Source organism: Chamaea fasciata, unplaced genomic scaffold (genome assembly GCF_029207755.1).
Source record: "Chamaea fasciata isolate MVZ Bird 193981 ecotype frontalis unplaced genomic scaffold, bChaFas1.0.hap1 SCAF_7, whole genome shotgun sequence".
NCBI classification, from domain to species: domain Eukaryota; kingdom Metazoa; phylum Chordata; class Aves; order Passeriformes; family Sylviidae; genus Chamaea; species Chamaea fasciata.
Window position 1 is genome coordinate 160563 of NW_027094092.1, and position 410672 is coordinate 571234.

General features: G+C 54.6%; 37 protein-coding genes, 4 long non-coding RNA genes and 1 other non-coding gene across 77 annotated transcripts; 15 read left to right on the forward strand and 27 right to left on the reverse strand.

The window, feature by feature from the left end:
- Positions 1-25358: 25358 nt before the first annotated feature.
- LOC136291638 (uncharacterized) lies at positions 25359-28232 on the reverse strand. The gene is made up of 2 exons (XR_010721636.1): positions 28159-28232; positions 25359-26976 (listed from the first exon to the last, which is right to left on the reverse strand). It is a non-coding gene; the product is annotated as an uncharacterized lncRNA (long non-coding RNA).
- Positions 28233-40345: 12113 nt separating this feature from the next.
- On the reverse strand, positions 40346-46383 carry LOC136291915 (scavenger receptor cysteine-rich type 1 protein M130-like). The gene is made up of 13 exons (XM_066187002.1): positions 45874-46383; positions 45479-45799; positions 45070-45390; positions 44692-44994; positions 44300-44614; positions 43814-44185; positions 43430-43738; positions 42973-43344; positions 42755-42892; positions 42527-42622; positions 42230-42313; positions 41857-41997; positions 40346-41672 (listed from the first exon to the last, which is right to left on the reverse strand). The coding sequence occupies exons 1-13, from the start codon at positions 45923-45925 to the stop codon at positions 41557-41559; spliced, it is 2940 nt and encodes a 979-aa protein (XP_066043099.1). The 5' UTR covers positions 45926-46383; the 3' UTR covers positions 40346-41556.
- A 974-nt stretch (positions 46384-47357) lies between these two features.
- Positions 47358-49220, forward strand: AIP (aryl hydrocarbon receptor interacting protein). Its single transcript, XM_066187017.1, has 6 exons — positions 47358-47530; positions 47662-47841; positions 48072-48260; positions 48440-48616; positions 48703-48844; positions 48928-49220. Exons 1-6 carry the CDS (start codon positions 47432-47434, stop codon positions 49131-49133), a joined length of 993 nt encoding a protein of 330 aa, XP_066043114.1. The 5' UTR covers positions 47358-47431; the 3' UTR covers positions 49134-49220.
- A 728-nt stretch (positions 49221-49948) lies between these two features.
- PITPNM1 (phosphatidylinositol transfer protein membrane associated 1) lies at positions 49949-61126 on the reverse strand. Of its 2 annotated transcripts, XM_066187001.1 has the most exons (24): positions 61074-61126; positions 60514-60630; positions 59640-59854; positions 59445-59566; positions 56858-57082; positions 56458-56772; positions 56046-56141; positions 55831-55938; positions 55661-55722; positions 55346-55590; positions 54648-54837; positions 54437-54544; positions 54201-54343; positions 53799-53974; positions 53294-53464; positions 52966-53115; positions 52718-52866; positions 52525-52635; positions 52274-52390; positions 51916-52064; positions 51665-51814; positions 51149-51332; positions 50774-50902; positions 49949-50668 (listed from the first exon to the last, which is right to left on the reverse strand). In XM_066187001.1, the coding sequence occupies exons 2-24, from the start codon at positions 60589-60591 to the stop codon at positions 50402-50404; spliced, it is 3660 nt and encodes a 1219-aa protein (XP_066043098.1). In that variant the 5' UTR covers positions 60592-60630; positions 61074-61126; the 3' UTR covers positions 49949-50401. The 2 variants fall into 2 exon arrangements, with proteins under 2 accessions (XP_066043098.1, XP_066043097.1); XM_066187000.1 differs by lacking the exon at positions 61074-61126 and having other exon boundaries at positions 60514-61010.
- A 293-nt stretch (positions 61127-61419) lies between these two features.
- On the reverse strand, positions 61420-62573 carry CDK2AP2 (cyclin dependent kinase 2 associated protein 2). Its single transcript, XM_066187023.1, has 4 exons — positions 62224-62573; positions 61969-62069; positions 61744-61876; positions 61420-61630 (listed from the first exon to the last, which is right to left on the reverse strand). Exons 1-4 carry the CDS (start codon positions 62312-62314, stop codon positions 61563-61565), a joined length of 393 nt encoding a protein of 130 aa, XP_066043120.1. The 5' UTR covers positions 62315-62573; the 3' UTR covers positions 61420-61562.
- Positions 62574-63125: 552 nt separating this feature from the next.
- CABP2 (calcium binding protein 2) lies at positions 63126-65689 on the reverse strand. 2 transcript variants are annotated; one of them, XM_066187021.1, is made up of 7 exons: positions 65301-65689; positions 64687-64848; positions 64536-64566; positions 64323-64457; positions 64142-64251; positions 63916-64063; positions 63126-63842 (listed from the first exon to the last, which is right to left on the reverse strand). In XM_066187021.1, exons 1-7 carry the CDS (start codon positions 65556-65558, stop codon positions 63817-63819), a joined length of 870 nt encoding a protein of 289 aa, XP_066043118.1. In that variant the 5' UTR covers positions 65559-65689; the 3' UTR covers positions 63126-63816. The 2 variants fall into 2 exon arrangements, with proteins under 2 accessions (XP_066043118.1, XP_066043119.1); XM_066187022.1 differs by lacking the exon at positions 65301-65689 and adding an exon at positions 64957-65077.
- Positions 65690-65985: 296 nt separating this feature from the next.
- NDUFV1 (NADH:ubiquinone oxidoreductase core subunit V1) lies at positions 65986-68490 on the forward strand. 2 transcript variants are annotated; one of them, XM_066187016.1, is made up of 10 exons: positions 65986-66109; positions 66203-66285; positions 66357-66527; positions 66606-66789; positions 66881-67070; positions 67398-67610; positions 67679-67845; positions 67921-68002; positions 68078-68223; positions 68299-68490. In XM_066187016.1, exons 1-10 carry the CDS (start codon positions 66056-66058, stop codon positions 68380-68382), a joined length of 1374 nt encoding a protein of 457 aa, XP_066043113.1. In that variant the 5' UTR covers positions 65986-66055; the 3' UTR covers positions 68383-68490. The 2 variants fall into 2 exon arrangements, with proteins under 2 accessions (XP_066043113.1, XP_066043111.1); XM_066187014.1 differs by having other exon boundaries at positions 67921-68223.
- A 140-nt stretch (positions 68491-68630) lies between these two features.
- On the reverse strand, positions 68631-71171 carry NUDT8 (nudix hydrolase 8). 2 transcript variants are annotated; one of them, XM_066187018.1, is made up of 4 exons: positions 70267-70661; positions 70068-70200; positions 69229-69306; positions 68631-69154 (listed from the first exon to the last, which is right to left on the reverse strand). In XM_066187018.1, exons 1-4 carry the CDS (start codon positions 70476-70478, stop codon positions 68924-68926), a joined length of 654 nt encoding a protein of 217 aa, XP_066043115.1. In that variant the 5' UTR covers positions 70479-70661; the 3' UTR covers positions 68631-68923. The 2 variants fall into 2 exon arrangements, with proteins under 2 accessions (XP_066043115.1, XP_066043116.1); XM_066187019.1 differs by lacking the exon at positions 70267-70661 and adding an exon at positions 70682-71171 and having other exon boundaries at positions 68633-69154.
- Positions 71172-71255: 84 nt separating this feature from the next.
- MTCH2 (mitochondrial carrier 2) lies at positions 71256-74426 on the reverse strand. The gene is made up of 13 exons (XM_066187020.1): positions 74289-74426; positions 74117-74201; positions 73923-74029; positions 73759-73785; positions 73171-73224; positions 73032-73089; positions 72885-72936; positions 72737-72796; positions 72382-72475; positions 72218-72265; positions 71891-71958; positions 71588-71663; positions 71256-71457 (listed from the first exon to the last, which is right to left on the reverse strand). Exons 1-13 carry the CDS (start codon positions 74373-74375, stop codon positions 71371-71373), a joined length of 903 nt encoding a protein of 300 aa, XP_066043117.1. The 5' UTR covers positions 74376-74426; the 3' UTR covers positions 71256-71370.
- A 52-nt stretch (positions 74427-74478) lies between these two features.
- On the reverse strand, positions 74479-78511 carry AGBL2 (AGBL carboxypeptidase 2). 8 transcript variants are annotated; one of them, XM_066187011.1, is made up of 13 exons: positions 78340-78511; positions 78127-78252; positions 77834-77917; positions 77649-77756; positions 77420-77570; positions 76579-77343; positions 76339-76501; positions 76096-76222; positions 75907-76004; positions 75725-75834; positions 75586-75652; positions 75392-75478; positions 74479-75273 (listed from the first exon to the last, which is right to left on the reverse strand). In XM_066187011.1, the coding sequence occupies exons 1-13, from the start codon at positions 78467-78469 to the stop codon at positions 74857-74859; spliced, it is 2433 nt and encodes an 810-aa protein (XP_066043108.1). In that variant the 5' UTR covers positions 78470-78511; the 3' UTR covers positions 74479-74856. The 8 variants fall into 8 exon arrangements, with proteins under 8 accessions (XP_066043108.1, XP_066043110.1, XP_066043107.1 ...); XM_066187013.1 differs by having other exon boundaries at positions 77834-77989; XM_066187010.1 differs by having other exon boundaries at positions 77420-77756.
- An 868-nt stretch (positions 78512-79379) lies between these two features.
- Positions 79380-89643, reverse strand: FNBP4 (formin binding protein 4). 2 transcript variants are annotated; one of them, XM_066187004.1, is made up of 16 exons: positions 89499-89643; positions 89258-89338; positions 88330-88466; positions 87994-88195; positions 87752-87902; positions 87554-87671; positions 87049-87387; positions 86753-86963; positions 84772-84890; positions 82592-82696; positions 82176-82309; positions 81037-81218; positions 80566-80879; positions 79931-80461; positions 79684-79841; positions 79380-79577 (listed from the first exon to the last, which is right to left on the reverse strand). In XM_066187004.1, exons 1-16 carry the CDS (start codon positions 89620-89622, stop codon positions 79487-79489), a joined length of 2997 nt encoding a protein of 998 aa, XP_066043101.1. In that variant the 5' UTR covers positions 89623-89643; the 3' UTR covers positions 79380-79486. The 2 variants fall into 2 exon arrangements, with proteins under 2 accessions (XP_066043101.1, XP_066043100.1); XM_066187003.1 differs by having other exon boundaries at positions 87554-87674.
- Positions 89644-90096: 453 nt separating this feature from the next.
- Positions 90097-115362, reverse strand: NUP160 (nucleoporin 160). Of its 3 annotated transcripts, none has more exons than XM_066187029.1 (36): positions 115217-115362; positions 113664-114236; positions 113329-113539; positions 112162-112384; positions 112001-112079; positions 110901-111015; positions 110076-110234; positions 109114-109191; positions 108480-108577; positions 107826-107910; positions 107525-107593; positions 106816-106899; positions 106209-106379; positions 106025-106124; positions 104733-104898; positions 104069-104184; positions 103802-103962; positions 102565-102698; positions 102223-102293; positions 100581-100740; positions 100050-100119; positions 97281-97379; positions 96915-97034; positions 96085-96180; positions 95896-95990; positions 95162-95258; positions 94964-95069; positions 94686-94846; positions 94095-94155; positions 92845-92955; positions 91723-91846; positions 91415-91516; positions 91046-91187; positions 90742-90867; positions 90563-90667; positions 90097-90468 (listed from the first exon to the last, which is right to left on the reverse strand). In XM_066187029.1, the coding sequence occupies exons 2-36, from the start codon at positions 113864-113866 to the stop codon at positions 90382-90384; spliced, it is 4185 nt and encodes a 1394-aa protein (XP_066043126.1). In that variant the 5' UTR covers positions 113867-114236; positions 115217-115362; the 3' UTR covers positions 90097-90381. The 3 variants fall into 3 exon arrangements, with proteins under 3 accessions (XP_066043126.1, XP_066043124.1, XP_066043125.1); XM_066187027.1 differs by having other exon boundaries at positions 113664-114514; XM_066187028.1 differs by lacking the exon at positions 115217-115362 and having other exon boundaries at positions 113664-115196.
- Positions 115363-115421: 59 nt separating this feature from the next.
- On the forward strand, positions 115422-123460 carry PLEKHG3 (pleckstrin homology and RhoGEF domain containing G3). Of its 4 annotated transcripts, none has more exons than XM_066187033.1 (16): positions 115422-115480; positions 117980-118293; positions 118382-118482; positions 118581-118650; positions 118759-118805; positions 118892-119042; positions 119253-119387; positions 119502-119684; positions 119909-120001; positions 120085-120171; positions 120285-120318; positions 120404-120511; positions 120675-120878; positions 120995-121281; positions 121527-121598; positions 121770-123460. In XM_066187033.1, exons 2-16 carry the CDS (start codon positions 118018-118020, stop codon positions 123090-123092), a joined length of 3171 nt encoding a protein of 1056 aa, XP_066043130.1. In that variant the 5' UTR covers positions 115422-115480; positions 117980-118017; the 3' UTR covers positions 123093-123460. The 4 variants fall into 4 exon arrangements, with proteins under 4 accessions (XP_066043130.1, XP_066043128.1, XP_066043129.1 ...); XM_066187031.1 differs by having other exon boundaries at positions 120675-120749; positions 120840-120878; positions 121527-123460; XM_066187032.1 differs by lacking the exon at positions 119909-120001 and having other exon boundaries at positions 121527-123460.
- A 105-nt stretch (positions 123461-123565) lies between these two features.
- SPTB (spectrin beta, erythrocytic) lies at positions 123566-142165 on the reverse strand. Of its 2 annotated transcripts, none has more exons than XM_066187025.1 (36): positions 142049-142165; positions 138508-138705; positions 138282-138433; positions 137904-138077; positions 137703-137794; positions 137540-137620; positions 137332-137447; positions 137033-137145; positions 136766-136953; positions 136567-136684; positions 136057-136215; positions 135671-135973; positions 135376-135526; positions 134417-135284; positions 134197-134334; positions 133358-134117; positions 133063-133265; positions 132885-132975; positions 132664-132810; positions 131871-132134; positions 131523-131738; positions 131348-131437; positions 130984-131250; positions 130510-130640; positions 130057-130261; positions 129601-129975; positions 129216-129460; positions 128998-129136; positions 128840-128924; positions 128548-128744; positions 128353-128462; positions 127998-128076; positions 125280-125449; positions 125028-125201; positions 124914-124956; positions 123566-124447 (listed from the first exon to the last, which is right to left on the reverse strand). In XM_066187025.1, the coding sequence occupies exons 2-36, from the start codon at positions 138653-138655 to the stop codon at positions 124277-124279; spliced, it is 6963 nt and encodes a 2320-aa protein (XP_066043122.1). In that variant the 5' UTR covers positions 138656-138705; positions 142049-142165; the 3' UTR covers positions 123566-124276. The 2 variants fall into 2 exon arrangements, with proteins under 2 accessions (XP_066043122.1, XP_066043123.1); XM_066187026.1 differs by lacking the exon at positions 142049-142165 and adding an exon at positions 139628-139707.
- A 1116-nt stretch (positions 142166-143281) lies between these two features.
- Positions 143282-145339, forward strand: CHURC1 (churchill domain containing 1). Its single transcript, XM_066187048.1, has 4 exons — positions 143282-143365; positions 143505-143640; positions 144412-144482; positions 144914-145339. Exons 1-4 carry the CDS (start codon positions 143327-143329, stop codon positions 145004-145006), a joined length of 339 nt encoding a protein of 112 aa, XP_066043145.1. The 5' UTR covers positions 143282-143326; the 3' UTR covers positions 145007-145339.
- A 568-nt stretch (positions 145340-145907) lies between these two features.
- On the reverse strand, positions 145908-147947 carry GPX2 (glutathione peroxidase 2). Of its 3 annotated transcripts, none has more exons than XM_066187044.1 (4): positions 147876-147947; positions 146917-147083; positions 146516-146686; positions 145908-146437 (listed from the first exon to the last, which is right to left on the reverse strand). In XM_066187044.1, the coding sequence occupies exons 2-4, from the start codon at positions 147001-147003 to the stop codon at positions 146087-146089; spliced, it is 609 nt and encodes a 202-aa protein (XP_066043141.1). In that variant the 5' UTR covers positions 147004-147083; positions 147876-147947; the 3' UTR covers positions 145908-146086. The 3 variants fall into 3 exon arrangements, with proteins under 3 accessions (XP_066043141.1, XP_066043140.1, XP_066043142.1); XM_066187043.1 differs by lacking the exon at positions 147876-147947 and adding an exon at positions 147132-147215 and having other exon boundaries at positions 146917-146991; XM_066187045.1 differs by lacking the exons at positions 146917-147083; positions 147876-147947 and having other exon boundaries at positions 146516-146751.
- Positions 147926-151488, reverse strand: RAB15 (RAB15, member RAS oncogene family). Of its 5 annotated transcripts, none has more exons than XM_066187039.1 (7): positions 151132-151488; positions 149772-149832; positions 149569-149629; positions 149403-149480; positions 149236-149325; positions 148216-148281; positions 147926-148081 (listed from the first exon to the last, which is right to left on the reverse strand). In XM_066187039.1, exons 1-7 carry the CDS (start codon positions 151253-151255, stop codon positions 147926-147928), a joined length of 636 nt encoding a protein of 211 aa, XP_066043136.1. In that variant the 5' UTR covers positions 151256-151488. The 5 variants fall into 5 exon arrangements, with proteins under 5 accessions (XP_066043136.1, XP_066043138.1, XP_066043139.1 ...); XM_066187041.1 differs by lacking the exon at positions 151132-151488 and adding an exon at positions 150860-151105; XM_066187042.1 differs by lacking the exon at positions 151132-151488 and adding an exon at positions 150331-150407.
- Positions 151489-152126: 638 nt separating this feature from the next.
- On the forward strand, positions 152127-157486 carry FNTB (farnesyltransferase, CAAX box, subunit beta). Its single transcript, XM_066187036.1, is given in 14 exon segments — positions 152127-152667; positions 152669-152750; positions 152752-152919; positions 153807-153871; positions 154026-154098; positions 154339-154430; positions 154716-154862; positions 154936-155019; positions 155577-155663; positions 155739-155868; positions 155951-156083; positions 156176-156287; positions 156373-156487; positions 156962-157486. Coding segments are annotated over 14 exon segments (1443 nt in total). The 5' UTR covers positions 152127-152623; the 3' UTR covers positions 157073-157486.
- MAX (MYC associated factor X) lies at positions 157413-160400 on the reverse strand. Of its 2 annotated transcripts, none has more exons than XM_066187047.1 (5): positions 160218-160400; positions 160013-160039; positions 158877-158984; positions 158547-158670; positions 157413-158223 (listed from the first exon to the last, which is right to left on the reverse strand). In XM_066187047.1, exons 1-5 carry the CDS (start codon positions 160311-160313, stop codon positions 158039-158041), a joined length of 540 nt encoding a protein of 179 aa, XP_066043144.1. In that variant the 5' UTR covers positions 160314-160400; the 3' UTR covers positions 157413-158038. The 2 variants fall into 2 exon arrangements, with proteins under 2 accessions (XP_066043144.1, XP_066043143.1); XM_066187046.1 differs by having other exon boundaries at positions 158547-158676.
- An 880-nt stretch (positions 160401-161280) lies between these two features.
- UNC93B1 (unc-93 homolog B1, TLR signaling regulator) lies at positions 161281-164243 on the reverse strand. Its single transcript, XM_066187034.1, has 11 exons — positions 163898-164243; positions 163674-163815; positions 163443-163596; positions 163204-163365; positions 163011-163140; positions 162837-162930; positions 162628-162752; positions 162373-162555; positions 162027-162300; positions 161676-161794; positions 161281-161582 (listed from the first exon to the last, which is right to left on the reverse strand). Exons 1-11 carry the CDS (start codon positions 163979-163981, stop codon positions 161316-161318), a joined length of 1734 nt encoding a protein of 577 aa, XP_066043131.1. The 5' UTR covers positions 163982-164243; the 3' UTR covers positions 161281-161315.
- LOC136291930 (aldehyde dehydrogenase family 3 member B1-like) lies at positions 163538-172448 on the forward strand. Its single transcript, XM_066187035.1, has 11 exons — positions 163538-163552; positions 166116-166325; positions 166641-166803; positions 168853-168963; positions 169051-169171; positions 169301-169386; positions 169582-169663; positions 169829-170215; positions 170393-170559; positions 170720-170819; positions 171910-172448. Exons 2-11 carry the CDS (start codon positions 166132-166134, stop codon positions 172101-172103), a joined length of 1605 nt encoding a protein of 534 aa, XP_066043132.1. The 5' UTR covers positions 163538-163552; positions 166116-166131; the 3' UTR covers positions 172104-172448.
- Positions 172449-172559: 111 nt separating this feature from the next.
- LOC136291938 (aldehyde dehydrogenase family 3 member B1-like) lies at positions 172560-178257 on the forward strand. Of its 4 annotated transcripts, none has more exons than XM_066187051.1 (10): positions 172560-172824; positions 172963-173125; positions 173817-173927; positions 174017-174137; positions 174268-174353; positions 174559-174640; positions 174865-175302; positions 175442-175608; positions 175787-175886; positions 177060-178257. In XM_066187051.1, the coding sequence occupies exons 1-10, from the start codon at positions 172724-172726 to the stop codon at positions 177251-177253; spliced, it is 1563 nt and encodes a 520-aa protein (XP_066043148.1). In that variant the 5' UTR covers positions 172560-172723; the 3' UTR covers positions 177254-178257. The 4 variants fall into 4 exon arrangements, with proteins under 4 accessions (XP_066043148.1, XP_066043149.1, XP_066043150.1 ...); XM_066187052.1 differs by having other exon boundaries at positions 172966-173125; XM_066187053.1 differs by having other exon boundaries at positions 174865-175251; positions 177060-178256.
- An 8-nt stretch (positions 178258-178265) lies between these two features.
- NDUFS8 (NADH:ubiquinone oxidoreductase core subunit S8) lies at positions 178266-180177 on the forward strand. The gene is made up of 7 exons (XM_066187055.1): positions 178266-178354; positions 179056-179103; positions 179186-179248; positions 179335-179424; positions 179505-179677; positions 179752-179880; positions 179964-180177. Exons 1-7 carry the CDS (start codon positions 178297-178299, stop codon positions 180093-180095), a joined length of 693 nt encoding a protein of 230 aa, XP_066043152.1. The 5' UTR covers positions 178266-178296; the 3' UTR covers positions 180096-180177.
- A 1223-nt stretch (positions 180178-181400) lies between these two features.
- TCIRG1 (T cell immune regulator 1, ATPase H+ transporting V0 subunit a3) lies at positions 181401-186860 on the forward strand. 2 transcript variants are annotated; one of them, XM_066187049.1, is made up of 19 exons: positions 181401-181439; positions 181787-181958; positions 182201-182279; positions 182376-182787; positions 182927-183053; positions 183134-183216; positions 183341-183434; positions 183505-183717; positions 184207-184357; positions 184435-184574; positions 184782-184939; positions 185016-185106; positions 185187-185305; positions 185481-185694; positions 185816-185920; positions 185994-186104; positions 186191-186311; positions 186398-186569; positions 186664-186860. In XM_066187049.1, exons 2-19 carry the CDS (start codon positions 181842-181844, stop codon positions 186743-186745), a joined length of 2589 nt encoding a protein of 862 aa, XP_066043146.1. In that variant the 5' UTR covers positions 181401-181439; positions 181787-181841; the 3' UTR covers positions 186746-186860. The 2 variants fall into 2 exon arrangements, with proteins under 2 accessions (XP_066043146.1, XP_066043147.1); XM_066187050.1 differs by lacking the exon at positions 181401-181439 and having other exon boundaries at positions 181522-181958; positions 182376-182605; positions 182693-182787.
- A 58-nt stretch (positions 186861-186918) lies between these two features.
- Positions 186919-191722, reverse strand: TBX10 (T-box transcription factor 10). The gene is made up of 8 exons (XM_066186750.1): positions 191627-191722; positions 188555-188624; positions 188165-188348; positions 187991-188092; positions 187753-187924; positions 187506-187661; positions 187370-187437; positions 186919-187285 (listed from the first exon to the last, which is right to left on the reverse strand). The coding sequence occupies exons 1-8, from the start codon at positions 191720-191722 to the stop codon at positions 186919-186921; spliced, it is 1215 nt and encodes a 404-aa protein (XP_066042847.1).
- A 1070-nt stretch (positions 191723-192792) lies between these two features.
- LOC136291941 (uncharacterized) lies at positions 192793-197908 on the forward strand. Its single transcript, XR_010721807.1, has 3 exons — positions 192793-193940; positions 194326-194452; positions 197205-197908. It is a non-coding gene; the product is annotated as an uncharacterized lncRNA (long non-coding RNA).
- A 5609-nt stretch (positions 197909-203517) lies between these two features.
- Positions 203518-210969, reverse strand: RAD51 (RAD51 recombinase). The gene is made up of 10 exons (XM_066186797.1): positions 210916-210969; positions 209911-210021; positions 209363-209500; positions 208840-208957; positions 208195-208286; positions 207420-207514; positions 206457-206570; positions 206002-206131; positions 204697-204818; positions 203518-204449 (listed from the first exon to the last, which is right to left on the reverse strand). The coding sequence occupies exons 2-10, from the start codon at positions 209995-209997 to the stop codon at positions 204326-204328; spliced, it is 1020 nt and encodes a 339-aa protein (XP_066042894.1). The 5' UTR covers positions 209998-210021; positions 210916-210969; the 3' UTR covers positions 203518-204325.
- A 630-nt stretch (positions 210970-211599) lies between these two features.
- On the reverse strand, positions 211600-235063 carry KNL1 (kinetochore scaffold 1). Its single transcript, XM_066187056.1, is given in 27 exon segments — positions 211600-213125; positions 213232-213354; positions 214464-214582; positions 215096-215205; positions 215336-215404; positions 215675-215775; positions 216250-216351; positions 216461-216500; positions 216871-216939; positions 217328-217415; positions 218241-218357; positions 218845-218935; positions 219164-219279; positions 220297-220395; positions 220525-220592; positions 220697-220814; positions 221181-225434; positions 229899-229951; positions 230280-230317; positions 230812-230851; positions 231188-231243; positions 231692-231753; positions 231950-232009; positions 232242-232281; positions 233134-233188; positions 234842-234976; positions 234979-235063. Coding segments are annotated over 27 exon segments (6414 nt in total). The 3' UTR covers positions 211600-213019.
- A 227-nt stretch (positions 235064-235290) lies between these two features.
- TRNAS-GCU (transfer RNA serine (anticodon GCU)) lies at positions 235291-235372 on the forward strand. Its single transcript has one exon. It is a non-coding gene; the product is annotated as a tRNA-Ser (tRNA).
- Positions 235373-236244: 872 nt separating this feature from the next.
- RPUSD2 (RNA pseudouridine synthase domain containing 2) lies at positions 236245-241135 on the reverse strand. The gene is made up of 3 exons (XM_066187058.1): positions 240375-241135; positions 239901-240197; positions 236245-238956 (listed from the first exon to the last, which is right to left on the reverse strand). Exons 1-3 carry the CDS (start codon positions 240843-240845, stop codon positions 238165-238167), a joined length of 1560 nt encoding a protein of 519 aa, XP_066043155.1. The 5' UTR covers positions 240846-241135; the 3' UTR covers positions 236245-238164.
- A 90-nt stretch (positions 241136-241225) lies between these two features.
- LOC136291944 (protein-L-isoaspartate(D-aspartate) O-methyltransferase-like) lies at positions 241226-244988 on the reverse strand. The gene is made up of 9 exons (XM_066187059.1): positions 244959-244988; positions 244703-244837; positions 243844-243948; positions 243474-243505; positions 242927-243031; positions 242580-242700; positions 242360-242445; positions 242063-242232; positions 241226-241790 (listed from the first exon to the last, which is right to left on the reverse strand). Exons 2-9 carry the CDS (start codon positions 244815-244817, stop codon positions 241778-241780), a joined length of 747 nt encoding a protein of 248 aa, XP_066043156.1. The 5' UTR covers positions 244818-244837; positions 244959-244988; the 3' UTR covers positions 241226-241777.
- A 121-nt stretch (positions 244989-245109) lies between these two features.
- Positions 245110-249813, forward strand: CCDC32 (coiled-coil domain containing 32). 4 transcript variants are annotated; one of them, XM_066187062.1, is made up of 4 exons: positions 245110-245154; positions 245346-245583; positions 246303-246459; positions 248073-249813. In XM_066187062.1, the coding sequence occupies exons 2-4, from the start codon at positions 245355-245357 to the stop codon at positions 248209-248211; spliced, it is 525 nt and encodes a 174-aa protein (XP_066043159.1). In that variant the 5' UTR covers positions 245110-245154; positions 245346-245354; the 3' UTR covers positions 248212-249813. The 4 variants fall into 4 exon arrangements, with proteins under 4 accessions (XP_066043159.1, XP_066043161.1, XP_066043160.1 ...); XM_066187064.1 differs by having other exon boundaries at positions 245142-245158; XM_066187063.1 differs by lacking the exon at positions 245110-245154 and adding an exon at positions 245189-245227.
- Positions 249814-252739: 2926 nt separating this feature from the next.
- On the forward strand, positions 252740-255744 carry LOC136291945 (prolactin-releasing peptide receptor-like). Its single transcript, XM_066187060.1, has 2 exons — positions 252740-252877; positions 254023-255744. The coding sequence occupies exon 2, from the start codon at positions 254078-254080 to the stop codon at positions 255161-255163; it is 1086 nt and encodes a 361-aa protein (XP_066043157.1). The 5' UTR covers positions 252740-252877; positions 254023-254077; the 3' UTR covers positions 255164-255744.
- Positions 255745-255852: 108 nt separating this feature from the next.
- Positions 255853-260836, reverse strand: LOC136291948 (uncharacterized). 2 transcript variants are annotated; one of them, XR_010721810.1, is made up of 3 exons: positions 260171-260836; positions 257816-257899; positions 255853-256529 (listed from the first exon to the last, which is right to left on the reverse strand). It is a non-coding gene; the product is annotated as an uncharacterized lncRNA (long non-coding RNA). The 2 variants fall into 2 exon arrangements; XR_010721809.1 differs by having other exon boundaries at positions 255853-256541.
- Positions 260837-263633: 2797 nt separating this feature from the next.
- On the reverse strand, positions 263634-271303 carry LOC136291950 (uncharacterized). The gene is made up of 5 exons (XR_010721811.1): positions 270501-271303; positions 270286-270356; positions 265207-265310; positions 265055-265123; positions 263634-264171 (listed from the first exon to the last, which is right to left on the reverse strand). It is a non-coding gene; the product is annotated as an uncharacterized lncRNA (long non-coding RNA).
- CHST14 (carbohydrate sulfotransferase 14) lies at positions 265441-267588 on the reverse strand. Its single transcript, XM_066187066.1, has one exon. The coding sequence runs from the start codon at positions 267550-267552 to the stop codon at positions 266476-266478; it is 1077 nt and encodes a 358-aa protein (XP_066043163.1). The 5' UTR covers positions 267553-267588; the 3' UTR covers positions 265441-266475.
- A 10079-nt stretch (positions 271304-281382) lies between the features above and the next one.
- BAHD1 (bromo adjacent homology domain containing 1) lies at positions 281383-313999 on the reverse strand. The gene is made up of 7 exons (XM_066187067.1): positions 313686-313999; positions 292394-294037; positions 288893-289254; positions 287169-287328; positions 286142-286218; positions 284015-284106; positions 281383-281816 (listed from the first exon to the last, which is right to left on the reverse strand). The coding sequence occupies exons 2-7, from the start codon at positions 294018-294020 to the stop codon at positions 281627-281629; spliced, it is 2508 nt and encodes an 835-aa protein (XP_066043164.1). The 5' UTR covers positions 294021-294037; positions 313686-313999; the 3' UTR covers positions 281383-281626.
- On the forward strand, positions 313283-314500 carry LOC136291575 (serine/arginine repetitive matrix protein 1-like). Its single transcript, XM_066186752.1, has one exon. The coding sequence runs from the start codon at positions 313283-313285 to the stop codon at positions 314498-314500; it is 1218 nt and encodes a 405-aa protein (XP_066042849.1).
- A 14815-nt stretch (positions 314501-329315) lies between these two features.
- IVD (isovaleryl-CoA dehydrogenase) lies at positions 329316-344704 on the reverse strand. 2 transcript variants are annotated; one of them, XM_066187069.1, is made up of 12 exons: positions 344616-344704; positions 341410-341499; positions 340064-340115; positions 337307-337476; positions 335886-335979; positions 335498-335634; positions 334878-334974; positions 333739-333832; positions 332565-332646; positions 331998-332102; positions 331538-331610; positions 329316-331418 (listed from the first exon to the last, which is right to left on the reverse strand). In XM_066187069.1, the coding sequence occupies exons 2-12, from the start codon at positions 341485-341487 to the stop codon at positions 331285-331287; spliced, it is 1116 nt and encodes a 371-aa protein (XP_066043166.1). In that variant the 5' UTR covers positions 341488-341499; positions 344616-344704; the 3' UTR covers positions 329316-331284. The 2 variants fall into 2 exon arrangements, with proteins under 2 accessions (XP_066043166.1, XP_066043165.1); XM_066187068.1 differs by lacking the exon at positions 344616-344704 and adding an exon at positions 344150-344281.
- On the reverse strand, positions 344373-348705 carry KNSTRN (kinetochore localized astrin (SPAG5) binding protein). The gene is made up of 8 exons (XM_066187070.1): positions 348597-348705; positions 347544-347676; positions 347343-347399; positions 347034-347121; positions 345866-345986; positions 345506-345558; positions 345304-345378; positions 344373-344743 (listed from the first exon to the last, which is right to left on the reverse strand). The coding sequence occupies exons 1-8, from the start codon at positions 348658-348660 to the stop codon at positions 344612-344614; spliced, it is 723 nt and encodes a 240-aa protein (XP_066043167.1). The 5' UTR covers positions 348661-348705; the 3' UTR covers positions 344373-344611.
- A 900-nt stretch (positions 348706-349605) lies between these two features.
- DISP2 (dispatched RND transporter family member 2) lies at positions 349606-362375 on the reverse strand. Its single transcript, XM_066187071.1, is given in 8 exon segments — positions 349606-353961; positions 355088-355185; positions 356069-356187; positions 356455-356570; positions 357356-357479; positions 359378-359407; positions 361685-362157; positions 362160-362375. Coding segments are annotated over 8 exon segments (4590 nt in total). The 5' UTR covers positions 362370-362375; the 3' UTR covers positions 349606-350541.
- Positions 362376-380357: 17982 nt separating this feature from the next.
- Positions 380358-406926, forward strand: CCDC9B (coiled-coil domain containing 9B). 2 transcript variants are annotated; one of them, XM_066187073.1, is made up of 14 exons: positions 380358-380566; positions 382789-382902; positions 383295-383399; positions 384123-384185; positions 384576-384740; positions 387922-388071; positions 393847-393921; positions 395808-395992; positions 397320-397381; positions 397888-397941; positions 398355-398460; positions 399009-399066; positions 399394-400200; positions 404636-406926. In XM_066187073.1, the coding sequence occupies exons 1-13, from the start codon at positions 380546-380548 to the stop codon at positions 400168-400170; spliced, it is 1935 nt and encodes a 644-aa protein (XP_066043170.1). In that variant the 5' UTR covers positions 380358-380545; the 3' UTR covers positions 400171-400200; positions 404636-406926. The 2 variants fall into 2 exon arrangements, with proteins under 2 accessions (XP_066043170.1, XP_066043171.1); XM_066187074.1 differs by lacking the exon at positions 384123-384185 and having other exon boundaries at positions 380359-380566.
- Positions 406927-410672: the final 3746 nt, after the last annotated feature.

Sequence of the window (410672 nt, forward strand, 5' to 3'; positions counted from 1 at the left end):
CCTCTAAGGCGCCCGGCAGGTGTTTACACAGACGCCTGACTAAATCCGCGAATCCGAACGCAAGCGCGGCGCGGCTGAGCACACGGCCCGTGTCCCCACACCTGGAGACGCCGCGGAAAATTGCGCCCGGGCGGCGCCGTAGTCGGGGTTTCGTGCAGGCATCTGGCTAAACGCCTATAGGGTCCTTATTTTTTCGCGCCCTTTTGGCCGCCCTTTTTGGAAGGTCGGGCGCCTCGCGCCTGGGCGCCATTTTGTGAGGGGCGTCGCGTGACTTCCGCTTTTGCTCGCCGCCATCTTGGCTGCGGCTGAGGCCACTTCCGTCCCGGCCGCCATGTTCTTGGCGGCTCGGCATAGGCCCCCGGCAGGTGTTTACACAGACGCCTGAATAAATCCACGAATTTAAAAGCAAGCGCGGCGCGGCTGAGCACACGGCCCGTGTCCCCACACCTGGAGACGCCGCGGAAAATTGCGCCCCGGCGGCGCCGTTGTCGGGGTTTCGTGCAGGCATCTGGCTAAACGCCTATAGGGTCCTTAATTTTTCGCGCCCTTTTGGCCGCCCTTTTTGGAAGGTCGGGCGCCTCGCGCCTGGGCGCCATTTTGTGAGGGGCGTCGCGTGACTTCCGCTTTTGCTCGCCGCCATCTTGGCTGCGGCTGAGGCCACTTCCGTCCCGGCCGCCATGTTCTTTGCGGCTCGGCATAGGCCTCCGCCAGGTGTTTACACAGACGCCTGACTAAATCCGCGAATCCGAACGCAAGCGCGGCGCGGCTGAGCACACGACCGGTGTCCCTACACCTGGAAACGCCGCGGAAAATTGCGCCCGGGCGGCGCCGTAGTCGGGGTTTTTGTGCAGGCGTCTGGCTAAACGCCTATAGGGTCCTTATTTTTTCCCGCCCTTTTGGCCGCCCTTTTTGGAAGGTCGGGCGCCTCGCGTCTCGCCGCCATCTTGGTAGTGGAACCCACTAAAATGCCCCCTCGGCTCCTCCCACAAGCGCCTGACTGAATGGACTGCAGCCCGCGGCGCCGCTGCGCCCCCATCCCGTGTCCGCACACCCGCAAACGCCGCGGAAAATCGCGCCCGGACGGCTCCGGGGTCCGGGTGGCGCGCGCAGGCAGCCGGCTGCCACGCGCCCGGGCTCCTTGCCTTTTTCCCTCCCTTTCGGCCCCGAGCTGCGGGCGGGCGGGCGGCAGCGCCGCCCCCGAGCTCACAATGCGGGGCTTCCACGCGCGTCGGGGACGGGCGGGGGGGACAGCTGCACTACCGCTCTTTGGCCACAGGGTGGCAGCATTGTCTCACAGATCATGAGGGACGGGCACGGGGGACAGCTGCACTACCGCTCTCTGCCCACCGGGTGGCAGCATTGCCACACAGATCAGGCGGGACGGGCGGGAGGGACAGCTGCAGTACCGCTCTTTGCCCACACGGTGGCAGCATTGCCGCACAGATCAGACGGGACGCGCGGGACGGGACAGCTGCACTACCGCTCTCTGCCCACAGGGTGGCAGCACTGCCGCGCGGCGGCGCGGAGCGGAGGCATAAACGAACGTGCCCAGGAATGCCCTGGCGAACAGCCTCCGGAATAAATGGCCCAAAAGACCCCCGAGCACACCTGCGAGAACCCTGCCAGCAACCAGACCGAAACAAAAAAGCCTTTCGTTCAGGCTCTATTTCAATATTTTTTATCTTTGTGATTCTGATATTTACATTCATCATTACAATTCATCTTTTATATTATGTACATTATACATCATGTATTATGTTTATTATACTATTATATTTATTATAGATATTAAATATAGAAAGTTATATATAAAATAATTTATTTATTATGTAATGTTATAAATAATAATACATTTCATTTAAATATGATTATGTACATTATAGATGTTTATATTATGTATATTAAATATATTTATAAAACGTGTAGTAAGTAATAATATATTGTGTATTTTTTATTGATATTATTTTTCATATCCTATACTTTTTGTTATTTTTCTTTTTCATTATTTTTTTAATTCGTTTGTTTATATTTTAAACGATATTTTACACTAGATGAATTCATGAACCTAACACATCAGAAACACAATTAATTTGAATTAAATGAGCCTGGTTTTCTAAGGGGTAAAGTTTTAATCTTTATTTAGATAATATGGGCATATTTTCTCTATCTGTATGGGGTTTTTTTGGTGGGTTGCGGGGGATTTTATTTTGGGGGTTTTCTTTTTTTGTTCGCTTTGTTTTGGATTTCTTTGCTAATAAACAAGCAGGGTCGGAGAGTTACAAAATAAAACGTCTACTTTGTTTTTCTTGCTCCCTCTGAAATACGCCTCGACAGCCTGGACAGCAGGCTGCTGCTGGTAACACTGTGCACGGGTAGGAGGAGACCTGGTCGGGGCTGGGAAGGAAAAAAGGGCACCACGGTGGTCACAGCTTTCTCCCTTCAGGAGTTTTATGGAGCAGAAAATACAGAGCTTTTGCCAACTGCGCTCTCTATGACATCCCGACGTCCAGCGGGCACCGAGGTCATTTCTCATCTTTCTTGCCAACAGCCAAACCCCCAGGCGCCCGGGGGAAGAAAGAGTATGGGGAAAAAAAAAAAGGAACAAAGAAAACATGAAAAAATAAACCAAAACTATAGAAAATAATAAATAAAATTAAAATACCAAAAGAAAAAAATTTCAAAGTAACAAAAAAGTGGAAAAAAAATTTAAACAAAAAATTAAAATAAAAAACGAAAAGTAGTTTTAACAAGTAAATAAATAGCTAAAGAAAAAAAATAAAAATTAAAAAACTGAAGAAAAAGTCTTTGAAAAACCACAAAACGCAACATGAAAAACCACAACAAAAGAGCACAAAAATACAAAAATAACAAAAAATAAAAGACAAAATTAAATAAACGCAGCTCTCACCTCCTGCCACTGCCTAAAAAAGCGCCATGGCTTTCCTCAATTATGCAGCAATAAGGGAAACAAACCCAGTGCCCCCCAGAACAGAAGGTTTTCTAGACAATTCCCACTTCTGCTTGGAAACAAATTCTATTTTAGTGGGAAGCTCATTTTGGACAAACATCCAAATGTGCCAAGGTAGGAAAGAACCAGCCCCTTGTGTCCAAGGAACAGCAGCTAGGCCTGGATTCAGGTTTTAATGGCATTTATGTAATTAAAAATGCAGTAAATTGAACTTTACAAAGAGACGAATCGTGGCAAATAAATACTTCAAAGTTTTCTTGGGAAATCACAGAATTTTGTGGAGATGGTGCTGGACAATTGCTGATTTACCAACATTAATTGGGTAAATTTCCTTAGAAATGTGCTCTACAAGGTACAAAAATTCCAATTAGGATGGAAAATTGGAATAAATAAATATTCCCTTACTAAAATCAGAGAGAAAATCAGAGTTATTCCTTCAATTAAAAGGAAGGAATAACATCCAAATCCAAGCCTGCCTGGAAAACAAGCTCAGGAATTTCTAACATTGAAAACTTTTGCAAGAGTCATGAAGTTGGTGAAAGTTCATGGAATGATGATTTAAAATCTGCTTCCTCTGCTCTGATTTAAAGGGAAGTGGGAATTCAACAGGTCCAGTTACTCCCATCCAACCTTGGACTGGGATAAGGCCTTCCAGTGGCTTCACTTCCTACTGGCTCTCTCCTTTTCGCCAACTACCTGCAAGAGGAAAAGCAACAGGAATAAAGTCTCAAACAGGATGGCCTTGGTCCAGGCAGACTGAGGTGCAGCTCCCAGGGAGGGAGGCCAGGCTGTGCCTCGGGGAGCTCCGGGAATCTGGGATTGCCCGTGGGATTCAAGGGCTGGAAAAGCACACCCACCTGCCAGGTTCAGTGCTGGGACAGAGCAAGGCCGGGGCTCGGGGGCAGCAGTTAGAGCTGGGACTGCAGGAGAACACCCCAAACCCGGGTTAAACATCCGGCACGACACGCAGCACGCTCCGGGAGAAACTCGGGCGGGAGAAGCCCCGGGATGCTCCACGTTCCTTGCCCTTGGCAGCTGTGCCAGGGCCTCCCTCAGAATGCTGACCTCACCGTGCAGCTCCTACAAAACAGGAGAACTTATGGGAATCGCCCAGAATCCCTGGACTTCCAGTTATTAAGAACCACAGCTGCAGCGAAAGGTGTACAAACGCTACTGCAAACCAGCAGGGCTGAGGAGACGCAGGGATTTATTCCCGAGGGGACACAAGGATCCCTCAGCCAGCCAGGATTTCTCCCAGGCTCTTCCCACTGCTCTCTAAGGACACAAACAGCAGTTTTTCCCTCGAGTTCCCCTTTCCATCAATGCCAAGACTCGTGTTCTCCTCCAACCCCAGGTTCAGGAAGGAAAGTAGGAATATTATCACTGCACAGACTGTCCAGGAGGGTGTGACTGAGGCAGCAGCACCAGCTCCCACTCCACTGCTGCTCTGGATTCCTGAGCAGCTCCTTTCCATCCTGCCCTTCCCAGCACCATTCCCTGGGTGCCATGTCCACAGACACCTTCTCCATGCAGCTTAAAACCCACAGACACCAACAGAAAGGAGATCAAAAATCAATTCACATGTTGCTAGTCAGAGAGAATGGGAGAGGCCTAAAAATCTGCATTTATTTTAGAACACTAGAGCAATTTCTTCATGACCCTGACTATCAGTGATGGGCAGATAAACACCTTCTTTAACTTACTACCCGCAAAAACATCAAGTTTCAAGTTTAGTAAAGATAAAATTTTGCTGCAAAAATAAAAGAGGTGGGATGCTGGTGTTAGTGCTTTAACCTTCGGACATTAGCGGCTATTTGTAAAACAAATTCATTATTGAAGCAGCTAACTTGAAAATAAGGGGTTTTTACAATAAAGTTGACCAAAAAAGAGTCTCAAAATTAAGATATAGGCTGCACAAATATTTAAGAAAAAAAAAGTTGTCTTTCGTGCGTATAACCTGCCAGCCTCTCATGTTTTCAGTCCTTACCATTTATTTTTACCAAGGTGATGATTAAAACCTTGTCAAAAGCTCAAAAAAAAAAATTCCAGGACAAGGCAGGTGTTTTCCCAAGTACCCTCAGTGTGGAGCTGTGTCAGCCACAAGTGTTTGCTCCCGCAGCCCAGCCCGGAGCAGGCTCCAGCTGCTGCCCAGGGGGGTTACCAAGGGACTCACCTGTTTGAAGCTGTAAATGCAGGTGGCCTGCACTGGAGTGCCAAAAAATGTGAAATGTGTGACTCTCACCTTGAATAGCGATCGATCTTCTCAGGGGAGCCCCTCACCCAGGATGGGGGGCTCTGCCACGGATTTCATCTCTCCGCATCTGAAACAAAGTCAGGACAAAAGTCAGAGTGCTGCAGGATACCTTGACAGCTCCAGACATCTTGTGGCAATCTAGGAATACCCTCTACAGTCTAACCACACCCCACATCACAAATTTCAAGCCCCCAGGACTATTACCCTCGTACCCCTACACCCAGACTGAGCAGCAAGGCAGAGCAGCTCCCGGCCAAACACACACCAACACCCGTGACACAGCACAGGACAAACGAGGGGACGCAACAGGGACAGAAAACGCTGGGCAAGAAGAATGACCCTGAGGGTCCAGAGAACTCGGAATGAGATGACCGAGGTAAGATGGAAGGTGAGCTGGCCAGGCTCAGAGAACCCTGCAGGAACAAGATGCCATCGGGATGACTTATCCCAAGAGACGCAGAGATGGATGCCCGAGAATCCTACGGTCAGAATCCTCCACCTGTCTTTGCATTCTCACAAGACCTAACCCGCCGGAATGGATCAGGGCGGTGCACGGCTGTCAATACAGCTCAGAACAAGACCTGAAAAGGCATCGGACTGGATGCTTGCGAAGAGAGATGGATTCTGATGAGTGTCCGAGCAGCTGAGACAAAGGCACCTGGCTGAGGAGCACAGAGATCAGAAATGCTAAGACTGATGCCAGGGGTTTTGACAGGCCCCTGAAAGGACTAAAGGAAAAGACAAGACACCAAACAGACAGAGTGCACAACAGACAAGTGACACAACACACACCAGGACTGCTCTGCCCTGCACACCTCAGCACTGACATGAAAAATGAGACTTTTCCTTCACGTAGCCTAAGGGGTCACATCTGGGACATCCCCATCTCCAAACCCGACTCAAAAAAATCCCTCCCGCTGACCCCTGCCCTGGTACCCCGCTTTCATCCCCTCTGTGGCTCCAAGCCCTCCACTTATCTCTCAAATGTCTGGGGAGGTGAATCCACGCCGGGCGCCAAAGAAGGCCGCCTCTCCCTCAGAAAAATTCCTCCCGTCACTGGGCTGCTGTCTCCTAGTCAGCTACGATAAAGAAAATCAAATATCAAAGCATAATCTTAGCTGCACATCAGCCAAAACCCAGCAGCTCTGCTACTCACCGTCTCTTAAGCAGGACCGGGTCCTCGGGCCCCGTGCGTGCGTCAGCTGAGCTCGGAGGCCGACGCTCGCAGCGCCAAAGCCTTAGAGGCATTACTGGCACCGAGCCCACCCACCGTGGCCTCCATTAGGGCTGTGAGCATCCCCGGTTAGAGCAGGACAGGAACGCAGGGTGGACATCCCCGGTGAACCTCAACCCTGTGGACTCTGCCCCACCACGGTCACTTCCTGCCTGGCCCTAGCTTAGGGCTACTGCCTGCACCTCTCAGGACTTCTGGCCTTGTCTTGCGTTAGGATTGCTGCCGGCACCTGCTCTCAGGGAAACAGTGTTGGCAGCAGCGCTGTGAGGGCCGGGATGCCTGTACTCTGACTTGTATCCTAGGCTGTACCCCTGATTTTCACTGTGTGTTCTCTAGTCCTTGAGTCCTTTACCTCAGCCTCTGTGTGTATCACTGTAACCTCCCCCCTTCTGAAGCCTGCTTCTTCAGAGCCCTAGACCTTGCAGCCGGGGACGCTCTGCACCGTTAGGGTCCCAAGAGCTGTCCCGCACGCAGGACAGGTACATCCACAGTTGTTCCCTGCCTACCCTAAGAAACGTGGCCCTGAGACAGGGCAGAGGCTGACAGAGCCGAACTCTTTGCGGTGGCAAAAGGCACGAAGCCTTACCAACCGCCGCCTCGAGAGGGAATCAGGAGCACTTCCACCGGCTGCGGAGAGACAGGGAATCCCAGGGTGGGTGGGGCGGGAAACCCCCGTTATCCCCAGCCCTGTTGGATCCTGCTCCCCACTATCGCTTCCTGCCTGGCCCTAGCCTGACTGTGTCTGCACAGGTCAGAGCTTCTGGTGTGTTCCTGCACTAGGGCTGCTGCCTGCACCTGCTCTCAGGGGAAGTGTGCTGGTAGCAGTGCTGTGAGGGCCGCTACACCTGTACTCTGACTTGTATCCTAGCCTGCTCCCCTGAGTTTCACCGTGTGTCCTCTAGTCCTCGAGTCCTTTACCTCAGCCTCTGTGTGTGTGGCTACACCTCCCCCCTTCTAAACCCAACTTCTTTAGAGCCCTGCACCTCGCAGCCAGGCCTTCTGGCATTGTCCTGCATAAGGGCTCCTGCCTGTACCTGCACTCAGGGAAACGGGCATGTCTTTAGGGCTACTCCTTCGGGTCTGGGGTAGGGGTGGGGTCGGGCTGGTACACCTGTACTCTCAATTGGCACATCTTGGACATCCCTATCTCCACACCTGACTCAAAAACCCCTCCTGACAAGTCCTGACCCAGCACTCCACTTTCATCCCCTCTGTGGCTCTGAACCCTCCACTTATCTCTTGGACGTCTGGGGATGAGAATCCACGCCGGGTGCCAAAGAAGGCCGCCTCTCCCTCAGGGAAACTCCTGCTGTCGCCGGGCTGTTGTCTCTTAGTCAGCTACAACAAAGAAAACCAAACATGAATGCGTGATCTTAGCAGCCCATCACCCAAAACCCGACAATTCTGCTACTCACTGTCTCCTAAGCTTGCCTGTGTCCTCGGCCCCGCGCTTCAGCTGCGCTCAGAGGCCAACGCCGGCGTCGCAGGGTCTGCCTGGGTAAAGAGCAGACAAGGTGACGTGGCAGCGCTGGAACTTGAGGGGACCCTCCCTCCTTCTCCTCCCTGACTCACCTCAACTCCTCGGCCGTTATCCAAGCCTACCTGGATGGGGCCTTCACAAGGAGAAGATCAAGGCTCCATCACAGACTCCTGGAATGCTCCCGGAGGGCTCACGGGTGAGGTGACGCGGGTCTGTCGTCCCGTTGGTGAGAGGGGAGCTCGGCCTCCTGCGAGTGGACTCCCTAAAACGCACAAGAACGGAGGCTTAGAGTTGCACCAGCGAGTGAGGCTTGAACAATAGCAACGGCTTCTGTCCACCCGTCACTGCTCACCTCGCCCACGTCAGCTTGACTGCTGAGATCCGGCTTCACCACCTAAAAATAAAGACAAAGAACAGAGCTGTAACACAGCCATCATTGACACCTCCCCTGCAAACAGAAACAGGGACTGACCTTCTCAGGGGAGCCCCTCACCCAGGATGGGGGGCTCTGCCACAGATTTCATCTCTCTGCATCTGAAACAGAGTCAGGACAAAAGTCAGAGTGCTGCAGGATACCTTGACAGCTCCACACATCTTGTGGCAATCTAGGAATACCCTCTACAGTCTAACCACACCCCACATCACAAATTTCAAGCCCCCAGGACTATTACCCTCGTACCCCTACACCCAGACTGAGCAGCAAGGCAGAGCAGCTCCGGGCCAAACACACACCAACACCCGTGACACAGCACAGGACAAACGAGGGGACGCAACAGGGACAGAAAACTCTGGGCAAGAAGAATGACCCTGAGGGTCCAGAGAACTCGGAATGAGATGACCGAGGTAAGATGGAAGGTGAGCTGGCCAGGCTCAGAGAACCCTGCAGGAACAAGATGCCATCGGGATGACTTATCCCAAGAGACGCAGAGATGGATGCCCGAGAATCCTACGGTCAGAATCCTCCACCTGTCTTTGCATTCTCACAAGACCTAACCCGCCGGAATGGATCAGGGCAGTGCACGGCTGTCAGTACAGCTCAGAACAAGACCTGAAAAGGCATCGGACTGGATGCTTGCGAAGAGAGATGGATTCTGATGAGTGTCCGAGCAGCTGAGACAAAGGCACCTGGCTGAGGAGCACAGAGATCAGAAATGCTAAGACTGATGCCAGGGGTTTGGACAGGCCCCTGAAAGGACTAAAGGAAAAGACAAGACACCAAACAGACAGAGTGCACAAGAGACAAGTGACACAACACACACCAGGACTGCTCTGCCCTGCACACCTCAGCACTGACATGAAAAATGAGACTTTTCCTTCACGTAGCCTAAGGGGTCACATCTGGGACATCCCCAGCTCCAAACCCGACTCAAAAAAATCCCTCCCGCTGACCCCTGCCCTGGTACCCCGCTTTCATCCCCTCTGTGGCTCCAAGCCCTCCACTTATCTCTCAAATGTCTGGGGAGGTGAATCCACGCCGGGCGCCAAAGAAGGCCGCCTATGCCTCTGGGAAATTCCTCCTGTCACTGGGCTGCTGTCTCCTAGTCAGCTACAATAAAGAAAACCAAATATCAAAGCATAATCTTAGCCGCACATCAGCCAAAACCCAGCAGCTCTGCTACTCACCGTCTCTTAAGCAGGACCGGGCCCTCGGGCCCCGTGCGTGCGTCAGCTGAGCTCGGAGGCCGACGCTCGCAGCGCCAAAGCCTTAGAGGCGTTACTGGCACCGAGCCCACCCACCGTGGCCTCCATTAGGGCTGTGAGCATCCCCGGTTAGAGCAGGACAGGAACGCAGGGTGGACATCCCCGGTGAACCTCAACCCTGTGGACTCTGCCCCACCACTGTCACTTCCTGCCTGGCCCTAGCTTAGGGCTACTGCCTGCACCTCTCAGGACTTCTGGCCTTGTCTTGCGTTAGGATTGCTGCCGGCACCTGCTCTCAGGGAAACGGTGTTGGCAGCAGCGCTGTGAGGGCCGGGATGCCTGTACTCTGACTTGTATCCTAGGCTGTACCCCTGTTTTTCACTGTGTGTTCTCTAGTCCTTGAGTCCTTTACCTCAGCCTCTGTGTGTATCACTGTAACCTCCCCCCTTCTGAACCCTGCTTCTTCAGAGCCCTAGACCTTGCAGCCGGGGACGCTCTGCACCGTTAGGGTCCCAAGAGCTGTCCCGCACGCAGGACAGGTACATCCACAGTTGTTCCCTGCCTACCCTAAGAAACGTGGCCCTGAGACAGGGCAGAGGCTGACAGAGCCGAACTCTTTGCGGTGGCAAAAGGCACGAAGCCTTACCAACCGCCGCCTCGAGAGGGAATCAGGAGCACTTCCACCGGCTGCGGAGAGACAGGGAATCCCAGGGTGGGTGGGGCGGGAAACCCCCGTTATCCCCAGCCCTGTTGGATCCTGCTCCCCACTATCGCTTCCTGCCTGGCCCTAGCCTGACTGTGTCTGCACAGGTCAGAGCTTCTGGTGTGTTCCTGCACTAGGGCTGCTGCCTGCACCTGCTCTCAGGGGAAGTGTGCTGGTAGCAGTGCTGTGAGGGCCGCTACACCTGTACTCTGACTTGTATCCTAGCCTGCTCCCCTGAGTTTCACCGTGTGTCCTCTAGTCCTTGAGTCCTTTACCTCAGCCTCTGTGTGTGTGGCTACACCTCCCCCCTTCTAAACCCAACTTCTTTAGAGCCCTGCACCTCGCAGCCAGGCCTTCTGGCATTGTCCTGCATAAGGGCTCCTGCCTGTACCTGCACTCAGGGAAACGGGCATGTCTTTAGGGCTACTCCTTCGGGTCTGGGGTAGGGGTGGGGTCGGGCTGGTACACCTGTACTCTCAATTGGCACATCTTGGACATCCCTATCTCCACACCTGACTCAAAAACCCCTCCTGACAAGTCCTGACCCAGCACTCCACTTTCATCCCCTCTGTGGCTCTGAACCCTCCACTTATCTCTTGGACGTCTGGGGATGAGAATCCACGCCGGGTGCCAAAGAAGGCCGCCTCTCCCTCAGGGAAACTCCTGCTGTCGCCGGGCTGTTGTCTCTTAGTCAGCTACAACAAAGAAAACCAAACATGAATGCGTGATCTTAGCAGCCCATCACCCAAAACCCGACAATTCTGCTACTCACCGTCTCCTAAGCTTGCCTGTGTCCTCGGCCCCGCGCTTCAGCTGCGCTCAGAGGCCAACGCCGGCGTCGCAGGGTCTGCCTGGGTAAAGAGCAGACAAGGTGACGTGGCAGCGCTGGAACTTGAGGGGACCCTCCCTCCTCCTCCTTCTCCTCCCTGACTCACCTCAACTCCTCGGCCGTTATCCAAGCCTACCTGGATGGGGCCTTCACAAGGAGAAGATCAAGGCTCCATCACAGACTCCTGGAATGCTCCCGGAGGGCTCACGGGTGAGGTGACGCGGGTCTGTCGTCCCGTTGGTGAGAGGGGAGCTCGGCCTCCTGCAAGTGGACTCCCTAAAACACACAATAACGGAGGCTTAGAGTTGCACCAGCGAGTGAGGCTTGAACAATAGCAACGGCTTCTGTCCACCCGTCACTGCTCACCTCGCCCACGTCAGCTTGACTGCTGAGATCCGGCTTCACCACCTAAAAATAAAGACAAAGAACAGAGCTGTAACACAGCCATCATTTACACCTCCCCTGCAAACAGAAACAGGGACTGACCTTCTCAGGGGAGCCCCTCACCCAGGATGGGGGGCTCTGCCACAGATTTCATCTCTCTGCATCTGAAACAGAGTCAGGACAAAAGTCAGAGTGCTGCAGGATACCTTGACAGCTCCACACATCTTGTGGCAATCTAGGAATACCCTCTACAGTCTAACCACACCCCACATCACAAATTTCAAGCCCCCGGCACTATTACCCTCGTACCCCTACACCCAGACTGAGCAGCAAGGCAGAGCAGCTCCGGGCCAAACACACACCAACACCCGTGACACAGCACAGGACAAACGAGGGGACGCAACAGGGACAGAAAACGCTGGGCAAGAAGAATGACCCTGAGGGTCCAGAGAACTCGGAATGAGATGACCGAGGTAAGATGGAAGGTGAGCTGGCCAGGCTCAGAGAACCCTGCAGGAACAAGATGCCATCGGGATGACTTATCCCAAGAGACGCAGAGATGGATGCCCGAGAATCCTACGGTCAGAATCCTCCACCTGTCTTTGCATTCTCACAAGACCTAACCCGCCGGAATGGATCAGGGCGGTGCACGGCTGTCAATACAGCTCAGAACAAGACCTGAAAAGGCATCGGACTGGATGCTTGTGAAGAGAGATGGATTCTGATGAGTGTCCGAGCAGCTGAGACAAAGGCACCTGGCTGAGGAGCACAGAGATCAGAAATGCTAAGACTGACGCCAGGGGTTTTGACAGGCCCCTGAAAGGACTAAAGGAAAAGACAAGACACCAAACAGACAGAGTGCACAAGAGACAAGTGACACAACACACACCAGGACTGCTCTGCCCTGCACACCTCAGCACTGACATGAAAAATGAGACTTTTCCTTCACGTAGCCTAAGGGGTCACATCTGGGACATCCCCAGCTCCAAACCCGACTCAAAAAAATCCCTCCCGCTGACCCCTGCCCTGGTACCCCGCTTTCATCCCCTCTGTGGCTCCAAGCCCTCCACTTATCTCTCAAATGTCTGGGGAGGTGAATCCACGCCGGGCGCCAAAGAAGGCCGCCTATGCCTCTGGGAAATTCCTCCTGTCACTGGGCTGCTGTCTCCTAGTCAGCTACAATAAAGAAAACCAAATATCAAAGCATAATCTTAGCCGCACATCAGCCAAAACCCAGCAGCTCTGCTACTCACCGTCTCTTAAGCAGGACCGGGCCCTCGGGCCCCGTGCGTGCGTCAGCTGAGCTCGGAGGCCGACGCTCGCAGCGCCAAAGCCTTAGAGGCGTTACTGGCACCGAGCCCACCCACCGTGGCCTCCATTAGGGCTGTGAGCATCCCCGGTTAGAGCAGGACAGGAACGCAGGGTGGACATCCCCGGTGAACCTCAACCCTGTGGACTCTGCCCCACCACTGTCACTTCCTGCCTGGCCCTAGCTTAGGGCTACTGCCTGCACCTCTCAGGACTTCTGGCCTTGTCTTGCGTTAGGATTGCTGCCGGCACCTGCTCTCAGGGAAACGGTGTTGGCAGCAGCGCTGTGAGGGCCGGGATGCCTGTACTCTGACTTGTATCCTAGGCTGTACCCCTGATTTTCACTGTGTGTTCTCTAGTCCTTGAGTCCTTTACCTCAGCCTCTGTGTGTATCACTGTAACCTCCCCCCTTCTGAAGCCTGCTTCTTCAGAGCCCTAGACCTTGCAGCCGGGGACGCTCTGCACCGTTAGGGTCCCAAGAGCTGTCCCGCACGCAGGACAGGTACATCCACAGTTGTTCCCTGCCTACCCTAAGAAACGTGGCCCTGAGACAGGGCAGAGGCTGACAGAGCCGAACTCTTTGCGGTGGCAAAAGGCACGAAGCCTTACCAACCGCCGCCTCGAGAGGGAATCAGGAGCACTTCCACCGGCTGCGGAGAGACAGGGAATCCCAGGGTGGGTGGGGCGGGAAACCCCCGTTATCCCCAGCCCTGTTGGATCCTGCTCCCCACTATCGCTTCCTGCCTGGCCCTAGCCTGACTGTGTCTGCACAGGTCAGAGCTTCTGGTGTGTTCCTGCACTAGGGCTGCTGCCTGCACCTGCTCTCAGGGGAAGTGTGCTGGTAGCAGTGCTGTGAGGGCCGCTACACCTGTACTCTGACTTGTATCCTAGCCTGCTCCCCTGAGTTTCACCGTGTGTCCTCTAGTCCTTGAGTCCTTTACCTCAGCCTCTGTGTGTGTGGCTACACCTCCCCCCTTCTAAACCCAACTTCTTTAGAGCCCTGCACCTCGCAGCCAGGCCTTCTGGCATTGTCCTGCATAAGGGCTCCTGCCTGTACCTGCACTCAGGGAAACGGGCATGTCTTTAGGGCTACTCCTTCGGGTCTGGGGTAGGGGTGGGGTCGGGCTGGTACACCTGTACTCTCAATTGGCACATCTTGGACATCCCTATCTCCACACCTGACTCAAAAACCCCTCCTGACAAGTCCTGACCCAGCACTCCACTTTCATCCCCTCTGTGGCTCTGAACCCTCCACTTATCTCTTGGACGTCTGGGGATGAGAATCCACGCCGGGTGCCACAGAATGCCGCCTCGCTCTCTGGGAATTTCCTGCTGTTACCAGGCTGCTGTCTCTTATTCGGCTACAAGAAATAAAACAAACATCGATGTATGATCTCAGCAGATCTGTTGGCCAATCGGTCAGGGTGTAAGACAAGTGGACCACCTAAAACACACAAACAATAACATATGCTGAAGAGTTACATCAGAAACACCACCACACTTAACTGCATAAATATATAAATTTTCAAACAGACAACCCCAAAAAAATTCCAGCAAAAAAAGCCAACTCTTATCACCCCTAGCCAAACTACTGAATATAATAAAAACAACACCATGTCCAAACCCCTTAATAATACTCCAGAACATATACTCAGAGCCCCCCCAAAGTTAAAGACTTCCCCCTAGCCAAATAAAAAGGAAAAAGCCCATGTCTTGCGACCTATATTAATTCATTAACTTAAAACTTTAAAAATAAACGTTAAAGTTTAAACCTTTAGACAACACTACCACACCATAGACGCCAATCCCATCACTACATGCCAAACCAAAACTTATTTCAACCTTTTGTGCTGCTGCTGCTGCTCGGCACAAAGGTTTGTCCCTCAGCACCTCCTGAAGTAATGTTCCACGCCCAAGGCCTCCCCCAGCCCCTGTGAGATGAACTCACCATCCTTCCATGAGCCTCACCTGGGAGCCCAGCATAAACCCCTCTCCTCCCGCAGCTCCATGCCAAACTCAGCTCGGGCTCCCCTCTTAAAGCAGTGCTGGCAGGACCCGCCCCCTCGTTATCCTTTACAGCTTCCACCTGTCCCCTCATCAGTGTGACAGCTCTCACCTGGGGCTGCTCTGTCCCCTCAATCAGCCTGTGACAGCTCTCACCTGCAGCTGCTGCCAGTCCCTGCTGCTCATTTCCTGGACATTGCACTGTGTGCACTGACACGCTGGGGCACCGGGCTTTCCTTGCTGTGAATAAGGATCCCTCTGCTCCTGCACGTGCCCAAGGCTGAAACTGGGATTCCACCTCCTAAATTCCGTTTGTGTGAGGTTCACAATTCCTAAGGAAATTTCCCAGCAATCGTTACCCTTCATTTACATTTTCTCCTTTGGAATCATCACTACCTTGTCTTTCTGTGCAAGGGTTCCAAACGTTCATTGGGAGTTCAGTAGCTGGGTTGGCTTGTTTATAACTTAGCTGACAATCCCAGGCTAAATCCAAACACCCAGAATTACAGGCAAATACGGAGACAGTTTATAGATACTGCCCTCCCCTGGTAGGTAGCTCTTCCTTGCACTTCCCTGGAGCAGATTTACTCCATCCTTTCTTCCCAAAAGCACCTCTCCAGCACAAATCCCACTTCTTGGACACAAACCAAACAGAAATCTACTACAGCGCGGCCTGGGGGGGGGCCGGGGTGGAGCCCAAGGCCACTGTCCAACCAGTGCTGCCTCTGGCTCCTCGTTATTTACACTGAGAGCATATTGTAGGACGCTCTGCAGCCTTTCTTTGCCATTCTGTATTGGAAAGAGGATGGATAGTAATGACACACACGTCCACAAACAGTCTTTACGGTTCTTCAAAAAGTTAATAATGCCTGTAATAAAAATGGTAAGTAATATTGTGTCTCAGATTGTTTAAGAAAGTGGAAGTTCGAGCTTTAATGTCCTCCTGAGAGACGCTGAATAAAATCTGTCCCCTGAGTTTGCACACAGAAATAAAATACCGATTTTTTTGATCAAACAAGTTAGGTCTGTATGAAAACAGCTGAGGAGGCTTTCATGGCTCAGTGTGATAATGGCAGAGCACAGAACATTAAAGATGGAATGTTAGTTCCCTGAATTAATGCCCTGATGGAGATAAATTCTTTTGCAAAGAGACACAATAGTTTCCTCTCCTTGTTTCTGAGTTCCCGAGCGATCCTGTAATTCCTAACCTGCACGAGTGCAGACCCATCTGACACGGGTAAGTGACATATCCGGCTCCTGGGCTCCAAGCCACGTGTCCCCGATGTCAACGGAAGTCAGGAACACAAAAACAGCTGTGGAAGAAAGTTGAGAGAAAAATCAGAACATATATTCTTCCCTTTCCACACAGTAATACCAAGCCAAGCTGTTCACCTCCAGGATTATGTTTTTAAATGGCTCCCTAACTACTTTTCCTAGATGGAAAATCTGGAGGTGCTTTGCCCATGCAAAACTAATGATCCTACTCACAAGAAGGAACAAACCAGTTTCCTGTTAAACAAAACAGTTTGAAATCTGACCTGTCAGCAGCTATCATTGACCAGCAATAGCAGTCAGCATCCAGGCCTAAGTGGACATTTTTTTGCAGACTATCTCCCCTCTTGAAATCATTTTGGGGTTTTTTTTTTTTACACCTTTTGTTTCATTTTAGTCCTTGTGTCCCAACACAAAATTTTGTGTCCTAACACGATCAACAACAAATACAGAATTAGCTCAATAAAACCGCACTTTTCTGATGGAAATGTCACCCCTAGAAACTGCAAGGTTTTTATAGGAATACTGTCTCAAGAATTCAGTAACTTCAGGTATTCCATACCACATGATCCTGAGATTGCTTGGGCATCCAGAGTTTATAGTATTGGCTGAACTGGTAGAGCTGAGGATACTTAACAACTTTCAGGGACTTGAGATCTTTATCATAGGGCTGGAACATCAAGCAGAGAGCAAGTGGTTCTCTCTGAGAGGGCAGGAGGTCAGTGAAAACAGCAACAAGGTACTCCACGATGCGTGCTCCTAGAAAAGTAAAAATAAATTAAACTATTAACATGAGCACAGACACTGGGGCAACCCTCATTCCTTTGGGCCTCGGCAGCAGCCCACAAAGCATCACTCAGAAAAGTATTGAATAAGATCAAGAAGTGTTTGTAGTGACCTAGACAAATGTTCCTGACCACTGAGATACCTGAAAAATCCTCCACACATCAGTACTTGCTGAAGTAAATAATCCACCCTCACTGTGTTGTGCTAAACATGCCTGTATTTCAACAGCAAAACACCCCTGCCAAGCCCCACCTCAGCGAAGAGCTGATTTGCACCGGGGGCACGCACCCCAGTGAACGTGTGCAAGTTAAATAGAATTTTCTTTCAGAATTGGGACTTCCAGTCCACCCCCGGTGCTACTCGATCGCCAAATACACCCAGAGAACGCAGTGAGGTGCTGTGGAGTTGGCAAGTCCTGCTCCAAGCCCGCCTGATGCCCCTGGGACTCCAGCGCTTTCTTCAAGGAGGTGGCAGAACTTTGCCACCAGAGCTTCATTTCTGAAATAGTTTTCTTTGGAAAATGCATCCATTTCCTATTTAACAGCGCAGTCCTCTCTCCCTGATCTCGGAAGAGCTGCCTACAGCCATGGAAACCACTTTCCTCTCCTGGTCTCCACACTCTGTCCTTTAAAACACTGTGTTACTGAAGCCAACTACCTCCAGACCCAGACTGTCCATGCAGGGACAGTGTCTCTTCTCTTCAAGGTCAGGGAAAAGTGGCAGAGGCACCTACAGAGCTTCAATGCCTCTCTTGAGCAAGAAACACTGTGGATTTGAATCTCCTTCTGCTTGCAGGGAAGATAATGTCATGTCTTAAGCTAAAAAACGATAAATGGTAAAAAAATTATTAAAAATGGGTAAAAATGATGCCACTTCTCACTCCACTGGTAGAAATGACACATTAAACCAAAAAATCTGTACCTGTTCCAGTTTCAGACTGAAGCAACAGCATATTCCTGGCTTCTAACGCAGCAGGAACAACAGCACTGAAGGGAAATGTTTGGACATCACATCTTCATTTAAAGAGAGCCCAATTTCTTCATCTAAGCCATCACTGCCCTCGCTCAGGACATCCACCATATAATCAGGACATCTAATAAGTGAAGAAAAAAATCTAAGCAGAGGATCTAGACTAACTGGGAAAACAACAGAGGCAGAATGCAACACTCCAGGAATATAAGGCATTTTTTTTAAATTCAATCTCTCCAAAAAAAAAAAAAAAAAAAAATCAAAGAAAGGATGAAAGCCCCATTTGTCACGCAATACATTGTTAAGTGCAACACAAAAATCACAGCTGAACTTCACTCTGCCTGTCAATGCTGCTGTCCAGCACAGGCTGCCCAGAGAAGCTGTCGCTGCCCCCGGATCCCCGGCAGTGCCCAAAGCCAGGCTGGATGGGGCTTGGAGCACCCTGGGCTACTGAAAGGTCTCCCTGTCCATAGCAGGGGGTGGAACTGACAAGCTTTAAGGGGCCTCCCCATCCAAACCATTCTGGGATTCCACAATTCTATGAACAGCCCCAGGCAGAAGGACTAAATTTCCATTTGAGTTCAAAAATGCTGCTGCAAGAGCATGAATAGAGACTTCAAATACTGTTAAAGTGGCACAACCACATCAGAAATTACTTTTGGGGGTTAAAGTGGTAACTGCAACTCCAACTTCTACTTCTGATACCAAGTTCACATGGAGGGCTGAGTCCTGGAGGTCCTTACTTAACAGGATTTCTATAGTTATCCATCCCCAGTTTGCTTACTGGGGATAGAAAATGTAGCCCCAAGTCGTGAAATTGTGTTTGAGGAGTCACCACATACCAGCAATGTGAGAGACGGGGATGCTGATGTTATCAGAGTCCTGTTTAATTAAACACGGCGACCTGGAGCATGCTGGCTTCCTGAACCAGGTCTGCTGCCTTGTCTGTGCAGGGGCAGGGCTCTGGCACCAGCTTCAGCAGGATCTGTCAGCAAAGGTGGAGAGGAAGGTAAGTGCGCTGGCTGTCAAGCGCAGGGGAAGCATATGCTGCTAAGAAAGACCGTGTGCAAAAAGGTGTTGGAAGATGGGCAGGTTTTAGAAGGACAACTTCCATATCACTTCTGCAGCCTTCTGTCTACGGTTCCTTCTCTGCATGGGAGTGGAAAAAAGAAAGGTCCACTGCAATTTGGCATCCAGATTGCTACCACAGACTGAGTCCCTGGGGAGACCGCACTGGAAATGAAGCACTGGGCATTCAACATCCTGAAGAGTAACAGCAAGTGTCAGCTTTCCTTGTAAAAGACCACAATTCACTGAGGTCTGATAATTTTGGCACCTAAAGAGGAGATAAAAGGTACCACACATACGGCTCTCTACACTTATACCAACAATGCTGTAATAAGAACTGATCCTTTTGGATTGCATTTTCCTGCAAATAATTTTCCTGTCCTCCCATTTGAGACAAGAATGATGCCACCTCTGTATAAAGAACCCCAAACAATGCTTTTCTGAGAATCCATTCACTGGTCTTTGACAGGTTTCTCAACAACAGAACAAGATCTCTAGTTCCCACCAACATTATTCTTTGCATTGTTCATCCAGCTAATTTGAACACTGTTACCCTTTCCAAAAACTGAATCACTGCTTCCTTCTGGTCTTCTTTTGCATTATCCAAATGTTCCAGCCAAACTGAAAGTTCCCTTCCATGTGTACTCAAACACGCCACTGTCACGTAAAACCTGTCCAGGAAACAAAGGGGGAGGTGTGTAAATAAACCTCAAAACACCTCAAATACAAAACTCCAAGAGATGCAGATCTTTTTGTACAGTAACTTCATGATCCCTTCTTTTGGGAAAGGAAAGAGGAAGCGCAGGTCAATGAAAAGAAGTACCTGCCACTCTCCTCACCCCCTCAACTCAAGAGGCCTTTTCTTTCCACTCACTAGTGGGACTTGTCAACTGCATAGTGGACAATAAAAACCTTACCTCTATAATTTCTGGAAAGCAGGTTATACTGCTTTCAGAGGGTTGTACATCTTCATGTCATCACAGGCAGAAAAAAGTGCGCCTTACAAATAGCCTGTAGGACAGTTTAGAAAACTACTGATCTAACAAAGAAAATCATCGCTAAATTAAACCTGAATCCGGTGTCGACCACACAATCATGCAGTAAAGGTATCTGCTGCTTCAAGAACAAATTTTACCATCCTGGCATTTCAGACCTGTGGGATATAGTGAATATCCCGATATTTCAATTCAAATACGTACCCTGAAGATTAATTGTTTGCTGGAAGTTTTCAGATGAGAGTGGGTACTTGTAACAAACATTTTCATCAGTAAATAGAAGACTGATTTTTCACCAGATAGCTTCTCTGTTTCAGAGATGTCCTACAAGAAAAATGTATTAGAATTCCTCTGCTACAGCAACACTGTATAGGACTATGTTGCACTGACAATGATACGCAAGGTAAGCGTGTTACTTTATAGACCTGCCCAAAAGTCCCAAGGCCAGAAACCAGTGGGATCATTCACACTACTTTGCAGTCAATGAGCCAGCATCGTTGCATTCATTTGCAAAATGTTTGCCCGAAAAGCGGAAGAAGACCGTAGTAACAGAAACCCCCAACTATTGAAAGGGCCCGAGACAAAGCAACTTCCCTCATCAATCATATTTCATTCCCTAATCATTCCATGTCTATCCCTGCTACCTCCGCAAAGCCAGGTCCACTCTTTTCTCCTGACATGACAAGCCAAGTCTTGACAGAGTTCTTATTTGACAAGCCTGCAGTAAAATAGAGTTGGGGCCCTGATGGCTTCCACCAATTATGGAGAGCATTAAAAAATGTTGGAATCCTCCTTGGGAAGGGGTGGGACGGCTCCCATCAGTAGCTCATTTCCCTGGTCTGCAGCTCAGGCTTTCCAGACAAGTGGAATCCAGCACACTCTTTCTTGTGAGGGAACATCTCCAGAGACACAAAGAGCTACAGCAACATCCTCCTCCGTTCATCAGGGAGGCAAAAAATGTTTTCCCTGTAAAAAACCTTCCAGCTCAGAAGGGAGTTTTCACTACTGCTAAGACTGTAATTCCTGCTGCTTTACAAAAGGGTCACCCCTAAAATGTCTGGACTAATTTAAAACAAGGCGATGCCAGAGGAAAACATTTGAGGACAACAGAGCAAGCAAACATAACTTTGCACCAGCCTCTTACCTGTACTCTGAACCAGGCAAACTTGTTGGCAGGAAGTTCCAAAGCCACTTTCAGGATCTGGTGCTGCAGAAGAGGAGGGACCTCCTCCCGCAGGCCCTTTCCAGTGACGATACCTGAGGTGTGAACGCAAGAAACAAACTTCACATCGGTCCATCTGCCTGAGACTTCAGAACATTCCTGTTTTAGGGTTTAGAACACAACTGTGGGACAAGCTGGCAATTCACAGATCTTCATGTCATGGGATCCCCAGACACACTGCAGCGAAGGCTGGCCAACCCAAGGCGGGAATCCAGCCCTCAGAGGGAGATTTCATCATCTAACCCCAGCACAAAGCACTGGTCGTGCATGGAAATATAAAATCTCTTCTATCAGTCTCAGCAACCTTGAAAAGCTGTGACCTACAGGCAGGACAAAGGACAAACTGGAGAGCAAAATACAGAATTTAACTCAACAAATGCTTATACCACGACAATACTTGCTCCAGACAATGGAACTTCACACTCATGTCTCTCCCTGCATCCCTGCTATCACCAGCTCATGAATAACCTCACTTATTCTTGTGACAGGTCAGGGAGCTCTCGCAGTGCAATCAGAACCTGAGCTGCCCCCATCTGACCTGACATCAGCAGCACAAAGCACTGGTGTCTGAGCCTCTCGGAGCCTGGGTAGGATCTTTGTGGCCCTCATCAGAGAAACAACAACACATTTTAAAAAGTCACCACCCAGGCAATCCAACAGTAAGACCAAACAACAAAAACTTAATAAATAATAAAAACAGAACAGAGAAACTAAAATGGGCTACTTTTAGAAAACAGTTCCTTTATCTCCACAGAAAAGCAAACCTTCCCTTCTGCTGTGGACTTTGTAAACAGCCAGAGAAAACACTGGAGGAAATACAAACCCCCATCACATACCTTTTAGCAGCTTGCTAAAATCAAAGTTGCTTTGTGCTACCAAGTGGGGCACAACCTTCTGATAAAGACATGACCTGAAGCAGTGCAGCTTACAGAAGCAGCATCTCAGCATCATCTGAACCTAAACAAAATATTTCCATAATTGGCTTCTCCTTCCTTCACAGCAAGAGTGGAGTGTCGCACCTCCATTACCCAGCACAAGCATTACCAACTTTATTTCCAGCACGCTTGCCTAGGAAATGACCTGCCGTCTTCCCAACAGGAATGAGAAAAACACCCACGGAATCCCCAGTTTCCTTCCCCACACCTTCCTGTATGAATACTTTCAAAACTAAATCCACTTATTCGGTGCTTAGATCGAGAGCTGCCGTTTCTAATTTGACTCACAAGTGCTCACACATATAAAGCACAACCTGAGCATCTGAATACTCCCTGTAAGAACCCCACCAGTCCCACTGCTGTTCAGTGCAGGGCTGAACAACAGGAAAAAGCGAAGGAAAGGATATGGTCGTGCTGCCGATTTCTGGGCGCGCTACTTTTAGCTAATGTCAGGTAGGTTTGGCTGGGGAAGTGCACGAGACAGTACACTACAGTTTGTGAAAAATTTATTATTTCACTTAAAAATTTCTCTCTTTCCCTTTCCCCTTTCAAAATAAGACTTGTGAGCGTAAGCTTTTGGCAAGAGGCAGACAACAAATACCTGTCTGAGAGAAACAGCAGTAGCACTTAATGCAACTGTTCACTTCCTAGGAAAAGCCATCTCAGGTTTCAGTTGTAACAGGAGGAGGCATAAAAGCTACTTGTTATCCAGCCATTAATGAAAGCAAGCAAAGCACATGGACCAAAACAATCAACACCTAACTCTTCCCTGTTAACTTCATCTCCCTCAGGGAGCTAGAAAGAACTGGATGAAAGCCACAAATAAACTTTGTTTGCCTGAGTCTCAGCTCCCATTAGAAAGGAATTCTCTAGAGGCCACTATGCAAATAAAGCTGTTAAAGGTGAACTGGGAGTAAGTGACAGCATGATGACCACAGAATGCTGAGGAACTACAGCTGCAGTCCTACAGAACCTAGCTGCCCCACTGGTTTCCAAGCCTTGGACTGTCAGTGCTGACATTTTGCTGCCCCATTAGTGCTCTCTACCTGGTTTGCATTTTAATTAGGTCATGTAAATGACCGTGCCTTAGAAAACAAAAACCCAAATGCAATTATGAAGTACCTTTTAATTCCAGCACCTGTGCCAAGACTGCATTGCCACCAGCAATGAGAAAGGAGAGAGCAAACTGAATACAGGCCATGCGGGCATCTGTTCTCCCCTGGAAACATAAAAATGTAAATATAAAATTAAAAAAAAAGCTGTCAGCACCCAGGCGGTACCCAACTGCAGAATCAATACTGCAACTGCTGATTACCTGTACCAGTGCCACAAATGGGTAAATGAAACAACTTCTGTAAACATGCTGCATGCAGCCACAGACCCACATTTACATGCAATACATCCACAGTGTATTCAGCTAAAACGCTTCTGGCATGAAGCAGATCACTTTTACCTAAAAAGGAAAATGTGCTAGTTCACGTGCTCTTCAATTCCAGAGATATGAGACCAGGCCACAGATCTAAAGAAAAAGGAAACATTAACAGCAGTTTCATGCCAAACCCTGCGTCACTGAACTTCCTCCCTTGTGCCCTGCTTGGTCAGGTCACAAAAATGCCCATTAAAAGGGGCAAGTATAAAACTACCAACTCAGGCACAGTGGAAGCAGCGACACCCTGACCTGTAACAGCACCACAGGATATGAACAACGGATCACGGAATGGTTCGAGTTGGAAAGGATCCTAAGGATCACCTCATTCACCTCCTGCCATGGGCAGAGATGGCTTCCACTATCCCAGGGTGCTCCAAGCCCTGTCCAACCTGACCTTGGACACTTCCAGGGACAGGGCAGTGACAGCTTCTCTGGGCAACCTGTGCTGGACAGCGTCTCACCACCCTCATGGCCAAGAATCTCCCCCCAATATCCTATGTAAATACACCCTCTTTTAAAAAAAACCTCATCCCTCATCCTATCACTACACTCCCTGACAGAGTCCCCCCATGGTTTACAATTTTTTTTAAACCTGCTGTGCAAAATAATCTGCATGTAAAGATGATTCTGTGTATGCAAAAGATAAGGCAGCAGGGACTCATGAAAAGGCTGAAAGAAGAAATATAGAAACAAACAAAATTTTGCTGGAAGCTTTGGGCCTGGTATTTTTGTGTTAAAAACCCACCTCTGATAACCAGCTGTGACACAATTTCATGGAAAGCTGTACAAGAGTAAGACCTTTTGGATGCTTGTTTCCTTGTACCTTACTGGAGCACTTGAGCAGCTTGTGGTCAAAAGACTACACCCAAGCACTCAAAATTAAGGGTGGAGGTACTCCTGCAGACAACTCCTGCAGTGAGGTCAAAACTCGAGGAATCTGACAGTTCCAGAACTATAAAAGGTGGTTCCAGGGAAAAAGGGATGTTTGGTTTTTTGCCTTCCATTTGACTGCTTAATAAAGAAAACGTCTGAATTTTCACCTCACATGGCACAAACCTAACACAAACTTACACATTCACTCTGCAAGTAATCTTTAAAATCTAGAAACAATATGTCAACATTGCAAACAATACTGGATTAATTTTATACTTGCATTTGGAATGACACTTAGATATTCTTGTTCTGGTTTGTGTCAATCCTGACTATTTTTAGCAAACAGGGAGGAAACAAGAGATAGTTTCTTCAGGAAAAAGAGGAGTGACTTCTTCCCCTCACTCACATATTCCTCTTAAGGATTTCCAGTTAGAGATAATTTGGATTATTCTGTTTATGCTTTCAAACACAATTACCCTGTATTAGTACTGAGCAATATCCCCTCTCCAACTTCCATTTATTTCAGTGGGACCAAACCACAAAATGACTGACTAGTTTCCAGGGGTGTACTATCGCTTTCACTCTGTTTTAGACACCAGAAGGACAGTTCACAGAAACTGTACATTTATGTTTCTCCACAGCTCGTTGGCAACACGTAAGGCATTTTCATGTGTCCAGTTAGGCACAGTCAAGGACTTCAGCCTGACACAGGACAGGAAGGGAGAGTTAAGCTCTTGCAGATGAAAATACAACAAACATTGGCAACAGTTTGTTCCCAACAGTTAGCTAAAAATGCTGGTGGAGCCATGGCATAGCATTTCATTGCATGCAGGACCTTAATTTACCTTCTTGCATCTTCTTTCCAACAATCCAGGCAGGTATTTGTCATTGAAATCGAAATGACTATATAGATCCCTTGCTGAACCCGGGCCCTGAGCCACCATTGCTGACAGCAGTGTAAGGCACCCCTGGCTCATCCTAAAAAGACAAAGCAGAGGGAAAACCTGCAGGTTATTTCCAGGATCATGGTTATACTAATCACCAAACCAACAGATTAAAACTTCAAGAGAAAATAGAAGGGAAGTTAAATAATCAAAGCAATTATTTTAGGTAGTAATAACAGCAGCTGGGAAAGAGGGGTGAGGGAGGAAGGGAGAAGGAAATGCCTTTTCATATTCTTCCCCAAAATTAGGCCATAAGGTGAGGCTGGATGTTCCCTTTATCAAGTAGTTTAAAAGGGTGAAAGTGCCAAAACGAACAACTCTAAGATGACCTGTTCATGGCAGTGGGGCTGGACTACGCAAGCCTTAATTATGATTCTATGAACTCCTAAATTCATAGAGGTCTGCCATTTATTTCAACAGGAATACATAAGAGGACAGCAGACCTCCATCATCTGAACAGCCACTACCATGAACAGATTTGTAACTTGTCCATCGTGCATCTGTCATGGACAATCTGTAAAAAGCCGTGTGGTTCAAGCAGAGATCCCATCTAGACATGCAATAAAGAAAATCCCTCTGCACAGCAAAGAGGTTGCACAGAAAATGCAGAGCATCTCCCACCAGAAATCTGCAGCCCCCTCTGTGCAGGTTCTAGAAGGATTCCTCCAGAACCTGCAATCTTTAAACATTTCATCAGAAGTGCACATCTTGCACAGCCTCAAAATTTGTTTCCAGTTTACACATTTGAGATTCTTTGTCAGGTTAAAAAGCCTGCTGCAATAAGATCAACTGCACAGCTCAGGAAGCACAGCTGTGCCTATGAACTAGGCAAGCAGAGAAAAGGTTTGCCAGTTCTGCTCAAAGACTGAAAGATGAGTCATTTGCCTCGGCCAAGTCAATTTCAGTCTGATTTTTTCTCTGCTTCCCTCTTCCTCCCAGGTCTGTACTGAAATGTCTCTGGCATTTGCAACTTTTTTCCCCATCCACAGGAGCATGAGAAATTGTTTGGTCTGGACTAAATAACAACAGTTATTGAGCAACCTAAAATGACCTCAGTTTTAGGAGACTGAAAAAATTACAGAAAAAGCCAGTCTGAAAGAGAAAAATCTATTATAAACATGGCAACCTGACTCCAAAAAAAATACAGGAAAACAAAGAACTCAAGAGCAGCTCTTTTTGCTGTCACAGGAAGACTGCCCAGCCCTGTTCCACGCAGTACATTCCACCCCACAAATCAAGCAGCAATAAAGTAAGAGGACTCAAGGTACCACCAGTGTTAGCTCTCACCAGGGCAGGCCCAACCGATGAAAACTACACCTTCAGGAAATTATCCTACAGCACTGGATTGTATGATGCATCAGAGCTTTCACTTTGCAAAGACTTCCACAGGCAATTATTTTATGACAAGTGGAAAAGGATTATTAAATAAAGGTGGATTATTAGCAATAACTCAAGATGAATTTTGAAACGTCCCGTACAGTCCCTCCAGATCAACTGACAGAGATTCTCCAGCAGAGCACCAAGAAGACTTACTTGTGATTTTCAGAATACAAAGCAGCATAGACCAGTCTCATATAGGAATGAATCAACTTTCTGACGATGTTCATTCCCACAAATGTGAGCGGTCGCTGGCTGTCCTCAGTAAAATGGCTTCTAGGGCTTGAAAGACTAACAGCATCTGCAGGATAAAAAAGTATGTTAGTATCTGACAATATCAGGTAAGACTTGAAATTATTAGCTGAGCAAATAGTAATAACCACCATCGATAAAGGGTAACCCCACCCCAAGAGGAAAGCTTCCACACACGAAAGTGACATTAACTTTTAGATTCTCTCCCAAATTAATGCTTCCTCTCGGAAAAGATCACTTTGGAGAGCATGTAGTTTCAAGGAATCATTGCTTTAAGAGACGGCTGCTCCTAAGTGGACGACGAAAAACAAAATGTCCCCGAGAAAAACACTGGGGCTGTTCCGGTCTTGCAATTATTTCCCTGCAGAGGAATCCAGAAACCACACAGCACTGGGCTGCGCCCATTACAAACACCAGCCCCTGTGAGCAATGGGATATTGAGGGAAGGCTGCCACTGAACACGACACAGATAAAAATGATACTGGAAGACAAAGAATAGCAGGCGATGGTTAAAAAGCCACACAATACAGTACTATGTTGTAAGCAGTCAGCAATGCTGCACCAGCATTCAGAGTGAAAAATTATTGAACTCTTTGTTCATTCGTCATATTCTGATGAGGATAAATTGTGTCCAGCTAAAATAAGAAAAATGAGGTCAACTTTACCAGCGGCTTCCTAGAAATACTGATATATCAGGGAGATACCTAAGAACATTTACTTTCACCAGACTATTGTTTTGCTTACTTAACTGCTTTTATTGATCCCCTTATTTCCTAAAAGATCTTTTGATAACATTTAAAGAACCTTAACAGCTTGATTTGGACGGGACGATTGGCTGTGTGTGTCATTAAATCCAGGAACATCTATGAACTGAAAAGAGCATCTCCCACTCGGTAGGTGCTTCTGCCACTGCTACTTCCAGAAAAAAAGAAAAAAACCAAACCAAAGCCATAATCAATTATCAGAGTTATCTACACCACAAAGCATTTATTCACAGAACCACAGAGTATCTTGAGCTGGACCCACAAGGATCATCCAGTCCAACTCCTGGTCCTGCACAGCCACCCCAACAGTCCCACGCCTGACAGCGCTGCCCAAACCTTCCTGGAGCTCTGGTAGCCTTGGCCACTGTGACCATTTTCTGGCAACCTTTTGTCGCTTCTTCTCCAGGGTGGGATTGTTGGGACTGCAGCCGCCAGTCCCTGAATTACAAGCCCCCTGTCCAACTTACTTCACTTTCAGGCTTCCTTTCTCCATCGAGAAGCTTGAATATCTCAGCACACTCCATGGAAATTTTCACGTATCTCTCCACGACATCGTACACTTGGGCCGATGGCAGCGTCCTGGCGACGGACACGAACGTCTCCAGCCCTGCAAAGGAGCAGCGTCAACCCGGGGCACCGGCGCCCCGTGCAGGGCCCGCTCCGGCCCGGCCGCGACCCTGAGGGGCCGAGCGGTGCCATGTGCGCCAGCCCCGCCAGCAGCAGCACCGGTGCCACCCACCCCCTGCGACGTGCCCCGGGACGGCCGCCTCCGCCCGGGACGGCGCGGCCGCCTCCGCCCGGGACGGCGCGGCCGCCTCCGCCCGGGACGGCGCGGCCGCCTTTGTCCAGCGCGGCCGCCTCAGCCCCGGGACGGCGCGGCCGCCTTTGTCCAGCGCAGCCGCCTCAGCCCGGGACGGCGCGGCCGCCTCAGCCCCGGGACGGCGCGGCCGCCTTTGTCCAGCGCGGCCGCCTCAGGGCGCGCCTTTCCCGCCACGCAGAGCCCCTCACCTTTGGCGGCGGCCGCGGGGTCCCGCAGCAGCGCCGTGAGGCGGGCGCCATCGAACTCCTCGTCCCGCGGGCCGCAGGCGCCCCGCTCCGCTTCCCGGCCATGCCCGGTTCGGAGCCGGCACGGCGGCACCCCGGAATCGCCGCTGCTCCCGCAGGCAGGGGCGGGCGGAGCGGGAGCGGCAGCGGCCCGGAGATATCGCGGCCCGGGCAGGGTGGTGCTCCCGCGGTCCCGCCCCGGCCGAGTTGTCGGGCCTGCCCAGCGACCGGTGCTCAGGTGAGCAAAAAGAGTTAAAAATAGTTACCATGGAACGGCACAGAGTCCCCCTCCGGTTCACAAATTCAGAGTGTGCAGAGCCCGTTTTTATACAGTTTTTGGGCTTGGGCAACCGATTACGTCATGGGTTCTTTGTGTGTATGATTCTTGATTCATATTCATCTAGGGTCTTTTACGGTTGCAAGTCAGGTGAATAGTTTTTTCCGGGGAGACAGAAGCTTTTGTCCGGGTTTGCTGGAACCGGGTATTGAGATGTATGTCCTTGACGACAGTCGGGATGATGGCTGTGGGGCGCTGAGCACTCGGCTGACGGTGGCTGATGGCGGTGCTCAGCTCCATCAGCCAGGGGTCACACCCTCCTTTCTCTCCGCGATGGGTGATTATCTTCCCTCTCGGCAGAGGAATGTCTTCCAGGAACCCCGCATTCCTTTACGCTTAAGAAAGTGATGTTATCCAGTAAAACACAAACTAACTCTAAAATATCTACTACACAGGCTTATAAAGTATATTATTAAAAAACCCACGAATTAATCTCAAAACATTCACCTCAATCTCGTTCCACCATCCCTTCCCACCCCCTGCCGTGGGCAGGACACCCAGGCGGCTTTACCTCTAGTTCAGTCAGGCCACAGGGATCCGGGGCAGCCACAGCTTCTCTGGGCCCTGTGCCAGGGCCTCAGCACCCTCACAGACGAGAATTCCTTCCCAGTATCCCATCTGCAGCAGTCTCTCTCTTTTGTTTCAGCCTTACAGTTTTCTTGAAACTTAAATTTATGCAGGTATCCAAATACATTGGCAATTCCAGAAATCGGTAAGCACATAATATGGAAAGTAAATAACATCCTCAAGAGGGAGTTGCTCTGTTTTTGAGGGGGTGAAAAGAAAGGCTAGTGCTAGCAGAACTAGGGGAAAAAAAATTGATTTAACTCTGTTTTAAAAGGCTTAAAGTACCCATACTGAGATCTTCAAGGTAAAAGTCCTAGTTACCAGGCTTACAAGCCTGATAGTTATCATCACACCATATTTCATGGTTCTAGTATTTTAAAAGTACTGCAGAATGCTACTGAAAATTATTTTTATTTCAACTTGAAGTTAAATTATTCTCTCCCCTCACTGCCTGTGGAGCTGTTAGAGGCTTCCAGGAGGCTGGGGAAGCAGACTACGGGTTTCATTTCCAGCCAGGTCACTTCCATGTTCTGCTGGAGTGGACTTTGAAACCTGTGTCCTTTTCTTTCTCTATTATATCTGACAACTTTCCTCCCCCGAGTCTGCTTTTTGGCAAGACGCATTTACGGAGGGTCAGTCGAAGACCTCAGGCTCAGAAAAAAATCATCTGTTCTGCTGTGCTTACGTGTGCAACAGATGGGAGCAGCAATGAGTCGAGTAGTAACTTCTGAGCTGCCCGGTTTTTCAGTAAATCAAAATATTCTGTGATTCTTGCCAGATGAACTTATCATCATATCCAAGTTACACACACCCCTCTGGCATTTTCAAGGCTAAAAAGCAATTCCTGGTCCCTTGCATGAACCTCAGCTCCCCCCCTTGTTCAAGGAACAGTTCTAGATACAAGACTAACTGAGCCAAGCGACCCTTTCCTGCCTCAGTTACGTCCTCTGAGGCCTTTACTGTCCTGAACAGAAGGTAAACAGCCGAGCCCCAGCCCCGCAGTCCTGCCCAACTTGCCTTTGCTCCCAAACCTGAACCTTTTTCTTTGCTCTGGGATTCCTTACTCGTGCAATCCTGAAGACAAATATCTGATTTGGCAGATGAGACCATTTCTAACACAAAATCTTCACCGAGGTTTCTCTTCTGATTTCAGCCTTAAGCACTCCCGTCCTTCTCAGGCAGCCCCTATCTCCAGCCGTTAGCCATGGATCCTTGCTGTTCTATAGCTGACATTGCCACCCCTCAAGTCTCTTGATACGCATTTACATCACTCCGTAACGGCGTCCTCCTGACCCTTCCCAAACTCAGCCTGATCTCCAGGCCTACAGCCTCTCCCTGCAGATGAGGGACTATGAGAAGGGCTGCAGACAGACCTTTGCATGACCCCAGCTATACAGCCCATGCTAATCCCAGCCCAAACCTGTCCTGCTGTTGGGATACCCCACTTACAGTTACAGTAACCCCTGTGGTGGTTTCACTTCACTTCATCTGTGAGTTGCAATCTCCCACCCTTCACTCCTTTGGTAAGAAACGCATTAGTGTCTTAAAATAAATGTTTCTTTTTATGTATAAATTAAGTATAGAAAGCATTCAGAGGGAATACATTTAATCCAAAATCGCACCTTAAAACTGTAGCTCTCAGTGTTCGCTCTCAGTTTACACAACTATTACACAGAAAAGTTTCCTTCAGTTTTTCCCCAAATTTCAAGTGTGATATAGAGCTCTTTGTCAAATCTTCCTGCTTTCCAGCCTTTGGCACCCTGAGGCATGGGATGACAGAAGGAGAGAGGGTGACGCTGCCCAGGGATGGGCTGACAGGACCACCTCCTCGGCACAGCCTCCCAAGAAGGGAATGCTCCCAACACTATCTCTTCTTTGTCATCACATGTCCAAATGCCCTGTGCCCTGCACCTCCATGATCCTTGCTGGGATCAGCCCAGTGCTAGCTCACACACTTGGACACAGTCATTGCAGAGCTTGAATTCCAGGAGTTCGGCATCGAGGAGTCCAGGGTATGTGCAAGGTCCGTGTATGGACCCAGGAGACGAGTGGGCTGGCAAGGCTGAGGTAAAACCACAACTTTTTTTACTCTAGATGCTGTAAAACAAAATCATCTCTCCTCCTCTTCTTCCTCCTCCTTCAATCCCGTAGTTATTTCAGCTGGAGTGCAAGGAGTGCATTTTAAGCCTGACTAATGGCAATTTATCTTCCTCCCACGAGGAATATTAGAGCCTGTCGATATGGGAGGATCTGCCGACCAGGCATTATGAGCATCAGGGGTTTGAGTCAGAGCATGGTGAGACTCTGGAACTGGGCCGCATGCCCAGGTGCTGAAGATGGGTGGAAAGACCAGAAAAAAAGGGAAGAGGACAGAAAAGTGTCAATGAGCAGGCTGTGCATAGCCAGAGGAGGCATTTGCTGAGAGCACCTCTGAGTATCTACTGCGATTCTCGGGTATTTCTGTGTACTGAAATCCTTCCCACCTTATACACATGGAATAATCTTCAAGCATCATCCAGTCTGAGTTTGACAAAGTCACTGAGTCACAGAATTTACCAGGGAGCCCTTACAGTCTTGATGGGAAAAGCAGGCACTTACAAGCACTGCAATATCATTTTAAATTTTTGTTATATGCTTCTAATTTCACTGTGCTCAGGTCGAATTAGCCTGAGGTCTGGATCTCAAAACTATTAACTCTCACTGATTAGATATTGATACGGGCTATTCTTTTCTGAAACACCATCAGTTTTGCATGCCTTTGCATACCTAACTTGAGACATCTGGAAGCCCGAGTTTTTCAAGGCTCTTGGAAAAGCCACAGTTTTTTCAGTGTTTTGACATTGATTCTGTGGCTTTGAAAAGCTTCTGTCTTGAATTTCAAGTACGTAGTCATTGGTCATTTTGGAAAATCTTGTCTTAAATACTTACGGAAGGGGAACAGTGTCATGATAACGACCCATCAGAGGCAGGCTCATAAAACCGTAGTAAAGCACTTTGACAAAGAGGGTGATTTCCCTGACCGTGCTCCACCCAGTAACTGTGGCCTAATGTCCTTCCTAACTGAGGGGCAGGACACACAGTCTTTCCCACTGTGTCTTTGAAACATCATGTCGGGAAGTGACCAGGGACATTCTCTTGTTTGCAGCAGTAAGCTCTCTGAGATGGGACATGCCTCTTACTTCATGTCTATATAAGTGCCAGGTGCACTGCTAGAAAAAACAATCTGCGTACAGGAGAAGTGCCAGCAAGACTGGCAGCATTCAGGGGGGTGGGGAGCGGGGACCTTCTGCTGCCTCTCCTGAGGAAACGGAGTGAGGTTTCATTCCAAATGAAACGTGAGGAGACTGGCTTTGCAAACTTCATGGGTCACATCTTCTGTCTCGTGAAGTGGTGGGGGTCTCTATGGCGTTTTGACTAGTTTGGCCAAAGAGCAGCTCATGATCACCAAACACAGAACTTGCTTAGCTCAGCTCACTCTCTCTGAAGCAAGTCAAAAAATAGCAGAAAACAGCAAATCATTCCCCTCCTTCTAAACCTGCTGGGTGGAGTACTTCACTCAGTATTCATTCCAATTTCTATTTACACACACAAGAATGTTTCCTAACTCTGGCTCACAGAATTGGTCCTCTCCAGTTCAAATTACAGCACACTTGAAGCTCTTGTTAGATCGTATCATCCATAGAGCCTTGTGAGAACTTACAGCATCCAAAACAAATTCAGAATTGGAAAAAACTATGGAACAGGCTTCTCTACAACGATTTTCAGCTTGTATCCATAGAAATAGAGGTTGGATTGGGAAAACTGCGCTCTGTTATTTTAAATAATCAAAATGTAATGATTACTGTAAAGTATGTGCTTTGTTTTAAGTGGTCTGACACTCATTTCCATAGAAACAGAGAGAGGATAACAGCCCACTTGTTTGAACTGTCCTGTGGATTCTGTCTGTGTCAGAATGCAGGAATATAAAGCTTTTAAAAATGTGGGAAAGGCCTGGGGTTTTGTTCTTAATTTTGGGGGGTTTTTTGGTTGGTTTTTTTTTTTTTTGCTTTGTTTTAATTCTCAAAAGCCAAAAAGAACATTAGGGAACTTCTTGGAAATTTTATTCTGGGCGAATAGAATGAAAATGACAAATACCAGCTCTTAAAAAATTACAGGGGAGAAAGCAGGAAGAAAAAGCAGTAGGATGGGGAGAAGTGTACACACACACACAGAGGAATGTGTGTGTGTGTGTGTGTGAAAGTATTTCTGAGATATTTTTCTGACAACTCTTGTTATTCTACATTAGATCTAGTGATTTTTTTTCACTAATAATAGATTTTAGGCTATCTAACTGAACTATTTTATTTCAAATTACTATTTTCACATTCACTTTCTTTATTTCACATTGTTTTCTTCTTAACTGACACACTAATTTTATCGGAATTTCCATACACTAAGCAATGATATGAGTTTTGAATTGGCAGTTTGGCTGAAATTCAGGGGAAAATGAATATCAAGGAGAAAAAGAAGTGAAGTGCTCAAATTTTGTCTTTGCTTTTTTAAAGCTTCCATGTAACAACACAATTCCTGCATTTCTGGCACAGTAAAATAATTCCTCCCCAAGTTCAAAAGAGAGAAACTCACTGAAGCAGATGTGATATCTTTCTTGGATTCTAACCTCTGGACTTTCAAGTGATTTTTTTCTTTGGGGAAAAAATGAATCCAATTCCTGTTGCTCGTGAGGGAAGGACAAGGCTGAGATTCTGGAATTCTACATGCTGAACATGTCTGGATTAGTTATATTGTCTTCCAGCAACTGAATATTGCCAGCTTGTAGAAGCAGCTTTCAAGGCTGTAGCAGAGAGGTGCATTCTGCACATCGTGATAAACACTTGCTCCCTTCCTGCCTTTGTGTTTTATGCTACTGTCTCCAGGTTTTCTATTCACACACTACCCATCACAGGGGACAGCAGAGATTCGCAAAAATACTTTTTATATTTTAGGGTACTTGGTTTTTAGGTTAATGTTGAATAGCAAAGTAGCCCCCATTCAGCGGGAAAAGAAAAAGAAAGTGTATACATATATCTCAGTGCCATTCTACTGAAAGCATGTCTTCAGTTCCTGTCAGCCACAGTGTCCGTGAGTTTTCCTTCTCCACAGGAAGGCTTCCCTGGAAGATGTGTACAAGCCGGAGCACCCAGCTGCCTCTTGCGCTGTGCTGTCTTTCAGCCCTCCCCGCTTCACCTCCCTGGAGGTTACCTGCATTTCAAACCTCTCCCAGTTCAGTCATTCCACTTGGAAACTGCCTTTGCCTTCGGGTTATACTTGCACACTGCCAAAAGAATGCCAGGCTCATTCCTGCGCTTTGGGATGGTCTTTTGCTTACAGCATCACCAGGCTAGAAAAAGTTACGTTATCTCACTGGGAAGATTCACAAATACTCATCAGGCAACAGCCCTGGCAGACCTTCTGATTCAAAGCCTTTCAAGCACAAGAATGGGATACTTCCCAGTGATTTTGGATGCTGTCTATATTCTTCTGCATTGATTGCGCTTCAATGACCCCCCACAAAATTTGTTTGAATTTTAAAACCCCGCTGTGTTAAGAGAATCTTCCCCCACAAAACCGGGGGACAGACAGTAGAAAAGGTTTGACTGCAGCAATTTGCATTAAGTGTCCTTTGCAGGCTTTGACTATTTCCACCCACCCCTGAAAGAGCCTGGGAGACGGGCATTAACGGCCAATCATTAGGCAATGGCTTTTTGAGATAACAATCAGGCTTGCCTAGTATCAATGAGACCTGTTAAAATTAAGTCTTTGCCTTGCAGAGTCACTTTGTGTTGTCATGTGGGATGCTGAAATGTGATACAGCACGTCCTCTTCCCCTAGGCAGGTTTAATCCCATCTTCTCATAATCTCAAAATTCTGTTTGTCCCTGCCATGGCATCCTGGTTATCAAACCAGCTGTGCTAATTAAAGATGCCTTCCTCTCTGTCTTGCGTGTTCCCACACCCCGGCATTCATTTCTGCCTTTGGCGGGACTGACCTGAGACTACCACAAGTCTCCTTCCAGTTCCCCAGGTGGAAGGCAGAGGGTAACTGGCTGAGTTCAAAGGCAAACACTGTCCTTACCTGAGGCAAGGGTTTCACCTGCAGACCTACTGTTTTCTCTGCCCATCTGTGTTTGCAGTTGCAGATGTTTCAGAGTGATTTTATACTGTTATTTGGGAATCTTTGATCCCATTTATCTGAGTTCACTAACATTTGATGGAACGTCCCTGACCTCAGACAGGTTCATGTGAAACCTGTTTTGCTCTTCTCTGCCCAAGACTAAGGAGGCATAGTCTGATGTATGTGATACTCCGTTGTTTTCCTGGGTGTGAAGAGGGACAAGGTGAGGAATAAAAGTGGGTTCAGATTCAAACACGAAGACCAAGTTGGTCAAAGTTCAGTGTAACCTCTGAAAAGAGGGGCCAGACTTTGGAAATTCAAATCTGGATGCATTCCAACTTCAGTTGGAACAGGAGGAGAGGAATAGTTTTAACACAATTAGTTTGGTCCTGTTAGAAATCTATATTATAGGGTTGGCTTTCCGCAAAATGTATGTTATATAAGTAATAATGTTGTAGTAAAAATATAAGTTTTTCTTTTATTTCTTCTATTAGTAAAGAAAACTAAGCATATTAATATTCGCTAATATAGTATGCTTAAACTGTCTATTTAGCCAAAATAACATCCAATAAACATATAAAAAAGACTCTGCTATTTGCTTAAACTGTCTGTTTGGTCAAAACAACATCCAGTAAACATACAAAAAAACCCCTCTACTATTAATATACCAACTATCAAACATCTACCATCTAAAAAAAGCACAAACCAAAGCCCAAATTAAAAGTAATAACAAAAACACAAACAAAAAACACATACTCTAAAAAAGCAACCCCCCCAAAAAGCCATACAAAACAATTCCTAAAATATAAAAATTTATAAAAAAATGAATATTCAACAAACTAATGCAATAAAAAAGTATCTAAAGTATAACTTTAATATAGCAAAGTGTAGACTTAGCTGAGTGCCAAGTCACCCAACCAACCCTATTTTGCTTTTTTAATCTCCCTTATAACTTTATTAAATTTATTTTTAAATTTTACATTTTAAAAAAATCTCGTTTTTCACAGTCACATCATCTTTCACCTACTCACTCATGGGGTTTTGTTGTTTTTTTTTTTTTTTTTTTTTTTTTTCAGGAGAAAGATCAGTGTGAACATGCATGGCAGGATGTAAACAGTTGGATATTCATGTTTACCCACTTTACACCCCAGCACAGCCCCAGGAAGAAAAGATGCTTTCATTCCTCATTTCCAGAGTTGGTTCTAAGCTCTCTTTCCTGAGGACAGCTCTTACAGGAACTGGGAAATGAGTGTCCTGATTTATCCCCTTGAGTCCCTCATACCTTAAAAGAAGCACCAAATTACATTTGAAGGTAGTTTAGCAGGTAGTAATGACAATTTGTTGGAACTTCTCACCGGTTCACTTTTCTGTATCACAAAAGGTTACAGGGAACAACTTGAACTCTCTCAAAGTAACTTCAAGATGTTTCCCCACTTTGCAGTGAAGGTTTTAAGCCAAGCCTACACACTTCAAACTCAAGACCCGCTGGAGTCGGAACGCTGCGGGGATGAGGCAAGGAGGTGCCACCGGTGTGAGGAAAGAGAGAAGGTCCTTTTGCAGCCTGGAAGAGTCAGTGCTGTTTGCCCACTGAAATCCCCCACCCAGAGATCCTGCCAGGCGTAGGTCCCAGCTGGGTCCCCTCAGAGACCCGTGAGCCGAGGTGTAAGGGTTGCAGCGGCAGACTTGGCAGGGTCGGGCACGAGGGCCGAGGGCGCCTGGAGCAGGCAAGGCAGGGAAGTTGGGCTGCGGGGGACGGGGAGTGATGGGGAGCACCTGGCACCTGCCTCGGGAAAAACACAAGCGGGGAAACGCGGTCACGAGTCGCGGTGTGCGCAAGTCCGTGAGTCCTCCAACCATTGCCAGGCGAGAACGATGGGGGAGACGGTGAGATGGAGCCTCTAGAGCAGAGGGAGGCGCGAACTGCTCGGAGAGGGGTGGGGAGAGCCGGGGAGGGCGGGCGAGGTGCAGCCGGCTCTGAGTCAGCCCGGCCGCGCGATGTGCGCGGAGGGCAGCGCCCGGCACGGCGCCGCCGGGAGCCCGCGTCCCTTCCCGTCCCCTCCCCGCCGCCCCCGCGTCCCGAGCGCCCGCGCCCGCCGGACCCGCTCCCGCCGCGGCCGCTGGCAGGGATGCTCCGCCCTCGCCCTCCCTCTGCCCCTTCTCCTCCTCCGCCCGCGGGGCACGGGCAGCCCCGAGGGCGCCAGCCGGGACCGGCCGCACCATGTGAGGCGGCGGGGCTGCCGCCCGCCCCGAGCCGCCCTCTCCCGCACCATGAGGGACGGGGATGCGGGGCAGCGCCCACGCCGCGCACAGGCAGAGCCCGGGCCGGTGCCGATGCTGGGGAACTAGGGCAGAGCCCGGGCCAGGGGAGTGGGGCCGGGCTGAATCCTACAGTCTGTACATCAGCCCTAGAATTTCTCTGTCACGCTAAAAGTGATTTGAGCTCGAGCCCTGGAGCGTCCCCTTCCCAGGCCCAGTGATTTCAGCTCTTGACCCACAAGCTTTATTTCACGGCCAGCTCGCTTCTTCCAGCTCCACGTGCGCATTCCTCCGACTCTGGCAGCTGAAAATTCTCCACCGTCCACGGGGCAGGGTCTTCATCTTGGCCCCAGCTGAGCAGCAGTTGAGCTCTCACTCTACTGTCTATGCCCACCCCACAGTCAATATCCCAGCCCCAGAGTGATTTCAGCTCTGAGCCTACTGTGTCTATGCCCAGCCCGCAGTCAATATCACAGCCCCAGCCCTATAGTGGCAGTCCCAGACCCACGCAATATCCCAGCAGCCGCGGCGTTTCAGGAGCAATCTTACAGCAATCCCTTTTCAGCTCTCCACACCCTCTCCCATTTTCGGGCTCTAAACTTAGCCCCAGCATCAGTATCACAAACCTAAAGTCATTTCAGCACACCAATCCTACAGTCTGTACGTCAGCGCTAGAGTTGCTATGGCGCTGGCAATCTCTCTGCCACCCCTCTAGAGATGTGAGCTCACTCCACGGAGTGTCCCCTTCCCAAGCCCAGTGATTTCAGCTCTTGACCCACAAGCTTTATTTCACGGCCAGCTCGCTTCTTCCAGCTCCACGTGCGCATTCCTCCGACTCTGGCAGCTGAAAATTCTCCACCGTCCACGGGGCAGGGTCTTCATCTTGGCCCCAGCTGAGCAGCCATTGAGCTCTGACCCCACCGTGTCTATGCCCACCCCACAGTCAACATCCCAGCCCCAGCCCTACAGTGGGTATCCCTGACACGGGCAATATCCCAGCAGCACCAGCATTTCAGGAGCAATCTTACAGCAATCCCTTTTCAGCTCTCCACCCTCTCTCCCATTTCTGGGCTCAGTACCCAGCTACAACATCAGTATCACAGGCCTACAGTCATTTCAGCGCACCAATCTCACAGTCAGTTCGTCAGCCCTAAAGTTCCTATGTTACTCTAAAAGTGATTTGAGCTCGAGCCCTGGAGAGTCCCCTTCCCTGCCCCAGTGATTTCAGCTCTTGACCCACAGGCTTTATTTCACTGCCAGCTCTTGTTTCACTTTTGTCTCCATGTCTTCCCAGCACTGGCACATAATAACGTTGCTTTTGGTTCTCAGAGTATGGTTGTTGTTTTAGGTCTAACTCTGTGTTGTTTCAGCACAGCTCTTGTACCCACATTCCAGCCCCAACCTACTAATCCTTACTGCAGCAACAGCTCTACCATCCCTATCCCCCCCTTACAGTGATTTCAGCTCCAGTCACGCAGTTCCCGTCCCGGCTCCATATTCCCTAGACCAGCCCCACAGGGGTTTCACCCCAAACCCTACCATCTTTGTGTCTCCTCCAGCTCTGCTGTCTCAGCTCCAGCTCCTCAGCGTTCCGCTGCTTGCCGCTAAAAGCCGCTACTGCTTCTCCCTGCAGCTCAGGACTGTTGATAAGGCCACAAGTCAGTTATTATCATCGCTTCAATGTCCTTAGGAGCTCTACCACCCATCCTCCTGGGTTCCCAGCCCTGGGAACACTTGGCACCTGAAGCCCAACATCTGTCTTCCCGCTCTCGCTGGGTCTCAGCCCAGCTCTTGCCCCAAGGCCCCCCTCACCTCCCCCAGGCAGCACCGGGGGCTGGGAAGAGCCACTGGGCCCCTGCTCCCCCATCCCAAAAAGTGCCCTTGTGTTGGTTCTCGGGCCCTGGTGCCCTCCGAGCTCCCACACCCTCAGCCTTTGGTTGGTACCACAGGGCAAGGGCTGGCAACCCCCCAGGCATCTCCTTGCAGGCCCTGAGCTGCAGCTCCATCCCCTTCTCCCGTGGCATTTATCCACTCCAGCCCCAGCATTCCCATTGCTCCTCATTGTTTTGGGCCGGCCTCCAGTGCCAAGATCCTTATTCCACACCCTGGGGCTTTATGCCTCCACTGGCCTCGCAACCGGTGTTTCAGCCCTAGCCCTACAACCTTTACTGAAGTAACAACAACTATCTAGCAAAAGAAAACAAAAATAAACCAAAATAATGTAATAAAGCGACAAAATTAATGAAACGGAGTAATAAAGAAAAAAATCATAGTTATTTCGAATAAAACAAAATAAAACATTAAAACTGAAAAAAAATGCAGCTTTATTTTTGATATCTTAAGCGTTACTTTATATCCAGAAACCACGGAAGCACTTCTCCCCTGGTAGCCCCAGCAGGTCTCCCTGCGCCGCACCAAGCCCCGCACCAGCCTCCGGCCGTCCGAGTCACGCAGGGCGCGGCGGAAAGAACCGGGCACGGCCGGCAACGCTGCCCCAGGACACCGCCAGTCCCCACACGCTAGCACAGACAGACGCGGGAGTCGCGTGCGGGCTCACCGGCGCTCCCCTGACCGGAAGCCGCAAAGATCCCGTCCTGGCGCAGCCGCGCTCCTCCGGCGGCGCTCCTCCGACCGCCCAGCCCCACCCGCGTCTCCCCGCGCCGCCGCCGAACTAGCGCCGAGACCCCTCAGGGCACGCTATTTATCCCCCAGGGCAGGGCCACCCCAGCCAATCACAACCTGAGGCAGCGGCGGCCGGGCCAGCCCAACCTATCACAGCGCAGTGTCGGCCCGCCAATCCCGGCCCGCCCGTTCCCGCCCCCCTCGGCTCCGCGACCCCCCGCTGTCCCCTCACGCCCCGCTCCCGCCATTCCGCCCGCTCCCCGCCGTCTCCCCGTTTCCCTGGGAGAACTCCCGGCCGGGACCTCAACGGGGAGCTCCCGCCGCCCTTCCCGGGCCCCGGCAGCACCTGCCGAGGCTGCGGCAGCGGGGGCACGGCTTCGCCCGTTCCCAAAGCCGGGGCGGCGGGAGGGACGCCTCAGGCGAACGGGGGACCGGGACCGGGCTGAGGCGCCGGGCCGCGACTGAGCGGGCGGATCTGGGCGGGACCACGCCCGGATTGAAAGGGCGGCTGTGATTGGACGGGGCGGAGAAAGGCGGGCCGGGATTGGCGGGGCTTGGCAGCTGAGGCTGCAGCCAATGGGAGCGCGAGCGCTCAGGCGGGCGGAGCCAGGGGCGCTCGGGGGTCCGCGGTCGCCCGGGGTCCCGCTCCCGAGACCCCCGTCCCCTTCTCCCACCCTCCCTGTGCCCCGGTCCCGGTCGAAAGGCCGCTGCAGAGCCCCCACCGGAGCGCCCCGTCGGCACTCGGGGCAGGGAGGGGCGTAGCCGGCAGCCCGGCCGGGAGCGGTTCCGGGGCATGGAACCACTGTGGGCATGGCCACCCCTTCCTGGGGACAGGGTCCCACCACACTGCCACACGTGTCCCCAGGGCTGCAGCATGGCCAGGCCATCCTCATGGCAACGCCCCCAGGGCGCTGCTGCCGACATCATCATAGTCCGTGTGTGCCGGGGGCTGTTCCGAGGGGTCATTGGGAGCTCCTGGGGGACCTGGAGGGGAGCAGATCCCACCTTGGGGACAGCACAGAAAGGTGCCTGAGGGGGCAGGCAGCTCCGTGTCCCCCCTGACAGACCCCGCCTGGGCTCTGACCACAGCACCCACGGATCTCCTGATGGGTCCCTGCCCATCCCCACAGCCAAACCCTGCCAGGGAGTGGCTCTGCAGAGGGGACAGGGCAGCTGTGAGCCCTCTTACCTGTGGGGAGGACACAGATCCACGTGTGCTGTGACACTCCCTGGGAGATGTCCCCAGTGCTGGCAGCAGGGGCCTCCTGCGGCACATCCAGGACATCGTCGTAGCCGTCCAGGGTTCCCTGCTCGGGCTGGGCAGAGGGATCTGGGACAGACACAGGGCTCCATGGAAGTGACCAGTCGCCCTGGCAGGGCTCTGGCTGTGCCATCCCCTACGGTCTTGCCACTGGCCATGTGCTGGAGGCCCTGGGCTCCCTCAGGGAAAGGCGATGCTTCGCTGCACACTAACAAGGGGAGGACTTGTCCCCTCAGCTCCCCAGCCCAGCTGCGTCCTCTGTCCTCCTGCTCCCCGCTGGGTTCCTGCCCTGTGGCCCTACCTGGGGCTGCCTCAGTGTCACTCCCCTCCACACTGTCCCCAGTGTAATAGGGCAGCTTCTGGAGCGAACCCTCTGACAGGGAACCTGCAGGGGATAAACAGGAACTTGGGGTTGGCCTCAAGCAGCACCACAGGTGACAGAACCTCACACTGCAGACCAGGGCTGCTGTTGGACTAAGGAGCCATCCCAGAGCATGGCAACGAGCCATTGCTGGGGCACCAGGTCCTGGAGCTGCCGTGGGGCTGTCGGGCAGAGCCTTCACTCCAGACAGAGCTGGGGCACAAGGGCTGTACCCACCTGGACGACTGAGCACCTCCTGGTACTCGGGCATTGCGGTGTAGTCCAGCTCCTCGTACACAGCATTGGAGACAGCATCTGAAGCTCTGCCAGGGCCTGGGACAAGAGGCAGCACTTACCTGGGGCTCTGGGCACTGGGATCACCCCTGCCCACCTTCTGAGCTGTTCAACATGGGCCCAAGAACCATCAAAACAGGTCTATCTCGGCCCCCACCCACCAGGACCCACCTTGGCGCCGGGCACGGCACAGCAGCACAGCCAGGGCACCCAGGGACAGGCACAGCAATGTCCCCAGCACCACACACAGGACCATTGGCACAGGCACAGTCCCCACAGCCACTGCCATCGTGGTTCTGCTGGGAAGACCTTTGGGGACACAATCAGGCAGTGAGGGCAGGGGATCCCGGTCACCCTGGTGTGAGGGATGCAGGAAGAGGCAGATATACCTGTGCTGCTGGCACCCTCCGGATATGGGGTAGTGCCTGTCTCAGTGATGTCATCACTGTCGTCCCCACAAGCCACGTGGGCCTCCTCGTCAGAGTCACAGCTCTGCAGGTGCCAGGGTGCCGAGGGGCATTCCCCAAGCGAGCGGGCCCCGTCCTCGCAGCCCACCCAGGCCAGCCAGGCACGGGACGCCTGCTGGGCGGGGACGGCCGACAGCTGGCCCGGGTCCCCACAGCCCAGCTGGCGGCAGACGGCGGCGCCGGTGCCAGGGCTGGTGCCCTCGGCGCACACGCGGGCCCAGGTGCCGTTGTGGGACACCTCCAGGAACCCGCGGCAGCGCCTGCCTTCGCCTGCCAGCCGCACGGAGAGATGCTCTGCAAGGGGTGCAGGGGGGTCACGGCACGGCCACCAACCCCCCGGGGCTTCTACTGGGCTCTGCTGGGAGTGGCCGCCACTGACCTGAGCACACGGCCCCTGCCCCACCGCCGAGCCCGCACTGGCGCTTTTCCGAGCGCCCGCATTCCCAGAGAGACTCCTCGCTCCCGGAGCAGTCGGGGATGTACGGCCACAGCAGACCCCTGCCGGGACCGAAGCGCGCCGAGCTCGGGGCCTCCAGTGCCCTGCCACAGCCCAGCTCACGGCAGACAACGGCAGCGTCCTGCACGTCCCAGCCTTCCTGGCACATGCTGCTCCAGCTGCCACCGGAATAGACCTCCACGCGCCCGGCGCAGTGCCCAGAGCTCCCCACCAGCCTCACCCGCCGGCTGCCTGTGGGCATGGAAGGACCGGGCTGGGCTGGGTGCCTGGGGCACTGGCACCTCCAGCCCTTCTCGGGACACCCACCTGAGCAGACGATTTCCACCCCACGCGAGATGTCAGCTGGTGCAGTGGTCATTAACGCGTTATCAGGCCAAAAGGAATGGTTGGTTTTCATGGGCAGCTCGGTCATCATCCCCTCCATCCCCATGATGGTTTCGATCTTCCTTGCCATGATGGCCTTCTCCGTCTCATTGATCTGCCCCAGGTAGGTCTTACCAGACACAACATCACTCTGGTCCAGTCCTCCACAGTCCAGCTCCCAGCACACATTGCTGAAATTCCATTTAAGCAGAAGCTCTGCTGGCACTCGGCGCCAGGCCCCTGTGTCTGTGGCCACCTCCAGCTCCCCATCGCACCGGGTCTCACCCTCCACCAGCCGCAGGGACTCGACAATGCCTGTAAAATGGCCTGACTCAACCCTTCATCCAAAAACTTTCTGGAATCTTCTGACCCGAATTCCTAGGGGTCCCATAAAGCCCTCAAGGCTCCTCCCGCAGGTGCCCTACACACCTGAGCAGTTGACAGCTGCAGCGTTTCCAGGGGCACAGGGCGGCTTCCCCAGCACGGCCACGGGGCACTCACCCGGGTGCCGCTCGCTCCCGCTGCAGCCGAAGGCATCCGGCCGCAGCGGCCCCTCCCCGCTGCCGAAGGAGCCTCCCGAGGGCACGGCCAGGGCGTGCCCGCAGCCCAGGTGGCGGCACAGGACGTGGGCATCGGCCAGGTCCCACTCAGTGGCGCACACGGACCCCCACGTCCCCCTCACTGCAGCCTCCACTCGCCCGGTGCATCCCGAGCTGCTGTTGCCCAGCCGGAAGCCCGTGTAGGCTGTGGTAGGAAGGGCGGTGAGAAGGGTGATTGTGCAGGGACCCCACCAGCCCCTCCCTGGTGTCCCCAGCACTTACGGGAGCAGATGACGCCGGCAAGGCCGCTGCAGCCCCGGCTGTGGGGCGGACGCCGGGCACAGGCACTGAGGAGGGGTTCCGTGCCATTGCACTGGAACCCCCCGTCCCACAGTGATCCCGATCCCGCCGCAAATCGGCCATTGCCGGCGATGCCGAGCGCCGCCCCACAGCCCAGCTCCCTGCACACCACCTGCGCCACCTTCATGTCCACCTGATCCTCACACACACCGAACCAGGCCCGGCCCTGCTGCACCTCCAGCTGCCCGGCGCAGGCTCCATCGCCTCCCACCAGCCGGGAAAAGCCTGCGGGAGCAGCACATGGTGAGTGTCAAGGGATGTGTATGAACAGCCACTTCTCCCCTCGAGTCCAGCTCCTACCTTGGCAGACAACGGCAATGTCATAGTCATGGAGGCTGCTGTCATAGGGACCCCAGCCACGGATCTCGCAGTCCCAGAGCGTGGCCTCGTCCCCACCACAGTCCACCAGGGCCAGGCTGACGGGCCCATCCCCTGCACCAAAGCGTTCACGGGCAGAGTAGGCACCGGAAGCCGAGCCACAGCCCAGATGCTGGCAAACCACCTCGGCGTCCTCCATGTCCCAGCTGTCGTCTCCCACCGAGCCCCAGTGTCCCCGCAGCTTCACTTCCACCCTCCCGGCACAGGGACTGCCACCGCCTGCCAGCCTCAGCTCCACAGCATCTGCACCAGGACACCGGCACGGCTCAGCCCTGCCCGGGATGCACCAACACAAAGTGGCTGTCCCAGCACGGCCAGCTTGCCCCCTCACCTGTGCAGGTCACCCCAACATCCCGCTCATGGCTGCAGAAGTGCCGGCCCCATCCAAAATGCGGACACTCCTGCAGCCCATTCTCGCTGCCTTGGCAGAAGAAGGGCTGTAGCCAGATCTGCCCGGAGCCCTGTCCAAATGGGGCGTACGGGGAGGCCTTGGCCACCCGGCCACAGCCCAGCTGCCGGCACACCACGGTGGCCCAATGGGCTTCCCAGTCGAAGTCGAAGACGCACACGGAGCCCCACTCACCGTCGTGCTTCACCTCCACGCGCCCGGCACAGCGCCCGCCGCCGTCCACCAGACGCAGCTCCCCGGAGCCTGCAGCACGGAGCCCGCTGAGCCGGGCCCGGCCCCGCCACGGGCCGCGCTCCCGGCACTCGCCCGGCACTCACCCGCACACAGCTGCACGCACGCCAGCAGCCCCAGCGCCGCCAACGGCCCCATGCCACCGGCCCCGACCCAGCGCGGCCGGGCCGCGTCTCGCCTCCACCCGAGCCACTGCAGGCAGCAGCACCAGGGCAGCCTTTATCAGGAGCCTCATCTCCCGGCTGCGGGGCCGCCGCCTCCAATAACCTGCTCCGTGCCCAAATATGAGCCTCGGCTGCACTTCTGGCGTCACACACCTCCCCACAGTGGGCTGGCAGCCGGATGTCCCCGGGGGGAGACAGCCCCCCTCAGCACCTGGGCTGTGGGGGCCCTTCCTCTACCCCCCCGTGCCTACAGCTCTGCTGCTGGAGCCTGGCAAGAGCCACCCTGATGGGGAGAGGCTTCACCCCAAATCCTAGCCACAGCATCCGTGGGACCACACGTAGGTCGAGCACCTGCGAAGCTCAAAGGCCCATCCTTGGGGTGCTCCCCTCCCCCGCGGGGGGTGGCAGCAGCCCCCGGCTCCGCTCGGGGCTGCCAGGTGCCAGAACCTCGGGCCCTCGCGGCGGCGCTGGCACATGGCGCTGCTGCCGCAGCTGTGGCCCCGCGCTCGCCTCGCCGCCAGGGCAGGAAGGAGGCGGTTACCCCCCGGCGGCTCCCGGCATCGCCATCGACCGCACGCGGCTCCCGACACCTGCGCTGCCACCGAGAACGCCGCGGCTCCGCGCCGCCCTTGCTCCGCGGTGAAGCCACAGTGCGGGGGACACGGAGCCCACTTAATTTCTGGGGGCTCACCTGCTGAAGCTGGGACCAAGCACCATCAAAAAACAACGGGTGGAAGAGGGGGACGCAGGAGCTTCCTTGAAGTCTCGGCTTTCTGTGAGGGTGAGGACGGAGCTGAGCCACTTCGCAGCAGTGCTGAGCGGTGATAGTGGAGGCAGAACGAGCGTGCTCCCTACGGGTTCGCTCCTGCAGCAGCGCAGTCAGCTCCGCGAGCCACCAGCCTTTCTGTGGGACGGGGGACCTGACACCTGCCAGTGTCCTCGTGTCACCCCAGGATGGCTTTTGAGCTGGGCTGAACCCCGGAAAGCCCTGAGGTGTCCCCCCCAACGGTATCGCACAGCCCTGCCCTGAGTGCCTATCCTTCCGGCCCGCACGGAGACCCGGTCGGGGCTGACGGGAGGAGACGACCCGACTACACTCTCCCCGCGGCTGGCGGGGACCCTCACAGTGGGTCCCGGCGACATTATCAACCTCCGATCCTACACCGCAGCCTTTCCATGGAGGTGGCAGAGTGTCACAGGAGTTTTCCATTCCTGAACGCCTCCCGTATCTACTGAAACAGCACCCGAGAAGGGCGGGGGGAGACGGGAAACCAGGAGAACCCCGGGAGAACCGGGCGCGCGGCTGTCTCCTCCGGCCGCGCCCTCTGCCATGACCACGCCGCTTTTGCGGAGCCCCCGCCCCGCAGGGCTTCCTCCGGGCCGGCAGGGGGCGCCCCGCGCATCCACGACTATCCGGAAAGAGCCGAGCAGCGGCGGAGGCGGCCGAGCCAGGGCGGGCGGCGCGGGCGGAGCGGGCGCGATGGCGCAGCAAGTCGAGCAGCTGCGGGCGGACGGCGTGGACAAGGAGGTGCTGCGGGAGGGCACCGGGCCGTTGCCAGACTTCCGCGACGGCACCAAGGTCAGGTCTGCGGGGGGACAGGCGGGGTGGGGGGATGTGGGAAGCGGAACGCGGCGGGCGAGGCGCGCATGCGCGCCCCCCCCCCGGTTGCGTCGCCATGGTGACGCCGCGGGCTCCTCCTCCCTGTTCAGGCCACTTTCCACTACCGGACGCTGCGGTGCGGCGATGAGGAGACGCCAGTGGACGATAGCAGGGCGCGGGGGAAGCCCATGGAGCTCATCGCCGGGAAGAAGTTCAAGCTGCCGGTGTGGGAAGCGGCGCTGCGAACTATGCGGCCCGGCGAGCGAGCGCGCTTCCGCTGCGACGCCAAGGTGGGCGGGACGAGGACCTGCCGGGGCGTGGCCGGGTTGATGATGGGGTGATGAACCAATCATCGGCGTGGTGGTTGGGGCGCGGCCTGCGCTGATGGGCGGTGACTCTGTGCTGTGGGCGTGGCTTGCGGGCGCCCCCGTGCTCCCCAGCCGCGGGGTGTGAGGCTGGGGCATCCTGCTATTTTCGCCCCCGCCCTCCTCAAATTCCGGCACTCCCTTCCCTCCCGCAGCACGTAGTGCTTTACCCGCTAGTGTCCAAGAGCCTGCGGAACATCGCAGCAGGGAAGGACCCGCTGGAGGGGCAGCGGCACTGCTGCAGCATCGCCCAGATGCACGAGCACTACTCACTGGGGTACCCCGACCTCGACGAGCTCCAGAAGAACCCCCAGCCCCTCATCTTCGACATCGAGGTGCTGAAGGTGAGGTGGCAGCATGGGGAGCTCGGGCATGGAAGTGTCCAAAAAACACACAGATGTAGCACGTGGGATGTGGTTTAGTAGTGGCCTTGGCAGTGCAGGACTCGATGATCCTAGAGGTCTTCTCCAACCTAAACAATTCCATGATCCTGTTCTCTGATTCCATGATGGGGTGCTGGCAGGTGGAGCCACCCGGCTCCTACCAGCAGGACCCATGGGCCATGACAGATGAGGAGAAGCTCCAGGCTGTGCCCCAGATCCACAAGGAAGGCAATGAGCTGTACCGGCAGGGCAAGGTGCCCGAGGCAGCTGCCAAATACTACGATGCCATCGCCTGTCTCAAGAACCTGCAGATGAAGGTGGGTCTTGCCAAATGCACACGGGCATCCCCGGGACTGCGGGGCTTCAGAGCTGCCCCTCACTCTCCCTGCTCTGTATGCCACAGGAGCAGCCAGGCTCTCCGGACTGGATCGAGCTCGACCAGAAGATCACACCCCTGCTCTTAAACTACTGCCAGTGCAAGCTGCAGTGTGAGGAGTACTACGAGGTGCTGGACCACTGCTCCTCCATCCTCAACAAGTACGAGGGTAAGGCACCATGACTTAGGTGGCTAAGTGGCAGGCACCGGGAGACCCCCAACACTCTGCTGACCCTGGCTCTCTCCCCACAGACAATGTCAAGGCCTACTTCAAGCGGGGCAAGGCCCACGCGGCCGTGTGGAACGTGGCTGAGGCACAGGCTGACTTCGCCAAAGTTCTGGCACTCGACCCCTCGCTGCGCTCTGTGGTCTCCAAGGAGCTGCGGAGCCTGGAAGCACGGCTGCGGGAGAAGGACGCCGAAGACAAGATCCGCTTCAAGGGCATCTTCTCCCAGTAGAGTCCACGGCCGCAAGGGAGAGCCCAGCACTCTCAGGACAGTTTCTGTTAGATATTCCACATGTGGAATGGTCATGGATGTTTATTAATGTTTAATACAGATTTTACTTATTTGAAGTCAATGGAAATGGCCCCGGAGCTTGCCATGGGCTGGGGACACAGCCAGGCACTTAAGTGGCAGCATAAAGTATCACAGCACATGGCTGAAGCTCTTTGCTGGGCTCTAGACTCTGCTCATCGTCACACCAGGGATGCGTGGATGACGAGCCCTCTGCTCCCTGCCAACTTTTATCACTTATTTGATGTTTTTATACTTTATGGTGGCCAGGGAGGGGCAGTGCTGAGCCTCAGCCGCAGCTCCAACCCATTCCTGCCTGTTCTTCTCCGTGCCACGCCACTGTCACTTCTCCAGGCTGCTGCTATCATCCCAAACCAGTGTCTCCTCTTGTCATGTCAGTGTCGGGAATATTTTATATAGAATAACAGCTTGTTCCTGCTATCTCTATAAACCTTTGGTCATGCTCTGCCAAGATAAACTCAAGTAAAACCAGACATAGCCCCTGGTCACTACAAAAAATTGCTGCTAGAGGTAAATGAAGGGAAACCAAGTCAGAGAGGGGGAGGGTATTGGCATCAGCATAGCCCACACATCCCAGGCTCTTTTCCCTGTCCTAAATTGCTTGTGACCCAACTGCTGTGCCCCACAGTCATCTCCCTGTGGGACATGGTGTCCCTGGAGGCTCCCCAGGGCTTTCCCAGTGGGTGGGAACCACCCCACTTCCACAGGCACAGAGCAGACTTGCGGGTGCTGGCACCTTGTCATAACATCTGTTTATTCAACACCAAAACGAAAGGGGGGGGGGAAACAGAGGAACCACTCTGGAACCCCAACCCAGCCCTGCCCTGTGACACCGGACGGAAATAAATAGGTGGGGAGGTGCCACTCGCTCTGGGGCACAGCCACAGCTCCCAGTTCTGCACGGGGATAATGACCCTGGGGTGCAGACCCCACTGGGCACAGCCCAACGGCCCCAAAGGACCAGAGGGGACAGGGCTGGGGGCAGCAGGACGCAGGATGGCTCAGCCCTGAGGGGATCACTCTGGTCCTCTGGGGGGCTCTGGCCCTCTCCCAGCACACCCCCTGACTCAGGGGACCCAGCACCCTCATCTCCTTCCTATGGCCTCATGGCCCAGCACTGGCTCCGTCCCCAGGTGCTCCTTGCTGGGAAATCAGGGAACTGGCAGAGGGGGGACATGGCCATGCCACCTTCACTCCTCACCCTCCAGCTTGAGGCTGACACTGCGGGGCTTGGTCCGGGACAAGCCAGGGGGTGCTGAGGGGGGCCCCCCATCCCGCTCTGCCTGGCTGGAGCCCCGGGAGCGCAGGAGCTGACTCTGCTTCCGCAGGAAGTCGACAGGTGCCGGGCAGCCATAGGTGCCTTTGCCCAGCACAGGTCGCGGGGGGCCCTTGGGGGAGTGAGCCAGGGCTGCGGCTTCCAACTGGGCCAGGTGGGCAACATAACCCTCGGAGAGGAACTGCAGGACACACAGACAGCCTAAGCTGGTGGCCACGGCTGACTGGTGAGGTCAGCCATCGTCCCCTGCATCCCCAGTCCGTCCCCAGCCCTGCCACCACCATACCTGGCACTGGTTGTGGAACTTCTTGACAGCCCGTCCCACAATGTAGATGTGGGCTGGTGTGAGTCCCAGTGAGCTGTAGACGGAGACATCCTTGGTGGAGCCATAGCCGGCAACTATGGAGATCTCTGCCTGCCCAGGGACAAGAGCATTAGGGCAGGGAACAACCCTTCCCACAGGGACAGCCACCCCCAGGGGCTGGAACACCCGCTTGTTGAGAGGGATGGCTGGGACCTGCCCTGAGAAGCTTCCAGCTCTGCCACGGCAGTGTAGTCCAGCTGCCAGCATCTCCAGCGGGATGCAGAGGTCCACAGGACTCAGCACAGCCCACACCACCCCATCACCAGCCCTGTGTCCCAGCAGCATCCCTGCCCCCACCTCAGTGCGCAGGCTCTGCAGGAAGGCAGCTTTCTGGCGCAGCGGGTCGTGGGTGAGCCCGTCGCAGAAGGAGACGGCGCCGTGGGGGAAGTTGTGCTGGGAGAGCCAGGCCACCACACGGTGCTTCTGCATGTCAGGGCGCCCCGTCACGTAGATGATCATGTACCCCGAGTCCTGCCAGTGCCTAGGAGGGAACATGGGTGGCTGCCAGGAGCCTTGTGTGGAGACAGTCGGGCTACAGGAAGCTGCGATCTCCCAATACAGCATGTGTGGGTGCTGCCTCCAAAACCTCCCTCCTCCCAGGGATTTTATCAAGGAGAAGGTACAGCAGAGCTGTGGGGACCACATCCAAACTCAGGATTATTTTCCACAATAGGGTACCAGCACAGAGATGATGTGCTGGAGGCACGGGAGTGGTGGAATACCCTCCCCCTTGTCCCTGCTCTGACCTCCCCCAACTGAGTTGTCACACCACGAAAGATGGGGAGACTGACTCCCTGACTGAAGGGCACCCACCTTACAACATCCACAGCCCCCGCCCGCACTTTGGGGTCACTGCCCATGATGGAGACGCTTGCGGTGAAGGAGCCATCGATGCTGAACACAACGGACTCGGTGCCACGGGCCACCACGGTCAGGTACGCCTCAGCATAGCTGTGGTCCCCTCTGCAAAGGCAGAGGTCATGGTTCAGCACCAACCCTGCTGCCAGGGCAGCAGATGTAGCTCTGCCAAAAGAGCTGGAGGAGAAACTGAGGCAACACCTCACCTGACCACCATGCGCACAGGATAGATTCCAATGGCCAGAGCCTTATCTGGAGGGATGGTGAAGGTCAGGCGCCCGCTGCCACTCGTCACCTCGGTGCCATAGTACAGCCACTTCCCCGACAGCGGCTGTGTCATGATGTAGATGTCCACCTGAGAGAGGGAAACGGGCTGGGCACGGGCTGGACCCCCACATCCTGCTGTGTCCTCACCTATAAGTCATTACAACCTTCTCCCACCGCCCCACACAGGGTCCTGTAAACCACATCCCTCCCCTACTGTGGGTAACACCAGCCCCTGCCTGGTCCTGGACACCCCACCCTGTTTGAGAGGTCCTGGTGGCCCCCTGAGCGCAGCAATACCTTCTCCCCAGTCAGTGTCACCACATCCAGGGGTCCATACATGAAGCGCCCACTGAGGACCTGCGCTTTGCCCTCGCACACGATCACATCGCAGGCGCGGTGGTTGGCTGTCACGTTCTGCAGGCACACGGGGTGTTCAGCAGCTCCTGGGGGAGCTCCTGAGATACCACCAGGACACCACTGGGCTGTGGGATTGTCCCAGAACCCACACACTCCAGGATGCCCCAGGTGGCCTCCCACTGGCCACATACCCGGATCTTCACTTGGGTGCGTTTGCGCTGCCACTTCTCCCGAGGGATGGCGGGGCTGTAGATGGAGGTCTCCTCACTCTCCGCAGGCTGCGGCCCCTCTTTCTCCATCACCTGTCAACAGCACAGAGCTGGCTCAGCCTCCGCCTGCGCCGGCTCGCCGCCCACCCCACCGTGCCCACCATACCCACCATACCTGGCGCAGGATGAAGGCCACCACATCAGAGGATTCCCAGTAGCTGGCGTGGAAGAGGTGGGGCAAGGTGATGGTGGGGAAGGCAGTCAGGGCATCGGGGCAGTACAGAGAGTAGTCAATGCGCTTTGGGCCCCACCAGCGCTCCAGGACTGTAGGGAGAGCTGGGATGAAGCCTTGCCCAGACCTCGTCCCCTGTTGTACAGCCTGAGGTGCCCACACAGGATGGGGTGGGTGGGGATGATACTTACTCTTGACAACCTCGCTGGTGCTGGCGGGAGTGGGGGGCTCTGCCGGCTCATTGCCCTTCCAGAAGCCCACAAAGCTGCCAGTGGGGGTAGGAGGAGCAGCCACATCCACTTTGGGCAGGAACAGGGCAGAGTGTGTCTGCAGGGCCTCCGCTGAAGAGAGAGCTGGGTGAGCACACCCAGAGCCCCCAGGGACACCCCTCCAGTAGAGCTCAGAGCAGTGGGAAGGGCTTGCACATCCCTCTCCCCCGACCCAGCAAGGATGTGGGTGCTCTGGGTACCCTGACATGGCCCCAGGTGCCTGGCACCAGCCTGGTGGGAACCTGCTCACCCAACAGGGACGAAGTGCCATCACCCAGAGGGTACTTCTGGTATCGGGGCACGCTGAGCGGGGGCACAGCGTGGAAGGCCTTGGCCAGGAGGGGCTCCAGGCGGGAGGCGCACGGATCGGCGGCGTGGAAGAGGTTGTAGATCTGCTCACAGGCGGGACGCAACTGGGCCACTGCAGCACAGAGAGGGGTCAGGGGTGCCCAGGAGGGCCGGGGGGCACCAGGAGCAAAACACCCAAGAGGGGTAAAGCAGGACATAGAAAGAGGAAAGGGTGGAGAGGGAAATTTGGGGCACCAGGGATAGGCTGAGGCTGGCACAGAGCAGGGACTCTCAGTCACCCACCAACACCCACACAGCCAGGGCTGGGCATGCAAGGGGCTCAAACCCAAGCAGGGCTCCCTAGGGTGGTCCTGGGGAGCTCAGGCTTGTCAGGTGAGCTCAACTCAGGGACTTGAGCCCTGCAGGGAGGGTCAGAGGCTGGCACCACGGCAGGCAGGGATCCTCACCATCCAGAGCAGGCATGACGGTCTTCCGCAGCGCGAGCACCAGCCCCAGTGGGGAACCAAAGAGGAAGAAGCCGGATACCTTAAATTCGAGGCGGGTGCTGGCACCCTCGGCATCCAGCACCATGCCACTGCTCCGGGGTGCCTCTGCCTCCAGCGAGGCCTCGCTGGCCTGCAGGCTGGAACAGCAGAGACGGTGGGCATGGGGAGGGATGGCATCATCGTGCTCCCACCATCCTGAAGGCAAAGCCATGCCTGGCGTGGCCCTATTATCCCAGAGGAGCTCCAGCAAGACTCCCCTGGGGCAGGTGGCCTCCACGAAATGCTCCTTCCCAGCCTGAAGCACATGGGAATTGCACCCTTTCCATAAAGCAAAAGGTAGCCAGCCATCCCTCTTGGGCTCACCTGCACATGGAGCTGTGCTGCTGGCTGTCCCCCTGTGTCCCTGGGGCCTCAGGGCTGGCCTGGCCCAATACCGGCACTCCCTCCGTCCCATCAGCCAGCGGGTCCAGGCCGCCGCACTGCTCCGGGGAGATGGGCTCCGTGCTCTGCAGGGGGAGACAGCAAACACCCAGACCCCATGGAGCCCCCAGTGCACCCCCAAAACCTCCTCAGGGGGCGTTGGGACGCAAGGCACTCACCAGGCTGCCACGGCGGCTGCTGCTCCGGCTGCCCCCTGAGCCCGCCCGGCTCTGGCACAGGGCATCGAATCCCAGGATGCCACCCACACAGTCCCCCAGCAGCACCACCTGCGGAGAGCACCGATCCATGAGGATTGGTGACACCCCCACACCCTCCATGCAGAGTGGCAGCTGCACTCAAGAGCCAAGCTTTCCCCAAATTCCACCTCACCTGGCCGCAGAAGCCAGTGCCCTCTCCGGACTGCAGGAAGGCTGCATAGGCCTGGTTGGCGCGGGTGATGACGGTGCCCACGGCATGCTGGTAGGTGCCTGAGGAGGTGGCCAGCAGCGGGAGTGCTGCTAGTGGGATGTGGTCCTGGCTGCTGGACAGGCTGTCCCTGTCATGGCTGTAGGGGCTGAGCCTGAGGGGGACATGGTGAGGGATGAATGGGACTGTCCTGATGTCCTCATCCCACTGCATGGTATTGGTTCAGCCTGGGATGCTGCACAAGGAGTAATCCCCATCCCCTTCCCTCCCACCGCAGGACACTTGCTCACCCAGGATGTTGTATCCGGAGTTATCCCCACCCCATCCAATTCCACGCCATTCCATGCTGCCCCGATGTCCCCATCTCTCTGCACAATGCTTGCTCAACCCAGGATGCTGCACGAGGAGTTATCCCCATCCTATGCCATCCCATCCTGCCCCACTGTCCTCATCCCACAACAAAACACCTGCGTGCCCTGGGATACCGCACTACGAATTATATGTTTCCCATCTCACCACGTAACAAAGCTTGCCCCAAGACACTGCAGCAGAAGTTAACCCCCATCCCCTCCCCAGTCCTTAATGTCCCACTAGAAGTGAAGTCCCCTCTCCAAGGATACCACAGCCTCCTGGTCCCCTGCTTTCCCAGCAGGAATCCATACCTGGAGACAAGGGCATAGGCTGCAGCACAGATGGGCGGGCAGGGCACCAGGCGCAGGGCCACATGTCCCAATGCCTCGGGAAAGTGGACACGGGTGACGGCATCAAAGGTGGCTGCCAGTGTCTGCACATCTGCCTGCTTGGAGCCCGGCTCGCCCGCTCCCTGATCCAGGATGTTCCCACTGTGGAGGATGAGGAAGAGCGCGTGGATCCGGCACATCTGCTCCGTGCTCTCTGCTGTGCTGCCCTGCAGGAAGGAGAGCAGTCAAGTCGTGGGGCACAGCAAGAGGGCACAGGCCGAGGGCGGGGACACACACCTCAGAAAAGCTGGATGTTCCCAATCCTTCACCATCCCCCTTGGTGGTGCTGGCTCCTTCCCCTGTGAGCACACAGCCCTGGTGAGGCAGCTGGGGTCTCCAGGTAGGAATCAGGCCCCTCTCAGGACACCCACTCCAGGATCTGGGGACAGAGCACTCCCAGCACTCACCCAGTGTCTCGTCCAGCTCCACTGGCCGCTCAAGCGTGTCCAAGAAGTCGTTGGAGCTCCACTTGGTCATCTCCTTGGCAAAGACCTCATCGCTGTCAGACAGATCCTCTGCAGGGGCAGGAAGGGAGAGTGGGTGGGGGGACATCCCTCTGCCTGCACGCCCATCCTCAGACACCCTTGCCCCCACCCAGCCTGTTCCGAGATGGTGCCAGTACCGTGGGCATCGAAAAATTCCTCTTCGGAGCTGTTCTCCGAGTCCCGGGCAATGTTCTGCATTCGCCACTCTGACAGGCTCTGAGGAGACACGCCCCCTGCCACCCATGGGGGGTCAGCACTCACAGCCCCCTGAAGAGAGACCCTCGCTCCTGCCCCACAGCTCCCCCTTGGTCCTGGACCCAGATCCCCCCCAGGGAGATCTGGGGCCATCTCTGGGTCACCCGGAGTCCCTCCAGGAGATCCAGGACCATCCCTGGGTCACCCAGGGCCCTTCAAGAAAGCTGGGACCATACCTGGGACACCCAGGGCCCCAGCCCAGGAGACCCAAGCCAGGCAAAACAGTCCTCTGACACATCTCCTATGGAGAACAGCAGCATTCACAGTATAACCACACCAGACCTGGTCTCTCACCTCCATGCTGGGAAGAGTAAGAAGAGCGGGAAGAGGTGGACCACTGCTTGGCAAAGGTATCATCAGAGGGGGTATCAGTCCCTGCCTGCAGCTCAGCCTCCTCCTGCCTGCCAGGACCATCTGGCTCTGGCTGCCCCTCGGGGCTGATCCCGGCCGCTGGTGGCTCCTCATCCTCGCCACACTTGGCCATCTTCTGTGCCAGCATTCGCGCCGTCTCCTCCTCCAGCTGCCGGATATCCTCCATCGTCAGGTCCGTCCACTCATCCTGCCAGCACCAGGCTTGGCGGTGGGCACGCAGCATCACCTTCCTCAAACCTGCGGGGAGAAGGGGGGAAGCGAGTCCAGTGTGATCCCACAGCTGCCCAAATGACCCTCCAGCTACCCATGGGTCCCAACTCACCCACATCATGGATGAACTGCTCAATCTTAGACTGCATCCCCCAGTATCGGAACTCCACCTTGCAGAGCTTGTAGGCGCACATGAGGGGCCCGCTGGCCGCTGCTGCCTCGAGCCAGTCATCCCCCAGCGGCCCCCGGCCCGTCTTGGATGAGTGGTACAGTTTGGGATCCTCCTCGGGCTTGTATTCCCCGGGGGAGATGGGATCACGCACAATGTCAATGGTGTCTGTGGGGGGAATGGTGCTTGTTACCCCACAGGATTTGGCAAGGGGGCACAGGTAGGAAAACAAGGAAAAAGGGACAAAGATCAGGTCAAATTATTCCCACAAGCCATGCACTCAACACAGCTGGCAGCAAACACTCTCTGTCCTACAATTCTAAAATCTTGGAGTTCGGAAATCATAGAATCCTGGAATGGTTTCGGTTGGAAGGGACCTTATGGGTCATCTCATGTCATCCCCTGCCATGGGCAGGGACATCTTCCACTATCCCAGGTTGCTCCAAGCCCCATCCAACCTGGCCTTGGAAACTTCCAGAGATGGAGCATCTGTAGTTTCTCTGAGCAACCTGTGTCAGGGCCTCACTACCCTCACTGGGAAGATCTTCCTCATAGAACATATAAAATCCCATGGCTGGAACATCACAGACATGCTTGGTGCAACCAAAGACATCTCCATCCCCGTGTGGGATCCCATTCCGGCACCCCAGGGAGTGGCACAGGGAGGGAGGGGCTGGGAGTGTGCGGAGAGCGGGGCTGACACACATACGTGCATTAGCCAGCAGATCTGGCAGCTGCAGAGTGATCCCGGCTACCCTGGGGGACATGGGGGCTGAGGACGGGGACAGCACATGGGACAGCTCAGGACAGCTCCTGGCTCACCCACCCAAAAGCTCGAGGGTCCCCCAAAAAAAGGGTACAGCAAAACCAACATGTGACACAGCAGCCACCAGAGAGCCGGGGGGAGGACAAGGAATGCCATCCCCAAACAAAGGTGATCTCTCCCGAAATGAGCATGAGCTCCCCCCAAATGAGGATGACCTCCCAAGACCAGAGAGAGGCTCCTGAATGACACCCAGGAAAACACAATCCAACAGCCCTTCGGGCTCAACCCAGCATAAAATCTCCTAGAATTTGGCTCTCCCACCCCTGTCTCCAGGCCATGGTCTGGGGGATTCCAGGGCGCCCCACTGGCTCCCAGTACCATCCCACATCACTGTCCCCATTCCCAGGCTGTGCCAAGCCTTGTATTTATTTTCCCCCCTTGATGTCCCCAAGGTGCTGTCAGCCTCTCTTCCTGCAGCTTGGGCTGAAAAAAGGGGGAAAAAAGAAAACTAGAAATGCCCTGAATCCACAAAAATGATGCACAATGCACAGCATGATGCCAAGCATCTTGGATAACAGAAGCAAAGAGCTGGGACAGGACCTGCTGTCCCCAAGCAGCTCCTGGCAGTGTCATTCCCATCACACTCCAACTCCCTTTGCTTTTGCCACTGGGAGAAAGCTGCCAAGGATGCAGTTATCCCTGCGGATCACCCAGACCATGTTTTTCCATCGCCCTTTGAAACGTGAGAGGGGTTTAAATCTGTCAGTGCTACAAGACACCAGGGCAGAGAAAATCCCAGTGGGATCCACACTGGGGCTGGTCCCACTACAACCCTGCTCCCGGTGGAAGGCAGCAGCCACTGGAGATGCTGAGCGCCCTGTGGAATACCCATGGGACGGGCACAAGAATGGAAAAGCGGGCACAGGACCATGCCCTGATGCCGTCTGCTTGGCCCTGGTTGCTTCCTGGGGGCAGTAGGGGCAGAATTCCTGCCCCTAGGTCCGAGCCATCGGTATCCCGGCCGGACATCCCCAGTGCTGCAAGAGCCGGGGAGAGAAATAGGTCAGATGAATCATTTCCTCCGAGTGCCTATTTTAGGCCTCCATTTTAAGAGGCAGCACGTCACACTCCACACTCTGGCGCCTGAACTGACCACATCCACACCACCAGGAACAAGAACCTGGCGGAGAGGGAAGAATCCCACCCCGAGTTCCCAGTTCTGCCCACCAAGCTCCCCAAAAAGGACGCAGAGTGCATTCTGGAGCAAAGCCCTGGGGAGAGGGGAAGCAGGGCAGGGAGTAGGAAAATGGGGACATGCTTATCCAGCTCAGCTGATCCAGAACACTCCACAGGACCCAGGTTTTGTGTCCCATGTACACCAGGAGAGACTGAGAAGGCAAATCCATGCAAAAAAAAGGCTGGAACACAGAAGGAGAGGGGAGCGGGCTGGCACTAGGAAGGAGAAGCTGCAAACAGAAATAGAGGCAAGGGAAGAGGAAGGGGACAAAACTGTCCCTGAATATTTCTTTAATGTGGAACTTAATTCAGCAGCACTGAGAGGGAGCAGGCAGGGAGCTCGGAGCAGGGAGCTCAGCATCCAGGGAGCTCTTCTCTTCCAGTATCCCTTAAACATGAGGACCAGGAAGGAGAGTGAAGTTGAGCCCCTAAGGCCCCATCACAACCACACACCCATCCCAGAAGCACTGTGTGGGAATCCCAGCAGCCACAGTGTCCTGCCCAGCTCCCCAAGCCAGCCATACCCACCCAAAATCCTCTGCCTCTTCTCTGCTGCACTCAGGTTGAAGATGTTGGTCTGCTGCCCTGCATCTGGGCGGTAGTAAGTCTCAATCTCAATGGAAAACTTCTCCACAAAGGGACACGTGTACCTGGAGGGGCACAGGACTGAGCCTGGGGGCATGGCCAGTCCTGCAGCCCACCCTGCCACCTCCTGGCTCCCACCTTGTGCGTGTGTAGGGATAAGCATTCCAGGACTCCTCCTCCACCTGGAGCGCGGCTTTGGGGAGCAGTGCCCGGAACCAGCTGGGGATGTGGGAGCCGACATGGTAGATTTTGTGGGTGTACTGGCCACTTCCCCCAGGACCATCACTGTAGGGTCGATTGGCCAGGATCTCCACACCGCTGCCCTCACCACTCGACTCCTCCCGGCTCTTCTTCTGCACAGAGACGATGGCTCAGTGCAGCCCCTCCAAGCCCCAATACCGCCACGGGTGCCCAGAGTTCCCGTGCACTCCCATCTCCATGTGCTGGCAACCCCCAGCTCCACACCTGCTGCCAGGACCCCCTGCTTGGCTCGCTGGTCCCAACCCACCCAAAGCCTCAGTGACACCCCTGCAACCTAGCAATCCCTTGGGACCAGCCTGAGGCCCCCCTGCGCCCCTCCAGGCTCCAAGCTCAGCCCCACAGCCCTCTTACACCCTCCAGCACCCCATGCTCAGCCACTAAGTCAGTCCCCTGTGCACCCCCAGGCACAGCCCCTGCACCCTTCATACTTCCCCACAGCCGACTACACTCCTCAGGCTACAATCTCCAGCCTCTCTCAGCCCCCTGCAGCCCCTCAGTCTCAGTCCCCAGATCCCTGCACCCCTCCAGATCCCTGCACCCCTCCAGCTCCCCATGCCCAGCCCCACAGCCCTGTGCACCCCTTCAGTCTTGGCCCTCGGACCCTACACCCCTCAGGTTCAGCCCCACAAACCCCAGACCCGTGCAGCCCCCGGGCTCACCCCGCAGACCCCGGCAACCCCCAGCCCCCCCGCCCGCCTCAACTCAGCCCCGCAGCTCCCTCAAGCCCTCACGCTCAGCGCCGTATCCCCACCTGGATCATGTAGAGCTGGGCCACCTGGTACTCCTCCAGGCTCATGGGCAGCAGGATGTGGTATTCCTTGATCAGCATGGCGGCGGCGGCGGCGGCGGGGCACAGCGGGAGCAGCTCCTGAGGGGGCTTCCGTTACACCGGAGCAGGCCGGCTTCGGGACGGCTCGAGCCGGTTCGGCACCCCTTCAGAACCGCTCGGGACACACTCGGCTCAGCCCGGTACCGCTCAGTCCGGGTTCGGCCCGCCTCGGAGCCGCTCCGCCCCCGGGTTCGGCTGAGTCCGGTACCGCTCGGCTCCGGGTTCGGCTGAGTCCGGTACCGCTCGGCTGCCTTCGGCCCCAGGTTCGGCCCGGCTCGGAAAAGCTCGGCCCCGGGTTCGGCGGAGTCCGGTAGCGCTCGGCTCCGGGTTCGGTTCAGTCTGGTACCGCTCGGCCACCCTCGGCCCCGGGTTCGGCTCGGCTCGGCCCCACTCGGCTCGGCTCCGTTGCCATGGCAACGCGGCCCCCTCCACTTCCCCCCGCCCGCCCGCCCGGTCCCCGCCGCCCCCCGGCCCCACCGAACCTGCGCCGCTCCGCACCGGCCCCTCGGATCGTGACATCACAGCCCGTTCCCACGGCGACAGCCGTGACGTAGGGAGGTGGGGGGGGCGTGACGTCAGAGAGCGGAAGACAGCGAGCGCCACTCACGGGCGCTCCGCGTGTGCCGGCACCGCCGCCCCCGGAAAAACCCGGTGTTTTATTTAAAAAGCCACTTTTTCAAGCGATCAACGAGTGGTTTGATCACTCCCGCACCTCTCAGCTCCGAGACACCAGTGCGGCTCCAAACTCTCCCCCGACTCCCCCACCTCTACCCCGCGTCCCACCACCACCATCGGGACCCACCCCCGCGGGGACATACCGAGGCCAAGTCCCAACATCGTCCTTTATTTATAAAAACACGCATTTATAAAGAGCGGAGAGCGCGGGGAGGGGGGGCTCGGGCAGCACGGCGGCCCCCCGCCCCCGCCGCCACCACCGGGAGGTCCCGGGGGGTCCCGGGTGGCAGCTGCCGTTACGTGCGGGCGTTTCGCTCTGTCTCTGCCAGGCACTCCCTGACCAGCGCCCGGGCGTGGATAATCCCTGCGGGGAGAAGCACAGGGACACCTCGAATCACCCTCCAATCGCTCCCCGCGGGGCTGGGGAGCCCCGGGGGCGCAGCCTCGCGGCCGCCCGGTACCCCTCCCTGCCCCTACCCCGCTTCAGCCGCTCCATGGCGCTCTTGCTGCCGGCGTAGGTGGGCCGGATCTCCTTCCCCATCTCCTCGATGACCGAGAGCAGGTCGGTGTAGGTGCTCTGCGAGCCCTGCGCCCCGGGGGGCTTCATGGCCTGCGGGAACAGGGGGACAGGCAGGGACGGAGGGGCTGGGGGCGGCCCCCGCCTCGGCGCCCGGCCGCACCGGGCCCTGCCCCGCGCCTCACCTGCACGTAGCCCATGGACGGCGGCCCGAAGTCATTGAAGAGCGGCCGGAAAGGGGCGGCGGCGCCAGGGACGGAACCGGAGGGCGACGGGACACTCGTGGCTGCGGGAAACTGAGGGTCACGGCCACACTCCCCCTTCCCCGGTACCTCCCTTATCCGGTTCCATCCCTTCCCGGGGTACCCCCCTTCAGCCCTCCGGTCCCTCTCCGCCCCCGGCGTCCCCCGTCCCCCGCGGTAACCGCGGGGTTCTCTCACCGGCGGACGGTGCCCCGGGCCCCGGCGGGGCGGGGCTGGCGCTGGCGGCTCCGGGGGTAGCGGGGGCGGGAGCGATGGGCTTGTAGGACATCCCCGACGGCCGCCCGCCGCTCCCGGATCCCTGGAGCCCCGCGGCGGGGGTCGGCGTGCGGCCCCCGCGCTCGCCCCGCCGGTTGTATCGCCGGTGCCCGCCTCTCTTCAGCTCAGCTCGGCCCCGCTCGGCCCGGCGGGAAGCCGGGAACCGGAGCGGAGCGCGGCGGCCCCGGTTCCCGGTAGCGCTGCGCGGCCCCGGCCTGACCCGGGTCTGTCCCCCCTCCGCCGCCGCCGGCGCTCGCGATGATGACGCAGACGCGTCACGACCGTAACGTCATCACGCCGCCGCGCGCCCGCCGGCCGGTCACCGTGGAGACACGCGGCGTCGGCCCCGCCCCCTGGTGCCTCTCCGACCACGTGACTGCGGCGTTGACCGCGCCCCTCGCGGGGGGGGGTCGTCTCCGGGTCACGTGACCGATCGGCGCCACCACCTCGGGGGACGCGGGGGGGCCCCGGGAGCCGCTCCATGGGCACCGCCGCGCTCCTCCCGCCGCCAAGAGACCCCGTGTCACCCCACAGCCCCGAGCCAGCGCCGGTCAGGGCGTCCCGACTCTCTGCGGGGGTGAACCCCGGCGCGGATTTTGGGGGGCATCGCCGCCGCCCGTCCCGGAACCGGCCCCATCGACCGGCCGTGCATTCCCCGGAACCCTGTGCCCGCACAGGTGAGGGGGTGCCCGGGGTCCCGGCTCCCTGCGGGGCTCCCGTGAGACACAGTGGGAGTCCAGGGTTTTGGGGGGATACCAGTGGATGGCATGATCACGAATAAACCCTTTGAATACAACATAAAACACAAAACAAAATTCTGTAGAGAGAGTTTTATCATTTCAAAAGGGCAAAATTGGCCCCAAAACTGCAGCTAGGGTAGGGAGGATACCTACAGCAGCCCTGCCTGCAGCTGGCTGAGGCCCTTCCACCCAGTAATGCTTTATTTTTCTCCTCGAGGGTCTCCTGCACTGGGGGCTGCCAGAACATCCATGAGGGTCTGTGCCAGACCCGAAATGGGAGGGATGCCTCACCTTAGGCAGGTCTGGGGTAGGTGTGAGCTCAAACCACGGTGACAGGGTGGGTTATGCTGTGCAGTCTGCATTGAACATAGTGTGGGGGGAGCCTGAGGGGCTCAGTGTGGCACACAGAGTGGGAATGGGAGGCTGTAGGGATGAGCAGTAGGGATGGGGCACAGCTGAAGGAGAGGGGACCACGATGGTGTGACTTTTAGGGTGAGGTCCGAGTGGGAAGGGGGATGATGCAGGGAGAGAGCAGAGATGAGGGCGAGAGCGGTCCAAGTTCGGCCAAGCCTGTGCCGAAAAGGGTCCCGACTTTGACCCCGGTGCCTCCCACCACAGTCAGACATCGGAGCAGCTCCGGCACCCAGCCTCACCCCAGGCACGGGCACCGTTGTGCCAGCACTGCCCCCAGCCCCTGGAGCTGGGGGTCCCTCTGTGGCCCCCTCCTCTTCGTAAGGCACGGGGGGCTTGGGTCCCGTGTTGGCACGCACCACCCTCAGCGCGACATCATCCGCACAAACTCTGCCGGGGGAAAACACACGTGGAACATCCCAGATGTCCCTGGGGGTGCTTCTGGCCCCTTCCCTGCTCCTACCTTCGAAGTCCACCAGGCCATCTCCATTGAGATCCACGTCCTTGAGGATCTCATCCACTTCCCGATAGTTGAGCTGCTGCCCCAGGAGCTTGCGCATGGCCTCCCGCAGCTCCGCCATGCTGATCTGTCCGTCCCCATTGCTGTCAAACTACAGACAAGGTCCCGTTGCCACCAGCCACCTCTGGCACACTGGCAGCCTACCCATCTGTCCCCACCGTCCCCGTACCTCACGGAAGGCGTCACGCAGCTCCTTGATCCCAATCATATCCGCCGTCTCTGCCAGCATCTTGGGGCCCATCAGCTCCACGAAATCATCAAAATCCACTTTGCCCCCGGCTGCAGCAGGAGAGGGGTGTCAGCAGGTCATGGGGCAGGGATTGATGGGGACCTGCTGCCCCACCACATACTGATCTGCTGAGACAGCTCGATGAGCTCCATCTCCGTGGGCATGTATCCCATGGTCCGCATGCACTCGCCCAGGTCCTTGTAGCTGATGTAGCCATCATGGTCCTTGTCGAACTCCCGGAATGCCTGCTTCAGCTCTGGGGACACCACAGCATCACCACCGGCACCCCGGCACTGCCACCCACCCGAGTGGGACCTCCCCCCCAGCACCTCACCTTCAATCTCCTCGGGCCGCAGCTCCCGGTCCTGGGGAAGAGAAAACGGGAAGAGACGAAGGAGGGGTCCTACTCCCGAGGATCCCACAGGGATTCTGCCCTAAGCCCCCCGGGAGCGCAGGCAGGACACGGGGAGGGGACAGTCGCGTACCCGTTGGGTGATGGCGATGCTCTGCCGCAGGAAGATGCAGGCCGGCCCCACCAGCCCCTGCAGCACCGAGTATCCCTGCATCGGGGGGGTCTGCGCCGCGTCCAGCACGTCCTCGGGGTCCCCTGTGCCAGAGCCTGGAGCGCCCGAGCGTGGCTTCCCATCCTGCGGGTGGAGCAGGCATCAGCGGCGGGGGGGTGAGGGGGGGGAGGCAAGTAGGGACCCCCTCCTCCTCCTCCCGCTGCCCCACGGGGTATCACAGCCCTGCTGTACCTTGGCGAGCCGCCGCTCAGGGGTCTTGGTGCAGTTGCCCATGGCTGGGGGCTGCCCCCGTGCCGCAGGACATGCCTGGCCCCGGGGGGGCTGGCTGGCGCAGACCGTGGGGCTGCCACCGGGGATTTGAGGTTTTTATGGAATATCAGGGGATATGCAGGGCAGGCGCGGGGGGGTGGGTGCCGCGCCCGCGTGCATAATCCTCCGGATTATTCCCCGCTCGGCCGCCCTGCTCCAGATGTGGGCAGCCGCCCAGCTGTTCCCCAGTCCCGCAGCCTCCCTGCGAGGGCACGCAGGATCCCCGGCACCCACCGTGCCCTGGCCCTGGCCCTGCCGCCGGTTACCTGCCCAAAAGCGGGCCGCGGCCAGGGCCCCGGCTCCTCGGCAGCCCGGTGACGCTCCGTGGGGGATGCACCACTACGGCTTGATCTCCCCCTGCTTCCCGCAGTGCCGGCGGTGCCGGGACCCCTGAGGCGGGGGGCCGGGCGGGAGCCGCGGGCACCCCTCCGGCCGAGGCCATGGTGCCGGGGGGTGCCCCGGCAGGTGGGAGGCGCGGGGCTGCCGGTGCCGCGCCGCTGCGGCCCGCGGAAGAGGAAGAACATTCCGCCCGCTCCTGCTCTTGCTCCTGCTCCTGCTCCTGCTCCCCACGACTGGGGCCAAGCAGAAGGAAACCAGATCGCCCCGAACCTGGGCTCGCCCCTCGCAGGGACGAGGCCACCGCTGTGCCCGGGACCCGCCGTGTCGCCCAGGAGATCGGGTGGAGCGCAGCGACCCCCCGGGGCGCTGGGTGGGGGGGGATCGGGGCGCCCCGGGGGGCTCCGGGGGGGCGGACGGGGGCTCCGGTTTCAGCGCCGAAACCCGACCCGGGCCCGGGCGCGGAGCACGTGCCGGCGCGCCGCCAGCGAGGCCACGCCCCCTCTGGGGCCACGAGCCCGCCTTGTGAACGCGCCCCCTGCTCTGGCCCCGCCCCCAAACCGAGCCGGGTCCGGCCTGTCTCGTGACGTCACCACCGCGCCGCCGGCGCTCCCCCTGACGTCACCGCGGGGGCGGCTGAAGGTGACGGTGGTCGGTCCTGGTCCCGGTGCCGGTGGCCCCCGCCATGGCCGGCAGGCAGCTGCTGGCGCTACGGCGCCTGCCCGCCGCCTCCTTCTCGGTGAGCGGGGACGGGGCGGGCAGTGCCGGGACCATGTGGGACGGGTCCCAGTGTTCCCGGTGTTCCCGGTGCTGAATCCGTGTGTCCCCGCAGACGGCGCCCAAGAAGACGCAGTTCGGGTCGCTGCGGGATGAGGACCGGATCTTCACCAACCTCTACGGGCGGCACGACTGGCGGTGAGTAGCGGGAGCAGCGTGGGGGGTGCCGGTGCCCCGTGCCCGGTGCCACCGTGCGCGGTTGCCCGCAGGCTGCAGGGCGCGCTGCGCCGCGGCGACTGGTACAAGACGAAGGAGATCCTGCTCAAGGGCGTGGACTGGATCCTCGGCGAGATCAAGACCTCGGGGCTGCGGGGCCGCGGCGGCGCCGGCTTCCCCACCGGGCTCAAGTGGAGCTTCATGAACAAACCCCCGGATGGGAGGTGAGACCGGGACCGGCCACAGCTCCGGTAGCGCGGCCCGGCCCTGCGGGGAGCACCCCTGACGCGAGCTGCCCGCAGACCCAAGTACCTGGTGGTGAACGCGGACGAGGGCGAGCCGGGCACCTGCAAGGACCGGGAGATCATGCGGCACGACCCGCACAAGCTGCTGGAGGGCTGCCTGGTGGCGGGGCGGGCCATGGGCGCCCGCGCCGCCTACATCTACATCCGCGGGGAGTTCTACAACGAGGCCTCCAACCTGCAGGTGGGGGGAGCGCCCCACGGCCGCCCCACGGCCACCCCACGGCCGCGGCGTGGCTCGGGGCGCCCCGGGCTCACCACCTGACCCGCTGCAGGTGGCCATCCGTGAGGCGTACGAGGCCGGGCTGCTGGGCGGCGACGCCTGCGGGTCGGGATACGCCTTCGACGTGTTCGTGGTGCGCGGCGCCGGCGCCTACATCTGCGGGGAGGAGACGGCGCTCATCGAGTCCATCGAGGGCAAGCAGGGGAAGCCCCGCCTCAAGCCCCCCTTCCCCGCTGACGTGGGTACGGCCCCACAGATCTGTCCTGAGTTCCCAGCTGCCACCCCAAAACAGTTGTGTTCAGGACAGCATCCTGCTGCAAGGACACCACCACATCCCTTGACAGCTCCCACTCTTTCACAAAATGGCGTGGGTTGTAAGGGACCTGAAAATAATATCTCGTTCCACCACGCTTCCATGGGCCACATACCACAACCCCAGGTTGCTCCGAGCCCTGTTGAACCTGGCCTTGGACATTTCCAGGGATGGAGCAGCCGCAGCATCTTTAGGCCGCTTGTGCCAAGGCATCACCGCCCTCACAGGGAGGAATTTTTTCCTAATGTTTTCCCAGGTGTGTTCGGCTGCCCCACCACGGTGGCCAACGTGGAGACGGTGTCGGTGGCCCCCACGATCTGCCGGCGCGGCGGCGCCTGGTTCGCCAGCTTCGGTCGGGAGCGGAATTCCGGCACCAAGCTCTTCAACATCTCGGGGCACGTCAACACGCCCTGCACGGTGGAGGAGGAGATGTCGGTGCCGCTGAAGGAGCTCATCGAGAAACACGCCGGTGAGTGCCGCAGCCGAGCCAGGCCGGAGCGGGACTGGAGCTGCCTGTCCTGACCCTCCTCTTTGCAGGAGGTGTCCGTGGGGGCTGGGACAACCTGCTGGCCGTCATCCCAGGCGGCTCCTCCACGCCGCTGCTGCCCAAGTCCGTGTGTGAGACGGTGCTGATGGACTTCGATTCCCTGGTGCAGGCGCAGAGCGGGCTGGGCACGGCCGCCGTCATCGTCATGGATAAATCGGTAAGGGATGTGCCGCCCCCGGCTCCCCCAGCCCCGGTGGGACCCTCCCCTTCCTCACCCTCCCTCTCTTCCCAGACCGACATCATCAAAGCCATCGCGCGCCTGATCGAGTTCTACAAGCACGAGAGCTGTGGGCAGTGCACCCCGTGCCGGGAGGGTGAGCAGGGGGCCGTGGGTGCGGGGCTGCGGAGCAGGGCACTGCAGGGACCCATCCCCATCCCAATTCCCACAGGCGTGGACTGGATGAACAAGGTGATGGCGCGGTTCGTGCGGGGCGACGCGCAGGCCGCCGAGATCGACGCGCTCTGGGAGATCAGCAAGCAGATCGAGGGACACACCATCTGCGCCCTGGGCGACGGCGCGGCCTGGCCCGTGCAGGTGAGGGGTCGGGAGGGCTTGGAGGGGCCAGCAGCCTTCCCCCACCCCAGTAACCAACTCCCCTGCTCCATGCAGGGCCTCATCCGCCACTTCCGCCCCGAGCTGGAGGAGAGGATGCGGCGCTACAGCGAGGCCAAAGCCCGAGTGGCGTCGGCGTAAGGATTCACCACCACACCTCCCTTCTGCTTGGAAGGGGTTTCTGGGGTGCTGCCAGCACTCAAAGGGTTCTCCAGAGGGTCCTCAATAAATGCCGCTGTGCTCCCAGGATCTGCTGTGGACATAAAATGATAGGCAGGGACTGATGGAGCAGAGGGCCTCTGGGTCCTGCTGCCCCTGGAGCAGGAGATCCCCAGGGAGCATGGGGTGACACATGGGGTCTGGATACACCAGAGGGGAGATTCTGGATTTCCATGAGGCTGGAGTGGGGCAGAGGCAATGGTTGTAGGGTATTAACAGACAAAAAGTCTCCTCCTTGGGGACCCCACACTCCCTGTCCCCGCCACAGTGGCACGAGGACTCCTCCTCCTGTGCCCGTGCCAAGGGACAGCTGTCCTGGCCACATTCCACAACTCGGAGCCCGGGGCAGTTCCAAACATGGCTTTTACTGAATCACAGTGTGCGACATCACTGCTGGGCTCTGTCCCCCTGTACACGGGTGGAGAACCGAGGCACGGGGACCCCGCAGCCGCCCCCTCCCCGCTCAGGCCGGGGCTTTCCGGGGAGGCACGTGGGTCTTCCTGCGGTAGCGGCCGGGCACCAGCAGCTCCAGGGTCAGCTCGGTGATGATGGCCGTGAGCCCCCACACCTTGTGGGGGCCGTTGAGAAACACGGGCAAGGTGTATCCATAGCCGCTGGCCGTGCGGAAGTGGGTGTAGCCCTGGTTCTCCTGGCGGAGCAGGTGAGCCAGGGGCAGGGTGAACACCTCCTCCACCTGTCAGCACAGACCACAGTGACCGGGACCGGCTGCCACGGGAAGGGGAGCAGGCCTGGGGAGGAGTCACTCACCTCGTCAGGGTTGGGGTTCAGTGTCAAGGCCTCCAGCGGCCCCAGGTTGGCCACGACGGGCGCCACGGTCATTCCATGCTGGAAGGTGTGTCAGCGAGGAACAGGATGGCACCCCCTCCCCAAAGCGCCTGTGCCTCGACCCCCCTGCACCCAGTGCAGGCACCCACCATGTGTGCCACCCCCTCACCAATGCCTTTGCCTTGTATTCTGTCACCTTGAATCCTCAGGACTCTTGTCACCCATGTCCCTGCTGACCTGTCCCTGACACCTGTAACCCACCAGCTGTGTCCCTGTCACACCAAATCCACCGCCCTTGTCCCTGCTGCCCTGTCCCTGTCACGCAGAATCCCCATTACCTGTAACACCCATCACCCGTGTTCCTGTCCCCCTGAATCTGTCACATGACCCTGGTATGGGTCCTCGTCACCTGTCACCCTGCTGCCTTTTTCCTGCCATTCCAATCCTCCGCTGCCTGCAACCCCCCGCACCTGTGTTCCTGTCCCCCTGGACCCCTGTCACCTGCATCCTGTCACCCTGTTGCCTTGTCCCTGTCACCCAGAACCCTTACTCTGTCACCTGTGTCCCTACTGCTTTGTCTCTGTCAACTGAACCCCTTTTCCGTGCTCCTGTGGCCTTGTTCCTGTCAACCCTTGTTCCTATCACCAAAATCCCTGTCACCCGTGCCCCTGTCACCCCAAACCCGGCACACTCTTAAACCCTTGTCCCCGTCACCCATGACCCTGCCGCCTTCCCTGTCACCTTGAACCCATCCCCGCGTCCCTGCCGCCTGCCCTTTTGCTCTTGTCCCCGCGCCTCCACGCCCCGCCGATCCCCGGTACCCGGTCGGGCAGCGTCCGAAGCTGTCCCCAGACGCTGGTGGGAGCCACCGCCACCCCCAGCTCCTCCCGCGTCTCGCGCAGAGCCGTGGCCACCGCGTCCCCGTCCGCCGGGTCCCGCCGCCCACCGGGGAAGCTGCGGGAGGGATCGGTGGGGGGTCAGCGCCGGCCCGGCCGCGGTGCCCGCTCCCCCCGCCGGTACCTGACGTCGCCGCTGTGGGGGCCGGCGAGGCGGCGGGAGCGGAGCGTGAAGAGCAGCGCGGGGCGGCCGCGCACCGAGCACAGCGGCACCAGCACCGCGGCCGCCGCCGCCGCGCCCCCCGCGCCCGCCGCCGCCAGCCGCGCCCGGCACCGCCGCTCGCTGCCGCCGCTCAGCACATCCACGGCGTCCCCGGCACCGCCCGGGCCCGCCATGGCGCCGGCACGGGGCGGGCAGGAGCAGCGAGAGAGGAGGGACCGGCACCGCCCCCCGCACCGAGCCCGCCCCCGCCGCGGCCCTTCCGTCCCCGGGGTGCGGCAGCCTCCGGCCCCCGCCGGGTACGAAACCCCCCCGGCAGCTCGGCCATGCCCCGCCCGGCGTGCGACAGCCGCCGCCAGGTGTGTGACCCGCGTCCCACCTCCGCAATGTCCCTGCCAGGTGTGCAAGTCCTGCTCCAGATGGGCAACATCCCCCACCAGGTGTGCAAGTCCTGCAGGTGTGAGAACTACCTTCCGGCTTTGCAACGACCTTCCGGCTCTGTCGGCTGTGCAAGTCCTGCTCCGGCCGGGCTACGGCCCTCATCACGTGCACGGCAGCCCCTGCCAGGCGTGCAATAACCCCCGCCACCTGTTCCTCTTGCCGGTGTGTGACAGTCCCTGCCAGCTGCGTGACCCCGCTCCCACCTCTACACACCCCCCTGGGTGTGCACACCTCTGGCCAGATGTGCAATGCTCACCTCTGCCCTCTCCACAGGCCTGCAAGGACCATTCCAGGTGTCCAACTACCCCTTCCAGGCATACATTCCCCCCAGTTCTGACAGCCCCCTGTGTCACCATGTGCCTGGGGCTGTCAGGGAATTTCCCCTGTGGAAACAGCCTCAACAGTGTCTGAGGTAGGGAACAGGCTCCTGGATAAATCAGGGAATGCGAGTGACCCCGGCCAGCCCCTCTTCCCAGGAGACCCCCATGGACAGAGACTCTCACACCTGCACCTTCAGCTCTCAGCAGGAAATGATTTTTAAAAAACTGTATAGAAATCATCACTCTCCATGATTCTTTGCTTCCAGAGCCCGGCATTGGCTCCACAATCCCACTTCCGTCTCCGGAATCAGCGGAACCTCTGCTCCTCCCACACATATCGCTTCCCTGCTGGAACCTTGCGGAAGAACAGGCTGTTCCCTCGGCTCATGTTGCCCTGGAAAGGGAAAACGACCATGGAGGGGCCACACAAGGTCCAGGGTGGCCTCTCCAACCCCCATGGGGCTCCCACCCGGCTCCTCTCCATGTCCCGGGGCATGCCAGTGCATCCCAGCTTCAGCACTTACCTCCCTGTGCAGCTGGCTCCAGCAATCCAGCCAGGAGGAGTAGGTGGGTGCGTAGGGAAGGAGACCCCCGGCCAACCTAGGGAAGGGAGGAAAGACCCACCGGGAATTATTCCCACCCAGGAATGACCCATTCCCTCTGTGGTCCCACACTGGGTCCAAAACGACCCTTTCCCATTCCAAGCAAGGAGGGATAAACCTTGTGGAGCACTGGAAGCACCTTTCCATCTGGGAATTTCAGAAAAGTGGTTCCAGGAGCTGATGTGGGGCAGATGGAAGCAGGTGTCAGTGGGATTAGGGACTCACCCGCAGTTGTTCACGGCCATCAGGTTGGAGACCAGGACGAAGGGGTAGGTCAGCATGCTGGCAAAGAACTGCAGGAAAAGTGGGGATTGGTGGGATGTTCCCTCTTCCCTCCACATGGGGATAGCCCCTGGGAGCTTCACCCCAGGAGGGAGCCCACTCCTGCCACCTCCACAGGGTCACACGTATCCTCCACGGAGCATCCCCTGGCCTGTGGGCCAGCCTGGCTGATCCCAGCCTGGCTCCATCCCCACCCTGGCAGCCGCAGGATTCTGGGAACACACCACTCCCTAGGAGAAAGATCCACCTCCTGCCCGTGGCTGTACTCACCCCAGTGACTGCCTGGGAGTAGCTCTTCATCTCAGTCATGGTGGAGACCTGAGGGAGGAGCAACAGCACCTGAATTCCCCCAAAACGGGGCTGTGGCTCCCAGAATACCCCTGGAGCTGCCCCCAGCCAGCTCCGGGCACCCCGGATCCCGGAGCGGAGCCTACCCCGTTCTCCAGCGCGTACGTGTTGATGAGGTAGGCCAGCATGTTGCACAGCCACAGGGAGAGGATGTCCCCGAGGAGCCGCGGGATGAGGCCGCTGCAAGGGAACAGACACTGGGAATGTCGGCTGAGGGCTGGGATCCAGCTGTGCGGAGAGCTGGGAACAGCTGGTCTGGGACAGGGGCCGGCTGTTCTCGCAGCAGCCGGGTGATGGGGGAACAGCCATCCCTGGGAGCAGGGATGCTCAGGTGAGCGATCCGGAGCTGGTGGAGCGATTCAAGATGCTACCAAGAAGGCTTTGGGACCTTTCCACTGATGTCACCCCCGCCGTGCCCCTCCCTGCCCTCCCGGCACTCACGCGAAGAATCCCAGGATTCCTTCTTCCCGGTAGATTGTGGCGAAGGCGCTTAGTGTCCCACTGGGATAAGGGAAGAAAAGGAAAGATAACGTCAGGGGGATCCCAGGACCCCAAGCCTCCTGGAGCACCCAGAGCCCGCAGGCCATACCTGTACTTGGTCTCACGGCCGATGAACTGCACCATGCAGCGCAAGGTGATCACTGCGGGGACACGGGAATCACACGGGAGTGACATGAGAGTGAGAGGAGGCACCTGGCACTGCGCCCCCCGGTCCCCTGGGATGGGGGACACCTACCATGGAAGGGGTGGGTGATGAGGGTGGCAGCGGAGCGGGCGACCATCTCCCGGGAGGTCTGGGAACAAAGGGAGCGTCACCAGGAGGGGACAGGGATGTGACATCCCACTGCCTTCCTCCTCTTCCTCCTGCTCCTCACCTCCTTGAGCACCTGCTCCAGCGAGGACACTGGCTCCTTCTTGCTGGCTCCAGGCTGGAGGGGGAAAGAGGAGTCAGGTGGGAACAGCTGCCCGGAGTGGGGATGTTGTCCCCAGGGTGGGGACAGAAGCTCCTGGCTCACCAGAGCGCTCTGGATGCAGGGCTGGGGCTGTCCAAAGCCAGGGGTGTGGGGAGGGAGAGAGGGAAGAGAGAAAGGAGGGAAGGAAAGGACAGAGGGAAACAAATGGAAAAAGAAGGAAAGAAGAACAGAATGAATGAAAGAGGGAAGGAGAGAGAGAGAAGAGGATGAGGGAAAGAAGGAGAAAAAGGAGAAAGGAATAAGGGAAAGAAGAAGAGAAAGAAAGGAGAGAGGAGGAACAGAAGAACAGAGAAATGGAAAGAGGGAGAAAGGAGGAGACAGGGGGGAAAGGAAGGGAAGGGAAGGGAAGGGAAGGGAAGGGAAGGGAAGGGAAGGGAAGGGAAGGGAAGGGAAGGGAAGGGAAGGGAAGGGAAGGGAAGGGAAGGGAAGGGAAGGGAAGGGAAGGGAAGGGAAGGGAAGGGAAGGGAAGGGAAGGATCTCTGCACTCACCTCAGCCTGCTCGGCCTCCTGGTACCGCTGTGGAGCAAAGGGCAGGGTCAGTGCAGGGTCCGCACGTCGCGGGGAGCCAGGAGGCCCCGGTGTCCCCCTGTCCCGGCGGCAGAACCGCCGGTTCCCGCAGCGCCCCGGGCCCGGCGCCCCGCCCGTGCCGGTACCTGCAGCACTTTGCTGTGCACCACGGTGCCGATGGCGCTGGAGCAGAGGCGGGGGGCGAGGCCTTTGAAGAGTCCCGCTCTCCCGTCCACCTTTACGATGTGCTTGGCTGGGGACAGCGGGGACCGTCAGCCCCGGGGCGACCCCACGGCGGCACCGGGACGGCGCCGGGGCGGCCCCACCGGGGCGGACTCACCGTAAGAGAAGAGGCCGGGCAGCTGGTATACCTGGCGGCCGAAGATGTTCCTCCCCAGCGTGGGCGGCAGCGGCTCGTAGCCCACCTGCAGCGGAGACGGGCAGGCTGTAGCCCCCGAGCGGCCGATCCCGAGCCCCGTACCCCCTCTCAGCCCCACCATTCCCGCCCTTACCTGCACCAGCACCTTCACGTACATGAGCGGCTGCGAGAGCACGGTGAGCCCCGAGCCCAGCAGCACCTGCGAAGCGGCGTCCGCCATGGTGCCGCCCCGGCGTCACGGCACAGAAGGACACGGCCGCGGCTGCCGCCGCTTCCGCTTCCGCCTCTCCGGTAATTCCGGCGCCGCCATGACGCGGTTCCGGCCGCTGGGGGGCGCTGTGCGAGCGCCGCGGCTGCCATGGGAACGCCCGGCGGCGCCGCGGGACCGTTGCCATGGCAACGGGGCCTGCGGGACTGGGGACACCCACGGGGCCTGTGGGGACACGGTGGGCACAGCGGGGACAGCGTGATGACAGGGCTGAGGAGACACCAGGGTGGCAGAGCCACCACATGCGTGGAGCCCAAGCTGACGCCACGGTGGCAGGGCCCAAGGTAACACCACAGACACAGGCTGACACCATGGTGGCTCGGGGTTGGGCACCGGCAAGACTCTGTCCGGGCTCGGGGACAAGGGGACCCCTGAGGGGACATCACCATGAGAACAGGCAGCACCAGGCGCAGACATGGAGGTGGCAGCATCTTTACTGTCGAGCACAGGCACTGCAGCGTGAGGCCACTGCAGGGACAGTGAGGGGGCGTGTGCTGTCCCGGGCCGTGCGGCTGCCCCGCTGCCAGGATGGCCCCAAGTTCCTTCCCACGGCTGGATCCCGGGAATAGGCACTGGTGGCACCACGGTGGCAGGGGCTCAGTGGCGGTTTGCGGCGTGCCACAGCGCTTGTGCCACTGTCCGGCTGATGCCTTCCCATGGTGGCACAGCAGCCATTCCCTGCTTCAGGTGCCCTGGGAAGGGCCACTCCAGAGCCAGCTCCAGGCACCGTGCCGTTCCCTGCTCCAGCTGCCCTGGGAAAGGTGGCTCTGGAGCTGGCTCTGGGCTTCTCTGCCACGCTGCCACCTCCACTCTGGACACCAGGAAGAACTGGATGCCTGCGGGTCCCAGCCTGGGGGACACAGGAGAGGGGTCAGACCCATTTGAGAGGTGGGACAGCGCTGAGGACAAGTGTCCCTGCAGGACTGTCCCCTTGGGGCCTGGACGGACTGTAGTGGCTCCAGCCTCACCGGGATGCTGGTGTGGCTCCGGTTTGTTCGGCACAGGGCATTCCTCGCTCTCCGTCTCCGCAGCCGCTTCCTCCTGCATGGCTCCATCTGTGCCAGGTGGTAAAGTGGCACTGGGACATCTGCACCCTCTGTCACCTTGTTCCACCCTGACTGCATCCCTCCCACTTCAAAATCAGTGGCACATGGGGACTCACTGGCCAGCTGGGGCTGTGGAAGTCACCTGGGATCCCGTCGGACACAGAGCTGTCGGAGCCACTGGTACTGCAGGGGGAAAGAGCCATCTGCAGCCCCTAGTGGCACCACGGGGTGACACGGGGTGACAGGATGACATACCTGGACTCAAGCTCTGAGGGGGACACATCCCTCCAGCTGCCTCCAGAGCCTGGCTCACGACCCATCTGCTGCTGCAGCAGCGCATCCGCCTCCACCAGGCACTGCTGCAGCTGTGGGACAGTGCCGGTGTCACCGTGGTCCCACGGCACCAGGGGACCACCCAGGGGCAGGTCCAAGCCCACCTTGGCGGGCGCAGGGTCGCAGAAGTCAAGCAGGGTGTCACAGAGGAGGCGGCCCAGGGACTCCAGGTCCTCCACGCTAAAGTGGGAGCTCCTCCCACCTGGAGGGGACAGGGAAAATGTAACAAGGGCAGCTCCCCAAGCCAGGACCATCCCCCTGGCACTGTCCCCATGGCTGTGGCAGCCCCTCACCCAGCGTGGAGCCACTGAAAGCCACCTCCAGGGTGTAGCTGTGGGAGACGCCCAGACGCCACATGGAGACTCGGCCTGTCCCCTCTTTGCTCTTCTGCACCTGGAACTTGCAGCTGGAGAAAGAGAACTGGGGGCCCCAGGGTCAGAGGGGTCCCAACCGCGCAGGGACAGCTCGGGAAGCGGCACGGTGGCTGCGTTCCCGCTGCCACTGCAACACATGGCTCTGAGGCATCCCTGTCCCACCTTGTCAGGGGCGTTTTTGCTCAGCATCAGTGGGAACACGCGCTGGTGCAGCCGTGTCCCGGTGTCGTTCACGCCAGCATCGCAACCGTACATGAAGACGTTGTTCTTCCGGCTGTGCCCATGGAAGTCGCAGTACAGCACCACCTCCCGCTCCGCCAGCACCCTGCACGTATCAGGATACGGCCACCAGCACCGCCATAGGAGTGGCCCTGTCCCACTGGCTCCCCAAACCCGCCTCACCTCTGCACCATGGCCCGCAGGTGCCACACGCCGGGGAAGGAGCCGGGAAGCGCCAGCCCGTAGGCCCTGTTGGGATCCCGTCCCGCCAGGGAGCAGCGGGAGTTGCCCACCACCACCCCGTCGGGGTTGAGCATTGGCACCACCTTGAAGACAAAGAGGCGGCGCAGGAGCTGCGCATCCGCGTGGGGGCTCAGCAGGAAATTGAGGAATCCCCTCATGGCCCAGGAGCCGCCGCTCTCCCCAGGGTGCGCGCGGGCGCTCACCACCACCACCCGCTTGCCGGCCGTGCCGCCCGGGCTGGTGATGGTCAGCAGGTACACGGTGTTGCCGGCCAGGCTGCGGCACAGCGCCTGCACCGTGCAGTACCGTGAGCGCGCCGGGTCGGCTGCCAGCGCGCGCAGGTAGCGCTGCAGCTCCGAGTAGGTGTAGGGGTAGCCGGCAGCGAAGAAGCAGGTGTCGCCGTCGTGCGGGAAGCGCACTGTCCAGCTGAGCCGGAACACGGGCGGCTCCCCCATGCTGCCACGGCGGTAGCGGATGTCGGTTCCGACCCGGCGCCAGCCTATGCCATGGCTCTGGGCATCCCGCTGGGAGTAGAGCAGTGGCTGCAGGCCCTGGCCATAGAGGCTCTTGGGCTTGGCCATGTTGGCGATGGTGAAGCGATAGAGCGGCTCCTGCCGCGTGTTTTGGACACGGAAGTAGAACCATTGTGTGTGTTTGGCCGTGTAGAGGTCCGGCCGCAGCATCAGCACATACTCGTAGGGACCCCTGTGTGGAGGGAAGGGCCATGCTCTGGCTGCAGGCCTGACACGAGAGGCCCCATGCCCCCCGGTGTCTCTCTTACACCTTGATGGCCTTCTGGAGGTTCCCACTCTCAAAGCGGGACTCGAAGAGCAGCGTGGTGTCCTGGGGACCCTCCAAGGGAGCTGCTGGTGAGGAGAGTGGCCCTGGGGCTCCCCCGACCCGAGCACGGATAAAGCAGGAGCCTTGGAGCGCTGTGGGGGGAGCAGGGACAGTGGTGGGGCTCTGGGGAGAGCAGAGGCACTCAGGGGTGCTGCCCCGTGCTCTGGTACCTGGGCTGGAGTGGTAGACGACAGTGCCCTGCTCCTCTCCGAGGGTGTACAGGGGCTGCTCCGGGCCCATGGGTGGGCAAAAGGGCTCCGGTTTGGGGGGGACCCAGTCTGGGAGAGGGGGTGACACAGAGACAAATGGCATATGCACAACAGGGGTCTGGCACAGGGGTGAAGCATCCCCTCACCGATGTGCTCGATCGTCTCCTGGATGACTTCACACTCCACAGGCCAGCGGGGAGGTGAGAGGGCGAATGCAGCCTGTGGTTCTCCTGGAGACCACCAGGGCTGCGTTGAGGGAGCCGGCCGACCCTGGTGGGGTGTCTGCCCCACCACCTCGGGGACTGCAGTAGCACCGAGAAGGGCTGGGGGTCTCCCGTGTAGTTGGGGTAGGGGCATTCCCCCAAACCAAGGCAGGGAGAGGGCCTCCCACCATGTTTGCTGTGCTGGGGGCTGTCAGGGGCTGCAGGGTCTCACTCACGGTTTGGCTCGTGCCCAGGACCTCGCTGCCAGCCAGGGCTGGTGTTGCCCATGGTGGATGCCTTGGGATGCTGCCCAGAGGGTTTCCCCTGGGACATGGCAGTCTCTTCCCGGCCCGTCTTCTTGTCTTGGGGAAAACAGCACTGCAGCCAGGGGGCAGGAGGGGACATCACTCAGGGACAGGAGGGGACACCGCAGAGCGGCCAGGACTCACCTCGGAAGTAGCCATAGAAGCGCAGGTGAGTGCGGATGAAGCTGTCATAGGGCTTCAGGAACTGTCCCCCAGCAAACCCCCCCGGAGCCCCCTGCCCTCTCTGGGCAGCACAGCGCCGCACGGGCTCCATGCCTGTGAGAGCTCCGGGAGACCCGGAACAGCAGTGGCATTGCCAGGGCTGGGCTGGCGGGTGGTTGCTGAGCTACAGGGAGGAACAGGGCAGAGCTGGGAAAGGAGCCAGAGGGATTTCATAGGCATTAAGGTCGGAAAAGACCTCCAGGGTCATTGAGCCCGACCTGTGACCAATCCTAATCTTGCCACCCAGACCAGACCACTGAGCACATCCCTTAGACATCTACAGGGCTGGGCACTCCACCACCTTCCTGAGCCGCCCCTTCCAATACCTGGCACCACTTTCTATGAAGAAATTCCTCCTCATGCCCAACCTCCACTTCCCCTGGCAGAGCTTGAGGCCGTTTTCTCTTGTCCTGTCCCTTGTTCCCTGGCAGCAGAGCCTGACACACCCCCTAGCTGCACCCTCCTGTCAGGGAGTTGTGGAGAACCAGAAGGTCACCCCCTACGCAGCTCCTCCTGGTGCTCCAGACCCTTCCCCCGCTCCATTCCTTTCTTTGGACAGCCCCTCTCTTGCCATGAGGGTTCCAGATCCATCCCGAGGGCTGGAGGTGGCCCAGCAGTGCCAGAACAGGGGGACAGGCCTGTGGCCACAACACTGGGACAGCCCAGGTGCTGTTGGCCTTTTGCCCACCTGGGCTCCCGTTCAGCTGCTCTCACCAGCACCCCCAGGGCCCTTCCCAGCTTTCCAGCCTCTCTTACCGCAGCCTGGAGCACTCCACAGGGTCTGTGTGACCCAAGTGGCACTCGGCCTTTAGCCTCAGCCCTTCAATACAGCCCATCCAGTTTCCTCCGCACAGCCTCCCCGCCCTCCACAATCCACATGCCCACCCAACTTGTAATCATGGTCTGTTGTGTTCTCCATCCCCATTTAGCACCCACCCTCCGCAGAATCAATCAGATGGTACTTCCCAAACTGCTACGATTTATTGGACAATGGTCAAAGGAACTGTACATCTGTAAAAAAAACAAACAAAACAAAAAACCCCAAGAGATGGGCACGGCACTGCATGCCTCATGTGCTCGAGGCTGTTTTCCTCCGCTTCAGCCGTGAGCGCCAGTCCTCTGGCAGTGCCTCGAAGTTGGCATTCCTCTCGGCCATGCCACTGCAGGAATAAAGCGGGATGTCAGCACCCAGCCGGCCCTCTCTTGGATCCCCCACCTTTACAAAGGACAAGGAAATGTCCTGGTGCCAGCCCTCGGGGTCTGTACCTCATCAGCTGCTGCTGCTTCCACTCCTCGATGCGCCGCTGGGCTGTGGTCTCCCGGTCCTCCTCGCTGGAGCTAGAATTCTCCTCCTCATCCAGCTCCCGCTGGATACTTTGCCACTTCTTCACGAGCGATGGCATCTTTGTCTTGCCCTTCTTGCCCTGTGCCACAAAAACAGCAGTGGTGAGTGTGGCTGGAAAGGGAGGAGGGAAGGAACGGTGCCGGGTGCGGGACCACCCATCTAGCCTACCTTGTCCTTGCGCCCCTTCCTTGGCTTCTCCTTCTCTGGAGGCGGTGGCGCCTTGGGGGTGGGCGGCGGGGGCGTCTGCGGGGGCGGCGGGGGCGGCGGCTGCTCGGCTGCAGTGCCCGCGGCTGCCGGGGCTCCCCGGGCCGGCGCCGGCTGCGCGGTGGCCGTGGTGGCCAGGCTGACGGGCACGGCGCACTCCGAGTATCCCATCATGGAAGGCGCGGCAGGTCCCGTCACACCCAGGTAGCCGGACTGCAGCCCCAGCGCCGCGGGCTGAGGGCCAGCGTGGCCTGGAGCCATGCGGAGGTTGGGGCGTCCCTGGATCTCGCTCTGGAGGCGCTGGCGTGGCCTCAGGGAGGCCAAGGGCACAGCTGATGGCTGGTACTTGCCCGTGGCCATCAGGGGCTGGCTGTAGATGACGGGGCAACTGCCAATGGTGGCCGTGCGCTGCATCAGCCCTGGGCTCATCTCCACTGCTTTCCTCTTCTGCGGCTTGGCCGAGAGCAGTGGGGCTGGGCTTGGATCGACCGTGGCCTGGAAGAAAGCGCCAAGGTGAGTGTTGAGCCAGGAGCACCATTACGCATCCAATTCCCAGAGTTTCACTCTGGAATCAGCGGAGCCCTGGCTTCACTATTCACCTGGCTGCTGCTGGCGGCGGGGCGCACCAGGGACTTCAGGGGAGCATCTTCCTCTGTTCCTGGGGCAGGTGGCTCCTCGCCCCCCTCATCTTCCATCTCCACCTCTTGGATCTCCCCATCTTCTCCAGGCGGTGGGGGTGGCGGTGGAGGTGGCGGGGGCGAGTCTGGGGGGGGTGGAGGTGGCGGAGGCATTTCCAAAGGCAAGGGAGGTTGGAGGACCGGGACGGAGGACTGAAGCAGAGTCCAAAATGGAGTGAGCGGCATAAGAGACGTAGCAGGAACTTGGCCTGAGAAGGATTCTTTACAAAGGGAGCCTGAAAAATAGACATTGACCTGGGCTTGAACACTTGGCCTACACTCTGTAACCACCTGCTCCTGCCTGTGGTCCTGCTTGGAAGCAGAGCCACCGTGGACTGCCCTGCCCCCAGGCCCCACTCTGCTGCCAGGACCCCCAGTGCCAGCACGGCGTACCTGTGGGGCGCTCGGCAGGCCCCTCGGTGTGCTCTCCTTTGTCTTTGGGAGGCGGCTTTGGAGGACCGTCGGGTTTCCTGTCGCTGGCGCCTCGCTGTCCCTCCTCTTCGTCCTCCCCGTCGGGGAACTCCCATTGCGACTCTCCAGAGCGCTCGTTAACATAGAAATAGCGTCTATGCTCCCTAGATCACAAGAAAGAGAAGGAGGCTTCAGCTTCCCTTCTCCGCCCCCGACACTCCAAGGCGGGCCTGCCCACGACAGCAGTGCGCTCTCGCAGGGGAGACCCTCGGGCAGCAGGGCTGCCGCTCTCCCACACACAACAAACAACTTTGAGGACAGAGGCAGGAGAGGCCCGAGCCGACTCGCTCAAAGCTATTTGCTATCGCTGGCTGCGGGAACGTCGCCCTGAGCCCCCCGCTCCGAGGGAGGGGAGGGCCGGGAACGCTGGCGACGTCTCGCTAACACTGGGACTTTCAGCACGGCCTTGGCTGAAAGCTGCCCTCCGAGAAGAGGCACCGGGGAACAGCCCAATGGAGGGAAGCGGCTGCCCCCCTACCCCGTGGTGCGTAGAATTTTTTATGATACTCTTGGTGTCAAACACACAGTGAATGCTAGAGAGAGGGAGCGGATCTGGGAGCTGAAAAACAAAAGAGCAAAGATTTCAAACAAAGGAAAATTAATCAAGAAAGTCAAATAGACAAAGAAATGTTTGGGTCTGACCTGCTGGCAGGAGACAGAAATCTTGTTCTTCGTTCCGTCGATGAGTTGAAATTTGTCCTTTGGAAGAGCTGTTGGTCAGAAGAGTTGATCCAGAGATCCTGCAAAGTTCACAGAGCTCTCGCATGCGCGACCCCCCAGGCCCGCCCTCCACAGCGCTGGACGCTCGCGAGAGGGACAATCAGCTCTGTCCGTCAGGGAATCGGCTCCGTTGCAAAGCACTGGACACTCCGTTTGGATCCTCCAGTTTGGTGGCCGGCCCAAACTCTGTGAGTGCCGGACGTTTCTCTGCCTGCCCAGCACTAACAGAAGCCGCTCTCAGTCTGCCAGAGGGACGGCGCCAGCGTCGTCGGGTGGTTGATGGTCACAAATCATGTCTGAGATGTCAGAGATGAAAGGTGAGAAAGGAGGAGAGCGCGTACCTGTCCCAGTGGCAGGACCAGCCTTTAGGGGTGGCGTTTATTTCGTATTGTTTAAGCTGTTCGGCTGCGTCTTGGAGTTTGCGTTTGAGGTAGTTTCCATTGAGAGCACCTTCTCGCCAGTCTGCAATGCGGGTCTAGAGGGCAAGAACCGGGGGAAGCCAGTGAGGTGGGCTGCCAGCAGCCCCAGGGGGGACGGGACTCGAGGATCGGGAGGCTCCCTTCCGGCATGGGACGCGGGGGGCCAGGAGGAGGACACCCCACCTCTGTGCCAAGCCACGCTCTCCCCCCGCCGAGGAAGGGAGTGCCCTGCGTGGCGAGGTGCCACGAGGCTCAGGCAGCACCGGCGCTCGGACGGCAGAGTGCATCCGATCCGCTCCGGAACACAAGGCCGGAGCGAGGGGCGAAGGCTCGGTTACCTCTGTCTGCAACAGCAACATGTGGAAGTTGGAGATAGATTGTCTGTTGATGCCCAGGAACTCCAATTTACTAGTCAGAGTATTTGCCAGCTCTCCAATCTGAAACTGCCAGGAGAAAGGGCAGAGTCAAGAGCTGCCCTCTGGGAGCAGCATCGGGCGGCTGCGGCCCTGCGGCTCTCGGCAAACACCGCTTGGGACCACCCGCGGCCCCTCAGCCTGGAGGGACCGGGATGTGCCACCCTGTCCCTGTGGGCCTGTCACCCTCTCTGTGACAACCCCCTACAGCCTGTACCCCAGGGACAGGGCAGTGTGGGTGGCTGGGTGACAGCTCCTCCACAGACTGCGCTTGACTCTGTGCAGAAGGACAGCATGGGCTCAGGTAGCTCCAGTACTTTGGAGTTACAGCAGAACCAACGCCGCGGCAGATATCTAAGAATGTTTCCCAAATAAATGGGCCAGGATGTCATTCCAGGTTCTGTAAATAACTGCTTTCCAGAGGAACTAGCCGGAAAGCAGCAGGAAGGGATAACAGCTCTGGATTTACTCCAGAGCAGAGGCAGCAGCTATATCAAAACTCAGGTCAGCTCATGGCGACCATGGCTACTCAGGTCCAGCGTCTCATTGGAGTGAAACCTCAAATCTGGGGACATGGGGATCCCTGCATCCATCCCCCTGATTGGAGGCACTGCATGGAAGCAGTCACATGCCAGAAAGGAATCAGTAACAGGAACAGGGATGTCTGCAAGTGGCATCACCACTGCTTTAAGGAGGGCTCTAAAAACGTCTATTTTTAACTTCACTCCTCAGAAGAGGCTTTGGAATGTCCACCAAAGAAGCATCTGTCCCCAGAGAGGGGATGAGCCAGACAAGCAAGGCCTAGAGAAGACCAAGGCAGGCATATGAATTCCTGTATTAATGTGGCTCTGGAGAAGCCAGGGGACATCCTGGAGCAGAGGGTGACTTGGGAGCGGTGGTGCCGGCGCAGCTCCTGAAACCAGAGAGATCCCAACCTGATGAGTAAATGGTACTGGTTACCAGGGAGCCGGCATTCCTTCAACAGCTCTAAGGGAATCCTGCATGGAAAAGCACCACATGGTGTGTCACAGTGCTCACTGAGACCAGAAGGGGGCAGACAGCAGAGGGGACCAGCGAGTCCAGCCCTGCTACAGGCCTTTATTCTTTTTATTTAAATGAGTTAATTTAAAAATCAGGTCTCAAATGGATGCTGAGGGAGGCTCAGTTTCGGTCTGGGAATGTCACATCTCAAAATCCTTTAAGGAGATGTTTTATGGGAGAGATGTGGGATTTTTCACAAGAACAAAAGGACCTTCCCTTTCACACCAGAAAAATTATTTAAGTGGTGGGAAATGAGGACAGGGATGGGCAACTCTCACTGCAGGTTCCACCAGGGCTCCACCACAATCCGGCGATTCCCCATCTGCCACAGGGAGGTGACAACATTTCCCAACGTCACCGAATTACTCCAGAGCCAAATTTTATGCTGCAGGAGATCTAAGGGTAACAGACATGGGGACTAAAGGATAAACGGGAGATCTCCCCTACTGCGCTGTTGTACTGCCCTAGAGCCTGGAGCTCTGCTAAAGACCAGGGAATTGATCCAGTGCAGCCAAAGGAGCAAACCAAGGCTCAGAGAAGAGCTGTCAGCAGGATGCTGCAGAAATCCCCAGGGCTCCCCCAGCCTGCATCTAAAAGTAATGCCGGGCAAAGGGCAGAGTGGTACCGTCAGCCTCAAGAAACGGAGAGATTACGGACGAGGAGTCTTCAGCCTGGAAACGGGACGACTGACCGGGCCAGAGACTGGAATATTGTTATTGGTGAAAACAAAGTCAAGATCAAACTGGTTGTTCTCTGTCAAAACAACACCCAGGGCTGTCTCTGCCCCCCCACACCCTCCTTTCATCCAAGCTTTTGTTGCTGAATCCTACTGGAGACAGGATATTTTCCCACTCCTGCACAGCCCTTCCTTCACAAGCTCTTCCCACAGCCACACCGGGATCTGGGCTTTAAAAGCTTCAGGTGAGCCAAATCCAGAGCCCAAAGCTCTGGTGTTCCCAGGGAAGAGGTGGCTGGGGGAGCCAGTGTGTCCCTTGCTTCTGCTGGCTGCTGGAGCACCCATCACATCCCTCATCTCACAGACATGCACCTCTGCCTCACCATACCTTCAGATCCTGCTCCTCCTCTTCCATTTTTGGAGCCCCTTGTGATTTGGCTTTTTCCTGGGGCTCCTCACATTCTGTCTCTTTGTCTGAGCTCGGATCGGTTGCTTCCGTGCTCGGGGCTGCAGGAAAAGGAAGGACACGTCAGTCCTTGTCCCACCACCACCCTGTCAGTGCCAGCAGCTGGCTGGACACTGCCTGGAATCAAAGCCAAGGTGGGCAACAGTGGGGAAGGAGCTAGGACCCATCAGAGCCAGTGACAAGAGCCTGAAATTAAAAAGGGGAGATGGTCACTTCTCTGTGTTTTGGTGGTGGGGATCCTTCCAGAAGGATTATATGGAAAGGGGAGGGTTGGAGCTGTTACAGTACAAAGCAGCAACAAGGCAAGGCCTGGGAAACTGAGCATCAGAAAAGCAGGAAGAGACTAACCCCCAAAATTTGTCATAAAATCTGTCGATAACAGGTACTAGGTATTAAATAAGTTAATTATGAAAGACTGAAGAGGGCTCCAAAACCTGCCAATACCAGAAGATTTTACCTTCAGATGACTAACTCACTGTCAAAGCAATCAGTTCCAAGGAAGGAAGTCTGTGACAGTCCCATAGGCCTCGAGGGAAAGAAATCCCAATTCTCAGCATGTCCTGGTGCCGGAAGGCAGGATACTTCCCTAAATCACCCTCTAGTAGCAGGGTGCTCAATCTAAACTGGTTATTTTGGAGTGACAGCTGTTGTTCCCCAGGTTAAGGTGGAATCTGGTGCTGCTGGGAAGAGCTGGCTTCAGGGTTATTTGGAAAACCCTCTGGCAAAACCATTCATTTTCCTATGCAAAAATGACATCACTGATTTATTGCCAGAGTTGTCACGCAGCTCATGCCCCTGCCTGAAGCAGAGGTGCCTCAGGGCCACAAGAACTCTGGGATGGGGCAGGCACCAACTCCCACTCCAGTAGGACACAGCCTGCTGCAGGCACTTTAGTGCCAGCCTTTCCTCTGAAAAGCAGTTTCATTCAGCTTTCTGTGCTGCAGGCACACAAATCTTGTGCTGTGAAGGGACTGGCACACCCAGAGAAAAGGAGGCTCTGGGGGGACCTTCTTGTTCCCCACAATGCCCTGAGAGGAGGGTGGAGTCAGGCTCTGCTCCCAGGGAACAAGAGGTAGGACAAGAAGAAATAGCCTTAAGTTGTGCCAGGGGAAGTGGTAGAGCCTGAAGTTGTACCATTCTACATGTGGTAGTGCCCCCATCCCTGGAGGGATTTAAAAGCCATGTGGATGTGACACTTGGGGACATAGGTTAGTGGTGGCCTTGGCAGTACTGGACTCCATGACCTCAGAGGGCATTTCCCACTTGAACAACTCCATGATTCTACCATCTGGGAGTCCCAGAGCTGCTAGGCACAGTGTTCCTTAAAATGCTATAGCTGGTGCATTTTGGGAAGCACAGCTCTGGGGGATCCAACAGGAACACGAGGGGTAGTTGTGCATGACTGATACATCCTCACACACCCTGAGCTGAAGCAGCCCCACCGAAACAGGGGCTGCCTTGCCACAAGGGCTGCAGTCACATTCCCTACACACTGAGTGTGGAGCCCTGGAGTGACTCCAGGGACACTTCAGCTGTCTGGAATTTGGTACCAGGCAGCTCAAAAACTGAACTGTGGAGGGTGACAGTTCCCAGTGTGCCACAGGCTGGATTTGTGATGTTGGGAGGAATGGGAAGCAATGGGACGTGAGGCAATTGTCATATATGTCCCTTCTCCCAAGGAACCACTGAATACGGCACTCTTCTCCTTATGTAGGGCAATCAAGATAAGGAGACAGTGGCAGAAGAGCAGCTTATCCCAGTGAGGCTGGGCTGTGACACAGCCACCCCTCAGCCTGGCCCCACCTGGCACACGTACCTCACAGCCCTTCCCGGCACTGCTCTGTGGGTCTTCAGGGAAAGGAGACCCCCTGCTCCTCCCTCCAAAGGAAGATTTTCCAATTACCTGCTTCTCCTGCTTCTGGGCTCTCCCGGCCCGTTTTGCTGGAGCCTCGACTGGCAGACTCAGGGCTGGCAGCTCCCACAAACAGTTTCCATTTCCCTCGCTTGGAGGCCAGCCTGCGGGACACATCCTGCGAGGCCGACTGGCTCCCATCGGAGAGCGGGCTGGAGCCCGAAACGCTGCCATCGCCTTCCTCCAAGGCACGCAGCTCTGCCTGCCGAGACACGACATCCCAGTTTATTCCCAGCAATACCCTGGCTGCCTGTGTGGCCGTTTCCGGGACGGACGTTTCCCCTCACCTTTTTCCTCTCCAGCACCATCTCCAGCTCAAGCGTGTCCTGCTCCTCCTCCTCCTCTGCACTCTCTCCCGACTGCACCACGCTGCACAGATCCTCCTGCCCCGTGTCTTCCAGAGGGTCCCTGCTGGGCTCTGGCTCTTCAGGGGCAGCCGGCGCCTCTTCCACTTTCACCTCCTCTTCCAGAGGTGGTTCAACCTCTTCTTTGCAGATCACTTTCCTCCTCCAGCGCTCCTCTTCCTCCTTCACCACGTCGGGCAGGAGTGGGGCCAGGAGGGCCGCAGCCACTCCCTTCCTCTCTTCCTCACTGTTGGAGAGAGCCTGCACTCCTTCATTCACTTCCTGTGGGATGAGCTACATGTGAGCTTTCTGGTAGCTGCCTGGGAAAGAGCCCATCCTGCCAGGCCCCTCCCAGAGCTGTGGATGGAGCAGAGCATCCCAGCTGCTTCCAAGGAAGCCCAAGGAGGTGCCTGCAAGCCCCATGGCAGCCAGAACCCACAGGACTGACCTTCTTCACCTCCCGCTTGCTGAGGCCGGTCCCACGGCCAGTGCTGCCCGGGGTCCCTTTGTCCTGAGGGAATGGCTCCGTGGCTGCCATGAAGCTGCCATTGGTGCCTGCCATGGTGCTGCTGAGGAAGAGGAGAGGGAATGAAGGGTGGGATTGAGACAACATCCTATAGGGCAACATCCTGGAGGTCTTGCCCACCTGTGCTGGTAATGCTGCAGACCCTGGACCTGCGTCGCCAAGTACTGTGGCAGCTCCCAGGTCACCTCGTTGCTCTGGGTGTTCCAATAGTAGTAGCAGCCGGTGTTCTCATCCCACACTTCCTGCCAGTCACCCATCTCCAGCTCTCCCACTGCCGGGGGGACAAGGACAGCCTGTCACTCCCCTCTCCCCAGTGACACCCGTTTGTCAGTATCCCCTCTGGAGAGAGGGATGGCGCTCACCTCCGGCCAGCGAGCACTGGGTGTCATACTGCCACTCCGGGGCCGGCGCCGAGCCCGTGCCATTGGCTGTGCCCGACGAGGCGCCCGTGCCCGAATCCTTCGGCTCCGGGCGGGGAGGTGTGGGCGGGGGAACGGAGGAGGAGGAAGAGGAGGCAGCGGTGGGCTCAGCGGGCTGCGGAACGGCCGTGATGGCATCAATCTCCTGGTAAACAGCATCCCACCGTGAGGATCAAACACCAAACCAAATCAAAGCAGTTACTGGATGAGGACAATGTCCTGGCCCATGGAACTCCCATCCTCCCTCCCTCCCCTCGTCCTCGCCAGAGCAGCACTCACAGCCAGGAAGTTTGCCAGGGTGCTGTCGATGTCAGTGGAATTGCTGCCGTTGGCATCCATGGAACGGGCTGGCTTCTCCGGGGTCTCACCCTCCTCATCATCACTGTCAGCATAGGCACCCAGCAGGCACAAACCTCCTGGAGAGGGGAGAGCAAATCCTCAGGGAAATCCTCCTGCTGCCACAGGGCACTGGATCACACCCCCCAGTCCAGGTGTCACTGCCGTCCCAGGGGGAACAGCCTGGGGGGAGTCAGTGCAGGAGCCAGGAATAAAACGCCCCTAAGAATGAGCCATCGCCTCTTGGGAAACAACAGCACGATTAAAATAACTAAAACGGAAACAACTCCAGTCCCCAAATGAATCATTTGGGAAAGGGTTAACGCTCTTCCCTTCAAAATAATAGTTAAACGTGGATAATTATCCCGTGTTAAAAATGGGGGGTTATGGAGAGGGGAACAAACACAGTCCCACAAAACGCCCGTGTTTAACAGAAAACCCACACTCAGCACCTCCAAAAACTATTTGGAACCCCACAGCCCCGCACTTAGGACCAAAACCACCTCACATTTAGGACCAAAGCCCCATATACATGACAAAAAAAAATCACACAAAGGACCAAGCTTTTACCTTTAGGACCCCCAAGCCTCCGCATCAAGTATTACAACCAGCTAAACTTAGGATAAAATCCCACTACCAAACTCCTCCACGTTTTGAACGTAAAAAAAACCCGTTTTAGACCCAAAAAAATGACATCTGAGAATCAACCCCCCCAAACTTAAGACAAAAAGCCCCATTTACAACCACAACTCCCACATTTTTTATCACTGTCGAGCATCGGGGGCCGCAAGCACCCCTAAATCCGAAATTCTCTCCCTAGTTTTTTAGGGGGATGTAATCCCGCGTGTCTCACCCCAGCGCGCTCCCTTACCTGTGGCCTTGACCGCGGCGGGAGCGGGAGGCGGCGGATTGGGCGGGTTGCGGGGAGGCTCCGCCACCGTCTCGGGCTCATCTGCGGGGCAGAAGCGTCAATTACGGGGGATTGAGGCTGGGGGGATCGCGGGGGAGGGCGGATCGGGACCCCCCGGGTCCCGCTAGGCCGCGCTAGGCCGCACCAGGCCGCGCCCCGCCAACAAAGCGCCCCCCGCTTCCACCCGCCTTCCTCGCCATACCCGGTTCGGAGCCCGAGTCGCCCCCCTCGCCCGCGGGTCCTGCGGCCTCGTCGCGGCGCGGGGCGGGCGGGGAGAGCTGCAGGATGGGCCGGCGCCCGGGCGCGGCCCGCGCCTTCTTCCCCATGGCGGCGGCGGCGGCGGCTGCGCCTCGGGGCTGTGGCCGCGCGCACGGGGCGTGGCGCTGACGTCACCAGAAAGGGGGCGGAGCCTGCGTGAAACGCGCGCTCCCTATGGATGGGGACGAGCCAGAGGTTACGGCTCCCTCCTGCCCCTCGATCCCAAACCCCCATCCTATCCCAGAGCCCTGTGCTGCCCCACAGGCCTGTGCTGCCCTCCAGGGCTGTGGTCCCATGCTATTCCTAGGGCAACAATCCTACCGTTCTCCCCGGGGGCTATGGCTCCTTATCCTGTATGCCCCGCCCCTTCCCTTCAACAGCCCTTGAGCTCTATCCGCTGGGGATACAGCTCCATCCTCCCCCGGGGCCCTACAGCTCCATCCTGCCCCTTATCCCAGCCCTAGGGCAAGGGTGGTATGGGGGCGAACCCTGGAGAGGAGCACCCCAGACTCTGCTTTTCCCACCACATCCTTATGCACACCTCAAATACACTTCCATTTTATTAAAGCTGATCCAAAAACATACCAATAAATAAAAGAAATTCCCAACAGTTCCATGTCTGGAGGAGGCAGAGAGCAAGGGGGTGTCATGGCCACACACCCCAGCTCTGTCACTCATCCACTGCCTGCAAAACGGACAGTGAGGGGACACGCCCATCGGCACTCCACCTCCCAGAACCGGATCCTTATGGAAAAACAATGGGTAAAACCAGCACCACGAGGTGGGATGAGCTGGGATGGTGACGTTCCTGGGGATGTCCCCCTGGACTAGGACTGGCAGTACAGGTGCTCCATGGTGGCCACGCTGACCTTCTGCTGGTAGTCCTCCATCTTGTTGTTCAGCTTCTCATAGAGCTGGGAGAGGCAGGAGTCACGAGGGATCCCACCCTGTCCCACCACCCATCCCACCCTGTCCCCCCATCCCGGGGTTTGGGAGCCTGGTACCCACCACGACGCTGTTCTCGCTGGCGCTGCTCTCCCGCAGTGCCTGCAGCAGCTGGTCAATGGCAGTGTAGGGCAGCCACATCGTGGGGGACGCTGGGGACAGAGGGACCTGGAATGGACAGGAACCCTCACACCACGTCCCCAAGGAACATCCCGCCACATCCCAACAGCGGGGAAGCTCACCTCGATCCCAAAATACTGGTGCCCTTTGCCCAGCACAGCATCCACATACTCCAGGACCAAATCCACGGCCTCCTCCAGCAGATCGTAGTTCAGGTACAGGCGCAGCAGCTCAGCAGCGTCCACTTCCTGCCAGAAAGAGGGAAACAAACTCAGCCAGGGAATGTGACCAGAACTGGGACCACACTGAGAGAACCTGCTCTGAGCCTTGGTACCAGGCACGGAGCACCTGGCAGCTGTCCATGAGGGTGATCCGGCAGCTCTGGGACAGCTGGAATTTGGGGGACAGCTTTCTCTCTGTTCTCACCTTGTAGCTGTTAATGAGCCAGTTGGGCAGAGGTATCCCGTGTGCCAGGAGCTTGTTGATGACGCAGCGATGGTACAGGCTGTTCTGCGATGGGTAACGCTCCAAGTAGGATGACAGCAGCCTCCAGGCTTCATCTGTGGCACTGTGAGGAAACAATTCCCCATGGAACACATGCCAGCAGCTCCTGCCCCATCTGTGAGGCCGTGGTGTGCTCCAGGTGACATGGGGACAGGGTGGAAGCACAGCTCTCCCCACATCCCGTGCCCACAATTCTGGCCCTAGGAGTTTTAAGGACCCGTGACCCTCTGGATTCGGACAGAACTCCTGTCTCCAGATCCTCCTCCTCCCAAACTGTGGAGATAAACCTACCTGGATTCCTTGGTGGTGACCAGGGTTGAGAGTTGGTTGGCTGCCAGCCAGTCCCAGGCCTTTGCCTGTGCGGCCTCCCCTCCCAGCTGGAGCTTGATGCACCTGCACAACCAAAAGCCACGGGAAGGTGGGTCCTCCCAGAACCCAGCCCCTTCCCACCCGCATCAAAGCCACTCCTTGCAGGACTATTCCCAACGAACAACCCAGGTGGACTGGCAGGGAAAGAAGGCTCTTGGGCAAGTTCCACACCGAGCCCCTGCATCCTTCCAGCCCTGCATTCCCTGAGGTGGGAGAGCACTCGGACGTACTTGAAGGTCAGGCCCTCAAAGATGGGCGTCAAGGGCAGCTTGAAGGTTTGGCACAGGGTGATGGCCGAGTCAAAGAGCCCGGCCCGGACCAGCAGGGACACCGTTTCCTCGGGTGTGGAGTTGCCTGAAGGGGAAGAGCAGGTAAAGCCACCCTGAGTAACACCCCAGCGCTCACCAGGGCCTGGCCCTGTGTTATTTATTGAGAGAAGCAGCAGCAGCAGCAGGGCACCAACAGCCTCCAACACCCTGCAGCAGTACTCCTCCATCCATGGCTGGAGGCTTTCCTGGCCTCCAGAGCATCCCATGAGCCCAGGAGCTATCCCTGAAGGGACTGGACAGGGCAGCTGTGCCCCACAGAGCTCCCCTGATGGGGCACCAGCTGGAGAAGGACACAGGTAGCAATGCATGATAGGCAAATGCTGCTGCTGCTTAGAACCATTGAATTGTTAAGGTTGCTAAAAGATCCCCAAGATCATTGAGGTTAGGGAGGGGACAGCCTCATCACAGGTCTGTATATCCAGGCAGACAATGCATCAGCTCTGCCAGCATAGAAACTGCGGCATTTGGCTCCCTGCGTCACCACCCTGCCCTCAAAGCAGCTGTTCCATCCTTTCCCTGCAATCCTGCACTGGGAAGTCACCTCCTCCTGACATTTAGAGGGGAAAGACATGGACATGTTGTATAACTTGTACCAGAGATACTGAAAGACTCCAGGTGGGAGAGTTCTACCTTCCTGCTCCCCAGAAAGGAACAGCTTTCACAACTTTTTTGCACCATTCCATGAAGCAGGATTGTCCAGGGAAATAAATTTTTCATCAGTTAAAAAGGTTGGATTTGATGATCTTGGAAATCTTTTCCAACCTTAATAATTCTATGCTTCCATGATTTCCAAAATGCCTTTTTTTGTCCCAGCTCAGAAGCTCATCCCACCTCCACTGCAGACCACCAGAGCTTGGAAAAGCCAAAACGAGGTGGAAAACTTAAAATTGGTTCTCCTGATGTGCATCCCAGAACCTGCTGAAGTCAGTGACTGGATTTCGTGGTAGGGATGGGAATTTGATGGTCCCTGGCAGCTTCTGGATTTGCCTCTGGGACAGGACAGAGTGGCTGAACATTCCTCACCTGCCACTGCTGCTGCCGACACGTCGTGTTCCACTAGGGTCAGGCGGATCCGCGCCAGCAGACATTCCCTCTCCAAATCCTCCAGCTCCAGGATCTCGATCTGGTGACTGGCTGGAACAGATGGACACTGGGCTCTCAGTACTTCAAAAAGTACTCTTTGGGCACTGCGCAGAATGTCACGGAATCACAGAATGGTTTGCGCTGGAAGGGACCTTAACACTCCTCCACTTCCACGGGCAGGGGCATCTTCCACTATCCCAGGTTGCTCCAAGCCCTGTCTGACCTGACCCTGGACACTGCCAGGGCTGGGGCAGCCACAGCTTCTTCGCTGGGCACCCTGTGCCAGGGCCTCAGCACCCTCCCAGGGAAGAATTTCTTCCCAGCATTCCATCTAGTCCCGCCATCTGTCAGTGTGAAGCCGTTCCCCCTTGTCCTGGCCCTCCATCCCTTTTCCAAAGCCCCTCTCCAGCCCTCTTGGAGACTCTTTAGGCTCTGAGGTCTCCCTGGAGCCCTTGTAAAAGCACCTCTACACCCCTCTGTCATCCTAAGAGGATTTGTACCCCCAAAAACCACCAAAGGAAGTATCAGGATTTGCTGACTCTTCCCTGCTCCATTGACTGTGCTTATGTCCTTGATACCATCCTCCTGCTCCTCCTCCTCCTCCAGATGTTAGATAATATTTGGGAACAGCTGCTGCTTTGCCTGCCAGGCACATGCCACAAAAAAAAAAAAAAAAAAAAAAGAAAAAAGAAAAAAAAAAAACCCCACCTCTTCAGAAAAAGCAGGTTTAAAAATACCTGACCTTAAATTTTCCTACGGGAACAGTGAGGATAACCTCATCCCACATCCTGGGCTGTGGCAGACACAGGCAGAGCTTATTCCTGGCAGGATTTCCAAGGGCACAAAAAGCCTTGAAGAACTAGAAATCGCCTCAAAAAGCTGCTTTTGTTTTAAATTACAAGTTACTTCCACTGAAAAACATACTATCAACTAACCAAGCTGATAGGAGCAGGCACAGGAGCTCCTTGGGGAACAGCTGTTCCCTTGGGGAAATTGCTGTATTCCTTAGGGAATAGTGGCAGCGTGCTGCAATTGGGAGTCACTGGGAGAGTTAATGACCTTAAAATCCCACAAATTATTGATCTGGTGGAGGCAGGAGCCGCCCTGAGCCACCTTCCAGCTCGCATGGGAGCTGCAGAGAGGCTGTGGAAACTCCAGAGGCATGGGAAGGACCAGGACAGGGCACTTACTGGGAACAGCCATGCACTCCCCATCGTGGCTCCTCTTCGGGGATGCTCCCGGGCGCTCGTACTTGCAGGAAAAAGCAGAAAGAGGATTTATGCCCACCTGGTTTCTGAAGGATGAATCACTGATAGGATAAATCCCAACAAGAGCTCTCCATTTCAAGCCTTGATTTGGACCAGGGAAGCTTTGCAGTCCCTTGGGAACTCAGGTTACTTTATCCGCAGCTATTAGGAACATCAAGATCAGGTGACCAGGCTGCAGCCACCAGCTCCCTGAGCCCCGACTGGGATTTGAAACACAACCCCCTGTTACACTAACTCTCCTCTGGACTGGTATTCCAGCTGTTCACACTCCCCAGAACATTCGCTGTCTTCGACACAAGGTGATACACTCCCCTATCTATCCACCAGCCCATTCACAGAAGTTATCCTGCTTCCCCCTGCCCTAAAAAGAGGGGAATGGCACAAGGGTGACAGGTAGGGTCGATGAGCAGGGCAAGACACTTGGCCACGAGCAGCAGATTAAGAAGTCCAATGTCTCTGTTCCCATCGGAAAGGATTTTGGAAGCTCCTTTTTAGGAAGCTCAGCATTCTTACCACAGCTCCAGAGGCTGGCTGCACTATCCAGGCGTATTCCGGGCGGATCAAGCGCAGGCAGTTAATGGCAGCCAGGAAACAATTTCCCTGTTTCTGGAGCCCTCGGAGCGTCCGCACCTCCCTGCCCAGCCGCATGCCGTACTCGAACATCACTGTTCCAGCTAAAAACAGGGAAAAGTGCATCAGCCTACAGCCTGGAGAGGCCACACACCTGGCAGGGGCAGAGAAAGGGTGTCCCAGGCTAGCAGGCAGGTACAAGGTGCCATCCCAAGCTTTACCCTTCCGGTAGTTGTGCCGGTACACGTGGAAGGCGTAGAGCAGCTCATAGTAGTTGTGAGTCATCAGATCCACAGCCCGAGCGTGGGACTCAATGATCCCAACGACCTGCATGTAGCACATGGAGGCTCCAGTGGGTCCATAATCCCTTGAAAGGGAGGGTTGTCCCCCCCCAGGCCGTGATCCCAGCTCAGGATTACCTCATTGTGCAGGTTCACGTAAGGGAATTCCACCAAGTCCTGGAGCTGGGAGCGCTCGCAGAGAACCACCACTAGCTGGCGCAGGCAGTCCAGCTGCCTGCAGAGGGAAGCACAACCCTTTGGAGGAGCAGGAATAAGCCCAGGAGCAGAAATATGGGATTTAAGCCACAAACAACCACTTTCTGACACACTCCTGCTTCTGGATGAGCTCTGCAGGTTTTTTTTTTTTTCCTGGCTTAGAACCAACTTAAACCTTCAAGTTTCTCCTGTGCTGGAAACAGAGATCCTCTGGAAAGGCCTCTCAGGAGGGCAGTCTCCCTCCCTGAATCAGTTAAAAAGCATTCCTATTTCTCCTTTGTTGTTCCAACATTTTCCTCTGCTAGGATAAAGTTTTCTCTACCCAGTTCACTTTCCAAACTGAAAACTCAACACTAATTTTTTTTTTTTTTAATATCAACTTGGCTCCTACAGCTTTTGAACATATATAGAATGCTACACATGATCCTTCAGTCTCTTCACTGTTTTTTCCCCTTCCACTTTCCTCCTTTGAGAGGGTGCCAATCGCAGGTGTCCTTCAGACAAACATCCGAAAACAAACTCTACATTTTTAAACTCACCTCTACACATCAACTTAACACAGCAGTCGTGCCCTCCACTAAAGTGTAATTTTTCTTTCAGTTTCATGGAAAAACGGGACCATGGACCTCCAACAAGGGCATAAGCCTGCCACCTACCTGCCTGGATCCGGGTTTTGTGTTAAGGCTACATAGGCTTCGTTATTGTGCCCCAAATCCAAGTGATGTTTGAATATGCAGGTCCTCAAAGTAGCCTGAAAACAGCACAAATCAGCTATAAGACCAGCAAGAAATTCCTGTGGAAGAGGTTCCTGAGGAAACAGCTTGCTGGGAAAGAAGTGGCTGTACCTGGCTCCTCCAGTCATCTGCTGATTCCATGATGGCCAGGGTGGCCAGCTCGATGACCAGCTCTGGCAAACCCAGCATCTCCAACAAGCGAAGGACCTGGGGGAGGAGAATACTCCACTAAAGAGTTGGCAGGAAGGGTTTTTTTTTTTTTTTTTTTTTTTTTTTTTTTTTTTTTTTTGTTTTTTTTTTGTTTTTTTTTTTTTTTTAGGAGCTGTTCTTGTCCCTGATGATTTTTAAGGGATTAGACCTTAAAAGGGAGTATTTGGGTAAATCGCAGGGATCTGGAGGAAATCCCTGCACAACAGGACCCAGTTATAGCATCTCCGGAGGATGCACCTCTGTATGGGGGATTTTTGAAGCTTTTCAGCATTAATGATTAGTTTTCTGGATCCTAAATCCAGGGAATCCCTTTACCAAGGGCCCAGCTCCAGGCTTGCAGCCTGCCTGAACCACGGCATTATGCACAACAAAGATCCTATCTCAATTTAAGCATACTGATTTTAATTTGCCTCTGAGCTCAGTAACCGTCGCCTTAGGCAGCATCTTACATCGAGCCTGGACGTGTCTGGCTTCTGCTTCCAGCAGCTGGATCTCATCCTGCCTTTTTCTGCTGGATAACAAAGTCCTTGGCTATTAGGAAACCGACAGGTGGAAAGTCCCCAAGTTTCACACACTCAGCTTGTCATTCCCCCAGATAAGGTAAAGAAAGTACAGATGTTTCACATTCTGAAAGCCAAGTTTTCTGAGGCTCAAGTCACTTCCCGCAAAGCCGGGAATTCCCTCTCCAGTGTGGAAGGACTTGATGCCAGTCTACCCGTTCAGGACCGTACCTTGTTGTAGTACTGCAGGCGTGGTGTGGAGACCACCTCACCCTCCTCGGGCTGGATTAGCCTGTCCAGGAACTCCTCTCTTCCCACCTCAGACGCAGCTTGGCAGAAGCAATCCAAAGCCTGGAAGCAGACCCGGAATCAGCTCATTGTCCCCTCAGGTGACCGATCCACCTGCTGTATACGTGAGGGGACAATACTGCCTGTCCCAATCTCGTGAGATCTTCTCTAGAGCAGACGGCACCTTGCCACTCCAATCCCATCCTTTCCCAAAGGAGGCAGAGCTCGGGAAGGATGTTTCCTGTGCACCTCCTCCCTCCCAAAGGAAAAGGTCCCAGACCCCAGAAAGGAGATGAGGGAAGGCCTCACCTTGTGCCCTTCACCCATGACAAGGTAGCACCTGCCCATCATGAAGCAGCAGGAGCCCATGTTCACGTGGCACCATGGCTGCAGCAGTCGGATGTATTCCTACGGGAGAGAAGGAATGGGAGTTTGGATTCAGGTCAGTGCTCCCAGCACCAGCAAGGTTTGGGTGGCCCCTTTAGCTACTGTGCTCAGACAAATCCTGCTTCTCCAGCTCGAGGGCTGGTCTTTCCAGCCCCAAAGTCCTTTGGATGCACTGATCACAAAATCCTGGAACGGTTTGGGTTGGAAAGGAGCCCTTAAGCTCATCCACACTCATGCCACTGTGAAAGGCAGGGACACCTTCCACTAGACCAGGTTGCTCCAAGCCCTGTCCAGCCTGGCCTTGAACCCTTCCAGGGATGAGGCAGCCACAGCTTCTTGGGAAATCTGTGCCAGGGCCTCAGCATCCCTACAAGGAGGAATTTTTTTCCAATATTCCATCTAGCTCTGCTCTCTCTCAGTATGAAGCCATTCCCCCCTGTCCTGTCAATCAAGGTCCTTGTCCAAAGCCCCTCTCCAGCTCTCTTGGAGCTCCTTCAAGTACTGGAAGAGACTCCCAGGAGACCATGGAGCCTTTTCCCAGCTCTCTTAGCTCTCCAGAGCAGAGCTGCTCCAGCCCTGTAAGGGGGAGATATCCCCCACATGCTCCTGGGAGAAAACTGCCCTAAACAGCTCCAGTGTCTGTATGAAGCTCCTTAGAAACAGCTCCCAGCATGCCCAAAAATCAGACAGGATTCTTCCTACATTGTGTAGCAGGGAACTGCGGGGGAAATGTGGACACAATGTGCAGGGCAGAGAGAAGGCTGCAGTACAACGGGCAAGGCAGGTGCTAGAAGGGGAATACCTGTGCAGGAGAGGGCCAGCAGCCAAGGAAGCACATGGATTACAATTACAGCATGTGGGAGGGAGTGCCGACGGCACCGAGGGCACAGATAAAGCGAGATGACGAGCCTGGGCCTGTGCCAGCAGAGCATCCTCGTCATCCTTGGAAAAGCAGCCATGTCCTGCTAGCAGGGCCATGGGACTCAGCAGGAACTGGGAGGAGAAAACAGGACTTGGAAGTCAAGTCACCTCTACAGGTGCACAAACCACCAGCACCTCTCGTCTCACCTCTCCTGGCCACGAGTCCTCTCAAAACCACGTGGCGACGCATCCGGAGCCCGGATTCACTGCCTGGATTAGCAGCTACAAGGGATAAATCCTGCTCCAGCTTGTCACACACAATGAACAACACAGAGAGGTTTGGCCCGTGTCCCAGACCTCTGCTTTGTCACCAGACCGTCCCCATGCCCGCGTGCTCCTTGCAAGGAGCTTCCTGTACCCCCACAGTTCGGGTCACCATGCTCACAGCAAAGCTGCTGTTATCTCCCCGGGGTCAAGGCACTTAATCCAAGTTTCCGTGACCGACTGGGATCGGGGAGAGGAACAGAAGGCAGTGGGGAGGAGGAGGAGCTGCGCTCTGCCGAGATAAAAGCCTGCAGGAGACACCAGCGAGGCGAAAGAAACGCGAGGAGATTCAAAGCCTGCACATATGCCAGGAGGGAGAAGATGCTGCTCCAATCTTGGCAATTCCTGGCTCAAAAGCTCTGACGAATTGAAATTCTTCTCTCAGTTCTTCTCAGCAGCGACACAAAAGGAAGCAGTTCAGCCCCCAGGTATGAGGGGCTGGGAGGATAAAAGGTTCCGCTGAAAAACAGGTCATCACGAACAGCCTGCCTGGCCCTGGTGCCTCCAGGAATGCCCAGACAGGGATAAAGCCTGTCACGTGGAGCTGCAGACAAGGAACTGCACGGGTCAGAACTCCAGCACAAGCAACTCAAGCTGCCAAGAGCACAGAGAGGTGAAGGAACAGCGATCTGAAATACAGCAGTCTAAAACCCCTGGAAATCAGGAGTTCACCGTCCCTGCTACTGGGATGCCAGGGATGGAATGATGACAGGTGTTTCTCACCCTGTTTTTTACTAACAAGGAGGTTTAAGAAACAGATGAGCCCTTTCTGGGCTGAAGAAGTCCTTCAGAGCCCAGGTCCAACGGGCAATCATGAGCAAAGGTGGTACGGGAAAGGCTGTGGGCACACCAGCAGCCAACAAACCCTTAAGATTGCTGGGATATTTAAACAGGCTCTGCAAAGATGTTTCAGGAGCATGGCATCATGTGGTCTGACAGGCCCTGGAAGAATTAACTCCTCCATGGAAAGGGAATAGCACAAACCTGAGTATCTGGATGCTCTTGAAAACAGATGAAAGAGAAAACGCAGAAGATGATTCCCCCATGGCAGGGGAGTAGAAAGGTCCTTTCCAACCCAAACTGTCCTGGGATTCCACAATCCCAAATCACTCCCCACCAAACACTCTGTGGCTTGTCTCAGCTCAGAGAGCAGTGATTAGGGGTGGTGGTTTTTAACTAAAACAGGGAAGATTTACACTGGACATTGGGAAGAAACTTTTCCCTGAGAGGGTGGCGACACCCTGCCAAGGGCTGCCCAGAGCAGCTGTGGCTGCCCCATCCCTGGCAGTGTCCAAGGCCAGGCTGGACAGGGCTTGGAGCAACTGGGATAGAGGAAGGTGTCCCTGCCCATGGCAGGGGATGGAACTGAATAAGCTCTGAAGTCTCTTGCAACCCCAACCATTCCAGGATTTCATGACTAGGGGAAAGCAGAACTCCAGCACTTTGAAACATTATGTTTTGGGGAGTTTTCCAGCACCTGTGAAAGGGCTGGCATGATGCACTCACCTGGAGCTGGGTGTACTGACAGCTTCCCATCAGGCACTCTGGGAAGAGGAAGCTGGGATTGCTGGGCCATCTGAGCAGAGGTTAAGGAACACAGGAGAATTAAGTTTGGAGAGCCTGGAGAACCAGTCTGGAAGCCAACATGCCTCCAATGCTCCATTTATGGGTGGAAAGAAGAGAAGATTAAGCTGCTCTTTATACAAATCATTATTCTGTAATAAGATTTATCCACATTAGAACAAAATCACCAGTATATCTAATCCCCAACTCCTGTTACCCTCCCAAATCCCCCCAGCATCCTGCCCCACCAAGTCAAGTAGTGAAAGCCCAGGGGCTTAAAGTCAAAAACTCAAATCCTTTATCGTGCACACAAACGGGATGAAATCTGTGAAATCTTAAAATACCCACAAATCCCATTAATGCCAACAACCTCACTGCTTCAGGAGGCTTGTCTTGGAAATTCGGGGGTGGAAAACTGATTTTCCACCTGAAACTGAGGCGGCTCAGTGGCAATGGATTCACAGCCAAGGATACAGGAGAGGCAGAAAATCGGCCACTATTGAGGTGATAAGGTGGGGCCAGTTCAAACTCGTCTCAGCCAAAGCGGTGTTTGGTTGCAGGAAGAGTCGGGATATGATGTGTTTTCTGGCCACTTCCTGAAAGAAGAGCTCCACGATTGTTTGAGGGCCGGACACTAAAAGTACAAGTTAAAGGAACAGTGAGCAGAGAGCCTGCAGCAGAGATCCCAGGTTTTCCACCCTGTCCTGTGCTCATCAGCCCAAACAGCACAGATTAAGTCAGGGCAAACCAAAAGCACGTCCCACACTCCAACTTGTTGGTTTTGGATTTCTCCTGCCGTCTGGTTAAGTCAGAGGGAGCAGCAGGAGATCAAAGTGCCCCATCCTCAGTGTTTATTAACCACAGCTCAATTAAAACACACAAAAAAGGGCTCTGCTCCCTCTCCACTTGTTATTCCCAACCCAGCTGCAGCTTTCCATCATGACAGGGCTGAAGGAGTGCTGAGCTGGCTGTTCCATTCCCTCCCTCCTCATTCCAGCACCCCAAAAATCCCCCCTTACTGTTCCCAACGCCTCTCCCTGAGCTGCCACCTCCTTCCCTATGTTTCACATATTTTTCCCCAAAGAACAGTGGCCAAACAGGACTTTCCTCACGAGCCAGCCAAGAAATAACCCACGACACCGGCACACACAAAGGAGGTTTTCAACTTCCCTGACATTTCCAGCTGCCTCCTGCACCCAGGCTCTCCATCAGGGAGAGATTGGGCTCTGAGGATCACCCGTGTCAGAAAGTGGAGGAAGCTCTTTCCCAGCTCACACGTGGCATTGCTGCCTGTTTGTCCCAGATTTCCCCAGCTCCCTCTGAAGTATCTCAGCCTCCAAGTGCTGACTAGTCACAGCAGGCTCTTACCTGCACATTTCCTTCCCATCCCTGTTCACCTCCTCCCTCTGGAACCACTTCAAGGCCCACATTTCCCTAATTAAGCTGCCTTATATTCTCCCAATAAAAAATTAACTCAAAAGTTACATCTTCACAGCAAAACTCTAAAAAAATGAACCAAATATCAGCTGCAATGTTTTGGGGGAGGTACCTCCACATTTTCGAGCATGCTTTGAGCAAGTACTTCTACATTTTCATGTTTCCCTGAGCTGCTGCACCTGGTTGCTGTAGGGTAAAGGCTGGAGAACAGGACAGGTTGGATGGAGCAGGTTGCTCTGAGACACTCCAGCCAGTGGGAGGTGCCCCTGCCATGGCAGGGGGTGGAACTGGATGAGCTTTAAGGTCCTTCCAACCCAAGCCATTCCAGGATTCTGTGACAGACCTGGTCTGAGCTACTACAGCTGCTGTAAAGTACATGAGGGGTAAGTCTGGCTGATGCTGCCAGGGTCAGAATAAAAAATTTTTGGCTGAGTGAGGCATTCCCATCCCTCTCAGGCTGAGAGCAAAATCCGAGCTCAATGCTCCAAGATCCTTTGTTGGGTTTTTTTGGGTTGTTTTTTTTTTTTTTTTTTGTGGACAGCCTGACAAACATCCCCACTTAAATCAGGGTCATTCAACCACACAGTCCATTAGCTCCCTACATAAAGCACTTCCCTCAGGTGGCAGAGACAGGCTTACATCGCAGAAAGGGAGAATTGATGGTCCATGAACACCTTACCCAGTTTGTGTGGTGTCAGAGCCGTGGTGTCTGCTAACTCCAACACGGAGAGATGCTGCAGATTAGATTCCCTAAGGAAGAAAGGAGCCATCAGTGAAGAGACAACAAATCGCCTCCTGCTTTAATTGTGCTCATTGTTCAACTCCCACGGAGCACAGAACAGCGAGGCCTCGCAGGGCAGATTTAGCACAAGGCAGAGTCAGCTCAGAACATGGAAGGCAAAAAAACCCTCCCCAGCGCTCTTGGAGTGATACTCCCACAGCAACCGCCTGCTTTCCACACCAGGAAGGGCATTTCAGGTGGATTAAGGAGGAATCAAAGCCAGGCCAGGTGGAGACTTACAGCGTGTCCACAGGGACGTCGGAGGCCAGGCGCTGGCTCGCCCACCGGATCAGGAAGTAGGACAGGAGCAGGGGAGAGGTGCGGTGCAGCAAGTCCTGCTGGGACTGGAAGAGCTGTCCCCCTCCCAAGACCATCTGCAAGGAAAGCACAGAGCTTGGCACACTTGGAGCAACAGCAGGATGGGGGCAACCAGAGAGGCTTGTGTCGGGCCCGGCTTGTCCCTTCTGCAAACACCAAGGTGCTCAACAGCCCGGCAGGAACTCAGCCCCCCGAGGGAACCAGCAGGGCCCTTGTCCCACCGTTGGAATTGTTCAAGAACAGACTGGAAAGTGATCGGAGAAACCTGGCTTAGTGGAAAATGCCCCTGCCCATGTCAGGGGCTTGGAATTGAACAGTCTTTAAGGCCCCTTCCAACCCAAAGCATTCCAGGACTGCTGTTCCTGAGACTGCAATCATGGCTTTGCTGCAGAGATCACCTCAGGATGTCCATAAGCTCCAGCAAAGAGCACGAGTCACAGGAGATGAAACAATCTGAGCTTTTGAAGGACACAGGTACGTCGGGGTGGGAAAGCAGCAGGTCACATGCCTCACGGTCTGGAAGAGTCCAGCTCCAGAGGGCACCTTGCAATGCACCTTAAATGCTACCAGGACAACCTCATGCAGGAAAAAGGGATTTACTTTCAACCAGGAAACTCCTGGCTATTTCTAGGTAAATAATAATGGTTTAAACAAGGCTGTCCTTGTCTGGGGACTTGTTCCGCATCCCTGTGTCCATCCAAAGCAGCAGCACCATGCCTCACACGGCCTCAGGCCTGATGGGACAGACCCAAACCAGCCCATCCCACCACTCTAAACACAGCTACCATCATGAGGGCTGTTTGCTCTGGCTGGAGCAGCTTCCAAGGGGCTCAACCTGCAGCCTTGGAGTCTGTCGCCAGAGAATGGAGCTGCTGGGAGAGGGACAGGGGACAGCTGGGAGAGCTGCTATGCGCTGATTCACACAGGAGGCTGGAATCCATGCCCTCCTCCCACAAATACAGCTTGGCTTCCTGGATGTTCATCGAGGAATAAAGGGAATCAATCAGGCTGCTTCGCTTAGGAAGACAAAAGCAGCTGGAGGAGAGAGCAGGACCTGCCCAAGCCTCGGGCTGTTCCAACAGCCTTGTGGGAAGAGACAGCGCTCAGCCCCGCGCCACCAGCATTCCCAAGTCCCAGGAGCGCCGGGGGCTGTACTCACGGGATCTCCGAGGCGCAGCAGGAGCTGCTGGAGGATGAGCAGGTCCCGGCAGAGGAGGAAGCGGACGGTGCAGATCTTGGCCACCCCCCCGCACACCACGTGCGCCGCCGTGCTGCTGCCGAACAGCTGGGACAGGCTCATGCGCAGCGCCAGGTGAGGAGCTGCGGGGAAAACCACCCCGGTGAGGCAGGAGCCACAAAGGCAGGGAAGATTACCAGGATAAGGACACTTCCTAGCGTCTTCCAGAAGCTGGTGAAGAGCTTTCACCTCTTTCCATGTCAGCGTCCGTCTCGTAGTCCATCTCTCGGATGAGCAATCCAATGGCATGGATGGGGTTCCTGATCTCCTGCAGTTTGCTGTGGATATCCTCCATCACGTTTTCCCTGCAAAATCAAAAAGATCTTCATCATCGTGAAAGGCAACCTGAGGTTCCAACTGAAGAGGGCTCCCTTACGCTCCCTTCCAGTGAGGATTAGTCTCTGATCAGCCTGGACATTCCTAACTGGAATCCTTGGCTAGCCTGTCAGTTTTATTACGGTGCCTGCAGGGACCAGTCTATTTATTCCACTCCCTCAGGCTACCAGGAAATAACAGCCAGATAGCTGGCATTCCACAGGGAAATTTCGATTTCAGATCAGCACAGGAACCACACAGGACGACAAGGTTTGACCAAGGCTCTGGCCTCTCCCTACTGTCTCCAGGCACTTCTTTCCACACCTAACAGGAATTTGTCTCTCTTGTGCTCTCTAGGTTGTGGATGGAAGACCCTGCTAATGACACCAAGCCATGGTCCCTATCTCTGGAAAAGTCTCCTGCAGCACAGGGCCAGGAGCCCACACATCTCAAACGCCCTTGGATGTCAAGCAAGGTCAGCTCTGGACAATCCCAGCTCAGCCACCCTGAGAAGCTTCTGGAAAACCCATCTCCTTACGTGTCATTAGCTATCAAGTCCTCCAGGATCTGCTCTGCAGCCTTTTCTGGAGGCTGGAGGCGGGAGCAAGCCATTTCCATGATGAATGCCATTTCCATGGAAATTGATTCTCCGATCAGGCGAAGGCACTGGACAAGACAGACAACATCACGAGACATCTCCAAATCTGCAATGAAAGAATCTAACTGTGTATTTTCCAAGAGATTTCCAAGGGAAGGTGGGAAGACCATGCAAAAGCCAGTTAGTTCAGCTCCTATCACCAGTAACAGCAGACCGATCCCAGTTCCCTGCACCAAATCTTCCCCATTGGGAACAGTGAGGCTAAATTTAAGCTCAGGAGTTGACAAGGGAAAGATTTGGGCTTTATTATTCGGAAAATAAAAAAATGATGCAACAATTAAAAAATTCAATTCCCTCCAAGGGATGTCTTTCCAGCCACAGGTTGAAAGAAAATAATCAGTGCAAAAAATATATCCTGGAAAAAATAGCTCAGCTTGGCTCTGCAATCCTTTATGGGTGAGATTTTAAATTAAATCCCGTTTTTTGAGGCTGTGACTGTTTAAAACAGCCAGGGCAGGAACTGCTGGGGCTCCCAAATCTAGCCCAGGCCTCCAGCTTTCCTTCCCTTTGCTCCACAAAAAGCTCAACCAAACAGATGACGATCCTGCTCTATAAAAATATAAAAAAATCACTCAAGCATGAAAGTGGAGCTTAGGTAACATTTTCCATTGCCTTTTTCCTAGTGAAACAGCATTCCAGGGCCAGCAAAGCAGAGAGGGCACTGTGGTGACAACATTAATGACATGTTTTCCATACTCTGGCATTCACTTCCTGGAGACAAGGAACAGCATGGCCCCTCTCCATAGCTGATGTGAAAACGTCTCATAAATCCTGGAATGGTTTGGGTTGCAATGGACTTTAAAGCCCATCCAGTCCCAGTCCCTGCCATGGGCAGGGACACTTTCCACTATCCCAGTTTGCTCCAAACCCTGTCAACCTGGCACTGGACACTTCCAAGGATGGGGCTGCCACAGCTTCTCTGGGCACCTGTGCCAGGGCGTCCCCACCCTCACAGGGAAGAATTTCATCCAACCCAAACAATTCCATGATTCTACTGGCAGCCTTGAAACAATTTTCTAATTGATGGTGATGGCAAGTTTCACAAAATAAGTATCCCTGCAAAGCCAAAATAAAACTATCTCCATGCAGCTGTGGATCAGTAGCTGTTCAAGGGATCTCTACGGAAGCTCCCACATCTCTGACAGGAGGGAAGAAACTCCATGTATTCTCACCTTCAAAGATGGCAGCATCATCCTCGGTCAGGAGGTGCTCGTTGGAGAGGAGATAGAGATGATCAACCAAGGAGCAGGGCACGAGGAAGGACATGGAGCCCTGAAAGGTGAGGAGAAAGTCCTTGAGCTTCCCAAATCCTCTAGAAAAACTAGTTCAGGGAATCTCACCACCACCCAGCCTCACCTTCTTTAGCAGGCACACCATGCTGCTGTAGGGGTTCAGGTGCAAGGCCAGGGGCCGGGAAAGAGCTTCCTGGTACTGCAGGCAGCAGGCATAGAACTTAGACCAGAATTCCACCTGCAGCTGCCAAAACTCCTCCGGGGAGCACTCATATTCCGTCACACTGCCCTGGAACTGGTGGGGGCAAAACAAGGCAATCAGGAATAGCAGAGTGAAATAAGAACAGAATAAAACAAAGGAAATTCAGACCCCGAAAGAACATAAGGACCTCTCAGGTAGGTCCCCTAATAATTGTTTTTTGGATTATTTGGAAGATAAATCCCTGTATTTTGGATTCTCTTCCAAACTGATGAGCAACCGCTCTGCATGGTGGTGGTCTGGGCACCATGTGATGGGTGACACAGGGAGCAGACACAGAACAACCAGGATTCCAAAAGCCCGAGAGGGAAGGGAAATGCCAGGAAGAAAGGATAAAGACTTGTACTTTTGAAAAAGTTACATCATTCCCTTTGGAGAAATAAAGGATAAACTGAGGCAGGGGGTCACTTGGCACCTAAAACATCACAACACCATGTACATCACAATATCCTGGAAGGAAAATCCACCTCACCTCGTTTTCCACAGCTAAGGTGACCTCTTTCCTTAACTCATCCCACGTCAGATCCATGTGCCTCTCAGTTCCTTGAGAAAAGATCTGCAAAGCAGCACAGGAAACTTGGGTTCTAAGGCAAAATAAAAGTCTCACCAAGGGTTCGAGCAGCACTGAGTGAGGTAAAGCAGGACAAGAGCATCAGCCAGCACTCTGTGGGATGGAAGTGTTGAAAGAAAGGGCTGGATGCTAAATTTGGGATACACGGATGTGTGGCAGTGTGCGGCCGCCACACCTCAAGGGATTTAAAGTCCATGTGATGTGGCACTGGGGGACATGGGTTAGTGGTAGTCGTGGCAGTGCTGGAGGGAACCTTCAGATTCCACCATCGCAGAGTGTTTTTCTGACCTTAGTAATTCCATGATTCCACGACATATCCCGACTAACAGCACCACAACGGGGCGCTGAGTCCCCATTCGCCTGGCTAAATCGGCAGGAATGAAAAACAAGCTCAGCAACTTGCTGTGCTATCCAAGGGGGAAAAAAAAACCAATTATCTGTATTCCAGGTTCCACCTCTGGCTGCAGCGCAGCCCAGCAGCCACCAACTCACTCCAGGGACTCCCCATGAAAACACTCCTTGGCAAGAGCTCCAAGGAATCCTGCTGCCTCACATCTAAAGGGTCAGGAAGAGGATGAACAGAGAGCGTCCCAAATTCCCTCTCACTTACCTGCAAAGCCTTCTGGAGAGCTGCATTACTGAACCGGCCTGGCATGAAGAGATATTCCAAGTAAATTTCCTGCAAAAAAATCATGACTTAAGGAAGCTCGAGGATGAGGAGAACATTTAAGCTGCTGTTTCTGGTCTTTGCTCCCATTCTCAAGGTCACCCCCTAGATGTGTGTTTCTGTCCACACCCTGCTCCAACCTGGGATGAAAAATGGCTTCCTGCACACTCCTGACTTGGTTTATTCCCATTTTCTCTCCTGAGTGACCTCGTTATTTTTTGGAGCTGTTCTACAGTTGGCTCACCCTGGGGTCCTGATCCTGTCGGACTGTCACCTCCTCCTCAGGGAGTGGCTGCATAAACACCTGGTTCCACTGGCCTGCGACATTCCTGGAAGGAAACAAACCTGGAATCAGCCTGGCATCCACCTGAACCAAACCTCTGGCTTTCATCAGCAAAACCAGCTCTCTGGGTGTGCAACAGGAGGTCTGCGCAGTGACAAGGGATGGATTTTGGCAGGAGAGGTTAACTGTGGCATTCCTAGCCATAAACTGATGGAACAGGTAGGAATCTTTCATTTAAATCAACATTCTCCCCATCCCACAAGCACCTCTCAGACTACCCAGTAGCTTCTTCTCCTAAAATTTGCACATCCACAGCATTTTTTATCCACTGTTCAACTCCCCGGCTCTGCACCAACCCACACTCTCAGCTTTATATTCAGGGATGATCCTATCCCATCACCATCTCCTCAAAACACATTTTTTTTCCTGGAAGGGACCACAGGCTGTTTTGAAGGAGCTGCGGGGATGCACAGTGCTCAAACTCCACTTTCAGCAATCCTGCTGCCTGGATTTTTATGTTTTCCATGTTCCGGCAGCTTGAGTATAGATCTCTAAGTTAAGGAGCTCTGTCAGGGTTTTCCTGCAGTTATCCCAGTGACCCATGCCCAAACTCACTGCTCAAAGTTGATGTATTTCACAACAGTTTGGTTCTCCTCGTTGTGCCACAGTGCCCAGATCTCGGCTGAGGTTAAGGCAAAGTCAACCAGAGTCTCCTAAGAAAGAGAGAAAATTTCCCTTCTTATCCCCAGATTAGAGTACAGCAGAGAAAGGTGGGTATTTAACAGCAGCAAAACATTCCCTTGCAGAATTTAACAGGCTTTGGGAATTGTTCAGCCTGGAAAAGAGAAGGCTTTGGGGTGAACTGACTGCCCCTTACAGGACCTAAAGGAAACCTCCAAGAAAGATGGAGAGGGACTTTGGACAAGGGCCTGGAGTGAGGGGGCAAGGGGGAATAGCTCTAAACTGAAAAACAGGAGATTCGGATGGGATATTGGGAAGCAATTGTTCCCTGTGAGGGTGCTGAGCTTGCCCAGAGAAGCTGCGGCTGCCCCATCCCTGAAGGCGTTCAAGGCCAGGCTGGACAGGGCTTGGAGCAACCTGGGATAGTGGAAGGTGTCTCTGTCCATGGCAGGAGGTTGGAACAAGATGAGCTACAAGGGGCTCCTTCCACCCCAACCATTCTGTGTCTCTATGATTTAAATCCCAAAGTCCAGGCCTCTCCCTCCTGGGAGCCAGGCCCAGCTCTCACCTGTGAGGAGAACAGGGACGAGATGTGGTCAAGGCTGTAGCGGTTGCTCTCAGTGCTCACCAGCTGGAAGACACAAAACTACAAACACACCTCATAAATCATTTCCTGAAGGACTAAACCAACGCATCCCAGGCAATCTCATCATTCCAGTCCATCTCCCTGCCTGCTGCTACGGGTAACAGAACACAGAGGACAAGAGGGGTGAGCTGAGCACACCACTGGACCCTCTGCACAGACGTCCTGGCTTCACCCTTCTCCCCAAGGACGCTCATCCCTGCCTGGACCCAAAGGACTCCCAGGTCTTTCCACACACTAAACCTGAATAACCGTAAGACCATCACACTTGGCACTGCCACTGACCACAAGATGTGGGAAGAGAAGAAGACTAAGGTGGGAAAGCCCCAACTCCTCAGCTGCAGGCCTAGCTCTGCATGTTCTTCCCAGAGCGGAGCACAGCACTCGTGGGACAGCAGGACTCATGTTACACGCTCTTGTTTGTGTGGGAATTCCCTGGAGAAAGGGATAAGCTGTCCAACAGATGAGCCTGGTTTGTGCCGTCATTCCCCTCTTGCTAAATTTATCATTCTCCACAGAAAGTTCTCCCCAAGTTGCAGAAGCATCCACAGGCTCCCAGGAGCCTGGAGTAAACACACCATCAGCATTTCCATGCTTTTAGCTCCTTTTGGACCTTTCCTTTTCCCACGGCACATCCACGCTTTCGGAGCAGGAGGTAAACAAGTGAACTGGCCCTCACAGATCAGTTCAGGCACACAGGGAATTCTACTCCCAGGGCTCGGGCACACGTATCCCGCAACATTGTGAGGGGAGAAATGCTTCGTTAGAAACCACTGATCCTTCCAGAAGGTCACACGTGAAACTTCACCCTGTTTCTTGCATTCCAAACCCAAGTCCTAGGGGAACGACTCCTCTTCCCGCAGCCTGAAGGGCCCGTGGCTCCATACCTGCCCTCGCTTGGGAGCGTGCATGTAGACTCCCAGGTAGAGGCCCAGGGACTGGGAGAAGGCCAGGCGCAGGCGGTGCCCGGTGCCGGCCGCCAGCCGCAGGTCCCTGCTGACCGGCATGAACTCCAGCAGATCCGCCACCATCAGGCACATCTGGTCCTGCAAACAACAACAGTACCAGGAGGGCGGTTTAGGAAATACTCTGGATTGAGGAACTGTTCATCTCCCTCCTCTCCTTCCTCCTCCAGACAACACCTGCCCAGAGTTTTCCAAAAGAGATGCTAATTAAGGCCCCATACGTTTACCTGAAGCACTCCTCGACTTATCCCACCTCACCTGGGCCCCCTTCCCACCAATCCCATGGGCTGCCGGAGCGCAGGCATGTAGGATAAAGCTTCCCCTCCCTCCCACGGCACATTCCAGTGCCACTGAGCCGTGAAAGCACCGTGCTGCTCCATTAGCTCCGGCACTCAATATCTGGAGCAAGAGGCTTTTATTAACTTCTTGTTGACAAAGACACTTTCATTACTGCTGAAAGCAGAAAATCCATTTGGGATGGCTCCTTGGGCCTCAAAGCGCTCCTGCCTGCCTTCCCAAACGCTCCAGTAGATCTGGAAACAACCCTTATCCCAGGAATGAAGCTGGGCAGGAAACCTCTCGCTCCACAGACGCCGCTACAAACACACACGACTGTTCTCACATACTGTCCCAAATCCCAGCGTGGAGAAGCCATAGCCACAATGTAATGGGAGACAGATCCGTGCCAAGCAGTCACCCATGATTCCTTGGGCTCATTTTGCTTCCCCAAGCCCAGGTTCTGCTCACCTTGTAGGACCACATCCGGAGCTTATGGTCCTGGCAGAGGGCGAAGAGGAAGGCGTCGTGATCCAGGCAGTGCACCGAGAGGCTGACGGGAACATCTGAGGGCCCGCCATCGCCTCTGGAAAACCAGAGGTTACATCAACACCTTCCAAGAAAATTCTCCATCCCTGGAAGTGTCCAAACCCACCCTGGACACTCGTCTAGTGAAAGGTGTCCCTGCCCTAGGCAGGAGGTGGGACTGGATGAGTTTTAGGGCCCCTTCCCACTCAAGGCATTCCAGGATTTCATCATTCTAGAATCACAGCAGGTGCACAGATCCGAGGCAATGGGGTTCCACCATCATGCTTAAATTCAAATAAACCGGTGGGTGAGATCACGAGAAAGGAATGTTTCAGAATCCATGGAGCAGAAGATCCCACCACACCAGTGACACCCAGTTCTTCACTTCCTCTGGTGGAACTGAACCACATTCCCACTTCCCCATCCCCAGCCTGGTACTTGCAGAACACAGATGAAGGATCCAGAGGGAAAAAAGGATCCAAGCAGGCCCTAACATGGTTCCTGCCAGCCCCTGACAAGGATCCAAGAAGCCATGAGGAAGCATCCTGCCAGCCCCCAGGCAACAACAACCCCTGATGGTCAAAGTCACTCAGGGCATCAAGGGACTCACTCCCACTTCCAAGAAAAAGGCCCTAGGATTCAGCTGTGCGCTCTAAGACACCCCAACAATCCCAACCCTAACAATCCCAATCCACCACGGAGCATCCGTGTGATCCCCACGTAACCTCTGCTCGTCAGGAACGCGCCTGGCTCCTCAGCACCAGGGCACAGTAATCCCTAATCCATGCTGGCTGCGAGCCACATCCTGGGCAAATCCCTGGAGGCCAATTACTAGAGAACATATTCACAGACACATGGAATCAGCAGGACCCTGCTAATCCAGCATTCCACTCCCAACTTCCGTATTCTGATAGCCCCTGTGGCCCCGTCAACTTTTTCTGGGGGGAGTATTTATAGGTGCCTGTGTGACTCCAGCTCAAAATTCCAGGTGAGGGGATCCAAAAGCCAAAATTAGCTCCGTTTATCCGTCTCCAGGCATTCACCTGATGGCAGTCGGCATCCAGCCCGTGAGGAAACGCTGCACCACCGAGCTCTGCTTCAACTCCACGACAGAAACGCTTCCTTCAAAAACAAAAGGAAAATCAGAACTGAAGATCAAACGAAATTCCAAGATGGGACAGGGGCGGTAGCGCCCAATCCTTACCAGGAGCATCGGGAGGAGGCAGCTTAAGGACAAAGATCCCTCCTGAGGCAGAGGGAAGGGCAAAGAGAGCCTCCCCCTCGCTGCTCAGCCAGGCTGCAGAGGCCACGGAGTTGGGAGCCAGCCCCGGCACGCTGGGAATCATGTAGTAGTTGGAGGGATCCCTGAGGTGGATTTTGCTGACATCTGTAAACACAGACTGCACTTGGCTCTCCGTTATCAGCTCCTGGGGGGAAACAGGAGAAAACAGCCTCAAGTTGTGCCAGCAGAGGTTTAGGCTGGATATCAGGGAAAATTCCTCCATGGAAGGGGTTATCAGGCATTGGAACAGGCTCCAGTGATGGAGTTCCCATCCCGTGTGGATGTGATGCCCAGGGACACGGGTGGCCTTGGCAATGCTGGGGAATTGGCTGGACTCCATGATCCCAGAGGATTCCATAAAACATCGAATCCTGAGCACACATATCTAAGGCACAGGAGAAAAAAACACCAGACACTGATGGAATAGCAACTGTCTCCTTGATAAAAAGGATTTATCCAGCAAAAAAAAATCTCTGGGCTAGCTCAGAGAAAACCGCTGGTGACAAATCCCAGGAAGAGCAGCTCTGCCACAGCACAGGGAAAGCTCTTCCCTTAGGAAAGCTCTCTGGAGCTGTAAAAGCAAGAGAGAAGCTCTCCGAGAGGGGAGAGGATCCTGGTGAGAAGCAAGCACAAGAGGAAAAGTCAGAGAAAGTGGGGAGAATCTTGGAATCCTGCAATATTTCAGTTGAAAGAGACCTTAAAAACCATCCAGCTCCAACCCACATCCATGGAAAGATGGCAAATGTGATATAAACCCTGCCTAGGATCCATCTGCCACATGAAATATAGATTCCAACCCAGACAAAGCCAGCTTAGAGCCTCCTCAGCTGAGGAAAAGAAAAAGACAACCCAACCAGGAAGGGCTCTGTTAAAGGCAAGGCCCATTCCCAACAGCATCTCAACTCCAGCGTCGCCACAGTCTACATGACACAAGCTGGACACCCGGGCAGTTCCTGAGCAAAACACGGCTAAATTCCCCAAACCTGCGCTTCTCTTCTTGTTGCGGGTGTATTCGGGGTGACCTCCCAAGCCCTCCCTGTGGTGACGGGGCCGCCCGCCCCGGGCCCCGGCCGCACTCCCGGCACTCACGCTGCGGTAGAGGCGGGCGGGGTGCGGCAGCAGCAGCCGGTGCACGGTCTGCGCCGTGAGCAGCAGCACCACCAGGTGACTCTGCACCTCGCACAGGTGGACGCCGCCCGGCAGGAACGGGCAGCCCCGGATCCGCAGCCGCACAGCGCTGTTCAGCAGGTTCACGTCCAGGGACTCCTCCACCAGCTCCACCGTGTCCCCCGACGTGCTCCTGCGGGAACAGAGCGGGCACACGCGAGGATGGTTGAGGGGCGGAGGGCCTCAGAAGGGTGAGAAGGGAGAGGCGCGGATGACGAGGTCCAAGCGAGGCAAGGCGGACGGGGGCGTGCACTCACCATCGCACCCAGCGATTCCTGGTGGCGGCCCCGAGCTGCGCGCTCTCCTGATAGCAGAAGCCGCCGGCGCTGTCGCTGTAGCGCCCGGCGGGGAGCGGGGCGATGCCGGGGGGCGTGAACAGCAGCTCCTGCGGGGGTCGCGGCGGGGCCCGGCCGGCCGCGCTCAGCTCCAGGCAGCTCCGCGCCGCCAGAGCCGCCGCCATCTTAAGCCGCGGCGTTCCCGCCTCGGCCGCGCGGGGCACGACGGGAAGGGGAGGAAGCGGGCGCCCCCTGGCGGGCGGGAGGACGGGGCAAGAGAGGGCGGGGCGCCCCCTGGCGGACTGGGCGACAAGGGGCAAGAGGGAGAGGAAGGGGGGAGAGGGCAGGGCGGGGAGAGGGCAGGGCGAGGGGAGGGAGGGCGGGGAGAGGGATCTGGGATGGAGATGTGGGGAGGGGAGAATGGGGAGAAGCTGTGGGGAGGGGCTACAGGGAGAGGGGAAGAAGAGCAGCTACAGGGAGAGTGGATATGGAGAGAAGGTAAACGGGATTTGGAGAAAGGGTTTGAGGAGGGTCTGTGAAATTTGGGGCAGGACACTGGGGGACAGGACAGGAGGTCTGGTTTAGTGGGGGCATGTGCCCACAGCAGCACCCACCCTGTCAGCTCCTGACACCCACCTGTGCCCATACCTCATCCCGGTGAAGCAGCCACAGCCACCTTCCTGGCCGTGTCCAGCACACCGGAGCCAGCACTGGCAGAGCACGTTCCCATAGCAGTGAGGGCAGTGGGGACCCCACCATCCCATGGACGCCACACGTTCCCCACAATACCACGCAGTATCGGTGCCAGTGCTGGGCCTGGCCAGGCTCCCGCTCTGCCCGGAACAATCCGGCCTTTGAGCGGGATCCAGTGCCGGCAGCACGAGGCGCCTGCCTGCAGAATGGGCCCATTCTGGTGGCAGGTGCCATGAGGGGCCGGGGGCTCCAGCTGGCCCCCAGCTTCATCGGGGGGATTGAAGCCCCCCGTGTTGGGGGGGACTGGCACACAGTTGGATTTGGGGGCTCAAGTGTCACGGCAGTGCCAGGGCTGTGCACCAGTCATGGAAGGGGCTGAGGTGGGATGGAGGGGCACTGGGAGCAGGTCCCAGCCGTGGGCACCCATCCCGGCTTGGCACCTGCATCCACCCCGTGGCTGGTGGCAATGAGTATCTCTGTCCTTGTCCGTGTCCCCTCGGGCAGGAATGGGAGGGGTCCACGGCTGGGGCTGGGGCCCCTTCGGGTGCCCACGTCCCCTGGGAAGGGACGCCATGGGTGACCCGGTGGCTGCGGGCTCCCGTCCGCCATGCTCGGTGCATCCCAGGACAGGATGAGCAATGTCCCGGGACAGGATCAGGACCGTCCCGGGACAGGATCAGGACCGTCCCGGGACCGTCTCGGGACTGTGCCAGACAGTACCGGGACCACGCCAGAAGCACGCCTAGTTCTGTACCGGAACAGTACCAGGACCACGCCCGGACGGTGCCGGGACAGTACCTGAACCATCTCCAGACCGTACCGGGACAGTACCTGGACCATACCTGGACTGTGCCGGGACCGTGTCAGGACCGTACCAACACTGCACCGGAACCATGCCTGGACCGGACCGGGACCGGGACGGTACCGAACCGTGCCCCGCGGTCACGGCGGGGCTCGCTGCGGTACTGTCCCGCTCCCATTCCCGGGAGCCCTCGTTCCCGGGGCCGGGCGGGGCGGCCGCTGTCCCCGCCCCGGGGCGCTCCCGCCGCTTCCTGCGGGCACGGCCGGGACGGGGCGGGTCGGGGCGGCGGCGGTAGCGGAGCGCGGTGAGTCCGGCCCGGGCGGGAACGGGGCACGGCCGTGGGGTCCACGGGAGGGGAGCCGGGGGTCCGCGCCGGGCGGGAACGGGGCGGTCCCGAGGGTCCCCGGCAGCGGGGGTCTCCCGGTGGGGCGGGATCCGGAGGTCCCGGTGCTACAGGAGCCGTCGCATCACCGTGAAGCGGGAGTAGAGGGTCCCGGTGGAGTGGGAGTTGTTGCATCCCAGTGGAGTGGGATCCCTGGGTCACGATGGGGCGGGAGCCGTTGCATTCCCGCGCGGCAGGATCTGTGGGTCCCGGTGGAGCAGGATCCGCGGGTGCTGGTGGGGCAGGAGCCGTTGCATCCCGGTGGAGCAGGATCCACGGGCCCTGGTTAGGCAGGATTCGTGAGTCCAGGGATGCCCGGAGCGAGGCAGGAGCTGGGGGTCCCCACGAAGTGGGAATCAGGGATATTGGGGTACCCGAGGGGCAGGAGACAGCAGGACCTGTCCCGGGACAGGCACCCAGAGAAATTGGGGTGGTCCTCAGGCCGAGCCCGGGGTGCAGGGCAGGCTGTGGCACGTGGAGTGACCCTGGACAGGGGTCCCAGGGGGAGGTGGGGGTGTCCTGCGCCCCTTCTTCGGGATTAGGCGGCGCGAGGCCACGGGCGCCGGGCGCTAAGAGGCTTTGTCAGCCCCACGGGCCGGTGCCGCCTTGTCCCGGGAATGCCGTGACACGGGGACCCCCGTGGTGCCGAGCCCCCCGAGTCCCCGCGGGCGGGAGCGCCCAGCCCGTGCCCGCCGGGCAGCGGCGGTGCCAGCCGGGGCCGGGAGCGACGGCCGCGGCAGCTGCGCCGGAGCCGGCGGCGACCTCCCCGCTCCCAAGGCCGCTGGGATTCTGGAAAATGCCTGGAAATGGTGAACCGCCTGCCCTTATATGGCTCCGGCGGGCTGGCGCGACGCGGCCCCTCTCCCGGCGTGCTGTTCCGTGCCGTGCCGGGATCCTGGGAAAACGCCGTGGGCTGTGCCTTGCGCCCCAACTCCCGCGCTGGAATGTGCAACGGGGCCGGAAAATCCCACCTCGCTCCCGCCGGCCCCGGCGCCTCGGCACAACAAACCCGGCCCCTGCCTCAGTTTCCCCCACTGGGGAGTTCTGGGGACCCACCAGAGCCCCCTGTTCGGCACTCCAGGGGGATCGCCCGTCCTCCGTGGCGGGGTTGAGGAGGGTCGGGGGCGTAAAGGTCAGAGCTAATCCCACCCGGAGCAGGCGGCAGCGGGAGGGCTCTGGGCGGCCGCCTGCCCAGCGAGGTGACACTGGGGGGTAAGAGGATCAACCCCCCCGATCACCGGGGCGGGATGACGGTGGCCGATGGGCCAAGGCGAGTGGCCGCGGTGCCGGTGACGTGGGACCGGCGCTGTAATCCCGGTGCTCTGAGCGGATTAGGATGGCCGGGGGTGGCCTGCGGGGACGAGCTGCGGTAGCCACAAATCCCCAGGTGTTAGGTGGGAGAGCCCCTGTCTGGTCCCCCAGTGCCACCTGGGGTCTTCTCTTGTTCCCCCCGGCAGGGAGGGATTGGGGTCGGACACTGCCGGGAGGGATGCTCGGGGTCTACTGTCTCTGGTATCACCGGCTGGATGCCCCCACCCCGGGTCACCCTGGGACCGGGTGCCCCACGCCTGTAGGGGTGAGCAATTTGGGGGCTGGGGGAGCTGCTCCCCAAATCACCCAGATCCGGGTGCCCAGGAGGTGCCCCATGGCAGGGTCGGATTTGCCAGCAGCCGGGGTCCCGGGCTGCGGCACCACTGGGGACAAAGGGCCCGAACCCCGCTTGGTGGCGTTTTGGGGGGCTCCTGGCGTGCTTGGGGAAGCCCCAGGGAGGGCGGTGCCTGCATGGCGGCCACGCTGCACGGTGGGTGTGGGGAAGCTCCGGCGGGAACCGGCCTGACCGGTTGGGTGCCGGCACCGGGGGTGCCGGGGGGCTCGGGCAGTCACGCCGCCGGCACAGCACGTGGCACAGCTCAAGGTCACTGTCCCCAGGGCCACCCGCCGCGGTGTCCGGGCTCAGTGGCCTCGACACTCCCACACGCTTTGCCACTGGCCGCTGTTTTCTGGGTGTCCCAACCGTGTTCGGGGCACTGAGCGGTTTTCAGCGGCACGGGAGGATCCCGGTGGCACCGGTGGTCCGGAAGGGCGAGCCGGCGCTGAGCTCACCTGGAAAGTGTCCCGCGGGTGTGGCGGTGACGCATGGCCCCAGCGGGTGGGGACAGAGGCGCTCATCCCACCTGGTCCCAGCACGGGCCCTGGGTCTGGGATGAGAAAGGGCTGAATTCCCAAGTCTCAGCGTTGCTGGGCTGTGCAGAGGCTCTGTTGTACTGTACCCAGGGATTTTGGGGGTTGGGGGATGCTAGCACTTCTTGGCATAGAGGGTTCAGCCATCAGGACTCTTCATCAGGGTGACCCTCCTTGGTGTCACACACCACCCATCTCTGGGGGCTCTCCGCACCCCCTAACCCGCCATTCTCCCCCCAGAGCCGCCCTGTACCCCGCTGGTGCCAGGGGATGCCGGGATGCCGGTTCCCGCGTGCCCACAGCGCCCTGCCCTGAGCCTGGAGCCCGGCTGTGCCATGGAGGATCCGCCTGGCACCAGGACCGAGGCGTGGGCCGAGGGGCTCCATAACGCCAACAACAATGCGTCCCCGGGGGGGTGGCCAGGTGCCCGCGGTGGGCACCCCCTGGCAGCTTTCGGGAGTCCCGGGGCCAAGCCCAGCTACCTGGACCGCGTGGTGCAGGAGATCGTGGAGTCAGAGCGCACCTACGCCCGTGACCTGCGCAGCATCGTGGAGGTGGGTGTCAGGGGACACGTGGGGGCACACCCCCTAGACACGGTTTGGGGTCTAGGGGTGCATTGGTGCCACTGTGCGTGCCCGGCAGGGTTACCTGGGCAAGATCATTGACGCGGAGGAGCCGGTGCTGCGACCAGAGCAGGTCAGCGCGCTCTTCGGGAACATCGAGGACATCTATGAGCTCAGCAGGTGGGGAAGCAGGTGCCACTGGGAGGTGACAGAGGTGTGACCCTGTCCCGCGGGTGTGTGGGGAACTGTGGTCACCCTGTCCTCTCTGTGCCCCCCAGCACCCTCCTGCAAAACCTGGAGAGCTGCGCCAATGACCCCGTGGCTGTGGCCGTGTGCTTTGTCACCCGGGTAAGGGCCAGCAAAGTGGGGGGGGGGGGGGGGCACAAGGAACACTGTGGGGACACCAGGGGGGACACGTGGTCATACCAGGCTCTCACTCTGTTCCCTTACCTGCAGAGCCAGGAGTTTGCCATCTACACCCAGTACTGCAACAACTACCCCAGGTGGGTAGGGGGCAGGCTGGGTGAGCAGGGAGGTGGGCAGGGGGCACAGGAGTGAGCAGGGATCTGAGCCCCCTCCCTGCCTGCAGCTCGGTGGCAGCACTGACTGAGTGCATGAGGAGCAAGGTCCAGGCACGGTTCCTGCGGGAATGCCAGGAGCGGCTGCGCCACGCGCTGCCCCTCGGGGCCTACCTGCTTAAGCCTGTCCAGAGGATCCTCAAGTACCACCTGCTGCTCCAGGTGAGTGCCTGGTGCCTGGCACAGCACGGTGTGGGCACCTGCTGTGGTATGGGCACCTGGCACAGCCTGGGGTGACGCAGGGAGGGGCTGTGGGCATCTGGCCTAGCCTTGGTACCAGAGGTGGCACAGGAACACGCCTTGGGTGCCTGGAGCAGCCCAGGCACCTGGCACGGCACATTCCCATGTCCTGATGCCACGTGCTGTGCCCAGGAGATCGCCAGGCACTTTGAGCACAAGGCGGGGGAGGACTACGAGCTGGTGCTGGAGGCCATCGACACCATGACCTGTGTGGCCTGGTACATCAATGACATGAAGCGCAAGCACGAGCACGCCATCCGCCAGCAGGTGGGCACCGGGGGGACACCAGGGAGACACCACAGGGGAGGTGGGTGGCACCAGGTGACACGAGGTGGGCACCGTGGCAGGCATGCTGACACCCCTGTCTCCGTGTCCGTGCAGGAGATCCAGTCGCTGCTGCTGGGCTGGAAGGGGCCGGACCTGACAAGCTACGGGGAGCTGGTGCTGGAGGGCACATTTCGGGCACAGCGGGTGCGCCACGACCGTGCCCTCTTCCTCTTCGACAAGGCCCTGCTCATCACCAAGCGCCGCGGCGACCACTACGTCTACAAGAGCCACATCCCGGTGCGGGATAAGGACAGGAGATCGTGAGGGTGACAGGGGTGGGGAGCCCACTGGGAGCCAGGGACTGATGGGGATGGAGGAACAGGGTGGGTGCCAGGAGCCCCAGTGGGTGCTGGGGTTGGGGGAACTGGGAAATGCTGGGAGTGGGGGAGCCCAGTGGGTGCCAGGGACCCTGGTGCTGCTGGGGTGGGAAGTTCCAGGGATGCTGATGCTTCTCCTGGCAGTGCTCCTCGCTGATGCTGATTGAGAGCACGCGGGACTCACTGTGCTTCAGCCTGGCACACTACAAGCATGGCAAGCAGCAGCACAGCCTGCAGGTAGGGGGGCGTGCGGTGGACGGCATCCTGGGGACCCTGTGGGGCCGTCTGCCCAACCCCACCACCCTCCCTGTGCCCCCCAGGCCAAGAGTGTGGAGGAGAAGCGCATGTGGACTCACCACATCAAGCGGCTCATCCTGGAGAACCACCATGCCACCATCCCCCAAAAGGTGAGGGTGGTGGGGTGGGCACCTCAGTGACACCAGGGACCCTGTGGCACAGCAAGGGCGGGGCAGCTGTATCCCACCTTTGCCCCATTTCTCTCCATCCTCCCTCCACCCAGGCTAAGGAAGCCATCCTGGAGATGGACCTGTTCTGTAAGTGCCACCAGTGCCCTACTATTCCCTCTCTGCCTTACTCTGTCCCCCCCATTTTCCCTGGTGTCACTCCCTGTCCCCACAGACCCCCCACGCCTGCCCCGCTGCAGCCCCGAGCGCCTGAAGAAGAGTTGGTCCTGTCAGCCCCTGGCTGACGCTGCCGCCGAGCCACTCCAGGGACGTCGGCAGTCTGGTGAGAGCCACGTGTCACCAGGGTTCCTGCTGTCCCATGTGTTCCCACCACGCCACCCCGCAGTCACCCCTTCACCAGGGCCAAGCTGTGGCTGGGTGACACCAATGCCCATAAGAGAGGGTGGCGCTGGGTGCTGATGGTGCCCCTGTCCCTGTTCCCACAGAGCCCTTCCAGCACCAGGGGCACACGGAGACGCTGCTGGAGCGGCTGCAGGGACACGGGGGGCGCAGGCAGTTGGGTGTGGACAGCGGACGGGATCAGGGGGCTCGGGGTGCTGAGGAGTTGAGGGACACGGGGGTGATGCCACTGTCACCTCCCCTCCCCCCAGAGCCCACCAAGCACAACCTGTGGCACCTGGGCGAACAAGGTGAGCCGGCACGACCACAGCGCCGGTGTGGCCGGCGGAGGGGGGGCTGGGGGCTGTGGGGGGAGTTCTGGGTGCTCCCTCCACTAATCTCTCCTTTTCTCTCTCCTGGCTGGCAGGGCTGAAGGTAAGGCCGGGTGTGATAGATCGGGGTGTCCGGTGCCTCCAGCCCTGGCACGGAGCGCTGAGCCCGGCGCTCACCCCCACACAGAGCACCGGCAGCGATGGGGCGCTCCTGGAAGCGGGGGAGCCACCCCAGCACCCCAGAGCCTGGGCAGCGGCTGAGGGCATGGTGGCAGAGGAAGAGGAGGAGGAGGAAAAGGAGGAAGATGAGGCTTTGGGCAAGGACTGCCAGGAGGAGCTGCCAGGGGCCGGGGTTCTGCTGTTGGAGCCCCAGGAGGAGCAGGTACCTACACCAGCCCTTCAAACCCCAGGGAGGGCATGCAGAGTGCCCCAAATTGCTTCTGGAGCACTCCCACATCACTCCTGGGGTACCCCGCATCACTGCGGGGACATCTCACACCACTCCAGAGCACCCCGTGTTGCTCCCAGTGTCCTCTCCTAGAGCCCCATGGCTTGGCTGGGATTTATCCTGCTTGGAGCACCTGGGTGATGCTCCAGCTCATGATTCCCCACATTTGTCTTGCCCAGGCTGGGGGACACCCATGGGTGCCAGAGGCACCCAAGCGGCCGAGCAGCTGGGGGCCAGGGAGCTGTGAGAAGGTCAGTGCAACCCCCCGGCCCTCAGACGGGGCTGCCCAGGGACCCAGCACCCACCCCCCTAACAGCAGTGCTGGGGAGCACCCCAAGGTCCCCAAATCCCCATCCCTGGTGGGGACCCTGGCGCTGCCCAGTGGGGACAGGGAACCGGAGCGTGCTGCGGAGGATTTGCAGGTGCTGAGCAGCGAGGAGGAGGAGGAGGAAGAGGAAGAGGGGGAAGGAGCCGCCAGCATCCTGCCACCCTCAGTGCTGGATCAGGCCAGTGTCATCGCAGAACGGTTTGGAGGCGGCAGCAGCTTGTCCCGAAGGAGCAGCCTGGCGCTGGAGGGACCTCTGGGACGCACCCCCAGCCATGGTGGCAGCACCCTCAGCCTGGATGGGGGCCTCCCGCTGGAATCCGGGGAGCCCGGGGTGTCCCGCAGTGCCGTCCCCTCGCCCGAGCCCTTCACCAGAGCCCGCCGGGAATCGCTGCTCTCCAACCGGGATCGCCTGCTCCTCGACAAGATCAAGAGCTACTACGGCCACGCCGAGCACCGCGATGCTGGTTTCGGGGTCCGCCGCCGCGAGAGCCTCTCCTTCATCCCCAAGGGGCTGGTGCGGAGCTCTGTGTGCCGCCTCAATGGGCTCCCAGGGCCCCCCGAGAGCCCCGAGCCCCCCGCCCAGCCTGAGGCACCGGAGCTATGCCAGGAGAACGGGGCGCAGCCCCCCGAGCCGCTGCTCATCGTGGAGGAGGATGATGCGGGCACCGCGGCATCACCTCCGGGGCCACCCCCGCAGCTGCTGCTGACACCCCCTCACCTGGGCACCAAGGTGTACCAGCTGGCGCGGCAGTACAGCCTCCGCATCAAGAGCCGCCGCGGCGGCACCCGCCGCCCCCCGCTGCCGCTGCAGGAGGACGGGGACGCCGCCCCCAGCGCCCCTTCGCTGGCCGTGCCGCGGGACGAGGCGCTGGTGGCATCCCCGTCCCCGCGTGCCCCCCGCAGCCCCTCGAGCCCCGTGGGCGCGGAGCCCTTTGCCTGGCCCGACGTGCGGGAGCTCCGTGCCCGTTTCGGTGCCCCGCGGCCGCCGCCGGTGAGCCGCAGCCGCTCGGCGCCCGAGGGTCCCGGCCGCGGTGGGCGCCCGGCCGGGAAGGAGCGGGGCGGCGGCCGCAGCCGCAGCGCCGAGGCCAACGGGGGCTCCGGCATCCCGAGCCCGGCGCCCGCGCGGTACAGCAGCGACGGGGCGCTGTGGGTGGCGGCCGAAGCCCCGCTGGGGCCCGGGCAGCGGGTGCTGGTGCTGGAGCGGCTGCCGGAGCCCCCGGCCTACGTGCAGATCCGCTCGCCCACCACGCGGGAGAAGATCTGCCTGAAGGCGGTGGTGGAGCGCTGCAAAGCCTACCAGGCGTCCGAGGAGTACCGGCGGCGCTGCCCCGAGCCCCCCGGCAGCCCCGAGCCCCTGCGCCACGGCCTCGTCAGGGACCTGCGGCAGAAGTTTCAGACCCTCGATGCTGCCAGCTAGGGGCAGGGATGGGTGGAAGGGGTGTCCTGGTCACCCACACGGGAAGGAGCACCCCGTGGACTTCCAACCTTCCCGGGAGAAGGAGCACCGAATGGACCACCAACTTACCTGGAAGAAGGGGCACCCCGTGGCCCCCGAGGCTGCTTGGAAGACAGAGCCCTTTGGGAACTTCCAATCTGCCCAGGAGAAGGGGCACCCCCGCGGACCCCCCGCCCTCCTGGAAGAAGGAGCACCCCATGGACACCCAGCTTGTCCAGAAGGGAAACCCCATGGACCCCCGACCTACACTGAAGAAGGGGCACCCCATGGACTGCCCCAACCCACCTGGCAGAAAGAGCACCCTGGGGACTCCCAACCTGCTCTGGACAAGGGACACCCCCTGTTCTCTCTGCCCACAGGGCCAGGGGCACCCCAAGAACCTCCCACTACAACCAGAGGCCACCTGTGCCCCGCAGGCACCCTGCATTGCACCCTGCTTGCTTTCACATCTTTATTAGAAAAAAAAACCCCAAACCGAACCCAAAGTTCCTCTGTGGTCGCCCACCCCCCCCCTCCAGGGTGTCTCGGCCCAGCTGTGGGGTGCAGCCGGCCCCCCCACCCCGGCTGGGGGGGGCACGGGATGGGGGGGTGCCAGAGAGGGACCCCCATGGGCTGGCGCTCTTTGGTTGGTGCCCGCGGGGGCCAGGGGGGTCCCCCCTCTGCACCCACCCGCTGCGGGGGGGGGTTATGGCTTTGGGGGGCACCAGCGCGCCCCCCGTGCGGGTGCTGGGGGGGGTCCATGCACACCTGTGGGGTGCACACCTGTGCCGTGCGTGCGGAGGGGGGCCGGGGGTGCACCTGCATGCGGGGACACACGTGTGCAGACGTGTGCGTGCAGGGACACGTATGGGCACGGGGGGCACACGCCTGGGGGGCGCCTGCGGCCGCCTCCGCGCAGGGGTGTGCCTGAAGCGTGTAAATGTATGTATATATATAAATACAAATATATATATATACACTGTGCACACGGACACGTGTGCTCGTGGCGGGGGGGGCTGGGGGCCTCCTGCCCACGCGTGACCCCCGCGTGCCCCTCTAGACCTGCTGGCACCTGTACAGGCACCGCACACGCGCGTGCCTACGCACGTGTGGCCCCGCTGGCGTGACGTGGGGTATCATCCCCCCCCTCCTGCCATCCAGGGGGGTTATTTCTTTTTTGGGAAGAAGCTGAAGCGTTTCTCCTTGTCCTTGCGGGGCAGGGAGGCTTCGGGGGGGGCCGGGGGTATGGGCAGGGGGAGGCTCTGCACCTTTCCGCGGCTGCCCCGACACTCCGTGATGGCTGCGCTCAGCCCCTGCAGCCAGGCCTGCAGCTCCTCCTGCGGGCACAGTGGGGTGATCAGGGGGGGCTTCCCTGGCTCCTCAGCAAGCGCCCAGCCAACCCCACGGGCCCCTGGGTGACACCGGTTGCTCTTAAGTCTTCCGCAGGCACCCATGCCCCTCGGGCACTGCCAGCCCCTCACTGTCCTCATGGGGACCCCTGGCCATCCCCTTCCCCTCTGAGCATTGCTGGCCACTGCTGACCACACCCCGCGGCCATCCCTGTGTACCCCAGTCACTGCTGGCCACCACCACGTCCCCTGGACAACTACAGCCATCCCACATACCCCAGGGCACCGCTGCTGTCCTCCTGGAACCAACCACCCACCACCCTGTGTCCCTCTGGGCTTCTCTGACCACCCGTGTCCCCTCGGGCACTGCTGACCACCACCACCACAGCCCCTGGCCACCCTTTACCCCCTGGGCTCCACCAGCCACCCCGTGTCCCCACAGGCCACCCCTCACCTCATCCTTGCCATGGAACAGCCACTCGCTGCCATTGCTGAGCCTAGGGACAGAGCACAGACACCAGTGCCACGCACGCCCACTGTGCCACCCCACACAACGCCGTGCCCTCACCTGAGCTTGAAGACGTGTTTCTTCTTCTTGTAGCCCGTGGGCACCTCGCAGCGGGCGTCCCACAGCCCCAGGGGCTCCTCGCCCTGGCACGGCAGCCCCAGCGCGCGGCTCTTGGCGTCCTTGAAGAAGGCGAGCTGGCCGCCCCGCAGGACGCAGTACCGTGTGCTCCATGACCTGCACCAGCACCGTGTCACCACGGGGACACCGCCCCGCCAGGGACACCGCGCTCGCCACCGCCGCTGCTGTGCCTACCGGTTGGATGCGCGCTTGGTGGCCGCCTCCAGGTCGTGCTTGCGGCCGAGGTAGCCCTCCAGCTGGACGCTGCTGACACGGGCGGGCAGCGTGGCTGGCTCCTCTGGCTCCTCCCGCGGTGGCCGTGGGGTCGGTGACACCGGCTCCTCATCACCTGTCCTCGGTGCCAGCTGTTGCGAGGCAACAGCGCAGTTATGCCGCAGTGTCGCCCACCCACTGCCACTGATGGACCCACGGCACGGTGTCGTCCCCTCCCGCGGTTGCACTGGGCACACGGGTTGCTGTCACCAGTGGGTCATGCGCCTCAGTCTGGTGACCTGGGGGTGACCGTACCAGCGACCTCACCAGCTCCGGAATGTGGGAACTGGTGTCTACTGGGAGGACCCAGTCAATGGTTGGATGCCAATGACCCCACCAGTTCCGATAGGTGGGAACTGGTGACTGCTGGGAGGACCGCTCAGCATCCCCATCCCAGATGTGATCCCCCAGTGAGTGTATGGGATCCTGCAGTGAGTGCAGCCCTGGGACCGTCTGTGTAGTGACAGTGACCCCACCAGATCCAGTGTGTGGGAACCGACGGTTATTGGGAAGACCGCAGTGAGCATCTGGGACGAGATGCACCCCTGGGACTCAGTGCCGTGTCACTGTGTGTGTGTGTCCACATGCTCAGCTCCAGTGCGGGAACTGGTGGATAGTGGGACGACCCCAGTGCACGGCTGGGACACGGTCCTGCCCTAGAACCCCTTGATCTCAGTGCCAATGACCCCACCAGCTGCAGTGTGTGGGAACCGGTGGGTACTGGGAAGACCCCAGCAATCAGCTGGGACCCTCAGCACAGTGCCAGTGAAGCCACCAGCTCCCGTACACAAAAACTGGTGCCCACTGGGAGGAGCCCAGTGAATGGCTGGAGCATGGGCCGGCCCTGGCACCCCACAGTCTGGGTGCCAGTGTCTCCTCAGATTTGGGGTGATGAGGTTGAAACAAGCGAGGTGAGCAGTCCTGGGAGCCACCTCAGTGTTGTCGCCAGCCTAGGGGACATGGGGACAGTGGGAGGTCTGGCTGGGGACTGTGGCATCAGTGCCATCGTCTCAAGGCAGTGGTGTCTGACGAAGGGGACGCCCATCCAGCTGGGTGCCACAGGAGGGGCTTGGCCAGGGCCCCTGTCCCCAAGGAGCCAGGAAATGCCCATGTCCCCAAGCAGGCAGTGATGTTGACCCCAGATGTGCAGTTCGGGGTCTTGTCCCCAAGCAGGTGAATGTGATCTTGTTCCGAGGGAGGCAGAAGATGTTCCAGGTAGAGGGGGGTCCTGTCCCCAAGCAGGGAAAAGTGTCTGTGTTCGTGAGCAGGCAAAGACCACCCTGTCCCCAAGGAGTCAGAAGATTCCTATGTCCCCAAGAACGCAGAGCACCCCTGTCCCCAAGGAGATGCCCATGTCCCTGAGCCAGTGGGAATGTTCTTGTCCTCAAGTAGGTTCTCAAGGATCCTGCCCCCACGCAGGGGAGAGTGATCTGGTCCTCAGGGATCCAGAGGACGGCCATGTTCGTGAGCTAGCAATAAGCAGAGAGCACTCCTGTCCCCAGGCAGCTGAAAGTGGCTATGTCCCCAAGCAGGCAGAGAGGATCCTGTTCCTGAGTAGCCAGAAGATGCACGTGTCCCTGTGCTGGCAGAAATGATCTTGCCCCAAGGAGCCAGGAGACGCCCATTTCCCCAAGCAGGCAGAAGAGGCACAAGGAGTTCCTGTCCCCAAGGAGCCAGAGGATGCCCATGTCCCTGAGTAGGCTGGCAGTAAGCAGAGAGGGCTGCTGTCCCCAAGCTGATGAAAGTGGCCATGTCCCCAGGCAGGCAGATATACTCTCCCCGAGTAGCCAGAAGATCCCCATGTCCCTGACCAGGCACGAATGAGCTTGTTCCCATGTAGGCACTCAAGGATCCTGTCCCCAGGCAGGGGAGAGTGATCTGGTCCCTGAGGAGCCAGGAGATGCCCATGTCCCCAGGCAGACAGAAGAGGCAGAAGGGGCTCCTGTCCCCAAGCAGGCAGAGCCACAGTGAGCCATCGTGTCCCTGCGCAGGCAGGGCACGTGGGAGGAGCAGAGAGCTGGCAGCGAGCACAGGGGCTGGCAGACGGTGACAATGCCCTGTGGGTGACAATGCCTGCCTCCAAGGGTGACAGTGCTGCAGGGTGTAACAATGCCCCACAGGGTGGTGATGCCTTGTCGAGTGACAACGTCCCACAGGATGATGATGCCCCACAGGGTGACAGTGTCCCATGGGGTGACAATACTCCACACGGTGACTGTGTCTCTTGGGGTGACGATGCTCCACAGGGTGATAATGACCCACAGGGTGACAATGCCCTGCAGGGTGATGATGTCCCGTACAGCAATGATGTCCCTTGCGGTGACACGGTGGCCCCAGGGCAGACACTGTAACTCTGGCTGCTGCACAGATCCCAGACACACGCATACACCATGGGTGCCACCCCCCGTGTCACCCCAGGAGTTGGGGCAAAGGGGACATGCAGTACCCCTCTGCCCGCCCGGCCTTTTTGGGGTAATTCAACATTTATTCAACACAAGGCAAGGACAAGGTGAGGGTTGGGGATGCAGGGATCTGTCAACACAATGAGGTCATGCACACGAGGGGTGCCAGGAGCTGTGGGACATGCAGGGACACCTTTTTGGTCGTCAGGGAAGGTAAAAGCTAAACTCAAGAACTGACCGGCTCTGGTCCATCTGTAGTGGGCAGCGAAGTGTCCTGTGTGCTCACATCCTTCTTCTCCTCTTCCTCCTCCTCAGACCTGCACAGGGAGACAGTCGGTCAGCATCCCCATCCTGGAGGACATGATCCACAAGAATGGGGCTCGCTGCTGCTCTCCTGTCCCCCCTGAGGGATGAAAGCCCTGTCAGGGTGAGGCCTGACCTTCATCTCTCCTCTTCATCAGCATCAACTTATTGCTTGGAAAAGGCAAATTGCTAAAAAGCCCCTTAACGCTAAAAAACATCCTCAATGGTTTGAGAAGAGGGATGTGGAAACAGTGTCCCTGGTCACATGGAATGATGGTGGCATCCCTTACCCAGCCTCCAGCTCCCCATCCAGATCCAGGCAGTAGTCGGGAGCTTCAGAGCGTGTCGTCCCGTCCCGCACCAGCCCCTCACGCAGAGACCGCCCGCCCAGGAGCTCCAGCTGCCAGGCAAGGAGTGAAGGTGTTAAGGGATGCGGGGGAGACCGTGGCAGGGCAGGGAGAGGCCTCATCCCGAGCCTTTCTCACCGTTGTCAGCTTCCTGAGGGCGGCAATGCGCTCCTCCCAAGTGGCGGAGGACTTCTCAAAAGCCTCATGCCGCTTCAGCAGCTTCTCCACCGCATCCACCGTCTGCCCGTAGTCGCTGCTGGCCAGGTAGGGCTCCTGAGCCATGAGCCACGACTCAGCCACCGAGGCATCGCGGGAGAACTGGCACACCTCCAGCACTGTGGGAGGGATGGGCAGCGCTCAGCCCCTGGACCACCCGCCCCGCCGCCCCCGGGACTGCCGCACTCCTCCCCGGCACCCCCGGCGCACTCACGCAGCCGCAGCCGCTCCCAGCGCTGCTCCCATGTCTCCATCATGGCTTTCCTCTTGTCCACCAGCTCCACCAGCTTCGCCTTGATCTGTGAGGGGATGCTGTTAGGGGGTGGCCCAGGGGGCATCACCCCCACCGCCCCCCATCCCCGATTCCCTCACCTCTGGTGAGTCCTGGTGCTTGCGCTGCAGCAGCTTCTTGCCCAGCTCAATGCAGGTGGTGAAGTTCTTGCCCCGAGCATCCACCTCAGCCTTAATTCCCTGGTGGTATTTCATCAGCAGCTCCACCGAGGAGACATCCCTGAGGACACAGGAGCACCAGGTCAGTGGTGCCATCGGTTCCATGTCCCATGCCAGGTGCCCGCTGGGTGCATCCATACCTGGGTTTCTCCTGTGTCTCAATCTGCCGGACAGTGCTCTCCATCCAGGAGAGCAGATCCCGTGCCATGCTGAAGAAGCGGTGCTTGTCAGCCGTGTCCACCAGCCGTGCCCGGCGCCCGCTGCACGCTTCCAGCAGCTCCTGCAGCGCTCGGGAAACCTCCTGCTCCTGCTCCTGGATTCCAGCCGCCTTCTCCCCAGCATAGGCAGTCTGCAGGCGCGCTGCCGTCTCCCGAAACTGCTGCACCTGCACAAACCACGGAACAGCTTGGGTTGGAAGGGACCTCAAAGACCACTGAGCCCAGGCTCCCACCATGGGTAGGGACACCTTCCACAAGACCACAGAGAATGCTGAGCACTGGCACCCACGTCAGGTTGGAGGCTCACCTGTGCCTCCAGCAGCTGGAGGTCCCTCTCGAAGGCGCTGTGCATGCGGTGGAAAGCCTCCACTGTGCCAGCATCCTCACCCAGATCCTGGGGCAGTTCCTGGCGCCGGGTGGCGATGAGGGCCAGCAGCTCAGCACCATCGTAGAAGTATTTGTGGAGGTCATGGGAGGCAGCGAGGAGCTGCATGCGGGTGTCAATCAGCTCCAGGAGGTCGGCCCAGCTCTCATTCAGCCCGTCCTTCCACTCAGCTATGGTGGCCGCCTCGATGTGCCCCGCATCAATGAGGTCCTCAATGGTCAGGTTCACCCGGTCCACGCGCTCCTGCCCCACATTCCCTGTCTCCCGTGCGAACTCACGAAACTTCTCCCGCAGGAGCTGCATTGAGGGAAGAGCAGAGTCAAGTCTCCCCCCTCAAGCCACCCGCTGGCACCGCCACATCCACCCCGTCACCCTCACCATGACATGGTCCAGATCCTGCCCCATCTCCGGGGAGGAAGCGACGACATCGCGCTCGGCAATCCACTGCTCCAGCTCTTCCACCTCCCGCTTCAGCTGGAAGAGGTTGGACATGTTCTCCAGGCGCCGGCGGCGCTCCTCGGCCGCCTCCTTCAGCCCCGCGTAGTGCTTGTCCACCTGGCCCTGCAGCCGGATGATCTGCTCCCTGCGCGGCCCCGGCACACAGACACCCAGTTCTCAGCCATGAAATAATGTCCCCAACCCACCCGTGTTGACAGCCGGGGGGGTTGGGGGTGAAGGACCCACTTTGTGCTCCCCATAACCCTCTCTGACCACCTCCCTGCCCAACTGGAGCAGCTGACGCTGCCAGAGCTCCAGCCAAACCCCCACCCACGCCACGTTGAGGGCACAGGGTCACCCCAAAGGACAGGGGACACATGGTATGGCACCTACCCCTCGGGGTGGCCAGCAGAGAGCAGCTGCTGCGCCCTCCCTGCCAGCTCCTTGATGGTTTGTCCGTAGTCCTCGATGGAGCGCAGCTGCCGGACATGTCTCTTCAGCATCATCAAACAGCTCTCCTCATCCTACGGCATGGAAAACATCGGTGCCGTCAGCCCCTGGCATAGCTGGGGGACAGGGACTAGGGTCTAGACTCAGTGCCAGCTCTACAGGAATGTCCTGGCTCTGTCTGATGCCACAGCGAGCAATGGTGAGCTCAGGGGGCATGGCATGGAACGGGATGGATGGTGCATAATGGCACGGGAACGACACATAAGAGCAGGACACACCTCGGTGTGTCACATGTGGATGATGTTCAACAGAACAGCGTGGCCCAGCCCGGGTCAGTGCTGGACATCCCGGCAAGGCACGGCCCAGTGCAGCACAGACCCCCTCAAACGCAGAGCACCACAGGAAATTTCTCCTCACCTTTGGTTTCTCCTCGGGTCCCATGAAGAGCTCCTGCTCGCTGACCCAGGCTTCAGCCTCGTCGGCGTCCAGGTAGTACTGCTGGGCCTCTTTGGCCTCCCGCAGGCGCCGGTGCCGGGCGGCTGCCTCCTCCTGCAGCGTCTCCCACAGCGCCCGCAGCTCCTGTGCCTGCGCCGCCAGCTCCGGGCCTGGCTCCCCTGCTGCCTCTCCCCGGCTCAGCACCTCACCCAGGCGGGGGGCATGGCCCGCCAGCTCCTTCTGCAGTGTCTGCCAGCACGAGGGAAGTCACAATGAGAGTCACCCATGGGATGGATCCCAAGGGACCACCCGGGATGGTGGCTGTTGCTGCACTACTCAGGCTCACCTCATTCCTCTTGGTCAGGCGCTGCACGCTTGGGAGGTCAGTGCCGTGATCTGTTGACCTCGCCAGGGAAAGCCGCTCCTGCACCCATAGCTGGGGGAAGGAGCACCCACTGAGCCCCCTGCAGCACCCAGGGGTACCCCCAGCCCCCGGCCCCCGCCACAGCAAGGACACTCACTGTTTCATCCTCCAGATCCCGCCCCAGCTGATACATGGCCTTGGCAGTCTCCAGCTCCTTCCTCTTCCTCTCCAGTGGCTCCAGCAGTTCAAGGACTCGCTGCCGGAGCATCTGCTCCTGCCTGGTGGTATCTGGCACGTCGCCAGCACCAGGGGTGCCCTGTCTCCCCAGTTCCTCCAGCTCCTTCATCCACATTCTCACTTGCTCTTCCAGTCTCTGGCAGGGCAAATCCGTGTGAGTTAGGGATCTGAGCCAAGATGGAGAACCCCAGTCCCATTTGGGAACACACTTCATCGCCTTGGACCTCCTGCCCCTTCCCAAAGGACCCAGTGGGGTGCCAGTACCCACCGTCAACCTCTTCAGCAGCAGGTTGGTGGCGGTGAGGTCCTTGACCTTCTCGGCGTGGCGCAGCTCCTCCTGCGCCCGCCCCAGCCAGCTCTCCAGCTCCCCGTAGCTCCGGGCGTACAGCGCCGAGCGCTCGGCCTCGAACAGCTGCCGGCCCTTGTCCTCGGCAGCGCTGCGCAGCTCGGCCCAGCGCCGGCGCAGCTCCTCCAGCCGCTGCGTCACCGCCGCGCCGTACTGCGGCTTGCGCGTGGCCAGCTCCGTCCCCTCCTGTGGCAACAGCAGAGAGGGGGGCGGTCACCGCAGCGTGGGGACACCCCACCCATGCAGCAGGCTGGGAGCAGTCCTGGAATCCTTAAGGTCGGAAGACACCTCTCAGGCCGTCGAGTCCAACCATTCCCCCCATAACTGCCACGGCCACCACTAACCCGTGTCCCCAAATGCCACATGCACAGAGTTTTAAAATCCCTCCAGGGATGGGGATTCTACCACTACCACGGGCAGTCTTTTCCAGGGCTGCACAACCCTTTCCCTGATGAAATTTTCCCTGATATCCAACCAGAACCTCCCCTGGTGCAACTTGAGGCTATTTCCTCTCGTCCTTTCCCTTGTTTCCTGGAAGCACAGCCCAACCGCCAACTGTCTGCACCCTCCCGTCAGGGAGTTGTAGAGTGCAAGAAGGTCCCCACCGAGCCTTCTTTTCTCCAGGCTGAGCCTCTCAGCTCCCTCAGCAATTCCTCATGCTTCAGACTCTTCCCCAACTCTGTTCCCCCTCTCCAATCACAGTGCTGGCACCTACCGCCTCAATCTTCTCCAGCCAGCTCTGGTTGGGTGCCAGCTCAGCCATGAATGCCTGGTGCTTCTGCCACTTGCTGTGGAGACCACGGGCTTCTCCATAGGAGACATCCTGAGCCATCAGCATCTTCTCATCCACCCAGGCATCAAACTGCAGGGAAGTGGTGTCAGTGCTCAGCCAGTGGGGACCCCCCAGGGACGCCACCAGCCATGCTGCATTCCTACCTCGCGGCAGCTCTGCAGGAAGGTCTGTAGGTCGTGGTTGTCCTGCATCAAACCCGCTGCCTCTTCCACCTTGTCCATGACAGCTCCATGCCTGGAAGGGAACCATGGATGTGCAGCATCAGCCCCGCTGCCCACACACTGCCCGCCCACCCACCCACTGGCCCTGTGCCGGACTCACCGCTCCTGGAGAGTTCGGCACTTCTCGGAGATCTTCTCAGCAAAGATGTTCTCCTCAGCCACCAGCTTGGTGCCACCAACCACCACCTCTGGGACCTTCTTGGCATTGCTCTCCACATCAGCACGGAAATTCTGGAAGCGGTGCAGGGCAGCAGCCGAACCCTCCAGCGTGGAGGGCAGCTCCAGGTGGGACAGCGTGTACTCCTGCGAGGCACAGCAAGGGATCAGCGTGCACTCACCTGTTTTTGGGGTGCCCGTGAGCCAAGAAACCCAAAGGACATCGCTTGAGCACCCACCTGCTTGGTGAGGAGGATCTCCGCCTGCTTGGTGTCGCGAAGGAACTCCTGGAAGTTGCGGCACTGGGTGAGGAAGCGCTTCCGAGCCTCTGCCATCTTGCCCAGGGCAGCCCAGCCGTCCTTCACGCCGCCCAGGCGCTGCCGCAGCCCCTCGTATTCAGGGTCCGTCTGCCCCCTCAGCACCCGCTCCCCCGCCTCCGCCAAGGCGGCGAAGGCTCCCGCATGCTCCTCGGCGTCGCGCCGGGCCGCTTCGTGCCGCTGCAGCATCTCCTCTGCCTCCCCCAGCGACGCCGGCACCTCATCGACGGCAGCCACGGCTTTCTGAGCGCCGAAGAGCCACGCCTGGAAGTCATCCAGGTCCTGCAGGAAACTCCGGAGCTGCCCGGCTTCCCCCAGCGATGCTGCGCGCTCTGCCAGGGCCGCTTGCAGCTCGTCCCAGGCGGACGTGGCCACCGCCAGCTTCTGGGCCACCTCCGGGGCCGCCTCGGGCCGCTCCTCGGCCAGGCGCTCGGCTTGGGAGCGCAGGGCGGCCAGGCGGTCCTGGGCCACTGCCAGCTCCCGCTCGATGCCGTAGAGCTTGCGCTGGGTGGCCAGGACGCCGGCCAGGTCGCGGCCCAGCTCGGCTGTAGCCTCCACTGCCCGGGCTTTGCCCCGCAGCCATTTCTGGGTCTCCTCCGCCTCCAGGTTGTAGTTGAGGAGGCGCAGTGCCGAGCCCACCGCCCGCTGGCGCTCCGACACCAGCTCCCGGAACCGGGCCCACCTGCGGGACAGAGGTGGGGGATGGCAGGAAAGGCACCGTCACCCCATCACCCGCCCCCCGGCACCGCCTGCCACCGTACCTCTCGTTGAGCTGCTCCCGGCACTGCCGGACCTGGGGGCTCCGGGGATGCCCGCTAGCCAGGAGCCCGTCGGCTGCCTGGTTGACTGCGGCAATCTGGGAAGCCACGGTGTCCATGTCTTTCTCCAGCCCGTCCAACCTGCGGGAACGTCCAGCCTTGGAACGAGCAGCGACTCAGGGCAGGGCACGGCAGCACCGCCACGGCGGGGGCTCCTTCCTACCTGCGGTGCGTCACGTCCAGGTCCTCCAAAGCCTGCGGCACCTGCAGCTCCCCCAGCCAGGTCTCCTTGGAGCCCATCCAGAGATGGCAGGCGTCGCTCTCCCCAAAAACAGTGTAGAGGTCCAGGGCATCCTGCAGCTGGCGGCCGCGGCGCTCGGCCAGCGCAGCCGCCTCGGCGTGCAGCTCCCGCAAGGCCGCCAGCCGGCTCTGCGCCTCGGGGCCGGCGCGCAGCTCCGGGGGGAAGCCCTCGGCCTGCTGCGCCAGCCTGTCCAGCTGCTCCCGGGCGGCCGCCAGCTCGTCCAGCAGCTCCTGGTGCTGCCGCAGCAGGACGAGGGTGCGGGATTCATCCTGGCCCAGCTCCTCGGTGGCCGCCCGCCGGCGGGCATCCTGCAGCCCCTCCGCCAACTCCTCCACCTCCGCCTGGAACTGGAAGAAGCCCTCGGCTTCCCGCAAGCCGCGCCGTCGGAACGCCGCCAGCTCCTCCAGCTGCGCCCACAGCGCCCGCACGGCCGCCCCCCGCTCCCGCAGCCGCTCGGCCGCCCGGCCCGCGGCCGCCAGCCCCTCGCCCACCGCCAGCGTCTGCTCCAGCCGCCCGCCCCGGCTCCGCATCTCGGCCTCGAAGGCAGCGTGCCGGCGCTGGAGCAGCAGCACGCCCGGCAGGTCCTTCCCGAAGTCCAGGGAAGAGTAGAGCTGCTCCTGCTCCTTGATCCAGCTCTCTGCCTCGTCCAGCTCCCACAGGCAGGTCCAGAGGGAGCGGGATTGCTCCAGCAAGGCTCTCCTCCGTGCTGCCAGTACTTGCAGCTCTCGCCGGCACATCTCCAGGTGGCTCACGCGGTCCTGGATGACTTTGGGGTCGCAGGGACGATAGCCTGGGCAGGGAGCAGGGTGGAAGCTTGTCAGTACAGTGTCCCGCTTCCCCTTGGCCATGCCAGGGATGCTGGGGTGTCCTGGCACACCCACCCTCAGCCTCAGCAAAGCGGAGGGCGGCAGCGCTGATGGCTCGGGTCTTCTCTGCCTGTACAGCCATGTCGGCCTCCAGCAGACGGTGGGTCTGCAGCAGCTCCTCCGCTTCCAGAAGGTGCTTCCCAGATTCAGGAGATGCCAGCTTCACCTGCAGAAGACCCTCAGCCATTACCCACTGACGCCCAAAACTCAGCACAGGCACCCCAACAACTGCCTCCCCAGTGAACTCTCACCAACAGCTGGTGAGACAAAGACACCCCACCCACGGTGACACCCAGTGCCCACAGCTCACCTTGACCTCATCCATCCAGTCAATGCAATGGAGCATCTCCTGGAAGAGGTGCTGCAGGGTGAGGTTCATCTCCAGGCGCTGGCGCCGGGCAGCCAGCAGCTGCAGGAGCTGTTCCCAGAGCCGCAGGATGTTGTCCTTCCGCCCGTTGATGCGCTGGATGTCATGGTAGCCCTCCAGCTCCAGCTCCTTGGCCACCGCCTCAATGGCCTGCACCCTCTCCCTGTAGGCAGCCGTGTCTGTCTCGATGGCCTCATGCTTCTTCTTGGCTGCTTCCACTGCTGCCAGGTCCTGCCCAAAGTTGTCCTGCCCCGGCACAGAGCCCGTGGTGAGGCTCTGGGGAGCTCCCCAGCGTGGGGGTCCCCAGGGTGGGTGGTCCCCCTCCTCACCTGGGCCACCAGGCGCTGGTTCTCGCTCAGCCAGGCCTCCCTCATGGCGGCTTTGCGGTCGAAGCGCCGTGCCAGCTGCTCCAGCTTCTCCTGACGGATCAGCTCGTTGCGCAGAGCCAGCTCCCGCTCATGCTCCGCTTTCTCCAGCTGCTCCCAGGCCTGGGGGAAGGCGGCACTGGACAGGTGGCACCTGTATTGCACATCCCCCCACCCACCCGTGTCTTGTTCTGCTGGTGAACCCCAGCATGACCCCCAGGTGGAGGAGTACAACCTGCCATGGGATGGATCAGTCCTGTCCCAGTATGCATTCAGCATGTCCTGGGATGGACCTGAACTGCTTCAGGAGATGGACTCAACCTGCTCCAGCACCCATCCCAGCCTGCCCAAGGACCTGAACTGTTCGGGGATGGACCCAATCTGCCTCAGGAGTGGAATTCAGTTTCCCCCAGGAGACGGACCTGACGACCACAGGAGACAGCCCCCAACTACCACAGCAGACAGAGCCCATACCCGATTGATGTCAGAGACCAGGCGCCCCTCGTGTGGGGTGTAGACGCGCTGGTTGTTGGCCCTCATCCGTGACTGAATGGTGAAGAGCAGCACCTCCAGGTTGCCCTTCTCCTGAAACCTGCCCCAGAGAGAGCTCAGCGTTGGGCACCCTTGGGTGCTCCACACCACTGGGCGGGCATGGGGAGCAGGGGGATCTTACTTGGGGGGCTTCTCCACGGTGCGGTAGGTGCTGAAGGCTTGCAGCTGGTGCTGCACGCCGGCCAGTGAGTTGGCAAAGCTGCGGCTGTTGAGGGAGGCAATGGTCTGCTCAATCCAGGTGAGCAGGTCGGACGCCAGCCCCCCATAGCCCTCAATCATTCGCTCTGTCTCCTTGGCGTGCTCGATGACCTGCAGCGGGACTGGGAGTGAGTGTGAGGGGCCGGCACTGCAAGAGAACAGCCCTGACCGCCTCAATGCCGTTCCCTACCTTGCCCAGGCGCCTTCCTTCCACCTCCAGCACCTTCATCTTGGAGAAGTAGTGGTAGAAGGCCACCACGTAGGTGATGATGGACTTCTCATCAGGGTTCTCCGTGAACACATCTGCCAGGTGCGAGCGAGAGGCGTCACTCCTGACCCAACCTCAACCCACTTCACAGGCCCCACAGCCTCATGAGGTCCCTCCTGTGCCCACCCAGGCCCTCCTTCCGTGTGTTGGGAACCTCTCTGTGCTTCCTGGAGCCTGGGAATATCCATGGGGAAACTGAGGACTGACAGCAACTGCCTCACCTTCAGGGTCGAGGAGGGGGGTGATGCCCAGGTGCCGCTCTGCCACGCTGAACGCATGCTCCAGGTTGTGCCGGGCATTGGATTTGGTAAGGTTTTGGAAGTCAACCAGCTCAGGCCTGGGGACAGAGATCATGAGACAGCGGTGACACACCTGTGGGACGTCTTTCAGTGCCACTGCCACCTTAGTGCCGGCTGCTGTGCCGCCTACCTGTGCCTGTGGATGAGGGCATTGAAAGCCAGCCCATCCTTCCAGCTTGAGGTGAAGTTGGTAACGTTCACGTGGGGGTACCTGTGATGGGGACAGGGTGTCACCGTCACCCTCTGGACACTCCTGGGCCCTGACACAGTCACGTGGGGATCCCACCACCTACCCTGCTGTTTTCATCTGGCACCAGAGCAGAAGTGCATCCCTGGCAGAGCGTGTCTCCCGGCCCTCCTGCGTCTCCACAATGATGTCCTGGATCTGGGGGCAAAAGGACATTCTGGGGTTGTAACAGCAGTTCCATGGAGGATGGCTCCCACTTGGGAATGAGGTGTGGAGCAGAGGGATGCCCAAAACCACCTGTCCTCACCTGGAAGCGGAGGATGATGGTCCAGATGAGGCCGAGGACAAGGCGGTGGTTGCCATCCACAATATCATGGGAACCCATGTTCTCCAGGTGCACCCGCTGCTCCTTCAGGAACTGCAGCGCCTTGTCCACATTTTCTAGGCAGTGGATCCGCATCCGGCCCTTGGTGGGCTTGGGCTGGGGCATGACAGTGCTCAGCACCCTCCCTTCCACACCAGGTACCCTGCCCAGGGACACCCCCATGCCCATGCTGCCACCCCAAACCCTGGCCAACACCAAGAGAGATGGTGTGGCATGGCATGGCATGGCATGGCATGGCATGGCATGGCATGGCATGGCAGGCCACAGGTCCCAGACTCTCCATCTGGGTGGAATTCCTACCAGAAGCTCTCCTGACAGCACTTCCAGCAGCTTGATGAGCACCCTCCCGTCCCGGAGGTCCATGTAGAGGTCCGAGATGCGGCAGGTGACACGAGCCAGGTGCGAGTTCACCCACTTGGTGAAGGTTTTCTTCTGCACGGCCTCCCGCTCATCTGCAGGGACAGCGGGCACGGGGTCACCGACAGTGGGGACAACCCAGGTGGGACCGAAGGGACCTGCCACCCACCTGCCAGGGCTTTGATGCGGGAGCGCTCGAAGAGCCGTGCGGAGCTGTTGTCATTGTCCAGCTCATCGTCGGACGCATCCCAGCGAACGTTGATGCGGCTGTACTGCTGCTGCAGCTCCAGCTGCTCGTAGTCATTGGCCGAGGTCATGGTCCCAGTGTGCCCCGGCCCGGTGGCCGTCGGCTACCGGTGAGAGGCCCCTGGGGGACAGCAGGACCGTGAGCATCAGTGCGGCCGCAGCGGCGCGCTGGCCCTGCGGCACGTGGGGATTTGCGGCTCAGAACCTCGGGATAAGCTGCTCAGAGGGATTTAGCCTCGCCCCACCCAGGTGTTGGGGGGGCACCTGGCAGCTGCCCGCTCCGGGACCCCCATATTGAGCCCTGCCAAGCTGTGCTAATGGCCATTTACTGTGCTGCGTCCCCACCCGTGTCCCTCTGCCATGCTGAAACCCCAGCGCAGGTCCCCAGAGGCGTCCCCCCAATCCTTGGATGCCCCCAGGGAAGGGGCTGCTTCTCACCCCCACCCTGACCCCTGCGCCACACAGGGGCTTCACCAGCACTGGTGGCAGAAAGTGGGCGACAGCTGCCGGCAAGGGGGGGCCACCCACCCCCGGGGACATTTGAGACACAGATAGGACATGGCTGGTATCTAAAAATGCCTCTGAGCAGCTGTCGGTGGCTGCTGGGGCCCCTGAGGGGTGCGAGGAGACGGGCTGGGGCTCCCCACAGCCAGCAGCACGTCCAGGATCTCCCCTGCAACCCAGAGCTGCACAGAGCCCTCAGCTGTGGGTGCCAGGGGGAACCCTGTGTGCCCCAAATCCCTGCTGTCCCTGTGAGCTGTGACAACCCATGAGCCCTCAGGTCCCCCTCAGATGCCTCGGGCATCCCCCAGGTCCCCCCTGGCAGGGTTATCGGGGCAGCCCAGGCTGTGCCACACCCCAACTCCACACCCTAATCGGGGCGGTGCAGGCAGGGCCTTGGCTTGGACCTGGAGGCACCGGGAGCGTGCAAGGACGTGGAGGAGCGTGCAGGAGTGTGGGCAGCACAGCAAGGACACACACAGGAGCACACCAGAGTGTGCAAGTGTGAGGAGGGGCATGGAGAAGGGTGGTAGAGTGTGTACCTGTGAGCCAGGACATGCAGGGACTTGTCACAGCATCCACATGTGAACGAGGACATACAGAAGTGTGACAGAGTGCACCTGTGAGCAAGGACACACAGGGACATGCCAGAGTGTGCACAGGGGGAACAAGGACAAGTAGAAATGTGCCAGAGTGTGTTTGCCTGAGCAAGGACATGCAGGAACACACCAGAGCGTGCACGGGACACACACAGCAGGCATGCGAGCGGCTGCAGGACCATGCAGGTGTCTACTGGAGCAGGCAGGAGGGTGCTGGAGCCGGGCCTGCCACCCCTCGTGCCATGACTCCATGCCTCTGCCAGAGCACCCAGCTCGCCCTGACAGGAAAGCCATGTGGGAGACCAAATTTGGGGATTTTGCCCCCAAAACTTCAGGGACTGCCAGCAGGATGGGTGTACTAAGTTGTGCCGGGTCTCCGCAGGATACCTCAGTTCTGACTGTGTCCCTGACAACACGGCAGCGGGGCCATGGCTGCGAGCATCCAAGGAGGAGAAAGAAGAGGAGGAGGAGGAAGAGGGGAAGGAGGAGGAGGAGGAGGAGATGACGCCGAGGGGAGCCACGGCAGGCCCATGGGAGCATTCTGAGCGCGGGCGCTCACCCACCCTTTAAATCTCCCTCCGCCTCACCGGCGCCTTCTGAGCATCCCTCCCTGCCACAGCCACGCCGCCACCAGCACCCGCCACTCGGGAATTGTCATTCCTGCCGCTCAGCGTGCAGAAAGCTGGGAATGCCAGCATGCCGGCCTCGCCGCCAGCATCCTGCGGCCGTGGCCCGGGCAGTGTTGCCTTCCCCGGCCAGCGGCTCGGCACGGTGAATCAGCACTTCCCGGTGAGGGGCTGGCACTGTGCCACCACCACAGTCCCCCCGCCGGGCGTAGGGAATGTCCCCCCACACCCCAAGGGCGGCTGGGGCAGTGGTTGGCACCTGGCATCTATGGCACCCTCAAACCCATTCCCTGGCTTATCCCTCACAGCCACGGCGTGCTGCTGGAAAGCCCATTTCCAGTGCACAGAAACTCACCAGAATCCCCCAAAACACCCCAAAATTCTGCCCCATCACCGCCACCCAGAGCCTGGTGTGTCCCCATCGCTCCACTTCACCAAAACACTTGGATTTAGCATCTCCCTCATATCCACGAGCAGCCATGCTCTGGCTGGGAAGGGGCAGGAACCAGGGGGCATCTCCCCAGCCCCCCAGTTGTCTCCTGCCTGCCAGGTGCAGCGCTGGGGCCGGGAGCAGATGGTCCCTCTCGGCACGGCTGCGTGGCACAGCACGGGGCAGTTGGGCATGGAAAGGCACGGCACAGCTCCTCCGGCTGCGATGCCCTGCTCCGGCCAGGGCTCCCCGGCCACACTCCCACCTGCCAGGAGGATTTGGGCTTCCCCAGGGCCACATGCCGGCCGTGCCAGGACTGTCCCATGTCACCCAAGCCGGTGACACGCACACGTGCTGACACTCCACAGACATTTTTGGCTATAAATAGGCCTGCCCTGCACACGGCGCCAGCCGAGCCCTGCTCCCTTCTTAGAAGCTGCCCCCCCTGCACCCCAAAATCACCAGACAGTGCCCCAAAACCACATGATGGCTATAAAATAGTCCGTGGGGGGCCACGCTGGCACCCAGCAGGGTTTCTGAGTCTCCTGTGCTTGCCACCGTCTTCCAGGGCGCCCCAGTCCCCTGGTTAGGGAGCTGGAGATCCATAAAGGGAAAAGCTGGGAAATCAGGCCTGGGGGACCCCTATGTTATTGGGGTGAGGGTAAGAATTCCCCCAGCCCAACGCCCACCCATGAGCATCCTCCTGGCACTGGGACAAGGGGCCCCAAGGGCATGGCACCCCAAAACCCCTTCCCAGTAACTGCAGTTTGCCCAGTTGCTAAAAACTGGGGGACAAAGTGGGTTGTGTGGTGTGTCCCACCAAGACCCTCAGGACTCAGCTTCTCCTTCGCGTCCCAACAGTGCTGGGAGCACCAAGGACTGGTGCGGGGAACCCTCCAGGGGTTGGCACCCCAGGAAAAGTGTCCCCAGGGTGTCCCCACACTGTCCCCGGGCCATCCCCTGGGTGTCCCTAGAAAGTCACCGTCACTCGCCCGCCCCGTCCTTCCCGAGAGCAGCCCCGAGGGACACGGGGTGACAGCAGACTCCCCGCCGCAGGGCGAAAAGGGGGTTCAGGCTCCCCGGAGGGCTCTTCACCCCCGCCGCCAAACTTTCCTCCGTGCCCACCGTCTCCCCCCCAGTACCGCGCCCGGTGTTCGGCGCCGCACCCCCGACCCGGTATCCCCGGGGCGGGAAGCGCCTGCCGGTGCCCCCCCTTCCAGCGTGTCCCCGGGGACCGGCGCCTCCCGCTGTCCCCCGGTCCTTCCCGTGTTCCCCGGAACGGCGCATCCCGGTGCCGCGGGGTCTCACCTGCGCGGGGCGGCGGGCGGGCGAGCGGCGGCGGCGGCGGCGGGGCCGGTGCGGGAGCGGGGCGGGGGGAGCGGAGCCGCCCTGCACCGCGATATAAATAACATTATCTGGGCGCGCAGGGACATTCCTACCCGGAGCCGGCGGCGCTGCCCGGCCCCGATAGCCCCGCTCCCCCCGGGAGGGCCGGGCCGAGCCGACCGGGCGGGCGGGGACGGGGATGGGGATGGGCGCAGGGACGGGGACGGGCCGCCCGCCCCGCAATGCAGCACAGCGGCGCCCCCCGGCCGCCAGCGCCGCCGGCACCGGCAGCAGCACCAGCTGCACCGACACCGGCAGCACCGGCATCGGCAGCACGCTTGGCGGCGGCGTCATCGGCAGCAGCGCCGGCGGTACCGGCAGCAGCGCCGGCGGCACCGGCACCTGCAGGCTGCGGAGAGGCGCAGCGCCCCGCCGACACCGGCGGGGGTCCCCGGCCATCCCCCGCGGCCAGCCCACGTGTCCCCCGCTAGCCCTGGATGCCCCCCAGCTAGTCCCAGACACCCCTCAGGTAGCCCGAGGCGTCCTCCACTAGCCCTGTGAGTTCCCCAACTCGTCCCAGGCACCCCACAGTCAGATCTCAGCGTCCTCCTGCTTGTCCCAGGCAACCCCTAATTAGCCCTGGGTGACCCCCACCAGCCCTGGATGTCCTCCAACTAGTCCGTGGTGTCCTCCCTCTAATCCAGGCAGTCCCCAGCTAGCCCTGGGTGACCCCCAGCTAGCCCAAGCTGCCCTACAATCAGCTCCGGGTGCCCCCCACTATCCCTGGATGCCCCCCAGCTAGTCACAGGCATTCAGCATCTGGCCCTGGGTGTTTCCCACTAATCCAGGGTGTCCCCCAGCCAATTTCCAACACCCCACAGTTGTCCCTGAACGTCCCCCAGCTAGTCCTGGATGTCCCCCAGGTACTGCTTCCCAGGGTCTCCCACTAGCCCTGGACACCCCGCAGCTAATCCCAGGCAGCTCCCAGCTAGCCCTGGATACCCTTCGCTAGCCCTGGATGCTCCCTAGGTCACTGCAGGTGTCCCCCACTAGCCTTGGGTGCACCCAGGTAGCTCCAGATGTCCCGACTAGCCCAGATCCCGCAATCATTCCTGGTTGCCCCAAGGCGCCCCACAGCCCCTTAGGCCCCGCCCATTTCCTCAGACCACGCCCATTTCCAGCGCCTCGGGGCCCTCCCCGCCACTGAGCCCCGCCCCTCGGCGCTAGTCTCGCGACATTTCCGGGGGAGGGCGGTGCGAGATGTGCGGCGGCTGTGTGGGCACCGAGTACCCGGAGCGGGTGAGGGCGGGCGGGGGGATTCTGACACCGGTCCCGGTCTCGGTCCCGGTCTCGGTCTCGGTCTCGGTCTCGGTCTCGGTCTCGGTCTCGGTCTCGGTCTCGGTCTCGGTCTCGGTCTCAGCCTGTGTTCCCGCCCTAGGGCACCACCTGCCTGGAGGGCGGATCTTTCCTCCTGAACTTCGTGGGGTGCGCGCAGTGCGGCCGCCGGGACTTCGTGCTAGTCGGCAACCGGGCGGAGGGCCTGCACGGCGGGGAGGAGATCGTCACCTATGACCGTGCGCTGGGGGGGCACCGGGGGGGTGAGGGCCTGGGGGGGGCTTGAGGGGATAGAGGAGCCTTTGGGATCTGGGGCTTGGGGTTCTTGAGGGTTGCGAGGCCTCAGGGGGACCTTTGGGGTCTGGGGCAACATTTGGGGGGTCCTCGAGCCGTCCTTGGGGCTCAGGGGTCGCTGAAGATTTGGGGTCTTGTGGGCTTGGAGGGGTCGGGGCTCCGGGGGTTTTGAGTGTTGGGTGTTGGGGGAGACCTTGGGTCTTGAAGGATGGTGAAGGCTCTGGGGGATCTTTGAAGTCTGGAGCTTGGGCGATCTTGAGGGTTAGAGAGGGCTTCAGGAGACCTTTGGGATCTGGGGGTCTTGAAGGGGCACAGTTGGAAGCCTGGGGGTGGCACTTGGAATCTGGGGGGTCTTGAGGGCTGGGGCGTGATGGGAAGGGCTCAGAGATCAAAGGAGGGGGAGGCCTAAGGGAGGATTAGTTTGAGTAGGGAACATTTGGGGCCCAAATATTTGGGGGTCCCTGAGGGTGGGAATGGTGGATGCCCAGGGAGGGGGTCTCAAGTTTTAGAGGGAGTATCAGGGAGCTGCCGATGGGCATTAAGGGGTTGCTGTGGGGGAGATTTTGGGGGCTTGGTGCTTTGGGGACTGGGATGTCTATGCCCTGGGGGTGAGGGCAGGCACAGAGGATTGGGGTTTGTCCCAAGACATTGTCGGTGGGGGGCTACTCCAGGGACATTGTCCATGTTCTCCCACCCCACTGTCCCCTGCCCTACAGACCTGTGCAAGAACTGCCACCACCTGATCGCACGCCATGAGTACACCTTCAGCGTAGTGGACGACTACCAGGTTTGTCTCTTGTCCCCCAAAAAGCTCTTCCCAACTCTGCCTCTGGAATTCCAGACCCTCCCCTCCACAGGCTGATCCCCACCTTTCCTGGGACAGAGCCTTGAAGAATTCAGAGCTGCATCCCTGTGTTCAGGGCTACCTGGAGTCCCCTCAGCACTAGTCCATGCCTTGTGGGGGAAGCCCAGCTCACCTGGCACGGGAATGTGGATGATGGGAGGGGGCTGTGACCCCCATTCCTCATTCCTGGCACATCTCCTATGCAGCAAACGGCTGGAAAAAGGGCACATGGGAGCTGGTGGGGCTGGAAATGAGATCCCCTGGCTCTGATTGCAATCGGGGATCGGGTACCGGATCTGGCTCGAGTTTCCCTCTGGGGGAACAGGGTTGTGGCAGCCCCCCTTTTTCCAACCCCCTCCTTTTCCCTCCTCCAGGAATATACCATGCTGTGCCTGCTCTGTGGCCGCGCTGAGGATTCCATCAGCATCCTGCCTGATGACCCTCGCCAGATGACCCCGCTGTTCTGATCCCCATGTGTATCCCAGGATGAGCTTCCAGGAGCTCCAGGAGATCCCCGGATCCCTGGCAGTGTAATTTCTGGGGACAACATGGTGCCTGGCATGATTTGCTCCTCCAAGCTTTCAGCCTGGATGCAGTGAACACCCAACACCGGGATGGTCCCATGTTTCTGGAGCCTTTTGGCTCTGACCCTGACTGCAAGGATGGGATGCAGTGCCACGGCCTGAGCCCCCCGTGTGCTGAAGACCTAAAGGTGTCCCCAAAGCAGGATCCGAAGGGATTCCCACCCCATCCTGCCTCAGGAGCCCTCGTATGTGGGGTAATAAATGTGATGTGTGACAGCTTGGTGGCACAGGCTGGAGTATTTTGGGGGTGGGCTTCACCCCCTCGAGTTGGTGAAGGGTGTTGGAGACTGATGCAGGGGACTTTTTCCATCCCAGGAGCCTGTGGAATTCCTCCTTGGCCCTTCCCAGCACTCGAGAGCCCACTGCACTCTCCCAGTGCTCTCCTAAACCCTGCAAAGAAAGGACTTGGATCATTTTCCTTTCTCAAGGAGTTGGTTTGGGATCACTTCCCCCTGCCCTGGGGTTTGTAACCTGGCCCTGCCCTGCTGGGAATTCCATATTCGTGAGGCGGGAAGGAACTGGGTGTGGGAAATCACTGCCCTGGGGTGGGTTAGGTGTTGCTCTTGGCACCTGGCCCCAGCAACACCCGTGGGGAACTGGGTGCAGCTGGCCTGGCACCCACCTATCCCTGAGCCTCCATTTCCTGGATCTGGCACCTCAGGGCTGCGTCCTCCTTCCTGATCCCTCCCAACAGCCCCCAAAACCCACATGGGTATGGGTATGTTCCCAGAAACCTCATGGATCTGTTTACGCTCCCAAAAACCACGTGGATCCAGGCACGCTCCCTCGGCTCATTTATTGCCACCAGCCCACGCCGCCCCAGTGGCTCCAACCCTCTGCCCTCATCGAGCCCCCTCCCCACGGAGGTTTCAGAGGGGGCTGTCACTCTGCGGAGAGCTGGGGCCATGCCAGGGTGACACCGAAGCCAGGATCACACCAGAGCCAGGATCACACAAGCTAGGATTACTTGGCCAGCTTGAGGAGACGTTGGATGTCGGGCTCCAGCTGGGCCGTGGGCACACGGGGGCTGTAGCGCCGAAACGGTTCCCCCTCAGGCCCCACTAGGAACTTCTCGAAATTCCAAGAGATATCGGAGCGCCGCACAGGGCTCCAGGTGACAAAGCGGGGCTCGCCCATCAGGTGCATGGCCTCGTCGGCTGGTGCAGGCAGGTGAGCCTTGAGGTAGGCGAACACGGGATGAGTGTCACTCCCGTTCACCTGGCACTTCTGGAACAGGGTGAAGTTGGGCTCGAAGCCACCCCCGGGCCGCACGTACTTCAGGGTGTTGAGGATCTCCTCGTTGGTGCCGTTCTCCTGTGGCGGGGAAGGAGAAATCCAGAGCCCTGTGTTTCCCAGCTCCTCACGCCCTGCCTCACAGCCCATAGGACTTACCTGGTATCCAAACTGGTTACAGGGGAAGCCCAGCACGACCAGCCGCCGGGGGTAGCGGGCTTGGAGCTGGTTGAGCTGGGTGTAATCCCGCACCGTGGTGCCTCAGAGCGAAGCCACGTTCTCAATCAGGACCACGCGGCCCCGGAAAACACCAAAATCCACCTTTTCCCCCTGCAAGGAGGTGGCGCTCAGGTCATAGAAAGACTTGGCGATGGGGACGGTCATGGCTGCAGGTGCGCGGCTGTTTGTGCCCCGTGCCCTGCACCGCCTCTTAACGGCTTCCCGGTGCTCACGTCATGGTCCAAAGGTCTCCGGGCCCCGCCACAGCTCAGGAGAAACCGGAGCTGCCCGTCCCACCCGTGGAAGGAGGAAGGTGGCACGGGGCCAAGGTGATGCTCTACCTGCCTCAATAATTCATGGCACGGTGCGGTGCGGCTGCTCATCCTAGTGCCTGCGGAATGTGGGATGCTCCCAGCCTGGCACAGCATGTTCCCGAGGGTTGGGAATGACAGTGAGAGTCGGGGAATAATAGGAGTCGGGGAATAACGGGAATCTGGGAGCTGGGGCTCTGTGGGGCAGAGGAGGAGGGTAGAAGTGCCCCAGTACTCCTTCTTGCCTGGCGCTTCCGTGGCATCACCTCTGGGGCCTCCTGTGCTGCCCGTCCCAGTGCCCACCAGTCTCAGGGCCCACTGGTCCCAGTTCCAGCTCCATCCTTGGGTCTAGCTGCTGTGGTGCCCACTATTGTCCTGTGCTGCTCATCCCAGTGCCTGGCAGCATCCTGCTGTCCACTTGGATCCCAGTAGGTTCCACTCTCTTAGTGCCCACCGTCATCCCAGTAACCACCCGTCCCAGTCCGCCACCGTCCCGCTGCTGGCTCACCCCAGTGCCGCCACCAAGCTTTCCGGCCCTGTTCCCACAGGTAGCCTGGCAGGCCATAGTGGTGGCCATGGCACCCCACGGGCACTATGCCCCTTGTCCCTGTGCCCAGCGTGGAAAGGGGACACCGTGCCAAGAGCCCCAGATCACCCTCAATTATTGATCACCGCTCGGGTGTCCATGCACAGGCTGTGCCTGCCGCCATGGCATCGTGCCCACAGCCCCCCTGCAGCACAAGGACCACCAGCCCCTCCAGCATCACCTTTATTCTGCAAACCACTGTGTAAAACCGGGGCTCCCAGGGGCACGGGGTGGCACAGGATGGGCACACAGTGCCTGGACAGCCCCCACCCTACCCGCAAACCGAGGGGGGCACAGGGGCCAGTATGGGGAGCCTCCCTTGCCACCTTCCCACCGCCCCTGCCCCTGGGGGTGTCCCGTGTTGCCCCCCCCTCCACGGGGGCCGCCCCAATCCTGCCCCTACCATGCCCCCCGACACAGCCTGGGGAGCGGGGATCAGGGGTGTCCCAGCCTTCAACACCAGCAGGTTTTGGGGGTGTCCTCGCTCCCCAGGGGCTGCTGCTCGTCCTCCTCTAGCCGGGCCAGGGTGGGGGCGCGAGGCGGCCCCCGCAGCTCGTCCAGCTCCTTGCGGTGTGCCTGCAGTACCAGCTCTGTCAGCCGCGTGAAGGACTGTGGGAGAGGGATGGGGTGAACCTGGGAGACCCCTCCAGTACCCCCCGACCTCTCCAGACCCCCCAGGCCAATCCCAGTCCCCTCAGAAACCACCCCCCCTCAGCCCCCTTCCCCCCTCAGGTCCCTCATACCTCCTTGATGTTGAGGTTGCTGCAGGCACTGGTCTCGTAGAAATCCATCCCGTATTCCCTGGCCAGCTGCAGAACCAGGGGTTTGGCGGGGAGGGGAGGTGGTACCATGATTTTGGGGATAGGGGGGATTCAACACCCCTGGCCCCCCTCTCTGGAATGTGCACAGCTGGGCACGGACAGACAGGAGAGCTGTGGGGGTGGGCTGGCATAGGGGCACACCTGGGCTTGGGTGTTGGGTGCAGGGGGCCTTGGTAGGGGCACTGGATGCTTTGGGGTCCAGAGGTCACTGGGAAAGATCCTGGGGTGCACTGGGTTCTTTTGGGATGCAGAGGAGCACGATGGAGGTGCAGGGAGGGCTTGGGGGTTGTTGGACACCCTGGGGTAGCACTGAGCAGTGAAGGGGTTTCCTGGATGCTCTGGAGCTGCAGGGAGGGAGTCCAGAGGTCCCTGAGTTCAGACTGCAGTAGCATGGGGCGTCACTGGATACAGGTAGGGATGTTTGGCTGTCCCTGGATACGGGTAGGGCTGCAGGAAGGTTACTGGGATCCATGTGGAATGCAGCGGGGGGGCTTGTGGAGGGTCTGGCCATTCTGGGATTGCAGAGATGTACACTGGGGGCTTTGGGGGTCAAGGGGGACACCGAGGTGTGTGCTTCAGGGGTGCAGGAGACCATGCTGGAGGTGCAGCAAGAGGTTAAGGGTCTCTGAACATTTTGCAGGTGGGGAAGAGGGAGCGAGCCTTGGGGGTGCACAACCACTGCAGGGGTGGAGGGGAAGAGGGTTCCCGGACACTGGGGGAGCTGGGTTTGGGGTGCCTGGGTACAGACTGCAAGAGGGTGGAGGGTCCCTGGTTGTGCTGGGAGGGGCTGGGGATCCTTGGAGGTCCTGGATAGAGGTAGGGCTGCAGGAGGGCTGTTGGGGTCCTGAGTGCAGAGGGGGCTCAGGGAGAGGCTGGCCATGCTGTGGGGGCAGGAGGGGTCCTGCCCCCTGGGGGGGGGGGCACATAGCAGCCCCCGCTCACCTGCAGCCCTTGCTCTTTGGGCACTTGCCTCTTGTGCTCCTCGTCCGCCTTGTTCCCGATGAGGATTTTCTGGACGCCGTCAGGTGCATACTGGGTGGGGGAACAGTGTGAGGACCCCCCACACACATGGCTGGGGAACTTCCGGGCCTCCCCTCATGAACTCCCACCTCATCCACGTCGCTCGCCCACTTCACGATGTGCTGGTAGGAGCGCTCGCTGCTGATGTCATACACCAGGAAAATGCCCTGCAGGGGGTGGGGGGCGGCCCTTGATACCCCAAAACTTTGCCTCAGTTTCACCTCTCCTGTGCACCAGGACAGGGTGCCCCCGTACCTGTGCCCGCCGGTAGTACTGCTTGGTGATGGTCTGGTACCGCTCCTGGCCAGCTGTATCCCTGCCCAGGGACAGTGGGTCAGTGCCACCACCCACGGCATGAGTTTGGCAGGGCTCAGCCCCTACCTTGGGTGGGGGGAGTGGGACTCAGACCCCCCAAAATTTCATCCCTCTTGCCCCCGGGATCCAGTCCTGCCACTCACCAGATCTGTATCCGCACCTTGATCCCATCCACCTCGATGGTCTTCATCTTGAAGTCGACACCTGGGATTGGAATGGGAGAGGTTGTGGGGTGTCCTGGTGTTTCCCTCTGCAGGAGCTGCTGTCACTGCGGGCCCTCTGGTCCCCTCACCTCTCCTGACCCACCCCATGCCCCACCATGGCCTGGTGCTGGTCCCCACGCCCAGTGCCTGGCCTGGCAGGAGGCCCCAGTGCCAGGTGGTGATCCTGGTGCTCCCGGTTTCCTGGTGCTGCAGCTGTCGAGTTCTCCCACTTCCCCAGAGCTACAGCTCCTCGGTGCTGTGGCTGCCCAATGCTTCCAGTTCCTGGCTGAACGCTGCTCCCGGTTCCCCCTGCCAGAGGTGCCTGGTCCTCCCGGCACTCCTGTGCTCATGATTTCCTGGCTCCCTGATGCTCCTGGTTCCCTGGAGCCGCGGCTCTTTGGAGCCCCCGGTTTCCCAGTTTCCCTATGCTGCAGCTTCCCGGTGGCCCCGGCTTGTGGATGCCCATGGTTTTACTGTATCCTGATGCCCACGGCTTTACTGTTTCCTGATGCCCACGGCTTCCCGGTTCCCCGGTGCTGTGACTCCCGATGCTCCCGGTCCCCCGGTGCCCACAGTTTTCCCTCTCCCCGGTGCCCACGGTTTTCCCGCTCTCTGGTTGCCTCTTTCCCCACGTTCCTAGTGTTGCAGCTCTCCAGTGCCCACGGTTAACCCTTTCCCGGTGCCCCCGGTTTTCCCGTGCCCACCATTCCCCGGTTCCCTGGTTCCCACGACTCCCGGATGCCCTGGTTTCCCGTTTCCCCGATCCTGTGGCTTCCCAGTTGCTTGGCAGTCCCGGTTCCCCGATGCCCACGGTTTTCCCCTTCCCTGGATTCCCGTTTCTCGGTTGCTGCGTTTCCCTTCTCCTCCCGGTTCTCCGGTTTCCACGGTTCTCCCGCTCCCCGGTTACCCGTTTTCCCGTTTCCCCAGTGCTGCGGTTTTCCAGTACTCACGAGTTCCTGGTGCCCACAGCTCCCAGTTCCCCGGTTTCCCTTTTCCCCGGTTCTGCGGCTCCCAGTGTTCCCAGTTACCCGGTGCTGCGCCTCCCCATTGCTCCCGATTCCTTGATGCTCCCGGTTTCACGTTTCCCCGGTGCCGCGGCTCCCTGTTTTCCCGGTGTTCCCGGTCCCCTGGCTTCCCGTTTCCACGGTGCTGCGGCTCCCAGTCTTCCCCGTTGCCCGGTTCCCCCGATGCTCCCGTTTCCCCGGTGCTGCGCCTCCCAACCGCTCCCGCTTCCCCGATGCTCCCGGTTCCCCGTTCCCCCGCTCCCGCCGCGGCCGCCGTGCGCTGCCGGTGCCGGTACCGATGGTGGAGATGTGGGCGGGGTGGAACTGGTTGTCGGTGAACCGGCAGAGCAGGCAGGTCTTGCCCACGCCCGAGTCCCCGAGCAGCAGCAACCGGAACAGCACGTCGTACTGCTTGGCCATGGCGGGCCCGGGCCGCCGCCGCCGCCGCCACACCGGGGCCGCTCCGGGGCCGCGAGCTGCGCCGCCGCCGCCGCGCCGGGCCGGGCTGGCACCGGGGGATGCACCGGGGCGGGGCGGGGCGGGGGCGGCGGCGGCGGGAGGGGGCACCGGGAGGGGAAACGAGGGGGGCGACACCGGGGATGGACCGGAGGATGCTGTGGGGAGCCGAGGAAGGGACACCGGGGATACAGCGGAGATACGCCGGGGGATGCTGTGGGGAATTGGGCGGCGACACGGGGGATGGACTGGGAAGAGAGCTGGGGAGAACAGGGGGACGGAGCCAGGAATGCACCGTAGGATATGCTGGGGATGCTCTGGAAAACGGGAGGTGGGAGACGGGGGATGTACCAGGGGCACCAGTGGGGACTCTGAGGGCTCTGGGAGCACCAGGGATGTAGCCGGGGTTGCCCTGGGGGCATTGGGGAGGGGACAGAGGGGTACAGCAGGGGACACTGGGGTGACACAGAGCTGCACCAGAGGAGCTGGTGACACTTAGGAAGGATGGGATCGCACCCAGTAGGACCTGGACAAGGGTGGGTTGTCCTGGTTGTCCTGTCCAGGGACAAGGTTCCCATGGAAACCTGGGGGGGATCAACAAGGCCAAGGGAAGGGTTGGCACATGGATCAGGACAACTCCCGAGATAAGTGCAGGATGGGGGTGATGGGATGGAGAGCAGCCCAGGTGAGAGGAATCTGCGGGACGAGAGGATGGATATGACCTGGTTATGTGTGCTGGCAGCCCTGGAAAGCCACTCACGTCCTGGACTGTGTCACTGGCAGCATGGGCAACAGGTGAGGGGGGGGATTGTCCTCCTCTGCTCCACTCAGGTTAAACCCCACATGGAGCACTGTGTCCAGCCCTGGGGTCCTTGTCGTGAGAAGGACAGGGAGCTGCTGGAGCAAGTCCAGAGGAGGCCACAGAAATGCTCCAAGGGCTAAGAACAGGCTGGCAGAGCTGGGATTGTTCAGCCTGAAGAAGAGAAGGCTCCAGGGAGAGTTAGAGCCTTTTCCAGTGCCTAAAGGGGCTCCAAGAAAGATGGAGAAGGACTTGGGATGAGGGCATGGAGTGACAGGACAAGGGGGGATGGCTCCAAAGTGGAAAAGGGGAGGTGTAGATTGGTTATTGGGAAGAAATTCTTTGCTGTGAGGGTGGTGAGGCACTGGAGTGGATTTTCCAGAGAAGCTCTGGCTGCCCCATCCCTGGAAGTGCCCAAGGCCAGGCTGGACAGGGCTTGGAGCAACCTGGTCTAGCGGAAGGTCTCCTCTCCCACGGCAGGGGATGGAACTGGATGGATTTTAAGGTTCTTTTCAACCCAACCAGTGGATTCTATGATGATGCAATCAATGACGTCACACCACGATGACGCAGCGGCCCGGGGGGGTGGTGGCTCCTCCGCGCAGGCGCGCAGGGACTGGGCGTGACAAAGAAAGAAGGGGCGTGATCAAGTGTAAAGGAGGCGTGGCCACGCCTGGTGGGCGCGGCCAGGAGCGCGGCCGCGCGTCCCCTCCCGGCCGCCGTCGCCCGCTGCCCCCGCGGCCGCAGCATGGCGGGAGCGGCCCCCGGCCCCGGCGGGCGGCGGCGGCTGCGGGACGATGGGCTGCGGACCTGCACCTCCGCCGAGCAGGTGCCGGGGGATGCCGGGGGGCTGCAGCGGGGGGCGCGGGGTGCCGGGGCGGTGGGGTGTGCGGTGCCAGGCTGCCGTGGGGCTGGGCTTAGGGGTGCCGTGGAAGTGGGGTTTGGGGTGCCGGGATGCCGTGGCGCTGGGCTTTGGGCTGCTCTGGGACGGGGCTCAGGGGTGCCGTGGGACTGGGTGATCCCTATCCCGGGATCCTTACGCAACCGCTCTCCTCACACCCCCTGTCACAGCAGCCCAGCAGTGACCGGTGTTCTGGGGGGCCCGGCGGTTCTGCCGCCCGCCAGCCACGGCAACTTCCACGGGACGTGTCCCGCGGAACCAGTCGGGGGAGGGTGAGCGGTCCTGGGGCAGCCAGACTCTCCCCTCCATCCCTCTGTCCTGACCCAGCCCCTGGCAGCTTCCCTGGGTGCTGGGATGGGGTAAAAAGTGACTTCGGGTTTCCCAATCCATGGGGTTCTTGCTCAATTCTGCCCTGGCAGGACACAGTGCCATGAATGCAGGTCCCCTTGTGGCCCCCCCTCACCCCTGAGGCTGATCCCGGGATATTTCCTTGAGGATTACTGTGGCTTAGAGTGTCCAAGTCCCAGGTTATCCCAGCGTGAGCAGGAGGGTGTTTTCCATGACAGTCTTGCCATGAGTCAAACTCAAGCTGGATTTGTAAAGCAGCACAGGATGGTGCTGGATTCTGGCATAATTTGGGGCACAAAGGTTCTGGGAATTCCTGCTTTGATTTTAGTGGGTGAGATGAGGCTGTGAATTGGATAAACCCCTGGGGTGGGGTAGAAGCTGCAGGGCTCAGTGGGGATCATGTTTGGGATGTGCAGAGCCCCTTTCCGGAGCTCACCATGGTCTTTATTCCCATTTTTCCTGACAAGTCCAAGGTGGAGGACATCGTGCAGGAGGTCTATGATGCTTACAAGACAAACCATCACTCCTCACAGTGAGTATCAAAACTCCCAATAACCATCAATAACTCCCATCCCAGAAAAGCCGTTGGCCCCAGTGGGTGCTGCAGTAGGATTCTGCCCCTCCTGCCACTGTCCCCCTGCTTTTTCAGGCCACCCTGCCTGCTCATCCTTGCCTCTGTATTCCAGGTATGTCCTGCAGCGAGAGAAGCACTTCCATTACCTGAAGAGAGGCCTCCGGCAGCTCACTGAAGCCTATGAGGTACCGGGAATGCCGGATATGCCACCTGGAGACGCTGGCTGGGGCGAACCCCTCGCCCTGGGGCTGTCACCAGGGTTGTTTGTTGCCGGGGGTTTGCCAGCCCCAGAGCGGACGCAGCATTCCCTGTGTGCCCATGCTCATCCCAGCAATGCTCTCGGGGTTCTCCTGGCTGTCTCCTCACTCCTGCCTGCTCCTGCCATGTCCGGTGCCATTCCCTGACCGTCCCCTCTGTCCCTGCAGTGTCTGGATGCCAGCCGCCCCTGGCTCTGCTACTGGATCCTGCACAGCCTGGAGCTGCTGGATGAGCCCATTCCCGAGTCGGTGGCCTCTGAGTGAGTGGGGAGAGCTGGGGGGACCCCACCATGGGCACTGTCGCTGCTGGCCACCCGCGTGACTCCGGAGGTGCCACCTCCTGCTGTCCCCAGAGCAAAGGAGCGCTTTGTCTCCCTGCCACCATCAATGCCGCCCATTCTTCCGGCGGCTCCCTCGTGACGACGGAGACGGGAGGGTGACACCCCCGGCTTCGACCTCGGGGGGATTCACAAGGCTGGGAGGGGATGCATCACCCCAGCGGGGTGACACAGGTGACGCTGAGCCCCTTCCCCACCTTCCCGCAGTGTCTGCCAATTCCTGAGGCGGTGCCAGAGCCCCCAGGGTGGATTTGGGGGGGGTCCCGGCCAGCACCCCCACCTTGCCCCCACCTACGCCGCCGTCAATGCGCTCTGCATCATCGGCACCGAGGAGGCCTTCGGCGTCATCGACAGGTCCGGGGCCTGGGAGAAGCTGGGTGGGAGATGGGGTGCCTGTCCCCCCGCTGACAACCACTGGCTCCCGCAGGAAGAAGCTCTTGGAATACCTGCACTCCCTGAAGCAGCCAGATGGCTCCTTCCTCATGCACGTGGGTGGAGAGGTGGATGTCAGGTGGGTGAGGGCTGCAGGGGGGGGCTGTTCTGGAGGGTTCTGGGAGTTTTGGGGAGCCAGTGCTGGAAGCAAATGCTATGGAAGGGGGCTGGTGCCATTCTGGGGATTCAGTGCTGGGAGCTGGGGATGTTTTTGGGAGGCAGTGTTGTTTTGGGGAGCTGCTCCTTGTTTGGGGTACAGTTTTGGGGAGTCAGTGCTGTTTTGGGGAGCAAGTGCTGGGAGCTGGTGACATTCTGAGGAGCCAGTGCCGTGGCAGGGTGCAGTTTTGGGGACCCAGTTGTGTTTTGGGGAGCTGGTACTGTGGTGGGGAGCCAGTGCCATGAGGAGGTGTAGTTTTGGGGAGCCAGTGCTGTTGTGGAGTGCTGGTGCCATGGCAGGGGATCAGTGACACAAGCTACTGCCGTGGCAGGGTGCCATTGCCGGGAGCCAGTGCTGGATCAGGGACCTTGTGCTCTTTTGCGGAGCCAGTGTAATTTTAGGGAGCTGGTGCCACTTTGGGGTGCCAGTGCCATGTCCCTGAGCACCCATGTGAATGTCTGGGCACCCTTTTCCCACAGGAGCGCCTACTGCGCCGCCTCAGTGGCCTCGCTGACCAACATCCTGACACCCACTCTCTTCGCTGGGACAGCCGAGTGGATCGCCAGGTGAGATCTGGGGACTGGTGGGGGACATGGGATGACATTCCCAGCGTTCCTGCCGCCCTGACCCCGCTCCCACAGGTGCCAGAACTGGGAGGGCGGGATCGGCGGTGTGCCAGGCATGGAGGCGCACGGCGGCTACACTTTCTGCGGCGTTGCCGCGCTGGTCATCCTCAAGCAGGAGCATCTGCTGAACCTCCGGAGCCTGCTGGTGAGTGACCCCTCTCCGGGACACCGGGGGTCTCATCCTGCCGGGGATCTTTGGTCCCACACTGGTTCCCATCACCCCACAGCACTGGGTGACCGGGCGGCAGATGCGCTTCGAGGGCGGATTCCAGGGCCGCTGCAACAAGCTGGTGGATGGGTGCTACTCCTTCTGGCAAGCTGGGCTCCTGCCCCTGCTCCATCGGGCACTCCATGCCAGGGGTGAGTTGCTACAGGCCTCCTCTGTCCCCAGAATGGCATCTCAAGGGATTTGACGCCTTCTCTGGGGTTTCTCCTCTGGGTTTCCCTTCCAGGGGATCCGGCACTGAGCATGGCACACTGGATGTTCGACCAGCTGGCACTGCAGGAATACATTCTCCTGTGCTGCCAGTGTCCAGCTGGCGGGCTGCTGGATAAGCCAGGAAAGTGAGTGCAGGGGGGAGCACGGGGCTGCCTGGCATCAGGGATGCCCAGATGCCCCCTCAGCATCCCAGTATCTACTTGCATACAGATCCCGGGATTTCTACCACACCTGCTACTGCCTGAGCGGGCTGGCCATTGCACAGCACTTCGGAAGTGGAGACCTCCACAATGAGGTGGTCTTGGGTATCCCTGAGAACTGCCTGGTAGGTGCTAGGCATTGCTGGGGTGGGCAGGGATGAGCTTGCAGTGCTCTACAGCACTGAGAAAGGCAGATCCAATGGCAGTTGAAAGAGTTGGGAGTTCAGCCTGGAGAAGAGAAGGCCTACAGGGAGAGCTTAGAACTGCTTCAAGGGCCTAAAGTGCTACAAGGGAGCTGGAGTCGGGCTTTGGACAAGGGCTTGGGGTGACAGGACAAGGGAATGGCTCCAAATTGGAAAAGGGGAATTTTTAGATGGGATATGGGGAAGAAATTCTTCCTTTGAGCATGCTGAGGCCTTGGCACAGGCTGCCCAGAGGAGCGGTGGCTGCCCCATCTCTGGAAGTGTCCAAGGCTGGGTTAGGCCGGGCTTGGCAGATTCCCTGTGCACAGTGGGTTAGACTAGATGATCCTTAAGGTGCTTTCCCACTCAAACCATTCCAGGGCTCTGTGATTAACATCCTCCCTTTCTCTCCCACAGCAGGCCACACACCCTGTCTATAACATTGCCCCGGAGAAGGTGGCGAGGGCGGTGATGCACTTCCTGCAGTATCCCGTGCCCAGCCTGGATCCAGCATCCCCTGCCAAGTAGGGGGGTCCTGCTGCTGGCTCGGGGTGCCGAGCCCCGGGAGCGAGCGGCACAGCCCATCCATCCCCGTGGCAGCCTGGCCAGGCAGAGCGAGGTGCTCAGGGTGCTAGCAATACCAAAATCCAGCCTGCTCCGGGCCCGGTGTCCCGCTGCCATCGTGGCCGGAGCCGAGGTGGGACACGGGCTGTGGCAGAGCTTTTTGGCATCAATAAACCAGAAGTGACACCCGCCGTGTGCTGGTGGCCCCGGGGATGCGGGGCAGGAGGCGATGCCATGTCTGGATCCAGTGGCACCAAACTGCCCCCATTCCAAGAACACGCGGTAACCACGGGGGAGGATAAAATAAGTGGAATTTTGGCTTTTTTTGTTTATTATTTATAGTCTTATAGTAAAGGGAAGCCTTAACTTGCAAGACAACTCTGGGCAGTATGTACAACATACCTTAGATCCATGGAATGGCATCAAAATGGGGGGAAAAGGGGCACCTACGGGGCAGGGACGGGCCACTGGAGTATGGAAAATGCCATGGAGGTTGGGAAGGGTCAGGGGAGGGAAGGAGGAGGAGAAGTGGGGAAGGAGCCCCCAAGCCTGGCTCTGTGCTCTGCCGACTTGGGCAGGTGGAGTTGCACACGGAGAAAATAAATAGGGAGATCCCCCCCAGTGCTTGCTCCTTTTCTGTGGGGGGCTGCCTGGCTCCTCCCCGTTCTGGACTGCACTGGTCCCCGGGTATAAATAGAAATGCTCCTATAAAACCAGGAGGGAAGGGGAGGGGGGTCGCTAGCGGAGGGGAGTTGGCGGGGGAGTCTCCCTGACCCCCCCAAGTCCTTCTGCTCGGCCTGGCCGGCTCCCCCCGGGGCCGGCGCGGTGGGAGCAGGGAAGAGGCCGGGGAGGGCTGGGAAGCTGCAGTCCGAGAGCTTCTAGGAGCGGAGGGAGCGAGTCCTGCCGCGGGCCGGGGGGCGGCGGGAGGGCCTAACTGGCCTCCATGCGCAGCTTCTTCCTGTTCTGCGGCTCGTCGGGCTCCGAGTCGGAGCTGGAGTCGGAGCCACCGTCGAAGGCGGAGATGGCGCTGCCCTTGGGGTTGGTGTAGAGGCTGTTGTCCGCGGGATAGCTGGCCTGGAGCTGGGCGCTGGCTCGGGCCTTCTCCAGCGCGCGCACTGCGAGGGATGGCACTGTGTCACCCCCGGGCCCTGCCCTGCCTGCAGCCCAGCTCCTGACAGGCCCCAGCTTCCTCCCACTGGATCCTGGATCCCAACAAACCCCAGTTCCCACTGAATTCTGGACCCTGCCAGACCTCAGCTCTCACCAGATCCCAACTCTCGCTGGATCTCAGCTCCCACCGGATCCCGGATTCTGATGGATCATATCTCCTGCCAGACCCCAGCACCCACTGGATCCTGGATCCCAAACCCTACTGGACCCCAGATCCTGGCTCCCAAACCCTGCCAGACCCCATCTCCAGGCGGATCTCAGCTACCACCTTGCTGCTCCAGCAGCGCATTCTGCCGCTTGAGGTCGTCAATGTCCTGCTGGTGTGTGTGGTTTTTCCGGCGCATGTACTGGATGTACTCTGTGGCTTTGTCCAGGATTTGGGCCCGGGATGCCTGTTGCAATAGTGGGAAAAGCCAGAGGCAAGATAAAGACCTAGTCCAGGAAGGAAAACTGGAATTTTACCTGCTTCATCCCACCCTGGCTGTCGTCCTCACTGGGGACTCCTGTGGCACAAGAGAGCCTCAGGAATGTCCGAAACTGAGAAACCTGGACCATGGGTGGGCGCTGTCCATGCTCCCAGCACGCTCCATAAACTCACCTTCTCTCCTTGGAGCGAGGGCACGGAATCTCGCAGGCTGTGGAAGCTATCCTTGATGTGGTCCCTGCGCTTGCGCTCCAGCGCGTTGTGATGAGCCCGTTTGTCGGCCTGGGAAGGGGGGACAGGGGTGCCATCGGGAGGAGGACACTACCTGCACCCCCAAAATTCCCCCTGGGAACCGCTGTGGGAGCTCGGCTGAGCCCCCAGGGTGGCTCCGTGGCCATGACGCCTCCGGCTGGGCCGTGAGGGCGTGGGAAGGAGGCGGCTCCCGGTGCTTTCGGTTTCCCCCGCTTCCTGCTGCCGGGGCAGCTCCGGGCCCCGGGGGTGGGGCACAGCACTTTCCCCCCTGGAACACGGTCACCTCCTCCCCTGCCTCCCGAACCAACCAGGCACGAGCCCCCGCCCATGCCCTCTGTCAACCCCCTGTGCTCCCCCTGTGCCCCCCGAACACAGACCCAGCCCCCCAAATGACTCGGCCCCACACAGCGCCCCCCAACAACCCCGCTTTACCCCAGAAAGCCTCCCCCTCCTCCTCCCCTAAAGAGCCCCTGATCCTTCTCCACACGACTCCAAGTCCCACTGGTATCCCTCCCATAAGACCCCCAGCCCCACAGGACACCCCCGAACCCGGCTGCCCCCACAAAAGACATGACTCCATGGATCCCCTTCCATGTCACAGCCCCCCGACCCAAATAAGAACTCCAAGGCCCCAGGTGTCCGCTCCCCAAGCCCAAGCCTCCTTCCCAAAAGACCCCCAGCCGTACGGTGTCCCCCCCCTTCCAGGAACCCCATCCCCACAGGACACCCCCCAAGCCCAGATTTCTCCTCTCAAGACCGCCGTCCCCACAGATCCCTCTCCATGTCACAGCCCCCCCAGAAGACCCCAGCCCCCAAGGTGTGTTCCCCTCCAAAAGACCCCCAACCCCACTGGTGCCCCCCTCAACATCCCCGACCCCACTGCTACCCCCTCAACACGCCGATCCCCACAGGAGACGCCCAACACCCCCATCGCCCCGAGATCCCCATTCCCCCAGGTCCCTTCCATGTCACCCCCTCCCCAAATCCCGCCCCCCTCACACCCCCGCCCACGTGCTCCCGATGCCCGGGGCGCTGCGGGGCGGCCCCCAGCGACCTACCGCGGACTGAAACCTCGGCTGCTCCTCCTGAGGAGCCCCGACCCGGGCGAGAAGGAAGAGGAAGAAGACGGTGGGGGGGGGCGCCGCCATATGAAGGAAGAACACACACAAACCAAACATTACCCCGTTCCCAGCGCTCCAGAGGTGGGGAAGAGCCACGGGGGGTTATCCCAGGGATTGTCCCTGGGTTGGGGGCCCAACTCACGTCGCTCTCCACCTCGATGTCATCGTTGTCGCTCATCGCTCCCGCCCGGGTGAAGCCGCGGGCCGCGCCGCCACAACAACAGCCCGCACCGCGCATGCGCGGAAGTCGGGGGGGGCAATGATGGCGGCGAGCGACGCGAACGGTCGCGGGAGTTGTGGTTTGAGTGGGGAGATGGAGGCATCTTCCACGTGGCGGGGACTACAACTCCCGGCCTACACCGCGCGGGGCAGCGCGCAGCCCGCCGGGAGCTGTAGTCTCCGCCTCAGGAAGGGGGCGCTGAGGGTGCGTGGCCGGAGGATGGAGGAGGTGAGGTCCAAGGAGATGGAGGGAAGGGGTTTATTGAAGGAAAACGGGGAGGGGAGGGTCGGGAAGTCTGCGGGGCTGGTCTGGGGGGCTGCAGGCTAGCGGGGCTCCGGGACAACCTAGGGGGGACTGCAGGATCTGCCTGGGGTGCGTGTGGGTCTGGTCTGAAGGGCTGTGGGCCAGTTTGGGAGGGTGGCGATCTGCCTGAGGGCTCCAGGGTAGCCCTGTCGGGTCTGGGGCTCTGGCTGGGGGCTAATATGGGAGGGCTGGGCGTCTGCCTGCGGTCTGCAGGACACTGTGCGGAGCTGCAAGCCTTGCTAGAGGGTCTGTGCACCTGCTCAGGGGTCTGTGGGCCTCACCTGGGGGGACTTTGGCCAAATTTGGGGGGGCTGGGATCTGCCTGGGGGATGTGAGCCTTGTCTGAGGGGCTGTGGATTTGTGTGGGGGCTCTGGGGCTGGCCTGGGGGTCTGCAGGTTTGATCTGAGCAGCAGCATTACAATTTGGGAGGCTACGGGCTTGCCTGGGGGTTGTACCACAATTTGGGGGTCTTCGTACCGCAGTTTGGGGGCTGTCGGTCAATCTGGAGGCTGCGGACCTGACCTGGAGGGTCCATGGGCTAGTCTGGGGGTCTGTCAGCCAGTGTGGGGGGCTCTGGGCTGCCTGGGGGCTTTAGGCTTAGCCTGGGGGGCTGCAAGCCTGACCTGAGGGGATTTGCAGAATTTTGGGCCCACCCAGGGGGGAGCTGTGGAATCCCCTCAAGTGCCAGGAGCAGACTGTCCCAGGCCAGGCTGTCTCTATCCCAGCTGATCCCCGTCCTCTTTTGGCAGCTCATCCTCGCTGGTGGCCTCAGCTGGGTGCCTGTCATTGTCCTCCTTGTCCCCGTCACCGTCAGAGCCAGTCTCATCCGAGTTGTCCTCCAGGTAGCGGTATCCACGTGTTTTATGGCGTGGGCGTGGGATGCGGGGCAGCCGGACTTCCATGTTCTGCGCCACCTTCCGCTCCATCCACAGGTATGTCCCCACTGCCACCACCAGCGTCAGCAGCATGATGGACAGCTTGGCCTATGGCACAGGGAATTTTGGGATTGGCGTGCGGGTGTGTCCCCAAAAACCCTGGAATGTCTCTCAGTGGGCTGGGGCACATCTGTGACTTACCTTCATGGGCAGTCCCGACCACAGGTAGACGGTGAAGATGGCCAGGGCCTGCCACCAGTGGTAGATGGTGAAGATGAAGTCTTGGCGTTCCTTTTTCTTGTACAACATCCCCAGGAGGACTGTGGCAGAGACTGGAATCAGTGTCCCCTTCCTGTGCCACGTCCCCTTGGTGTGGGGGACAATCACAGTGGGTCTGTCCCGTGGATCCGAGGAGTGGGACCACAAACTCGTGGTACCGGGGGACGTGAGGAGAGGATGTGTGGAAAAACTTGGGACAACCCAGGCTATTTTGGGGACCTCAAGGCATTTTGGGGGACAACTAGGCTGTTTCAGGACCTTCCCACTACTCACTGCTGATTCCAGTCTTGTTGAGGGCGCTGCCCGTGCCCCAGAGTGCGGCAATGCTGTAGAGCAGCGGCGCCTGCGCCAGGTGCCGGGGCTCCGGTGCCCAGCAGAAGAGCGTCACCAGGAGTACAGCGTGGATGAAGGCTCCAGCCAGGAGCGGGATGTGCCGGCGCAGGCGCAGCATGCACAGGGCCAGGCTGGAGCACGCCGAGGCAGAGAAGCCGTAGGCCATGAGGAGATACGCCAACCTCTCCAGCCCCAGGGCGCACACGCCGTAGTTCTGCAGTGAGCACAGGCGGCTCAGCCTCACCTGTCCCCGCTCCCTCACCTCCCACCCCATCACGGATCATACCAGGGAAAATCCAGTGCAGACAAAGAGCACCTCGAAGCCGCTGTAGATGAACAGTGGGAAGAGGTGCCTCAGGCGATAGTCCCGCATGTGCTTGAAGGGCAGCTGGAAAATGTTGCCCCAGCCAATGCTGCGCATGTCGATCTCCTCCATGGGCCGGTACGCCGCGCCACACAGCACCAGCACCTGCGGAGCACCTGCAGGTGAGGTCCTGCCACCGTCCAGCACCTCTCTGTCCCCTCCCACCCCAGCGCTCACCACCAGCATGGCGAGGAAGGCGGCGGCCATCAAGGTGCTCTCCACGATGATGAGGTTGACGCTGCGGGGAAGGCTCTGCAGCACCGTCCTGTTGAAGCCAGGCAGCGTGCCGTGGCTCAGGGTCCCTGCCAGTGGGGCACAGGCCACGGTTAATCCCAGCCGGGGTGCTCCTGGTGCCGCCCCGCCCCGCACCCCACCCGCAGCCTCACCGCAGTGCTTCACACCGAAGAGCGTGTGGTTCAGTTGGTAGAGGTAGTTGTTGAGGAAGAAGACCATGGGCATCTGAGCACAGACGAAGCTCAACTACAGGATGTAGAAGGGTGCACGCTCAGTGCTGCTGGCGTGGCCCCCCCGCCCATCCCAGCCACCCCACTGGGGCTCACGTGGAAGCAGGAGTAGAAGATGGTCTGGAAGGCGATGATGTAGGCATTGCAGGTGTCCCGTGGCGCCCGCTGCCTCCCCTTCTCCTGCTCCTCCTTGTAGTTAACGTACTCGTAGTACTTCTGGGCCATCCTGCATGGAGCAGCGGGTCAGCCAGCACCCCCTGCACCCCCCACGCACCCCCCCGATGCCTACCGTGTGATGTAGGTGCCCATGGAGGCCCAGAGGGGCACGATGACCATGCCGATGGCCACCGCAGAGGGCACCAGCGTGTAGTAGCGCTCCCAGTAGTTGCTGGAGACGAAGAGGGCATAGATGCCAACCGCCAGGAACATGGCCCACTTGGTGCCGAAGAACCTGCCAGGGCAAGGAGTGGAAGCATGGGTGGCCATGCCAGTGAGCCATGCCGGCCAGGAATGGTGGTGGGGCCGTACCTGATGAGGATGGGTGTGTAGAGCAGCGCCGCCACGGGTGTGACATTGATGCCCATCAGCACCTTGTGGTCGATGTCCTCCAGCCGGATGTTGCTGTATTTCACCTCCCGGTAGGTCTCATCATAGTGAAGGATCAGCTGCATCTGCAGCAGGCCTGAGGGGGGCCAGGCGTGGTCACCCCATGCCCTGAACACCCCAGGTTGTTCTGGGGGTCCCTGGGAGGTCCCATACCCAGGTAGACGCTGTAAGTGAGAGTGCCAGCCAGGCTGGCGGCCACCACGTTCTTGATGACACCGAGGCGCTTGCGGCGAAAGTACTTCTGCTCCTCCTCCTCCTCATTGTAGTCAGGGTGGGCACCCACAAAATCGTCCAGCTGTGGGTGATTCCAGCTGTCAGCCCTTGGGGATGACCACTATGGGCCCGGTTCCCCCCCGTGGGTCTCCCCCTGGTCTCACCTGTGTCTCTGTCCCCTCAGTGCCCAGCCCGGCGCTTGGCACTGTCTTGGCCCCATTCTGGCAGCTGTCAATGTCCTTCTCCATTGGTCCTTCTGGGGTGGGCCTGAATGGTATCAGGGTGGGGGGGATCTGTTGACACCCCCGGTCTTGCACCAGTATGTTTTACGCCCCTGTGTCCTGCACACACAAACCCTGCACCCTTGTGCCCAGCACCCCCGGCCCTTACACCCCTACATCCAGCACCGTGTACCCATGTACACGGCACCCCCCAAGCCATAAAAACCTGTGCTCTGCACCCTCAGATCCTGCACACATGGTTTGCACCCCTGTGCTCTGCACCCCTACACCTTCCTGCACCCCCAAACCCCGCGCCCCCTACCCAGCCTCGCACTCCCCAGAGCTGCGGTCTGGGCTCAGCACCCCCAGCCTCCTCACCCCCTCCCCGTCACCCCGACCCCAGCCCCTTTCGCCGATGCCGGAGCTTCTCGGGGCGGGGCGGGCGCCTCTTCCTCTTTCGGTTAGCGCTGGCGGGACAGAGGTGGTTAAAGGGGCCGCTCCCGGACCCCCCCATCGCCCGCTGCCGGACCCCCCGGTCCGTGCCCGCACTCCTCGGTGCCCCCCACCCCCGCCCGTTCTCAGCACCCCGACCCCCGCAGCACCCATCGTACCCCACCCCGCGCAGCACCCCGACCCACCCCGCACAGCACCCGCTGCTCCCCCACCTCACAGCGCCCCAGCCCTCTCCCCCCCGCCTCCCTGGGACCTTCCCAGCGCTCCCACCGGGCCTCGGGCTGGGTGCTGCCTCCTCGGGGTGCCTCGTGGCACTGGGTGCTCTACCCTGCTGCTTTCGCTTCCCCTTGCCGGCCCGGGGGATGTGCCAGGGTGCCTGGGCGGGGGGACACCCCGGTCGGGAGGCGTAGGGCACGTGCCTGCCCTGGTGTCACCCCAAAGCCGGGCCCGGGAAGGCGCCCGGGTGCGTGGCACGGCAGGGTGCCCCGGGGCAGGGCGGGGGGACTGCTGGGCCGGGCGGATGGGGTGGCATCTCCGGGGCAGGATCTGGCCCAGCCGGTAGCGGGGGATTCTTGAGATGGGACTCTTGGGAAGGTGCTGGTTTCTGCAGGATAGGGGGGATATGCAAGGGAACAGCCCCAGCAGGGTCATGGCAGCGGGCCGGGGGCAAAGGACTCCCGTCCTGAGGGTGCCCCACATCCCTGGCAATGGGAGCCACCCTGGGGTGCTGGAGCAAAGGGCTCTTCCTGGGGGTGGCCTGGCAGCAGGATGAAGGGAGTCTGTTAGTCATGAAACCCTTGGGAAGCAGGATGAGGGGTGTTGGTGGGATCCTCATGGGTCAGGATAGTTGTGGTAGCAGCATGGTGGCTGTCTATTGATTATGGAACCCTTGGGAAGCAGGATGAAGGGTGTCTGTGGGAACCCCATGGACCAGAGTGGTCACCGGAGTAAGGATGAGTGGTGTCTGTGGGAACCCCATAGGTCAGGGTGGTCATGGGATCAGGACGAGGGGTGTCTGTGGGGTCCAAATGGGTCAAAGTTCATGGTGGTGGTGTGGTGGCCGTGGCAGTTCCACCATCCCAAGGGGGAGGTCCCATTCCATCCTATCCCATCCCAAACCTTGTCCCCACTGCCAGCCCCACGGAGGCGGGGCCCAATCCTTCCCGCCCCCGGCCGTGGGGCCCAGCCCCACAGCATTTAGGGACCCCCCACACCGAGCCTCGGCAGTGCCTGCCTGGCCTCGCGCTCCTCCAGCTTCCACACAAGCTCCCAGGTAAGCACTGCGGGGTCCCCAAAACTGGCGCACTCTGCACGGCACCCCTCTGGCACTCCCATGCTGCTGGGGGCTGTGGGGCACGGGGGGGTTCCCTCGAGGAGGGGTGCATGTCTGGGAATGGAGAGGGTGACAGATGGGGGGCTGCAGCTCTGCCCCCCAGATCTGGGGGCGTCTTGTTCCTGAGGTCACCATAGGTGACCCTACAGGCAGGGCAGCCTGGGCAGGTCAGTGTCCAGAGGATGGTGATTATCCCGGGAATCCCAGGCATCTTCCAGAGCCTCTGGCAGCTGCCCTGGGCTGAGTCACCCCACAACCAGGATGCCCTGAGCACTATGCCGCCCTTCAAAGGTGCCGCGGGTGACTCCTCTTGGGATCAAGCCGGCATCTCCAGCACTTCCATCCTGGCATAACCCACACAGTGTCTCTCCCCAGGGCCATCACGTTCTCCATGGAGACCGGCAGCTCCTTCCAGCAGCTTGGCATGCAGCAGGCCCTTGAGCCCCCCAGGCAGCAGCTCCCGGGCTGTGGCAAGTGCAGCACCATGGGCGGTGATCCTGGCAAAGATCCTGGGAAAGCTGCTGGGTGCAGTGGAGGCAGCGGGATCGGGAAGGGGCCAGTGCCAATGGTCTGCAGCACTCCATGGTGAGAGCAAGGGGCTGGGGGCAGGAGGGAGACAGGGAGGTGGGCAGGGGAAGCTGTGGCAGTGCCAGGGCAATGGGGACCCCAGGTTGGTGCTGGGGGAAAAGTCTGAGGTCTTTGAGCCACCACATCCCAGCATGGCCCAAGGGAGAAAACAGGATCTGCTGGGAATGGTGCTGTGTTGGGCTGCTCCCAGCAGCAGGGGAGACGGGTGTGTGTCCCCAGGGAATCTGGGGTCCAGTTTGATGCCGGGATGGGATAATGTAGATTGGGGGGGTGGAATGGGGCTGGGTCCCCTCTAACACCCCGTCCCTGCAGTGGGAACCCCTATGCGGGGCTGGTGAGCCACCTGCGAGCATCCTGGCTCTCGGGGAAGACGCGGCCCATGGAATACCGTGTGGCCCAGCTGGAGGCTCTGGGACGCTTCCTGGATGACAAGAAGCAGGAGATCCTGGAAGCCACTGAATTGGACATGGGAAAGGTAAGAGGGGCTGGGAATTGGGGGCCATTGGCATCACATCTTTGAAGTTCTTCATATATCCTTGTCTGGGTATTGCATCCTTGTGAGGGTCTGGGCATGTCTGGGGTGTCCCTTCCTTGGGGTCCTGCTTCCCCTTTGATGTGTTCCCAGGCTGGTGCACCTGTAAGTGCTAGGTCCCTGCAGATCCAGGGATGGTGGAGGGACAGTGCTGTTGATCCCATCCCTGGTGCCCTGAAACCAAGCAAAGACCCTGTTGGTGACCGGCCGAGGTGGGAGCGTTTCACACTCTGGTCTGCATCCTGGGGGTCCGTGTGACCTCCACAGAGGTGACATCCTGGGGTGCTCCTGGCCAGCCCGGCACGCCCGGGATTACTGGCATTGTGCAACATGCTGGCACTGCACATTCCTCCCAGGGCCTCCAAGGGACTGGTTTCACTGGCATGGGCAGGGCTCTGGATATGGCTCAGGGTATTGTGGCATTCCAGAAGCTCCTGGATGATCTGCAGGTGAAGTGGGAGCATCTGCACCATGATAATTCTAGTGGTCTCAGCCTGTCATTCCTGGAAGTGTTCAGGGCCTGGTTGGATGGGGCTTGGAGCAACCTGGGCTAGTAGAAGGCGTCCCTGTCCGTGACAGGGCAGAATTGGATGAATTTAAAGGTCCCTTTGAACCCAAACCATTCCAGGATTCCATTTTATGATCCTCACCTCTTTGTTTGGCATCAGTGAAGTGGCCCATGCCCTCAGCAATGTCCTTCCCTGTCCTGCCATCCCCCAAGGCTCCTAGTTGCCATGTTTGTTGGAGGCGTGCCCTTCTCCTTCAGCCAGGCCTTGATAGGCATCAGTGCTCTGAGTGTGTCCATCGTCTTTCCTAATTATGCCTAATTAGATCCGGTTGTCCAGTAATGAGCTTGTTATGCAACCGGGCCCTCATAGCTAGATGGACACTTCATCTGCTCTTACGTAGCTGAGGTGGTGTCTCATCTCCAGCAGTGCCGGTTCTTCTCTGGTGCCAATGATTGGTGGCACTTGGATGACCTCAGACTTAATGTCCTATCTCACAACCTTTGTATCCCATCAAAATTCTTTATGAACCATCATCTTCCTCTCCTGGTGAGGCCGTCATCATCCTGGTTTGAGAACAGCTCCGTTGCTTCACCTGATTATCTCATGTGCCTGCTGAGCCCTCGTGTCTGAGAGAGTCCTTACACCTCCTGGCAGCTGCATTTTGGGGACCGGAAGGTCTCTTGGTGGTGGAAGATCCTGAGAATCAGCAACCAGCCTTCCCAACCCCAAAGTGGCATGGGGATGGGAGGAAGACTCCAGTCCAGGGGTGTGTTTGGGTTGTAGGAATCCAAAATATGATGTTGCAGCACAGGAGCTTTGTTCCCCCTGCTCTCCACGGTCATGAAGGGGCTCCACTGAGCTGGCTGGGCTATCCCTGGTGTCTCCACACTTCTCCTGCAAGGATGACATGATACCAGTTTGTGCTCCACAGCTATGGAGAGGACCCACTTCTCCATCACAAAGGGTTTAATTAAGCTGTGGTTCTTATTGCTTCCCTTTAGTCAAGGTCTTCAGATGTTGACTAAACTTAAGACTAAAAGGTGCAGCTTTTGTCCACAGGTGGTGGAAGGGGGCTCTGGGCTTTTCTTCTAGCTTGAATGTCCAAGTGGTCAGGATGCCTTCCACCAGGACGAGGTCTTCAGGAGCTCTGGTGACATTGCTTGGGTGTCCCCTTGGCTCAGGGCTCTGTTGCCAGTTCACAGTGCTGCGCTCAGGAATTTGTTAGATACCGTGAAAATGCTCAGTTTGGGTTTTTTTTTTTTTCCTTCTAGCCAAATAACTATTTTCATAAAATTTCTGGGATACTGATATTCCCTGGCAGTTACAGGAGGTGATGGAAACTTCTGCTGAAGAGATCCTCCTGCTATTCATGTTTGGAAGAGGGGAGAGATGCCTCCTGGGGTGGTGGGGTTGGGGTGATGGGGTCTGTGTTAGGGTGACAGGGTCAGTGTTGGGGTGGCACTTCCATGATGTCTGTCCCCAGCCATCCTTCGAGGCTTTCTTTAGTGAGATCCTCCTCTGCAAGAATGAGCTCAATGTCACCCTCAACAACCTGTGCAACTGGATGAAGGATGAGCATGTGGACAAGAACCTGGTAAGAAGGAAGCTCTGGGAAAAGGGAAGTGGTGGAGTGGGATTGGTGATGGGGAAGGCAGTGCTGAGGTCATGTTCTTCCTTGAAGGTGATGCAGCTGGACTCTGCCTTCATCCGCAAGGACCCCTATGGAGTGGTGCTCATTATAGCGCCCTGGAACTATCCCATCCACCTCTTCCTGGTGCCCCTCATCGGGGCCATCGCTGCTGGTAAGTCCAAACTTCCAGTCCCCTGGCCTGGAAGTGCCAAGGTCTCCCCAGGGGTCTTATCCCCAGAAGGGCTGGCTGTCACCATGTCACTGTTGTCACCGTGCTGATGTCCTGTTCATCTTCCTCCAGGGAACTGCGCCGTCATCAAACCCTCAGAGATCTCCAAGAACACAGAGAGACTCGTTGCTGAAACGCTGAGCTGTTACCTGGACAGTGTGAGAAGCCTATCTTGTCCTTGTCTGTTGTTCCTGGGCCATGGTGTTCCCAACCCTGCCTCACACCCACCATCCCCACACATCATCTATGTGCAGAACCTTCTCCCTCTACGCTCAGCCAACCTCCCAGCTTCCTGGGATGCTGTTGGTGGGGACAGATGGTGACACAAGGGAATTTTTTCTGTTTCCTTGCAGGACTGTTTTGCTGTAGTAACCGGCGGCGTGCCGGAGACCACCAGGCTGCTGGAGAACAAGTTTGACTACATCTTCTTCACTGGTACGTCCCAGGGGACAGAGCAGAGCCCTGCCTGGATGTGGTGCCAGGATCTATTGGAGGATCTGGGATGTGTATCTGAGGTCTGACAGGACACAGTGCCACATCCCAGAGCTGTGCGATGGCTGGTGGGATTCCCACCTCAATCCATGTTTTCCCTGCCTGCAGGCAGCCCCCCAGTGGGGCGGATCGTGATGACGGCCGCTGCCAAGCACCTGACACCGGTGACTCTGGAGCTGGGGGGCAAGAACCCCTGCTACGTGTCCGACACCTGTGACGTGACCAACGTGGCACGGCGCGTGGCCTGGGGCCGCTTCTTCAACGCAGGGCAGACCTGCGTCGCGCCCGACTACCTGCTCTGCACCATAGAGATGCAGGAGAAGCTCATGCCCGCCCTGCGCGAGGCCATCACCGAGTTTTTTGGCCCCAACCCCCGAGAATCCCCGGATTTCGGCCGCATTGTGAGTGACAAGCAGTTCCGGCGCCTCCGGGCGCTGCTGTGCAGCGGGCGCGTGGCCCTCGGGGGACAGACGGACGAGGCAGAGCGCTACATCGGTGAGGCTTGGGGTCACTCACACCTTGGTGACCACATTGGGGGCTTTCAGGGGGTCTTCCTACAGAGGGGAGGTTCTAGAGGGAAGGAGTTTTACAAGTGCTTTAAAGGCGTCCTGAGGGGAGGTTTCATCTCTGGCCTCTGTGCCTGGCTGACGCTGTTGGGTTTCCTCTCCGCAGCTCCCACGGTTCTGGCGGATGTGCAGCCCTCAGACCCTGCCATGCAGGAGGAGATCTTCGGGCCCATCCTGCCCATCGTGGTCATCGCCAACATGGATGAAGCCATTGACTTCATCAACGCGCGGCCGCGGCCCTTGGCCCTCTACGCCTTCTCCTGCGACAGCAAGGTGTGTCTGTGGAGCAGAAGAAGTGGGGAGGGCAGTCAGGCACCACCTCCACAAGCCCCAGGATGTCTTTAGGGTCTTTAGAGCCCAAACACTCCGTGGGTAAACTGGGTAAGGTTTGCCAAGTGCAAGCCCCTCATCTACCTTCTCTGCTCCCTCCCAGATAGTGAACCAGGTCCTGGAGCGGACGAGCAGCGGAGGCTTCTGTGGCAATGACACCCTGATGCATGTGACACTGACCTCGCTGCCCTTCGGAGGCATTGGTAGGTCCAAAATCCCCAGTCCTGGCCACTGGGAGCCAGGTGTGATCCGTGGCCTGAGTGATGGTGAGGAATGTGAGTTGCCTCCTGTAGCCAGTGTGGTGCTGGGCTGGATCCCTTAATGTCCCTCAGGGGCCAGGTTGTACCTTCTTTCCAACTTTTAGGACAGAGTAGTAGGAACAAAACACTTGTGAAAACCTGGAGATCCTCTTACAGGATCTTGGACATCTCCTTGTAGAAGAAATTTTTGGTCTCCAGAGGCACCAATTTTTGCTTTCTCAGGTGAAAAGTGAGGCTGCTCAGCCCTAGGCTGTGGGTGCAGCATGGTGCAGGGATACAGGAATACAGGAATGTTGTTTCCTGGAATACTTCCCCATGTCTTGATCTCTTCCCAAAATATTTCTGGGATAAGTCTCTTCATTTGGTGCTGCCCTTGCTCAGCATCTCTGTCGGGGCTGGCGCCTGAGTCAGACATAATGAAACACCCAGACAATTAATTCCTCACCTGCCTGTGGCTTAGGGAACAATTTTTTGTCCTTCCCATTCTGTAACTTATCTTAATTGGGAGTGATTCAGACCAACCACCTTCAATTATCAGGTAAAGCCACTTTAGAGCAGGTGAAGGGGCTGAAGTCATTGGGGTGAGATGGCCCCAAAGCTTCCACGGGAAGTCACTGGACTCTTATCCTCCAGTTAAACCAGCCACAGGAAACTGGGAGAACTGGCGTAGCCAATGTGACTCCAGGTTTTTAGAGTTCTGGGAAAAAGGTCGAACAGCTCCAACCATGGGGAGATGCAGTGGAGCATCATGGAGGGAAATCAAGACTTGCAGAACCCAGCAAAGCTTGTGTAGATGAATGGAGGTGGGTAAAAAGGAGACACTGGGCCCTCCAAACTGCTGAGCTGCCGCAGGATTGGCTGGACTGGGCATCCATATACCTGCAGGAGGCACTGGAAAAATGGAATTCCTCCACCATGTCTGTGCTGCTCAGAAAATCCTGTAGGTGTCTTTTTCCCCTCGTTTTGATGCTTGGAGAAGGCATCATCAGGAGCAGAATCCCGTCCTGAGCACGAACCTGTCCTGTGTGTGCAGGGAACAGTGGCCTGGGAAAATACCATGGGAAGTTCACCTTTGACACCTTCACCCACCACCGTGGCTGCCTGCACCGAAACATGGGGCTGGAGACGCTCAACAGCCCGCGCTACCCGCCCTACACCCAGCAGAAGTTGGGGCTCCTCACCACCACCTTTGAGGTGAAGCGCAGGGGCACCTGCACCCTGCTCTGAGCCTGCCATGTCCTGCTTTGAGGACGCCACGGAGTCAGCCTGGAGAACTGGGACTGTCCCTCTCTCCCTCTTCATCACACTTCCTCACCGTGTCCTTTGCCTCGCTGGAGCATGTTGGACAGCCGGGATGGACATCCCCTCCTGCACCCTTGTGGCCTTTGCTCCGCACCATTTTCCAGGACACAGCTGAAATAACCGGAAACTTCTCACTCCAAACCTCTCTTTCTGGTGGAGAAGCACTCCCATCAGTCCTATCTCTCCTCACATGGACTTTTCCTTTGGAATGAACCTCTCTCCCTCCTCGCTGTTGCTCTTTGCTCTTTGTAACTCCACCTGTAGTAAAGAGTTCGCATCAAACTCTCTCCCAGCCTCTCTTTGTGCCTCCCTCCTTTGGTTTGCGGGGTGCCGGGAGGGTTGGGGGGGCATTTCCCATCCCAAGCAGTTTTAGCTGGAATGGAGCCAGCAGTGACGTTTGGCGGGGCAGGCAGTCAAAGGTCAGAGCAGGCAGCCAAGGGTCAGGGCAGGTTGCCAAGGGGCAGGGCAGGAAGCTGGCAGCCGAGAAGAGGGAAGCTGTTGTTGTCAAGCCCGGCACAAACATCCCGCACCACGCCTGTGGGAGCATGGAGACCGGAATTGCTGTCCTGCAGCTCCCTGAGAGTGAGGCCAGGAGAGCCCCCGAAGGTGATGGTGGGAACGAGAGTGTGGATGGTGATGCCATGAGGTGAGAGTGTGGGGGGACAGAGGGGTGGCAGGAGGGGTCCTCCCGCTGCTCCATCCTCTCCCTGGAGTGGCAGTTGGATGCAGAGCTCTGAGGAGCTGGAATGGGGCTGGTGTCCCTCTAACACCCCTGTCCCCACAGCAGGAATCCCTTTGCGGGGCTGGTGAGCCACCTGCGGGCATCCTGGCTCTCGGGGAAGACTCGGCCCATGGAATACCGCATGGCCCAGCTGGAGGCTCTGGGACGCCTCCTGGATGACAAGAAGCAGGAGATCCTGGAGGCCACTGCCTCTGACTTGGGCAAGGTGAGAGGGGACAGGAACAGGAGGACTTGGTGGTCAGAGGAGCTGAGGGGCTCCCACAGCCTAGCTGAGGGTGCTTTGTCCTCCTTTCATTGGGTTCTCCAGCCCTGCCAGGGCTCTGTCCTGGGAGCACAGCCTCTGGATTTGGGAGACCAAGGTGAAGCATGTCCCAGTCACCATTCTCCAGAGTCCATCCCTGCTCTGCCATAGGCAGAGGGGGCTGTGGGGAGCCCCTTGACATGGACAGCCATTCCCACACCCACCAGCCTCAGTTTCCCTCTTCCCTGGGCAGGTTAATCCCTGATTTCTGTCCCTGATATGACCCCCTTCCCTCCTGCAGGGCTCACCCAGGCTGCAACTCCCTGAGCCTGGATCCCCTGGCTCTGCAGGCAGAGCCTTAATAACACACAGGGCTCATCATCTTTACTTCTCCAACCTAGTCCCTTGGGACACCCTCCCCATTCTTCCTGATGTCTGCATGAATGGGATCTGCATATTTTTTCCTATTTTTAAGCAATCAGTGCTTAAAAACATCATGTTGTGGACACGGGGTGCTCAACACCTTTAGGGATTGAAATCCAGCATGGGATGTAGAGGGCTCCAGCCTCCAAATCCTGGGCAAAACACTGTGGAGTGTTGGGATAAGAGCTGCAGGCCATGCCAAGGTGACATGTTGCATCCATGGTATCTGCAGCCACCCTTTGAAGCTGAATTATCTGAGATCTTCTTGTGCAAGAACGAGCTCCGTGAGACCCTGAACAACCTGTCCCGCTGGATGAAGGATGAGCACGTGGACAAGAACCTGGTGAGAGGGAAGAGAAGAGAGAGGATGGGAGGCAGAGCTGGGTGGGATGGTGGTGCAGGGTGGGACCTGACGTGGTGGGTGTCCCACAGGCAATGCAGCTGGACTCTGCCTTCATCCGCAAGGACCCCTATGGGGTGGTGCTCATCATAGCACCCTGGAACTACCCCATCCAACTCTGCCTGGCGCCCCTCATCGGGGCCATCGCTGCTGGTGAGCTCAAACTTCCAGTCCCCTGGCCTGGAGGGTCCCAACAGTGCTGAGCACTGGTGAGGGTACCTTGTCCACGGAAGGGCTGGTTGTCACCATGTCACAGCTCCAACATCCTGTCTGTCCTCCCCAGGGAACTGTGTCATTGTCAAACCCTCAGAGGTATCCAAGAAGACAGAAAGAATCGTGGCAGAAGCGCTGCCCAGCTACCTGGACAAGGTAGGACACTCTCCCCATCCCCATGGCACGGCTGGGGCACCCCTGCACACACAGAGCTGTGCTCCGTGCCTGCCTCACACACCATCTCTGATTCCCTGTACTGCCCAGCTTCCTTCCTCCATGCCCAGCCAGTGTCCCAGCCTCCCAGGATGCTATTGGTGGGGACAGATGGTGACAGGAGGGGGCCTTTCTCATCTCCTCGCAGGACTGCTTTGCTGTGGTGACCGGTGGCGTGTCAGAGACCACCAGGCTGCTGGAGAACAAGTTTGACTACATCTTCTTCACTGGTACGTCCCAGGGGACAGAGCAGAGATTTTTTTGTGAGGAGGAAGGTGGGTTCCCTGCAGACATCCCTGCTAAGAAGGCAGGGATTGGGTTAGGGATGTGTGGCAGGATCTATTGGAGGATCTGGGATGTGTATCTGTGGTCTGACAGGACTCAGTGCCACATCCCAGAGCCGTGCGATGGCTGGTGGGATTCCCACCTCAATCCATGTTTTCCCTGCCTGCAGGCAGCCCCCCAGTGGGGCAGATCGTGATGACGGCCGCTGCCAAGCACCTGACACCGGTGACTCTGGAGCTGGGGGGCAAGAACCCCTGCTACGTGTCCGACACCTGTGACGTGACCAACGTGGCACGGCGCGTGGCCTGGGGCCGCTTCTTCAACGCGGGGCAGACCTGCGTCGCGCCCGACTACCTGCTCTGCACCATAGAGATGCAGGAGAAGCTCGTCCCGGCCCTGCGTAAGGCCATCGATGATTTCTATGGCCCCAACCCCCGAGAATCCCCGGATTTCGGCCGCATTGTGAGTGACAAGCAGTTCCGGCGCCTCCGGGCGCTGCTGTGCAGCGGGCGCGTGGCCCTCGGGGGACAGACGGACGAGGCAGAGCGCTACATCGGTGAGGCTTGGGGTCACTCACATCTCCATCCCTGCATGGAGCACATTTCAGGTTTGGAGAAGATTATGGCAGGAACCGGGTGCTTGGCCAGGAAGGTGGCCTTTTGTACAGGAGGTGGGTCGTGGGGACAACCAAGGTTGTACCTCTGGCCTCTGTGCCTGGCTGACGCTGTTGGGTTTCCTCTCCGCAGCTCCCACAGTACTGGTGGATGTGCAGCCCTCAGATCCCATCATGCAGGAGGAGATCTTCGGGCCCATCCTGCCCATCGTGGTCGTCACCAACATGGATGAAGCCATTGACTTCATCAACAGCCGGGAGCGGCCCTTGGCTCTCTACGCCTTCTCATCCGATGACAAGGTAGAGCCAAGCCAGGACTACACCTGCCCAGTGCTCCTTGGCAGCTGTATCCAGTCATGTTTGTGCTCCAAGTGTTTCCCTTACAGCACACAGCCCTAGTTAGGGGGTATGGATTGTGTTTGGAAGTAGTGGAATGGGGTGGGAGACCCATGTCCCATCTTCCTTGTGTCACTCCCAGGTGGTGAACCAAGTCCTGGAGCGGACGAGCAGCGGAGGCTTCTGTGGCAATGACACCCTGACGCACATGACACTGACCTCGCTGCCCTTCGGGGGCATTGGTAGGTCCAAAATCCCCAGTCCTGACCATTGGGAGCCATGTGTGATTCCACCCATGGTCAGCAAGGGGCTCAGGAGGAACTCTCAGCTCCAGAGGGCTCGGTAGTCCAGAGGGAAATTCTCCTCCAGAAGCCCTTTGCTTCACCTTAGGCTCTTGGGCTTTGCTGGACACCTAAGGAGCACCCTGAGGTTCTTTCTCTCCATACTCCCCATCCCAAGCTCTGGATCCACAGAAATGTCTTGCTTAAAACATAGGGAATCAGGGCTTGAAGCAATCTGGTCTAATGGAAGGTATCCCTGCCCATGGCAGGGGGGGTGGAACTGGATAATCTTTAAGGTCCTTTCCAACCCAAACTATTCTGGGATTCCATGATGGAGACACCACCTTTTTATGGGATAATCTCCACTACCAGCTCCTGTTTTCCACCTTTTTTCCTCTCTTCCCACTCAGCTGGCAAGGAGGCATCAGTGACCTCCCTTTATCCTGAGGCTGCTAATGTCTGAAGTTCTGAACCCAGCACATCACCCCAGCCATGATTAGCCTTTTATCAGGACTGGCTCAGGCTGACTCATGGGATTTTATCCCATCTGTTATCAAATGATATGTGGATTTTGTTGTTTATTGCCAGCCTGCCTGGCTTTCCTGTGCTTGCTCCTGGCCAGCCAGTTTCCACCTCCCAACATTCATCCTCGGTGCTGGGTCCCACCTCACCAAAGGCACCTTGGTCATTCTGCCTCTCCACCCCTGCAGTCCTGCCCCCTTGCAGCAGGGCTGGATCCAGCATGGATGGGATGTGTTTTGGAGGGTATTCCTGTGGTAGGGAAGCTCATCTGGTGGGAGCATCTTGCTGCTGTCATCACCTCATCAGTGACACCCTTCCAGTTGCTACATATGTTAATTGAAGTGGTCAAATCCACTGACAAGAGGGTTCTTGGGAGTCTCTCCACTTCCCAGCCTAATCCTCCCACTCCAAACATCCACTTGGGTGTGCACTAGGTCACCTCTGTGGTCCTCTTTGGGTCACATTCCTGGGAAGCTCATCCATGGCTTGGAAAGCAGCTGGATGAAGTCGTGGCGCTGCTTTCACAGAGCTGGGAGCTTAATTTTGGGTTCTTTCACCCAGAGGACGGTCAGATCCAGGCACACACCAGGGTTCCTGTGCTGTGTATTCCAGGGAACAGCGGCCTGGGAATGTACCACGGGAAGTTCAGCTTTGACACCTTCTCCCACCACCGGGGGTGCCTGAAGCGCGGGATGGGCTGGGAGCCCCTCAACGCCCCGCGCTACCCCCCGTACAGCCAGCAGAAATTCGGGGTGGTCCGGGCCGCCGCCAAGGTCACACATAAGAATGACTGTACCCTGCTCTGAGGGGCTCCACATCCCGCCTGGAGTCTCCCCACCCAGCACATCTCCTGCTGCTGGTCCCGGTGCCCAGCTGCAATGAAAGGTGTTTCTCCACATCCTGTGTGCTTCCCTTTCACTTCCCTGCACCTCTGCTCACTCCAAAAGTCCCTCGTCCCCCACATCTCCCTCCATCCCAGTCCCACATCCCTCGTTTTTGGCTCCTTGGGGCTTGATTTCCACTGACACCACCAGGGCAGAGGTGCGTATTCTGTCTTGAGAAGGTCCACAACAATTCCCAGATCCCAAATCCTTGAGCTGGGGTGATCCTGGTTTCTCCTGCTCTATGATCTCAGTGTCCTTTGCCCCGAGTTCCCAGTTTCTCCTACTCCATGATCGCAAGTTTCCTTTGCCCCATGATCTCACGTGTCCTTTGCCGCATGTTCCCGTTTATCCTGCCCCATGATCCCAGTTTCCTTCGCTCCACGCTGCTACATTTTGGGGGGCTGGTTGTGCCGGTAAAGGGATACCCGTTCCTACTTGGCTGTGGGTTGTCCCGGCTTGAATCCCACAGGGATCCCCCGGGTGGGCCGATGAAGAGAACTGGACGAGGGAGTTGAGAAAAAGACGGTTTAATAGGGAAAGGGAAAGACCCCCGCTGGTCGCCTCCAGGGACTGTGCCGGGGCTGGGGGGTCGGGGCTGAGCCCACCAGACGCGGAGCCGGGCTTTGTACTGAATCCACGTGTCTGGGCCGCCCCAGCTTGGAGACCTTCCGGCACCCGTGGCCCGAGGTGCTCCAGACACCGGACGGAAAGCTGCGGAGGTTTGGGAATCCCAGGAAAAGCAGGAGGCTCCGCCCCGGCCTCCGCCGTGGCTACGCGCCTCCGCCCGCCCTTTGGACACGCCCCTCCCCGAGCCCCACCAATCGCCGCGCAGCGCGGCCACGCTCCGCCCAGTCGGCGACGCTTCCCCCTCTTTCTTCCCGCCCCCCAGCCCGTCGCGGGGCTCTCACCAATGACAAGCGCGTCCGCCGCCGCTCTCCCCGCCCACGACGCGGCGCCGCACGCGCATGCGCAGTGCCCGCGGGGGCGGCCAGGGGTCAGGACGGCGGAGGGCCCTTGGGGCAGGTGAGGGGCAAAGCGGGGCCCGGGCGAGCTCGGGGGGCCCGGGGCCGGCCCGGGGCTGTGGTCGCCTCCGGTGGCGTGTGGTGGCCGCCCAAATCGCGCTTGGGGCAGAGGGGACGGCCCGGACACTGCGCTGCCCGCCGCCCCCATCCTCTCCGGAGGGACACACACAGGCTGAGAGGGGATTTTGGGGGTGACAGGAAGGATCGGTCCCGCTGGGGGCTCAGGTGGGTGCCGGGCGGCGAGGAGGGGCCTTGGGGCCGGGAATGGGGGGACACGTGGGTCCCTTGGGGGAGGCAGGACATCAGGGCCCCTGGATCCTTAGGGCTGGGAGGGGACGGGACACATGGTGCCCCTGGGACCTGGAGGAGCAGGATGCCCGGGTCCCCTGGGGGAACAGCTGGGTCCTTTTTAGGGGGTGGACAAGATACTCGGGTCTATTGGGGGATGCGCTTGGGTCCCTTAAAAGGGGGCTGCAAGGAGGGACAGGATGCTTGGGTCCCTTGAGAGGCGTTGGCAGAGGAAGCAGGATGCCTGGGTCCCTAGGGAAGCAGTTGGGGTCCCTTTTAGGGTGTTGGGACAGAGGTGCGTGGGGATCTGGGTCTCTTTGAGCAGAGGAGAGGGGATCAGGGTGTCAGTGTCCCTCATGGGAAGTGGGGGACCCCCGACTGCCCCACTTCGCTGAGGTTCCCTCTGCACCCCAGGACCGGCCATGGCAGCGCTGCGACTGCTGTACCAGGCTGCCCGTGCAGGTGAGGCTGCTCGGGAATCCCCAAACCTCCTGAATGCCCCAAACCCCATCTTTACCCTGCTGACCCTGCTGTCCCTCCGCAGGCCCCCTGGCCCCTCTGGGCTCCCTGCGCCCGCTCAGCACCAGCACCCCCAGGGACTGTTACAGTGAGTACGGCCGTGCTGCCCCTCGTGGGGGCTCAGCTCCCACCCCGGGGCTCTGCAGGGTGGGCACAGCTCCCCTCTTCCCACAGAGTACGTCAACATCCGGGAGCCGGCCATGGACATGCGATCCATCACTGACCGCGCCGCCCAGACCCTGCTCTGGACCGAGCTCGTCCGAGGTGAGGCCCCTCTCACCCTCCTCATTTGTGGGGTGACCCCCCTTCCCAAATATGTCATAACCCCTCTTTCTGCCTCGCAGGCCTGGCCATGACCCTGAGCTACCTCTTCCGTGAGCCGGCCACCATCAATTACCCGTTCGAGAAGGGCCCGCTGAGCCCGCGGTTCCGCGGGGAGCACGCGCTGCGCCGGTACCCGTCCGGGGAGGAGCGCTGCATCGCCTGCAAGCTCTGCGAGGCTGTGTGCCCGGCACAGGTGAGCCTTCCTCCCCCTCCTCCTCCTCCTCCTCCTCACCCGGGGCTCTGGCCGTGACGATGTCCCCGTGCCAGGCCATCACCATCGAGGCCGAGCCCCGCGCCGACGGCAGCCGCCGCACCACCCGCTACGACATCGACATGACCAAGTGCATCTACTGCGGGTTCTGCCAGGAGGCCTGTCCTGTGGACGCCATCGTGGAGGTGAGTGGGGCCCGGGGGCACTGCGGGGGCTCCCTTTTCCCGCCACGGTGACCCCCAGGGGTGACCCCGTCCCACCCTGGCAGGGCCCCAACTTCGAGTTCTCGACGGAGACACACGAGGAGCTGCTCTACAACAAGGAGAAGCTGCTCAACAATGGCGACAAGTGGGAGGCCGAGATCGCGGCCAACATCCAGGCGGATTACCTGTACCGGTGACGGCCCCCACCCGTCCCCCAAATAAAGCGTTTGGGGGTTCACCCCCTCTGTTGGCACCGTGGGTGCCAGCCCCTTCCCATAACTCCGTGTCTTTTCCTTTCCAGCGCTGGGGTCAGACCCCCCGACCCTTGGGGGGGACCCACCCTGGGGGTGTGGTTGTGTTTTGGGGAGGCAGATGTGGGTCCTGGGGTTGCTGGCACCGATGTTGGGTGGGTTGCAAGGAATGGTGTGGGAGGTGGAGGGAGGGCAGGCAAGGATGGAGGGGCAATGCTGGGGGGATTTAGGAATCTGAGAGGGTCATTTGCAGAACCCGGTGATCCCAGCAGGGAGATCCCGGTGCTGTCAGTTGTCAGCACCTGCCCTTTGAAGGTGAGAGTAACAGAGGGGCAGGTTAGAGTGAAAGGACTCTTAATGATTGGTGTTTGTAAGTACGTATGTGTAGGGTTTATTTTAGAAGCCGTTTTGGTCATTATTATTTACAGTAATATAGCAACATGAAAGCAGAAAAAAATGTTACTTTGAAGAAATATATAAGTAAAAAGAGAAAAAAGAACGAAAAGATAACAAATCACCCCTGGGAGATCTCGTGACTTGATTGTTGCAATTTAGTTGTCCCTTGCTCAAAGCGATGGTCTTGATCTGTCGGCGGTGGCGGAAGAAGCCCATAAAACAAAGTGTGGTGGGTTAAAATGCGATCAGGCTCGGGGGGAATGGCCAGGTTTCAGTCCTCTGCTGAAAGGCCTCGGAAATGAGTCTGGGAGCGCTTCTGGGGTCTCTGATGCTCAATGATCCCCTCTCAGCTGCCTCTCACGGCGGCGCAGTTCAGCCGGTGACGCCGGAGGGGAAGTATTAGAACTGAGCGAGTTGTGCAAGGGAGGGCCGTGAGCACGACAAGAGCGGCCATTGCGCCTTGCGGGATGCAGGCAGTCATAGTTCGCCGCCCTTGTTTTATGCAGATTGGGCAGTAGCAGCCCAAACCTCTTCTGTCCAGGGATGGCAGCCTGGCTCCTGCGCGCATGGGGATTGCTTTGAGCAATTACTCGCTAGCAGTCCGGTTTCGCACGGGTGTGTAGGTCCTGTTGATACTGGCGGGCGGTCTCCCGGCTCCGCCCGGCTCCGAGAAATGTTTCCCTTTTCCATCCTCCTCGGAGGGTGTTGCGGGGGTCCTCTCTCCGAGGGGCCTCTCCCCACGCGGTGCGGGGTGCGGTACGTCCCGGGGAACGGGGCTCCCGGGGGGCGGCGGGGCCGGGCCGGTCGGTCCCTCCCCGGGGCCGGGCTCTTCCTGGGGAAGAGGAAGTGCTGGATCCCGGCCGAGCTCCGCGGCGGGGGGAGCAGCACGGGCGGGTGGGTCCGGAGAGGGTCCGGCCCGGGGGGCGGCCGGGGCGGCCCCGGGGCGGGGAATGCGCTGGCCCTGACTCAGAAGCAGCTGAATGGGGCGGGGAGTGGAGGGGGAAGGGGAGTTTCGAAAGTACTTTGTTGCCCGGTGCTGGGCACAGCCGCGTGGACTCAGCGGGCCGGTTTCCCACGGTCACAGCACGGCGACAGCCCGGTTCCGTCGCCGCAGCCGCCGAGACGCCGGGGCGGCCTCTGCCCTGTTGTCCCTCTTTCCCCTCAGCCCCCACCCCTATTCCTCTCAGTTTCCCGTTCTCATCCCACCCCGTTCCCTCCTATTCCATTCTATCCCATCCCAGGCGTGTGCCCTGACGCCTCCGCGCCCCGGGCCGGACCGGGGGTCTCTGGGGGGCCATGGGGTCCCTGTTCCGCAGCGAGGAGGTTTGCCTGGCCCAGCTCTTCCTCCAGTCGGCTTCTGCCTACAGCTGCATCAGCGAGCTGGGGGAGCGCGGGCTGCTGGAGTTCAGAGACGTAAGTTGGGGCTGGGGGGCGTTTTGGGGTGCCTGGGATGCAGGGGGCCCGGCTGGGTGGGCCTGGGTGCTATGGGTTTGGGGTGGGTGGTTTGAGGTGCCCTGTGTACGGGGGGGTTGGTCTGGTCGCGTTTGGAAACAGGGAAGTTGGCCATGCTGGGTTTGGTGCCTGGGCTGCCTGTTTCCTCGGGGTGCTGAACCCCCCAATCCAATGCGGGGCCATGCCTTGACTGTACCCCGCAGCTGAACCCCAAAGTGAGCCCCTTCCAGCGGCGCTTCGTGGGCGAGGTGCGGCGCTGCGAGGAGATGGAGAAAACCTTCAGTGAGTGTCGGGGGGCTGCGGGCTGACTTTGGGGGCGCTTCTCAGGGCAACGCCCGGCTCGGCCCCTCAGTCTGACCGTGTGTCCCCCTTCTCCAGCCTTCCTGCAGCAGGAGCTGCGGGCCGCGGGGCGGGGGCCGGGGCCGTGTCCCGGGAGCCCGCGGGCGCCGGTGGCGCGGGAAGCGCTGCGGGTGCAGGAGCAGTCGGAGCAGCTGGCGCAGGAGCTGCGGGAGGTCAGCCGGAACCGCGCGTCCCTGCGCGGCCGCCTGCGGGACCGGCGCCAGTACCTGCACGTGCTGCGCGAGGGACAGCGCTTCACCAGCCTGCCGGTGGGTCCGGGGGTCCCCGCCGACCCGGGGGTGCCGCCTCGTGCCTCAGCTTCCCCAGGCTCACCCCTCTGCTCCGCATCGCCGCAGGCCCCCCTGGGCTCCCCGCCGCGGCCGCGGGCGCTCTCGGAGCGTGATCCCGTCCTCGACCCCTCCCTGCACCACCACCTCGAGCGCAAGATCAAGTGAGAGAGGGAAGGGTGCGGGGCGGGGGTGGGAGAGGGGCTCTGGGGCAGCTGGGAAGCTGTGGGATAAGGCTTGGAGATGGCCTGTGGGGCGGTGGCGCGGCGTGCCTGTCCCAACACTCCTGCCGTGTCTCTGCAGCTTCGTGTCCGGCGTCATCCACCCGTGGCGAGTGAGCGCCTTCGAGCGGCTCCTGTGGCGCGCCTGCCGCGGGTACCTGGTGGCCTCCTTCGTGGAGATGCCCGAGCCCATGGAGGACCCGGCCACGGTGAGGCAGCACCCGCGCAGGGGGCTGGCACGGCTGTGGGGGCTGGGACGCCAGAGTGACGCGGAGTGTGCTGTCCCCAGGGTGAGAGCATCACCTGGGTCATCTTCCTCATCTCCTACTGGGGCGAGCAGATTGGGCAGAAGATCCACAAGATCTCAGACTGGTGAGTGGCCGTGCGTCTGCCCACGCGGAGGTTTATTTAGTAACACCCACCCACTCTGGACCCTGCTGGGGGGCCGGGAGCCCTGACAGACACCCTCTGACGCGGCGATGTCCGTCTGTCCCAGCTTCCACTGCCAGGTGTATCCATACCCAGAGAATGAGGCCAGCAGGACAGACACCATTACCCGGCTGCACGGCGAGATCCAGGAGCTCAGCGTGGTGAGCTGGGTGCCATGAGGGGATGTGGGGGCCCCGCTCGGATTGCCATCCCTGACGCAGGTGCCCGCAGACGCTGGAGGAGACGGAGAAGTACCTGGCGGAGGTGCTGGACAAGGTGGCGCTGGCGCTGCCCACCTGGCGCGTGCAGGTGCAGAAGATGAAGGCCATCTACCTCATCCTCAACCAGTGCAGCTTCGATGTCACCGAGAAGTGCCTCATCGCCGAGGTCTGGTGCCCCGTGCAGGACCTCACCCAAGTGCAGGATGCCCTGCGCCAGGGATCTGTGAGTGGCTCAGCATCCTCACCCTGGGCATACTCAGGGTGTCCCCATGTCCTTGCACCAGGGGTTGTTCAGTGTATCCATATCCTTGTCCTGGGGCTGCCCAGTTGTCCTTATATCAGGAATTGCTCTGTGTTCCCATGTCTGTGCCTGGGTTTCTTGATGTCCCACGTCTTCACGTCAAGGGTTTCTCCGTCTCCCTGTGTCCTCGTGGCAGGGGTTGTTCTGTGCTTCCATGTCCTTTTTGTGGGGTTGCTCAGTGTCCCCATGTCCTCATGCCAGAGGTCGCTTGGTGTCCTTATGTCCCCTCATCATGGTGGGGTGTGCCCGGCTGGGGGTGATGGTGGGGTGGGTGCCAGGAACACACTCCAGGTGCTGGGGGCAGGTGCCAGGAAGGGGCTGTTGTGGGGTGGGTGCCGGGGGAATGCTCCACATGCCGGGCAGAGGAGTGCTGGGGGTGCCAGGATCAGGCTCTGGGTGCTGTTCCCACAGTACCAGAGTGGCTCCAGCGTGGAGTGCTTCGTGCAGCGCGTCCCCACCTCGGAGAGCCCCCCCACCCTCATCCGCACCAACAAGTTCACCGCTGGCTTCCAGAGCATCGTGGATGCCTATGGGGTGGCCAGTTACCAGGAGGTGAACCCCGGTAAGGCCCCCTGGCACCCCCCGAGGCCCAGGGCTGAGAGGGGACACCTTGTGTAACGCAGTCCCTGTGTCCCACAGCCCCCTATGCCATCATCACCTTCCCCTTCATCTTCGCCATCATGTTTGGGGACGTGGGGCACGGGCTGCTGATGTTCCTCTTCGCGCTCTGGATGGTGCTGTACGAGGACAGCCCCCGCCTGCGGCAGGGCACCAACGAGGTGGGGGCAGGATGGAGCGGGATGGAGGGTTGGGACGTGGTTGGAGACATGGGATGCGGTTGGGGGCGTGGAGCGGGGTTGGATGATACAGAATGGGGCCGGTGGCTCGGGACAGGGACAGTATGGGTCAGGGTGGTGCTGTGGGAAGGGAATGGTGTGGGGCAGGGGAGGTGGTGTGGGACACGGGAGCCGCGTTTGCCCCCCTAGATCTGGCTGACGTTCTTTGAGGGGCGCTACCTCATCTTGCTCATGGGCGCCTTCTCCATCTACACCGGCTTCATCTACAACGAGTGCTTCAGCAAAGCCACTGCCATCTTCCCTTCCGCCTGGAGCGTGGCCACCATGGCCAACCACTCCTCCTGGAGGTGGGGTCCCAGCCCCATGCCCCCCGCCCAGGTCCCCATCTCGTGCTGGCACTGACATACCTCACTCTGCCCCCAGCTCTGCCTACCTCGCCACCCACCCCTCGCTCACCCTGGACCCCAATGTCACCGGCGTCTTCCGAGGGCCGTATCCGTTCGGAATCGACCCAGTGAGTGTCCCATGGGAATGACAATGAGGTGGGACCCTCTTTGGGGTGGTGCAGAGTCTCACCTACCTTGTTTGTGACAGATCTGGAGCTTGGCCACCAACCACCTCAACTTCCTCAACTCCTTCAAGATGAAGATGTCAGTGGTGCTAGGCATCGTGCACATGGGCTTCGGCGTCGTGTTGGGGGTCTTCAACCACGTGTGAGTCCTTGGGCTGCGCCCACGGGCTCTGGTCGTGCCAAGGGGGCTGAGATTGGACTCACCTGGGTGGGATGGGGTGGCAGCTGGGGTCTTGTACCCCTGCACCTCGGTGGGTGCCGAGGACATGCGAGGGTGAGGAGGGACAGCTGAGCATGGCCGATGTCCTCCCACCCAGGCACTTCCAGCAGCGGCACCGGCTGGTCCTGGAGTTCCTCCCAGAGATGATTTTCCTCCTGGCTCTTTTTGGCTACCTGGTCTTCCTCATCTTCTACAAGTGGATCAAGTTCAGTGCTGCTGACTCCCTGGTGGCCCCCAGCATCCTCATCCACTTCATCGACATGTTCCTCTTCACCTCCAATGCCGAGAACCTCCCGCTGTACCCGGGACAGGTACCACCCCACCACCCTGGTGGGCACCTACTCCTCACCCCAGCTAGGAGACCGGGTGTCAGGAGTGGGGCTGTTCTCAGACGGGGTAGACCCACCCCAAAATGCTGTCCTTGTGCCGCAGGTGCCAGTGCAGATGGTGCTGGTGGTGCTGGCGCTGGCATCGGTGCCCGTCCTGCTCCTGGGGACGCCGCTGTACCAGTGGTGCCGGCAGCGTACCCCGAGGACGGTAAGGCCCGGGGCCGTGGGGGGCTCCATGGGGATCACGGGGAGGTCTCACTGCCGGTGCTGTCCCGGTGCAGCCGCTAGCCACAGCGGAACAGGAGCCGCTGCTGGAGGGGCAGGAGGCTGGGAACTCTGTCAACGCCACCAAGGAGGACGTGGAGAGCGGGGGGCACAGCCCTGATGCCAAGGTGAGGGGCATCCAGGCGGGCTTGGTGGTGGGATGAGGGTGTCCACGCCCCCTTGCTGATGTCCCGTGTCCTCTCCCTCCCTGCAGCACTTTGACTTCGCAGAAATCTTCATGCACCAGGCAATCCACACCATCGAGTACTGCCTGGGCTGTATCTCCAACACAGCGTCCTACCTGCGGCTCTGGGCGCTCAGCCTGGCACATGCCCGTGAGTCCCCTTGGTCCCCCCTTGTCCCACTCAGAGCCGGGCAGACCCTCACTCCCCCCTCCTGCTCTTGTCCCTCCCATTCCCAGAGCTCTCGGAGGTCCTGTGGACCATGGTGATGCGGAACGGCTTCGTGGGGCTGAGCTACGTGGGCGGCGTGGTGCTGGTGCCCGTCTTCGCCGCCTTCGCCGTGCTGACCGTGGCCATCCTGCTGGTGATGGAGGGGCTCTCTGCCTTCCTCCATGCCCTGCGCCTGCACTGGTGAGCCCCCAAAGCTGACGGGTTACTGGGTGGGCTGGGGGGGGGGGGTGATGGACCCCCCCTAGATGACTCCTCAACCCCCTCTCCTCGCCAGGGTGGAGTTCCAGAATAAGTTCTACGTGGGTGCTGGGTACAAGCTGTGCCCCTTCGCCTTCACCCCGGACACCTGGGAATAGCCATGCCACGGGGATTCCAGGGGCTTGGAACATCGGCCGCACCCCAAATTCCCCCCTACTGGACCCCTGGAGCCTCCTCGGCAGTGAATAAAGCCGTCCCTGTGGCTCCCCCCCAGCTCTGCGTTGCCATTGCCTGGGTAGGAGGTGCAGGGGGGGCTCGGGGGTGGCCCCCGTCACTGCTGGCTGTAGCTGAAGGTGGGGGCTGCGGTGGGGCCGTAGGGGCTGAGTGGGGGGAAGGCAGGCAGGGGGTAGGGCAGGGTGCGGGGTTTGGCTCCCACATAGACACCGGGGGGGCAGGCGAGGGGCTGGAAGGTGGCTGCAGAGAGCTCGGGGAAACTGGGAGGTGCTGCTGGTTGTTGGGGGGCAGCAGCCAGAGCCCCACGGCTGCGTGGAGCCCCTGCGGGGGGGAGAGGTAGCAGCAGGGGCTCAGCCCCCCCTGCAGCCCCCCTACCTTTCTCCTGCTTCTCGGGGCGCGGGGGCAGCGGGGTGGCCCGGGCGCGGGGCAGCGCGCCCAGCAGGGACCCTGCCGGCGCCCCACACCTGCAAGAGAGGTGGGGTGGGCGCTCAGGGGGGTGGCTCGACATCCTCGCCGTGGTGCGGAGGTGACATCCAGGGGTGCCTTACCATGGCTCGGGGTCGCCGTCCCGAAATCCCTTGGCGAAGGGGTTGCTGGCGATCTTCAGCTGGGTGATCTGCGGAGGGGAGAGCGGTCAGGGAGTCCCTGGGAGGGTGCCCCGATTTCCTGCTGGCCGGTGCTCACCCGGTGGTTCTGGTAGGCTGTCACTGCCATGAACTGGGTCTCGGGGAAGCTGAAGGACTTGAAGTTCTGGTGGGCAAAGCGCTCGCTGTCGCGCCGCGGGTCCACGAAGACGACGTGGAAGCGGGGCTGGTAGCGGTGCATGGAGTTGAGGATGATCTAGGGGTGGGAAAGAGGAGGTGGCAGGACCCCCCCGGGCAGGGATGCATTGTGTCCCCTCCATCACCCACCCTGCAGTTGGGGTCCTCACGTGGCCATTGTCGTCCAGGAGGTTGTTGGTCAGCTTGAGCTTGTCGAAGGACACGATCTGCCGCATCCACTGGGCGCCCTTGGCCGGGGAGTCAGGGTGGAAGTGAACGCGGCCAGGAGCCGCCGGCTCTGCCCGGCCCGCCGCCAGCCAGGATGAGCTGTGGAAGGCGTATCTGCAGGGCAGGGAGGGGCTCAGCATCCCCAGATCTGGTCCCCCGCCCCCATTGCCCCATCCCCACCTGTATCTCTTGTCATCCAGCGGGATGAAATCCATGAGCAGGACGTAGTCGGCCAACGGATCCAACCCCGACAGCTTCACCTGAAAGGTGGGGAACATCCTCCTGCACAGAGAGGGGGGTGGGAAGGGGGTGCTCCCCCACCCTTGCGGCTCCCCAGGGCACTCCAGTTCCCACCTGCCTGCCTTGGTGACGATCATCTCAGTGCCCAGGCGGTTGAACTCCTCCCAGAGGCTGCCCATCTCCAGCCGAGCCGCGGCGTGGCACACATGCCGGTTCTTGCCGCTGGCCCCCAGCCCCTCTCCAGCCCACCCGAGGCCGGGGGCGCACGGAGATCCCTCACTCGGGCCCCCCAGGTAGGCTGCGGAAGGTTGAAGGGGTGTTGGTCGGGGGGGCAGGCTCCGTGTGGGGCCGCCCCATCACACTCTCCCTCCATGGAGATGCTGGCAGGATCAGGGTGTCCTGTCCCCCACCACAGTGGGGTTTTATCCCCGTCCCCGCCACACCCCAAGACGCCGCAGGACCCCACCACTGGGTGCAGGGAGTGTTGTCATGGGTGGATTTTACCTGCCATGGGTGTGGTGGGAGGGCAGGAGGTGTCGGTGGCTCCATTCCCCGGCATGGTGGCAGCGGGACCCTGCCAAAGCCCCCTCTAGTGCAGCGCCGGCTCCGCAGTGTCCCTGCAGCCAGATGGGGGTTTTATGCCCCAGCTCGGGGATGGAGAGGCGGGAGCTGGAGCTGAGGTGGTCCTTGGGGGCTGGAGCACAGCCCCCTTCCCCAGCCTGCCTTTGTGCCCTGACGTGGTGATGATGGACGGAGGCGAGCGGTGGCACCGCTGGGACCACGACCAGTCCCCAAACAGGGCTTGGGATGCCCCGGGCTGGGCAGGGACATCTTTCTTGGGGTCTCCTTGTCCCTTCATATCACAGATCTGAGCGGGGGGAGGTGGGGGCTCCCCCAGGCAAAGCCCCTCTCTGTACGCGGCCGTCACCACCTGATATTGCAAACCCCGGTGTTGAGGCACTGGCAAAGATCCACGGCTCTGGAGGGAGGGATGAGCTGCCCCCTCCCCGCCCCCAAGGTGGCTCCAGTCTCTGCCCTGGTGCCTGGGACCCCCTGTGCCCCTCATCGCAGTGACAGCGGGAGATGGATGGGGACAAGCGGGCGCCGCGGGGCTGGGAGGTGGGAGGTGACACTGGGCTGGGGTGTTACAGAGGAAAAGCAGGGGGGTTACTCCAGAGCCCCCCCTGCTCCCCTCCAAACTGCACTGGGGCCATGGACACTGTCTCATAGCACACCATGGAGTGTATTCCAGAGGGATGAGGGATGCTGGAGCTCAGGGAGAGGGTCTGGAGGGCCAGGGGATGTCCTCGTGCGGATGCTGGTGGCTTTCTGTACCTGTTGGTGTCCCAGTGATGGTGCCACTGGCCTGAGCTCCCTGCCTGCTCTGCACAGAGCTGGACATTTTCTCCCATCCGGGGCTCAGCCTTCTGTCCTGCCTTGAGTTCAGCACTTGAATCCTTCTTGTGTCCATCGTAACACGGAGGGGACCCCGTGTCCCTGGGCCCTGTGGGGCAGCCAAAGGGACAGCCCAGGCAGCATTTGGGACCTGGGCTAGGACTGATGAGAAGCAGAAAAGGAACCACGTCCCAGGTTCCCCCCGCATCCCCCGCACATGTCCGTGCCCCGCGGAGCCGGCTCAGCCCCATCCATCTCCCGCTGTCAGCCAGGCGTGGCTGCGGGGCCGGTATCGAGCACCAAATGAGGAGGTGTGAGAGAGGCAGCGCTGACAGCGGGCAGGAGGATGGAGGGGGCTCAGCCCTGGGCAGGATCAGACCTGCCAGAGATCATCCGCAGCTCCTGGACCTCCTGGATGAGCTTTAAGGTCTTTCCAACCCGAGTCATTCCAGGATTCTGTGGCCGGCGTGGATGACTGCAGGTAGGTCTCCTAAACCCATTTTGAAGCACATGATACAAAATGGCTTTTCAAAATGAACTTTTTTGGTCCCAAATGGGAGCCAGGAAAAACTTCCAAAAAAAGGAAAACAGTGAATCTTTCCCAGGGGGAATAATTGCTCCAGACAGCAGGACAGTCTGGACAGAGCTGTAGAGATTGTGGTGGCCAGCAAGATGAAGCAGCAGAGTGTTGACAGATGGTCAGATGACTCCCTGCAATGAGTCTCTGACTCAGCTGGAATGGGGAAGTAAAAGCTGCTTGGGAGGGCAGTGAGGGGAGAAGAGGAATTGACCATGTTTTGAAATGAGCAGCAAAGAGCCGGCTCGGCCGGGGGCAAGAGGGAATTGAGAAGGCAGGAAGTGGCCACACTCATTTCTCAACCAGAAATACACTTATCTGTAGGTCAGAGTGGGCAACTTGAGCAGCAGTTGGCTCTTTCTTTATTTAATTTATTAATTTTAATTTTTTTTCTGTAATTTTTAAAACCCGGATTGAGAAAAGAGGAAGAGAATTTTAGCAGGTAGAATTATGCCCTGGAAGTGTCCAAGTCCAGGTTAGCCAGAGCTTGGAGCACCCTAGTCTAGTGAAAGGTGTCCATGCCTGTGGCAGCTGCTGGAACTGGATGGTCTTTGTGGTCCCTTCCCATCCATACAATTCCAAGTTCTAGGATCTGCTCTAGGGAATGTGTAGTGCAAAAGAAAATTGGTAATTGCAAAGATAAAGCAATAATTTCCTTAATTATGTCATTACTTAAAGTTAATATTTTCTCCCCTCCCATATATAATATAAAATACATATTATACAAATATAATTATGTATAATTAAAAGATAATATAGAAATAGAGAAGAATTTAAAAAGTCTTTCAAACTCAAGCCTTCAACAAACCCCTTTGATTTTGTTCCACTCCTGACACCATGGTGTACACGAGTGGCATCGCTCCAGCTCTGCAGGCATCCATTGCGATGTGCCGTGGGGATCCCATCCCTAAAACCCAAGAGAGAAACCTCGGGATGGATCCCAAGGCCCCTGGGGAAGGCTTATTCTGTTTTCAGGTGCTTCAGAGACCCTTTGGCACCTGCTCGTGTGGGGAAGGCGAAAAACTTAAAATCTTCCAGCCACATTAGAGGATGGAACAGGAAAAACATCCTGGTTTTGGCAAGACCAAGGGGGCTTGAGGACTTCAACTCAAGGACCTGTGAGTATCTTGACTCAGGCTGCCACTACCTAAAGGGCAGAACTTTAAGTGGTTTTGGGACAATTTTGTGCTGGATGGGAACAGTCATAAATTGGATTAGGAGGGGGTGGTTTTCCCTTGAAGCTACACATGGATGAATTGCAATCAGGAATGCTGGTCTCATTTTAATTGACCCAAATTGATTGGAAATCACTTCAGTGGCGTCTGTTGTCAAATTAATGCAGCGCTAATTAACGTGGAAAATTAAGGCGTGATGTTATTGTATTTGTTATTGCATTTATTTGTCCCTAAATAAGAACATCTCCCTCCCTCCCCTGCAAAGCGTCATCCCTTCCAGGGATGGGGGATCCACAACTTCTTTGGGCCTGGCACAGGTGTCCAAGGCCAGGTTGGGTGGGGCTTGGCTCAACCTTGATGGTGGAAGGTGTCCCTGCCCACGGCAGGGGGTTGGAACGAGATCAGCTCTAGGATCCCTTCCAACCCAACCCATTCCAGGATTCCATCATTCTGTGTGTTGTATTCAGACACACCCGGCTCCTTCGCTGCCTCCAAACCTCTTGATGTCCAAACCTCCCGCACCATCTCCTCTCCAGCATGTCTCTTTCCGCCCAGGCAAGGCTGGTTTTCCACCCCAGCTGCAGTTTTCTGATTATTCCTGCTTCCAGGTTTCAGGACTTGAGTCATCTCAGCCCAGGACTCGTCCTCTCTCCTTGTAGGATTTGAATGAGTCACCACAGGTTCCCCTGATGGAGACAACAATGTGTTTGGGGGGTCTGACTCATCTGATCTATTTTAAACCCTTTTTTATGGAAAAATGGCATGGATTTCTCCACTTGCTGCCTGGTGGTGAAGGGTGGCGGGTGACACAGTCACATGGGAAATGCAGGATTTATTCAGAGGAGCCACTCTCCGGGCACAGGATGAAGAGTCAATTTGAGCTGCAAGGGCCTAAATTCAGACTATAATCATCACCAGGAAGTGTAAAAGTAATTTGCAGCAGGAGAGTTCCTGAAGGGTTTTCCCTTTATCCCAGTTTGCAGTTGGAACACTTCTCCAAATCCTGGGCTGTCTCCCAGTTCCTGAATCTTGATTTCCTGCATCAATTCTTTTTAATTCCCTGTGATGCCAATAGATCAGTTACATATTCCAAGAGATAAATTTGCAAATATAAAATTATGTATGTCTAAGAAGAAATGCTTTATATATATTAAGAAATTATATATAAACATTTTATATTAAAATTAATATACTGAAATTATTTTTATATAAGTTTATTAATATATAAAAGAGTATAAAAATATATATGTTATATATGTATAGAGAAGTAGGATATCAATCCTCAAGTTTCCATTTAACTTTCTGAAACTGATTGAATTTATGTAACTAATATTGTTGATTTATCAGTGTGGGTCTTTTCTTAAGGAGCTGCTTCCGGAGTCACCAATTCCCAAACAATTTCGGGATTCTGTGTGACTGCGTGGGTCTCACTAGAACGTGGCACATCCTCTTCTGGGCTACCTTGAGCGTGTTGATCCATCCAATTCGACCTGAAATATCACAGGATATGAAAACCTGCTTCAGCTGCACCTGGGAGGAAAGAGGAGCCAAAATCTTCCTTCAGGTATGTTTGCATTGGGAATAGGGAAGAATTTCTTCCCTGAGAGGGTGCTGAGGCCCTGGCACAGGCTGCCCAGAGCAGCTGTGGCTGCCCCATCCCTGGCAGTGTCCAAGGCCAGGCTGATCTTGGTGAATGCTAGGACAGCCTGTTGGAAGGTCCTCTACTGCCTTGCACAAGGATCTTACGGAATTTGAGCAGGAAAGCAGGTGCCACGATGGAGATCCTTACCCCAGGAGGACAAGGATGAATATTCCACACAAAGCACAGCCCAAGCACCAGCCTCTCAGCAGGGATGAAATCTATTCCCTGCTTTTTAATCGAATTCATTTCCATTCTATGTCCTGGATCCTTCACGCCAAGCAAAGATGGTTTGTTGAGTAAGAAAAAGTGAGGCTGAACTTGGATTAATCAAGAAATCGAGGTCAGTTCCTGACAGGGGCAGATTTCCATATCCAGGCAGGCGGATGCTGCCCCTGGGGAGGACTCAGCCCCCAAACTGCTCGATTTTCATTATCTGTAACATCTCCAGCACCATCCCGGTGTCCCGGCGCCACCTTGCCTTCGGCATCTCCTCGTGGGTGATGAAAAGCAGCTCTAAATCCTCATTATAGCACCAGGAGACCAGGCACATCGCTTCTGGGACATCTGAAATGGGATGTCAGGTTCTGGGGATGAAACTCAGCCTTTCAGCCGAGGTTTATCCAATAATGAAGATTTTTAGGTTTGGATCCATTTGTCAGGAGCCTGCGGTGCTTGCCCTTGGTTTACTCTCTGGTGTAACTCTGTCAAGCCATGATTAATGTTATCCAGGAGAAAAATCAATGTTTATTTATTTTATCTGTCACAGAGCGGGATTTTAGGAGCTGTTGATCTCTCCCTGGTGAGCGGCAAGACAGAGCCTTGAATTCATTTTATCTCTAAACGAAGAATCACATCGAAAGCACAGTGAGGTGAGACAAAGCCCAGCTCTTATTCCTAGTGCTTACACCTAGAAAAGCTTTTCCTGGGACACGGGGAGCAGGTATTTACTCCTCAAGTGCTCAGGCTGGACTGGGAGCACTCAACAGAGTAGGAGTATTTTCGTTTTTTCCGGCAGGTACTGGGAAAATCGTGGACTTCCCTGCACGAATGGCTGGAGGAGCACTAAGAAGCAGCCTTGCGATTTACTGACGATCTCTCCCGGTGCGCTGTTTCCCTCTTTAATGCCCCAAATTTCCCCGTTTCCAAGGGCTCCCCCCGGGGCTCAGCGTCGGCAGCGGCGCGCACGTGGTGCCGTCTGCGGGCCGAGCGCGGTACTGCACCCCAGGCATCGCGCATGCGCAGTGAACGGAGTGACATTCTGGGCAGTGCGCATGTGCCCCCCTTTCCCCTTTGTGTCTCAGTGCTGCCGCCCTGTGGGAGCGCGCGGCACTGCAGGCCCCGCGCCCCGGGAATTCCCGTGGCGCTCGGCGTGGTACAAAGGGTGGGAAGGGGAAATTCTGGATCACCGGGAGGATGTTTCTGGAATGGAACTCGGCTCAGAAGGGACCGAAAAGCCCATCGGAACTCTTGCTTTCTGCTTCTGCAGCAAGGAACACGTCCAAAACTGACTCCTCGGCATCATGGTCATCGTCAGAACCTTCCGTAGTGCTGCCCAGGCTTGTCAGGGACTAGGAACAGCTGTGGGGAGCCCTGGCAGAGCACCTGGAGACCAGGTAAAATCAGAAACTGGGTTGTTTTGGCCGCTGCGGGGTGTGCATTTCTTTTCAAGATGTTCCACTGCTTCATCTGTGTCACAGTAGCTTCCTAGAGCTGGAGTCATTTCCTAGTAGGGAATTCGACTTGCAAGCTGCATTCTGAATTTTTGTCCACATTTATTTTAGCTCCCACATGAAGATGCCTAAAGAAGCAGAGGTGGGATGTTCCTGGAAAAAGAACATCCAAATTCATTGGTGGTAGAGGAATTAAAATTAAAATGTGAGTGGAGGTGCCTTTAGGACACTTCCAATTTCTTACTATATGAATGGAGTTTAAATGAAGTATCCAAATCCTGACAACCTTTATGAACTCCAAAGCCTCTGCAAGTGTTTTACAGCCAGGGAGGGAGACGAGAGTCTGGATCTCTCCCCAAAAACTGGCTGCTGGGTTGTTTGACCAGGCGTATGAAAAGTTGTGTATTCCCTGGGGCTGTCCTTGTGGAGAAGGGTTTATTTATGTGCCCTGGGTTTATTCAGTGTTTCTGCAAAATGCTGGAAACTGATTTCATTGGAATGCCAGAGGTGCCAAATGCTTTCCCCAGCCAGACCCCAAAGCCAGTCCCCAGGAGCTGCAGGACCTGTGCTGTCCCCAGCAGGTGAGGCACAGGTGCCTTTCCTTCCTTCCTTCCCTGCTGCACTTCGGCTTTTTGAGGGGTCTCTGGGGGTCTGAGGGAGAAGTTCTTTGTCATTCCAGGGCAGAATTAGCCCTGGTCCCACGAAAAGCAGGAGGGAGAGAGAATGCACATTTTTGGAGTAGAAAAGAGTTAATCAATATTGTACCAGACAGAAAACGCTGGGAGTCAAAACATAATCTATAGAGGACAGAATGAATAGAGGACAGAATGAATGTTTTGGAGTGCAAATGAGGTAGTCAGTAGTAGACAAATAAGGAAAATTTTGGAGACAAAACTTGACGAAATCTCAAGAGTAGAGAATGAACACTTTGAGGGAAAAATGGGATGATGAGTACTGAGCACGGAGGGAAAATTCTGTGGTTAAATCTGAGCTAATCTCTAGAGGAGAGCATGGACATTCTGAAGTAATGTGAGGGGATGAATTGTGGGCAGGTGGGGAAAATTTGGGGGGCAAAAATAATATGAAATAATCTGTAGGGCAGAGAATAAACATTTTGAGGTAAACATGAGGTCATTGGTAGTAGACAGATGGAAAATTTGGGGGATAAATCTTGAGAGGAGCTACATGGTAGAAAATAAATACAGTGAAGGGAATTGAGGGGATCAGTAGTGGAGAGGTAGGGTAATTTTGGGGGACAAAGCTTGAAATTATCTAAATGTCAAGAATAAAATATTTTAAGTAAGAATGAGGTAATAAGTTGTGAACAGTTAAGGAAAATTTTGGGGTTAAACTTGAGGTAATCTCTAGGGAGAGAGTGAGCACTGACATAAACTGAGGCAGTCACTGGGGGCAGGCAAGGAGATTTTAGGGGTAAAACTTGAAATAATCTGTAGAAGTACTTTGGAGCAAATACCTGATATCATTTGTAGGGAACAGAATGAACATTTAGTGGATGAGACAGACAAAACCTGTGTGGTTTTCAGTTTTAAAAATGGGTAATACAGAGAGAACAAAATGCTGGTTGCTGGGATTTAGATAATTCCATACCTTTGGCCGTTGAAATTTCCCAGCCATGGGACTTTGGCTGACAAGGCAGCATAAAGATTGTTCTCTGTGTGGTGCCCAGATTTGGGGTTCAGCTTTACTGTTTAGATGAATTATAGCTATAGCCCTGAATTCCCTGCTGAATTCCTGCTGGAATAACCTCACAGTGCCTTGTGGAGTGTGGACATTCCCACGCAGAGCTGCCTATTTAACACCAGCTGTGCCAGGAACCAGCAGAGGTTCCAAGGAAGCTCAACAGGATGGGACAAGGACAGGCTGATATTCCATAGAATTTGCTATTTATAACCCTCGTCCCCCAGCCATGTCCCTGGGGGGCACTTGACAGATTTCCCTGGAATTCAGCAGATCCCCCCCCCCCCCCGAGCTGGGGCTCCAGGTGATGTTTCCCAGCAGGAGAAGGCGCCGGCCGGACTGTGCTGGGGCGGCCCCTGTGCCCACGGGAGGACACAGCTCCCTGCAGGAGCTGAGCTCATTCCAGAGCCTCGGGAGCGGCCTCTGGGAGTTCCTTCCCCTGAGGAAAGGGATGCCCATCCCTGCCTTCAGGGCACCTGCGGCGTGACCCAGGTGTGAAAGCTTCCCATCAGTCCCGCACTTCCAGCTGGCTCCCTGAAAAACTCCAGACTTCATCCACCTCTAACCTTTTATTTTAAGGCATCTCCGAGGGCATTGCTTGGGATTCAGTTTCTGTGAGAGAAAATTCCCTTGGCTTTAGCACTGCTGATGGACAATGTTCCCAGGCTGGAAGGGAAGGGATTGGGGCTGCCTGGGACATACCTGGTGGGTGTGTGGGAGCTCCAGGAGGTCGGCACTGGGAATTGCTGCCTGAGCTCCTCTGCAAACCCACCATGCCGACATTCCCAGGTGATGCCAGCTGTTCCTTGGGGCATTTTTGGGATGTCAGTGGGCTCCGTCTGGGCTGCAGCGTCTCCAGGTGCCTGTTCAGAGCAGCCCCTGGGCGAGGAGCCGCGGGCAGCCCTTGATCCGTGTCCATCCCAGTGCCCACCCCGGGCTGTGTGTTTGGCTGTGCCTGCCACGGGCAGGACACTGAGGCCCAGCTCCTGCCCTGCAGATCCCCAGGACGAGAGGTGCTGGTTTCCTTCCTGGGGCTCCCGGCCTCCTCCCACCCTGCATTCCCAGCCAGCTGGGACGAACGGAGGGAACACCAAGGAACATTCCTGGCAGTGAGCAGGAGTCACCCAGGGCTCCCTGCAGCTCTGGGGCTGGGAAGCAGCCCCGGCCTCAGCCCCCACCGGGATTTTGGGCTGTGAACACTCCCCTGCAGGAAACGCCCCTCTGCAGGCAGGACCAGCCCTGACACTCTCCAGGGGAACTTTGGCCATGGACCAAGGGAACCCTCAGGGCTTGTCTTGCTCATTTCTCCCTGGAAAGGGACATGGCACAAGCGCCTTTACAGCTGTTTGGGAAATGCTGGAAAAGACAGAAAACCAGGATTATGGGAAGAGTTTTGTGCTGTCATGTCAGATGCCAGCCAGTTCTGCCTTAGAGCCATTCCAGGGGCTGGTGTGTAAAGCAGCATTAGCAGAAAATTTGCTAATGTGCATAGGAGTTCTCTTGCTGGCAGCAACCATTGCCAGCCCAGGCAGAACTTTCCTCATGACCCTGAGATTGGCTCAGGTGCTTGGAGCAGGGTGCTGAGAAGGCCGGGCTTCTGAGGCCGGGCCGATCACTTATCATCATTTGACTTGATGATCTTCGTAGTTCTTTCCGGCTCAGAATACCCTGTGCTCTGGAAATAAAGAATAAACAGTTTTCACTGGCTTTTTAAACCCTGATGTTTTTGTGTTGGAGAGTGCGAGCCACAGAGAAAGGGGGAGAAAGGAGGGAGAGCATCAGGCCTCACCCGACAGGTGTCGGATGGGCGGCCGGAGTGGGACCGAGCCCCGGCAGGGCCCCGGTCCCGCACCGGGCACAGTCGGAGCAGGAGCGGCAGCGCCGGGCTCGGCCCCAGCGCCCGGCCCGGGGCGGCGATGCGGCCCCGGCTCATTCCGCGGGGGCGGGCGGGCGGGAGCCCCGGGGGTGCGGGCACGGGGGAGGCGGGTGCTGCTCTGCGCAGGGGGTGCGGGGATCTCGGGGGCGCCGGGGGCTCCGCATCTCCGCGGGGCGGCGGGCGGGACGGGGCCGGGAGCGCGCACCGGGGGCTGCGGGCGGGACGGGGCCGGGAGCGCGCACCGGGGGCTGCGGGCGGGACGGGGCCGGGAGCGCGCACCGGGGGCTGCGGGCGGGACGGGGCCGGGAGCGCGCACCGGGGGCTGCAGGGCCGGCCCTGCCCAGCAGAGGGCGCTGCGCTCGCGCCGCCGCTCCGTGTCCGCCAGGGGGCGCCCCGCGGGGCGGGCGGCGCTGTGGGAGCGGCGGCGTCGGGGGGGTCCCGGGGCCGGTACCGGCGGTCCCCGCGCCCCGCCCGCTTCCAGCCGCGATCCAGCGCCTGCTCCGGGGAAACGCCGCCCTCCTGAAGGGCCCGGGACCGGCACAGCCCCGGCTCCACGCGGCCGCAGCGGGACCTACCCGGAGCCCCAGCGGGACCCCGGTCCCGCACCAGCCGCAGTTAGAACAGGAGCGGCAGTGCCGAGCTCGGCCCCAGCGCCCGTCCCGGAATGGCTCGTCCTTCCCGCGCCGATCCCGGTCCCGATCCCTGCCCCAATCCCGAGGCTGCAGCACCCGCGGCCCGCTCCGCCCAGGACCCCCAGCAGGCACCGGCAGGAGCTGGACCCGAATCCCCGGGCCCGGGTCCCGTTCCCGGCCCCACCTCGGCGCCTCGAGCTCCGCCCAGCGCCGGGAGCAGCCCCCGGTCCCGGGCTCCGCACAGCGCTCCGAGCGACGATCCCGCCGCACCCCGGGATGAGCATCCATCGCACAAAGCGGAGCGGGCGCGGCTCCGTCGGGATTTCCGGGCGGGCCGGCTCAGGTGTGAAGGGCGGGGCCGGCTCAGGTGCGCGGGGCCCCAGAGCGGCTGCGCGGGGCGGGACCGAGGGGATTTAAGGGCCGGGAATGAGGTTAGGAGCCATTTGCCCCTCTGCGCTCGGAAGGAGGAGCTGCGTTCGGGCGGGCTCTATATCTCTCTATTTCTTTTTCTTTACACTTCTCCATCTCTTTTCCTCTATACCCCGCCTTTCTTCCCTCCCTTCCTCCCCTGCCCCCCCTAACCCCCCCCCCTCCCCCCTAGCGCTCCCCTCCCTCCCCCCCGGCTCGGTCCCACCCTACTCCCCTCCCTATCCCCTTGCACGCCCCAACCCTACCCTACCCCTCCACCATCCCCCTTCTCCTTCCACTTTTTCGCACCCCGGTTCCCACCTGGCCCCTCTCCCTATTCCCCTTCCTTCCCAGTTCTTCCCCACCTGCCTCCAATCCTCCCTCTCCTTCCTCCACCCTTCCTTCCCCGCCCCCGGTTCCACCTGCCCCCTGTCCATGCTGCCTTCCCCGCAATCTGCTTTCATTCCTCCCTCTCCATCCTCTACCCTTCCTTCCCGCTCTGCCGCCCCCTGTCCCCTCTCTCCCTGCTGCCCTGCACACCCCGACCCCCCCACCTGCCCTGTGTCTTTGACTCCCCGCTGACCATCCCCTCTGCCCCCCTATTCCCATCCTCTGTCCCCTATTCCCATCCTCTGTCCCCTATTCCCATCCTCTGTCCCCCTATTCCCATCCTCTGTCCCCTATTCCCATCCTCTGTCCCCCTATTCCCATTCTGCCCCCCCATTCCCATCCTCTGTCCCCCATTCCCATCCTCTGTCCCCTATTCCCATCCTCTGTCCCCCTATTCCCATCCTCTGTCCCCTATTCCCATCCTCTGTCCCCTATTCCCATCCTCTGTCCCCTATTCCCATCCTCTGTCCCCTATTCCCATCCTCTGTCCCCCTATTCCCATCCTCTGTCCCCCTATTCCCATCCTCTGTCCCCCTATTCCCATCCTCTGTCCCCCATTCCCATCCTCTGTCCCCCATTCCCATCCTCTGTCCCCCATTCCCATCCTCTGTCCCCTATTCCCCTCCTCTGTCCCCCATTCCCATCCTCTGTCCCCCTATTCCCATCCTCTGTCCCCTATTCCCATCCTCTGTCCCCTATTCCCATTCTGCCCCCCTATTCTCATCCTCTGTCCCCTATTTCCATCCTCTGTCCCCCTATTCCCATCCTCTGTCCCCTATTCCCATCCTCTGTCCCCTATTCCCATCCTCTGTCCCCCCATTCCCCTCCTCTGTCCCCTATTCCCATCCTCTGTCCCCCATTCCCATCCTCTGCCCCTATTCCCATCCTCTGTCCCCCATTCCCATCCTCTGTCCCCCCATTCCCATCCTCTGTCCCCTATTACCCATCCTCTGTCCCCCATTCCCATCCTCTGTCCCCCATTCCCATCCTCTGTCCCCCCATTCCCATCCTCTGTCCCCTATTCCCATCCTCTGTCCCCCATTCCCATCCTCTGTCCCCCATTCCCATCCTCTGTCCCCTTTTCCCGCCGCCGCGGGGCTCGGGGTGCCGGAGAATAAAGCCCAGAGGGCCGGAGCCGGCGCCCCCCGCCCTGGCTGGAGCCCCTCCCGGGGCCGGGCCCGCTCGGCGGGTCCCCCCGTGCAGTTCACAAGCACCGCCCGACACCGCCGGGGCTCCGGCCGTCCCCACATCACACCGGGGCCCGGGGGGTCGGGGCTGGGTCGGGGGGCTCCCTCCTCCGGAGGGGCCCCGGGGGGGCGGGTGGGTTAGGGAGGGAGGGGTCCCTCCTCCGGAGGGGCCCCGGGGGGGCGGGTGGGTTAGGGAGGGAGGGGTCCCTCCTCCGGAGGGGCCCCGGGGGGGCGGGTGGGTTAGGGAGGGAGGGCCCCCTCCGGAGGAGGGGGGTCCCGGGGGGGCGGGGTGGGCCCCTCCGGGGGAGGGGGGGGCGGGGCGGGGGAGGGGGCGGGGCGGAGGGGGGATTCCCCCCTCCAGTCCCCGCCCCCTCCCCGGGTCCCCCTCCCCCGGACGGGGCTCTCCCCGGCCCCCCCCCCGGGACCCCCTCCTCCGGACCGGGGCCCGGGGGCCGGACGGGAGGGGCCGTTTGTTTGTGCGGTGGTCTCTATGTGCGTTCACGGTGCAGAGTGACGGGACCCCCCCGCTTCCCCCCCCCCCCCCCACCCGCCCCCCCCCCCCCCCACCCGCCCCCCCCCCCCCGGGCCCCGGTCTGGAGGAGGGGGTCCCGGGGGGGCCGGGCCGGGCCCGTCCGGAGGAGAGGGGCCGGGGAAGGGGCGGGGACTGGAGGGGGAATCCCCCCTCCGCCCCGCCCCCTCCCCCGCCCCCCTCCCCCGGAGGGGCCCACCCCGACCCCCCCCGGACCCCCTCCCCCAGAGGGGGCCCTCCCTCCCCCCAGGGACCCCCTCCTGAGGAAGGGACCCTCCAGGACCCCATCCTCAGGAGGGGGCCCTCCCTCCCTCCCTCCCTCCCCCCAGGGACCCCCTCCTGAGGAAGGGACCCTCCAGGACCCCATCCTCAGGAGGGGGCCCTCCCTCCCTGACCCACCCTCCCCAGCCCACCCCCAGCCCCCCGACTCCCCCCCGGGACCCCTCCGGAGGAGGGGCCCCTCCCCGACCCCCGACCCCGCCGGGGAGCCCCCGGTGTGGTGTGGGGACAGCCGGAGCCCCGGCGGTGCCGGGCGGTCCCTGAGAACCGCCCGGGGGGACCCGGCCCCGGGAGGGGCTCCAGCCAGGGCGGGGGGCGCCGGCTCCGGCCCTCTGGGCTTTATTCTCCGGCGCCCCGAGCCCCGCGGCGGCGGGAAAAGGGGGACAGGGGAGGACAGGGAGAGATGAGAGATGGAGGGAGGATGGGGGCGGTAGGGAAGGGAAAGGCCAGGCGAGGGGGGAGAAGGGGGGTGGACAGAGGAGGGGAAGAGAGGGAATAGACAGGGGTAGAGGGGTAGCGACAGAGATGAAGGAGTGCGGAGGGTTTGGAGTGAAAGGCGGGGAAAATTTGGGGGAGAGAGGGAAGACGGGGAAAGGGGGAGAAAGCAGGGGAACACGGGGAGAAGGAAGGAGGGGAAGAGAGGGGACAGGAGGGGAGGTCGAAGCCCCCGCGCCCAATCGGGGGAGCGCGGAGAAAGAGCTGCAGCCCGCACCCTGCTCGGGGTGAGCAAATGGCGGCAGCGGCGCTTCCCGGGGATTAAATCACCTCGGCCCCGCCCCGCGCAGCCGCGCTGGGACGCCGCGCCCCTGAGCCGGGCCCGCCCCGGCCCCTCCGGGCCCCGCCCCCCGCGCCCCGGCTCCACCCCGCGCCCCGCCGCGCCCCGCCCCGCCGCGCCCCGCCCCGCCCCGCCCCTCACACCTGGGCCGAGCCGGGGCTGCTCCGACACCGGGACCGGGCCTTCGGGTCCGGGTCCCGCCCGTGTCCGCTGGCGGGCCCGGGGCGGGATTGGGGCCGGGAAAGGGACCGGGCTCGCCGCCGGCGGGAGGAGCCGCTCCGGGACGGGCGCTGGGGCCGAACCCGGCGCTGCCGCTCCTGCTCCGGCTGCGGCCCCGCCGGGGCTCCGGGCGCGGTCCCGTCAGGGCTCCGGAACCCTCCAGACCCCGCCGGTCCCCGCAGCGCCGAGGAATCGCTTTGGAATTTTTTATCCCGCGTAGGCAGATAATTCTCATAGAGAAACCCCAAAATCAAAGAATATGGGGTGGGGGTAGGTGGGAGGGGCGGGCAGTGTTCTGCTTTAAACTAAAACGCATCGAGAAAAATAAATCTGTGGAACAGCTCGTTTAGTCTCCCGGACTGGCTTCGTGTGATCGGCTGGGACTCCAGCTCTTGACATGGGATTTTCCACCTGTGGGACTCCAATGAAATGCCAGGTGCTGAGCATGAGAAGAAATAATGGGAAATCGTTCTTGATCAGCCAGTGTCCTAAAGGTCTGGCAGTGCTCACCAGCTCCTGGCTGGAATGCGGGGATCCCAGCACAGCCCCTCTGTCGTGTCCCTGGCACTGCCCACCATCCCTGACCAGGGCTTGGGGGTTCCAGCACAGCCCCCCAGCACATCCTGCTGCTTCCTTAAGTCCCCTTTAACCAGGATCCTTTTTTGGGGTGGGGGCACCCAAACCCAGCAGAACTGCCTTTAACCAGCTTTGGGGGATCTCCCCTCTCCCCTCCTCACCCAATTCCCGCTGCCAAAACCCAGCCTGAGGCTCAGCCTCCCATCCCCTCAATCTCTCCAAGGAATCGCACTTGGATTTCCCAATCCAGCAGGGCAGCAATGCTGTTCTCCTCACTGTGTATCTTAATTGCAGTAATTGCTTAAGAAATAATTAGAAGAAATTCAAAGAATGAAGAGACAATAAAGAGCTGCCAGCTCCAACCAAGGGTGGCTCAAGCCCTTTCTCAATGATTTGCTTTAATTAACCAATGCAAATGAACCAATTAAAACCACATTGATCCAGTTTTATTCTTTTTAATCAAGTTCTAGGGAAATATTGCAGAATAGAAAATAATCTTTTTAACCCCAAACCCCTTCTAGGAGGTCCACAGGGCAGGGCTGCACTGCACCCCCAAACTGAGAACTGGGAGAAAAAACAAACCCAGACTGAGATTCCCAGGAGATTGGTGCAGCTTCTGCCAGCCAGAACAATCCTTGGTCTGAACACACGCTTGTGAATCCCAGGAACCTGGGACCTCATCAATATCCTCAGGAGCCTTTTTATTAAAAGCAGATTTCCACAGAAAATTAACGAAATACAGAAAATTAAACGGAAATATGAACGAACAGCTCCCCCAGCCCAGCAGGTTGCAGCAGCCAAAAGAAAATGAACAGAAAGATTATGGATTGGGACCATCACCGATCCCAAATCCCTCATGTGGAACACCACTCTGCTTTGGTTTATAAATCGCCACTTCTCTTAGGGGACAAACCCTTCAGCTTTGCTTCCAACTCACCAAGTTCCCAACTGCGGCCACCAAGATTCTGCTGCACCATGTCCACGATGGGATCCAGGGAAACGTGCAGGGTATGGTCCTGTGGGAATGTTGCCAGGGTAGCACAGGAACCTCATCTGTGCCTGCAGCCCAGAGGGAGCTCTCTTCCCAACAGCTCCAGCTGTGCTCGGTGTGTCCTGACAGTTCCCACGCTGACACACCACAGCTTCCTGCGCCCGCTGCCTTGGGAAGGATCCCTAAGGTGCCACCAAGGAAGGAGCCTCTTACAGACACAGTCTTGGGATTCAGGGGAAGAAAAGGAGTGGAGTTTTCAGTCTTTAGCATCTCCCACTCCATCAGCATTGATAGCAAACATGGCTTCAGCCTCAGGAAGACACGGAGAGTCATAGATTTTACAGATCCTGGTCTCACCTCGGCCTTTCCGCAGGTACAGCCTGCCAGGGAGAGGGAAGGAAACAGGTCAGGATGGGCATTAATCCATAAGGCACTAAGCAGAGCTGTATGAACTGCCCGAGACATTCATTTCCCTGGGGACTGAGGGCCCAGAGCAGCATGGAGCTGAAGCGCAGGCTGGGCCTGCCATGGACAGACTATGCAAACCCCAGCAGTGAAAGTTTCTCAGCCAATTCCATAAAACACTCCCAACCCAGACTCCAGGGGTATGACCATCTCTTGTCTTACCTGGTAGTGGAAGCATGAGCAATGATATTGCCTCCAATGGGCTTTTTGGGATCTGCAGCAAACATGGCAGCTCCATCTACCTGTGCCACCACCTGGTTTGTGATGACGACGGCCACGCCAAACTGCAGGAGAAACAACCCAAACCCAGTTATTTCCCACAATCAGAACAGAAAAGCAGGGAAAAGGACACAGGAGCACTCCTGGTGTCCCTAACTGTGGGATCCAGCCTCTCCAAAACAATGGGAGCAGAGGTAGAAACAAAGCCCTTGGAACCAGATCGCTGGGGTTTGTAAGAAAATGAGTGAGTTTTGGCAATTGTACTGAGTTTGTATGGCCAGCATTTGGTAGCAGGGGGGCACAGAGGTGGCTTCTGTGAGAAGCTGCTGGAAGATTCCACCATGTCTGGCAGAGACATCCCAGGATGGCTCCAAGAGGGACATGCTGCTGGCCAAGGCTGGGCCAATTAGAAATGGTGGAAACGCCTCTGTGATAACAGAGTTAAGCAGAAATCAAAACAAAACTTGTGGTGCAGCTTCAATTCCAGCCAGAGAAGAGCAGGAGTGAGAATATGAGGAGAACAAGATGCAGACACCAAGGGCAGTGAAGAGGGAGAGGGAGGAGGCACTCCAGACGCCAGAGTTCAGATTCCTCTGCAGGGGATGCAGAGATCCGCCCTCAGCCTGTGGAGGAGCCCCATGCTGGAGCAGGTGGATGCCTGAAGGAGGCTGTGATCTAGTGGGATCCAGTGGAGAGGGGCCCTGCTGTCAGGCTGCAGCAGCCTGTCCTTGAAGGACTGACCCCGTGGAAGAGGGACCCACACTGCAGCAGTTTGAGGGGCACTCTTGCCTATGGGATGGATTCACATTAGAGAAGTTCGTGGAGAACTGTCTCCTACGGGAGGACCCCACGGTGCAGCAGGGGAAGGACTCTTCTCCCTCAGCAGTGGGAGCCTTGGGTGGATAAACTGACCAAACCCCCCATTCCTATCTCACTGCGCCACTGGCATAGGAGGTAGAGCCGGGAAGGAGGGAGAAGTGGGGGTAAGGTGTTCTTAAGAGCTTAATTTACTTCTCATTATCCTGCTCTGATTTTGTTAGTAATGAAATCAGTTCAAATGTCTAAGTTGAGCCTGTTTTTCCCTTGATGGCAATTGATGAGTGTTTTCTCCCGGTCCTTAACTCACAAACCCTTCATTCCATTTTCTCTCCTCTGTCCAGTTGCAGAGGAGGGTGAGTGAGAGGCTTTCGTGGGTGCCTGGTGTTAGGCCAGCACCAACCCATGACATAAAGCCCAGCTGGTGCTCACCTCGTCTGCCAGGCGCAGCAGCATCCTCAGGAACCTGGCCAGGTGCATCTGCCTGGCGGAGAGCTCTCCCCTTCCCGAGTAATCCGTGCGGTACAGGGCCGTGGCACTGTCCACGATCAGCAGCGCGTACCTGGGAAAGGGCAGGCAGGGCTCTAAGTCTCAGTTCCAATCCCAAGCTGCCTGAGCAGCTCTCCTGGGAGCTTGGAAATCATCAGCACTGCTTCGAACCACAGTTCTAAACTGAGCTCCCAAGCTGCTCCTCAGGCTGGCACCGAGGAACCATCAATTCCCTGTGTTTGTATAGCCACGTCAGCTGAAACCACTTGCTGGCATCCAGAATTCCAGCAGCAAGACGTGCTGCTGACACCTGACTGCCCATGGAGCAAGCTGGCTCCCTGGAGAAGCCAAAGGCTAATCCCATGTGGGAAAAAAATCCATCAAATCAGTGTAATTACCGTGACTCAGCCATCATGGCCGAGGCCTGGTACAGCAGCTGGGTCTGGTGGTCGGTGTTAAAGCCCCGAGCATAGGCCACGTTGTCCAGGACATCGCTGCCAGACAGGCCGTACCTGCAAAATCAGGGAAAATAAAGGGATGAACCTTGAGTGACAACTTCATCCACAGCAGTTAGGAGCTTTGGCAGAAGACAGGAAGGAAAACTCACACCCCTGGCAGAGATAAAAACAGACGGAAAAAAGGCAACTGGTGGTGATGAAAAGAGAATGGAACGATTGGAACCATCTGAAATGGATAACAGGAAACAGCCTCACGTGATGCCGGGGAGGTTTAGGCTGGATATTGGGAAGTCTCTTAGAGAAAAGGCTGTCCAGCCCTGGCACAGCTGCCCAGGGCAGTGGTGGAGGCCCCATCCTTGGAGGGATTTAAAGTCGTGTGGATGTGGCACTTGGGGAAATGGGACAGTGATGGGCCTGGCAGCACCAGGAAATGGTTTGGCACGGGGCTCCTCCAACCTGAAGGATTCCATGATTCCAAGGACACTCTGTACACAGCCAGCACAGACACACCTGTGCTTGCTGCAAATATCATTTCACTTCCTCTCCTTTCCCTGGCTGCCAAATATTCCCTGGTGACAGGGAACATGGGAGCAGCCCTTGCTGTGGGAGAAGCCAGCAGGATTAGATCAAAGGCTCTTCAGAAAGAGCTAACCCGATCCAGCCAGTCCTGTCCCCAGCTGCTTGGGAAGCTTCCAGTCCCTTCCAGTAGCAAAAGAGGGAAATCATCTCATGCTGAGGGACAATGACATGAGAGCTGTGGGGAGAGAGTGGCAGGGACAGAAGAGGAACAGCAACACCAGAGCTTTCCAAAGGTAACACCTGCCAAATCAACCTTCAGAACCTGTGGAAAATGTTTTCCAACCGAGTTGTGAGTCCATCTATTCCCGTCTTCCCCTCACAGACCTTTCAGCCACAGCCAGGAGCCGCTCTGGGCGGAAGGTCCCCTCCGTGTCGATGTACATGGCTTTTCCCTCGCCGCCCCCGCGGTCTATGGGGAGCTAAACGAAGAAAGGAAAGGAATGAACAGGGAATAAAGCTTCCATAAATATAGCAGATATTGCCACACGCCCTCACTGAGCTCATACAATAAATATCATCCCAGGTTATTGTGATTTAAGTCCCATGTAGCTGGGAAAAGTGAGAGGAAAGATCTGTGGACCCCATCACTGACACCTTCCTTGTGGAGTACCTGTCACCCTGGAGGGCCAGGACAAGGGGGAATGGCTTCCCACTAACACAGGGCAGGGATAGATGGGATATTGGAAAGAAATTCTTCCCTGGGAGGGTGCCGAGGCTCTGACACAGGCTGCCCAGAAAAGCTGTGGCTGCCCCTGGATCCCTGGAAGTGTCCAAGGCCAAACTGGATGGGGCTTGGAGCAAGCTGGGATAGTGGAAGGTGTCCCTGCCCATGGAACTGGATGGGCTTTGAGGTCCCTTCCCACCCAAACCATTCCAGCATTCCACGACTCTACACAAGACAACAGGTGCTTAGCTTTGAGCTGGGAAGTTTAGGGAGTCAACTGAATGATCAAATTAAGTCCAAGCCTCTAATATTTTATGGAAGAGCAACCTCTAGACAGTAATAAACACTTAGAAAGTCAAAGAAAGTGCCCAAATTAGCAAATATCCCAAGGCTGTGGGGTCTGACTATTGGATTGTAATGAGGTGAACCCCCCACCTGACAGGTGACAGCCAGGGTGTGACACAGCTGCGTCTTCCCCGTACGGAATTCCCCGAATAATTCTGTTATGGACCCTGTTTCTATTCCTCCTGAAGGGAAAATAACAATAATGATTATTATTAAAACTTAAAAAGTTTAATGTACATGTATAACCTATGGGTCTATCTCAAATATAAAATAATACATTTACAAAGACTCAGTTAAACATTGAATTTGGCTGAAAGTTTCAAAGCTAAGAGGGAAAACTGCTTGACATCGTGAGGTTTGTTCATGCTGTGGTTAGGAAGTTCACGGATGTTTTTGAAGACACTGAAGAGCCGAAATTACTTGTTTTCAGTTTTGGATTACCAGAGGAATGGGGAGATGGTGATGTCTGGTTTTGTTTTCCCTAAACGCATCATGGACTTAAATAAACCAGAAACACCCAAAAATGGACAGCTCTGGGTCTTGCAACATGACTAAAAGGTCTAAAAGCTATTTCTGCAGCTTCTAAAATAAAAGCAATTATTCAAGAGCAGTCCTAGAGGTTTTTCATCCAACCAGGACTTACCTTACGTGGTTCTGTGCAAGGATCCCACTCATGGGAAAACCCCATCCCAATGACTGCGGTTAAGCAGGAAAGAGAAATAATAAAATGCTGACCTTGAAGAAGCTTATCCAGCTCTTTGGAGCCAGTGGTGATCTGGATGATCTCCGACCGCCGCTGGTGGAATTCTGTGGCCGTGGTGAAGCCCATGGGAACCAGTTTGGCTGCCTCAGCCTGAGGGAAAACCCGAGAGCAGTGCCAGGGGAGTTCATGCTGTTTGTTAATCCCCCAGTAATTAATTATGCTGTTTGTTAATCCCTCCACCTCACCTCGTGGAGAGGTGCCTGTATCATTCCACGCACATTTTGTAGACCTTGCACTGGCTGGTACTTCTGAACAGAACTGAGATTCTGCTCCAACATCCCTTTTTTGTGTTTTATGGAAATATCCTCCCCTTGTCCCCCATCTGTTCAGTTCAGCCCTCTCCTGGTGTGTTTTGCCCTTTCCCATCACAAGTCATGTCACACCTGTAATCACCCTTACTGCCCTTTGGAGACCTTCCAAATTCACCACAACGCTTTCAGCCAGCAGAAATAAACCTGTGGAACATCTTGTGTTAAAGTTCCAGAACATCCTTACCAAGATTTTGTCGGCTTTGGCTTCGCTGATGCCTTTAATGTTCAGCAGCTCCTTCTTTGGAGCATAAGCCACGGCCTCCACCGTGTGAAATCCAGCTTCTTCCAGCTTCTTCACATCATTGGCATTTATGCCACATTGCTGGGAGGGAGGGAGGGAGGAAAAATGACACGTGTTGGTATTTTTGGTTATTTCTGGGTTTTTTGTTTGGTTGGTTTTTTTTAACAGAACACCAGTAAGAATTTAGCAACAGAGATTTCAGTTTCACCTTGCTTTTAAAGAAAAAGGTTTAGGTTGGATATCAGTAAGGAATTTTTTCCCTGTGGAGGTGGTGAGGCCCTGGTGGAGAGCTTGGAAATGCTCAAGTCCAGAATGGACCGGGCTTGGAGCAACCTGGGATAGTGAAAGGTGTCCCTGCTCATGACAGGGAATGGAACGGGATGAGCTTCTAAGGTCCCTTCCAACCCAAACCATCACAGGATTCCATTCTAGGAAAAAGAGCAGCGAGTGCATCTCCGGAAAACTTCCTCCAGAGGCAACTCCTCACCCACCTCCAACCTGGATATGAGCTGTGGCCCAAAGCTCTCCTCCTCTGCTGACGTGTCTGCACTGGCCTCGAGCTGCATCTGCATGGCCATGGTAGCGAGGACCCAGGACACCCCCTGGAAGGAACCAAACATTTCAGTGTTCCCTTTTAGGAATAAGTTATGTGGCCACATGAATCAGAAACAGGCAATTATTAAAGCTGGAAAAGGCCTCTGAACCTGCCCCTGATGTTGGGCCTGGGCTTTGCTCCAGATCCTGCCCTTGGGACTGCCACAAACAGCTTGGAAAGGGCTGGAAGACCCTGCAGAGGATTTGTACCACTCCTGGGATTGCTGAGCAGGATGGCAGGCAGGAGCTGTCACGGGAAACTGAAGGATACAAGGGAATTCACACACTTGGAATATAACTTACAATTTGAATATTATAATGACAAGACAAGGGGGAACAGATTTAAACTGACAGCAGGGAAGTTTACATTGAGTACTGGGAGGAAATTCTTCCCTGTGAGGGTGCTGAGGCTTTGGCACAGAGAAGCCGTGGCTGTCCCATCTCTGGAAGTGACCAAGGCCAGGTTGGACGGGGCTTGGAGCAACCCGGGATAGCGGAAGGTGACCCTGTCCATGGCAGGGGGTGGAGCTCCATGGCCATTATGGCATTCCACGATTCCAACTTCACCGGGGGCCCGGCCAGCAGCACCTCCCACCGGCGACCTGGAACTCCACGGATTCCCCACGCCGCGTCCCCTCATTTTGCCCAACTCCAGCCCTTTGTTGAACGCCCCTCACGCCTCCGCACAGGTGACGGCCTTCCCATCCCTCCCCCGCCAACGCCCCTCAGCCTCCGGCGGCCGCTCACCGCACCGGGGAGGCGTCGGGGGGGGCCGAGACGGGTCGGGGGCTCCCGCGGCCCCGGGCCCGTCCCGCCCGGCTCAGCCCATCCCCATCCCCATCCCCGGGCCCGTCCCTATCGCTATCCCTATCCCCATGCCGGTTCCCGTGCCCGTCCCTCACCGCGGCCCCGCTCCGGCCGTTCGGGCGCTCCCGCCGCCGCCTCACGTGACCCCGCCCGCCCGGCAGTGCGCAGGCGCCGTCCCGCCCCCGGCGGCGCCTTAAGAAGGGGAGCGCGGGAAGCGGCGCCGGGCGCGGAACGGGAACGGGCTCCCGGCCGTCCTTTCTAATTCCCTTTCCTTCCTCCCCCCGCCCCGCTTTTCATTTTGCTTCTCTCTCCGTTATTTTCTCTTATTTCCTTTCTCTTATTTTCTTTTCCCTCTTGAAGCACAACCCTGTGCCCCCGTAACTCCAGCAACCCACGCGATTCCTGAGCAGTAACAATTCCTCAGTCAGAGCCCAAGGACAAGCAGCTGGAGATCACGACACAGCTGGAGCAGAGGTTGCGATTCCGCACTGGCAGCCCCATCCCTTGACTTTGATGGAATCCCTTTGCCTTGAGGCCTGGCTGGGCACAGATCGGACCTGCTGATTCTTGGCACGTGGAAGTGAAGTTTTCCATGATTTTTTAAAGCTAGATAATGGAATCATTTCTGCCCAAGCTCCTTTTCCTACTATAAATGTGTGGCTTCACCTGCTACTTTGATTCAATATTCAGAGCAATATAATAAACTCCACCAAAAACTCACTTGAGTCTTTGATAGTTATTGATGCTTTAGTGTGTAAATCCACCAAAAAAAAAAAAAAAAGAAAACCAGCCAAAAAAGGAGGTGGATAATGCTCCTGGAAAACTGCCACAGCACTCTGCTACTTAGTGATGCACAGGAGAATGGCCCGGGGAAATTGAAAATTCCAGGTAGAGTACCTAAGTTGAGAATGATTTGGCTCCTATCTTCCTAATTAAAATACAGTAGATCCTTGTGAAAAGCCAGGATACAGAAAACTAAAACTAGAAAAGGCGAGGAAAAAATACCGTATTTTGAAAAGTTCTCCCAAGTATTTAACATGATTATTTCAATATTCTGAATTTAATTTAGTATTGAATTTTCAATCACCAGTTTAAATAGAGCAGCCCGTAATGCCCATTTGAAGCAAGGAAGAGTGATAAATCCAACCTTTATTAAACTTCCACTTTTCAAATAGACGCAAACTTTGTAAAAAGACAAAATATATAAACACTAAAATACAGGAAAACATCTTGAAATTCAACATATTTGACAGGGTACCCAGATTTGCAGCTGCAGAACTGAGAGCTGAGCCAGGGTTGGTGCCTTGGCTCAGCGACACAGTCAGGGCGAGACCAGTTCCAACAGCAAGACCCACATAATGCACAAAATTATACACAAAACCGAGCTAGAGCTACAGATACTCCCAAGTTTAAGAAGCTCAGTATCGTCACTAAAATTCCACGGCATTCCAAACTGGGACAGTGCCTCAGCACCCAGAGAGAGCGCTGGACTAAGACAATGAATGTCAATTAACTGCAGCAGAGAATCACAGTGACGGCTTTGAGGCTGTTGTATCCCAAAGTCTGTGGGCAAACACAGGGATTTTCAGCCTTAATTCCAAAAAGATTTCTGACTTTGGTGACTGGGGTTAATGGCTACAGGTTAACTGGTTAATCAGTCGGATGCAGGGATATAGTGTGGCCTGGGAGGGGTGCCAGGCAATGGATAAACACCGGATGTGGTGGGATCTGTTAAATTGTACATGGTAGTGAAATAATGACAGCAAAAGTAAATTCCAGTTGTGATAATTTAGAGAACATTCATCATTGCTTTGCCCAAGAGCTCTGTAAATGACAAAATTATTGGGCTATGGCAGAATATCCACGCTTGGAATGACTATCCAGTCATGACTATCTGTGCCAGGAATGAGCACCAGTGACTGATAGAAGACAGAGGGCACCTAGAATTTACAAGGGATCTAGGAATTTCCTTCTTCTCCTCTTTAGACACCCTTTTGCAGAAGTGCTTTTGTAGAACTTGTGGCCTACACCAAGCCCTCTATTTGGTCTAAGCCACAAGGCTACTAAATGGGCAGGAATACTAGAGCTGAGCAGGTAACAGCATTCCCATTTCAGGGAGACACCACTGGAATTCTCTTAAGACTAAACTCTCAGACTACCCATTTTGACTGTTTCAGTCCTGCCTGTGGATCCAGCGGATCATCTGGGATCCTGGAGCAGATTCTGATGGATGGAGGTGACTATTCTCTGCAGATAGTGGTGACCAGCTGGAACTTTGGAGAGAACAGCAGCAATTTCCTTCTCCCTGGGGAAGATAAAATTATCACACATGTTGGAGAGGATCCCGAGTGTTCAATCCCCCATCCCCACTTTGGAATGGAGTAAGGTGCAGCGGTGCTTTGTCAGCTCACCCGATATTCCCAATGTGGGTCTGGACCCTGAAGGGAAGTACAGCAGCTGGGTAATCATGGGAGACAGACAGAGCCAACTCAAACTTTGCAAAAGCCACCGAAGAGGAGAACAGAAACTTCACCCTGTGGAGATAAACAGAAGGATCCATGCTAAACAGTCAAATGGGCTGCTTCCACCTTGGAATTAGTGCCAGGAGCAGAAGTAAGTGATGTCACTGATGCAACGAGCACAGGAACTTTTTTAAAGTTCCAGCACAGACCCACAGGAACTTCAGGAATAAGATACAAGAGGCCCTTCACACTTTATCAACACTTCAGAATGCTTGAGAATGCCCTGATTTCCCCCACAGAAAAAGTTAATGCACACATAATTCACAGAACAGTCCAGTAATCATGGAAGAATAGAGACTAAAAACACGTTTCCTAGCTAACATAAAACATTCCCAGGCAGTTACGGTTTTCTAATGCTTTAAGTGGAACTGATTTGCCTCCAGTTCCATGGGGTTTTTTGCACTCTTGCAAAGGGAGCTACAGAATTAGAGTAACCTCTGGGAGAGCACCAAGGTGGGCAGAGCAAGTTAATAACTGGGCACTTCTTAACTGAAGATATGCATCAATAATGGAGGGATGAGGTGAAATTGTATTTGGGTTGTTCCACTGGGACATGCCACAAAACTGGGAAGTATCAAGGGAAAATGGGAAGTAAAGAAAGTAAACTTCAGTTTCAGTGCATCCCTCCTTCCATGACTGATTTTGCCTGGCTGAGGCAAACACAAGATTAAAGGAGACAAAGCCCTAAGCTACAGGTAAACCCTTGGCTCTGGTTTCCTTTGCATTGCTACAATTTGGTGTCAATATTTAAGAGAGGCAAGTCAAGCAGGCAAACAGCAAGGAAGGAGAGGCTGTCTGATAGTCATAAAATCAATGAATCCATGAACAGTCCGATTTCCATGCACTGGGACACTAGAGTGCAACTGTATGAAAATAAATTAAATTGTTCTTTAAAATAGCTGCATCAAACGTCGCTTTTAAGAAAACCAAATTGAAACTATTTCAGTGTTTTGCTTCTGATTATCCAGGAACTCCCTCTTAAGGCTAGTGTGAACCCCATCTTACAGAATCATGGAACATCCTGAGTCAGAAGGGACCCACACAAGGATCATCAAAGTCCAGCTCCTGGCCCTGCACAGGACACCCCAACAATCCTATCACAATTATCTGAATTTACTCACTCTGTGTCTTTGATATCTGTCTCCAGGAGATGGAATTTTGCACCCCACCTCTGCAGAAATTCCAACTCCTCTCCCAAGATTTTGCAGCGATTTATCACCAAGGAGATGTCAAAGAGAGCCTGGGGGGGCAATTAGAAAAGCAACATCAGCACTCAGGGGGTAACCATGTGATGCTTGAACACACAGTTCATCCTAGAAAGTACAAAAAATAAACGTAGTTTAACTACTACCTCAGTTTGGATGGAAAAATGAAATTGTACAAGGATAACAAATGTACATTTTTTGCTTTAAATTTGTCCTTTCAGCTTTGCCAGCAGCCACGCAGGAACACAAAAGTTTGGCTTGGCAATTTAAACCTACACTCTTTTGGAGGCAAAACAGCCTTCAGCTCAAATTTTTTCATGCAAAGAAAAAGTTTTTTTTAATAAACTTCAGCTTTTAGGACTCCTGCCTTCAGAGACAGGTATTTCCTCTCACACCTCAGAACATTCCTGAAGCAGATTTTGGGTTGTATTCCTGAAACTTTTATTAAGGTGCTTTGGTTCTCAGCTCAGCTCTATTTTCTCTGTTGCAGAAAATAGTAACTGGATTTTTTTTTTTTCAGAGTCTTCTGAGTTTCTCTGGACTGTTACCTGGGGCAAGTAGTACAGCGTGGGACACTCATCCTGCCAGCTTCCCCGACTCTCAATAAACTGGAAAATGAGTCTTTGGACTAAACACGAGGAGGGTGGAGCTTGTTCCTCTGCAACACAGAAGAAAACCAGAAATCTTTGAAAAGCCATTTCATAAAGCATTAGAAGATCAAGCACACATATAGGCTTCCAACAACAGATTAGCAGGGCTGCTACTTTCACACTATTCAAAAACCTCACCATCCAGGAAAGATTCAAAGTCCAGGCTAGTGATGCTCCTGGAAGGACGTGCAGCGAAAAACTCCCCATCTGAGAAAGAAAGTTAAAACCCCCTAGTTATTTCCATGCTTAGTTCTGGAGTTACAGCTCTTCGTCTTCAGAAACAGCCATGCATTACATACATTTCTGAATTTTCATATGAAAAATATATTCAAAGCCACTTCTCTCAGCTTACACACCGCGGTATATTTTCTATTTCCTACTTCCTTTCAGCAGATCTTTACAAACAGGGACATTTTAGGTTTCTATTCTCTAATACTGCAAATTCATAAAATACAAACCACCCATTTTGTGACTCACCTACTGGGGGTCCAAACACAACTGTAAGCGTCACAGAATCATAGAGAAAATTAAAGACGGCTTTCAGCTCACTCCATTCCATCAACTCCCACTCAGTGAAGCTGGAAAGGGGGAAAAAACCACCATCACGCCAAGTTTCAACCAACCAACCCAAACAACTTATTGAGGGACAAACATCAGAGTATTAAATGCACTTGCAGCTCTTACCACATTGTACAACAATGAAATTTTCCAAAGCCAAACAGAGTCTTTCACTCCAACAGAATATAAGAATCTGTTGGAAATGCAAGCATATTACTATAAATTTTATTTAAATGTCAGTTTGGTGATTGAGGGAGAGTTGGATGTAGAAACCCTGAACACAGAGTACCACTGCAAAGCTGCTAATGGAATAACTGCCTCACACATGGAAGTTCTGCAAGGCTTTATTGCCTACCTTAGGCTGCAAGGAGATGGGCATTCCAAAATTCCCCACATAAAATAACAAGGAAAGCCAAACCCAAACACATTCCTGTACAGATACGAGGCCCCAGAAATAGCTATTAAAAAATAAAACCTGGAGGTGTTCTCCTTACTCGTATTGCTTCAGGATTTCCAGGCAGGCCCTTTCAGTCTGCTTGAGCTTCTCCATCTCAACCAAATCCAGCTCATCCTCAGCATCCATCTCTGACAGTTCTCTGCAAGGATAAACCAATCTCATGGGATGTGGCACAGTGGTTAAAAACAGAACCAGCCCTCTGAAATCTGAGTGTGCACCTGATTCTTAAATCCTCTTTGACATCTTACCTCAGAAGTTGCTCTTCTTGGGCTGTGATGCTTTGCAATTCTAAAGCAAACAGAAAAAAGGAGAGAAAAGGGAAAAAAATGAGAAAAAAGAGCAGCACAGAAAGCCCTAATTTTCTGTGCACTCACTGTTCTTATGGAGTTAATGTTCATAATTATTGGACAATACAGTGCTGAATATGACAACCAGCGCACACACTCTTCAGGCAGCAAGTTCTAAATTCCCCTTTTCCAGGGGAAAACCCAGTCCTTTTGATTCTTTAACACCTGTGTAATTAGCTGTGCGCAACGCAGGAAAGACAGCAGCAGAGTCTGCATCCCTTTGGGGTTAATGCGTCAGGGTGGGGGTTGAGTATCATTCTCTCCAGGTTCTAAACCACCAGAAAAGAAGTGCGCTCAGCTGGTTCCGTTACCTTCCTGTACGTTCCGCCCTCCTGCCGTTCCAGCACTACAGCCAGCTTCCTCCTCATCCCAAAAAGAATCTGTGGGAAGCAAGTGTCAGGTCTGTGCAGAACTCCCAGGTTCGATACTTGGAGTTACTTCTATTTGTTTGTGGGCTCTAGAAATTTCAACGCTTCAAAGTTAACTAAAGAAACCCCAAAAGCACGGGAAAGTATCTACGAAAAACCTCAAAAAGTGATAATGACAAGCAAAACTCCTTTTATTGCACTGCTTTAGAGCTGCTACTGTGCAATTTGATTTTTACTCAGGGCACTGGGGAAAAAGAATTGAAACTAAAGAGCATCTTTACACAGTAATGCCAAGTTCTGACTGCAGCTTGTATCAAATTGAATCCTGACCTTTTGAACAGCAGCTCTGCAGAAAAAAAAGAGAAAGCAGCATATTGGGCACATCTTTGGAAACACACACCTGATTCCAGAGCAACCACAGAGCTCTCTGCCTCCTTCATCCAGTCATCCACCTTTTCTATTCTTGATTGGAGCTTTCTGCATTGCTCCTAAGATGGGAAAATTGTACGTGAGTCAGTGATATTATTTTCTAAAGCTGAATTTTCTTCTGGGATCACCATGGGGCTCTTTGCTTGCTAATTAATTAAAGGAGCCAGTGAAATCTGTCATTAGAGGGAAGAGGCAATTGACAAACTGCAGGGGAACAGCCAATAATAAGAAATTACTAAATGCTTACTGAATCTAGAGCTTTAACATACACACATCTTTGATCCCTGTCACAATGCATTTCTTGTGCACTTCCTTGTTACTTTTCAGAGAATTCCTGAATGGTTTGGGTTGGAAAGGATTTTAAAGATCACCCAATTCCAATCTCCTGCCATGGGCAGGGACACCTTCCACTATCCCAGGTTGCTCCAAGCCCTGTCCAACCTGGCCTTGGACACTTCCAGGCATCCAGAGGCAGTCACAGCTTCTCTGGACAAGCCTGTGCCAGGGGCTCCCCACCCTCCCAGGGAAGAATTTCTTCCTAAATACTTGCTACTACTACTTACCTACTTAGTAACACTGGCATTGCTACAGTATAAAGAGCTCATTTTTGGTGGCGTTTCCTTTAATACTCCCATTTTTTACTCTGTTAATCACCAAAACACCTCCTGTGTTCTCCTCTAAGGCAGGAGGTTCCTACAGTGTAACTGCAAGAAAGTCACTGTCCCAGTGTTATATTTGCATACAAATAAAAGGGAAGCATATTTATAAGAAACTTCCATGAGAGTACACACTTAAAATAATTAAGCTCCTACACATTTAAAGACAAGAAATGTGGTAGAAGTGAATTTTTCAAGGTAAATGCCTGCAGCCCTGTGGCTCCTTACCTCAGCACTCTGCAGCAGCTTCCTGTACAATGTCTCCTTCTCCATGTGAGACAAGATTTTAGCCTCCTTGGTGAAACAGGATTTCATCTTGTTCAGTTCTGCTCCGAACTTACTCAGCTGTGAAGAATGGGAAATACAGAAGAGAAAGTGAATGGAAATATAATCCTTCCTGACTCTAGCTGAGCACCCAACCTCAGTGATATCCTACGCCAAACTAACAATGAGTTATGAAAAATACTGTGTCTCTAATCAATTTAGACTCTTTATTTTCAAGGAATAGATCTTTATTCTTGGCATTAGAACCACAGAAAACAAATTCTCTTGATCCACCTTCTCAATTCTTGTGGGATACTTCTATAAATTCTCTGGGTTTTCTGTGCAGTAGCTGTGGGTCACTTCTTTCTCCTTTAATATATTTCAAATGACACATTTCCTTGTATTCTCCTGACAAGCTGGAAGTTCTCAGTAGTTTTCCATTTAGAAAGTATTTAGCCTTATTTCACCTGCTGTTATTTTGTGACCATTCTGGTTCTTATTTAACGTGAATAAATGGATTAACCTCGCTTCTTCATTACATACAAACATTCTCTCCATGCAGCATTACCTCTTCATGAGAGCAGGTTCTCATTACTTCCCACAAACTCCTGCTCACGTTCACCAGGGGCTGATCCAGGACAGTCACATGTGGTTTTAACCTGAAATATAGGGAAAAAAAAAGTTGAAAGTCTTGTTTCAATTGCATTGACCACATAAAGCAGCACCTTGATATTTACATAGTTCATTTCTCAATCTGTAGTAAACTACTATCTGTATTTTTACTTTTCCTGTATGCAACGTACTAACTTTCTTCAGGCCATTTCCATGTACCCAGAGCTGAAAAAAATGGAATTACTGATAAACTGTGTGACTGGAAAGCCACTCACTCCGCTATTTTCCGAGACAGATCCTGGCAATCCTCCTCGTAAATCCTCAGCTTGGGCCGGTGAACGTACTGGCTGTAGATGAGATCTTCTGCGGTGGGAGGTGCACTGACTGCATGCTGAGGAAAAACACAGGCAGAAGTAGGAAGAAAAAAAAAAATCCATATTTTTCAGAAATAGTAACTTCCATAGTTACAGTAATAGTAATCACTTCAATTCTGCTTTCATGCCTTGTGTTTCCTCACACCACCGGAGCACAGGCTTCCTTTTGGGATATGTGCCTCATCATTAGAGCCCAGAAAAACGAAATTTAGTATTACTGAAAGAGGTTTCCCTTTTTGATGAAGACTTGAAAACATGTATACGTTATGCAGATAACAAGAGTGCTCCCCAGCAAAACAAGGCTGCATTCAAAGTCATGCTTAATTCAGAATCAAAACTCCCAAACCTTAGGGAAGCCTTATGGAGCTTTATTCCTCAAATAAATATGAGGGGGTTATTTCAGCAAGCTGCCTGTGTAGTAGAGCTCCTAAATAACTGACATTAATTACTCCCACTCCTTCAAAGAAAGTTTTCAGGGGCTTTTGTGGGGGTGGTTTCTGTTTTTTTATCAGTCACTAGTCTACAGTAGCAGCATTATTAAGCCTGATGAATATTTAGAGACAACTCAGTATGAATGAATTTGTGAAGTAAACTGCAGCTAAGCTGGGAGAGCACTTTAAATAAAATTGGAAGGGATTTAGAAGTCAGACTTCTGTTCTGTATTCCTTCCCCTTTCTTCTGGTGTGGAAATAAAAGTAGCAGTATCACGGTGAAGCATTTCTAAAGGAGAGAGTAGAACAGGCAGGAGAACCTCAGAGTAGCTGCAGGAAGTAGTGGTTGATGGACACAGTGAGAAGATAAAGTGAAAAGATTAGACTGAGCTTCTAATTCTTTCAAATTTATTGTCCTTAAAACAAATTTAAAAAGCATGAATTAGCATATTTATCCAAGAAAAGCAATCCTGAATATTTGGTACTTGATGAGGACAGTGAAATTTGCTCAGGTTTTCATTTAAAGATGCTTGAGTTGCTAAAAATTCAGACCCAAACCAACAAAGGAGTACTATTTAAGGTCAATTGTATTGTTCCACTCACACTGGCTGGAACCTGGCTGTGCCGGGGCTTCTGAATCACAACATGGACTTGAAGAAGGGTAAAGAACTCCCCAACTGTGATAGTGCCATTCTGGAATTTCTGCACATTTGAGGAAAAACATACAGGTAAGTCCAATTTTCAAGGCAGAATGCTCACTGGTGTATAAACACAGGAGGTTTTTTTTCCCTGTTAAGACAGGAAATTGCTGTCTTCCAGCCCTATCCATACCTCCCATAAATTTTCTTCACAAATGCTGTCTGTGAGAAGCTGGGACTCCACCTGACTGCTGGGCTGGACTGGGAAAACAAAACAGAAAGGGGGAGGTACTGGTGAGGTTACTGACATTCCTACAGAGCAAAGAGCGTAAGGTTTGGGACTCTTATCACAAAAGCTCTCTTACTTGTTGACTCTATGTCAGCCTTCACAGAATCCAGGGAGCTGCTGGTGCTGGCATGAGGACACTCAGGGCTCTTAGCTGAGAGATTTGGAGGTTCTCCAGCTTCAACTTCTGCTTGCTCCTGAGGCAACACAACAAAAGTAAATTAACATTAACAATTTAAAAAAAAAAAAAATCGTTATATAAAAAAACTAACTGGATCAGTGGTTTATTGCAGCCGATCCTTGAAAGGATAAAAGGGACACTACGCAGAGAATGGTTTAAAATTGGCAAATCCCTCATTCTGCCTGTTTTGCCTGGTACAGGACTGTTGCACACAACCAACCTGATTCTTCTAACTTGGCAAAACAATGAAAACCACAGGGAAAGACACAGGAAGATGACAGCAAACTGGTGATTATGAAAAAACAAGAACACCTACTAACGCTCCCCAAAACTTAAGCCCTGGCGGTGTTCCTGTATTCTTACAGTGAGGGACCAAGCTCACCTCCAAGCCCGGAGAGGCCCCAGCATCCACATGCTGATGACTCTTGGCCTTCTTTGGGCTTTGAAGATCCTCCTCAGTTTGTCCTAAAGCTCTTTTCATGTTGCAAGTTTGTGTCTCTTCAAACGGGCCCTTTTCAGAGTGAGGGGTTTGTTTTTTATTTTCATCAGTCCAAGCGCTTTCCACGAGTTCAGAGCTGACAGATTCATTGGAATCCATTTCCTCCAGGCACACCGGGAGAAATTCTTCTGCTATGAACTGAAAAGGGCTGAAGTTCTGCCTGCTGGACTTCTTCCCTGGGGTTTCACTGATGTTTGCTGGAACTGGGGCTTCTACTCTGTCTGATTTTGTACTTATGTCTTGTGCACTGGAAACATGATTTCTCCTGTTCGGTAATTTAGGCTGGAATATACCCAGAGGGATATTTATTCCTGGATATTTATCCTTAGGTGCCATTCCTATGGGATCAGCTCCTGACTCCAGACCTGTGTTCTCCTGCTTTTTGGTATCAAAGAAGTTATTTGCCTCACTGACAGTGTTTTTTCCCAACCTCAGGGTCTCCTCTGGCTGAGCTGAAGAACTGGGCAACTGGTCGGAAGAAGCAGTTTTGTAAACAGAAATAGATTTCCTTGTCAAATCCATCAGTTTTGAACAAATACCTAAAACACCTACAGCTGCTGGCAGGAGAGTGGGATGTGCCTGATCCCCTGAACTATCACTGACCAAAGGTTGACTAGTTTGTTCAGAGTTTATTTGCAAGTCTTTTGGAGGTGCCTCCCCTCCAGCTGACAGCTCCTCATTTTTCTTGGAGTCCTTGTTAGTACCTGGAATGAGGTTTGCTCCAGCCAAGCCCAAATCTGAACCTCCACACCGAGATGAATCCTCTTCCACTAGCTGGTTTCTCTGAGTACTAGGAGCATCTGGATGATCCCTCCCAGGCTCTGATCCCTGCATGGGAAAGGCAACACAGGATCCCAAACTGCCACTTTCTTCCCTGCGATCCACAGTGCCCTTACTTTGGAACTCAAAAGATACTCCCTTTGACTGCAGTTTTTCTGGTGGTGTGAGATCCTGCTCCCTGCTTACAGGGACAGAATTATCTGTGGGAAGGCCATGATCCTGTGGTGTTTCCACATCCGTAGTACCTTCCTGAGGGGAGACAGAATAAATGGAATGTGGTGTTGTGCCACTGGGGACCTGGGTAGCTCCTTTCTCACTAGGAAATGCTGAGTCTGACGAAGCAGAAGAGGGAGTGCTGGGCTTATCCTTAGGTTTTGTGGCATATTGTGAGGAATCCATTTCACCACTGCAGGGCACCAACCCACCATCCATGTGCTGTGGTGGCTGCTGGGCCTCAAACGCACAGACATTCTTACTGACAGCAACAGTGTGGGATGCAGTGATGTCCATGTCCTCCTGGTCGTGGGCAAACACGATGGTTTTGTCAGCAGGAATGGCTGGGAAGGGCCGCCTGTGCTGTGCTGTGTGAGCTGTGGTGAGCTCCATATCCTCAGCCAGTCGAAAACTGATGGCTCCGCCACCTGCAGCCTCCTGCCCACCCAGCTCTGCTGGTGTTGTTGTTGTGGCTTCTTTTCCTGAGGATATTGTTTCATTTCCACTTCGACCAAAGCATCCAGGTGCTGCTTTGTTTTCTGGCAAAACAACGTTGATGCTGTAGTCTGGAACCATTACCACACACCTGCCAGTCATGTCCACCTTTTCACCGTGGGGACACACAACAGACTTTTCTCCAAAGAAAGACAACTGGGAACTTCCCTTGGGTGCCTCAGGTGTCCTGGCCCACACTGGCTCTCCTGCACCCCTCTGGAGCAGCCCATGAGCTGAGGGAGGAGTTTTTAAATCCTCTCTTGAAGAACCTATTTTACCCATGGAAAAATGTCTGTCAGAGTCTCCTTGGGTTGGCAATATTTTGCTTACTGCCCTCACAGGCTGGGGTTCCTCTTGCCTCTCTGAGTTTTGGCCCTCTGCATTTATTCCTATTACTGTCCCAAACTGTTCATTTCCTCTCATTCCAGAGGGAGCGGGATTGTTAATGAAGGCAAATGAACCACTCGGAGCCAAAGAAGTAACACTTTGCTTATTGGCGTTCGTTTTCAAGTCCCCACATTCCATTGCTGCAGTTTGACTCACGATATCCACACCACCACGACTGGAAAATGGGAAGGGCTGGTTTTGCAGCTGCTTGGATAGTGCAGTGTTTTGATTATAATTATTGGATTCTTGTTCAGCGTTCATAGGAGCAATCTCAAAGGCAGCAGGATGAGCTTTGGTTATGTCCATGCTTTGGTCACCTAAAAACACACCTGTTGTGTCATTTGTGCAGAAATCTGAGGGGCTTGGAAGGTTTTTTCCCAGAGGCTGTGATACAACTCCTCGGCTTTGCAAAGGCAGGGATGCACTGGTGTTAGTGACAACATTCTCAGGGTCACCTTTGTTTTGCCTGTCTTGTAGCAAACACATGCTCTTGGAACTCGGACCACTTGCCTGGAAGTTGGTTTTTCCAGGCTTCTTATCACCCATTATCATCCCAATATCTTGAGCATTCCTTTCCATTGCCTGGCTCTTTTTAATATTCCCATCAATACTCCTCACTTCGACATTTTCCTTGTCCATATCTACAGAATATGCAGATATGTCACCCTCAGTGACATTTTTGTTCTGATTCTTTCTTGGAATGATTTTACAGGGCATTTGTTTCGGTTCTGCTGTCATCCCACTGCCTTGACCATCAAAGAAAACAGTGTGGCATCTTGTTATCTCCATTTCTTCCTGCTCAGTTACGTTGGAAGGCACGGATCTGTTACCCAGGAAATGAGGTTTGCAGGTGACAGAGGCGAACGCTGCAGTGGGATGTTCGTTATCAACATTCTCTCCACCATCCTTAACATAAGTTTTAGCCAAGTCCATGTCTTCTCCTGCAAATATTACTGTCTTCTCACCTGAAAAAACTTGCTGGGGGTTTGCAGAAGGATCAAACCTGCTCTTCAGAACACTGCCAGCCACCAAATGCACATATGAGCCCAACCCAGTGCTGGCTGCAGCAGGACCACGAGCTTGGGACACGTTTTCCATGTGTCCACCTGAGGCTGAAGGCAGTTCCATTGCACTGATTTTATAGGGCCCAGCAGCAGGATTATCTCCAGGTGCCACACTCTTTGGGACGTCACCACATGCCAGGGATCTGCTCCCTGCGAGCGGAGGGTTGGTACTCACTGGCTTTTCACAGGTTTTACGGCACGAACTGCTCTCTTCTGTGGTGCTGCCATTACAGATGATGTCTGTGTAATTCCTAGTCATTTCCATGTCATCACACTCAGAGAACACAACAGTTCTGTCCCCTCGGAAGACGGTCTCAGAGGAGACGTATCCCTGGATGGCAGACAATGCCCTGCCCTTCTGTTTCCCAGCTCGCAGCACTGGGGGGTCTCCTCTGCCTTCAGCATTTTTTGCTGTTTTTCTGTCTGCACAAAGCTGAGGGTCCTGCTGAAGACTTAAGTTGTGGTTAGATGCTCTCCTGAACACAGAATTATCCAACTCTGTGAGCGGGAAATCGTTCTGGAAGTTGAGACTTTGGTTCCCAACATCGGAGAGGGCGAAGGACACTTTTGCAGTGTGACTGGTTGTCACGTCCATGCCCTCGTTTGCAAACACCTCGGTGACATCTGCACACTCCCACTGCTCTGGGGGAGCCTCACTGACACCAGGGAACGGAATTTTAACATCAGGCGCCTCACATTTTGTCATCTCCATCCCACCTTCTCGGCCTCGAAACACTTTTGTCACATTGCAGGTGTCCAGTGGCTCCTGGGAATAGCCAAATTCCCTGGACAGTCGTGTCACATCTCCCAAGCTTTGGGAAGGGACACAGCTAACATTCTCCTTGTCAGGTCTCTCAGCAGGACTGTTTGACTTCAGCCGCAGCAGAAATTCATTGAAATCTATTTTTTTCGCAGTAGTGGCTTCTTCCCTCTGTTCCAAAGGCGGGCCCGGATGGTTTGTGGAATCAGAGAGCAAACTCAATTCCTTCCTGCTTTCAGCCTTCCCCTGGCTGGAGTTTAACTTAGCCAGGAAGGAGGTGAAGTCTATTTTCTCAGTTGCGTCAGGCTGGTGGGCTCTGAGGTCCCGTGAGATCATGGCTGTGTGACTGGCTGTCATCTCCATTTCGTTCTCCTCCGAGAAGAGGAAGGTCGTGTCCTGCCTGTCCGTCCTTGGAACGGCGTGGTCCACGTCATGCCACTGAAAAACAAAAAAAACCAGGAGAATTCAGGGACTGGCACTTAAAACAAATGATCAGTGGTTTATTCTGTTTAAAACAGAAGTCAGCTCATGTTGAGTAAAGTCAAGTCCTAAGGTTTTTAGCTCTGTAAGTCCTTTTTTTTTAAAAAAAAGCCCTGTTAATTTCAGGCCTCCCTGAAAAGCAGTAACATATTTGAGGAAAGGACAATGACTAAATTATGCAAATACGCAATATTTAAATGGCTTTTAATGAAACAGTGTGTCTCATCTTACACTTCACACCTAGCCACATCTTAGCAAGCACAGACCAATTACTGAGGCTTATGGATCAGTATTTTCTATTTTTCTACAACATGATTTCCACCTTTTACATCCACCAGTTTAGCTGTCCACCTGCTCCAAAACAGCAGCACCATGCTGGATGTTTCAAAAGACTTTTTCACCACTGATAAGGGAGATTTCAGCTTCTTTAACAAAAAGCATTTAATAGCTGTGGGGGGGAAATTGTAATGATATATATTTTTATCAAGTATAATGAGTATATTTGTTACCAGATGATAAATTGCCTACATCTGGTGAGTTATCACATTGCTCGTTCTCCATAAAACTACTGGCCTATGGAACTGCTCGATGCCCATTGTGTAAGAAGGAGAACTGGAAAATTTATAAAAGTGTGTAATCAGTGGTGGCTACTTTACACACTGGAAGATCAAGAGAAGTGGCCTGCAGATGGAACCTTGGAGTATAATATATACTGCAATTAACCTTGTTTTGTAGAATGGAAAATAAGTGGGATGAAATTCCTTGTACACCTGAAAAGGAAAAAACAGGCAAAGGGTTGAAAGAGGAGTTGTTTTGTGTGCAGCACGGGACAGAGGTGCTTAAAGTGCACGTGAGAAGAGGAGGATGATTTGGAGCTGATGGTTGCTCCGTGGCAAAGAATAAAGAGGGCGATTGATGAAGCACCAGGGAATACAGTTAGACACAAAAGTGAGTCTTGGAAAAGTGGGCCGGAACAGAAAGAACATTTAAGGGGATTGGAAGACTTTGGTCTGATCGCAGGACGCACCAGAAGGCAGCAAGGAGATGTTGGAGGAGATGCCAGGGAAGTTCTGATGGCTCCCCTCCAGCAGCTGGTTGGGAATTACGGTTCAGCAACCTTGGTTTTAATAATGGATTTAATGTCATGGAGAAAGGTGGCAGGAGTTTAAAGGGAAAACCCGGGCAGAGTTGCTAAAGTGTTTGAAACCATAATTAGGACTCAGGACCCCCCTCACTCAGAAATAATTGATTAATTATTATAATAATTGGTGACTAAAGTATACTTTAGTGATTTGTATTAACTAATGGCTGAAGTACATCTGGCAATTTGTATTGTGATAATTAGTGCCTGAAATGTATTTGGCACTTTGTGTTGTGATAGTTGATAGCTGAAATGTATTTGTCAATTTGTAAAGAAAGGAGACGTTGGAAAAGGGAGTGTTCCCAAGCTAGGCAAATCAAACAAAGAACCTAAATCAGGCTCTTCAAGCCATCAAGCCCAAGATCCAAAGTGAAAATGAAAAAAAACCCCTAAAGGAACCAAGGGAATCATCCTCGGCTGAGCCCTGGTTACATTATTGCTGGGAGTGAAAAGGTAAATTTTTCAACTTACAAGAAACAACTTACTCAGTACTAAATATATGCAGAGGAAAACTTAGCTCAGAACTAAGTGTTGTGGGTGCAACAGGGAGGAAAGAGAACAGGCCTTTTTCACAACAACTACTATTTAAATTAATAAAGCACTGGGGGAAACACCAATTTGTATACTCCTGAATGCTCAGTTCCCTTGTTGGGGAGAGATTCATTGGGAAAACTGGATGTTCAAGTAACTCTCTAGGATGGGGAAATACAAATTGCAACACCAGAATCAAAAGCCATCACGGCAAAGATCTTTATGTTACAGGAAACTAACAAAAGATTTTAGAATATTGAAAGAATGTTAATCAGAATATAACACATCAACATTATCAGTTATAGATTTGTACAAGATTTAAGGGCCATCAATGAAAAGTTCCTGATACTCATCCAGTGGCAGCTAATCTGTACACACTCCTGACAGCGCATAAAATTGGAAAGTATTCTGCCAGCAATCAAGACTGAAAGTAAGTGACTCAATGCTACTGTAAGTCTGCTACATTTCTTAGAACAATCTGGATACAAAAAGTCAGAGAAATAGGTACAAATAAGCAAAGAAGCAGTAATATATTTTAGTTTTGAGACCCTGCAGGAAAAAAAAAAAAAAAGGAACTTGGGAAGCAGCTGCAAAGAAGCCTTCTGGCAGACTCGAGCCAAGGACTAAAAGCCTTCTTAGGAAAGGCCAGATGGTGTAGATTATGGATTGCAGTTACGGGGTACTGGCAAAACCCTCGCATGATCCTCCACCAAAAATACTTGGTTTGGACTCCTGAGAGTCAGAGAGCCTGAAAAGCCCTGAAAGAACCTTAATGCCAACCCCTGCACTGGCAGCCTCACACCTGAGCCAAACCATTTGAGTTACCTGTGCAAGAAAGGACGCACCTGGCACTGGGGGGTATTGGCTGGCATTTGGGATCACGGAAGCAGCCTGTCCAAACAATTGGACAATGCAAGGGAAGGTGACCTGGAGACCTGAGAGCGGTGGTAGCTACAGAGAAGCACAAAAGCTGATACATGCCCCACATGGGCACAGCTGGCTTGGAATGAAAAGGAGGACATTGGATATTGCCAGCAGGATGTCCTTGTAAAGCCATCCAAAGATTTGGAGACTCCACAGTTAATACAGGGAATCAATTAGCTGACAAAACAGCAAGAGAAGTTACTGAAAAAGGTATCCTTGCACTAATACCTAGCAAAAAGTTGAATGTCTGGGAACAAAAACCGAAGCAGGACAGGCAGGTTGCCCCACCACTGGAAGCTACAGAAAATCCCAGCAAGTGATTAGTAAACTCGTGTAGGTGAGTAATTGTACCTCCAAATTAATGTCTAAAATAACAGAATTAAAACCATCAAGAAACACTTCAAGAAATAGGAAATATAGTAACTAATTTATAAAGGAATAGAGTAAGCACAAAGATGACAGAAATTCAGATCAGTTACTGAAAAACAAGTAACTTGTTTTGCAAAACAATCTCAAGGAAGGAAGGCCACCTCCAAGGCTGGTAAAACAGAGGAATTCACCAGGTAACTACTGGCAAACTGAATTTGCAGAACTGCCCAGGCAGCATGAGGGGCTGGTACATTTTAGTATTTTGGTACTTTCTCTAGATGGCCAGAAACTTTCCCATGCTGCTCCAACAAGGCAAGGGAAGCCTCAAAATTTTACTGAAATTAATGTAATAGTATTAAAATTAACTCTTTAAAGTTTTAAAAGGTACACTGTTACCACAAATCATTGGGACCAGACTCTCCTGTACATCTTTTCAAAGCAGAAGATCCGGTGCTCATCAGAACCTGGAGTTTTGGACCAACCCAGGAGAAGTGGAAGGGACCATATCAAATCCCCCCGGTGACCTACACTGCACTCAGAGTGGAAGGAATTGAACCCTGAGTTCCTCACATGAGGGTAAAACAAGCTACCACACACTAAACACAGCACAGACAAGACTGACTCACACTGCAGGGTTTTTATGTTTATATGAAAATCCTATTGTTATAGGATAGGATTTTCTAAGGAAATATTATTTATTAGATCTAAATGAAAATGATAAACAATTACATACTTATAACAATAATAGAAACTATATCCTTAATATCTGGGAATGAAATTGTAATCTTAAAGTTAGCGCAAGATTTTGGCAAATTACAGAATGTAACTTCTATAAAGTGGGACCTAACAAAACAGATTAGCTTTAGATCTATTACTGTTGCACAGACATGGAATATGTGGTTATTTGGATCTAAAAATTAATTCTTGTTGTGTGCACATTCCAAATGTGACTGCTAAATCAGATGATCAAATAAGATTTGAACTAGTATCTGCATCTGGCAGAGAATCAATGGCAGAATTGGAAAGTAGCTAGTTAAATAAAATATTTAAAGAATTTGTGTTTTCTCTGACTGGTTAGTTTGCCTTACTTTTGCAAAATGTAATCGTGATCACATGAATAACTGTGATTACTATACTTGCTTTAAAAACTTAACTTAGTAAAAAAAGTAAGTGAGGCTCATGAAGGCTTGCAAAGAAGACAAGAATGGAGGAACTAGCTCACTACTGAGAAATTACAAAGGAATTTCAGAAGCAAGAGTTATTTATGTTGCAGCCTAATGCCTATCAGATGAGGACACACTTCAAAATACAGAATATTCACTTTCAAGAGAATTTTATGTGAATACAAAGGCTTATTTCTTAGGCAGTCAACATTTTTAATCTTTACTACACAAATTCTTGTGAAGTATTTTGGACACTGGCATTTCCAGCACCAAAAAACTAAAGCCTCCACATACCTCAGTCTGCTGCCCCAAGGCCTGGATGGGGGCATGAAGCAAAGTGCTCATCCCTGTGGAAAGAAAGGGAATACTCCAGTTTTTGTGCTCTTTGCTTATTATTTTATCCACTGAGCTGAAGCTCAAGGAGCTGAGTAAATAAATACAATTAAACCCAAATACATTCTGAAAAATATTTTCATTACTCCCTTCAGCACCTCAAAGGACCACCCAGACTTCCATAACAGGATCCCTGTAAACAACTTCAAGGGACAAAGCCCATCCAGAGAGAGCTCTCCCAAGGCAGGGAGATTGCTCAAGGCACATTAAAATTTCTCAAACACAATCAACAGCTTTAAATAAACAATCATTTAGTTATTAAATCTGTTTTTTCTAACTCACCAGTGATCTTACATGGAACAGCCCCCAGGTCTTCATTCCTACAAAAGGTGGGTTTGAGAAACAGTTTGTTAAAAGGTTTCAAAGAGAAGCCTTGATGAATAAACTGTAGAGGCACAGAATTGTCTTGCACGGAATTCCGTGGCACAGCTCATGTGGGTCTGGGCAGCAGATACCAGGCACTGCTTATTTGTCCTCAATATACTCTAATTTGAGCCACAATCTTATTTTTCCCATGAAATTATCTAGTATTCCACAAACCACCGTTCAACATACAGAAGCATTTTAATTTTAAAATGAGAAGATTAAATACTTTATTTTTTCATAGAACTATGGCTCTCTGAAATTCCCCTTCTCACATACGAAGTGTCTTATCTCTTATTTTACCACCAAGTCATTTTAATTTTACAAATCCCACCACTGTGTTTTCTCTACAAGAACTTTGAGGCCAGACTAATGCTTTCTCCTTTTCTGAAGAAAAAGTTTGGTAATAAATATTGAACAATAACGAATATCTATCAGACATGATACTTACTGGTTAGTAAAGGCATCATCCTTCTCATCTGCTGAACACCCTAAAAATAAGAAAACGACAACATTACAATGTGATCAGCACGATCACATTTGTACTTGATTATCGTAAAGCTTTTGCCCAACCCCCATGATTCTGACTCAATAAAACATTGAGACAAGAGTGAGGTGCGCAGAAAATAATGTTCTGAAGTTCTCACTCTTGATGTGTCTGTCTTCTCATGGCAAAAACTCTGTGACTGAGGAGTCACAGGCCAGGATAAAGAGCTGACCACGTTGCTCCTTCTCCAAATGGAAAAGTTCTGATTTCTTAAATTCAAGCTAAAATCTTGTTGCTAATATTCTGGGAAACCTGTCATGAAAAGAAAAAGGAGTTTTACCTCTATTTTCTGTCTCTGTTGTGCTGTTCTTACGATCTCTCTGGAAGACTCTGCAGCTAAGAACAAAACCACCAGTTTTTTAAAAACACAAAACCATCTCTAAAAGCAAATTTAAAAAAGAAAAAAAAAATCAGCACTAATTCAAATCTTTTCTACATGTTCTGCAACAAGATATGAAAAGCCAGAAGTGTACTGAACCCAGCTGCATTTTTCAGGGAGAGGATGCCATTATGACATTTAAGATACACGAATAGATACTGAATGGAAAACAAAAATTCCTAACTACATTGACTTCACTGAGCTGGGTTTTTTTCAGCTGGGAAGAGAAAATGAATAATGGCTCTCGGGGTTCAACCCAACTCGACTGGGTTGGGATTTAACAATCTTCCTGCTGCTTGCAGTCACTTGTGATTGCTCAGTGAGGACACTTTCAGGGGGAAGGATTATTCCCTGCCCTTTATGGCTGAGGAAGGGATGCAGGCGTGCACCCTCCAGCTCCCTCACTTGATGGTGTTGGAGAAGCTGACCCTGCGCGAGCCCCTCCTGCGTCTCTCCGCGTGGATGTCCTGCCAACAAAAAAACACAACAGGTTTGCTACCCGTGGCAGGCACAGCTCTCCAAGAAACACAGAACCAAACAAAAGTGGTGCATTAATATTACTGTCAAAAATGGTGCATTAAATCCACCCGTGTTATCCCAGCGCCACGGTTTAATCAGCACAACACTGAGGAGGATTGGTAGGAAGAAGCTTGGCAGACCTACCTGGGTCATTTCATTCCCATTTCCCAGATCATCCAGAGGATTTCGTGGGGCCTTTAAAATCTGAAAGAAAATACAATAGCTGAGAGTCCAGCTGCAGCTCCAAGAGCTGGTTTCTTGGCTGCAGAGAGTTTCTAAGAGGCAGCACTGCCCCAGCCAACCCTCTCAGTTTAACAGGCTCTTTTGGAATGCTTTTCTCCAAGTTGCAAGAGCAAGCAAGTTTTTCTTTCGGCTTCCCTTGGCTCCTTCCCTCCCTCACAGAGTTTTATTTGGAGGAATGCTGAAAGTTACTCACGGAGGACAGTCGCTTCCTTCTGATGTGCTCCGTGTTATCACTGCAGGGGAAAAAGGGAAACAGGCATTGATGCCTAAAGTTTTTCGCTTTTACGTATTCTTCATGTATTTGTAGTTCTGCAGACTGTTAAATGCCTTAGCGTGACTTCCAGCACTTTCCCACCTTTCTTTCCCACAGTGAACAGGCACTTATTGACACATTCCTAGATTTTTTTTTAGTCTTGTCTCTAAGTTCTCCAAGGACATTTTATTTTGCACCACGTAATCACAGGCACAATAAAGATCGGGTAGAATGGCAGAACCCATGGGGGGGATTACCTAACCAACTGTTCCTCCAACTGGATAATATTGGCCAGATATTCTAATTGCCTGATCTTATCAAGTGTAAGGAGTTATTCTGAGCACTGTTTTTCACCACATTATGTGCCTGAAGGCTTCCAAGTAAAGGTTTGCTCTTTTATTATCATTATATAGCCTGGAAAAGTTTGTGTTCTATTTGAAGGCAGCAGTATGAAAGCACAAAATTGCACCAAGGTATGTTTCCTGAATGGTCCTGCCACAGTTTTGAGGTTAATAAATTGATTTCTCGGTTATTTTTACACGTCTGAAATTAAATAAACAACGTGCTTGGAACAGATTGATCATTTCAGCACTGGTTCCCAGACTAAGCGTTGGAAAACTCAGCAGACTGTGCCCCCAATCCCACGGTCAGTTCATCTCCTGACAATCCATCACTATGAAATGCCCTCACTAAACACCAAAGAAACTCCCTGGTCTTCTGCACAATGGAATACAATTTTCATTCAAGGGATGTTGAAGTGCATTATGAAAAGTTTTGCCTCTAAAGGGCAATATTTATATCACAGTAAAATTCTTAGAGGGTTTCAACTCACTTTTCCACGTTAGGGTCCGTGTAAATCTTGTCCATTGCTGAAGGCTGTGCTTTTCCTATAAAACACAGCACCAAAATTCAAAAGCATTAATGAGCCTCAGTAGGAAAACTGCGTGAACCCACAACTGGCTATTAGATTTTCTGCCGTGTGTTTTCCTCTCCAACCTTCTCTAGTCACAGGAATGCTCTGAAGTATGACAGGCCTTACAAGTCAATGTTCTGTTATACTCACATTAGACCTATATTTCCTATCGTATATCGTATTAGAAAACAGCTGTGCTAACTATTTAAGTATTACTGGTTAACTGACCTTTTATTTAAAGTTAAGATTCTGGTAAATGCTGGGAGATAAAGGAGATCAAACCTTAGCCAAGACAACGTTTGCTCTGACGCATACAACACATTTTCCCTCTCACTCTGAACTGAATTTCTGGTATTTCAGCTTGTGCCTATTGCTTCTTGTTCCTTCTCTAGATAAAACCAGAACAGCATGGCTCAGTTTTCTAAAAACCCTCCTGAAAGGGAGAAGAGGAACGTGTTTTTACAAACTATGAGTCTGCCTAAGCCAGAGATTGATAGGAGAGTCAAACAACAGGAGAATGCTGCTTATGGACACCAACTGTTGCTTACCCAGTGCCCTGCTAAATTCCTAGGTTTAGGGAGAAAGAACAAATACACGAAGAAGAGGGGACAGGGGCTGCGCATTAGAAGAGGGGCTGTATTAGGCAGTTCAGGAAGTCTGTACCTCTCAAGTACCTCAGCCAACGGGGAAAGGAAAATTAGAATAAAAAGGAGGCTGCATCCCCCAGCAATTTGAGAGAGCCCGTGGAAAATGCTCCATGGCCTCTCCCTTTATTCGTGAATAAAGTTACAGGACTCCTTTGTGTACTTTTTGGACATAAACCATCGTGAATTAATTTTCCCAGTACAGAGAACAATTTCTTCCCAATACCTCACCTAAACCCACTTTGGGTCAGACTGAACGCACAAAGAAGGGAAGAAACAGGGAAGATCGCTGTGGGAGATAAGCCTGGAACTATAAAAGCCCCGATCACTCTGCTATTGGGGATATTAATCTGAAATTCACTTCCCGACCACCTTCCTTAACTGTTCTTCTCTAATCCTGCCTGAAAGTCCTCCGCAATCCTTGAGGGACGAGCGGCGAGCTGAGTGCTGGGCTGATGAAGAAGCCCCCGTTTTACTCCCCCGTTTGACTCTGCGAACACGGGAATGGCTCCGAAACGCTTCAGTCCATCCCCGCCGCCCTTCCCGCCCCTCCTCGGCCTTTTCCCCGCCGGGATGAGCCGATGCATTCTCTTTTTCCGTCTCTTTTTGTCCCCGCGCCCTCGCTTTAGCGCCCGCACATCCCAGGCGCCGATCACATATGGATCACAAACGCCGCGTTAATCACCTCTCTCATTACCGCACCTCATCAACACGATCCCCAGACATTCATTACCTCGGACCGATCCGCACCGCCCTTATTACCGGGGGGTTCCCCACACGCTCCGCGCCCGCCGCAGGTGGCAGCGCCTCAGCCCTCCTTCCATCCAGCCGATCCCGAGGCCGCTTCCCGGGGCAGCGCCGACCTTCTCCCGCGCTCCTTCCCCGCAGCTCCCGCCCCGGACCCTGGCAACGGCCGCCGCCGCTCCCGCGCTGCCCCGGCGCCGCCGCCGCCGCCGCCTCCGGGCCTCCTCGGCCGCTCTTACCTCCCGGTCGGGGCCCCCCGCTCCCGAATTCCGGGTTCCGGGTCTCTGGTCCCGGTTCCCGCTCCCCGCTCGCCGCCGCCCCGTTCAAATCCAACCGCCCGCCCCGCGCCCGTGACGACACACGGGCGCCGTGCAGGATGGCTGCCCCCGGCTCCGTACAACATGGCGCCCCCTCGTGTCGTACAACATGGCGGCTTCCGCGGATCGCCCCGCTGCTGCCATTTCGGTGTCTCCCGCGGCCCGCACGCCCGCAGCCGCGGTGACGGGGATGGCGCGGTACTGCACGGGCTCCACGGGGTGCTCGGTCGCGGCGCAGTGGCTTCGCTCCGCACAGTGCCCGTGCAGGGCCGCATAAGCGGCGCCGCCGCGCAGGGCAGCGGCGGGCGGGAGGAGAAGGTGGGGGCGGTGGGTGCGCTTCCTTATGGGCCCGATGAAGAAACAGTCGCTGTGACGAGGTGGCCGAGTGGTTAAGGCGATGGACTGCTAATCCATTGTGCTCTGCACGCGTGGGTTCGAATCCCATCCTCGTCGGACGGCAACTTTTTTTTTTTTCCTCAAACCAAATTTTTCTTTTTCCTCCTCTACACTTCCAAGGAGACCTCTCCCTCCCGCCTCTCTCTTCGGCCCTTATGGGGAGAAGGAAAAGCGGAGGTGGCGCCCGGGACATCCTGAGGGATTTAGGGTCACAAGACAGGAGAGTGTCCCAAAGATTCCTGGGGTCGCAGCCAGGAGGGAGTGTCATGAGAGATCTAGGAGTCACCCAGGATAGTGTCCCAAGGAATTTAGGGGTCACAGCCAGGACAGAGTGCCCCGAGGGATTGAAGGGCCTCACCCAGTCTCCAGCTTCCTGCGGATAGCCTGACTTCCCTCCTTCCCTCAGAACAGCGCTCTGCTGCCGAGCTGCCAGCTGTGACACTGGCAGCAAATCCCTTTTAATGTCAACCTCCCCTGGAATCCCAGCAAAACGTCCTATTACGGCTGCTTGGGTCCTTCGTGAAAGCTTGGAGTTACGGCAATTTAAAAAGCACAAATGAGCTTATTGACAAGATAGAGGAAAACTTTTCCTCTCTGCCTAAGCTATCCATGGTTCACTTATTTAAAAAAGAGTCTGGAATTAGAGGCCTGGAAGTAGAAGTTAATGAAACAGAGAGCTTCTGGGAAAGGGACACCTCCCACCTTTGCTGCGACGGCTCCGAGCCCTCCCTGCACACACTGCCAGAGTTCTAACTGTATTTAAATCCTTCTGGAAATCAGATCATACCAAATCCTGGGCAGAGAATGGCCAGATCACAACGGTGCAGCCTCACAAAAGGTTCCCAACCACAATGTACGGGTTAAAACACAACTGGACGAGAGTTACTGTGTGGAAGGTGAGTGTTTAGGGGCTAATTCCAGCCAGTCCTGCACAGGGAGAGGCCAAGGCACAGGGAATTTTGCCAGGAGGGTTTATTGGTATGGAAAAGTGCTTTAGCACAGTGAGATAGACATTCTCCTGACAAAGACACAATTATAGGACGGAAAAGATCTTCAAGGTCAAGTCCAAACCTAACTCAGCACTGTCAAGGCATGTTCAAGTAAAAGTGTACTAAAGAAAGGAATTCTTCCAGGACCTACATTTTGTATGGAAAACTTTATGCCCACAACCAGGCCCCAGCATTTACCTCAGAACAAATCTCAGATGGGAATTTATCACAGGGCATCTCCAAGAGCAACGTTTTCCCAGGTAACAAAACATCAAACACTCCTCTGACTTCATAAACTAAAATTAAATAAAATGCAATTAGAGGTAGGACCCTTGTCAAATAAATCCTAAATTTTCATCGTTCAAAGAATCTTGGAAACAGAAGCCCAGGGGTTTCTTTACCAGGAAATTAAAAGTTGCCAACTGCAGCCATTATTCCAGGAAAAGGGGGAAAAGCAGCGCTGAGCTCCAGTTCCTCATCAGGCCCTTTGGCCCCAGTCTCAGTCAGGAAAATCCCTGACAGAGCCTTTTTTTTTTTGTAACAGAAATTTCTTACCAAGAAACCTCCCAGCATAACTTGGGACACATCAAAGTCAAATTTAACTGTCATCCCTAAATCTACCCCCTTCCCCTGCATCCAAATCCAGTAACAGCTCCAGCCAGCCTTTTTTATACACTGAAGGTGCCCAAGTTCCATTTATTTCCATGAAATGTGTATTCTGATGCATCGAAAATTTGGATAATGCGGATTTTCAGCATCTCTCTAACTATCTGGAATTAAATTAGAATCACGAAACCATTGGCAGGATGTGGAACGGCAAAGCTCAAACTTGAGTGAATTTTTATGGAAATATTCAATGTCAGCTGGATGATCCAGCAGAGAAAGACATCGCTTGGCTCCTCTGGGCTACTGGAAGCAAGCAATGGTTTACTGTGATTTGGCAGCTATGTCCTGATCCTGGTGACATCATCAAGTGATTTCAGGTGGAAAGTACTGATTCCTGTGGGCTGGCCAACCTGAGATCTCCAAAATTAATATAAAAACCCTCCCAGAAGCCAAAAATCAACTGTGTAAACACTGATGAAAATAAGAACTATGGCGATATTTATCATTCGTAAAATTATTTTTTAAAAAGTCTTCTGCTTCATAAAACTGCTCTTGTTTTTCTTGAAAGCTGATTGTCACACTGAAGTGATATTAAAAAAATCTCTTCAAGACAAAATCTGGGGAACAGTACCTCCAAAACCAGACCCAATACCTGCACCCAGAATTACTAACTTAAGTAATTATTTGAACGAATACTGGTAATTTCAAAGGCAAGTGAATCTTGCTGACAAACAGCAGGCACAAAACAGATCACAGTGTTCCGGTTTCACCTCACAGTGTTCTCAGGAGTAATCTTGTAATTTTGAAATCAATCTGACAATAAAATACAGTAAAACCAGGGGGTTTTATGACACGACATCCAGCAGCTCTTACTGTAAGACACAGGAACACAGCAGGCTGGAAGAAAACTCAGTTTTTGACTTTTAGTGCATGCACTTCATTATCCATGTGGACAACTGATCCAGAATCCACTGAGGCGACGGCAAAGCTGCCCGTGCCGAGCAGAGTTCTGTCCTTGCTGCCCTCAAGTGCCGGTTCACTGAAGGGCAACACAGAACTCCTGTTTCAGCCTCGTTTCCCTGCTCATTTCTTCGCAGCACCCGTGGGAAGCGGGACAGTTCTCCAGCCCCACTGATCCCTCCCACCCCAGTTCAAGGCACGCTTTGTTCCCCTCAACCACAACGCAAAGCCCATCTTTGGTCTTTGCACGCCGCTGTCCCGGCAAGCAGTGTCCGCACGTGCCGGGTATCCCGGTCATTCCTCCCAGTCCTCCATGGCCCACTCGGGCATGCTGGAGCAGTACTCAAAGTCCGCGCCCTTGTAGCGCAGGGCGTGCAGGAACATCACCAGCTCCTTGGGAGATGGATCCCGCCTGCTCGTCCTGCACTCCACACACAAAGGGTCCTTCTCCTCCAAACCCTTCTCCCCCGTCCGCCCCTCCTGATTCCCACACAAACTGGGCTCTTTGTCTTTATCAAGCACCTCCAGGTTGACATCAGAGTTCAGTGGACAAGCTGCTACGTCATTCCTCTCGGGATCCTTCTCGTCCTCAGCAGGGCAGGAACTCCCATTTACAGGATCAGCCTCCGCAGACTTTGTGCCGTCACCCGAATTCCCACAGTCTTTACTTTCGCCACTGGAGTTCAAGTCCTCCTCCCCAATACCCAAGACCTCCAGGCTCTGTTTGGACCGATGCTCCTCTACCAGTGCCTTCAGGAGCTCCTCATCCGTCTTGCCGATCCTCCCGCCCTTGCCCCTGTCCGGGCCCCACGCCTCCATGTTGTAGATGGGATCGTTGACAATGGGGTGCCCCAGGAACTGCAGGTGGACGCGGATCTGGTGCGTGCGGCCCGTGCGGGGCAGGCACCTCACCACGCTGCTGCTGCCGTTGTAGCTGAGCCTCTGGAAGAGGGTTTGGCAGGGCTTCCCCTTGGGATCCACGCGGCACACGCCCACCTTGTAGGAGACCACCAGGATGGGCTCTTCGCAGACCACCTCGTGCTCTGGGAACTCCCCCACCACCCGGCAGACGTATTCCTTCTCCAGCTGCCGGGACACACAAGAGGAAGGCTCAGGAAACACAGTGGAAAACACACCCAAGCTCCAGCCTTGCTCCTCCTCCCTCTCCCCCCAATAAAATACATCCGAAGGTGACGTTTTATTACAACAGGAAAGGGAAAAAAATTAAATCAGCTACTCAAAGCTGAATTTCCCCTGACTTCTTCCCCAGCTACTCGGGAAATCAAGAACAGAAGGGCCTGGCCTATTTGCCTTGTATTAAATTCAGGAGCCACAGCCTCTGGCTTACAGCCCTGAAGTCAACCCTGGAAAAAGTTCTGCTTGGATCAAGAGACTCTGGAAAAACAGGAATTTTAAAGTATTGGACAGTAGACATATGTCCACTCCCAAATAAATCTCATCCCTAACTGGTTTGCATGATCCCAGCAAGTTTGCACACTCTTGTGGGACAATCCTTTATGGAAGAAGATCCCCTTCAACCCAATATTACTGAAATAATTTAAATTTCAGGAGATCACTTTCAACCTAAAATTACCAAAATCTATTAAAGCTTTAGGAGACCCTTTTCAATTAAAGATTACCAAGTCAAACCAAATTTATAGGAGATCCCTTTCAGTCCAGTATTACTAAGTTAAATTAAATTACCACAGCGAACTGAATTGTCAGGAGAACCCTTCCAATCTGGTATCAGCAAAAGCAGTTAAATTTTTAGAGTTTTCCATCTAATATTATCACGCTAGTACTACCAAATTCAGTTCAAGTTTTTAGGAGCCCCCTGACAATCCAGTATTACCAGACTCAATTTTTACTCTGTCTTTAGCCTGGCAGGGACGAGAAGCGCCAACAGTTAAGAACAGCAACAGAACCACGAGTTGTCTGGGGAAGTCGAGCTCATCTGGAGCCCAAACGTGGCTGACTCTGGAGCACATCTGCTCCAGGAGAGCGCGGCAGCAGCGGCTCCAAGCCCTCACCTGCCTCTGCCGGACCTGCTCGTCGATGCGCTTGGACACGGCCGCGGTCTTGGCGAACATGAGCACGCCCGAGGTCATGCGGTCCAGGCGGTGCAGGGTGTGCAGCTCCCGCAGGCCGTGCTCCTTGCCCAGGATGAAGATGACCGTGTTGTGCCGGAACCTGCCGCAGGGGTGCACGGGCAGGGACGAGGGCTTGTCCACCACCACCACCTCCTCATCCTCGGCCAGGATGCGGACGGGCTGCGCAGTGACCGGCGGCTCGTGCCGATGCACCGTGTTCCTGAGGAAGTCGTTGTTCTGGAAGGGATAACGGACCGTTAGCCTGCATCCGGCCTGCGCAACCACCCACACGGCCACGAGCAACAGGGCCCTGACACCGCGGGAGAAGAACCGAAGCCCCTTTCTCCTGGGACCCCGGGTGCAGGGTAATATGCCCCGATCCCCACGGGAGCGCGCACGCCGGGGCCCGCGCACCTTGAGCACGATGTCCAGGTCGCGCACGGGCTCCTCGTTGAGGCGCAGGCGGCCGGCGCGGGCGGCGGCGCGGTAATAGGCGAGGGGCTGCGCTCGGAACTCGGTGCCGAAGACGTGCAGGAGGCTGCGGCCCACCCAGCGCCCCTTGCAGTAGGTGCGGAAGTCGAAGTAGTAGGGGCGCACCTTGCGCAGGCCGCCCTCGAAGTAGTACGAGGTCTCGGCGAAGTGCTCGGCGCCGAAGCTCACGCCGGCGTTCAGCTTCCGCGGCGGCGGCACGTACCGCTCGCCGCCCGCCAGCCGCCGCTTCTTGGGGGCCGGCGCCGCCTCCTCCTTGCCGGCGGGGCCCGGCTCCTCCTGCCGGGCTCGGCTGGGGCCGGGGCCCGGCTCGGCCATGTCCCCGCGGGGCCGGACCCCGCTCCTCGCCGCGCGCACCCACGCCGGCCACACCGCGCGCCGCACGCCGTGACGCATCGCGCTGCGCCGGGCGGCGCGGCCAATCAGCGCGGGCCGGCGCCGCCAGGCCACGCCCCCGGCGCCCCCGTCCCGTTCGCGCCGAGTCGTGAGGGCGCGGGAGGAGGCGGAGGCGACGGAGGAGTGAGCGCGCCTTTATTTATTCACCTCGCTGCAGTTTCCCCACTCAGAACTGCTCCACAAATGACCCTCGAGCCTCACCGCAGCCCGCCTGCCCCATGCGAGCCTCCTCAGCCACCGCCTGCGGGAGGGACACGTCAGGGAAAAGCCGAAACGTGGGCGGTTTTGCCGAAACGTGAGCGGTTTTTTGTGACTCCCACCATCAGAAAAGCCAAGAAATGAACATTTCTCATAATCTCAAAGAGGGAGGAGTCCAGAAATGAGCATTTTTCAAACTAACAGAAAAAAAAACAGCCCTCCAAAAAAACGAGCATTTTTCATAACCTCCAAATCCAGTGTTGCTGCCTGTGATTAAATTAGTTGGTGCAGGCAGGAAGAGAACACGCTCCCATATTTAAAAACATTGACAAATCAGGGTACATTGCTGCTCCAAGACACTAATTGCGACTTATTTTCGCCAAGCATTAGGCAGAGTAGTCGACATTAAAGTGGTTTTAGTGAAGCTTTAAGTATTCCTGTCAGCTTTCAGAATTTTCTGTGAACTGATGTTATCTAGAGTTTATCGGAGAGGATAGCTGGAGTTGTCTGGATCCGCTCTCTGGAAGCTGCCACGGCCTCCAGGAGCCTCCCCTGGTCCTGTCCCTGTTCTCCATCCCTCCAGAACGAGCTCCTCTGAAGCAGAACTTCCCTTTATCCACTGATGAAATTTCCATTAAAAAGCAAAACCATACCGACCATCTACAGGCCTAAGTGATGACTTAGTCACCTCTCATGAGCTTTCTGAGGTGCCTTTAGAGATATCCATCCACGTGTCAGAGGTCATCCCTGAGGCAAAGGAAAACCAACAGTTACTACTCCCTCTGTTCTATGCCAGCATCATGTGGAATTTAAAAACGCACACAGGCTTCAGAAAAAGAGAAAATTAAACTCTGCAAGCTCTATCAAACAGAAGATACCCCCTGCTTTGCCAAGCTGTTCTCTCCTTTTTTTTTTTTCCCCACAAATCTGCCAGGAATCCAGGACTCGGTCAGCAAAGCCAAGGAAAGCGAGCTCAGAGGGAGAGGAAGGAGAGTTCCTCAGGGAAGAGCAGATTTTACCGAGGCCACTGCTTTTCCTTGTCTGTGAGAGGGACGTAGATGACGCCCATGAGCTGTGTCTCGACGATGTGCCCGTCGCTGGTCTTGTCGTACTGCATCAGCACCTGGTTGGCGCCCTCGGGCCCCACGGGCACGATCAGCCGCCCGCCCGGCTTCAGCTCCTTCAGCAGCTGCAGCACGGAGAGATCCCGGTCAGCAGAGGCAGAAACACCCACGCAGACAATTGTGAAGGTCAGGAGAGAAGTTTCCAGTGGTTCCTTTATCTTCTCCGGGGACACCCAGCACGGCCACTCTTACCTCCTTGGGGACGGTGGCTGCGGCCGCTCCCACGTGGATGGCATCGTAAGGAGCCTCCTCGGGGTATCCCTGCCTGCCGTCTCCAACTGCGGAGAGAAAACACGCAGGGAAGCAGCAGGGAAGGCTTTGGTTGTCGGAACAACTCGAAGCATCAACACAAACTGGAAGGACTTCGAGGAGCAGAGCCAAGGGAAAAACCCTGGGACTGCAGGGGGCTCACCCACAAGCTTCACGCGGCCGGAGCTGAGCAGCGTCGGATCATCCTCTTGGACGTTCCGGATGGATTCGTGCACCAGCTCCTTGATGTGCTCCACACCCACAGCTTTTCCCGTCGGGCCAATCTGGAAAGAACGTCAGTCAAACACCTGATGCCTCCCGTGCGGAAGAGACAGGGCAAGTTTCAGTGGGAACTGGGGAATTTCCGGGAAGAAATTCCATAGCAGAGGTTCTGAAGAGGAGGTGCAAGCACTGTGCCCCTTCCTTCACTTTAAGGCCGCGTAGTCCCAGTTCTATCAGCTAATTAAGGGATGTGCTCCCCAGGCTGGGAATGGAGTGCCATGAGCTCACCATCCTGGCGAAGCACGCGGTGAGGTATCCGCTCCCAGATCCCACATCCAGCGCCTTGGCACCTTCCACCAGCTGATCCTTGAGCAGCTCCAGCGCGTGGGCATGCTGCAGGGACACCCAGGACAAGGAGGTGGGAAACTTCCCGGGGCTAGTCTCCTCTTCCAATAATTTTTCTTGTTTTCTGGTTTAATCACAGCACACCCAGCCTCATGCCTGCCACTTCCAGAGCAAAACTCAAGTGTCAGACCTGGGAGATCTTTTGCAGGACATCATTTAGGTGGAGGCTCAGGAATCAGATGTGAAACAGCAGGAAAAAAGGTCTCATGCAAAAAAGGGACAACATGGAATTCCCATCTAAGCACACTTTTAAAGCAACTCAAATAGTATAGGGGAAATTCCTCTTAAAAAGGAAAATCCCTAAAGAAACAACCAGGATAATCGTGTCCATGGGATGTTTCAGTTTTCTACCCAAAGAAAAATTTAAATATAAAAAAAGAAATAAACAATTCCCTCCATTTCTGTTGGAAGTGAGGAGTTTTCACCTTACCATGTGCGGGGCACTGATCGTAGCCTTGTAGCCTAAAAGGAAACGGGTGACACGAGTTACTTGATAAGGAATAAAATTCCCAGTGGGAGCAGTTCTTAATGCTCCCCCACCTTCCCCTAAACACAGGAGAACACTTGTCTCCTTTCACAGAATCACAGGATAATTTGGGTTGGAAGGGACCTTAAAGCTCATCCAGTCCCAGTGCCTGCCATGGGCAGGGACACCTTCCCTTGGACCAGGTTGCTCCAAGGCCCATCCAACCTGGCCTTGGACACTTCCAGAGATAGGGATTCCACAACTGGCCCACGGGGCACCTGCCAGGGCACCTTGTGCCCTGCTGACAGCAGACGTTTTGACAGAGGTGACTCACCAATGGATTGAGGAGAATCCATGTATGGGAAATACTTGATGTAGTGACCTCTGTCTGTAGCCAACAGCACATCGAAGACTCGCTGAGACTTAATGATCCCTTTTTCTGGGACAGAAAGAAAAGAGGGACAGGCAGGACTGAAATCCTTGGCATTCCAGCAGGAAGAGACTTGAAAGGGGAAGCACACTCCAGGGAGTTTGTGGAACTGGGGGAATGAATGAGGGATCTGAGAGAGACAGCAAGCCAAACGCTGATGGAAGGACATCCTTTCCCATTCCCGCCAGGGGCCCAGCCACCAGCCCATCTCCAGAGGGTGCCCACCTGCACCCACACCACCTCTGGCACTGCCAGGTGTAACGGGAGGGAAACGGAGACTCCGGTTCAGGTTTCAGCAGTGAACTCAAGGGCCACGACTGCAGAGACATCCAACACCCCTTCACATCTTTCTGCGGGAATTCTGGGGGAGTTTATAGTTATTTTCATGTGTGTCCCAGCCCGCTGTCCTGAGCGGAGCGGGAGCACCGGGCACCATTCCAGCCCCGGGCAGAGCTGGAGGCACAGCATGGATGTCCGGGACACCCCCGGGCTCGGAACACCGAGCTGCAGCGCTTTAAAGGGCGCCACACACTTCCAGAGGCAGGGAAGGAAGGTGTGGAGAGGCTTTCCTGCCCCCTCTGGCATAACACCTTGTTTCCAACTATAAATAGAACGAGTTCAGGCTGGGGCAAACGCCGAAATTCAGGAACGTTAACCCCGACCCTTCCGAGCGAGCGGTGTCGCACGGCGTGACACCAAATATCCGCAGACGGACATGAAATTTCCGTACACTGACACCCCCAGGGACGCGGCCGGGACTCACTGTAGAGGTTGTTGACCAGCTCCGCGTGCGTTTTGCCGCTGGATGCCCAGGCCATGGTCCTGGCGAAGAGCAGCCCCATGAGTGCCAGCGCGGCGCCGGACGGCAGCCGGCTCATCCCACGGACACGGCAGCGGCCTGCGGAGAGAGGGGGTTCAGGGGCACGCCAGAGCTCCCCGCGTCCCGCCGAAACACATCCCGCCCTCCCGAAGCCACGGCGAAGCGTGACAGCGGCTCAAGGATGTCACACCGCACTCGCCTGCGCCGCCCGGGACAACTTCCGCCCTCCGCCAACATGGCGGCGCGGCGGCGTCAGCGCCCCCCGCCCCGCGGACCAATGGGCGCTCTCGCTCCGCGGGCGGCGGCGGCGATTGGTGGGCGCCGGCGGCGCTGATTGGCCGGGCCGGGGCCGGGGCGGCGGGGCCGGAGCCGCCGCGGTGCCCGGAGCGCGGGCGGTGGGTGCGGGCCCGGGGCGGCCCCTCGGGCGGCCGCGGGGACGGCGCTCCCGGGGGGCGGCCGGGCGTCCCGGTGGGATGAGAATTCCCCGGAATGTCCGCTGGCGTGGCTTGGGCAGAGGGAGGGGAGGTGGCGGAGGCCTGGGCGGGCGGGTCGGCTCGGTGCTCACCGTTTGTTCCCCCCATGCCAGGATCCCACGATGAGGATGATCGAGAGCGTGGACTCGGTGGTGACCAGGTCCAGCGAGGACCTCTGGGCTGAGATCTGCTCCTGTCTGCCCCATCCCGAGCACAAGGACGCCGGCGATGCGTTCACAGACTCCTTCATGGATTCCTACGCCGAGGGCAGCGGATCGGGCGGCTCTTCCCGGCCTGCCCTGAAGCCCTGGGCCCCCCTGAACGACTCGGAGGTGTACTTGGCGTCCCTGGGTGAGTGTCTCCCGCTGCTGAGGTGCCTGGTGACAGCTCTGTTTGCGGGGTGCCAGTGCTGTGGGCAGAAAGTCTCCCGGATATTTAACACACGATCTGACTCGTTTTCTTCAAGTGCAGCAGTGGAAAGCTGAAGCTCGGTCAGAGCTTCTGCATCTCTGCCACAGGAGGGAACTTATTATCAAGTAGAAGCTGAAAAAATGGGTTCTAACCCTCCACAATAAGTGGGAGGCTGCACACAGCAACGGAGCAGGTGGCAGGAGTGGCTTTTAAAGCTTTTATTTCTGCCAGAACTTTCATCGTGCCTTTGTCGCTGTTTCACAGCGCACCAAGTAGTGCAATGAGAGTGATTTGTATTCCAATTTGCATGGAAATTGTGGGAACTCAGTGCCTGCGAGATCCGTGCCCTCCTGTGTGATTTCATGGAAGCTGAGCAGTAAGTGTGAAAGTTATTAAAACCCCAAATGGGCAGAGTTGGCTGATTGCACAAACCTTATTTCCTTCAGAAGCATCACCTGAAAAAAACATTATCCTATGTATAAATAGGAAAGAGAGCCACGCGGGCTTGAAATACAGGGGGGAAATTACTTTTAAAATAAAACATGGTCCTGAAAAGTTAATTTAACTTGCTTTTTGATACTGAAGTCCAGATCCTTCTCTCCTGCCAGAAAAAAACCAACCCATAACCAAGATAACACAATCCCCTGTTCTCCTCACAGAGAGAAGACTGATGAGGATCAAAGGCCTGTCCCAGGAGGTGACCTCCAAGGACATGCTGCGCACGCTGTCCCAGGCCAAGAAGGAATGCTGGGACAGGTTCCTGCAGGAGAAGTTTGAGGCGGAATGTTACGTTGAGGGCCACGATGCTGACGAGAGGTAACCAGCCAGTCGGTGGGAAGGGCTCACCACTTACCTCTTAAAAACTAGAAGAAGCTTTTGTCAGGACATGACAGGGAAATACCCTCTCTCTGCAGCTCGGAGAGGCTGCCACGGGATTCCTGCAGCGTTTTGGGAATGCCCATTGGGGCTGTGCTAGAGGGAACACAGAGCACGTAGGGTTTGAGCTTCCAGTGCTCCTTTCTGATCTTTGCACCCCTCAGACTGCATGGAAGCAGCTCAATGATTTCCCTCCTCACACGTGGGGTAGGGAAGGAAGGGAGCAGAGGAGGGAATGTCCAGTGTGTCCCAGATGGGGATTTGGGGTTGGTGCCAGGCCTGGGATGAGATTTCCCTTCCCTGCCTCTCTTACAGTGCTCCTGCTCTCTCCCCCATTGCCCTCTCCCAGATGATGTCAGAAGTCAGATGGGAGCCCTTTTCCTAAGCAATCTCCCATTCCCAATCACATGGAACGCTCTCCAAATTCCTCATTTCTCAGCTGACATTTTCCATGATTGCTTCTGGATGACAAGAAGATTATTTTTCTCCCTTGAAGAAAATCTGCTTAAGCCAGAACTATGAAAAGTAATCCCTGTTTATAAGGAGGTCTCAGATGGTTTCTTTGGTCCCCAGTTAACTTCAACGTGATTTATATTTTAAACCAAGCTTTTATGTGCTCTTTCTACTGTTTTTAAAGGGTGAGGATATTATCCAGGAAAGAATTTCAGTCCCCAGATCCTGACTGTGAAGTTAGAGGTCACTCGTGAACGGTGCTGAAGTTTTGAGTCTTACCCACCAACGTCATTAAACAAGCCTTAACTTTGAGGTGCACCGAATTATGATGTTAGACTGTTAGGGTTATATAGGTTTTTTAACCTTCCGGTGCTATTAATGCTCACACATTTTGAGATATTCTTCCTGCTTTGGTTTTGTTCCCTTCCCCCCCCCCCCCATATTTTCTGATCTTCTTTGCTAAGAGGCAGTCAGGGGTTTGGTCTGTTTGAAGAAGAGGTTTTTTACTTCCAGCCCAGAAAGCTGGAAACTCCTGGAAACATTGTTTGGTTTGGGTTGGAAGGGACCTTAAGGCCCATCCAGTTCCACTCACCTGCCCTGGGCAGGAACACCTTCCACTATCCCGGGTTGCTCCGAGCCCCATCCAGCCTGGCTTTGAACATTTCCAGCTTCTGTGGGCAACCTGTGCCAGGGCCTCAGCACCCTCCCAGGGAAGAAATGCTTCCCAATATCCCATCTAAACCCGCCCTCTGTCTGATTGAGTTGGAGTCTTGGGCTACAGAGACAGAGGAGAACTTCAGGTGTGTAAAGGCTGAAAGGGATCCTGTGCAGGTCCTTTACACTGGGAGACATCAGAGCATGAAACGTGTTCTAACCACAGGTTAAAGGGCCCAGCTGCAGGGAACGGCTTTGTGGGATGACAGATTCTGCTTGTCCCCCTTTCACAAGGATCCATCCCACGCCAGACCTCACCTGTGGCGACGGGAACACCTGCGGAGGAGCAGGAGATGCCTGTGGAGGCTTTTCCTGTCCCTTCCCATGTGTGTTCCTGGGTGGCTCTGTCAGTGGCTGGCCTCACGGTGTCCCTTTGCTGTCCCCAGCACGCTGGAGCACCTGAAGCGCTGGCTGCAGCCTGACAAAGTGGCCATCAGCTCCGAGGAGGTGCAGTGCCTCATCCCGCCGGAATCGCAGCCGGAGAAGCCGGAGGCCGAGGAGGAGCCTCCGGCTGCGGAGCAGTGAGAGCCCCCAGCTGTGCCCGGGGCTGCCTCTTGACCCAGCCCCCTGGAAGATGTGCCCAGCCATAGGATAACAGGAAGGGGCGGGGGGGTGGCACAGAGCAAATGGTCGGTAATTGAAAAGGTAATTTTTACAAGAAAGAACCCCCAACACACCAATTCCAGCTCTGGAGCTCCGCAGACAGCGACTGGCACTGGCGGGGGCAAGAGGGAACACCTGTGACACGGCTGAGCCAAAACCTCACGGTGATCTTCTCCAGCCTGCAGCCACTCCATCATTCCAGCTTGGATATGGATTGTTTGGAATCCACCAGGAGACACATTCGACAACAGCAACAACAAAAGCAGTTGTTGAGAAGCACCAGAAAACATCACGGTCTAGAACAGAGCAGAGAAACCACTGAATCACTTTATTCCTGTCTTTTACCTTTTCATTACTCAGTTGGGCATTTTTTTCCCTCTCCTGCCAAATCCATTTTGATGTTTTCTCCAGATCTTCACTGTTTCAGTCTGACTTGGCCCCAGGCTGTGCCAGGAAGGAGACAGATATTTCTCACCTCTGTGAATTTGGGGCCCTGAAGGAAGCTCTCACTGCTGTCAATAAGTTGATGGTGTCATTGGCGTTGTAGCTATTTCACATTCCTCTCTGTAATGTACCCCCTAATATCCCACCTTATTGCCCAAACTCTCTATTATCGACTGTAGGGGGGAGTATTTTTCCTCTTGCTGGTCATTTTGTACCTGTTCTTTATTCCTTCAGCCTCTTCAGAAAAAGATCAGATGAGGTTCTGTATTGGGAAACCAAGAGGGGTAGCCAGGGAGGCTAAAAACAACTTGTTTTCATCGCAGAATTGCATAGAATTCTCTGACTTGAAATATATTTAGTATTTAATTGTTTCTTTCACCTCGATTAACTCTGCAAAGGGTTATTCCCTTTGACTAATCCAAGAATCTGTGGTGTTGTGCAGATTTTTCACGGATCTGTGTGTTCTGCCTCGGCACTAACACTGGGGGTCGGTAGAGGGAAGCAGCACAGTCTGTCGGAGCTCCTTAGGGGAAATTGTGGCTCTAGGAGTTAATCCACACCGGATTCATACCGTGTTCATTTATGGATCTGTTTGGAAATGCTTTTTTCGGAGTAAATTCTTGCTGGAGCCTCCCAGTTTCCTGTCTCTGTACCCAAACAGAGGCACTGCTCTCTCAGTCACAGCATCACAACTCCTAGGTTGTTCCCACCATCAGCTTTCCCGGTGTAACTTCCCACCCCGCGCTCCCCTCCCAAAAAAAAGTCCTGCTCAGAATTCTCCAGTCAAACAATCCCTTGTTTTTTTAAACCTTGAGAACTGGGGCGAATCATCTGAGTGCCCCCGATGCACAACTCGCAAGCCTTGTGTCTTCAATGTCCCTTTCAATTTATCCTTTAACTGTCCTTTATTATATTAAGTCTGTGTCCTTGTGCAGATCTCTCTCACCTGATGTAACAAAGCTGTGACAAAGGTGCAGAGCTCTTGAGCTCTTCCCAGAAATGGTTTGTGCAGAGAGAGAAAGCAGCAATTTCTCTGTCCCCTGCCTATTTCCCAGTCAATAAAATTCTTACGGGCAGCAAGCACTGTGAGGATGTTTTATATTATCTTATCTGTTCTTAAACATTTTTGAGGAAGAAATGGACCCAAAAGAACTGTGCTGAAATAATCCCACAGCCACATCACCAAGCGTTTCTTTTGGACAAGGGACCTGAGGGAACAGCTCTTACCATTTCACTTGTAAAAATAATTACCATTCCAAGATTCTCGGACCTGCTCTCTGGAAACGTGGGGCAAAAGAAAATCCAACTGATCATTGCAAAGGTTGAGCAGCAATTTCCTTAAATTAATCCTTTATTCAGAGTTAACTTTTTTCCCCCTCCCATATATAACAAATACAGTTACATCAATATATATAATTAAATTATAACTGAGAGCACAGACGTGGGGTGGGTCTGTACTTAAATCACCATTGAAAAAAACCCTTTAAAACTTAATTACAGAATCGCTGCTTGGACACATCACACTCCTGTTCTTTACAAAATCAGTTTCAGTGTCGCTGCACTCGGTGATGCCACACGTGATTTGAGTAGCAAGGGCTTGACCTCCCAATACTGGGGTTTATTTTGGGGAAAAAACAAGCTGCTGAGCTCCTCTGCACCGAACAAACTCTTGCTAGTAAAAGCAGCAGCCTCACTAGGGGTGGTTTTTGCATCTACAGTAACACCAGTCTTATGGAAATAAGTCCATATGTGTGGAAATAACTCCCGCAGAGGGAGAATTGTTGAGGCTGGAAAAACCCTCTGGGATCATCGAATCCAAGCCCAGCACAGCTGAGCCCACCCGTGTCCCCAGGTGCCACAGCCACACAGCTTTTAAATCACTCCAGGGCTGGGGACTCCACCCTTGCCCTGGGCAGCCTGTTTTTAACAATTTAACCCAAAAGGAGACATCTCAGGGACAGAGAAAGGGCCCATCCTCAGAGGCACAGGCACATCTGCAGCTGAGGTGCCTGGTGGCATCAGGTCCAGAGCATGAGGCACAGAGCAGCCAGTGGATACAGGGAATGACTTTCAGGCAGGACAAATGAGTAAATCTCAAAGGAGACAGCAGCCACCCTCCCCTTTGTACCTTTTAAAGACAGCATTTTACCTTTTTCTCTGCATGAAACAGCATTTCTGTACCCCTTGAAGCCAGTGGAGACCCCCTGTGGTGACACAGCCCTGGCCTGGCAGCGGTTTGCTTTCAAAATGGGGCAAAATAAAATTGTGTCTAACACGATTCACCTCCTGCCTTGTCAGAGCAAGGGGAGGGCAGGGCTGACACAGCTCTTTGGGCAGCAAAGAAAGGCTCTCACCCATCCAAACGGGGAAAAAAATGTGGTTCTCCACAAGCTTGGACCAAAGGAGGTGATCCCACAGAAACACGGGCTGGAAGTACCCTGTGGTGATGCTGAGAATCACAGAATTCCAGGACAGTTTGCATTGAAAGGGACCTCAAAGCTCATCCTGTTCCACTCTGTGCTGTGGGCAGGGACAGCTTCTGCTATCCCAAGTCCTGTCCAACCTGGCCTTCTACACTGCCAGGGCTGGGGCAGCCACAGCTTCTCTGGGCAGCCTGTGCCGGGGCCTCAGCACCTTCACAGGGAAGGATTTCTTCCCAATATCCACTCTAAACCTTCCCTCCTTACGCTTGCGACCATTACATATTCCATCCTCCTTTGGAATTGACGGGGTCTCAAGGATCTCTGGTTATTTCTAAAAACCACCCTGGTGGCATGGAAAAGAATTCAAATCACAGCAAAGTGATTCCTGTCCATCATCTGGAGGGGATGGGAGGGACGCCAGGACGCCACAGGAGGGGTCTCCAGCTGGACCAGCAGGGTGGGCTGCAGCTTTCAAACCCGTCCTTGTACCCCCGAGCCAGGACCTGGGGCGGGGCAGTACGAGCCCTGGGAAGAAGATTGGTTTATCCTGCAGCTCTGGAAGCAGCAAAGATGATGTCAAAGAAGGTTTTCTCAGGGTGAGCCTGTGCAGAGGGAAGAGCTCCCAGTGCTGCCGCCGGGTCACCCTGGCCGTGGCGCATCCATGGGGCGCGTGTGACCGCCTTGGGGTGGACTCATCATCCCGCTGTCGGCTCCGAAGCCCAGCGCTCCCCTCAGACCAGCCTCTGGCTTCCCTTATCTGATTGTTCTGCTCTTTAAAATTAACAGCAGCTCTCATCAGGCGCTGATACGGAGACAAAGATGATTTTCTTCCTGCCGATTATTCGGCAGGGGTGAGCACTCTCCTCTGGATCGGCTCAGCCAGCTTTAATAACCAGCTCAGCTCCATCAGATTGGGATGAATTAATCACTGTCTCGCACCGAAACTCTCCATTTTGCAGAACAACCGTGACTGATCTGACAATTTCCATTCCTCTTATCTCCCCAAAACCCCAGTGGACGACCATCATTATTTGTCGTTTTCCCTTATTTGAGTAAGGCTGACCCCGGTACCCTTCCTCGTTTGGGGCAATGCACAATGGCTGGACCCATCCTACTACTCGGCCCCGGGGCTGGGTGCCCATCACCCTACGGCTGGGCCACCCTCCCCCCGCCCTGCCCTCTCCCCACTTTCCCCCGTTCTTCCCTCGCCCCCGGGCCGGGACCCCCCGACGGGGCGGGCGCTGCCGGCTCCGGGAGCTCCGCGCGGTCCCAGCGCCCGCCCGCCCCGTCCTCTCGGCGCCTTCCCTTCCTTCCCCGGCGGGAGAACGTCCGTGATGCGGCCCCGAGGGCGAGGGAGGGGCTCCCCGCAGCCCCCCGGTGCTCCCCGCCGGGCCGGGGGGCGGCATGCGGCTCCACCTGCGGTGCGGGGCGGTGGGATGTGCGCGTCCCCCCGGGTACCTGGAACACCGAGCGCCGTGGGTGGGAACGTCCTGTTCCTCCGGGACTGAAAGGCTCAGGCAGCGGGAAAAAGGAAAAAAAAAAATAGACAAAGCAAGACAAAAAAAAAAAAAAAAAACCACACCACAAAAACCCGGCTGAGAAGGGCTGTGCCGGAGCCTCCTGTGAACACCCTGCGAAGGGAACGCTCCTCCTCATCCTCACGGGAACATCGGCAGGCAGCGGGCGGCTCCCAGCCCTGAGCACCCCGGACCCCTGGGCAGGTAAGAGCGCTTCGGGCCGGGACAGGGGGTCCCGCAGCCACACCCCGGACCCCCCAAACCCCAGCCGGAGCCGCGAGGTTCAGCATTTACCGGGGAGGGAGCAGGACCCCGGCGGCCGTGCACAGAAGGGCTGGTTTGACTCTCGTGGCTACACGAAGCAGAATTAAAGAATTTAATTGAGCTTCAGAATTTTCATTCTGTAAGTTAATGAGCATTTTGGCTTCTCAGCTGCAAGTTTCCTGATGGATTTCCTGATGTGCTCCTGCCCCAGGCAGGGCACGGGGACCTGGAGCTGTGGTATCACAGCGTGCGCCCTGTCAGTGCAGCTGGGATTTAGAAAACCACAATATCCCTCGGTTAATTACAAGGGTTTCTTAATTAATGCTGATTTGACTCTCCACTGGGGGGAAAAGACTGTCCAGATCCTGCTAAGGGGGATCACACAATAATTTTGAGAGTGTGGAGCTTGAAAGGAGGGTCCTGGAGGGGAACTCTTAATTTCCATACGCTTTCTGCTGGAAAATATTTTACCTCATTCCCCTGTGCTACTGTGAGTGAGTTTGTGGAGGTGCCCAGGGAGCCAGGCACTCCCTCCTTCCCTCCCTCCCTCCCATCACAGCTGCCACAGGGAAAGACGGGAGAAGCCGAAGCTCCATGGGTGGTGAGGGTATAACCAAGGGGATAAAACCCCAGCGGGACAGGTTGGGGTGGGCTGGCTGGGAGAGACCACACGAGTGCAGGGCATGGAAAGGATGCTCCTGCCCAGCTGGGTGGCATGGGGCCGATGGGTCAGGATGGAATTAACTGGGAAAAATAAGAAGCAAGAAATGCAGGAGTGTCTTTTTTCTGCCTTACATCAGCGCAGCTTGCAGGACACTCGGGCTGATTTCTGGGTCCTGCTGCCCCAAGCTGGCAGCTCCCCACAGCTTCCCGTCTGTGCTGCCTGCTTAACTATTTCACAGCCAGCTTCCCAACTTTCCTCCATACCAGAGCTCCTCTGTGTCTGTCACAGGGCATCTTCACACTTAAGCAAGTCATTTGAATCAGCCAGTGCCTCAGCACGGGGCTGTGCAAAAGGCCTGGACTCTGGGGGACAGGTCCTTCTGCCCAGAAGTTCAAGCAAAATGTGTTTACGTCCCGTCCAGGGCTCACAGGCTCATCTTGAGTTGTGGAGAAGCTGCATCGGCCACAGGGGCTCCCATGGCTCAGCTGCCCAATGACTCCTGGCACAATGACTCAGCCCTGATCTTCACCGGCCTGGACCTGCTCCTGGGGCTGAAACCGCTCTTCATCCCGCTCTACGCCACGCTGGTGGTGGTGGCGTGCATCGGGAATCTCTTCCTCATCCTCCTCATCGCCCTCACCAAGAAGCTGCACTGCACCACCAACTTCCTGATCGGCAACCTGGCGGTGGCCGACTTCATCATGTGCCTGGCCTGCGTGCCCCTCACCGTGTCCTACGCCTTCGAGGAGCGGGGCTGGCTCTTCGGCGTCTTCATGTGCCACTTTGTCGCCCTGCTGCAGGCTGCCACCGTCTTCGTGTCGGTGCTGTCCCTCACGGCCATCGCCATCGACCGCTACGTGGTGGTGGCGTACCCCATCCGCAGGCGGATCAGCCGCAGGGCCTGCGCCGGCCTCGTGGCCTGCATCTGGCTGCTCTCCATCGCGGCCTCCGTGCCCACCTCCCTGCACACCCACTACTTGGACCTCAACGCCATCGGCCACGACATGATCATCTGCGAGGAGTTCTGGAAGCACGAGGAGAGGGAGCGGCTGCTCTACTCGTGCCTGATGCTGCTGCTCTCCTACATGCTCCCGCTGCTGGCCGTGTCCGTCTCCTTCTGTGCCATCACCTACCACCTGCGCAGGAGGAACGTGCCGGGCGCCGCCCATCACTGCCAGGACAAGTGGACCAGGACCAAGCACAAGACTTTCCGGGTCCTCATCATTTCCGTGGTCTGCTTTGCCATCTGCTGGCTGCCTCTGCAGGTGGTCAACTTCATCCGGGACATCGACGAGGAGTTCACCATCCTGGACAAGAGGTACGTCAACGTCATCCAGGTCTCGTGCCACCTGATCGCCATGAGCTCCGCCTGCTACAACCCCTTCATCTACGCCTCCCTCCACGACAAGTTCTGGCTCCACCTCAGCAATTACTTCTACCGCAAGAAGCGGAGCTCCAGGACCACGTCCTGCAAGGCTTCCCGCTTCAACACCTGCTCCACCCTGGCAGATGCTCCCACCGGGGCCTCAGACAAGATAGCTTTGCAATCCCGGTTACCTTAGCCAGAGGATCTTGAGGAACTGGGCTTGCGTTGCCCTGTATCCCAAACCACGGCCGGGACATATCCCTATATCCCAAACCACGGCTGGGTGTAGTAGGTGTCCAGTGCTACATTTGGAGCACAAAGACTTCACCCCATGGTTTATGCAGGAGGTGGATCAGTGTCTAAGCAAGGCAAACACCCACTGTGTAAAAAACCCTTTGGAGAGCGCGCATCTTCATTTTGTAGGATATGGATTGTTTCTAAGCAACAGGCAGCACTTTGTGCCATGGGAAGAGGTCGACTTGTACAGGGAGCCATGAAATTGCTGTGCATTTATCCTTTAAAATTATGGCTTGCTGGTGAAGGGACAAGCTAGGCTCAGAGATGTGCGTTATGCAGGTGCAGATGGGGGCACGTGGCTGCTGACAGCAAGTTGCTGGTTTGGAACGGGTGTGACTTCCATAACCTCCTTGGCCTGCCGGAGGAGCTGCCCCCAGAACCAGGCAGGGCATCCCAGCTTCTCCAGACAAAGGTGCAGATGCAGCTGGGCGCATCCATGAAGTCATCACTGCTCTTCATGGCCAAGCAGGACTCGGGAGGTCTCAGGTGACGAGTTTGCTGGGAATGATGCCTCAAAGTCTGCTCCCAGGGAAGTTTAGCTGGATATATGTCCACATTCAGGGTCCTGCAGTGGGGGTGGGAATCCCAGTGCCAGGTTGCTCTATCTCAGAAGCTGCCAGGTGAAGGGCGGGTTTGCTTGTCGGTGCTCCTCGGTGTCTGAGGTGCCTCTGTGGCCACTGTGCCAGCAGCACATGCCGAAGGCAGCGTCTCCTTACACCCAATTCCCATCCAGGTTTTAACCTCTTGATTTCCCAGGAGACACCCTTGGGAACAGCCCACAGGCACCAGCACCCCCATAGGCACCAGAGCTCAGGGCCACGGCAGCTCCCAGCCGCCCTGCTCTGCGGGGCCAAGCCGTCACCTCCCACTGCTCCTCGTGCCCGAGGACAGGACTTCAAAGGCAGCAGGTCCTCAGCCCTGCACAGAACCTGCCCGTGGCACTGGCCAGCATTCCCGCTTCCACCGGCAGCTCGGGAGCATCCAGCGCAGACACGGCTGGCTGGACCCCAGCAGGATCCCACAGCCACTCCCTTGATCCCACAAGTTCACTCACCCTCTGGCTGAGGCGCTCATGGTGGCCCTAGAAGGACTCGTGGTCTTCTGTGGGGTGGGCAGCAGAGGCAGAGACCCATCCAACGCAGTGCCAGTGGCCTCTCTCGCATGCCCACAGTGCGGCTCCCTCCGCGACTTCCTGCAGCTTCCTTGGGCCTGGGCTGCTCGTCCCGGAGGAGCCAGGCAAGGCAGAAGGTCCCTGTTTGTCATTCCTGTAATAAAGGCTTCAAGAGCTTGGAATCTGTGTGTGTGTGTGTTGATGTGAATCCCACAAACCCCAGAAACCCTTGGCTGCAGCTCAGTCACAGCCCAGGAAGATGCCAGCTTGGATGTGGTTAGCTCTGTCCCAGTCCTGGGCAGTGGCAGATCCCTGGAGGTCAGGCCGGGATTAGTGTCGGACCAGGTTGCTCCACCCCCATCCAGCCTGGCCTCGGACACTTCCAGGGATGGAGCAGCCACAGCTTCTCTGGGCAGCCTGTGCCAGGGCCTCACCACCCTCAGAGCCAAGAATTCCTTCCCAGTGTCCCATTTAACCCTGCCCTCTGTCTGAAGCCATTTCTTTATGTCCCGTCACTGCCAGCTCCTAATTTCATCCCATCACAGCCTCTATTACTTCACTCTTAATTAAAACTCCTAAATTTCCCTAAATTAGTGTCTTAGCCTTTTTCTCCTCCCCAACTCTGCCACCCACTCATTCCCATGACTGCATTTATCTGCAGGACCATTTAAAATCCATATATCCATCCCAGAGAAGTGATCCACAAAGAGGATGAGGTTTTCTCTTCCATGTTTCCAGACTAGACTAGAATTTGCATTTATTGAGCACTGGGAGAGAAAATCCCCGCCCTCAGGTCCCCCTGTTGAGATGTTTTGCTCATTCCCCACATCACCTGCAGGAAAAGGCAAAACAGTATTTTGGGAGGGTGAGCTAAAAGCTGAGTGACTTCTGAGAATAAACACAGAAATCCCGGAGCTGCAGCCTGTGATTCACAGAAACTGGATATATAAAGGAGAACGCGGGGTTTTTTTTCTTAATGAAAGTAAATTAATCAGATAAATGAGGGAGGAAAACATGTTTGAAGGCTGACTCTCCAGAGCTTTCCTCAGGAAGCTGCTCGAAGCTTTTCTCCCAGGAACCAGGGGGTATAAAGGGGATATTTTTGTTAAATCATTCTCAATTATTAAGAGTTTTGCACAAACGTTCTCCCTGCGGCTGTTTCTTCCTTACAAACTCTCTTGTTCGTTGAAATATGGTTGATAACAGTTGGACTCGATGATCTTAAAGATCTTTTCCAACCTAAACAATTCCATTCTGTGACCCTCTTCTCTACCAGGATTTGGTGCCTGTAGCTCGCCCATCTGCCAGGACACCGCCCAGGAAGGGAAAATTTTGGTCAGCCTGTTTAGGTGTTTACAGCTCTAAGGGGCAGATAATGCAATTTATTCCAGCGATGTTCTTTCAAAAGCACTCGAGAAATGATTATTTGGAAGAGCTTACCTACAGGCGAGGTATTATTCCCATTATTTGATCCCCATCCAGGTTTCTTCCATGGCTGCAGATGATGAGGCCCTTTGTCCTGCACTGCAGAATGAATTGAGATGAGCATCAACTCTAAATTCACACGAGGGATCAACAATGGTTCCATGTGCACTCCCAGAAATTTCCCCCTCTGCCTCCAAATCAGGCACAGCAAACAAAATTAGCCTGGTAATTTTCCATGGACTTTTATCCCCCCTCTTGCTGCGTTTGTTCTGCCTAGATGTCACCAGGGATGACAAAACATCCAGAACAGAGAAGCTCTTTCACTGAGCCAGGATCATTGGGCAAATTTTATTTGTGGATCTGGAAAAGGCTTAGAGATTGTTGATTCATTATTTTTTATTACTATTATTACTACTATTGTTTCCTGGTTTATTGCGAATAACATTCTGACTCAAGCCGCTGCTTCTGATTTCCTTGACAGGGCTTGCAAAATATCTTTTGCATTTCTCTGAGCAGATTCCACGGGCTGTGCAAACTGAGGCCAGCTCTCCTGGCAGATCTCGGCTCTGGTTAAAGAGGCAGGCCTGTGACATGTGCAGGAGTGAATCAGGCTGATTTGCACTTCTTTTGGGCTAAAAGCACAGTTGATACGGCTCAGGCTCGCCGTGATGACCCGGAATGGGTCCTGGTTTGGGATGGAAGGGACCTTAAACCCCACCCAGTTCCACTCCCTGCTGTGGGGAGGAACACCTCCCAGCAGCCCAGGTTGCTCCAAACCCCATTCAACCTGGCCTTGGACACCGGGGGGCCGGATCCCACCGGATCAGGCAGACTGAGCACCTTCCCACGGACATCACCTCTCTGTGAACTGCTGCATACTCCAGCACTGTTGAATTATTGAAAGCACCACAGCTGATTTATGGATGTACCCACTTCCGACTCATCCCGTATTCCCCCGGTGCCTCCTCCTCCTCCTCCGTCACTGCGAGACGCTTTGGAGTGCTCACACTTTAATTTCTGTGAGCGTAGCAAGCTCTCGCTGCAGCAAATTAACCAAGATTTCCTAAACCCCCGTTTACTCCTCACTCATCTGTTTTATCCATCATCCCGCTCCCGCTGCAGATGCCAAGAATCTCCTTAGTCACACGCCACAGTCACCGTGCCCTCGCTCAGGGACAAAGCTGGCATTTACCACGCTCAGTTCAACATCGCTCCCCAAGGTGATGATGAGGGATGGGGTGCCTTGTCCCAGTCCCCCCAAAAACCTACAGACACATCCCCGGCTCGGTGCCACTGCCTGGGGCTCTCCAGCGTGCCAAGGATGGAGCAGGGCTGGGAGACACCCCAAAAGCCTCCCACTCGAAGCATCGTTTTTACAGCACGTTAATATCCAATTTTGGGAGCAACGCGGGAGACACAGACATTGCCTGCAGCAGGGACGGAGCCATCCCACAGCCCCTGGCAGCGGAGAACAGGAGGGGATGCTCCAGCCAGGCAGGGGTGGCCGTCCCCCTCGGATGCCCCAGCCCACCTCCTGGCTGTGATGAGCGGGATGGAGCCGGGGCCACGCGCAGCGCGCAGGTGACGGGCGCTAACTCCACAAAGGAGGCGAGCGCCGATTGCCACGCGGGGAAGCGCCGCAGAGCGGCTCTTGGTTGCCATAGGAACCCATCAAACCCCCCCTGGGAAAAGCCAAATTGCTGGAGCGAGGCGGCTCCGCTGGTGGGGGCAGTGGGGGGCTCTGCGTGGTGACATCCGCCTGTTCCGGGAACGGAACTAGGGCAACCTCAGGAGGTGAAAGATGGCCGTGGGGATGCCTAAGGCTCCAGGGAAACCTTGGAGCCGCTTCCCGTGCCTAAAGGGGCTCCAAGAGAGCTGCAGAGGGACTCGGGACATGGGCCTGGAGTGACAAGGGGGAATGGCTTCACGCTGCCAGAGGGCAGGATGGGAGACCAGGAAGAAATTCTTCCCCGAGAGGGTGCCGAGGCCCTGGCACAGGCTGCCCAGAGAAGCTGTGGCTGCCCCATCCCTGGAAACGTCCAAGGCCAGGCTGGACAGGGCTTAGAGAGCAATCTGGTCTAGTGCAAGGCGTCCCTGCTCAAGGCAGGGGCTGGAATGGGATGAGATGTCCTGGCAGGGGAAGAAAGGGTCCCTACAGATTTTAGCAGGGCTCTGGAGGGAAAGTCTGCGTTGCTGAGGACGTGCATGGTACTGATAAAACTCCAAAGTTCTGAACTAGGGTCCTCGCAGCTCTTTGTCCCGAAAGTGTGGCAAAAAAAAAAAAAAAGATATTTCAGTAATCCCACTGGGTTGCAACAGAAGCCTGGTGAAGCAAATGGATGAATTTTCAAGATTTACCCTCAAACTCACCCCAAAGCACAGCCTGGTCTTTCTCACTCCATCAGGAACCATCACCTCCTGGGCCACCCTGAGCCCAAAGCAACACCTGGAAATATGCAGGCAGGTTTACTGATGCTCATCCCTCCTGCATTAACAAGAAATCTTCATTTCTCCCCTTGCCGTGGGGCGTTTCCAGGCTGCCAGTTCCTTCCTTCCACGGAAGACGACACAGTTCCTGGGTCTCCATAATTATTTACGTGTGGGCTGTGTTTATTGGCAATTAAATGGTTCAGTGGCTCCGAGACATTAGTCTCCTCTAAACATGTTGCCTGCCAGATTGCTTCCTGCCAGCAGTCCCTGTGGGATGGGGAATTCTGCCGAGCCCTCCGGGGCCACGTGTGGATGGGAGGGAGCAGCTGGCGGAAACATCCCCGGGGAAAAATAATGCTCTAAGAGAGCAGGTTTGGAATTGGGAGCCACGGGGAAGGGTGGGGTTGTGTTAAACGCCGGGCAAACAGGACCTGAGCCCTGAAAACCAGAGGGGTGGCAGGGACGGGGTGTGCAGGAGCATCCCAGCCTGGACCAGGGAAGGGAGGGCTGTGACAGGCCGGGACGGGGCCGTGGGACACTGCGCAGTGTCCCCACCAAGGCAGCCGCCCTGGCCCACCCCGGAGGACGCTCACCACTTACAAGTCTTCGAAGATCTACTGAAGCGCTGCAGGCCTCACCCTTGCTATTGCGAGGCTCGGTTAAAGCGATTTCTTGTAAGGAATTGTCTGAAGCCAGCGAGCGGAGGGTGGATTCCTGCGGAGCTGCTCCAGGGAAGGCTCCGGCGCGGAGCCGAGCGCCCGGGGTGCTCACACTGGCTTTGTGCCTCTGCCACATCGTCCTGTCAGCAGCAGGGATTTGCTGCCGGAGCCAGTCCTGGCTCCAGGGAGCTCTTTGTGAGCACGCAGCAGGACAGAGCCCCCAGCCCTGCCCTGCTGCCAGGGCTCTGCCACAAACCAGATGTTCTCGTGGCCGCCCCGAGTGCCCCCAGCTCCTCATACCCAGCTGCTGCTCCCTTCAAAGCCCCCAACAGCCTCCCGGCCCCCACGATCCCACGGAACCCCTTGATTCTGGATGGGACTCAGAGCAACCTGCCGTGGTGGAAGGTGTCCCTGCCCATGGCAGGAGGTGGGGCTAGGTGATTTTTAAGGTCTGTTCCCATCAAAATCATTCTGGGATTCTCCCCAAAGGTCAGGCTCGCTGGGCTCTCATCAGCTTAACATCCACTTGGACTTGCTAATGATCAGGAGGTGAGATTGAGGTGCGGGATGAACAAGCAGCCTGAGGATCCAGATATTTACATGCATTTACTCTGTTTTCACGTTTTATATCTCAAGCCTTTGCTGCTCCCCCCTGCTTGGCCCTTTCTCAGGTTAGAAATGAGCCTGAATTTATTCTCCTCAACTTCTCAGTTCCGCTCTGCTGCTGGCAGGGGATCTGAGCCTATACCCAGCCACGCTCTTTATCCTTTACTCTGCACTCTGGCACCTGAAAATTCCCTCAGACAGTGGCAGCTTCAACAGGGGTTTCCTCAGGCACTTGTGTATGGCTGCTGGTTCCCACATCCCTGTTTTCCTCCTCACCTGATGCTCCCCAACAGCAATAAATGGGATTTTTCTGGTTGCTTTGCGCTTCTTCCCAAGCCCCTGGTGCTTTCAGGAGAGCAGAAGGATGTTTTAGGCTGGGAAGTGCCCTGCTGTTCCCCATTCCAAGCTCTCACCAGCAAATACCACTCACCAGAGACACTGAAAGGTGCAGTATCCGCTCCGATTCTGGGCCTCGCCGAAGAGCTCTGCAGCTCATGGATAAACCTTGATGGAGATTTGTTTTAGTCCCTCTCATAGCTCAGCAAGGATTCTGCGGCTCCCATTAGCACCTTGGAGAGGTATAAAGCAAATTCCTCAAGCTTCTTGGCTCGGAATCACATTAAGATTTGCTGAAAGCAACAGAAGATGCAGTTTATAGCTGTGGGTCTGCAAAGGAAAAGGCTTTTGGACAGTTTAAAATCCAAAGGTTGTTTGGTTTTTTTTTTCCCCAGACAGACCTTGTGTGTCTTTATAGGCAAGCGGAAAACAGACCAGGAAGATTCCCAAACACGAAGTAGAGGCTGGATATAACTGAGACAGGAAACCCCTGCCTGTTACCTGAGGTGGGATTCCAGCTTCTGTTCCAACTCTCCTACCGACATCCTTTGGGATCCTAAATGTGGGGCAGCTCTTCTGAATCTGGTGGCACCAGCACTGTGGAAAGAGCAGGCGGAGTTCTACAAGCCCTTCCCATCCAGCCATGACACTTGTGATTCCTCCTCTTTTAACCCAAAGGACAAACGGCCAAGGAGAAGGAAAACCACGTGGAGGCACACGGGCCCTGGCAGAAGGTGCGTGACCGACAAGGTGTTCCCTCCTCCCTCCCGCTGGCGCCGGGCCTGGACATATTTTGCTCACGATGCAACTTCCATTATTTCCATGGCAACCATCCTTTGTCGGGGCTGAAGACTGGAGATTTTTTAACAGCTCCCCGTTTGCCAATTCAAGCCCCAGAAGGAAGTGGGAAAGTTCTCATTCACATGCAAAATAGCTGCGATAAAAGCCGAGCGGTGCAGGGCGGGGGCAGCGCTCGGGCGCCGCGCTTTTCATCCCAGCTTTCCTCACTTCCTTGGTTTACTGTGGCAAAGAGCCTCGTCCAGGGATGTGCCCGACACCCTCTCAAACCCACCCATGGCAGGGGGCTCGAACTGGACTGTCTTTAAGGTCCCTTCCAACCCAAACCATTCCGGGATTCTATGAGTACCAAAACATCTCGACACACAATAGACCCATTGGAGACGCTTTCCTTTGGCTCTTTCAAAATCCCGCCCGCGAGGGAAGGAACATCCCAAGGATGCTGGTCCTCAAAGCAAGATCCACAGGCTGTGGTGACTCTCGTCCGTCGGGAGGGAGGCTGGGAGCCAAGAGGAGCAGAAGCCAGGCTGGTGTGAGGCCGCCGGCAAGCGACAGAGCAGCCGCCCCCGGCACTGCTTGCTCCTGCCGCCATTCCCAAAGCTTTATTCCCGCTAGATCCAGGGTCATGGCCACCAGCCAGCTTGGCGACTGGCAGCATTAATGTGTTTATTTCAGCCCCAGTGCCTGGCCAGGAAGTCAGCTATTCCTGCAAAATCCACAGAAGACCCACAGGAAAGGGGATAAACCTGACATACAGCCTGAGCGGAGCATGGGGACCAGAGGGAACGCGTTCCTAAGCCCTTCCCAGAGTCACGATGCCAAAAGCCAGCAGCTTGGGGTTTGGAAAGGGTGGAACGAGGCTCTGCAGGTGCACTGTTGGAATTAGTAAAGAAGATGACACTCGGAGTGAGATTTTTGGAACAGCGAAGGTTCCTAACCTGTCTCGTTCCCTGGTCCGCAGGGGAGCACCAAACCAGCTCCAAATTCCAAAAACTGAGCAGGAGAAGAAATGATTAATGACAAAATCTTTGAGGTACTTTAGAGGGAATCAGAAGGTTTCTGTGTCATGAGGCGGAATTACTGTTGGGGTGTCTCCACATCCCTGAACGGGGTTCTACAGGGAGAACACGAGCGCAGTGGGGTCAGGGATGCGATTTTCCAGCACAAAATTGGAATAAGCGAGTGAGGAAAAAGCAGGGACCAACCCTGACGCCAAAACCTCAGGTTTTACACTTGGGGAAATTTGGGGCATTCAGTGCAGAACTGAGGATTAACAAAACGGAATTCAAAAGAGGAAAGATTCCCTTTTGATTCTGTGGGATAACTGCACGTGTAGGGATGGAAAGGTGGGAAAAGGAGCTGCCAGACTGGAACAGATCCAAACCAGTTAATAAACTTCATGTTTTCCTCCCTGCTCCTGCAGCTGTCACCCCTTTTCCCGTGCTCCAGGGGATGGCTGGATCCTGCTCATCACCTCTCACCTCCAGCACCTGCTGTCAGCTCTGGAATCTCCTCCTGATTTATTCCACCCTGGAGAAATACCTGACAAAGGGAAGAAACGATACAGCTGCAGAGAGAGCTGACTTTTTGTTCACTCTACTTGTCCAAAGCTGCCACAGAGAACTGGACCATTGGCCACAGATAAAATGAAGCCCAAACAACAGAAACCTGATAGATCTCTCATTTTTGCTGACCTGCAGACAAACTCCTTCCCAAGCTACAAGGCTCTACCTGAATTAAAATCCTCCTCACGGGAAGGTACAATGAGGTGGGAGCTTCTTGGCTTTATTTAAAGAGAAAAGGGTGATCAGTGATGCTCAGAAAATGAGTGAGAGAGTCCGAGAAAAGCAAAATCTTGTGCACAGAAAATTAGATTAAGGGGAAAAGAGACAGAAATTTAATACAGAGAACAGAAGCTGCAGCAGATAAACAAACAAGCAGCATAAACCTTTAAAACTACCGAGAAATAAACATTTAATTAAAAAACCAAATCACTAAGCAAGTGGGAAATGTTCCCAGAAGCAAAGATAGCGAAGTCTCACCAACTTATTCCTAGTTAGGGAGACCAGGAGGTCAGGTTTAATTACAGCTCAGCCCACCCCCCCCAACAGCATCTGTTTTACAAACCAAAATCCGATTCCCAGCCGGATCTGGTGCCTTTAGCTGGAGGACAGATCTCCAGTTCTTCCAGCACCGAGCACCAAAACCCCTGGGGACAGACAGGAATGCTGCTGATTTCAGCGTGGGCATGAAGAGAGGAAAGCCAATTTCTGAGCAGTTTTTGGCCCGGCATCGATGCCCACAGATTCAGGACACAGCCAGAAACTCAAATCCGTGAATGTTGCAGTCATTGTCCTCATACCCAGTCATGACCCCCTCAGCAAAGGTAAAAACCCCTCAGCCCAAACTGCCCTCGGCCGCTTACCCCAGCGGTGGGGTCGGATGTGGCTCCATGCCCTTCTTTCAGAAAACGGTAAAATCCTGCAGAAAAGACCTTAAAATGGGGGAAGGAAAATTAAGAGAGGAATCCCAGGAAGTCACCAGCTCCACAACCCATGCCTACCACTTTGTACTAACCCCACGGCATTTTGTAGCCCATTCCGCTGCTTTTCATCCCGTCTCCCTGTGTCCTGTTATGCATTCGGCTCTGACGTGTCCCTTCTCCACGTGTTGGTGCAGCTCTGGCAATTAAAAAATTAATTACCCACGACAGAAACAACCAATTCACCCCACCTTTCTGTTGTGGCTCAGCACGAGGAGCAGAGGCCTCTCCAAGGACATAAACAATCCCAAGGAAAAGCACTAACAGGCTAATTCATATAAAAACTTTATTAGAAATGAGGACACAGCCTCCCAGGAACAACATCCTGCGTTATCTCCCAAACTTTACCGATTTCAGAGCCATAATTAAATACAAGAGCTACAAAGAGGGTGTGTACAGCTATTAAAGGACCAAGAATCAATCCACAAATTGCCACTGTTTCAAGCATGGCTCCGGAAAGGGGTTTTCCACAGTGGTTTCCACGCAGGGACCCACGAGGCTGCAAGCTGGCACGTGGCCTGTGGATCTGTTTTCCATCCTAAGGACCAGGGTGGGCTTTGATCTTATCTCGAGTCTGTATTGCTTCAATTCAGAGACAAGGGCAGAATGTGATGGCTTGACATTGCATCTGATACACGATGTTGGGTAAATAGTTGTATTTCCAAAATCACCCCCCCCCCCAAAAAAAAAAGGGGGTATTATCCTGTCCCTAGTTATATTCCAATGGTAAATAATAATAGCAATAATAAAAATAAAAACCAGAGGTACTACTGACATAGAAAAAATGACCAGCCTCACTAAAGTACCATCTGCAATGAGAAAATAAAGGATAAATGGGACCTTGTTTATTATTTTTTTTTCTGCATACACCCCAAACCCACCCGGGACTGGTTTAACAGCGCTAACTTTTAGTGCATCAACTGCCACGTTACGATCTCAATTCAACCAACGCTTAGTACAAAACCCCAAAAAGGAAGAAAAATACTGAAAATATATAAATTTCTCAGATTCCTTACAGGAGTTCTCCATGTCATGGTGTAAAAAAAAGGATTTAGAGCAAAAGAGGGATACAAAAGCCACTGTGCTCCAGCCAGCGGCGTTAGGTACATGGGACAGTCAGAGAGATACAAAAAGGATCCTAAGTAGCGAAGGCGGTAGAGAGTATTTTATATAAAGAGTGCTTACAAAGTATAAAATTAGGAACTAATGCATAGAGGAGCGTGCTTCACACAGCAGCCAGGGCTGTTGCAAGCACATCCTTGTAGCCAAGGCAGAACTCCCACCTGTCTCTCGACAGGTACCGCTCACTGCCTGCAGAACTGGCTGGTGGTGTTGGGCAGGGGGTAGGCGAAGAGGGAGAAGTCCAGGATGTATTTGGGGAGGAGCTCTCTGATCAGGCGGCGCGGGGTGTTGCACAGGTAGTAGTGCAGCGTCTCGGCCGTGACGGGCTTGTACCAGGCCTGGCGCTCCGGGAAGCGGACGAAGGAGGGAGCCTGGACGTGCTCCAGCACGTGGTTGGCGTCGGCGTGCAGCTGCTCGTAGGAGCCGATGAAGTCGTACGTGACAGCGCAGGGTTGGCACAGGTTGTAGATGGGCATCCAGTGCTCGTTCATTCGCTCCACGTCCTCGTCCAGCAGGTACTGCAGAAACTCGGAGAAGGTCACGTCGTCGCCGGCCGAGTTCCACCCGTTCTTCCGGTACCGCCGGACGATCTCCACGCCGTACTTCTGCTGGTACTCCTTGATCTCGCCGAATTTATTCCGGTAGGCCGAGAGCAGCCTCTCCACGGGGTTCCGCACGAAGATGAACTTGTAGTAGTGCTTCAGGCGGTAGCTGATCTCCTCCGGCTTCATGTCACCCAGGAACACCAGGTCGCTCTTGTGGTCCATCTTGCCCCGCACGTCCACGCTCTCCAGAGCCCCTTCCAGCACCTTCACGACGCGCTTCCAGTTGGAGCAGGCCACCTTGGGCACGTAGCAGTAGAGGAAGCGGTACTTGTCGCTGACCAGGAGGTGCCGGAGCACCGTGCGGCGCTGCCCGGGCGGCAGCTCCCAGACGCTGCGGGGCATGGAGCGCTGCCCGCACAGGGCGCGGATCGTGCGGTTCCGCGTGTCCCGCAGCACCTCCAGCTCCAGCTCCGCCGTCGAGTCCCGCCCGTCCCGCCGGGACAGCCCCGGGGACGGGTGCAGCGGCGGCGGCCCGACCTGGGCGAGGATGCCGCGCTCGATCATGAGGAGGAGCCCGCTGGAGGCCAGGATGACGCCGAACATCAGCATGGAGGGCAGGAGCGCCGCGCCCGCCGCGCCCCGGGAGCGCGCCCGGCTGCGGCCCGGCGGGACCGCCCGGCGGGGCTCGGCGGGGCCGGGGCCGCGGGGCTGCATGGCCGGGAGCTCCCGGGCCGGGCCGGGCCGGCTCGGCCGGGGCTGCGGGGGGAGTCCGGGCTCGGCGGGGCGGGGCGGGGCGGGCGCGGTGACGGCGCGGGGCGGAAGAGGCGGCGGCACCGCCCCGCCCTGAGCCCGCCCCGCCCGGGGCCCTGCGGCGGGGACGGCGGAGCCGCGGCGGAGCCGAGCGGCGCCGCTGGACGGGAGCTCGGGGCCCGGCCGGTGCCGCCGCGTGCCCTGGCAGCGACGCCTTCCACCGGCCCGGGTGGCCCCACGCCCCGTCCAGCCTGGCCTTGGACGCTTCCAGGGATCCTGGGGCGGCCGCAGCTGCTTTGGGCACCCTGTGCCAGGGCCTCGGCACCCGCACAGGGAAGAATTTTTTCCCGGTCTCCCACCTAACTCTGACCTCTGGCGGTGGGAAGCCGTTGCCCCGTGCCGTGTCCCTCCGTCTCTTGTTCCAAGTTCCTCTGCAGCTCTCCCGGAGCCCTTCAGGCGCTGGAAAGGGCTCTGAAGTCAGCCTGGAGTTTTCTCCAGGCTGAACACCCCCCGCTCTCCCAGCCTGTCTCCAGAGCGAAGCTGCTCCAGCCCTCTGATCACGGAGGCGCAGAATCATCCAGGTTGGAAAAGACCCCCAGACCACTGAGTCCAACCTGCGACCGATTCTCATCCAGCCCAGAGCACTGAGTGCCATGTCCAGTCCTTTCCTGAACGCCTGCAGGGCTCCCTGGGCAGCCCCTTCCAGCGCCTGACAACCCTTTACATGACAAAAATCTCTCCCGACGTCCCACCTGACCTTCCCCCGGTGCAATTTGAGGTAATTTCCTCTCCTACCCCTTGTGCCCCGTGAGCAGAGCCTGACCCCCACTTGGCCGCACCTTTCTGCCAAGGAGCTGTAAAGAGCAGAACGTCCCCCTCAGCCTCCTTTTCTCCAGGCTGAACCCCCCCAGCTCCCTCGGCTGCTCCTCATAGCACTTACTGCCACTGATCATCCCTCCGGAGCCAGTCCAGAGCCAGGCAGGGGCCCGAGCAACACCTCACACGGCTCCCATCCCCAGGTGCATGGAAGGGTCGTTTCCAACAGCCCGCCAGGCTTGCTCCGAGGCTCCGGGCGCCGCCAGTTCACATCCCAGTGCTCCCGTGGCCTTGTGCGGTGACAACGGACGGCTTAATGCAATGCCAGGCCAAACCGCCCGTGATTAGGCATTGCGCCCCACGTCGTGTGATTCTGTGATTCTATCATTCCTGCACAGGCTTAGCTCCTGGAGGAGGAGAAGACACCGGCTACCTGCTGAGCCCGGGAGGCTGTGCCGCCAGCGGAGAGCCAGAGGGAAGGGCTTTCCAACACCTGGCAGGCATCTGCCCCAAACCACCTCTGTGAGTGACCCCGGCCCCTCACCTGCTGCTTCAGGCCATCCCCTGGATGCCTGCGGCCCTAACCCAGCCATCAGGATGCCATTTCCTCACGCAGCCCTTTCCCAAGTCATTCCGCACCGCCGTTGCTCTCCGCGTTTCTCTTCAATGAGTTTTCCTAGCCTACCACGGGGCCCGGGCTCTTAACCAGCCTTGCAGGGACTCTCTGTCAGGAGCTTTCTTAACATCAAGAGAAAACCAGTTTCCACTTACTTTCCTTTGATCAGGAGCCAAGAGCATTTTGTCAGCCAAGGCAGACAAAGCACTTGGAGCGCAGCGCGAGAGCCTGCAGCTATATTATTGCACATTTCCTGGTTTTATTTGGATGTAAATACAGCATTAGCTTTAGGAAGAGACCGATATCCGACCCTGCCACCAGCAAAGCTGCACACACGAGGTATTATCAGATTCCTGCTCTCATTTCAGAGGGCAGGTCCTGATCTGATCTCAGCACCAGCCCAAACTGAAGCCGTGCCAACATATATAATCCGCGTCACTGAGACAAAAATCAATCCCTCCTCCTGGCGAAAAAGCCTGATTGCAGCAAACCCCAAAGCAGCCAAGGGAATTTTTATTTCTTCGGAGGTGTGCTAGTCTGGCACTGCTCATCCCTTTTTGTTCCTATTCCCCAGTATTATCCCTTGGTCAGGAGCAGTTATACAGGACAGCCCACTGGTTCTGGAAACACAGAGAAACAGGAAACTGCCCATGAGGTCGGCAGGGCTATTTTCCAAAGAGAACTTGGATTTAAGGACTAGTCTGAAGAGCAAAGGTATGGGATGGGATGGGATGCAGAGTCTCTATAGGAACACAGCCAAGTAAACACAGGGTTCAGGGGCTGGTTTGCAGGGCTAAACCTGTGTCACCGAAGAAAATTAATTGTGGTTACGCTCATTGTGCCTAATTAACACCCAGACTGAGCAGTAATTTGATTTCCAGAGCCGTTAAAAGCCGCCTCATGTTCAGAATGTGTAAAACTATGGGAATATATTTCCCAGACAGCACCATCCCTTCAGAAAAAGCACATTTAGCAAACAAAATGTCACCGAGGAAACCCAACTTCAAGCTGCTGTGGTTTGCCTACAAGTTTATACAACACGCCACAATGATGGAAGGGTTTGGTTCTCTCTTCTGAGGGAGAAGGGAAACCCACACAGCCCTTCCCAAGGAAATGCTCTGCCAGGCCTCAGTGTGGTCTACTACCGGGGGCTGGAGCAGCAGTCTCATCCCTAAAGTTCCCACTTACAGATATATATAAAAAAAAAATTTGTACTTCCCAGCCCTCTTCAAAACGCCTCCAAACCTCAGCTTAAGAGCCTTCACCTTAAGAGCACCACAGCCTCCACCCTGGGTAACTGGAGCCGTAAATCTCTGGGCCTTTTCCTCACTGTTTTCTAACAAGAATAGAAAAACAACATTAAAATACATTATTATTATTATTATTATACTACATTATAGTATCAACCACATTACACACCGAGGCAGTCTCCCAGCAGCATTAATGCACACACAGGTTTAAGGAAGGCTGTAGAACTCACCTTGGCTGTCAGAAATCAGGAATATGTATCGGTGTGACAGGGAAAAGGCCACTTCCCAGAGGGGATGGAGAGAAAGACCGAGGGACGCCGTTGTCCTTGCAGCTCGGAGTGAGGCTGGACACTGATGTCATCACGAATGCCCCGTGCCAAGGCTCTGCTGGCCTTTGGGGTGAGATCAGATATTTGTTTTGGTCTGAAGAACTGCAAAAAGGACAAGCGGGCAAGGCGTCTGGAAAAGCTGAGCGAGAGAAAGAAGGCTTCTTGAAAAAACGTTAGTTTGGGCCGATGCCAGCTTCCCAGACAAGGAACAGGACAGTGATTCCTATCAGAGGAGACCCCCTGGATTGGTTTGAGCAGCTCTGGATCAAAAAGTAAAACAAGCAAAGGAGGAGAGATCCGATGCTGTGGCTGCGTGTCCAGAGATTATCCCGTAATTTGGTATAATAAAGCCTCTTATCCAAAGGGATAAGCACAGAAGCCGCTCCACAATCAGCTCACTACCGAGGCGGAGTTTCTTATCTCTGGGGGGAAAAGCCTTTTCAAACAAAGCGAAACACTCTGGATGAATACACTGAGTAATTCCAAGGAGCTGGTCAAACACAAAAATCACTGTTTTCAAGGAAAACTTTGTGCTGAAGGGTCTGGTCATAAATTCTCATTGATGTGCACTTGGCTGGACTTGCAAAGACCTCGCTCTGAGCACAGTGCCTTGACTCCGAGCTCAGGTCCTCACTCAGCTCCCCGCGCCGAGCTCCGTTCCGCTCTCTCAGCTCCGCTGGGCACGGCTGTGGAATCGCTCCCGAACGGAGCCATCCCGGGAGCTTCAGCTCCTGAACGCCAGGAGAAGCAGCGGGCACCGCTCGCTCAGCAGAGGCCGCGACAGCAATTCCCCCTTGCATTCGGGGCGAGGACGCAGGGAGCGAGCCGGATCGCATCCCGGTCCCCGGGGATGGCACGGACAACGCGAGGGGAGCGGAGGCTGCGGGGCAGGCAGCCAGCAGGGCTGGCAGACACTGCAGGGATGCACATCCCCCGGGCTACACGCTCCCCGAGCGGCGCAGAGCTGTCACACACTCCACACGCTCCAGCTGGGCCGGAGGTCGGAGCGAGGTCAGGAATACCGCAGGCGCCAGCGCAACGGGGACAGCGGCTCAGGCAGAGCGCTCCCCACTCATCCTCCCGCTCCCAGATCTTCCCCCCCAAAAATCAGGTTGACATGCAAAGCCCATCGCCAGGCTGTGACGAAGTCAGTGACAGCCACAACTCCCGTCACTGATCCCGCCGAGCCCGGGGCTGCTGGATGCACACGCAGACATCCTCGGGGGTCGCAGCCAGCGGGGTTTTACCAGCAGCGCTCAGTGCAAACACACATGAAATCCAACACGGCTCCCAAACCTGTGTCGCAGGAGAGTCTTCAAGTCTCTTAACTCATTCCAGGTCTATCCGCTGCTCTTTACACGGAGTTTCCCGAGGCTCCCAGGCGGCTCCTGCGGGGCCGTAATGAAGTCGTGACTGTGTGTGGAGTTCCTGCTGGAATTTGTAGGCAATTAATGTTTTTGTGGTTTCACAGGCAGCAGGGCGAGGACGGAATCTTCTCCAATACCTTCAAAACCTCTAGCGCCTCTTCCCTTCATCCAAATCACTGTCCCCAAGGCAAAAAAAAAAACCCAAAACAGCAACAACAACAACAACAACCAACCGCAAAGGGACCGATAAGGACCCACTTGACTGAGCCCTGCTTAGGTTTGTAACATCCTTCCGTGTGCCAGGAGTGTTAATGACCTGCGAAGGACGTGCTTTGCCCCGGGAAAAGCCTTTGACGGGAATATTAGAGACTGATGGCGGATGGGTGCTGGGAAGTTTTGGGGATAAGCTGAATGAGCGGGGGGGTCTAGCTGGAAACATGGACAAATTTATCCCGGAGGGGACAGTCAGACATCGGAGGAACGGTGCCGTCTGTATGGAGTCCAGGCTCGCTGACTCGCAGAATCCCGGAAGCATTTAATTTGGAAAAGGCCTCCAAGATCATCAGAAGCAATCTTCAGTTGTGGTACTGGGGAAAACTCCTCAATGTTCTGACCTTTTTCCTGTTCTCCTTGATAATGGTTTTCCATTCGTAACCTGGATTTTATAGGAACGGCAAGTTCTGTGCCTTCAGGCCACTCTAGGCAGCTTGTTATTTAAATTGCCATGTAATCCCTAAAAGCATTTCCCTGACTATTCCACAGGCACTTCCCAAGGAAAGTCTGAGGGTTTATCATCAAGCCCACTGTAAATTCCAGTCGGAAATCCTGGGTCAATGAGTCACGGCAGCATCATTCCTGTTTTATTATTACTGACACACACTAATGTACACACTCCCTTTGTTTTTTCATGTTAAATTCCCTGTGTGTGCACAGCAGGATCCTGCTGGTGCTTTTAATGAATAAACATGTAGAATTAATCTGACATTTTCTCTAAATGCAGCATATTCGGAAAGTTATTTCCAGTGTTTTCAAGCCTAAAATACATCAGCATCAAGGTGGTTTGGAAAATGAGCATTGAAGGGAAGAGAAATGAGGGAGGAAACCCAGGATCTAGGGGAAGGCAAAGAGCAAAGAGTAAGTGAATCCCATCCCTCATGAAAAATTAATTATTAGAAAAATGAGTTGTTATAAAACACGAGCCATTGTTAATTAGATCAAAGAACATAAGTGACTCCAGGAAGAATTCTGGCCTGACATCTGTCCCAACAGGATTAATTTAAAATAAACATCAGGAAGCATGAAACAAATCAGTCTGTTTGTGCTGGACATGGAAGACCGAGGTTTTCTGTTAAACAGTGATGAAAATGGTTTTCCCCCCTCTATCAATTTAAAAAAAAAAAAAGTTGTATTATTCCCAGATTTTAGAAGAAAACTAATTAGGAAAGTTAAATTACAAGAACATTTCCTCCAATATTAGGAAAAACACGGGTTGGGAGCAAGGGGTCTGCTCTGGAAATGGGGGACTGCTGCCTGCCTGGATCCCGGTTTCCAGACACACATGGATCCCTGGGGCTGCTTTTGGGATATCGTGTTCCTGAGACAGGGAGATCCCATGAGGAAATCAATTCTCACGGGGAGTCTCAGCTTTCATCTTGCAGGGAGGCGAGAACAAAACTCAGCCGTGCTCGTTAACATGCCATATAATTCCCTTTTTATAGACTAATTACCTGATGTGCTACGAATCCAATCCCGCTTGTGAACTCTTGGCTGTGATAGGGGAGAAACATTCCCCGGCCTGGGACAGGGAGAAGCATCTGATTGCCAAATCGCCCTCACTCAGAGCAGTCCAGAGTCTGCTCCTTGAGAAATGCATCCCCGCAGCCCAGGACAGCAGAGGATGCTGTTTCCTGCCGGGGGGTCGTTTATGTAGAAGGAAAAAGAGGGGGAAAAGGGATTAAGTGGAGGTGAGGGAACATTCTGTGATCTGAGAGCACAAACCGCTGCACAGGCTGACTGGGATGTGGTGGCCAGGGGCACCTGCTCTGCTCCTTAAATCCGGGTTCAGGGACCACCCAAAAGATGGAGGAGAAATGAGAGCCAGCTTTGTGCAGCACAATCTCTATGCATTAAAAAGAAATGAAATTGAGATGTTCCAGGGACAAAGGAAGCCCAGGGAATTTTGCTCTGTGCCCTGAGCCAGGTGCTGAGGGGCAGGAGAGTTTACCTGTTGCAGAGGAAGAAGGGAGTTTTCTCACCAGCTCTTCCCAGAGAACTTGATTCTTCCAGAACCACGACATTCCCAGTGCGGGAAGCAGAACCGCTCTGGGGACAGTCACAAACTGCTTCCTTGTGGGAAATCTGGCTGCCTTCCTGTTCCTTTTCTCATTTGTGGAGTGCTAAATGCTGCCAGGTGCCAGCTTTTGTATGGACTTTTACAGTCACCGCATCCCTGCTCAGGCAGCAGCACGGGAATAGCAGCGAGCAAGCCTACAGAAAAAGCCGGATTATTGATGAAATTATATGATTATTAATTGCATTATTTATGAGTGCAGGGAAAACAGAGCAACAAAGCAAACTCCTAACAACCTGGCTTGCTGTGGAGGCTCCCAGCCCTGCTTGGCACCATTTCCTTTCAAAAATCCCTCTCCATCAGAACGGCTTGTTTGTTGTTTCCTAATACAGCTATTCTGGTGCTTTTTCCGAGAGCGGAAGAATATTCCTGGAGAGGCAGGGTTTTTTTCCAGCCCTGTTAAATTGATTTGCTTTTAAGAATCACTGGGCGGTCGAACCGCTCCAGCTCCGGCTTGTTTGTGCAGAACACTCTGGAGAGGTTTATAGAGATATTAAAATTAAATATGAAGTCACGGGAATAAATGGGGCCTCCATTCAGTGTGCCTTGTAAATCCAGTTTAAATGGTTCCCTTTATTAAATATCCTTTCCTCCTAAAAACGGATTAACTGCTCTCGCTGGAGGCTCTGACGGAGAAGCTGTCGGATCCCTATGGCAACGCCGCGCTCCCAGAGACCCCCCACTCCGTGCCAGCCCCTCGGCTTCGTCCCTTTTCAGGTATCCCCTTTATACCATCTCCAATTATTAATCATCATCTCCCACTATTAATTACAACCCCGAGGCCGGCCCTGAGCGCTGTGCCGCAACTTCACACTGCCTCGGTGAGTCCCATCCCATACGGAGCGCATGGATGGAGGTTGGATGCCTCTCCCAGCACACCTGGCAGTGCTCACCTGATTCCTCCCTCTGTTCCACTGATTTTTGGGCTAGTTGTTTCCTTTTGTTCCTACTTTTGGTCTCAGTCTGTCACAGCACTGCCCAGCGCCGCTCCCAGTGGCCCTGCAGAGCTCTCAACATGTGTTCCAGGCTGGCATCTGGCATTGAAGGAAAATCCACGTATAAAAGGGTGATTTAACTGGATTTTGGGTTTTGCAGGAGGCTGAAGCAGTGCAGTCCCGGCCAGACCCCACATGGCCCCCCAGCACAACTCCCTTCCCAAGGGCCAGATAGGAATTACCTTTCTGCCAAGGGCTTTATCACAGGAAAAAAGCCTCCAGGAATGTCCAGTTTGACGTTTCCAGAAAAATGGCTCCCTGCACTGGTGTCCCAGGGCCCTGAGGTTTTGGGCACAGGGATGCAGCTAAGGCAGGAGCAGCAGCTGGAGAAGAACACGAAAAGCTCAACCTCGTTTTTATTCAGCTCTGAGCGACACAGGCAGTGTAGGAGCCATTCCAAGAGTGGCTCTGCGAGGCTGCGGCTGCTTTCCCATGGATGGAGCCCGTGCCAATGGAGCTGGGGGCTCCCTGTGCTGCCACTGCAGCATTTGGAGCAGCATGGAGCAGCAAGAGCCAACGCTGGCACGCAGGGATTAGTGAGCAGTTATCCATTATCCCCCCTCAAGCCCCCAGCTCGGCGAGCCAAGTGGTTATCCCATACAGACGGGGTGAATAGGGCACAGTAAAATGGAATTGCTCATGCTCGGGTCCCTGAACCACCCGGCTAAGGGGATGTGCATCCCTTTTCCCTGCGTGGCACCAACCCTGCCAGGGCTGGTCCTGCCACTGGGGATGGGACAAATCCCACCCCCGGCCCCTGCACGACTCCTCCATCGGCAGGGGCGGAGCTGGGCGGGTGCCGGAGCGCTGTGTCACATCCATGTGACGGTCCCAACTGCTCCCGTCTCTTGGCTCGCAGGGACTTTGGCACAATTACAGCCAATTAAAGCTGCAGCTAAACGCAAGCAGAAGCTCGTGGCTTTCGCTCCAGGTGGGAAGACACTTCAGCCAGTGCTGGATGCTGCTGTGGATCTGCTTGGCTGGGACGTGCCTGTGGGCAGTGAGGTGAGGAAGGCCCTAGAAGGCTCCCAGAGCAGCACCAGGAGACCAGCTGGCCCTTTCCCTGGAAAGAGAGCTGCTCCGGAGCAGAACAAAGAGCCACACCAGCATCCCTGGATCTGCAGGACACTGCTGTGCCTCTCCAAGGATCAATCCCCAAAGGTCAGGATGCACTTCTCAGTGTGCTCATCCTGCTGCCTAAATCTTGTCCAAGCCTATGGAAGTGCCCACAGCCCCAAACAGCTCCTTCCCAGCACCCCAAGTGCCTCCTTCTCCCTGCAATTGCCACGAGGCTCTGTCACCTTCGGACGCTGCACATGGAAATGAGGGAAACGGGACACAGCAGGTTGGCTCTGCCAGGTACCTGAACCACTGCTGGTCGTCAAAACCTGCCAGGGGATGCCCAGCTGGCCAAAGCCAGGTGGGATTCCAATGGCCACACCCCCCCCACTTTCCAGCCAGAGAGCCCAGGCCTTCCTGATGCATGGGGGACTCCAAGGACAACCTGTGGCCAAGAGGACTCTGCCACAGTGGCAGCAGAACGATCCTGGCAGCATCGGTCATGAGACAAGGCCAGTCTGCTGAATGTCAGATCCAGGAGAGCCGGATACAGCTCCGCGCGCCTCCCTCGGGTGGCAGATTTCAACGGTAAATCCAATTTTGTCTGACATTAATCCCAAACTTTTCAGCCCGCCACAGATTATCCTTTTGGTGACGGCTCACCACGCAGGAAGAGCGGGGAGGGAAAAGCTTTTTCTTGGTTGTCTTTCCAAGGGACCTCTCTGAGGGAGCATCGACACCTGGAGAAGCACCGGAGCCGGCCGCAGTCACGCACAGGGGGCAGGTTTCTGTTGCATTTCTGGCATCCACATCACTGATGGCTCCCAGTGACCAAGCCGCATTAAATCCAACTGGAAAACCTCAAATTGGCTCTTCAGCAGAAATCCCAGGCCATGGGGTTAGAAACATCCTTCTCAGTGACCCCACACCAGCTCACAAATGTACCTGTCCCTGGATGAACCCCTTCCTTCCCTTGGGAGGAAAATTCCCAGACGAATTCACTTCATCACTGCGGTTTCCTTTCCCAGGAATTCTCTTGGTTTGATTTGCTTCTCCAGGTGTGTGCTTCTGGCAGCTCCCTGTGAGAAGCTGTGCTGACAAGGCTGGGAGCAGGAAGCAAAAGACAAGGATTCTCTACCAAAATCCCTAATCCTAGGAAGAAATCTAATCAGGTGTGATGCCGGCAGGGCTGCAGAGAGGGCCAGGACTGAGCAGCCCCAGCTCATCCAATGGGACCATCTCAGAATCTCCTGCTCAAGGTGACCTGGGAGTGAAAGATGCTGCAAATTTTCAGAAATATTCAGCTAGGGTTCAATGGGTTATCCAAGGGCTGTGGATGCAGTTCTGCCACGCCCAGCTCATCAGCGTTCAGCCCACAAGCCACACGTGCCCCTCACTCCCTCCTCTGTCATTAGGAGCCAATTCCATGCCACACGTTACCCTTTTCTTCTGCCCATTTTGGTCCCAGAACTCATCCTCTCCCTCCCCTGCTGTGCAAGGGCCACAGCCCCAGGAAGCAGCAGAACATCTCAACACGGAATGGAAATCACGAAAGCCGAGGAGGAGCCTGTGGACAGCACCAGAGGAGCCACAGCTCGGGACTATGTGGGAATGGCTGTGTCACCATCCAGGGCCATGGGAGCTGCTCGCCCTGAGGATGAGCGTGCAGCAGCCCCTGCACGTGCCTGTGCCTTCGGCCTCGCACACCCACGCCCTGTCGCCGGCTGGCAGCACCCCCGAGCAACTCTCACCTGCATGTGGCTGCAGACATTCCCAGCAGGTACTCCTGATCCCGTTATCCTGCTCCTCAGGCAGGTTGACTCCCGTCTGCTCGTCTCCCACTTGGAATCCTTCTGGCCACCTGGGATGCCCGTGTAGATGGCTCAGCTATTGGACCTGCCCTCAGGGTGTGCGTGTGGCACTTGGTGCCACGGGACACTCGGATAGCAGAAGCTGGTGACGACAGTGCTCCAAGCGAGACACTTTTCCAAAGCAACATTCCCAAATGCTTCCTTCAGGGTTCCTACAGCCTAGCTGAGACAAATCTGCCACCACCTGCCCTGCCTGAACAGCAGAGACTCAGATATTCCACTGAGAGCAGCTGACAAGAGCAGACTGGAGAAAAGTCAGTCAAGCCCTGCCTGTTCTGCTGCCACTTGCTCTATTTCCAGAGAAAACCCAACAGATCGCTCATCCCACAACCCTGAGCACCTACACCTGCTCCCAAGCACTCCTAACTCCTGCAACCACCAGGTCCAGGCAGGAAGTTCATGCGGGGATGGGAAGAACAGTCCAGCACTGGTTTGTTTTCTAAATCAATACGATTTTTCAAATTTATTTTTTAAGAATTACTTCTAATATATCTTTCTCACAGAAGGAGGGAATAGGGAATGTTCTCATTCCATCTGTAAACAATGAAATACAGATCTGGGGAACCAGGGAAGAGACACAAAAAAGTGCATTTTACAAAATTATCAACTAAAATATATTTTACATGTATTACGCTTCGATTTAAATTCTACCGACTGCATTTCTCAGTTTCAAAAAATATTTCCATATCTAATAGATTAAAAAAGCAGGAAATCTTTTCATTAGGGGTAAGACATTTCAGTTCATTTACATGCTGTTTGCACAACAGCATCAGCAACCACGTGAACCTCAATGTTCATGGCCTGAAGCAGATTCAACATGAGAGGAGTCACGTTTGTCCTCTCCAGAGCTGGACCGGAGCCCGTTATGGACCCAGGGCAAGGAAAATTTCCCTGCTACCTGGAGAGGAGCCAGGAAAAGGTGGGAGCAGGGGGAGATGGGGCAGCAGGAGGAATTTCAGTGAGATGCTGTGGTTCCAAGGCTCGGTCTCACACCTGGGCCCAGCTGCAGCAGTGCTCAGGCTCACCTGGCCGGTGGGTCTGGCAGCATTCCATGTCCGAAGCACTGCCAGGGAGAAACGGCCACGGCAGCTCTCCTGCTTCAGGTTCAGGGGCAAAGGAGTCCCCATGAAGCCAAGCACGTGGACCTAGGGCTTCCCATCACCTTCCACCCACCGTGGGGTGCAGCTGCCGTGCTCCCCCATGGCCAGGTAGCCACCATTCCCTCCGTGTCACGGGCAGGAGCAGCTCCGCTTCTCCAGCGTCCTCCCTCCCCGCGACAGGGGAAAACCACTTCATATCCTCCCCCAGAGGCACCAGAGACCAGGTTCTCCAATGCCTCCTGGTGCCCCTTCATCCAAGTGACCCCAAAGTGCCACCACTTCCCACCCCAACACAGCCCCACCACGTCATTCCAAGAGACCCACAGTGCCAAGTGAATTGTTCAGGAGAGATCTGGGCAATCCCTTTGACACCAACAACAGTATCTTGAGGTATAAGTGAGAGGAGATGCTTCACCTGACAATTCTTGCTTGCACACCTGGGATCCCCCTTCTTGGAGCTGGGTGTTCTCCCTGGGCTACGCAGGTGGGAATAAACAGGAATTTTCCAGCAGGAATCATCCACCAGCTGCAGGGAGATGGCCGCCTGCTGCGGCGGGTGCCAGACCTTGTCATCCCCTCAAGCCATTGCCTCCGGACACGTTCCCCTCTTTGGTATGTAGAGCAAATCTCTGGAGAACTCCTGCTGCGGGCCTGAACTATTCCATGTAAGGAATTGGATGCCGTGGGTTTTCCCTCCAGGCCGGGCAGGTGTGCGGCCACTGGAGCAAGGTGACAAGCCCTGTGTCCCCAGGGAGTACAGGGAATGCTGCTTCCACTGATGGGATATTAAAGCAGCACGGACACAAGTTCAGAAGCCCCAGAAGACTGGGGAAATGCAGATCCCTTGTTTCAGCGAGCGGCTCCAGCCAGCAGGAACGCGGGTGGCACGGGGTCGGTTCTGCTGTACGTTAGTGCAATCTCAGGCTGGGCTCCCAGCCTGGTGCAGTGACTCCCCAGGATGTGACACTGTCCTTTGGTTTGCTTTGGGATTAACTCCAAGTTAGCGTTGAGATAAGCTAAGGTCTGTCTGGGATCTGTACAGGTAAGGCAAGAGGCAGGACCTGCGGGGCTCGCGTGGTCCATGCGAACTTCTCCCGATGCTCGGGTCCTTTCAGGAGCCACAAAGCCACTTTGGTGAGCTTGCTCGGACACCGGGATGAGTTTGGAGGGGGAGAGGCTGCTGATGGCTCCAACAGCACTCTGAGGATCAGGACAGTCACACGGGGAAGGAATTTTAAAAAGCCAAGAACACGCAAGAAAAGGGTTTGCCACTTCCCCCTCTGGCTTCCTCCCACTGCAGACGCACGGGGATAAGCAGGGTCTGTAAATGACACTACAGGAAACAAATTGGGAAGAAAGAGAAAATCCAGGGCCCCCTGAGCCATCAGAGGAAGAGCAACACTCAGAAGAGAAGAGGAAACATGGTTCTCCCCAGCAGAGCCCACTTTGTGAGCTCCGAGCCTCCAAGCAATGCGTGCCAGTAAGTGCTGAGCCTTGGGAATGGGGCACAAGATCCTGTGGGCTTGGTCAGGACACCCGGGACAGGACCCGCTCTAACCCTACACTGGAGCGTGACACCTGCCACCTTGCCAGCTCCCTCTGCTCCACCGCGGAGCAGGCTCCAAGCCCCGGCTCAGACGGTGAACCAAGGAGCAGCGAGGTGAGGGGAGGGAAAATACGAGGGAGAACAGAGGTCACCTCTTCCCCCGATGGAGCAACACCTATCCAAGCATGACACAAGGCCACTCTGCACCCAGGCAGCTCCCAAAGCTGTATTTTGAAGAAGCTCTCACCGTGGGAATTCTCAAGAGTCTGTCCTGCGGGACCAAGGAGACTCTCCTGTGCTCTGCCAAGAACTGGGCTCAGCTCAGGGCCCAAAAACCACCGACTGTCCCGGCCACGCTCAACAAACACTGCACGGACACATCCCTCCTGCACCTTCCCGCCGTTCCCCCAGCCACGGCTCGGCATTGCTTCCTGGCTTTTATCCCCTGCAAACCCTCCCAATAGATGCAGCTCTGCATACATATATAGATATAGATTTACTTATGCAAATCCCTATATCTATATACATATATTTATTTTTTACGTATATATTTGTCATTTATGCTTTTAACGAAGTGCTGTGCTTTCGGCCGCTGCCTCCCTCCACGGGCTCCGCTCCTTGCCCGCTCCCGAGTCCCAGGACGGAGCGCTGGGCGCTCCCACCTGCAGCAGCACGAGGTGGGTGGGAGTGCACAGGTGTCCCGGGCCGCGGTGCCGCCCGCTCCCGAGGCAGGGCTGTGCTACTGCGGGTTCTTCAGGATGCGCCCGTGCCTGAAGTCGTAGACGTGACGACAGAGGAAAACCAGCTCGGGGTCCGTGTCCTCGGGCACCTTGCGGTGCAGAGGGGTGGAATACTCCTCCGAGGGAGGAACCATGATGGTTTTCCTGCCCGGGATCCCTTCGACTCGACGCTTTGCCAAGGCACAAAATCTGCAGAGCAATCACATCGGGAGAGTCGTCAGAGGATGGCGGAATGCTCTGGATTGGAAGGGACATTAAGACTCATCCAGTCCCAACTTGCCCTGCTGCAGGCAGGAGCCTTTCACTAGGTTCCACCTTCCACTAGCCCGGGTTGCTCCAAGCCCCATCCAACCTGGCCTTGGACCCTGCCAGGGATGGGCAGCCACACCTTCTTTGAGCCAGGGCCTCACCTCCCTCACAGGGAAGAATTTATTCTTAATATCCCATCTATCCCTGCCCTTTGGCAGTGTGAAGCCATTCCCCCTTGCCCTGGCACTCCAGGCCCTTGTAAACAGTCTTCCTCCATTTCTCCTGTAGGCTCCCTTGAGGTACTAGAAGGGGCAATCAGGTCACTCCAAAGCCTCCACTTTTTCAGGATGAACAATCCCTATTCTCTCAGCCTTTCCTCAGAAGAGAGTTGCTCCATCCCTCAGATCAACCTGATGGCCTCCTCTGGACTCGCTCTAACAGGTCCGTGTCCTTCCTGTGCTGGGGACCATGAACTCATTCCCTCTCCTGCTGCCTGTGTCCTGCTGGGAGCCACAACTGCAGCTGCTGAAGAATAAGGGGAAGGGAAGGAACGCGGACAAAGCTTTGCTCAAACACAACTCCTGCAGGAAGCGACACAAGTTTGTATTTCCATACTGGTGGATATCATAGAGCACACCAAAGACGATAGCAATTAACCACCTTGTTTTTACTACTTTGGCCTCATTTTTGTTAATTAGCTCCTAATAAATGTTTATGCACCAATGTTTAGGAAAACAAAGAATTCAGGATGCCTTCAGGGAACATCTCTCAAAGGTGACCTGACCCACAAGAGCATGCAAAAATTCCTGCCAGCAGCTGTTCCAGAAGACCGGGGTGTTAGAATGGAAAGGAACTGCTTTGATCCAAAGCCTGGGGACAGGGGGATTCTGTTTGGTTGGTTTGTTATTGTTGGGGTTAGGTTGGTATTTTTTTGTTTGTTTGGGGTTTTTGTTTAGTGTTCTCAAAAGGAAGATCAAAATTCAGCTTCTAAAGAGTCTGTACACCAGTTTGTTTTCAGAAATTCCAAAAGCAGAGCCCTGGGCAAGGAGCAGTCTGAGCAGGAGTCCTCAGGCATTCCCTCCCTGTCAGGGCTGCACAGACGACGAGATGCACCCAGCAGAACCAAAGAGATTTAAAACACTGGCTTGCATTATGGGGTTGTGCCCATTCGATCCCCATTTTCCTTCAGCCCTGCGTATCCATCGCCGGATGGCAGGCTGGAATATGGATGCTGGGAAGTTCTTACTGACAAAGTTGCAATTCAATCAGCAAGAGCTCAACCATAACAGCCCGAGTCACTGCTCCAAGGGGTGCTGCTGCAAAAATCCCAGGATCCGGTGTCCAGCATGAACACTGGCACTTGTATCAGCAGCTTTTTGGGCACCTGCGTCCCACAAGGGATGGATATATAGGATCTCTTCCTAGCTCACTTAGTTTTTAGCTCCAAGTTCCATCTTTTCCTGCACGCCTGTCCCTGTCCTCCTTGAAACCACGCGCAGTGGTCATACAACGACTGATATTTGGGAGTCCCTGGAGAGGAGCACAAGAGGCTGGGGAAGGGTTGGGAGCACCAGGAGCGGCTGAGGGAGCTGGGGGGTGCTCAGCCTGGAGAAAAGGAGGCTCACGGGGCACCTTCTGGCTCTCCACAGCTCCCTGACCAGAGGGTGCAGCCAGAGGCTGTCAGGCTCCGCTCCCAGGGGACAAGGGTTGAGAGGAAGCAGCCCCAAGTTGCACCAGGGGAGGTGTAGGTTGGATACTGGTAAATTCCTTCAGGGAAAAGGCGGTCAGACCTCGGAACCGGCTGTGGTGGAGTCACCATCCCTGGAGGGGTTCAGAGGCCTTGTGGATGTGGCACTTGGGGGCACGGGTCAGTGGTGGCCCTGGCAGTTCCAGGGGAACAGCTGGACTCAATGATCTTAAGGCTCTTTTCCAACCCAAAGGATTCCATGATCCCATACAATGCAGACGCGCAATGGATCTGCAGTGGGAGAAGCCTGCAGCAGAGCAAGTGTCACTCCCCCAGCCACAGCACAGCCCGCAGGGCTGGGACAGCCGGGCTGGCTGGAAACGGGCAGGGCGAGGGAGGCTGGAGGCAGGGGGAGGTTTGGGAAGCGCAGCAGGTTCAGAGCTCCACCTACCTGCAGTACTCCGCGAAGGTCAGCACGTAGCACTTCTCCTCGATGCAGGCGACGCTGTTCTCGTCCTGGTGCCGCGACGCAAAGATCTCATTCTGTGCGAGGAGGGGAGGGGACAGGTCACCCAGCCGGCCCGGAGCCCCGGCCAGATCCACACCCTCAACCACCCAGAGAGGGGAGGGTGAGCTCTGCACCTTCACCCATCACCTTGAGGTGGAGTCACCGCAGCGTGCTCACGGTGAATACTGCCCAGGGCCAGCGTCCCACACAACCCAGGCACCCGCCCCGTGCTCCGTGCACATTTTTATCCAGCGACAGTGAGCAAAGCACCGACTGCCCCAGCACTTCACCCTGCCCGGCACATTCTGAGACCGAGTGCTCCAATGCCACGTGAATTTCTTATGTCAAAAGCTCTTCAGCAGTAAGGCCATGGGCTGGCTTCACCCCTCGGTCTCCCCTCCCCTCCTGAATTCTCTCATCCATCTTTATATCAAAACTTGAGGAAACCCTGCTTGCCCAATCACTTCCTCCTCCCCGTTCAACTAAAAAGGTTGCTTGAGTGAGAGAAGTAGCAATAGACTTTTTCAGAATCATGGAAAAGAATCCTGGAACGATTTGGGTTGGAAGGGACCTTAAGGATTATCTTGTTCCACCCCCTGCCATGGGCAGGGACACCTTCCACTATCCCAGGTTGCTTCAAGCCCCGTCCAGCCTGGCCTCGAACACATCCAAGGAGGAGCAGCCACAACCTCTAGAGGCAAACTCCATTTTTTCCCACAGTAATTTAGGGAATTTGGCTCTGCAGCAGGCAGGATTGGTCGTACACAGGGTAACCCGGACGGAGCCACTGAGAAAAATTTCAGGTACGGTTAGATCAACAGAGATGATCTCTGGGAACACGGATGCCCTGAACAAGTCTGGAAGCACTCCCTGCAGGCTCCATTTCTGCTTTGCTGGAAGGGAAAACTCACAAAAGGGTGAACATCTGGGGATGGGGTCGATCAGGGACACTGGGAGTGCCACACCTGCCTTCTGCACCTTGGGGTTCTGGCTTACTCCTTGAGTCAAAACTACCTTAGTCACCCTGGCAAGCCTGGCCCAGCCCTTAGCCCAAGCTCTCTCCCGTTTGAAGAATTGTGTAATTTAAGTGGGTTTGCAAAAACCTGGCTTAATTCCTCCTGGCATTCTCCCTGGACTGAAAGGCAACTGGGTACACTCACCTTTCATTTATAAAGTGCCACATTTTGCTTTAGAAACTCACCTGCGCCCTGCAAGCGAAGCAGTTGCAGTTCCCTGGCTGCTCCCAAGTCCTGCTCTAAAACCCTCCCTCCCTCCCTTTTTATTTAACAAAGTAATAGAAATTAAGAAAGCACCAAGTGTTTAAAATTGGGTTGAACACAGCAGCGAATTTTTCACTCCCAGTTAAAACCAGCTTGTTCTGTCACCCGACACAAGCCCATGCAAAGCAGAGCAAGGCGTGAAGTCACAGTGATTCACGCGTTTTTTTTCTTTATAAAGCAACTCCATTATCCTGGCACAGCATCCTCAAGTCAGACTTTGGTTCTCATCATAAATCTTTGCAGGGCAAGCAAGGATGCTGCATCCACGTTTCTGTACTAAACTAACACGTTTTTGGGGTTTAAGAAGCAGATTAAGGGATTTATTAAAAGGCAGCACATGACACAGGCACTCCACTTTCCCGCAAAACGGCTTTTGCATCACGCTCTGCAGTCCTGTCGGAATTAGAATGTACTTTTGGAAAGGTGTCTGATCTTGATTCAGTATAAACTTACTCTTCCTTATTCTTAAGGTAACAGTCAAAATTACCTTTTACTCAATATGCGGAATTTTCTCAGATTAAAGGGAGAACCACCAACACTCAGCTGTTTCTGTCAGAGTCTCCATGTAAGGAGCTCAGCAGCTTTCTCCACAGGACAATAAATCTGGGGAAAAAGCCCAACTACAAGGACGCCACCGCTCAACACACCTGGCAACACCTGCACAACAGCCAAGAGCGCTCTGCTGTACTCAGCCTGAGGCCGCCCAGGAATGCGGGGAGATGTTGGGGCAGTCCCCTCTTCCTGCAGGAGCACAGAGAGCCCGGGATGCCCTGCCCCGATCTGGACTCACCTGGTGCATGCTGGGGTTGCGGCCTCCCTGAGTGTGCTCTGGTCTGTAATACCACAGGAGGCTCATCATCAGCTCTCCTGCAACAACAGGCATCAAAACAAGTCAAGCCTCAGCTTTTCCCACTCGTTCCCGGCTTCCTCCTGCTGCTCCATCCCCTTCATTCCCACAGCGCTCACGGAGAGGCAGCTGCGGCTGATAAATATTTCATGCTGAACTAGGTGTCCCTTTGTTACAGCAAGAAGCTGCACGGAGTCGGTCACGTTGCTTTTCCACTACACCTTCGCCTCCTTCTACTCAGGTTACCACATCCCAGAGAAGTCAGGCACAAAAAACTCCCCAAATACTCAAAAATCTAATGTTTCCACCCGAAAAAAAGGATCCGTTCAGGACACAAGCTGGCAAAGATGCTCGTCCAAAGGTGGGAACTTGCAGCATTGATTCCCAGGTTCGGGGCAGAATTGCTGCTGCGCTGACACAACCGCAGTGGGCCTCACCACACCTCGATTTGTGTCTTTTACACAGAATTTTCGGGGTTTCTTTTCCCCCCTTTTAAGCACCACCTCTGCTTTAAAGCATTTGGCTCAGCATCCTTGGATCAGGGACTGCCAGTCAGACGCCGTATCTCACCACAGGTCCCCACAACTCCCATGCCCAGCTCCACTGGGGTGCATCAGAGCTGCAGCAGAAGAGCCCTGCTCCCACCAGCTCCCAGACCAGATGCTGGATTGGAGCAAACAGCAGCTCCCCCGGCGTTTGAGTAATGAAACAATACGGGAGAGGGCTGCTAAGACGGGCACTTGGCAGATATTACGTGCTTTCACATCCAGGAAGATTTCCATTTATCAGCCCCGGACGAGTGATTAAGGAGCATTTCAGTTCCTGGAACAATCCAAACGGAAGCCACGGCGCTCACCTCCTCTCCATCACGCTGGTACCCTAACCAGCGCGCGGCTCTCCCTAGATGCGTCCCTCCCCTGCTTCCAGCTCGCTCTGCGGAGCACACACACGCTCCCTCCCGGCACAGTACCTGTCTTGGGGTCCTCCCAGAGCGCGGAGATCTTGGCGACGTAGGGCATGGATTTCTTGCGGGGCCCCGATTTGAGGAGCACGGTGTCCCGCACCCGGATGATCTCCCCGTCCCTCTCCACAGCCTGGTAGCTCTTGCGCACGGCCGGCTCCGGCTCGTTCTGCACACACAGGGACCAAAACAACCCCAGTGAACGGGCAAAGGGCGACCTCATGGCTCTCCTCCACGGTGCTGGCAGGGAGCGGCAGCTCACCAGGGGGACCTAATCGCTGAAATTAACCCTCTTATTTCAAATCAAAACACACTCGCTCCTTCCGTTCTGCATGCAAAACCGCCGTGTTCAGGAAAATCGCCTTCCCACCTGTCCACCCAGAGGCCTGCTCTTCCTTCCCATTCAAAGGCACCAAAAACTAGGTGCGTTTTGAACGTTTCTCTGATACAAACAAAACTAATAAAACACAAAATATTTGACATAAGCAGGGCAGGGAGTGGCAGGGGAGGCCGTAGCACAAAGCCTTCCTTAACAGGACTGCCAGTGATTTCTTTGTACCCTCTGACAGAATGAAATAATCACTTCTGGGACTATGAATCGGGGGTTTTTAGTTTGCTTTCGCTATGAGTTTCATTTCAGAACGCCCGAGCAGGACGGTTTAACCTCCCGCCAGATCTCCCAGGCAGGATTGGAAGCATCTTAAGGAGATTAATGCCTCGCTGCTCCTTTGGGGTGTGACAGCCTGAGGGATGGATGCACGGGGCCAGTCCCTGGCCTCGACAGGCTTCATTCTGGCACAGTCCTTGGCACCTGGACACAGCCCCAAAGCCTAAAGCTCCCCAAGCTGCCCCGGCTGCTGCTCTCGGCAGCCCAAGGCTGTGTCAGCACACCAAGCAGCAGCACAGACCCTGCCTGGACCGCAGCCCTCCTTCCTCCTGACATCTACTGCACATCAATGCCTTGTCCCACCTTCCCAGACACCACGTGGGGCGCATTTCAAGCTCTTATGCTTTAATAAGATGAAGGATATTGCCTCCTCTTGCAACTGAAGTGGACTTGACTGGAGCTAATTGAATTCTCTGGCAGGAAATCTCCCATCTTACAGGAACCAGTCCATGCCCCTGAAGGCAGCAAATGGGAAAGTACAGACGGGAAATCCCTGGAGGTGCATCTCAGCTGTGCCACCATGCAAGTTACAAGAAAGGGGATTTCGGGCGCTAGAAAAATTCCATCTGGGAGCCAGTATACTTTCCCAGTCCTCTGGCAGATCCTTGTGGGGCTACAGACACTGTAAGTGAGAGCCACCTTATGAAAGCTGCCTCTAGACCTGCCCCTTATAATTGAGGCTACAGCAACCCTCAGCTTCTCAGACAGGTTTGCCCTACCCAGGAGAAAGCAGCAGAAGGATGATCCCCGTAGGACGGACTCCCACGTGCCTCAGGTGCCACCCTTGCACATGCCAGAGCTGGGAGGATCCGTCACCTTTCAGCTGAGGCCAGCACAGGAGCAGCAGGTTCTCCTCCCCTCCCAAACCGCACCGTGCAAGGTAACACCAGGGCACACAGGGAACAGAGCCAGCCGTGCCTCCGCTCCCACCGGAATCTCATCGACAGGTTCTGGGCAGCATCTAGTGACCATCTCCAGCTGGAGGTGAGCCCCAGAAGCCCCAAGCCTCGTGCCCGGGGGCGCACAGGCAGCTGTCCCCGCCCAGCGCCAGCACTCAGACACCTACCACGACGTAGACGGCCTTCTCGCAGGCCGCGCCCACGGGGATCCAGCCGTTGGTGGCTCTGCGCCGGCTGATCCGCTGCTGCTTGGGGTGGGAATGGCCGCCCGCCGCTTTGCTGTTGGAGGCGTGCAGGCAGCCTGGAGTATTCCGCAGCCCGGACTTGGAGCCGCTGGGAGGCTTGGAGCTCTGAGGACATTCTCGGGCCATGGTCTGAGGGTCAGAGTTGGGGGTCTGCAGGTGAGGAACGGGCTCTGCAGCCGGCGGCACGCTGGGCACGGGACATCCTGAGAGCGGGTGGGCAGGCGACGCGGGGTGTCCTGCCACCGGGATTGTGAGGTTCAGCTGGTCCAGAGACTTGCAGCCTTCTAAGGGAAGGGAAGGGAAGAAATGAGTCACGGATCTCATCTGGAACACACAGCAACCACACGGCCGGGACCGTCCCACACCGCGGCCGCTTTTCCCCGAAATCCCCTTTATTGCATTATAGCTGTAAAGACTCTCCGGGTTGTAATTTCATTTTGCACTGTCGCTGGATTGTAAAAGCAGAGCCATTTCCGAGCCTGCGGTGTTCCAGTGCTCCGCCGATGACACTGCACCACAACAAACCCATCTGAATCCCAAGTAACGCCAGCCAGGAATACGCACAAGGCTGGCCGGTGTCCAAAGTGGTTCCAGCCTGTCAATATGTATAAAGGAAATAAAAAGGCTTATCGAAACAATGGGAAGGATTAAATCACTCTGCCAAAAGCAGCCAGCTTCTTTCAAAAAGCCAAATTCTACTAATCAGGGAAAATTGAGAAGATTCTCCAAATTAAGTCCAGAAAGGCGAAACAAGGTGGAACATGACCACAAGATGCTGCACCCTCAGCAAAACTGTGTCCCTGCAGCAGACACAGGAACCTCAGCAGGTTGGAATTTGGCTGACGCTGCCTTCTCGGAGCATCCCAGAAATTCCTTGCTCCGTTCAGGAGTCACAAACAAGCCTCAACCCAGGCCAAGGCCAACGGAAGAACCAGTTGTAATTACGCTCTATCAGCGGGAAAAGAGCTCCCAGACCAACACGGGAGCACCCTTGTTCCCCAAACCTGAGACTCTGCTTTTTGGGGTGACCAAAGGACAGCTCCAGTCAGGCTCCAGGAGATGCCTCAGACCAGAGCTTACAAATCTGAAGGGAAAATTCCATCCAAAGCCACAGAGTTCCAGCCAAAGAACTGCCGGGACCTCTCACAGAGACAGCAAGTTATTCGCTCCTGCCTCCCCACCTTCCGCTCCCTAAGGGCTGCAGCCAAGCCGCTGCGGAGCTGTGAGTGCACGGGATGCCACAGATCATCCTCGTCAATCAATCAATCAATCGATCGATCGAATAATCAAATCAACACCGAGCAGCAAAGGCCACAGGAGCCCCTGAGAGTGCACAGACATCAGGATGCAGGCACTGGCAGGCACAGGACACGCGAAGCAAGGAATCACCTCTCAGGTATTTTGCTTACAAAAGCAGCTTTTAAGCTCGAGCAGGATGAAGCTTTAAAAAATCTCTACTGCACGTCAGGGCCCTGGTGCAGAGCTGCTTTTGGTGGTGCCCCTGGACTCCGTCCTTGGTCACACATACTTCCAGCCTCTCCGACGGCACTGGCACTAAAGCAGCGCTCACAGCCTGTCCCAGCTCCTTTCCATCCCTCTGCTCCCACACCGCCCAACCATCAGCCAAGATCACAGCCCAGTCCTTGGATTTGTACCACACAGATACTGATGTTTCCCTGCAAACACCCGGAAGACACCAAATCAGAGAGGTGTAACACACAGCATTCGGCACGTCAGGCTGCATCCCTCTCTGATGGGAGCCTGCTGCTTGCAGCCAAAGTGCTTCTTCAGTTCACTAAAATGCCCCACTCTAGGGAAGGGAAGGATTCCAGAGGTGCACAATTACGTAAAAATCACTCCTCAAGCCCAAGGCCCAATCAATATTCTGTGAGACCTCCTTATATGCTTCAATCCACAGACCTAAATCTCAATGATTCCGGTGTTACAGGTTTTTAAATCCAAGTTGCTCCCAGGAAGGAAATCACAGCAAGGGAGATCTCAGTAGTGAGGAGATGACACACAGGCAAATACCCACTCCTGGAACTGCTGCTGCCCTTGCCAGCACCAGGAACAATCACTGAACCCACAGGGAGGGCTGAGCTCTGGAAAATATTCCGTTTGCACTGCCTGCATCCTTCTGGCCGCACAAAATCAGAGGCACCAGCATGCAAAAGCTGAGGAACAAAGTAGACTGGTATGACCTCGGGGCACTACACAGAAACTGTCAGGCAAGAACACACTGCTGAGCTGGTTGTCTTGTGAGCACTCCACTTCCAAGAGCTCCGAAGGCACCAGTGAGCCCTGTCTGGCTGCTGCTATAGGAAGCAGCACCATGACAGCAGGGATATTTCGGGAAAACAGAAATTACACTTCAACCAAACGCTCCTGAGTTTCAGCAGCTTCCTACAACGGAAGACGACAAAGCCTCGCTTGAACCAAAACTCCATCCACCTACCTGAAAATCTGTTCTCAGCGGGTAAGTCACGCCAGCTCCTGGCTGGAACACGTGGTTAGGGGAAAGATCCCACTCTGGCACTCCCAGCAGCTGGAGAGCAGCCTCCTCTACAGATCAGCTTCGCAGCACTGTCCAGCCTGAAGGCTTTAGACACGGTGCTGCTATCTGATAACCCCCACACAGCACTCCACTTTTAAATATTTAAAAAGGCATTTTTCAATGGCAGAGGCAAAGCTCCAAGACCAAGCAGGAAGTCTGAAAAGCAGGCGGGGACAGAGGAGAGCCAGGCGGGCAAAGACGTTTCCCATACCCCCTCACCCCTCCTCATTCCAGGGCGTCATTGTCAGACACGGAGAGCAGAGACGGGATCAAGAATTCCCAAACTAACGGTGCGCCTGGCACTTAGACCACCACAGCGAAAACCCCTGCGCCGCCCTGCCAGCTTGGATCGCTCCATGGAACGCGGAAAGCCTGCAGCCCCCAGCTGGCACCATCAGAGTCTAAGAGCAGAGGCAATGCCTGCTTCTCCACAGGCTCTGTGAGGATGCCTCAGCCCCCAGAGGGAGGCTTTGGGACGGGAGGAGCAACTCATCCTGGTGCGCTCCCGGCCCTCCGCTCGCTCGGAGTGGCACAGCGGGACGGCGTGCAGGAGCTGAACCCTGCTCGTTCTACACAGATCAAAGCTCAGCCTCAGCTCCGGCGTGACAAGCCACGAGTCAACTTCTCGCTGCCCAAATCCTTTCACCGATTCTCTGCTTTCCACACCAACGAGACCTTCCAGCGGGAAAAACCCCCCGGGCTAAACACGGGGGAAGGGGAGGTGGAAGGCGGATCCCTTCCAAGGCGCAGCTCGGCCGTGGAGCTGAGAGCTGCTAGCAGAGGGAACCAGCCTCCAGGCGAGCAGGCACCGCACCGAGCCACCCTCTTCTCCCAGGCCGGCCGGGTTTTGCGTGCACTTTGCACCTTACCTGCTGCAAAAGGCATTTTGTAGGGGTAGCTGTTCCGTCCGGCGTGCACGCTGCCGATCCTGCCCTCCGGCACGTGCACCACGCCGCAGACGCTGAAGCTGCTCACGGCCGCTCCCTCCCCGCAGCAGTACGGAGAGCTGCACCAGTGCAGGGGCTGGAAATGAGCACCTGATGGCAAGGAACCGGAGGATACCAGGAGCCCCTCGCAGGTCGCAGCCTGCGACAGCTCGTCCTTGGGATAAACGGAGCAGGGGGAATAGCCACTGTATCCGCTTTGGCCGTAATAAACATAAAACCCGTTCAACGGAGTCAGATCTGAGGATTCACAGAGACATCCACAGTCCGCGTGATTCCCGGGCACAGGCAAGGGAGGGAACTGCTGCACGGGAAAGGAAGGCTGATGAAATTCCTGTTTGGGGGTTGGGGATTTCTCTCCAGGTCTTCCATACTCCGGCTTCATGGAAGCTTGTCCTCCCATGAGCAGAGGCAGTCTGTGGTAGAAGCCCTCCGTGCTGGCGTAGGAGCCGGACAGCGACTCGTAGGGGACGGGCTCTGTCGTCCCATAGGGCCTGGAAGAGTCCCGCTGCTCCCCTTTCCCAAAGGTGCCCAGGGTCTGGCCTTGCCAGCCGTGCTGCCCGTCCATTTTTAAGCTAGCCACTTCCTTCTTGGATTTGACACAGTTCTTCCGACCGGCTTTGGCCCACTTGAGCGTGGATTTCGAACAGTGGTTCTCGGACTTGCCCTCTCCATCCGATTTACTCCTCTGTTTCAGGGGCTGGTCTTTCTCGTGGGTCAGCTTCAGGAAGGCCACGGCGTTCAGGCTGGCCAGTCTCTTTGGGGTGGGATGGTAGGGGATGGCACCATCCTCCCTCTTTGCCCCATCATCAAAGACCTCGTCCAGCGAATGCTCACAGCTATTGCATTTCTGACTGGGCTCATGCCGGCTCTTTCCCTTCCCTGTTTTCACAGCCGGTTTTTCCAGGGCAGGCCAGTTGTCACCGGCTTTGCACTGCAAGCCCTTGAGGGTACAGTCCCCGGCGGCCTTCCCCGAGTCCCTGCGGAAGCGCCTGCCGGATAACAAGCCCTCGTCCCGTTCGAACAGCAGGTTGTTCACTGCCTCAGCATTCAGCGAGGCCAGCCGGCGCTTCCTGGGCTCCGAGGGAGCAGGATCAAAGTCCTGCTCCGGCCCGGGATAAGTCACTGTGCACTTCTCCCCGGATGACTCACTCTTGCTCACTCCCACAGGCTGAACTTGTTCCGAGAACAAAGCAGATCCCAAACCCTCAACCCAGCTGGGAAGGTGCTTTTTTTTACAGCTCGGGGTCTGTTTGGTCAGAGAGCCAGCCACATCCTCCAGCCTGGTGAGGAGCACCTTGCAGGTCTTTTTGCTCACTGAGGGGAGAAGCCGCCTCCTCAGCGGGTACGTCTTTCGCACTTCGCGCAAACTCTTGCTTTTGTTATTCCCTACAAGCCCACTGGGACAGTCGGGAGCCTCCGAGGCATCTCCGTCCCGCTGCTCTGCGCTGGCCCTGTCCATCCTCCTGCTGCCTGTTGGCGACGAGGCCTGGCCAGCAGAACCAGCTGGATGTTTCACAAGGAAAAGCTGTTTTTTCCGGGCATGCGTCATAGGATCAATGTCCAATCCTGGGAACGAACGGGAGAAAACATCTATTAATATCGCTGAGAGGGTCCCATCCCCTCACAAAGCACCGACTGCCAATTAGGAAATATTTGGGGAAGCTTGTTTCTATACAGCAGAGCCTGTTTGGGTGATGGCCAGTTAAGCCAATTAAGAGACAGGATGCAATTAGATGTGGTTTAATATTAAGCCACGGAACACGACAGTAATTAAAAGCAAGGTGGTGATGGCAAATGCCACAGCAGCTGGGGAAAGCTGGGTCCGGACAGAGTGCTGTTCACCCAGCTCCCTCTTCCACCGACGCTGTTCCTAACACTTTTCCAAATTCCCATCAAATCTCCAAAATCTGAGGGCTGGTCCAGGGCACAGAGCAGAAATAACCCCCGGTCTGCGACTGCCTGCATGCTGATACAGGCAGGCTGTTCTACCATCATTTTCTGAGACAATTAGGCAAAAGAAAAACAAAAAGTCCACCTACTCAGGTGAAAAGAAAACTCGGGCTATTAAGCAGAGACCTGCCAACATTAATAAACTAAACAGATGCAAATCCCTGTGCAGGTTGGAACCTGGCTGCCCGCCGCTCTTGTCATTCCCCGTAGTTGTGTTTTATAAAAGTTGTGGGCATTGAACACCAAATCACGACGGGCAGAGAGGCCCTAAAGATACATTCACGGCAGGAAAAAGAAGCCTGGGCTTCCCGAGTCAGCCAGCAGCCAATTTTTAATTAAGGAGTTCTGCAGGCTGAAGGAGCACATGTTAGCATAAGAAGCTGTAGGTCCAAGGCGGAGACAGGATACGGCTGGGTGATACCAACCTACAGACATTAAAAATGTCAGCGTAAATGAGTGACAGTGGAATAGATTTAACCAAGTCTGTCTCTGAGCATCAGAAACGGCAGCAAATGACAACTACCATCACCCAACTGTATTTACAAACTAGTCAAATCCCATTTATTGGCAGCAATGAGCTGATCTTTTTATCGGCATCCACCTAGGATGTGTTTGCTCTTCCCTGCAATCAGGATTCAGGCTGTAACTCCCCTCAATTGACACTGGTCTGCCACTTTTGAGGCTTTTAATTAAAGCTCCTACTGCTTTGGCAGTGATTAGAACAAAGCTCCCGAATTACAAGAACTGCTCATTTGATATGGTTTAATCAAGCTGATAATTAGATTATCTATTTGAAATAAGCCCGATGTGTTTTAATTGCCTTACTTATATATGCATTAACTAAGGGAAAGCCAGGAACTGAAACCCGCTGGGGTTTGCACGGTGCTTTTCTAGATGCCATGCTCTTGGCAATGTGTTTTGGGGTGACTGAGTTCCTCCACCTGTTTAAACAGGGTATATCCCAAGGCTGGTGCCCCGGGAGGAGAGCTTGCTGGGGAACGAACATTTATATGTGTCCACGTTTTTCTAACTGGAGAATCAGGCTCTGGGAAATAGGAGGATCCAGTCAGACAGGATTTCCTCCAGAACTCTTCTCGCACAAGAGGCCAAACTGACCATATGCAACCTCTGGAGTTTGGAAGAGGACTACAGGTTTAAAAAATGGGTCAGGCAGAGCAGGATTTGGCAGAGGCAGAACAGGTATCCTGCAGAATATGCCCTGGGGAGGAGAACTCTTCCCAGGCTATATGGACCGGTGGTTTCCTTGCAATTCTGATCCTATTTTCTACTGTGCCTACTGAGAGACTGAGCCTCTGGCAGAGATGAAAATCCCCAAATAAAAAGCCATGGTTTGCCTTAAACCCCAGCAGCAGGCACCTTGTTCTTCTCAGGCTTCCGCAGGCAGGAGCCTGACCCGGTCTGGCAGCACACATCCTGGGGGATCTGTGCTCAAATGAGCTGGAATAACTGCAAAAAACTGGGCGCTATAGGTGTGACTGTTCATGCCATACATACTCTAAAGTTAGGAAAAGGCTGGGAGAGACTGAGGGAAGGGGGTGGAAGAGGACTGGGATTGTTCAGCCTGGAGAAGCTTTGAGGTGACCTAACTGTCCACTCCAGTAGCTGAAGGGACCTACAGGAAAGCTGGAGAGGAGATCTGAACAAGGACTTGGAGTGACAGGACAAGGGGGAATGGCTCCACCCTGACCGGGGCTGGGTTAGATGGCATCTTAGGAATAAATTCCCTGCGAGGGCGGTGAGACCCTGGCACAGGTTGCCCAAAGGAGCTGTGGCTGCCCTGTCCCTGGCAGGGTCCAAGGCCAGGCTGGATGGAGCTTGGAGCAACCTTGGATAGCGGAGGCGTCCCTACCCATGGCAGGGGGTGAACTGTTTGAGCTTTAAGATTCCTTCCAACCCAAACTATTCCAGGATTCTGTGCTTCACTGCCAGCACCCATGGAACAAACCCTATCCTTAATATGCGGGACTACTCAGAGGGTTTTCCACACCTCTGCAATCACCTGCACTGCGTGGATTCCCTTTGTGAGGGGGATGCTCCTGCTCCCAGCTCACCTGGGATCCAGCAACCCCTCCTCTTCCCTCAGCACAACACAGAGACAGAGCTTTTGAACACGGCTTAAAACTCAGCCCTCTGACAGGCAAATGCATCATTCCTCAAAATCAGAGGCCTGCTGAGCTTCCTTCCAGCGAGTATTGTGCTCCTGCCAGCCGGGAAGGGAGAGTGGCAGAGCTCTTCATCCTCTCCCCACCTTTGTATCGCTTCACAAAGCACAGAAAAGCTGCCTGTGCCCAGAAGCCTCCAAGGAAGCGCAAGACAATGTCAAGAACTGAAAGTGAAGATACTTAAATCAGAACCACCCATTTACTGCTCGTGGCTGAGAAATTGGATTAATGGTGAGAAGACACCGAGATGTTGGAAATTAAAGTTCCGAGCAGCTCAGTCTATCCAGCTGCACAGAGCCCACCAAGCTTTTTTACAGCTATTTGCAATCAATGCCTCCTTATCCTACAATCACGGAATGGTTTGGATTGGAAGGGACCCTAAAGCTCATCCCATTCCAACTCCCTGCCATGGGCAGGGACACCTTCCACTGGCCCAGGCTGCTCCAAACTCCGTCCAACCTGGCCCTGAGCACTTCCAGGGATGGAACTGCCGCAGCTTCTCCGGGCAATGCTCCTCTGGTAACTCCTTCCTCAAACCAGACTAGTTCTGATTAACCATCTTGCCAGCTGCTGAACCCAAACCAGATCAGAAAAAAAAATAAAATTAAAACCACTTCTACTTTCATACTAGAAAAAAACCCATTACCCAAACAGCAAACTCAGGAGAGAGTTGATGCCTCATTAGCAGGAGAAGAAGCAAGTGTGATAACAGCTGCATGTTCTGTAATCATGCAGCTGCAGCATCTGTCTCTCCCTCTCCAGCACTTGATTGCAAGTGAAATTAGAAGAAACTAGTCTGGGACTACCCCTTCAAGCCCCATTTCCTCTCCAGAGCTTCACGACGGAGACGTGCGCGTTCCAAGAGACGATGCCAAAAGCACGGAAATTAAAGCTTTTAAAGCTCCTAATCCATTTGGCACTTCAATAACACACAAAGAGTTACGACAACACCAACCCTCCTCTCCGTGCACGGCACTGCTCCGATGACTCTCAGCCCCATCTACTTGAATCCTGCCTATTCACTTCCATTGGAACAGCTTATGCTGTGACAACGGCCCTACCACTGTGAGTATCTGGAGGATTGGCTCCTTCCTCCCTGCTGCTCTTGCAGGCAAGTAATTCCCAGGGCTCGAAGGAACGTGCTGCATGGAAGAAGCCTTGCAGGAGCTATGGGAGATCCGGCTAAATCACAGCAGCATCAGGTATCCCAGGCTGAGTTCCTTGAATGCCATGCACGTCCCGTGAGTGGAAACATCGCCTCCCTCTCAAACGCTCAGAAAAATCTGTAGCTGCTGGAGGCTGCAGTTTGTCTTCCCAGGGTCCAGTCCTGATTTTTCTCCTGAGACACACTGCAAGTTCCATCATCCACATGCTCCGGAGGAAACTCTTCATACAGAGCTCATTAGGCTGCAGCAAGGGCTGCTTTCTCTCACTCATCAGCACAGCTCTGACCATCGCACCAGAGCAGGCTTAAAGGGGATACTGGGAGGAAATCCTTCCCTGGGAGGGTGCTCAGGCCCTGGCACAGGGTGCCCAGAGCAGCTGTGGCTGCCCCATCCCAGGCAGCGTCCAAGGCCAGGCTGGATGGGGCCTGGAACAACCTGGGATAGTGGAAGGTCTCCCTGCCCATGGCAGGGGGACAGGTCTTTAAGATCCCTTCCGATTCAAACGATTCCAAGATTCTATGATTCACTGCCAGCAGCTCCTGAAAGCCGTGCGGACACACGGCCTCCACAGCTCCCAAAAGGCTTATAAAAAGGGATGTGGGGCAACTCTGGCACAGCCAAGAGGATCTCTGGGAGCCGTCCTGGACTGGGCTCTGCTTCACTCCCTGCTCCCACGCCCCGTTGCGAAAGCCTGCGTGTGCTCCGGCCACCAGCTTTGCAGCCCGTGTGTGGCCGTGATAAATCACAGCCAACAGCAATGAGAGCCCGGGGCTCCACACCCCGAGTGCCGAGCGCGCCCGAAAGCAGCGGCGCAGGCAGCGAATCCGGCTGGGAGCGGGCCGGACCCGCACTACCCGGAGCTGGGAACACGCCCGAGGAGCTCCCCGGATGATTCCTTGGGAAGGTCTGGCTCAGCCTGGGTTATCTGGTTTCAGATCTTGCCTAGTGGCAGTGCTCTGTCTGGGGAAGCCAAAATTACATTTCGCTGGCTGTTCTCACACTCCCCGCAGCCTCGGCGAGCGGCATTCTCAGGGAAGAGGAGAGGGGGGAAAAAATCGGGGAAGAGGGGGAAAAAACCGAGGGTGATAAAAAGAGGGGGGAAAAAAGCCGGGGGGGATGAAAAGAAGTAGGTGAAAAAGTGGGAGGGAAACGGGGTAGGAAAAGAGGGGAGGAAATAAGGGGACGGGCGGGAAAATACCGGTGGAAGTGAACAATGTACAAGCACGGGGGAGTCACAGGATATTTCCTCAAAGTCAACAACAGCGCAGGTTGTTTGGATAATTAACACGACTCCGGGAAAAGCACATTCCTTCTCGGAAAGGCGCCGGCTCTCCTCTCCCCTTTAGGGATGGTAAGAAGCTGCAACGCTGTGTCACGTTGCCAGCGACAGCCTGCCACCGAGCAAAGCAGGCAGGAAACGATGAAGTGAAAACCAAATGTGGGGACTGATAAGGGACTTCAGCGACTCCAACATCAGGCACCAAACGCTGATCAAGTTTGGAGCCCCAATGCTTTGGGCTCCGGTACGTATTTGCACTAAAGCAAACCCCAAGCTTCTGAAAGCCAAGCCTCCCCTGAGCACCCGTGATCAACGCTGGCAAAACCACTTCCTACTGCCTTGAAGAACTGCAGATTTCCACTTCAAGAACTGTCATAAGCCTTTTGCTTGTGACCCCAACATAAAGCAGCGTTGTTCTGTGTGTCTGTGGGAAGTTCTGGTGCCTCTTCTGTTCTTCACGGCCTTTCAAATCCCACCGAAATTGGCTCGAGTGGGGTCAGAGCTCGAGCGGCAATGGCGCGGCCACAGTTTCACGCTGACTCTCTGCAGAAGAGATGCAAAAGCTGTGCTTACCCCCAGGCGAAGCTACCCTTGCCCCTCCAAACGGCAAACACGCTCCAAAGCCAGGAAAAACTGGAAGCAGAGACCAGGATTTGTTTCTGTGCCCTCAGTTCACTCAGAGATGGATAACGTGACTACCTCCCTACTCTCAAGAGGGGACGTATTTTCTTTGCCTTTCAACAAGTTAGGGAGGGATGCACCAGGAGGAGAAGGAAACTTGGAATTAATGGATTCTAGAGTGTGATAGAGCATATGGCAATTCCCAAACAGCATCCATCACTCGTGCTTCCCACAGGAGCCCTCCAGCTGCAGCAGCAACCCACGGAGAACCACGGATAAGCAGCCTTAAGCATGCTGCTGCAAGGAAAGCTTAGGTAGGGCAAAGGAATTCCCTGGCATTTGCAGGTAAGAGGGGCTGGAAATCAGACTGAGCTCGTCTCCAGGCTGACAGTTTGATGGAAAGAGATGCTTTGACACTTGGCTTTTGCTGCATCACTCCCCAGTGAACTAGTTCCCAAGGCTTCCTTTTAATGAAGGCACTCAGAGTCCAGAGATCAGGCGAGAGAAACACGGGAAAGGATGGGAGATGTACACCAGACCACTTGGAAAAACGGGGAGGCTGAAGCTTACACAGATATCGCAATCCTGAAATATCCCAGGGAAAAGCAGCAGCAGCAAGAAGGAAAGGGATGTTTAAAAAGAGCAGGTAGTGCCAGGATAAGGGGGAATGGCTTCCCACTGCCAGAGGGCAGGGTTAGACAGGATAGTGGGAGGAAATTCTTCCCTGGGAGGGTGCTGAGGCTCTGGCACAGGGTGCCCAGAGAAGCTGTGGCTGCCCCAGCCCTGGCAGTGTCCAAGGCCAGGTTGGACACAGCTTGAAGCAACCTGGGATAGTGGAAGGTGTCCCTGCCTCTAGCAGGGTGTGGAATGAGATGATCCTTAAGGTCCCTTCCAACCCCAAGCATTCTGGGATTCTCTGACTCTATAAAATCAAGTATCACCCATTTACACAGAATTGCCTGTTACAATTTTAAATAGGTTCTGTACAAAGCTGCCATGTGGCAGCTACGCTAACAGCACCCTAAAACACGCCTATAAGTAGTTTGAAAAACCAAGTCAAAAATATTCCAGGACAGCTTTTGCAGTCGTGTTTATAGAAGGAGCACAAGCTTTGCCAATCAAGGTTTTTTTTTTTTTTTTAAAAAATAACCCACACAAGCCCTGCTCATCTGATTTTTCATATATGCAAAATGCAAACTTGATTCCTTTGTGGCAGAAGGCTGAGTCTGGTAAAATATCAATCATATGTCACTTTGCTCAGATAGCTCTGGCACCCCTCCTGTTCCACGGACAAAATGGAATAACAAATTACTCCCAAGGCTTTATTTTGAAGAACAAGGTGTAAGGCTTTTCTATAGTAAATATTAAAGCTCTTCTATATATTATAATCGCACCCTTCCAGGACTGCTTTAGGAGCTTCCTTCAAGCTGCCGAGCTTAAATAATTCAAGCTGCGCCGTGATTCCGTGTTCTACGCGTGAGGCTGCAAACCGGGCTGCCTGTGGGAATTTCAAGGGCAGGTGCATCCCTGCCAGCTCCTCTCCATGTCATGGAGCTGTTACTGCCACCCTGTCTCTGGATCCGGATTTCCCTTCTCCTCCCTCTCTCCCACAAAGGTCTCCATTCACTCTCTCCTGACTGGGAACTGGCAGCACGGCACCCTCAGGATCCAAAGACAACACATTCCTACTCCACAAGTTCAAAACTGGCTTTAGGGGAGATAAAAGAAATGCACGAAATTCAGGGAAGGGCAAGGCATTCCTTCAATGTAACATTTAACTAAATGTCTGATTTAAACTTTTTTTCCCTTTAAATAATCTTCATCTTATTTTCCTCACTTCAGTGCTCCTCAAAACTGCCTGTGCCCCACCTCAGTGTCCAAACCCTTGGCACTATGGCTCCAGCTATGGACTCCAAGGATTATCATCTCTGAGGAGTGCAAAAGACAGCCTGAATTTAAAAATTTAACAGACACGCATGTTTATAACCTCGACTTAAATTCACAGAAGCTTTAAACCCAAGCAGGCAAAACAAAGCTCTGTAAAGGAACAAGTTCATGTAGGATTTTCGAGGATTCTTGTGTTCTGACTCATCTCCATCTGAAACACACTGACCAGCACCACATCTTCAGACTAAAACTGCTACCTGAATTATTTTCAGTTCTAGCATAAGTACTTCAGACAGTATCATCCTTTGTTTCTATACGGTTTAAAAAGTAGTAGCACGCCACTTCACCCTCAGCGAGGTTGTGAGTTGTCCGCACAGCAAAACAGCTCTCTGGGATTTCCTACATCAAAGGTTTTGATTCCTCTTTCTATTCAAAGTTTAACAGACATTTCAAAAGAAAACAGACTCTCTACTTCTTTATTCTCGCTTTCTGATCATCACTTGAAACACCAGCCTTAACCCCACACGTTCCCAGCTGAGGACAAAGGCGACAGAGGATGAGTTATGCTGAGCATTTTTGCATTTGTGAGTTTCAATCCCAATCGAAAACTCAAGTCAAAGAAAGGCTTTACAGAACTCCTGCCTTCCCACTGCAATTCCTGGAACCAAACCCTCTCCTTCCCTGATGTCTTGTAAACCACAGTGTTGCACTGAATGCTGAGCAGAGCTTAAATCCGGAGCCAACTCTGCAGGATTTGAACTAGAATCAGAGAATCTAACTCTTCCCTGTGAGGGTGGTGAGGTCCTGGCACAGGCTGATGGAAGGTGCCCCTGCCCATAGCAGGGGGTGGAAATGGATGAGCTTTAGGGTCCCTTCCTGCCCAAAACATTCTGTCATCCCACGAACCATGGAATGGTTTGGGAACCTCTGGAACAAAAGTCCACACGTGGCTTGAAAACACACAATTTTTTTTTTCCTTCACAAAACACAGGACCAATCCCCACCACAAATCCAGGGGTATATTCGCACATCTTCTGGTGACATCATTTCAGCCAAGGCAGAGCTGCCAAGCCTACCCAAACCTGCTTTAAACCCTCCCTCCCTCCCTCTCATTAGTGCCAGAGACAGTATTTACAAATCATTAACCCACAAGGTAAGTGGAGAAGTTCCACCTAAAATTTCACAACTCAGCTGGTTCCACGCATTAGGTCAGTCCGAGGAAATGTAGAGCTGATGCCTCCAAGGAGAACAAGCTCCTTAATTCCCAGGGTGCTAGCAGAGGAACCATTTAAATTCAGATCAAATTGGATCATTGAAGCCCAGGAAGCAGGGGACTCAGTGCTGCCAAGGGTCCTGAGCCGAGCCAGAAGAGTATTTCTAGGAACCAGCAGTTGGCACAGATCAGAAATCCGGTGAGAGAAAACTCAAGCAGGAGCTGGACGCTTTGACACGTTAAAATCCCAGGAACCACAAGCCAAACACAGGCAATCCACCCACTTTAGACAAGGAGAGCCCTAGCTCGCTGGAACGCTGCTTCCACGAGAGCCCGCTTAACTCCCATTAGGAGCCGCCCCAGCTCTTTCATCCCTTACCCACATCGTTAGAGGTGAATTTAAACACACACCTTTGCTTGCGCCCCAGGTTTGATCAGTCAAGGCAACAAACACCGCCTTTAAATCGCCGGGACAGGGATTGCAGCCCTGCTGGGAGGGATCTGGCGTGACGCCGCTTGGCCGCTCGGATTAAACACACTCAGCGCCCCCAGCCAGCGCCAGGATCAGGCTGTTCTCAGTGAGGTGGGCCACATACACTCCATCACACCGAAATACTACCTGGACTTCACTGCACCTTGCACAGCCAGGAGGAAAAACAGACTTCAGAGCATCAGGAATGGTTAAGGACCATTACTAAGTCACGCCCTTGCTCCCAAGAGCTCTTGGTAGAATTCTGGGGGGACGCTGAGCACTTCTATTCTCCCACCAGCGCAGGTCACCATGGAGCCAGTGGGAGTTTCAGAGGATAAACCATCAGCTCCCTGGCAGAGGAGCCTAATTACAACTTCCTCTGGGGAACCACAAGGCTTCTAAAGAGTGCAGCCTCATTTTATGGAAATGCCACAGGTGCCTCAAACCGACTTTCAGGAAGGTCCCCTGAAGTCAGGCTGTGGCTTCAAAACATCCAGGTGCGCTGAGCAGCGGGGAGGAGAGTCCTACAAGCACTGTTCTGCCAAATGATGCTCTGATACTGCCAAACCACCCCCCGTGTGCCTCCTCCAGCCCCGAGGAGAATACTCATTACAGAGAAGAGAACAGCAAAGCTTTCGAGGCACTCCTAGCACTGACAAGCGGAGAAACGAAAAGATAATCAGAATTACCCTCTTCATTACCAGTTATAGGATTTGAGAACATTAATTGCACGTTGAGGTGTTCAATGCATGGATCAGAGGGATGGGGAAGGGAAAACTGCATCCATCCCAGTCACCGGCACACCAGCACGAGGGTGAAAGACGTTCACGGCTCAGAGCACCGGGCTCCAAGGAGCGAGGTACAAAGAGACAACGTGAGAAGCCAGACCACGGGAAATGCGGCTGGAGGGGCGATCCCAGAGGGATTCCTGAGCTGCACGAGCTGCCAGCTGAAGCAGAGCCAAAGTGGCAGCGGGAGACGCTCTCAGCTACCGGTCGAATGTCGGGAGAGCCGGTAGGAAGTTTCCAGGAGCTGCTGGAAGATGCAAGCAAGCTGCAGCAAGCTCTGCTGTCCCGGGCTGTGCCCACCATGGAATGGTAAACAGCTGATAAGGAGGAATGTGCCGCAAAGCCCCCCCACCCCCGAGCAGCCAGAACCCCCCTGCTATCCCACGGCTCGGCCCAAGGACAGTTCCCAGGGCCCGTGCCCAGCACATACCTCCCCCCGGGCAGTTCTGCTGCTGGCAGCACAAATCTCAGGAGATTTGATCCAAAGAGGATCTGATGCCGGACAACAGCTGCAAAGAGCTCAAAAGTGAGGAGTTTCTGCCTCAGATTGCAGTTACAGAGCGCAAGGAGAGATGTATCCATGCAGGATATCCCCAGACGCCAGAATTTCAGCTCCAGCTATCTGTCACAGTAAAACATTTTTAAGGCAGCGGCATTCTTCAAACTAAAATGACAGATAATATCCCATTTTAGAGCTCCAAAGCTAGCTTCTCACTCCTCATTTCAATAACTAAGATAAACATTTTATTTAACAGCCGTAATAACAGGCAGAAACACACTCTGCTTCAGAAAGCCAGCAGCCATACAGCCGTGGCTTTCTGCAGCATTTCAACGCTCAGTTCAAGATGAATTCCTGGAAACGGGGCGGGGGACCCCTCGTTTCTTCTGAACAGAAACCAAGCACAAAGCCTACGTTGGAGTCTCCAGCTCTGCTGCTTCCCACCCTGCTTCCAACTTTGCCACGCACGTGGGAGCACCGGCAGAGCTGAGCGACACTTCCCAGAGGATGCCACAAGTTCTGTCAGGTCTCAGCCGTGGTTGACACGGGGTCTGCAAAAGGAACAGACCCCAGATTGCCTCTGGGGCATCCTGCCGGTTGTCACCTCACAGCTTTCCTCCCGTGCCTCTGCTCGAGCTGGGGTGTGCCTGGAAGCTCTCCCACCTCTGGTGAAGGATGAGACCTCGGGGAGCCACAGCACCTGCAGCTTATCCGAGGGATCAGGAGCAAATATCCCAATATTCACCGACTTTGCTGCTCCCCAGGCAAGGCCTGTCACAGTTACTGCCCTCCAAACACAAGTACACCACGTGTGCAGCATTAAGGTGTCTTACCCCGGAATGAATTGGGTCGGCAGGGGTCTCAATGGTCATCCCATTCCAGCCCCCACAGGCAGGGACACCTTCCACTAAGCTGCTCCAAGACTCGCCCGACCTGTCTCTTTTAACTGGACCAGGACACTGGTCTTAAATTTATCTGAACGCTTGCCATTTGTATTTTCACGGGGGTCTAAATACACGTATGACGACTCCTTCGGGTCCACTCACAGCTTGCTTTGTTCAGCTGAGGGCTGGCTAGGTTTTTATACGGCTGCATGAGCTCTCCAGCCTGAGAGAAAGAAAATTAGGACCTCACTACCCGAACCCGTGATTTCAAGCATTGGAAGTGGCTGCCCAGGACAGTGATGGAGTCACCGTTCCCAGAGGCGTCTAAGGAATGACTGGACGCGGCACTCAGTGATCTGGTCTGGTTGACAAGGAGGTGATCGGCCACCTTGGAGGTCTTTTCCAATCTAAATGATTCTGGGATCTACATAAGAAAGTGCAGAACTCCACGAGCTGGACTGGGGTCTCACGGAAGCACCTGAAGCCGCCTTTCTTTCTTCTTTTTAAATTCACTACGTTTGTTTCACACGTAACGCAGGCTACTCCAAGATCAACAACCATCTGACTCTCAAGGCCTCCAGACACCGCTCCACAGAGGGTTATTACAGTGACCCGGGCTTTAATTATATTTAAATGGTGAGAAGTCAAAGCGCTGCTGCTGCGCTAGCCTCCCTGCCCCTCCACGATCCATTTCTCCCCACTGCCTCCCATGGTTTCCTTGGAAACATATGCAAGCTTAAATTGGATTGACATTCACTTAGTGGACAGATGGAGTTTGGAACAGCCCAGCGCCTGAAATTCAAGGCCGAGCCTTGGGATATGTCACGTTATCAATACAAAAACCAGCCCCCGAGCTTTGTGGGAAGGGTAGGGATCACCTAATTATTCAGTAACGAGCTCTGAGGTGGCACCTCAGGAAGGTCAGCGCTCACCCATTGTTCCTGATGAAAGCAGCGGGCCGAGCACGCGACCAGTTTTGTTGGGAGGGAAGGATTTAATTTTTGTTAAGCGCTGAGAAAACAGGGGAGTTCTTAAGCTCATTAGTGGTTTCAGGCAGGAGAACTGCTGCAGATCACACGTGGGCTGAGCACAGACAGCCATGCTCCACCCGCACTGTAATTAAGGCACTCGCATCCAAAACTTCATCCCTAGGCTGAAGTTATTCCTGGGAACTGATCCTGACCCACAGACACCGAGAGGGGCAGGGTTTGTATCACTCCTTTGCAGCCCCAGAGGTGTCAGGGCTGCACTCTCAGCAAAGCTGGCAATTTATTCTCAAGTGGGAATTATTCCCTGGGTCCTCTTCCACTACATGAGGAGAAACAGAACGGTAAAGAAATGAAAATAGCTTTTTTTTTTTCTTTTTTTTTTTTTTTTGGAAGGTTGGCTAAACATTGCTTCCCAGCCACGCTGTCTATCCTGACAGGATTAGAAAGGATTCACCTCTTTCCAACCAAAACACAAGGAGGACAGTAGGAATCCCAAATAACCACATCCCTAAAGATCCCTGATGAAATCCAGCATCTAGGAAGGATAAGATGACAGAGTTCCTGGGAAGGAAAAGGGGGGAAGACAGCAGGGCATTGCACATTCCCCAAGTGCCCTGCCTACCTATGCTTGGTTATTGCAGGGGCCATCTCCAGGTAATCCCCACCCCAGGAATTAGGAACGTGCCACAGAGTCAGGTAAACCAAGTAATTTTTACAGAATAAATCCCCAAAATGCCTGGTTCACTTCTGTTGCTCGTGCCATTTGCTGAAACCTGAGGAATTCCCAGGTTGGGATTTACCTGTCTAACTCAGGATTTCCGTACCTGTTCTAACACCTGGCATTCAGCCAGCATTTTAAGAAAATCTCTTTTTTCTCTGCCTCCACGTGATTATAGCTGCCAAATCCTTTTCCTTTACTCTCCTGCTCACCTTGGAGAGAGCTGCTCTGTCTCCTTACTCTGAGCCATCCTCAACCTTGAATCCTTCCACTGACTTTGGCTGAGCTGAACAAAGGAACAAACCCAAACACGCCTCTTGCATCTGCTTCTCACAAGTTTCTCATTCATTAAAAACAAACCTCCTGCTGCCCGCTAGTTCCCTCCACAAGCCTGCACTTCCCTGCTCTCTCTCCTTTCAAACCCTCCACATTTATCAATATTGCAGCTTAATCCTCGTTGCCCGCATTCCCCGCGGAGCCTCTCCATCCTCCCTCAGCAGAGACCTCGATGCTCCTCTCCACGCCGCCTCAAATCCCGAATCCCCAACCCCGAGGCAGCGAGAACACGCTCAGCCTGCCGAGGGCCCCAAGAGAGCGAGCCCTCCCGAAGGGATCTTCGGGGATGCGGCCCTCGATCCATTCCCAGCTAAGATGCTCCTCAGTTTGCCGAACTTGCCCGGCGAGGACGCGAGCACGGGCAGCGCCAGGGTGCTCCCGGCTCCAGCAGCATCCGCCCGGCCACGCTGCCCGCGGCGCTGCTCCCTCCTGCCGCCGAGACCCAGCTCAGCCTTCCTCCCCTCGCATCCCCAGCTCCCCATCGCTCCCCTCCGCTGCCGATTTAAGCCGATCCCAGCTATTCCGCAGGCACTCGGGGACACAATGAAGACGAGCACCGGATAACGCCGTGCTGCGGGAAGGCTGGCTGAAGATCCCGATTTTCCGTGCTTCCCACAGGCCACAGGCAGGAACAATAGAAGGCCAGGCACGGTGTGAGTAGGAAGCAATGCCTGGGATCTCGGTGCTTCCCTAGCACTGAGATTTTATTTCAAGGGTGGTAATTCAGACGCCGAAAAATCAACTGCCAGCGAAGCAGGTTTATTGCAATCAACGCGAGGAAAACGCCTGCTTTTTATTTCTAAGAGCCTCGGAAATAATTTGAAATATTGAGATACAGGCAGCCTCTAAAAACCAAGATCCTTCATTCGAAAACAAAAAAAATAAAAATCAAGGCTGCTGAGCTGTAGAGTTTCAAAGCTGAGGGTGAGGAGGCCCTTCAAAAACTGCTGGAAGAACAATGGGTGCCAGTGAGCGCTCCTGCGATGCGCCTTACAAAGGGGGAAAACCTATAAGCCGTAATTTTCTTTAGTCGTACCTTTGTTTCGGAGAACTGGGACACAAGGAATGCAGCACCCGGCAGCTCGGAGGCCAAGCATCATCCCATTCCCGAGCAGCACACGTTTAACACAAATCCCACCCGCTCCCTCGTGCCTTCTCCCGCAGCGCTTCCATCCACAACAGGGCAGCGCCCAGGGAATACAACGGGAGAAAAATCCCACCTGGGCACTGCATCCCCTTCTCCGGGCAGGAGCAGGAGCAGGAGGGAGCCACACGGATCCCAAAGCCTCCCTGCACCACCGTGCCGGCTGCGCCGTCCCACGGGATGAGCTGACACCCTGCCGACGCCACCGCGCTCCTGCCACGGAGCCTGCCCTCAAAACCCCGCGCCGCCAAGCCTCCGAAAGCACTGGGAATTTTAGACGGCGGCGAAGGAAGGAGAAGGACAAACCCAGGGATTCCCAGCAGCCCCCAGACACGCTCCAGCCAAACATCTCCACGGAAAATGCCCCTCTAATCGAAGCCAGAGCCGCTAACAGAGATGATAAAAGCGGCGCTCCCGGCCGTGCCACGTGGGAAAAGCGCAGCGGCAGGGCCCTGAGCACGCCGTGCTCCCGGGCGGCGACACACACTCCCTCCCCGTTTGGTGGTGTTTGTCTAGTGCCCGCCACCGGCACGGCTCGGACCCCAGCGGGCACTGCCCGCTGCCACCGGGCTCGCAGGGTGATACGCCGCCCATTCCCACACGGCCAAACTGAAGGAAAGACGCATTCCTTAAACGTGTCCCCGTCACCAAGCAGCAAGAACGCAGCCCTGCCAAACGTGAGCGTCGCTCACACATCAGGCCAAAATCAACAGCGTCCCTTGAACTATTTTTGACCCATGTGGAGTTAATAACCACCCACCTCCTATGGAAGATGTCCTGAAATTCCACGTATATCAACAATCAGCAGACTGAAGGGAAAACAAGTGCCCCTCCAGGGCAGCCATCCTCATTTTCAGCAACTTTTCTCCAGAAGCAGAGCAGCACTGCCGTCCCCACTGAGGGGCTTCCACTATGATTTAACTCAAATTATTCTTTGGAAATTACACAGTTGTAATGTTGAGAGACCAGAGACTTCACAAAGAGGTTCAAGTTCAGTTCCCTCAGCTGACTGCACTTCTTACACCCTGCCAGCTCTCCATACTCTGATTCTATAGGGGTTTCACCCACATGGCCAGAGAAAAAATAACATGGAACAGATCAATTAAACTCCAGTGGTACAAATATTGACAGGGCCCAAATCGGTTGATTTTAAACCAGATTTGTATTTATTTTTCTTAATGATGCTCGTGGTTTCTCTTTTTAGTAACTTCAGTCCCTCATTTCACTTTACTGCATGATAAAGTTTTCCAGTGTCTTGTTCTTCTAATGGAAGGGGGTTTTATTAATTCACATGAAATGTTACTGTGACTCTACTTTATTCTACTTTATTTTACTTTATTATAAATAAAGCTGCATGCTAAAATAGCAAATCTGGGCAGTAACTGGACAAAGTTATGGCACTGTCCCATCCAATCTTGTTTCTTTCTGTCTTTTAAGAAATAAAACCACTAATATCAAATTTAAGTGCGTTTTATCCTTGAAGTGGGGATCAGGGGCCAGTGAAAGCAGAGAGAGTGAAATCGTGATGGTCTTCTTACAGGTAACTCATTCACTGAGGGCAACAGTCTGGCCATGAATTTGAATATTTTCTGCCATTAAATGCATGTCTTTGGTCTCAGTACAAGAGGAGCTGCCATGCTGGACAGCTGTGATCATGGCTGAAGGACCCAAAGCCTCCAGTCCTCATGCTGAAGCACAAGGAACAATTCCTTCGGAGCATCCTCCACAAAACACCCCCCGTTCTCCCGTTCAAACACTGCCTGCATCCAAAACTGTGACATCTTCCAGCCTTCACACTTGGAGAACAGCTCAAGACAGCCCAAACCCGCAGCTGGGAATATAACCAGCTCACCTGTGAGCTGCTGGAAGCAGGCACATAAATACATGGTGAGTTCAAGCAGGAGAGCAAACCAGACGGTCAGAGCCCCTGGATGGGGAATTCCTCCGGGATGGCAGCACATCCCTCTCTGTCACAGCTCAGCCACCCCAGCCCTGCCAGCTCACAGCTTGTCTTTGAAGCTATTTTCAGATTTAAGATTTCTTTGGGCTGCTTATTTTGGATTTTTCTTTTTTTTTTTTTTTTGTATTTCTCGGTCGTCTGAACACTGCTTCGTTCATTATTGCCAACGTGAGAGCTGTGACTTAGTTTGGCAGGTTGGGTGTGACGCTGAGGTTGTTCCACCGCTGCTTCCACAAGTTGCATCCCCGTGGTTAACTAAGATCCCAGAATCAACGACCTCGTAAAAGAACTCTGAGATCATCAAGTCCACCCTGTGATCAGTCACTACCTTGTCACCCAGCCCGGAGCACCGAGTGCCACGTCCTGCAGGGATGGGCATCCCACCACCTCCCTGGGCAGCCCCTTCCAGCGCCTGACAACCCTTTACATAAAGAAATCCCTCCTGATGTCCAAATGGGGGCAACCAACTGGGAGATGAGGCAAAAAAAGCCCCACACAGCTCCTTTTGGATGTGATACTGGCACATCTGAGCACACCTTCCTGTTTTTGCAGAGCCAGATCTCACCATTCGTTCACTTGCTTGTGACCTGAACACGACGCCAAGCAGCGAGCGTGCCTTTGCCTACCACTCCTAATTATTTTTCAATTGTTTACTTTGGACAGATTTGCTGCTAAGGGCTTATTTTCAGTGCTGCAGCAGCATTAGAAAAGCTTTTGCTGAGGGATGGATCTCCCCCCAAACCACGGCCAGGCGCTCCCTAAATCGGATCTCCACAGACACGAGTCCCACAGAGCCTCCGAGCCACACAGCAACGATTAACACCACCACAGCACGCAAAATCAACCTGCATCGCCCAAAACACAACAAGTTCCACCCCAGCAGGAGGAAGAACTTCCCACTGAGGGTGGGAAGAGCGCAGGAACAGGCTGCTCAGGCTGCCTCCCTCTCTGGAGACATTCCAAACCCACCTGGACACATTTCTGTGTCCCCTGCTCTAGGTGGGGATGGTGCCCAGAAGCCCTTCCAACCCTAACTCCCCTGTGACGCTGGTTCAAAAGCCAAATAAACAAAACACTGAGGCTTCCAGAGTAGAGACAGAAAGGTGATGCAGACTAACCGGCAGGAAGGACAGAGCACCGACATTTAACTGAATGATTCAGACGGATGAGAACGCGTCAGTAGCCTCCAAAATAGCATTTCTGCCTCAAGACACAAGGGTGTGACTGTTTTTCCCCCAAACCCCACATTTCTAAGTTGCATTTTATTGTTCCGAGCAACTGCTACCATCAACCCCCAGTAAACAAAGCATCCAGAAAGGATCCACTTGCACAAAGTTCAGGGAATTATTTTTCCCCGCAGGCTTGGCATTTTCCAGCTGATTCTACACCTATCAGTAGTGCTACACACTTGCCTGCTCTGCTCGAGAAGAGCAGCTGGAAAGCAGTTGGAAATGCTGCACTGAGTTCATGAGGAAAACAAACAGAAATCAATGTTTAAATCCAAAACGTCCTGGTAAATCACACTAATGCAGGATTTCCTATCGCCAGCAAACATTTAGACAGTTCCAGCTGAAGCTCGGGAACGATCCAGGTAGCCAGGACATGACAAATGTGAAGGATGGCTCGGGATGAATATGTGAGCAGGATATTTCTGTTAAAGCGATCAGCAGCGTGCTGGTATTTAAATCACATTAAGATTTCAAAAGCATCAGTCGATCACACAGTTCATGTCACTCTCTGTCACAACCACGAGGACCAGAAGCCTGAAAATAAAACCCCGAGCCCCCCAGAACACCACAGAGCCCCTCAGCGTGGAGCAAGCACTCGCTAATTGTGGCAAACTGATGGACAGATCAATTAACCAGGCAAGCAAAAGCCCGGCAAAGCCTCTTGCTTTGAGGTTCGCCTGCTCCTGACAATGATGACTTCAGATGGAGAGCGAGCACGAGGGGCAGCTGGATTCTTTAAAACAAAACACAACCAGAACCTCTTTCAGATAAGCATTTCGTGGAAAGAGAGAGGGGAGGGGGAGAGGCAAACAGAATAGATCCCAAATGCTCGTATTTTTTAAGTTTTCATGGCTGCTCTTGTGAAAGAGAGGGGGTCCCCGTGTCTCCCTGTGCCGGGGCAGGGAAAGGGACATCGGGGTGTGGGCAACCCCGCGATGGGGCTGGCTGTCGAGCAGGAGCCCGGGGAGCACTTGCTAGTCTTCCCGAGATCTGCCCAGTCACATGTGCTGGCTCCTGCGCCTTGTAGAAGCAGCTGGAAAAGAGGGAGCCAGCGGAGCTGCCTCCATTAGGAGCCACCGCTACACAAAAGGAGAAGAGGAAACAAGCCGTCGGCCACCGGAGCAGCCGGCAGGAAAGGAGAGATGTCCAGAGCCGCGGGGAGCGCACGGCAAGTGGGAAAAAATCACGATGGAAAAGAAAACTGCTGCGCTGTCCCCCAAAGAGGCTCGATGGCACCTGCCTGACAGGGAGACGGGGCTCGCAGCCCGCCCGGCATCACGTTCTGCAAACCATCGGGAACTCGACGGACTCAACGGCTCAGCCCTCAGGGGAGGGGCTCCCGGCCCCGTTCGGGCGCGGGGAGCCCCGAAACACCGACCCGCAGCCCGCCCGTCCTGTGCCAACTCCCGGCCGGGCAGCGCCGGTTCAGCGCCGAGAACCGGAGGGGCCGAGGGCAGCGGCGGCTTTCCCCGGGAATCGCCCCCGATCCGGCGATGCCGAGGCGAGCGGACCCTGGGGCGAGGAGCGCCCCGGGGCCCCGCAACTCCCCCGGGCCCCCCCGGCCCGGCCCCGCCGCCTTTGTGCTGCCCGAGCGGCAGGGGCGGAGGAGCCCGGGGGCTTTCGGCGGGGCCGATCCGGCCTCGCACCGGTGGGACCGCGCGGGGTTAACGGCGGCGCGGCCCGGCCCGGCCCGGCCCGGCCCACCCGCCGCCGAGCCCGCCGGGCCCTCCCGGCGCTCCCCCGCCGCCGCGGGAAGTTCCCGGTGCCCCGCGTACCCCCCGCCCCCCCCCCCCCCCCCCCACAAAACCCCAGGGCGGCGGCACCTGCTCCCGGCCCGGCGGAGTTCCCGGGGGCGGAGGGACGAGCCGGCGCCGCGGGGACCGCGTGTGGACTCACCGGGAGGCTGCCGCAGGCCCCGGGGGGGGGGAGAAATCCAGCGGCGGGAGCGCCGCGAGTCCCGAGCTCCGCGCTGCTGCTGCGTCAGCGCCGCCGCCTCCTCGGCTGCGGGATGGGGACGAGGCGCCACAGCCGCCGCCCGCCCCTGGCCGCGGGGCGTCGCGGAGCGGGCGGGCGGAGGCCGGAGCGGGCGGCGGTGGGGCCGGGAGGGGCGGAGGAGGGACCGGAGGAGGGACCGGAGGAGGGACCGGGGACGACGCCGCCGCCGCCGCCGCCGCCGCGAACTCCCCGCAAGCCGCGAGCGCCTCCGGCCTCCTTCCTGCTTCCTCGTCCGCAGCCAATCGCCGCCCGCCGCCCGCCGCTCGCCCCGCCGCGCAGGCCAATCACGGCCGCCTCTCCCCGCCGCCGGCGGCCAATCGCCGCCGCGCCCGCCCCCGCCCCGAGCCCCCCTCGGCGCCCCCCCACTCCCCTCACGGAGCCGCGCGCGCTGCCGCCCCCCGCCCGTGGCGCGGGATAACCGGGAGAGCGGGATCACCGCCCCGCCGGAGCGCTGCGGGGCCCCGGTGGCCGCGATTCCCTCACAGGACGGGGGCGTGAGGCGGCCCCGCGCGCCTGTCAGGGGTCCCTCCCTGGGTCCCTCAGAGGTGCCCGTGGCGCCCTCACTCCTCCCGGGTGTGCCCGGCGCGTCCCGGGGGCAGTCGCGCTTAAACCGAGCCCTGCATCCAAACTCTGGGAAAGTTGGAAGTCCCAGGGGTCCGGCGGGAGCTCCGCTGAGGGCTGCCAGGGAGGAGAGGCAAAAGGCAGAGCGGGTTTGAGCGCCCATCATTCCCGCCCCGAGGTAGCCGCCGGAAAGGCCGCGGACACCCCGCTGTCCCTGAGCAGCCCCGTGAGGCAGCGCCAGGGGAATATCCCGTCGCATTTTCGGGGAAAAAGCCAGCAGGGAGTTCTCAGGTGTCCCAGAGCTTCCCCACTAGACCTGTCCTCTCTGGGGCACTCAGGTGTCCGTGGCTTCCGTGGTCTTACCAGCAGGTGAGACATGGCAGCAATGCAACCATCTGGAAGACTCCATGTTTTCCTGGAAAAATGGGTTTAAAGCCCTAAAGCAGACCCAACAAGCCACGGAAATTATTTGATCAGTATCTTTAGCAGTACCACAGTCCCCATCACCGAAGCCTCTCCATCAGCTGCAGAATGGGATTTTTCCATAGAATCATGGAATCTTCTGAGTTGGGTCCATAGGAATCGTGCCCCACTCCTAGTCCTGCACGGGACAGCCCCAAAATCCCACCGTGTGCCTGAGAGCATTGTCCAAATGCTTCCTGGGCTGTCTCAGCCTTGAAGCTGTGACTGCTTCCCTGGGGAGCCTGTTCCAGTACCGAATTTGTCCCATTTCTTTTAAATTTGGGAAACAGCTGGGAAGGAACTGACACATGGAACAAGCAACCCATGGGGCTCCAGGGGAGAAATACACACACAATGAGGGCGAGACCCTGATGATCTGCTTGAAATTCAACTGAACTGCAGGAGACCTAAGAGCCTGAAATACTTCCTGCCTTGTTCCGGTGGTCCACAGGGATCGTGCAAACAAGAGCAGGATCAAGCACTGCTATGATTATTGCGAGATCCAGATGTTACACAGGAGAAGCTTGAGAGGAAATCCAGCTATTTGGAGACACTGATTCCTGAAACAAGTACCAGTGGTTGGTGATGGAGCAGGGAAAAATAAATAACCTTAACAGCTACACCCCTGGAAGCCCTCAAGGTGCAGCAGGGAAACTGTCCCTAAAAACTCTCTGATATGGTTTACAAGTTGGGCTTGGATGATCCTTGTGCATCCCTCCCTCTTCAGAATGTTCTGTGATTACCCTATTTCACTGCTGCCCTTTGGAAATGCAGCTGTTGGATGAGACTTTTCCAGACTCTATTTAATGCAGCGTGACATCACCGAGAGCCACTCCACTGGGACAAAGGTTCTGTCTCCTCACACCAGAGCTTCTCCCCACCTGAAAAGTGAAGGCAGCTCATAGTGCTGCCAAATTGTTCCCTAAAAATGATATCTTATTGGAGTTCTTCCCTCTCCTGTGAGCCACAGGAACAGGAGGGAAATCACAGCAGTCTGAGATCAAGAGTTCAGTTTTGGTGTTACACAGAGCACACTTACTCCAGTTGTTAGATGTGTTCAAGCGACTTCCAAAATCTACCACCTCAGACCCCCATAGCTAAACAGAATGATATTTGAGCAGGAAAGTGAAGAATCTGGGAATTCCAAAGTCCTGAACCCCTCCCCTGCAACTCAAGCTGTAAACCCACAGTGTCATAGTGTTCCAGAGGGAAACCCTTGGGAAAAATTCATGCTGAAGTTTGATGACAAATGTCATTTAACAGCTGTTTTTGGGGGAAAGTGAAGGTGTGGCCAACCTTTCTCTTCCAGGTGTTTGGAATAGAACATCTGGACAACGGACAGGTTGAGGATGGGGAGCTGTGTGCTCCAGAGCTGCACAAGAGTGTGAAGCACAACGGAGCCATCTGCAGAGCTCCCTCTCTTTTGATAGACTAATTTATTCTGAAGTGGGGCCTTTCCTCGTCCCTTTCTCAGAGGGATGAGGGGGGAAAACGGGAAGCTAATTGCTGATTCCAGAACAATATGTCTGTGTGTCTGCCAGGCTCCAGCCTCTGTCAGGTGGAGACACAGCTGAGACGCAGCATTTGGGCTTTTTCATCCCTTTTTACCTGGGAAGAACAAACCACCAAAGCCTTGACGTGAGATCAACCTCAAATTCTGGCTGTTTTTTTGGGAAAGGGATAACATCCAGGGCTATTGACTGCCTGAACAGCAGCACAACAAGGATCTTTGTCCCCAGGTCACAATTTGGGCTGTGGCAGCACCTTGCTGAGGTTGTACCTGTTGGTAATAGGGGTTGTAAAGCCCCATGCCTGTGGGAAAGGTGGGCCAGGAACCGGCAGGGATTATGAGATTGTCCCTCATCGCACCCCCTCACCTCCAGGTACTGCAGTGGGACAGGCACACACAGCTGAGCCTATGCTAAAGGCAAAGAAGGAAAAAGAGGATTTCACCATTAAGACAGGGAAAACAGGGAAAAGGATCCTTGCATTTTCTGACTCTGAGTTTCAGAGGTAAAAACTTCAGTTGTCCCACAGGAGAATGGGGAAGAGCCCCAGCACCTCACTGCTGGTCAGCCCGGGAGAAGGGTGTTTGCATGCACTCTCGCAGCTCCCTGACTTTGAGGAACAGCTGTGGTGAGTTTTTAAAAGGTCACAGGAAATCCGAGAGGAAAAATCCCCCCAGCAGTGCTGCAAGGACAGAGAAAGGGAACCTGGAGCTCTGGTGTCCGTGATGGCAAGAGGCTGGCAGCACCTCTTTTTAATCCAAGTGGGGAGGCAGCGCATCCCTGGGAACACCAGAGCTTCCTGCACAGCCACAAACCAACGCAGAGCTTCCATTCCACCTGCAGCTTGCAAAGAGGCATGGAAGCTTAAGCAACAGCCTTAATCCCGGTGAGCTCACACACTAAGAGCAGCAGTGTGGAGGATCCTGCACCGACTGGTTCCTCTGCCGGGCCTCAGGGAAGGACTTGGCTGCAGGGGAGAGCTCGGCACATCTGTGAGGGGGAGAATGGCCGGCCCCACCTTCCCAAAGAGCCTCGTGGCCGCGGATGGGGATAAACCCATCCTGGGGTCTTTAGGTGGCCCCTGTCTGACTGCAGTGACAGGGCTGGGTTAAAAAGTCTTTAATTCAGCACATCTCAGCTGCATCCCAAGAGGATCCTGCCTTTTTCAGGCATATCCCCCACCAAGAAACATCCCCAAATTCAGCTGTGTAATCCCATCCTCCCTGACGTCTCCCCAGAGAAGGCGCTGCTGCTGCACTGGCTTGCTGGCAAAGAGATGGGTTTTGGTGGTCCCCTCCTTTCCTTCCCCCTTCCAGGGTTAACCCAGTAACTGCAAAAGGCCAAATGAATCCCTGGTGGAGCTCCATGGACTGACTTGGAATTCTATTACACCAAAAAAGCAAATAGGCTGTGAGTGTTCAGGTCTGCAGCAAACCAGCTGTGGTTACAGAGGCAGCTTCCTCTGAGATTTCTGTTTAAACATCAGCATTTGCTTGTTTTTAGCTGGGTGAAGTATTCCCCTTTTTCCATCAGAAGAAGCCAGAAGGGATTCAGGCTGGAGGAGAGGGCTCTGCCAGGACAGAGCTGTCACACAGGATCCCATTACCTACCTGGAAAAATCCAAAGTATTGGTGTCTCACGGAATCATCTGCAGGTTTTTGGTGCTGTTGCTGCTACAAAGGTTTGATTTATAATTTATTTTAGCTTTAGAAAAGTTCATGCTGTTTATATCCAATGTTGTCTATGAATCAGCAGTGCCAAGGAAGTCCAGCAAATGAAAGGGGGTTGCTGTGTTATCTTTCGTATTTCACCTCTCATCTTAACACACAGAAGTCCTTTAGTAAGGAATGTGTAACAGACATATTTTATTGATGGAGGGGAGAAAACAGAGGGACAATGAGAATAACTCAGTGGGGACCAGCACAGTCAGGAAATGAGACTGGATTAAATTAAAGCAGAAAATCACAGGACTAAGAGTTAAGAACATCTCTGAGTGTTTGGGTGGATGGAGGCGAATGTGTGTACTTCAGTATGTTGCAAAATCAGGATTAAAAGCAAGGACTCAGCTTTATGAGCTGGGCCGTGGCAGGGAGTGACAAACCCGCACTCACAGGAAGGATAAATGTCCTGCCTTGCGTTCCCAAGGTAGCCGTTCTTTTATGAAGTGTGATTCACAAAGCCAGGGAGGCCGAGGGGATCGCAATGCAAAACACATGTCCCAGAAAGTCAGGATGGGAAAGCAAGTAGCAATTATGAGACCATCTGTGCTGTGGGATGGGCTGTGGCAGAACCAGCACCGCTCCTTCACCCCTCTGCGGCTTGTTGGGCTGGGGCAAACACTTAGCCGCGGTCTGCTTGGAAAAATCAGTGGGAACAAACCCACAGCTGCCTGTACAACTCCTTGCACAGAATTACTACGGGAAAAACCTAATAAGAAATCCCAAAGGCACCCTTCAGCCAATCTGCATTTCCAGAGAAACAGCTGCATCAGCAGGAAATCTTCATCTCTCTTTTGTGTCCCTCAGGTGAGCGGGAGCTGGTGCCAGCACACGGACATGGGGACAGGGACATTCCTCAGCGGGAGAGATGTGTCTGCTCCTTCACAATCCTGCCAGCACAGAGACACGGGGCCATTCCTAATTTCCTGTGTGAAAAGGAACATCACGCCTGGATGCTTTCCTGTTTCCTTGTCCCCAGGCTCCCAAAGATGTTCGGGATGTCCAGCACCCTGAGGCCCGTGCAGAGTCCCATTTAGAGATGTTTTCAGCCCTGAGGGTTGTTTTTCATTCCTTACTTTCAGCAGCTGGAGGCAAGTTGAGCACAAGGAGGAGCAGATATCTCCGTGGGCTTTTTGTAGGACCTCAGGAAAAGCTCCAAAATCTTCATTAAGACAATAACAACATCTCAGTCTTCGAGGAAAATCCGCACACACACACACACACACGCACATCTGTTAATCCTCTGCCTCATCCCAGGGGTTGGGGGGTGAGTTTGGGCTCAACACTCACAGTCTGAAGCTGCTGCATCTCCGTTCCTTGTTGGCCATACATCAGGCACCCGGTGGGAAGGTTTGGAGTTCCCCTGTGCAAATCTCCCTCTTAGGGACATGGTTTAGTGGTGGCCTTGCAAGTGCCAGGGGAACGGTTGGACCCGATGGTCTTAAAGGTCTTTTCCAACCTAAACGATTCCATGATTCTATGATAATCCTATTAGCATTAACATGGGCTGTGTAGCTAAATCCCCACATTCTGCACAGAAATTGAATCCCTGAGGGGTTGGCTTAAAATAACGAAATACTCAGAAAGGGAAAGGTGGGAGCAAAGGAGGGTTTGCCTGGTGATGGTGTCTCCTATGGGAAGTAAATCAGGCAGCACTCAGGGGTTTGGAGCCGCTGTGGAGAGTCATCTGGATTGGGGATGGATCTGGAGGATGTGCAATTGGCTGGGGAAAACTCTGTGCCCCGGGTGGGCAGCACCTCCTTAATTTCCTTTCCTACATCTTTCCTTGCTCTTGTTTGATAGCAGTGAGAGAGGAGAAGGAAAGGAAAAAAGGAAGGGTCAGTGCACCATTTCCTCCAGACTTTGAAACACAGGCTGGGTTTTGAGGGACAGGGCTGCACAGGGCTCTCAGAGGACAGATCATCGAGCAAGGGCTGGCGCTGTGGGGAGAGCACAGAGAAACCCTAGTGCAGAGACACCACAGCAAGGGAGGAACAGCCATGCTCAGAAAGATGCAAAACAGGCAGAACTATCACAGCCGTCGATGCTGAGGTCCTGTCCACATGTCCAGTGGCAGGACACTGTCCTGGGCTCAGCCACAGGCTTATCCAAATGTCCTGGCTGCTGCAGCCCTTGCAAAAATAGTCATTAACCCAAATATCCTCGTTAGATCCTCACATGAGGACTTGTATTCCACACCAAAGTATTCCTGCAGCGTGAAGATTTCTGCTCTTTTGAGTTACAAAGGTGCCTGGAGCAAAGGGAACTTTAATTCAGGAGAGCCTGGATGACAGTGATCACTCTTGGCCTCACATTTAATGACCAGTTTATTCCTCAGAAGTGTTCATGAAGTGAATGGTGGCACAGCCTTGCTCGTGTCCCAGCTCAGAAACCCCCAGCGGGTTCACACTCAGCCTGGAAACCGACCAAACTTAAACAAAGTGGGTTGTTCATACTGTTTGGACAGAGCCTTGGATCAAACCCCATTTATTCTGCTATTACTATTCATTATTCCCTCCAGTGGTACCCTGGATGTTTGAGCTGGGATCTGCTTAATCCCGTAAAGCCCAGCTTCTCCTCGTGCCAGAACGGGGAACAAAGTCATAATTCTCCATTCACAGCCTCCCAGGCTGTTGCCATGGGAATGATGCAATGTTCCCAATTCCTGGGGCTGCTCTCCTGCCAGTTCAGGTAGGAGAAGCCACTTTCCCGAGGGAAGAGTGCCCTGGATTGAGTGCTGTGCTTTGACAATTAGCCAGGGAAATTACGGATCGCTCCATCAGTGACAGCTCCCCACTCACAGGGTCCTGGTTTCTGAATTGGAAATGAAGCCCTGGGCAAGCCCGGCTCACTGGGGGTACATGGAGGTGCTGGATCTGCACCTGGGGCTCCTCAGGTACCGACAGTCCCGCTGTGTTTGTCCTCTTTACAGCCTTTCCCAGTATTCCCATCCAGGTCCCATCCTGCTGTCCCCGGCCCCTTACCCACAGTGCCACCCCAAAACAGGCTTCCTGCCCAGGAACATACGGCCAGGGCTCCTCACAGCCTCAAGTATGTGCCTGGTCTTATGCAGGATCGAGTGGTGGATTTTGAAGTACAAAAATCCCCAGGGGGTGCTGAGGATGCATTTGGGTGTGAGGGGCTGGTGTGGCAAGAACTTCCCAAACTTCACCTGAGAGCAGCAACCCTGATAAATCCTCCTTATTCCATCTCTGTGGTCAGAGATTGCCCCAGACCTGCCTTATCCCCCAAACCAGGGGGGACTGGGCCACTGGTCTGCTCCGAATGCTGGTATAGGTTCCAGCCAGGCCCCACTCCACAAGAGCCCCTTTCCCAGTTTATGGGAGGAAAAGTTGCTAAAAAGTGTCACTCAGTGTAAATTCAGTTTGCTGTGTGAGAATCCAGAGCTGTACAAAGTTTCGAAGCTAAAGTGGGGAACAGTGCGGGTCCTGATGGGAGCCTTGTCCCAACCTGTGGACATAAAACTGGTTAAAAGTCACCCTCTTTCCCCCCACTTATTTTCCTTCCATAAACCCATTAAAACAGAAGCCCCGAACCCTTGGAGATGGCTCCTCCCTTCCTTCTATCTTTGAAACTCCAGTGCATGACCTGAAAATTCCATCAGTGCACGTTTACTCCTGTGCCTTGCCCTAAATTTGGGTCTGAGCGGGTCATCTCTGTACCAAACGTCCTTGTGCTGTTCTCTGTCACATTAGAACCTGTGCAGCCCTGGACTGCTCAGATTGGTGCCACCTCCCTCAGCACTGAGGGCTGATGGTGTCCGGGCAAGTCCTTCCTGCTGCACATGGACTGGATTTGGAGAGCTGACAGGTTCCTGTCTTTAAAGCAACACCCTTGACCCAGGGAGATTGAACACAGGGGACCAAACAGGAGGCTGCTGCAGAGGGAAGCCCCTCAGAGCACTGCCAAGGCCGCAGCTTGGCCGTGCCTTTGAGAGAGGATTTTCCAGCAAGCCGTGCAGCACAGTGGGTCTGTCTCCAGCCCAAACAGCCTTGTTTCCTTCCCAAAATGTCACACGAGTTCTAAAGCCTTCCTAAAGTCGGGATATGTCTCATTTCATCTTCTTCATCCCCGCATCCAGTTTCCTCAGCGAAGAGGGGAATTCAGGGGTTTGATGTGATCTCTGTGTGACAAACCCATGCTGGCTCTTTTATCACCTGGTTATCTGCCAGGTGCTTCAATAGATCTAAAACCTCCCGTACTCCATAAGCTTCCCAGGCATCAAAGCACAGCAGAGCACTAAATAATCCCCTTGGTCTTCCTCTTAACACTTGGGAAGAGGAGTAGGAGTTGATCTCCGCTGTGGGACAGGATGTCTGATGGCTCAGAAATGGCTGGATCCTGAAGCTCCTCAGCATCGTCAGGGCCAGATCCAGAGGCACAGAGGTCTCTCGATTCCCTCTAACCTCCCCAGCCAGCCCCCCCTCCCGCTCCTCTATCCCTCCGACCCAGCTCTGCGCCACGACGGAAACGGGGTTAATAGATGAAAGAGGAATTGCTAAAGCAAATGTTTTCTTTCCAAAGCTCTCTTCATTAGCTATAAACACAGGGAACTGCTGCGGATAACCGTGTTTTAGAGGGCTGTGGCTCTGTGGTGAAAGCAGGGATTGGGGACGCATGGATTTCTGATTTTTTCTTAAAACCAACATTGCTCCAGCACTTCATCCCTACTTTGTGACCCGTCCCTAGGGCTGGAGTGGGAACTGTGGCACGGCTCCAGCATGGTTCTTTCTTCCTACAAGCACAGCCAGGGTGGAGGATATAATTAAATCCTGGTCATCTCAATTTGGTGGGCAAAGATGTCTTCGGGCACCTTTCAGGGGACACATCACCCTTCAAAAACAACCCCCTGGCCAGAAAAATTTTGTGGCACCAGCAGCGGAGCAACAAAATCCAGGGAGCAATGAGCACAAGATGCTCCCCCTCACTTTAACATCTACCTAAGAGCAGTGGTGATGTAAAAATACCCCCACCCTTTGGGAAAAGGGAATAAAAATGTGATTTGAACACCCTTAGGGGCATTAAATCCCCAGGAGCTCTCCTGACGTCTCTTGTCCCGAGCTGGAGCCGGCTCACCAACCTGGCTTTGCCATGATTATAATCCTTAATTTCTGATTTTGCCACCTGCACTATGTTTCATGAAATTTTAAAGCTAATGCTCTGCCAAACTCAAATGGCAGTGGAGCAGATGTTTAAGTGCAGCCGAGGATGAATAAATTATGGGGCTCGTGGCTGTATGGTGAAGGAGGGAGAGGGTGGATGGCTGCAAATAGGGAGATAATTGATTTAAATGACATTGTCCGTTGGAGTCACCTGGGCACAGGCAGAAGAGATGCAGCAATTAAAGACATAGGTCTGAGCAGCAGTGACTTGCCTCCATGCAGACTGTGCTCAGCCTTTTCTTTTTTGGCCGTTCTGTGGCTTTTCTACCTCTTTATCCCACCTCAGTATTAGTCAGGGAGAGGAAAATGAAGCTGATTTTTGTCTTGGTCCATCTGTAGTTGAAATGAGCCTGTTTGGGTTATCGTGGGGCTCTGGGAGAGAAGGGAATATGTTGAGCCTTGAAGCACGTTTTAATTCCACAGAGAAAGATGTAATAATCATTGATAGTTGAACACCAAATCCAGACCCAGGAGCACCAAACTGCATTTTTAAACCACGAGATGCACCAAAAACGATGATAACTCAGGAGCCCACAGGATTTTTGCTCTTCTCTGCTATAGACAACCCTGGCGACCTTGGGCAAGTTACTTAACCCCTTAGCACGGCCTAGTCCTTCCAGCGGGGAAGGTGCTCAACTGGCAGGGGTAAATAAATTCCCTGGCAAATCCATAGCTGCCATGGAGGTAAGGATTCCCTGGAATCCCAAGATCTTGCTAATCCATGAGCCCTCCCTTCCCAAGGGATGCTTTGTGCCCTTCCAAGGACCTGAGTTTTGGGGGCTCAGTGCCACCCCTGCCCTCACCAACCACAGCCCAGGGGTGGGACCTGCCTGAACTCGCAGCATTTTTTGCATTTCACCAAAACCAGATTATTTCCAACTCAAACCAGCCCTGCTGGAATGTGCTGGTTTTTCAATCATCTGCCTGTCTGTGGCTCCTGGCAGCCTCCTGGTGTGAGCTCCATGCCAGAGCACAGCCTCTCTCCAGGTGCACCCTGGCTTGGGAGCAAAGGCAAATCAAGCAAAAAGCAGGAGACAAAAGATTCCTGCCTCAGAGGATGTTCACCTCCAGCCGGACCCGGGTCTGGTGGCAGAGGAAGGGGGACCCAGCATGCTGCCAGCAGCAGTTTTGGGGCACTCAGGAGTGCTGAGGTTGTGACCTGTGTAGAAAGGACACCAGGCAAAAAGGGTTCGATCCTGCCTATGGCTGCTTGGAGATGCTGCCGTGGAGGAAATAGAGATGAAGGAGGTTTTCTAAGAATGAAAGTAGCCTGTGGAAACTGCAGGAAGACTTCCACTTTTCCAAGACACGCTAAGTATACAGGGGGGTGAGTGCTCCTGCGTGCTGCGATGCAGAAATCAGTTCCAAGTCCCAGGCGGATAGTGGCTACTCCCATGGACACAGTGATCCCTGCAGAGGAGTGATGTCCCATCTCAACAGGGATGTGAGACCAGGGCTCCCCCGGAGCAGGAGATGGTCCCCACAAAGATCCGGGAAAGATCTTACCAGCCTCGAGTTCCACAGCCCGTCACGGTCCCACGAGGGAGCTCTGCGGAGCCGTGTTGGAAACGCCGGCTCCTGGGAACCCCAGCCCCAGCTGAGCGTGTTCAGCGCTGACGCGACGCCAGCTCCTTGGGGAAGTGGGGCCTAGGGGAGCTGCACGGAGGCTCCCAGTGCTGCAAGCTTCAGCTGTAACCAAGCAAAAAAAAAAAAATCATCCCTGGGGATTTCCTGAGCGTGTCTGGTCGGCAAGGATGGGGCCAGGCCGTCCCCTGTCTGCGGCTCCCTCTCCTCATGCCAGCAGGAGTACCCGGGTGCTGAATCACAGTAGGGACCCCACTGTGCTGCAAAAACAACCATTTGCTTTTCTCCTCCGCATTGCACTGACCAGCAGCTACCACTCTTTCCTTTCCTTCAGACCAACACTGGGCTTGTCCCTCTGGAGAAGCTCCAAGCTCCACAACAAGGCACAGAGAGGACACAGGCTGTTTCCTGATGCCTCTGGCACAGGTTGGCTTACGGGGGAACATCGATCCAATGCAGCCCCCGTCACCCTGCAGACACCCAGGGCACGTGGATTATTTTCATCTCGCCAACAGCTGCAGGAAAATACGCTCACTCCTGCCCTCTCTTCTGGGAGGCAGCTGCAGCAGAGGGCTGGGAAATCCTCCTCTGGCCAGTCCCAGCTCTGCCACCAGACAGCCCCACACAGGAGGAGGCTGTGCTTGTGCGGAGTCTCTCAGCCCCCTGAGACACCCTTCAGAAACTCCCTGTTCTCTCTGTGCCCTGCCCCATGTGGGCAGTGCTGGGGACAGAGGTGATGTTCCACGGATGAGGTGAGCAGGGCGATTCAGTGCTCACTGTAAAGCCCAGAGAGATCAAGGTGCCTCGGCATCTCTGGGTGATGCAGAGTGATCCGAGTGCCACTCTGATCCTCGTGCTGCAGGGCACATCTATCTGATTGCCACTGTCCCTACCAGAGCGGGGCTGTGAGCAGAAACAGCAGGATCAGAGAATCCCAGAATTATTCAGGATGGAAAAGATGTCCAAGATCATCCAGTTCAACTGGTGACCAATCCCCACCTTGTCAACCAGACCAGAGCACTGAGTGCCAGGTCCAGCTGTTCCTTGAACCCCTACAGGGTTTGTGGCTCCACCACTTCCCTGGGCAGCCCATTCCGATTCTGGACAATTCTTTCCATGAAGAATTTTTTTCGTGAAAAGTACCTTTCCTCCTGCCTGAGGAAGAGCAGAGGCCAAGGGCAGGGTGCCCTGCAGCAGCACTACCGTTTTGGCGTTGGTGGAGACATCATCTGCCCATTGTGGCAGCTCGCTGGAGCCAGCAGGGTGGTTTGGAGGGAGCTCGTGCTCTCAACCTCCTCAGCCACTTCACAGGTTCAGGATCATCCCCTTTCTCCTGGATGCCTTTGGAATGACAGATCCTCAGGCAGACCCACACCTCCGGGTCTGGCCGGAGCTCCACGTGCCAAGGGGGAGCCGGCTGCCGTCTCCCCACTGCCGGCTCCCTCCTCCCGCTGTCACTGGGCCGCCTGCCATTTCCCTTTGGCGTGCACGCTGCTGCAGCCTTTTTTCCCCCCTTTCAGGCTGACAACTGGGCCTCAGCATCAGCTGCTTGTTGCTCAGCATCAGCCTTTCAGCAAACAGCAGGTGCAAGCGGGGCGACCCTGGGCTGCGCTACAGTAATCCCGCAGCCCCCCCGGGCCTCCCTCGCACAATATTGTGCCCTCGGCTCAAGAATGTTTTTGTCTCCCCTTCACAGTTGTGAATTCTTGTATAGATTGAAAAGAAACCTCTCTCTAATCTTCCTGCGGGGCCGTGGCTGGGAGGAGCGGGCGCCTCGCTGCGAAGGGAGCGTGGCGGGCACAGCTGTGCGGGAGGAGCGGGCAGCTGCCGGCCGGGGCGCAGGGACAGAGCGGCCAGGGCGCAGCGATCGCGTCCTCTCGGCCTGCATCCGTGACAGCGGAGACACGTGGCTCCGTGGGCTCTCCCTCCAGCCTGGGAAAGAAACCCACTCGTCGCCCGCATGAGGAACACGGAGATGACACAGCAGCAGGTCCCTGCTCCGGCAGCGGCCTTGAACCGCAGCGAGTGCTGCCCGGAGCCCCGGGGAGGCTGAGGCGAGCGGGAATGTAAACACCCAGGGATTTTGAATAACACATGGTGCTGGGCTGCGGGAGGGAGGCTTGTGAACAGGGATGGAACATCACCCTAGGGCCTGGCTTCAGCACATTTCTGTACAGTGAAATCAGGATGCGATGATACTTTCATTATGTGTCACCCCGTACTGAAATTGCTCAAAGCCCAGCACGGGAGGGAAACATCATCCTTCGCTCAGGTTACCAAAGCCTCCCTTTACCAAAGCCGATCTCATGGACCAGCTCCACAGGCAAGAAACCACATCCTCTGTCCCACATACACACGAGCACACACACTCCCCCCCCCGCCCTGAAAGCAGGAGGGACAGGCAGTGGGACGGAGCAGGGGACAGAGGGGACAGAGGGGCTCTCCAGGGAGCTGCTGAGAGGGAGCCAATGGTCCCACAGAATCCCATCTGGCAGCCCCAGCGGGACTCAGGACATCTTTTTTGGGGAGGTAAACCACCGCACCCAGGTAGGTCCCTGTGGAGGACTGGGGAGAGCCACTGCCTTGCCTGAGGCACCGTGCAAACACAAGTTCCTCTCCCACATCCTGCACCTCTTGGTGTGGTTTGACCTCTCTTGACAAGGCGGGATTTGCTTTAACCACAGCCCAGCCTCATGACGGGGCCGTGGCTCCCTGAGCAAATGGGCTGTAAGCCCAGCTTACAGACCCTTGCAGCAGTTTTACCTCACAAACAGATTTTAGCACCACGTCCCTGCTGTGTTCATAGAGCAAAGAGCTCCCTCACGCTGTGGGCAGCCCCACAAACACAGCCTCTGTTTAAACTCCAGCTCTGTCCCAAACTGGAAGGAGACGTGATCCCCTCTGCCCTGAGAAGCACGAGGCAGAACACCAGAGATGTCCAAGCCCATCTTCCCCCTGTACATTCCACTTTTCCCTTGAGTTTCTGGATCAAACACTGGTGGTGCCCCAGCTCAGTGTGAGCTCAGATTTTTTACCACAAGCCGATCACCAAGTCCAACCTGTGCCAAATCCTCACCTTGTCACCCAGCCCAGAGCACTGAGTGCCATGTCCAGTCATTTCTTGGACACCTCCAGGGATGGGAACTCCACCACCTTCCTGGACAGCCCCTTTCAGTGCCTGACCACTGTTTCTGTAAAGAAATTCTTTTTATCCCATCTGAACTTCTCTGGTGCAGCTTGGGGCTACACCCTCTCTTCCTGTCACTAACTGAACCTCACTGCAAACCCCACACTGCTGAAATAAACTCTCTGTTACCTTGTACTGGGTTTACAAGGCCAGGTTTTGGTGGCCAGAGGGCTCCAGAAGTGGTTTCTGTGAGAAGCTTGCCAGGAGGTTTCACCACGTCCAGCAGAGCCCATTCCAGGCAGCTCCAAGATGGACATGCTGCTGGCCAAGGCTGAGCCAATCAGGATTGGTCATGACATCTCGGGGACAACATATTTAAGAAAAAGACAAAACCTTATTAAGCAGATAGAATTGGGTCCAGAGAAGAGTAGGGTGAGAATATGTGAGAGGAACAGCAGGCAGCAAGGTGTGGTGTGGTCAGCGCAGGAGGAGGGGCAGGAGCTGCTCCAGGTGTGAGCACGGTGCAGCAGGTTGTCCCCCTGCAGCCCACGGGGGGCCATGGGTGTGTAGAGATCCCCAGGAAGGACTCCTCTCCCTGAGCAGTAGCAGAAACAACTTGTGATGAACTGACTGTAACCATCATTTCCGTCTCCCTGTGCCGCTGTGCGGGGAGGAGCTAGAGCAGGGAAGGAGGGAAGAGTGGGGGGAAAAGATGTTTTTAAGGGTTTTTTTTTTACCTCTCATTATCCTGCTGTGATTTTGTTAGCAATGAGTTCAATTAACATCTCTAATTCGAGTCAGTTCTGCCTGACAGTTTTGGGAGAGGCATCTCTCCCAGTCCTTATCTCAACTCATGAACATTTGCTGTATTTTCTCTCCCTGTCCAGCTGTGGAGGGCAGTGATGGAGAGGCTTCTGTGGGCGCCTGGCAGCCAGCCAGGGTCAACCCACTGCATACCCTCATGAATAATTCCCCCCACTGCTCTCCATGCCTTCTCAGCTCAGTGGCCAGCCAGCTGCAAACAGGGCAAGGATCTTGAAAAACAGGGAAGATGCAACACATCCAGCCCCGCCACCAGCCAAAGGCTGTCAGGCCAGGACAATTTCCGTCACATATCCACAGCAGAAACCATTCGGAGGATACCCAGCCCCGTGTTTACCTTGTTAGCTCTGCTGCTCTCCAGAGGAGTTAAGGCACAGCCTGCGTGATCTCTGTAAATGTATTTCTTTAAAATGAGAATTATGGGGAAAAGCTGTGGCTGGGAAGACGGAGGGATAGGCAGGGAAAGCAACACCGTAGCTGTTGCTGCTTGCTGCCAGCCTGGATGTGCTTTGGTGGGTACCAGAGCCTGCACCTCCCCTCTGCTGGGGCACCCCCCAAAGCACAGGTCACAGCAAAAACTTATTTTATTAGTACAGTATAAAGATTAACCCTCGTTTCCCCCCAAAAAAGATCTCCCATCCCTTTCCCAAGGCAGCTGCTGTGGAAGGGAGTGAGACTTGAACAACACAACCCTGCTGAGGATTTATGAATTTGTCCCTGCCCCTGTCCCAAGATTTGTTAGATATTGATTCATTTTACCTTCAACTCCAAGGTGCTGATCAGCCTGGAAAGTGAGAGCATTATTTATTATGTGTATTAAAACCAGACCTCAGACAGTGCTGAAGGACAGGTTTAAAAACCTCTGGGCTCCTTCCACCTTAGAAAACCTATTTTTAACAATCTGAATCTCACACCATCCTGTCATGGCTCTGACACTCCCTAGAAAAGTTCCTCTGGCAGGAATGGATCTTAACAGTGATCCAGGAAATCATTTTGTGATAAAATATAAATGTCTGGTCACATAACTAAATTCTTATATCCATGGACAGCACACACTCAGTATTTCCCATATGAAGTGCACCTCAACGTTCACTTCCACAGCATTTTCAGATGCAGCTCAACAAAATATTCCTGACAATGCACCTCTGTCCACCCTCTATCCAGATATTTAGGCTGCAAATTAAACCCTGGGACACTTCCTGAGTGACAGCCACCCACTGAGGCTGAATAAATATGAAGTTTTGGAGGAAAGTGCTACCACCAGGACTTCAGAAGCTCTTTCTGGCTCTTTTTGACTTTTACAAACTCTTGGGGACATACCTGGCAATTCAGGAAAATGAAATGTCTTCAATCTGTGGCTTTTTAAAATTTTGTGTTAGTCTACTGTCACCTGATATAGACAGGAGTCAAGAACAGCAAAAAAAAATACACACAGTTGAAGGTGAGTTTTGTTAAAACTGCTAGGAGCTGCCTACATGGCAACTGTTTAATCAACTGTTCAATCACATTTCCAGCAGCCCATTTCGATTTGTGATTCACACTTTAAGGCTGGAAGGATGGATGCCGTGCGATTTCCTTTAAGAAGCTGGTTAAGCCCCGAATTGCTGGATACAAGCTGCACTGAGATCACTCACAAACACATTGCTCAGCTGCCAGGAATTGGAGTGTGAGGACAGGCTTGGCCAAAACAAAAACCTTCAGAGGGAACCAAACCCCAGAGAAGTCAGCTCTTTCTGCCTGCTTCATTCACGGATGTCACGACACAGCTCTGATGTGTTAACTGTCCCCAGAGTGACGGATGGGGACAACTCTGAGAGAATGACCTGGTGGGAGCAGTCAGTCAGCACAGCAAGGACTCGGGCCCGCACCCAAATAACTCCAGAAGTAGCCAGAATAGGAAAGGAAATCTGCAAATAGGAAAGGAACTCGGCAAAGAAACACACGTGGGATTTAAGGAGGTTTTAGGAATCAGCACCTAAAACGCTGCTTGTGCACAGATGATTTTAAGCATTCACATTAGCAACCCCTCAATGTGGTTGGCGTCAAGTTCCCAAAACGGAAGGTATTAATCCCATTGGAAGGTCACAGCAGGAAGTTTCACCTTCCAATGGCAATATGCTGAATTCTAACTGTTTAATGGCACTCAGGGCTTTTTGGAAAGAACAAAGTTGTTCCCTCATTGTCCATTCTGGTGGGTTTGGGTTGACTTTCTGGAGTGTGCAGGAGTGGCTGCACACCCCTTGCCAGCCTCCCTGGTGGGGGGGATGAACCTCTGCCTTGCAAAGCTGAGAATCAGCAGCTCATGAACACCATGAATCAGGATGATCACCAAAGAGAAAAACCACTTCTCCTTCCATGTACCCTCTGATTCATTTTGTCCAAGCCCAGTCCAGCAGCATCTGTTCCCAGGGGAGGCAGAGGGGACTCCACAAGTGACGACGCTGGAATGGCAGGCGGGAAGAAGCCGAGTTGTGCGCTCCAGCCTCGTGGTCAAGGCCTCGTGGTGGTCACGGCGCTGCCCCTGCCCTGGCGGCGTTACTTGAAGGTGGCGTTGAAGGCCCTGCCGATGATGAGCCTGCGCACCTCGCTGGTGCCCGCCCCGATCTCGTAGAGCTTGGCGTCGCGCAGGAAGCGCCCCATGGGGTAGTCATTGATGTAACCGTTCCCACCTGCCACACAGAAAAAGCCACAAGTCGCTCCTCGTCCCCAGTTTCAGGGCTGAGGGTGGGAGAGCAGAGGGAAATGCTCTCGCACTGTGCTTGGCTCTGTCCCGCCGTCAGTGACTCACCCAGGCACTGGATCCCATCCAGGGCCACCTGTGTCGCGCACTCTGCTGAGTACAGGATCACTCCGGCGCAGTCCTACGGGACAGTGACCATGGGACAGTCAGGAAAGGTGTCACCTGCCCCTCTCCAGTCCCTGTGCTGCCCTCACGCTGCCTTCAATCTGCAGACACCTGCCAAGGACCCTGAACTACTTGATCACAAAGCACAGGTACAACTGCTACAGCCCTTACAACAGGCAGGACATCTGCCTGGGCTTCCAATAAACCCCTACTGATGCTGCTAAATCTCTTGCCTTGTAGAAGGAGGCTTGCTTTTAGTTTGTGAGTGAAAAAAGGTATTTTGGGTGTGAAGAAAACACCCTTTGGGCTGTGGGAACTCATTGTACAGAGGCTCCCCCCAGCTGAGGCTCCAGGACTGGAGGAATTTCCCAGGACACGCAACCCAGGCAGGAGTTGAGCTCACCTTGGCGTTGAAGTGGCCCTGGTCACAGGCTTTGGCCACGTTGTAGACGTACTGCCGGCAGGCCATGAGCCGCGTGTACATATCTGCCATCTTGCCCTGCATGAGCTGCACGGCCCAAAGACGAGGGAGGTCAATTAACACGAGTGAGGGGGACCACCCGTTCCCCAAAATACCACAGAGAAACCACACGGGAGGAGACATGGACCCAGCAGCCGTGAGGGAGCTGGAGGTTCTCTTAATTCACAGCCCCTTAGATATCAGCCACAGTCCCTCACCCACCAACAGCGATCTCAGGGCAGCAGGCTCAGAGGTGTTTCCACCTTCTCACCACATCATAGGATCCCAGGATTCATTGAGTCAGAAGGGACCTTAAAGTTCATCCAGTTGCATTTCCTTGCCATGAGCAGGAACCTTTCACTAGCCCTGGCCGTTAATTATCACATCATGCAGCCCCAGCATAAACAGCAGGTGACCTTCTCCATGCAAAGCCCCCCCAACAAAGCTCTCAGTCTTCTCAGTTTTAAAGAGAAAAGATGACAAAAATTCCCAGTTCCTTTTCTGCCTCACCTGGAAGTGACCAATTTTCTGTCCAAATGCTTCTCTGACATGCAGGTATGGAATTGCGTGGTCGAGAACAGCTTGCATGAGCCTAAGAAGGGCAGAGGGAAAAGGGAAACAGCGGAACTATTAATTAATAAGGCTTTAAACTTTGGAAGTGTAACCCAAGGCAAAAAGGTTCTCATAGCTAAAGTGATTTCCTGCTGTCCTCCTACAGCTCCACTCAAACAAAGCCAAGAATAAAATCCAAAGGTGCCATATTTTTCCCCAGTGCTCATTTGGGACATCCTGTGGGAAGGTCTGAGCTTTTAATTCAGGGGACTGAGACTTGGAGAGCTTTCTCACAACCACAGCTAGGACAGCTCATGCTGCCTCTCATCTCCAGAACCCCTCAACTCAAGGAGTACCAGCCAATACCATAAAAAAATGCACAGGTAAGAACAAGGAGGGGATAAAATCCTCCTCCTGCATTGTGGAAGTTGGTCTTTCCACAAGAGGATTAGCCCAGGGAGACCACTCGGGAGGACAAAAGGACTGTGGGGTGCCAATAATTCCTGTGGAGCTTAAGGATTGAATAAATGAAGAACAAACCAGTCTGTGAGTCTCTGGATAGTATGTTAAATTCTCAGGAATTGATAACAGAAATGAACTGGTTATTCCCTGAGTAATAACACAGGGATACACAAGCCAGCAACTGGGAACTGAAGCAGATTTGTGTCTCTGGAAATTTTTTAATCAAGACCGATCATTTCCAAAGCCTGCCCTGGAGGGTCAGTGGACACTGGCAGGCAGGCTTGCAAACCTTCTCTCTGGCATTACTTCTCCCATATCCCTTGCCCCTCACACGGGGCTCCACAGAGATGCTTTCAAATTGGAACACCACTGCAAGAGGAGCTGAGAGCTCCAGGATGAGGCAAAGCACATCTGAGTGAGTGATGGCTGCAGAGAGGGCCCTGAGCACCTCCAGGAGAGTCCAGTCAAGCAGCTGTGCTGGTGCTGGAGTTCTGGTTTTGACTGGGACACCCAGCAGCCACAGGATCTCCTTTTGCTGCCCCAGTCACCTAGTTCTCCATCCAGGATCCATCTTACCAAGAGCTGCAGGCCCCAAGGGATCCCCACCAGGCCTGGTGATCACTAAGGATCCTTTTGGCCTCACAACCTATAAAAGATGACAAACCCTTACCCCAGGGGGCCCCCGGACAGCACAAGCCTCTCCAGGTCCAATCCACTCATCAGAACATAGACTCCTTTGCTCAGTGTCCCCAAGACATTTTCAGCTGCAAAGGGCAAAGGAAAAGTGATTTATTTATGTGCAAAGCTCAGACAAGTTCACTGTGGGGAGGAGCAACCTGGGCCAGCGGAAGGTGTCCCTGCCCATGGCAGGGGGTGGGACTGCATGAACTTAAGGCTTCTTCCAGCACAAACCATCCTGGGATTCCATGAAAAATGACTGAACAGCCTGAACAATTTCCTGGAAAAAAACTGTTCCAGCTTCCAAAGCCAAATATCAGAAGGAGGATTAATGGCCAGAGTGCCAAGTGCATTAATTTCCAACACTGCAGTGATGTGCTTCTCCATGTCATCATCCTCCTTCCACGAGAACATGCTGTTCCCGGTGGATGACTCCTGGGAAACTGGGGCACTGGCCTTTATGATTTCAGGGCGGAGGGATCCAATCCAGTTAGAAATGTTACATTTCAGCTGAAACTCTTCCATTTTAGCTTTTGAAGGTGTGTATGGGAAGCAGGAGAGCTCCTTGCTCTGCAAACGTGCAATCAGGATTTTTATGACTCTGGATAAGACATCTTCTACATTTGCTCTAGAAAGGCTGGAATTTTTCTATCAACAAAAATTGCCACTGGAATAACAAATATTGCTATTACAGAGACCTCTGCTGTACTAACTAACAGGGGAAAGGATGTCCATTTTCAGGCCACAGCCCCAAAAGAACTCAGAAATGTTACAACAGCCTGTTGGAAAATGTCCAGTGAAAAAAAACCTTCAGGGCAGAGTAGCTCACCTCCATACAAGACAGGAGCTCTAATGGAAACAAGTTTCTTGGGAAGCCTCAGCAAGGAGCAGCAGTGGTTAAGAACTAGGTCCACGAGGGTGAAAGAGCAGTGACCTAACAAAGGATGTGCTCCTTCCCTGCAAGCCAGCAGATTGCATTTTTCCAGTTCCACCATCTCCCTCAGAGGCTGCCAGGGAGCAGATAAGCATCTGCAAAGCCCTCCGGGTCACTGGCTGAACATGTGTGTAATTAGTGATCCAATTTATCTGATCAAGAATACAGGAAACCACCATGATTTGAACCCAACTCACCGGGGACCTTGCAGTCTTCAAAGATCAATTCACAGGTATTAGAGCCTCTCATTCCCAGCTTATCCAGCTTCTGGGCTGTCCTGAAACCCGGCATTCCCTGCAAAGTCAAGGCAGTAAAAATACATTTCACGTCTCCGTTCTGACAGACTAAAGAGAGTCATGAGAGATCTGTGAAATTCCCCTGACCACAGGAACATGTGTAGGGTGCCACGAGGGAGATAAACTGATCTAAGCACAAGATCGGGTCTAAGTGCAAGTGCAGAGAAAGCAAATGGACAGAGAAACACACACATATGAACCCTGTGCACCCATTTTCCAACACACATAAACAGCAAATAAATAAATTATTTGGAGGGCTGCCAACACAGGCTCTCCCATAGCAAGGGTTGGAAGCTCTGCCAGTGATTGAACTACTCTAATAATGAAGTTACGTCCATCGGGTGGTTTACTGATCTCAGATTTTATTTTGTTAAAGGTTCCTTTCCTGTCCGAAAGGCAGAAAGCAGTTTGTCTTTAAGGAAGAGGCTGGCAGTTATGGAAGGAAAACCAGCTGACCTCCAAATGAGGCAGTCAGGATGAAGGATTCTGCTTTAAAACCCTGTGGGAATGACTAAACCTACCCTCTCCACGATGAAGGCAGTGATGCCTCGGGAGGCCGGGACAGCGTTCAAGTCCGTTTTAGCGTAGACGATGAGAACATCCGCATCCGGCCCGTTGGTGATCCAGAATTTGTTCCCATTCAAAACAAAGTAGTCTCCTGGAAGCCGAGAGATGAAATCTGTTAGCTCACGACAGCAACACTGGTATTCCCACTGCATTTATTCCCTCAACAGGCTTCCCAGAATCACTTAGGTTGGAAAAGACCTCCAAGATCGTTGAGTCTAACCTTTGGCCCATCACCACCTTGTGAACCAGCCCAGAGCACTGACTGCACGGCCAAATGTTCTTTGAACACCTCCAGGGACAGGGCCTCCAGCACCTCTGCGGGCAGCACAGGACAGGCTTTACCTTTCTTGTCTGCTTTCAGCTTCATGGACACAACATCAGAGCCAGAATTTGGCTCGCTCATGGCTAAGGCTCCAATGTGCTCCCCACTGATTAGCTGGAAGACAAATATGAGCAAAAGATGAAGCAGCATTGCCTGTGTTCCCTCTTTAGCCCCCCCTCCACCTGTTTTCCTGCCCTGAACCTCCACAGACTCCGCTCTCTGCAAGAACTCAAACGAGAGCTGCTGTTCCCAGTACAGCCCAAGCAAGGAGCTCCCTGGTGCTGCGCTGAGGGAACAGAACCAAATGCCAGTGGGATGAGAAGGGGGACTCAGCTCTGCCTGAGCCAGACAAGCACAGCCCTGCTTGCACAACACATGAGGAAGGTGCCAAGGAACCATGCAGGCAGCCATATGCCTGTCCCCAGCTCCTGCCTGGGCTTTCTGCCGCCCTTTTACACAAACAGGAGCTGGTGAACACAAAAGGCCAACAAAGGGGTGAAAAGGGATGAGAAAGTTCTCTGCAATGTTCTCATAGCCCAGTCCCCCCACACTCACCCCACAACAGCAGATGGACCCTCCTCCTGTGCCTGCTCACACCAGGCTCTGGCAGAGCTGTTGCTCCCACTTCACTGTTATTTCATCCTGCCCTTTTCTCCTTGCTGTATTTTTTCCTCCCTGTGTACTTTCATCCATCTTCTCCTCCTTTTGATCTCTACTTTTTTTTTTTTTTAAAAAAAAGAGCAGACTCAATGCTTAAGACATGTTCAACCAATTCAATCCATCAGTGCATTGCTACAGAAATCCCCAAGTGCTCAAATCTAGTTAAGCACTTCAAGTGCTCTGTAAGGAGCCAAAACAAGTCAGAGCTGAAGTGACTTCACATCTCATTGAAAGGCAGAGAATGAGGCATGAAAAAACACCTGAGGAAGGAGGACAATTCGGGGCTCCACATTTGCAGGCTGCACAGTGCTTTGAGGAAGTGACACTGTACTTTGCACGTCATTTAAATCAAGTTTCTTGTGCTGATAATTTCACTGATAATGTCAGTAGCTGGGATTCAATGTGCTCATTGTTTTTACATGCATTTAAAAACTGAAATCTAATTAATGCACTTATGAGTTACAACATCAATGCCCCAAGTGATGATGGAATTTCACACGTAGTTAATTAACAGCCAAACCAAGCATTTGGGCAGTGAGGAATAGAGAATATAAAACAGGAAAGCAGTGACTTCCATTCAGAGATCTCAGAATGATTTGGGAATTTGAAAGAATATTCTCCAGCGTCACCTCAAAGCCTCCCTTAGTAACACAGCTCCAGAGAGCTGGGCCGTGCTACCTGTAGACAAGGACGTGAGAATGTGATGAGGTCAATCCGGATTAACAGGACAAAAACTGACAACTCGATGCTTTCCAGCATTGCCCCTCCTCCAGCTGCTTACCTTGGGCAGGTACTTGTGCTTCTGGGCCTCGTTGCCGTTGCGCACGAGCTGGTTGATGCACAGGTTGGAGTGGGCCCCGTAGCTGAGCCCCACGGACGCTGACGCACGGGAGATCTCCTCCATCACCAGCACGTGGTCCAGGTATCCCAGGGCAGATCCCCCGTATTCCGCTGGGAAGAGAGGAAAAAGCTCATGTTACCCACCACGTGCACAAGATCCCGGGGCTGGGCTCAGTGTCCAACGAGATCCAGGACTCATTAGAATGGTTTTGGGTTTGAGTGTTGCCAGCCCTGAGCTGGGCACTTCTGGCTTTCCCCATCCTCTCTGAGTTTCAGTTTTCTCATCCTAAAGTCACAGGGATATTTTGTCTTCAGCACAATCCACAATTGACTTGTACAACATAGGTTGTATGCAGAACATGCACAAGGACGCATCTTGAACATGCTACTGACATTGCACAATGATGACTCCTTCTTATCAACCTTAGTATTATCACAAAGATTAAATCACCAAGTTGCAACCTCCTTAAGGTGAGAACACAGGAACACAGGCAAGGTTTGTAAAATCCACGTATGTTTGCCCCTAAACAAGTGAGGAATTCTCAAACTGCTCAAAAATGTGGCACTAAGGACTTTTCTAGGCCCACAAATGTGCAGGATGCCAGAATTTTGATGAGTGGCCGACTGAGAAGGAGAGTGATCCGTAAGTGTAATTCATCAGTGACAAGCACGTGGGTTTCAAGAGAGGATGAAGCAAGACAGAGCAGCACTGGGAGGCCAGCTAGGCATATGGAGTTGAGCCTAAAACTAATAGTAAAGACTAAAGTCACACAGCAGAACAGGGAGAGAGAAGGCAGGTAGAGAGAGAAAAGGCTTAGAAATGCATAATGGCCTTGAGGAGCCAACAGCCTACATAAATATATACGCACGTACCTCTGAACACATTTATATACACACAAATACAGTCACCTCCCAACCTAAAAGCTTTGTTCCCCAGGTAGGAAGCTAAGAGAAGCACTACAACAGGACATGAACCCCAAGAAGCAGCTGGGGACATAAGCTGGGAGCACTTACTCGTCATCAACGTGGAGGCTGCAAGCAAGAGCAACAAGGGTAAGAGCAAATCTCTGCATGTGCTCAGAGTGACCAAGGCTCCAGGGGGCTGTTGTCCCAAATTCTTCAAATTAACACCACAGCCATTGGCCTCACACACTGCCTTTCCTCCCATGTCCCTCGTTTTGACTCCTGCCTTTTTTCTGCAGGGCCCTTTATCCTCTAAAATCTTCTCTCCCTACCACAAACCCAAGTTTAGGGGTTTGCTGTCAGTATCCTAAAAGATGGGTTTAACAATTTCTCACTTATGCCAAAACAAGAGGGTTTTTAATTAATTCCTGTATAATGGCTGGGTTTGGTGCTTTTGCCTCAAGAAAAGTAAGGTAACCGTGAGCAGCACAAATCCAGGATTGCTTTGCACTGCAAGAGGAACAGGAAAACGATCCTGACAGACACCTCCTCATATAGCACAAAGCACAAAGTGATTTCGAATGACGCTGCCCTTTCAAAGCTACTCTTTGCATGTGACATGCCTGTATTATCATTCCACTTTGCACTTTATAGAACAAATGGAAAATTACAAACACCACAGATATCTTAGTTTTAAGAAGAAAACAAACAGCACCGTTATTCAAAATGTTCCCTTAATAGACTTGATGCACTGATGCCCAAACACATAATTAATTGTGTACACCCTCCTAAGATTCCACACGATCTTCACACCCTAAATCCCAGTCTCCTCCAATGAAACCAACACCAATAAAGAAACACACAACTCCACAATCCAAAATAAAGCGAAAAATCTTGGGTGTAGGAGGGTTTTAGAGGTAAACCTTTGAGGAAATCAAGAAGGACAGGACTCATGAGGGGACGGCTTATTTATAGTGTGGGAAACTGCTGTAAGCCTCAGGCACAACATCAAAGAAGAAAGAAGGTAAGAGTGAGGAAAAACAGGAGCAGCAGTAAAAGGGGAAGAGGAGAGAGAGAGAAAGCGGAAATGCGGAATCTTTCAGCGCTGAAAGCGAGGCAGAGGCATTATTCCGACGCATTGCTATTCAGCTGGATTCTGCAGAGCCTTTGCACAGCCACATCTAGAAAACAGACTTTTCCGTGGGGAAAGAAAGGCTCCATCAGCAGCTTTTCTCCACTAAGGGCTTCTCCTCATTACCCTGCCTTGGTGCATTCACCACGATCACACTCATCTGTAACACTCATCACAACACTTTTCACTAACCTGCGCAAGGCTGAATAAGATTTCCCCTGATTTTTTTCCGACTGGTTGGCTGTGGTCAGCTCCCCATTAGTTATCACAGCTTTTCAGGGCATTATTTTAGACCCTTTAACTTCTCCCGTTACAGATGGATGTTTGTTCCGGGATACTTTTATCTCTAGCTCTCCTTCTTCAAAACTTGCTTCATATTAGAAAGGCAAAAATACATTTGAGCTACATATGTTATAACTGGAGAAACCATTTCTGAGCAGTGCTTTTAAACTGTGAAAGGCATCTTGTCTAACAAGGAAAAAGGATTCAAAGTCAGAGAAGAAGAAACACAGTTGGGAAGAGTATTTTAAAACACACAGATAGGACAAAATGGATGCCACACGACAGACAAGGCTGTTGTGAACTGGAAAGTGAGAGTTTTAGTAGTCTCTCTTTTGTTTGAGGAATCATCCATCAGAAGGTAAAAGATCGGAAGAGACTTACCAGGGGCTGTGATCCCCAGAACTCCCAGTTCTCCAAGTTTCTTCCAAAAGTCCTACAAATACAGAACAAGCAATCAGCCCAAACTGGCAGTCTGGGCCCCAGCATGACAAGTTTCCCCAGGTAATTCACTGGACACATCCATTTGTCTGGAGGTATATCACAAGAATGAGGCAAATACAACCCTAATACCTGTTCCTCCTGCAGTGCAGCTCCACGCCTGGAAGTGAGAAACCACACAGATTCACGGACGATAGTTACGGTACACTTGGGAGGAGTTTGTGGAATTCAGTAAAAAATTCACATGCCTGAAATTTAATTCTGGAAGGACACCTCCTAAGATTTAACTCTTTTCCCACTCTAAGGAAAATGTTTGTGTAATAGTATAAACTATCCCCTACCAAAACCCTGGAAATATGAAGTGTTGGTATGAGCTGGCACTCTTCCAGTAAAACAAGAGCTGGCAACTAAAGCCAAGGAAGCCTCCTTGGGGGAGATTAAAAAAAAAAAAAAAAAAAAAAAGGGAATGTTACAGCCATGATAAAATGTAGTGGCAAAGGATGTTGTCACCAGGGAGGCCCACACGTGTCCTGATGGGGCCATCTCCCTGCTGCTCCTTTCCTCTGCTCTGTGGTGGACACATAGGTGAGCACTCCTCACGTGGTCTTGATGTCCGGCAATAATTGTCAGGGAATATCTCCAGAGACTTCAAAAAGTATCATACAATAGCTCTGGATGACATCTGGAATGCCAGGCTAAATTTACACACTTCACTTCAAAGCTGCACATACATCCCTGGAAATGTCAACATCAGAGCTCTGGGAAATCCTGGCAGATGTTTAGAGCTTTTTGAGTCTTGTGGAGCTTATAAAAACCAATAGTCAGATCTCTCATTTCCATCAATCAAAGCACCCCGTGGCACAGAATTTGTTGGGTTTATTAGAAAGGCAAGTTTCAGCTCAACAATCCAACTCCACATTTCAGCATTTGCACACAATATTTTCACAGCAGATCTGAGAGGAAATTCATGTCCAGGAAAGGGACTGAGCCAGGAGTATAGAAAGCACATGTTGGGGAAGGAGCCAGAACAGACAGGCAGAAATCCCATGATAAGAATCCAAACGAGACCGTTATCAATCTTTATTACGACTATTATCGCTGGGTTCTGCCCTGGCTTGCTGAAAGTTGGTAACAAATGATAAAACAGGAAATCCAAAAAAGGTTTTCTCCGTGGCTTTTAAGTTTGAAAAGTTAAGGCACATGTTCCTGTGGTGTGGCTTGGGATTGTCTGGACTAATGCAGAGATCAAAGCCCAGAGAGGCTTGCAGAACCACACATGAAATACTTGCCCGCATGCCTTTGAATTCGTTTTCCTGGTCAATCTGTTGGGCCTTTGGAGCCAAGTGCTCTTGGCAGAACTTTGTCATGGTCTGTCTAAGCTGGGAAAAGAGGGGAGGAAAAACACATCCGTTACATCTCAGCAATACAGTGTTGTCTTCTTCCCCTGGATCCTGACAGCATTCCCACACCAGGCCACTCCAGCATCCCAAACCCTGAAGCACAAGACCAGAAGGAAATCCACGGTTCAGGTTACTGGCTGAAATGCCACATAAAAGGGTCTTTTAAAATTTCTTTAGTCTTTTAAAAAAGAGCTGATGTACTTTAGTCCCTCTCAGTACTTAACTTTAATTGTACCCTGACATGAGAGAATGTTCTTGAACTCCTGCCTGCACTGGGGTTTCAGGAATATTTTTGGGCAGGGAACTTTGGAAGCTGATGAACTGAGTTTATAATGTGCTAACCCCATCCAGTAGCTGCTTACAGCATCATTTAATTATGTACAGATGCCTATAATAAGCAGGGATACTAATTAAAACGTGTTTGTGTGTCAAGCTGGAACTACATTATCCACCTTACTACCTTCTACAGTGGGGTAATTTGATAGAGCCAGGAACGTTCATTGATCCAAGTGTTAAAAACCCAAAATATTTTTCTAAATTTTAAACTCTGAACACTTACATAAATGTATGCCACAGAAGTCTATATGCATACTAACAAAATATATACAGTATCTTAAATATTTTTTATCAGGAAGATTTAAAAACCTGGTCTGGATCTTATGGTAGAGTTTAATAATCCTTTTTTTTTTTTTTTCAAAAGCCATCAAATATATTTCCACTGTGACAAAGCTGATTGCATTACACTTCAGCAAAGAGCTTAAAATAAATTAAAACAAGCTTAAAATCATAATTTAAAAAAAATCTTTATCAATTAGAGACTGAGAATGGACTCAGGGAGCCCTGATACCCTAAGCCAGTTTATAACAGTTATATTGCTTTTAATTCACAGTTTCACTATTACTGAAAATTATTTCTGATCTTTTTTTTTAGCTTTTCCACCAGACAGACAGGAACAAGAGGAGTATTTTACACCTTCTTTTACATCTGCTGCATATAGAAGTACAAAGAAACATCAGTTCGAGCTGATAAGGCCATAAACATGAACACAAACGTGGCAAGGAACAATTCTGTAGCAAGAAAGAAGAACAAGTAAGTTTATTTTGCACATCCATATGCTTGCACCATCAGAATTATCTGGAAAATGAGGCTGTGGCTCCAGTGTTTCACTGGCAGGAGCCTGTGTGGAGCAGCCCCGGAAAGACACTGCCCTTCACTCCAAGCCCTGGGGCAGAAGGGAACACATCTGGAATGGCCAGCACGTGGCTGCTGTTGCACACAGAAGAACACAGCAAAGCTAAGGATCACAGAATCACAGAACATTCCAAGCTGGAAGGGACCCATAAGGATCACCACTCTGTTGGAAATGATCTAACTTTCCCAACTAATTTTCATTAGCTGTTTTAATTAACTATAAGCATGCCCACTTATAGTCAGCCCTAGTTTTCTTTTTCACAAACACTTATTGATACTTTGATCGTTAAATCACCGAAACCTTAAGTTTGCTAAAACTAATCCTAAGAAGCTCCAATAAACAAAGCCCGAGGGAGCTGAAGACTGGACACCTGGGATCTTAAATTTATGGCCCTTCAAAGATGTGTTGGAGTAACCAGAAGACACAGAGGAAATTAAAACCTAGAAAGCTGGAAACTCAATCTGAGAAAAAATGATAAAAGGACAAAATAAAATGGGCCAGATTAGCACAAAGAGTGAGAAATCAATAACCAATAGAGGACAGAATACTAATTAATAAAGGGAATGAAAATGGAGTTTAGAACCAAAAAACATTCATTTCTTTGTTTGCTAAAAACGTGTAAGTGAAAAAGTTTCGTGTCTTGGCTTGGTGCAGAGGCTGGAACTTTGTCAGTCACGCAGACACCTCCTGGTCAAGAATAATGTCTTACTCACTAACACTAAAGACAGTGTTAGAGTCTTATTTTCGGTAACAAGTCCAACTCCCTGCCCTGCACAGGAAATCCCAACAATCTCAACCTGTGCCTCAGAGCGTTGCCCAAATGCTCCTTGAGCTCTGGCAGACTTGGGGCTGTGACCATTCCCTGGGGAGCTGTTCCAGTGCCCGATCCCCCACTGGAGGAAGAGCCTTTTCCCAGTCTCCAGCCTAAACCTCCCCATACCCAGCTTTTGCCCTTCCCTGGGTTCCTGTCACTGGTCACCAGAACACGGATGTGTTGCCCCTTGCAGGAAAGCCGTAACCTGCAATGAGTCCTAAGAATCATCCTCAATCTTTAAGCGCTCCACCGGGCAGAACAAGCTTGTAGAGCCGCAACGCTTCCTCCGGGGGGACGGACACGACCGCACCAAAGCGTTCCCTTGATGATCGCGTTTCTGAGGGCTGTCGCCGATCCGACAGGCCCGACGGGCGCAGGGCCCGTTGGCTCCAGCGGTGCGGGTTCCGGGCCGGTCACTCCGGGGCCGCCGCGCCCCCTCCGCAGGCGCGGCGATTGGGCGGCCGGCCCCGGCCGCGGCCAATCGGCGCCCGCCCGCGCCGGCCGCGGCCAATCGGCGCCCGCCCGCGCCGGCCGCGGCCAATCGGCGCCCGCCCGCGCCGCCGCACCCCCGCGCTCGGCTCGGCACGGCCCGGCTCGGCGCTGCCCGCCCCGCCCGGCCGTACCTGGCGCTGCTCGGCGCTCAGCCCGTTCACCGTGTCGTCCACCGCCAGCCCCGCGCCGCCGCGCCGCGGCACCGCCAGCGCCCGCCAGCGCCGCGCCCCGCCCGCCGCACGCCCCAGCGCCGCCGCCGCCATGGCCGTCACCGCCGCAGGCCCGCGCGCAGGCGCGGCCCCGCCCCGGAGCGCCGCGCCCCGCCCCGCCCGCCCCCGAGAGCCGGGACCCGCGTCCCTGCAGCGCCTTTAATGAACCGGAGCCGCGAACACCAGAGACCGGAACGGAGCGGCCAGCGCCCGGCGCGAGGGGAACCGGCCAGCGCTGCTGCCTCGGGCCCACGACCGCCCCTACCCCGCCGGGGAGCCGCCACCAGCTGGGCGTTCGCGACACCAAACGCAGGACAAGGCTTGACAAACGGGGACCACTGAACTAGGGGTGAAAAAGCAGAAATCCCAGTCCGTCCTCGTGCCTCACATTGCCAGGAGCTCCCCCAGCGCTTCAAGCGTGGCTGTGCATTCCTTAATTTGAACTTGGAAATAGGACTGCTTCTCCAGGGCACGCTGGTTTTCCTCTTGCACTGATTTCCACTTGGCCATCGCTGTCTGTGGAGAAGTCAGTGCACACACCACGTTTTACTAACACCACAGTAAGGAACAGAAAAGCCAAGTCCCAAAGCATCTGAGCTCTTCCTCCTAAACTAAGATAAGTCTGGGATTTCTTTTACCTTGGTTGCTTGCGGAAAATGTAAATTTATCTATGACCACAATTTAGGAAGTCTCCCATAACAGTTATATTTTAGCTCTTGGGCTTCTTATCAAGCATTGCAGAACTGTAATTTAATGACTATTTTGGTCTGTATAGGGGTAATTATTGAGGCCACTTGTGCTTGCACACTGCTCAGTTCCCCGGAGGTTGCCCAGGGTCACTGCTCTGCAACAACAGTGTCCAATTTAAATCAAATGCTCTGACTGCCAGAATAACAACCTGGCTGGCGGATCCCTCCATTTAAAAGGGGAGTAACAGTTCCCTTAACAAGCGTCTTTACATTAAAAGAGAAATACTGCAGGTTTTCATCTGGTTCCCGTGGGGAAAGGAGGATTGTGAGGAGTAAAATAACCTCCCTGAGGGCCTGGGTCTCACTGCCTGGTTAAGTCAGTCTTACCTCAAGCATCTCCTCCTCCTTTGCAACTGTGTGACAAAATAGCATCAACTCTTCTGTGACCTTCTTAGTTAGCGTCTGAAGAGTCAAAAGGAAAAATTTTTTTAATATGATGCAAACAAATGTGAATCTCAGCTGTTTCAGCATCAGGAGAGATGGGTAGGGGCACACAGACCCCTCAAAGGCCACTTCAGGCTTTCCTTACTGTTGTCTTTTCCCGACAAGCACGCATCTCTTCTTCCTCCTCTATGTTGCTACCTGTAAGTAATTCAGGAGGTGCTTTAGTGAACCTCTAATATACACGTTACTCCGAGAACAAATGGCTTATCAAAGTAACTTTCTACAGCAAGAAATAATAAGTTTGTTTATTCAGGCCTACTACAGGAAGCAGCGCTTTCTCTTAAGCCAGAAAAAACTCCCCAGACCGCCCAAACCCTGGAATTCCAGCAGTATTCCCTAAAAAAGGAAGCACAGCCCAAATTTCTCATGAATAGTCACAAGAGAAGAAAAAAAAAACATTTTGGAGAAGGAGTACCAGGATGTAAGCAAAGTGCAAATTCCTTACCAGGACTGATGTTTCTGCTTTCTAAAATCATCATGCAAGTCTCCTGAATTTTCTTGAGCTTCTCAACTTCATGGACCAGCCTCTCGTTCTCCTTCTTTAACTCCCTTAACTTAATAGTGCCCTGCCATTAACACAGGTTGTGAGTGAGGCAAGTTTCCAAGGAGATTTTCCTCGTAGTAATACTGACAATAACAACAAGTGCTGCACTTGGCACCAAGGATCAGACCTTGCCTTCTGTCCCTATCACCACAGCAAATTCGGCTGCTGCAGGTCCTTGCTCCTGCTTCTTGACAGGATTAAGACATTTATTACATCCACACATCAGAGCAATTACTACAAAGATTTGATCATGGAAGAATTCCTTTTAGGCAACTCTAGCTTTTCTTGTGCTCCCTCCCATTTATATAAATAACGCCTGCACTGAGGAGCATATAAACATTGTGAGGAAAAGGGTGTCATGTCTTTAAGCCACAGCGTTATTCCCTACACAATCCAGATATTACCAGGCAATTGGATAAGCTGATCAACCTCCCAAGTTGAATGCAATTCTCCAAGAGGATCAATAAGCATGTGGATTAGGGTGATCTGGCTGATAGTGTCAGAAGCTTTGGGAACATTTCATAGGAGGTCTCAGAGGCTCTTAAGAAAATCAAGCTGTGAGATAAGAGGAATGATCATCCCACAGACTGAGAACTGGAAAATCAAGTGAGATTTTACAGCTGTACATTACCAGGAGGGCCTGCTCTACATGACAGAAGTAGTACTAGGAATATCCTGGAGTTATCTCTGAGAGCCAGGGAATAATGAAGTGCCAATTCTGGATCTAAACCTTCTGATTCCACAAAAACAGATCTGTTTGAAACAGAAGTCCTAGAACAGTCCCAGCTCTCTCAGCCTTTCCTCCAGTCCCTTAACCATCTCTGTGGCCCTTTCTTGGACTCTGTCCAGTGCATCCATATCTGTTTTGTACCAGGAGCCCAGAACAAGACAAAATATTCCCATCTGGCTTCCCCAGAGCCTAGCAGATGGGGAAAACAACTTGCAGAAGAATACAAAGACATTCTGATGAAGACAAGAAATCAAGCAAGACAATCCTTAACGTGACCCTGTGTGGATCAGAAGATGGAAATTACTCAACGGCTTATTTATTTTTCTCCCCTAGCCTTACCTCTCCTCTTGCTAGTTGTTGTTTGAGTGTTTCCACCAACTGGTTCTTATTCTTCAGCTCTGCTTCTAGTTGGTGTCTGCTGAGAGGGCTGTGGAATTAAAGAGCAAAGACTCAGGGGCAAAAAAAAAGGTGTAGCACACCTCCTAATTTCACAGATATGCCCCTTTTTAAGTGTTTGCTTTTGTTTCTGACCAAGATATTTAACAAGCAAGCTTGGCAGAAAGCTGCACACAAGTGAGAGCTCATCAGGACCCTCCACAGGGGAACACCACAGTGCCAGGACAACTGCCAGAGGTGGGAGGGACGTACCGTCTTGCCACTGTCTTCTTGGAAACCGGTTCCGCTCTCCTGTCAGACTTGGGCAACCTTGAAAGAGAGATAAAATACAATTACCAGAGGACTGCTCTGTTCTTGCAGGTCGCCAAGCCTATTAGTTAGACAAAATGTGCAAAATGAGCCATCTTTAGGACATCTGCCCAATAAATCCATCAATATTTTGCTTTGATTTACCCTTGGCTTGCAGCCTTGAAGACACTGTCCACTGGAACGCTTGAGGGAAAGTTAAGATTGGGAACCCTGCTGAACTCTGGCTCTGATGTTTTGCTGCCACATTTTCTCTTCGAAGGGAAAGCCATTTGCAATTCTGCAAGAAAAAGACAACTGTGAAAACACCACGGCCCAGAAGTAACCCCCTTTAAGGTCTCTTAAGCCTTTGAGGTAAAGCTGTTATATCTGGCTAGAATAGAGACTTTAAGGTAGAAGTAACTAAGAGCAGTCCTCAAGTTTTACCCAGGATCGAGGGTCCAGAATAAGTCACAAATAAGTCAGATGTACAGACAGTGTTAAAATACAATTACCAGGCTAGCACTAATGAGAGTTTGAAACGACAATGCGCAATAAAGAAGGTCTGAACATCAAAGAGACATCACGTCACAAGGTTGTTGTTCAATACTGGAAGCAAAACAAACACATGAAACTCTGTTAAGAGACCTCCATATTTTGCTATGAGTGAATAGCTACTAAAACAACATAGAAAGCTATCTTTTTCCGTAGAGTTTATTTCTCTTGAATCACAACTGTTTGAGTATATAAAGCTTCGTTCACTCAGTGGGTTTAGGAATTGCTTTTTTCCCCTCAAGTTAAGTATTTTTCAATTGACACACCCAGGAGCACATTTACATTAGAGCAACGCGGAGTTTCCACCGATACAGCCCAGCTCCAATGTTTTTAACGCTAATCCTGGGTGCCTCCCACTTATAAAATGCTATAAAATGCTGCAAGCAGCATTAAAAGATCGAGAAAAGTAAGAGACTGTGAATGGAGCATCTTTCACATCAATGGACCGCTGCCTTCAGCCGGTGGAGGGTACACACAGCAGGCTGAGCGTTCACCTAAGTCCGAAATAGGGACAAAACACTGGAATAACGCCTCTGATTAGATTTTGGAATAGCCACCACGTAGCCAGGCAGCGATGGAGCACCCTAACGCCGGCGTCCCGTCGTAGCCCTCGGCCGGACCCCTGCAGCCGCGCCCCCCGGGTGTCCCTCGGTGCCCCGCACTCACCCGCGGGCGGCTCGGGGCGGTGGAGCCGGCCGTGCACGGGGATGCGGGACAGCCGCCCCTCCATGGCGGCCGCGCTCCCCTCACGCGTTCAAACCGGAGCGCGCGGGGGCGGTTGGGCGGGCCGGCGCATGCGCGGGGGGCGCGGCGCAGGCGGCGGGCGCGCGGGGCGGGGTGGCGCGCGCGGGGGCGGGCCGAGGGCGGGGGCGCTCGCGCCCATTGCCGCTCGCGCCCCGCCCCTTTCGCGCCGTTTTCGGCCTCGCGCCCCCTCCCTCAGGGAAGGCGCTGGCCGCCATGGCGGGGACGCCCGCCCGCCTCCAACGAGCGCCGTTCTCCCCGCCTTCCTTCCTTCCTTCCTTCCCTGCTTCCCACCGCATCTCACTGCCTCGCCCTGTGGCTTGGGCACTCGAGGCCCGAAGATCAAGGGCTTTGTGGCCGTTTGTGCGGACGTGTAGGAGTCAGAAGCGGTTGAGAGTGCCGGTGCTGCTGGTGTGTGAGGTACTAAAATTGCCCTCTAATGCCGCAAGGTGAAATGAGGCATCTGTGTCAAATGTTTCCCCACTTAAATACATTTTTGCATTGTTTGCTAACGTGGTTTTCATAATGGGTGGGCAATCTCTGCCGATGGCAGCGTGGAGCAGCTCCCTGAGGCAGATGCTGCAGTCCCAGCCTGAGGGGGGCTTTGCCTCCCTAAATACCCACCTGAGCATTCACTATGACCATTTCAGGATAAAACCCTGAAACAAACATGAAAAATACAGAACCACGCAACTGACATGTTTGACATATTTCAAACTCTGGTATTAGCTTTACAAGTTTATGTCCCTAATGAATATCAGGGAGTTGCTGTCTGTGTCCCACAGCGCAGGGACAATTTGCGGATGTCAGAAGAGTAAGTATTTTAAAGATGTGTACTTCCCTTTGGAAAATATATTAGGCACTTAAAATATGAATAAACATAGTTCTCTTGGTGAAAATGAAGCATCACGCATATTTTAGGAAAGGTTTTTATAAGCATTTATTGTACGTCAACTTGTAGAGAGAATGTTTTACTTTTTCAACAAATAAGGGCAAATAGATGTTTGTTTTCCTCTTTGTTTCCGGGAGAGGGAGAAAACCCCTAAAATTCAAGATTCACCAGATCGGTAAATTTTAAAAAGTTACATGTTTGAGGGGAATGCCTTGAGTGCAAACATGCTGTAAAGAGGACACAACAAGGCACCTGAGTCCGGGGGGGACGAGGACTCTTTTCTCAAGGGGGAAATTCACACTGAAAATCTTTGGCAGTATTAGAATTCCTTTGGATAAAACAAACTGAAGTTGTTATAGGAAATAGATTTGGGCTGGATTCAGCAGCCTCTTCCATGGTCAGGAAGAGGCTGTGTCAACTTGAAGTCTTGGCAGGACTTTATATAATATCTGAGCTATTTTGATGGGGTCTGTGGATCTGCACTTTGCATAAAGTAGAAAATGAAATAATTTATTTTTTATTATTCACAATACACTTCACTTGATACCTAGATTTTCAGTAGTTCAGGTTGGGATTTTTTTTTTCTTTTTTTTTTTTTTTTTTTTACATGAGCTCTCTTTATCTGTCGTTAAGTACCTGGGGAGCTTCACCTCATTATTTCTCTCAAGCAAACAAAACCTAATCACCTTGTAGGAAATGACAAACCAGGTTTACTCGGTAAGTCCTGTGAACAGCTGTGAACATGGCACCAGACACTTGAAGTCAAAGGGCTCGTAGTCCATCACGTTGGCCCTCACGTCCTCTCACTGGCATCAGGTCTGCTGATTCCTGTGAAAACATGTTTTGCACAGCTGAAATACTAAGAAATAGTCTCAGTCTCAGCTCTAGGAGAGGTGGGAGGAAAAAATTGATATTTACAGCTCTAAGGACATTCAGGCTTCCCCTTTCTCTAGCAGCTGCTTTGCTTTCTGCAAGGTCTCAGCTGTTGTAACCGGAACTTTGTGCACTGGATCGTTTGATCCAAACATCAGGCATGTCTGGCTGGCTGTTGGGCAGCACGACCGGCCCTTCGTTCCCCAATCCAAACCGATTTTTCCATGAGGAGCTGTTCTGCTGGGATGCAGCTGGAGAGACATCAAAGACAGTCTCCCTCAGGTCCAGCCGCAGGGTATCTCTCTTGCCGTTCAGGTAACCTCGCTCCGCATTCCCGTAGGAGTCAGACAGCTCTAAGGCATCAGGACAGGAGCTGGCTGATTCAGCGAGCTTCAGGCCTTGCTCAAAATCGCTGATGGACGTCTCGCTGGAGATGTTGAGCATATCAAAAGAGCTGCCAAGAGAACAAAGGCATCTGTGAATTTTGTAGATGTCAGCAGCAGGGAGAGGGCTGTGGTCTGAGGTATAATCTGACTGCTGCTGGGCAGTGTCACTGGAGCACTGGGATTTAGTGAGCTGCCCTTCTTCTTTCACGCCAGCCGGCGGGATGTGGTCCAGCCCAGACCCATCCCATGCTTTCAGACCGTACTTTCGACAACGACAATCTTGGCAGAGTCTCTCCCTGTGAATTTCTGTTTCTGAGGTGCTGTGCTTGTATGGAGAGGAAGTTTGCAAGGCGGGACACTGGCACAGGGTCACCTGCTGGTCTCCAAGGGTGTCCTGCAGACTCTGTCTCTCTCTTTCCACGGAGGGGTGCGTTCCCACTCGAGGGCATCTGTTGTCTTCAACTTGTATGTCTTCAGAGAGCACAGAGGGCCGGTTGGACAGCTTGCTTGTGGAAGTGCTGTTGTCAAAACTGTCGCTGAGTTTCCTGGACAAGGGTTGGAGCTCGTATTGCTCGTTTGCAGTGTTGGACTCCTGGACCTTCCGCAACCGGTTTTGCTTCTCGCTGCCCCCACAGGCAAAGTTTCCGTTTGGCCCGGAGTCGTCGGAGTAATCTTTCATGGTGTGGGCACAAGGCCAAAGGATCTGCCCGCAGTTCTTCTCTGGGCCGAAGAAGCAGCAGAGTGACTGGAAGAAGAGGCTGGCAAACCCACAGCTGATACAATTGATCATCATGATGAATATCCCCAGCTTCCTGTACGCCAGGACCGTGGCAGGCAACATAATGATCCCTGCAGAGAAGAGTGCAGAAGCTGCCATGGCTGTGGCACAGCTCATCTGCTTCAGGGAAAAGGCCACTCGGCTCAGGCGGTCGGAATGGGGGCACAGGTGATAGGAGATGCAGTAGTTGACAGTGAAGTCAACAGAGAGACCTACTGCAGCTGAGATGAAGAGAGACTCCACAGCATTGAGCTGCCATTCCAAGAGGACCAAAAGGCCAGTGGTTACCAGGACAGTGCCTGCAATGGCAGTAACAGAGAAAACGCTAAGGAGAACGTTCCAGGTCGTGAGCAGCAGCACCACGAAGGAAATGGCTATGGAGAGCCCCATGACCACCATGGTTTCTGTGCTGAGACTGTGCTGGAGGTTGTACAGCTCTAGTTTACTGGTAAACCATCCGTTCTGTAGCCCCACGGGGGCAGTTTTCATTTCCTCTGTTATCCAGAGGCTGATTTCCTCATAGAATTGTTTGGCTCTGCTGTAGTTGAAGGTGTAGTGATAAATAGTTTGAAACTGCAGCACTAAGGCAGCGACATTTCCCTCTCCATCAAACCTGAGCCCCAGATCATACGTTTCTGCCCCTTCCCTGCCCTCTTCCAGGAGCATCATTTTGATGCAGTGCAGGAAGACTTCACCGCTGTAAGGGAAGGAGAACTGGTTACAGCAAAGGTTGAAGCTGTGGTCTCGCTGGGAGCACTGGCGACTCTCCATCCACCTGAGGAACTCCTCCATGAAGCACACAGTAGATTTCTGTTCTGCGTCAGGGTAATAGAAAGTTTTGTTCTTCACTTTTTGGCAGAATTCAAGGAGCCAGTTCTGGGCATCAGGGCTTTGGATGGTGAAGGTGGTGTCCGTCACTAGGGTGCCGTTGCTTTTTGGATTGAAATGGTCCCCATTATCCACAGGCAGAATGCCCCAGACTACAGTGACAGGCATACGCTGCCCTTCTCCATGCTCCAGCCTCTCAAACATGAACTGGTGGCAGTACTCGGAATCGTACCTCTCAAAGGGGTGGCTGAGCCTGAACACTTGGATGGACGATGTCTCCAGCGTCGGCAGTTTGAGTTTGGGGTTGGAACAGGAAATGTAGGCACCTCCTATGGCTAAGGCAGCAAACCAGCAGATCCAGATGTACCGAAACTTGATGACCCCACAAGGCAGAAGCTTTTCAAAGAGCAGCTTGGAGGTTTCAGACAGCGTGTTTTGGAGAGCCCGGAGGACGTAATGGAGGGAGAGGGCGACCCTCTTGTGGCTGCTGTTGCTCCAGTAGGCTTCTGGCTTGTAAACGCAGGTGGTTGCGATGTAGCGCTCGTACAGCACGGCCGAAGAGGGCAGCCAGGTCATCATGAAAACCAGGTTCACCAGCACCGAGGTGCCCATGTAGACGGCGAAGCAGCGGATGGCTGTGATGTTGCTGATGTAGCTGGCGTAGAAGGCAGCGCCGGTCGTGAAGCACGAGGCCAGCATGAGATAGGCAAAATGGTGCATGGTTTGACTCACCCACTGAGCAAGCCCGGCAGAAGGGTTCTGGCTCTTGCTGAGGTTCCACAGGTCAAAGAAGACGAAAGTGTGGTTGGCACAAATGCTGCTGAGAATGATGACTGCTGTCAGGTTTACAAAAGGGAAATAGGTGAATCTGAAGGCCACCTTGTACAAGAAGTAGGAGATCATCAAAGAACTGACAACAGCGAGCAGGACCATCAAAGTAATAAACACTGAACGTAAATAAAAAGAAATGCTTAGAAAAATAGCTAATATTGCCAGGACTGGATACTTAGTATCCAGCAAAAGGTAGTGCTGGAATAGTTTCTGTTTAAGGCCCAGGTCCATTCCAGTGATAGATGTGTAGTTATCAAACAGATCCCAGGTTTCAAGGTTGTCTAAGTAGATCCCCATCATAGATGCACCTTTTCTTGTAGGCAGGAAAAGCAGGCTGTATTTCAGAGAGGGCACTTGGTACTCCATCGTCTGGGGACTGAGAAAGTCCCTGTCGACCAAGAAGTGAAGCAGCTGGTAGATGGCGTTGAAGCGGGTACATTTCTCTGGGACTTGGGCACACTGAGAGTGTTTCTGTCTGACAGCCTGGGGGCCTATGCAGGACGGAGTGAGGACACCCCGGTGGTAGTCTGGAGCACAGGCACGGAGCAGGGCCAGGGTGTGGGAGATGTCTCCTTGGGTTATCTCCAGACACGAAGACCTGTTGTAAAGGACAGCAATGTAGTTCCCCAGGGACCAGCTCGGGCAGCATTCATTGGTTTCAGTGCGCTGGCAGAGGTCTCTAAAATGCACATGTGAGCGTATCTGAAAAATATGAGGGGCCATCAGGTCAGACCCTCTCTTGCAGCTCCAGTGTTCCTTACTCGCTGCAGTAATCCTCTCCTCTCCTCTCCTCTCCTCTCCTCTCCTCTCCTCTCCTCTCCTCTCCTCTCCTCTCCTCTCCTCTCCTCTCCTCTCCTCTCCTCTCCTCTCCTCTCCTCTCCTCTCCTCTCCTCTCCTCTCCTCTCCTCTCCTCTCCTCTCCTCTCCTCTCCTCTCCTCTCCTCTCCTCTCCTCTCCTCTCCTCTCCTCTCCTCTCCTCTCCTCTCCTCTCCTCTCCTCTCCTCTCCTCTCCTCTCCTCTCCTCTCCTCTCCTCTCCTCTCCTCTCCTCTCCTCTCCTCTCCTCTCCTCTCCTCTCCTCTCCTCTCCTCTCCTCTCCTCTCCTCTCCTCTCCTCTCCTCTCCTCTCCTCTCCTCTCCTCTCCTCTCCTCTCCTCTCCTCTCCTCTCCTCTCCTCTCCTCTCCTCTCCTCTCCTCTCCTCTCCTCTCCTCTCCTCTCCTCTCCTCTCCTCTCCTCTCCTCTCCTCTCCTCTCCTCTCCTCTCCTCTCCTCTCCTCTCCTCTCCTCTCCTCTCCTCTCCTCTCCTCTCCCCCTTTCCCCTTTTCCCAAGGTGTACCACCCATCCCTGGCCATCCTCCCAGTGACAAATCCCAAACACTGAAGCTATAGAAAGTTGGTAGCCTTTTGCAAAAATTAAACCTTGTCCATTATTATATTTTATAACCACAGATTTGAAAAATTGGCTCCTATGGCAAATGCAGCTCATCCAAATCAACTTCCCACTTGTAAAACTTGCCACCATTCCCCAAGCTGGTAGCTCCATTTCCTTAATTATATTCTGCTGCCCCAAATCCTCAGAAGCTTCTGATGGACACCTTTGGCTTCTGGACCAGCTCCTGTTCAGTCTCCATTTATTCTTGTTTAATTTGCAACTGGCAGGTAGGATCATCCCTATCTTGTCAAGTAGGTGAAATGCTTTGGATTCCTCCAGGTGAAACCTGTTGCAGAGCTTACATTGTTTTTTGTCTGGCATCATCTCAGCAAGACATCAAAGACTGCAGCAGACAGAAAAGAGACAGCCTGTACCATGTGTTCTTCCTGCCATCACTGACCTTGTCTTGTTCCATTTGACACATAGACTGAATTGCTTGCAAGTTCCATAAGCTCCCAGCAGTTGTGGACATAAATACCAGCTGGGAATAGCTCTTTTCTGAAATAAAAAAGAAGAAAAAGAAATCATAAAATGATTAGGTAATGAAGATGAATCAACCGGGCTGTTTGCAGTAGTCTTTCTTCACAGAAAAAAGAAATAAATATTTCTGTCCATAGGACTGCTGTGGAGGGCTCCCTGGAGGGAAGCAGGTCACAAGACGGTCACGAGCATGTGCCTTGTGGGACCTCACTCCTGCCCCTTGAAATTGGTCAGCAGCACCAGGGCATTTTCAATTGCCTTTAGTGACTGCTGGCATCTGGTTCTGCACCCCTGGAACAAGGGAGGAGCTCGAGCTCAGCCAAAAACCCCCAAGGACCTGCGGGTTTGGTGTGTGACATGTTTCAGAGGTGGATAGAAGGCAGGGAAGAGAATAAAAATATCTGCATGCTGTTCCTCTTCTTTCTACTTACTAGTGCTCGTTTTGGGACAAATTTGGGGAGTGTTGGAGTTTTCTGGTTTTCTCTCCAGATTTTACTGCCATTTACATTTTTCAAGGGGAAAAGGAACAGAGAGGGAGAGGGAGCAGACAGCAAGTGGGGCATACACTATGTTTTCAGAATATTCACTTTTGATATGGGTAAATGGTGAAAACATTAGTCCTTTAATGTTTGCTTTCAAGGTATATTTCTAAAGGCAAAACAAGAAGTATGGCAAAGAGTTATGAAGGAGAAACAACTTTTCAGAATTTCTGAACCAGCCTTTTCTGACCACTGAGGTATGAAGTGCCAGGAAGGGCACTGTCAGAGCTCTCACAGGTGGAATGGTACACTCTGCTTGCATAGAGCAAATTCAGAGTATTCCCTGTGTCCTGAACTCTGACAGTTCTGTCAGTTGAGCTCTGGGTGTGCAGTATTTACTGCCCCATCATGATTTCAGTCACCTGGTGGACCACAGAAGAATCCATCTGCTCCATAGATGGTTTCCACCATTCTCCGTGTCCTCGCTGCTTGTTCTCCCTGAGCAGCCTTCTGTCCTCTGCCAATGCCAAGGTCATCATAACTAGCAAGAGGGCAGATTATTGTTAATAACCATCACTATTAACAAGAAAGTGTCTGGCTGGGAGTTACATTCCCTGATAAGGCTCTGGTGCCACACACAGCAATAGGGAGCCCAAATCTATTGCAGGCACACAGACTTCAAACTCCCCAATGCCTCAGTTGCTTTTAAGAGTAGGATGTATGGAATTCGCATAGATATTTTGGAATATTGAATATGTGACATTACAACCAAAATGTTCCTCAAACCCCCCAAACCAAGCTCAAATACCTTTTCTTCTTGGCATAGGGAGAAAGGGAGAGGGTCTTCTTGTAGCCTGTATGGCTCTCGATATTCCTCCACACAATGAGCTTCCTGCCAATGTCAGTGTCCCGTGGCTCGAAACCCTGCACCAAGGAGAAGGGCTTTGTCACAGCTCCAGCTCAGCTCCGCTGCCCTCCGGCCTCCCCTGACACATGGAAACTGTATGAGACTATTACTGCATCTCGGAGAGATACACGGATTGAACTTTGCCTGGAAATATTGCATCCCAGAGATAAGAGAAAAAAACATTTTCCCTTTCCCTTTCCCTTTCCATCAACAATGGCTACAGTTATCTCTCCCTGATCTCCTAAGAATTTCTCCTCCTTTTCAAGTAGTAGTAGTCCATTACAGAGATGACTCTAGTTTTCCTTTTAGTGGGCAAACTTCAGTGTATTCTTATTTTCTTAAGATTTCTCCATGAAGCAGAGGCAGGGATGATTTTAGGGAATGTGGCATTCCACATGGAAAACATTCCATGTGCGCAGTGCTCAGAACAGGGCACGCTCTCCAAATCCAAAGCCTCATGCACAGACTGTAGGAGCCAAAGCCAGCTCCTCTATCCAGTCCCTGCCAAGCCTAGCTATTCACTGTGGGCAATCCCAGCCTTGCAGCCTTGGAAGGGAAGCAAAGGGAGCAATCCCAGTTTGTGTTGGCAGTGTCTCCACACTGGAGTGCAGGCACTAGTGGGAGTGCAAACATGGCTGAGGGATGAGCTGGTGGCTGCCACTGGCATGGGCTGTGTTCTTCCTGCGTGTCAGGGGCAGCCATGCAGGACTGGCACATTCTGCTCATCTTGGAGGGATGATATCACTGGCTGGGTGTGGATTTTCCTTACATTCCCACGGACACCTCAAGTGCAGGGGCTTACCATGAGGGGCTGTGAAAAGTCGGGCAGGTTCCCAAGCAGCAGCCCGGCCACGGTGCAGATCGCCGCCACCACGGAGCACAGCGCCAGCACGGCCAGCGGCCACTCCGCCATCAGCTGCGAGTAGCTGCAGTCAACAGGAGGAGAGAAAGTGCAGCTGCTGAGATGCAAAACCTGCTGCTGAGCCAAGGAGGTGTGAGCAAGGAAGGAAAAAATCAGGGTCTCTGGTTTGTGCAGTTATTTATTGTGAAGCTTGGAGGCTGTAGTGCAGCTATTAATGAACATATTACACCTCTAACTGGATATTTGCAGGCAGCTCTAATTAACTCGGGTAATTACATTTTGCCTCCCTGCGTTTTCCAGCTTTTTCAATCAGAAATAATAAAAACCAGACTCGTGTGTCCTCGAGCAAAATGAAGCTTTAAACATTTAAGTTCAAAGATTGCATTTAGAAAGGGCCTCTTAATTTCCTCCGCATTGTGCAATGTCAGCTGGTGGCTGCAACACTTCAGGCTACAGATTTCCAAACTGGACCCTGAGAAATCTTTGAATTATTCTGAAGAGTCCCTGAGGGTAACTGACCTGAGCAAGCCCACTGTCGTTGGTTTAAATTTGTGTATTTAGACACTGCTCTAAATTCATACCTATTTGCTAGGATACATACCATTTTAATGATGTATCACAAAATTTTGATGACATCAAAACCCTTCCAGGGAAGCAGCTTACTCTGGCCAAAGTATTATTTGTCAGTTACTTTTGTTCTTAAAGAGCTGGTGTAAAATTTTCTATCCAAGTTCTGTTTTTCCTTTGGGACAAACTCTCCCATACAGGATGATCTATGGAAGTTACTCTCCCACCTTTTTTACCAGTGCAGGTTTTACTGTGTCAAGATTTTTGTCTTCCTCAGAAATATCAGTTGAGATATAAGATAGCAGAATGAGTTCCTGCTCTGGTTTGGCAGGTTAGTTCTTTTGTGTTCTGATGTATTTCTGAAATACAAGAAATTCTTTGTTGAAAAATAGTTTGATATATTACACAAGTATATGTGAAGGGAAGTGAAATATTTATGAACTTTATTTGACGTGGAATATTTCTCCTTGCCTGCTCTTTTGCCCCTTTTGCCTGGGACTCCACCACAGCTATTTCATCATTAGAAGTCACCATAAGCACTTCAGATATCTTTTCATGTGACTTTTGATTTTTTAAAATTTTATTTTGGCTTTTTTTTTTTTTTAATTTACAATTGCCTTATCAAGTTTGTTTTCATAGACAAAGTCTTTACTATGAAAATGAACAAAACTGCTCTCTGCTCTTTACTCATTAAAGTACCTAATTTCTGGAGGTCGTTTTGGGTGTTTCCATGTCCAATTACCAGAAAAATAAGAACAAAACAAATCAGCTGCAGTCGCTGATGGGGGAAGGTGCTTACCCAAACCAGCCAAAAGCCATAGTTTACAAAAGTCAGATTTTAAACAGAAGTAGAAAGCAAGCAAATTATTTTAATTTTGATAAATGTGTTTCAATTTTTCTGTCTTTTTAAAAGATGAGTTTATTTAATGGACAGGCTCTTTTCCTTATTGCTCCTCTGATAGGACAAGCTGGATTAATCTTACATATATATATATATATATATATATATATATATATATATATATATATATAAAAACACAAATGTATATATACATGCTCACAGAGACACATATAGAATAGAAAGCTACTATATATATATACAGTAGTAGTATATATACTATGAATATAGAAAGCTACTGTATGAGTTAGAGGCAGGCACTTGCCCAGGAGCAGCTACTGAGACAGTGTTACTATTCATTAATGCAGCTTAAATTGATCTCAGAAGCAAATGGAGATCTTTCCAAGGAGTGGAAAGCCCCAGGAGCGCTGACCTCGCCTCTGGAGCTGAGCCTGCTGGGATGTCACCAGCAGTAACACTCTGCTTCTCCTAATAGCAGGGCAGGAGAGCACTGATCACAGGGTACAAGGACAGGAAGCTTTTGCTGTTAAACATACCTTTTTGGCATCCTGAAAGCTTTGTCATGTCTGCAGATAGAAAGGAAAAAAGATGTGTTCATTTATTATTTTTCTGGGGAGCCCAGTGCTGGGCTGATCCCTGAACAGGTTAACCCTTGCAGGGCTATAAGCACCAAGGTGAGCCAGTGCTGACACAGTTCTGTCAGTGTGTGAATTAGTTTAATGGATAATAGAGCCTTTTCTTCTCTCATTTCAACCAAACAGGATGGAAGCCATGCAGTCACTCCTCATTTTGCCCCTCTCAGAAAACCCTGCAGAAAGTATTGGACATTAACAATGCAGTCCCGTAGAAATCCCATTGCAGATCTCATCCATTAAAATCTATCTGGTTTAAGTGCTTTTCCTACACTTCTTAAAGTGTTTCTTGACAAAAGCAAACCTCTTCATCAAATCTCATGAGCTGGGCCAGCAACAACTGCAGATAGTTTTTATTTCCTGTTTAGCTCAGCGAGGATTTTCCCAAAAAGGTGACTCTCATTTGTTTCCTGGCTCTCTCCAAAGACAGTGTCTTATCAGGCTATAAGAGCAGAAAGCCAGTGGAGCTGCTAAAAATATTTCATCTGTATTTTCTTCACAGAGGAGCGTTTGTCACTCCCGTCACTTTGAAGGGCTCTGAGGGGAGAAATAAAGCCTTCCCCGGGGGATCCAAAGTTTGTTAATGAATCCCTGAGGACAAGCATTTCGCCAGCATCCTGTCAGGAAAGCTGCATTTTGGTGGGTCAGGTATCTACAGGACCTTTTGTTCTGCCCTCTCTCTTTCTGCACTGAAATGTCCCCTTGAAACATGCCCCAGTCTGGCAAGGCCTTGGCTTGGTCACGGCTCCGAGAGAACTGCTCCCACCTCCTTCCACAGCTGTGCCCAGCTCTGCTCAGCCAGTGCTCCCTCCTCCTCTCCCCCTCCTGGCTTCAGCTGGGAGAAGGTCCTGCTGCACTCCGGTATCTGTGCCGGGCAGATGGCCCCCCCTCCCTGCAACAGCCAGCTGGGGACCTTGAGGCAGCTCATCCTTCCTGGCCTTGTTATGAGTGGGAGAAATGGAAAAGCAGTGGAGGGGAGCTCCCCATGGCAGAGTCACTCTGGGTGGCTCATGGAATAAATCATTCTGTGTTTTGCTTGTCACGCTAATGCTCTGTAGATTTGGGACAGAGAGGAGCCAAGCAAAAGCCTCCCCAGATTATCAAAGCAAGGTCTCTCTGCAGCAGTACACTGCCCATCCTGTGCTAATTCCCTCACAATAGCTCTTCAAGCAGATTTGCTTGGATTAAAAACCTCATTCTGGCATTATTATGTTATCACTTTTCTGACTGCCGGTGCTGCACACTCTGCCAGGGATTTATAATCCAGCTGTGCTTCCTACTTAAATAACCTGTTACAGAGGACGTGGTTGGCAATTTTGTTGATAGCATATGAGTGAAAAAGGATCCAGAAAAAGGATCCAGGAAAACGATTCAGAAAAAGGACCCAGGCTCCTTTGACTGCAGTTCCTCTACACAAACACCAGCAAATTAAATCCTGTGTAAATGGCTGGAAAATGAGACTCTAAAGGGCTTTTGTGCCTAGCACTGCAATGCCGTACACAGGCAAGAAAGGAACCCTGTGCCATCTTTTATCAGGATTCAGTGGGTACAGCAGTGAAGGGATCATGATCTCTTGTGCCAAGGGTGGACTCTAAAAGGCACATTCAGGAAGAAGGATGGTGCTGGCTGGAAGGAATAGAGGTTGTAGCTCAGGATTCTGTCACAAAGAATTCACACCCTGGTTTGCTGCTGAACCTGGAAAGCCAGATAATGTTCCCCCCTTTTGTATCCCTCACTGCTCAGCTCTAGCCCGTGCTTACCCTCTGCTGCCACTCCCTTCCAGCATTGGCACCAGCTTCTGTGGGGGCAGGAAAAGAGTGAACTCTGTTCCCATCACTGAGAACTCTGCCCAGATAAAGGACTGGCAGCTAGGTGGCTTGGAGTGCAAAGGGAGAAAACACAAAGGTGAAGGCAGATGGGCATATTCACAGCTGCGTGACCTTGGAGTGACTGAGTCACCTTGGCTTTAGCCAGCCACTCCCTTGAGAAGGAAATCCCACCTCTCCCTGGCATGGGAATGGCAGCTCTCTGTACGCCCACACAGAGGCAGAGAGCAAACTGCATCCTTCCTGTGTTTTGGAGCTGCTGCTGCCGAGCTGAAGAGCAAACTCACGTTTCATCCATCCCAGCTCAGACCCTGCTCATCCCTCCCACCTCCCCCGGCCACGTCTGGACGATGCTCCTTTGAGCCGCCCTCCACGCGCCCCTTACCTGACTGTGACGACGTGATGTTGCACCGGCCGCCGCTGCCCGGGGGACCACTGCTTCCAGGGCGTTCCCGAGGCCTCATGGTGGGAAGCTGCCACAAGATCACCACTGGAAAGATGGGAGCACAGCACGGGCCTCTCGCCGTGCCCAGGGAGCGAGGGCAGGCCATAGCTGCCTCGGGACTCCTCCTGGCTGCAGGGGTAGTATGGGTGGTGCTGCTGTGAGTCCTGCGAGCTTGATGGCACCTGGCCATTGGACTGGGTGGAGACCGGCCCAAGAGTGTGGCTGGAGGAGGGCAAGTTGTCTTCCCCCAGGCCGGGGGATGCAGGAATGGGGCAGTGATGGACTGGGCAGATTTTTTCCCAGGAAGTGCCACTGTAGCTGAGCTCAGCGTTCCCGATCTCTGGCATGGCAAGACAGGTCTGGCAAGGTCCTGCATTTTGTTTTTCCCTATGAGAGAAATGAAGGGAAAGGTAAAATGGGAGAGGTTGAAAGGCTGCGCTGGGGAGTTGCATTCCAAGAACTGGGGATGCTCACAGACCTCCCACGTAACACAAATGTCAAACCTCACCCACTGCATCTTGTACCAGGAGTCAGCCTAAGGGCTGGACTGGATTATGCTTTTTATAAAGACATCCCTGAATGAGTCATTCAGGGATCCCAAGTGATGGAGAATCCTGTAATCCATGTTTTGTGTGTGTTGCTCCAAAAGTTTGAAAAATTGGGTAATATCCCACCCAAAAAATTCTCCAGAATCTTTCACTCTGGAGGGGGGTCCTCACTCAGGACCCAGAGAGATTACAGAGGCCTGGACAAACAGAAACCAAAGGAATCTGCATGTGAAGAAGCCATTCAATTATCTGCACTCCTTGGGAGGATTAATTAGTGTGATTACTCTGCAGGAGGACTGGCACTGCTCCATGTTGGGTCAGCAGGAGAGTGAGTCATCCCTGGCACCGACACAGCTGAGCAGTGAACCTGAGGGCTGTGACATCTACCAGGGCCCTCAGCCTCCAGCCTGGCACATTCCTTAATGGCTGCCATGTCCTGCATGCTCCACTGGGCTCTTCAGGAACTTTTTAGGCACACATCTCCCAAGGATGACAGCAACAAATTTTATTGGTCTTACCTTGTAGGAAGGGGATCTCTATAGATCCTTTGAAACTTGACTGTCCTCTGGCTGCTGAATTTATTTAGACAAAATATTTGCAGACTCCAGTTCCCAAGCAATGAGGTGTCTGCAGGATACAATTTCTTCTCTCCAAGGAATTTAAAACATTATTTCATTCCTATAGCTGTTGATTTATGGAGCCTGAGAGGTTTTGCTAGCTTGGAGAAAGTTTGAATAATACTTTGAGGGACTGCTTATTCTGTGTGATACAAAAACCCCTTCACACACAATAGACTGAGGTCCTCCTGACCCCAAAAATGCTTTAGGAATTGCTGTCCCAAGAGATGCAAACACCAGCAGTTTCTGGTCCTTGTTCAGAGCACGTGCCATGGTCTCCGAGCTGAATTATGTGTCTTGCTGCAGTGCCTGACGTCCAGGATTAAAAAGGACAAACAGTTCAGGCCAGCCAGAATCACAAAGTGTCTCAAGTCATCAAAGAATTATGAGTGTTGGAGCAAGACTGCAGTGAGATGAGCTTTAGCCTCAGGCACCTGGTGTAATGTGGGGAAAAGAAATGAAGGTAAAAAGTTGGGGAAAGGATGGTTTTTATATTTTGTAGAGTGCCTCTCATTTATTTTTCTCACAGCCATGGAAAAGGGCAGAATTTTAGTGACTACACATCTCTGGAATTGCACCCAAAGTTAACTGGCATGAGATTATCAAAGACAAAAGAATCTGGTGAATGCTATTAGCTCAGTATTGCTTGAAAATTGCTATTTTTTTCCAGAAAGCAGGACATATCGGCCTTGGCAGTCTCTGCTGTGTGCTTTCCAACATCAGCTGAGTTTATCAACACTGATAAACTATATTTCATGATTGTACAAAATGGGTTTATTTCATTAAAATCATTACAGCAGAGTCACGTTTGCGGTAGCAGTTACACCAGTATGTGGACACTCATGGCACAGGCATCACACTCAGCTTCTCTTGCACACTGTACCAGTCCAGGGACCAGTAACAGAAATCTTGGCTGATTAAGCACCGTCCAGTGCTGCACTTAGTTTCTAAGCCTAAAGAAAGCTGCAGCAGTTACAGACTCAGCACATTCCTGGGTCCTGACTTCAGAAGCCATAATTGATGTGCAAATGCAAAGTAGCCAGAAAGAAGTCAGTGTCTGTGCTGAAGCAGGTGCCAGAAAACCAGCAGACAGGTGTGTGAACACACCTTATCTCACGTCAGTGAGATAAGGTTGAGATAAGGTTGTCCCCAGCAGTTCCAGTGCTCATTTGCCTCTGAACTGCAAGGCAAGTAATGGTAAGTCTTGAGCTGGTTCAATGCAGCAAGAGGGAGAGCAGCTGGCAAAGCAGAAGTCCCTGAACTGTGACAGTGATATCCCAGTCACCCACAGAACTTGTCAAATAACATCAGCAATAGGCTTGAAGTCCTTGCTGTCCTGTCCCAGGTGGATTAGTGACAGGATTACCTGGCCTTTCGAGCGTGTGATTTGTGTTAGAGCTCTGTGTAGAGGTAGTTCAACAGGAGAGTCCACACTTGTCATACAGGAGATTACAAACGCAGTGCCAGCAAAGCTGCTCAGGAGATGCAATCTGAACTCTTGTCTGGGGTTCTTACAACCTCATCAGAGCCATCCCTGCACGAGGAGGGATTCAGGTGCAGCATGGGGCAGGAGCGCTGCAGACAGGCCAGGGAAAGATTAGGGTCTGTGGCAGGCAACACAGAGAATTACATCTTTAATTAGTCATTGCATTTCTCTACTAATTATAGAGGTGACTTCATGGGAGGGTGTTAAACCACCTCATCCCCTACAGTGCTGGTGAGCTGCAGGGGCAGAGGCTGTTTGGGACACCTGAGCTGGAGGGTCCCTCAAGCCACGCTCTCAAGCTTGATGTGTAAATCATCCTGCTCTTCTTTCCATGTGTCCAGTGACTTGCTTGCAGTTTTGTACTGCGGGGTATTTTCATCAGAGAGCTGAGGTCATGGTAGTGTTATGCTTTGACATAGACCTTTTCTGACTCCCTTTTTGTCGCCTCTAAGTTACTCTTTGTCCTTGACCTTGATCCCATTGTTTTCCATAGTTTTTGTATACTTTAAATAGGTGATGCTCTCCTACAGTGCATAATAATTCAAAAAGACACTGCCGCATTGACATCTTGTGTTTTGGTGTTCCTACACCTGTACTATATTTCTGATCTTTTTTTTTCCCAAAGGAAAAGCAAAATTCTTATCGCTTTAAACTACTGTGTCTACACAGTAATCTGGGACCAGAGGCTTTTCATGACTTAATTAGCCTGTCTGCCTCATCTGAGGGCGAGTATGTGACACTGGATGGAACAAAAGGGCTTTTAAAAAATACACGTTGAACGTGGTCGGGGAGAGGCAGGAGACCATGCAATGAAAATTTCTTCCTCCACAAACCCCTCGGCTACAAAACCTCCGGGTGGGGAAAGCAGATGCCAAACTCTTGGATATCGCAGATTGCCTCCGGGTTTTCTGCACATACGCTGGTAACGTTGAGTCTAATATTTCACACAAAATCACACTCGCCCTGTTTACCATCTTTGCTGTGAATTGCTGTCAAGTTCTGCTCTTCCCCCGCATGTCGTTTCCTAACTCAATCCCTGGCCTGCTCAGTGACTTCAGGTTCTGGAATAACTTCTGCAAGTTTGGATCATTCACTCGTGACTTCTCTCCACTATCTCTTTTTCAGACTAAACAATTACAGCTCTGTCAGTCACTCTCCGGATATGAGTTCCCTTATGCTCATCCCTCTCCAGCTCCATGACGATGTGACCTTGGCTATCTACAATCTCCAGGGAAACCTGGAGCTTGCAAATAATGATTGGTTTGGATAATCACTTCTGGCAGCTCAGCAGAGTTCGAGTCTCCACTTGCTGCTCTCCCAATTAGCTGTAGTGCTGGTGAGCTTAACCTTTGGTCTGCTGAGGTCTGCACCAGACACGTAGGCTGCTCCTTCTTTGCCTGAAACCATGTCGCTATTACTTTTCTGGGCCCTCAGGACCCTGAACTACGCTAGAAAAATGTTTCTGGGGATTTCTGATGTCTGTTTGCTGTCAGGCACGAGGAGAAGAGGGCAGAGCACCACACTGGACTCCGCTTGCCATGCTGACAGCGACCTTTATTTTTTAACATTTATTCCCACTCTGGGCTGTGTCAAATATTTGATATCTGTGGGATTAAATGGGCAGAAATGGTGTCTCGGCTGCAGAAAAGCCTATAGAGGCAGCTGACAGCCTCAGTTTTCTTTTCCATGCTCAACTGGATGCAACCAGAGAGATGGTGGGAAAGGAGAAAAGAAGGGGTGTAATGGAAGGGATGGACTAGGGTTAACTGCTCCTGTTACCCACGGCAGTGAGCTGTGTTGCTCTCGCTGTTTGCTTCCTCATCTCTTGCCCTGAGATGTCTAGACAGAATAATAATCCAATTTATGGACCTGCCTGAGCCACTTTGAGTGCAGCAGTGCTTCTCTGAGACGAGTGTCAGGGCACAAACACCTTGTGTGGGGGACCCAGCAAAAGGACTGGAGCTCCTTCCCACAAGGAAACAGGAAAGAGAGGGTCAGGATTTCTAAGGAGACAGCTTTCTGCCATTCCGGGTCTGCACGGATGTGTAGCAGTGGTGGGATACAGGGTCTGTGGCAGGAGCCAGGGGCTGTATGCTGTCAGTCCTCCTCCCTGGCAGGGATTATCTCCCTCTTCCAGAGACCAGCATCCTTCCTGCCCCCAGAGAATGGCTGCAGGAATTGGCTTTAGGCTTCACCTGCTCACTCAGTCCCGGCAGGGTGCTTCACTGGAAACATGCCGTGTTGGCTTCTTGCTCCCAGCACGTTCCCCTCAGGATGGTTTCCTTCTGCAGCACACAGAGCCGAGCTGGGATGGAGGAAACTTTGCGGGCAGGGACAGAGTAGCATACGGCCGCCTTCCTTTTCCTAAGCCACTCCAGTTTTTGGCGCTTCCTGGTGTTGCTGTCCCCCCCCAAGCCACGCAGCAGGAAAGCACATGTGATTCTGAGAGGGTAATGGGCCAAAAATATTCAGCCTTTTGCAGGAATGGCTCCTTTCTCCGTCTGCCTAATTCCCCCCTCATCCCCAAACCCTTTCTATAAGCACTGCTTTTTATTTTGTTTTAATAGATCATTTCCCCCTTTGCATACTAAAGAGAGGATCAAGAAAGAAGCACTTTGCATATGAAAGATGGGAAACACCTACCGAGTGAATGGAGCTGTCTGATGCCTGACTCAAACTACAACTTTTTCTGTTGCCAGAGGAATCTCAAGGGGGAATAAAAACAAGGAGAAAAATGGCAGAAGTCTGTACCTTGCCTACAACCAGAGCCCTTTTTTATGAAGAAACTTTGCTCAATCAGACATTAAGTGCCACAAAATTTCATTCATTAAAAAAGCTAGTTTGATTCTCTTTCCCCTTTTTTTTCCTCCCTCTAGCAAAGTTTTCTTTGCATATCAGCTGTACAAGTGTTCCCAAATGAAAAAGAAATATGAATTCTTTCTGGATTAATTCCATGTGCTATAGGTCAGCTTCCATCTAGGCTAATAGCTTTTTCCTGGAGAGCTGTAAATGACTTTTTAAGAATGCGCTTTTATAATGGAATTTATATTTCTCTTTGAACATACCACCAGCAAAACTGCAGTGGAGCTCTTGAGAAAAAGAGCTTTTTTCTTTGTATTTTCTAGGGAGATAAGAATGCCCTGTCCCTGGGATTAGGGAAAGGTTCATTGCATTTCACTGTCACCTCGTTATCTAGCTCCCTGTCTCCCTGACAGGGAGAGACAGGCACTCCTGAGCAATCCATCTCCTCCTTTGGCTGCGGCAAATCCTTGTGCACTGAACAATTCCTGCCGAGTTCTTTTGTTTTGCTTTTTCAGTCTAGCAGCAGGATCGTGCATACCCTTGAGAAGACCTACAGCCTTTTTGTTAGTGAGACTCCTGAGTATGTTAAATCATCATGAAAAATTAATGAGACTGCAAAACTCTGCTTCCCACGTAGTCTGCCAGGAAAAGTTTAGTTTTATAATCCTTTCCATTGACTCGTGCGAGCAGCCTTACCTTCACCCCAGGCAGCTGTTGCTGCTGCTGTGGGTACAGGTGTGTGTGCTGGGATAGAGCCAGACACGGAGGGCGCAAGGTTCCCACCCAGCCTTCAGTGCCAGAACAGCTCTGTCTGCACTGGGAAAATCATGTTTGCTGAGCCTTGTTTTGAAGAAAAAGAAAGAGGAGTGAAATGAAAAGGGAGAGACATTTTTACCTCGGTGTCCCCAGGCTAGAAGAGGCCAGGAGGAAAGGTGGTGTTTTCTGACATGTGTGTTTTTCTGCTGATGAGGTGAGCATTCATGATGAAGAGCCTCGGCTAGGGCAGAGGGTGGGGACCACAGAGCTAAGACTGAGTGAGCAGCATGGGTGAAGTTCGAAATACACCTGTGTAAGGTGTCTTAACTCTCTGTAACTTACCTCTCACAGGCTGAAGTGTTCATTTCAAGACCTGTCTGAACAGCCAAGGAGTACAGAGACAAGCAAAGAAAATGGCTCCAGCAACAGCTCGGGCCCCATTGAATGTGCGAGGTCCAAGCCAGCGGTGGGCTGTCGCTGAAGACTGAGACCCGCAGGCTCGGCAGCCCCTGGCCGAGGACATCAGAGCCGTCTGACGAGCTGTGAGTGCCCTGTCAGTGCCCCCGGGCGGGTGGGGCTCTCTCAGCGTGAATATCCTGTGCTAGACAGAAATGGAACCCTTGGCTTTCAGAAAGGATTTGTGTGCTGCTGACCTCGGGGTGTGCTCTGGTCAGGCAGAATCTGAAGAGCTTAGGTCTGTTAGCCTGGTCTAACACATGTCAATGTGTTTGTGGATATGGGATGGCTCCTTGCCCGTCATTGTGGGCTTGTTGATACTTCCAGAAAATATTGATGGTTGTGGCTGCTAACCTGGCTTAAGACACCAGGTAAGGGAGCATATGGCCCAGGGGAATGAGGTATGTGGGGGGTTATGGAGGAGATCTTTGGACTGAAACCCATGTTTGCCCACAGCTGAGTGCAATAGTGCTCTGTCTGAAACACGCTGAGCTTCCCAACAATAGCTCTCCCGTTGCTGCAGAAGGGAGAGCACACCATGTTGCAGGATCGAAACCTGCCCGGGAGGCCAAACCAGGAAGCCCCCCCCGGCAGGACTGGTTCTGTATGGTGTTCCTGACCCCAGGGAAGGAGCAACCAGGGCCCCGGTTGGGTAGCGCACATCGCCAGAGCCCGAATCGCGGGTAGGCAGCTGGGCAGGCAGCGAGAGACTCTGTCTGCGCCCCCGGTGGGAGGACGGGACACACCTCGGCGGGACCGGGGGGCCCTGGTCCGAGGAAAAGCTGGTGACACCCACCGCTTCCACGCACAGAGCCGGGAGTGGCGGCAGGGCGGCGGTTCCCACCCGCCGGGGCACCGGCTCCGCGCCCCTGTCCCGATCCCGCAGCTCCTACCTGGGCGAGGCGGGGTCGCGACCGCGGTGAGTCCCCTCAGGTCGCGGCTCCCGGGGCGGCGGGGAGGGCGCGGCCTCCATGGCCGGCGGCGGCGGGCGCTGTCCGTGCCCGCGGTGCTGAACGCTCTGGAGCGACGACGGCGGTAGCGCCCCGGCGCGTCCCGGCTCCGCACGGCTCGACTCGGCGCGGCGCGGCTCTGCCCGATTCGGCGCCGCTCTACCCGGCCCGGCCCGGCCCGGCCCGGCCCGACCCGGCCCGGCCCGGCCCGGCCCGGCCCGGCTCAGCTCCACCCGGTTCGGTTCGGCTCGACTCTGCGCGGCGCGGCTCTGCCCGGCTGGGCTCTGCCCGGCTCGGCGCGGCGCTTGCGCGGCCGCGGAGGCGGAGGCGGGCCCGGCGCGGGGCGGGCACGGGGGCGCAGCCGCCGGCAGCGGGAAAACTGCGGGGGGAACTGTGAGCCCCGGGGCCAGCCTGACTGTCGGGGATGGGGCTGAGCGTGTGGGTGCGGAACACGAGCTCGGGGCACCAGACATCCTTCGGGTGACAAGTCCCTCAGCCCCGCAGTTGTGCTCCTGCTTGGCCCGGGCTGGGAATGCTCCCAGAAGTGCTCCTGGCCCTGTGTGGCAGGTGCAGGGCAGCGTTTTGAATTGTCGGCTTTTAGAAGCACTAAATAAGTAAAGGAGTTTTTGAAACAGAGGGTAGGTTTGAAACAACTGAGTTGAAAGCATGGAGAGCACAGGAAGGTCAGGCATGTCCGTTGCCTTGCAGTATCCTTTGGTCCTTGTCTACCCATACCATGACATTGCTCCGAGCTGGGTGGCAGCCACATGTGTCTCCTTGTGCACGGGGATAGTTTCCCACAGAGCTGGTGGAAGGTGGCTGCTCCTTCTGTAGCTGCTCTCATGCCAACGACCATGCCAATGACTCGTGTAGGAAGGGCTTGGGACTTTCTCATGGCTGTGTATATGGCCACAGGAGCGGCAGCGACCTTCTCTGCCTTTGTCATCATCCTTTGTGTGGCTGTAGGTATAGCTGTGACCTTCTTCTTCCTCGTGGCCGTGTCTGTGGACCTCACAGTGGCAGTGACCTTCTTTCTCACCAGGGTGGCATCCTTTTTGCTTCACACATACAGAACAGCTGAAGCAAAAAGGGAAAGTATTAGAGTGGAGAGTATCCTATAACTCCCACTAATCCTCTAGCTGCTTAGAGTAAGCCCTTCCTGCCTTAATGACTTAAATGCCCGAGGCAGTTTAAAGAACAAAAAGCTTTTCCTAATGCCAGGGTGGGTGACTGTCTCCCACCAAAGGCTGACACCTCTCCAAACCCAGCAGGAGGGAGTTTCAAGGACAGGCTATGGGCATCACGCTGGCCCAGCGTGGTGCTCTCTGCTGGGCTGGGCTTCAGGGGACCAGCCTGCTGTTCCGAGCCTTAGCCACAGAAATGTCACTTGCCTGACAGGATCAGATCCACTGCGAGGAGCAGCTCCAGAGCAGCTTGTATTGTGTGGCCCAGCAGGAAAGGCTGAAACCTGGTATCTGCTGAAAAGATTGGCTGGCATTAATGCGGTGACAAGGACATGGGTGATGTTTCCTTTTCATTCTTCCCGATGCGAAATAATAATTCTTGCGACAGTAATGATAATAATAGAGCCATGGGAGCTGCAAGGCTGGTGGGAATCAGCTGGATTACAAACATCCCACCGCTTCTGACAGACAGGCACATCTTACAGCTTTAGTTTGGCTCAGCCCGAGGTGTGAACTCCTTGTCTGGTAAGTGGGGGTGATCACGCTTCCTCGCTCCCACAGCTTGGCAGGTTTCCTCCGTATTGCTGCGAGGTATTCAACACATGGATTAATTATTTTTCATTGCCCTTAGCCAGGGGCTACAGCAGGGCTTGTGCTCCCAGCTGGCTGCAAAGCACTGCCCGAGGCAGGCAAGCGGCGCTGCCCGCATCCCTCCTGGGGCTGCTGCTGCACAGCCAGGGCTGGGAGGCACCGGCTGTGGTGGCCAGATCCGGGAACCCAGGAGTCCCTTAGTTTAAAACCTGCTTGGCTCTTGCCCTTGCAGTGCAGCAGAGGAGGAGCTGCCTCTCCCATCTGCTGGAAGCTGATGCTCTTCTCAGTGCGTTTTGTCTTTTGGAACATTGCCACTCTGTGACCTCCTTGTGCTTGGCCAGTTTGAGACTGGTGGGGCAGATCGCAGTGTCATTCTAGGGGAGGCATGTGCTGATCCCAAGAGTTCCTCTCCCTACAGAAACAGCCTAAGGATGAGCAGGAAGAACAAATGATTGGGATTCCCAAACTGTTTCAGGAACATAAATGCTTCTCACAAGACAATTCCATCAAGATGAGAACATCCTGCATCGAGAGGAACTCTTTCTTTCACAGTGCCTGGCGAACCACAATGGCTGAGTCAGCAGGATGGGGGCCAAGCAGTCCAGAGCAGTCTCTTTGGATTGGGATGCATCCCTGCCTCTCTTTCTGCAGGCAATGCTACCCTGCATCTCAGAGAAACCATGCTCAAAGCCGAGAGCTTGCAGTGGTGACACCATCGTGATGTTCTGCACAGTGCAAAAACACTCATGTCATGAGTTTCATGGACACCCAAGCCCTTGGAGTCATCGTGGCCAAAGCAAGGCTGGGGATCATTGCGCAGCTGCCTCGGATTGCAGCAGACTGCTGGTTTCCAGGCAATGTGCAATGGCTCGTGGATCTGCAGCCAGCTTATGAACCCCGGTTTGTCACTGCTCACTGGAGCAATGAAACAGCCAGGGTATTTCTGCTGCTCGAAGCCAGTGACAGTGTGCCAGACACCTCCCGTGCTGGAAGATTTCCATGGGTACAGCAGCAGTCCTGGCTGCTCCTGCTGCATAAACCTCCCATTGTCTCAGCCACTGAAACTGCTTCCTTAGCCAGAGAACAGCTCTCTGGTGAGGGCAGTGCTGCATTAGCCAACCAAGCCCCAGTCACTTCACTGTGCAGAGCTTATTTTACAGGTGAATGTAGCTGCCCGCCTTCTGAGACTTCAGGAGGGATTAATTTAGAGATATAAAGCGCTTTAGTCATGGTTTCAGTGCCAGGACCTGAGTCAGAGCTGTTTGTCTGAGCATTTACATTTCACACCAAAGCCATTGGTGCTGGGTGCCTGCAGAGAAAGGCCCAGACAGATGCTGGGTCTCCTCTACACAGCCAGTTTGATTTGCTGCTGTTCCAGCAGCACGGCACAAGCAATTTCCTTGTGCCCAGAAGGATGTGTGTCTCTGCAGATGTTTGCACTCCACAGAGCCCACCTTTTTCCTCCTTGCTACTGGCCCATGGTGGGCTTTTTCTGGTTCATAGGTGCAACAAAATTTTGAGGTTTTAGAAGTATAACCACCTAAAAGAATAAGATTTACCTCCTATTTGTTCAGTGCCATTTGTGACCACTCTGTACTGGGATGGGCTTGGAGGAGCCACCACCTTCCAAAATTTGTGCAGTTGTCTGTGTTGATAAAAAGCATCCTCACCAGTATGCACCACTTGAGGTTGAAAGGGGCTCAAGGATCAGGCTCACAGGCCATTTTTGATTGCCATTATTTCTGCCCAGGGTGTGTGCTGGAGCATGGCCCACATGCTGCACAGAAAGGAGAGATCCATGCAGGGCCCTTCTCTCTTTCTCAGGCTTCTGCGAGGCTCCTGCAGTGCTGGAAACCTCTGAACAGTTGTTGACCCAATACCAGGCCTGAGAAGGTTGCAGGCATATGGCAGTTATGTTTCTGGGCACTGGTACACTGCAAACTGAGGCAAATGAAAGAGATGTGCTGAATTTGCAGTGTGTTGGAAGGGGCAGGAGGCCCACGAGACCCAATTCAGCTTTGTCTTGGCAGGGGAAGTCTCACTGTAGCAATATTGTCCCATTTTCCCCGGTGCTGTGTGCTGGGAGCGCAGCCACATTCGCTCTGAGGCCGCCCATATGTTCACACCATTTCCAAGTGTGACTGACAGTGAGCCAGTTCCCTCCGAGCATCCTGAGATATCCCAGACTAATTCATCCCTTGCACATAAATATTCTTCCTATGAGGATTTGGGACATAAATTCTCAGCCTGGGGGAGGCCAGAGAAGGTGCTGGGATACGCGACACACCTTGACCAACTCTGCCTGTTACATACCTTCACAGCATAAACAAGGGTGCAATGGCACCAGTGCCAGCGAGGCAGTGTCATCCAGAGATGGCCCAGTCAACATTTTGGAGAGGAAATTGGCCAAAATGGTGCATTTCAGGAGGATCAGAGCCTTGGGGGGGTGAAAACCAGCTCTTTTGGCTCAAGAGCAGATACATGAGTGGAGCGGAAAGCTTACACGTCTCATTTTGTTGAAATGTTTCTGCTTTTTTTTTTTTTTTTTTGGTTAGTAACTGAGCTTCAGAAATGCTCCAAGTATTTCATCTGGTGCTACCAGAAAAGGGCATCTTTAAGTGTTTGCTCCAAACCTTTCTCATCAAAAGGTTGCAATAACAACAGGGCAAAGGAAGAGTGTTTTTAATCAATTCCTTCTGAAGGTACTGAAGGGAAAAAAATATTTCAGGGAGAAAGGAAGTGGAACTTTTCCTTATTACAAACTCAGTTCTAAACCCTGTATTGTAGCCCCGCCTAATCCCGTGTGTTTGGACTGCACAGTGTCCCCAGGCCTGAGCAACACCTCAGCCTTGCTGCAGAGATCAAGCCAGAAGGGCCAATAAAACATTCACATTCCCAAAGGAGAATCACCTTTGGGCTCAGGAGCTCACTCAGGGACCTCTAATGGATCCCCAGAGAAAGGTATCACCCTCTTGAATTACGATTTCCATCCTGTTGGAGCACAGATTATTTGCACTTTCAGAAGTTTTCAGCCACTCGAGTGAAGCACTCAGCAACCAGGCACAGCCCAGCAAGTCTGCAAGTGCTTCATGTGATGCCTAAATTTTTTATCTTTTTATATTTTTCATATATTTGTAGCTTTGTGGATTGCTAAAGCATGGCTGTAGCTTCTAGTATTTTTTCTTCCCTACATTTAGGAACATTTACATTTCTTGTCTTCTAGTATTTATCTTTCTTCCCTACATTTAGGAACATTTACATTTCTTCCCTTCTAGTATTTATCTTTTTTCCCTACATTTAGGAACAATACCATAACGTTAAAAACCTAAATATTGTGTAGTCTTGCTCCAAGAAGAGAACCAACTACAAGGATGTTCTGTTTTCCAACCAGGATCTGGACCAGACATAATAAAAGAGGGGCAAAAGAGAGCTTTGGACTGCTTCCAGTGGGCACCCCAGGAATTATTACCTAACCAACTAACCTTTTAATTGGACAGTATATGATAATTATTCTAATTGACTAACCTTATAAAAATTGCAGAATTACTGTAGCACACGGGATTTTTGCCAAATCGTGTACCCGAAAGCTTTCAAGCAAAGGTTTCATGTGCCTTCATGCGCCTCCACCCCTTCCCTTCACCCAAGTACTAATTATTGTTGAACTAGTCCTTTAATATTTAATTGCCACCTTGACTCCCCTTTTCATCTCCTCCCTTCCCAGGTGCCTCTGAGCCTCGTGCAGGCTGGTCCTGCCTGTGTTTGTCCTCCCAATCAGCTGCACACCTTGACCCTCCGCACAAGAAAAGCCGGTGCTCCTGCTGAGCCCAGTCGGAAGCCGTGCAGCATCCGCGTGAAGTGGCGCCGCTGGAGCCCACAGGGAGTCTTCAGTCCAGTTCAGACCCTGGAGCCAAGGTTGGTCTCTGGAGCTTGCTTTTGAGTTCTCCTAGCAAAGGGAAATGAGATGGTTTGTTAGGCTTTAGTGGAGTTTGGCTGGGTTGAGAGGCACCAAATTTGCCACTTCTTTCTTCTCGGATCAGACTCAAAGTGGGTCGCTACCATTCATGTAGCCCCAAATCAGCCATATGTGGAATAATTTTGACTTTTTGGAGTTCACAAAGGGCATGTGACCATGTCAAGAGGAAGATGGCTCCTGGCTGCTCATTTGCAGCTTGTGAGCCCAGGCCACTGGGCTGTCCGTGTCCTCCTGGATCTGGGCTGAAGCCATGGGAACCTCCCTGGGTCCCTGCTGATGACAGGGCAAACAAGCTGCTGTCTGCAGCATTCCATGCTTTCCCCAAGGACTACATTTTCATAAAAGATGAAAAAACCTGCCTGACTGGCTGTCCCGGCCACTTTCCACAGCCTCACACCCTTCCAAGGCTGGGTCCTGTGTCCTACATCTGAAGGCTGGGTAGTGAACAAGGTCAGCAAACCTGTATTTGTCCCTGCTGAGCGTGTATGCAAGTGGGAAAAACAAAGCGGACAGATTTGTTTGTCATTTGCTCAGCTATGACCACTTCAGAGGTCTTACACTGCAATGACAAGTTTTCAGGAGCAGAAAATATTGGGAGAGATGACAAGATCACGGGTTTTTCAAGGTGCCATTAAACACAGGTGTGCACAGAACTCACCCATAGGACTGGAGGCAGGACCCTGCAGGCTGGGATGATGCACAGGGAAGGGGAAAAGAGGGGATGTCTTGTTCCAAACGGGAAGAGGGCTGCTCTTCACGTCCTCAGATGTTTCTGTGCTGTGCCATGGTTGGTATCCCTGTGGGAAGTACCAACAGGCAGCTATGATCCTTACTGCTTTTAAGCAGGACCAAGCTGCCATTACATCCTTTAACTGTCTTTGGTAGTTTTGATCTTAATTTTATATTGATCCATTTAAAAACAAATGTCTCAGCAGCACTTTGATCCCCGTAAGTCTCTCCAGCTAAAGCCCATTTAAGGTTCCTGCCTGGTCCCTCCTCCCAGTCTAGGGAATATGCTGGCTGGAGGAAACACCTCAACCCCTTTTTTATCCTGCGGTGCAGCTGCTTGAAGCACCAGAGCTGGGAGAGGCAAGGGAGGCAAGAGGAGTTGCCTTATTGTGGGGAAGTTTGCTCTGTGTTTGGTAGGAAATATGCCTCCAGGCCTCCGGGAACTCTTCTTTGATACACTGTGCTCCCATCCCTCCCTGGATCCAAGGCCTGGAGAAGGATTGCTGGTTCAGCTCAGGAGCCTCGGGCAGCACATCGCTGCACACAGCCGTGCCTGGAGACCTGGCCCTGTGCCTTATCTGCAGTCCTGACACATAATATAAAAACAGCCGCCCACAGCAGCCAGACTTCAGCTCCTTCAGTGGGCTTTTGGCAGCTGCCTCCCAGATCTTCCCAGCAGTTCCCGAGTGCCATCTGTTGACCCGATAGCGGTCGTGCAAAAAATGGAGAGGAGCCAGGATAAGGCTGGGTGAAGTGCACTTGGGAAAAGTGGCAGCATGGGACTGAGTGGCTCTGGAGGAGTTTCACAGAGTACAAAAGGAAAAGGAGGGAGGATTCCAAGTCAACACAGTTCCTGCTGGTGGAAGGGCCGATGAAGGGATGCAGGAATGCTTCTTGAGGCAGGCAGATTTGCATTTTTTTGAAGAATCAGATTCTTTCCTTCAGTCTTTGTGTAAGGCAGAGAGACAGAATCTTGCCAACAAAATATGGGACAAAACTTTGTTCCAGCTGCTGAGTGCTGTCCTGGAGCAGGGAGACAGCAGACTCCTGACAGGGATGGTTCTTTGTGCCAAAACTGAAAGGCCTTGCTGCACACAATTAGAGAAAGGGACTATTTCATTGTTGCAAGCACAAAATGGAGAGGTCATTGCCCTGCTTTCCTTCTTTGGCCCCAGAAAAATCTCCAGCAAACTCTGCCCCGAGTGGAGAGCGAGGACTCCAAGTAGGCAGCTGGAGGCTGTGCTTAAGGACAGTCAGCTGAGCCTCTGTGCAGCACAGCCACAGCAGGGCAATGCAGCAAATCCCCCTTTATATCCTCCTGATTCCTCCAGCTTCCAGGCTTTCCTGAAGGAAGCTGCCGTCCACCCCAGGGACTGCTCCTTCAGGGGCAGCCCGAGGTTAACAAGGTTAGCAATGAAGCAGAAAACAGAGCCAACCTGCGTGCACTCCATGTGCCCGCTGTGCTGAGCAGTTTCAGAGGTGGCACCAGCCGGAGCATGAGAGGGCCCAGAATTAGACCATTCCACCTGTGAAAGGTCTCCTGGGATTTTAAAGAATGGAGAGATGAACTCTAGGTGTGGTGTACAAATTGCTGAGTGAGTAATGAGGCTGGTTTCTCCAGATGTCCTTCGTGTTGCACATGGATGCAGGATAAGCTCCCTGTCTGAAGCACTCTGTCAAGCTGCTGCATGTGGGAATCGCTGCCACCAAAGGCTGAAGAGAGCAGGATTGGTGTCCTGCAGCCACCAAGGTGGGGGTGTTGGTGTGAACAGGATTCAGTGTGTCCTGAAGTCCTGCAGGACTCCCAAAATGTCATGCACCCAGCACATCCTGCTCACCAGATCAGGACTAGGAACCTTCTCTGGCTCCTTTGCTTCCCAAAAGCAAACCTCTGGGTGTTGGAATCCCTGGTGCCTGGACAATGGTCCAGAAGGATTGCCCATAGCTTGATGTAGGCACAGCCCTCACGGGAGGGCACTGCCAGTTTTGGGATTGGCGCTGCACTTTAGAGAAAATCAGGGGTTTTGACAGTTTTTTACTGGGGACAGCTGCAGCGTTACTGCAGCCCTTCCTGGCCACAGTGCTGGGAATAATTAAATGTACTTGTATATTCATAAATCTTGGCACATTAATAGGGTCCTGTTTTCTCCTCTGACTGTCCCAAGGGCACAAACAGGTCCCCAAACCAGCCTGTTTTGCCCCACTGCTGCTGCTGCAGATGCTGCTCCCTTGGCTTGGGCCCTTTTGCCCCTGGGTTTCTGTGTCTGCAGTGTTCATTGAGGGTTCCCACTGGTCTCAGATGAGGATGCAGAAGTAGGTGCTTGTCATTTGTGCCACTCAGACATGGTAAAGGGCAGCTGAGACATGTCAGCTCTTTGTTTTGAGGTCAGGAGCAGCCGACACTGCCCTGGAGGGAAATGCAGCTCTCCAGCGACATCAGCAAAGGCAAAGGTATTTCAGGGATCTTCACCTCTGTTCGTGCCACTCCTTATTGCTGGAAGAGCTTGGCCAGGAATGGCAGGGACATAGGATGCCATGACTGTGAGGTCTGGAGGAGTCTGGAGGAACTCCTTGTGAGCACAGCCTTGATGATTTGAGCATGATGTGCGCAGCACCGGTTGCACGTGGTGTTCACCCTGCACTGCACACGGAATCTGGCCTTGAAGTTTGGGGTAATGGTTTCTGTTTTAACCTGAACCTCGGCATCAACATAGTGTGCAGTCTCCTTTAGGCCAGAGACATGACCACCACACAAACAAGATAATGCACCAGTGCTGGACAGAGTGTTTCCACGAACACTGACTCCCTGACTCAACCCACTCTCTGGGTGACCTTGTCACTGTGGCCACCAGCCAAAAATGGGATATCGCTTCAGCCTCACAAGAGAGTGTGCCAGCTTGGAAAACCAAGGCAGCGGCATCCCAGAGTTCCCCTGCGTTCCCAGGCCAAGGGAAAGCTCCACATGACTCTGCATCTCCTGCACAGCTGTGCCCACCACAAACCTCTTGACAAGCACTTGGGCTCTAGCAAAGTTCTTGTGTCTTTTTCCCAATTTTCTGCCCACAGTTGAGTCTTCACTTCCTTTATCAAGCCTGAATCCAGAAGCACTGCCTTGGAAATGGGTTCCATTTCCTTTCATCACTGAGTAGCTACTAATTAATATAGGTCAGTCTGTCCCTCCAAGAGCTTTCACTAAGCTGTGCTTCCGGCTCCTTAGTGCCTTAGCCGTGATGTCCAACAGCCCAAGTCATGCCCAGAGAAGGCACCAGATTCTGAGTTCTGCAAAGTCTTTGGCAGCTTTCCCTTAAATGTCTCTGGGTTTCAGGTCAGACTTCTTGGATTTTGTGAGGCGTTCACCTGCTCAAAGGTCTTAGAGTGGACAGTGGGAAGCAGTGGACCAGCTTGGGTTTCTTAGCATATGAATGTAGCAAGGCCCACATTAAGGTTGGGCAGTGCATCAGTGCTTGGGCAACAAAACATTCCCTGGTGTGCTTCCATCTCCTCTTTGCCTCACACTTGATCTGTGTCTCTTGGGATGGAGGGAGAGGGCAGCCAGTCTGTGCTGAGGGAGAATGTAGCACATGGCCAGGACACTTGGCTGAGGTTTGTTCAACCTGGAGGAGACTCACCGGGGTCTGCAGCTTCCTCACAAGGGGCAGCAGGGGGACAGCTCCAATCTCTGAGACCAGGAACAGGAGCTGAGGGAACAGCTGGAGCTGTGTCAGGGCATGGTTAGGCTGGATCTCAGGAAAAGGTTCTTTCCCCCAGGGGGTGGTCAGGCACTCAGCAGGCTCCCCAGGGAATGGTCATGGCCCCAAAGCTGCCAGAGCTAAAGGAGGGTTTGAGCAATGCTCTCAGGCACAGGGTGGATTGTTGTGGTGCCTGGGCAGGGCCGGGAGTTGGGCTGGATGAACCTGTGGGTCCCTTCCAACTCAGGATATTCTCCGGTGAGGTAAGGGCTCATGTGCTGACCCAAGGTGCAGCAGCTGAACGCTGTCCCCTCAAAGCCCCGCTGCTACTTGTGACTCTTCTGAGCGTTGTTCTGGCACCTTTCAGAGAGGGACTTAGAGGAGTCCCTCTGCTTTGGCTGTGTGCTTCCTGCTAGTCCTGCTGCCTGCTGGTGTTGCCCACTCCACAGCACTCTTCTGCTCCTTCCTGAAAGAAAGGCTCACTTTAAAAGTGGGGAAATCGTTCCCAGAGAATACTGCAATTGAACAGAAAAAGGCGAATGTGACCCATGTTTCCCCGTGCAGGCTCGTGCACACACTCACACTCACAAGACATCCAGGACCCCAGACATTTCCCGGCCCGCCAGGCGTGGAGCCAGCCATGCATAACAAACAACACGACCCCGTGAATGGCCACGCAGCGAGGCCAAGCTGTTCGCCTGATCCATCCGTCATTGTTCACCCGGCTTTCCCCACTTTGAACGAGGGTTTGTGGCACCAGGAAGTTAAAAGGAGTCAGGAGGGGGGAAAAGGGGGAGTGTTTCTTTTAAAAAGAGAGTGAGATTGGAGAGGAGGACACAGGCACTCCAAACCCTGTCTGTGCTTGGTATATTAGGCAGCCAGTGCTCTTGGCTGGCAGCCCAGACGAGGCTTTTGTAATCAAAACATGATCTTGTATGCTGTGCAACCAGTGCTGAGAAAGGCCGTCTGATGGCTCTCTTCTTTTAGCTCTGCTCTGGAATCCGCCGGGCTCCGCCGCCGATGTCCAACATGCACCGAGCCGTGAGTGCCGCCTGTGCGGGCCCTGGGAGGGGCGGGGGCGCCGGGTCCCTCACCTCAAAAGGCCACGCAAGGACTTGCACTCGCTTCCTTCAGGGTGGCCTTTGGGTGGCTGTCGCTTTGTTTTCTCGCCTGGCCTGGCTGCCAGCAGGCACGGGGAGCAAACAAGGCGTACCGCACCGCGGGGAGGGGCGCGGGGGGGGCGCATTTTGGGTGCCGGGGTTTACATCCCTCTCCGGGGCAGCTTGTGGTGGCTGGCTCGGGACAAGGTGCCTCCCGGGAGGCAGATAACAAACAGAAATGCCGGCAGTGCTGGATGCTGCCCGTGCTGGTGAGGGCTTCAGCTGCAGCGGGCAAGGAAGAGGATATCTCTTAAAAAGAGCGGATACATTTGCTTACGCAGAAGAGCGCTAGCACGGGCCGCTCCTGTCCCCCTTCCCTCCCCCACCTCCTGCCTGTCACACTTTACCAACGCTGCTGTCTCCGAGGTCTCGCTGCAGAAGCGGGCGACCGTACAAGTGTGTGGGAAAACACTGCACGCAGAGACAGTCTGGAGCGAGGTGTCCCTCCAGCCCCCAAGGAGCTGCGTAGCCAGTGTGTGTGCCACTTAGGAGAGGGGCTGTGACACAACGGGATGTCGTCATTTAACTGAAGCCTGACGCCGGCAGCTTTCCATTTTCTCCTTTTGTGCCATTTCAGTTTGCAGTAGAACGAGGCCTGTCGTTCTGTGGCTATACCCTGCTCTTAGGGAGGCCTTGGTTCGGCTGATTGCTGATTCAAAGCCATCGCACGTTTGTTCTGCCAAAGCCATTTATAACTCCCTGTCGCGGTGACATACGGGCGCCTTGGCTCCCCGGAAGAGCTTTACTCTGGGGAGGGCATGGCGGAGCCACTTTCCATCCTGAGCATCAGCTCCAGCCCGGGCTGGGGCAGCGGATTCGCTCCAGAAATGGAGGAGAGGGCACGGCCCCCTGTTCCCGGCTGGCTCGGGGCAGCAGCTGACGAGCAAACGCTGACTGGGCTGAAGTGTACAATGGGTGAGCCCCTGGGAGCCGAGCGTGGGCTGCACACGCTGCCCGGCGCCTCGGCCGTGGGGCCCGGCGACCTCCTCTCGCCCACAGCTCCCAGCGTTTGCTGAAACGGGTTGTGCAGAGAGAAACACCTTCATGGCTTCGTTAAAGGGGAGGAGAAGCGCTGAACACCAGTGAACTTCCCTTCCAGTGACTTGTTTCCAGCTGGAAATGGAAGGACCCCCTCCCCCCAGCACCAGCCCTCTTGCAGCGTAGACAGAATGCTGACAAATGGGCAGAGGGACAACAGCCTGACAGGCCTTTTCCATTCTTTGCTTTGAAAAGAGAAGAGCACAAATACAACCTCTGCAGGAATTTTTAAATTTTTCTCAAGCCGGCAGCTCTGCCAGTTCTCCTTCAAAAGAATCTGAAGATGAAAGGGGTGTGTTTGAGGGCATGCACCACTTTGATCCCACCCTCAGCAGCCAACACCCCAGAGCTCGGTAAACAGTGAACCTGCCAATTTAGTGCTCCCAGAACAGCTTCTGTTCAGGTAAACACTGAATTTGGCTTTAATCAGCCTTGCAAAATGCCCATGGAACTGTATCCACCCACAAAGGCAATCTGCTCACCTGTCACATACCCGATGATGGATGGCAAAGGAAAAGCCATTTGTTTTCCCACAGATCTTGACAAAATCCCATTGTCCGGCAGAAGAATGTGTGGAGGTGGTTTAAATGTTCCTGTTGTCCCACCTGGAAACAGATGGGTGCCTCTGTCCCTGTGTCCTGGCCGAGCAGCCCTTGGCAGGTGCTGTTAGATCAGATACCCCTCACTGGGGACACCAGTGGAGATGGGCTGGCGCAGGAGCTGCCACGAGCAGGTTCTGCTGCCTTTCCCTCACTGTCTGACACCCAGCACACCTCCTCCCTGCCTGAGAACCCACAAAGGTGAGGGTCACGTACTGCATACAGATAAGCAGGGTGTTAACTCTGAATCCCACTGACAGCCATCAAAGTGGGGCAGAAGTGCTTTGCTCAAACTACCTCATTGCTGAACAAAAATTGTAAGAAATGAAAAGGTCAATTCTGTCAGGAAAAAGTCAGGGAGAAGTTGTGGGGAAAGACTTTCACTTCCCACCCTGTGGAGACAGAAGGAGCAGGTTTCATCCTTTGGTGTGATGACTGACAAGAGCTTTGCTCCCTCTGTTTCCAGGATGCTGCTGTGGATGATGCTGTGTTAAGGAAGAAAGAGCAGAAAGATGTTGAACTTGATAAGAAAATCTTGGCTTTGCGGAAAAAGAACGAAGCACTGATACGAAGGTACCAGGTGAGTCTGCAGGTCCTTACCGTGACCAGCTCTGATTTGGGGTCCTCAACTCACAGTACAAAGAAGATTGTCAGCACAGTCAGATATAGATACCATGTTTATACTGGAAACGCTTGGAGGAGGTGGGCAGAGCTCTGCCTTTAGCTGAGCCTTTAGCTTAGCCTTTAACTACAATTCTCTAGTTGGTTTGGAGAACAGACACTGACACTTGCCCCACTGCTGCAGCATCTCCTTGCCCAATGCTGCCTTCCTCTGTCTGCATCCCATAACTGGGACACAAGTTGGTCCACTCCCCCTTAGGGGTAGAGGTGGGTCCAGTTAGCAGAACTAAACGGGAAAATTAACAACATCCAGGTACAAGCTTGTGATCAGGGGAGATATCTGTGTTTCAGGAAATAGAAGAAGACAAAAAGCGAGCGGAACAGGAAGGAATGGCTGTTACCTCCAGGAGGCCCAAGCAGGACGGACTCACTATTACCATCACCAAAGCTCACAATGTAAGTGGTGCCTCTCCTTCACCACGGGCCAGCTCTCACTCCAGTCCTGCTGCTGCAAAGTGGCATTTCTGAGAAAGACCATCGCAGCAAAGTTCTTTGAGGCACAGGAAATAGCTCCTAAGCCCTGAAAAGTGTGGGTGAATCCTGCAGAGGTGTGTGATCAGAGTGATTTTAGGTGCTGCACATACGTTTCCAGCCATGCCCAGCTACCTCTACTCATGAAGAGAGATAACTGGCAGATCACTGGGTGTGTGTACAGGCACAATCAGCCCTGGACAGGTCCCAGGTGTCAGCATCACTGCAAATATGTAGGCAGAGGGTATCAGGGGTGTGTGTGTGTGTGTGTGTCACTGGAGGCATCAGGAATGCCTCTGAAAGTGCCATAAGCTGGGAAAACTTACGGTCTCCTTAGGCTTTGGGAGTGAGCAAAGCAAGTGGCCCTGGGCCAGAGTCTGTGAGTCCCAGGTTTCCTTCCGAACTGGACCCAATCTGATAAGCTCTGTCCACCCATCCTGGCAGCATGGGGCTTGGGAAGCCAGTCCTGCCTTAACCCCTTGGTGAACTTATCTGCCAGAGCTCCTGCAGAGCCTGCTGAGCCAGGCCACCCTGCTTTCAGCACCGCGGGTTGTTGGATCCAGGCCAGTGCACTACTGGCTTCCCACCCTGGCCACGGCCCTCGCCTCTCTCGGGGTGCACTGCTGCACACATTTTTCTCTCATACAGGACCTGAAAGATGCAATTACCCAGACTGAACACTATGGACAAGATAGCCCAACTCTCTCGATGGTGAGCACCACCCTCAGCCATCCACTTGGCTTCCAAGGCCACCTCCCGCAGGACTTAGGCTTTCCCAAGCTAACTCAGTGTGCTGCAGAAAGAGATGAGGATGACATTTCTTTCCCATAACTCTGGCATTTTAGTCTGAAATGTCAGATTTGTAAGTGCAAAGGATTTTTCAGCCTTGCTGTCTTTGTGAGCTTTGCTGCTGAGCAGACAACAAGCCCCTTGTTCCCCAGGAATGTCACGGCAGTGTGCCGGGCACAGGGAACTTCCTGGGGGCAAGGGCTGTCTGTTCTGTAGCTGCCTCCCCGCTTGTGTGCAGGTGTGTTTGGGGAAGGGAATCACATCCCGGAGTCAGGGACCTGGATTTGCTAATGGAAGTGGTTTGTTTTCCAGGACAAAAGGGTGGTGAGTGAGAAATGGGGAAGCCCCTGTCCTACAAGCCCTGGGTTCGGCATTGGCAGTGAGGAAGAGGAGGAGGAGGAGGAAGCAGATCATATGTTCACATTCAGGATGGGGAAGAGGATGCAGCTGGCAGTTACCATGGACAACAAAGCAAAGGTGAGTAGGGGAGAGGATTGCTCTTCCACTGCAGCCTCTTGACTTACAAAGAGGCTTCTGTTCTGCCTCTCACTTGAGCTTGCTGTCCAGTGTGCCACATCCAAAGGGAATAGTTCTCTTACTGTTTGTTCCCTCTCATTTCACAGTTCTTCAGCATAACCTCAGAGCTACCACATGCTTCCCTCTCTGTATCTGATTCCCAGGAATCAGCCCTCAGGCCTTGCTAACCCCCTCAACAACACCCTCCACCCGGCCATGTTTGGCAGTTCCCTTCCTGAGGGATCAGTCACTTTATTGCCCTCCTGGGCCGCTCTGGTGTTAAACTCTGTTGCTGTGCCTGGAAAGAGGGGCTTGCTCAGAGGCACTGGTGTGACTGAATGAGGCACCACCATCCTTCCTGTGACCACTGCAAGGTCCCAGCACCTGAGCTCTTCAGCTGTGCAGAAAACCACCCACATCCAATTCTCAACAACATAAATCATAGTCAAGCCAGCTGAAAAGCTGCACCAACTGGAAAGAAGTCCAGGGGTTTCCTTTGTTCCCCTGTTCTTTTTCCTGGCACACCTCGCATGAGTATTTTTAACACTGCCTCTACAGTCTAAGGTATGCCTCAGACATGGGTGTCTCTGGAAGGGGAGTGGTGTACTTCTGACTAAGCTAGAGAGCTGGTGCCAGAGTCCCAGATCTCTTGTCAGGCAGGGAATGACCCAGGACAAGCCCTTTGTGGGAGGGAGGAGTTGCCTCTGCAAGGCACTGTGGCTGTGACCCTGCTCTCTGTCCCTGTTGGCTCCGCATGGGTGCTCTCCTCATATGACATCTCTCACTCTGGGAGCTGCGGCACCAAGGACCAGGATTTCCCAGTGTGGGACGAGCAGGCTGGGAGATCCCCCAGACTGTTAAAATAGGACACAAGGAAAGAAGACACATGTCAGCAGACACATTGAGCAGAATGCGCCTTCAGGTGAGGCAGCTTAGCCAGTAGCAAAATGGGGAAGGAAGGAAGGAAGGAGGGAAGAAGGAAAGGAAGGAGTGGTACAGGGAGGGAGGGCAAAGGATATTACACAGAAAATGTGGTGGCCTCCCAGCCTGGATGTGTCTAGCTACCACAGCTCTGTTAAATAGCTGTTTCCTGTATTTCCTCTGTGTCTTCCTTGCCATTTGCTCAGTAAATGCAGGGTTTAAAGGCTTTGCCAACACACCAGCCTTCACACCGTGCCTTTTAACAGCCAGTGGCCCAGGGATGATGTCACCTCCCTGTAATCCAGTGATGCTCTTTGAGGCTTCCGTTATGCTCGGGGTGTTTGGCCATGAGGCTCTTTGTCTCGGGTCTCATGAGGGACTTTCTCAGACAGCAAGTGATGAAGTCACCTTCAAATATCCTCCCATTGCCGGACTTCCCTGGCAAGAGGTGTCTGTGACCCTGTAATGTGTCTGAAGGATGAGCCATCAACACCTGAACACTGAAGAGCTCTAGGGAATAGCTGCTGACTTAAGATGAATAAATGTTTGATGTACAACTTGTGGATTAATAGCTTGCAGTTACCTTCTAAAATATCTCTGGGCTTACTTTTTTAATTAAAAAAAAATATGTTAACTAGAATGCCAAACACCTCGTACCAGTGCTCTGGGTAGGGTAGAGCCAGGCCAGTCTCCAGTTCAGGCTCTACCCTCAGCAGTACAGCCTAGAATTACTGAATCCAAAAGCAGAGCTAGAAATCCCCAAGGGAATATGCAACAAGGTTCCCACCACGTCTGTTCATCTGGGGCTGACAGGACAGGCAGAGCAGGGACCACTCCTCTCCCCTGCATCAGGCTGACTCAAGAACTGTCTCTGCTGAGACAGCAAAATCACACAGATGTGAAAGATGGATAAACAAGAGACTGAGGTTCTGCTGCTGGAAATACTCCAGTGTCTCCTAAAACATTTATCATGTGCTAGGAAGCTCGATGACTGAGAAGCCATAAAAAAGGTCATGCTGACAGAGGCTGTGCACAGCAAGGCTCCCTCCACGCTCACATCTGCACTCCTGGCAGAGCCGAGGGAAAATGAGGTTCATGTGAGGCTTCTTGGTTTCACATGTCATGGCAAAGGCCCTGATTGCAAGTCTTCCCTAAAAATCAGAGGCCTGGGTGTGCTTTTTGGTTCTAAAAACAATTTCGTAGCAACAAAGAATTCTCAAGTTTCACTGAAGTTTCCTTGGAGGTTTTGAGTACCTTTTCAATCAAGACTCCAGAAAATGGGAAAGCCCAAGGTGGAGAACAGAGTAAAATGCACCATCCTTTAGAGAGGGAAGCTGCTGAGGTTCCTTCATCCCTGGTGAAGTTGAGCAGACTTCATATGAATGAAGAGAAAAGAAAAAGATCAGAGATGACGATAGAGATGACTTACTAAGTCTCTTGTTTCCTTGTAAGGCAAAAATAAAAAGGCACATGACTGGCCTGGAAGATGATACTTTTAAATAAGAAAAAGCATGTCTTTCTGTACAAAAGTTGTGCTCATTTTGTGGAATTGATGGCTGAGGGCACTGGCAGGACATCAGCCAGCAACAAAGATCATTAACAAAATAAGAACCAGATGTAAATCCATGTAGTGAAGTCATGACACTGATACAGACAGCTGTAAATAATATCTGAGAGGGATAAACTGCCCTTGCTCAAGGAGTTTATATATCAGTTTTCTTAAGTATTCCACTGCTGAATAAATAATTCCAGAAATACGAGCACACAATGACTATGAAATGATGAATTATCAAGTGCTAATACACTTCAGGGGAGTAACTGCTGTGTGGACAAGGTTGGAGAGAAAGAACCCCACAGTTCCTCTTCTCTTCCACCTTCTAGGCTTATGCTCCAAGGTAGCCTCCCATTTTATTGGGATGTGTTGTGTGGGGAGGGACCAACCTTACATTTGTTTCAAGGACACAGACACAAGCTTAAAACAAAACCATCCCTCAGCGCTCGTGCTGCCGATGATCCGAGCAGGGGAAATCCCCCCATGCCAATGTTGTGCTCAGCTGAACACACCTCTGTAATATGACAGATCCCTTAGAGCGGGGTGGCAGCTTTGTAAGCCAAGGGAGCTGGCTGTTAGGCTCGTTTTCTGTTCTGCCAGCCCAAAATCCTTCGCAGCCTGGGATGGCCACTCTCCTAGGGTGTCCTTAACTCAGCCTGTGCCTTGCAGGGCAAGAGGATCGTCAGTGAGAAACGCGCTGAGAGCTTCCCTGGCCCGGGCCGAGTGCCAGACCTGAGCGAGGAGGAGATGGACCACTTGGTGGCTTTCCGACGGGGAAGGAGGATGCAGATTGCCATCACCATGGATAACAAGGAAAAGGTAAGTACAGTGCTGGTGATTGGCCTGTAACCGTCCGTGGCATCCACTTCTGCCGGCATGAGGAGGGCCCAGCCACAGGCCGTTGGGGGACACTGTATGTTAATACTGCAGCTTATCGCCATAGCTCTGCCTTCCATCCCTGCGAAAGAAGAAAGCCACAATATTTTCCCTCCCTTGTGATCCTAGCTAAAAGCTAAAACACACTGGGGTCATAAACCTGTGATGCTGCTTTGGAAGGATTGATGAAAGCACTGCCAGATATGGGGCATGAATCTCACCTCCTCTCTTCGCAGCTTCTCTTTGGAGCCACACAGCAGACTGGGACAGGAGCAGTGGCCTCCTGCCTCACTGCACGACTTAAACGTTAACAGAGCTGGGCAGTATCTGCTTCTGAACCACATCCTGCTGTGCCCGGCCATCACCTGCTGAGTGAGCTGGCCAAGCTTTGTTAATCTTTGAAACATATTTCAAATAGTTCTTTACAAATACCTTTCTCTTTACACACGCAGAGGCATGTGCTGTTTTCCTCTTTGGGAGTTTTCACAGATAAGGAAGAATGCTTGCAGCAAACAGGGGCAGCAAATCTGTGTAGGAAAGCAACACTTGGAGTAGCTACCAAACACACCCAAGAATGCTGGGAGACATCTGCAGCCCCTCTCTGAAATAGTGCCAACCATTTGCTGCTACTACCCATGCTCATCTTCAGCTCCTCCACCTCCTCCCCAGGCCTTACCTAGGCTCCAAGAACACTGGTGTTCCTTTCTCGTGGCTGCCAAGCAGTGTTTTGGACACCACAAACAATCAGCTGCCTGACTGAGCCCCTGGTAACCCCAAAAGTTCCCAGGACAGACATCATTGCTTCAGTCCAGGCAACACCAACACTCCTGGATGTAATGGGATTGACCTGACTGTGCTGTTCCTGCCCTTGAGGTTGTCAAATGTACTTCTGTAATGTGCTGGGCAAGTGTCTTCTGCTGTCTGCTGGGCCTGTTCAAACACTTGTCTCTGAGGTCACAAGGCTGGGGCTGTGCTAAGAGAGAGCAGCAGCAGGAGCGCCTGGATGTTGGCTTTAGGTCCTGTGCCCTCTTCTAAGTGTATGGACTGCCCTGGAAGGTCATCTCTCGTCTGGTTTCATTATGGAATATGAAATTTGAGGCTGAGCATCCGTATATGTGTTTTTGGCAATGCCTTGCTCACACTGGCCTCAAAGCATCTGGATTCAGAGTGTGTATGAGGGCAGGCCTAAGGCTGCACTGGCCAAAGCCGTAGAATCATTGACGCTTAGAATCCCAGAGTGGTTCAGCCTTGTTCCCTGACAGCTCCATTTGCTGCTCCTGCATCAGGGGAAGTAGTGAATAGATCATTCCCTGGTCATTTCCCAAAGCCCAAATGATTTTATGGACCTGTTTCACATCTCCCTTCAGCTATCTCACGTAACTTCAGAGATTGCCCCTATTTAGACTTGTCTGCTGAGGACTGTTCTTTATTTCTCATCATTCTCATTGTCCCAGTTTGTGCTTTTGTTATTTTTTCAGTACAAGCAGACCAGAACTGCACATGGTATTCCAGCTGTGGGCTCTCCAGGATGTACTCAGTGACATAACAATGTTCTGGCTTGTTCTCTATTCTTCTCCCAGCAAGTTTGCATTTTCTTTGCCTTTTTTTTTTTTTTCCCCCCTAAATAATTGAGCTAACATTTTCAGAGAACTAGTCACAGTAACACCAAAATTTCATTTCTGACTGTTAATCATAGTTCAGGACTCATTACTCTGTGCGTGTATACAAGAAGGGACATTTTTCTCTGCGTGAGTTATTTTGTATAACTGATATTGAATTTCAGCTGTAATTTTATGATGCAGGCATTCAATGTCAAGAGATCTTTTGCAGCTCTTTCCGGGCAAATTGCATTCTTTGCCCTGGATGATTTAGTATCATCAGCAAACTGTCATCCCTCTCTTCAGCTCCTTTTCCAGACCATTTATGAGCATGTTGAGCAGCACATGTTCCAGTGGCACACTCCTGCTAATCTTCTGCCATGGAAACCACCGTTTCCTCGCCACTTTTTCTTTTCTGTCCTTTAATCAGTTATTAAAAAAACCCCTTCATTTTCATCCCCAAATCGATCAGCTGCTGGAGAGCCTGCTGGGGTGTCAGTGGTGTCGGCTGGGTAGCTGTGTTAGGACCTGAGCTGGGAGCCCTGGTTCAAGGATTAACTTTCAGTCACTCATTAACCCCAGCGTGGTTCATCCTTTGGGCCTTTTTACCTCGTGCCCCAACTGGTTCCCTGCTCTTCTGGGGCTCCCACAAAGGCCTAGGAGAAAGAATCACATCCATCACTCCCCCTCCAGTAGCCTGGCCACTGTCAAATTTGCTTCCTCCTCTGTGCGCTTGCCAGATTTATCCTATTAAAGTATTTGATGGGTCTCCTCATTACCACACATTTTCTCTATTTTTATTCACGATGAAATTCAATAAAGAAAAAACAAACAAAAAACAAAAACCCAAAGAAGGAAACAACTCCCATTCTTGCTGCCCATGGTGCTTCTGGCTAACCCCGTGCTGTCAGTCCCAGACTGCAGCACATCTGGGGAAGGAGCTGCCAAAGAGGAAATGCAAGGGAAAAAAGATGCTTTCGTGGTCTCCTTTTCTGACACAGTGCTGGTGCCATAAGTGGAAAGACTCTTTCACTCTCTGTTAGCCCATAGGGCTGAAGAGACCAAATTATCCTGTCTCCTTGCAGAGCTCATCCCTCTACTGGTGCAGCTTCACAACCTCCAGGGCTGCTGCTGGCTTGGAAGTGCCACATCTGGGACCCATCTCTGCCTGGCTGCCCCTAAACCTGCCTCAGGGCTCTCCTGCCTGTAGGGCTGGAGACAGTCCTTGATTTTTAGCCCTAAGAAGCCACTCCATGCTTTGGCAGTGTCTCAGGCTCATTAGTACATTAGAGCTGGGAGCCAGCAGCCCAGGACCAGTGGAGCACAATGGTTAATTAACAGGTTACAAATCATCTTTTAAATGGGCAGTTGATAGAGCTTCAGGGCTTTTAAATTGTCCTTTTATTAACAGAGTTTCCCAGGATGGTGTATCAGAAATGACTGTAATCAAGAGATACAAAAGCTGCTTTCAGGGACTAACACAGAGGAATTGGACTTGGTGCTTGCCGAGGAGAGGAACCAAACCTGTGGCAGGAGAAACACTTGCTTTTACATTGCAGATGGGAGGGGAAAATAGGCAGAGAGGGTGGCTGAAAAGTCTTCAGCTCCCTTCAGGCAGCACAATTAAGGAGGCAGATTTTTCAAAAGAGTTATAAAAAAAATCCTCTCATGTACCAGTTTCAAAAATCCTGCCCAGTGGGGAATCTGAGCACTAGAAAAACAGCTTTAAGCTCCTACAAAAATCTCCTCATTTCTTCAAGAAGAAATGCCAGTTGTGGTGCTGACACGTGCCTGGAGAAGTGGGTACCAAAAGGTTTGTTTAACTCATCTGATAGTCCTTATTTTTAAGAAAGAAGGCATTGAACTAGCCCAGAGATGTGGAAGCCTGTCAAAGCTTCTGGAGAGCTGCTAGTACAAACCAGTGCTTGACTGGATAATGGCATCACTATTGTCACCACTGCACAATGGCATTAGCTGGAAATATGTGTGCCAGGGAGTCAGAAAGACCCAGTGGCAGAAGGCATTTGGGATCCCAGGGCTGGTTCTGAGCAGGCTCTGCCCCACCCTGTGCCCCACCCTGCGCCATTCTGGACTGAGAAACTGAGAAATCTTGGCAGAAACCTCAGGATAAACAATCATAATCTTCCTTGACTGTTTCAGGCTTTTGTGTCCTCCTCGCGCTCTGCAGGAACAGTTACACCAGCAATGATAATGTCCACGTCCTTTTTCTTAATTTCGGGGGCAGAGAGGAAGAAGGAAAAGAAAAAAACATGTTTTGTCCCTCTTGGCCTGGGTGTGTGGTTGCAGGAACACCAGCTCTGAGGCAGCAGGACAACGGGAATTCTTCTACTGAGCCAGTGCAAGAGCCAAGCTGACTGTTCTCTGCACAGCTCTGACCTGCTGTCCTGGTACAAAAGAACTGCATTTTTGTGGTCTTCTCCATTTTCCACAATGCTGTCTGAGAAGCAAAAATAGAAGCAGACTGAGGCAAAAGGCAGCTGGCTTGCAGTGAGGGTGTAAAAGGATGGAGGGTTGTGCAGTGTCTCTGTGACCCAGGTTTGCGGTGGGTACTGAGGAGTGAGCATTCCAAATGGGACAGCCACTAGGATGCAGAACTCCAGGAGAGCAAAGTTTCCAGATTTCTGCTGTTTAATCTCTCTGTAAATGCTCAGTTTGGGACTGCAGAGACTCATTCATCTCTCACTACAGGGTTCTTCAAACAGGGCTGCCAGAGCAGGTGACTTTGAGTCCAGAGGAAACATTTTTTTGGTTGTACAAGTTTTCACTTATACAACATTTTGAAATAAATCCCCAGTGTCATCTTTCACCATATCCCCTTTTGCAACAGGCAGGATATGGTGAGGGTGAGCTTCTCTGAGCACAGACCCCTCTGCATTTTTCCCAAATCTTTGCTGAGAAATCCCAGGACAATATAGCTAACACTTTCCTTGTTATTTCCAAGGATCAGTCTGTACTGGAGCTGCCAGTCAGACCAGTGAAGCTGTCACGCACCAAGTGCAATGACAGTCCATGAACAGTATGGCCACACTTCCCACCTCCCTCAGACCTAGCATGTGTGGGCAGTCCCCCCAAAAATGTGTCCCCAGCTCATTGCCTGCATGATTCCACGGAGTACATGAGAACAAGCTGCAGCAGCATGAGTTGCCTTAGGAGATTGGGCAGAGCTGCAGGTATCAAGACTGGTATCCCGAGTTTCCCTGCAAAACTAAAGCTGTGTCTGGTGAATGCACAGAATAAAAGTCCTGTTTCCAGCCTGGGCTGGACCTCGCCACGCTGCCGCTTTCTGGAAGGGCTGAGCTGGCAGTTCGTGCTGCCACGTTCCTCTTTGTGTTTCAGTTCTGCTTGGCACTGCAAAATGGCAGCAGGACAAGCTCAGCCCCCCACAGCCCCAGCCCTGTAGCTGTCCAACCAGGCAGGAAGCCTTTCCTAAAAGATCTTTATGCTCTGCAGACTGTTTCGTTAAGACCCGCTGCAATCCCACCCTGGCCTCTGACATGGCCCTGCCTCTATTATTCATCCCACGTGGGGACAGAGAACCCGTGGCTTGGCCGATGTTTGGTGTCTGTAGCTCACTTAGATGCTGATTGTCACCTCCTGCCAGGCAGGGGAATATCTACACCACAGCAAAGCTTGCCAATCTGGTGGCAGCATGGGTAAACCCCGCGGGAGCAGCGTCCTGGTAGGATGCCATGTTTGCCGGGGACTAAAATCACTCCTAGTTTGACCAGGGGTTGTAGCTGCATGTCAGACAGGCTCCCAGATCTTGTACAGTGGAATCCTAAAATGGCCCAAGTCTGTAAAAGTTCCTGAAACTTGGTCTGCCTTGGGAAGAATCAGGATCATGCAGGACACCACTCTGCTTCCAGCTTGGGAGAAGGAGGGACCTGTGGGAATGCTTTTCTCACGCACCCCTTGCTTTCTGACTTCTTTTTTTTCTACATCAGTTTGATTTGGGGCCCCAGAAACCATCCTTCCTCTTTTGCTGGTCTTTTCTGAGAAGTTCTTACATGTCCTGGTCGGCATAGGTTCAGGTCCTGATTCCGCTGCCAGGAATCCTTGCTTAATCCTCGAAATAATTCTCGTGTCCATTCCCTTGCAGGCAGAAGAGCGGAGAACAGCAGAGAAGAGGAGATCAGACAGTGACAGAGGCCCAGAAAGCGAGCACAGCCGGAAGGTGAGTGGGCCCAGGTCCCTTTGTGGGGACCCTTGTCTTGGAAGAGGAAACGGGTGGAATGTGCCTCCCCACCTAGTCCTAAAGGAAGATGACCTCTGGGGTCTCTTCAGAGCCAAACCATCCTGTGGTTCTGTGAAGCAGCATTGTGTCCTGAGGTGGCTCCCACTGTTCATCGCTCTCACCATCCAAAACTTTGCAGAGCAGCTGACACACCTGGAGCAAGCAGCACTGGAAAGGTGACAGGGACCTGCCACCACACTTGTGGTGGCTCCTCAAGGCCTTCACACAGCCATAGGGGTGTTAGGAAGGGTAACACGCTCACCCCTGTGGCAGCACAGCTTTGGCTAGTTCCTCTCCCAAAACTGTTTCCTTGTGGATTGAAAAGCTCAGGCTGCATTAGCTACAGCTTCTCACTTCAGCAGGAGCTGAGTAGGATGGAGGTAAATTAAAGCACAGGCCTTCCCACTGACTGTTTAATGCAAAGCCTGGAGACATGCTGGCTCCCTCGAGCCTGCAGATGCTTTAATTAATGGAGCACAAATAGAATAACCCCACCTCAGTGTGATTCATTAGGAGGACACAGATGGGCTCTTAGACACTAATTTCAGCTGAGCCCCTCAGAGCAGGAAGGGGGCCACAATAGCCTGTGGTCCAGCTAACCACAGCTACGTGTAATCGAGGTGAGGGACCGGCTCCTCCTGCTCCGTAGACCCCTAGCCACTTCTGCTTCTCCCCACAAAAGAGCACAGGCATCAGCCCCAGTCCTTCCCTCACTTTTGGCTTTATGGCTGCATCAGGATCCATCCTGGCAGGACCCACCGTGCCTTGCCATGGGGCTGGAAGCAGTGGGGAGCATTCCCAGGCTGTGCCCCAGCCGAGGGACAGTGCTTGCCCTGGCTTTACCCTGCTGTGCCTTGTCTTTCTCTGGCCTTCATCTCCCCCTTCCTGGGGGCACGGTGTCAGGTCCCCAGCTCCTGCCAGCTGAGGAATGGAGGAGCAGTTGGTGACATCCCAGCTCTGGCCTACGCAGATGGGTCACCTTGGTAACAGGGCTTTCAGTCCCTTCCTCCTGCTGCTTCTCTTACCCGCAGTGCAAGGCTGAGGAGTTAATTCCTCTTTGGGGAAGGTGTGAGGGTGGCTGGCATGGAAGGACACGTGTATGAGGTGATGAATTACCCGCTGGTAATTAGCACCCCAGGACTCAGCTCTGCACTAAGCTATTCCCTACACACTGTTGCTTGACAACACACCACAGCCTGTCGGCTCCTGCTTCCACCTCATCCATTAACCTGACAGCTGGGCTACTTCCCCCCCACATGCTCCGTCAGCTCTGAACTGTCTTTCCATTACGTTTTAAATTTTTGAGCAGTGTCAGCCCTTAACCAGTCTGTCATGAGGAGCAATAAACCAAGAGCCTGACAGCAGTGAAGGTAAAGAGCCCCTTTGCTCCGAGAGTGCTGCTGTCAGGCAGAGGGTTGGCTGCAGCTCTGTGACTGTGGGCTCCTGTGGGTGCCTGGTGGCCAGAGAGGGCTGGCTTCCTTCCCTGCCTTCTCACTGTGTGGAGGATTTCACAGGCATAACTTTGATTTATGTATCCCAAAGTCTTCAGGTTGGGGGACTCATCATTCAAACCCTGTTGAGAGATGTTGCAAGCACTCCACACTTTGCAAGCAAAGGTTCCTGCCTCCGTTTTCCCTTCTGTAGAGCCGGTGTATTTAGGCTTTGGGTAAAGCAGAGTCCTTTCATCACTTCAGAGAAAGGAGCTGACCTTGTCCCAAGTTGTTTTCAAATATTCCTGAGCATTTGTGGCAGTGAGAGTACAAAGTACCCTGAGTGCAGCTCTTTCGGACAGTTTTGTTAACCAGAAGCTATTTTCCCTCCACCAGGACGGTGGGAAGGCAGTCCAGAAGAGCCCTGGAGACCTGAGTTTACCCATGACTGGCCGGGAGCGCTCGGAGTACATCCGCTGGAAGAGGGAGCGGGACCAGATTGACCTGGAGCGCCTGGCACGTCACAAGAATGCCAAGGGCGAGTGGCGACGGGCTTGGGATGTGGAGAAGTCGGAGCACATGTAGGTCCTTCCCTGTCCCAGGGTGCTCTGCCTGCAGCAGGCCTAACGCCAGTAGTGGGATCTTGTGCAGATACTTACCAATTCCATGCTGTCATGTCCCTACCAGATCCACACTGCTGCCTCTTCCTCCCCAGACCATGCCCATAAGTGGGATCTTGTATGGAAGTGAGTCTCATGTTTTCTTCCTGGTATGAGCTCTCCTGAGAGGGGATACCATGTGCTGGCAAAGATTGCCTGCCTTTGGTCCAGCCAGGGTATGGACTGTAGGAGGGAGGGGAGCATGAACCGAGGCTCAGTCCGCATCTGGAGGATCCTCTCCGTTTCCACATGAACAAATCCAATGACAGGAGGGTACAGGTGCTCTTCCAGAAATGTGGATGGACAAACTTGCATTGCTAGGCCACAGGTTCTCTCGCTGCCCCCCGCTTGCTTGTCCTTTCCAAGCACGGGAGAGCCCAACATGCCTAAGTCCTCCCCACCCCATCAACTGAGCCTGTTCAGGCACTGCAGGGCCAGGGGGTCACTTCAAAAGGCCACCTCTGTCATACAGGGACAGTGCTGAGAACAGCAATGTAGGACAGCTGGGAACGAGCCGGACACATCCCTGCCTTAATCACGGTCCCTCTGCCTCTGCTGGCTCAGCTGGGTGACACCAGCCAGAGAGCTTTGGAGGATGACCCGGCACCTGTAGCAGGATAAGTTTCTGGTAGGTGTGGAGTTAGGGGCTCTTACAAAGGTTTGGTGATACAACAGTTTGTACAGGACGGGTAGGCGGGACAGTCCTTTGGCTGAGGAATGGAACCAAACACATCAAATTTCAGTCCCTGAGACCCCAATAATTAGGGGTGAATTGACTTAAGTGGCTGCTGAGTGTTGGCAAGACAGCCCTGAGCCTTACTGTTTTTCCAAAAATCCATTTTTAAGAGAAAAGCCATAATATAAACCAGGCAGGACTAGAAGCCAACCAAATGGTCTGATTTGAGATGACAAGTCCTGAAGCTACTTCAGATTGTGTTTGGAAGCTTGGGAAGCTGCATTTGAGTGTAGTACAGCTACGCTACCTCTACAGGATGCTCATAAAATTTAATATATACATGTGGGTACTGATGTAAAGGTTTTAGTGGTTCTTCTTTGGGGTAGAGCTATCTCACGGCCTCAGTTAGCACATGCAGCTTCAGCAGCTGCTGAGAAACCTGCACAGGTTTGCCTGTGGGCAGGTGCAGAAGGGCCAGAGGCCGGAGCTTGCGTCGTGCCAAGGGCTCCTGCCCACGCTTTGCACACTGGAGGAGGATGGTCAGGTCTGACAATGCCTGTTTTTAACCTGCAGGTTTGAAGAGGACTTTGTTAAGGATGGGCAGCCAGCCTTGGATAATCCCAGCAATAAGAAAGGTTGGCAAGGGACACCTAGACTCTGTCCTGACGCTAGTGAACGCTGATGGTGCGCATCCCAGTGCCGCAGCAGCTGCCGTGGCTGTCAGCTGTGAAGCTCTGCTTTCCTGGGCAAACGCCTCTGAGCTGGGGGCTCAGCCCTCCCTGCTGGGCAGAGGGCTCGGGGGATGGGATTTGAGCAGCTGGGTGCTAGAGCTTTGGATCTTTCCAGAGAGAGCAGTGGCTTCTATAGCCTGGTACAACACAGTGTGGAGGCTCAGCCCTGCCTCCTTTCCCACACACTCTTTAAAGAGGCAATCCTATTCCAGAGCACATCATCTCTGATCCCTATGGCACATGCTGGCTTCTTTACTAGCATAAGTCCGTCCTGACTCCTGTTTCTCAGGAGATGGACTTGCAAAACAAAGCTTTCCCTCGTGACACCCTATTTGAACATCAGGCTTTTTGCTGCCTGTCCATTACAGACCCTCACTCACTTTGGTGCATCCTTTCTTGTGTCCCTGCAGGGGGAAGGAATGCCAGGAAATTCCAGCACAGGTCCTTTCCTGCAGACGGGAGAGGTGAGTAAACCACAGGATTGTGTTATGTCGCCCCACTAAATGCCAGCACCTCTGATATCCCTCAGGGAGAGCATTCTCTCCAGACACTTGCAGATTTTGAGAGCCTTTTGGAGCATACCACATGGCTGCTCTCATAGCTGTGTGCAGGGTAGAAGTCTTCCAAGAACAGCACAAGTAAGACTGTATCTAAGGAAAAAAATTTAAAGTTAGAATTGGAATTTGCAATTAAAATAACACACAAGAAATACCCTAAATTCTCGATTTGTCTTTGTTACTTTAAAAAATATACATGCAGCATGCACACAGCTTCAAGGGCATCCCACCTCAGAGGTCCTTTCCAAGGATTCAAGGGTGTTGGCCTGTCCAGTGGTCCATCTGCTGCTTCTGCATGGCATTTCCAACCTGTTTCCTAGGTGGAGGACATCGTGGAGTGAATGTGAGCGACCCTGGTCCGAAAGCAGTGTCAGTTGTGAGCAGCCGAGCCAAGGGGAAGGACAGATTGACAGGCAGAGCCAGGAGGTGAGGAGTTAGCAGCACTGCCGTGGTGCGCACGTCCACGTCTCACTCCCTGCCAAACTACGAGGAGGCAGCCCATGCCGGGGCCTCACCGCCCATACCTGGAAGCATATCCCACCTAACGCTGCCCTCTGTCAGTGGGAAGCCATTGGCCCTTGTCCTGTCACTGCAGGCCCTTGTCGACAGCCTTTGTGACTTGCAAGCAATTTTAGCCTTCAGTGTCTGCCTCTGTGTCTGCTGTTGTGGAGACCTGGGACATCTGGGCACCGTCAGCAAGCAGGACCAGGCAGGCATCAGCACAAGCAAACTCTGTCTTCTTAGTCTTAACTGTCTGTTCTGACAATTGGAGTTTATGCACGCATTACAATTAGAATTACAACAACCAGTTGATTAAGCTGTAGTGATTTCGAGTGAGTCTCTGGATAGGCCTGGACAAGGGGCTCAGACAAGGAGTACATGGCCCTGCGAGGAATCCCTGTCGGGGTGTCAGGCAAGGGACACTGGCTTTGTTAGCATTTCAAGGGCTAAACTCTGATAGTTTTTCTTGACAGATGGGATGCAAAAGAAGGCGAGGACATCTCTCTTCTGAAGGATGACCTTGATGGCCAGGTGAGTTCCTGAGTTGCAGGCTGGCAGCTGAGTTCTCAACACATGCACTATCAGGAAAACTGGAATCTCCAATCCATTCCAGAGCTGGGAGACCTCTGTTTTTGGGTAACTGTACTCGTCACTAACACTCCTCACATGGCCTGGTGTGACAGCAGCTTCACTGCTTACACAGTGCAACCTGTCAGCACAACCACCTCACCTATTCTGGGCCCTGAACACTTCTCCACCTACATCCTTTTTCCTCAGATTTTCAGAACCATCACAGGCAAGAAACACAATGCGCAGGTGCTTTAATAAGCTGAACTCAATATGCTCTTTGTTTCTCAGAGGAGCCTTGGTATGGACAGGCAGAAGAGCAGAGGTGATGAGGGGGTGGAAGAGAACTGCACAGCTGAGCTGGAGGAGAAGGGGAAACAGCCAAGCCTCCAGGATCACGGGGCCTCCTCCTCACAGCGGCTGCGGAGTGGGAAGGTCCAGCCTGCCCAGAATGGCCAGAAGGAGGAGCAGAGGGGAATGAGGGGCTGCGGCGCGGAGGTGTCTGTGGCCAGCCCCGGGGACTCAGAGCCAGGGCCCAAGACAAGCAAGGAAAGTGTTGGGGAAGATGCCAACGGGAAGCCTGGCACTGCTGACGTCTCCCAGGAGGAGAGTGCTGACAGCACTGCTTCACAGAGCGGCCTTCAGAGCAGTGTGCAAGGCTCCAGGCCTGGCAGCAAGGAGACCCTGCCACTGCCCCTGGGAGTGAATGTAGATGGAGCTGGATTGGAGAAACAGCCAGCTTCAGAACAGGAGTCCTCTGAGAACTCCAACAGCCACGGAGGAGAGCTCGACACAGCAGCAGGAGACAGACTGGATGCAGATCAAGGACAGCTGGTGAGCAGAGGAGGGGAAGAAGTGACCCGAAGCACTGCTCTTGAGGGACAGGCACTTGCACTGAAAGGAAGTGAAGATGCTGAAGGCACTGAACACCATGAGCCTTCGTCCCCAGGGAAATCCAGCTCTGACAAGACTGTTGTGCCCGAGCAGGACACGGCAAAATCCCAGTCTGGGGAAGGGGACCAGCCTGAGGACTGCAAGGACAAGGACGGCGGGGACACTCACAACTAGCAGATTGCACCAGCTTGCCTGAGACATAAGGTGAGTCATCTCATTAATGCTCTCGGCCATAATAAGGGCCACAACTCCATTTTCTGTGGTACAATGGCATCATACCAGATAACCGTTCTGAAACGTTCATTAGCAGCGCTATGGATCTTTAAGGTAATTAAATCTGTAGATCCCAAAGGCCTGTCCTGGAGTGGGTGGGGAAGGAACGGAAAGTAAGACAGAAAAATTTGGACAGAAAACTGGGCTGCTGAGGTTGGTTGATGGCACACATTAGTTAGGGCACATCCTGATCTGTTCCTGGGAAACTATGACCTTAGAAAGGATGGGAGGAATAACCTCAGTGGGATGACTTTATTTCTGTCTATGGGGTGATCACAACTTGAGGTTTGTGTGGTCCTTCCCCAAAACACTTGCAAAGCCACAAGGGCCCACCTCGTGGGCAGAGCCTGGGAGAAGGTTGACTCTGTGTGGGATTCTCTTCCCAGTAGAAGGTCAGCGAGTGCCACACTTTTAATTACAGATGGTAACACTAATGTGCAGGGCAGTGTATAAGTACACAGGGTGAGATGATTCCTGGCGCAAAGGCCCACAAACCAAACAGTTGGGAGGGAGAACAGAGCCGGTTATGGAGCACTGCTCCAAGTTTTACACAAACAAATGGTTTTCTTCCATCAAGGCAAATGCAAAGCCGGGAGAAGGAACAAAGGATGACAGGCACAAAGTTAAGGTAGAAATTAGGAAGAAGGGGAAAGGAGAGAGGGGCTCTTTGCAAGGTGTGTTTTTTCCCAGGCAATGTTCCACAGAGCAGGACATCACACTAAACAGAGATGAATGTTTCCAGAACGCAGGCCAGCTTGCCTAACACGGGCGTGGCTCTCAGGATACTCCTGCCTCTCTCCTTCGCAGAGTCAGCAGCTCTGTTCCAAAAGCGGGCGCTTGTGGCAAGGAGCTGCTCAGAGCCAGGCTGGCAGATCCCCCACCAAGTGCCTCTCCCCAGTTCCAGAAGCTTTTCTGCAGACCCTACGCTGCAATGTGTCCCCCGGTGTTGCTCAGTATTCCTCCCAGAGGTGCAAATGAGCTTAGGGATGAAGTGGCTAAGCTGCTAACAAAGACTCTCCCTATAATCCAATCCATACAAAAGGCAGGGAGAAGCGCAAGCGTCATAGTGATTTAAAAACGACTAAACATCAAGAACCAGCAGGAGCTGGTTCTGTGTTTGAACTAAAATTCCTTCAAGCGAGGGAAATTAATTCCAACAGCATTTAGGAGAATGTTATGAAACACCTGGATAGGCATAATGGGAGATTACTGTCCAGCCATGCCTCTCCAATCGACCAAAATTCCCACCAAATTAGAGGATGAAGGAATTAATGACTACTTTGCTCACTCAGGATAACTTTAATTAGACACCAACTAAGAGGAAACAATAAATTAGAGTAGTCCATTTTCATCTCAGCAATGGAGATTCCCATGGTTTGGTAATAGGGCTCTAAGTCCACTTCAGAGCCCAGCAGGTATTTGCAACAGCTGGAAACATCTGTACTCAGTGATAACGATGTGCTGGCCCCTTGCCCTGCTCGGGGGCTCTGTGGGGCCCATGTCCTTCTCACATTAGATGCAGATCTCACATTCCTTCCTGCACAACTACAGCCCTGTGCAGCCACCACGTGGGTTTCACAACTCCCCCTCCCAACATCTATTTATGGCACTAAAAATCTCCAGCACCTTCAAATCAGTGGGAGATGCTGCGCAGAGAGTGTGGTGGGGCTTTCATCCTTCGCTTCAAATAACAAGGAATAAATATTTACTTGAAGTGCAGGACTGGAATCCCTGGAGATTGTCCAACAACTCCCAGAGAAGTAAACGATACACAAAAACCACAGAAGCTTTTCCCTGAATTCTCTTGAGAAAATTAATCTTAACATCTTTAGAGAAAATGCAGCTGGGGGTAGATTTCCAGAGCAGCTCCAGGGATCTGACCTTGCAGCACTGGCTGACGTAAACAGGAGTGGGGCAGGCAGGGCCTGAGTGCTGCAGGACGGAGGAGGTCAGCAGAGGTCAGCTCTGATGCAAACCAGCGCCCAAGGTTGGTGCAGGAAACAGCACAAGCACAAACCAGCACTTCCCAAAACAGTTGCGGAGCTGCGGAAGAACAACCAGCTTCCTTGAGGTTCAGGAGACAGGAAGATACCATCTGCTGGTACGTTTGGGGAGTTGGGCTAGGATCGGCAGGGTCAAGGGCTGGCCTTGAATGGCATCGGCTTCCCTGGTCCTTCCTGCAGCCCACACCACCCTCTGGAGCCCATCATCATGCCACGGGCATTTTAAATTCCCAGAGCAACTCGGAGCGCCACCTAAGTGGAGAGCTTAGTCTCCAATGCAGTCAGGGAGTGAGACTTGACAGAGTTGTCTCCATAACTCTGCAGCGATGGCACAACATGGGGAGGACAGTGTTACCACTGGAAAACACAGGGATCCTGAGAGAATGGTGCAAGAGACCAGGGACACACAAGGAAGGCTCCAGGGCTCTTGAGGGAATGTTCAGTCTAGGAAAATGAAGGCAGAAAGCAGTGGAACTGTGGTCTCTGTAGATACGTGGTTAGTGAACAGATCAAGCCAGAACACAACACTGGGGCAGGGGCCAACGTATTGGAGAAGCCCAGGAATAAATACGGGAACATTAGGAAAAGGTGGCTACCAGTCAGAGCACTTGAAGCTTGCCATGGCTGTATCCTCAGGGCCATTTTCTGGAGCTTTACACATCTAAACACAACTCAGGGCTCTGATGGGTGAGAGAGAAGTAATGACTTTAAAGCCCACCAGTGTCTTGGCTGTAAAGACTCACTCATGCATGGGAAGAAGGTGTCTGTATTGAAAGGATAATACTGCAAAGTAGGAAAGGGAATTGTCTCCCAGCACTGAAACACAGTGAGAGAGTTGTGAAAGCATCAGTGATCAAACAGATCCACAATAGGGGGAACTCGTGCTGGAGTCAGCTCAGACTCATAAACCAGATTACTTTACAATACCTGGACCACCAAGTGTGACTGACAGTCTGCTTCTGGCCTTTCCCAGTCCCATTAAATCCCAGCGTGCTGCCACAGCACCGAGCGACCCTCGGCAGCAGGACACAGTCAGCCCTCACTGCTGCACACAGACAGGAGAAGGAGTTAAGTCACCAGCAACAATCTCATCTCAGCTGTACACGGCATCAGTTGTGTCAGCACCTCAGGTCTGATTCCAGTGCAGTTCCTTATTAAATACCTGTGGCTGTGTCTTTACATGATTCCTTGGGAAGTTCCTTTTTTATGCAAGCCAAGCTTCCTGTGGCCCATTCTGCCTTTGCAGGATTTAATCTCTTTTTTTTTTTCCTCATATCCTCCTCCCTGACCTTTCTTGGCAGCTTTGAGTGCTGAAATCTGCATCAGCAAAAGGCAGATCTACGGATTTAAACAGGGATGCAGGGAAATACCAGCTCAGCAATTCTGAGCAGCGCCCAAACACCTGGCAAGTAGAAAAGTGTGGTTGTCGAGACGGCCACGACACTCAGAGCACTTCAGTAAAATTTCAGAAAGCTTTAAGCATCAGCACCTTGTTTTGTAAAAGCCTCTCGTAACTTTTCTCCGTTGCAATCCTATGGGCAGCTCCACACAGCTCTGGCTCTTTGTTCTCCAGTTCTGGCTGACTCCTTCCTGTCCCTAGCACAGCCACCTAACCCTGTCTGTCCTATGCACAGCATCTTACCCTTTCTGTCCCGTACACAACCTCCTGTCCCTTCCTCCTCACAGCACGGCCAGCAAACCCAAACCGACTCCCTAGCACACCCAGAGCTGTGAGGGCAAGGCCGTTCTCACTCTGTTCTCACACAGCTTCAATACATCAAGGGCAAGATTGCCTTCAGCGCCATCTCCAGTTGTCTCCCCACAATGTGTCCCCCCACAGAAAAGAATAAAAAGTCTGCCTTTCCCAGTTAAAATCAGCATGGCTGGGTCTGGAAGCAGCTCCAGGACAGCAGGCTCCCCTCATAGAATAGTTTTTCATCAGGAAAAGCCGATTCAGCCTCTGCCCTCGGGGTTCATAAGTGCTGCACACCCAGGCTGGGTTCACCGGGAAGGATCACAAAGCCCTACCTGAAATCAGCCTCTTCTCTTGGTGCTCCAGGTGCTGAACCAGCACACGCAAGAACATGTCAGGATTGTTGCTACTGAGATGTAAGGAAAGAGGAAAGTTGACGTATCCATCCTAGAGGAGGACTGAGAGTGTTTAATCCAGATTCTGGTAGAATCAGCTCGTCCCCTGGGCTGCAGAGCCCCCACTGCTCCTGTCGGATTTGGCAGCAGGTATCTGGGTTATGCCCCAGTGGTGCAGGAAGGCCAGGGTGGAACTCAGCAGACATTTTAATTTACAGCTCAGCAGTTCCCTGGAGACTGGTAATCCCGTGGCTGTCTCTGCTCTCGTTTCGCAGGATGACGTGCTGGAGGCGGTGGAGGAGAAGAGGAGCAGAAGCTTGTCCTCACTCTTTTACCTTCAATGAAATCAGCCTTCAGCACCTGCCCTGCGCCCTTCAGCACCATTCACAACACGTGGGGTCCCCGTCACCACCCCCACCCTTAGTTCTGGCATCCCCCTTCCCTATCCATGTGTCAAAGGCCAGGGAAGGGTGCACACACTCCCACCCTACAGAGAAAACACCATCACTTATCTATTTGTTTGGCATATATTGCAGCTGTGTGGAAAGCCAAGGAAATGTCTACTGGATGCACTTTATTTTATTTAATGACTAATTCTTTTTAAACTTACGGCTTGGGTTTCTGGGCACACCCCCTGTTTTTTCCCCAAAGGCCGGAGGCACGTGCCAGGGGCTGTGCCAGCAACTGGAACAGCAGGAAGAGGCGACTGGCAAAGCAGAGGGGTAAGGTGTTAGGGTGTAGTTCAGTAGGTGGGTGAAGAAGTTGTGTTCAGAACTCTTGTACTAGAGGTTTGCACGTGGTTGAAGTGTTGGCAGAGGTGTATGGTAGTGGCAGGGGCTGCGGGGCATCAGCAGGATGGATGGATTGATGGATGGAGCGCTTCTGACAAGCCCGGATCAACCCCAGCACCTCCTCCTCCTTGAAGAGCCTCCAGCTCTCCTCCCCTTTTAGAGGCTGAGGAGCTCACCAGGACAGTGCTTTGTGCCAAGGAAGGTGGCTGCTCGGGTGACCAGGTGTACGCATAACTCGGCAAACTCCGTGCCCCCTTCCCAAGCGTAACTGGGCATCCCTGCAGCACGGCGAGGAGGGGGACAGCACAATAATCTTCCTCCTCCACCACGCTGCCCAAAGCAGTTGGCAGCAGGACCGAGCCCAAACTGGAGCTGGGGGTCCAAGACTTCATATCAGACATTTTCACCTTCCTGGTTGTGCCTTCCATAGCCTTGTGTTTGAATAAAAGAGCAGGAATCCTCTTTAAGCTGCCCTGCAGACCTTCTGACCTGGCCTTAAAGATACCTTTCAAATGGAGGATCTGGAGGAGCTTTACAAGCACAAACGTGCAGGAATTCCAGCTGCTTGGCTTTCCAGTTACAGCAAGCTAGGACCCAGCTGGAATACAGCTACCAGTTAAGGAGAAGGCACAAGGAATAACACAACAGAATTTCTGACTTCTGAATGACAGGGCAGAGCGGGCATCTCCCTCACTTCAAGTTGCTGCTCTAAAATTTGATGCCAGAGTAAGCATCCCTGGGACAGGTATGCATGGAGACTGCCTGGAATGTCCTGTAGGATATTGGCTGACCAGGCTGGCAGACTGCCCTGGAGATCAGGTTGGCACGTGTGGACTGAAATACTCTGCTGCTTTAATAAACTAATATTTGCACAGACAAACATTTGTTCTTCCACGTGACTTAGACCCGTGACACCTATCATGAAGCACAAGCCTGGGAATTTCCTCCCTGTGCCAAAGTCAGGAGACTTTACTGGCATCACACCAGGTATTATCAAGAAACAGAGCGTGCAGCTTTTGTGTTTTATCAGTAGAAACATCTCCACCCCACCAAAGCCCAGACTGGGTTTATTTGGACTTACCCAACAGATAAAAGAACAGATAAATAGAAGATTGTAAAACTGCTCCAGGTCCTGGAGCTTCTCCATCACTGTTAAAGGCTGATTTTCCTTATCTGACTGGCTCAAAAACCTGGTTGCAATTGTTTAGTTTTTTAATTTGTTATTATTTTGTACATCAGGTCTCTGACCTGACTCTTGGTCCAGTCAGACTGAGTCATTTCCAGCATTTCCCAGGAGCCAGCTTGCCTCATGGTCCATGGAACACACAGTCTCAGCTCAAGAGCTGTTGTGCCCCACGAGCAGCTGGACGCATGGCCAGGCAGGAATTTTACATTGCCCTGGCGCAGTACTGTGTTGAAGAGATAAAATACCTTACTGCGCTAGACTCCATTCTGAAAGGAAAACCATCACTGGTCCTCCACTCCCTCCTTTTTTTCCTTTCTTCCAAGTGACTTTGCAGGTAATGATGCCCAGGAAGGACCGAGTCTGATCCAGGCCCCGGGGATGGGACTGGACAGGTTGTGCCTGTTCTAAGTGTATTTTTTCCTGCTCATTAACACTTTGCTCAATGCACTTTGTTTGGTGCCTGGGTTGTGATTTTTCAGACAACTGTGGCTTAGCTGTTTCTTCTTTATGGTGAGAGAAAAAACTGACAAGGTGACAAATCTGATGTAGAGGGATTATTTATATGAAATAAAAGCTGGAATGAGGAAAACCCTCCTGTTTTTTACTGTTTCTCCGTTTCACATGTAGAGGTTTCCAAACTGAATCAGTAATCTCTGCTTTTTAGAACAACAGCTCCAGTTCAGAGCACTGATTCCTTCGGGAAGTACTGAACTCCTGGGCTAGCTCAGCTTCCTTACCACAAAAACTCCCTGCAGCAATGCCAGGAAGATGAGGATCACTTTTTCCCTGAGGCACCAGAGCCACCCCCTCATCACCACTGTACTTTTCTTGCAAGCAAATGTAAGGGCAGCTCACAGAGTTCAGAGTCACCTGCCTGCACAGAACCCGTTCCTTCCCAGGAGTTGCTGGTAGCTCAGAGATTTGGTGGAAGTTGTTCCAGCTTTTCCAGACACAAGGGAAGCAGCAGCACTCCCAGGCAGAATGCTTTTTCCTTCAAACCAAAGGATCAGCTGGCCACTAGACACTATTCTTCTTAAAAATTTGCAATCAATTTCAACATAGCAACTCCGTAGCTAAAACTATCAGAAGTGATCCCAGACTAGCAAGTCAACTCTTGCATAAAGAAGTAAATTTTAAAAACTTAAAGCCAAGGACAAAAATACATTTGGATAAAGTTGGAGATACTTGTTTCCAAAGCAATTACTGAAGGAGGCAATAACACAAAATCGTGACAGCAGTTCAGCTCTCCATTCCTACCTCAGCAAGTCCAATACCAGCAGCAGGAGCGTACACACAGGCCACTAATCAGTAAAGCCCAATACAGAGTCTCTAGATATAAAAATAATAGAACATTTCACTGGTTTTCCACAACAGTCTCCCTCCAGATAAACTGGTTGCAAGTGGCAGAGGGCACTGGCACTTAGCCATCAATTTTGTATTTTAAGTGCATAAGACAGTAATTAGTGCTTTTCAAGACAATGAGAGGCCCAGAGCAGCAGCAGGATACAGCGCTGATGGGAAGTCCAGGACATTGCCCGCTGCCTTCCCTGGAAAGGCTGCACAGCTCAACCAGCTCCCAGGCTCCGCAGCACTGGCAGGCAACACTGGGAAATCCGTGGCTGATTCCTGCTCACACCATCCCAGTGCAGTGACACAGCACCTGGCCAGCTTTCCCAAACCTCCCTCTGAGCACCTGTGCAACAGCCACAAGCCAAGCTTCCTCTCCTTAGCTTCGTGCTCCAGCTCGGCTCTGACTGTTTCTTACGCCGTTCCCCCTCCATGCGCTGCAGCAGCTCCAGGACTCAGAGCCAGCCGTTGGTAACATCCCCCTGAGCAGCCCACCGAGATCAGCTTTGACTTCTCTGAGGGAAAACCCCGATGCCCACAAGCAGCCATCGACTCTGTTATCATCGCCACACCACACAACTGCTTTGCGGCTACGCTCGGGGATTAGGCCAAGATTCCCTGTCAGAAATACTGCACAGGAATCTGGGATTAAGATGACGTGCATTGTATCAGATGAGCCCGCAAGAGAAGGCGCATGGGGAGGAGAGCTTTTAGAGATGGAAACGTGAGCCAGCTGCTGGAGCAGATTACATGCTCCAGTAACTCTTTTTCCTGCTATTTCCCTTCCTTCTGGTCCCTCTGCATGTGAGTTACACGAGCCACTCTCCTTGGACAAACTGGGCTCATTGGGACTAGACTAGTGTGCACAGGCAGAGGGCAGGTATTAGATGTCCATCACAAAAGGAAAAGGCTTTGGGGTATTTCACTCACATTTGAGTATCTCCTTCATCCGACTGACTTCCAGACATCTCCCTTCCTCCCCCATGTGCACACACACAGGGAATACGGCACAGCTCTGTTGGCAGGTGACACACAGGACAGCAGCTGTGTGAAGGGAATAACCCTCCCCAGCAATTCCAAGGAATCAACACCTTGACTCACAAGGTTGCAGTCATTTCTGCCTAGGAAGCAACACACAACCCTGTGCCTTGTCTTGCCTGATACAATCGCACTAAGTGAACCTGAATTTTATTATTTTTTTGAGGAGCAATGAAGGGAAAGGGTGAACCGGAGCTGAAGTAACACAACAGACGACACAACCATCTGCCTTTTAAACCTCAGCTTTACCCCAGACTGGTGACTGCACCATTTTAGGACACTAAAGCAATTCTGTTGAGATGCAGATGACTGTCTCAGTGCGACAATGGCAACATAATGCAAAAATTCCCAGCCCAAGTATCTATTGCAGCCAATCTACTTCCCAAGAAATCCCTAGTGCCCTGAATTTTAAGTTAGCTTACACCTAGAAACCAGTCCAGATGAGCCATTTTTGTTACTAGAGTGTTTGCAAAGTACACTTCGTCACTGATTTCTTCGACAGTCTGTCATGACGAGAGTAAGAAGCACAGCAACGGGCTCATCACAGGCTGGCAACAGCATCCAAACGGGAACACATCGGCCTCTGGAGAGCTATGATTCCTGGCTAGGAAAAGGATGGGGAAAAGATTGTAGCAGAAGAATACGGGTCCAGAAGATTTAGAAACCAGGCTGCTGAAATCACCAAAGCTCCCTGGCCATTAGGCCGGCAGCCCACAACCCTTCTGCATCTTCCCCAGGCAGCTTCCCCTCCCTCACACACTCAGTCCAACCGGAATGAAGCCCCAGGATGCTCCAAAGCCAGTTGTAATAGGTACAGAAATAGCAGCATTTCACTCAAATCTGTTTGTCAGCAGAGGAGAAGATGCAAAAACACAGTCTGGGAACTCACCAAGCCTGCACTTTTCTACAGGAATGCAGACAGCCACAACCATCCTCATACTGGCTCATCAACTATTTTTAGCACCAGAAGGGGAGGCAGCCATCAGCGAAGGGCCTGTTCCCTTTGATCCAGCGGATCTGAGCACTGTCTCTGTCCCAGAGATCCTTTGCTACCAAGGCCACAAACCAGGTAAAGAACTTTAGGTCGTTCCTGCTCCCGCGTACAAGGCGTCTCTCAGCAGTTACACGACAGGTTGGAAGAGGGCCACGCAGCCCATTTAATTCCATTCGCTTCCTCTCCCCTCTGCACCATGCAGCCAGGCTCTATTAGTCTTCTGAGAGCAATTGCAGTTAAAGTGAAGGATGCCAGGAGGCCCTGGGCACTCAGCGCACATTGCATGCACCGCTCGGAGCCGCCAGAGTCACCAGCTCCAAGCTGCAGGCGAGCAGCAGAGAAATCCCAGCATCCCTGTCACTGCACGCAGCTTTATTTATGTCCAAAGGTTTTACTAGTCAAACACAAGCTCCTTCTCAGAGACACTTCCCAACTGGTTCTGCATTTAGCACCCGAGCCGAGGAGCGGACTAAAGTCAACTGGCACCACAACGAGCCTGGTTTCTCTGTCACTCATTCCTCCCTTGGGGAGCTGCAAGAACTTTCCCCCAGAACCAGAGGTGGATCCCAAGGCCAGCAAACGGCACTGCTGTCACCAGGAGCCCGAACTGCCGTGGGTGTGAGCAGCCCCATGGAAAGGGATCAGCACGCTGCAGGCAGAACCACCAAAGGATCACAATCCCCCACTCGCAGAACAGACACCCATGGGGCCAGGAGCCAGTGCTGCTCCGGGACACTCAGCCTTCCCCCCACGGATGAACAGGGAGAGCAGAGAAGCAGCTCGGGAGGTGACAGCTGCAGGGCACCCGTGTGCTGACACAGCGCTTCCAGATCTTCCACCTGCCCCGCAGGAGGGTGGTGGTGATCCCATGATTTTGGCTAAAGTGACTAAGCGAGATTGTTTTGTCCTTCCCACCAGCTCTTTGTTGCCACAGTACAAAGCCTTCCCTGCACGCT

Bases quoted from the DNA above. Each gene is read 5' to 3' on its own strand.
- LOC136291915 (XM_066187002.1), bottom strand. From the start codon at position 45,925: ATGGGGCCGTTGGCGGCGCTGGGGCTGCTGGCGTGCGTGCAGCTGTGT. The intron at 42,623-42,754 runs GTGGGTCCTGGT...CTCTTGTCCCAG, and splicing joins GTGCCGTGCCCGGCGCCAAG to GCCCTGGCAGAGCTTCAGAT. The intron at 41,998-42,229 runs GTAGGGCCACAG...TGTCTGTCCCAG, and splicing joins TGACACTGAGGCAGCCCCAG to ATCCCTCTGCCCAGCCCGAG.
- AIP (XM_066187017.1), top strand. From the start codon at position 47,432: ATGGCGCAGCAAGTCGAGCAGCTGCGGGCGGACGGCGTGGACAAGGAG. The intron at 47,842-48,071 runs GTGGGCGGGACG...TCCCTCCCGCAG, and splicing joins GCTTCCGCTGCGACGCCAAG to CACGTAGTGCTTTACCCGCT. The intron at 48,617-48,702 runs GTGGGTCTTGCC...TGTATGCCACAG, and splicing joins TCAAGAACCTGCAGATGAAG to GAGCAGCCAGGCTCTCCGGA.
- PITPNM1 (XM_066187001.1), bottom strand. From the start codon at position 60,591: ATGCTGATCAAGGAATACCACATCCTGCTGCCCATGAGCCTGGAGGAG. The intron at 59,567-59,639 runs GTGGGAGCCAGG...GTGCCCCTCCAG, and splicing joins TATCCCTACACACGCACAAG to GTACACGTGTCCCTTTGTGG. The intron at 53,116-53,293 runs GTGAGCAGGTTC...CTCTCTCTTCAG, and splicing joins TGGCACTTCGTCCCTGTTGG to CGGAGGCCCTGCAGACACAC.
- CDK2AP2 (XM_066187023.1), bottom strand. From the start codon at position 62,314: ATGTCCTACAAGCCCATCGCTCCCGCCCCCGCTACCCCCGGAGCCGCC. The intron at 61,877-61,968 runs GTGAGGCGCGGG...CTGTTCCCGCAG, and splicing joins CGTCCATGGGCTACGTGCAG to GCCATGAAGCCCCCCGGGGC. The intron at 61,631-61,743 runs GTAGGGGCAGGG...TTCTCCCCGCAG, and splicing joins CATGGAGCGGCTGAAGCGGG to GGATTATCCACGCCCGGGCG.
- CABP2 (XM_066187021.1), bottom strand. From the start codon at position 65,558: ATGTTCTTCCTCTTCCGCGGGCCGCAGCGGCGCGGCACCGGCAGCCCC. The intron at 64,252-64,322 runs GTATGTGGTGGG...CTCCTGCTGCAG, and splicing joins CGAGCTGTCTCAGCAGATCA to CCGGGGGCAAAGTGGATTTT. The intron at 63,843-63,915 runs GTAGGAGCAGGG...TTCCCCCGGCAG, and splicing joins TGGCCTGGTGGACTTCGAAG to AGTTTGTGCGGATGATGTCG.
- NDUFV1 (XM_066187014.1), top strand. From the start codon at position 66,056: ATGGCCGGCAGGCAGCTGCTGGCGCTACGGCGCCTGCCCGCCGCCTCC. The intron at 66,110-66,202 runs GTGAGCGGGGAC...GTGTCCCCGCAG, and splicing joins TGCCCGCCGCCTCCTTCTCG to ACGGCGCCCAAGAAGACGCA. The intron at 66,790-66,880 runs GTGGGGGGAGCG...GACCCGCTGCAG, and splicing joins ACGAGGCCTCCAACCTGCAG to GTGGCCATCCGTGAGGCGTA.
- NUDT8 (XM_066187018.1), bottom strand. From the start codon at position 70,478: ATGGCGGGCCCGGGCGGTGCCGGGGACGCCGTGGATGTGCTGAGCGGC. The intron at 70,201-70,266 runs GTACCGGCGGGG...TCCCTCCCGCAG, and splicing joins CCCCACAGCGGCGACGTCAG to CTTCCCCGGTGGGCGGCGGG. The intron at 69,155-69,228 runs GTGAGTGACTCC...CTGTGCTGACAG, and splicing joins TGAACCCCAACCCTGACGAG to GTGGAGGAGGTGTTCACCCT.
- MTCH2 (XM_066187020.1), bottom strand. From the start codon at position 74,375: ATGGCGGACGCCGCTTCGCAGGTGCTGCTGGGCTCGGGGCTCACCGTG. The intron at 73,090-73,170 runs GTGAGGAGCAGG...CTTTGTTCCCAG, and splicing joins TGGAGCAGGTGCTCAAGGAG to ACCTCCCGGGAGATGGTCGC. The intron at 72,937-73,031 runs GTAGGTGTCCCC...GTGTCCCCGCAG, and splicing joins CATCACCCACCCCTTCCATG to TGATCACCTTGCGCTGCATG.
- AGBL2 (XM_066187006.1), bottom strand. From the start codon at position 78,469: ATGGAGCCCGTGCGGCGCTGTGCTGCCCAGAGAGGGCAGGGGGCTCCG. The intron at 77,918-78,126 runs GTGAGTGAGACC...GGTGGTCTCCAG, and splicing joins TCCTGGGCACGAGCCAAACC to GAGAACCACAGGCTGCATTC. The intron at 75,479-75,611 runs GTGACTTCCACA...CACCTGGCACAG, and splicing joins TGTGTCCGACGGGATCCCAG to ATGGAGCCATGCAGGAGGAA.
- FNBP4 (XM_066187003.1), bottom strand. From the start codon at position 89,622: ATGGGGAAGAAGGCGCGGGCCGCGCCCGGGCGCCGGCCCATCCTGCAG. The intron at 86,964-87,048 runs GTGAGGGGAAAC...GTGTCTCGGCAG, and splicing joins TGGTGCTGGAGAGGAAAAAG to GCAGAGCTGCGTGCCTTGGA. The intron at 81,219-82,175 runs GTACGCGCTCTC...CTTGTGATCTAG, and splicing joins TGGTCCTGCCACTGGGACAG to GGAGCATAGACGCTATTTCT.
- NUP160 (XM_066187029.1), bottom strand. From the start codon at position 113,866: ATGGCGGCGGCTCTGGCGGCGCGGAGCTGCCTGGAGCTGAGCGCGGCC. The intron at 92,956-94,094 runs GTAAGTGCCCTG...CATCTGTTCCAG, and splicing joins GGAGTGCATGGCTGTTCCCA to CCAGTCACCAGATCGAGATC. The intron at 90,668-90,741 runs GTGAGCTTCCCC...TGTCCATTCCAG, and splicing joins ACCAGTATTTTGGGATCGAG to GTCCCTCTGTCCCCAGCGTC.
- PLEKHG3 (XM_066187030.1), top strand. From the start codon at position 118,018: ATGCCGGTTCCCGCGTGCCCACAGCGCCCTGCCCTGAGCCTGGAGCCC. The intron at 120,002-120,084 runs GTAGGGGGGCGT...TGTGCCCCCCAG, and splicing joins AGCAGCAGCACAGCCTGCAG to GCCAAGAGTGTGGAGGAGAA. The intron at 120,319-120,403 runs GTAAGTGCCACC...CTGTCCCCACAG, and splicing joins CCTGGAGATGGACCTGTTCT to ACCCCCCACGCCTGCCCCGC.
- SPTB (XM_066187025.1), bottom strand. From the start codon at position 138,655: ATGACCTCGGCCAATGACTACGAGCAGCTGGAGCTGCAGCAGCAGTAC. The intron at 131,438-131,522 runs GTGAGTGTCCTT...TCCTTCCCCCAG, and splicing joins GGGATCTGGAGGATGAAACA to CTATGGGTGCAGGAGCGGCT. The intron at 131,251-131,347 runs GTGAGCCTGAGT...TCGTGCTGGCAG, and splicing joins GCCTGACCAAGAGGAATGAG to ACACTGCAGAAGGAGCTGGC.
- CHURC1 (XM_066187048.1), top strand. From the start codon at position 143,327: ATGTGCGGCGGCTGTGTGGGCACCGAGTACCCGGAGCGG. The intron at 143,366-143,504 runs GTGAGGGCGGGC...TTCCCGCCCTAG, and splicing joins GCACCGAGTACCCGGAGCGG to GGCACCACCTGCCTGGAGGG. The intron at 144,483-144,913 runs GTTTGTCTCTTG...TCCCTCCTCCAG, and splicing joins GCGTAGTGGACGACTACCAG to GAATATACCATGCTGTGCCT.
- RAB15 (XM_066187039.1), bottom strand. From the start codon at position 151,255: ATGGCCAAGCAGTACGACGTGCTGTTCCGGTTGCTGCTGCTCGGGGAC. The intron at 149,833-151,131 runs GTACCGGCACCG...TTCCAATCCCAG, and splicing joins CGCCCACATCTCCACCATCG to GTGTCGACTTCAAGATGAAG. The intron at 148,282-149,235 runs GTGAGCGGGGGC...CTGGTTCTGCAG, and splicing joins CCAAAGAGCAAGGGCTGCAG to CTGGCCAGGGAATACGGGAT.
- MAX (XM_066187046.1), bottom strand. From the start codon at position 160,313: ATGCGCGGTGCGGGCTGTTGTTGTGGCGGCGCGGCCCGCGGCTTCACC. The intron at 160,040-160,217 runs GTGAGTTGGGCC...GGGGCTCCTCAG, and splicing joins ACATCGAGGTGGAGAGCGAC to GAGGAGCAGCCGAGGTTTCA. The intron at 158,985-160,012 runs GTAGGTCGCTGG...CCCCCTTCCCAG, and splicing joins AGCCGAGGTTTCAGTCCGCG to GCCGACAAACGGGCTCATCA.
- UNC93B1 (XM_066187034.1), bottom strand. From the start codon at position 163,981: ATGGAGAAGGACATTGACAGCTGCCAGAATGGGGCCAAGACAGTGCCA. The intron at 163,141-163,203 runs GTAGGCATCGGG...TGCTCCATGCAG, and splicing joins ATGGGCACCTACATCACACG to GATGGCCCAGAAGTACTACG. The intron at 162,301-162,372 runs GTATGATCCGTG...TGCTCACTGCAG, and splicing joins TCTGCACTGGATTTTCCCTG to AACTACGGCGTGTGCGCCCT.
- LOC136291930 (XM_066187035.1), top strand. From the start codon at position 166,132: ATGGAGACCGGCAGCTCCTTCCAGCAGCTTGGCATGCAGCAGGCCCTT. The intron at 169,664-169,828 runs GTACGTCCCAGG...CCCTGCCTGCAG, and splicing joins TGACTACATCTTCTTCACTG to GCAGCCCCCCAGTGGGGCGG. The intron at 170,560-170,719 runs GTGTGTCTGTGG...GCTCCCTCCCAG, and splicing joins CCTTCTCCTGCGACAGCAAG to ATAGTGAACCAGGTCCTGGA.
- LOC136291938 (XM_066187051.1), top strand. From the start codon at position 172,724: ATGGAGACCGGAATTGCTGTCCTGCAGCTCCCTGAGAGTGAGGCCAGG. The intron at 173,126-173,816 runs GTGAGAGGGGAC...TGGTATCTGCAG, and splicing joins CTGCCTCTGACTTGGGCAAG to CCACCCTTTGAAGCTGAATT. The intron at 175,303-175,441 runs GTTTGGAGAAGA...TCCTCTCCGCAG, and splicing joins CTGCATGGAGCACATTTCAG to CTCCCACAGTACTGGTGGAT.
- NDUFS8 (XM_066187055.1), top strand. From the start codon at position 178,297: ATGCGCAGTGCCCGCGGGGGCGGCCAGGGGTCAGGACGGCGGAGGGCC. The intron at 179,425-179,504 runs GTGAGGCCCCTC...TCTGCCTCGCAG, and splicing joins CTGGACCGAGCTCGTCCGAG to GCCTGGCCATGACCCTGAGC. The intron at 179,678-179,751 runs GTGAGCCTTCCT...TCCCCGTGCCAG, and splicing joins AGGCTGTGTGCCCGGCACAG to GCCATCACCATCGAGGCCGA.
- TCIRG1 (XM_066187049.1), top strand. From the start codon at position 181,842: ATGGGGTCCCTGTTCCGCAGCGAGGAGGTTTGCCTGGCCCAGCTCTTC. The intron at 183,435-183,504 runs GTGAGCTGGGTG...AGGTGCCCGCAG, and splicing joins AGATCCAGGAGCTCAGCGTG to ACGCTGGAGGAGACGGAGAA. The intron at 185,306-185,480 runs GTGAGTCCTTGG...CCTCCCACCCAG, and splicing joins TTGGGGGTCTTCAACCACGT to GCACTTCCAGCAGCGGCACC.
- TBX10 (XM_066186750.1), bottom strand. From the start codon at position 191,722: ATGGTGCGGGAGGTTTGGACATCAAGAGGTTTGGAGGCAGCGAAGGAG. The intron at 188,625-191,626 runs GTTGGGTTGGAA...GGGCTTTGGCAG, and splicing joins ATGATGGAATCCTGGAATGG to GGTCCCGCTGCCACCATGCC. The intron at 187,662-187,752 runs GTGAGGACCCCA...TCCCACCCCTAG, and splicing joins TCCTGGACGACAATGGCCAC to ATCATCCTCAACTCCATGCA.
- RAD51 (XM_066186797.1), bottom strand. From the start codon at position 209,997: ATGGCCATGCAGATGCAGCTCGAGGCCAGTGCAGACACGTCAGCAGAG. The intron at 204,819-206,001 runs GTGAGCACCAGC...TTTCTCCTGCAG, and splicing joins TGCTGCGCCTGGCAGACGAG to TTTGGCGTGGCCGTCGTCAT. The intron at 204,450-204,696 runs GTAAGACAAGAG...TCTCCCTGGCAG, and splicing joins GCTCATGCTTCCACTACCAG to GCTGTACCTGCGGAAAGGCC.
- RPUSD2 (XM_066187058.1), bottom strand. From the start codon at position 240,845: ATGCGTCACGGCGTGCGGCGCGCGGTGTGGCCGGCGTGGGTGCGCGCG. The intron at 240,198-240,374 runs GTGCGCGGGCCC...TATCCCTTCCAG, and splicing joins ACCTGGACATCGTGCTCAAG to AACAACGACTTCCTCAGGAA. The intron at 238,957-239,900 runs GTGAGGGCTTGG...GTGTCCCGGCAG, and splicing joins AGCAGGTCCGGCAGAGGCAG to CTGGAGAAGGAATACGTCTG.
- LOC136291944 (XM_066187059.1), bottom strand. From the start codon at position 244,817: ATGAGCCGGCTGCCGTCCGGCGCCGCGCTGGCACTCATGGGGCTGCTC. The intron at 242,701-242,926 runs GTGAGCTCATGG...CGTTCTTTCCAG, and splicing joins CCGCGTGCTTCGCCAGGATG to ATTGGCCCGACGGGAAAAGC. The intron at 242,446-242,579 runs GTGAGCCCCCTG...TTCTCTCCGCAG, and splicing joins CGGCCGCGTGAAGCTTGTGG to TTGGAGACGGCAGGCAGGGA.
- CCDC32 (XM_066187061.1), top strand. The intron at 245,584-246,302 runs GTGAGTGTCTCC...TTCTCCTCACAG, and splicing joins GGTGTACTTGGCGTCCCTGG to AGAGAAGACTGATGAGGATC. The intron at 246,460-248,072 runs GTAACCAGCCAG...TGCTGTCCCCAG, and splicing joins GGCCACGATGCTGACGAGAG to CACGCTGGAGCACCTGAAGC.
- LOC136291945 (XM_066187060.1), top strand. From the start codon at position 254,078: ATGGCTCAGCTGCCCAATGACTCCTGGCACAATGACTCAGCCCTGATC.
- CHST14 (XM_066187066.1), bottom strand. From the start codon at position 267,552: ATGCAGCCCCGCGGCCCCGGCCCCGCCGAGCCCCGCCGGGCGGTCCCG.
- BAHD1 (XM_066187067.1), bottom strand. From the start codon at position 294,020: ATGACGCATGCCCGGAAAAAACAGCTTTTCCTTGTGAAACATCCAGCT. The intron at 287,329-288,892 runs GTAGGTGTCTGA...CTGTGTGTGCAG, and splicing joins AGAAGGCCGTCTACGTCGTG to AACGAGCCGGAGCCGGCCGT. The intron at 286,219-287,168 runs GTACTGTGCCGG...CTGTTGTTGCAG, and splicing joins CTGGGAGGACCCCAAGACAG to GAGAGCTGATGATGAGCCTC.
- LOC136291575 (XM_066186752.1), top strand. From the start codon at position 313,283: ATGCCGAGGCGAGCGGACCCTGGGGCGAGGAGCGCCCCGGGGCCCCGC.
- IVD (XM_066187068.1), bottom strand. From the start codon at position 344,281: ATGGCGGCGGCGGCGCTGGGGCGTGCGGCGGGCGGGGCGCGGCGCTGG. The intron at 340,116-341,409 runs GCAAGTATTTCA...CTGTATTTGTAG, and splicing joins ACGAATTCAAAGGCATGCGG to GACTTTTGGAAGAAACTTGG. The intron at 333,833-334,877 runs GTGAGTTGGGTT...TGCCCTTTGCAG, and splicing joins TGAAGACTGCAAGGTCCCCG to CTGAAAATGTCTTGGGGACA.
- KNSTRN (XM_066187070.1), bottom strand. From the start codon at position 348,660: ATGGAGGGGCGGCTGTCCCGCATCCCCGTGCACGGCCGGCTCCACCGC. The intron at 347,122-347,342 runs GTACGTCCCTCC...TTAATTCCACAG, and splicing joins AAGAAGACAGTGGCAAGACG to CCCTCTCAGCAGACACCAAC. The intron at 345,987-347,033 runs GTAAGGCTAGGG...TGTTAATGGCAG, and splicing joins AACAACTAGCAAGAGGAGAG to GGCACTATTAAGTTAAGGGA.
- CCDC9B (XM_066187073.1), top strand. From the start codon at position 380,546: ATGTCCAACATGCACCGAGCC. The intron at 397,382-397,887 runs GTTGGCAAGGGA...GTGTCCCTGCAG, and splicing joins TAATCCCAGCAATAAGAAAG to GGGGAAGGAATGCCAGGAAA. The intron at 398,461-399,008 runs GTGAGGAGTTAG...TTTTCTTGACAG, and splicing joins TTGACAGGCAGAGCCAGGAG to ATGGGATGCAAAAGAAGGCG.